Genomic DNA, 576,716 nt, shown 5'->3' on the forward strand with positions numbered 1-576,716 from the left:
ACCAAACAACAAATGCAGCTCTCTCAGTCTCACAAAAAGGTGGCAGACAGGCACCCCAGCACCAATCTCTGACTCCTCACTAGATCTCCATCACTTACAGCAAAGAAAAGGTTCTGGAGATCTCCGGGCTCTGAATTTAACACAAGCAAGCAGTCACTTTCAGCAATGATCAGATGCCAAGAAATTATTTTCAGGAAGCGGAAGTGATAACAATTGTATATCTGAGTATGCCCAAATCTAGTCCATGCATACTGGAAACAGCTCTTTCTGCAGTCTCTGTGTGTGCTCCACTCTGTGCAGCAGAGATGCTGCAGATCCCTCCGAGTAATACAGTCATAGTGGTATTGGGAAATGTCCAGATAAAAGATAATGTGCAAGATAGGGAATTTCATTTTGTATTAGGAGCTGGAATGGTAGTAGATCAAAGTTTCTTTTGGACCAGGGCAGAAGTGGGTCACAGTCTGTAAGTAGATGTCCAGTTAGTGAGTCTGTGGTTAACACCTAGTGGGCTAAGCCTCAGACCTCAAGCCAGGCTAATAAAGTTATTTTTGCAGCTATCCAGTGATCTGGGTATCTAGCTCTCACCAATATTTTTCTTCTCAACCCTTTCCCCTTTTCACCTTCTGTAGCCAAATTCTTCGAGTGCCTTCTGGAAAGTAAGTCCCCTGCCCCAAAACTCTGATGTGGAAACCATAAAAGTTGGTCAAGAAATTTTAATGATGCACATTGCTAGTTTCTGGCATTTAGCAATGAGGAAGTAAGAAGAGGTAAAAAAGATAACAGTCATGCTCCTGCCCAAAACTAACCATCTGGGTTTTGTTGTCTCAGTTTTTGGTTCTCCATTTTCCCTGATGACAGATGGGTTTTGGCAAATGCTTAGCACTGACTTTCTGAAAATCAAATCCCAGTGAGTCTTTTCAAGATGAGCAGCCAAGACCCAAAAACATCACTGTGGCAGAATTTGTATAGAGTTTAGAAACTATCAGATGCCAATTAGGTAAAGGAAAGTTGCCCCTTTTTTTTTTTTTTAAATAAAGAAAGAAACAATTTATTTTTCCTGACGCTGATGTCCTTTCCAGTCTTTCAAATCTAAAGAACACTTGCCGTAGATGTATTTGGTGCATCATCCTATTTTAGGCAATAATTCATGATGCAAAATTCATAATTCATGTGTCTAGATCATTCCTTTGCTTTAATCCTACATCCAGTTTCTTTTCATGATTAGCAAAAATAACTACAGTCACTGCAGATGAAGGTCAGCTGTAACTTTTAACTAAAACTCTCTGCCCATATTTATCAGGTGTCTGCTTGTGTTTTCAGTAAAGGGACTTGAACCTGCTCCCACCAAGAGTGCCAACTGCTCCATGGGTGCCCAAGTCCCAGCTTTGCCAGTACACAACACCTGGAATGGTATCCTTGGTGCACCCCAGCATCCCTGAGGAGGATCCACCTCACTAAAGGGCTCCCTTCACACTTTTTGTTTTACTCAGAGGATGACAAACAATTCTACCAAGGATGCAAGAGGGAGGATGCTTTGTACCACAACAGCTCCTCCATGCTTAGCAGTAGCTCTCAGAAGAACACCAGGAGACAAAGTCAGAGGTTCATTCCCTTGCCCTAGAGATGTGGGCTGTGTGGATGTCCCCTACACACTGCTATTGAGCTGTCATTCAGGCTGTCTCAAGGTGGTTTTCATCCCCCCAGAGCAGAGGGTGAGCAAACAGGCCATAGGAAAGCAGGCAGATGGTGTGAAAAAAGCTTATCTGATGTTGTGAGATTACAGGTAAAAATGAATCAGTCCCTTCCTCTCACCAAGATAAAGAAGGACACAGGTGAATATGGGCTGTCTGAGGTAGTATTTTGTATTTGCTTATAGGAAGAACAGCCAGCATGATTTCCAGCTCTATGCCCCCAGAAAGATCTGACAAATTTTAAAATACTGAACAGCTAGGATACCATGACGGAAGACTTTATTAAATCTTGACCTGCTAATGGACACTGTTTATAAAATCAGTATGTCATGCAATCTTTCCATTCTCACCTAAACTATGTACTTTGCTCTTCTTGACATAGTATGATCACTCAGATGGTAACACTGGCCTTCAGGGAATGAGTGGTCCTCAGCCTTTTCAATGGTACTTCTGCCTTTCCACTCCAGTCATCTGGGAGCACACATGTTAAGAGTTTCCCCTCGCATTGTAGCTCTCCCATAAGGCATTTCCGAGAAAGAATAACCTCTCCAACAGAAGCTATATACTATATTTACCCAAATGCTTAATTTTCCTGGTACACAGGTAACTAAAACTTTCATCATTTCTTAAAGCTGCTCACTTCTGCTTGGAGCACTTGGGACACAGCACTGAGTAATCCTTCCATTACATTTGATTTCAGCACTTTTAGAAATGGCAGTGAGATAGGCAGAATTACTGTCTGGTTTTTTTTCCAAAGGAAAATTCCACGCTTGTGTGCATGCACACAAACCAGATACATCCTGGCAGAAAAGACTCCTATCTGGAAAGACATTTCTTCTATCACATTTAGAGTGAAAGGAAAAAAAAGGAAGCACATTCTTTTTTGCTGTGACTAAAGATAAATATCTCAGCAGGACAAGAGCTTATTGTAACTGTTTATTTTAAAATATTGCCTGATTGTTTGAGTACTTTTATTTCGTTGGTGATTCAGCTGCGAGTGAGAGAGGTGGTGTGACCCATTGAATGGCCTATCCATCACACCTACTGACCTCTCTGTCCAAGGACCACCAAACCTTGGGCTGCAAGCTCCATTTTTGTGTCCACTGCTTGGGCCCTTCCCAGGTATCATCCCTTGCTGTGGTACTGCCTGAAAGAGAGGAATGAGACTGTAATGTCAGCCTGCCCTTGAAGTGCGCATGCATGCATTTGCTAGGACTGTTCCCACAACAAGCTGTTTCTTGCATTAGAAGCAGGCTGGCCACTGCAGTGGAGTTGAGGAGAGCACACACCAAGCTGAAAGAGTTGGTGGAGACTAGATGAAGCCTTTGGCAAAAGATCACATTCTGTAAGATGGAAGATTCATCCCCTTCTGCCTTGAGCAGCAGAATCCCCTGCTCCTCCTGACACCATTTTCTCCCCTCTTCTTCCAGATCATGCTTTCACACATGGATTAAATCAAGCATACATAAATCCCTAGAATGTGAATTCTGGCTGAGTTGTGAGTCTGTAGCACCAATGAGCAAACGCCATGTCTTACCTACACTGGGGAAAAACCAGCAGAGGTTTTCCAAATACTCTCACTGCTTATGTTTCAGCATAAAATCCAGTAATTTCCCTCTGCTGGGAATTTGGAAAGTGGTGCGCCTCACCAAATTCAGCTCTTGCCCTGCAGGATCAGACCCTAGACTGAGTATAAATCAGTCACAGGTGCTTGAATTAAGAGAATTAATTAATACGACATTCCCATCCCCTGGAGGTTCAGATGACAATGAGGAAGGCATGGCATAGGCTGACCACAAACCACAGTAATCCTGGATTTGTCTCAAGTGTGACAGACTGCTGGGAGCTATTCTTTGTGCTCATTCCAGGGAGAATTGATGGGACCTTATTCTCAGCAAGGAACGGTTCATGCAAGAAATTAAATTTCCCAATGTCATTACTAAATCCCAGGATCCTCTTCATGAGTTATTCAGCACCAGTTGCCCCAGTCTTGCACACCAGATTTATCATCCTCACATCCACGTCTGTCTTTCAGAGATGAATATTAATTATCTTCATTGCAATGGTAGAGTCCAATCCTCTCTTACTTTACTAATGCAGTTCCTTTCTTGAAGATAAGCAGACCTATCTTCCAAAAAGAGCTAAGTGTGTGCTGGAAAAAGACACAGAGCATTACCAAACGTCCCTGGGAGTCAGGGATGGCTGCCCAAAGGAGTCTGTGGTAGGCTTCAGAAGCTGGAAAACTGTAAAGAAGGCCAATGGAAATAGGCCTTCACCAGCATGTTCAAGATACTGTAAAATACCTTTTTAATGCACTCATCTGTCAGCAAGATAATTAAGAATCCATTAATAAATGGGGAACACCTTAAAGTTCTCATCTCACCATGCCATAATTTTTTTCTTTCAATACATAGCATAAAATTGTGCTCCTACAGCATTTTGGGTTCCCTGATTTGTTGCTAGTAAGACAGGGTGGTCTCAGTAGCACTAAAGTACTAATTGCCATCAGGAACTTGGCCAAACAAGCAATTACAGACATGCCTTCCTTCTCTTCACACTGTGGAAAGCACAGCTTCAGCCTCATCCAGCAACGATGGGGTGCAAAGGAACCACCTTTAATCTCCTAGACCTGGCATGGGTTGTGAAGGGCTCACATATCGTAGGGATGCTGGCAACATCAGGAACTGCTTGCTAGACAGCTGCCTCACTCAGCAGCACCACTGGGTAGCCATCAAGTGTCTGAAGATGTCTTCCAAAAGGCAAAGCCACTTTTTTCAGCCCTCAAGGAGGAATTTGCATGCTGGGCAGAGGGTGCAAAGTCATGGAAATTGTCTCCTCTGGAGCACCCCTCCAGCAAGGCATCATGCCAAAATACCTGACAGTTCATCTGATTAGGGGGATCAGTTCTGAAAGGCCTGCAGAGCTGCTGGAGTACCTTTGCTCAGTCCCTGCAAAACTGAGCCTCAAAGGTCTATCAAGACTCATCAAAATGTGAGAAGAAAGCAGTGTTCCCCATATACCTCCTGCCTGCTTGACAGGCTTGCCTGTCATTGTATAAACCTCTAGGAAGCTACATAGTGGAAAGCTCTAGAAAACTGCAGGTTACAATTCCCTGCTGCCAAGGGCTTGCCTGGCAGTGCAGGCTATTGATGCCCATCCTGGAGTAGACAGGACAGCCCGCAAAGTGTTTGTGCCCAGGCCCAGGCTGAATCCAGTGCTGCTGCTGGCTGTGTTCAATTTCTTTGCTCTGCATGAACAAATTTATTAAATCCACAACAATTTGGTTTTTTTCTTCCAGATGGGATGATTTGAAGGAATACATGCCAGTCACTTGACTAATTAGCTTAATTCAAGAATGTGTCTTCAGAAACCCACTGCTGAGTAGCCTTCTCCATTTTGGAAACTTAAAAGTGACTTGGGTTTGATTAAAATTGAACCAAACCAATGAAGGCAACTTGCTTTCCTGTTTTTTTTCCCCCACAAAGCTTTGAATCATGGCTGCAGGTAGTCCTGTGTATGCTGCAATAGTCAGGAGCTTAGACTGCTGTTTTCATATTAGAAATGTATTTAGGTGAAAATACTGCCATTCATTCTGTATGAATTGATGGAGCTGTTATGTGCACCTCTCTGCTGTGAATCGTTTACAAGGTCAGGCAGGACGGTTTTCCTTTGGCCATGCAGGTTTGGAGATGGAGGTTCTGGAAGTGCACAAAGGCCAGAATTTCTGATCAAAGGAGCGTATCAAGAATGCTGCAGTTTGACTTCTTTTCTGGGGGGAAAAAAAGGAAAAATTTCTAATAAAAAGTGAAAAAAACCCAAAACATTTTGTTTCAATTTTAACTTTTTATGGCACTTTAAGTATTAGAAATAAGAAAAAGGTTCTGAAACACTAATTCTTTTCAGAAGAATCATGACCCAATTGGGGCAATCCAAAAGTCAGCTGAGCAGGAAATTTCAGTTACTTGAGGTTCTCAGTTTTCCTTACTGAATCAGTGATTCAGCTAAATTCACACAGTTTTTGTGTGTGTTAAGTCTTCTTTCAGTGGCATTTTCTAACAGAACCACTTGCATTTTCCTGGCCAGCTCCTCACTACCCCAGTGCTCCTGTTGCTCTTCTGCTGGGTGGAGCACCCACACTGGCACTGTGCTGCTTCTTCCAGTGGACTCAAGCTGATGAAAACACAGGGCACTTCCACAAGGTATAATAGCCATGGTTCAAAATAATAATAATATTAAAAATCTAAAATAAGGTTGCTATCCTCACTTCATCTTTTGCCTGAGCATGGATGCAGGTATACAATATTTTTGGTGGGAAGCTGGCTGTCTATTCATGTTGCCCCGGCCTCTTCTCCTCATCAAGCCCCACAAATCTGCCAGCTGCCACCAGCTCTGATATTCTCCATCCTCTCTCACCTCGATGCTGCCTCCTGGAGCATCCAACACTGCCAAGATGTAAATGAGCTAATTTCAGGCTTGTTTCCTGGGGAAAGGGAAATGAGGCACTTACCCCCTTTGTGTGCACGTGTTTGTGTTTGTGTGTGTGCATCCACCTGCAAGCTGCCAGATTTGACAAGAAGCTGGACGCTCAGAAGTGGTTTTATGAAGAGTTCTGTTGAGGACTTGGTAAAAGTCCTCACTGAAGGAAAAACTCTGGCTGGAAACATTATCAGAAGCTGGAGAAGCCACCTGCACACCAGCCCACTTTAATGCCTCAGTTTTCAATGGACCTCAGACTATGCTGTAATGAAGAGAACCGAGAGTGTGAGATGAAAGTTTATGTGAAAACCAGCTTGGCTGGATTGTACTTTGACTATTTGGGATAAACAAAAGGCTGGACACGTGTAAGGTATCACTGCATGCCCCCTGGACCGAGGACAGAAAGGGACTTTGAGAAATGTCAGAGACTGACAGAGGGTATCGTGAGTGAAGGAACATGTGCAGGGGGACCTTTGTGAGTGGAAAACACCCAGAATAATTCTACTGGTGTTCTTTAAATGTCATACCCCTGGCAAACAAACGTTTCATATGTTTCTCTGCTCGCATCTCCAAGCCTTTTCAAATGCAGGCTTCTGCTGCTTGATGGGGGGGGGTGGGTAGCAGGAAGCTATGCCCTGGGAAAACCTTGTGGATGAGCCATTTTCCTCTGGGAAAGATGCAAGCAGTCAGCAGCTTTGCACAGTATACTGTGCCTGCACCCTCACTGTCCTCATTTTAAGCATATATAGAAAACTTGTTTTGAAGCTTGGAAGATTCCTACATGGCTGTTCCTGACTTCTTCAAAAATTACCCTGACAATACAAACTCTCTTGTTAATTGGCAGGGAATGAAGTCGCACAGGCTCAGCCTTGCACATGCGCACAGCCTGCTGGTGGGACATCAATGATCTCCAGGGTGCCTTTGCCCCTTGGGGAAGGTAGGTGGGAAGGGGACATTAAACCTGAGGCATTTCAAGAGAAACCAAGAAGATACAGACATACCTCATAAAAAAATGCTGCCTCTTATTAAACAAAGGACAACCAGCCTCCCTCTCCCTCACAATAACCAAGAGGAATCCCAAAACATAATCAGTTTAAGATGAACACCATGTTGCTGACAAGATTAAAATTAGACTCATGAGGTTTCATCATGTAGCACTCAATCAGGCTGCAGAATCCTCTAATGACAACTGAAATAAAGTCATTCAAGACAGATCCTTAAATGTCACAGGAAAGAAAGCCTGCCCTTGGCTTCATCCCTTGGCAAAATTTTATTAAGTATCTCTTTTCCCTCCCCTCCTCTACATTCACTGCTCTCTTGTGGCCATACCTTCCCTGGGCTGAAACTACAGGTCAGCATTCTACTTGAAACACACAACACTGGGTTCCCCAGCTTTGTGGCTGCCCCATAGGTCACATCTTATAGGAAACATGTATAAAGAAGAGGCAAATAGGATGAGAGAGGGTTTGGAAGAGCCTCCCAACATGAAGAGGCTTGTTTGGCTCTTCCAAGAGAGTGTAATACCACAACACCTGCTGTTCTCCACATAGCATCTCCACTGAGGTGCCTCCAGTAAAATTTAGAAACTCTCTGTTGAAAAAACACATCAGTTCAGAAAACTCTTCTACTTCCAACACCAACCTCTTTACTTGGAGAGAGCTTATGAGATGTTTACTTTGCTCTATGTGTGTCCCTAAGCAAGCTAAGCATCACCAGACAATTCTGCTCTTCAGTGATGTTCAAGGTCTCCCAGCAAGAAGCAAAAATAAAGTGTAAATATATGTCTCTAAATGAGTTTGAAATGGTCTCCTGTACTTTTAAACCTTGCCCTCAGGAGGCTGCTGTAGGGCAGCACTCCCTGACTCAGCACTTCAAAATCACCTTACTATCAAAATTCATGGCTCTCCCAATATCCATTTTATACCTAGTCTTGCCCTAAAAAGCTTGTGTTTTTAATGCCATTCTCCTCTCAAGCTTCAGCCTGATTTCATTCAGAAAGGATTCCTGTTTCATTTCTTTAACTGCTGTTTTAAGTCCCAAAGATGCATGAAGCAGCTGGAGTGATGTTGAATAATCAATCTCTTGCAGTGACCAGAGGTACCCAGTCCAATCACACATCAGACAGAAAAATCATTATTTGCATAGCCTCTGAGCTTGTAGCAAAATCTCTGAAACAGGTAAAATTGCCTTCCTGCTCACACAAGCCCTCATCTAGCTTAGTCCAGGAGCACTCACCTATATTTAGGTGCCTGTTTATCAAAGTGAAATCAAGTGTCTTTTGCTGCATAGGTATGTGCTTTGTTAATAAGGGAATTTACTTAAGCCATGTGGATGATTAATATACAAATATAATTATCATCTAGGGAGGGAGGGAGCACTGAGCAAGTCTCGTCCTGATTTATCCAGCTGTGGGGAAAGCAATGACAGCCCAGCCAGCAGTGTGATAAAAAAATCTGTCCAATGAATGTCTTCCAGAGTTTTCAGGGATTTTGCCTTTACCTCCCTGAGGGTGCTCTAAGAGGAAGGGCTGTCATACACTTAGTATTCCAGACAGCTAAGCTATCCCCAGGTCAGTAAAGGCTGGATTTATTTATTTATAACTCTGAAGAAAAATGGAGCAAGAAGGGAGCAAAATCTCACCTTATGCTCCTTAGATGAATGACTTCCACATGACAGTGAAGCTAATTCCATTTTCTTGTCAGTGAAACAGAAAAAAAAGAGAGAAGGGAGGGATATGGCAGTACAAGAGTGTCCTCCTGCTCCCAATATCTTCCTTGCTGCTCATTGCTCAGTAGCTTGAACCACTGTAGAGGTGGATGCATCAGAGGCACCTCTGATCACTGAGTCCAATGTAATGACAAACAACCAAAGAGCAGATGCACTCAGGGGCATTTCATGCCCACGCTTCTCTCTCCTTCTTTTGACAGGAGCATGTTTCTTTTCTTCTTTCATCCCTCCCTCCTTTGAGACCTGGCCAGAGGCTATAGTATTGCAGCTGGTGGCCTACAGGGTAGCTGAGGGGATGCAGGGCTTCCTTGCAGCTCACCTGTCTGCCAGAGAAGACAGAGATTTGTTCTAGGCAGTGGATCTCACCAGGTTTCTGTGCAGGCCTTCACATTCTCATTGATGTGACACTGATGACAAGCACCCTAGGCGAGAAAAATGCAATTCTGGGTAGGGCATGAAGACACAAGAGGATTTCACAAATGAAGTAATCAGGATCTTGCACTGTCATTTTGCTACTCAAAAGAGTCAGCACCTACTTCCCTCTTGGTGTGAGGATGTTATTTCTTCATCTAAGGTTTAATGAAAGAGTTCTCCTTACTGAAAAAAGAACTGCTTCTGAAAAATGGTAATAAAAGCCTTGTTTCTCTGACACATAGCTTGCTTTGTACAGGATCACTTAGAATTGCTGCTCTTCTCCTTGTCCGTACAAGTAGAGCAAGCAGTTGATTTAAGGTACATATTTTTCTTGATTCAAGTTTTCTGTTAAAATAATATATTAACTTTCTAAAGCAAAGTCATTTCCAAAAAAGGAGATAAAATTAGACTGATTTTTTTTTTCTCTCTACCCTTTATGGCTTTTACAAGTAATTACCCACTTAATGTTTTGAAATTATTCAAGAAACTTCAATAGCAGTTCTTTTTCCTGCTGCATCCCCTTGAATATGAAGATTTAAAAGCTTTTCCGGAACACAACAGCATGAGCAAATGAATTTGCCATTTTCATTCTTGCTTTTTTTTTTCTTAAGACTGGGAAGCAGTGGGATATTTCTTCATCATTTACTTCTTCTGTTTGTTTTAAATGCCATAATGACCAAGTGACCCAGTATGACAGCTCTAGAAACTGAAGGCAGGATTCTTCTTTGCACCACAGTCTTTCAGGTTGCTGTGGGAGTACTGCTAAAATAGCTGGAAGGGCTATTACGCCAACGCATCTCTTGAGCCTCTTCTTTCTTATGGCAGGGTGGCAGATACAAATTTAGCATTCCTGCTCATGTGACCATCCCACACTGTGCAAAACCCATACAAACATCCAGTCAGGATGTTTTCCAAAGAGCCAGGCCGTGTGGGGAGCTGGGGATCCTGCAAAGTAGGGCTGCAGGAAGCGGTGAGATAGAGCCACACAGCAGTGTTGTGGCATCCATCTGGCCCTGGACCTGGATTCTCCTGGTCAGGCTGCACCCACCCTGTGGGGTCCCAGGGCAGGACAGAAGGTAATGGGCTGTGCCACTTGCTGTGAAAGGAGAGAGCTATCAGCCATTCATGCTCTAGAGCCCCACGCTGCCTGAGTGGTGTTGATGTGCCTCAGTGTCATGTGGATGGGTACGAACTGTTGGTAAAAACAGAGGGCTGGGTTGCCAGCTTTCCTCCTACCACCTCCCCTGGATTATTGGGGTGGAATTAGGTGCAGTCACCTTAGTGGAGGGGGCAGGTCAAACCTTTATCTCCTGCTCAAATTGTCCCCTGGAGGAGGGGTTTTGTTTGCATCTCTCTGATTGTCAAGCAGATGTCTGCCTGCTAAGACCACAGCATTGGAGTACCACTGAGCTGGCAGTGTGATTGGCTCTGACAGCTTAGGAGTTTTTTAGGTGTTTCTTTTGCCAGCAAAACAACACCTTTGAATACCTCTGAAGCACAAAGTCTGAAATCTGTAAACAAAAAAGCAAATCCAGCTGAGTCAGGGCAATTAAAACAACTCAAGCTGTCCATTCTGCTCCAAGCTTTATCTGCAGGAAGGTAAGAGGCAGCATCAGCATCTTGTAAAGAAACATATATCTACCTCCATCCCTCACCCCTGGGACCCCTTAAAAATCCCCAGTGGCAGGCAGTGCCTTTGTTTCCACTATTTCCTGACCATGGCTACCTTTGCTATAGTCTGACAAAGCTCTGAAGAATAAACCATCTCAAATTCAAACAACTTATGTTGTACATCTCTGTTCTCATTAAGACTGAACATTTTTCTCAGGCCACACTTCACCATAACTTCCCCCTCCAGGGTTTAACTCAGTCTCTCTTATTAACTTACTTTTCATCCATTACCACCAAAACCAACTTATATTTTCTGTTACATTAAGGCATTCATAAAATACTGCAAGCACAGCTTCAGGAAGGCACCTTCCTTGGGACCTTGATGCTTACATTCATACAGTGTTGCCATTATCTTCCTTTTTGTTGCACTTGCAGGACATCATTTCTCTCCTCAACTGGTATGAGGCCAGTCAGGATGTTTTCCCCAGAGCCATCTGGATGGAGCAAAGGTCACCTCAGTTGAGAATTTCTATGACTGTCAGAACTGGAACCACCTTCTGGGTTTCTCACTAGCATGAGTTCTGATAAAACCCCTTCATCGTCTTTTTCAGCTGGGTCTGAGCAGGAGAGAAGCTTACACTGATAAACATCTGTCTTCAGCATGTGCAGTGGGAGGGAAAGAGCTGGCAGGTTCCTCTAGACTCAGAATATTGCAGTTGAACTTAGTGAAATACCTAGAAAAACATGAGAATGAAGGTAATCCATCCTGCAAAGCTTCCTAATACCAATCTGCTGTAGCCACAAACACTCTCAATGGAGAAAACGGAAATACAGGAAAACAGTTAGCCCAGCAAACACAGGAAAGGCAACAGCCTCGAACTGGCCACGAGCACATCAGCATGCTGGGATTTTGGATTTCACAAGGGCCCTTCTCACAGGAAGGCTCATGTAACCATGGCAATGGAGATCTCTGGATGCATTTCATCCTTGTCACCACTAACAAACAAGTAAGTTAAATCAGATGCAGATAAGAAAGGTCTTCCCACTCCTCTTTTTACCAAATAGTTCAGAATTGCTAAGAACCACAAGGAATAAAATACAACTTCAGAAGAAAAACGAAGTCCCAAGAATCATCACAACTCAGATTTTTATTCAACAGTGAAGTTGAAGGGAACAGTGTTTTTTTCCCTTCGGGGCAAATGTTCCAAATGGAAATTAAGTAAAAATATTGTTCCCCAAAAGTACTCACAATGAAATTAGTTTTAATTAAATATTTTTGTTTGTCAAAATAAAATCAAAAAATGAGAACCCGTACAAAAAAAATCCCTTACAAATTTCCAACACTGTAGCAACGACAATGATGTAAACCGGGATGTTTGGCAGTTGTAATTAATTTTGAAAATTACCGTTGAACTTTGGACCAAGGAAATAAAAATCACTTCAAATAGCAACAAGCCATTTTCAGAGGCAACTGAGGCTTAGGCAATGCTACAGGAATGGGACACACTAGTGGCATCATACAAAGTTTGTGTGAGTGATCTGCTAGTGTGGGGCTATTGTAAGAGCTGAAAGGAAAAGAAGTTAAAAGCTGTTGCAGCATTGCAGCTTATGGTACAGCAAAAACCTGCAGACTTTCCACTCTGGGAGCCGATCGGTTGGGTGAAGGCTGGAGGCAGTAGTTGAGATTAGAGTGGAGAGAATAAAGACAGTGACGCATGGTGCAAGCACTGGGAAGCAGTTAATGAATTTCATCATCACACTGGACTCAGTGGTGAGAAGACTCTTCTAAGTATCTGGGGAAATCTGTTTACAGTAGCTGCTTTTGCTCCCTGCCTCCCTCCTCCTTCCAGTTAAAGCCTCTGCCCTGCCAAGTGGGTTTCACAGGCATGCAGTTTGGAACAACGTCCTTTAGTTGAGAATGTCTATTCCAGTATTAAAAATGTAAAAAAAGTCCTCAGGAGGGTGCTTCTTAATGGCAGTCTTTGCCTTAAGCAAGGCCAATGGCCCACAATTACAAGTTAATTAAAGCAATGTGGATTTGGATGAGCAATGGGGAAAATGGGATTGGGGAAGGAAGGGATGCAGGAAATATGGAGGAATGCATATGTTTCTACATCCCTCCCCAAAGCCAAAATCCAAGGTGCAAAAGTGGGTTTCTTTTTTTCCTCACACTCTCTTTTTTTTTTTTTTTTTTTTAATATCTCTTCAGTTATAATGTATTTCCAGTTTCAGACCAAGTTTCAGTGACTGCCTCAGTTACAGTCATAAACAAAGTCGTAGTTGCTGGGCTCCTTTGGGATAGGTGGAGGAGCATCTGGGATTTGGATATTTTCCAAGTCAAGGAGGCGTAGCTTTATCTCCATGCTGAGCAGTGTGTCTAGGTCATTCCGCGTTAGGTCACTCAACATATCCTTCCCAAGGAGAGCGTTCAAACCATCGGTCCATACACAATACTGTACAGGAAAAGGATAAAAACTGTCATTAATAGACTTTTCATATATAACATCCTTGTCTGGTCTGGTCCTCTACAGTTACTTCTGCCATGGGGACTTAAAAGAGACCTAAAATTAAGTGGATGCATTTTATCAGGTCATATCATGAGGAAAGGCTTTCACTGAGCTGTTCAGAAAAGGGAAAAAAATTACATAAAATGGGAAGAAATGACAATATTTAGTTGTTCTACAATTCATCATCTCCTCCAAACTTCTTGCTGAATGTTCTTCTGCAATTACTGGAGAAGGAAACTAACTTAGGACAATGAACCCCCAAAGGAATCTCCTTCACTCCTCTCATTCTTCTTCCCCACTACCTATTAAAAGAGCCTGATTATCTTACACTAACTAAACTTTTAATTCCAAGAGAGTTAAGTTAGGTGAACTAAATCCCACCCCCAAATCCTTATTGACTCTTAGTGTAAAAAATCCTGCACTATCTGCTTTTATCATTGTTTGCTTTCCTATGCATGAAATTGTTACAGGTGATAGTCTCGCATATCTATGCCTACTTTACCACTATTTTACATAAAATAACATGGTATTATTATTTCACAATAATAAAATTATGAAAACTACAGTTATTTAATGCTATGTCCTTCTTGAAAATTAAATGCCAAGCTGCTCGGGTGTAATACTAAATGCTGCAAATGCTGGCCTCTTAAAACCTTTTCCTTACTGTTAACTTTTTCCTAAAAGGAGATGCCATCTTTCCCAACAGCTGACAGCTTGTGTTAAATGTGGGCTGAATAACCATTTAAAATCAGCAACAAATTCAAGGGAGATTGGTGATCTAGAGTCAACTTCTATTGAATAAGTAATTTTCATTTATTACTACATGCCATTTATTCAACTATGAACAGAAGTACTCAAATGCTGTCATCTAAAAATAAAGATTTCAATCATTGACTTGTGTCCTAGTTTGCAGGAGAAAAATTAAATCAACTATAACTGCATTTTTATCTTACAAATACTTCTGCTGGATTTCATGCAAAAAAAATGGCTTTTAAATTTAGCTGACCATTTGCTACATGATGCTGCTGAGTTTAAAGATAGCCATGGTTGACTTCATCCCACAGCAGAAATGAGGGTTATTTTAAAGGAAGAGTGAGAAGCCCCCCTCTTCATCCAGAAAAAGGGCATGTTTCAAAAATAGGATGGCTTAGCTCACTTCAGCATCCGAAGTGAAATCCAACCCACTTAAGTCAGTAACAAAACAGTAGCAGAGGGAGCTTTTTCACCCAGGGTGTGGGCAAGCCAAGCTACAGCTTTAATATGAGATCAGCTCTCTAGAAGAGACTTTAGTTCAGGTTGTTCTGCTAACAAGTACTAAATAAACAACTTAGCCTGCCTATTCTAGGCTGTCAAAGTGTGCCACTGAAGACTTTTAAAGCATGCAATTTTTTTGGAGTGAATGAAGAATATCAGGAAAATAATGAAGCTATTTTAGAAAAATAATTATATTTGAACAGACTATAATCTTTTATGATTTACTTGAAATCTTTCTTTAGGAGAGTTTTCCCTGAATTCATTATGAAGAAAGGAACAGAAAAACAAAAGGCTCTGCTCAGGTTACAGGAGAGCAGAGAATCTTTTCAACAGATGCAGCCCCTGATGTAAATGGTCCATCACCTGTGCAGTGAGTGTGGCCATCTCTTCCTCTGGGGAGGAATCCCAGAGAACCAGAATGCAGAATTGCAGTTCTCTCCTCTTCCACATATAACTCATTCAGGGCCCACAGAACCCAAATTCTGGCCACAATTCTGATGAGTGCAATGGCCTGGAAAAGGGCTTCCTCTCTAATCTCCATATTGGCAAGTGCACCTAATTAAACTCCTGCACATGTTGAGCAGAGACACAACCTAATGAGATGCTGGAAAAACAGAGGCATTAATTCAAAAGCTTTTTTTCTTTACAATATGCAAAAGAGATTAAGAACCACTGAAAAATTAATTTACAAGATTGATTTTCATAAAATTCCAATGAAACCTAATTATGGCTTCTCTCATCAGTTTCTCTTTCAAAAATCACGGATAAGATTAATCCACCTATTTTGCTGTGTAGTTGAAACCAGTTATTAGTATTTAAATGAAAAACAAATACAATGGCGTGATCTCATAGTACTGAACCCTCTGGCTAGCAGTAAGCTCCAACAGATGGCTAAGGGAATTGACAAACTTAAGTGTGCTAGAATGAGGTCCAAATCTCAATGTTACTGGTTCAGCAATGAAATTTTATCAAAGAATTACCTGGGAGACAAGAACTAGAAAGGTTGCACAGGCTTCATCCATCTGGATGATGCCCTGAGCAACCTGGTCTGAGCTCATTGCCAACCTGCTTTGAACAAGAGGTTGGGCTCAGGACACCTCCATGGTTCCTTGCAGCCAGAATTATCCTATGAGCCTTCTTCAATCTTTCTTTTTAGGACACACTCAACTCCCACATTTCAGCCTCACTCTACAATCACGAGGGCTGCAAAAGTACTTTAAAAAAGCCCTGCAAGTCCAACCTGAAATTGTCATGTACCAATGTTGGAGGTTGAATTATGCCCTTTTCTTTCAGTGGAATTTTCTCCCATTGTTATGCTAAGTAATTGTGGCTACACCTTAAAACGACAGATAATGTTCTCTCGTAGGGGGGTGGCTGGAGGGGGAGGGGGGGGAACCGGAAAAGGAAAGGTGGGACGGGGGGTCTGGAGTGGGGCTCTCTCTCTCGCTTGGCTTGTTGGAGTGGGAAGACAACCTGGGCTCCGCTCTGGCATCTTCCCCTGCCATCCCAGCACTGAGATCCACGCTCCCTGCCTTTGGACATTGCTCTGCTGCTCTCCCAGCTTACCCTACTATCTCCGGACACTCTGCTGAGCACCACGACTGACACCGTGAGGGGGGAGTCACTTTCCCCATCCCCTCTCACCCCTGGGCGGCGGCCGCCATCACCCAGCCCTCTTCAACTGCACGGGACCTGCCCTGCCCGCACAGCACCGGTAACAGCGCAGGGAGATGGCCTGCGGCCAGAAGGGACTGGAGCGGAGCTAGACTGTTCTGTTGCCAATTTTTATAGCTGTTGTTGTTTTCTGCCTTGTTAGATACCAGTAAAGAACTGTTATTCTTATCCCCATATCTCCTGCCTGAAGGCGTCTGAATTGGACCTAAAATAATTAAAAGGGAGGGGGGTTGCACTCTGCATCGCAGAAAAGGGGTTCCTGCCTTTCCTTAGACCATACCTGTCTTTCAAACCAAGACAGATTTTGGCGCCGGAACTTGGGGCATTGTCTGAGGGCATTGAGAGAGGGGTAGAAAAGGGGATAACAGTTCTTAAATTACCCAAGCTTGTGGTAGGTGACACCATGCTGTCCAGCTTACCCTGGATTGGCCTCCATGTGGTCACTGCTATATCTCTCCCATTTGCAAGCCCTTTTTTAAACATGAGTTTCATAACCAAGGTTACTGTGGCTATTATCCGGCTTATTATGTGGATTGATCAGTTGAGGAATTCATGGATTTTTAATTTTCTCTGGAAGATGGCCACATGGATTCAGAGCTATCACACTCTAAGTGTGTGTTTTTGGGGCTACTTCAAAAATGGTACTTACTGTGAGGAAGTGGCAGCAGGTGAAATTTTTTCTCAACCCATCACAGGGTTTTTGAAGTTCACCCCACCAGTCTTCAAGGGGTTCCAATCCACTTTAAATGCTAATGACATTATATTGTGGCTAGCGTTGCTTATATCCCTGTTAAACCTGTTCTATCTAACATTCAGAGATAAGGGGAGATTGACTTGGATAACAACCCTGATACCTACCCCAGGGATTAGTGATGTTACCCCAGAGCCTGATCCTGCCCAAGAGACTAGGGAAGTTACCCCAGAGCCTGATCCTGTCCCAGAGACTAGGGAGGTTACCCCAGAGCCTGATCCTGTCCCAGAGACTAGGGATATTACCCCGGAGTTTGACCCTGCCCCACAGCCCACCTCGGAAAGGAACCACCCAGAATGGGTGGGGGTGCTAGCAAAGGAGATACGTGAGATGGGCCAGATGCTGAAGGAGTACCTCTCCCCAGCTGGTGAGAAACCCTCCCCCTGCCTTAAAGAGGGAGACTCTGATGGTGCAGCAGTGGGACCCACAGATGTTACATCTGTCCAGGTTCCAGCTGAACTGCAAGGGCATTCACAGCCAGCAGCAGTTGCCCCTGTGGAAACTAGGAAGTCTAAGATGAAAACAAGGCACCTAGATAATAAGGGTCAGGAAGGGGGCCCCTCACAACCAGCAGGGGAGCCAGAAGTTGAGATCATCACCGAGTCCCTGTCATACGAGAGTCTCCGTAACCTGCGAAAAGACATTGTACGACGGGGCCGTGAGGCTTTTACAACCTGGTTACTGCGGGTCTGGGACCTTATGGGTACAGGTGTGCAACTGGATGGTACTGAGGCAAGGAATTTGGGAGCCTTGACCCAGGACTCAGGTGTGGACCAGGTATTTGTAAGGGAGACAGGTCTCCTTTCCCTCTGGGAGCGACTTTTAATGAGTGTGAGAGAGAGATTTGTCCACAGGGAAAGAATGCAGGAGTACCACCAGAGAACACGTTGGAATACCCTTGAGGAAGGGATCCAAAAGCTGAGAGAAGTGGCAGTACTGGAGGTGCTCTTTGGGAGGGATGGACAGCATGACAATGACCCTGACAAGGTCAGGTGCACAGGGCAGATGTTGTGGAATCTGGCAAACCTGGGCCCATCTCAATATACCCCCTTTATTGCAATGATTGATGCTGATACCAACCAAGTGACAGTGGGTTCTGTTGCCAACAGGCTCAGGAATTATCAGAGTATGATGGCTGGCCCAGTGCAGGCTCATGTCTCTGCTGTGGCTAAGGACCTCAGAGAGGAGTTTAAGGAGGAGATGAAGGAGATAAGGGAAGAGGTGAGGAAGATCAGTGCAGCACCAGTGAGAGTCATGGACCCCAAAAGTAGAGCCCAACGCCCCCCAGCTAGGGAGAGAGGGTACACCCCACGTGCTGACCTGTGGTTTTTTCTACGTGACCACGGGGAAGACATGAGAAGGTGGGATGGGAAACCCACTTCTGTCCGGGCAGCACAGGTGCGCCAACTCAGGGAGGGGAACACCAACAGAGGGAACTCCACTAAAGTGAGGGTAGCCTCAGCCTCCCATGGAGGTGCAGGGTATTACAGAAGGGAGGATGATCTGTCAGATCCCCTTGAAGGAACCTCCACTATGTATGCCCAGGAGAGAAATAATAACCAGGGCTAGAGGGGCCCTGCCTCTAGCCAGGGAGAGGCACGGGAAAACCGGATCTTTTGGACGGTGTGGATCCGATGGCCTGGCACATCAGAGCCACAGGAACACAGAGCATTGGTTGACACTGGTTCACAATGTACATTAATACCATCGGGACATGTTGGGAAGGAACCTGTTTCAATTGCCGGGGTTACGGGGGGATCTCAGGAATTGACTTTGCTGGAGGCTGAGGTGAGCCTGACTGGGAAAGAATGGCAGAAACATCCAATTGTGACTGGCCCAGAGGCACCATGTATCCTAGGCATAGACTTCCTCAGGAACGGCTATTACAAAGACCCAAAGGGACTCAGGTGGGCTTTTGGAATAGCTGCTGTGGCAACAGAGGGCATTAAGCAGTTGAACACCCTGCCTGGGCTATCAGAAAACCCATCTGCAGTGGGACTCCTCAGGGTGAAAGAGCAACAGGTGCCAATTGCTACCTCAACAGTGCACTGCCGGCAGTACCGGACGAATCGAGATGCCGTGATCCCCATACACAAGATGATCCGTGAGCTGGAGAGCCAAGGGGTGGTCAGCAAAACCCACTCACCCTTCAACAGCCCCATCTGGCCTGTGTGTAAATCTGAAGGAGAATGGAGATTGACAGTGGACTATCGTGCATTGAATGAGGTGACTCCACCACTGAGCGCTGCCGTGCCGGACATGCTGGAACTCCAGTACGAGCTGGAGTCCAAGGCAGCAAAGTGGTACGCCACCATTGACATCGCCAATGCATTTTTCTCCATTCCTCTGGCAGCAGAGTGCAGGCCTCAGGCCCAGGCTTTCACCTGGAAGGGTGTGCAATACACGTGGAACCGACTGCCCCAGGGGTGGAAACACAGCCCCACCATCTGTCATGGATTGATCCAGGCTACACTGGAGAAGGGTGGAGCTCCAGAACATCTGCAGTACATTGATGACATCATTGTGTGGGGGGACACAACAATGGAGGTATTTCAGAAAGGAGAAAAGATCATTGAGATTCTGCTGGGAGCCGGCTTCGCCATTAAAAAGAGCAAAGTCAAAGGGCCTGCCCAAGAGATCCAGCTCCTGGGAGTAAAGTGGCAAGATGGACGGCGCCAGATCCCCAGTGAGGTCATCAATAAGATCACTGCAATGTCTCCACCAACCAGAAAGAAGGAAACACAAGCCTTCCTAGGTGCCATAGGCTTTTGGAGAATGCACATTCCTGAGTACAGCCAGATTGTGAGCCCTCTTTACCTGGTCACCCGCAAGAAGAACGATTTCCACTGGGGCCCTGAGCAGCAGCAAGCCTTTGCCTAGACCAAGCAGGAGATTGCTCATGCAGTAGCCCTTGGCCCAGTCAGGACGGGACCAGATGTGAAGAACGTGCTCTACTCTGCAGCCGGGAACCATGGTCTGTCCTGGAGCCTTTGGCAGAAGGTGCCTGGTGAGACGCGAGGCCAACCACTGGGGTTCTGGAGTCGAAGCTACAGAGGGTCCGAGGCCAACTACACTCCGACGGAGAGGGAGATCTTGGCCGCCTATGAAGGGGTCCAAGCTGCCTCAGAGGTGGTTGGCACGGAAACACAACTCCTCCTGGCACCCTGACTACCGGTGCTGGGGTGGATGTTTAAAGGAAAGGTTCCCTCAACCCACCATGCCACTGACGCCACATGGAGTAAATGGATTGCCCTCATCACACAACGCGCCCGTATTGGAAACTCAAATCGCCCTGGGATTTTGGAGATAATTACCAACTGGCCGGAAGGGGAAGACTTTGGTCTTGCCGACGAAGAGGAACAGGAACAAGTGACCCGGGCCGAAGAAGCCCCACCGTATAACCAACTGCCAGCAGACGAAACATGCTATGCTCTTTTCACTGATGGTTCCTGCCGCATCATGGGGATGAACCGGAAGTGGAAAGCAGCTGTATGGAGCCCCACACGACAGGTCGCACAAGCTACCGAAGGAGAAGGTGGATCGAGTCAACTTGCTGAACTCAAAGCTGTTCAGCTGGCCCTGGACATTGCTGAAAGAGAGAAGTGGCCAAAACTCTACCTTTACACTGATTCATGGATGGTAGCCAATGCTCTGTGGGGATGGCTGGAAAGGTGGAAAAAGGCTAACTGGCAACGTAGGGGAAAACCAATCTGGGCTGCCAATGAATGGAAAGACATTGCCACCCAGATAGAGAAGCTGCCTGTGAAAGTCCGTCATGTAGATGCCCATGTCCCCAAGAGTCGGGCTAATGAGGAACACCGACACAATGAGCAGGTAGATCAGGCTGCACAGATAGAGGTGTCGCAGATAGATTTAGACTGGCAGCACAAGGGAGAGTTGTTCCTGGCTCGATGGGCCCATGATGCCTCAGGTCATCAGGGCAGAGATGCCACATATAAGTGGGCACGAGACCGAGGGGTGGATCTAACCATGGACAGTATTTCTCAAATTATCCATGACTGTGAGATGTGTGCTGTCATCAAGCAAGCCAAGCGGGTGAAGCCCCTCTGGTATGGGGGGCGATGGGCCAAATATAAGTATGGAGAGGCCTGGCAGATTGACTACATCACACTGCCTCAAACTCTCCAGGGCAAGCGCTATGTACTGACCATGGTGGAAGCCACCACTGGATGGTTGGAGACCTACCCTGTGCCTCATGCCACTGCTCGGAACACCATCCTGGGCCTGGAAAAACAAGTTCTTTGGAGGCATGGTACCCCTGAGAGAATTGAGTCAGACAATGGGACTCATTTCAAGAACAGCCTTATAAACACCTGGGCTAGAGAACATGGCATTGAGTGGGTGTACCATATCCCCTACCATGCACCAGCTGCAGGGAAAGTTGAACGGTGCAATGGCCTGCTTAAAACCACCTTGAAGGCACTGGGTGGGGGAACTTTCAAGAACTGGGAGATTAATCTACCAAAGGCCAGGTGGTTAGTGAACACCCGAGGTTCCACTAACCGAGCAGGCCCTGCCCAATCTGAGCCCTTGGGAATATCAGATGGAGATAAGGTTCCAGTGGTACACATGAGAGGTATGCTAGGAAAAACTGTTTGGGTAAATCCTGCCTCCAGCAAAGACAATCCCATCCATGGAGTTGTATTCGCTCACGGACCAGGTTGCACCTGGTGGGTGATGCAAAAGAATGGAGAGACCCGATGCATACCCCAAGGAGACCTTGTTTTAGTGTGAAGTACCTACAGTACTGTGCCTATGTCTCTAACTGCATGTATGTATGTATAATGTAACAGTTTAATTTGATATAGCATATTAGTATGGGAGAAATTCAGGGGTGGATAATGTTGGAGGTTGAATTGTTCCCTTTTCTTTCAGTGGAATTTTCTCCCATTGTTATGCTAAGTAATTGTGGCTACACCTTAAAACGACAGATAATGTTCTCTCGTAGGGGGGTGGCTGGAGGGGGAGGGGGGGGAACCGGAAAAGGAAAGGTGGGACGGGGGGTCTGGAGTGGGGCTCTCTCTCTCGCTTGGCTCGTTGGAGTGGGAAGACAACCTGGGCTCCGCTCTGGCATCTTCCCCTGCCATCCCAGCACTGAGATCCACGCTCCCTGCCTTTGGACATTGCTCTGCTGCTCTCCCAGCTTACCCTACTATCTCTGGACACTCTGCTGAGCACCACGACTGACACCGTGAGGGGGGAGTCACTTTCCCCATCCCCTCTCACCCCTGGGCCGCGGCCACCATCACCCAGCCCTCTTCAACTGCACGGGACCTGCCCTGCCCGCAGCACTGGTAACAGCACAGGGAGACGGCCTGCGGCCAGAAGGGACTGGAGCGGAGCTAGACTGTTCTGTTGCCAATTTTTATAGCTGTTGTTGTTTTCTGCCTTGTTAGATACCAGTAAAGAACTGTTATTCTTATCCCCATATCTCCTGCCTGAAGGCGTCTGAATTGGACCTAAAATAATTAAAAGGGAGGGGGGTTGCACTCTGCATCGCAGAAAAGGGGTTCCTGCCTTTCCTTAGACCATACCTGTCTTTCAAACCAAGACAACCAACATCATTCCTGGTGCTTCACACAAAGCTTTCAGAATTTTGAGATCAAATCTCCCAAACTGACAATGCTGCTAAACTAGCACTTCTATCAACAGGCACCTCAACTACTTTGAAGAACAGTGTGGTGGTTTGTATATATTTCCTGAAATAGTTCACTGTCAGGACCTGGGCAGCCTCCTTCGGACCTGATAAGGTCCAATCGGTAGACATCCATTTTTAATACTGACACATTACACCAATGAGAAAGTTTATGTCCCTTTGTGAAACACACATGCAAAGATGAAAAACCCTGAGAAGCTCTCTTTCACTTCCGGCCTCTCAGAAGGTAACTAGTCTGGCTGGGGCCAGGTCCCGTGCAGCCCGCGGGCCTGGACATCCCAAGCCCGGGGCGGGCAGGGGAGAGGAGGCCCTTGGGCCGCTGTGATCCTGGCTGCTTCCCCCTCTCCCACAGCGCGGCAGAAACGCTGCTGCTGCCAACACCCCGGGAGCAGCTCTGGGCGGCCAGGCCCACCCTGCCGGGATGCCTACACAGTGTGGGGGAGAGACAGCCGGGGCTCCCAATAGGAAGGGGAAGTCTCGTGGCTTGGCTGAACATCTAGCCGATATTAAAACCCTGCCCTGGTGCCGATCTGCGGGGCCCCCCTGGGAGAGCAGTTCCGGGCGGCCGGACCCACCATGTCGGGACGCCCGTGCAGCCTGGGGGAGAGACAACTGGCCCCGTCCCAGCAAGGTTGAGCCCCTGCTATCTTGGCCCAGCCCCCATTGCAATCTGAAATTATCCACCCCAACTGCTCCAGCCACTGCCCGGCAAGATGTTAACTGTTTCACTGCCCAGAATGAGACTTGCAGACACATTGTTCTATCTCCTGAGTGAAATAAAAGCACCAAGAGGAAGATATACACAGAAACAGCATGAAAACACTGAGGTCAGAGAAAAGGAAGACGTCAAGGTCCCAGATGGAAGGGATTGATGGAGATGCCTCACTCTTGGACTGAAATTTCTTTTTTAAGCTGTGGAGAAGAGACTTTTGTTTCCCTATGACTCACAGAAATGCATTATGGGGTAGATGAAATGTTCATACTGTAGATATGAGCAGAGGCATTTGTGTAAAGTAAGCAGATGTTGAAATGGCTGTGATGTCATAAGTTTGAGTAGAGAGAAGACCCCTGCTGCCCCATAGGGAAGAGAAGAAGAAAGAGCTCTGTTTTCAAAGATAAAGAGAGCTTTTGTTTAACTGTTATAATCCTTAAAGTGTTCCCCATAAGTTGACATGCTCCTCAATAACGCTTGTGGGAAAACTGAAAGTCGGGGGAGGGATTTTTACATAGTGATCAGATTTCCCTTCTCCTGGGTGGCTGATTCACTGTGACATCAAGGCCATGAGAAAACTGTTTTCTTGTGGAGAGAATCTCCATAGACTGAAGTCTCCTCTCCCAAGCAAATTAGTGAAAGACTATTTTTAGAGATGGTAAACTGACTAAGTTGTTTTCTGTACGTTGTCAGTGTGAAAGAAAAGAAGTTGTGGGGGAAGGAGAAGTCTTCCAAAAGTTTTATTCTGAGTTTTATTCTTTTATAGTTTCTAGTAATAAAGTTTTTCTTTTACCCTTTTTACCTGTTTTGCCTTCCTCCTAATCCTATCTCACAGCAGGAAATAAGTAAATAATTCTAGTGGGTGCACTGGTGATTTCGCCAACACAAAACACACGATGAAGAGTCACATACTACTTGCCTTTCCTTGTGGGTGCTTACTCGGAACACTTGTGCTTTCTACTTTAATCACAACTCACTCTTCTGCAGGCCATGGAAAAATACAGAGCAAGTGAGATGTCCTTTCAAAAGCTTTCATTTGGGAACTGTCAAGTGGCAGCAGTGACTGTTGCCTCTGGCCATTTTTTAACATATAATTTTGTTTCAAAGAAGCTGCACAATACCGAAAAGGGAAATGGAGATAAAAGGTGTGTTAACAAAATCATGAGCAATTGCGTTAGTGCATCTCACTGCTACTGCCTGTCAGTGGGATGCAGTAGCAGCTTTTGAACATTTGGACCATTAAAATGCACTTGTAGCTGTAAGCTGTATCTGATATACAGTGGCTGAAAAAATTGTTGGTTTTCATGACCGTTTGTGCTTCTGAGTTGAAACAGTCTGGAATTCAGTTTCTGGAGAATTTACATCAGAAATCATCAAACCTATGTTCAGTTCAGAGGATGAAGATAACCACGGGTTGCTGAGAACTGCAGCTCTAGTGGCACATTTTGTCTGGGATATTCTTGGTCCTTTCTCTTACATAAAAACTGACCAGCCAATACTGCTCTTGAAAATGACACTCAAATATTAATCCACAGAAAGACCCAAATGGTCGTAACTGTATCTCCTCTTCTAAAAATCAACATTTAGTAGAAGGTTTTAGTCCAGAACAACAAATGTTGAAGTGGCATAACTAATACACTTCACTTGTAAAGCAATTTCATGCAATTTTTAACACTACAGTATAATGCAGTTTAAAGCAATCTTCTGTAGTTCATCATCTTAGCACAGTGTCCTGAACTGAGACCAAATGTGTAAAAATAAGTGCGCAACACAAGTGGAACGTAACTCTTCTTGCTTTAGAAACAAGAAGGATTTTTTTTTAATGTAGTGCATTCTGCTAAACCGTTTCTTGAAATTTTTTTGAGAAAAACATATCCAAATATTCAACACAATTAAGGTCAATTAATCCCATCACATTCCAGAAAGTGATGATGTCTCCTATTTCTTTGTGGATTTTACTAAGAGAAGGGAGCAGGGAAGGGGCTATCATTCATCCTTGCTATTGGCATTTACATTGTCTGTATACAAGCAAAAGCTGTTGCAAAACACTCTCCTGTGGAGATGGAATAGAGGGGGCCTTCAATGATCACCTGTTATGAATGGTCTTAAGCAATGTGAAAGTAAGAAAAAGGGGATATGCCATTCCGGAGACCACAAGTCTTTTGCTGAAATTGAGACCCAATGGTGGTATAATCTTCCCTGATTATGTAATTAATTGTCAAAATGAACTGAGGCTGGCAGTGATTCTTTGAAAGCTTGGCTGTATAAATTCTCAGTGTTGAAAGTTCATACAGCAAAATTCTCTAGTGTCTGAAGTACAGCAGACCACAAGAAATCAGGAAATTGTGATCAAGGTCTGTAGAACTTCAAGGTTTGCCCAAGCTCTCTTATTTCTCTTTCTTATGGCACGTATTTCAGGAGGGCTTAGAAATCCTAGTCTGTAATTGGGAGTTTCATGTGCTCTGTGATATAGGAATACAAACGATATTTCTATGGCTCAGATGTGCAAGAAAATTGCAGAAGGTCTTGTTCCTATACTAATCCCTTGAATGTCAGTTTGTTTTGACATATGACACTGATTTAGATAGACCTATACCCTGGGCCAAGAGGCCCATTGTCCTGGTTTCAGTTTGGAACCAGGTGGAAACACCAATTTCCAACACCAATAGTGTTGTGGTTTAGTCACCAATTTCAATATACTAATTTTCTGCTGTGAAATAGGATTAGGAGCAAAAGCAAGGCAGGCCTAAAGCCTAAAGGGTGTAAAGAAAACTTTTATTAACAACATAAAGGAATAATAAAAATCAGAATAAAACCCTCAGATCACTCCTCCTCCCCTCTCCCACACCCTCTTCTCCTTCTCAACAACAACATACAGAAACACTTCAGTCAGTTACCAACTTAAGAATAGACCTTTTCAGTTCAGTCTAGGGAGAGGAGTCTCCCTTTATAAGGCTATAGGAACTTCTCCACAAGAGGGAAAAAACCAATTCTCTCGTGGCTTCACTTTTCACGAACAGCAGCCGCCCAGGAATCTGCAATCATGAAACTCCTCCCATCTTCACAGCCTTCCCAGAGCTGTGCTTATGGGCCATGTCAAACTCATGGGGTATTACTTTTAAGGATGAGCTGTTCAAAAGCAAAAGTTTTCTTCATCTATCTCTCTCTGTTCATGCTTCATCTCTAGAAATAGAGATCTTCTTCCTTGAAGGCAAATGGTCTTCAACACAGGTGCTTTTGCTCACGGTCTACAAATTGAACACTTCCCCTTCCCCCTCGCCCCATGTCTTGCTCCACAATTTATAGGAATCTTTAGTGTATTACAGTCCATCTCCGAAACATACAAAAGGATTTTCAGCCTGAATTCACAGCGTCTCCTCATTCTCCTTCCATCTGGAACCTGACTCCTGCTTCACTGATCTTGGTGTATTCTCTCTGTTCTTTTTCCCTCTCACTCAAGGGAGGATTGAAGGTCTGCAAGTCTTATCTGAGCATTGGAAGGGTTAAAATCTCACATGGAGGATGCAAAAGCTGCGGCCAGGCCATACTGGAGCTGTGTCAGCATCTCAGGAGACTCAGGCCATGCTGGGAGGGGCTGGCGCAAGCCAGAAAACAGCAGCCGCTGCTCTGGAAAGGTGAGGGGAGAACAGCTGGGACCTCAATCAGCCTCCCTGGGCTCAGCTGGCACCCACTTCTCATGGCCACCCCTCCTCCCTGCCAGGCCATGCCAGCCTCCCAGACAGGGGGGGCCCAGCCCTGCCCCCTGCCAGGCCTGCAGACCTGCAGTGGAGCCAGGCCCAGGCCTTGCTACCTGCACTCCTGCTGGAAGAGAAAAGGGCCATTCCCAGGGTTTGCTAGCTTCAAAATGTGAATGCACAGAAATGGGCCAAATCCTCCAATTGGTTTCTCAGGCTGTCAACAACCAAACCAACCTCCAATTGGTCCCATCAAGTCACAGAGGAGGTTGTCAGGGAGAAAACTGTTGTGGATGCCCTCTCTTAAGTGCCAATTAATGCAAAACCATCACCCCCATTTTTATGTTCTTACAAAGCCATCTGGTGTCTTAAAGCAATTAAGATAACTTCAAATAAGTTTCTGTACTCTGAACATGACTTACCTCATGCTTGTCTGGAGCAATAAAATTCAACTGGCCGCTTGAGTCATACAATATAGAGAAAGCAAGCTCTAGCACCTCCTGGAACAATACAAAGAAACATATTAATGCTGCATGAGAGAGGCATTTGTACATTCAGGTCTATCTTTCTTTCCTATCCATTATTACCCAAAACAAGTTGAAAAATATGGTACTATCCTATCTCGCCAAAACTGCAGCAGTATCAGACCACTGCAAGAGACTGTCAAAGCAAGAATACCACCATGGTTGCTTCAATCAAAACAAACTCACCCACCTCAGTCCTTACTGTGGCCCACTGGGTCATTACTTATGTTAGCATTTGAGTTTAAATTTGAACTAGGCAATGGTGAGGACTAAAATCAATATAATGAATAACAGTACACTTGCATGAAACTCTTCATGAAAACTCACAGGTTTTTTTCACTTTGTATAGATTAAACTCACAAAGTTCTTCAAGGTTTGACTCCTTGTGTTAAAAATTTTGTCAGGACAATTAATATACTGGTATATACTCATGTTCTTTACACTGCTGGAAATATATGAAATTTTTCACTCTCAAGAGATTTCTGTAATTTTGTTTCTATTTGAACCAGAATCACCAGCCTCAGTCAAACCAAACTATGCGAGTTACCTAAAGACCCAAAGGAGTTTTGGGAAAGGAAAAAGCAATCATCTTTTTTCCCCCTAAGCACTGAAGCTGGAATTGTACAAGATACCTAGGAGAATTCATAAAGTGCTGATCTTCCCTAAAGGTCACCTAGACTTGAATTCCCACGGGGAAACCCAGGGAATCTGAATAAATACTGATCTTTCAGTGGCCAGCAGTGAGTATGCAAAGATGTCTTATCTGTGGCCATGTTATGGTTTCTGCCTGCATCATTGCAAGTGCCATTACAAGGATCTCACAATCTGTAAGGTCAATGGTATGGATATATTAAGCAGAGTGCTGACTTGTAATTATGATCTTTATCACATGTCCTGTTCTATTTGCCTCTTGGCTTCCTAGCCCTGTCATACTGACAGCTATTGCTTGACTCTCAGCTGACAACAGTCCCTGCACTGCCAGCAGTGAAAGGAGAATGGCTTCCTAAATTTGTGACACTAAGTTTTAAAATGGAAGAATTGACTATGGGGACTGCAGCATAAACATTGTTCTGTATTTCTACCCTCGAACCCCTGGTCTGAGACAGACATAGATATTTGCATTTCTGTAAGGGCTTTTTCGGTTTTGAACTTGTATGATTAAGAGCAGAGTCTGAACCATAAACCTTGCAATCCTTAGGGATAATCTTGGATAATAAGAGATCAGGCATCTCATGGGAAATGTTCTTGTTTTCCTTGAGTTTTACTAGGTTTGACTTAATGTATTGCCAAGGCTACAGGAGACAAAGCTATATTAAATCCTATTGTGTTAAATCTCCATGGAGGTTGCAAGGACAAACAGTGCTGGTGCACTCAGCAAACCAATGGCTCAGGGCTCACATGGCCCTTTTGTGTTGTAGGCATGTCTCTCAGCCACACATTATTAAGAGTGATGTCCCTCATTACAGAAACAAATCTAGTCTGCCCACATGAACCTGGCATTGTCTCCTCACACAGTGTTATAAATTACTGACAGAATATGCCAAGTAATGCCACTGAGGTTGTAGCTCTGGAAAAAGGGCTTGTACTGTTATACTGTGATGTTACTGAATTTCATGAAGGTCAACAATCCCAGAGGCCTGACTCCTGTAATATTTCCTTTGAGAAACTCCAGCAAATATAACTTCCTCTTCACCTCAAAAAGAGAAAAAGGAGGAAAAGGAATCTCTGCTTGGAAGAGGAATGTGTCAGGATGTCAAGAGTTTGGTCATTTCCAGTCAAGCAGAGAATGAGAAAGGACTACATTAAGGGCACCAAGCTGCTCTTTCTGGGGAAAAGTGTTATTTTGGCAGCCCTGGCTACAGCTCAGCTTCTTTGCTGACTGCCCTGGACTCTAAAGACTTGGGAAATACAACTTCCAGGTGCCAGCATCTCTGTTGCTTTATGCACAGCAAACTGTCAAGGAAAATGGAAGCCAAAGGAGCTGGAATTGCCAACTGGCCCTCCACACTGACACTTGTCTCAGTGGTTGAGCTGGCTGACTTGTCAGGACCCCCACCTGGTTTTGTTACAGTCCCATCAATGACATGGAGAAGCTGGCAATTCTTAAAGGAGAACTGGTCAATCTTTATCAGCAGTCCGTAGTTTTCTCTTCTTTTTTTTCTGTTCTACTTCTCAATGTTTCTCACAGTATTTTTTCACTTAAGCCTTTTCCACTTGTTTCTCCTATCCCTCTGGTTTTTTTTATCTCACATTCCCTCCAATCTCTTCCTTCCTTCTTTGTTTTGCTTTCCTCCTCCTGCACCTGAAACTATTGAACTCACTCCCTTGGCACTCCTAATTCCTTCCACATGTCAGACCTCTGCCTTTCCATAGGCATTTATCAAAGGTAACAGCACTGGGACCCACAATGTGCCTCTCTTCTGAGCTGAGCTGAGCTGCGCTGCAAACAGAACAAGAGACTCTGTAATGGCAGGCCAGTACTTCCCACTCCTTGGGTTCAGCTCTATGGGGGAAGCTGTTGTAGGTGGCATGAAGGGGAGGTTGCTCCCAACAAAGGCCAGGAGACATGAACAGGCATTTTGGGTGCCAATGGCAAAGTGATCCCATGCAGCTGAAATGACCTCACTACTTTCTGCTTGCACTGTCTTCAACAGCCTCAAAACACTCATGCCTTTACTGAAGGCTGGGGCCTCGCTGTATTAAGTTTGCTTGCCAGTCAGAAGATTTGCACCAAAGAACTATCTGCTGCAGGTAGCAGCAGGAACTTGTTATATATAATATGGGAGAGGAGAGGAGAGGAGAGGAGAGGAGAGGAGAGGAGAGGAGAGGAGAGGAGAGGAGAGGAGAGGAGAGGAGAGGAGAGGAGAGGAGAGGAGAGGAGAGGAGAGGAGAGGAGAGGAGAGGAGAGGAGAGGAGAGGAGAGGAGAGGAGAGGAGAGGAGAGGAGAGGAGAGGAGAGGAGAGGAGAATTTCAGCTGCAAAAGGCAAAAAGCCAGAAACCTGCCACATCAGCAGATAAAAGACGCTTCAAAATATCTGGCCATGTTTTTTTCTAATTCTTCTGTCATGCTTTATTTTGAAGACTGCAAAATCTAACGTATTTAATTTCCTTGAAAATCATTGGTACTACTTGTGAGTCAGAAATAGGGATTTAAAAATTAAACATAATTTAAAAACACAGGCAAAATTACAATGGATTCAGCTCTGGTCCAATCACATCGTTCCAGCTTTATATGCATGCAAATTCCAATTCAGTTTAATTCTTATTTCTTTCTAAATTGTCCTCCTGAAAGAACAATGGCCATGTCTGGCAAATGAAGAGATGCTGAAGCCTTTATTATGGACATTTTGCCAATACCAGCTATGCTCGTAGCATGGCATTCTGCCATTCAATTTTCCTTTCTGCCAATGAATGAAATTGAGGTGGACATTATATATATATATATATATATATATATATATATATATATATATAGAAAGAAAGCACAGAATGAAAACGCCTCTTAAGAATACTTCACTGATTGTGAAATTTCAGAAAGTGAAAGGTTTCATACACCAAATTCAGCTGAATTGCATTTTGTGTCTGCCTTCTTATAAATTTTAATTGCATAATCCGTATATAACTCGATATGCTGCTAACAACATGTTATTCCTATATCAGTTAAACAGTTGCATATTGTGGCTGACAGTTTGATTGGGACGACAGAATAATTAAAAAATTCAGTGCTTCTCAGAGGAAGAAACAAGGCATTGAGGAAATTAAAAAAACCTCAAATGCACCAAACCAAAAACCCCAAACGCTATCAAGACCCCTGCACCACATCAGAAACAGTAAAACCATCACAATTGCCATTGTCTGGGTCACAAATAGAATGCTCCAGCCAAGGATGCAGTCATGCTATCTATGAATTCCTGATCTTCACATTCTCAGCCAGAAGTTTTATACCGGTACAAAGCAATTTTACCTAAGGAAATGGGGCAATGCTGAGAGCTTAGGACAAACTGATCTGCAGCATTCCTATTTAACATTAAATACTATCTAGACATTACTGCTCCATAATGATGACACATTTCCATCACTGCCACCCACTGCTTTCCATCTTTCCCTTTTGTGTGGGCATATAAGTGCTAAGGCAAGGAAGAACTAACAATATTTTATATGAATCATATAAATGTCCCAGCCAAATGTGTTGATGGTTCAGCTGTAACATGAGGTAAGAGTTGTATGTAATCTATTGTACTCGTGTGTGTGTGTGTGTTTGTGCTTTGATTCAGAAAAACAACAAGGAAAAGTACTCCTGGGATTTTTTTCCCCTCACTTAATATGACTTTTTCCTTTCCTACCATGTAAAGCCAATGTTGAAAGGAGAGAAACTTCTCTGTAAGAAAATGAAATGCAAAAATATTCAGGATGCTTTGCCTATCTGTGCACAGTTAAGAAGTTGCAGCTGTGAGGGTATAACTAGTTGTGTGATGTAGCTTTGACAGTGCTTTCTCAATTTTTATGGCTCCTATCAGAACTGCTTTTTCCAATTTTATCTAAAGTGTTGAAGCAGGAATTCTTAATTCACTATTTTATCCATCAAAATCTCCTTCTGATCTGACCCAAAATTTCTCAGTTTCAGGTAATTAGAAATTCTGATTCAAAACCTGTGATCTGGCTCCCAGATCTCTCAGGGTGTTGTTCTAGGTCCAACTGAACACCATTGCATCCTGTAAGGTGAAAGAGACAACCTGATAGAAAATTTATTAACATACCTCATAGCATATGGTATTCACCACTAACGATGCCAGACATTGCTAGTAACTCAATTTCTTCTTGATGTGGTGACAATTCTTACTAACAAAAACTCAGCAAGATTCTGGCACTGCACTATTTTAGTACTACTGTCAGCTTACAGTTCTTGCTCTGAAACTCTGAAAGGTAGTATATAGCTAATTTAAGCTGAATATTGTCTCCTACACGTTTTTTCTCAAATGAACTGCTAAGCATGTTCTTACATGCCTCCCTAATTACCCAGGATATACCTTACAGCTTTTTGTTGGCAGTTATTTATTTTTCTACCTGACTGGACCTGCAGGTATCAGCTGGACATTAATTGCAATTTTGGCATGTGTTCACTGAATGTGGGTTCATCAGAGAACACAGCTGCAACAAACTATTTATCAGAGACAACACAGGAGTAGGTACCACCAGCCACTGCTGCTTTGCTTTAGAGATAGAACACATCACTACTAAAGACTATTCTAGTTGTGCCCTGGCATCTCTCATGAAATATGAGCAAAGAAGGCTAAGCTGTCCCAACAACTTAACTCAAATGGTTTAAGGTGGAAACAAAGAGTGTGCATACATGGAAATGTGGCAGGCTGGAATGAAAAATACCTGTGTTACTTCAGGGAAGATCAAGTTGACAAGCTTTGTATTCTGCACAGTAAGTTTTCATAACAATTTGAGAACCATACCTTGTTTTGTTTAAGAGCTCCTTTCTCCTTCATGTGTGGGCAGTCCTTCCCAGTCACAACAGCTTTTATATCTGCCACTGGCACTGCATTAAAAAGAAAAAAATCAAACCCCAGAAAATTAGTTAGAAGCAAGGTATGTAAAAACTACAGTCTAAACAGAGGCAAGACTAATGTGTTAAAAATTGCCATGTCCTTTGCCATTTCCAGCCTTTTGTAAAAAAGAAAACTGGAAGAAAACAACTAACACAGGAACCAGTGAGTCTTGACAAAATTTCAGGCATCTGGATAAAAGTCTGCAAATGCTTTTTCTTGCCTATTTAGACTACCATGGTTAAGAGTGTTTCATATAAATGCGCATCTTTGTCTGGACAGTATGTATACTCATGGATCTCAAAACCATATAGTTTTCTTCCCTGTTAATGTAATGTGCCTGCTCTGTTGTTGCTCTTTCCTTAGCATCCAGGTAAAGTCTCTACTGGAGAGAGGATGCTGCACAAGTTGGACCTGTCAATCAGTGCTGTTTTCCTTCTTTTAAAAGCCTGTAGGAATTTTTTAAAAATAGTTTTCTATTTCACTTCCATCAGCAATTTAGTTGCTTTCTGTTACTAGCAGGAATAAGGAGTACTAAGGCATATAATGAGCCATTCCAATTGCTTTAAAATGTGAAGCAATCAGAGATTATGGGGGCGAAAAGAGAGGTAAGAAAAAATACTGGAGTCTGCTGCCACTCAGTGTCACAGAGTGAGGTCACTAAAGCATAAAGATAAATTTCTCTGAGTTTCAAGTGGAAGTCAATTTTCCAAAAGTTATTACATAATGGAGAATTTGTATGCTTTACAATACAATATGGTCCCTGAGTGACAGTTTCTATAATCTATAAATAATCCATTATGTTTATGGCTGCGGAAAAGTATCTTATATATAGAACAGGATAGTAATATGAAAACCTGTTACTGCCCAGTTCTTCACAAACTCTAATGGAAGTAGTGAAGTGCATTTACTCTTCTACTGGGCACAGCAGCACTATATATTTTATGACCGATTACCTTAGCCCTACAGCCAAACAGATGGTATGGGTTGTAAAAGACATTCTTAAAGTATTTGCTTCGGATGGAAAACTGAAAAGAAAGGAAATAATTTGACTCTTCACTACTCAACTTCTTTTAGTCTCAGAATTTTATGCTGTAGGCCTGCTGATTTTTTATGCCTCTGACAGTCCTGTTTTGGAGAAGAGATGCTGTTTCTGAGAGGAGAGAGTGAGACTGCAACTATGGTAGAAAGGTCTTCTTAAGATAAAAGAGTTCTTGCCATGTTTTGAAGAGGCCCAGAAAAACAATTTCTCTATTTTTATAAGATAAGGTTTTCCGAGGTCACACCTCTCAACCAAAAAGGCTTTTCTCCAGGTTTCATACACTTGATCTGTGTGATCTAGAAAACAGTTACTGTAGGAGATCACAGACTGATGTGACATCGTAATCTTTATTTATCTGGAACTTGGCTTATGCCTTACTTTAGAAAAAAAGAATCAAAGAGTTCAGGAGGTAGCAGAAGTTGACTACAAGATGCTGGGGGTGTGAGCACAGATGTGATGTGCTCACAATAGATAAACCCTTGAGAAAGAGGGCGGCTGTTTTCTGTCCCAGCTGGAGTCTGCATGGCTTCTTAATTCTGCCAGCCTGAAGAGAGCAGTGACATTCACAGAAGTGAAAAGGTCAAAAACCCACACATTTATTTTTGGGGATAGAGACTAATCATTCAGGCTTGGCAAAGAGTACACTAAATGCTTGATGCTGCTTCTCTTGGTTCTGTTTTCCTACCCATCTACTCTCTTTTATCTGTGGACTTGGCTCCAAATGCTGAGAAGTTGATCATCATATTCAAACTTTAAGAACTCAAAAATCAATAATCTGTCCAGAGAAAACCAGAATATTTATGAAAAGTATTCTGTAAAATGCCCAAGCCAGTTTGGTCTGATATGTTTCAAACAATAGTGCCACTTTATAATCTTGTGACTTGCAATATTCTCAACTTTGTTTAATGAAACTCCATCTAATGTGGGTAGCACTATGGTAAATCTTGTATCATTCATAGCCTGAAAACCTGAGATACTGATGAAATAACCACCTCTTTCTGAAATTGCATTGGTATCTACTCTGCCAGCAGCCATGCTGACAGAACCATGTGGGTCTGGCCCAATGGTTTCCAAAGTAGGAGCCTTCTGCCCCCATGGGATCCTGACATTCCTGAGTAGGGTCAAGAGCCTACAGAAAATTCAAGTGCCAGATGACACTCACAGTCAGGGTCAGGGATTTGTACACGGAAGTGTGCTTCAAGCAAACAAATTTGGGAAGTGCTGGTCTTGTAACTGTGCCTGCAGTTCAAGTGTGACTTTCATTCTTCTGTCACTCTGACAATACCGGAACATTCTATGACTATTTCTCGAATCGTCCACAAAAACCAGTCTCTTTCTGTGTCAATGCAGCAATGTGAGGCCCTGTCCTACATTCTGCCAAGACTGCAGTAAGACTGTGGAACATCCTTGAGGCAAAGAAAACAAGAGAAAGTGACTACAAACTGTCAGGGCTCCAGCATCACACAGGCTTTGCTTCTCATACTGCATCTGGGAGCACGTGGACATTTTAAAAGGGGCTGCTGGCTGGAGACAGGTTAGGGGAGGAAATTTCACATCATTCCCCAGTTTTCAGGCTGGAAAAATTTCAAACTTCTGAAAAGTTAGTCTTTCTGCCACTCCATGAAAGAAGTGAAACTACTAGCTGAAATACCTGTATAAACGTTTCTGATTTGATAATGCCAAGGATTTTCAGAAAAGAACAAAAATATATTATTCCTTATTCAATGCTTGATTTCTTGAAGTCACCTCCCAGTGACAGAGCTATACTCATTATTTCCACTATCATAACAAAGCTTCCCTGGATTACAGGTTAAACCCCTACAACTCATGTTGAAGTACAAAGGAGAAATCACTAGAGTATGATGGTTCTGAAGAGCTCCAAAATTACTTTTAACCATAAGAAAAATCCCAATAAATCCTCTGGTAGGAGCCACCACAGAGACAGCTGGTAGGAGCTGCCACAGTCCTCTCCCAGTTGGCTACACAGAAACAGTGAGGTCTTCTCAGTACTGTTCACAGTGACCTGTCACCTTTAAGTCCACTCCTGACAATAACTAAAAAAACCTCTGCCACGTATTCCTCCTCTAGTCACTTGACTGCCTGTTTCCATGGACATTGCTTCTCAATATTTTGTATTGCCCAAGTATTTTTGACATCTGCAGTTAGATGAGCAATGAAAATAAACTGTGTTCCTCCTAGAAAGACATGACCATTTCCCAGCTGAATGAAATTATAAACTCATTGAAAAGCTTAATGCAGTCTTCACACACACTTGCCAAACCCAGGAGAGTGGTGTTTGAATGCAGGAGGAAATGTCTCCTGCTCTTTATCTTCATAAAGAGAGCCGCTCCTAATATTAAGAGAAACCTACTACAAGTTATAAAGAAGAACTATCATAAAAGAAGCAGAAGTGTCACAATCTTTGTCCATGACTTACATTTATCTTGCAAGGAATCATGAGGGACTTCTCCCTGTGGACTTTCTTCCAAGTCTCCGTAGTGCAAGACCTTGTGATTAGGTGAAAGTCGACAATACCAAAACTTGTCTGTTGAAATAAGCACATTAGGCAAGGTCACTGACATGTCTTCATCAGCTTTACCAAGAGCAGAGGAGAAAGCTTACTCAGACAAGGTGCTACAGGGAAAGGCTGCCTTTGCTTTCAGAAAAATAAATGTGTGGGGTATATATAAGAAGGGTGGGGACTTTGCTCAGTAATTTTACTAATTAATTTACTAAGTAATTAAATGAAGCTGGCATTAATCTACAAGGATTTTGTTATTGACATAGTCACTGGCTCAAAAAAAAAATACTAGTGAGAAAATATGGACTTAGTTTTGCCAGATATTATATACCCTCATGGCCACAAGACTAGCAAAGTAACTACTTTAACTGAATAACTTTAATTTACCCATAAAAGATACAATTTTTAGCACCCACTTTGTGAAAATCAAGCCCTAACAGCTGTCTTGTGTGAGACACCCAAAAACTGATAAATTTGAAATATCCCATACTTTATGAAAATTATGACTCCTGTCTCTTTTAATAGACATAGGAAAACACCCCCATATTTATGGAGATATTGGACCTAATAAATATGCAAGGACTTAAAAAGCAGATGTTAAATCTCTTGTCCTGGAGATAACTCCATGCTTTGCATGGTCACAAATATATGTGTGACCATGCAGTTCACACCCCAGTTTGCATTTTAGTCCTTCCTAAGAGATGCACATTTACATCTCCTGACAACTTGTGCTTCCCAGGACATAATTCCCTCTAACAACATTTGTTAAAATCTACTCCTGTGAAGAACATCACCTTTGCAGATAAAGGCCACCACGCTGCCTAGTGTGCAAGGATGGTACTTGTCAATTCCCTTTCTGAAATGGGAAGAAAGAAAACCCTTCCTTGTCAGAGCACGTTCTATTTAATAAGTAGATCACATAATATTAAGCTGTCTAAAATATAATCTTGTTACATCCAAACAATCTCCAAAAGCTCAGAGCAAGGTTGCATGTTAAAATGCCAGTGGAGGTGGGGCAGAGGGCTTCTCTGGCTCAGTGCTTCCCTGTACTGGCAGTGCTGATGCTGTGCCAAGCAGCAGCCTGAGGGACAATTTAGGGGAAACGTTAGCATTGACAGCCCTGTGGCACTGCACTTGTTGGGAGCCTCAGTTTGGATAAAAAATTGGAGAAGCAGTAGAACCAGAATATGTGAACTCATTTAGGGTGTTAGCAGAGGAAGGGCTTCTTGGCTGTCTGAGTAAAACATTGCTTCCATGGACCCAGCTGCTTCCTGGCTCCAGGCCTCTGGCCAGTCTCTTAAAATGTAATGCAGTAAAACAGAGGCAATTGAATGATAAAAATGAACTTTCATATGCCCTTTTAAATTTCTTTGTCCCAGTGGATAAAAGGTTTGGGGGAAAAAAACTCTACACCCTTCAAACTACTTTCTGAGTGTGCAGCCCCTTCTACAGAAAGGTTTCAAAAAACCTTACAAACCCTCTGGCAAAGGCTCAAAATGGCCATAGGAGAGATTCTGGTTATCAACTTCACAGGCATGCAAAACACTGAAAGATTTATGATGGAGAGCCTGAGATTATGCTCTTGTGATGCATACAAGAGCTGCTGAAATATAAGCATCCCTGGACTGTATGCAGAACATAGAGTGGCACAGTATGGGATTGAGAAGAAGACTCCACTTGCAAAATTTTTGCAGGGAATTGAAACAAGAGCAAGTAGGAGCCCTCATTCAATAGACTCTCATCTGAAGAGTACACACACAAGCAACTCGTTAGGCAGTTTGTGTATCTCGAAGGATGTATGTGAAAATTTTCTAGATTCATACCTTTCACAGGGATCTCTACCAGAACCATAGCAAAGCCTGATACTTAAAAAATACACACCATGGAATCTGATGGTTGACCATTATGCCTAAAGAAAAGCCTCCAGTAGCTGCAGCAGGAGGCTTTCATACCTAGCTTTAACTGCAACCTCATTGTTTATTGGGCTGTACAAAGTAATACAGCTTTCCAACTCTAAAATTGAAAAAGTAATTTTTTCTTAAAAACTGATGTAGTTTCACTACCTTCTCAGTGACCTGGGAAAAAAGATGTTCTAACTGAAAAAAAAAAAAAAAATTACCATGCATTCCTTTCAATTTATCACACATGGAGTTGCTGTCAGCACAGGTTTGGCTCTCTTATCTCCTAGGGGTTAGTATTTTGGTAACCTTGGCTCTTTCAATGCCATGCTTCAATAATAAAAGAGGGGAACACCTTTCCATGAAAATACTTTGTTTTGGGAAGAGGTGGCTCAATGGCAAGAAACCCAAGCTCTGATTATTTGAGGAGTCTTTTCAGCAATTCCTCATAACCCAAGGTTAATTAAAAACTAATGGCCATAGACTGTAGCTTGAAGCATGTCCAGCACAAATCTCCTGTGGGCTCACTAATAGCTCTGCTCTGCCACAGCCTTGCTGTCAAGGGGAAAGCCCTTAAATGAAAGCTACAAATGGAGCTAACAAGGTTTCCTCAACCACAGACACTAAATGACCGCACCAGCCAGGCTGAGGAGGGTGATAGCATGCTGCTAGGAGAAAGGACTCTTGTTTCTACAGCCACCTCAGCCTTACCCATCCTGGTTTTCGCTTCAGCAGTACACGATGCTACAAATAGTGTATCAGAAAATATCCCACTCACATGAGGTTTCGGTGCCTTGGAGGGGAACAGTTTGAAACTGGATGCAGCTATTTTACTGTAGTGCAAGTGCTGAACACAACTATATTGGAAAAGTAGTGTATAGCATGATCCTGCAGTCAAAACAAAAATTATATGAAATTGCTTCCACCAAGAAAAAGTGTGAAGAAGTATTAATTACAGAACAACACATGTGAAGTTGCCAGCATTTACTTTGAGCTCTAAATTGATAAATAAAAAAGTAAGCAGAAGAGAAAGCTCTTTTCTACTATGACTCAAAAGTGGTGTCTATAAAACAAAGAAAAACTACTATCCAAAGCCTCCAAAACTCTTAAAACAAGGTCTGAAGAGTTGAAGTGTTACAAAAGGCTTTAAAGATGGGACAGACCTTCCCTATCAGTCCCTGTACTCTACATCTGGCAGATCCATGTGCATGTGCCCAGCTGGAACAGGGCAACTGTGTGTTCAGGAAGGAATGGGGTTTGTTTTGGTTTTAGGCACAGGCTTAAGAATTTTCCCCAAAGACTAGGTCTCTTCTGTGGCCTGTTTTGTATCCAGCGTTACTACACCTACCTCCTGCTCAGAGCAAGAAGCTGTAGGGAGGGCAGTCACTAACCACAGTCTTTAGAGATGATGTGGACTTGATATTTCATCATAATTTTCAGACACTACATTATTTACACTTTCCCATAACTCCTTACGTCTTTCAGCTCAATGACCACTGATGCAATCATATTAGGGTGCTAGAAATTCTTCTTTGGGAAACAGAATTAGCTATTCTGGTTTTTAATCTGAAAGTTTCCAAGCAAATTGTTCTGATTTTTCAGGTATTTGCTAGAGCAGCCAAGGGGTTAAATACATCACAGCACATTGTTGAAAATTATAGATGAGGTTAAAAAAAAAACTCAAATAACAAAATCAGCTACAATTTGGCTACAAAAATAATATTCAAAATTGTGAACAAATAACTGAGCACGGACTATTTTGCTGATGGGCTACAGAGTGTGTTTCCAAGTGCATTAATGGCCAATGACTCATATGACTCTAACAATACTATTCCAGGTAAAGGACTGCTGTGGTTAGTGCAGATGCGCTCTGTTGTTAGAATCTGGGGAGGAAATAGCTCAGATATGCGCAGACAGAAGACTGAGAATATTTTTTCCCAAGATATGTTCGAGGTTACTATAGAAGTTTTTTGTCCAAAGAAAAACATCCTCACAGATTTAGCAACAGGAATGTACTTTTAAATATATCTGTGAAAACATATGCAGATTTTGTATCTATATATGCATGTTGCCATGCATATTTTTTCTTTTTCTTTTTTCTGTATCTATGAAAATTGTATTGACATTTTCACTACAACTGGTCTTAACTGTCTAGATCAAGCCAGGAAGCACTCCAAAGAACTGGCAAATAAATGACCTGTGGCATTGTTGGAGGCATATTTGGTTAACTGGCTCATCTCGGCGAGTCATGCTCTCACAGAATATTAGGGTTTTTTTTGTGGTACTATGGAGACTAGGATGAAGTAGCAGTAGAAAAGAGCTTCGCAGAAAAAAGTCAAAGTGCATGTTGTTGTTCAGAATTGTGAGTTACTTATTGTAGCAAGAGATGGAAAACCTGTCTTCACTTGATTTTTTGTTTCAAGTTAAGCTTTCTCTTTCCAGGTTATTTCTATGGCACCTTGTGTTTTTAATTTAATTATGTGTATCACCAGGGTTTCCCTTCTTTCAAAAAATTACTGTTTGAGAAACCTCATGTTGGCTGAAAAACCACTTCAATAACATGCAATTTCTCTACAATCTTTATAAAGGTAGAAAGGGAATTTATTTTCAAGGGTGCACCCAGCAACATATACTACAAGTGTACTGGATGACAGCATTAGAAGTATCTATTATCCTCAATAAAATGCCTTTATCTACTACTTAGCTCTACTGGAAATAATAACTACTGAGGGTGTAGAGTGCTTGGCACTTCCCTAGTCTTCTCCCTATTCTTTTAGGAATTATTTATGGAAGGAGAAAGCTGAAGAGGTCTAGCTGTCAGAAGATGTTCATGGTCCAGGAACAAAGTGGAGGTTTGCAGAGCATGATGATCTGCTGTTGAACAGTGATCAGAAGAATAGGTTAGATTTTACTGTTTCATTTCCAAATTATTAAGATCCTTAAGAAAAACCCAGGAGTTTCTGCTGCAGTTCTCCTATGAAAACTTTGCAAGGGACAGGTCATGTATTTTTCAGAAGTGCTAAGTATCCTGTTGGGGCAACAATGATAGTTCTGAATTTCAGCTACAGAGAGATCCTGCTATGATAATCCTGTACTGAAATACAAAAAGTAGAGATCTGAATGTAGATACCTCATGGCTTAATCTTCAACATCCCCCCAGTGAATCACCTGTTGGATTGGAGGCTTTCCAATGCTAAGTATATATGAAAGTGTTTAATCTCTTCTCAGAAGACCATAAGAGGCTGTAAACTCCCTTCTCATTTTTTTTGTAAGTAAATTTTTTCAACTTACTGTGACTAACCATGTGTGTCCTACCACATGTTCAAACAACAATCTTAACAGAAGTTTACTCTAGAGTCTTTATCATGGGTTAATTATCTTTAAATGGGCAACTGAATGCTTTCAGCTTCTGTATAGGGCACGTGCCGGTTCTTCTTGTACAGATCTGCAGATTCCTGACATTTATTCCAGGTTTGTCTTAAAGGGAGAAAAGAATCATAGCAAAGGCAAAAAAAGCATATACATACTTTAGTGTAATGCCTACCTGATCATGCTACTCTTACAAGTAGGTTGCCACATAACAGGCAAATCGTGATGTCTCAAGCAGTACTCATTTCTATTTCAGTTCCATGTCAACCTAGATGGACCACGTCCTTTTTTGAGCCTTGATAATGCTCCATGACCAGTGGGTTCAGTTGGAACACCAGGCAAGTGACAAGGGCTCCTGAACCCCCTGAGGTAGTACCGGGCATTTGTACAGGGAGGTGAGTTGCAAGAGAGGAGATGGGGAAGTGGGACAAAGCTAACAGAAGACACACTCAGAATCTGGAGCTTCTACTATTTTTATTGGGACATTCAGAGGATTTATCTGAAAGAGACTTTCACAATGGTTAGCACCACTAGGTAAACCTCAGATCCTCCATTCATTTTACTTCATCTTCTAATTCTTGACATCAGGACAGCCCTGGTTTTACAGTTTCTGCTGCTTTGGGGAGCAGGAGACCCCGAAGGATAAATGCTGATTTCAAGAGAGCTTCTACTCTCTGTCATCAGCCAGTATTGGCTATTTGGACTGTGTCAGGCACTGCACATACCTAAAAAAGGATCCCTATTGAATGGCTTATACACTAAGCATGCTTCATTAAATCATACAGTGTCAGGTCACAGAATCACAGAGTATGCTGGGTTGTTAGAAGAGATCCAAGGTTAATGGAGTCTAGCTCCCGGCCTTGCACAGAACCATCTCTAAATGTTACAACCATGTGCCTGAGAGCACTGTCCAAATGCTTCTTGAAGCTGTGACTACTTCCCTGGAGAACCAGTTCCAGTGCCTGACCACACTCTGAGTGAAAAACCTTTTTCTAATATCCAACCAAAACCTCCTCTGAACTCAGCTTCATGCCATTCCCTCAGGTCCTGTCACTGGGCATTACAGAGAACAGAACAGTGAACATTACAGAGAACAGTGTCTGCCCCTCCTCTTATCCTCTTGAGGAAGTTGCAGACTGCAATGAGGTCTCCCCTCAGTCTCCTCTTCTCCAGGCCGAACAGATCAAGTGACCTCAGTCTTTAGCTTCAACTGTACTCTTTTAAGTTGAGTGAATTTATACTCTCTAGGGCTCTTGATCCTATAAATCATGATCTAACAATTTAAGATAAAATAAACAGTCTATTTTCCTCTTGGAGATCAGCAAAAAAAAAAATTTGGTACAAATCCTGCTTCTTCTATTGAATTTGAGTCATTTGGATTAAGGTTTTGAGAGGAATAAAATAAACAACCCTCACTACTGGTAGCCAGACAAACTACACATTATTTTATCTACTTTCATTCCATGAGTACGCTGATGAAGGAAAAACATGTATCATGCCTCTATACAGTCTATACAGAAATACACAGTGGAATACTGACTATCTTTTTGTGCAGTGGGCTTCATAGGTGTTTGTATGCATGACAGAGAGGTTATAAATAATCTCCCTACATTAAGGAAAATTGCCTCCCTGTTTCTAAGGAAGGAGGCATTGCAGGAATACTTCTCTCTGTGAAGAATGCACTTTCCCTCAATTATCCTGAAGGTCTCAAATATTGATCCTTGACAGTTCTTACTCTTAGCTTTTGTAACTTTCTAATTTGTTCTGTATTTACAAAGGAAAATAAACAGGAATCTGAATCCTCACAAAATGAGGAGCTTAAAGGGAAATTTTTGGATATGTTTTCTAATTAATTTGCTGAATTTACACTATGTCCCTATTACATTGTCTGGAGAAAGAAGTGTGCCTCTCTGAGGGGAAAAGAACCATAGGGAGTTTTACTGTATAGAATGAGCAATGACTCATAGAATTGGGAGAATAATCTTCTCATATCAATTAAGTATTCATATGAAGGTAGACAAATTACTGATGTAAGTGCTTTCAAAAAGCATGTTTAAACATCATAATATAATTATATGGCAATGTAAGTCTAAACCAAAGGCCAGGCAGTAATAGAGGGAGGGGTGCAGAATGAACTTGTTGCATACATAAAGGTGATCAAAGACCAGGAGATTCAAATTCAAGTTTCATGTGTTATTCCTGCAAAGACGTTGCTTTCAGATGAACAAGAAGTCTGGACATTCAGGTAGAAATCAAAATATTCATTTCAGAATGTGAGACTGCTGCTTGAGATTTTGTCAAAGGCTGAACTTGTTTCAGATCATTTGTGTGATAAGGCTGAAACCAGTTTCAGGGAAACAGGAAATCCTGAAAATCTTTAACTTGGAGATGCTTTCAGATGCCTCCTGGTAAAAGCAATCAAGACAGCACTACAACCAAGGATTCTGCCAGTGAAAACAGTATTCCTCAGCTCAACCTTCAGACCAAAGCGACAATATAAAGCCAGACTAGGGAGTCTGGGCGGTACCTTGCCGACGCCGACTGTTGAGTTTCCTAAAGCAGGTGCCCTCCACAAGTCGATTGAGACGTTGCTGCTTGATCAGTTCTAAGATCTCTGGCTGAATCTTTTCCTTTAGTTCCCTTGGGAGAGAAAGTAGGCACTTGTCAAATTCAATCAAAACCCATCCTCCTTCCTCTGAAATAGTCTCACAAGATGTTTCTGAAAGGCATTTGAAGAGAACATCAGTCACAGAAAAGCCCAGGTCAGAATCTAGTCTGTCCCAGAAAAAAAATCCTTTTTCTTTTAATAAAGAATGTGAGTCAGGATATCTTTGTTGTAGACATCTCCCTGCTGCAACATCAGTGTATGACTCAGGCAAGTTGCTTATTTTTATATTACTTTACTCATTATAAAAATAACACTTGCTATAATGTATCAACATGTATCAAGATTTTTCCACAGCAAATAATGCTCTTTTATCAAAGGAGCCCTGTGAAGCTTATTTGAGGGTCTGTCACCTTTTGTGGCATGGTCCTGTGCTGGTATACTTCTCTAGCACTATTATTTAGGACAACACAAGAAGGCTAGAACATTTTGAAACAACAATAAAAAGCAGGAAGCAATGGCAGTGAGGGAAACTAATGACCAGCACTATATTTTATTTCTTAATTTCATATAAGTTGATTATTATTATCAGAATTTGTGAAAGACTAGCTCATGACTAGGGATCATCCATGGATACAACTTCACCTTTGCTTAGTGCAGAGACCCACAATGCATCTATGCATTATATATGAAATAATTTCATATACCCTTCAGAAAATCCATTTTCTCCATCTTACTTTGATAAGAGTTCAACATGTCCAGAACTAGGCAGAAAACATATGCACATAATATTTAAAGTTTCATTTCATCCACCATCACATAAATTCACAGATGTCTGATTTCATCAGCTATATCCTCACTTAGATTCATTAAGAAAACATAAAAGACAGGTTTAAATATCAACTTGACAGCAAGCCTAGTAAGATTTAGAAAACATAACTGAATGTGTAGCAGATTTATAAAATATCAAGTTTGTCAGAACCATAATTTTGCCTTGCTGTGCAAATTGGGTAATACCAAAGATCATTCTGTCTGGCAGTATGTTCCAGCAATCATCATCAAAAGGAAGCTAAGCTGTGGTATCCCACAGAGACAACAAAAAATTTTCTCTTCTTGAAAACTTAGGAAGCTCATTCTCTGCTGATTTCCACACTCATTTGGATCCTATTCCTTTGATCTGCCAGACCTCTACTGAAATCACTGCAAATCCTTTGCTATAAAGATCAGGCCTTTAAAATAAAATGCCCTCTTTTCCTTAAGTGTCAATGGAATGATTGGATGCGTAACTCACTGCATATCTACCAACTGTGAAAATCTAGCTGGTCAAGGAAGTATTGTAACTATAGAAACAGGCCATCTTTTGGAAATGTGTTATTAGTCCTTTAGGACTTGAATTTTCAAGCACTGTTGGTTTCTCATTGGGATCTAAGATATAAATATGTTGAGTGGTTAAATACAGTTATTAAAATAATTTTGTGCTTGAATAAATGTTTTGCCTTTACTGAGCTGATGAGCTTCACTATTCCTCAGGTAAAACCTGAGAGCAGGGGCTGAGGATAACAGTGTTAAAACACAAGTGTGGATTACTCAGGTGACTAAATCTCCAGCTGGACTAATTTCACACATTCAAGAGTGGTATAAACATCAGTTTGATATTTAGGTAGTTTACCTCAGAAACTGGATGGTTATAATGAAGTAGGTGTTAAAGATATCAACATTGTAAGATGCTACCCAAAAAACCAAAAATTAATGGGTCACCCAGCACATTAACATCGGAATGTTTGCTCGCAACATTCTGTCTTCTGGCCTCTAATGCTCCACCTGCCCTTCATAAACCAGGGGAAAAGAAGGATTTTTTAACCAAGCCAAAATGAAACAGGTAATCCTCTCTAAAATACTTCAGTGCCTAAGGCAGACTTTGCATGGGAGAAAAGGAGATAAGAAAGAAGGAATCTCTTGCCTCTTTGATTATGTTCGGGAGGCCGCCTGTACACATACATTTTTGCTCTCACAGTCATGAAGCTCAGTGTACTACTCTCTTCTGTTTGATGGTCCTTGAACTTGATCACACAGAGGTGTTGGAGACAACTCATTATTCAGTGGAGAAGGTCTCTGGTAACTCTGGACTTAGTGAAAACCTGTAAGACCATCAAGCCCTTACCATGGTGACTTACTGCACTTACTGTCCTCACCAGCTCATGCCAACACATGATTACTCTGACTTGTATGGTTCTCAGCCATTTTTCTGACATCATGACTCCAGATATATTTTGCAAGGTGATCCTGCCACTTAGTGCTCCTCACTGTCAAGGTTTCTGTTGCACCATTTTGAGGTGATAGAAATGGGTCAGAACAATCAAACTACAGCAAACAAAATATGTGTTTCTTTGAGACTGTATTTCCTTCTGAAAGATGTCTGAAGGCAATAGACTTCTGTTCCTCACAATCAGTGTCTAAAAATAGAGTGGTTAGGAAAAAAGTCTTTGTGCAAGAAATATGTCCTCCTGCCTTATTTTAAAATTGATCAAGAACAGTGAGCTAAAGGAAGATCATAAATGCAAACACATTTTGTGAATATTTATTTATTTATTTATTGTCCCTCAGATGACATTTGCTTAAGAGTTTGTATTTTGTGAAGAGAGAGAACAGACTAAGTCTAAGGAGAGAGTGACTTTAAAAACTGCCATTAGTTTCCCACTGTGTTTCTATCCCATAAGAATATAAAAAGTTAGTGTGCTGGTGAGACAGAGGGGTTGAGGGAAACACACATTAATATATATGATTGCTAATTTTGTGATCTCACTGGTCTTAACACTGGACGCAATACTAACAGCACTTACTTGTTTTCAAAATATTGGAAAATCATTAGAAATTATTTTCAAGTTTTTCACATCATACAAATTCTTCTTCAGTTAAAACTGTCTCCAGCTTTTACCTTTCCAGCTTATAGTTAAGACCCACTCAATAGTGCTTTTCTTTCCAGGATGGGGCATATTACAGACATTTAAATTATTACAACACAATGGGAGAGTAATCCCATAACTGGTTTCATGTGTTTTGTCCTTTTACCTTTCTGGCATCTAGCTATTCTCCTTCTCCTGATCATATATTCAGAGCAGGCAGTAGTGATTCTTTCGAAAATTGCAGAGAAATATGTAAGATAAAAAGCTGAAAAGCACCTAGATACCTTTCTCTCTTTCCCTGTATGTTGCTGATTTTCATGCAGATGTTACTTAGTAATGGTTCCCTAGGCGCCATTAACTCTCCTTTAACCAGCAAGTCCCTAATGGGATGCCAAATTTTTATCTAGCATTAACCCATGTCTGTTGTCATTTAATTTGTCAAGGAGATCTCTGGTCCTCTATAGGCCCACAGGATTCCTAGACAACTTCTTCTACAGACATTCAAAACTGGGATACTTTATCATTTCATTATGGAAGGGCAGTTTGGATGATCAAAAACAATCCCAAATCCCTGATTCTATTCTGAAGGACTTTTTATTTTTCCTAATCAAAAGTAGGCATTAATAAAGCTTTACTTCATATGATACAATGATGCTCATATAAAAGAAACAGCTAATCCTTGCAAAACAAGCTTGTTGTAGTTACAAGGATCTAAGGCAACACTTTCCATTTAATATTCAAACACAGCTTCACTGAGGCTTCTCTTATCCAGCAGCTTGAACACTTAAAACTACAGTGCTTCATACAGTGAATACAAAAAGAAAGACTTCTATCAGTTCAAGGCAGGAAAAAACATTCCCTGATTGCCATATTCTAAAGTAGAATTAAACAAGGTCTACTGATGTTACAGTCACCATTATGCACAATCTCTTTTAGCATATCTGCAGGGCTTTAAAATAAACAGCACAGCCACGATTGCTCTTTTCATCCACAGTCTCTTTCCTTACAATGGGGCCATGATTCTGTACTTCTATTAACTGTGCCATCTATACAATTTGAGACAGTTCAGTCAAAGAGCAAAATGGAAGGACTGTTTCTTTTCACAGTCAAGAACAAGTGATCATGGATGTAATCAAAATGCAAATGCATGGAGATAAATCTCTGCAAATGCAGTTGTGAATGCTTAAACACCTCATCGATTCACTTAGCCTTTATAGCCTTTAGGTTTTGCCTTTATCCTGAATTTGAAATGATTCTTTGTTAACACTTCAGTTGCTTTTAACTATTTGGTTGGCTGTTACACTTGTTCCATGATGAGGAAGGACACTGCACTATTGCAGCAGCTAGCCACAGTGAAAGATTCCACACTGGAAATTAAGAGCTTGCACAGGGCAATGGCAAGTTTTTCAATGCTAGGTGCTAGGTGCAAGAGAATATAAATAACTGACCTGTAGCAAACTGTTGAGTCATTGGGAAAGCAGGGAAGATGAGAAGCTTTGCTCACAAGCTTCGCAGTTCTGAGCAGCTTTAAACTGCTAAATGTTGCAGGGGATTTGCAGGGGCTTTCTAAGCAGTGTAACAATACAAAACTAACTGGAACCTTTTGTAGATTTTCAATTGATGCATTACTGCAAGTGACATCAGTTCTAATTGGGCAGTAGGTCATATTTTCCAACACACTGGAAACATAAAAGAAGCAGTCTCCCTTTGATCCACACTGGTATGGCTAAAATTTAGTTTATAATTCTATTTTGCTTACGCTTCCGCTGTTGTCCTGCTGCCCCTGCAGGAATGTGTCCCCAGAGCTTGTACTTAGATACCTGTATCCTTTAGAAACAAATCAAAATTAATTTCTATATTTTTACCTTGGAAAAGGAGATTTAGATAATCATGAGCCATTCCATGTACAATAGTCAAGATTTCACAGTATTTCAGCTGATGCTTCTGGAGTCCTCACCATCTCTTGGCTGATCTCAAAAGGTTCCTGTTTTCTCAGTGCAACATTTGCACAGCACAGAGTCTGCATCGGTCCTGTGCCATCAGTTCAGCCACAAGCTCAGACTTGGTCTGGAGCCAAATGTGGCATCCATTCTTCATGTAACAGAACAAAGTATTTTGAGAAATGAGAAGGAGCTATGGAGGCAATATTAGCCTTCCATACTTTGCAGTAAACAACAAGCAAAGGATTGGCTAGCTGCCAGAATGTTGCTATTTACAAATAAGTAAATGAATGCTAGTCATTAACACCAATTTATAATGTTATATATAAGAACAACACTTTTGGAAAGTCGGTGTGTATTGGCTCCTCTTCTTCAGGGTTTCTGCCTGACTTGCTCAGAGAGGCCTTGAACAGGAGACAAAGTTATGGTGTTTGATTAGTTGGACATTTTTTTGAAAGCCATGACCAGCACCAAAATCAGGCTCACAATCATGCAGAGGTAGGAAATATCAAAGCACTGTTTCATATAAATAAGCCATGTGAAATATTGCTGGGATTTCACAAATCTGGTTTCACTGAACTCAAGGAAAAAGTTATGGTTCCCATCAGAAGAAAACATTATATACTTTAAGGAGATGCCTCACTACTGCTTTTGAGCACAGCTTCCTGGACAGCTTTCCTCCCTGGGATTTCCCAGAAGAGCTCATAAATGTCATTCTCCCATGAAAAAACGAGTGGGGAGAGAAGATAATACTTACAGAATTGGACGAGACTGGAAATCTTCCTGGTTCATTCTTTCAGACTGGCGTATTTTCAGTATTTCTGTGTAACTGAGATTCTGAAGTTTGCTCTTGAATTGATCCAGAGAGCTAGGCTTGGCAGTGAGCGCTCTCATTATCTGTTCTTTCACTACCTGCATTACCTGCAGTTAACAAGGAAAGAAAATGAAGCTGTGTTAACACTTTCTGTGTTTTTGTCTCATATCTTTCTCTGGGTCACACTAAGGTTTCTAGGTATAGAAGATGACTAGTAGTATGTGGTCTCTTAGAAAACTTTTCAGCAATATAACCAGAAAATAAGCCAACTTCTGACAGGGCATCACAGCCTACAGCAAAAGCTCATCTGCTCTGTGACAAAACTGGGTTTTTTTGAGGTTGGGGGAGAGCTGCTAACTAGGCCATTGCTTCCTTTTATCCCTTACACCCGGAGGCAGTGGGTATACACTGGAACATGGGAAACACTTTGAACATCTTTTAAACCCCTTTAAACACCAGGAAACATTTTTTAACTTGTAAGGGTGACCAAGCACTTGCACAGGCTGCCCAGGGAGGTGACGAATTCTCCATCCTTGGAGATACTAAAAAACTGTCTGGATGTGGTCCTAGGCCTCAGAAATGACAAACCACTACAAAACCCAATCAACCTGAACATTAATGGATCATGCCAAAAAGGTGAGTGGCATAATCCTACTGATTTTACTGGATCTTGGTTTAACAACTAAAAGACCTTATGTAATGAAGAACGTGTCCACAAAGGAAACATCCTGAAAGGAACAGCAAGAAAAGAGTGGAACAGATAATTCTAGTGCCAAGTTGGATGTTTAAAAATATGTTCTGTCTTCCTCTTTCTGCCTTCTTGACAATGACTACCTATAACTGCTAATTAATTTTAAATAGAAATACAATGCTGCAATCACTTATGTGTGCATGTGATTTCAGTTTCATGAGTTTGTTCACATATTTATACAGATCTGATTCTTTGTTGTTTATATATAGATTTATTTTCTTAAATTCTGGAACTCACAATAGGGAAGCTGTCTCTTATGAGCACTTTTTCTCATAAGACAAATGGACAAATTAATAAATACAATATTTTAGGGAATTGGATGCATGAGGATCTTTCCAGTCTCATCTCTAAACCATTCACATGAAGCAGTGCTCATTTTTGGCTAAACTCTGCACAGGAGGTTTAAATTCATTAGATTTTCAAGTCTGTCACTTATTTGCAACATCCTTCTCTGTAATTAATTTTTAGGGTTAACATGAAAACACTGAAAATTCCTCTTCTTTGCTGTTGTGTGGAAGGTCATTTACAGGGTATCACAAAAGAGCCCCTTGGTCTAGAGGCTGCCCCTGCTCATGAGAGAGAAGGCAGGAAGCGTATGCCCCAGGGCCAGCAGGTAAGGAGACGATCACTTGCCTTGTAATGTTTATAGCCAACACTATTTAACTAGCAGGCCAAAGTGTTAAAGCTGCTGATTGCAGTGAGTCTCCTGAGCATATGGGAATCATTGCCAAGGACTTCTAATCTGTTCTGACTACTGCTCTCTGAGAGACAGCATCAACCTTTCCTCCTAATGTATCTGACCTTACAATGAAATTAAAGGTATTCTCCACTCAATGTGATTGTACATAGACACTGTTAACAGTTGTTTTAATTACATTATGCTTTGCTACTATTACTGAGAAATGAGTCTTTCAGAGGATGCATTTGCTTTAAATAGTGTGCTTTTTATCTGATGACCTCTTGTATAGGTAAGGGAATCCAAGTTCTGTGTTGCAACTAAGGTAAATTCACTGAAGACGTGAAGAGAAAGACAGTAGGAACAAACCCAATTTTTTTTTTTTTTTTAAATTAACACATAGGACCTTATTCCCCAGATTTTGTATCCATTTAACATATTTCAATAGCTAGTATCCTGCCATTACGTGTTTTTCATTAAGCTGTTTTAGTCTAGTTTGTTGTGTGTTTTGCTTATTTGACCTCATCTTTGTCATATCATAGTCTGACTACTTTGGCTTTCCAACATTTACCCCCTCTCCTCTCTCTCTCTTGCCATGACAACTTTTGCCTGTGCAAATAAAGTCCATTCTTTCTGGATGGAGCAGAGGTCTGAACTTGGGCTCTACAACAAGAGGTCAAAATAAAAACAATGAGAAATGGTTCATACCAAAAGAAGCAGTTTGTCAGGGCCAAACTCTACAGCAAGCTTCTCACTGACCTTATTTCAGCAGCTTGCTTGCAGCTACAGAAAGCACAAACCTCTCTACTCACCCCATACTGATGCAAAGTTTGCTCTTGGTACTGACTAGAGAAGCCATGCAGCCCTCTCAGACACCTACCATTAGCCTGCAGGAATCTGGAAATTTAAATCTGAGCCTTCCACTCACCAGATACATTCCTTCTACAAACTCACAGCAGCAATCTTTTCAGAAAACTCTCCCAGAACATCCTGAAGGCTCAGATGTTCACAACAGCCCATCTGGGGTGTTACCCAAGGGGTAGTGGCTTTGTACTGAAAAAGGGTAGGTTTAGATTAGGTATGAGGAAGAAATTCTTACCATGAGAGTGACAAGCTGCCCAGAGAAGTTGTGGGTGCCCCACCCCTGGAAGTGTTCAAGGCCAGGCTGGGTGTGGCTTTGAGTAACCTGGCTTAGTGGAAAGTTCCCAGTCCACAGTGGTAAGGCTTGTACTAGATGATCTAAAAGGCCCCAGTCATGCCGATTCTCTCATCTGTGGAGCACCAGACGAGATGAACCCTTCTCAAAATTTCCCCACAATATCAATGTTTCACTTGGATAAGCACGTCCTCCGATGCTTGCAATGACAGCAGCAAGAACACATCTGGATGCCATCAGAGAAGCCTCTAAGTTGTATCTCTTGTATTTTGGGGCACTTGTTACACTGAATGCTGATTGGGTGGGTGACTTATGTAATGCTGACCGACTGCTATTAATCTTGATAGTTCACCTTCCTTCTGCACAGACAAGACTTAGATATAAAAAACACACATTACAATGATGCGCTTAGTTCAGTGCTTTCCTGAGGTGGCTCAACATTATCAAGTACTGCAAATTCCCCTCCTCACTGCAGCACATGATAAAAGAGCAGCCACTGAACTTCCCTTCATTGGGAGACTCCTCTCTATAACCAGACTTGAAGAACCTGAGTTGTGAGAAATTTTAGGCCCTCAGTCACTAGCTTTTTCACATGATCATTTAAAAATCATCCAGCCAACAAATGGAGAACTGGAGGAAAGACATCTCTTTGCAAATTGGTTGCAAAAAATTCATACCTAGCTTCCTTCCTATCTAAACACTCCCGAAGAAAGGTAGCTTGGTTAATACAAATTAAAGAATGCAGGTAGAAACATAATTTGGTGATTGAGATTCAGCTTGATCATTTCAGTGTCACAAAGAGATTTCCTTCAGTTAAATCCACAAGGCAGGCAAAACCAAGGTTGTAGAATGAAATAGACAAGTCACTCTTAATGAACAGAGCTTACTGACAAAGGAGGCTGTAAAGAAAATTTAATTCTGAAGGGAAAGGAAATTGCTTCAGTTTACCATCAGCCTGTCAACTCCTTTAATGAAAACTTTACAGGTTTAATGTGTGCACCAGGTCATTTGAGACATCTTTTAGACCCAAAGGATAAATTGTTATAACTAGATCAATGGTTATGTTTTCAGAGTACTCAGAAGACTCATCCTGAGAGGCTTCAAGGTCCTGGGAAGAAAATTTAATGGTGATTCCCCCCACTCCCCACCCCAATCTCCACATATTGCTGTCTATGAATTCACTACACTAGTCTCTCAGTCACAGCCTGTACCAAACATTGACTCCACATTACTTTAGAATATTAATCTAAACATGCCCTCCTACATAAGCAAATTTAAAGTCAGTGCTGGCACAATCTAACCATTGACAAGAGACTCCAAAATTCCAGACCATTACTTCTATTACAGTCTGTGTACCCTGGAATTACAAAACCCCCCTAGTTTTCAATCTTCTTAGCTATTCCAGAACACAAGGACAGTTACTGTAGTCAGCAATAAAGATGCAACTCTAAGCTGTCTGGATATACGTAGCCACAGGAATAATTAAGTTGATTCATTTTCAGAAACAGGATGAGAAAGCAGCTGTCAGAGGACTTAGCAGATATAAGCTCCGATACATATTGTCTCTTCATTTTTCTACAGAATTTAAAACCCATTGCAAAAAAAGCGCTGTGGTTTTCTTCCTTCCTTTCTTCCTTCCTTCCTTCCTGTATTCCTTCCTTCCTTCCTTCCTTCCTTCCTTCCTTCCTTCCTTCCTTCCTTCCTTCCTTCCTTCCTTCCTTCCTTCCTTCCTTCCTTCCTTCCTTCCTTCCTTCCTTCCTTCCTTCCTTCCTTCCTTCCTTCCTTCCTTCCTTCCTTCCTTCCTTCCTTCCTTCCTTCCTTCCTGGAATCCTTCCTTCCTTCCTTCCTTCCTGGAATCCTTCCTTCCTGGAATCCTTCCTTCCTGGAATCCTTCCTGGAATCCTTCCAGGAATCCTTCCTTCCTTCCTTCCTGGAATCCTTCCTGGAATCCTTCCTTCCTTCCCTCCTTCCTTCCTTCCTTCCTTCCTTCCTGGAATCCTTCCTTCCTTCCTTCCTGGAATCCTTCCTGGAATCCTTCCTTCCTTCCCTCCTTCCTTCCTTCCTTCCTTCCTTCCTTCCTTCCTTCCTGGAATCCTTCCTTCCTTCCTTCCTTCCTGGAATCCTTCCTGGAATCCTTCCTGGAATCCTTCCTGGAATCCTTCCTTCCTTCCCTCCTTCCTTCCCTCCTTCCTTCCTTCCTTCCCTCCTTCCCTCCTTCCTTCCTTCCTTCCTTCCTTCCTTCCTTCCTTCCTTCCTTCCTTCCTTCCTTCCTTCCTTCCTTCCTTCCTTCCTTCCTTCCTTCCTGGAATCCTTCCTTCCTGGAATCCTTCCTTCCTGGAATCCTTCCTTCCTGGAATCCTTCCTGGAATCCTTCCTGGAATCCTTCCTTCCTTCCCTCCTTCCTTCCTTCCTTCCTTCCTTCCTTCCTTCCTTCCTTCCTTCCTTCCTTCCTTCCTTCCTTCCTTCCTTCCTTCCTGGAATCCTTCCTGGAATCCTTCCTGGAATCCTTCCTGGAATCCTTCCTGGAATCCTTCCTTCCTGGAATCCTTCCTGGAATCCTTCCTGGAATCCTTCCTTCCTGGAATCCTTCCTTCCTGGAATCCTTCCTTCCTGGAATCCTTCCTGGAATCCTTCCTTCCTGGAATCCTTCCTTCCTGGAATCCTTCCTTCCTGGAATCCTTCCTTCCTTCCTGGAATCCTTCCTTCCTTCCTGGAATCCTTCCTTCCTGGAATCCTTCCTTCCTTCCTGGAATCCTTCCTTCCTGGAATCCTTCCTTCCTTCCTGGAATCCTTCCTTCCTTCCTGGAATCCTTCCTTCCTGGAATCCTTCCTTCCTGGAATCCTTCCTGGAATCCTTCCTTCCTGGAATCCTTCCTTCCTTCCTGGAATCCTTCCTTCCTGGCATCCTTCCTTCCTTCCTGGAATCCTTCCAGGAATCCTTCCTTCCTTCCTGGAATCCTTCCTGGAATCCTTCCTTCCTGGAATCCTTCCTGGAATCCTTCCTTCCTGGAATCCTTCCTTCCTGGAATCCTTCCTGGAATCCTTCCTTCCTGGAATCCTTCCTTCCTTCCTGGAATCCTTCCTTCCTTGTTAGTTAATTGAAATCTTAGGTCAGACAATATTACATTATTTCCCCCAATGTCTGACAGCCTCCTTTGGCGAAATAAAACATGTACAAAATCATTTGTGGGTGGCATTTAATCCAGGCCTTTTCACAGACAAAATGTACTGATCTTCTCAAACAAAATGTTAAGTGAGGGGAGGGGGGAAATGAGGAGATATTTGTATCCTTAGTCATATACTAACATAATAATTAACATGTCAAATAATATGCTTATAAATTCTAATGAAAAATAATACGAGAGTTACCCATGATTAAGAACATTAAGAACATTTGGGTGCTGCCTCCCTTAATTACATTAAATGGCATACACTAAATGAAAATTAACTTAATATATTGGCAAACTGCTGGTTTTACTGAAGGAAAACAAGGACAGGACTCTAACAGATAGCTTTTTTTCCACTAGGAAAACATAAAAATCAAAGAACTCAAGTCCTATATATTAATGATGAATAAAAAAAAGACTCTTTAAAAAGAGAAAAAGTGGCAGAGCAAATATTTTTATTAAGTCGAACAGAAGGGTCTGGAATCATTGCTCATCTGATACACGTGCAGTACATCTGATAAATGGGTAAAACTGTAAAAACAACAATACAACTTAATATCTTACTATCTCCTTTAGCTGAGACAAAAACAAATAAAGGTGTGGCCAGCTACATTGCTGGAAAGATCTCCAGGCTCTTTCACCAGCTGAAACCACTGTGTTGAGGTCCCTCCTGTCCAAGGTATGCATGGCCACATGGGATTGCATGTGGTGCGAGCCTGCCACTGTCCCTGCTTGTGTTCTCCCTCTCCTGGTCTCCAGCCAACTACAGAGACCCTCCAGCCTAATTTCTAAATGTAAGGGGAGCCAGTGTACCAGGTTCATGTCTTTTAAATACCAAGAGAAATTGAGTTCCTTAGTCATCTAAGTGACCAACAAATACACCAGCTAGCACAAAGCACCAAGCAATATGGGTATGGCTTATCAACCTTTCAACTTCATGCTTCTCCTCCTTGCTAACCTCCTCCCAAACCTGATAGACCTGGAAAATCCATGCATTGTGTCCATGAATTCCACTTGTTTCTAGCAGCAAATTCAGCCAAAGTTCTCCATGAACATTTTTCACAGAGAAGGAGATTTGCCTATTAAAAATATTCAACGATTAAACACTCTATATGCAAAAGCTCTGCAATTTTGCCAAGCCTTGCTAATACTTATGTAGGATTTATGTAATACATACTGTTCCTTCAGCAAGTCCAAAAGTTGGCTCACCACTCACACAGCAAAATTTCTTATTTAGTTAAAAGTATTCCCTCACACTTATTCTGTTACTTATATGAACAAAGAAAAAGAAGCTATAAATAGAAGCTGAAAGTTTCAGCTTTTGTTTTCTGGACCTGACATAAGTGATTTTCACTATTTAATTGCTACCTTTTTATTTTCTTTATTGTTTGGTTGGTTGGTTGGTTTGTTTTGGACATTGCATTTTATTAGAAAAGTGAAACTTTCTACCAAAAAACCCACGAAAGACTGAAAAAGTGGTTGTGGATTCAATTCTTCAGACTAGAAAGCTAAATTGCATATTTAGGCTTTTCTGATGAATGCATTAGCCCTATGTTTGGTATGCTCATGTTAAACTATTTCATCCATCATTTGCATGGTCTTACAATTAAGGTAAATAATTAGGCTGAGCATCTAGAAATTATGAAAAAGTCAGTTATTCAGATGTGCTATGCCTTATGAATGAGCCTACATGTTATTTTACATCATAATTTATAAAAAAATTAAGTTGTAATAGTTTTTAGGTAAAGCCTTGTTTTCATATTCATGTCCCTGAACAAAAAACATGCCTACAGAACACCAATTGTTTTGCACATCTCATATTAATAACTGTTTCAAGTGATAATTGCATTCTTATCAGAGATTCCAGTCTGTGACACAATAATAAAAATAGCTGCATGAAACAGCTGCATGATTCACAGAAATACACAAGGCAATGAAGAGGTTAAACCCATTGCAACTTGTGAGATGCTAGCTATAGATATTATTCTGTAAATCTGCTGCTTACAAATTACTGACTTGACAGATCATAGTAAGTGCTGTCAGGACTATTACAAACCAAGATCTGCTTAGAACTGCCAAACATACACAAAATGCGTATGTCCAAGAGAAAGGAAAAAAGTGTTTTCATTGCCATTTTAAAATGTTCTAAAATAACTGAATATCTTTGTTACCTTTGTTAAATTCTGAATTTTTGCAGTCTAGTCCAATGAGATTTCTGCCTCAGGACTGTGCTGGTCATATAAATATGAACAACACATATTATTTTTCCTCCGGAGCTGTGGCACGTAACCAAAAATAAGAGGAATTCAACTATTCTTAGAAGAAGAAAATGCACAGATGACTTGTTTTGCCATATCTCATTTTAAGAACTACAGTGGAATGGTTTATGGTTTCAGAAACCTGTATTTTTCATTGCTGCAAAGGAACAATCTTTTCTCCCCACAGATCAAAGGGAAGCTTTTTTGGGATCTACATGCAGTACTGGAAAATAAACTATTCCCCAAGACAGAGAGCACTGATTAATATGACACCTAATTCTAACACCAACAATTCAAAAGCATTCAGTCACCTCACTGTGATTACAAAACTGATCTGCTAGCCAGGGAAGTTGGGATTGGAACAAACTACTCAGGTTATCCAGTGCTTCAGGAATATGATAGACTTCCACAAGCACAGGAGAAGGCATCCACAGTTATTTGAAATCTTAACTAAAGACATATTAGTAACCATTAGGACTAGTCCCACTGCTCCATCCCCTTCACTACATGTATAGGAAGCATCTGAAAAATCTCACAATTTTTCCCCCTCCAGTGAATACTATGTCAACACGACATTCTCCGTTTTTTTCCTCTCTTTCTTCCACTCATATTAAATCAGAGCCAAAGGATTTTTTTTTCTCACAAAGGATTAAAACAAGATTGGCTTAAAATTTACTTCCCACTATTAATTTGAAGCTATCAATGACATACACAGAAACACATCTCCAGAAACACATTGATCTGCCTAGGAGGCTAAATAATGTCATAAAATGGTGCTATTTCTAGTAACCAACTAGTGAGTTATGGTTGGATAAAGGCTTATAATCTTCCAGTAATGAAAGATCCTTTCTCTGATAACTTGAATGCTATCACTGCACTTTTTTCCACACTGTAACAAATCATTGCACTTATTTCCCTATTGTCATTAATCCGTACTTCTAATCACCCAGCAGACTCCTTCTTTCCTTTAACTCTATAATTATATACTTTATGTTTTTAGGCAGGAGATAAATTTAGAATTAAATGCAAGATATTTGTTTATTACTCTCACTGTCTCATTCTGCAATTTCCCTACTGCCTCATATGTGACTACACAAAGGATTTGGGATTTGCTTTGGTAAGTTTGCTCAAGTCCAGAAAGAAGCCAAATGGGAAATGTCATGCTAGCATGAACATGGTCCAGGGGCACAGACATGGTGTGTCCAGACATTTGTTTCACATGTTCGTGACAAGGAGTCTAGAACTGAGTTTACAGGTATAAGGAGGTTAATCCCCCTATTAATTCTTTGGCTCTATGGAGTAATTAGAGTGCAGACTGGCATGTGAGGCAATGACAACAGAAGTTTTTGTAAAACTTTGCTACTATTTGATCCTAGTGGCAGTTAGGCAGGAAGGGGGAGGAAACTCCTGTAAGGGAAAGATTGGTGGAAATGATGGAACCTGTGCTTATGTGTGAAGGGTTCACAGAGACAATATGGTAGAGGCAAGGGGAAACCAATGTGTAGAGGCAAGGCAAACCAGGTGGGAGAAGGCTGGTATTACCAGGGCTGTAAAGTCAGAGAAAGGAAATATTCAAGGAGGGAAAGATGATGAAGGCCTAACTTGGAAACGGCTGTGTGAAACACATCTGAAATAAAATTCTGCCTGATTTTTAGGATGAAGGATGTAAGCATGGATGAAGCTAGCATCAACACAAAGTGGGTATTTTCTGTAAAACAAGATACATCCAATATTTAAACACCTGATTCTTTTGGAGACTCCCACACCCTCTGTCACATCAAAAACGCATCAAGTCCAAAGGCTGTTGAGAAGTGGCAGCTATCACTAGCATTTTCTCTAAACAGACTACCCTTATTGTTCGCTTTCCACTGAGAAATTGAGATTGGCCAGTATTTTCTGAGCAATCCCAAATCTGCCTAGTAGACGGCAAATGACTGCAGTGTCATAGCCCCACACGGCCACACAGACAGTTCAGCAAGAGCAATATTCTTATACAAAACCACTCCGTGTTTTTATCTTCTCCAACTGCCTGCTACAGGCTAGGATTTCCCTGACCTTCCTGCCTTTTTTCCTCCCTTTTTTTCCCTCTTTTTTGAGTTCAGATTCACTTTCAGGAGCATATTAAATGAACCCAAATATCACTGCACAAGCCACATGCAGACACATGCAACCTTCTATTAGAGAGATGGGCTGGGGGAAGCCTCATAAGGATGCTATTATAGTAGGAGAGAGGAATATAGCAGCTCCCCATGGCAGCTGTGAAGCGGGCAATGTGCCCAGGGGCCCGTGGCAAGGGGCAGCGTGTGCAGGACAGCTGGTTTCCATGGAGGACTGAGCCAGGGAGGCAGGAGAGATGCTGGTGGGAGGCGCTGGTGGGAGGACGAGCAATACCTCCTGTTATTGCACCTACCATCAGCACCCACTGCTTCAAAGGGCTTGGTTCAAATCTACTTACAGCTTCTGCCTCCTTGGTCTCGTCTCCTGTGGGGGAGGACCATGACTCAGAACACATCATGCTGTGCCTGATTTGGTGGGTTGCAGTGATTTAAAGGAACACAAACTACTAGGCCTGAGCTTTAAATAAAAAAAAATAAAAAGAAATTTAAAATCTAGCAAAACAATACAAGCCCAAGGCTGACTGACTGGTGGCTTTTGGGACCCTCTGCTCTCCATAAAGGCCCTGCAAATGTCTTTTGCACATCATTAATCTTTGCCAAACTAAACATCATCTTAGCAGAGCTGGTGTTGCAACTCACAGGCCATTACCTATCAAGCAACAAACGTGATGGCTGCTGGAGAGACAGCCTATTCCCAGCAGGCTTCTTCCAATTACCAATATTTTTCATAAAGATAAAAATAAAAATCTTCAATGCTGATCCAGTATTGATCAGTATCACTCTATCCAAGCCCTGCATTAACATTTTCTATGCACTGGAATATTACTGAATTAAAACGATAGTAAATCTGACTCCCCACAATGTTTCCTTGCACCATATAAACGATTTGTTCTTATGAAAACAGCATGCACCTGCCTCGTGTCAGGTTTTTTCTGCTCTAGAATGGCTAGAAAAGTATTTATTGTATTTAGTTCACAGTAAGACCACAAGATCCTTCCAGCATCTATAATGCGCATCTGAGTTCCTTAGATAGAAGAATTTATGTTTGTGCAAAGCCTTATTACAGCTTTGTTCTCATTTTTGTCAGAAGGAAGTAGGAGGGGAAATGTTTCCTCTTAGAGCTTCTTGGAAAGGCAGTAAACCATTCCAGTAGACATCTCAGCTAAGTAGCATCCTCTTTGAGACAAAAGAGCTCTGAAGCGAAAGCACAAAAGTTTTAAGAACAGCAAATATCTTGTTTCCACATAAACCTGTTGCTACATAAACCTGAGTCCTCAAAATTGCTATGTGACACAGCCACCTCCACAAACAGCAGGACAGGATCTGAGACAGGTAAATATTTCCGAAGCAAAACAAAATTCTAGTTTTCTTATAGAGTGTTCCCAGAAAACACTGCTCTTGCTATAAATTCAGGCCTACAGTGCAACAAGGATGATTGATGGGGGATCCTTGAGTTGCTGAGTACAATGCCAATGTCCTTCCCATCTTAGTGATAGCCTCCTGCCCTACCTGAAGCCATGCTCTTCACGCATCTGCAGAACATTACTCATAAAACTCACCAATTCTGAGTCTCTGATACCCATGTAAAGAGCACAAGTGGCAACTAAATGTCTCCCCCAACTATCTGCTGGCATTAGTGACAGAGATAACACAGCATGTGTGGATACAAGCACTTCCTAATAGTTAAAAATGTTAAAAATACAAGCAATGAAGCCAAGCAACAGCCTCTATTAACCAAGATACAGCGCTTTCTGTTGAGGAAGGTACTGAGGGGAAAACAAGTCAGCAAATCCCCTGATAGCACACTGCCCCCAGAGCTCCTGGGCATTTGGATATTAGAGGGATCCTGTTCCTGGGTGTCCTGCACCTGAAGCAGAGCTGGTGGCCATGGGAGGCTAAGGCAACAGAGAAAACATCTTGCCCCAATCAGTGCAGCCTTTTTGAACACGTATGATTGGCTCCAATGGCTGCAAAGGAGAAAGATTTAAGAGGGTTTGAGTGAAGATCAGGGAAGTGCTACCGTTCTAATGGCAGCTCAAGCCACAATGCAAGCCTAACTTCACCACGAGAGAGAAGAGCAGTGCAGTCCCTGTGGATGCATAAATTCACAATAAAAACATCCCTGATTTACACTGGTTTCCAGTGCTTTCCACTGCCATGGGTTGCCTATCAAATTGAAATAACAAGAAGAGAAATCAGCAGGCCAGACTGACCCTTGGAGTTACTTTAATCAACATAATGACTGGGAAACTATTTAGGTTCCTTTAGATTTATGTTCTTTCTGCTTCCTCCACGAAGTAATATAAAACTTGAGGAGAGAGAAACAAACCAAAGCACGAAAAATAAATATTTATGTCTGACAGAAACATCTGAGAAGTCCCACTAACACTGGACTTAAGAACCTGGTGAATGCTCTGTTCGAAAGTCAACACATTTGATGAGACAGCAGGCAGTGGCCGAAAAGCCATCAATCAACAGTGTATTCTATACAACCCTTTCTTTAAAAATCAACTCCCGAGCCCAGCAACCAGAGCAGGCTGCATATGGAAGCAGCACCAGCAGCTGAAACTCTGGTGAGGAGACTCATGTGGGACTTGTGCTCAAGCTCGCTGAAGGGCTGTGAGCAGGTGGGAGGAACCTCGCTTTGCTCGGGGGAAAGGAAGGCAATGCGATGGAACAGGAGCCTTATTGTGATGTGCGTATGCTGGGGAACATGGAGGATGTAAATTAACACACTTTTCCCTCTAAATCCTTTGTGACTGATTTAAGGAGTCTGACAATGGGTAGTAAGTATTACGAGGGAGGCTAATCTCAGGTTCTGAGGACATGCTGCTGAGGACCAGTAATATCAGAGCATGGTGTCTCTTCATGAAGCCAATCTGCAAACGTCAGGGTGTCATTGCTGTAGCATCCCCAAACATGCCTCGACAGCCCCTGGATCTTTTACCTCCAAACAGGGCTGGCAGCAGCAGAGCCACCAGGAGTCCTCCACACATTTCTTCCCAGCACTGTGACTGTCAGCATACATAAGAGGGCACCTGACAACCACTCCACCTTAGAGATAAAACTTAGGATCAACGCCTCTTGCGTCCACTCTCAGCCTGACCAATCAAACTGCCACTACTCACTGCTTCTCTTGCAGTCCCAATTCTCTCCTTCCACCCCAAAGATATGAGGTATTAAACACCTCCAGCACCTCTGACAACCCTGCTCTTCCCAGACTGCTGTTGTTACTGCAACTGCCTAATAAATTCTCCCAACACATTCCCCTACCTGTTCACAAGGATGCTGAAGGCTTATGGGTTGGAAGGGATGATGTCAGCTGGAGAAAAAAGACCATGCATGTTCCCCATTCCAATGGAGGCTCTGGCTCAAAGGAATGGAAAAGCACCCATACACTCGCAGACAGCAAGTGCTTCTGGCAGAGCAGATTTTTGGAGCACAGAGGGTCAAGCTCTGCTACTGGGCCAAGGCAGAGCCATTTAATTCTGGGCTCCCACAGGCAGCCCTCCCTTACTAAGGCCAAACTAACAGGAGCTGTTAACTAAAGATAGGTGTGTTTATTGAGCCCTTTTACTTGCCTTGTCCACCTCTGGCACTATGCTTTCCAGAGATAGTTTGCTTATCTTCAAGCAAGAGCCACACTTGAAACATGGCACATATACATAATGGCGCTCCTATAACTCTCCTTCCTGGTGCTCTTTTCTCCTTTAATATCAGAAGAGGCTAGCTGTGACTCTGAAAGATTGTAGCACAAATCCGCGTGAGAAAGATGTTTAATTTTTTTCCTTTTAAACCATAAGAAATCACATTTTCAAATGCAAACTCCAGTGTTTGGTGCAGACATCAGTTGTACAGAACAAATATGGCTTCAGAACTAAAACCTCTGATGCACATGCTCCCCTGCTGGGGAAGCCCTGTCTGAAAAGGAGGTTTTCTTTGGTATACAGTGAAACTTTACTTCCCAAGAACTGTACAATGTCTTATCTTACCAAATGAGCTCAACAGAGTGTGCTGCAGAATTTTCCTCAGAATTTTACATTTTATTTGTGGAGTAAAGCAAGTTTTAGGCTCTACTGGACAGAAAATAGTATGCTAGACAGGACAGACAGCTCTGCATTTTAAAGAGTTGATAAACCTCCATATCTAAAGGCATCTCCTTTGGACTTACTAAATTCACTCATTGAAAGGAGCAGATGTTAACTTTCCAGTTTCCATCTAATCAAAATGAGAAAGGAAGAAAGCTGAAATGCTTAAAAAATTGCCCACCTGAGACAAGATCTTTAAACTTTAGAGTACAATGCAAATGTGTTGAGGGAAATCTGTTCTGACAAAGCACATTTCTCTCTATATTTGCAGCCGTGCCACACAGAAGCCAAGATGGCACCTATGTCAGAGACACAAGAAGAACTAGCTTTGATGGTATCACTTGTCCCTACTCAATGATCTCTGTGACTTTATCCATCCATTGCAATTCCACAGGCACTACAGCAAGCAACTCTCGTTTTATCCTACAAGGACAACTGATTAAGCTATATTCCCAGTATCTTTAATGAAACAATAAACAATAGTGTTTTATTTCATTTCCACTACAAAGGAGTGAAACCCACAAACAAACAAAATTGGACATCAAGCCATCTCAAAAGAGGCAAAGAGTCTCAGGCTTGTAACAGGTTTCCCAGACAACAGAAGAGGAGAGCTTTAAGGTCCCGTTTTATCTCAAAGCTCCACAGGCCTCGAAACAAGGAGGTCAAGGATATTGCAAGAGTGAGATTCCTTTAAGGGCGGACAGTGCTTACCTCAAGTCATGCAGAGCCAATAGCTGTTAAAATGACAGCATTTTCACCAATGGGGATGTTAAATCCTTCTTGTAGCTGTTTTACATCAATTAGAATTAATCTTTCTTTCCCTATGAGCCCTGGATTTTTTGACTAAAGGTTAATCAGGCAAACTGCCTTTTAGTTGCAGGAATGTATTTTTATACTTCCTAATTCACTGCAGAAATAAGATTTTTATAATACTGCTGACCTTCACAGAGTGGTGTTAAGACTTTAAAATCACTGCCATGAGTGGCCTGCATAATTAAACTGGCCTTCATCTCTCCTGGACAGTGGGGCCACTGCAAGCTCATACAGACCAAGACCACTTATTTGCTGTACAGCCACTTTTATACCCACAACACATAAGGAATAGGAGGTAGATTAACAATGAATATGTGAGAGACAAAGAGATGAAAGGATAAGGGCAAAGTGAGTTCAGCTAACGTATGTGCTGATGGCAAATATATGAAATAGAGACTTCCTTATGTACATAAAGTACTGGTATGTCTGTGCTGGTTACCCAGTTCCCACCTTGCTCATGCCCAGACACCATACACTGCTCTTCAATCTATTCTTTTTTGCCTCTTGGTACCTTCTATTCCCATTTATGCATGGCAGCACCAATGAAATACTTTCCCCATTCATTCATGGGTTCCAGCCTAACCTCTTTCAGCACAATTTAGTTCTGCAGAAAAGCAGTCCCAAGGGTCACCCACTCCTTTTGACCTTCTCCCTTGTAATTACCAGGGCTCCACAATAAACTTAACCATGGTTGTAAGTCATTATTTGTGAGCATTGTTTACCCTACCCATCAATACTAAATTGCTATCCTTAGGAAAGTTGGTGGCATTACTTTGGGTGCAGAAGGAGGCAAACATGGCTGCACCCAGGAAACTCAGAAAAAAATCTCTGTCAAGACAGTGCCACCAAGCCAGCCCTGATCATCGCAGCAGACAAATTACCTCCTGATTTATTCTGTCCCAACAAATGTCTGCAAGGGCTGCCAGGGAGCAGAAACATTTGTTTAATCAGAGCCTCTGGAAAATTAAACACTTTTGATGCCTGTGATAGGTATCACCTTCCTCCCCCTCTCTTGCTCTGTTCCCCAACCATGGTGCTAGAGATGCTCTCCTCCTCTGCAGCACAGTGAAGAACGGAATACAGATGAACAATTCAGAGCCGATAAATCCATCTTGTTTTACTTATTCTTGCTTCCTCCTCAGCTTTCCTCCCACTGGTATCCCCTGCCACACAAATACACATACATGTAAGTACTGTCTTAGCTAGGTCAGCATGATTTTTTTCGTCCTTTTGTCCCACAGTGCATAACAAATTAACCTCATCAATATCAAGACTCCCACCATGCCTTCTGCACTCTGCCTGCTGCTACATCATCTGGGTTCATACTGGCCTCTTGTGAACTGAACTCCTACTGCAAAAGATGCAAAAGACAGTCATGAATTCTAAAGCATATTCTTGCCCCTTTATAAACAGCTTTTTCTTACTAAAACATGATATTCAGATCAGATTAATCAAGGAAGACCTACTCAGGGAAGAGCTAATTAAAAGGTTTTTTCTCACAGTCTTTGGCAAGAGACCTGGGCAGACAACTGGCTAATTTGGTTGGAGAATACTCCCTGCATGATGCTGGTACACAGAACTGTCACAGTGAGACTGGTTATGAATTCTGCTTGACTTCTAGCTGAAGACTAAGTAGTTACTTGCCATTAAATAGTCGTTTGATCTTCCGTGTTCAGGAAGTATTAGCAAAAACAAGTATCCCTTTAAACCTCCCAGAAAGAACCTGGGTCTGGGCAGAGAGGTTCACAGTATACACACAGATCAGAAAGTAAAGGTTTTTGCTGCTTTTTTCCTCATTGAAGTGAGGAAGATAGCTTGATCAGGATTTATAACTTGCTACAGAGTTGCTCACAGTTGCTGATGGGAATGGAGATGCTTTTTTCTGTTAATACAGAACCCATCCTGTGGGCTTTTACAATATCCATCTGCTATTTTGTTGTGCCTGTCTTTGCCTTTTTAAAAAAGAGCATACTTAAATTGCTATTATCTTCCACACAACTGTAATTTAAATAAAAATTAGGTAGTTTTCAGACATGTCCGGAACACTCTAATTCAAAAAGGATTTTACAGCCATTTTTACTGTGAGAAAGCTGTTAAGAGTTCCTCAGAAAGGAAAGGAATGCATGGATCTATTCTTTCTGTGCAACCTCAAATGTGTCAGAGCACTGAAATAAATGATGCTATTTCGAGCATATCATATTGTGTTATTTTTGGTAGTTCCCAGCAGTTTAGTAGAATGGGAAATGCAAACAACCACTGTGAAAAGTTCTGTTACGCTTTCTTTAACCAGTAGCACACATGGATTTTTGCCCAGTGATGACAGTATTTAACATCTCAGGTGTTTGGAGCCATGGTGATTTTATTGTGGTCACCAGAAATATCTACAGTAACAAAATACTTCCGTGCAAAGGTGGTCCAATGTGGAACTTGTGAATGTGACTTTTAAAATACGACAGAGAGGACAGAAGTCTGTATATTTGTAGTTGTAAAAGTCATATTAACAAACATATCAGTGGGCACTGTTAGGGGCACTTAACTCAGTTTGGTTCCCTTGCTTTCATGTTCTGGAATCTCTCCTGAGTGGAGTGGACTTGCTCCTGATTCAAGAGTTCCAAAACCTGATGTTCACTAGAAATTAAATATATGCTATTAGCGAACCAGTGTTGTGCAGTATTCCTGGCCATAAGCACAGAATCAGGAGAAAAGAGTAAAGGAAAATCATATTAATAAGAAGTACAAACAGCACAGACAGATATTCACTGGGTAATATATTATCTTAATGGGTAATATTATCTTAAGGGAAATTTTAGAGCAGGACTGCCCTATTTGCTAATGTTTTCTGCTGCAACTGCTGTAAATACATGCGGCAAAACTCCCTTTTGGGGTAAATAAGCTTAGTTCCATTGATTACAAACAGTAGCATTAATTTATTCCAACAAAGTTTTGTCCAGCTTATATTAGGATGAGCTGTTATATGTGATCCATTTTGTAGAGGATTTGTTACATTATGAGCAACCATGCTGAAGGATAACTCTAGAGATTAGGCCTCAAAATGATGTTTTTAATCTTTATGATTTTAACAGGAATGCTGCATCCAATATAGTTTGTCATAAGAGTTCTTTTTTCCCCTGTCCTTGCCTAAACTGAGATTGTTCCTGACAGGTGAATGAGGTGAGCATCTCCTTTTGAAGCTACTGTTACTGTCCAGCTATGGCCAATATTGCAGACTGCTGTGGCCAAATGGCCATCTCTATTATAGGACAGTATCCAAATTTTGCTCTCTAGCTTGAGAAAAAACAGAGTTCAGTGCCTAATAAACCTTCTCACTTCATTTTTTTTTTTAATGCATTATAGCAGTTGCAATGACTTCATTTCACTTTTCTTCAGTCTTGGAAATTTGACATGCAAGGTTCAGAGACTTTCAGTTCAGACAGAATCACCAGACCATCTAGTCTGAACCATCTCAGATTACCATTCTGCTTAGATAGGAAGGCACTGAGAGGTGTCAGAGAGACTATTTTATTAGTGTTTTTGTCTCCATTAATTTGATTTTAGAAATAACACTTAACAACCTATAATGGGTCTTCTGCAGCTGTATTCAACAGACACAAAATTGGCCAAAAAAGCATGAAAATTGGGGAAATTATAATAATAGAACAAACTTCACATTCTTGCTAACAGACTGGAGAAGACATCTAATGCTCTTAAAATTTCCCTCTTTCTCTGTTTAAGATCCATCTCACATCCATATGTATCTACAAATGAACACATATATATTCCACTGGACAAGGTCAAGACAACAACTATTGAAGCTTACAGCTGGCTCCATATCCTAAGTTGTACATGAGGCAATTTCTGAAGAGTTCCCTCCATCCTAGCTGTAACTCTCTTCTAGAACAGAGTTCACCTTCTGTGAGAAAAGGAACATCATTTTGCAGTTACATTTTTGCAATAGGCCTTATTTATGACTTTCCCATGTACAATAGTATGACTAACCTGAAATAAACTTAAAAGTTATTATTGTGCTGACATTTTTGTTTTGTTTAAAAAAGGACAACTAAATGACAGGTTGTACTGTTAGTTACCGAAGGCCATTAATTTTTGTTGTGAATGCAGGAAATATGTCCAGATATTTACCTATTCTAGATATTCTATAGATAATCTATTCTAGATTCAGATATTTACAAATTCTAGAAATTATAATCAGAAAGGAAGTAATGCATACCTAAACAAATGCACATATAATATACAGAGCCCAATTTAGATGCTTTTAAGTCTTAGCCATAGGTGGGAGTGCATTCATGCTGAAAGCGTGGTATTACTGTGGGAACATATTGAAGATACAGATATGCCTTAGGCAGCCCTTCTTCCCACACAAATCCTCCTTTGCCAACACTTGGATCAGTCTGTGTGGATGTAAGATGCTGAGATAGAGTAATGCAGGCTCATACATGCCTCTTATGTCTACTTCAAGCTTGCCCTGCAACCTAGTTTTTGTCACCAAAGTGACACGGTGTGTTTTCTCTGATTGGCTAGTTACTGGGGTTTTGAAGGATTGTAAAATGAAGTTCAAAATCCAAAACTGAGCTAGCTGAAATTTTTCTCTACCCATCTGCAAATACATTAAGTGGTAGTGTAAGCCAGGCGGCATAATGATGTGCTTCAATGTGCTGCTCTGACAAGAAGAAGACAACAAAACAACAAATGCTCTGGCAAATTCCCAGCCATGATTTGTCAAATGCTTAAAATGACCAGAAATAAGAAAAGTTCATACATATTTCCTGATATAGGTACAATGTCCAATCTACCAAAATAGGCTATCTCTGCATCTACCCTTGTCATACATACTCTAGCTGTCTTTTTTTTTGTGTGTCTTTTTTTCTAATATAAGTTTGGCAATGTGAGTTTCACTTTTCAGATATCAAACCTACTCTCTATAATCTTACTCCTTCTTTCTCAATTGAGCTTTCCAAGACCATCTCTGCAGTTGATGAAATCAATAAAAGAGTGTTTCCTGAAATTTTCACTCATGTATTGTATCTAACACCTCAAAGTCTATTCCATCAGTTTTCCAGGAAAATGAGTGCATAACCTCTCTTCCTACCCTATTGTCCCAGTTCTTTTTCTGCCAGCCACACAGAATGCATGAGAGAGAACTCTCCAAGGCATTATCTTGTTTCTTTATGCATGTGCTGATCACCTTGGAAGCAAGCAAGATACTTCCACACTGCAAAAACTTGTAGTTTAGATCAGGCAAACACACTCATGAGGAAAGAGTAATCACAAGACTGTGCAGCAGCTCTCTTTGCCCCTGAGACAGAGTTCTTTGTCCTCACTTATTAATTCATATGAATCTCCCTCTACACACAGAGTATTTTAGAAGCTGCTGGGCTTTTGTAGAGAAAGTGGAGCCCAACAAATGTTGAACCTCTCAGAAGTCTGAATTGTATGGAATTCTGCTTGTTCTGACCATAAACTCTTTGCAAATATTAAAAAGAATAGGTTTCAGGTTATGAAAATATAGAAACCAGAGAATACCAGCTATTAAAAAGTGCGCATTAGGGAAAACAGATGAGGAGAACCCTTGAACCATTGTTCTTGCTCACATTCAGTGAAGCATGCACTGGTCACCCACCAGTCACTAGAGTACAGCTTTGCCTCCACTGAATCACCTCTCAAAGCCAAAAACTAGCCTTTCAAATGGTCAACCTTCCAAGTGGCAATGAAGCATTAAAATTCAGTATGAGCAGAAGATGAGATGCTGTCCTGGAGTACAATGCAAAAATGTGTATTCTATCACCATCTGTTAAAATGTAGGAGGGGTGGTGATCCTTATCTCTGTGGGAGATATCCTCTGCTGATGTGCCATCTGATAAGATCGGGGGATGATCATCATTATCTATTCACAACCCATCCTTCCTCCAGAAGATATATTCCATTAATGGGCCATTAAGTCCTATTGTGTGACTGATAAGATTACATCATCCCACTGGGAGATGTCCCAACAAGGGGCAGGAGCCAAGCCTTTCCTACCTAGATAAAAAACTGGGGTTTGGGACGCGAAGACAGACCTTTCCACTGGATCCCAGAGGAAAGTCGGACCATTTCCACATCATCGCTGGATCTTCCGAGGAAAACTGCACCTTCTACAGGAGCACTGCTTCAACAGAAGCACATCTGTCATCCAGGAGGACTGCAGCCACCATTTATACGGACTGCTACCAACCTGACAGGGTGTCAGGTTGTATTTCTGACTGTGTCGGTGGTTGTTTCCTTTATATTATTGCATGTATTTTATTTTTTCTCTTTTCTCCTATTAAATTGTATTACTGACTTGGAGTCTCGCACTGGTTTTATTTTCAAACCAACACAGATGCAAATAAATCTTTCTTATTTCTCTATCTTTAAGAATTCTTGCTTACTAAACTTTTATTACATTCAGTTTCACTAGAGAAGATACCTACTGTTGCATTCCAGAAGTCAATTATGTTTCTCACTACTGATGCCTTGAGGAGCTGGAACAGAGGCTGCACACAGAGTTAAGGGGAACAAAATGGGTATTTATTGTGGGCTCCAAGATGGAAGGAAAGGAGGGGTTGGTCACAAAATCTTACACTTTTATAGGTTCTGGTTAATTTGCATGAACCCACCCTCCACCTTTCCACGTAGTTTGTGCTTAGGGCCTGAAGTTTGGAGAAACTGTCCTTGAGTTCTTAACTAGAATAGGACTGTTTTGTCTTCCTCACCCTAGTACATCAGAAAAGCACATCCAAGGAGAATAGGAAAACTTAAAACTAAAGGCATCACTACTCCTGAAAAGATTTTGTGGATTGAGCTTACAATTGATATGGATTGCATACAGTGGCTTTCTATTGTGTTCTAGGATCCCTGAGAATAATTGTTTGACTCCTCTTCAGACAGCATGAATGGGAAGCACGTGCTGGTTCTGTAGCTGATAGCTGCTTCTTTCTTAGTGATTAGGTTACAAGTGGCTTGAAAACTTTTACCTTTCCTCACAGACAGTCCTTTACATAGCCTTTATTGATAGTCCTTTACATAGCCTGATACCCACTCTGATGCTCCACACTGCTTCGTCTGGCACGTGAAGCAGATAAGCAAACATCCCTTATTTGCCATTTTCGGAGTTCTGTCTTGCAGCTCCCTGGTCCTTAAGCCCCCCTTTGTGTAGTTTCCCATGGCTGCATAGCCTGAACTCAAACATAAGAGCACATTTCGAAGCTGTTAGCTAACAAAACCACATTAACAGAACTTTGGGGAAACTAAATCTCTGCCCCTAAAAGCATCATCATTATAATTCACCCTGACAGTACATGAATTATAACCAAGATTGGCCTGCTGGGAAATGAAGTGTTTTTCATATCCAGGTTCGTTGAGACACTGGTCTATTTTAAATGTCACTGACCACTAAGAACATCCTGCTGAAGGGCAGCCTTTACACCTTGGTAAAAGACCTTCTGTTTTCTTTTTTCTTCTCCCAGTGAGTGCTATCATACCTGAAATGAGAGTAGGGGAATATGCTGCTCCTGGATGCAACCAGCATAAAAACCTGCCATAGAACAGAGGGAGCATATAACCTGGAACAAGCACCTAAAGCCTCTAATGATCAAAAGGGCAAATTTGCAGTATAATTCTCCCAGCCATTCTTGTTGGTAAGACAACCAAGAAAATTAAAGGAGCAAGACCATCCAGAAAAATAAAGGCGTTTATTGGAATGGATTGGTGCCTAAATGTTTTGGCACATAAACAGCCTGTGAGAAGAATAATTGGGAAGATATAAATGAAAACAGGAGCAACTAACATTTCAGAAAATTAGAAAAATAGTGTCAGGCTGTGGAATTACCTTCCAATATAAATAGAAGAAATAGCCTAGGCTATTTAAAAGCTATCTGGACAAATCCCTTGCAAATAAGTTCCATGCTCACCGAAAACCCAAAAAGTCTTTTTGTTATCTACAGTGGACATAATTTTATTCCAATTACAGATGTGAAATATTCATCTTAAGTAAAAATGTAATTTGTTATATTCTACTTTGGGTGCATCACTTATTTAATGGAATGTCTCCTAGGAAAGGAATTTAGTAGTGCAGCCAATAATACTGTCTCCAGTTTAAATGGGACATAATTAGCATAAATTCAGCTTAATAGAGACACATTCAGCTAAGACCAATTGTGCTACATCACAGAAAAATTCTACAACCTTGAAGTTTTATAACCACTACATGACACTATAGGAAGAGCACATATATGAAATACTTGACTAACAGAATGGGTGGTTTTAAGTGCAGTGGTGTATTTTTTCATTGCTATCACATTCTGTTGCTGTTTGAGGTCTTTTTAAATCTTATTTCTAAAGGCCTCTTCACTTAGTTGGTATGGGCACTTATCAGAATGAGCAACTCTCCAAGTACTTGTACATACTGTTCTACTACAATATGGAAACTCATGTCTTGTTATCCTCCTGCACTGGAAAAGAGGTGGTGGATGGTTGCTGCACTTCAGCAAATCTCCCACAAGCATTTAGATTCTGAAACAATTGCTTCTAGTAATCCTCACTATATTGCAGAAAATGACCTTTTCACATATTCCAGAATTTCCTCCTCCTCAGGAAGAGGAAAGAGTCAACCAAAAATTAATCTGCCAGCCTGGAGAACCAGACAAATGCTATTGGTTTTTGTAGGTGAAAGAAGAGGCCCCTGCTTTGTTAAAGGGTATGAGCAATCTGCTAAGAATAGATTATCTAGAACCAACAGAAGTATATTACTGCAAGAATGACTCAGGCAGTAATCATCACAACAAACTTATAAATAGCAGAGAAAAGTATTAATTCAAAATTACTTCTCACCTCATAAAGTCATGGTACAGAGCAAGCCATGTTATCAGGAGCTTGTTTAGTCTGTTACCACTCTCCTATGCCAATTCTTGATGGGAAAGTTCATCATGTTCTAGGTAATTATTGGAAATTTTTCTTCTAATGTTAGATGTGGACAGACTGCCAGTGGCAGATTCCCTACAGTTAACTTTCACTTGTCAGACTGTCAGTTTAATTTTTGTTCCTCTTCTTCAAGAATATGACAGCCATCAGGTCACTCCATGAATAACTACAGGAGACAAACAATCTGTTCTTTCTCGGGTTTACTACTGAATGAACCCGTCTGTCCACCAGATATCAACCAGACAGAATAATATTTAAAGCACCTCCTTGCTCTGAGGTGATCAAAAAGACATTTTTTGTCTACCCTGGTTACCCATAGACTGGATAGTTGGCTGCCATATTCCTGAAGAAGAAGAGGTACAACAAGTAGGTTAAACGAGTGAGGGGAACAGTATGCAGTTATAAAAGGGATCTGTAGCAGCAACAGCAACTTAATACCTTCCCATACAGAATAAGAAATTGTAGCATCAGTGCATAACATTTAGAAGTTCAGAGTAGTAACTGGAACCATTTAACTGAATCACTAGAAAAATCATAGCAACTATATAATCAGTTATTCAAAAGTGTGTACAGGCTCCATCCCAACCAGTTTCCCTGGTTGCAATGAGCTTTTATAAAGCACTGTACTCTGTATTCACCTGTTTCTTTCCATCAATGAAAATTATAACTCAAAGCACACAGGAATAGGTCAGAGGCAACAGATGTCAAATGCCAAAGACCCTGTACCAAATCCATTTTAGGAATATATAAACTACCCACGAAGTCTACATTTTTATCATTTAAATTCTGATGGGTTTCCATCTGCTGAGTTTTTATTATCACTTCAGCATTTGGTTTTTCATAAATATTTTCCAGAGTAAGGTGATCAATCTTTAGTAGTATATTTGTATAAAAAATCCAATCTGCTCATGATATTTAGTTTAGGATATAATATATGGTGGAGATCTAATTCTTTAAAATCTAATTAAATTTTAATTAAAGGTTATGTCTGAAAAATCAGGAATTCGGCCAGATGTGATTAGATATACCCTGAAAGCAGCTGCTTTTAAAATTGTGATAATGAAACACTCTCACAATTACTTGGTAGGGAAGGAGAAAAAAAAGTGTGCACATACGTATGTGTGGTCATACTTTTGTGAAGTAAGAGAATTGTTAAGCCCCTGCCATGAGAATTCTAATAATATTATTTACTCATCCCTCTAAAAAATCATGTATCAAGGTAAATAGGAAGTTAGACACTCTGGAAAGGAACATGAGGTACCATACAGTGAACTGTATTTAAAATAAAGTATTTTCAACTGTTTCTATTATAAACCTCTTTTGATTATAGTCCTATCACTAGCTTTGGCATAAGTAATTTAACTCAGTAAAGCTGAACTGGAAACAGTACTTAGAACTATTATTTGAAATACACTAATTTAACCTGCCTGCTGGCTTTATTCATGACTGTTACTTGAACTTTGAGTAAAATCAAAAATCTATCTTTTTTTTCTCAAAATTGTTATGAAGAGTTACCTCCCCCCAGGTTTCTCTCAGGCTTCAATCAATTACAGGGAACATGGAAATAAAGTATGTCCTTGTGAAAATTCCATACCCCTTTGCCTTGAAACTTCAAGCATGCCAAGTTCCACTATGAAAATTAAGAGAATGGTTTTTCCATTTCCAATTAATTCTTCAAAAAGCAGTAGTGTGAAAAATAAAGGGAAGGGGGGATTACACCTCTGCTCTCAAAGGTGTAAGGTCTGCTGACTGCAGCAGGAAGAACTGAATGGTAAAAATGACCTCCATTCATTTGTCTTCTCATAGAAGCACACTGAAGAAAGTCTTTGTGACTTATGTACAATTTACTGTTTGAGGAGTTCTGCAATCATTATGCTAAGAATGGAAAGAAAAAAACCTGACCTGCACATTCTCCTGTGAACAGAGATGTGTTGGTTTGAAAGTAAAACCAGTGCGAGACTCCAAGTCAGTAATACAATTTAATAGGAGAAAAGAGAAAAAAAAAAAATAAAATACATGCAATAATATAAAAGAAACAACCACCAACACAGTCAGAAATACAACCTGACACCCTGTCAGTCAGGGTGTTGGTAGCAGTCCGTATAAATGGTGGCTGCAGTCCTCCTGGATGACAGATGTGGTTCTGTTGAAGCAGTGCTCCTGTAGAAGGTGCAGTTTTCCTCCGAAGATCCAGCGATGATGTGGAAAAAGGTCCGACTTTCCTCTGGGATCCAGTGGAAAGGTCTGCCCTCGGGTCCCAAACCCCAGTTTTTTATCTAGGTAGGAAAGGCTTGGCTCCTGCCCCTGGTTGGGGCATCTCCCAATGGGGTGATGTAATCTTATCAGTCACACAATAGGACTTAATGGCCCATTAACAGAATATATCTTCTGGAGGAGGGATGGGTTGTGAATAGATAACGATGATCATCCCCCCATCTTATCAGATGGCACATCAGCAGAGGATATCTCCCACAGAGATAAGGATCACCACCCCTCCCACATTTTAACAGATGGTGATAGAATACACATTTTTGCATTGTACCCCAGGACATAATCCACCCCTTATTCTATTACCATCTACATCACACCCAAACCAATACCCTCTTACAGATATATAATACAAAATGAAACCTTACATACAGTTCTCACTAAAAATTAGGTCTCTTTGCGGTACACAACGGGTTTCCCCATCTTTCTGCATTACCCACCAAGTGTAACCAGGTCCTTGAGCAAAAACAATCCCACGGATTGGTTTGCCTTTGCCTGTGGTGGGATTAATCCAAACAGTCTTTCCTAAAATACCTTTCATGTGTACCACTGGGACCTTGTCCCCATCCACTGTGTGCAGGGGTTCAGAGTGGGCAGGACCGGCTCGATTGATGGACCCTCGAGTGTTAACCATCCAGGTGGCTTTGGCCAAGTTCATTTCCCAATTTCTGAAGGTTCCACCACCAAGTGCTTTCAAAGTAGTCTTAAGGAGTCCATTACACCGTTCAACTTTCCCGGCAGCTGGCGCATGGTAAGGAATATGATATATCCATTCAATCCCATGTTCTTTGGCCCACGTGTTGATAAGACCGTTCTTGAAATGGGTTCCGTTGTCTGATTCAATTCTCTCAGGGGTACCATGCCTCCAAAGGACTTGTTTTTCTAGGCCCAAGATGGTGTTCCGGGCAGTGGCATGAGGCACAGGGTAGGTCTCTAACCATCCTGTGGTTGCTTCCACCATGGTCAGTACGTAGCGTTTGCCCTGGCGGGTTTGGGGAAGGGTGATGTAGTCAATTTGCCAGGCTTCCCCATACCTGTACTTTGACCATCGTCCACCATACCACAGAGGCTTTACCCGCTTGGCCTGTTTGATTGCGGCACAGGTCTCGCAGTCGTGGATGACCTGTGAGATACTGTCCATGGTAAGGTCCACCCCTCGGTCACGGGCCCATCGGTACGTCGCATCTCTCCCCTGATGACCAGAGGCATCATGGGCCCAACGAGCTAGGAATGATTCTCCCTTGTGCTGCCAGTCTAGATCCACCTGTGATACTTTCACTTTGGCAGCTCGGTCCACCTGCTCGTTGTTGTGATGTTCTTCATTAGCCCGGCTTTTGGGTACATGTGCATCCACGTGTCGAACCTTTATGGTCAGTTTCTCTATTCGGGCAGCAATGTCCTGCCAAATCTCAGCTGCCCATATGGGTTTCCCTCTGCGTTGCCAGTTGGCCTTTTTCCAGCGATCCAGCCATCCCCACAGAGCATTAGCTACCATCCATGAGTCAGTGTAGAGATAGAGCCTTGGCCACTTCTCTCGTTCAGCAATATCCAAAGCCAACTGGACGGCTTTTAGCTCTGCGACCTGACTCGATCCACCTTGTCCCTCGGTAGCTTGTGCAACTTGTCGTGTGGGGCTCCATACTGCAGCTTTCTATTTCCGGTTAGTGCCTACAATTCGGCAGGAACCATCAGTGAAGAGGGCATATCGTCTTTCAGCCTCCTGTAGCTCATTATATGGTGGGGCTTCCTCAGCACGTGCCACTTGTTCCTCTTCTTCTTCAGAAGACAATCCAAAAGTCTCACCTTCAGGCCAGTTTGTAATTATTTCCAGAATCCCAGGGCGATTTGGATTCCCAATACGGGCGCGCTGAGTGATGAGGGCAATCCACTTGCTCCATGTGGTGTCAGTGGCGTGATGTGTGGAAGGCACCTTTCCCTTGAACATCCAGCCCAGCACTGGTAGTCGGGGTGCCAGGAGGAGTTGTGTTTCTGTGCCAATCACCTCTGAGGCAGCTTGAACGCCTTCATAGGCGGCCAAGATCTCCTTCTCTGTGGGAGTGTAGTTGGCTTCAGATCCTTTGTAGCTTCTGCTCCAGAATCCCAGTGGTCGACCCCGAGTCTCACCAGGCACCTTCTGCCACAGGCTCCAAGACAAACCATGGTTCCCGGCTGCAGAGTAGAGCACGTTCTTCACATCTGGTCCCGTCCTGACTGGGCCAAGGGCTACTGCATGAGCAATCTCCTGCTTGATCTGGGCGAAGGCTTGCTGCTGCTCAGGGCCCCAGTGGAAATCGTTCTTCTTGCGGGTAACCAGGTAGAGAGGGCTCACAATCTGACTGTACTCAGGAATGTGCATTCTCCAAAAGCCTATGGCACCTAGGAAGGCTTGTGTTTCCTTCTTGTTGGTAGGTGGAGACATAGCGGTGATCTTATTAATTACCTCTGTTGGGATCTGACGACGTCCATCTTGCCACTTGACTCCTAGAAACTGAATTTCCTGAGCTGGTCCCTTAACTTTACTTCGCTTAATGGCAAAACCAGCTTTCAGCAGAATCTGGATAATCTTCTCTCCTTTCTCGAAGACTTCCCCTGCTGTGCTGCCCCATACAATGATGTCATCGATATACTGTAGATGTTCGGGGGCCTCACCCTTCTCCAGTGCAGCCTGGATCAGCCCATGACAGATGGTGGGACTGTGCTTCCACCCCTGGGGCAGACGATTCCAGGTGTACTGCACACCCCTCCAGGTGAAAGCAAACTGAGGCCTGCATTCTGCTGCCAGAGGAATGGAGAAAAATGCATTGGCGATATCGATAGTGGCATACCACTTTGCTGCCTTGGACTCCAGCTCGTACTGCAGTTCCAGCATGTCCGGCACAGCAGCGCTCAGCGGTGGAGTCACCTCATTCAATGCACGATAGTCTACGGTCAATCTCCATTCTCCTTCAGATTTACGCACAGGCCAGATGGGGCTGTTGAAGGGTGAGTGGGTTTTGCTGACCACCCCTTGGCTCTCCAGTTTACGGATCATTTCATGGATGGGAATCACTGAGTCTCTGTCAGTACGGTATTGCCGGCGGTGTACTGTTGTTCTGGCGATTGGTACCCGTTGCTCTTCAACTCTCAGTAGTCCCACAGCAGAGGGGTCATCTGCAAGACCAGGCAAGGTGCTCAGTTTTCTAATGCTGTCTGTCTCTACAGCAGCTATCCCGAAAGCCCAGCGATATCCTTTTGGGTCTTTGAAGTATCCATTTCTAAGATAGTCTATGCCAAGGATGCATGGGGCCTCTGGGCCAGTCACGATGGGGTGTTTCTGCCACCTGTTCCCAGTTAAACTCACTTCGGCCTCCACTACAGTCAGCTGCTGGGATCCTCCTGTTACCCCAGAAACAGAGATGGATTCTTCTCCTACATACTTTGATGGCATCAGAGTACACTGGGCGCCGGTGTCAACCAAAGCCTTATGTTTTTGTGGGTCGGATGTGCCAGGCCATCGGATCCACACAGTCCAATAGATCCGATTATCCCTCTCCTCTACCTGGCTAGAGGCAGGGCTCCTCTATTCCTGATCCTGGTACACGTTGCTCTCTCCCTGTAAATAGGTTCTTGAGGTTCCTTCAAGAGGATCAGTCATATCATCATTCTGATACTGTCTGGAGTTCTGTACACGAGAGACTGGAGCAGCATTGACTCTAGATGAACTTCTTGGGGTAGGTGTCCCTCTTTTCAGCTCCCGTACCCGGGCTGCTAAGGAGGAGGTGGGTTTTCCATCCCACTTCCTCATGTCTTCTCCATGCTCCTGAAGGAAAAACCAGAGGTTACCTCGTGGAGTGTGTCCTCTCTCCCTGCCTGAGGAACGCCGGCTCCTAATGGCAGAAACTCTTGTTGGTTCAGGAGAGATCTGGTAGTTGTTTTCCTTAAGTTCTTTTTTTAGTTTCTGATGGCCCTCTTCAATCAGGCTTCGGACTTGCTCCACCAGCCGTGTTTCCACGGATGAGACATGGGTACGAAATGGGGCTGTGACAGTGTCCTCATAAATTCTTAGTTTATTGGCCAAGACGCCTACCATGTCCTCACCTTCCCTCCACTGCAGCGTTGCCAGGTAACGGGAATACATCTCTGGTCCAAGTCGTGCAAATCTCAACCACATCTGTGACGTGCACCGGACACAGTCTGGGCTCTTAGGAAATCTCTCATCTTCTGAGAAAATGATCTCCAGCACGGCCAATTCCCTCAGGCATCGGATACCTTGTTCTATTGTGCTCCATTTTCCTTGGTGCACCTGAAGATCTTTACAAAGGTATCTGTCCTTCACACTTGTCAGCAGTCGCCGCCAGAGGCTGAGAGTTTCTTGGGTTCTCCCAATCCCCTGGTCAATGACCACATCCCGGGACAGAGATCCCAGTTGCCTGGCCTCACATCCATCCAGAATGGTGTCATTGGCTGCAGCGTCCCAGATGCGGAGCAGCCAGGTCAAGATGGACTCATTTGTCTGGCGGGTGAATTCCCTCCGCAGGTCACGCAGCTCACCCAGGGATAGAGAGCGAGTGATGATCTCTGGCTCTGTCACTTCTGCTGGGTGCGAAGGTCCTGCCACGTCCTCGTCAGTCACTATGCGAACTGATTTGCTCTTTGATTTCTTCTTCTGAACGGGCGCAACTGCTACTGGTCTAGGCTGTTCTGGCTCAGTGATGGTTTGTGTGGAGATGCTGATGGTGCTTCTGGCTTTTTTCTCCTCTGTGGCAGACTGCATAGACACGGACACCGTTGCTTTGCTTTTGGCTTTTTCCTCCTCTGTGGCAGTCTGCGTAGACACGGACACTGTTGCTTCGCTTTTGGCTTTTTCCTCCTTTGTGGCAGTCTGCATAGACACGGGCACTGTTGCTTTTTGTTTGGTTCTTCTCCTCTTTGTGACATTCTGTGCAGTCGTGGACGAAGTTGATTTGTTTCTTTTTTCCTCTTCCTCAAGAATACGCATCAATACGCCATGTAGTGTTCTGTTTCTAAGCATGTTGTAGGCTGTAAAGGCTGTGCAGAGGAGACAAAGCAGAACTAACAACAATATTGTGCTGTCCTTAGCATCCAGCGGGAACTCAACATTTCCAAAAACTACTGTATCAGGCCGGAAAGATTGGAAAAAATCATCCTTTACCCCTCCCCCCAAGGGCTGGGTGTGATTGTTAAAACCCCGGATGTAGCAACCTAGACTAGGACAAGCAAACAAAGTCGAGTATATATTCCGGATTATGTTCATTGCCTCAGAGGTTATCATGCAGTAGACATAATAGGCCAGTAAAGCAATTTTTATACCATATCCTGGTCTACACAGGAGCATTACAGCTGGCAGATAGTTCCCCATGTGTGGAAAAATATAGAGAGCAAGATATAAAACCCATGTAAGCATGTTGAGAATCATGGTGAAAACAAAATTGTAATACTGACTTTCCTCAGCACCCTTCGTGCCCCACGTTGGGCGCCAATTAATGTGTTGGTTTGAAAGTAAAACCAGTGCGAGACTCCAAGTCAGTAATACAATTTAATAGGAGAAAAGAGAAAAAAAAAAATAAAATACATGCAATAATATAAAAGAAACAACCACCAACACAGTCAGAAATACAACCTGACACCCTGTCAGTCAGGGTGTTGGTAGCAGTCCGTATAAATGGTGGCTGCAGTCCTCCTGGATGACAGATGTGGTTCTGTTGAAGCAGTGCTCCTGTAGAAGGTGCAGTTTTCCTCCGAAGATCCAGCGATGATGTGGAAAAAGGTCCGACTTTCCTCTGGGATCCAGTGGAAAGGTCTGCCCTCGGGTCCCAAACCCCAGTTTTTTATCTAGGTAGGAAAGGCTTGGCTCCTGCCCCTGGTTGGGGCATCTCCCAATGGGGTGATGTAATCTTATCAGTCACACAATAGGACTTAATGGTCCATTAACAGAATATATCTTCTGGAGGAGGGATGGGTTGTGAATAGATAACGATGATCATCCCCCCATCTTATCAGATGGCACATCAGCAGAGGATATCTCCCACAGAGATAAGGATCACCACCCCTCCCACATTTTAACAGATGGTGATAGAATACACATTTTTGCATTGTACCCCAGGACAAGAGACAAAAGTTTTCTGCACCTTGGTGATAACTTACATTGGTTACCAGCCACACTAAAATTCCTATTAGATGCCTCTCACCTGAATTTTTTTATTAATAATGTTTCCTGAGGCCCCATAGTGCTGTCCAAATACCTTTTTCCCACTACTTTTCCTAATGTTTTCAGTCTAATTGAAGGCCTTCAGGCCACTGTCTCTTGTAGACAAAATTGCCTCCCTGAAAGCCTTCAAATGCTGCACTCAGGATAAAAATAAGTAGAGCAGCTGAACATACCTATCAAAGCCATGACAAGCAAATTTAAACAAACCTAAACTTAAGCAGACATCCAAATGCATGCCAATCTGTGTGAAACACTCCCTGCATTGTTCAGATGGTACCCTTGCACTACAGAATATGGCCCCTCAGATTTCAGACAGAAAAAGGAAACCTATTAAAAATTCAAAGAAAATCTAGGTTTGTTTTTCCCACCTAATGAATTTGTTGAAAAAGTGACCTTTTAGCTCAGTTTCCCAGAGCTGTGAACATTTTTTCATGCTGTTGATATATGTGCCATATAACAACACATAACTTTAAAGTAAGTTATACACATTAGGTGTTTCTAGAAATATCAAAATCTCAGAGCTTGCTTGGACAGCCATTTGAAAACAGACTGGTGAAGGAGAAAAGCATTGCTAGTTTCTCCCCTAGAAAGGCACTCTCTTTAACTTTTTTTTCTAATTATATATCACTATCAAGACCAGGCTTTCTAAGAGATAATGGCATTAAATTATCATACTGGTTTCAATACTAAATATCTTCAATAATGCCTTTCTTTCATGTTATGCTTCCAGTACAACTGCCTAGACAAACTGTGTAACAAACTACTTTGAAACAAGCAGAATACATTTGTCTTAGTTTAGATAAGCTTTCTCAAAGATCTGTTTATGTTGGCAGTAATTTTAAGTGAGACAAACTATCACACTGAGCCCTACAGGCTTATATTCACCTATTGAACTGCACAGAGCATTAGTATTAATAGAGGCCACATATGAACATTTCCCTCAATATATCAAAATAGCACAATATTGAGGGAGAGAAAGAAATGCCATCATGAAGGAAGCCTTTTTTATTGCAGGCATTTCTTGGAGGACAGAATCTTCAGAAGAACACTAAGATTCTGAAAATAGATGCATAAAGACTTTGCTTGACTTTCTGGAGCATCCATAGAAAGTCAGCTTCTGAGCATAACTTGCTAACTGCCCAAATTTGATATTTAAAAAACTTTTTGAAAAAGAAAGACTGTAGGATGCAATTTCTAGTTGCAGAATCTTGTCCATGCGCATCTATATCAAACACCCACAAGACTTAACAGCAGACACCATATTTGCTCTTTGCGTACTTTCCAAATAACTTGATGTATGAGGCATAGTGCCTAATTTTTTTTTTAATTTACTTTTTTTGAAAGAAGTGTTTTACTTACTTGGGATTTTGTTGGGATTCACCTGAAGATTTGTACCTCAGTGTTTTCCTTACATATATAAAAAACTATGTGAAAAATAGGTCAGCCCACATCACTGCTTCTGTCAGTCACTATCCAGATCTAGGGCAAGAGCACACTACACACTACACACAAGAAATATAGGTCAAAGACTCATCACTGCACATGCTAACAAAATAAACCATAATCATGTTCTACTTACATAATTTAATCTTCTTTCTTTCAGAAAAAAAATGCCACAAATAGGGGACAAGAGTCAGTCTGGGATTTTAATCTGCACAAGTAAGTAACTTATTATGCAGCATTGTGGCAGCATGGAGTACTTTGGGGAAGGAATTAAGTTTTAAAGAATAGGATTCAGAAATATCCAAAATGGGTGGTTTTTATGTTGGCAGGAAAAAGGGATAAGATTTCTCCTTGCTGATGATATGTAGGATATTGCACTTTGTAAAACAATCTGGTGAATATGAAGTCAAACAAAAAAAGAGCTTTGTTGAAATAATCAACATATAGTAAACATTACCTGCATATTGCAGAGTACATATGAAAATGTTTCAGTAATTAAATTTTTAAAAGGCAGTGAAATATGCTTCTTTATCATCTTATTCTTCTTTGTGATTGAGCAAATGGGTACAAAAAGTAAAAATAGCCATTTTTCATCTCCAGCTAGGCAAAAGCTCATCTCTCTACTCTGCTGTTGCTGTGCCCATGGCAACATTTACCAATACATAGGCAGATTAACGATTAACCTAGGAAAACATTAGCTTACTGTAATGCATGACATGTTTTGACAGAGAGATGAAAACGCATTGGCCCAAGAAAATACTACAGAGGATGTACAGGTCTGTTGTTAATGTATATTCATGTACAATATTGTACATACATGTAGACTCAGTACACATTGCAATTAAAACATTAATTCATGCAATATATTTGCTTCAATTACCAACAGATGATATTTGCATATTTTTCAACTGGCAATTTACACATTCCCTCTCACATTTAAGTGAGAGTCGAGTGGAAATCGTGTACAATGAATATTATCCCTTCTTTTTCTCTCTTTGTTATTCTGGTCTCACAGTCATAATCTAGGAGCAACTTTCATGACTTGAAAAAGGAACATAATGCTGAATAAAAATGAAATTAATTTAAAATATAAAAACTGCTCTGCACTAGCATAGGCATATATATTGTGGACAGGCTTTTAAAATTCTTTAGGTGACTACTTTAAGTATAGCGGTTCATTTCCACCTTCTAATTTTATTCAGTGTTTTTATCAAATGTTTTGGGGGCTCCTATCAACCTTAGTGCTGTAATTCCAAAGAATCTCTCTAACAGCTATTACAATAACATTGCATCTGCTGGCTCTGTAATGTCAACTAAAATCTATTAGAAAACACAAACTCATCTACTAAAAAAAAACCTAAAAAACCCTCAGAGAAAGCTGCAAGTATCAGGCAGGTGGTTGCCCATGTAAACAGTCCACATCACTAGCCATGGAATTATTAGAATTAGTACCAAATTAAGCTTTGACTGGCTGCAGGGAATGCTTTGATGTTGCTTTCTTTGAAAACATAACTCTCCCTCTCTTCCCCCAGGTGAGGTTGAAGAAAATAGACAGTGTAACAGTGCAGTGGAAATGTCACAAAGTGTACTTCAAACGAGAAAGCAAGGAAATGGTAGCTCACGGGTCACCAATGTACAAGGTCATGAGTGTAAGGCAGTGACAACTGGCATCACTTTGCATTATGCTCTTAGACAATGCCCGTCCCCATCCCTTCTCTAAGCAGACACAAATAGGTATTTTATTCCTCTGTCTAATCTCTGACATGAAAAATTGTATTTCAAAACAGAGAATGGACTCTGTTTTCAGAGACAGCTTGGAATTAGGTATTTATAGTAAAACAACATATTTATATAACAAGAGAGAAAAATCTAACAAAAAGCTTGAAATGTATTCAGCATTGGAACTTTTAGCACATCATATTCAGATCAGTTGGTACTTCCCATAGCTCATCACACACCTCAAGCTGCCAAAGATAAAGAATTCAGCATCTAAGCACACAAAACTTTGTAGAAGCTGGTGGCAATGGGGGTAGGATATGGGTACCTCAGTGTAAATGTGAGTCAGCTGCAACCACAATGGGCAATAGACACAAACACACACACACACACACACGCACAGGCACAAAGCAGGTTTGTTGACCTGGAATCGTAGAATCTCCTGAGTTGAAAAGGACCTGCAAAGGTCATTGAATCCAGCTCCTGGCCTTACACAGGACAGGTCCAAAGGTCATACCATGTGCCTGAGAACATTGTCCAAACTCTTCTTGATCAGTGTTTACCGATTAATTGACCTATAAGTCAGAAAGCAAGATTCTTTCTGTCTGTTGTTTCAGTATATCAAGGCAGAATTTTAGTATGGGAAAAGAACAGCTTTGGATGGAAAAATGTTATTTCTTCTACAAGATTCACATGAGATACCTTACTCAATACTATAAAAAGCTTTTACAAAAGGCAGTAGATAAGCAGACTATCTAGAAATGGCTGGCATCTAGATCCTTCAGCCCAGCAACACTGTAACTCTGACAGAAGTCTTGACAATTTCTTATGCTCTACTACTTATAAACTACCCAGTCTGCATAGAGCTTGTATGTTTGCACTTTGTATAATAGCTAAAGTAATGCCAATTGTCTAAAAAAATTCCATGGTCTGTTGTACAGCCCTGCTTTTTCACATTCTCCTAAAAAAGATTCATGGTCTATATCTTGGGAAAAATCCGTTCTCATTTGGCAAATCTCATTTTCTTTCCAAAATCAAGACAGAATCCTGTCAAGACTGAAAATTATGTAAGCACATAACTCTTGATTTATAATTTTCATTGACCAAATTTTCTTTTCCTGTAATCATTTAAAACTCATGTAGAAGCAGGATGAACAGACCTAGGCCTCCATCCAGGCAAGCACTCAAAGGCCCTGAAAGGAGGAACTCTGCTGAAAATTGTGGGCCATCTCTTACTCTCAAGAGCAAGAGAGCTCTCTTCATAGCCAGCTCATGGGAACTGAAACATAGCCTGCATCACTCAAAGTCCACAAAATAAACAAATAGATTTTAAAACATCCCAATGTGAACCATCTATTTCAACTGCTCTGGATACCTATTTATTAATTTTTTTGGCATTTTAGTTATGTAGCTGTAATTAGATGCTCTTTAAGATTCCTTCCTAAAACTATGCAGTGATTCTGTGCAAATGTAAAAAAATCAAAAATAAACATACAAACAAAAAACCCCCCAAAATAACCCCAAACCCAAACAACCACAGAATGAAACAAATCAAACAAAAAACTCCACAGCAACCAAATGGGACAAAATGACAACCAAAAGCTGCACCCAGTAATTCTACGCCAAATCCCTGATGTAGATGTAGCACAGACACATGCTCATTGTCTGGGTTGATTGTGTAACTACACAGAAATTACACAGCAAAGTGGGAAAAAAAAGCCCTCAAATGGTGTATGCTGTATCTGCCCCTGGAGATGCACAGTTCTGCTACTGATGAGCCCTTGGAGCAAACCTGCAGCACAGGCAAACATTTTTACAGAACTGAGGTTAGGAAGTCTAAGCTCTTCCTTTAGAAAGTAATTCTAGATATTATGCCTGTAAATCAAATTTGTTAATGAGACAGTGGTTGCACTGGCTGACTCTACTGTCTGAAAATCATAACCCCAAGATTTAGACTGCACTCAAATACAAACCCAAAACCAAATCATGATAATTTTTAGTGTTTGCCTATTTGTCTGGTATTTATTTATAAGTCACCTCCAGCTGACAGGGATTTTTGGCAGAGCTACCATTTTCAGGTAAGGCCAGTTCTACTCCTAGCACCAGTTCTACTTCTGAATTCTAACCTCAGCCTGTTACTACTCATCATGTACAAAATCTATATTGTCTCCTTATAAGCTTTTCCTGCCCTTCAAGCTCACACTATGGTTTCTGGGACCACTCTCTATAAACCTCTCCTGTGAGCTCCCTTAAGTTACCTGATACAGACTAAGTCAGGTTCTTGCTGGTGTTTCAAATACATATAAACAGCATTCTTTATTGTTGCTCTTTGCTCTTGTTTAATTTCTGCTTTTGTTGTTTGGCAGGTTTTCCTTTCAAATAATTTCTTTTGGGCTCTTAATCTTCATCTCCACTTGCCAAAGAAAAATAGTGAACGAGGCACACAGCTCTCAGCAGGAGCAGCAGCAACACTCAGAATAAGAACAGCAAAACTGACAGCTGTGCTTTTCTGCACTGAGCACAGTGGGCAAATCAATACCCCTGAAGCCCTGCTGCCATCTGTTGAGTTTCTGGAGCAGACTGGTTATTTATAGAAACTTGTTTGCACAAAGCCAATATTTACCTGTCGGGGCTGTCAAAATTTGCAATCCATCTTTGCTGTTACCCTGCTGTTTTTCACGTCAATAGCAGAATTTTCCAAAAGAAGATACTGTAATGTTTTTACCCCTTCATAAATATTTCCTTCCTGTAAAGGCTGGTTATGTTAATTGTTGCAGCAGGAATGCATCTGGTTTCCACGGGGTCTTGGGGGTCCTCCAGAATGTAGGAAAACTATAGGGATGTCAAACCTAAGGAGCCTATTTTTCTGTCGTGTTCCAGCAGCAGCAGCATGGCATTTCCCTGCCAAGGCCAAGCTGAGATTTAATGTTACTAAAAAACAATCATTCCCACTCTGCAATGGAATGTTTGGCTGCTGCTGTTACTGTTGTAACCATAACAGTTATTTTCAAGCAGGCAACAAGTTTTAATGTGAATTTTCAGTGTATTTGTCTTTAAAAGTGAACTCAAGATTCTAAGCCAAGAATGAAATGCATGGGTGATCTCAATCCTGAATCCTTGCAGACTGATATTTGCATCACCAACCTACAGGCATAACTGAAGGAGACAAGAATGAGGAACAGACTTCTGGTTTCTGTACCAGTTTCTTCAGGTTGGAGACTGGACTGCACTGTCAGGGCATAGTGGAGCAGTGGCGATGGCTTCTGCTAGTACCTTTGGGTGGCTATTTAAAGGCTGTCACTAGCTAGGACTGTCCTCACAGAGCTTTCAATTGTCAGTTTTCTGAAAATAGAGTTCTTCATAATCAAAGATCTATTGAAAATGGCAGTCAAACCCAGCATCAATAAATCTGTTTAATTTTCCATTTCAATGGAAGAGTGAATCTGCTGCTGTAAATCACCCACAGGCTCAGGATGCAAAGCCAGATCTTGAGACCACCTGGAGTTTAAGTGATACACCATCATCCAATGGGTCAGTACCAGCCATATCACTGGCCAGCAGTCTGTGCATCCTTGAAGGACAGGGCTGGAGAAAGTAGGGCAGGAGTTCAAGCGGAGCAGTGCCAGTAGCAGCATTTTTTAATACATGGTTTAGAGAATTAAGGATTAAATTACTCTGTCAGATGAAGAATGGATTCTGTGATCTGCACAGCAAATAGCAGTGGAAATAGTACAGTGCCTAAATACATGCCAGGCTGGAAAGCCATCTCAAAAGTATGGGGAACAGGTGAATACGAGAAGCAGAAAAGAGAAAGAGAAAGCAGAAAATCTTTTTAGTTTGCTTTTGTTTGTTAGAATATTAATTACTGAGCCCTGTGACTTAAACAGCTTCCTAGCCTTTGGTTAAGAAACAGCGTAGAGCCAGAAAATGGAACAGGGAAACTTCTCATTCTTGTCTTCTCCACTGAGACTCACAAAAAGGTTCTTCTTCTATATAATATGTTTTCATATGGTTTTTGAATATTGTTTAAAGAACATGTCACAGCCACAACAAAGTAATTCTTCCTCTTAGATAAGATCCACAAACTCCCTCCAGGGTAAGTATTAGAGAGCCTGCAGGAAAACTGCTTGTTAGACAAATGGAGCCACAGATGTTACTTTCATCTGGTGTACAAAGCAAGGATGTTACATACAAGGCAAAGATACCCAATGATGAAAAGTATTATTTTAACACAGACTTTTCTCCTAGATCTTTCTTTATTTCTCTTTCTTTCTTTCTTTTCTTTCTCTTTCTTTCTTTTCTTTCTTTCTTTCTTTCTTTCTTTCTTTCTTTCTTTCTTTCTTTCTTTCTTTCTTTCTTTCTTTCTTTCTTTCTTTCTTTCTTTCTTTCTTTCTTTCTTTCTTTCTTTCTTTCTTTCTTTCTTTCTTTCTTTCTTTCTTTCTTTCTTTCTTTCTTTCTTTCTTTCTTTCTTTCTTTCTTTCTTTCTTTCTTTCTTTCTTTCTTTCTTTCTTTCTTTCTTTCTTTCTTGGGGTGGGGGACGGGTGAGAATTTTCTAGTCTTGTCTCCTGCACTAGTAATTGACATTAAAATTTTTGAGAGCTGATAATGCTCAGGTCCTCACAAATTCAATCTACTGGTGACAATGCTCTTGTTATATGTGCACTATATCCACAACTGCATAATTCTTTTCCTTAACATATGCATCTGAAGCATAGTATGGAACCTCCAAGCCTGAGAGTTCTCCTGCACTCAGATTCATCCACAGCCAGAACATGGTACTTCTCATTACACTTGATTATTAACCAAGTTTTATGTTTGTAATATCAATGCTTCTATTGTGCTTTGCCAGACTTAGTCTAGTGACCATTGTGCTATTGCTCCATGTTGATGAGATAAATGTTTGTTCTATCCTACCAGAAAGCAAACAGTGCCCCTATCCCATGTCTGCTGACTTCTTTTGTTAAGCTTTGACAGGTCTCACAGCAATAAGAACACTCCATCAAAATAAGAGCAACCTCAAGGAAAGGGTAATGGGAAAACAGTGGCTGAATCGAAGTACTAGACTGGAGCTCAACATGTCCATGAATACGCAGAAATCCTCATTAACTACAGAGAGCACAATATTAGCAATTTGCACTACTTGACTAAATGTTAGTTAAAAACTTGACAAGCACTACAGTCTGAAGGTTCATTTCTGATTTTAAATACTAAAAAAAAAATCGGAAAGAAGGCCACCCCTTTAATTTATGCACTGTACTAACACTTAGGTTGCATATATCTAATTACTGATTGCCACAGGTGCCTTTGTATGACCTTGGACACATAATTTAATCCTTCCATGTGTTCATTCTCCTTTTGTCTTACTCCCCAGCACTGAAGACTGGCAACTACCACATCTCAGAGGATAAACACAGGAAACTAATGCTATAGGTAGTATTAGTATCTCTCATGCATATGTTGCTACCACTCAGGGTTTAAATCACTGCCACTTGGGCTACAAGATTCAAGAGGGCAACAGAAAATGTTAGGTACTTTTGCTTTCCTCTGAATTACCTAAGAATTTCACCTAAGAAATGTAATTTTCAGATACTATTTCATTTAAGAAATTAAATCCTGAGATAAGCAATCGCCTTGATTTATACTATGGCACATTATACAGGCACTTATTTCTCCAAGAGGATCCACATGGCTTAGAGGGCATTGGGAAATGTTGTGTCCTGAAGCATGCAGCAGGACAGATAGAAGTTTAATGACGTCCTCTGCTCCAATGTCTATTATTCCAGGAATGAGACCAAGATGACCCAAGTGATCCTTTTCAATTCAGTCTTCATTAGTCCTCATGAGTCCAATTTAAAAGAAGAAAAGGAAAAAAGCTGATTTCAGCCCTCAGCATACTTGTGTGATTAGGGTAATGAGGAAGAGACCATTTTACAAAGCAGTTCATGGATTCTTTCTCTCTTTCAGATTTCAGAATGCAGCTGGTTTCAAACTCTCACCTGGTGAAGAGGGGACTTCTCACCGTAAGCAGTCTGCTTAATCTGGGGACTTCTCAATCAGATGAAGTAGTGACATGATTATAGGCCTTGGTCAAGTGTTGCAATGCAAGATGATTTACACTAATCAGCATTCTCTAGAATCAGTGCAAAACAAATCCAACACACCTATAGACCTTGAAAGAAGTCTTAGCCACCACTCTTTCTTTTGTCTGAAAATACCATCTTGAGAAGATGTTAGCCAATTAATCAAACATTCACATGTAGCATACAACACATCCTGACCATCAGAAACATCACTGGCATCTGTTAAACACCATCTGTAAATTCCCTTTTGGTGTTAACACACAGGCTGGTTTTGATCATAAGGAAAACTTAACATTTCTCAAATTTCAGTGCAGTGGTGCTCTCTATACCTCTAGAGGTTTTCAAGTTGTCAGAAGCCATCTGCAATTACCCATGACAAAAAAACTCTGTCAGTCTCTGCTCTACTGAACACTGAAATGAAATGCTTATGCTAAGAGAGATGTGCAAGTATCCTGATTTGTGAAGGAATCAACTAACATATATGGGCTATTTTAAATCCAGCTTAAACAGCAATTTGTACATAATTTAGAGGTCTAAAGAAGAAAAAGAAGATGGGAGAGGTGGATTTGGCTGGCTCCACCTAGCTTTTGGGGCACTGTGGCATAGAAACCAGATGCTTTCTTGCTGTGATCTCATGATAGCAACTTCTCTTTCTCTCTCAAGTCTATTTTAATTTCTCAGCAAAGTACCAGCCTCCACTTGGCACACTGGCATATTAGAAAGAAGCATGTGGGAAAACAATAGAAGAGAGCTAGGAAAGAATGAAAAGAATGAAAGAAAAGAAAGAAAGGAAAAAGAGAAGAAAAGAGAGAGAGAAACAGAGAAAGAGAGAAAAAGAGAAAAAGAGAAAAAGAGAGGAGAGAAAGGGAGAGAAAGAAAGAAAGAAAGAAAGAAAGAAAGAAAGAAAGAAAGAAAGAAAGAAAGAAAGAAAGAAAGAAAGAAAGAAAGAAAGAAAGAAAGAAAGAAAGAAAGAAAGAAAGAAAGAAAGAAAGAAAGAAAATTACTGTAGTCAAAATTCTCAGAATAAAGAGGTGACTTTGTACCAGATTTCAGTCTCTCACACTGGATTAAAAAGACAGGATTTGGACCCCAAACTGTGGACACTGATGTATTTAAAATGTTAAAGATAAATAATCTGTTTTGAGACCTTTTAAAAACATAATACATAGGAACTAGAACAGGCATTTAAGTCTGCCTACCCTGTATCAAATTCCAGATGACCACATGGTTTAATGCCTCGCATTCACCTACAGAAATAAAGGCTCTGCCTTATGGGCCAAATGTGAGCCACAGCTATGACTTCAAAAAGGAATCCAAACTGTTCCTCACATCATATACCATGCCCATCCCAGTTCTATCAGAACATGAGCCTTTTTGCTCACAAGCAGGATCAGGGTTGTTATAAATGAGAAACAAAAGTCTCCATATTCAGCAAAATTTAGATTGCTTTATTTGATATAGACAGAAAGCACCGCTGGGGACATTAACATCCCCTCATTAGCAGAGTTTTCTGCAGTCTCTGCATCAGCATGGATGGGCTGAGAGAGACCAGACACTGGAACCTCCTTTATTCTGCACAGGAGAGCATATAAGCCTGGGGAATGGAGAGGGTGTTTTTAATTAATCCAACATAAATAAAACTGCCGGAAAACATAGTGAGGAATAGAGACTCAGCCTTCTGTAGGTCAAACCCAAAGGCTACATTCGTACCCTGGGACAATTTCATTATCCTCAGCTGAGCTGCACAAGCGATTAATTTAATCCTCAGAAAAGGGTCAAGATAAACTGGGAGAGGAACAGAACAATCCATTAATAAGAGCTGTAAGAATACATGTTCATACAGTTTAGTTCAAATTCCTCCTTACAGCTGCTGTTTTTAGTGCAAGCAGGTACATATAGTAACATCACCATTTCTATTCTGCTCCATCTGCTGTTGCTAGAGCCCTTTCTTCTATTATATATTCTCAAACGGCTTTTAATTTAAATCATTTATATTCTCAAAACCCTAAGATCTGATGAAGTACTGAGGCTTCTTCACTTGTTGTTGGGGGTTGTTTTTCTTCCCTTTCCTCTCTATGGAATTTTCCCCATTGAAATGCTAAGAAAGTCCTGATGGCTAGGCCCCAGCGCTGATGGCTAGTGACAGGGGGAAGGGGGAGAAGGGGGGAAAGGGACGGGGGAAACTCGCGAATCAGCAGCAAGCAAAGAGGGGGGGGTAGGGCACTGGCTCGCCCCGTTTGCTCATGGAGTCGGAGGAGGACGACCGCCGCCGCTACCCCACACCCTTGCCATCCCAATGCCGGGAGCCATATTTTCTGCTGTTGGACCCCTCACCGCTGTCTCCTCACTTCAGTCTGCTATCTCCAAGCACCCTGCTGAGCACCGGGATCGACACCGTCAGCAAAGGTCTCTCCTCTATCCTCTTCCCATCTGGCACACCGCCGCCATTCCCCCCCGGTGCTCCTGCAGCTGCGCGGGCCCTGCCCCTGCCCGCCATTGGTAACTGCAGCGCAGGGGAGGGCCCTGCGGCCGAGAAGGACTGGAGCCGGGTTACTGTTCTGCTGCTTGTTAATTTCATCGTTGTCGTGTTGTTTGTCTTGTTAGATATACGAGTAAAGAACTGTTCCTACCCCCATATCTTTGCCTGAGAGCCCCTTAATTTCGAAATTATACTAAATCAGAGGGAGGGATTTATTAGCTCCATTTCGAGGGAAGGCCCTGCTCTTCTCTAGCACATACCTGTCTTTTCAAACCCGGACACTTGTCTACTTGAAATTTTTTCTTTTGCTTCCTTTTAACTAATTATTAAAATATATCTGTAAGCCAGAGAACTTTTTTCTTTTTTTTTTTTTTTTTTTTTTTTTAATAAAGCGAATTGTTTCAGTTGTGGGCTGCAAGCAGTGTTCGTATTCCAGAAGGAGAACATTGTCAGATTCTAAATGTACCTTAGGTGTAAAATTGTGCAGTAGCTCATAATTGTACGGACTGCCACTACCAAGCTAGAAAAATAAAAAAAGAGTGGAGAGACACAAAGCATTAACAGCAGAAACATCCTAGGACTCAGCATTTTTTAAGTTCAGGGACATATTTTTTGGTAGCTATTTATATTAAATTTAAATTAGTGTTTCCACTCTGGATACGGCATGAATATTCTCTCCTCCCTTCACAACACACACTGCCAGCTTGAACATATCTTGGCTTACTGTTCTGCTTTTCCCCACTGTTCACTCTTCTTTGCCCTCAAAGGCTGCAAGGACCTGCACCCTGCTTTCCTCCCTTGGATTTTGCTGAGTATTCCTGGCCGTAATTCTGCTCTGGTAAAACTCAGAGCAACTTAACTTCACTTTTCCAGAGTTTTAGAGACAAGTCCCTTTACTAGCTTTCCTGGTTATAAGCAAGTATAGTAAAGATTTCCAGAAGAGGTATATCAAATTAGCCTGTATGGAAAGGAAATCTGCCAGCTAGTGTCACATATATCTGCAGCTGATTCCTGTGTTATGCTTGGAGTGTAGCTTCTAAGTTATCAATTTGGCCAAAAAAGAATTTATTGTGCCTCTCCAGTTACAAGTTGAAACAAATCTGAGTGTTTCCTGATGTCAATGGAAAGCGACTAGATAGCATCTATAAATGTCTTCAGCCTGACTCCTGATACTTGCACTATTGAAAACAGGACCACTGGCTTTATAGCATCATCCTGTTACTTTTGCTTCTAAAGTCCTTTATCTTAGGACTGAGTATCTAAAATAAACTAGAAAGGAATGTAAGGTGCTATGATTTAATATTTTAAGAGACACCTAATTCTGAAGGCTCATTAGCAGCTTCTGGTTGAGGAAGAGGTTGCAGAGCGACATGCCTGAGGATTGGCTCCCCTTCTTGTTCTTCTAATAGCAATCTAGAACATTTAGAGTAGGATATCTGCACTGGAGATGTTGTAGCCAGATGATGCTGATATTTGCATGAAATTTTGGTGGTTGCCATGAGATGTCCTCTCCTATTTACCCTGTGGCAAGACAGGCCATATTAAAGCAAAGCACTGAGGGAGACCATGGACTGCCAGAGCAGTGAGCAAAACTGAACAGCCTGTACAGGAAAGTTCTTTTTCATGATGCTAACTGAAGCTTTGCCAGAGGCGAGATTTCTAAGCAGGGATGATTTTCATCATCACTGAAGTAAGGCCACCCTCAAAAGACCCAAATGAAAGAATGAGATCTAAGCACTACACTGAAACCAACTAATAGAGCAGCCTAATTCTTTTAAAAGAAAATTCAACAAAATCTAACCACCTGCTAGGGTAAGCCAGTTTCTATTGAAAGACCAGTAACTCCAGTGTGGCTCTTGATGAGATGAACACAACTGACTGCAGGGGGTTGGATTGTCATCTTTAGAAATTGGTGGTTAAAGATCCTGAAATATCACAGGATTAAGAGCAGAGCAGGCAGAATCTCAAGTGATGAAATGCTGCTGTCAAACATAGTTTAATATTCCTTTCTATCAAAACCAAAAATATGCATAAAATAGTGGAAATCTGCTTTTCTCTTTTCTCTTTCTTCTTTTCTTTTCTTTTTTTTTTTCTTTTATTTTCTTCTCTATGGTATTTTCAGAATTCCTTAAGACTGATAACAGCAGGAAAATAACTTGATTAGCAGCTAATATCTTTATGTAGTTTTACACCCTTGTTTCACTTAAATATTTGTCAGTATGGCATATGTATTGAACTACTTTTTTGGTGATACCTTTTAAATCTGCCTAGAATCACATGAAAAATTAAAATTAACCTGGAAATACAGAGATCTGCATCTTCTGCAGAAATTTATATTTCCAGTGAAGATCCTATGAGTTGTATTAGTAAAAGGTCTTCTAGAACTACAGAGCAAACTAAAAGGTGATGTATTCCCAGATTATTTGTAACATCTATATACACAGAGACAACCATTTTTCTTTTTGCATCAGTAATGGCAAGCATCCTAGTTGTCTCCTCCTACTACATAATCTAGATTTCCCATTAATTTCTAATTGGATGTATACATACTAATACCATATTGAAAAAAACCCTCCTGTCTGCAAGACCAAGGGACACAGCTTTCCTAAGAAACCTCTTATACTTTCCAAAGTAGCTCAAATCATGCTTGGATAGCACTTGCATATTGGACCACTGAAGTCCATATAATTGGACTCCTGTGACTAATTCTGCTTAGCACAACAGAGAACTCCAAAATTTGTTATTAAGCAACCCGTTCTTAGACATAAATGTGCTTTGGTTAATTATGTCCTTTCTTTCTCATGTACACGGAGATTGAAGAAACAGAGAACACAGAACTGTAAATAAGACCTTTCTTTTTAAATATATACAGTAACTAAGCATTTCCCCTTCTGGCCATGATATCAAGACTTGTGCCAATACACTGCAGAGTTAAAATAAATGTAAAACATTAAAGCCAGAATTGAAGAGCTAAGCTTTCACAGCAGGGCTTGATTGTCAACCCATCATGATTTAAAAAACACACATCTACTTCTGCTGAGTCAATGTAGTTTTAAAAATAATGGATTCCTTTTTTAAAAAAAGGTTCTCCACATCTTCAAGGCTGTTGGGGTTAGCATGGACTATTTATAGGCATCAATGAAAAGGAGGCAGTCTTACTCTGCTCTCCTACTATTTCCCGCTGGTAAGAGTAGCTTGCAGGTTTTCTGCAAAATCTCTCTCATCCCTTGACAAAACTGGAATTACCAACAGGGGACAATTGCATGGCAGCAAGATAAATCAGTGGCATTACAGAATGACTTAGAAGGATAAAACAATTTGATTGACTGTGCTGCTGGACTGTAGCAGCCAACTTGGCTACAAGTATACGCTTTCTCTTCCTTTGTCCCTTGAGTGCTGAGAGCAAAGCAAACAACAAGCTGTTATTCGTGATGGAACAGTCTTTTTTGTATATCAGTAATCAAAATTGTTACTTCTTTTGTGACTGACTCGCACAGAGCTCTCTGACATCTTTAATTTTCTTTAGGAGGACATGCCTTTTGACTGACTTCATGGTGCAATTTGACCACTTCAGCCCAGGAGGAATTCAACCCCTTAGTTCTGGGGACCAGCCAAAAACTGATGCGAGTTCTAGCACTTGTTTCAACATGGCCAAGGCTTTGCTTTCTGGACAGGTGTTCTTTTAAAGCAGCTGCTGAGTTTGCACCCTGCCCATGATCATGTAAGCAATGGATAATGCTGAGGGGACCAGAATTGTAAATCAGGACCACTGCGCTCTGCACTGAAAGCAACCCACAACCTGCCATGTTCACTTTTTACACATGCTCTGTGGCAATGGCGACATGTAGATGTTCCAAATGGGCTGTGGCATCAGAGGTGCACAATACCCTTGCTAGGTTAAATGGTTTGCCAGCAGCAATGATGAAGAGGCAGTGATGAGAACATCAGATTGAGGGCATGATCTGAAAGGGTCTGGATTCAGGCCCAGGTGTCTGCAGTGGGTCATGACGAAATGTATGCATTTCTTCACAATCACAAGAACTACACACTGTGATAATCTGTTGCAAACTGCAATAACCTCTGGGATTTTGGTGCAATAAAACCTTTAAATCATAGTTCAGGCAAACTTCTGGAGCAATCAGCAGCTGAGCTCTGGAGCTGAAGTTGAAAGTCACAGAATTAGCTGTGGGGCTTTCCTACACTTTTCACATTACAAATCTGTCATTCATCTCTCCAACTGAAAAAAACCCCATTTTCATTCAATTACTAGTACTCAATAACAGTTAACAAAATTAGAAAGGTGTCTCTTATTCTTTGTTGAAACCTGGCAGAAAGTCCTTTAAAAACCAAAAAAATGTGACACAATGCAGCAATTCTTTATCTTCCAGGTCAATGATAAATGTTAATGGTCAGAACTGTGTGCCTGAAACAGTTGATATTTACTCCATCAAAGACATTCTTAGTCAGAAGTTTCTTGCTTATACCTTAAATATGTAATACAAATTCAGAGCCTTAAAATTCACCGGGCTAGAACCTTTAGCAAGGTGAATGAAAATTTTTATTGGGGTTGATGCAAAGTTCATTCTGGAGTAGATGTCCATGACTGTAGAATGATGGAAATCCTGCATGCAGAGATGAACTGATACATAATTTTATGCATGAAAAAGCAGAACTTATTGTAAGACACACTTGTGCCTTTTCAGTACCATTAGAAATTAGCATAAGTCCACTTGCCATTGAAAACTTATGACATTCTAAGCATAATGGCAAAACACTGTTTGAGATAGGGTGATAATTTGAATAGGGGATTTTAAAAGGTAAGTTGGGAAGTGAGAACAAAAGAATTTACTTGTGAAACTGCTGTGAATAGACTTTCCACTCTTCTATGAAATATTTAACTGGGTTATAGTAGCATTTAAAAGCAGAAAAATTCAAGACCAACTATTAACATATAAATATAACCCATTTCCCCACTGCAGTTACAAAACATCAGTGGTGTTCCTAACTCAAGCCTTTGTTTATTTACAACTCTATGCACCAAAGCAACTGGTCCTGTAAAAGTGAGAGGTTTCAGGGTCATTCTGTATCTCTTTGCAGCTGCAGCCATTCCCAAGCATGACCCTGAGAGCTTGAACAGGCAACAAAGAATCTCAGATAGGGAGGCTCCCCTTTCTGAAAGCTGAGAGGAGCTTCTGTTGGCCAAGTGGCTTAATTCCAGCCTCCAAAGGTCAGTATGGGGAGGGGGAGAGCAGACGGTCCCTTGGGAGGGCACAGTGGGGATCAGAAGAGAAGCCTGGTTGATCTACAGTCCTTCCCTTTCCTGTGGCTAGGACCACAGATACATTTTAATGCCTTGTGTTGAACGCAGAACTGTGAGGCAGTTTCCTTGCAGGACAAGGATCTTCCACACACAACACTTCCCAGCACCATGCTGAATTATTTGTTGTGGAGGTGATTACTCTGTGGTGCTGCCAAGAACTGGGACACACTTCCCTTGGAGGGCTTTAGCTCCAGCACGTTCTGGCACATCCCAACTGGCTGAAAGCCAAGAACTCCTCTAACACTGATTGTACTGAGGCAGGAGAGCAACTCAGCAAAACACACACCTTGACTCTACTGCACCTTTTGCTGATGATCCATCCATACGGAGGAAGGACAAGCTCTGCAAAGCCTTTCTGGTGCTTTCACATAGGACAGCAGGAAATAGGAGTAGACAGAGTTGCATTTCTCAATCTGAAGATACCTACTCTCCAATCCTTCAGGAAGTATCTACCAAAGATGGGATAATCTATGACAACTTACACCTTTGCCAGAAAATGGTGGAAACTGGGAAAGACACCACACCCTGATGAGGGGCTGCAAAGGTAGAATGAAATAACAGCATCTTTCGCAGTGACTTCTGTTAGGCGCCAGACAGAAATGCCAGTCTAAAGTTAGAACCTTATTAACTTTCATGGCAAAGCACTTGCAGAGCTGTATTTAGGATCTAGAAAATCTATTTTCATTTATGTTTACAAGTCTGTTTAATTAACTTGGTGAAACTAACAAATAAAGAAACATTTTATGGCTATCCTGAAAGTCTTTCCTTCACTTCCAAGATCTGTGGGTTCATGTCTTTCATAAATGTGAACTCATTCAAATCTTTTCACAATTTCCCCCACTTTTTTTTAATATATCCATTTCTTTCTCACAGGTGTCAGAACACAATGACATCTTTGATCTTACTGGAGGTAACCCTATGTGGGTAGATTCTTTTTCTTGAAGTGCAGACTGGGAGTGGATCCAGAGATCAAACCAGAAGGTTACCTATATTTGAAAACCACACTTAAAGAAAATCCCTTTGTGTGGCTTCTAATATGCCTCTGAATGTGAGTCTTGAAATACCTAGCTGTGAATGCTACTCTCTGTATCACGATGTCCCAAGTCTTAAGAAAACTGAAGTTCAAAGAGAAGGGAAGACTAAGAGAGTTGGGTTTGTAGCTATGGAACAAGTACTTTCTTTGCCATATCAAAAGCTCTGATAAAAGCAGTCCAGTGATTCAGGATAAGAGCATATTATTTGATGTATTAATTTGACAGTGAGTTAACATTAGCAAGAAGATCTCCTTTTTCACCCCATTACAAGATTGCTTTTATGCATTACAGAGGAGTTTAAAATGCCCAAGATAGAGCTAATTAAAGTCCTAGTTTAAATGAATGTCATGCATGTCCTCTGAGGTCTGATTTTCACGTGCTTTTTTGAAACCACTGAATTCCTAGGTAGCAAAACCTGCTAGAATTTTGTCAAGTCTACAAAAAACAGATCTGTGCTCTGCAGACTTTTGTACATGTGGAAGGTTTATTGCAACGTGTGGATTCTGCAAGTTACCAAAACCAAGGATGCATAACTGAATGAAAATCTTCATATTCAGAATGAATGTCATGACCCTTACTGTACTGAAACTTTAAGTTGGGTGAGGTATGTATGCAGATGATGATACACCAGGAAGTGTAAGTATGGAAGACAAAACACTTTCAAGTTACATGGCCTCTGATAAAGAACTTAAAATTTAATCTCTCTGACACAAAGTCATTGTTTCTTCCCTTCATTATGCTTCTCATATAGGCATGTGTCTAAAGGGGGCTGTAGTTGCTAATGATGGGGGAATGTAGGGTCTCTGACCATTTTCTTTACAGATGCTTCAAGAGAAGGAAGTACTAGCAATACAATCTCAAGAAAAAAAGAGTTAATAAAAACTTCTGCTTGTGGCCATCAGTGCTGCTATCCCCACTTTTCCTTTCTGAAGAAGCAGCAGGTGGAAGAGGGGTATGATTTCATTAAAGTATTCTAATTTTCTGGAAGATATCAAGTCAAAATGTAAAAAGAATGTACAAGGGGTTTTTTTTACATTATTGCATCTGAGAACAGTAAAAAGCAGTGGTTTGTAGTTGTGGGTTTCTGAAGAGACAAAATAAGTGAGATCCATAAAAGCAGCAAACTCGTATGGAGAAAGATGTGCTTCCAGGAGCCTGTGTTGGGCTGAACTCTAGCTTCAAATTATAATATCCATGAGGTAGTGGCACACGATTCCTCTTTACAAGAGTAGTCCTGAACTCTTGCCAAAAAAGCCCTCTATATGCCATTTAGTGCTTCAAGACAAGAAGAATAATGACAGGTCTGTAAAATCTGCTGGAATTGACAGTTCTTATTATTCTGAAAAGTTTTCGTGATGCACAGGAATTTTCAGATCAGCTCTGCACAATGTTGAATAAAATGGGTGTCAAGCAAATCAATGGGCTTTTCACAATTCACAAGTCTTTGTTTTACTGCTGTTCCATTTTTCTTCTGTGCTTGGTGTTGCTTTGTTGTGTGCATGTGTCATTGGAGATGTGAGTGTGTATGCACTGAACAGGGAGCAAGAGCTTTCCATGGCATGACGCTCTATGTAAGCCAAGACTTACCATGCAGAAACTTTTCCTAAAAAAGTGTTTTGGTTTTTTTTTTCCAGGAACAAAAATAAGGAACTGTTTATATTTGTGTGGTTAGTCTTATTTGGAGTTACAGCTGTCTTCAATTCTTTGGAAGTGAACATATCTATCCACTTTTTTTACACCTGTGTGTAAAAATTTGTACCTACTTACTTGAATAATGGGGTGAAAACCATATACAACTGAGGCAAAACTGAAGACTGTTGGCTCTACTAGAACATAAATAACCACCATGGTTTTGTAACTGAAGGAGGGTTAAGATCCAGGGAAATAATGAAATACTCAAATTTAATATCTCTCGATGCTTATAAAGCTCACATCAGAATTTTTTCTCTATGCTTCCACTATTGACTGACATGTGGGTATGAGGCTCTACAAGCAGTTAAAGATAACCCATTAAGCTTAAAGCCCATAGAAACAAAACAAACCTGTGGAATGTCTATTCCATTTAAGTTTTCAATTTACCATTATTGAGGCAAATTGAAAGAAAAAAATAACCTGCTGCCTTTGTGAAAATATCACTCTTCCAAGAAAAATATAAGCATAGGAGCTGTGCCAATTTGGTCTTGCACCAAGCATTTTAGAAGGCATATGAGCCCATCAAACAAAGTGTTTTCCAATGCAACCAATTAAAGCTACCACAAGATAACATTTTTTTTCAGCTTCTGCATGCTCCGAACTGCTGCCAGCATGCCACAGCTCTCACTGAAGCCTACTCACTCCTCTATTGCTGGAACTGTTATAGCCTGGGAATCTGAAATGCCTCTCCAATATAGATCATCCCCAAGAACTAACAACGAGCAACAATTCTCTGCACCATCAGGTCAAAAATCTAATGCAAGCATGGCTTTGATTCCAACATGAGTTTTTCTACCTCAGGCACCACTGTGGTTTGAAACCCTCAGTTAGACTGATCCAGTGCTTAGCAGTTATGGGCTGTCTCCCTCCCTCCCTCCCTAGCCCACTCCTTTTATCTGCTAATGCACAGGGGATAGACAAGCAAAAAAATCCCTTCAAACAAGGTTATGGGAGAAAGAAGAACTCTGTCACCTACAGTATTTGCCTAATACTGGTGACTAAACTTGAGAGGTTTATGCTGTTTGAACTATATCCCTGGAGTGCTAATAAGAATTAAAATATTATCTTAAGAGTTGCAGTGACCTTAAAGACAATGTTCTCCTATGCTTTCACATCAGAAAATAAAGCAGAAGGCAGTATGGAATTAAAAACCCTCAAAGGTGCAATTAAGCTTCATTTTGGTGCATCCCAAAGGTATTCAAAATTACCAGCCTGGAGCCAGGAACAACCCATGCCCAGGTGTGCAAGGGTCGAAGCTTTCTCACAGACTTTTATGGAACATCTTAGCCTAGATCAAAGCATCCACCTTCAAGATGGGGAGTGGGCACACCTCTTTGCCTAGACTGCCATACACAGTGTGATTTTCAGCTACACCAGTGCTAAGTAAAGACGAATGATACAAGATCCTGGGGAAGGTGACATAGCAGCAAAATACCTTCCCCATTAAAAAAACCCCAAAACATTCTTGGCACTCTCATTACTGCTGGACAAAAATAAGTATTGGAATAAGAGCTAACAGTTATCTTTTTTGCATACCTCAGAAGAATGAATCTTTTTCTAAGCCCAGTGCCATAGGATGCCTGGAGCCATCATTTCAATAAAAAAGTGACCCAAACACCTCTGGGAAGCACAGGGGAGAGTGACTTATATCTGTGTCTTCAGAAAAAGCAATAACTGAAGTTTAATAAGGGGTCCCTCCTGCATTTATGATATATTGGGTTAAACACTCAAAACTACACAGAGGAGCTTTTTGCACACCAACAAACACTCTCCCTGTATTGATGCACTATGATGTTCTATGTTCGGTATTTATTTAAAATTTATATTGATCCATCAGTTCTTCAAAACACTGACAGTTCTTTTTTTGGCATCAACTCTGAGGCAACACTGATTGCTTTAACTGGGGGGATAAACTCCACATGCACACCTTCCTGCCACAACTTGCAAAGCAAAAGCAAAGCTGATCAGTTAAACCATATATAAAAAAATTTACACCCTCAGCCTGATATTCCCGGGCAGAAATGTGACTTCTTAGCAGTTCCTAATGCTGGGAAATGAAGCTGTGTTCTAAAATGAACACAAGACAACAAAAATGGATGCCTAAAATGCAGCCAGCTTCATATGATGTTTGTACCTAATTTGGTTACAAAAAATACCTTGATACACTTGACCAGCTCAGGCAGAGGGTGAGAATACAAAAAGTTTTTTTCTAAATAATTTTCTTCCTATGTCTGCCATTTCTCCTATATATTTTCACAAACCAGATAAGATGACTACAGTCTCTGAGAGGGTTAAGCAGAGACAATCATGAGCTCCATGCAGCAAAGCTGCCTGTCATGATAAAACACGAACAGTACTGAGCCGAATTCATGGCTGGTGTAACTGAAGTAACTCCAGAGAGTTGTAGAGGGACAGATTTGCACGCACACTTCCCTTCCTTTTTTAAATACACTGTTTCTGCTTTACAGAATCAAGAGCAGAGTCTTAACAGGCAAAGCAATCAACTTCTAACACATGCCCCACAATGGTGAAAAAAGAAACTCTCCACAGTTTCCATGTACTCACAGGTTTCAGAAACAAATAGGAAAGCTTTTGAATTAAACATATTTTTAAAAGCCTTCGAAGAAGAAGAAAACAATTTGAAAAAAGAGAAGAGGTACATGAAGGATCGGAAAAGCAATTACTTTTTTGGGCTGAACACAGTGATGAATGATGAGCAACTCATGTTTTATTGGCTCAGGGTCTGAACTGGCGTTTGACAAACCACTGTAATAACATACCTGTTATTATTATACCAACACCACAAATACTGGCGACTTCCTGTGGGCTCCTAACACTTTTGTGCCTGCAATATTCTGCCCCATGAGGTTTGCTTTCCTTTTCAAGCATAGGGGTGATCTAAAATACCCCAAAGAACACAGCATCCTTCCGCAGACTAACCTTAATTAGGCTAAAAAAAACACCCAAGGTAATGCAAACAGATAACTAGTCTGTCCGATGCCTGAGACCATTTGGACGAACACATCTCGCTACACGCGAAACAAAACCGAGGAATCCTTCACGCTATTTACAGTTGTCACTAATTTGCTTTTGCCATTCCTCGACACCATTAACTGGTCCATGCTCAGGCTGAAATAGCAGGATAAAGTACACGGATCTACTTACAGAGATCTCGTAGCTCCATCGTTCTCGATGACAAATTCACCTCCCACACAGCAGCGAGCGAATGACTTAATGCAGCCTTTTGCGGGCGGCACCGTGCGCACGGGCAGCGGCAGATGCTCCGAGGAGAGGCTCTCGGCGGGGCCCCGAGCCCGGCGCAGCCATGGGGAGAGGCGCTGGCTGTCCCGCGGCCGCGTACCTTTGCCCGCCGCCCTGCCCGCGCCCCGGGCTGAGCGCCCAGCTCCGCTTGTGTGCCGGGCGCCCGGCGGGCTCCCATTGGCACGGGCGGCCGGCGGCAGCCAATGGCAGCCCACTCCCGCGGCAGGGAAACTCCTGCCCGCTTATTTAGCATCTCGGGAGAACGTATTTCCGAGGAAGAGCGCCTCTTCCCTCGCATCCTGCCATCGCACGGCGGGGATGTATAGACCAGAGATACCCATCCCTCGGGCTCCCCCTTTCCCGCCGTCTCGTTTTGTCCCAGAGCCCAGAGCTCACCCGGAGGAAGCGCTGATGGGGACCCGGCACCCGCGTCCACCTTGGCGGGGCCGCGGCGGAGCGCGCCGGAGCTCCACAATTACTCGCTCCATCGCCATGGAAACAGCCTGGATGCAGCGGGCTGGATTTGTGTAGCACATCTGCTGCCAGGCTCATAATCAACTGCAATCTCATCTTCTTTTCCTCTGCTCTCGCTGCTTGATTGTGAGTTTGCTCTCTCTTTTCATAAATGCTGGGAAAGTACATGCAGAGACACCTGTGTACGTGTTGACTTTCTCCCTGTGCAAACACGCCACAACACATACATTTGTGTGCACATACCCCAGGAGTATTTATTTGTATGCATGCATGCATATGCTATGGAGGTACACTGTCTGTGTGCCCAAATCACACAATCCTAACATATAATAGTTAAAGATCGATCACCTAGTTCCAACCCCCCTACCATGGGCAGGGATAACTTTTATGAGTGCTGGTTGCTTGAAGTCCCATTCAACCCTGCCTTGAACACTGCCAGAGATGGGGCATCCATCTGGTAGTCTGTCTCAGTGCCTCATTACCCTCACCGTAAAGAATTTCTTCCTAATATCTAATCTAAACCAATCCCCTTTCACTTGAAGGTCATTACACCTTGTCCTGTCACTCCATGCCCTTGTAAAAAGTCCCTCTCCATCTAAGGAAAGTGTTGTAAGGTCTCCCTGGAGCAATCCCTTCTCCAGGCTGAACAACCACAACTCTCTCAAGCCTGTTTTCATAGGAGAGACACTCCAGCCCTCTGATCATCTTCCCTCTTTTGGACTTGGTCCAATAAATAATACCCCTTAATCACATTTCAAGTTTAAGTAACTGGCCAGCAGAAGACAAGACTACTGTCAAAATATTGTATTTTGCTTTCCAGTTCCATACATTGTATCTCTCTAAAACAAGGTAAAAATCTGAGACAGCTATTAGAAAACCTCCAAAAATGCATCTGGCACCTACAAACACCAGAATCTTCATGTAACTAATTCTACACTGGGCATTCCTTGTCCTGTTCAGGGCCTGATGAAACACACCATTAAGAAATCTTTATGCCCAAAGGGTTGCTAGTCATTGACGAAATCTCTGTCCTGACCTCTGACAATATAAGGAAGGAGAGATCATTAGAAGAAAGGAAGCAACACTGGAGAGAGAGAGAGAGAAAAGGTTCCTAAGTCAAAAATGCAGTAAGCAAAGGAACAACTTTGCAGTTAGGGGAATTTTCTGGCTGCTCCTCAGACTTTCTCTGGGACAACTGAAGAAAATCTGTCATCCTTTCCATGTTTCTGTTACTGAAACTGCAAAGTGAGAAGAAAAATGAAGTTAATGCATTTATATTAAAAAGATATCCTCAGACAGACCATGAGACACTGACATACTATTATTATGGTGTTAAGAATTTCAGATGGAAAAGAAATGAGGATACATTCCTTTCTCAGGAACCCTTACTTGCATTTGTTTAAATAAAGAAAAATTTTTAAAAAATGAAAGCTCTTCTTAAAAAACCTCAGCATTTCAATATTGTACGAAAATCAGAAATCCACTCAATTTGCCATGATAAATAGAAGAATTTTAAAATGCACCATGACAGAGCCTTGCAGGTAGATTCATCTCCTTGTACAATAATGGCCACTCCCTGTTAAATGTCTTCTACCTTAGTCTAGAGTCCATGAAAGTCTTCCAAGCCTCAAGAGAAAGGCCATAAGAAAAAGCTACTCCAGAGATTTGGCTTTTCAGGGCATCTGTGACTCAATTGTGATTCTTGACATAGAAATGACCTGAGAGAACTGTATTTGTAATGGCTGAGGATGCCATAAGGGTTTACTTCTGGCAGTGCTGTACTCCTAGCTTTTCATTTGCCTTTGGAGCAGGACCATCATTATAAGGATTACCCTGAGCTTGCCAGCTTTTGTTGTCAATGTTTTTAGTTCTGAAATATTAAACTGTGATATTGATAACTGATTTAAAGATATTCAGTGTACATTTTAAGGGAATAAGGGCTAATTAAAAAGCCTAGATTTGCTGACAGAACTTGTTGTGGAAAAAAGCAATCTGTCCAGTTCCATCCCTCTCCCACCTTTCCTTCCACCTAAATCACACAGGGGAGAGGGCAGTCAGGGCATGCTCTGTCATTTGTTAGTGAATGGTGAAACACTTCATCAGTTCCAAGGTTATTTTTGCTAGCTGTTATTGTAATGTCATGGACTGGAAGCATTGTCAATATGTAGAGCTTAAAACAGTCACGCAAACCAACAAGTTTAAATTCTACTGGACAACAAAAACCGAATGGCACGTTCCTAGGAGGTCCCTGCAATTAATATTTTCTTAAGCCAATATTAAATTGAAGAAGATCCTAATGAAATAAATTGTTCCTTTCTGTTATGTGATACACAGAGTTCTAAACTCTTCATTAGGCTGTGCTTTGTTAAACAAAGACCCACTGTAATGAAAAATAATGATTAGCAGTGCAACTTCGATGTATCTGGGGAAATTTTCCCCTTGGTCCAGTTTCCAAAACTCCCATCTGCATTTCACATGCTGACAGGGAGAAGATTGTGTCCCAGATTAGGGCAACCAGTTAAGAACTCAGAAGACCCATTTTTAAGGTCTTTTCTTTCATGGGAAAGGAGCAGAAGTGACAGAGATCTTTGCTTCTGACAACAGCAAGCCACTATATTTAAGGTTATGAAATCTCACCTTTCATAAGTTGAGAAAGTGACCTTTGTCACTTTTTTTTCCTAGTAATCTCCCCTGAAAATTGCATTTCTTTTCCTCAGAAGGTTGTGTTGTGAGAATAAACACACTAATAATTTCCTTGCAATCTAAAGCAGGACAGGACACAGATACTTAAGAAAGCTTTTAAGGGAGATCAAAAATTCAAGGCTAGAAAAATACAGGCATTTCAAAGCAGCACAATAATATAAGATTTGTGAAAAAGTCTTGTAAGATAGCAGGATAAAATGATGTTGTTCAAGTAAAAGGATAAAAGAGGATAAAAGACTTCCGGGAAGGCTTCACTGCTACTTGTCAATCTGACAGCAGTTCCTGCCAGTATGCTGTCATGGGCTAAGACCTGTTTGTGTGTGGGAGCTGAGGAACAATCGGTGATGATATAATGCTTACTCATCCTTCTAGATCGTGGGTTTTTCTTTTTTTAGCCTAGATACCTAAAGGGAAAGATGGTTAACCTGCTAACAGTTCCCCAGTCATAGACTTGGTGGCTGGCTCCCAGTGACTCTGCTTCCAGTGCCATAAATTACCTGTTGATTCCTGGAGTAAACTTTCAAGCCCTTTCAAAAGCCCATTTGTAGAAGCAGCTGATTTGCACCAGGAACAATTTGTCCTATTGATTTGTTCCAGGAAGGCCTACACCTTTCCCTTTCACATCTGTATTCTTGAAGTGTCAATTAGGACCTATCTGTTTATAGTATAAAAAAGTATTTCAGAGACTTCCAAAGCCATATTTCACATTTATTTTGTTTTTTCCAAATCTTAGTATCAGAAAACCTCAAGTGTAGGAGGCCCCTACACTTTATTTCAAATGAGCAGCTTTGAGGGTTTTTTTTTTTTTTTTCTACTACTACTGCATCAGAAAGAAGTTTCTGCATAGTAACGCATAAACAGAAACTAAAATGCCGGGCCAGACCATAAAGAGACATCTATCTTGTCTGCCATTTAAGACAGCTTGACTACAAAACACAACGTTTATCTGACTAGGAACACACAAGTGATATATAGGCTGCTGAAAAGTCAATAACACAGCTTTGCAAATCAGATCAGACATGACCTTCAGAGGTGATCTGCAACCATAGCACCCAGAAGGTCTATATGAATTACAGAAGCACAGAACCTTTCATTCTGCAAAGCGTTTCCACCATCCAAGCACCAATGAGTGTGTTCAGTGTTCACTATCTTCCCCTATGCTTTGACCACAGGGAGCATTAAAGTCTCTTCCTGCATCACTGGGTAGGTTGCCCACATTCTGAGGATGTATAAACATGTTAAAAGACTTCAAGATACCAAGATGTGCATTAAAGAAAATCAGAGCTTTATGGAATTTCATTCAACAGTCCTGGACATACACAACAGGAGTCTGGATGATGACTGTCTAGGGGTTCTTCATCTTCCCTGACAACTGAAGCTCTTCAGCTAAGCCACAGACAGCCTACAAACAATCCTGAAACTGGCTACAGGAACTATCATGAATATTTCTCAGTTTTCCTATTGCTAAATGATTACACATAGTCTGAGTAGTGAAAGGAGACTTCCTAGTCTAGATAACATGACTGTAGGCTCCATTTACACCTCCAATGTTAACTCCAAGATCTAAAATGCCTTGTCTTTGATGCAGAACCAAAATATCAACAACTTAGAAAAACGAAACTCAAAAACCCAATTAAACAAAAAGAAGAAAGGCACCACAAATGCACATGAGAAACGTATTCTGAAATAGGAAGAAAAAAAACTTGGGTTGCTTAGAGGAAGACTATTCTGTCACAGTGATCAAATTTGGAGTTGCATCATTTTTGATACATGCAGAAAGAAAGAAAAAGAAAATTATTTATAACCTTGGTAAGAACACCAGTAGGTACAGCAGGCAAACAACCTCAAGTGATGTTTAGGTTTGGCTACAGTGTCATATACAATCATAGTTTGTCTTTGGATAGCTGTCATATTAAAAAAGCCCTTAAAATACATAAGCCCTCACAGCTGTCTGCAACTTTTAATTCTTGCAATTTCAAACACACATTGCAGTCATATAGCATGGGAGGGCACTGAAGAATTTCAAATCAATTATAATAAATCCAGACAGGACACAGCAGAAGGTTTCACAGTATATATCATTGGCTTCAGGATTCCTCACAGAGCACTCTTAAATACACAACTTCTAGAGGCTCAGAAATCACCTTATGAGTTTTAAAATTTTCAGTACATTCAGACCATATGAGCACTATCTGCCCAATCTATCACATATTCTTCATCCACTGTTTGGTTTAGTATTTTCCCTGCTCCCTCCTTTGCCCACATTGTTCAAATATATATCACAATTTTGTATCAAAGCCCTTTGGAACATACTGAGAGCATTTTCAGTCATATCATTGTAATCTCAGTTCTCTCATTCAGTCATTCTGTCTGGAGTAGACATGGCCAGAACAGAACAATTTCACATCACTGCAGCATTTTGCTTTCCATCTTTAGCTACTTCTCCAGCTCATGCTTTACACAGGCTGCCAAACAAGCAACAGCAGTCAGGTTTATCTTCAATCCAAACAGTCTAAGACTTCCATTTAATGCTTGGCTGTCCATAGGATGGGCACTGTGGAATGTACTTCATACTAACACTGTTGAAACAAATTATGCCCTGTAGGTGCTCAGTCTTGCCTCTTACTGGCATGCATGCTCCCCCTCCATCTTATTCATTAGTGCATTGTGGTTTTCTTCTTCTGGAAGATGGTAGTTAAATCTCTATTCAATCATATGAAATGGCAACAGAATGATTTCTTTAGCTTTTCTGATTTTAACAAAACCAAAAAGCAATAGGATGGACAAAATAAAGGAAAAAGGTCATCTGTCTCAGTTATCTGAATGCAGTCTGATGCTGTCATGGTTCACTGTTTAAATAATGACGTATGATTTAAAAAAAATGTTAATTACATTAATAGGTACTTAGGAACTACTTAAACAGAAGATTTTTTTACCATTGACTAGAGAAATGCATGTGTCAGCACATCTGCTGCACAGGAAGATTAAATCTCTTCACACAAAACTCATGCTCTCCCTTGCTAATGGAGAAGAGATTAGTAGTGTGAGACCTGAAGCGGGGCTTAAGACTGTCACAATGGATGTTGCTAGCAAACACCTCTGGATTTCTAAAAGCCCCGTATCTACTCGCCTTTGCATTCTGGAAAAAGAAATGGGATTTTTATTGAGAAGAGTTTTCTGTATGTTTGAATTTTTAAAGCTTCTGCTGTATGTTATTTAAGAGTTACAATCAGACACCCAGCAGCCTTAAGAGGGAACTGTATTTCTGTAATTGTTCACCTTTAAGGCCAGACTGACAATGCTAGTTGATGATGTTTAGAAAGAGCATACTGAAAACAACTCAATTACAGAGTTATCTTTGCCTTGGTTCACCTTCCCAGCTGCCGCTGAAGGATCTCCAGACTATTATTTTAATAGCTGTTGATGAGGACCAATCCATGTTTTTCACATCCCCTTATTACTGCTTTTGCATTCCAGGCTTGCATGGAAGGGTGTCAGAAGGCTCTGGTGGTGCAGAAAGGGATTGCCAAGACTACAGCTAATGAGAAGAACAGAAAACACAAGTCCAGTTTCCAGGTCCAGCAAGCACACAGCAAATTTTCCTGAGAAGAATGTATTCTGTCTGCTTCCACCTCATGCAAGAATGAAAGTCAAATGAACGCTCACATAAGCTGAATGAACAGTTAGGACTGTTTACCATGTAGTTATTGCAAGCATGCACTTAGCTTCAGCTAGAAAGGGCAATATCCTCCATCCACACCCTCATAAGGTAATTCGGAGCACAGAAAATGAGCTACTGATGCTTCTATTCTATGTCAGTCTCTGGCAGCAGGCATCTGTTCCTGAGGATTTCAGCATCTCCCTGAGCTGGACTTCAAAAACATCCCCTTCTCAGAGACACTAACAGCCACTTTTTCAATTCGGGTACATGGAAATGTGTATCCAAATATACATTCCCTAAACACGTGTTGCATGCACAACAGAAACGTGCCCACACACGCCCATTCACAGCCAAATGTAGTATAAATAATCTCACTATAAAAATAGGCTTGCTTAAATGAAGTCTCTTGCTTAAATAAGGCTGGCATAAATACCCTTTCTTTATGCTGCCTGTTTCATCTCATGTTTAAGTCTGGAAAGTGGCAGTTCTATTGGAATGACTGGAGAAACTACTCTAAATCAATGGATAAAAAGAACAGGTGAGCTCAGCTTCATGATAGCACTGGTGAAGATTTAATGAAAAGAATAAAAGGCAGGCAATTTCTTTTTTCTCGTGTCTCTGATGCCAAGATGGATAAATAATAGTAAGACAGGCAATAAGGTATTGCAAAAAATCAGAGGAGATCCTCAAGCACTGAAGCAGCAACACACAGAAAACTAAAGTTATAAAAATAAACCTTGCCTTTTCAGTTTTAAAAAAACAGAGAGAAAATAAGAAAAAAGTATTAGAAAAGGAAAAGCAACTTTTTCCCTCTTTCTCGGCATCTTTGTCTGGAAGGACACCAGATGACTGTCCATACTCCTCACTATGTTCATGTCTGTATTCATCAATATGGTTTTATGGACATTATCTGTCTTATCCTTTTCAAAACATTTCAAGAATCTGTTAAGACTGTTTTCTCTGAAGATGGGTAGGAAGAAGTGGCTGTCAGAAAGGACTCTCTGAACTCCCTGCAGCAACCTCACTTCACATTCAGCCCACACACCAGGCCCAGCTCTATCAGTGTTCTGGCTCACTTTGTCAGGGCTGGTGCATCTGCTCAGAACTTCCTTCCCGCTAATGAGCCTCTCTTTAATTGATCTTCAGTGTACATATTTCTTCAGACTTGATCATCTAGGAGCTAAAGATGCTGTAAATACTGTTGCATGGCAATTGCCATGGCAGAGACAAGTCCCACCTTATACTCTCTTTGCTGAACCCTCTGCCTTTTGTGTATGGTAGGTGGAACGACTACTTCATCTTCCAAGTGAAGAGACAAATTTATAAAGGTCAGGCAATGCAAAGGCAATTGCAACAAACTCCATGTTTTCCTCACTCTTCATTACCCAGCCTCTGAAACATAAACAGATCTACAGTGCTAAGCCAGTAGTATTTCCACCTGTTACGTTACTGCTTTGTTCAGGATTGGACTGTTTCCATTCCATTAATGCTTTCCTTTAAAAGCATTTCAGAATTGGTTTAAAAAAATAAAAATAGATGTTTAAAAATATTTCAGTCTCCCTTAATTGTGCAGAGATATATTTTCAAAGCAGTATGTCAGGAGTATTCCACGTGACTCCCATTCATGTTAAAATTAGAGTCACCAGAATAAACCCCATATGCTGCTTTGAAAAGATATTGCAATATGTCCAAAGAAAATTTTTGCAGCTTAATGCTGCTTGTACAATTTTTTGCCTGATTTTCTTCTTTTGATTTATAAGAAGATTTTTAACATCCTTTTCTTTTTTCTTTTTTTAAATAATACTTTGCACTATCTGGAAAAACAGAGAGAAGGGATCTTCTGGTTTTTTTGGTTTATCTGCAGCCTTTTTATTTTAAAATTATCAGTTCAACCAGAATAATGTTGCCTTGTAGGATGTGAAGCTTTTGTAAGCTTTTTTATAAATATATTTTTTCATACTGTCACTGTAGACAACCTTTCTACCTGAGCCACAGCCTGCAGTGAGGTCTGGCTGCCTTCCACACCTGAGCTGCTGTCCTGTCAAGTGCTGCTCAACATTTCTCTGTTAGCCAGAAATTAATTTTCACATCTGGACAGCAGGGAACTATTTTCCAGAAAGGCCGAGGCATAGTGTCTCCTTGGCAATAACAGCACTGATGTGCTGGAGACAGGCACCATGAAGAGGTTTCTATATTCAAGGTCCTGTCTTACTTTCTGCCCAATACAGAGCATCTCTAACACCTATGGCAGTCACAGAAGTCCACTCCCAAAAAGCCAGCTGCAGTGCTGGCTAACTCTGGGCAGGCACAGTGTGCCCTAGTTTGCCTTGGTGAACATTGCCAATGCTGTGCTCACATATATATGCACGTGCTGGTAAATACTGGTTGATTATTAAATTTGTCATTTATGACTGCAGTCTTTCCAGTCATTTCAAGAGAGAGGGAAAAAAAATTTCTGGCAGCTCTGGTTCTCTCATAATTGCTCTCAAATTTTTATTGCTTCTAACTGTGCATGAGATTGTGCACAAAAAGACAGTGTGCATGCCATCTCTTCAGTTTATCCTCATCCTTCTCATTACTGTCTCAAATAGCCAAACATTTTCATTTTAGCCATTTACATCAAAAGTACAGCAAACACTGTATCTAACCACTTCATTACTTTAACCTTTAAAGAATGTAAGCGAAGGGTAAATATTTTGCTTAAATGTGGAAGATGCTTCCACCACAGAGGAAAAAAAAAACACTCCTTGCTAACAGAATTGTGTATCAGGATATGAGAAAAGAAACCAAGATATAGTTGTCTTGTCATCAAAGCACTGACAAGTGAGGTGTGGGCAAAGTTCCCATCTCTACCACTAACTTTTCAAGCAACATACAGGAAGACATAATATATGCACTCTTGTTATCCTACTAAAAATCACTTATCATCTTTCTGTTCTCCTTTTTTACCCTTTGTATATTCTGCCAATTTAAGTGGTGTTCTCCTTTGGTCATAAACCTGCGCTTAAAAGAAATACCTGAAACTTCTTGGGATGGTGAAATGACAGCTTGCACCTGAAGCTAGAACCTGTAAGCAATGGAGCCGAAAGCCAAGGTTTTGGTACAAGAAAAGCACTTATAAAAAAACCTCTATACCACAACAGTCACCCACAAAACAACAAGCAGCCGCAAAACCAATCCACTAGTAGCCAAACATGGCTCTGCAACTTTTACACACATTGTCTGCTTTAAGTATTAGGGTTCAAATGAGCTAATACGTTACTGTGGTTAGAGAAGTTAACCATGTCAGCTATGCTGCAGTATAGCCAGTGGTAAACATTTAGTATAACATACTTTTGTGAATGTTGGCAAGAAAATTTTGAAGAAATGCTTTCAACATCACATTTCTGGAGCAGCTTGAATGCCTCTGAGTAATAACAGTTCAGCTGTCAGAGCTAAGACAAGTTAAAACTGCTTTAAAGGGATCACCACAGTTACTGGGGAAAGCCTGATTTCTTAAAGTGGCTACAGGATCCATCACAAGGATCTTTTACACTTTACTTAACATTAGAAAAAATTATGAGTTTGGCTGATGCTCCATCTAAATTTGTTTTAATGATGATTAATGATATGAATTAATATTTTTTCCTATTTGGATAAGATATCCTACTGCAGAAGAAAGTAGTTTTTACCCATAAAACTACAAAATAATTCAGGTTGCTAGCCAGTTCTAGGCATCAAGTCCCGCAGACACAGCAGGGCTAATTTCATACTTAAGTCAGGTTCCTCAGGGCAACTCTGGCCAAGTTCTGTTTTGCTCCAAGGATATTCACAATCTCTCTATGCAATTGGTTCAAGAGCTGCACCAGTGTCAGTAGTTGGGAGTATTTAACCCTTACATCCTAATGAGTTCCTTCATTGCAACATCTCTTTTCTTCTTTCTCTCTGTACTTCGAAGAAGGGTGTGCATCTTCTCCTCATCCTTCTTGTTCAAACAATGGCAGAAGGTATAAGTGGATACACCCTGGATCCAGCCTTTTTCACGATGAACAAATCTGGTTCCTTCACATTCCCTTTGAACACCACATGCTCCATCCTCCTTAATCATCTTTGTAGCCTTTTGCTGGACTAGCTCAATTTCATCAGTTTCTCACCATTTCTAGGGCACAAAACTGGACACAGTCATGCAGTTGCAGCCTCATAGAGGCCAAGCTGAGGGAAATAATCCCTTCCTCTGCCATGCTAGTTGTGCTAAAGCTAATGCAACCCAGCATACAGTTAGTCCACACCACACAAAGGTGCACTGGTGATTCATGGTACATGATACATGGTCCAGAGACTGTCCTACAAGCAAGCAAGCATATACAGAGATATTTGTAAAACATGAAACTAACCTTTCTGAGTCCTCAATTTGCTGTGCCAGTCACTCATCCTCAGATTTTAGTGTCAAAGAAAATATCCACAGAAATTATTATCAAAACCCTGGCCACCATAAAAATCTATACAAGATACTGAAGTGTTACTCTAGTATTAAAATCAAGAGTCGTAGAGAAGGAAATTAGAATCATCAAACTCTTTCAAATTATAATAACTAAAGCAAATTGAGTAGCTATGAAACATCCTGTTCCCTGAAGCTTAAAAGCATCAAGGCAATAAAACACCCTTAACCCATACAAAGGTAAATAAGTTTTATGGAGATATTTTCTTTCTTTTTTCCTCAAGTAGAACCACCAGTTTAAAGATTTTGCCTCATACTTTAAAGATTTTACACAGCAAAGGGCCTTTTAGGCCATGTATATAACTGAATCGATTTTCAATCTGCACACATACAATACCTTTTACCTGAAGTTCATCTCTCAGATTGGTGGAGACAGTTCTTTTCTCTATGTAAATTAAACTTTGAAGTCCACTGTGTGCAGAATTAGGCTAGATAAAAGAATATCCTGTTCTCTGCAATCATTATTAAAGTGTTGTATTTATACCACTACTTCTGAGGTAAGACTTTTTTGTCCATATGGATCAAGTTTTAGGAATAAGAAACACATGTGCACATATAATTTTGACCTTACAATTTTAACAGTGGCCTTCAGATTTCTACCACGGCTGAAAATACATAGCTGCCAGTAACACCCATCCTGCCTCCAAAAACTGGCTTCCAATATTCAATGACCTAAAATGGTCTTTTCTGGCTTCTTGACAGATGTGGCTGCCCAAAGGAGCCATCAGTTGTCCCCAGCTAGAAAGTGAGAAAAGCCATTAACACCCTCCTTAACGCAGGTGGAAGTACTATGAGGCATGCCATTGTTCCAGGGAAAGAGGACGGGCAGAAACAAAGTCTGGGGGAATAAATCCTGTTGGAGATTGGAGTACTGAACACAGAGAAAAGCTAAGGGAAACTTCACTTAAAACAGAGAAAGAAATTCAGTAAGATTGCTACATCGAGTCACTAGCTTTAAAAAAAAATCACATATAGGCCTTAAAATGAAGAAGAGCTATCAGTTACATGACAATCAGATCAAAAAAGAAAATGACAGGAAGAAAACAGCCCTTTAAAACAACTTCTAGATCCCTAGGGAAGGAAACAGTCCTTCAACAATTTCCAGAACCCTAGCTTACATAAAAATAAGTTCTTGGAAGGAATCTGAAAATCTTGACAGCTATGAGATTACGTTCTTTATCTCACACATCTGATTTTACAAGGATGTTTCATTTTTCCCCTTGGTGACTTTAGAGATGTTATTTTCACTATGAAGGGCTGGTCAATTGCTTCTGAAGACGCTGACAACATAACAATGATATGATGCGACCTGTGGTTTCTTTTGGCTCTTGGTTAAGTACAACCAAAAGTTCTAGGCAGCATGTACTATTCAAGCAAATGGATAGAACTGCAATTTTTAAGCTCTTGCTGCTGAGGTTCTCTTATCAGCAACACAAGATCAGTCAGTTTCCCTGCGACAGAAAACTGATGCTTGAAAACTGAAGACAAGTCTTCAGAGAAAAAAATTATCATAAAATTCAAAGCATGTGTGGAAGCTGTTCTCCAGATACTTTCACAGAAATCTTTTAGAAGCAGACTTGACATTCTTGGTGAAAGAATTGGTTCTTGAGCATTTCTGTTTCATGGCTATGGCAGAAATATCTTCAGCTGACATGGCAGGATCTTTAATCATCTACACAAATGTCTTTTTCAAGGATTATGATATTTGTTCTTTCACCTCTCCGTGTTGTTTGGGTTAATATACTTTCATGGTATCAAATCTGTCTCCATTCCTGTGCTCAGCTTTTAAGGTGATATTCCTCAGCTTTCATATATCTTACTGGGGGCCTTGCTTCTCTGCTTACCATAACCAACATATAAAGGTAACTTGAGGAACTGGGATAGAACCTCCCAATAAATTACATTTTAGTCATCAATAAATCCACAAGATTTTTTTGCATACTATTCAAATCAACAGTGAAGAGGGGAAAGGGCAAAGAAAAAAGAGCTTTACCACTTTTAGAGGCACACACTTTCCATCCCCCAGCAGGCTCTTTAACTCTCAGTGCAAAATAACAACTGTTTCTGCTGTGATCTCAAGGCTAAATACTCTGTGGGGCAAAACCTAACACTTACTTCAGAAAGTATGTGCTGAATCCTTCACCTCCTCAATTTTCCCGCTCATCCAGTGTCTGGGAACTTGAGGACAAGTTCACATTAGCACACCAAGGCCCAGTTTAACCTGTGACCACCTAATAAAGGTAACCTACAAAGTCAGCAGAGGCAGGTACCTGTGTTGGCCCAGTGTGCATGGTGTGGATATGGATTGAGGTAGCTGGTATGGGTAAAAGAGAGGAGAGCCCAACTGCACCTGCACACCATCCTCTCCTCTCACACTGCCTTCCAGCAGCCCTCCCTCCCATCTGCCTCTATCACAGCCAACCTTAATTTACACTGGTGCATCGGGTAGCAGGATCAGCTTTGTCAGATGCTGGCCAGTTACCTTATGTGCTAAAAATAGAGACAGGCAGCAGCAGCGACTGACTGGTAAATGCCTCTTTAATAGTGACTGACATATTCAATCAAGATAATACAAGAGATGTAAGCGGCAAACAATGAAGGGCATTTGTATAAAGGACAGATGAGACAAAAACAAATAAGCACCCTGGCTTTGCTTACAAGACACATGAAAGATTTCTGCTGCTCTTTTCAACCACAAGGCAATTTAGATTACAATTACTTAAAGCAAACCAACAATAATACAAGCTCTTCTGCTCCTCCAAGAGAGGCTATAAAAATTTCATTGTTAGCTGCATCATTCATCACGATAACCTCATTTCAACTGAAACAAAATACCCGAGACATCACCTCTCCCCGTTTCCTTCCCTTTTTTATTTGCCTATAATAAGGTCTATAGTCTGGGGAGCTCTCAGGCTGAATTCCATGCACTGTGATTCACAAAATGAAAATCTGGTATTATATGCCCACTGACATTCACATCAGCAGCAATTCATGCAGCAAAAAGCCATATGCCATGCACGTCTGATTTAACTGTACTACAAAAACATATCCTAGAAAGAACAAATAAGAATAAAGAGACAAGAGTGGTTCCTGGGATCTGATTATTATCTACACTTTTAGACAGGAATGACAGGGGAAATATCACAAAATATGCTGTTTCCGTGACAGTTCCAGTTACGTTATATAATTTCCCTTCACAACTAATACACTCTACATGCAATTGAGGCATTTTTTTCCCAGTGCAGAAAGTTTCTGTGGAGTAGGAAAAAAGTGGTTAGCAGATAACCTACACTCAAGTGTTTCTCCTCTGGTTATCAGGCTTTCCACTCAGTCATTTTTTTGAAGGCTGAGAAAGTTTATTGGTTTGATCAGCACCCACTAAGATGAAAATGAAGAGTGCTTTGAAGTACCAGCAGTTTTAAAAATTATCATCTCCAGCATGTTACACAGATATGTATGTGTTCTACAGTAACACACAGGCTTCACTAGAAATCTGGGGGTAAAATCCCCTCTGCTAATGATGGCTAGGTTTTCCATAAATAAGAGACTCCATTGCTGAAACCAACACAGTCTTTCATTACAGGGGAAAGGACAAGACAAGCTTCTGGCCATGGAGTAGATTACACTAAAATACTCTTTTCTTCTTTTCAATAACATGTTTTGTTGAAACATCCTTTCCTTTCCTTTATTTTTGGCTTGAAGAATCCACCTGTTTGTTGGTGCACCCATCCTGGCATGTGCAGAAGTGGAGAAGACTAAACAGAGCAGCTGATGAAGGCATACATTTGGAATATCTAGGCCACAAAAAGCATAGAGGGAGCACTGACCTAATGCTAGGGAAAGGTCTTAAACAAGCTCTTTCTGCGTCATATTCAATTGCACTACTTAAAAAAACCATTCTCAAGGAAGAGGTTGTTAATGGAATAGACCTGACAATTTTTCTGCACCCAAATTATGCTTTCTAAAAGATTCTTACTGTATTTGAAGGGAGTAATTTCTTCAATTAAAAAGCCTCATTTTCTCTGTAATCTATGCAGCAGACTTGCAAAATGTTAATTGTCACAATTTTTTATAAATCCGTGCATTTCACAATTAATGATACAATACATTTATAGCAATTATCTGTTTCCAATAAAAGTTAATAAAGTGTTATTGGCATCAGGTGTGTAAACATGGAATTTACTTTGTGCTAATCTTCCCTAGCCTGGGGAATACTGAAGTCATTCTATGTGAGCATAATTTATTTTCAATATCCCTGACTGATATAAACAACACATTCTCAAGGGAAGGTGCAGTAAAACTAACAGAGAAGTGCAATCATTCCACTAGCCCGACATTTCCCAACAGTAAAATGCAGACAGAACAGTGTTCCAAAGCTTCTCCCAAAAGAAGTTAAATTAATCTGCTTCAGACCCACAAGAAAACAATAATTCCTTGGAGGGAATCTGTGAAGAGCTATTTATGATCCCTTTCCTTTCTTCTTTCATTGAATTGAAAAGGAGGTGACAGGTTTAAAGACTGACCAAAGGATTTTACTTTCAAGTTTGTCTGAATTATTTTTTCTCGTTTGAGGTAAAGCTTATTTCATTTTCTGAAGCTTCCATTTGCCATCCTTCTACAAGCCTCCCTGTGCAGCTGGGTTGGAGGAAATAGAGCCACAGAGAGAGGAAAGCACTCCTTTGGGGCTAGAGCTGCTACTGCATCTGTGGCAGGGTGATGGAGGAGACTGGAGCAAGTGGCCAGACATCCTGTTTCTGGTTTTGACCCTGCAGCTGGTGCACTGCTGAGGCACTTCAACTCTGGGCACTTTTCTTCAGCAGAAAACTGCAGAATGTTGTTAGTGCCACTAGAGGGGATCACTTGAGCATGCTGGGGACCTGCTGCTCCCACAGGAGTGAGGGAAAATCCTGTCACTTCCAGGTCAGGCACAGAGCTACCATGGCAATGACTAGCATTAGGACAACAAGGTTGCAGCCAGGGGGCATTTTGGACAGGATCTGCTCCTCGAGTTTCCCCGTTTTGCAGTAGGGAGCACTGGTGACAACAAAGCTGGTGACAGCTCCTCTGCCAAACTGCTGACACTTTCAAAATGACCCCCTAGGCCTTTGCTTCCTCAGGGGTAACTCACATTATCTGATGGTGGGTTTGGCCCCCCACATGTTTTCACACAAACCACTGCTCACACAAGTTTGCTTCTTAAGAGCCTGTCCTTGAACACTTAGTCATATTTTGAACCCAGCCTTCCACAATTATGCATCCCTACAGCTGCTGAAAACATAACAACACTGGAGAAGATGCGAAACCTGCAGCATGGCTTTTCTAAACCTCCACTGAGGGAATAAACAGTATTTTTCATTTTTATGTTACGCTTGGTTACCTTTTCTGTTATCTTGTCAGTGACCAAGAAAAAATGTTCGCAGAGTCTGAGCATGAGCCATAAACATCTTTTGTGGTTATCCAATGCCTCTGTGTTTGCTTTGCTATTTAATTACAGGACTCACATAGGGCATTTATTGTTTGCATCTGTTGCTGCTGTGAACAATGTCTACTCTTCTGATCACCACAAAGGCAGTTTGTTATGTGTATGCCTGTCAGTGACATGTTTTATCCTCTTACTGAGCAGACCCCCCCTGCTGCAGGGGGATCTGTTGCTGCCGCTTGGCGTGTCCCTGAAATAGCCAGATACCACAAGAGCAGTTCCTCACCAGGTTGCCACTGTGAAATGGATACTAGCTGAATGCTGAAACCAGTTTTTTGAGGTGTCTGTAATTTCTTATTACAAAATATTTTCTTTTTCTTCTACGATATTATATAATATTATTACAAGATACCGTGATGATCTCAAACACATGTCCAGAGGGCAAATTAATTAAATTTTTAAGTAACAAGAAAAATGCATTGGCAGCATCATTAGCCAACCACTTTCCTATTCCTCAAACCTTTAGTTTTAGTGAATGCAGCAGATTTTGTTTTCATGCACCTTATATCATAGTACTTAAATTTTTTTCAGTTTTGACTTGTCCTATTTAACTTCAGCCACATTGGAATGAAAATCTGCATCTTGTTTTGAGTAGTCATTTTTGGTAATCTAAAACCCAACAACTATACTAATATACTAATAAAAGCAGCCACATTGTGCCCATTCTCTATAATGCAGCTTCAGCACTCTGCTAGCTAAGTCAAAATTTTTTGTCTTTTTCCTTCTACGCTGGCACTGGAAGCAGTTATTTTTACTCTTAATCTGCTTTTTTTTTAAGATGGTACAACACTAGGTACAGAATTAGCAAATTGCTCATTCTATTCTGCAGGTTTAATAAGACAAGCTATGGCTGCAACTAAAATAAACCATTTGCTCACCTCTCCTCCTATTCAAACCTATGAAAAGTAGCTGACTGAAATCTATGGAAACCAGAATTAAGAGGATAATCTTGTCCCCTACACAAAGTCCTACTTGCTGTCTCCTTGTATCCCAAGAAACAATACATATACTTTACAAGAAGATCATTAAAGAGATAGCAATCACAATGTAAATCCACATTAGGGCAATCCAGGTGCATTTACTAAAGTACACTTAGTGGGGATCACCAAAACATTTTCCTTCGGGAGTATGCTTTCATTTGGCCCCATGGGAGGAATTTTACTGTTGGGAGGGTACTTTGAATTCCACCTACCATCATGTTAAGAATAAACAATAAACCTCAAACTAACTTAATTACGTCTCAATCCGTATGGCAGCAGAGGCTGATTACTCTGAGCAGAGTGTAGATAGTCCCTGCGTGATGGAATCTGACTCATGGGCACCTATTTAAATGGGCAGGCTGCTGATGAAGGTTTCTAGATGCTGGATTCGAGATAACTCGGGCCAGTTTTCTTACAGTCAGCACTGACTCCAAAAAATCAATACACAATGCTTTCTTCTGCTTTAATAAAACATACAGAAGTATGTAAAGCTTGGAGACTAGATTATATTTTCAAAGCCATAAACCATGCTGTCTGCTCACAAATGACTCTGGAGAAACTTGTAAAGTGTCCTTTGATCATCTGTAGGCTCAAATAAAAATAAAAAGGTTTCAAATGGAATTGTTGCCGCTTGCATGTCTATCTATACAACTGCATCTTAATTTCTCTAGGAAACTCACAAAATATGAATTATGCATGTCTTAAAATGTTACAAAGGCATAATATAAGCTTAGCTACCTGTCTGAATTATTCTATTCAGACATCTACTAGTATATAGAGAGACTGAAAAAAAGGGTTTAGGTCTGACAGTGTCATACTATCACCATAGACATCAAAGGACTTTTCCTCATGCAAGAGTTGACAAAATGTGTCTCTTTTAATGAATAAGAATTGGATAAAGTATGAGATCATAAATGTTTCACTAAAATGCCATTAAATTCTTCTAACCATGAGCAAACTGCTGGTTTAATTATTTTTGAAACTTTAAAAAGGAACAAACCTATGTGAAATCTCTACAGCATAAATTGAAGAACTATGATGGCACACTATGCCATTTTGTCATCAAAAGAAAGTCTTAATATGTGGCTTTAAGAACCCTTGAGAGCAGGCACTGAAACCTGAGGGGAAATTCAATCACTTTGCCTCTTTTAGTGTCTGTCATTTCCCAATTCAAGAGAGGAGGAAATAATTCTCTGTATGTGCACACAGACCTCCTACAGACCCTCAATGTACAAGCTACTGTGATTAATCAAAAGTTTGAAATTAAACTAAAAAGTTCATTTTCTTCAATTATGATTAAACATAAAAGCAAGCAGTCTAGATTTTTTAGCAGACTGTCCAGGTCTCAAGAGTTACCAAGAAACATACAGAGAGTGTCCAGTTTTGTTTTGGAGGTTTTAAGGAAGGAAGGAATGGAGAAAGGAATAAAACAAATGATCCCATCAAGCAAGGGCATAGTAAACTGTAACTAAGTGGTGTTTCATACACTGCCATGACAATCAAGTTATTGAAACTGAAAAATAGTAACACAAAGAGAAGATGGAAGATTTAATTTTTTCTTCACACAAGTAAATTACTGCATCTTGTGAGGTCTGCTCTCTTCCCATTCACTTCTGAAAGGACGGCCTGAATGCTCCCCAGGCCTATGTGGCCTTTGCCTGCCAAGTTTTCAAAAGTGCACAGAAATGGGTACCCTTAGCATGCAGGGAAGATACAGACAGAATACTAACATGCTGTGATCACCAAAGACTCTTGCCAGATAAGGATGAAAATTGGTGGTGTTTAGTTGGTAAAGCCATGGGCTGCACTGGCAGCTGTCACCCACCAATCAGATGGGTAAACCTTGGGCACCACCATATTACGTATCAGCCCCCACAAACCCTCGAGTGCTTCACAAGCCCACACAACAACACAGTTTGCTTCACTCACAGATCCCTTCAGATGTTTATCAGCTGAGTAATTCACATCACCACCACATGTCGTTTGAAGTGGATAAGTGCACAAAAATTTCCTTATGACTCTCAGAAAGTATTTAGATAAGCAAAACATAATTAGAGAAGTGTCAGAAATGACAGAAGCAAGTGCTTAGCATTTACTCCCTTTTACAGAAACAGTTACAAAATCAAGAATGATTTCTGCAGGCATACATCCTGGGTTCAGGATCATGCAGCACAGTGCCACCACCAGACACAAATCCTAGAATCCCAATGGCAAATGTTTCAGGTTTGCCTCACTGAGTTAAGAATTACCCATGTCTTCAATGACACATCCAGTAAGACACAGTGCAAATGTTACTGAACCTGACAGAACTGATAGGTGAAGTTGCAAGACTATCGGCAACAGAAAACACAAGTAGCAAACTAGTCATATCAGTGAAAAAACTCCCTGATCTCCTATGAACATCCACAACAATGCCCAAGACTGTGAAGTGCGTTTCTTTGTTTTCCTTTTAGGGTGATCTCGTCTGGTGCCAGAAATGGAACCGTTCTTTATCTAAATTCCCTAGGATTGCTAATAATATTTCAACTCATGTTGTGGGAAATTATGTAGAAAAATCCTTCTTCTACTGAGTTACTCTAAGTAACAAGCAGCAGTTAATACATTTATTTAAAACAACCACATATTATGAACTAGCAAAGGCTAGTTCATAAAGCTGCCTTTTAAGCTCTTGATTTTAGCAAACCCATGCCGTTCAGAGAATTATTCGGCTATTGCTCCTTCTGTTTTCCTGGATCATTAGGTAGGAGATTCCATGTAAGAACAAGCCTCTAGGTCATCCGGCTATGACAATGTGTATATTGGGCTTCTTTCCCTCTTCAGCGAGGGCTCTGGTACTGCTGCCAACTAACTTGTCTGATAGAACTCAACAAAGGTTATTCTTCACTGTGAGCTAAAAATTCACTCTGAAGTAGAAAACGGTTGTTGGGACCACTTCAATAATAGACAGTTCAAATTAGAAGTCAGGCATGATCATTCCCACTGGCACTAACATAGCATTTGAGTCTGGTGACTTCAGAGCACTTGTAAGGCACATGCTGACAGAGCAGCAGTCTCACTTTCCATTCACAACCAACAGTTCTACAACCAACATCTCCCAGGGAGAGGCTCAAGATCCAGTCAGAGGATCCCAACAAAGATAAGGATGACAGTTGGCCACAAAAATGTGAGTTTGCCTCATTCTTAGAAAACACCAGAGATACTGTTCAGCCGCATAGTAAATTGGGTAAAAAACTGTATGTCTAGGGACCACTAAGACAGACCTGTTCTTTATAGCTTTTCTGAGGGTCAGGAGATTGGCTGAAGTTTCCGGAATTCTTACCGAGGAGCTTTTTGGTTGAATTTTTATTTCACTAGTTTTCAGGGTTTGTGGGGGTTTTTTTGGTGGTTTGTTTTGGTGTGTGCATGTGGTTTTTTGTTTGCTTGTTAGTTTTGCTATTTTCTTTTGTTTGTTTGCTTTGGCTTAATTGTTTGTTTATTTGTTTGTGGGTGAGGTTTTTTTGGTTGGTTGGTTTGGGTTGGGGTTTTTTGTTTTGTTTTTGTCATAGCAGGCTAAACTGCACAGCACTCTGTCATCATGATTGTGTCCACTCTTGAATATTTTATCACTTTAGTGCTCACATGAAATGAAAGGGATGTACAGGATTATCACTGCAGTACTCTCTCTGCATTATTTACAACCTTGGAGGCTGCAGCACTTGAGCATAATATTGCTAACATAAAAAGGCAGAATATCCCCTCAAGCCAGGATTTTAGTCTCGTAGTCTGCAGTGCAACATGACTGAAAAAGGTCTGTGAACCTCCTTACATCTCCCATCCTCAATCCAGCACTTTCTAAATGCTGGCATTCTGATGTGCAAAGCATCCAAAGAGATAAATCTCTAGGCTTTCAGCAGAATGGGAATTAGTAAATCCCTGTGCATCTAGGTAAGAATATATGGCATTGTTTCACCATTCTGCCCAGTTATTCCCACCCAGCCCTTTTTCTTGCCTTGTTAAAGTCCTCTGAAGTTGCCCTCATTTCCTTCCATGTCTTGTTCAAAAGCTGAATGCAGATACAGAAGAACTCCTCAAACGATCTGTCATGGGTGAAGAACATGGGATGGAAATCGTTGCAGGTCTCACTGGCTAAAAACAGAAAAAAAAAGGGGGTAGAATAAAACATGTATAGGCAGGAGCTTCAAAAAATAAATGTAAAATACAATCAGCGTATTTGAAAATAGCGTATTTGAATGAAATCCCAGTTCTTGGAGCAAAGGATGTCAAAACACTATTGTGAAAAAACAGCCCTGGTCTGCAGTCTTAAAGTAAACAAAACACAATATAAACCCTTTAGGAGACTGACAGCAAGAAGAGGAAGCAACTACCTGTTTGCCTGAATATTCTCTCAAAGTTTTTTGTTTATGCCAAGTTTTGTAGTTCAGTCTGGGACAGTGAAATAAAGGGAAAAAAGCAGAGTTCTCGTTAAAACAAGAACCTTTCCCGCTTCTATAACAGCATGGTCCACCCTGCCTCCTGAGAAACAAACACTAGGGCCCATCACTCACAAAACAGGATTAGATTTATGTACACATTGAAATGTGAAGCTCTGCTGACACAGCAGATGATCTACCATATTGTACAGAGGTAACAAGAAAAATGTTGACAGATATAGAGATGAGAATATAACAGATTAAATTTGCTCTTTGAAAATAACCAGAATCAAAAGCAATGGATCTTCTATAATCTATCCCTTATCTGAGACAAACATAATAAAAACCAAACAAACTAAAGCAAAAAGCAATCCGATCCCTAAACATCTTTATTTTTAATCAAATACTGGCTTTAAGGAAGTAAAAAAATCAAGGAACATTGTAGTGATGATCCCAAAATGAAAAGCAGGAGTGTGCTGTGATTCTCCTTGAGCAAATAATGAATTTTCAAGAACTAAGGACTGAAGCAGTACTGACTTCGGGGCACATCAGAGCAACCTGAGTAGAGAAGGGCCTTTGGCAAAGGACTAAATAGAATCTTCAAGCTCTGTCATAACTTGCAGGGCCACTTCAGTAGGTTACGTATCGATATTCTTAAAAAGGCAAAGAAAAAAGTCAGGCTGAATAAGCTTTCTTTAAATACCTAATCCCCAAATCTCTTAGCTTCAGCTTTCACCCCTTCATGAGTGCTCCTTTGAACTTTTCCCACAATCACTCATATGATGAAACAGCATCACTTTACTTCAGGATTAAACAGCCACTACTTAGGCAAACTTCCTCCCATGCAAGAACAACGGAATTATCAAGCACTGCGATAAATCACATTTTCCTGGGACTGAGTCGCTGTCTGACATCCACTTTCTCACACTGGAACTGGACAAATTAGAATTAAGACTCTGTGCAGGAGGATGTGAATGGTTCAGGCAGGCTGACTTTGTGTGCTCTCTGCAGGCACGGTTTTGGTACCTCTTCTAGCCACAAAATTCCCCTCTCAGTGTGTTCAGTTACCTCTGCTGCACCATCAGCTCTGCTGTAGGAATATGAATGGTGTTCAGAACCACCTGAACCCTCAAAAAAAAAAAAGTTTCTGATCTTTGCCAGCATGCAGTATTCCAATTAGAAAGCAAAACTCTGAAGCTTAATTGTAAATTTGAAGCTTAATTTTAACATCAGATTTACTAAGATCTAATCAATTCTCCAGCTCTATGGCAAGGATGGGAGTAAAATTTGGAGCACAGGTTTAATTCAAATCAAGTAAACTCTATTTAATTCAAAAGATTTGCAGTCAAGGGGGAATTAGTCAAAGCAGAGACCATATTTATGAGGAACAACTCAATCCCTTCGAGAGAACAAAATGCCTCAGGCGTGCTTTTCAGAGCAGCTTCCGTTCATTCCACTGAAGCTGCAAGGGCTCAGCACTTCCAATAATCAGACCTTCAGCCTGTAATAATGTCAGAGGCACAACAGAAAATATTCTCAGAGGGCACTTGTCTTTAAGTCAAGAAATACTATAATGATGAGTAGAAAAAAAATAACACCAAGCAGAAGAATGCAGTCAGTACCTTCACTGCACAAAACAAGGCAATATGTACTGGCCTCTCTGATCCTCCTCAAAGCCAGAAGTTCTCACTGCTCCAGCTCATAAAAATCAATAAATCAAAATTAAAGGCAAGGCTGGGGATTCTCAGAAAATTGATCATCAGTTCTAACTCATGCTCCTTAAGATAATCAGCCTCAAACTGTATCTACTATGCTGACTGTTCTGCATGCAGAATTAGAGATGCCACCTCTCGCCACCTTATTTTATAAGTAGGCAACGGATGGTGTTTTATGCCTTTCAGTTTCAAAATGAAGGAGTATAAATCACTGTTACTGATATAAATAGAGAAGATGGGCCTTTTAGAAGGCAGGATGAACATCTTAAAGCACAAAACAAATCCTAGGAATAATTCCAAACTAAACAAAAACCAGCTTCTTCAAAATTCCCACGATCATTCAGAGGGCAGAAAAGAGAAAGAAATCCAGTCTGCTTCAGCGGTAGCCTTTTGTATGCCTTGAAAATTTTATTCATACTAATACAAAATCACAGAATTCAACAGAAAAATCTTCAGGCTGCAGTTTAACATAGTTAAATTTATGTTCTGCTCAGAATGTTTAAATATCTAATGAAAGAGAATCCTTGTCCAAATACTTTCCTTCTCCTTTTGACAGATGAGCTGAGGATGAAGGAAAAGGTGATGCTGTTGCTGCTATTTTGTAGAAACCAAAGTAAGACTAAGTTACAAACTGCTGTCTTTGCCCAGTCTCTCCAGCCCCAAGTCTGGATCTCCAATATCAGAGTACTGCCTCTCTCTGCAGTGAGTGAGCAAATTTAAAGGCTGCTCAGTTTTACTAATTAAAAACTTCTTGAATTTATTTTTCACTAACTTGCAATTTGACTAGTTCTAAACTGAAACAAAGCCTTGGAAAAATTTGGAGACCTTCTGCATAGGAGCTGCGTGCAAAATTTTGGTCCTTAAACCCAGTACTTTCTAACCATCCTTTCCACAACCAGGGACCAACGACATTTACAACCACATAAAAATAGCCACACGGTTACAATGTGGGGACACAAATCATAATGATTATTCACCATCAAGTTTTAATTATGTCTGAGAGATCACCTTCGAAAGGCAAGCCACAGATGTCTAGCCTAGATAAATCAGGTGAAGATCTTGTTGATTTTCCATTCTTGGCACAATTCTTGGAGCTGTAGATCAATATTCCACCTCTCAGGATACAAGTAGTCCCTCAAGTTTCTAGCTGATCTATAGCTGGAACTTTGAGAAAGAAGCTTAGTTCTAAATTGCACTGGCAAAAAAAGGAGCTAATTTGTACCTGGGAGTTTATGTGGTTCCTACAGTGTGTATTTTTAGTGTCTACCCAACACAATTTTGTCTGTCAGTTGCTTCCTAAATTACAATAAAGACATTCAAGCATCCCAGACTGTTTGAAGAGTAAACAGATTTGACATGTTACATTGTTCCTCTGTGGATTAGAAGAAAACGACAAGGGGGAAAAAACTGAGAAAGAAGAGTTATACCTTAATTTTGTACCCCATCTCTAAACACCTTTTCCCAGGAGACAGAATATCATCAGGGTTGAATTTCTTTTAGCTGTGTCAAGAACAGCTAGGTATTTGCATATTTGCATAAGCCTGTCTTGAAAGGAAACAGATTATTTGATGATGTTTCAATAAGTGTTTTGCTTGAAGTACAGCAGAGATTTACATTTCGAAGTTGCTGTGGGGAGCTGAATATGGACAAAAGGGATTTCTCCATGCAAGACAGACTCCAGGAAAGGACCAGTGAACCAAACCAGACAGCAGGCTGCCGTGTCACCTCACTGTCCAAAAGAGTATGAACAAAAGGCCACCAGTTCAACAGAAATTGGTTGATTGCTGTAAGGGCTCATTACATTATCCCCTCATGTTAAAAAGTAAATAACAAGTAGATATCTTCTGCATGTGGTTTCCACTTGGAAGAGGAGGAAAAGATTAATACAATTTCTTACCTTAGATTGTTTTGTGGAACACTAGGGAGTAACACAGAGCTAAGAGCACGCTGCCCCCAAAGCTAGAACAGCAGGCAGAGAAATAGTGATACACCTCTGTAGACAAGGTACTGCCCTTGATCTTAAGAAAAGTCTGCTTTTTTTCTGACTCTACTAAACTGCTGTGTTGATACGTCTTTAAAACAGCATGCGGTCATTCTGATCTCCTTTGTGAAGTTCTTGAATTCAAGAGATGAAAAAGATTGTACTGATATGAAAATCATATCTATCATGAAGGGAATGTTTGACATTAGGAACCACCCAATCCATTATTTAAGAAATCCATTCATGATGCTATGGGGGATGACGATGAGGTCAGTTAAACAGTCATTTTTCTGTAAATTTAAGGCTTGGACCCATGAAATTGGGAATGCATATGAAAGACAATCACAAATGAGACAATTCAAGAATGTCAGCTATGTACAATTGTTCTACAAAACAGAACTTCAATAGACCTGATAAAGTGGATAATAAATAAAAGAGATAAGGTTGCTGTGTATTCTCAAATATTTCAAAAGCAGGTGTCAGCTTAAATCAATCATATTATTCAGTCAGCCATCTAAACACGGTCACCTGGCAAAAATGCTGTCAAACAGAGGCAGGCAGACACCTGTGGTGAGGGGTCAACCTCTGTGCTAGGGGTGGTATTAACAGATCCTGAAAAGCATCCTGAAAAGTTGCATTGGAACAATTTTGAGGTGAGGGAAGCAGTGATGCAGAATCCAGGGAAGCTGGTTTGCAAAGTTCCAGGGAGAGAGGGGTTCAAAAACATCTTTCTGTCTGAAAGGTACCTGGAAGCCATGTGATCCAATTTTCAAAGAGAGCTGTGCTTTCTCTTCCTGAGCTGCTGCTTAATTCAGTGTGAGTCATTTATCCCTTCAGTTGTTTTCCTGAATTCCACAGAATGGAGATCATAATATTTTATCAGAGAGGAGGCGAGTGGAAAGAACCATTGCACTTTCAGAAGTGCAGCAAGATCCACAAGTGAAGGGTGCCATAAAGGCCTTGGAAATATCATCTCCTCTTGGCATGGCCTCCTCTGGGATTATTATTTGCCAGTAAGAGAAAGACCAAAGAGCAACTAATTCTCACTAGCACTCAGGAGGAGAAGCACTGTAATTTCTGCTTCTCCCTGAAGATTCAGTACAGAAAAAATAACTACTGCCATGACCATTTTTATGTACGCAATCAAAAATTCTCTCAGTAATACAAGAACATATAAGAAAAAGAGTACCTAATACTGCAGAAATACAGTGATTTCCAAGTTTTCTATACTGCTGATCCCCGTGGTCTGCCAGCAATAATTTGAACCTTTGGCTACCTTTCTGGCACATGATAGGGAAACGGTGTAATTTAAAGCAAGGAACGCCACTGGCAGTGGCAGTGCAGTAATAAAGTGGTAACATTGCTGCCAATCATGGGATTTTCTTTCCTAGGGAACAGTTCTTTTTAGAAGACTGAACTGGCATTAGAACAAAAGACACCAAAATTGCCTAGCAACACAAGGCTACAAGAGAGCTTCAACCTTTTACCTTACCTGATCACATATTTAGTTGGAATAGAAACTATAAGAAATTGCTAAGCATGCAGCAAAAACCATCAACTCAAACTCCTAAGAATATAAGGCAATACCATGTCTCTAAACCTGTGAGATCTATAATGCACTATAGAGGGAAACTGGAAATAAAAACACACATAAAAGGCATCCTACAGTCTGCAAGTTTCTCAAGGCTGAGAATAAATTTTAACATGCAATGAAAAACAAGGATTCCATGAAACTTCGGGACTAGGATGTTCATGGCACATGCAGCCCCAAGCTCTTCAGTAACTTCCCCAGATTTGCTTTAAAGGTGACTGCAGCTTTGTCAGAAAAGCATATCCTCTCCCCAATATATGATTAAATAAAGGAGCCACTCTTTAAAAATCCACCTCTCCCACTGTCCCAAATAAAAGTGGTGAAAGATGAACCCTGACTACTGCAGCACAACTCAATAAAGCCCTGCACTCATCACTACCAGCAGATCCAGCAGTCCAGAGGTAGCAATAAGTAAGCATGAGACTCATTCTGCCACATCCAGCAGTCATGGTGAACTGAAAGAAACCAGTGGAGCCAGTAGTGTCCACACAGGCAGGCTCACTTGGTAAAGATAACTCCCTTTGCAGCTCTCAGTAACTACAGAGGTTTCACTGCACATCTCCTGCATAGACCAGACCTGAAAGCTGAACACTGTAGTTTGGAAATGCAAACAGAAAGCAAAAATACAAAGATAATTTTTTTAAAAGGCTCTTATATGCAAATAGGAAATTAGAAAGATTAAAAAGATAATCATGCTGATAAGAGTTGTTCAAGAGCAGTTCTTGTTCAAGAGCAGGTTTTTTTTGTTTGTGACAAAACAGATGCCAATTATAAATAAATCTGAACTTCCTCTGCAATCTATTACAGCACACTGCAGGGCAACAGCTCATTTCTCTCCTTCCCTCTTGATTTCTCCACTACTTCCAGTACTGAAAAGAGCAGTAATCAATAATAATAAGAAAATGTAGTTTTAAAACCTGATGGATAAATTAGAGTATCATTTTCAGAAGGGAGAAAGCATTTCATATGAATTAGTCATGAACTTCTAGGAGAAAACTCCTTGAGAGTGGAAATTGTATGAAAAAACAAGGGCTTAAATTCATCATACCAGAAAAAAAATCTTCTTTTGGGAAGAAAAGGACATAGGCCCACAAACGTATCTCTAATTATGCCGTTTTTAGCCCTACAATATCCATTTGCAAAGTTTATTGCTAAACGCTACATTCTGGCACATTTTCTAATGACTGTTGCAGCACCTCAGATACAGAACTCAGAGGCTGTGGTCAGAAGTTCCTGGGTGCAGAAACAGACATTTGTTCTGCTCCTGCTTGTGCACCTCCCACAGGCACTGCAATGAGAAACTGCCTTTCATGGCAGAATAGCTGACTTTTCATGTCTTATTCTGACCGGTTTAGAGAGCACCAGCTTATTGCTTCTCCTCCTGGAAGGATTCTTGCTAAAAAGCAAATGCTTACCTCTAATTACTAATTTTCTTTATTAGGAAGTTACACAGAAGTATTACAGGTAAAGATACTGTGAGATACTTCATCCAGAATATACTCTGGTTACCATTTGAAATACAGATGGCTGTTTTGATTCACAAGAGAAGAGGAACTGTCACTGAAAATTAATTCTGGTTTAAGTAGGCTGGCTAAGGCTCTATCTGTAAGCAAAACTTAAAGGAGCCTATGAAAACCTGCAGAAAAAAAACCCACGAACAGTAACTTGGGAAGTCTATGGATTTTTTTAGGTTCCCCCTTGCTACCTAAGCAGCTCCTATTACCTTCCCTGTTCCTAGACATGGACCTCCTCATTAAATTGAGATTTTTAAAACTATACTGCATAGAAACTACGCAGTCCTTGTGTAAGACAACTAGGGTAAAGAACATATTTTTTGGGGGTGTTTGGTCTTCCAAGTGAGCAAAAGTAGGACAACTACAAGAAGAAAACAAAATGAAAAAATGGAGAAGCCAACAAAACAACAGACAAGTCAGGAAGGAAGATAATATTTTTCCTGGTACCAATGTATTCCTCTATTAGAAAAAAAGGTTGCAACTGAATTACCCATGCAGACCTGGCACAAATCAGATGATCTGTACTTACCATTAGAGGTATCTGTATATGAGATGCCTGCTCTGCAGCATTTTTATGACAGGCTGTTAGGCTGCCGTCAGTGTCCCCATAGTGGCGTATGAGACAGCTGGCTGCCTGTACCTCTGCCTAATCATTCAGGCCAGCTTCCAAAATGTAAAAGCGGTGAGAACAAAGGTCCAGTTACCTAGAAAGTGAATTAAACTCACCCAGCTCCTCTACTATCACAGAAAATGGAACACTATAATTTCAACCACTTGCTTTGAATCAATCCCAGACATACTCAAAATGCCAAACAAGGTAACAGACTGAGACATAGACGAAATTACATCAATATCAATTTAAAAAAATATTGTCTATGATTAAGGTGAGGGAGTTCACTATATCACACATCCTAGAGCAATGGCATCTCATCTTTCATATCAGATCAGTTCTGAGCTATGCTGAAACTACATTGCTTGCTCAAGAATCAGGAGATGCACACCTAGCCCTTGACTTCTTTGAAAATATGTGCATTGCCGCCACTACTACAGCCCCACAAAGGACAACCCACCTTAGCAGTAACACCTTTCCTCCCTCCCCTTCTGCATCTCTACAAACTGTACCTCCTTTAAAATATGCATATTTATACATGCATGCATTAAATTGCCAAATAATATCTTTCTCCCCCTCTTTGTGAAAAGAAAATATAAGAAGAAACTGGCCACTGGATACAACTCTGCACAGGCAAAATCCTGTGCAATAAGACCCAGGTTGGGAACACTCCTCAGCATATCTACAGCCCACTCTCTATTCCATTCTTGGTCTGCCATGGGCAGCTCTAAGCTTGACAGTGACAACATGGTGACCTGTGGGGAAATCTGTGGGGAAATCTTCCCACTCCCAATCCTTCCTGGAACCCAGATGGACCTGCTGAGGTAAAGGTCATTAACTCATGGTGAAAATTGCACCTTACTTATCTAACTGCAACCACTTACATTATTTTCTTCCCCTACAAATAGTCTTAATCTGTAAATTATGTTTTTAACTCTCTGGGCTACAGTCCCAAAGTCAGACTAACAGAACAAAAGTAAAACTGCTGAAGCATACTCTTTTTAACACAGACCAAACTGAGTAATTGCTACTCACTAAATGGGAAAACAGTGATGTGGCAGGGTGCAAGCTGCTCAGGAAACATTGAACCTCAGTGCTTGTTAGTGTTTTTATCCAAGATCATCACCATAACACACTAAGCGCCAAGTGTCTTGAAATGGCTCTATGAACATTAATCAACTTCTAGAAGGACAGTAGTTAACACTAACTCTTCAAATGTTAAGCTTGACTTCTTGAAGGGCAAATGGAAAATCAAATAAATTAGGCCACAGTCTTAACAAGAGAGGCTATTTAAATAATACATTTCCAAGTGACACATTCAGTTCATAAGTTATTCCATTGGAGTTTTTCATTTCATAGACCACTATGAACCAATATGTACAATCCTACAGCAGACAGAGCATAGTTTTGGATAGGTAGAACTACTGTTATCAAAAGTTATGTTTTAGAAATGTTTTATTAGGCTGTTATATTGCCCTATTTTATGTTATAGCTCTTCTTTATAGCCTGAAACATTAAACCAGCATTTCAGTCATACCACTATAAAAAAATAGTACATTAAAACATTCCATTTTAGTCTGGAAAAACAGGTTGCTTGCTTAAAGGTATTCTAAAGAGCGCAAACATTTTAGAATTAATTCCTGCCCTATATCACAGATATAATTCATTATATCTCTGAACCTTTTAATTTCTAAAAAAGCTTAGAGACTCACCTAGCTCATATTAAGTGAATTAGTGCAGGATGTCTCCTCATGATGCTGGAAGACAAAAGGCCCTTGAGTATAAACCAAGTGAATATATGGAAGACTGAGAGAGGAAAGAGGCCCAGACTTTGTTGAGGTCACATCTTTGTAAAATATCAGAATCAGGACATTAAGGATGAAATTTAATCTACAGTATAATGTCTCCAGTATTAATAACAGCACAGTATTCCCTGGGAGTTTGTTCCATTACTTGTGTATTCTCTAGTTTTACTGTTGTCATTGTTATTTGATATATATTTTCTCTTTTGTATTGTAAATCCATTATTTGTTTTGTCCTTGTTGACTATAAGAATTGAATAAGGTAATTTTTACATCATGCCTTGAAGTTCCAGAATACATTTATATCTTTTCAATCAATTTATTCCAGCCTGACCATGAGCAATGGCCTAATTTTTCCTTGAGGATCTTATTTGCTGAAGTGTACTATCACTCACTCTAGAAATATGCATGAAGATCACAGAAAAGAGACACGAAAGATGAAAATAGTTATTTCTCAGAACAAACAAGCAAAAAAGAGGCAAGCAAAACCCTTCAGCTGAAATTTCTCTGTTGGACTATGGCTATATTTGAAAAAGGATCTAAGCTAACCTTCTTAGAAATTCTCTCTTATTACTCCCATTGCAGACACTTAGTAATTTCAGACAGGAAAATGAAAGTCATCTTGTATACACAAAACCACTCTTTGTTTCTGCATTTCAACTTAAAATTAGTTCTCAAAATTTAGGATTATTGCTTGGCTGTTTAGAAAAGCATTATCCCACTTATGTCTCAAGAGATATTGCATATGAGGCAAGTGAACTATCCTCCTTTTTCTTAAAATAAACTCATTCATAACACAAGCTTAACAATATATATTCATCTGGAAAAAATACCATCATGTCCTAAATAAGCACTTTACAAATTTTCTTGACTGACTCTGACCATCTGTAGCATCATATACAGGTTTTTAGCATCAATTCAAAAACTGTGAAGGAATACATCTGGAAAAGGAAAGTGTTTCCCAGTCTACTGTGACAAGTTAGAGAAATAACATTTCCAAACCAAGAAATAATTGATATTTCAAATGGGTGAAAAAATAGCTAAATTTCTCCGTCACCAATAGGACAGGTTGGATATGTTGGTTTCAAAATTACTAAGGCAAAAGAAGCACCAGACAGATGCTCTTATAAAAATAAGTGTCAACTCCTTCCCACTTAAACTTATAAAAAGTAGTAGAAACTTTTACTGTTAGATTAAACTTCAGCAGACAAGACTTCTTCCCAGCAAGGAATTACAGAGAGTATGAACTGAATTGAATCCTAAAACTCTGTGGTTTTGGTTTAGGGATTGTATTTGGATTATTTTTAAACTGGAACCCAACCTGGTTCAATATCTGGAAATACCTCCTGAGCGTGAACTGGCACAAACTTAGGAAGTTCATTGCTCTTGGCAGCTCAGTGGAATGGCTCAACTGAAAGTGGAAACACTCTATCTCCAGTTGTAAGTTGTTGAGCCTGGAGAACTATAAGCTAGTCATTGCAACTATTTCTGCTCCTGCTGGAGAAAACTTGCAGTCAAACTACTCTATGTATCTGTGTGTATCTGGCTGTCGCACAATCAGAGCATATCTCTCCTCTCCTCTCCTCTCCTCTCCTCTCCTCTCCTCTCCTCTCCTCTCCTCTCCTCTCCTCTCCTCTCCTCTCCTCTCCTCTCCTCTCCTCTCCTCTCCTCTCCTCTCCTCTCCTCTCCTCTCCTCTCCTCTCCTCTCCTCTCCTCTCCTCTCCTCTCCTCTCCTCTCTTCTCTCCTGTCTCCTGCTTCCCAAACATAGCATTAGCACCAATCCCACTCCCACAGTACAGCAGATGTGTTCCAGCTTAAACTGGAACCATTTCAAAATAGACTCAACAGATTTCTTCTTGTGTTACCCATTTATATTTCTGAGGTCAACACCTCCTCAAACAATGAGATGTAAGGGGTTTCATTTTTCTTGAGTAGATTTAACTTACAGCCTTCTTGTTTTTCTTCTCATTCCTGAATGACATGAGGGAAATTTCTTTGAAAGTAAAATCAGCACAGTTAAGGCTTTTAAGATGTGAGTCCAAGCTATCAGTGGGTTTTGACAGCACAAGTGTCACTCCAGCTGAAGCTGTGCTTCAGCAGACGTCCCCTCCACAGCAGAGGAGGGATTTCTGTCATCTCCCAACAGGAGAAACTTGGTCACACAGCTGGGGACATAAAGCCACCCGGGGGTGCCACATTTCTGTGCCATAGCCCTGATGTGGTGCCTGGCCTGGTCTCCCCTGGGCTCAGAGAATGGGCAGCAGAGGACCTTGCCCCTGTCACACGGAGACTTCAGTCCCCCAGTTTGGTGTTCATACTTGTAAATTGCCACAGATCCTGACATCCTTATAAAGGCTTCAGGTCTTACAGAAACTTCAGTTTTCACATCTACCCGCATGAAGGTACCCCAATTATGTGTCAAACTTACTGCTATATAATTTGCAAGAGGGTATGATTTATATCAAACATCCTCTTTCTTAAATCATGCCCCTTCCTTCACCATAAAACACTCTTTCTCTCATGAAGTCCATTCTCTCTGACCTACAGAACGCCTTGCAAGAGAGGCAGAATTTTAATAACTTTGTCATGCAAGAGGAATACAAAAGCAAACACAAGGCTTATACTTAACAAAAAGAGGAGGGAAAGGTAAAATTAGTTATTGTCATGGCTGATCTTAATAGCAGGCACAGCTTCAGAACAAATTTTGAAAGTAAGTAAGAACACATTGAAGTAAATAGAGACTGGAAGAAATATTGCACAGGCTTACCAGGAAGGGATCAAGTCTGATTCATCTAATCTTTGACAAAATAACTCTTGTGTCCTGGAGTACAATGCAAAAATGTGTATTCTATCACCATCTGTTAAAATGTGGGAGGGGTGGTGATCCTTATCTCTGTGGGAGATATCCTCTGCTGATGTGCCATCTGATAAGATCGGGGGATGATCATCGTTATCTTTTCACAACCCATCCTTCCTCCAGAAGATATATTCCATTAATGGGCCATTAAGTCCTATTGTGTGACTGATAAGATTACATCATCCCATTGGGAGATGCCCCAACCAGGGGCAGGAGCCAAGCCTTTCCTACCTAGATAAAAAACTGGGGTTTGGGACCCGAAGGCAGACCTTTCTACTGGATCCCAGAGGAAAGTCGGACCTTTTCCACATCATAGCTGGATCTTCGGAGGAAAACTGCACCTTCTACAGGAGCACTGCTTCAACAGAACCACATCCGTCATCCAGGAGGACTGCAGCCACCATTTATAGGGACTGCTACCAACACCCTGACTGACAGGGCGTCAGGTTGTATTTCTGACTGTGTTGGTGGTTGTTTCTTTTCTATTATTGCATGTATTTTATTTTTTCTCTTTTCTCCTATTAAATTGTATTACTGACTTGGAGTCTCGCACTGGTTTTACTTTCAAACCAACACATCTTGTTTCTCATGGGTGAAATGTGATGGGCTTTATCAGTTCAGCATACAATTTAGTTCTCCTGCATCTGACTTAAGAAAAATATTTTTATATAACTCCGTGTGCCAGGCAGAAAATCAGCAATTCATCTGGACAAAATAGGATTTGAGGCAAGAATCATGCGGTGGGTGAGATGCAGATAATGTATGGAAACGACAAAAAGGAAAGGGGAGGTATTAAGCTAAGGGCAGTACTGCTTGAATTTCTCAAAAGTCAGTCTCAGACTCCAGATTTTTGTTAATGATTTTGGCTCAAAAATCTAAGAGAAACTCCACAAAATTTGCTGGAGCTCAAAACTGGTGACATTGCTGATGGTATCATAAGAGAAGATCAGACTGTCATAAAGGAAGGACTTTGAGGTCCAGAGAAATCAAAATGGTATGGCACTGATAAGATTTCGAGTAGTAAAAAGGATTTCTGCTCTGAGACTCATCAGTTGTAAAAAAAAAAGAGTAGAAAAAAAGACAATTTGTATACAGAGCCATCACTATGACAAAAGTCCTAAGAAAAGCAACTCTAATCCTAAAACACAATCAGTGAGAAATTTCTAGCATGGGTTGTGAAGTATAAAAATAATTTGATACAGGGTACTGGTAATACACAAACCAGAATAATACCTGTAATTCTGGGCACATGTACACAAGATAAGATACAGGGACTTAAATGAGAACACAGAGGGAAGGGCTGCTAAAATGGTCAGCAAGTGGAGAATGGTATTGAAATGGACAGAAATGTCTATGCTGGTTTAGTTTGGCACAGTGAAGGCTGAAATGAAATAATAAAAATACATGGAGGAAAGGACAGAAACAGAAAGAGAATACCTGTTAAATAAAGAATAAATCTGGCACAAAGATTTCCAGATTTAAACGATTTCTGAATATATTTAGATTGAAAATGAAAAGGTTTCAAACCATCTCATGCATGACAAGATCAATGATTAGTGTAAAGATGTAGTTCAATAAATCCGTGAATGGGAATATATGTTGTGTCTACCTGCAGTGATTCAGTTCTAACCCCTCATTTTCACTTCTGCCGTTTTCTGCATTTATCATTAAACCCAGGCCAACTACCCCTTAGTGCCTGGGAACTGCTGCATTCATTTGCTCTACCTGAATTTGACTAATGTTGATCTACTGAATCTTCAGTAAGAAAATGTATTGGCTATAAAAGGCATACACAAAAAAAATCTGTTTCGAGAAAAAGAAGTTACTCAGCCTGCACAGTGCCAGAAATCCTTTTTATTTAAACCTTTGTAATACTTTACTGGAAACTAAATTGCACTAGTGAGGGTGTTACATCATCAGTCACAGTAAGCATTAGAGAACTCAGGGACAATTCAGAACATTTCAACAATAATTATGACATTGCCATCTTAATGAACAATAACTGTGTGCACCATTAAATGTACAAAAATGGAAAGTAAACTAAGGAATCTGCCCTGCACTCACACACTGTTTCTGACAGCTCCATAACTATTACAAATATTGCATTGTTACTTTTTCTCCTTTCCCAGTTTCAACTAGTTTTCTCATGTGATCATCTTTGAATGTGCCAGTATGTTAAGATTTTCTAACTTTATGCTTTCAGTTGAAGTGGCTGGAATTTCAGGCAAACACTACAATACCCTCTAACCTTTGGCAACAAAGCTTACACTTCCTCTGTAGAAGTGGACCAAAAATAGCATCGTCTACAATAGCTTTTGCTTATCAGCTGCAGACCAGAATATACCAGCTGGGACTGAAAAGATTTGAGTTTTTCTCACTAAGATAAGATCATGCACCACAACTCCGTTTCTCTGAGTATAGAATATAGTTCCTTTCTTCCTCAGAGTGATTGTTCAGATGGGCTAATACATATCACTTGTCACAGTATCTCTAAGAGTATCGCAGAAAAAACTTTGTCCTGGGCACTCATCATTCAACTCAATCTTGTCTTGATGGGAGGCAGAACACTCAGCTATTCTAACAAATCCCAGAAAGAGATGGTGTGAAAGTTAGCTCCACCTTAGACTCCCACTGATAGAAAAAAGAACAAGAAGGTAGAAATGAGGCACAATAGTTCTTCTTATTAAATAGATTACTTACTATTACTGAATAGTTGACTGGTATTTTACTGTTAAAGAGATTATCTCTCTGATAAATCATCACAGAGAGTCTTAATAGTCACCTCTCATTTAAACACCAGTATTTGAAAACTGGTGGATGTTTTAGTAAATCTCTAAATCACACAACTGCAGGGAAGTGTTAACCTCAGCCATGCACCCCAAAATGATGGTGCTACCACATCTAGTACTGAATCTGACGCAAAAAAAATTCTTTAATTGTGCTCTGAATATATTGTTCACTGCCTACAAACCTTCTTTTTCCCCATGTTGAACAACATTGCTATTGAGGGTCACTACAGGTCTCCAGTTGCCTTAGAACTCTTGCCAAACTAAGCTAGAAGTTACTCAAATTTCACTATTTGGAAAAAAATAAACCAAAAAAAACCTAACCAGAAATAGGAAAATTGCTTTTTAACAGAGTGTAAAAGAACACTTGCTTAATATGAACGTGTCCAGAAGAGCATGAGGTAAGCAAACGAATTCTGATCTAATGACAGAACTAAGCAGAGTAGTCGAATGCATGCTTAAGTCATAAATCTCCTTATTTTATTATACACCAACATCTCCCTGACAAGTATTTTAGCTATAATAGGTATGTTTTTGGAAAAAAAGAGAGGAAAAAGGGACTATTTATATCACAGAAGAAGTTTTTGGTGTTTTTTTTTTTAAAGTATCTTCTAAGCCATTTGTTATTATGAATGGTTCTGATTCTCATTTTGTATGATTCATGGCAGAGAAGTTGCCTACAACTTGGTAAACTTTGCTGATAATAATGACTTGGGCATTAAAGAGTCAAGCTTCATCAAAATAATCCTAGCATATAATGGTTTGGTTTGGAAGGGACCTTAAAGATCATGTAGTTCCACCCCCCTGACATGGACAGAGATACATTTCACTAGACCAGGTTGCTCCAAGCCCCATTAAATCTGGCCTTAAACACTTTCAGGTATGAGGCATCCACAATTTCTCTGGGCATCCTGTTCCAATGCCTCATCACCTTCACGGTAAAGAATTTCTTCCTAATATCTAATCTAAACCTACTCTCTTTTTGTTTGAATCTTTTCCCTCTTTTAAATAGTTCCTCTCAATCTTTCTTGTAGATTCCCTTCAGGTACTAGAAGGCTGCAATTAGGTCATCCTGAAGCCTTCTCTTTTCCAGGCTGAACAATCCCAATTCTGTCAGCCTGTCCTCATGGAAGAGGTGATCCATCCATCTAATTGTCGTGGTGGCCTCCTCTGGACTCACTCCAATGGATCCATGTCCTTCCTGTGCTGGGATCCCAGCACTGGATGCAGCACTGCAGGTGGGTGTGCATATATGAGTGTGCCTTTCTCTCTCATTATTGATCTCTCTAAGTGATATCTTCCAATCTGCAGTAACAGAGCTGTCAGATGTCTGATATGCAAACAGAGGAAGAGCAGTGGAACAACTGAACTAGACCAACTGGTGTTCGTCAAATATGAGCAGCCAACTTCCAGGCTTAAGGAAGAGCTTACATACTTGGGAGTATTTCCTTTCTGTTTCTGATGCAATCAGAGAAATGCAGCAAATATTTTGCTAAAAGCTTGTCATAATATTTTGTAAAAACCTTTCCCCCCATTGTATCCATTAGCTTAAAAAAATTAACTTCTCTTAACAAACTTTGCCTCTTTTAGAAAAACTTAAAAAATAGCAGTTTACCTGTGCATAATACTATAAAAGCAAACAGCTGGCACTATCTTGGAATGAGCCCTTCCTGGACTTGACTGGGAAGAGCTAGAATTCCTTCAGAGAGAGATGGAGACATAGCTGTGCATGATCTTTCTTCCATTTTTCCCATTTTAAAATAAAAACACATGACCAAATATTGTTCAAAAAGACAAATATTTACTTTAGTAATCCTATCAGGATGTCTAGAAATGGACACTAAGCTCTCAAAGGAAATATAAAGTTCACAGGTGGAAAGAAATCGCCCAATAAAAGATATACAGGCCATAAAATTAAAAAAAAACTGCAAAGACTCCACAGAATACAAACTTCCTGCCAGATAATGACAGCTTCCTTTCAATGAGATTTAATGAATTTGAAGAAGGGATGCAAAATGTAATAATAATCTCCACTGCCCAAGAATAGCAATATTAATCTATTCATAATACCAAAGACATAGGTGAAACCATGAAAATTTGCAGTGACTTATTTTCACAACAAATCAGGCCTCACCACCAGTACCTTGAGACACTGGATCTCCATTATGCCTATTTCCACTGGAGGAACCTGCTGGCAGGGCTCCTGACACTGATCCTAAGCATCAGTGCTTGGGCTGGAATCTCGTCCTCTCCCAAGCTATCAAACCAATTAAATTTTAGCATGATGTGGCGGTTTCAGTTCGGAACCATGTGGAAACACCAATTTCGTGTAGTGGTTTTGATTTGCCAATTTGAGATTTCCCGGCCAACGCATCAATTTATGTGGTGAATTTAGTGCTGGCCAAATAGCCAGTGCACCCACTAGATTTATTTACTCATTCCCTGCTGTGAGATAGGATTAGGAGGAATGGCAAAGTAGGCTCAAACTTTAAAGGGTATAAAGAAAAACTTTATTAACAGAACTAAAAGAATCATACGAATCAAAATAAAATCTTCAGAACAATTCTCCCCTCTACTCTCTCTTTTTTTCTTTCCCCCTGACAACTTACAGAAACAATTCAGTCAGTTTATCACCTCTGTTACAGTCTTTCTTCAGTTCACTAAGGGAGAGGAGTCTCTCTTGTCATGCTATGGAGACTTCTCCACAAGAAAACAGTTCTCTCATGGGCTCTAGTTTCCACAAAAAGCAGCCACCTGGAAATCTACAACTGTAAAGTCCCTCCCATTTTCATAGCCTTCCCGATGCTGCATTCATGGGCCATGTCAAACTTATGGGGTACTATTTTAAGGATGAGCTGTTCAAAAGCAAAGGTTCTCTTTATCTATCTCTGAGATTATCTTAATCTCTGGGAACAGAGATCTTCTTTCCCTGGGGGCAAAGGGTCTTCATCACTCTTCTCTCTCTGTTCAACCTTCTCAAGGGATCACATCTACTTCAACATCTGCTTGTTCAGCATGGATGTCTTTGCTCATGTCTACAATGTGAATGCTCCATCCCTCCATGCTTTTTTACATGATTTACAGGGATATTCAGTGTATCATAGTCCATCACCATGGCTTACAAAAAATTTCAGCCTAAGCATCTCCTCATTCTGCACCCACCTGGGACCTGACTCCTTCTTTACTACCTTGGTGTCTTCATGTGGTTTCCCTGCATCTTCACTCTGTCCTTTTCTCTCACTCGAGAGAGGATTGAAGGTCTGCGAGTCCCATCTGTGCAGTGAAAGAGTTAATATCTTGCCCGAGGCCTGCAGATCGTCATGTGATCCCTGCCGAGCGGCCAGAGCTGTTTACGGTGTAGAATTCTTTCGCAGCCCGGCTGGGGGAAGCTAGGATCTTAGCAGCCAGGCTAAAACACAGCGGCATCCTGCTGTGGGTTGATGGCTTCCCCTCCCCCTGCCCAACAGCTTCTGGTGAAACTCAGCAGTGGCAGCACATTTCAGCCAAGGTGGAGGCTGGCCTGGATGCACTGGAGGAAGGGGGACGTTGCTTGGCCAGCACTGCAGAGGCAGGGCCCAGCCCTGCTGGGATGAGGCCCAGTGGGCTCCCCAGGAAGGGAAGGCCTGGCTCGCCCTGGCCTGTTACCTATACTCAGGCCGGAAGAAAAAGAGCAATTCCTGGGGTTTGTTCATTTTAAAATATGAATTCACAGGGTCGTTCTTAACTCTCTAATTGGCTTATCAGCATGCCTATTCTCAGAGACAGCCAGCAATTGTTTTTGCCAGGCATGGAGGAAGCTGTTAGCAGTCACTTCTATGGCTGGGCTCATTCCCTCCTCACCAAAACTCAACTAATGTGCAAAACTAGTATACATGAGTACCATCGAAAGCCAAGTGCAGAAGAATTCTCAGGCTCTTGAATCACAGGAGCACTGGTACCAGCAATTTTGAAAGTGCTGCGAAGGCAGCAACGGGTAACACGTAACATTTATGACAGTCAGATGCTATCACAGCCAAAACAAAAAGTCTCAGTTATGTGCAGTGCAAACTCCATTACATCCTACGTACACAGAGGAGGTAGCTGGTTGGTCTGGTTGAAAAGTGCAGCAGCACTGGCCCACAGGAGGGGTGCTTTTTTATTAAAGTGGCCCAACTACTGTCTAAGTCACGTGGAAGAGTACTTGGCCCACTACTAATAAATACAAGATTTAAGAGGAACAAAAAGAAACCCAGAGTCCCGAGCACAGATTTTGTGGTGGGAATTCAAAGGGAGTGGATAAAGGAAGAAATTAGAGAGACATGGTATGTGTGTGTGTGTGTGTGTGTGTGTGGGTGGGTGTATGGTTGCTTTTTCTTTTTAAACTTTCTTCCTCCACTTTAGAAAATAGTGATTTATATATTTACTGGATAAAAGACGTTCCTATGAATCAAACACTCCTGCCTAAGAGATTGAATAATAATAAAAAAAAGAAATTGTACTGCTCGACCAGCAGGCACAACAGAATTATTCACAAAAAAAAGGTAGAGCATTGCTTGACACAATTAAAAAGGAGAAACACCATACGATATGTGTAGGCACTTGTGGTCAGGGACCTGAAACATCAAAAAAAACCATTTTAATGATAAAACAAGGACTATTAGCATTAACTTATCTCAAGACAGACTGTATCTTGCAAACATTTCCATAGGAAGGTCTTCTAATTAATTTAAGAGCAAGTTTCTAAAGTCAAAGAGACTATTCACACAAAAACTTTTTCATTGTACATGTATTGAAACAGACAAGTGTCAGAAAGTCTTGGGCAATAGTGTTTCAAGAACAGCATTAATACATTGCTCTATGGGCTGGCTTTTATCCCTCTGCATATTCAGTTTTGATTGTCTGTCATAAAGTCTAAAGAAGATGAAGCACTCTTGCACGTACAACAGTTGGATATATTTTGAGCCCCGCATTTATTATAGTAATTTTGGAGGTCTTTCATAAGTGTGTAGGACTAATTGGTAGCAATCCAAGTGATACAGACAGATTCAGAATTCAGTTATTTATATGGAGGAAAAACTTTTGCTAAAACTGATACATGGGAAGTTCCATTATGTGGTCTGCAGGAAAAGGATGAAATTATATTGACTCAGTAAGTAGTATCGTAGTTAACACATGAAAGAAAGTCAAAGAATAGCTCCTGAGAACGTAGCAGGTTGTGATCTCAGTAGAATTGATAATTTACTTTTTAATTCTCCATTTTTTTTCTATTTTATATAAAAGAATATTGATCTAATTTTTCTTCTCTCAAACTTTTTCACAACTTTTTGGATCATTTTGGGGGTACAGGGGAAGCAAAGCAGATTTCCCTGAGCATAAATCACACTTTTTATTGATCCACATAACATAGATATGATCTGCTTAAGACTACTCATGTCAGGGCTTTTTTTGGTGGTGTTGGGTTTTTTTTAACAACACAGGAGGGAGGAGCATTAGAAAGAACCCAACAGGCTTAGTGATGGAAGAAAGGATGGGAGTCTCTGACCACTGTGAGTGACTGACCTAGCCTGTGTCTGAGAAAAAGATAACAATACAAAAGCTGATTAAGGTAATCTGCTAATACATAGCCATAAAGTTGAGTTGTGTGATGACCTTTTTTATCACAGGTTGACTTGGGCTAGAAGCCTTCCAAAAGTATCCCTACCAGATCATAAACAAACAAACAACCCCCCTCCCCCACATACTAAGCAAACAAACAAACAAGAGAAACCCCATGACAACCTCTCCCTCCAAATCTCTGTATATTCATACAGAGATAATTATTATTATTCATACATATTCTTTTTTCCTACAATTATTACTTTAATCTTCACAGAATAAAAATTGCATATTTTGTATGTGACACTCCATGGTTGCTATGATTGCTATGATCTAGAGGAAGTATAAACTAACTGAAGCGATCAATGTTATATCAAGGAATTCAATAATGTTATAGCAACCGTCACTCTACTGCACTAACATCCATCAGATAAAATAATTGATAGTGGCCCAATCAATTGGTATAAGGGAAATAGAGTCATTATATGTTGGTTCTGTGCCAGGGGATCAGTATCTCCTTTAAACACAAACATCTCTGCCTGGCTTTGACATTAATTACCCACAAATATCTCCACATTGATATGCCAGTGGGAGACCATTATCCTATGTCAGCATTTAATAACTTTGGTATTCCCCTGGAATCCTCAGTGTGCTGACCTTACCCCTCTTGATAGCCAGCACTTCAGGATATCTCTCAACTCCTTCACTTCCCATACAAAGGATTTGTGGTCACGTTTGTGTCTCATAGTATTTCCTATTTATCTCTTTTGCTGAAAAGTTACATCCATCAGACCTGAAGGTGCATGAAATTGAGCTCATAGGTACATGGTAAATGCCAGGATTTCCACTGGGACATCAGTGGAATTTCCAGCCTTCATGTGCACTTTCTATCTACCGTGGAGTCATTTGTGTCACCTACTATCAATATTTACATTATAAATGTCAGAAGTGATTTTTGGTATGTGATGGCAGTCACACTACGCTTTCAGCTGAAGCCCAAAATTAAAAAAAATCAACAACATAAGAGAAATAAACATTATGGAAGATTTTATTTTGGTTTTCAGAAAGATCAATGAGAATTATCTGGTGGATTTAGACCTCCATTTAAATTCCCAAGATCCCACACGAATCTGTTCGTGTCTAACTGTCAGATCATTACAAAGATGTTCTTCACACTGAAGGAAAAAATCTACTGTTTTCAGAAAGCTATTTTCTCTATATTTTTCACTTAACACTTCTCTTTGTTATATTGAGTTGAAATTGACTAATGTACCCAAATTATTAGCAAGGACGGGCACAGATAGACAATAGGTAACATCTGTCTCATTTTCTTAATAAAACAGGCTAAAAAACTTTGCTTTTTAAAGTGTGGAATAAAACTTTAAAATATGAACTCAAACAGCAGAAATATGCAAAGGCAAAAAATCTAAAGAAAGAAAAAGTCCTAATGACAAGATAAAGAATTATATGCAAGCGGTGTTGTTTTATGGTGTTAAAACAACCTCATATCTTAAAGCAAACACAAGAAGTAGCATGAGACTTGAGTTTGTGTTGTGTTGAATATCTAAAGCAGCACCACATGGAGTGAAATTCATTATGATATGCCAGTGAAGCAGACTGAGATGATGAAAATCGTCAATCTTGGAGCTGTTTCTATAGGTTGTCAAAGGGAAGCTGGTAAATGCAACAATAAATAAAATAAATTACTAACACCTTGCTCAGGCCTTCTATATTTGTATTCCCTAAAAACTTAAGCCATTCAATTTCTGGCTTACATTTAATTACTCCTAAGTGGACAATTGAAATAATTTGGGAACAGCTCTAAAATGTCTGAGCCGACTCATTTGAACAAGCCTGAAAAAGACATGAAGTACTTTCTAAATAAATATTTTTAAATAGTAGTATTTGGCAAAAATTAATACACAAAAACACTTAGCAAAAGTGGGCTGCATACATCCACGCTTCTCTGTCAGAAGCATAAGTAATGAACTACAAATTTAATGAAGATAGAAGTTCAGTGAACTAATATGCCTGTCTAGTACAGTGATTATGTTAATTTCATGTTGCTGTTTCAAATCTTCCTTTGATACAGTATTCAGAGCCTGACATCCAGGTTTCTGCATTACTCACCCAATACAAGTCCCTCAGCAATTGTAAGAAACACAGGCTGTGTCTTTACATTCTACACTGTGTCTACATTCACATACTTCTCCCTTCACTTTTGTGTGCAAATGATGACAGCCTGACAGGACATTATGCATTCTATAGAGAGAACATACTCATTCCATGGGAAAGATGCCAAATTTTATATATATATATATATATATATATATATATATATATATATATATATATACTCTAAGGTATATGGGAGAGTAACAAAAGCCTATATTCAAATGTCCACATGTGCAAAAAAAGTATGTTCCTTTGAACCCCACCAGTTTTCTTCTAAATCTGTCTTTGGGGCACATCAGTGCCATTCTGACTGCTGGAGAAGCACTGACTCCCAGAGTTGATCTGTTGCTGGTCTACAGAGAAGTATTGCAGACCCAACATATGTTTTCCTACAGTATCCAGAGAGCAGTACTCCTGACTTTGCATTTGGCAAGAGGCTGTACAGGACAGCCTTAAGCTCTGTATCACCTTTCCTGCATATGATGTACATGCTGCATTCATTCCTTTGCCATTAAGTGTAATAATGAGCATCCTTTTCTGTCCATGTCACTACTAAATGTAGGCCATGATGAAGATAGCACCCATTCGGTCTGCTATGCATCAGTTGTCATGTAACAAGTGAAAGAACCTGGCCTGTATTGATTTTCGCTGGCTTTTGGGTTAAGATAGATTTTATTTTGTTCACTTCCTTTTGTTCACTTGAAATATAAGATTTAACATAATACAGTAGAAGGGCATTTATTGCCGCCAATAGTGAGCTCTAAAGATCAAAGCAAAACAGCCAGTTTCACTTGAGTTATCTTGATCCTTATACTAAATGAATATTAACAAAACAGGTGATTACGTATACTATATGAACATGATACAAAATACACTGAAGAGTAATAGCCAGACACAAGACTAAAAATAATAAATTATTGTTGTTGTTGTTGTTATTATTATGCTTTGTCAGCCTCTCCTACAAAATGCAAGATGAAGTAAAATAATAACTGAAGTCCAATGCGGCCCATGGGACTATCTTACAAGTGTTCTGAGTACAGAATACTCACGTGTTCATGGTCTGTTGTTGCAGCTTAGTATTTTCTGAACAATGACAAGCAATTATCACTGATGTAATGCTCCCTCTTAAAAGTACTTCTAATAATATGTGAGAGCAATCTCAAGTGGACTGTGATTTCATCGGAACTGAGGGTTAGATCAGTCTGTATTTTATAAATCATCTGGAGAACCACTAGATTTGCAACCATTTCCCTGCCCCAATTAGGAATTTTTCCCATCCCCAACCGTCAGCATTGCGCAACTTCACAATTAGTTAGGGAACTAATGTTTTTGTTTCCTGAAGGGGCATGTGTGTCTGCTCAGCTAAGAGCCTGAAGTAAAGAGATAAATGTTCTCCCAGGAGGTCTTTCAAAGAGCCTAAGAACTTGTGTGAACTATTTAGGCTATAAATGCTTCATTCAGGTTAATGAAGCAATTGGAAGGTGTGTAAGGTTTAGGTGTCAAGCAAGTGCCTAATTTTGGCATGCTGAAGGTAACTTGTTTTACAAGTCCTACAGTTTTCACAATGTAAGTCAGCATTATATTCAAACTTGTCAGGTAGGTTTGAATCAGGAAAAATGGACTCCAACCCTGCTTTTGCTTAAGATACAGTTAGACAATGAGGTAAACTGCCTTTGTTGAATAAGTACTCTGAACTTATTCTTGGCATAGCACATTAAAATAGATGTTTTCCACATTCATACTGGAAAGCAAACAGCAGATTCAGGGAATTTTCCTTCTCTATCTAGTTAGGATAGTTGTTGGATCACAAAATACAATCTCTATTAAAAAAGAGGCTGAAATTAAGCATGAACCAGCTAATTTTTGTAAACATATAGGATTTTAAAAGGCAGTGCATTTGCAATTGTTTAATCTCATTTTAGCTGCAGACTGAAGTCAATATTCAGGGTAATATCACCAGACAAAAAATGCAAATCAGTACTCAGATATTTTCTTTGCAAGATGTCTCAAAAAAAATATAAGCATAATTGCAGAGTGTGCCAAACAAATAATTGTCATAAAAATTCATGGGTTTATTTCCAAATCCTCCTCTTATTTCACCTCTGAGCTTGATTAGCCCAAGGAAAAGGAAAAAGAGAACCATAAGGAGAATATGTCCCTTTATGCTTCACTAGTCCTTTCTCACAGCTGTGAATTGTGCTGGGCCCTAAAAGAAACCAAACTTCTAAATTTAGCCTGAGATTCTTGTGATGTTTCAATAACTTCTGCCATTGCTCATTCACACAATTAGATCATTGTTTAGTCTCACTAAATGACCTATCTTTAAATAATTACTTATTAGTCTCCATCAAGTAGGTTTTTGCTTCGTGTTTTCTCCAAATTGTTTACCTGCATGCTTTTTTTCATTTTTGTCTATTGAAGGAAGAGGGAGGGAAGGTAAAGAAGCCATACATAACTCTAGGCAGAAATTTATCACAAGATCCCCAAGAGATCCCAATAATCTTTTGCACAGAGGCCCTTGGCTCCCCAGGCACTTCTATGTAATGAGACCTGCATTTAATTCTAGTTATCAAAGACACATTTCCTCTGATTGACACTACTTCCACTCTCTACACAAATATTCTTCTACTTCCCCAGCTCAGCTGTGCCTTTAAGACCTGATCCAAGTGTGGCAGAGCCCAACAAAAGTTTCCTGGCACAGTCAAGGCACTTCCACAGACACTCCACTTAGCACCCCACTCCAGGGGCTGCTAAGCTTTGTTTAAATGATTCTGGCCAGCCTTGTACCCGCCCCTGCCCTCATCTCCCTTGGCACTAACAATTCACAAAATACTGGGAGAATTACTGCCCTGGCCCTGAGTTACTCTGGAGTAACTGGATTAGATGGTATTAAGGTATGTCTTACTGAAAAAGCTAAGAAAAAAAGACAAAACCCCCACCGAAATAACCTGAAATGTTTCATAACAAACATTAAAGGTTTCCAAAACGGCAGAAATGTTAGGAGCTATTATAAGAATATTTAGGCAACCATAACCTTTCATTGCACCTCACATAAATGTGCCTCAATTCAGTGAAAGCTGGACTAGAAACAGGCCCCTAACTACCAGGATTTGATTTACAGAATCTTTTGTGACACCTACCTCAGCAACATCTGGCTCCTGCCCTGAGTGCCAATATCACACAGGCTATAAACCTGCCAATTAGAAGTCATACACTGAAAAATTAAATTTCAGTAGTGGAATTGAAGTTGTGACCTCAAGCTGGCAAATCTACATCATTTAATAAATCAGTATGAACCTACAAGCATTCAACATTAGGAAGACTCAACACATTTTTATACAAAATAGCTCTTCCCCTTTGCCATCGTAGCCACATTTGCATTAGTTACTGATTCAGCTGTGCCACTGTCACACCTGCTCTCCTCTCTGCTCTTCTGAGAGGCATAGATCAATTTGATTTCTGCTCCTACCATCACAAAATCCATCATTTCTTTCCTTTTCTAGCCACATGCATCTATCTACTCAAATGTATTTTCATTCAACACAAAAGCTAAACTGGTTTGCCAGTAATCAGTTACCTCAAAGGCAACTAATCAATGCACACCATGAAACAGAATTATTTTTAAAAACAGGAGGCAGGAAGGAAAGACCAGAAAATCCTTAAAATTTAATGGAAAACTGAATTCTTTTTATTGTTACGTGCAGTCAGTATCCATTTGCATCATACACTTAATATCCCCTTCTGTTTCTATTCTCCTTGGAATCTTGCTTCCTTAAAACACTGCACTCCTACAGCTCCTTGAGATTTTCCCATCTCTCCCATTTGTGGAGATTGTACTTCCCCTAGTCAAGGTGAAATGAGGTACTGATAGACTCATGCATTTTCCTTGAAGGGGATCTCTCAGCACAAAGATTTCAATTTGGTACAATAGTGATATTTCACCTCCATAAGTAATGACTTCATCACATTTAATACTGCCATTGCTACATTTTTCCTAGAGGAAAAAATTGCACTCAAATCTAATGTGTTTCAAAGAGACTGCCAATCTCTGCAGAGAAGAAAAATCTCTACCAATCTCTACTGAGTGCATTAATCTTGGTTTTTAAGTTAATTTCTGGTGCTCTATCTGGGTGGTAAAGAGCAGCAAAGGCCCTGTTTTATGACAAGGTGATTCAACGCTTTGAAAACTGAGCCCCTGGACTTAGGTGAAGCATTCAAAGCTACTAGTCACTGCTGTACAAAGCCTCAGCCACTGCCTAACTCCTAGCTATTTTTGCTGTGATGTATCCATGTCTACTGCACTTAAAAGACATCCCCTAAACATAAATTTTACAACTTCTATTTAACAAAAAATTATAATAATAAAAAAATATATACAGCTTCCAGCACATGCCACTGCAGACAAAATCTTCTCAAGAAAGTTGACTATAACCCACTGCAGAGCTGCTGGAAACAGGACTACACAATATGAACATGTATCAGCTAGAATGGAACTGACAGCCATCATTTTTATTTCAGAACAAAGGAGACAGAGAAGATTTTAATTTTTTTATAGAAGTAGGTCCCATGTATCTCATACTTTTTTCTTTTTCTTCCAAGCACAGTAATATCAATGAACATCCTTGATCTGACCTTAGAAATTTGAAGTTTAACATATGAGAGAACAAAGGCGTTTAAATAAAAAGATAATACATCTGTGAATATGGGAGTAGGCTGTTTATCAGCATTAAAGGTTTGTCATTAAGTAGATTCATTTGCATCTTAATAACATGATCAGCTTTTTATAATATGCACCAAAATGAGACCAGTTATACTTTCTTAAGACCACAGGATTGAAAAAAACATCAATCTGTTCTGAGTGGATGGCACTCCTGAGATTTCCAATAGGGCTGTAATAAAAGTCTGTGGCACTTTGAGAAATGCAGGTGGTAAAGGCAAAAAAGCTGCAGTCTTGCTCCTGGGAATTCTCAAATCATAGCTCACATCAACTCCGAAATGTCTAAGTAATAAAACAGAAGTCAGAAAACAGAAGTCCTATTGCTGTATCATTTTTTACGTTTCTCTGAAAGAAGTGGGAAGAATGAGAAATGAAAACGTGGTCCCTCAGATCTCAGAAGGATCTTTCCACTGCAATAAAATGGACACTGCCACAACAGGTCCTGTAATAAGACTTTTCTAGATGGGAAATATTGCAAGACTCAAGACAACAGAATATATAGTTCTCTGAAACACTATGTATGAAGGATGCTGCTCCATACTAAGCAGAGCACAACTTGAAAATAGAATGAAAAACTGTGATATAAAAGCACATGACAAACAAATCTTGCTTTGCTTCACATCAGGGCTCAGGTACAATCAATAAGAACTGTCATTATTGTAACTTAAATGAGCAAATTGCTCATTATTCAGAGATGGCTGTTATGTGAGGAGAAGAAGTTAGACCATTCCAGAGAAGTTTTTGAGTGCATGCAACTTACTTTTCTCTTCCTGAAGCATAACATTTTTTCCTCTTGCCTAATGGGAATTAACACTAGACTAAAACTGAAAACCTTTGTGCATACACACAATACACACAAATCAGACTACCTTGTAAGAAATGGAAGCAGATGTGCTCCCACTAATTAGATAATTTGCCCTTCAAAATGAATGCTTGATAAAAAAGAAATAAACCAAGCTTGCCCTAGGTGCTATTTTTTGCCCCCGTACAACTATATTGGGAAGATTTTTTATTTTAATTTTTTTAAAATATTATCTATTTTAGACATGATAAGTCATATGACTCCCTGAAACTGTCAGTGGAATGCCGGAAGTCTTCTGCCTTCTGAGGCATTTTGGGGCTCTTGAAAGCCATATAATGCTCGAGTATTCTGTGAATCAGACCCTGAGGGTGATCGAGGGAACACAGACTCATACTGAAAGCTTGGAAAAGACCTCACATCATGTCTCAGCTCAGTTAAGTACCCAGACAAATACTCAAAAATGTTTGGGAACATACCTCTTCTCAGGTAGCATCTGCATTTTAAACCTCACTGCCTATGTTGCCTCTGCTTAATCTTTCATCCAGCTGGAAGAAAAGTAGCTTCATCACCTCACTTTTAACCTATTTGATGACCTGTGGTCTTTCTTGTGGAATGGATACTGGAAGAGCATACAGGACATCAAATCTTCTCACAGTTGGTCACTATCTACAGCAAATTATGGAAATTGATAGAATTAATGTACAAACTTTTCATTTAGCTACAAAGCCTGACAATATTATAGCCATGCCTGTAGAAAGCTTTCTGTGCTGTGTGAGGTCAAAAAAATTTAGACACAAAGGGTGCAGAAACAGACTCCACATTCTCTTGTACCCCAGCACAGTAATAGTATATTAATTAATTGTATGAAATGTTAACGTTTTCTCCACTGCAGCAGATTAGCCTAATGAGAATAAGCTGAGATGGTAATTTTCCCCCTGCTTTCTCATGGGGACGAGATGCCCTTTATTTTTGCTTAGCTTTTTCTCATTCTTCAAAAATAATACATAGGTTTTGCTTAACCATTTTGGTTGGGATCAGAAATTCTTCAAGAAATGCACACTGCAATTCAATTCCTTATGCAACTCATACATCACTGCATCTCCATTGTGAATAGATAAATATGAGCATAATAAATCAGGAAAATATCCTGGGGAAGTTTACTGCAACTTTGAATTTTATAAGGAAGTGAGAATTAGTATCCAGTAAATTATGCATGTGTTATTATGGTTATGGTTATTATGCATGTGTGCTACGAAGGGTGGGGTGACATCTGATCCTTTCTCCAGCCTTTACAACTGACTCCCTGGCAATGCTCCAGCAAGGCCCTTCGTGAATATTGTCCCTTGCTGTACTCAGTGAAATCCAATTTCCAGTATAAACCACCACTTGTGGTATATCTGTCCATGCATGGGAAAATTTGTTTTTCGTTATTACTTGTACAGTAATCTGGACCTTGCAGAAGTTCATGTAATGAGAAAACAAAAGGAACACACACTGTGGAAGTTTTAAACTGGAGTGAATAATAGAAGTAAATAACTGTGGCAGCTTTACTAAAACATCTATAGAAACACTTAAAATTCATAAGTTAGTAGTGGCATGGAAAAACACTTTTTTTTTAATTCAAAATGAATAGGTATCTGAAAATATATCTAATCACTTCAAGCTGTCACCACCCACTCCTGGAATCTGAGGGTGGAAAAGAGAAGGAAAGGAACTGTTGATGATAGAAATGCTCTGTTATATGTTCACTGTCAGTAAGCAGGGACAGAAATAGCTCTTCCACTGAAAATTTTTCTGTCTGAGGGTCAACTCACCTTTTTCAAAACTAAGTAGTGCAAGATGCTGCTGCTACCAGAGCTAACTGGGAAATTTGAAGGATATAAAATTCAGGAGATTTTAAATTCTAACTCTCATGAAGATCCCTGAAAATTCCAGCCTAACACATCCATAATTACCTAAGGCTCTGCCTACCTAATGCAGAAGTTCCAACAATAGAGTTTTTCTAATGTTGAACCACATTTAGTGTCATCTTGAAACTCCTGCTAGTGAGATCAAAAAAATTGCACTTTTATAGGGTTTTTTTCGCAGCTCACTTTGATAAATGCAACAACCTCAGATGACAAAAAGCGTCTGTTGGAGGTTGAATTATTCCCTTTTCTTTCAGTGGAATTTTCTCCCATTGTTATGCTAAGTAATTGTGGCTACACCTTAAAACGACAGATAATGTTCTCTCGTAGGCGGGTGGCTGGAGGGGGAGGGGGGGGAACCGGAAAAGGAAAGGTGGGACGGGGGGTCTGGAGCGGGGGACTCTCTCTCACTTGGCTCGGGAGTGGGAAGACAACCTGGGCTCCGCCCTGGCATCTCCCCCTGCCATCCCAGCACTGAGATCCACGCTCCCTGCCTTTGGACATCGCTCTACTGCTCTCCCATCTCACCCTACTACCTCCGGACACTCTGCTGAGCACCACGACCGACACCGTGAGGGGGGAGTCACTTTCCCCATCCCCTCTCACCCCTGGGCCGTGGCCGCCATCACTCCAGCCCTCTTCAACTGCGCGGGACCTGCCCTGCCCCCACAGCACCGGTAACAGCACAGGGAGATGGCCTGCGGCCAAAAGGGACTGGAGCGGAGCTAGACTGTTCTGTTGCCAATTTTTATAGCTGTTGTTGTTTTCTGCCTTGTTAGATACCAGTAAAGAACTGTTATTCTTATCCCCATATCTCCTGCCTGAAGGCGTCTGAATTGGACCTAAAATAATTAAAAGGGAGGGGGGTTGCACTCTGCATCGCAGAAAAGGGGCTCCTGCCTTTCCTTAGACCATACCTGTCTTTCAAACCAAAACAGCATCAAATAAGAGAGCTCTTGAGCTTTTTAAATCAGTCTTGGAATGTCCATTCCTAATTTAAAAATGGAAAGACACTACCTCTTCTCCTTGCTCTTATTAAAGGAACATGGAGTTTGTGGATATTTACAAGGAAGGGATGATCACTGTTGTGTACATATCCCAAATGTCACGGAGGAAGTAGAAAAGGATATAGGTCAATTGGAATAAATTGAATCAAAAATACATGGAGTACAAAAGGATGCGGAACATAATTGGGTTGGAGCTTTATTCAGTTCTTTGGGAATCCAGGTCTCTGGTCGGTTATCCTCAATTATTCAATATGGAATAATGATTGTAATAATCATTGTAGTAATCGTGATTATGTATAGATGTCTTTTAGGAATGATTGCTAAAGAAGGAACACACACACGGCAAATCATGAAGGCCCTGACTCGGAAAGAAGTGATTCAACCAACTTCTCCACCATCATATCTAGAGACTATCAGTTAGAAGAATTGAGCATCATTGCAGAAGACTCTGAAGAATGCTCAAAAGGGGGGAGTTGTTACCGTATGGACTAGAAATCCTGAATATTGGAATATAAAGTGTATAAACCATAATAGCAGTAGTAATGCTAAGGCTTGGAGACTGCAGTTCCCAGAGTAGGCCCTGAGAAACTAACTTAGGAATGTGCTGTGCTGAGAAAACAATGTTCAAAAGATTTAGTAGAGCATGCAGAACTGTTAGTGATAAGGTTAGAGTATAATCATAAATAAAGTATTGGTGGTGGGTAGTGGCGTAAGAGGGAGATTAAGGGGGAGGACACTATAGTCCTAGGATAAGCAACCATGTAGGATCTATGATGTAAAATGTTATCTACAAGGTGAATGTATCTATATTATTTAGAAGAATGTGTACTTCTGCACGTAGATAATTTGTAAAAAAGGGTATAAAAACCCTCTGAAAAAGGGAACCAGTGGGATTCTGACTTTGGACGTGAGTCCGCAGGTCCCCGGGCCCTGAATAAAGCACTGCATAAACTGACACTCTGTTAGTTTGTGTTTTGGTTTGGGGTATTGGGCAACACTTGCAGCTTCACTAACACCAAAGGAAGTGGCTTCAGAACATTAACAGGTAATATTCCTTAGCCAGAACTATGCTCACGGAATTTTTTAGTCTTATTTCTAACCCCACAATTCCAAACCAGAGAGGTAATCTAGCCGACCAGTGAAAACCTCCCCCACCAAAAACCAAAAGTACCAAACATCAAAGAAAGAAATCCCACCAACAAAACAAGAAAAGCAACCAAACACACCTCAAAACAAAACAAACAACCAAACCAAAGAAACTCCTCCAAAAGCCCAAGAAGGTATGCCACCTCTCCACCATTTTTGTGGCATTTCTGAAATTCCTATATGTAAAAGAGAAAAGTTAACTATAAGGAAATTTCATCTCCCTAGCTGGTAGTAGCTTCCTACATTTACCCTTAAAGGACATTTCATTTGATAATAAATTCATCATGATATCAAATTTACACAATGCTTTCCAATGACTTATTAACATGCAAATATTAGAAAAAAAGATTGAAAACCCAAATGTTCCTAAAACATGAAGATATGCTATTTAACAATGGGGGTGGGGTGAATCAAATGGAATCTCAACATTGCACAAACGAAGTACAGCCAGAGAATACAAGAGACTGAACTCTTGACCACCTGCACTGAGAATCCTGTAGCTGTCCTAGGTATTCATGAAACAAAAAATTTATAATTTTGAAACACAAGGAAATAATTAGTAGAAAATATTACAGCTGCCTGTCACTATTTAGAAGAGGTAGAAAAATAAAGGAGTAGATGTTGGTTCCACTGTTGGAAGCTGAAAGAAGAATTCCAGGACAGGTTTCCAAGCACCTGCCTGTAAAGCTCAAGAATACTTTGCAAATAATCCTCAAGATTTTTAATACCTTTAAATATAGCACATGATCAAAATACTCTTGTAGATCAGTGGCCCTCTGGACTTTCCAGATTATATCCTTGCAACAATCCTTACAATGAATTACTGTATGAAAATGCAGTGAAGTTTCCCAACTGGAAATACATTGGACTTTGGGACATTAATTTAAGCAAAGACTATCACCACCTAAATCCTTAGCTGCTATCAGGGCCATGAGTTCTAACAATAGCTTGCAGCTTGTCATAGTAGGAATTGATCTAGTGTTACCACAAGCCCCTCACATAACACTTCTGGAAAAAATAATATAAGAAAAGCTAGCAATAAAAGTAAAAAAAGAGGAGGCTGCAATGTCCTTACAGTGTGAAGTCTTTGTATAATAGACGATTCACTGCTTACATGGCAATGGTCAACTTGCACTGTGGCTCCACACAGAGTATCTTTGATACCTGCAAAACTGTTACCTCTGAAATCACAAGGCTTAATGTTAAAAAAAAAAAAAGGGAAAGAGATTGGACATTTTCCATTTTTACCTATTAGGTCTCACCAAAGATTTCTTAAGAATTCTAAAGGAGGCATTTCTTGTTTGTAGGTTGAATATTTTTCTTTCAGTGTAAGAATCTGATTTTTATGTTGTAAAGCATAAAAATCAAAGCCTAATTTAAAGGTAATTAAAGTAATCCTGATTAACTAATAAATATGGGACCTAGACAGACATAAAATCGTTTTTAGTGAAAAATCATTCACTTCCTTATAGTCTCTTTTCATTGGCACTGGCTCTGATGACTTTTTCCTCTAAGGAAATGGTTCTACTTGTTTTGATAACAGCATCTGCCTTAAGCAAAACCAGCAGTGACACTCCTGTGTTATGGCTCAGCCAGTTTTTTGTCTATTTAAGACTTAAATTCCTATTAAAGACTTAAAACTCCTGCTTAGGTATATCTCCTGAAGTTTCTTTAATCTTCCTAACCTGAGGGCAAGGCTTGCTAAAACTCTAAAAACCTCAAATGATTAACAACTGAGCCATTCACTGAGCGACTGTGTAGAATACCTGGAAAACGAGAACTTCAGTTCTACAAGCTCTGCTGCACCCTGTGACAAACCTGTGCTGAATTCTATGGTGCTCAGTCTCATTCTGTACAGCTAAACAATGCCCTGTTTCTGCTTAGGATGAACATATTGTATTACATGCCAGATACCAAAAACTATGGAGACCTAAGTGCATGAAGGACAATATATATTATCAATGTCAAGATGAACACAAGTGAAACTTGTGGTTATAAATTAATTTGCTGTGGTTTCTGTTCTGGTAAGTTCGGTGCTTAATTGTCATTCGGAGCTTGGAAAGGCCCAAGCAACTAACTATCAGAGATCTTCCGTCAGATTTTTTCTATGCAAATATTTGTGCTAAGAAGCTACAAATATAAAAATAAAACGCTGCCAGTCAAAGCACAATCAAACTGCACTCTCTACCAGAAGAAAATTTATTGCAAAAAGCTTAAAAGAGTCGGTATTACACCAACAACCTTTCCCACTCACACATAAACAAATAATGATTTTCTGTGTCTCACAACCTACTTCAGATGAACAAAGAGTCCAACACTTTTCCTTAGCTCCTTATCAGTCACTTCATACATGCCTGTAGCTAACATCATTATGCTTTTAAGTGTCAGTCAGCAAGTGGGTCTTTGATGTGAAGAGACAACAAATCTGAATAGGATTGATGGATGTTTTAAGTCCTTTCTTAAAGGCTTGATAGAATACTTAAACTGATGCTCTGTAGTGGTAATTAGGGGAGAAAACAGAGCCCTAGCCAGTTTGGGGAATTATTAGCAAGCAACTTAAGAAAGCTGTGCACATATAAAACACAAAGGCTCAGGAAAAATAAGCAGAGTGCTTATTCCTGAAGAGTGGAAACCCAGAAGTACTGGAGGCCTTAGGCTGTTAATGCACAACATTTGAAACTGCAAGAGAAAGAATAAACTATGTGTACAAACTTCAGTAACAAATAAAGCATAAGAGAAAAAATAGGATGTATCTAACTGGAGCCACAATTTTTTCCTTTATAAAATACTTGGAAAGATCCAGAAGAGAGTCTCAGCACTCTGTGCCACCAGGACATATATAGTACATTAAAAGTTGTTCAGTGGCAGCTAACAACTCTTCTGTCAGAAAGCATTTATATATCTAATAATTCTTCAAGGAGAGCTCAATTTTGGTACAATATCCCCAACAGAGGAAATAAAAAAATCACAGGAGCCTAGATTAGTATGACAACCTGGTTTCAAAGACAAAGACCAAGCATCTGCATGGGTGCTTGCATATGGTGTCTCCCTATTAACAAAATACACGCTGTGATAAGATCCTGGAGTAAGCAGCATGTAATTATATTCCTCTAATGACTTATCAGCATACAAAGGTACACAAGTAGTGTATACAAGGAAGGCAGCTCCATGTTGTCTAAAATCTGGTAAACTGGAATTACAGGAGACTGCTGTTTCTGAGAGGTGTCCTGAGAGCCTGTATGGATGTCCTGATACACTAAGGAATGGAAATGTGAGAGTAATTGTAAGCCCTCGAGAAGAACTAGGGCCATCATTTTTTCAGAACTCTCAGGAAATAACAAAATAGAAAGTGCAGCTACGTTAGCTGAAAATGTACAAGCTGTGCCAGTTATGCCATCACTTACATTTCCAGTCCCCTATAGAAGTGATGTGATCCTTATACAAAATTTTCTAGTAGGTCATGGTTTCACCTCCTGTCTACACCCCACAGCACTACATAACAATGACAGTTGTTATAATGCCGTCAGTATTTTGGACTATGTGGAATTCCTCTCACAAAATCAAAAGCACTCTTCCCTCTCCATTTCTTTCAGGTATTAAAGCTTTATATTTTAAAATTACACTGTTTTTCTTTTTACAAAAACTAGCCATGACAGAACCTTAGCACAAAGAGACCAGAAATGTTATAAAACAAGAAATTCAATTCCTTCTCACACATAAAGAAAAATGCTATGAAAATTCATTCATGGCACTTAAACATTTATACAGTTTCTGTCAATCAAAGAATATGTAATAGAACTTGTGGAGTAAAGCAACAGAGCTGAAAGGGCAGTTTCAAGAGTGGATGTACTCGCTTTGTAAACCCCCCCTCGTGGAACAGAACAAAATATAACCCCACATTTTCATTTGACTTAGCCAGCACTATTTAAAGCTGTTCCTGAATGTGAAAATCTCTAAGGCCTGGGAGAGGCCTGAGGGTCTGAAGCTTTCTCCTGCCCCAGTTCCAGCCAATCTATGCTTCATCAAGAAGGGCAAGTGAGGTTTAATTGTAAGAAGTTAATTTTCTTAAGGTTTTCATTAGCAAGCATTTCAACAGAAATGAAGGTGACAGATGGTATTTCAACATACACATAACATCAGTTACCCAATGTTAAAAATCTGTGTAAACTTCACAGCATAGTTCCAGTCATTCAGGTTACTCACCGTAACCGTTATTTTTACTTATGAGATTTACAACAAAATACATTAAGGGCAATGTTAGGGTTAGCTCCAATAAAAGTACAGATGACCACGGCTTAAGGCTGTGGGAAAACTCTTTAAAATAAGAGTGAGTAAAAAAATCACCCCTAGAATTGTCCAGTTTCATATGTTGATCATTGCCAGAAAGTTCTCTGTTTCCCTTGTTGTCATTGGTTCGTTTTTGCTGCAAAAATTTTAATATTCCTAATCGCCGTTCTCTATTGGATCCCCTTCCTAAATGCCACCCTAATTCCTCCCCACCTCCAAGTTTATAAATACCCCTGCCATACCCTAACACTAGCTTTTTGCCATTGCCCTCGTGCATGGAATTAGCCTCCCTGTACCATCTTTCCTGGTTCATTCAATACCAGCTTTTTGGCTTGCACTTTGCTGTTTTCTATTATTAAAGCTTTTCTGTTCCCGAACAATCGGGTCATATTTTCTTTCTGCATAATGTTGCTGAGTTCCATGAAGCCACCAACCCTAATAGCTGGGCTAGGATCAGGTGGAGGCTTCAGGACAGTTTGTTAGAAGTAAATATTTATAGTATATGGTAAATAATTGTCATGGTTTTGGCTCAACGGGGTGGAAACACAAATTTTGTGGAGTGGTTTTAATTAGCCAATTTTAAATTTCCTGGCCAATGCACCAATTATGTCATGGTGGCTTTAGTGTTGGCTAAATTGCTGGTGCAATTATTTACTAGAATTATTTTCTCATTTCCTGCTGAGAGATAGGATTAGGAGAAAGGCAAAACTCAAACTTTAAAGGGTATAAAGAAAACCAAGGTTCGGTGGAGCGTAGAGTGGACAGTGACCCCTCACGTTCCCCAGCGCGCTGCTTGCTCTTTCTATATCAAATAAAGCAATCTAAATTTTGCTGAATATCGAGACTTTTGTCTCTCATTTATAACAGTCCGCAAGTCTCATCTAGGCAATGAAAGAGTTAGTATCTTGCCCGGGCCTGCAGGTGGTCATGTGATTCCTGCCGGGTGGCAGCCCGGAACAGTTCACGATAGAGAGAGCAGCTCTCTATCGGCAGCTGCGCTGGGTCTGGGCTAGAATAGCACAGGTCCACCCAGAAAACGGAGGTGGTTGCTCTGCCTCCATTCCATGGGGTGGGGGGAAGGTGCCGCTCAGCTCCCCACCCGCTGCGGGGTAAGCCCAGCCCGGAGCTGCTCCAGGGTCTGGCGGCCCGGTACTTGGCCCGGGCCAGCGGCAGGGCAGGGCAGAATCTCAGATGTTAGCAGCGGCAGCACTTCAGCTGCAGGCCCGCCTAGCTGCTCTCCGGGAGCGGGAGTAAACCCGGCTCCCGCCCCAGGCCTGTGCGCCATAGGCCGCGCGGGCCCGGCCCTGCGGCAGCCTCCCGACCCACGGAGCCTGTTACGTGTATTCGAGCGGAAGAAAGAAGCTGGTTTCCCGGGCTTTGTTCGTTTTAAACTGCGTGTTCACAGAGAAGTGTTCAGCCTTCTCAGTGGTTTAATAGGTTGTCAGTTCTAAAAGTTAATTCCTGATTGGTTTTTCTCAGACATAGAGGAAGCTGTCAGCAGCTTTTTTTATTATTATTATTATTTCCATGAGTGTCTCCTTCCTTCCTCACTAAATGCCATGTATTCAAAACCAGCACAATAATTTACAGAAAATATATTAAGATCTCGGGCTCTAATTACTTTGTTTTCATTGTTTTGCTCACCTCTGAGAAAACACTCTTGCAAAGAAAAAGAATCAAGCACATGCCCTTTTTAAGAGATTAGGAATGATTGATGGCTAAGTATAACTTCTCCATTAAAACAATTCTACTACCAGTTTCAAGTGGGTATATGATCAATAAGTTTAAAGTAGTATTCCACAGTATTAGGTGGTGTCAAAACATAATTATATGACAAAACTTAACTAGTCTCTGGTTTAATGTTTGGTTGTGGGGGTTTTTTTCCCCAAGAACACTCACATCATCTCTGATCCACCAAGCAACAGAACCAAGAGTTTTTTGGCAGCCTAAATAAACATAACCAGTGTGTTTACTGTGCACAATGTGTGGCTCCAGAAGCAGTGTGTGTTAACCAGAGAAAGCTTCAGAAAAATGTGTCAAAGCTGTACTCAGTGCCTGCCTTACCCCTGGTGAGTACTGCACCATTGCATTCTGTCCAGTCTTCTCTCTCACATGCCTGGCAATTTGAATTTGAAATACTTGCAGAGCTCAGAAGGTCTCCTTGTAGATTGAGAGTTTTAAAAGGTATCTATTTTTCTTAGAATAAACAAAGTTTAAAAGTCTGCGAGACTAAAGCTTTCTTACAGAGGACCTGACTATACAGTCAGCAGCAACCCAGAAGTGCCTCCAGTGCCTTGCAAGCATCCATGAAGCTTCATGTGCAGTGATAACCAGAGACAGTTAATGATACATTGACTACCTCAAAGCTAATCCAGTAAAGGACTGTTAAAGGATATTCAGCTGCTCAGTGAAGGGAGTATTCTTTGCAAGGCCTTGCGCATTTCCCAGAATACTACACACTACTGGGGCCTTTGCAAGTCCAGCCTTGTCTTGGGAACTAAAAGAATCAGTAGTTAATGCTCATTTCATCAGAGAGCCTGCTAATGCAATTGTCCTCAACTCCCAAAATCATTCTGCCTTTCTCTGGAAGAGATGCACCTCTTTACTTGCAGCACATCTTATCTTTAACCCTGAAAACCCTTTGCCAACATAAACATTTCTGGAATACACAAAACAACATTAATATACACTAAAATTTGCCATTAAAAAAAATTTGGCCTTTTATACCTTGTTCAATTCTGTGTACAATTCATTAAGCAACTTTACTCTTCAAAAAGGAGCATCTGCAATATTTCCAGTCTGATGAACAGGAGTGCTGTGAAACCATAAGAGCTAACTTCAGATTTGAAGCATAGCTTGCTACAAAATACAAGAGATTACGGCTCCTTTTAGTGAATCTATATTTACAAAATATTATTATAAAATGAAATTAGGTAAAAAATTGATTCAAATATTATTTTCCTCTTAAATTCAACTTGCTTAGAATTAAAATGTCTGTGAACAATGATTAGCCCTTAAAATGTACAGAAATTGCTCCAGAAAAGCAGCAAACATCTCAGTTCCCTGAAGCTCCTTTCCTCTGTGAACTTTAAGCCAAGTGAATTTTATTACAAGATAAAAGTTCCAAGTGAACTTTAAACCCCTGATTTTATTACAAGATTTTGTCTACTTTCTTCTTCAAGGAGCGATTAGAATCACAGAATCATTTAGGCCAGAAACACCTCTAAGATAATCAAGTCCAACTGTAAATCTGACATTGCTAAACCATGACTAAACCATGTCCCAAAGTGCCACAATTACCCATCTTTTAAATACTTCTAGAAATGGTGAATCAACCACTTCCTGGGCAGTCTGTTCCAAGGTTTGGCATTTCAAGAAAGAAGTTTGCTGTATTTTTATGTTCTACGGAAACCAAGAAGTACTCTGGAATACACCAGAACAGCTAACAAAGCTCTACAAGCCCAGAAGAGATGCAGAGTTTTTGAAATGGGAGATATTTTTGAGATTTTATTTTTTTTCCCTATGGAAATTAATAATAAAAATATTTTAATCTATGGAAACTTATCTCTATGGCAATAATCCAAATTACTTTAACATTCCTTGTTTATTGTCACATCTGCCCAGACTTTTAAGTTGCTACATTGTGGTCTGTAGCCTATTTTAAAAATTAAAAAATCCTAGAATTGGGTTCCAATAATCATATTGAAACGAATTATAGTTCTTATTCTATCATACAATCAAATTTGCCAAAGCTACAACTTCCAGTAACTGCAGGAAATCAACATCATGACTTCTTTTTTCTCCTCTCATCATTCTTCAGCTTTCTGTTCCACTAGTTCCCTAGTTCAGCACCCTTACAGCTAATGCCTACATTTTACTCCCAGTTTGAATGTATTATTATTGAAAGTTTTTCACTTTCTAGTCTTGATTCCTGCTACCAGTTTCAATACCAGAAAAAAGGGATCTTCAGTCATAATCAAACTGCCTTTGTTGTCTTTTTTTTAATCAGTTTCTAAAAAAAAAAAATCCCCCCACCCACATCTCTTTCTTGCCCCTAAGTGTTTTTTGAGTTGCTCTCCCTGCACCATGCTGTTTAATATTAATAATAATATTGAAAACGGAATAAATGCAATTTTAAAGAAGCTAAAGAAGCATGCACCAGGACCTCAATAAAATTAAGCACTTCACATTTACAAAACAAGTTATGATCCAAAGAGATCAAAGAGCAGATATAGGGCAGACAGTAGGTAAAAACATTAGAGGATAGCGGCCAGGCCAGCATTTCCAGCTAACTGACCCAGCAGCCAACACTGTACCAGCTTTGAAGCCATCAGTACCATGTGTAGAAAATAACATTCTTAAATCTGTCACTGTCACTCAGAGGTAAAAGTCAAACATCTTACTTAGAAAGTCTCAGCAGCTCTGTTGCTCATATTCTTACAAATTACAGTATAAGTTTTCTAGAGACTTCACACTTTGTTATAACCATGAGGAGATTTAGTCTTTATAGAGCAAGAAGAGGTTAATTGCACAGAAATTATTATCTCCCTAGAAAAAGAAAGCTTCATTTTGTCTCTGCTTTTGGATTGTGCTAGCAAACAGAGAGGACCATTCAATAAAATAATATTCTGCTTTCAAACAAAACAAAAGTACAGCTTAGACTACTCAGCAAGTTAGTTTTGCATCAAGAAGGACAAGCATATTTAGTATATATAAAGTCAGGAATGGCTAATTTGCAAGCAAAGTTTCCAAAGGAAATATTCCTGCCACCCCCTTTCCTACTATGAACCAGTTTTCCAATGTTGCTTATCTTCTAGCCTTTAGTCATGATCCGTTTAATTTTTGCTGTGAACAGGAGTTACCTGTTGTGGTGATGGTTTGGGCAGGACGACAAAAAGGTGGATAGGTAAGAATGAATGCAGCACACCTACATTCCTGAAGTTCTTCTGTAGTTAAGGCGTATCAGATTTCATGTATTTTTGAGCAGGACACACATGTTCAACTGCCAATGTTTATATCTGATTGTTTTGATGGGAGGTGTTTCGCAGGTCATTTAAGATGTGCATCTGTGACAGCTGTTTTCAAGAAATCTATTTTCTGCACATTATTTTAGAGGTGTATTTTATTACAGCCTTTAAAAATGACAATTAGAGTTCCACATAAACAAAACCATTAAGGAAGCACACTGGCAAACAGGCGAATTGTCAAGATGAGTCAAAAGTAACCTTAGCTCTGTTCCCTGTGAATATAAGGCCATGACACAGACCTATTTCTGCATCCAGAGACAGACGTTCTATCGATGTAGATCAGCATGACTTTACAGAAGTCAGTCATGCTACATCTGGTTTCTATCAACGGAAGCACTTCTTCTTAGCATCATAATATTTACAACATCCCACATCTATAAATAACCGCCATGGGAGCCTGCTGCACATCAGCACACCAAGCATGCCAGAGACTTGCAGCTTCAGTAACAACAAAAAAAGTGGCTTCAGAATATTAGCAGGTAACATCCCTTAGCCAGAGCTATCCTCAGGGAACTTTTTTCTTTCTAACCCCACACTTCCAAATCACAGACCTACTCTAACAAAAATAAAAAACAAAACAAATTAAAAACCACAAACAACTCCCTCCGCAAACAAAACAAACAACAAAAAAAAAACCAAACAACCAAACCACAAAACAAAAAACAGATTTTAAAATATGACAATTCATTTTGTTTTTAAAACTAAGGTATTTTCTACATGTGGTAACTTATCTCCTACCCCAAATCCTCTTATTTTATTCACAGTCCCCACTTGAAGAAAAAAAAAAAAGAAAAAGTTAAAACATGAAAGAGTATGAAAGGACCTATCTGCAGAAGTTAGAAGCAATCAGGACAAACAGTATCATACATAGAAAATCATCTACATACATCCCCCTGCACATATAGATGACAAACCTTTCTGTGGCAGAAAAAACGAAGTTTATTTATCAGATACTTATGACACTGCAAGGAGGAAATCTAACACACCTGGCTAACCTCAAGATCAATCGTCTTTCTTAGCAACAAATTCCAGTGAAAGTCCCATGCAGGGATGGGACATGCATGAAAACACCATGTACAAAACTGTTCTTTGGATTTTAGATATTCTTCTGTGCATTTGTAAAAATAAAATTGATCTTTAGCACTTATTTCAAGTAGGCTTACAGCTTTGTTGAGATCATATATCCCGCCTACATTTACCAGCAGAAAAATTCAGACAGATCTGTCATGCGTGGTTTGGCATTAGACACCTCAACTGCAGCAGTAAGGTTATTTTAAAGAGTTGTGTCTGCTACAGTCTGAACCTTATACAACACACTATCATTGCCAAACATCTAAAATAGTTGCTAAACTCTTTATTTATAGACATAGTGAATGCAGTCCTTAATAATTCTGGTTTACTTAGGATGGTATTCTAAAGCCAATATTGTCTCATTTATCTGAGTCTGTCAAAGACAAATATCAGTTTGGAAGCTGCAAGAAATGCACAGGTTTTATCCTGGCCCATTGCACAGAGACATATTTTTTCTTTGGTCAATAAATTCTTTCAAGACATTACACTTAAAAGCTTGAAGTGTATCAACAGCCAAATCATACTTTAAAAACAGCTTTTGATGCCTGTTGCAGAGCTAGTAGGAACAATACCTACAGGCTCTCTTGCTTCCTTTTACAATACTCTTCTCTCATTACATTTCAGGGACTTAGGTGTAAAGATAAGAGAAAAATATCTTTATTAGGGAAAAAAATTCAAAAGAAAGATGTCTCTGAGGGAAGCAAAGCATTTCAGCTGTGCCCCTCGCTTCTGCAAGGAGAAAATGAAACTTGTTGGTAGAGCTTGCCAAAACAGACTGCAGTTGGATCCAAAATATTATTGATGGGTAACTGAAATTTATACATATTGATAAACACCAATACTCTAGACTAATGAAGATACAGACATGCTCTTCTGTTTTATAGTATCTAACAATTTGTTAAGGGACTCTAATTGAAGCCAAAGACGGCTTGTTTACTCTGTATTAAAATACAACTATTTTATATCACACTTTCAGAGTAAATTATACATCATCTGATATTTAGATAGAGGTTCAGATATCTACGAGAAAATGGGATGTGTCAGTTTAGATGAGCAGTCTCACAAAGAATGACCATGATACTTATATAAAACCAACCTATGAACAAGGTCTTGAAATGTACCAACCATGAAGTCTCCTGTACCAAATCAACCAATGGGAAGTGACTCCTCTAGAAATTATGCAACTGCCCTGCTTCTTACAGAAGGCAGTCAAAGAATAGGTGCCCATTTCCCCTATTCCACTCTCATCCTTATGATGCCACAAACTAGTAAGAGAGAGAGAAAACAGACGTAGTCATTCTGAGTGTCAGTGTACTATGTGTAACTATACCAAGAAACGCTTCTTGGAAGATAATTCTTGCATTGAAAAAACTCATGTATCACTGAACTCACTCCACAGTTCTTAGAGGTCAAACAGATCAACTTACGTAGCTCTCCTACTTTGAGAATTTCACACAGCATCTTTGTCAGCTCAATGCTGCTTCGGCCAAATGGGCACTCATGCTTGTCTTCTCGACTGCTGTTCTCCAGGACAATCTGAAGGTGAAATCAAAATGGACAAGAATCAGTTTGAAGAACCCCTGAATTACAACACTGTTCACCACATCCAGCATTTACAAGACATACCAGACTTAGTCTAGGAAACTGTATGGGGAATTTAGGAAAATGTATTTTCATAAACCTTAGTCTTCCCCACAGCTAAATTACCTATGCCATTTATGTCATGACTTCAAACTTAAAGAGAGTTTAGATGAGATATTAGGAAGAAATTCTTTACTGTGAGGGTGGTGAGGCATATCTGAGGTTGCTCAGAAAAGCTGTGGATGCCCCATCCCTGGAAGTTTTCAAGGCCAGGCTGGATGGGGCTTTGTGTAACCTTGTCAAGTGGAAGGTTTCCCTGCTCTGAGGGTGGAACTAGATGATTTCTGAGGTCCCTTCCAAACCATTCTATAATTCTATGTCTGAGGCAGTCAGCAACATATAAGCAGTGCTGCTCCATGACCAGCTGGGAAGTTTTGCCATTGCTATGCAAAAGTTATATGTTAAATGTTACAACAGCCGGTTGCTGTTCTGCACCACCCTGACTTGGAGAAACCGAAGTAGAAGCCAACGAGAAATAAATAGTTTCATTTCAAATGTGCTGGTTGAAGGAAATTAGGTAAATTATTGATAGGCATGAACACACCTAGAAGGATATATAAAACCAAATTGGGACAGAATTTTCATAGCTGGATTCAGTCTTCAAAGTAGGCTCAAGTGATAAAATCAAACAGCTCATAGAGGAAGAAAATGTCTGCATTGTCTGTGTTATAAAAATAATTTTTGTTTATGTGCAAAACATTTCAGGGAACTATCACTCTTGTATCGAGCCCATGAATGCTGCAAAAATGAATGAAGGAGAGCCTTTGCATTCTCTATTGAGTGACTGGGAGAAAATAACTCCTTCCACATTTTTATACCCATTAAATTCTGCTGTATCTGATACAGTTGAGATAAAGTTTCCCTTGCCACTACAGTAAGAAAAGAAAAGTTATAAAAGTACTATAGATTTCACTGAAGCAATGAGCCTGAAAAAGAGCAATATAGGGTCTGGAAAAAATGAAATGGTCAAAAACAAATTTGCAGTAACAATTGTCTTTGCAGAACAAACTTTGCCACTTTACAAAAAGAAAACACTCATCCTAAACAGCTGCTGCATAGTGAGGGACAGAAGAAGAAAATTAATTTCAAAGATAAGAGAATTTGGCCAAGCACCAGAGAATCCCAGAGGATCTCAAAATTTTTCCAACACAGACATTGCTGTCTGCTGTGCTTCTGTCTTGTTAGCTCCCATCTCCATCATAGTTTTTGTTTGTTTGGCTTTTTTTGTTGTTTGTGGACTTGTTTACAGGTTTTACTTGTTTGTTTTAAATGTTTCAATTTTTACAGCAAGGAATGCTTTGCAAAGGGCTTAAAGGCTGGAATTTCACCCCACACCAGGAGGAAAGGTGGAGGGGAGGAGCAGTTCAATGCTGGATGCCATTAAAAACTTCCCCTCGTTCCCCAGATCTTGGTTTTGATTGTTTAGATCTAGAAGTCCTTCCTATGAAGCAGTTACAAGTGGGAAAGAGTGAAAACCCTAAGGCAAGTAGGAAAGTTATGTGCTTCACACAGCATGCGAAGTCTCTTTAAGAAGCATCTATTTTAGTCCTGCAGTACAAAGGGCAGCCTCTAGCTATTCCCAACCCATCACTCAGGGGTGTAAAAGGATGGATGCTTTCTGTGTTATGAGAAAGCCTGATCTCTTGGTTTTGTTTTCCAGTGCTGCTGATATTTCCTTTGATTGCTTACACTTCCCACAGAAGCTTAGAAAGTCATTAGCGATATGATATATACTTTATCACCACAAATATTTTACTAGCCTTTTCCAATAATACAGCATCATGTTCCAGAGCCTGCCAAGAGGACTTTCCTTTCTAAAAGTTTTAGTTTAAATGACATGTAATGGCTCCATGTCATCTCTGGGTAACAGTAAATCAGAGAAACACCCTGCTATTTTTCTTTTACGCTGATGCAGCTGCTTTCAAGAAATATATGAATGTGGCTTTATATTCTGGATAAGTCATCCTGCTTCAGTCTCTCTCATGCAGGATAGTGCTACAGTTCTACACCCAAAAGCAGAACCAATGATAGAATAGCACCAGCACAATGGAAAGCTGTGTCTTAATACTTCCCTAAGATCACTCTCGTTCTTTTTATCCCTGTTTTATCTCTCACATAATAAAACATAAAATCTGCATACTGGAGCAGGGGGTTGCTTTGACACAGATTTAGATACAGCAGAAAAACACCAGTAATAAAATCAATGGAGAGGAAATTGAAAGAGCAAGGGGGAGAGAGAAGATGTATCAAGATGTATTCCTGCTCCCTTCTGGCAAATGCACTTTGTTGAGTCTCACATTAACTCGACATATTAACATTTCATGAGCACATAAATATTTAATAGTGACACCATATATGCATATAATGTAAGACAGAATTACAGCAATTAATAAGAATGCCAGAGAAATAGTTAAGGCACTGTGTATTGCTATACAGCAAATTAAATGGTAATTTGAGTAATCAATATGTAAAGCAGTCTTGAAATGATCCTCAGACACACAACGTAGCATCAGTTTTTTTAGCATTTGCTGTACAAAATAAAGCAGTGCTGCCATGTTACATTTCTTTAAGAAAGGAAGATGGACAACCATTTACTGCATCTAAATATCTGTAGGCAGATTTGACAGATATGGATCTTCTGCAAGAAACAGCAACAGTAAAAAGGGAAAGGAAAAAAATAGGTTCTTTTAAATATCCGAAGAGAAATAATCCCTAATCTTGGCAACAGATTTACAACATTCATTATTATATTTGTAATACTCTTCACAACTTCACGACTCATATCCCGTTCCAAAGTAAAATGCTAAAAATAGAGCTGATAAGTGCATGGTTTTAATGTTATTTCCTTTATCACTCTGGTTACGGAGGAGAAATAAGCAGGGAATGGACATGTTCACTTCATAAACTGGTGAAGACAATACTAGGGGAAGAAATATAGCACACAGCTCAAAACAGAAAATACTTTTTTCTATCTATAGAGCATACTCCTGGCTTCAGTCACGTTTTTATCACAACAGTTATTTTACCACTGGAAGGAAAGTAGTGAGGAAGTTGCAAGCCCACACAACCTTCCTTTAAACAGAGGTGTATCATTAATGCACATTAAGGGGTCCACCCTATTACCCTCCTCCTCTTCTCCATCAAACATCCACAGTGAGTTGCAGATCCACCAGACATTTCACAATCAGCACCTACAGTGGTTAAATTTTGCTTGGGGAAAACAAATATTCAAAAGCAGAGACTGTGGACATTACAGTAGAATTTCTGGCACCACAGAATCATTTAGGTTGGAAAAGACATTTAAGATCACCCGGTCCAACCATTACCCCAACATTGCTAAGTCCACCACTAGCTAAGCCATGTCTCTAACTGCATCTAAGTACATCTACATGCCTTTTAAATACCACCAGGGATGGTGACTCAATCACTCCCCATTCACCAGGGCAGCCTGTTCTAATCATTGACAGCCCTTCCATGAAGAAATTTTTCCTAATATCCAACCTAAAGCTCCCCTAGCACAACTTCAGGCCATTTCCTCTTGTCCAGTTGTTTCTTCCTTGGGAGAGGAGAACTCCTACCTTGTTACAACCTCCTTTTAGGAAGTTGTAGAGTGACAAGGTCTCCCTTGAGCCTCTTTTTCTCCAGGTTAAAGATCCCCAGCTGCCTCAGCTGCTCCTCATAGAAAATGTGTTCCAGATGCTTCACCAGCTCTATTGCCCTTCTCTGGACAAACTCCAGCACCTCAATGTCCTTCTTGTAGTGAAGGACTCAAAACTGAACACAGGATGCAAGGTGTGGCCTCACCACTGTTGAGTACAGTGGGACAATCACTGTCCTGGCCACAGTATTGCTGATCTCAGCCAGGATTTTATTGGCCTTTTTGGCCACCTGGGCACACTGCTGGCACATATCCCATCTTCCTTAAATACTATTTTGACACCGTTTTACTTGGCTCTCCGTTATTCTGATACTACAAATCTATTTTTGCCAGTTTTTCCTGTCTTCACCCCTTGTGAAGTTACAGAATTGGGTAGGTCAAACATGGAAATGTAGCTTATAATGCACTAGATGTTATACAGTTAAAAACCAAAATGAGCTCTCAATACAGCAGTATTAAATTTTGCAGATCCTTTTCTCTTCCTCTTGTGTCTTTGATCAATACTGCCCATTACCATGAGGCAGAAAAGAAATCCACCATAATGTGTAGTCTTCAACAATAATGTATATTTTTTCTTTGGGGAAAAGCAAAAAAGTCTAGACAAAAATCTTAATAGAAAAACAAAAGAAAATTACCAAGAGAGGGCAGACAGGAAAAGCCTGAGTGATTTCTTTGTAAAAATAAACAAGAACAAAACAATAGCAGCTCAGAAAATGGAAGGAAAAAAAGATAAAGTGAGTGAGAGAAGCATAGAATGAAAATAAAATGAATGACGTGAATTGGCTAGCAGAGAAGAGAAAGGAAGAGTTTTTAAAATGTTTTTTAAAAATGAAAGGAGGTGAAATTTTTAGAAAATCAGTGTCATCCATTTTCTTGACAGTTCTGACTTACTGATGCAAGTCAGTAGCCTGTTAAGGCATGAGAATTTGACAGTATTTGTAGTAGAATACAGTTCTGTACAGTTGTTATTATTATTTCAAATTATCTACTATATATTTCCATCTATCTATGGATTTAAATCCAGCTGGTGTCCAGTCACAAGTGGTGTATCCTAAGGATCAGTATTGAGCCTAGTCCTGTTTAACATCACTGTCCAATGATTTGGCTGAGCAGATTGAGTGCCCCTTCAGTCAGTTCACAGATGATGCCAGAGTGCATGGGAGTGCTGATCTACTGCAGGGTAAGAAGGCTCTGCAGAAGGATCTTGACAGACTGGATGAATGGGATGAGGAAAACTGTATGAGGCTTAACAAGATACCTACTACTGGCCTGGCCATAAAATAAATATAAAAATTTGTTTTTAAATCTAATTTTTAAAAACCCTAATATATAAGAAAGAAAATAAATATGTAAAATGTAAATATGCAAAATAAGTAAACAAAAACATTAAAAGTTATTTCTTAATTTAAAATAAAATAAATTTAAGTAGCATGCCAAGACCACAGAGGAATAATGCAAATTCCCCAGGAGCAAATAAACTCCTTACAAGACACCAACCTCAAAATAAAACAGATTTTCTAAATTTATGGCAGTGTGCCTTTATGATTCTCCATTGAATTATTCATTGACTCTGTCACTACCTCAGGACCCCAAAATAGACCCTCAGGAAGGCAGTGGAATAAGTGAAGGATTTTCCGCACTTGACTACCATGGGTTTTAAAGTCTGCATCAGCTTCAGTAGTGAAGCTTATACCTGCAACTAAGAGTTAATGACTGACAAAAGGCAAAATTTTGAAGACAGGTACCTACAAAATCTTCCTTATCAATATCCAAGAGGCTGAAACCACAGTCAGGAACAATTCTCCTTCACTGGGAAGAAATATCGACTCAGCCAGTCCCTTAATCCTTCACATTAAAGATGAAATTGTCTCAAAGCATATTGCCCATGGCAACTGCAAATGCAATTCTCAGATTCCTGAGCCAAAACCAGAGCTTGACAATGACATAGAGATTCATTGTGATTAGGAAATAAATACAGAAATGAAAGAAAGGCAAGATCCACTGTAGCTGCATTAATACTTCTGGTAAGTCCCAGAGCAGCCAATTCAATGAATATTGCTGCACTATTAAAAAGGAGCATTTCCACAAAACAATTTTGTAAAATTATCCTGTCTTAATAGAGAACAAGCTTTTTAGCAGCCTGCTGCAGGTTAATATCAAGAGGTTCAGAGAACTAGTTAGTAGAGATCATAAAAACCTCCCAAAATGAAAGGTCAAGCAGCATTTAAATACTCAGAAATTGCAGGGATCATGTTCCTTTTCTTGCCACTGCTTTTCATTTTCCTAAGCCTCCTTATCACATCTGGTAGTCTTTACCATTCCCTCTTCATTTAGGTGCTTTAGGTAATTCTGAGAAGCAAATCTTTAAGATATGCTTCCTGAGAAGGGAAAAAAACAGTAGACAGACTCAGTTTTCATTCATTTTCATCCCCTTCCTTCCTTCCTTCCTGGAATCCTTCCTTCCTTCCTGGAATCTTTCCTTCCTTCCTGGAATCCTTCCTGGAATACTTCCTTCCTGGTATCCTTCCTTCCTGGAATCCTTCCTTCCTTCCTGGAATCCTTCCTTCCTTCCTGGAATCCTACCTTCCTTCCTGGAATCCTTCTTTCCTGGAATCCTTCCTTCCTTCCTGGAATCCTTCCTTCCTGGAATCCTTCCTGGAATCCTTCCTTCCTGAAATCCTTCCTGGAATCCTTCCTTCCTGTATTCAATCCTTCCTTCCTGGAATCCTTCCTTCCTGTATTCCTTCCTTCCTTCCTGGAATCCTACCTTCTTTCCTGGAATCCTTCCTTCCAGGAATCCTTCCTTGAATCCTTCCTTCCTGGAATCCTTCCTGGAATCCTTCCTTCCTTCCTGGAATCCTTCCATCCTGGAATCCTTTCTGGAATCCTTCCTTCCTTCCTGGAATCCTTCCTTCCAGGAATCCTTGCTTGAATCCTTCCTTCCTGGAATCCTTCCTGGAATCCTTCCTTCCTTCCTGGAATCCTTCCATCCTGGAATCCTTCCATCCTGGAATCCTTTCTGGAATCCTTCCTTCCTTCCTGGAATCCTTCCTTCCTGGAATCCTTCCTTCCTTCCTGGAATCCTTCCTGGAATCCTTCCTTCCTTCCTGGAATCCTTCCTTCCTTCCTGGAATCCTTCCATCCTGGAATCCTTTCTGGAATCCTTCCTTCCTTCCTGGAATCCTTCCTTCCTTCCTGGAATCCTTCCATCCTGGAATCCTTCCTTCCTGGAATCCTTCCATCTTGGAATCCTTTCTGGAATCCTTCCTTCCTTCCTGGAATCCTTCCTTCCTTCCTGGAATCCTTCCATCCTGGAATCCTTTCTGGAATCCTTCCTTCCTTCCTGGAATCCTTCCTTCCTTCCTGGAATCCTTCCATCCTGGAATCCTTCCTTCCTGGAATCCTTCCATCCTGGAATCCTTTCTGGAATCCTTCCTTCCTTCCTGGAATCCTTCCTGCCTTCCTGGAATCCTTCCATCCTTGAATCCTTCCTTCCTGGAATCCTTCCTTCCTGGAATTGTTCCATCCTTCCTTCCTTCCTGGAATCCTTCCTTCCTTCCTGGAATCCTTCCTTCCTGGAATCCTTCCTTCCTTCCTGGAATCCTTTCTGGAATCCTTCCTTCCTTCCTGGAATCCTTCCTGGAATCCTTCCTTCCTGGAATCCTTCCTGGAATCCTTCCTTCCTGGAATCCTTCCTTCCTGGATTCAATCCTTCCTTCCTGGAATCCTTCCTTCCTGGAATCCTTCCTTCCTTCCTGGAATCCTTCCTTCCTTCGTGGAATCCTTCCTTCCAGGAATCCTTCCTTGAATCCTTCCTTCCTGGAATCCTTCCTGGAATCCTTCCTTCCTTCCTGGAATCCTTCCTTCCTTCCTGGAATTCTTCCTTCGTTCCAGGAATCCTTCCTTGAATCCTTCCTTCCTGGAATCCTTCCTGGAATCCTTCCTTCCTTCCTGGAATCCTTCCATCCTGGAATCCTTTCTGGAATCCTTCCTTCCTTCCTGGAATCCTTCCTTCCTGGAATCCTTCCTTCCAGGAATCCTTGCTTGAATCCTTCCTTCCTGGAATCCTTCCTTCCTTCCTGGAATCCTTCCATCCTGGAATCCTTCCATCCTGGAATCCTTTCTGGAATCCTTCCTTCCTTCCTGGAATCCTTCCTTCCTGGAATCCTTCCTTCCTTCCTGGAATCCTTCCTGGAATCCTTCCTTCCTTCCTGGAATCCTTCCTTCCTGTATTCAATCCTTCCTTCCTGTATTCCTTCCTTCCTGTATTCCTTCCTTCCTTCCTGTATTCCTTCCTTCCTTCCTGGAATCCTACCTTCCTTCCTGGAATCCTTCCTTCCTTCCTGGAATCCTTCCTTCCAGGAATCCTTCCTTGAATCCTTCCTTCCTGGAATCCTTCCTGGAATCCTTCCTTCCTTCCTGGAATCCTTCCTTCCTTCCTGGAATTCTTCCTTCGTTCCAGGAATCCTTCCTTGAATCCTTCCTTCCTGGAATCCTTCCTGGAATCCTTCCTTCCTTCCTGAAATCATTCCTTTCTGGAATCCTTCCTTCCTTCCTGGAATCCTTCCTTCCTGGAATCCTTCCTTCCAGGAATCCTTGCTTGAATCCTTCCTTCCTGGAATCCTTCCTTCCTTCCTGGAATCCTTCCATCCTGGAATCCTTCCATCCTGGAATCCTTCCTGGAATCCTTCCTTCCTTCCTGGAATCCTTCCTTCCTTCCTGGAATCCTTCCATCCTGGAATCCTTTCTGGAATCCTTCCTTCCTTCCTGGAATCCTTCCTTCCTTCCTGGAATCCTTCCTGGAATCCTTCCATCCTGGAATCCTTCCTTCCTGGAATTGTTCCATCCTTCCTTCCTTCCTGGAATCTTTCCTTCCTTCCTGGAATCCTTCCTTCCTGGAATCCTTCCTTCCTTCCTGGAATCCTTCCTGGAATCCTTCCTTCCTTCCTGGAATCCTTCCTTCCTGGAATCCTTCCTTCCTGGAATCCTTCCTGGAATCCTTCCTTCCTTCCTTCCTGGAATTCTTCCTTCCTGGAATTCTTCCTTCCTTCCTGGAATCCTTCCTTCCTTCCTGGAATCCTTCCTTCCTTCCTGGAATCCTTCCTTCCTGAAATCATTCCTTCTTGGAATCCTTCCTTCCTTCCTGGAATCCTTCCTTCCTGAAATCATTCCTTCTTGGAATCCTTCCTTCCTTCCTGGAATCCTTCCTTCCTGAAATCATTCCTTCTTGGAATCCTTCCTTCCTTCCTGGAATCCTTCCTGGAATCCTTCCTTCCTTCCTGGAATCCTTCCATCCTTCCTTCCTTCCTTCCTGGAATCCTTCCTTCCTTCCTGGAATCCTTCCATCCTTCCTTCCTTCCTTCCTGGAATCCTTCCTTCCTTCCTGGAATCCTTCCATCCTTCCTTCCTTCCTTCCTGGAATCCTTCCTTCCTTCCTTCCTTCCTGGAATCCTTCCTTCCTGAAATCATTCCTTCTTGGAATCCTTCCTTCCTTCCTGGAATCCTTCCTTCCTGAAATCATTCCTTCTTGGAATCCTTCCTTCCTTCCTGGAATCCTTCCTTCCTTCCTCTTCAACTTCAGCATCAGTCTTCTTCCAATATCCTTCACTCTGCACTGTCCCTTCTGGTGCTGTATTTCTAATTTCCAATGCTTCCTTATCCCTTATGTAACTCTTTCTTGACACTCCTGAGTCATTATAGAAATTTCTCATGGCAAAGCTAAAATAAAGCAACAATTATTTCTGCCTGCCTCTGGAAGACACTAGAATTACAATTTGAACAATACCTTCTACAGATACTGAAAAATAAAAAAGGAGCCACTGATATGAGGTGTCTTAACATTTCCAAAAGTTCACTTTTTTCTGGAAAATTATGATGAAGTTATACTTTGCAAACAAACGTAGTGCCAAACAATCTCCAGCTAAATATGCACAGTACTGCAGTTGCTCACCTAGGAATACACTTTTGTTCTCACACAAACACCTTAGCATGAAGCATGACTGTAATTTTTATTTTCCATCTAAAGATAAATATGCAGTCTTGTATCTTCCTCCTTTCTTTGCAAAAGAACATTCTTTTTATTCTCTCTATGAAGAATCAACCAAATAATCACAAAACGTGGTGGTAAGGCCCAAGATGAGAAGGATGTGCTCTTCACTTTCCACATATGCTCTTCACTTTGCACAGTCACAGATATGTGAGAGGGATTTAGCATTGAACTGGTTCAATTTGAAAACTACCAGTCAGGTATTCCTCTCCCTCCATGCCCCACATGAATGTAAGAATGCAGTGCTTTTCCTGAAGTTCTCTCCTGGCTCAACAGTGGCAGAGGTGAAGGCAGAAACCTGCAGCATCTGCAGAATATAGCAAGTTTTTCAATTTTCTTTTCTTTCATCATGTAAAACAGGCCCTATGAGTGCCCTAATGTTATTGTGGCTTTATAGAACATCAATAGCCCTGGCAACCAGAGTCCCGTCACAAATGCTCTGGACATGGATTAAATGGGAAAACCTGTGACAATCAAGAGCTAGTTTTCTTTCATGCATACACATCTCAGCTTTGCAGGTGGCGGGACTGTGGCTCCACAAAAACTAGCCCAATCTCTGTATGCTACTGCTGCAACCCATGGTGTGAATCAAAACCTTTTGAAGACAGTTAGTAGGCTTACAACAATTTCTTGGCCCTTTGGATCAGGACCATAAACCTTTCAGGATCAGCTTCCATAAACCTGGCAAAGTTTAGGTGTGCTATGAATGGTGGAAAGTGATCTGAACACATGCAGGACTGTAAGATGCCATATGTATCCCACTGCATATTCCACACAGGGTTGTGCAGAGAGTGCCATGACTCCCTTACGACTCTCTTCCTCAGTGGTAACTTTGTGTTTATGCTGCCATCAGCAACTCCAGGATTTTGCATCTTTAAATGCAGAGGGACCCATCTCAATCCCTCTCAGTGATGGAGGCCCTCAGGGTTGTCATGTAAAGGAGGAACATTGTGTGATGTTTGGGAAGACATAAAATGCAGGCAGAAAGACACTTAGATATGTGACTGGAAGGTAAGAACAGGGAATGGAAAGCTTGGCAGAGAAAAGACAAGAACAAGAACACATTAATAACCTGGGAATCTGGCTTAGGCAATTAGGTCTCTTTAAAAACTGCATACATTCAAAAGACTCGCCAGGAAGACTAATGTAAAAAGCTTCACTTTTCCCTCTATCTTCTACAGGAAAAAAATAAGTTACATCTCTTTTCCTACCATTTCTGGGATGGGAGGAAAGCATGGCAGAAATCAAGCTCAATTTTATTTCAGAAAATGCCAAAATTATATGTTGGACTCCTCATAGCTGATCAGGAGAGAGTGAGTAGGCACAAGGAGACTTTGCGGATTGACGGAAGGATGTGTAGGCAGCCTCCTATACAACAACTGCATGGGTTAGAAAGTATACAGCAGACAGTCTGGCTGTGACTCAACCTATTTAAATTCTGAAAGGTCTCTGCAGGATGCCAGCAATCTTCCTGCCTGCATCACTGGCACTTGCAAACAGCACCTGCTCCTCCTCTCTAACTTCTGAAAGCTTCAAATCCAAAAGAGCTCCCTCCTCAGCCTCCCCAAATGTAGTTGCTGGGGAAGAAGTGTCCCTGCATTACAACTGTGTGAATAACCAAATTACCAGCTCAGCAAATTCAGGGGAAGGAGAATTTTCTACTACTGACCATAAAGCAAGTCAACTTCTAATTTTCAGGTAAGCAAAGTAATTATTGGTGCAACTAAAGTCCATGTGTTGGGGTTTTTTTATTTGGAACATTGTAATAATTTTAAAAATTTGTTATAAAATGCAAGAATAGAAAATATAAGAGCATAGTTATGTAAGAGTAAGTTACCTTACACATAACTTACAAAAATTTAGTAGCATTGAATCCATTATAACATGGATCCAATTTTCAGCATGGATTTCAACACTGCTTTCCCACCCCAGTGATAATCTTTTATACAGAAAATCTTACATGCAATATCAAACAAATATTTGAAAAAAAATAGATAAAATCAGTAGGAAAAGGGATAAACTTTCTCTTCTGCAGATGAGACTTGAATTTCAAGATAGAGTAAAATGATTTTTTTTCTGCAGATGAAGAGCCTGTTAACCTAATAAAGGGCAAAAAACTGGACATAAAATTAGGCAGTTAGCTGGACAGAACCCAAAATAGGTGACTAGCCAATGTTCAGACCCAAAGCTGCTAATTTTATTTGTATTTTCTGCCTGAAGCACCACTCCCTTGTGTTTAAAAAGATAATGAGACATAGTATGTGTCTTCTCAAGGCAGAATCTGATCTCAAAGCAGCAGTGAGTCCTGTTAGAATATAACTGGTCAGAGACACAGAAGAAAAGTATAAGCAAGCCACCGATTTGTCAGTTGTCAAAACCAAATTTAGTAGAATGAGAAAGGCTTTTCCACAGACCTTCTTTACACTCAGAAAAATTAAAAGGCATACTGCTACAAGTTACCAGTAAGAAAAATTTCAAAATGTCCGTACTGAATAAAGTCTGTCTTCAATGGTAACTTATAATTTAATTTTTAAAATTAGTAGAATGTGTAGCTGAAGTAGTTTTGGAAAGAAATAAATTGAAAGTAGGGGAACACATGACTTGTCTGCTCAAAAGGAGCAAAAAATTATCTGTCACAAAACTTTATTCCAATCATTTTCTTCTCTGTTAAATTTAATTATACATTCTAGCAGTCCTATAATTATGGAGCTTGGGAAGCTGCCAATTACTTCTTGTGGAAATTTTTTTAATTTCTTGCAGAAATTCAACATTACTTCCATCAGTGCATTCCATATACTATGTCATCATCTTTTAAAAGCCATGCCTCTGATGATAGTGATTGGTTATTTAAGTGCAACATGAAAAAAACCCAGTCTATATAAGTCACTGATAGCACCACACAATTAATTAAGAGAAAGAAAGGATAACTCAACAGGAAACTAATTCAATAGGACACTTTTTAAAAAACCAAATGATAGCTAATAACACCACACAGACAAAGAGAACGTTTGTTTTTTTCCCATCCACTAAACAACCTTTCTGCTGGAGGCTCCAGTAATCTTGTATGGCAAATGAAACCCTGAGATTCAAGATCTGTTAACTCAAAGTTTGTATAAACACTGTGTTTATCTGAAAGAAGACAGCAAGTAAAGAAAACACATTACTGCAATTTCAGGAAAAAGTGGATTGTGGGGAAGCAGTTAGAAAAGAATAAAACATGGGGGAAAGTGTGGTTATTTTTGTTTGCTCCTTCACCATGTGACCCATATTTTCACCATGAAATGCCTTTTGCTTTCAAGATGCAGAGTCACCTATCTGCTGCAGTGCCTTCACACCCATGTTCTTTAATAAATTGCAATTGGATTTACTCTTCCTACTTTAGTGTGCTAAAGTAAATTGTTTTCTACTGGTCTTTGAAGCCCCACTGCAAGCCCCCAAAATGGCACTTCAGTTTCAGATATCCTTCCTACCAACTAATCTATTTATTATGCAGATTACTTCTAAGCAGAATCTCAGAACAAGGATTGAAAAGGGAAGAGATTACTTATCGACTATATTCTCTTCTAACTTCTGTTTATCCATTATTTTCATTAATACAAGAACTAAGGTCATGCAGCAGGGACATCCTAAGAGTCACAGATCAGACTGCAGGGAATTGTGCTGCCCATTAAAATGCAGCAGTGCCAGTACACTCACTGAAACCATTATAACTTCCTGATAATGCCTGCATAATACATCACATTCTATCAGGGAAAACTTCAGATATTCCCAGTTCGTTTCAAACCAGCTCTGATTTTCAGCCTCAATTTCTAATTACTGCATAGCAGAGGTAGTATCTGCGGCTTAGGAATTAACCCATGGCACAGGAATCAATTGCATTGCAAAGAGCCAAGTTGAAAATAATCTCTCCTCTTAGGAACCAAACTACTTCCTAGTGTCAACAATGAAAAGAGAAGAGCTCCTGTCAAACAGGTTTTTCAGGATGCAAGTGTATAGCTGACTGTATAGCTAACAATTTCTTGTGGAAACTAGCTTGGAGTGGAAATACATCTGGAAAAATAAGCAAGGTCAACAGGCTTTACAAGTAGAGCAAATTGGCGTTGTGGGAGCTTTGGGAGCCGAAGGCCATGAAGGAAAGGTAATGTTAAATGTGAAATAAGGAACTTGAAAAAGGAACAGGCATTCATGCCCCACAGGAAACTACTGTACACCAGCTAGCAAGTCAAGGAGATGAAGAGATAGAAAATAGGTGTCTTTTGCAAAGACTACCAATGCTGTAGGAGTTGCACAACACCATCATATCAGAGGTGTTCCTACTTCACCAGCAATGCTGTATAAACACTAAGTAGAACTCCTCAGAGTGGTGGATAGACTACCAAAGCACATTTACAGTCCCCAAAGCAACTTTAGGCAAGCAATTGAATCTGAGAGTGCCTCTGTAAGGCACTTCTAGTGGATGTGTACTCTTTCTCAGGAGGAAAATACATGAGGCACTCAGGCACTCTCCTAACAGGAACCATGCAGGAATAAAAATAGGCAGCTCAAAACAACAACAATTCTCAATAATGCAGCAGAAAAAATACTGCATTATAGAAAGAGGGCTGAGCCAGCAGCAAAGTCCTTTCCAAAAAGTAGCTAATTACATGCTTCACTGAATCTAATTTTTAAGACAGCATTTGCAACATGAACATGAAAAAGTAAGAAAAAATTGAGACAATGAAAGCTTTATTTCAACAGAATTTTTGTCCTCCTTCAAAATTTTCAGACTTCTTTGAAACGTGTCTGACCCATTTGGAAGCACTGGCTATCTCTAATTCTCTAAACTTAGAATTGTCAGAAGTATGAAGTAGCAGAGTCCAGATGTTATCAAATTTTAATGAGGAACATTAAGTAATTATCTGTTTATAAACAAAAACAGTATTCAGCATAGTTTATCCAGAAAACATGCTCTTTGTTCATTACCTGAGATAGCCCTTCATTTCAGGCATGTATAGGGATGTATTGCATACTACCACAGTGTCTTTTTAAAGAGTTATTGCTAGATTCAAACAGAGGAGAAAGATCCATTTAAAGAGCAAATCCTACAATCTCATCATCTGGTATCATATCCATAGATATTGGTAACCCCTTTGCAAACCTATTAGAGTTTTGACAGCAATTTACTTCAAACAGAAAACAGATGATAATGTATGTTAAAATATCACTCTTGACTTTAAGTGGAAATGTCTACTGTTTTCTTGCTATACACAAACTTCTTTAAGCAGGTTTGCATGAGCATATTTCTTGGGGAATTATGCCATCTCTATGAACTCCAGACACTGACTTTCATGACTATCCTCCACTCCTGTCTGTGCTTGCTCGGTTTATGCTTGGCAAGCACTTGATTTCAATAAAGTTCAGGAAAAGTTGTTCTCTTCAGAGGCAGGTATTATTCAGCTGTATGCCTCTTCTTATAGGGACGCAACACATAACCTGCTCTAACTACCTTTGAAATAATTTTAGGAAAAAAATAGGAAGTGGAGTGGGCAGGGGGCAGGAAGTAAATCATGATGCTTTCTATGTATTTGACTCCCAGAATGACTTCTCCTACAGCAGTAACTTTAATGGAAGCATCTTAACTTGCAGTATCCTGCCAACTCAGTCACCTGTCAAAGCATTTGATCTTCAAATTCTGCTTTTCACAAAAAACCAGTCAGGTTTTGGTAGATTTGGAGCAGGTCAGAGAATTCTGCATAATTAGCATAATTGCTCCTTTCCAAGATTATGGTCATCCATTATGCAGCTGACAAAGGCAGAGGCTCATTTCTCTTCTCTGCAGACCTAAGCAAAAAGAAGTACTTGCAAAAAGTAGTATCTAGAATATTTGACTCAGCAATGACAGACACCTGTACCGCTTTCTCCCAGAGCTAATACAGACTTACATCATGTTTTAGTGTCATGTGGTTTGTCTTCCTAGAGTTTTTTCTTAATAATATCAAGATTTTGAACCTCCCCTTCAAAGTCAGCTGTAAACAGGACATAATTACTGCAAACAGGCAACTGCAAAGATCTCCATGACAAGAGGAAGCCTTACCCGAATATAAGCATCCTGGTGATGTTTAGCAAAGTACAGCATGTTGTCGAGGGCCAGCATTCCAGGAGGGGTCTGTGTGAAGTCCATTGCTGGGTTTACATGATTCTGCAAGAAAAGAGCAAGATCACTCAATGAGCACCTTTACAAAAGCTATCAGTTCCACAGTGTTGGTGAGCACCATGTTCAGCAACAGAACTCGTTTTTGCTGAGCAGAAAACTGTAATAAGGAAATGGCCCATGCCTCAAAAAGCTCTACAACCAAATGCAGACACTATGAGGCTGACATGTCAGTAGTTCACTTCTGCAGCTGTGGAATTGGGTTTCCCAGAGGCTGAATGCTTTAGAAGTAAAGACACCCATGTCGTTCATAGATAGACTCCTTGGTGGTACTACAGACTAAAAGTAAATGAAAATACAGATAACTGAGCCAACAGACACCAAAACACCTATTTATATAACTTGTATGGAATGAGTTCAAATTAACCACAAAAAGGGGAAAAAAACAACCTAGCAGTATTAAATCTATTGGATCTTGTGGACTCCTGAACACAAAGGGACTCTGATAAAATTTTTTTATGAAAATAAATGGATTCATCTTGTGGAATTCAGGTACATTTTTTGTTACGTTCTGAACCTATGAACTTCATCTATGGAATTAATGAATAAACATACCATATATATATAACTAGAATTCATTAGCTTCCACATGCACATACATATTTCAGATGTTCAGTTTCACACACTACATGAAAAACTACAGTTGCCCAAAATATTCATTAACTCAGCTGATTTTTTGATTGGATGGAATGAAATGTACATTTGATTAAGCTTCATGTAGTTCATGGTTTAGACATGAAAATTTGCCTGGCTACACCAAAGAAGCTGCTCAGAAGTCCCAGTAATATCTCTTCATTGAAAAATGCCTCCCTTCTGCTATGCTTTTTTTATCAGTATCACCTTTGCAATGTCTCCTCCACTCATCAATCTGACACAGAAAGATATCCGTAGCTCCTTTGCAATGGCATTTCTATTCTGCCAGGCCCAGCTGACAGGGACTTCAAACGTGCATTTACTACCAGAAAACTGGCAAAGATCAGCACAGATTTCTTCCATTACTCCATTTCTGCAGTGTGCTCAGGGTCTGATCCACCTACTTCACTGATGTAAGCATGGGTTTTACTACTTTTCATTCTGTTGAGTCTGTCAAGCCATAAAGTGGTAGAAATTACTGATTCTACTTTTTTGCCCATTTCAGCTTCAGATATATCATATATTGGTTTTAGCCAGTCAATAATTCACAGTCACATAAAAGATTAAAAATAGCAGAAAGCAAAATTTATACATTAGGATGCCTGCTGCAACTTCAAAAGTAGACAAATATATTAGTCTGAAGATGGCATGCAGAACTGTTGGTTGTACATTTCCAGATTAGGGCTACTGGTGTACTAGCAAAACAATCACGGCTAATGAGGGAATCAAGAGGATGCCTGGAACCCTAGATTTTATACAGAAAAATCTATGTAATAAGTATTTCAGAAGGGTAGTTTTAGTTTAGGAAGAGAAAACAATGTCTTACTGAATTGCAAGTTTCAAAAACTCCCCTTTAAACTATTTTTTTTCACTTTCATCTACTTATCTAAATGACAGGCAATAGCCTTTTATGGTTATTTCCCCAACTCAACTTTTCATCTTCCACACTTATGCATTTATCAGTTTGAACACTTAAAATCAGTACAAAACTGCTTCACATATATCACAAGTCCTGCAGACTTCAGCTCCAGGGAGGAGAAAACTTCCTTTCCTACAATTTTCAAGCATTCCAGAAAAGGCATTTTAAGAGAGGCTGAGTCTCACAGGTACACAAATCCCCCCCCCAGCCCAGCATGAATATCTTACAGATCCTTCTCTGCATTTGAAACTACCTCCATTTTGGCCATAAAGTACAAGTCCTGAGGAACACTGCTTGATACTTTACTGTGTCATGAAGTCCACGAGGTACATTTCCTTGGGAAAGTTACTGGGAACCACAGGAAGCACCAGTCAACAGGGAACACTACAGCACCAGTTTTACAAAAACTTATGCAAGTAGAACTACAGCATAGGGCTGAACATGCACTCTTGGCTCCCATGCTATAGCATGAGATATATGGATATATAATCCATATATTGGATTATATATGGGTATAATAATATACATTATTATATTATAATATAATAATGTATGTTGGATAAATACCTGACAAGCACAGAGAGTTTCAAGACCCAGCTACATTTCTCAAGCTATTAAAGTACTCGTACTTATTTCACTGGCATTTACAATGGTAAAATAAAGGCAGGACATAAATATATGACCTACTTGAACATTTCTTTCCTTTATCCCATTCTAAATCAACAAAAAAACCCAGAAAAGACATGAAGAATCTCATGACATTTAGTAAGGATGACTCATTTTGTCTCTGACCATCACTAGTAGTTCTATGTTCAAACAGAAAAACCATCTCTCCATCACTTTTACTTTATCTCCAAGTCAAGCCTATAAACCTAGCTATTTTCAGTTTGTTTCTGTTTTTCAAAGTTTCTGTCACATGGAATCCCAGTATAACTAGGGCTTGATCTTCAGCTCTGTTGATTTAAATAACTAGAAATACAAACGCAGCTAATAGCTGAAGATTCACCAGACAGTTCTGGCGTGTGTGAGACAATACATCACCTTCAACTATTCTTCAAATTCAAAAGGAATGTCAGACACTTTGTTCCCTTCCTTCTTTCTCCCTCCCCCTAAAATAATCCTTTTCTTAACATGATGAATATTTGTGGTTGAAATATTAAGTTATTGAGAGTAGGTTTAGGAATGAGATACAAAGCTACATTATCTAAAATGCTGTAATGAATAATTCAGAAGTAGGCAAACACCCCATCTACAATATAATTTATTAAATATATGGAAGACAGAACTTCAGGCATATTTGTTGCATCCATTTAATACAAAATCTATGGCTTTTTGTTTGTTATGAAAAGCAAAGTGTAAGAAATAAATGAAACAGATTTGTTACCTCAAATTTTTCAGATAATTTTTGATTGTTTTCCACTAGGCTGAGTAATATCTTTGCATTTTTCAGCTTCAGCACCTGAGCAGTGTATAACAGCTTATGCACTTATGTCATACATGTTAATGTACCAGAACATTAAAGAATTCGTTAGCCAACTCAATAGGTTACTGTGGAAACAAAAATTCATTGGTTTTGATAAGAAGAAAACTCAAAATCACATCTGCTTATGTCATTAAAAAAAAAAATTAAAAATCACACGGCATATTTCACAATATGACAACTATTCTGGCTAAATCCCAGTGCAGTAATTACATTCAGACAACCTAGCATTCTAATGCAGTTCTGGCTGTGTAAAGCTTTCTTCTCTATCCTGAATGGCTTCACTGTCTTACTCCTGGCTTCAGCAGCAATCTCTGAGGGATGTATAAATTTCAGTGGTAGGTATGTGTCCTCGCACTGAGGTGCCTATTCAGAGCAATGATAACTGTAACTGCTATTGAAATAAGGACCACTCATTCCTTATATTATTCCTGACAACAGTATCTTCCACATGAACATGCCGAAGCACAAGAATTATTTCCCTGCATTTCTAGGCCACTAACATACAAATTAATTTCTGCCTTAACAGGTATTCACAGCTTATCACAGATTTTGCACTGGTAATGTGTGCAGCAGCCATGTAAATCAGTCACCAAATAATGCTAGTATGTCCTGAAAGCAGTGTGGAGTAGGTGCTTGTCTTGGTTTAATTTTGATTTCCTGGCCAATGCATTAAATTAATGTCTTCGTTTTGAGTTGCCAATTTAAATAACCTTATGTTGTGAGACAGAACCAGGAGCAAAAGAGCAAGGCAGGCCTAAATCTTGAGAGAGTATAAAAGAAAATTTATCAATTACACAAACAAAGAGAAAAGAAAAAAAAATTTAGAATAAGATTTTTCAGATCACTCCTTCCCTCCCTCTCCCAACTTTCATAACAACAAAACAAACATATAACAAATACTTCGGTCAGTCCCCAGTTCAGTCTTTCTCAGTTCACTTTTGGAGAGAGAAGCCTCTTCTTGTTGAAGCTGTAGGGATTTTTGCCACAAGAAGAAAAAAGACAGTCTTTTTGTGGTTTTATTTTTCACGATTTGCATCCGCCCGGGAACCTGCAACCGTGACCCTCCTCCCAACTCCTCCCAGCCGTCCCAAAGCTGTAGATGTGGGCCATGTCTGTCTCATGGGGTATTACTTTTAAGAATGAAATGTTCGACAGCAAAGATTCTTTCTGTCTCCTTTCTCTCTGCTCAGGCTTCATCTTCAGAAAACTGAAATCCCCTTCTTTTTTCAGGGCAGAAATTCTCAACACAGGTGCTCTTTGGTCAAATCATTTATTAAATGGAACATTTCCATCCCCCCCATGTCTCTTTCCATGGTTTATAGGAATATTCAGTACATCAGTTCATCCCTACAATTTTACAAAAAGATTTTCAGCCATTTCAGCATCTTCTCATTCTCCTTCCATCTTAAAAACTTAGCTCTTACGTCACTGACTTCAGAAATCTTCTTATTCCCTTTCATATTCAAAGGAAAGGCTGGAGGCTTTGAAAATCTTATCTGAGCACTAAAGAGTTGAAGTTTAACACAACTACAAAAGCCGTGCTGGGGAAGACGGCTGAGGTGTTAATCAGCCTTTCTGGGGCTGGGCTGCAGCCCCACACTGCTCATGGCCACCCGGGCAGGCCTGGCCCGTCCAACAGCAGCAAGAGTCGGCCTCCCCTCCCACGCCAGAGCCGCAGGCCCGTGGAGGAGGAAGCTGTGAAGGTCTTATCACAGAACTTTTTCTCCCCCCGGCCATTGGGTCCCCTCGTTGGCAAACGGAGCCCAAGCTGCCTCCTGAGCCTCCCCCCACCGCATGGGGGAGGGGGAAGCTCAGGTCGATGTTACCTGCTCAGCCGCCCAAAAGAAAAAAGAGACTCAGTTCCGGATCACCTCCTTCAAAATGTGCGAACTAACTTTCTCTAATTGGCTGTTGCAGGTGTCCCAACCCCCACAGAGGAAATTCTCTTAGAGAAAACCTCTCTGAATTTCTTCTTCCCAAGTCAACCTATCACAGTGCTAGACCCAGTAACAGTTATTTTCCTAATCCCGAAGCAGCTCAGGTGAACCCCTATTCTGCATGTCTCATTTCTGTAAGTGGCATGACAAAAACACATCTGAAGTTTCCAGGGAAGAATCAGGACTATAAAAGAATTGATGATAGAACAACTTCCAAATGTTACAAGAGTTCAATTTTAATGGTGTTTTTCTAAAATGAACCCTCTCAAAACTGTTTTGTTTTGTTGTTTGGTTTTTGGTTTTTTTTTTTTGTTACGGAAAAAAGAAACAATCTTGTCTACCACGATAACACTGGGGACAGCAATTTCTTTCTCCCATCTTCAATTACTCGCTTACTCAATTTCTTCTTCCTTTTAAATTTAAACCACTGTCCTGTGGGCTAGGAAGGAAAGCAATTCTGGGGTCTACAGCACCCCTGCAAAACTTTCCCTGGATCATATCAGGAAATCATAGTAGTACAAATGTGGATGGTTGTTCCTCAGAACTCAGGACAAGAAGAGTGGGAATTTTTAAAGTGAGATTTACAGTGAATTATGAATTGACAAACTTATGCTAAAAGTATCAACAAATGCAAAGACTCACCCTTTACCCCTTCCCTAAATAAACCTGAAGTTTTACATGCAAAATGTTTCCATCTGTTCATTTACACAAGAATTACAAATAAGGAAAACTACTACATTAAACCAACATTTGTGAAGATATAGTCAGCTAAAATTCTTAATGACAAAATACTTTTGTCTTTTTATTAAACAGCACTGTATTCAAAGAGATGATGATGTTGCACATCACTTCCATCATCAACTGAACGACATATAACAGTGACTTGGGAATTTTCAGCCTCTATGTAATCAATGAAGAACTAGCAGATTTGTTTTTTCTCTTGATAACTATTTAAATATGCAAATGTGATTTTTTTTTCCTTCCAAAGCCTATTTTTAAAATTTACAACAGAACTCAGTGCTAGAATGAAAATGTCTCTGGAGGATTCCTGAATTAAAAAAAAAACAACCAAAACAACAAACAAAATCACAAAAAGCCCCACACTCTAACACAACTGAGAAGTATCCAAAGCTCAGTAACTGCTATATATTTGAAAGAATATGAAGAAAATAATTTAAGATGCTTTCAGTGCAAGTCATTTAAATCACATCCCCACTATTCCACCACATATAAAGAATTTCAGTATATTTCTACTGGATGTAGTTTTAATGAAGATTTACAAATTATATCTGCATACAATGATGGTGGTTTTTCCTTAAACTGATTTCTAGATCTTTTTAGCTTTGTGTTTTGGCAAATATTTGTCCTTTTCTACTAGCAAATAGCAAAGGAATTTTAAGTACAATTTAAGTACACATCATTTGCGCTACAAAAGATAAAAAAGCCATAATTTTACTACCGCATATCTTTAATTCATGGAGCTACTATGTAATCTAATGTAAAGAACAATAGAGTTCTATGTAAGTCATCACCAGAAATCTATCCCACTCGTGTAAAGATGCTATAGTGGTAAAAATTTCAAAAATCTGAATGTTAAGGAGGTGCAATTAAAAACCTAAAATCACTAAATAGACCATAACAGACATGTCAAAAGCACTACATATTTTCAGCTATGAATAAATTACACATTATAAAGCAAGACAAAAAGCTCTTGCATAATACTTTTTATTTTACACATGCCTAAATTACATGGAGTTAATGCTTTGGATTCCAAAATCTTAAGCCTTACAGGCTGTGAATAATTTGAAAGCCTAGAAGAATCCAGCATGACTGGTACAACTCAGATGATCACATCTTGTCCAATGCACGAAAACTATGAGCCACCTTGAGTTATATGTATGTTTAGCACTTCACAGATTATTGATTTCTTACTACTGAAGTAATGTTTACTGGGTAAATGTAGTTATCAAGCAGTAACATGTTATGTGCTCTTTCAGGACTATATAGAATGAATCAATGGGATGTGGTCATATCAATTACATTTTTTCAGCATGGAAAATTACTTTCAGATATCTCACCATATCCACTAAGCTTACAGAAAAATGGAATAAGCAGTCAAACATCCAGTTGCAGATATAGTTGGGATTGGGTCAAAAAACTAAAAGCCATACTAGTTTATTTCCTGAGATTACCAGATCATTTTACAGCCAGACCCTGCCAGATTTCCTGTCTACCCTGACTTTTTGGGCAAAGTCAGTCCATTTTAGATTAAACTGGTGCTGGATGAGATGCGAGCTACTCCAGATGGCTTTCACTACAGGGAATTAGAGACCTTTCTCATGAGACTTTCTAGGGACTCAGCTTCAAGGGTTTGAAGCAGGTTTCCCTCCAGCCAGGGCTGCTGGAGAGCAACCAAGAGCTACAGCTTTTCAGACAGCTCCAGCTCTTACAAAATCAAGATGGAATATCTTGCCCACGTCCTAGACAGCAAGCCACTTTTGTACTGTTTTAACTACAACATTAATGAAGTACACTGGGAAGAACTGACACATAGTATCCCCAACCTCAAAAGAACTACTATTATAAATATGGGCTTTCTTATGACTTTGGAATGTCTTAGGAGATGACTGATTTAATTTTACCAATGTTATTAAAGCAGTTTGCCTTCTCTATACAGATAGAATCAAAGGCATGAATTCTCATCCTGCCCAGCAGGAGAAATAGGTATCAAGCTAGCAAGAAGACAGTTATGTCAGAAAACAGTGTGAAGAGTGCTAGGAGGAACAGCAAGCCAAAGAAATGAATCCATCTAAACTTCAACAGTGCAAATAAATAAACACAGATTAAATGTTTGCAACTAGAGAGAAATCATACCCACAAGACTCAAAATTTACCTCACCAATTTTATCTGTGTGACTCCTATCAAATGTGACAAATAGTCAGACTTAGTGTTCCTAAGTCACATTTTGTCATGGGAACTTCTTTTGAGTTTGGGAAAGTTTTAATGCCTGTTTAGTAAGGTAGGCTGTGACTTCCACTCATTATTTAAGTATAATGGCTCCATAATTCAGGAGAAAGTCAGAGCTCTTCAACAGACTTTTTTACAAAACTTAAGGAAAAGATACAAAATAGTTAATGACTATACATATATATTTTAGCATATGCTCCAAGCAAATGAGTTACATTGCCCATCAACAAGAAAAAAGAAGAATCTCTAGACCTTTTTATTAGGTAAAATGAAAGTTCAAAACCAAATTGTGCCAAATCTTGGGCTACTTGAATTGGAGTTTTCTAAGCCAAAGACTACTACAAGAGCAAATATTTGATTGTTTTAGATACACTCTGGACAGTTTTATGTAAACTTTTTGACATAACATTTGCATCTGAAATTTGAGATGCATTAATTAAAAAAAATTTCAGTTGTATTTCCTTTTAAAGAAAAATTACTTAAATTATAATCAATAAAGTAAAATCAAAGTCAGTCAAATAAAAATAATCATTAGAACTTTCCTGAGGATGTGCATCTGCAGAGAGGCCACATGTGAAGCAGTCACTTTATTGTTGCAGTGGCGTCTCTCCTATGTCATCAGTGAAGACTGAAATTCTGAATGGGATGCTTCCTGCTGCAGGAACTATCATAAAGATATGATGCTTGTCTACTATGGTAGGCACAACCACAGAACAAGAAGATCAACACTCCATTTGTGCAGTGAATTATAGTTGTCTTGGAATTTCATTACTACCAATGACAGCAGTGGCTGGGGACATCCCTGCATCTTTATAGTCTGTACTGCTTTGAGAACACTGAGCTTAGAAAGTAACCTAAACTTAATGCCAAGCATCACGAGATAAGCTGGGATAGATATTTTGCTCTCCCTTTAAATATTTCTGTAGAAAGGTTTCGTGATTTTCCTTTTAAAGCAAGCTGGCTAAAACCTCTGTCATGTGCAAAAAGGAAAGGCCTAGACTGTGTTTAGTTCAAATACAGTAGAGAGAAGTCAGCCATGTGTCTGAGAAAACCCCAGTTAAAAATAAGTTACCCATGTGAATCTACTGGCTGCTGGCAGCCAGATACAACAGCTGTCCAAATTTAAAATGGAAAATTCTGTCCCAAAGCTCTGGAAAACAGAACTGGAATGGCAGTTGCAGCTGGGCATATGGACCTGCAGAACTGGTGAAAAAGCCAGCTACCATTTAAGAGCTCTGTGGTTCACCCATTGACACTTCTTTTATTATCTGTGACCAGGTCAAGCTTCTAATAATCACAGAGGATGAAAACTAATCTATAGCAAAGGAGCTGTCAACATATGTGATATTTTAGCTACCTTTGGATGCACATTCCCAAGTACAAAATTACCAGCTCTACAGGCAAATCTTTCCCCTGCTGGAGTACAAACAGCCAGGCTCTGATGTCAGGGACAGGTTTGGAACGCAGGACCAATCCCTCCTAAAACCTTTGAGTCCATATTCTGCCTTAAGCCAACAATAACCTATGCCATCCTATAGGATACCCTCATCTGTCCTCAATAGTGAGTTAACAAATAAAAAACCCAACCAAAAAAAAAAAAAAAAAACAAACAAACAAACAAACAAAAAAAAAAACACCAAAACAAAACAAAAAAAAAAAAAAAAAAAACAAAAAAAAACAAACACAAAAAACCACAAAAAAAACCACCAAAACCACAAAACCAAAAAACCAAAAGAAACAAACAACAAAGATGAAAAAAAACCACTGGATCCATTCACCAGTGAATTTCAGTTCTCTTGACTTCCAATTTTCTTTGCCTCCCTCCACAAGAATGTGAAGCTCTTCTAATTAGAGTTGGGCTCTGCAAAATGCTGGTGTTGCATGCCTGGCTACTGTTCTGCTCTGCCTTCAGTCTTCTCCAGACAAATGACAAAAAGAGGATGGAGCTACACCAAAATGTAGGGAAATTTTTTTAAAAATAAGGATATTTTAAAAGAAGACACATCTCTACTATTCTATGATTTTATGTAGGGGCTGTGTAACAAGTTGACTACATTTAACTACCAAAATATTATGAAGTCAGATATGAAGGGTTTTTTTTAATTTGGGAAAGTAAATTGGTTATTTAAAAATAAGGTGCCTTTCTCCCCTTGTCTTTGAATTTACTCTCAGGCCTCAGTAAATGAAATCTCACATTCAAAAAGAATGTTTTTAACTCCTTGTAACTGAAGAAAATCTAAATATCTCGTGTGCTATGCTATTTACCATCCTTTAAATATTAGAAGAGGCAAAAAAACCACATGAGGAATGGGACCAGGAGGAAAAAGCAATATGCACATGTTAGTGAGAGACATGTCTGTTTGCATGCATACACTGAAAAAATTTCATAAACTTCAATAAAATATTTGTTGTAATTAACATTAAATTGAATTTACAGTTTCACAAAACTGCCATCATTTAATATCAAGAAAGGGTTTATCTAGAATCATCTTCATCTATCCAAGCCAAGTCTGGGGAAACATGTGAAACTCACACAATAAAAGAATTGAGATGTCATCTTGTCTGACCAGTTTTGTGGAGGATGCTTCTCCTTTTTTTTTTTTTTTCTCTTTTCTTTTCTTGTCTGTGCAAATTCTGAGACGTGTGGCACATAATATCCAGAGAAAGACATCCAAGATCCATCCGTCTCCCAGTGAAGGGGTCTGTTACGATACACTTGAAACAAACAATTCAGCCCAACCACATTTAAATCCGTGGAACTTGCCTGCCCCCACGAGTTCACAACTGGGATGCACACGGCAAAGAAAACTAGTCAGTGAAACCATAAATAGTCTATATATAAAAGAAAAAAAAACAAAAAGAAATGCAATGCTCCATTGTGACTAACTTTAAATTAGTACATTTATATTTTTAGTGGATTTCAAGAGAAGCATACTTTTTCAATCACAATTAATTTCATATTTTTATTTTACAAGTTCACAATTGAAAATACTGGAAAGGTATAAACACTAAAATACCAACCTTTTATTCCCCCTTCTCAAAACAACTATCTTCATTAAGAAACTGATTTAAAGGATCATTCCTTCAACTAGTATTTATAATAAGCACAAAATCATGAAATAAAGAATTAAAAAATCAAAGCACAAAAGGAATGACATTTTACAGAGCCACACACTCACACGTATTTCATTCTGGTTGGTTTTAACTTCATTGTTGAAATGATACTAAAAGGTCAAAGAAGCTCAGTGGCCCATCAAGTTTTTGTTGTTTTGGTGGGGTTTTTGTTTTGTTTTTTTTTTCTTTCTTTTAAATCTGTTCTCCTCTGGAAGGACTAAAGCTAAGAGGAATTCAGCTGTATATGATAAAAGGCTGGTTTATTAATCTTACCAATGTTCAAGCTGCTAGATGCCCATAGTCTGGACAAGTAGTACTGGGAAATCACATGCAGCTGCACGGTAAACAAGAATATCAGCTTTAACGTATGGATTTTGTGGTCTCTCTTATTGGTCACTATAAAGATGCATCTGACCCAGGGACCTCAACCTGTGCATATGAGCTCAGATGAACAGCACCAAGTTTATACAAAATTAGTAGCTTCTCTACTGCACAGATGTCATCCATCGCACATCATCAGGTCTGGCTTTCCTGGTTACAACATAACCCATTTTCCTTAATAAAAAAATGTTCCTCGAGTTTTCTCAAGCCTTTTAAAACCTCATGCCTCCAAACAGCAGTAATCCTCTTGCATTCTTCTGTTAGCACCCAAGATCTGAAGAGAACAGTCTGACAATGAAGAAAAATTGCACTGTCTTTGGGATTTACAGATCAATTCTCAGTTTTCACCACCCATCTCATTTTTTGCCATTCTTGAGTATTCATTTCACACTGCAATCACACTTGGCTGAGAAGATGTGATGTCCCCTGACAGCATCTGCCCCCCTGGTCAGAGGAGATCACCCTTCGCTCTTAGTGGGGGGGTGGGGCACCTCACTCACATGTAGGGCAACCAAGCCATTCTCCTGCTTGTGCCTAGCAGGCATTTGCTCACATATCCTTGCACTGCTCAGAGCGGTCCAGGGGCTTAACACAGAGGAGATATCTCCCACCAACACACATTGACTTGAACATCTCAGCAAATATAAGTGTCACTGTGAAGAGTGGAGTTTCAGCATGGACTTTGCTGAGCTGCAAATCTCAATGGGGTTTTCTTCCAGCAGGAATCCTCTTTTCAGCACAGCCCTGCTTTTCCACAGCCTAGCACCAAACATATGGCATGGCATGGAACCATGGAATGCTTTGTTTATGGCAAACAGTAACTTTGAACTATGAAACTCTGCTTACAGGAAAGATCACAACAGGTCACACACCGATAAGCTCCTAACAGCACCAAGCATAAGAGTAAACTTGAGGGATTTCTGGATTTCTGCCTCTCAGGTTTGAAAAGAGATTGATGCTTTGCTGCTAATGCTCACATTTGCAGAACATAGTCTGAGTTGGCATCAAATCTAAGGTTTTTTTATTAGATCTATAACTACATTTACAAAATCCTGTATTTTACAGATTTGTAGAAACTCCTAGCAGGTAAAAAAAAAATTTAAAAACCCCCAAACAAAAAAATAAACAAAATGTCCCAGACTGCAAGAAAGCATCCCTGCCACAGAATCTACACAAGGCTGAAAAACACTCAGACATAGGAACAAACTATTATTTTGGGAAGGATAAAATATCCTCTAGTAAGTGTCAGAAAGGAAATTATTTACAGTGCACTATATGACAAACTGTAACATGCAAGACAAGTTAAGTTAACCCGCAGAGGTATTATTTAGCCTAAATGTCAAACATCTGCTGGCATTCAACTGAGAAATCAGAATTTACAGCCAAAACAGTTATTTCTGCTATTTCTAAGGCTGAAAAGATTCTGTGTCCATGAAAGCAAGCTGTTGAAAAACTTTGGTGAGCAATAGACATCTGGTGTGATACTGGTGCCCTCTGCTGTCAAATATTCCACTTTGGTTACCAGCTTTCTTTTAAAATGAGATTCCAATGTACTCCCAAATAATATCAAGCCATATACAGTGAGGAAAGCAAGTATTTCTGTCTGTAGGTGAATTATAAAGAAAAACAATCCTGACAGACATTCAGTATTACTTTAAAGAGAAGATATTACTGTAAAGAGAAGATCTAAGTACTCTCTTAGAAAATATTCTATGAGATTTCCGCATGGATTTTCATACTGTAAAACAATCTAAAAGATTCATCTAATAAATTAAAATATTCCTTTGTTTTTCAACAAGCAAAGTGAAGACTTCACAAGTGAAACTGAGCATTTGTGGGGGGTTTTTTTTGTTTTCTCTTTTAGTTTATTTTTAGGAAATAGACTAAAAAAGTCCCTTTTCAGACTGAATCATCTCCATAGAGATTCAGAAAAATTAACTGTAAAATTTACAACTGGCTTGCAGATAGCAGCTCTTCTAAATGCCAGTATATACTAATAAAATATATATATTATATAAATATATAATAAAGTATATATATTATATATATATACTAATAAAACCATTAGTTACATCTTTAGTATCATCATCAATTAATTTATATATCATTACTGTTCCATTCTGTTGTTCTTGTACTTCATGTATTTTGTTCACCTTTCTCACACAGATTTCAGTGCCTTTCTTGTGGTTGCTCTGCCTGAGATCTATCAAGCAGCAGTGTTCATCAGGGAACATTGGGGAAGTAAGATATCAAAAGCAAGGGGAAACTTGAGAAAAATATCTAAATTACAGGTAAATCTGGTTGTGCCACCTGCAGTTCAACTTGTCTGTCACTTTCCATTTTTAAACTTTAATTTCAGATACTTTAAAATTGTTTCAAGTGTTAAAACAGAATACCTAGACTTTTCTTTCTGTGCAAAAGCCTTAGCAAGTTTTAGCAACTACTTGGCGATTTTTAGGAATGTTTTATTAAGCAATGCATTGCTCTAACGAAATCAATTTTTACATAATTGTTTGTCAAAATCCAAGCCCACTCATTCTATGCAAGGAAAGCTTCTAAGACTTACTCTTGTGTGAGTCTTGAAATTCCTTTTGAACATGGGCTGCATTTGGCTGCATTATAAATGTTTATGATTAACTGAATTTTACAAATCTCTTTGGAACACATTTTTTCTGAAGATGTTGCCTCTCTTGAGCATTCCCTGGTCCCACCTTCCAGGCTTAGAGAAAAAAGCAAACCAGCAGTGGAGTGGAAAGAGAAGGTAAGTAGAAGGGCACACAGAACAGTGAGAGGCGAGTGTCAAAGTCAGGAATTTGGGAGTGGGAAGGCTTTGAAAAAGTGCAGGAGTGCTAGGGCAGAAAGCAAGATGGTGCAAAAAATACTGAAAAAATTCACAAGCATTTCAAGCGTTCACATCAGCTTAGATGTTTTCATTGTTTTAAGGTCAATATTACTTGAGGTCCTGGACTGTAATTCCCAGTGATTTGATCATGTTCTTGTGATACTCCTGTACACAGCGAGATGATTTACACTCTATGAAAACAGAAATAAAAGAACTGGTCCTCAAGATCTGTTTTGTCTCAAACACTTACAAATATGTACAGTTCTATATACAGTCCTGTCTTATTCCACTGGTCTAACATTAGGGGAATCTTAGTGGCAAAGGGCAGAACGTGTTCTTTTTTACCATCTGCAAATTTACCTCTGCTGAATAAAAGGATACTCAAATCTTATGAAAGCTATGTATTACAATGAAAGGAGAGAAGAAGAAGGATCTCCTTTCTAGTGGAGTGCTGTAAAACATCGATTTTGCTGTGCTGAAAGGTGCTTAATTGTTAGCTGCCAGTACTAAAGGGCAAAGGGTTTAACTTTAAAATGAGCCATATTTACATATAGAAATATGGCAACTGACCTGAAGGTCTGGTATGGCATATATGAATAGCTGAGCAAAACAAAATCTTTTCAGAATTGCGTTTTTCCACAACAACAAGAGATTTCACAAGTTTTGAAATAGTAGATAGAGAAAGAGAGGGTTTTAGGAATAGAAAGAGTGGAGGAGGATGGTCATCTATGCTATTCTACCATTAAGTCAGTGATTAAATCTTCTCAATCTAAAATTTTAAAAGGATCAGATCTAGTTTGGCACATTTGCAGCATTGTTCTAAAAATGTTTCTCTGCCACTGCCAAAGTCAACAAGATAATTTAAATGTAAGGATGCATTGCTTTTATTATAATTGAAAAGTTTTCCCAAAGGATAAAAACCTACAATCACTGCAGGAAGTAACAGGGACATGAGAACTAAATAGCTGCAGACAACCACTCACAATCTTTGTGATGAGTTTTTCAGCATTTTAGACCAGTTCCAGATTTCGGTCTCAAATCACAAAATTTCAGCTTCCTGTTCAAGGCTTTCACAGTCCTACAACTCATAACATTGTGAGACTTCAAATATTCAGGCCTTCCTTTATTAGGAAGAAAAAGAATGACCATCCTCAGGTCTTCAACAAGAATAGCTAAATAAATGCATCACATGGTGTTTGCTTCTGTCCATCTCCCTCTCACCCACCCTCCTAGGAAAGTTTTATCCTCCCTAGCCAGGCAAACTGGTACCATTAATCCAGATGACCAGCTGGAAAGTGGCTTCAGAGATCCAGCTGACATTAGCAACTCCACAGAATTTAAGGACTATTCATACTCCTGCAGGATTTGGCATCCCAACTCCATCCCAGTCTTGCTTTGTGTTAACTTTTTAGAGCCCAACTCAGTCTACTGTTTAATTGACTACCACTCATCCACACCATGCAAATTACCTAGAATTGTGCACTGCCCTTTCACTGCATGGCTTTGTTTTGATTCTTTACTTACTGCCAGTCAATAATAAAGGGTGAATGATCATCATACAACAACCTAATTCTTTATCTACTGACTTTCTATCAATGCAAATCTGAACATTTTTTGAATATGCACACATCACCACCAGTAAACCTGTGACTCAAATCCTCAGTCAAATAATTTATTGTGAATAGTAGGCTATAATATATCAATAGTTGAGGTTAAATTGTTCAAAACTAGGCTGCAACTATTTCACAGCCTAGAATAACAAGCAAAATGTAGCACCCTATCTTTAGAAAAAAATAATTAAATTGTGGTTTAACTATTTGAGACAGAACCCCACATCTCATGGCAACAAAAAGAAAAGAAATGTGTTTTGCCTATATGTCCTGGTTTTGGCCAAATTTGGGGGAAAACCTCCAGGAGGAGCCCCCAGACAGCAAACCCCACGACTCCTCCCCCCCCCCCCCCCCCCCCGGGGGTTCGGGAAGAATTTCCTCGGAGAAGAGTGGGAGAAAAAACCTGTTTATTTAACAAGCAAGACACTCCCCAGCACAGGGAAAAAAAGACAACACCAGCTGACAAAAAAACTCTTTCACCGTTCTGAAGGGATGACAAGTTCAGTCTCTCTGGCGAGTGGTCGCTCAGTCATCAGTCTCTGGAGCTGGGGATGACTGCTGCAGGTGACAAAGGGTAGACTCCCGGCGTTTCTTGGGGTTTCCCAGGTCCCCGTCCATTCAGATGGTATCCAGGAGAGGGAGGGGACGGGGTGGAAGAGAAAACAGTCCAGGGAAAAAAGTTGGACTGCCTAGCTGAACTAACTAATAAGAAAAAGCAAGGGCAAAGCGAAGGAAAGAAAAAGAGGCAGAAGCGAGCAAGCAGGCAAGCAAGCAGGCAAGCAAGCAGGCAAGCAAGCAAACCGAGCTAAAACCTCTCCTAAACATAGACCATGGGGGAGGTGAGCCGGCTGATAACAAGACAAAACAAAGCTTCACTCTCAGAGTCAGTCCTGGAAGCACAGGACATAATACCAAACATAAACAGGACACACGATTGGAGATACAAACACCATAACATCACCCTAGGACACTATAGATCAGTTAAGAGATGGGACTTGTTGTGCTGACAATTATTACAGTGGCCAACACTTTTTATTTCTAAATGCTGTTCCCAGTTTTTAATGTCGTGGACAGCACTTATTAGGCAAGTGAAATTTCCACACTGAGGCAAAGATTAATATTTGGTCCACATGGCTAAACTAAACCTACTCCATCCATTTCTGAAAAGAAAGCACAGAAAAATACAATTTGCATCTGTCTTTAGAAAGTCCTGACAACTTTCAGTGCAAAAGGTGGAAATGACTGAGCAGGCTTCACACTGATGGAGGAATAAACAGGGTGAGAGGAAGAGATGGAGAGAGGGAGACTTGAAAATCCAGAGGAGAAACACCTCACAAGAAGGGAGTGAGGATGTAAAAAAGTGGAAATTCAAGGAGAATGAATGAATGAATGAATGAATGAATGAATGAATGAATGAATGAATGAATGAATGAATGAATGAATAAGAGTGATCAGATATGCTGGAAGGAGATAGATCCAACTTGATATCAAAATGGAGCAAAGAGCCCAAGGGGAGTGGGAATTCAAAACCAAAGACTAAGGAAAGGAATTGAGAGGGAAAGGGCAGAGAAGCTAAGAAGTTGGAAAGCAAGGCAGACCAAAGGGAACCTCCAAACTACCAAGGCTCAGTGAATAAACCCAGAAATAGCCTAAAGACAGATTTAGCAAAATACAGAAAGGAGATGTGGTGTGTCAACCTTGGCCAGCAGCCATGCACCCACCCAACTGCTCATCTACTCCCCTCTTCAACAAAGCTAGGGCAGGAAAAGGATGGAAAAGCTCACTGGCCAAGATAAGGACAGGGAGACTGTTCCATCATGGGCAAAACAGACTTGACTTCTGTAAAGTTAATTCAATTCGCTGACAATTAAAACAGATTTGAAAAGTGGAAACAAACACTAAAACCATACATTTCCCCCATGTTTTTTCCAAAGCTTAAACTTAATCCTTCACTCTCAAATCCTAGGGCAGAGGTGGGACAGAGAAAGAGTATATCATGAAAATGATGGAGGAGGAAAAGAAGCTCCCAAATGAGCACACCAGAGCTTTACTAAGTAGGTTGAAGAGGACAGCAATTAAAGGCTGGAATCATTTGAGGTTTCCACTTTTGCAGGTAATGATTACAAGGTATTAATTACATTATTGCAAATTATTTTCCTGATAACCTCCTTTCAGCAGTCAAGGGACTCTATCTGGGGAATATATCATGATGTCAAGGAGGTTACTGTGGATAGTCAGCTAATGAAGTATTGCAAGAGACAATGAGAAGCACCACAGAAGAACCTATGAGAAGACTGTTAGTTCGTATCTTCAAAGTGCTACTTGGATACAAACAAGGGATTTTTGAAAAATATAAAGATAAAAGACTTAAGATACAGTAGATTAAAGATAAGTAGTTTAAGATAAAACAAATTAGCTGCTCATCTGGGACATGAAGAAGAGAAAAAAATACAAGTCTGAAAGAAATCTCAGAAGCTCCTCAGGTCTGTATTTTGCCTAAGGCATGCTTTTAGCTAACTGTTTTTGAAGCTTCTTTTGAAAACTTTTTGGATAAATCCTCCAAATTATCTGTGCTGGTGCTGCTTCTCCTCATATTACAAAGTTTTTGCAATGTCTAAAAAAATCAACTCTGCAACTATTTAAATAGTCCATCTAATTATTCATGTCTTCTTCAGACTCCTCTAAGCAACCTTGGTTGTTGGTGTTTTTTCTTTCACAGAGTCCTCATGTGCTTTGTTTCCTGGACTCACCATTGTGAAATATATAAACATTTTCATAATTAATTTACCTCCATCTTTAACGTTGTGGCAAATTTTGTCCCCATCATTCCAATTAAATATCTCTCCTATAAATGAATTGCCATCACTGACTTTTACCATACATATAGCTTTCTCCCTCTCAGCACTGGCACACACACTTGACATTTCCACAGCGTTCAGGCTGATTGGCTAAAAAGGCAACCTTTTAAAGTCAACTCTTGTAAGGCATTTCCCTCATTACTGCACGAGCTTCACCCTCTGCACACAACCTGCATTCAGTCAGTCCACAAGTCACTGCAGAGTTTGCTGAAATTATATAGTGTTCTAGATGATGTCTAAGAAATGCAAAAAAATGGCCTCAGCAGCTCATATGTTCTGAAAATATCTTTCCAGATAAATCCTAGCTTAACATTCAAACTTTATTTGTGGCTTCATCACACAATCTCTCTTATCTTTTTCTACAGACAAGATACTTTCCTGGAGATTAAATTCTTGCTAGGGGTCCTAAATGAACACCATTGCTCTTTGTATGACTGCATAAAATGACATTATTTCTGTTTCTGAATTACAAAAGGTGATGTAATATGACATGGTGTTTCTTTCATCACTGCTTCCCATATTCCTTTCATCAGAAGATTTCTTCAGCGTATATTAACTGTCTTATGCCACCACCACTAACATCCTGAAGTCAAGCCTATGCCTGCCTTTTAAAGAACATCCCATCATTCTCAATTTCCCTTTAAATTCTCACCTTCTATCAGATCCTTACTGATTTCATATCTCCTTCATTAACCCATATTTTATTTTGCTACACTAGCAAATTTCAGTATAGCACAGCAAAATTATGAAATCAGCCAGTTTGATGTTGGCTTTTTGCACAAACCATTTATATTTAACTGAAGAAAATCAAAACAAACAAACAAATAAACAAAAATTTTTAGAAGTTCTACATACTGAAAACTTGAGAAAAACTGTTCTACAATGAGATTATTGGAGTTATTTTTCCCAATATGCTAAGTTTCTTATCATTTGTTCAGAGATGAATATAAAGAAACACATTCACTACAACTTCTCAATGACAATAGTGCTGTTTAAACAATTATGATGAAAATATACAGGATTATGAGGCATTTTTTGTAATTATTTTCCACCCCAATTATGGGAATTAAACTTATTCAAATACAAGGGAGAGTATTCAGGCTATTTAATTTGCAATTTACTCAGAAAGTAAGAAATAATTCAATAGGGTGGAGTGCATCCCAGATCTCCTAATTGGGTTATTTTTGTTGTATTCATCAGCATTTTAATAAATCTCACAATTATCTCACCTGAAAATCTCTTTACTTGGTCATTCCAACCATCTGGTGAGGTCCTATGGTTACTTTAGCTGAATGTAGGTTTCTAACTATTCAGTTTTATAAATTACATTGTAAGCTTCTGAAACTATGTTTGGACTTTGTCTCTGTTTGACATTACATTTGTAGTGGGGCAAGGCTTTTTGATGTGGCTAAGAAAAATAAGCAGAATTCTTGCATTTCCTGTACAGAAAGAGAACAAATCCAGGAACAACTTAACAGCCAGAGAGTAAATTGGTTTTACTCTCTCCCTTGAAATGAATATTTTATCAGCTCAATAAATTGGCTTCCTGATCATCAGCACCAGTAGAATGAAGACAGCATTCGAAGTCAGACTCCTGTTTGGCAGGTTTCTTGTGCCACACAGCTGAAACAGAGGGGAGACAAAGCTCACAGTGTTCAGATCATGATCAGTTTGCTAATGTAACCCTCTACCTGCAGCTGATGAAAGCACTGAAGACACTTTATTGAAAGAAGCAGATGGGGTGAAGGCAGCCAGGAGTCAGAACACTGCCCATGTATGAGGCTGGGGATAAGCAGCCAGATTTCACAAGAGGTCCTACTCCCTTTCCTAGCCCTGTGGGGAAGGTAATACTCCTCTTCAGCAGTTAAAAAAAATTGTACCTGCAGTGTCACCTGGAATCTTAGCTCAAAGTAAAGCTTCTGTACAAGAGTAGAATAACTATCCTCACAGTTCACTGTTGAAATTTGCCTCATCATACTGCTAATAGAATAACCTGCCTCCCCTTAGGGCTCTTACTATGGTGCTTCTTTTGCAGCTTACTTTCCCATATTGCTTCTTATCTCCCACTATGCTTTCCTACATTTTCTCCACTGCTTTAATCCCAGTTTCTATTTCCTCCTAAACGTTGCTTCCCATCCCCTTTTGAAAGGCTATCATAATCAAACAGTAAACAGTGCTGCAGTTACCCTTGACAACTGCCAGAGTGTTTTCAGTAGGCTTCCCAATGAACAGTTCAAAGGGGAGTAATGAACCTGAGGCATGAGTCAACAACAACAACAAAACAAAACAAAAAAAAACAAACAAAACAAACAAACAAAAAAAAATAAACAAAACAAAAAAACCCTCACACTGAGCTTCAAAAGGTCTTTCAAAGCACTAGTTTGGCTATCACGCTTGCAACCTCAAAATGCCAGGTTCCTCCCTTCCCGTCTATTTACTTAATTACTCGTTACAGATGCAACAGCATTGATCCAGTGGTAATTTTTAACTCGTTCATCAGCAATGAAAACAGCTATCAGAACACAGAAAGGCTCTACCCAGATCCCTTGTGGTTTTGGGAGAATTGAGCCCTATGCCAGAGAGCTGGGCAGAGCACTCAAACTGCACAGCAAGCTCCAGCTCGCACCAAGAGTGCTGAAAACCTCTCTGTCTGTAACTGTGGCTACTGTACAATATTGAGTGTGTATTTGCTAGGCCAAAAGGACAGAAATGAATCACAGGAGATATGAAGCATACCATTTTACCTAAGGAGAAAGAAAACTGCATACTAACATAGAGTAAGCCATAAATCAAGATATTAATTCACTGTACATATGCATGCTCCGAAGGGGGAAAAAAATACATGTTATTAGTTAATATAAATGTGTGCAACAGTTTAGCCAGATCATGCTCTGCTCCCCAAGAGAGTTTTAGGCAAGCCGAGAGCTCCAATTCATCTGATTAAGTCAGGGTAGAAGAGATTCTGCATCCCCTATTCACAGATTGAAGGACTCCAAGCAATCAAAACACAAGGCCCTATAAGTGAATACCATAGAGTCATACCTCGGATTTCATAAGTCCATAATATTACTAACAAACTACAGTGACTTTACAGGGCTGTCCCAGATCCATTAGGCAATGCCTGTTCATCGAAGATATCACTAAAATTTAGATTCTAATGGTGGCATGTCATGCAAAACTACATGCTTAAACTCCAGGTAGTTATTTCTTCCTGCCAGAATCATAGAATAGTTTAAGTTGGAAAAGACCTCCAATATCACTGAGTCCAACTGTGCCATGTTCACTACTAATCTATGTCCCTAAGAGCCACATCTACACATCTTTTGAACACCTCAAGGGTCTATGACTCAGCCACTTCCTTGGGCAGCCTGCCCCAATGCTTGACAACCCTTTCCATGAAGAAATTTTATGTAATATCCTAAACAATCTAAAACTATCTTGTCCTGTAACTTGTTACCTGGGAGGGGAGACTGATGCTCACATGGCTATTACACTCCTTCTAGGTAGCTGTAGGGAGCAATGAGGTCTCCCTTGAGCCTACTTTTCTCCAGGCTAAACACCCCCAGCTACCTCAGCTGCTCATCATCAGCCTTGTGCTCTAGACCCTTCACCTGCTTTGTTGCTCTTCTCTGGACAAATTCCAGCACCTCAATACTTTTCTTACTGAACACTATACACAAGGTGTGGCCTCATCAGTGCCGAGTACAGGAGGACAATCACTGCCTGGTCCTACTGGCCAGACTATTGTTGATCCAGGCCAGGATGCCATTGGCCTTCTTGGCCATCTGGGCACATGCTGGGTCACGTTCAGCCAACACCCCCAGGTTCTTTTCCTCTGAGCAGCTTTCCAGACACACTTCCCCAGATATGGATCATTGCATGGGATAGCAGGACCCAGCACTTTGCCTTACTTAACCTCATACAGTTGGCCTCAATTATCCTCCACACACTCCAGGAATCTCCTAGAATGTTTCCTCTCTGCTGTATCATATTTCCAGCTGACAGCTGGTAAGTTCAAAGTGCCCCGTGAAAACAAGAGTTAGAGATCTTGAGACTTCTCCCAGATGCTTGTGGAATATTTTGCCTGCATCTTTATCCTGGTTGGGTGGCCTATAACAGGTGATCATGAAATCTGCCTCATTGATCTTTCTCCTGGTCCTTACTCATAAACACTCAATCCTATTGTCACCATTACTAAGCTTTGGGCAGTCAAAACAATCCCTACAAACAGGGCTACTCCGCTACCTCTACTTCCTTGCCTATCCCTTGTAAAGAGTTTATAGCATCCATTCCAGCACCCTGGCTTCTGCTAAAGCTGTCATTTGGAATTAGCAGGATTTGGGGAAGGGGAAAAAAGTTATTCTCTTTTAGGAAATAGACAGAAGACCAAGTAAGAGAAGAGACTAATGAAAATATGTACTATAATGGATGCATGCACCCACTTTCAGTGTACTATCACAAAACCCACTCACAATAAATCCGAGTTTTTTATAGTCTCGAGTGTACATAGATTTCCGTTTCTCCATACTGCCACTGCTGTTGTTGGGTTCAGATTCGGCATCAAATGCAATTCTTCGGAGTTCAAATATGATATCCCGCTGAGCCTACGTTAAAACAAAGTTAAAAAAATTGATTTAAATAACCGATCTCTCACTTAATTAAACAATAGCACAAAAGGTGTTTCAAAACACAGCATTCCTCCCCACTGCCTGTAGCAATGTATCTGAACAGTCTAGGCCATAATCTGTATCAAGTGCACTAGCCAAACTATATTTAGCTGTTTTTCTACATTTATTACTTTAGACCATTGTTTATAACAGGTGCACTGGATGAGCCATTTTTAGGTGTTTTTCTGCAGTCTGTCAAACTTTCTGGAACTCTTCAAAGCTAGTGAAAAATAAATTGTGCTAAATTGGGAGAGAAGAAGCTGAAAAACAGAATACCAAGATTAGAAGACCCAAGATAAAGGTGGGTGGTGATGCCCTGGACTGCAACCAATCATCTTACCTGCAAGGCTCATGCAGGGCACATGGACAAGATAGAGGCACCAATCAAAAAACGTGTGATCACGTAGTAGTTTTAGAATATATAAGTAGGGTTAAAAGTAAACAATAAATTGGCTTCTGTATAATCATATTGATTTGCTGTCCGGAAGTCCTTTGTTCCCGCAACTGTCCAAAGCTTTTTGTGTCTAAATTCCCTACTTAATACTTGGAGAAACAGTCAGCAAGAATGACCTTGTGTTCCCACTTTCAAAAGTCCTCATATTTATGAGATTCATACACGGATGCTTAAGTGTTGACTTCTGGAAGCGGGACCCAGGTTAGCAAGGCCTCTGACTACACAGCTTTAACCACAGAAGCCAAGAGATCACACATATTTCAAATTAAGCCATTGATTAAGCTGGTACTTAAGCACTTTGCTGATGAACACAAAATGACTCAGCACTCTGCATTCATTTTGGTAACTATCCATTTTTGCTACCACAGAAATAGGCAAGAGAGTAATTACTGCACCTGGAAATGTCTCAAGACAGCGATAACCACTCTACTAGCAATATTAACAACACTGTTAGTCACGCTCTATGGAGATGTGCGCTAATTGACTACATGTACATTCTCAAGAGTCAAACTTTCCCATCTCAAACTTAGGAAGCATAAAATCCTACAGCATGATGTTACTTATGTTTACAACTATCTCACTCTCCCACCATCTCTTCCTCAAATTATCAAGAAGTCTTAAGATGACTTCAGCTTAAAAAAGAAAACAGGTTCCTCCTTGTACAGGGCCTAAATGAAGGCCACAAAAATTAAAGAAACAAAACTCATCATCCCAATGGCTCATCGACCCTACATTTAGATCTCTTGAATATCTTAGGAGAGTCTCACTTTTTGCACAATGAACAATATCAAAGTCGATGTCTACACACAGTGAGCAATAAACAAAGTACTTCATAGGTTTCCAGTAACAAAACCAGGGTTTATTGTTACACAATTAAACTTCAACTCTAGCATGCCAGATAGTTTTCATGCAAACATTTAATTTAGGTCTACAGAAGTACTTTTTGGAAGGACCATATGTTTCTAGTGCTTCTGAGAAGGGCACAAAGGAACCCAATGCTGGACAGCTGCTCAGGAAGACAGAAAATTCAGTTCATGGAACTACAATGCTAAGGAGAATTGTCTGGCCATTTTGTTGAACTTTTATACAAGGAATGAAATAGCCAGTGCCTCTTCTTACAACCAAAAACATAACCCAGCTTCACAGACAGACAAAACTAATGACTTACGTAAATGTTCCTAGCAATTGTTTTTTTCCTCCATAAAGAGCTTTAGGTACATCAGTGAGGAGTTGCTGTCTTCCTGCTAAGATCAGATCATGCCAGATGCTTACCTGATCCTGTGGATCCATTTTTGTCATCATTCTGTCTTCTAGAAGATTAAAGGTAAGTACTTGCAGAACATATAGCTGGTGTGCCATTTCATTATTGATGGCTCTCTGTGCCCTGATAACATGCTGCGAAGAAAGAGAGAGAGAGATTTTGGTGAATCAGAAAATTACAGTGGGTGCAGTCAGGTGCTTCCATTTCTAAGTATGTGCTTGCTATGTAATTGTGTATCTATACTCCAGAAATGAAAAAAAGAACCTAAACAGAAAAACCCCATACACAAACCCACCCCCAAAAATCAAACTACTAGGACTAGCACTACTGATTCAGACACTGTATTATGTAATTTAAGGAGAGATGACTTTACACTAGATAGGGTCTGTGTATATACTAAGCATTAAAAGAAAACAGTGCTGAGATGTCACTTCAAAGAAAAAATAATTCCATCCCAAGAGCTTTAGAGTTCTCTATTTTATTTTTTTTCCTAAGAGATTATATTAAGAAAATATTTAAGAGAGTAGCTGTCTGAACAGAAAAGTATTCAGGCTGCAAACACAAGCAGAAAATACAGTGATTTAACAGGACTCAACAGAGAGTCAGCATCATATCACAGTCCTGCCTCTACTAGAAAACTCCAATCTGTATGAGAAAGACTGCTTAGAAATATATTAGTATATGATGCCCTATATGTGCAGAATTATCCCATTCAGAAAGCAAACACTAAACTGATGGACAATTTAAAAATCCCTGGTGTGCCAAAACCACCAAGTAGTTTTATATGGGAAACAGACCCAGGCCTCTAAACACAGCAAAGTACATAACGAAAGAGTCAAGTGGGAGATGGATACATCAACTAATATTGTACAGTTCCTGAGAATAAATGAATCTGTCTGCCAAAAGGCACTGGAGCATTTTATGACAATAAAGGCCTAAGAATATAGTCCTGATGATTGTTCTAAGCTTCTTGTGAACTCAACCAGTGTAAAAACATGCCTCCTTAAATAAATTCTGGGGTTTTGTATGCATCAGTGAAATTATGATAGCAAATGAGAAAGTGCAAGGGGTTGTTTGTTGTTTGGTTTATTTTAAACTCACTACACAGAAAGATTTTCCCTCATTCCACTGAAGCTGTAATCTACTCAAATGTCAAAGGCAAAATCCCTGATTTTCCATGGTCGCAGATGCAGGTCTTCAATATTATATTCTTTAATGATTTCCTTAGCTTTAACTCACGCTTCTTGTGTAAAAGTCATGATGAATTGTGTTAATCAAGACAGAATAATCAAAAGAACCAAAAAACACACGAGTATTTAAAACTGTATTTTCATGAAGAAACTACAATTTCTGTGACTGGGAAAATAACCATTCTAAAAAGCAGTTTTGAACCCATTCAACCACCATTCAACTTATCTTCTATATTACAAGGCTTCAAAACATATGAAAATAAAAGAGCAAGTAAAATATATTAAGATAAGACCTATGAACACCAAAAATGGAGTCACCTTTACTTTCTTCTACTCAACAGTAATTGGCAACCATATACTTACAGTTAAGATGATGGAACGAAGCTGCTTTTGTGCCAAAATGTTTGCCATTTCCTGATTTAGTTAAAAAAAAAAAAAAATTAAAAAAAAAAAATAGCCCGAAGCAGATATTTTAGTATCATAGCTAGAAAAAAACCACACTGACTTAAAAGGTCTTCTATTTCTGCATTGTTACTTATAAATGAAAGGAAGCAGCATATCAGCATTATGACTGTATGCGTTATTTGGGGGATCACAAAGTCAGAATACTCTACTATGAGAAGAGAGACCAAGATAGTTAAAAGTACATCACAAGCTGAGGGCTTTGGTGATCCAAAATTTGTGGTGAAAGACTTGAGAAGAGACCTCTGTGGGTTCAAGAGAGTATTACCCACTTGTTCAAGCACAACCTTCCACCACAAGAAACAGAAGGAAGCATGGACTGGAACCCAGACAGGACTTTAAAACTGCTTTATTTACATTAATATTTCAGCTGTTTTAAAGTCAAGTGCTCTAACTTTCATTCAGTAAATCCGCCTACAACTCAGTGTTGTTTTATTAAAACAAATGATAATTCTCCCTCATATTTTAGTAGCAATGTTGACATTGGTCCACTCTTTTGCTTTAAATTAACTTGTCTTTCTAGACCTGTCTGAAATCACTATCGAAATGAATATGCTTTTACTTTAACACTTAAGCAGCTGATCCCAACTGTCCCTGCTGCAAACTGTCCTACAATGCATAGGAGGGAATATTTTACACTTACCAAGCATAAGAGTCTAATCTTAACAATTTTGGGTCACAGCAGCAGGTGCTACAGGTGAAGTCTGCCTGGCTTACTGTCAGCCTCACTAGGTGGTTACACTGTTGGCAAGATACAGTTTTGCTTGCTGGCAATACACTGTGTTACTGTCATGCAAGGAACACATGCCCACTGATTAATACTAAAGTCTTATCTACATCTGACATTGTTCCTCCACTTCAAACATGACAAGGCATACTTTTCACAGAAACACAGCAGCAACTCTTCACAAATGTAAAAAGCAAAATCTTTGAGTTTCTTACAAAGATCTATTATAAATTTATGCCAAATTGTAAGATAAATTTTTAATCTAATTTTTGGTTATTAGATGCCTTCTTGCCTTAGTTACAGAAGACCGCATTGGAGGAAGAAGGAAAAAAGAGGGGGGTGAGTAGTGGAGGAGCCTTTTTTTCCTAATTAAATCATGGTTATACTTGTCTCTGCTTCCAATGTTAGATGAATTTTTAAGAACAAGAAACAAAACCCAAAAAAACAACCAACTCCCCCTCAAAAACTCTCATTAGGGCTTTGATGTTTGTTTAAACAGTCTCCAACATTTAAAAATGTAAATAAATCTAAGGAAAGTCCTTGTTAGAACTGACCAGCAACTCTCAGTGAACTTATTCTGGACAGTAACAGTATGTCACCTCAAGAATTATAACTAGTGTTCCTGGTGACGGGAATGTTAAATAAATAACTTATTAAATCTGTTTTGACACAGGCTAGTAACTTCATAAACACGGATAAAACTTAGTTATTTCATAACACTTCACATTCCATCCCCATTTAATATCAAGTAACAATCTTGAAATATTTCCTGATATATGGCACTAAAGTTAAAAATAAAAAAATAGCTTAAAATAGTGTGCTTAAAATAGCACACTATAAAAGTCATTAAATGCTTACGCAGAAAGATACTTTTGTTTTCAAAAGCAACACACTTTTTAATAAAAAATATGAGGGGAAAACATTCTACCAAAAGTAGCTTGGGTTTACAAGCTCTGCTGGCAAAGAGTTCAGGACACTAAATACTACAGTCAGCCACAGTCCGTATGGTTCATATGAGGTCACAGGGAACTACAAAAGCATGGAAGAATGCTTAATTCCTCCTAATATACTGGTGCAAGATGGAAGTAGTTCCATTAAAATGAATTATATCCCAGCACGAAACAACAGAACTAGTTTCAGTTTGAATTATGCAGGAAAAGCGTGACTGGGACAACTGCAGGCATGAATATGAAATCCTTTTCTCCTAGACATGCATAGGCATACAACCTCCATCAACTTACCTGCCTCTTGTCATCTGGTGCCTTAAGGAAGAGTGCATTTATTACTGCAATGGTGTACGTCTGAATTTCTTGGTCTGTCCTGTTTGGAACAATGTTGTAAACATGAGAGAAGAACACAAATGCACATGAGCTGTAGAAACTGATCTTCCAGATACATATCTGCAGGTAGAAGTGGAGGAGTTGTTTGTTCTTCATGTTAGTCATGTAAGTTAGGTAACCAAGGTTGGTCATGACCAGGCTGTCTTTATTGTTGAGAGAGAAATGATGTCTCGAAGGGAGACTCCGAATTCAAAAGAAGTGGAATGAACTGCCCCTTGAACTGCCATTGACCCTCCATTGATCATAGCGAGAGTCTGATAACTGGTTTCCATCAGGTGCACAGCAGCTGGAGAGAGGAAGAGTAAACTTCCCTAAAGGCTTCTGGAAATTAACCTGCTGGTATTGAAGTTTTTCTGGTGCATTGAAAATGTCTCAGGTGAGAGACGAGCATAACTATGCACAGTACATTACTCTATGCTACAAGAGGCAGCTTCCATCCATTTAAGTACTTCACATTACTATTTAAGAAAAAGCCCTTCCTTTTTCAAATATACATTCAGCAAGTTGAGCAGTTTGTCTTACACACTTCCCAGAGTCTGGCAAGCAAAACAACCTCATCTGTATGCTAAAGGCACTTAGCATTTCATTACCACAGAGTGCTCTTCTCTTCATTCCCCACTTCCAGCTACATAGGTAGCTTATAGAAAAACAAACAAGTGAAAAAATTTTTTAAAAACTTAATGACCAGGCAACTCCAGAAAGACTGTTACCAGTTATGCAGTCACTTGTAGTGGAGGTAAGAATTATAAAGGTGGTAGCTGGTCTTTATACCACTGTTTTTTCTCCAAATGTTGTGCTATTTTCAGGGGGAAAAAATATCCAGCCTATCAAGCGATAGTCAAAGATACTCACCCTTGCAGATGTGGAATTAGCTGCCCAATTGTGATCTCCTGTGCTACTTTCTGGTACAGGTCATGGCTATTGAGCACCATCGATTCCAGGATTGCCAGCGACCGTTGCAAGATAGAGATGTCCGAGGCAAATTTGTTCACATAGCTTGCTATCTACAAATACAATCATTCAGAGAATTTGCATCTTGTCATGAAAATAGGGAAAAGTAAGAAAACTTTTGACATGGTTCAGAAAGGCATTAGGATATAAGGTAGTCACGTCCACATGGCAGTTATCAGTGAATACCTGAAAATTATCAACCAGGCACAGCATATACCATCAAAGAACACAGTGGCACAAGTTCTACAGCTGGCACAAGTCACCAAAGGTTATTGTCAATATTCACATGACTGAATGTATGCTTCATCATTCCATTATGAACATGACAAATCACATTAAAAAATTAAACATATATATTTTTTTGTGTAGAAAACTTTGGAAAAAACATGGAAACTAGTTCTCATTTTCTCCAGAAAAATACTGTGCAGCCAATTTTCTCTAAAAAATATCTAGGCTTAGGCAAATGTTTCCAAAGACAAAATCAGCTTTCTGGCAAAACACAATCTAGAAAAACATGCCTTTTTCTTCTGTTTGCTCTTACCCATAATGCTGAAAGCTCTTTCCAGGTTACCAATTTAAACTCTGTTGATGATCAGGACAACTGGTTCCATAACTCGGTCTAGAGTCCAGCTTTTCATTAATAACCTTCCCTTTTACTGCAAGCTGCCACAAGCATATGGCACATTAATTAAAACCAAGTTTGACCTCTGCTATTTTGCAGTGTGGCAATGACAACCTGCACAATTATCTGCAGAGCCAACCCAGCTGTGCAGTAAGCTGTGGCAACAGGCATTCTCCTGCATGCTGCCCAGCCCACATACCCAGCTTCCCAGGAAGAAACCTGCCTTCTGCTAATACAGGAAGCAAGAGCTAGACGAGTTTTTTCAAATACGCCAACACCAGCACAGTCAAAATGAAAGGCACCCAAAAAAAGCACAGACAGAAGTGTAGTGTGACCATAGTTACTTGTTCTCTATAGCCAAGTAACTGACTACAGTGTCCCTATTTCAAGTCTGACATGTTCCTTCCAGAAAATTTCACACATCTCTTCAGTACTCCTGCTACAAGCCAATACTGTAGTTATACTGTTTCCAATTCTAGATGCTTGCTGAGAGCTAAGAATTGCTTCCCTTTGGGAGGAAGAAAGGCCTGCCCTATGCTCAGAAAAGCTGTCCAGCTGCCTGTAAAAGTCACATTAAATTGTTGACACGAGGACAATGGTATTCTTTTGCACCTGTGACATCCTAAGTTGTTCTGAAGGAGCAAAACACCCAACTTGGCTGGAGACAAGAAGGAAAGAAGGACAGATTTTTCTTTTTCTAATCTATTACAGCACTTTTGCTTTTTGCTGTTTGCTCTGCTACTTGGTTGGCATTACCACAGAAGGAACATCCTACACCAAATGAAACTCAATTCAGAGAATATACATTTATTTTCTGTAAAGAACCAAGCCATGAATGCACAGAAAACACGAGGAGAGAAGCAACTGAATTAGCCTTTTTCTGTTTTGGACTCTCAGTATCTTCTCCCAGCAAGTCCTGAGCCAAGTAATATTTACAATAGCATACAAGAACAACGTGCTGTTTAGAGCAATGATCTCTGTGTCAGAAGCACTGTGCTACCCCTTCTCTCTTAATGGCAATCCAGATGTGTTTTAATGCATTGCAGCCAGAGCTGCCAGATCTCCACAGGGCCCACGAGAGCGACAGCATACGCACAGAGCAATTCTGCACTGCTCACACATTAAACCAAGTGCCCTTGGATGCCTCAGTTTTCAGGCATCCAGGCTTTTGCAGCAGGAAAAAGTGTGTCCAAGACTGTATCACAAATTGCCAGATTTTTGTCACCTCTTTAGGAGCCCTAACCTTTAGGAATTATTCTTAGTGAAGCAGCTCCTTCAAGTGGCAGTTAACACTTCACATTTTCATATCAGAGAACTGCAGAAATGTAACAGCATAGATAACTAGAACCTCTGTCTAGGAATGTTGCCTTAGCCTCATTTATTCTCCTGACCTTGGACCATAACATCTTTTAATCATAAACATAAACACAAGGTTTAAAGCTTTCTTGTGTGTTTAAAAAGACATGTCACACTGAACATAGATGCAAAACATCTGGTGGGTAACTTGCATGTCAAGCAATGTGTATTCATAAACACCGTGCTGAAGTATGAAGTCTGGCCAGAAAGAATACACTTGTCTACCTTGAAAAATAAGTCATGCAAGTTCCACAGAAAACAAAACTGCATTAAAAGAAATCCTATTCCCACACTTGAAGTTCCGGATGTGGGAAAAAAAAACGGGGTCGTTCTTGGGAAGAGACAGGAATCAACAGGAGGTCAAATTTGTGTTAATTCGCTGTTTTCTGCTTATTAAGCATCACACACAGAGAGGGTTTCAGACATCCAAAAATAATCCTGCGTTCATTTATCAAAAATTTGGATGATAAAATAATGCAAGCTCAGTGAAATACTACATATTTTCCAGAAAGAAGCCACTTGATTGCTTTGCACTTTCACAGGAAAACCTGCCATATGGGTGTGTCTCATTAAGGATAAAATTATTTCTTCAGCAAAATACCTGCAACCTTAAAATCTATATAGTCCTCTTGGGACATCTATAGCCACATACAAAAGAAGAGTCTGGGTGCCTAACTTCCTATCAATTTCAAGGGAAATTTGGAATCAGACTGTGAATTTTCACATTCATGCTCTTTTGAAACAGGAGCTAAATATGTAAACTGAAGGTGGATGAAAAACCTACAGCAAACTAAATTATATCATCTGAGTTCTCTTCCTGGTTCAGCATCACTTAAGGCACAAGTGAGAATTCAAGTTCTTTAAAAAGTTGTCATAATAGTAATAATAATAATAATAATAACTATTACTATTTACTATTACTATTATTATTTAAAAGCTGCACCAGAGAGAAGAACACATAGGGAAAAACCAGTGAAAGAAACAGATCTTATTTTCATTATGGATGTCCATTAGTTATTTGCCTGCACTATCATGTTGTCAGAAATGTACAGAAAAATCTGTTCAAGTTGTGGTCTCTTTTAAGATTTGATGCATAGTAAAATTTTAAAGGGTGCATATAATTTTTAAGTAAGGAACTAGGGCTGCACACGACTACAGAAAAAACAACTGACAGTTGTGACACATTCTTTTCTGGCTGCCACCCTGTTTTTCTGCACAATATATTTTAGACTGTAAACAATTTGTCAGCATTAAGGCTCTGCATAATACACTTATGAAAGAGCAATTACATAACTAATTTTTAAAGATTAAAAAAAAATCTCAAACAATACTACAAACTTTATTACTCTTCTTGTAGGAGCTAAAGATGGAATCACCAAATTTACGTAGTGCATTTTTGTGATGGCTTAGAAATGGTAGTTCCCAGTTCAGTGCTCCCACTGAAACACCCCAAAAAATGCGCCACTCACTCACTCCCCCCTACTTCCTATGGCAGACCTGAGGAGAACTGGAGGCACTAAAGGTAAACATCATGGGTTGAGATAAGAGCATTTTATTGGAAACAGCAATGAAGTAAGAAAATGAACAGTAACAGCAATGCTATCAATAACAGAGGGCACGAGAGAGGTGAACGATTCACACGCGAATACTCACGATGTGTAAATTGGGAATACCTGAACCACGGCCATGCTATCGCAAACCAGAAGGGTTCCCTCCCCCTGTCCCCAGAAAATGATGAGGTGGTACAGCATAACCTCTGGGTCCTAGCCATGCCCACTCCTGGATAGTGCAAAAATTAACCCTGTCCTGGACAATAACCAGGACAATCTTGATAACCAATTATTGCAACTTTTTCTAATTTGTAATCCAAATCCTTTAGGCAACTATGGAATCTGGAAATGAATTATATATCATCATAAGCAAGAAAAAGGTCTTGAGAGATCTTTGCATATCATAAGAAAGTTTTTCCAAATGATGCAATTTTCCCTTAAAATAAGAAACAAAGTTCTCCTTGAGAGTGTCAGTCTTACTTGCTGCAGTTGGAATAGCATTCTTTAGGTGTGCAAAGGATGGGAGAGAGTCTGCATCCAACAGTTATTTATTAGAAACAGTCAGGCGTTCCTCTTGAGGTCTCCTTCAGCTTCTATATTTTAAGTTAAAAAACTACTCAAGAAAAAATTCAGACTAGTTCAACCCCATTCAAGTTTAGTTTTCATTTAACATGAAAGACAGCTTCAAAAGGCAGAAGCACTTGATTGCAAATTCCCCCTCAGCAGAAACTTATCAGGTCCCTTATCCATCCTGTCAGTCACTTGAGCAAGCCCATCAAGGACCTCAAGTAGCCTGTCAACAGCCAACGTCAGAGAAGCAAGTGAGGATGAAGATGTAGCTTGCTGCCACAGAGATGAGAGATGGTCCAAAGGTGCTCTGCTAGGTTTGTCTCACGTCCACACTTCACCACTGAGGGCTCTGCCTTTCTGGCTCCCAACTGCATGCAGGTCAGAAGACTCCTGAGTCTCTTTCCTCAATGTCTGTCATTCTCTGTCCCTCTGCTTCTCTTCTAATTCTCCTATCATTCTCCTTGGTCCCTTTCTTGCTCAACAGTTTCATTTCTGGTTTTACTTGCCACTTTTGGTTTTCATAGGTACTTTGTGAAAATGCTTTTGTTTGTATCTTTTGGTTGTTTTAGGTTTTTTTAATTGGGTAATTATCCAGGAAAACCTATAGAAGTGCCTGATGGAAGAGATGAACCATTAACAAGGGGAACTCAATTTCTTCTATTGTTACAATACAATCCACAGGACAAAAGACATTTGTTTTGAGCCTATAACAAAGTAAATGCTCTAAACTAACTTTAGTAAGTTTCTTCATATGCTCCGTAGTAGACTCCCCTAGAAAGTAAGGCGTTCTGGACTTGATTTTGTGTCTCCTGTAGTCAGTTAAAAGTAATTGTAGAATTTTCTTTGCCATTAGAAGATAATAACAATCGTCATCACAACCTATCTAGACAGTGAGATTGGAAAAAAAATTAAAAGCCAGAAAACTCAGATCAGTTACACTAATTTTTTTATGAACACACATTAAAACTGAGATTTAGTATCTAAAGTACCTAATGCTTTCTTTCATAGTTGATCCTTCTTTCACTTTTGGCAACAAAAGTAAATTTCTGCTTTCCTTCAAAGGTAGCAATTTTCTAACTATATTTAAAGACCTTGCTCTGACACACTCTGCTAAAATGAAGGTTTCTTTGCCACAGGGTATATTAATTTAATTACTACTTCTGATATAATTTTAGTGAAGTAACTGATATCTTTTTAACCTGTACAAATGCACTTTAAATTATGATAAATTCAATGAGGTTTGAAAATTCTTTATAAGAAGAATTATGTGGTTTTGGGGTTTTTCTTTGCCAGTAACTGAAAAGTCTTAAATCAATAACAAAACCTTTTTCTGAAGTCTTCTAAATATCTGTACCTAAAGAGTACTAGCATGGTTCTGCTGCTTTTGTACATCTCTGACATGTAAGTGAAGAAGGATATGTTGCAAATCGTGGACAGATCTGTTTCAAAACCAAACCACATATCTCAATTGCAAGATTCAGAGGGGCAAAGTTCAGCTTGATTAACTCAGTAGATATCATCGTAATTTCAAATTGCAAACTAACTCATTTCTCTTCTTCCAATACCCTAGAGGAAATATTTCAGTGCTGGGGGGTTTTTTCCCTAGAAATATGGCATTACTCATTTCAGTTTACATTACGTCAAAATACTATTTTTTCTTTGCTTTAACTGTATTTTATCTGCACAGGGAGGTTACAATGTAATTGAATAGGCAATTTCTCATGTAACAAGCCTAGTACTGTGTTGATCCCAATTCACTCCAACTGACTTCCAGAAGTTGAACCAGATTCTGCAGCTACAAACATTTATAGTTCAAAACAGCACTTTAATCCCATTTTCATGTATCTTTTTTGACCAATGACCTAAACAAAGTACCTGGGGAAAAAAAAGGAAGATTAAAAAAAACCCCAAATCACAATTCACCTCAAATATTTAAACTGATATAGAACAGATAGCATTGATTACAAATTTACCTTTTTAATGAATGCCACAGAGAACGTATCCCACGATACAATCCCATGATCCATCAGTTCAACAAATGCAGTCAGTGTAAAGGACAACATATCTCCAAAGCTGCAAGAGAGAGGAGTCATGACAACATTTACCACTAATGCACCAGGGCAACGACTGAGGGAAGAAAGCAGCAGGAAGCTTTCAGAAAGGCAGAAAATGAAGCAAATTATGCACTAAGAGGTAGCAGAAGAGCAAGAGGCCGTGCTATAGGCAGTCTCCAAAACGATTTAGCATGGACAACAAGAATAGTCAACTGGAGGAAAGCAGTTGTGTCCTAGGGTGATGTTATGGTGTTTGTATCTCCAATCGTGTGTCCTGTTTATGTTTGGTATTATGTCCTGTGCTTCCAGGACTGACTCTGAGAGTGAAGCTTTGTTTTGTCTTGTTATCAGCCGGCTCACCTCCCCCATGGTCTATGTTTAGGAGAGGTTTTAGCTCGGTTTGCTTGCTTGCCTGCTTGCTTGCCTGCTTGCTTGCCTGCTTGCTCGCTTCTGCCTCTTTTTCTTTCCTTCGCTTTGCCCTTGCTTTTTCTTATTAGTTAGTTCAGCTAGGCAGTCCAACTTTTTTCCCTGGACTGTTTTCTCTTCCACCCCGTCCCCTCCCTCTCCTGGATACCATCTGAACCTGTTCCGGACGGGGACCTGGGAAACCCCAAGAAACACCGGGAGTCTACACTCTGTCACCTGCAGCAGTCATCCCCAGCGCCAGAGACTGATAACTGAGCGACCACTCGCTAGAGAGACTGAACTTGTCATCCCTTCAGAACGGTGAAAGAGTTTTTTTTGTCAGCTGGTGTTGTCTTTTTTCCCTGTGCTGGGGAGTGTCTTGCTTGTTAAATAAACAGGTTTTTTCTCCCACTCTTCTCCGAGGAAATTCTTCCCGAACCCGGTGGGGTGGGGGGGAGGAGTCGTGGGGTTTGCTGTCTGGGGGCTCCTTCTGGAGGTTTTCCCCCAAATTTGCCCAAAACCAGGACAAGTTGTAAGAGAAGAAGTAATCCTCAGGAGAACACCGCATGCAATGCTCAAAAAAATATCAGTTAGTCCAAATTAAACTTTTTTCATAAATTCAGATTTAGTTCTAAGATAAGAAAGAAGTGAACTTTTTCCTTGGCACTTATGAAATCTTCCTAACTGAAGGCCACATAGAGGTGTCACATTTTGGTGCCTCTTCATCCAACAAATTGGTGGGAAGTTATATCACTGTTTACTCCTTCTCTTACAAGGGAGCAAATATATTTTTAAAATGCACTAGAAGAGATTATATATCTTGAGCAGCAACTTTCTAACACTTAATGCCTTGATTTCTTTCTTTAAACCTGAAGGTGCATCTCTTTTACTTTATCTATGAGCAATCAAATTGCAAAGTGTGCAGCTCAAATTATTTAGGTTTGGCAGGCCACTACCCCACATTTTATACCTATAAATTTGAAATTCAATACATCTTTGTGTGAACTCAAGTAAATTCAAAACTAGTTTAAACTCATCAGGGATAATGTGACTAGATGCACAGGATTTTTTCATGTTAAACTGCAACTTTTAAAGATTAATTTCATTTCTATATATGGTAAGGGCACCCAACCATTTGCAACCACAATGATTTCAGTGAAACCCTTCCATCTGGTAACTACTCAGTACAAACAGCAGAGCAGAGATCTTAAAAGAGAGCAGTGAATTATCTTTCAGAGTATGTCAAACTGCCTGCAAGGTACTCTGCCAGTAAGCCATTAAAAAGCAAAATCATACAATCAAACAGCATGAATAGACCCAGTGATTTTAATACACCAGCTTACACCTAATAAAAAGATAGAATAAAAAAACTCCCTCTGTTACACTGGAACTGCAAAGCTTAGTATGTTGAAAACCTGAGTCCAATAGTACAGCCATAGTTAATCAATGTAATTAATTGATGTTCCTTAATCTGTGGTTTATCCTACTATCCTGCATGAACCCAACACAAAAAAGCGAACATCCACTCAGATGGAAGACATCTACATTTACAGTAGTGCAGAAGAATAAGGCAGACAAATCAGTTTCAATGCAGCAACTCCAGTAGCTGGATTTGGTTTAATCTGCCATTTAGGGCTATCTCATGGCAAGATGAAGCCTTTAATGGCCTCTTTAAGAAAGGGCATTTTGCCAGAACTGAGATTTTGTCCACCAAAAATACCCGTGCCATTTCTGACATTTTGCGAGTAAAACCCAAAGAACACCAAAACACATTTCCATTCAGTAAATACAGGTATGTATGGCTTTTGATTACTAACAACAAAATGAAAACTCTACAGCAAAGAGCAAACAAGAAAAATTGCTGCTCTAAAAATCCACTTTAATTTCACAGGGAATATTTTGTTCAGCAAACAAATGGTCTAGAAGTTCTGGGTTTTGTTTTGGGGGGGCAGAGGATGCTCTTTCACCTTTTTTTTGTTGTTGTTATTGTTGTTGTTGGTTTGCTTGTTTGGGGTTTCTTTAATGTTGCAAATAATTTAAGAATTATATTAGATTTAAAATGTCATCATTAGCATTTCAAATAACCAAGGATTTCATATCAAGATGAAAGTAAAACTCTGAAGGAAATTTAATCAGCTCTGGTCCTGTCATGTTCCCCAATTCACTCCTTTGCATAATGTAGTTACTTGTGAACCCACAAATAAAACAGCAACCCTAGGAAGGGCTTTGTTCTAAAAGCTTGCACCAAATCCTAATGCATCTTCATGACAGAATGCTTCTACAAATACAAAGAATACTATTTTTTTAAAACTAAATTAGTTTCAAATAATTTTTTTAATTTAAAAGGTAGGCCATATAGGTTGAAAAGTAGATAAGAATCTCTCCCAGCATTGAACTAAGTGCATAATCTGGCAGAGATAAATTTTCTCATCTATTGTTTTAAAATTTAGTCAATTAACCTGTATTTAGCATATGAATGCTCTTCTATAAACAAATTGTGCATGAAAACTAATCCACATCAACAAAAGGTACAGTTTAGAGGGTTTACTAAAACAACATTAAACTTGTGCATGGATATTTATCTTCAGAACAGCAGTGGCTAGAATGTAAAGGGATTAAACTAACCTGGATTCACCAGTCTCATTAAGACCTCTCATCAAAACTATTGATAAATTCTACCAGATTGATATTGATTAATCCATGCTCCTTCAGAGCTCTGGGGAATAAACTGGGCTAATGGATCTGACAATTATGATTTGAATGTATAAACCTAGTTTTAGTGGATCTGACAGTGATATAAACATTTGGGATCCAGAAGGTGAAAGCGCTTTTCAACTTAAAATGATCAGACCCCTTATCAGATGTCACTCCAGTGACTGCTTCAAAAAATAAATGACGGAAGAGGTGCAACACTGGGACTAATCAGGCAGCAAGAAATACTTCAGGTCTATTATTATGCAGCACCACACATACATACTACGTCCTTCTAATTATTATGCACCTGCCCACACACATATACATCAAGTGCCATTGCAAAAGTCAAAAGCCAGGGTTAAGGGATAAGCATTAGGAATAGCACCGCTAAAGATGAAAGCAATCTGCAGAGTAACTAGGGCAAGATAAGGATTAAAGCATTGGTAGGGGGAGAGGAAGGGTGTTGATTCAGTGTTAAGTGGTTAAACACAAGCAGATAGGTAGAAATAGACTTTCAAGTAATTAGTTTCAAAACACCCACACACAGACACACTCACACTATTAAGAACAACAGACAGAATAGAGGCTAGAAATTTGAAGGGAATCAAAGCTGGTTTATAAAATTAGCAATCTTTAAAAAAAAACCCATGGTAGGAGCTGTTTAACTCAAGGTCTCTGTAAGAGTTTTGATCGTACAAAAAGTAAAAAAAAATAATGGGGCCTTTTCTTCATAAAATCTTTTAAGAATAATCCATAGCACAAGGCATAACAGTTCTTTAACTATGAAACCCTTGCTGCTCTTGCTAAATTATTTAATAGTTTGAGGATAATTCCTAATGAAGCTGCTTTTTAATGCAGCAAGAGGGGAAAAATTATCAGAAAGATGCACTGTGTAATTGCAATTTCGTATCTTATTTTCACTGACATCTTAATAAACTTTGCTCTCAGGAAAGCTACTTCTACAAGCCTTCCTGAATGCTGTTCTGGCTCCGGCTCTTGGATGCCTTACATTGGGACAAGTGATGAAATTTCACTGTTCTTTGCTGACTCCCCTCTTCTAACTCTTATTGTGAGAACTTGTCATGAAGCATCTCCTCACCGACAGCAGGTCTTGGCAAAAGTCTGCTGGGCAGTAGAAAGCTGAGGTTTGCAATACCATCAGCTGTCCCAGCCTGAGCCATTCCAGTGGATGGCCATGCTCTAATACAGCCTGTGGGTCCTCAACCTCTCTGACAAACCTGACTGAAGATTAAGGCAACAGCTGCTTTCTACATCTCTAGCTTTTAGAGAAATACCTGGTCAAACCTGTTCATTTAAATTCCTAAGAATTCTCTGTATTCTTACCTTAGGAAACTGTGAAGAAAAAGAAAAAAAAAAAAACAACCCAAACCATTCCACACATTCTGATACTAGCTTTGCTTTCCTGAAAATAAAAATTACAGGAATGTGCATGTGACCCTAATTACCACACCTGTCTCTCACATGGCTTCCTAGTTTCATTTCTACATGCTAAACCATCTTTTATCCTGTGTGCTTATTTTGAAAAATGCCTAGAGCAACTTGAATTACTTTTCAAAATAAATTAATGACAGTTTAACACCCAAATGCCCTAGATGTTTTTTAAAAATAAATTTTAAAAAATTCAATCCATGTTTTGCACACATAAAAAAATGAACATTTTATCACTGTCATGGAGGGAAAAATACTTGGTTGCTCAAATGATTAGGTAAATCAAGATAATTAGTCAGGCTCAACTGTCATCTGTAACAAAGGAATGCAAGCTTTTACCAAGCTAGATGGAGTGTGTGATAAATGTGATTCGTGCTAATTAAATTGTAACTATATTAGCAAAATTGTATTTAGATCAATAGAAGACTATTGTTACCGAGTGAAAGGGGAGGGAGATGGGTGAGACAGGACAAAAGACATCTTCCAGATGTTGGGAGTCGAAGAAGAAGGTTAGAAGAAAGTCAGATAAGAATAGTAGAAGGACGTAGGTCTGATAAGCAGCATCTAGAAATACAGCTTCAACCTTGAAATGGGCAAAAATGGAATGATTCCAAGCATGGGACTTAAATAGAGTCATGTTATGGAAAACATCTGCTCAGTCACACAGGGCGCCTGCGCTACCTGCAGGTCACACCTAGGTCACTGATGAAGATGATGAGCCTTCACCGGAAATAAGACCCTCAAAAGGATAAGAGACCCCCAACCCATTAGTAGAGCATGCGCCGTGCAGTATAGTTACGTAGATTTTAGGAATAGAAACTAGGAAGAGCTTCCTAGAAACTTTTGTAGCCTATAGTATGTAAGTGGGATTGTTAGCCCAAATGCTTTGGTACGAGAGGAAGGGCAGGCCCCTCCCCGTACCCCCGGTCGTTTTTGCTTATGCTTTATACGAACCTCAATTATACTAAAACACTTACTCTCAAATTTTATCCATCCCAAATTATACAACTGTAATACTTTACTTGGATGGTATTTAGTTTCAATAATTTTTGTAATCATCTTTAATACTTCTGATTGTATTCATTTATAATTGTTACTATTAAAAATTTGTTGTTACTTTTAATCTTTGTTGTTTGTTTAATTGGAAAAATAGAAAACCATTCATAACAAGTGTCTCATGTTTTACATGAAAAATACCTTTGTGTAGTAGAATCTGGAAATTAATTGTTATTCGTCTGTCACAACAAGCGTACAGCCACTAGCCCACTGCTAGAAGCCAAAGAATGTACACCTTTACACAAACCGCTTTCATGGGCAAAACAGAACCAAAGCTGAGCTCTAATTTAGCAAGGGAAAGCAACAAAGAAACAATTTAATTGGGTAGGAGGTAACAGGAGAGTAGCAACCTACTAGCAAATGCAGGAATGGTTAACTAAGTCCCTTATCTGGGCTCACAGCCTAATACTGGGCAGCTGAAAGGTCTGATATCACTGAGGTCAACATCAAAGAGTAGAACAGCTTTTTAAATTGGAGCTGTCAAGGATAAATGGCCATGAATACATTTAAACAGGGGAACAGAATATATCTAATTATCAGAAGCCAAGAGCTCTGGAAAAGCCATGGAGGCCAGAAACTAAGTGAGTCTAAAATGAAGACTGATGATGTAGCAGGATGCTTTGTCAGCACAGTGTGAACCTTATACTGCTATGGCTCCTCTTCACTGCTTCTACACTGCCTTGTTTCTTCAAGCAACCTTTCCAAGGGTAGAACTAAGCCTCTGTCAAATTAAAGCAGGAGCAATTCACACCGGCTTGATGCTTAGTACAGATGAAAATGATGGAACAATCTGTGTAGTAGCTGCTCCTATTTTTCTAGATGATTACAGAAAATATACTTAGCTGCTGCACAGCAATTGACACAATTTTTTTCTTTTTCATTGCGCTAGCTAAGCACTACCAAAATAGTTCTTTGTGGTACAGTTTCGCTGCATCATTAAAATGGCTCAGCCTTACTGATTTCAAATCTCTTGCATTCCAAGAACATGAAATAGCTTTGTAACTCTTGTATCAGGGTTTCACTATGTTCAAAAATTAATTTTCATTAAAGAAAAACAAGGTGTGAATTTAAAAACATAACTAAATATTCTTGAATAAACCCAAGTGTAGATACTCTTACTGTGGAGTATGACTAAATCCACTTAAAGGTACATTAAGCATGGGAAACTAGCCCAGAGGAACTATTACATACTGAATATGTGATTAGAATTACCTTTATTTCTTAATCCCTATTTTTAAAATTCCTGGTTTTGTTCATTTCATGGTAATTTCCTCAAATGGACTACTTTTCTTAAAAGGCTAGGAATCACTATACAGGAAAAAGATCACTTTCCAATCAGTTTTGTTTAACTATAATTTAGCACTGCAATGCAGAAGTCAATTAATAGAGCTGTTTCATGGGATTTTTAAAAAAATTATTATGTCATCCTGTTCATACAAAGTAACTTTTTTTTTTAAATTAGCATGTGGTTCCTTTAAGTACCTTTAGTCAAGAAGACAGTAAGTGGATGCTAAGTGTTATAGTTTAGTTCATGATATCAAACTCTGTGGGTTTTTTTATCATTCTCATTTCAGTACATCTTTTCCCATTAATATATGGGTGAAAGTAGTCAAGATGTTGGATAACTACATTCATAGACCACTAGTGTAAACACTTTAACTTCAAAACATATGATCAAGCCAGCTTCCGGAACTATTGTTTTCACATCCTCAACAATGGCTCTGGTGTCTTTTTCAGTACAAGTCCCAAATTCAATAATTTGTCTTATTTAATCATAGTATCTCACATACTACTGCTGGAAATCAAAATATTAAACTGATTATCCCCATGTAAACTGAAGTTCCTACTGGCAGGATTTAACTTCCAAAGTTAGAATAAACTTTAGTCACAGATACCTTCTTTACTACTGTATTCACTGATGTAATACATCTACATTGATCAATAAGGATCTTCTTAATAAGTATCTTAATAAGGATCAAGTGGGTAAAACCTTGTTCTCATGAGTAAACAAAGCTAAACTGTGTAAAAAATAAATTCATGTCATCAGTTAGAACAGATCCTAAACCCAGGGTGCAATGCAACTGTAAGTCAGTATTTCAGTACTGTCCTGAGGACAAACTTAAGCCATAGAAGCCTATAGTGTAATTGAATTTGGAAACAGAGAGCTGCTAAAAGACTATAACTATTCTTCCTCAAAGAACTATTTTCACAGTAGTGAGGACATAAATGCCATCTAAAAGGACAGGAGATACCTAGTCTCAGCAGGGGTCATCATAGAATCACAGAATTTTTAGGGTTGGAAGAGATTTCTGAAGATAATCTGGTCCAAGCCCCCTGCCAAGGTAGGGTCACCTGAAGCAGGTTACTCAGGAACGCATCCAAGTGGGTTTGGAATATCTCCAGAGAGGGAGACTCCATGAAATCCCTGGGCAGCCTGTTCCAGTGCTCTTCTGCCCTCAACATAAAGAAGTTCTTTCTCATGTTGAGGTGGAACTTCTTGTGTTTTAGCTTATAGCCGCTGCTCCTCATCCAGTTGCTGGGAACCACGGAAAAGAGTCTGGCACCTGCCGTAGAGATATTTATCTGCATTAATGAGATCCCCTCTCAGTCTTCTCCACACTAAACAGGCCCTCTCTTCTTAAGAGAGATGCTCCAGACCCCTAATTATCTTTGTGGCCTTCCAGTAGACCTGTCCCAGGAGCTCCATGTCATTCTGGTACTGAGGAGGCCAGAAATGGACATAGCACTGCAGATGTGGCTTCACTAGAGCAGAGTAGAGGGGAAGGATCACCTCCCTCCACCTGGTGGCCTCAGTCTTCTCAGGATACCATTGGCCCTCTTGGCCCCAAGGGCACTGCCAGCTCATGGTCAAGTTGTCATGCTCCAGGACCCCAGATCCTTCTCTGCAGAGCTTCTCTCTAGGTCAGTCCCCAACATGTACTGGTGCTTGGGGTTGTTCCTCCCCAGGTGGAGGACATACACTTCACTTATTTGAATCTCATTACGTTTCTCTCTTCCCATTGTCCAGCCTTGCACAGTCCTGCTGAATGACAGCACAACCTCCGGGTCATGTTGCCAAGTTGATGCTGCCAAGAATTCTATAAGCCTCATGCCACTTTAACAATTTTCCTCATAATCTAAACTTTTCTATTATGAAGCAAGTTACTTTGTATTTGGTTAAGAAAGTGAACTTAGCAGAAGGATTTAAATTTCCTGCCAGATTTATTCTTACTGTGTAATTTATTTATTAGGCAATGATTTAGAAATAAATGCTTCAGAACTTGGTTTACAGCAGATTTATGAAAGTATGATTTAACACAAGTTTGGATGGGGAGCTGCATTTCCTGCATGATAAATCACATCAAGCTCTCAAAATGACAGACATATGCTTAATTGATTATTCTTTTGCTTCCTTGAGTTTTAGCTTTACTTGACATGTCAAATTTGCAAGCCAATCAAGATATTAGAACATCTCTTGAGATTTAAATTTATCAAAGCCTGTGCTTAACTCTGAGCAAACAGAAGTACTCTGTTCAAAATCATTGGGGAAATAGGCAGGGAAATTCTGATATAAGGCCATTTACTATTTTACAGTTTTCCTTTATGCAGCTATCTGCAGCAACTAGCATTACCTGGGACCAGCAAATAATAGGAATTCAAACTGGGACAATGACCTTACTTTTCATCTCACTAACATTGACCATTAAAATTGCTAACTAAACACATAAGCCAATGAAGAGGGGAATTGGGAAAGGTGGGAATTCTTTTTTTTGCTGAAATTAAAAAAGAAAACAAAACAAAAGCCTTACTTCAGGAACAGTAAAAGGCTCTGCTGAAGTTACAGAAATGAAGCTCTCATTCCACAAGCAAAGCAAAAAAAAGGCTTCATCAGAAAATCTTAACAGGCATCAAAGAGCAGAAAACAGAGAAGACTGAAGACTTACTGATGAATATGCACAGTCATATTTACATATAAAGATTAGCCCAAGAGCCTGAACTCAGTCATGCAAAGAAGAGGCAGTATACAAGATGATGATCTAATCAAGTTCTTACCAGGGCTTCATTATCTTCTGCAATTTCTGATATCGTCTGCAAAATTAAAACTTGCATGTGAGGAAAAACATTTTAAAACATCTGTACACTATCTACTGCATACAACCCCCCCCGTACTTGAGCCATAAAATTCACAGACACACATACAATAAGAGGCAGTAAATTGTTAACAATTTTGCTGTGAACAGAAACAGTTCAGTAACTGGTAAAGAACACTCCAAATCAATTTAAAATATTTGTTCAGAATACTTGTTTTAACTTCTGTTAGGAAAAAAGCATATCTAGACATTCTAAATTAGTAAAGCATTTGTGTAAAAAGCCTTTGATACAAAACAATAAAGATTTACACATTTAACATCTTCTGTCCTGTTTCAATGACATGTAAACCATTGCCTGGAGAACTCTTATTTACTTGTAGTGTCCACCACTAATACTAATGTCAGAGTCATCAGCATTGTTGAAAGATGTCTAGCTAGGATGGTAAATAGTAAAAATGGCACCAAAGATAGATATTCTCTTTTTAAAACACCACTTAAACATATAAAAAAATAAGGGACCTAGAAAGAAATAAAAAAAAAAATCTCTTACTTAACGCCTTCTTGTGCCTCCTAAATCTTTTTTACAGTTGTATTTCAGAGGCTTGGCTGCAATTCCACACTGGGCAGACAAGTGTTCAAAAGGACAACAAAGAGGTCCCTCTTTCCTTTCTGCACCTTCTCCCCAGGTCTCCTACCTTGCACTTTCCCTCACTGCAAGTTGCACAGCAATGTCATTCAGCTAAGAAGAGCTCTAGGACTAAAAGCTCTTCAATCACTGATTCAATTCTCTAATTCTCTCCCAGAATGTGGCTACAGTTTTGGGGCTTTTTTCCCCTTTAGGTAAAGCAGTAATTCCTCCCACCTTTTCAAGAGGAACCAGTCTCAAGGAGGGCTGGCTTATGTAACTGTCAGTGGAGAAAACACAGAGAACATCAAAGGAACAGTGGTTTGAAGTCCTTCTCTGCCAGCTGTGAGCTGCAATACTCATGCCTAAAGATAGTGCTGGCACAGTTTACCATGTATCCAAGCACAGACCGGGCTCCAGCCTTACTCAAATCATAGAAGTGACAAGATTTTCTCCTTGGGTTTCATGGCCTTGGTTCTTTTATGCTGCAACCTATATCTGTGTAACCAGTAATAATGAATAAACAAAAAACATCCTGATGATCAGAAAGCCTTAAAAGCAGGGAAAAATACCCTCAACATGCTTTTATGAGCAGTAAAATTCAAAACATTTTCCATAGTAGGAGATCCAAGCTTCAGCAGAATTTCACTTCTGTGCTTCTATAAACTAAGTGCTTCCATGCTGTGGCAGATTCTGCTAAACCACCACAACAAATGGGTTTTGTAATCTCCCAGATGTGCATGGATCCTTGCAACATTCTGCAGCACATCAGCCAAACTTCACAGCACTCTTCCCGGGCCAATTTTTAAAATAGCTGCTTTCTTCCAGGTGCTGACTTCGGCTAAGCAGCAAACAAACTTGAAATTAGGGAAGATAAAACAAGTGTAATGTTTGCAAACTGGTAGCACTTCAAGGGACAGACTCTTTTGCCAGAGATTTTTCACAACAAGGTCTAATCAGGACATTTTCTCCATGACTGAGAAAGATATTACAGAACAAATATCTGAGTCCAAAAACAAAATATTTAGACAGCTACTCTCTTAGTATTTATAGAACTCTTATCCATCCTGAGTTAATCAGCAATCAGTTAACTTGAGGTCAAAAAAGTGTGCAAAGTAAAAGACAATATAAATTTAGAATAATCTGCAGAAATAATTGAATTATATAGGACCTTTCTGGTGAAGCAATACAAGGACAAAATTTTTACTTCAGAGGAAAGACAGCCATTGTATTAAATCAAACAATTTCCACTGATTTTTGTTGCTTTGGTGCGACTAGAGCAGCAATCAGTCTAGGACATCACATGTTGCAGCAACACATGATTATAGATTAACTTTTACCACTGAAGATGTGGATGGAGGCTGTTCTCTAAAGCAACACATACTATTTTCATTCATCATTGAACCACAACATAATAGAGAAGGAACTGGCATGAGAAGGAGTTCCTCTCATATTTACCCACAGACCATGCGAAGTCACCAAGAAGGAGCCAAGCTGATTCTTCCAGCAAGCCAGACTGGAAAGGAACTAAGTACAGCCACTTCCATCAGCTTTCCTCTTTCTATAAATACATAACTGGGGTTTTTTTCCAAATTCTGAAAGCCTTAATGATCTGGACACTGTATTTAGCACAATACTTTTCTTTTTGCACTTGCACGGATAGGAACAAAACCATGGCCAAAAAGCAAATATACGGGCAAATTAAGTAGCAATTGTGAAAGGCTGAGATTCTACAGTGGTGAAAGACAAAACCAGCGACTTTTACACAGGCATGAATCTCAAAATAGATGCCAACAAAAGCAAAATAACATGAATTACAGGTTTCCAGGTTAGACTTTTTTTACCATAATATGTTTCCTGTCTGGCCTCAAAGGGACTTTGTGATACACTTCCAAATGAATCCCAAGGAGCAGCAGAGAGCTCTCTTTGGACTTTCTCAAGCACACAAACTTACTGCTTGCTCAAATACTCCAGGTTAAGCCTTGAACAGCTTCCAAGAGAGACCAGCTTAGTAGCGACCTGACTGAATCAACTCTAATCTGTTCATGTGCCAAAACTGCTGCACAAACACTAAAGGTACCCCGAATCTAAAAATGGGAAAAATGGGAAAACGTCCCATTTTGGAAGCCAGTGTGGAGCTACAGTAGCTAACGATACTAAGACCGAAAGCAGTTGCACCAACACAACAATTGTTTCTGAACCTGCACTGTTTGAACATGAGCAGAATTGTCTAAGAATACCACTGAGGATATAAGCTTTTCAGAGGGCCACTCTTACCAAAGGTGGAAGTTGTTCACAGAAACTTCCTCCTCTACTGAAACTGATGGGATGACGGATGACTGACCTGCCAACCACATTAAAGCACCATTTGGCTATTGTTTTTCAGGCAAACACAAAGATAACACACATTCTAAATCAGGCAGTGTTTAGGAATATGATAAGAAAAATCCAGGAGTACAAATTTCTGGCTTCTATCTGTAACAGGTGTGGCTATCACAAGGATATGAAAACTGGGAAACACTTTGACCTGGTATAATCTACAAAATTACTATTACTATAAAGTTACACAGCAGCCCTCAGACTCCTCACAGCCACCACAATATTCCACAGCTGTATGCAGTCCAATAAGCAAACATAAATAATAATAAATAAACATCCTGGAATGTTGCAGAAGTGGAGATTTTAAGCTTTCCCTTGTTTTTCTTGGTTTTTCAAATACTACAGTTTTGTGTGGAGTTAATAAAAAAGAAAAAAATCAATTTTGCCCACCTTCATACTCTGGAGAATATCTAGAAATATAAATCCACTGCTGGAGTTACTCTTTTTATAACATTCTACAAAAGAGGTTGCCAAACAAAACCCAATAAAACTGTCCCCTCTCCTCATCCCTGTTCCAGTTAACAGGGTGTTGATATCACCATTTAAAAGGGGACATTTAAATGCTAATATTCTCAAACACAGGCAAAATTAAAAATCAAGTCTGAAGAAAGAGCATTTAGGATGGGGAGACCAGCAACTCTCTTCCTTCCAAAATGTGATCTTCAACAGTTCCACCTTCAGATGACCTTGAGATTGGCTCAGTTGATTAAAAGATGGTGTTAACACTGAGGCTGTAGGTTTGATTCCTGTAGGGGCCATTAACTCAAGAGTTGGACTCGATGATCCTTCTGGGTCCCTTCCAAGTGAGACGATTCCTTGATTTTATCTAAAGCCTACAGTGTGGGCTTTGCATACGTAAAAGATATAAGAAAAATTCTATTTGTGTGTGCTGAGACGGAGGGTGCAATCCAATCCTGAAGACTGATGGGGAAAAAAACCCAAACCAGAGCAAGCAGGAGAGAAGTAAATCAACAAAAAAGCCACTCCAGAAAAAATTCTACTCCACTTTCTTTCTTCATGGAAACTGCACAGAAAGATGGAGCTGCAGCCCTTTCACATTTTCCTCCCATTACCATCTCCACAGTGGTATAGTAGGATTACTTGATTTTATATACTCTTTTGGATTTGCGCCTCACAGACAATAGTCACCCTCTCCCAACATTACAGAAGCACTAAGAAAAGCTGATTGTGTAAAATCCCTGTTGGACAAGAATTGATTTTGGCAGCAGTATCAGATTAAGTAATCTATGCTTCCAGGTGAAGCTTCACAGGAATAGCTGAGCCTGTTTAAAGCCCTGTGCTGTCAAAAATACAAATGAATTTCCTCTCTCCATTGGCAAGCTGAGTTTTTGACAGTTTAGCAGATTAAATTGCATCACTAAGGAGTCAAATAAGCATTGGAACTGTACAAGAGAGGGAGCAGGTACTACACAGCCAGTAGCCAGGAAGGGTAGAAAAGGACTACTTCATATAGTGGCTAAAACTTACTAGCTTAGTATTGTTTTTATCCTCTGAAAATTCATTTTCCATTTATCTAGGAAGTTATGCTTACACAACTGTTTCTGAGGCAATGCTGTGAGCTCAATCAGTGAACTAAACTGGGTTAAGGAATATTGTTTTAAAAGTGGCCTCTACTGTCGCTTTTCATAACCTACACCAGTTTTCCAGTCCAGCTTGGTAGAAACAGGACTGGTATAACTCTTTAGATGAAACAGGACAGGAACAAGTAAGTTACTGTGAGCAAGGGCAGCTTAAACATTTTGACAGCACTGCTCATCAGAAATACTCATCAGACTGGGATGGAAAAAAACACCAGCAGATATATGAGCAACTGGCCCAAAAAGTGTGCTAAAGTTGGGATGACTCCAAACCAATCTGTCTTCAGTTTTCCATTGGGCTGGTATACAATATTATCTCTGTAAGACAAGCCAAGAACTAGAATTTCACTGAACAATGCAATTTGTCCTTAAAGCATGCACAATTGATCTCTCAGAGACTTCCATCTGTACAGCAGCCAACTCTGCAACTGCATGTGCTCAATAGAAGGCTTCTCTTAGTCAAGACACAAAACCCATACAAATATACGTTTACTTAGGAGTTTACATCTAGATGCATTTATTATTTCCAATAGGAAGATGGCAAAATTTAACAAGTAACACAATTAAAAGCAAGGGGCTTTTTTTTCTCTGATCTGCATACTAAGCAATCACAGCTCTCTTATAATTAAAACTATCTGCTACCAGGCTATCTGCTGCCTTATCTTTGCAGCATCAACTAGCATGCTCCTCTGCCATGGCTATATGACAATAAAGTTGCTCAGCACAGCCCCATCAATGAAGCAGATATCTGGAGAACAATTTTCTCAACAGCAGCAGAAACAATTCTGCTCAGGTTACTGTCAAGACAGCTAGGCTTAGCATAGTCTCTCTCTTTTCTTTTTTTTTTTTTTGGCAGAAACTGTGTTAATTCAGCCAAATGGCAAGTCGTAGAGGTCAGGATAATGCCAATTTTAAAAATGCTGGAAATTCTGCATCATCTTCCTCCTTTCCCTCCCACTCAGGAGATCACCCTTATTCACATTACTAGTAATAACAAATATAAATATAAATAATATATTAATAAATAATTGATTCCTTTTATCAACTCTTTGATCTTTCAAAATTTACAGCATGTGAATTATGTTTTCCTTTCTTTGCTTTATAAGGAATTGTGAGGAATTTTCTTCCTTCTAAGAAAGGTTGAGAGTCTGTTCATCACAACTATTCTGAAATATCAAGAAAAAAACCCCACGACTTTAACAGTCTTCTGCTACATCAGAAAGACTGTCTGTACAAACATGATTTTCTGAAACACAAGTTCTAGGCTCAACTACAGAATACAGCTCTGAATGAGAGAACTACGTTATCACAGTTGGAGTAGCAAGAATATATGATTCCTTCTTCCACCTTGGTTCCTGAACATATTTTTTATCAGTCATTAGGATATCTAGGGCTTAGTAACATTGCTCACTTTCTGCCCCACTTTAGGGCACTGCACTTTGAGGGAGGAATGAAAGCAGAACACCCTTACACTTCCCATTTAGACAGTGTACATACAAGTCAGCTTGGGTTAGCTCCTCTTAAATAGGCACGGACCAGCTTCTGAAAAAAAAGTTTAGCATTAGGAGTGCTGTGGAGATCACTTTCTGAAAAGTCTCAGAGAAGCTGCCTGCACACATCCACCCCGCTCTTTGGTGATACAAATGCACAGTTTGAGAAATGGTTGGACATCATGGATAATTATAGAATGGAATTGGAATTTTCTTGTTCTTCATTATTTATCTTGCAGTCTTTTCTATGTTTTATAGGTCACCCAAACCATAAAAACAAATATAAAACTACCTTTCCCCCCCCTTTTCAGTTAATAAGACTTGTAGCAGTGCTGTGGAAGCAAAAATAAGCCAGAAGGAAAAACAAGATAAGCCATCTCAATCAACAAGATGAAGATAGACGAGGACAGTTTCTGAGATGTTGCATCTCTGCTGATATAAATACATTCATCTTGACAAGATGCACCCTTAGCTTCACTAGAGCCCATGCACCCTAGCATCAAACCCTATAGCTTTGTGCTTACACACAAAGCTGCCCACAGTTCTCTATTCTCTAACACATTCTAATTTTCTTCAATATTTGGGAATATAACATATGAAAAACTAACTTGGAAACACTGTTATTTCTTGTCAACTTTTTATATTACCACTTATTTTCATCACCTGTGAAGTGAAACATAAGTAACTAGAAATCCAGGGATTTATATTCTCTTACTCTGGTCACTGTAGTCATCAGCTTTACTGAATTAATGACTAAGTAGCACAATAAACAAAGCCAACTATAAATAAAACATAGGCCTCTTCCTCAGTGAAAGTTATATAAAAAGATGGAGTCTTGTTTTCCAGAGGCTACCCAGTAAAACTTAATTACACCCTCAAATTATAACTTAAGAGCTGCCTCTAACATGAAATCCATGCAAAGAAAATCCATGCAAAGAAAATCTCAGAGCAACTTTGCATGGAGCATGATGGCACTTCTAATGAGCAGTGCCAAGCCCTTCACAGAAAATAGAGAATAAAGCTTGAACAATTAACAAAATTCATTGATTTCTAGCACAGCTGCAGCACACCATGAACAGACGTGCCACTCAGCCTGGGCTTACAGATGTAGGGCTGTTCCCAGCTGCATCAACCCATGAGCAGCTGGCACAGCACATAGAGGGGATCCCTGCAGAATACCAGCAGCCACCCCCAGAGTATGTCCCATCCTCACTTTCCCAGAGTCTCAGCGCCAGTCCCCAGGGTTCAATACATGAGCAGAGAAGCCACCACCCTCACACTGTTACACAGCACGACCGCTCTCAGGTTGTGGCTCAGGGACATACCTATGCCCATGTAATGGTCTGTTGCCATGAAAAAAGGGCCTTTTCTGCATCCACTCATGACCAGTTCCTCTCTTGTTTCTTCAAGTCCCTAACTGAGCAGAAAACTAATTTTAGAGAGTTAGTTTTCCAACAGAATCATGTACTTTGCAGTAAGTTAGCAGCTTGGATTGGCTTTGTGAAACACACAGACACTGAAACCAACTCCTGGAACCAGCCCCTGGAAAAAAAGCAGGACTGGGCTGAATGTCTTAGGCTGCAATACAGGATGTGACCAAAAGTATGTATTCTACCACCATGTGTTGAAACGAAGTGAGGCAGTGATCCTTATCTCTGGAGGAGATATCCTCTGTTAATGGGCCATCTGTTAAAACCAGGTGGATCAATGTTCTTTATCCTTCCACCACCCATCCTTCCTCCAAGAAGATATCATCTGTTAATGGGCCACTAAGTCCCACTGCATGACTGATAAAATTACATCATCCCATTGTGTGATGCTCCAGCCAGGGGGAGGAGCCAAGCATTTCCTACATAGATAAAAACAGATTTAGAACATCAAGGCAGCCTTTTTCCACTGGATTCCAGAGGAAAACCAGACCTTTCCACATCACCACTGGACCTTCGGAGGAAAACTGCAGCCTTCTCCAGGATGTCTGCTTCAACAGAACTACATCTGTCACTCCAGGAGGACTGCAGCCACGATTTAATCAGACTGCTACCAACATCCTGACTGATGGGGTGTCAGGTTGTGTTCTGAATCTGTCAGTGTTTTGGGTTTGTTTTTCGTAACAGTGTATCTCTATTTTAATTTTTCCTAGTAAAGAACTGCTATTTCTATTCTCATATCTTTGCCTGAGAGCCCATTAATTTAAAAATTATAAAATTTGGAGGGAGAGGGTTTACATTTTCCATTTCAAAGAGAGGCTTCTGCCTTTCTTAGCAGACACCTGTCTTTCAAACCAAAACAGCTGAAGAACAGGAATTCAAACAGAAGAAATGGGAGAAGAGGGCAGGGAGCTGGACCATCTCTTAGCATACCTAGACACTAGGTTTGTCTCAGCTGTATGGGTCACTCCTAGCCCCCTTCAAACAAGGTTGGCTATACAGGAGTGGCTAAGATAACTCCACAGTGAAGATATATCTTAAATGCATCTTAATAAAATAAGTTGTCTTCTAAAACTGGGCTATGAAAGAAGTTTCTGCCTCACCCAGAAATTTCTGGCTCCCCATTCCTTCTCTAATACCTTCCCTCTGCCCTTCATTATGCTAGTTGTGATAGGCTGACTTGGGAAGAAGAAATTCAGAGAGAGGTTTTCTCTAAGAGAATTTCCTCTGTAGGGGTTGGGACACCTGCAACAGCCAATTAGAGAAAGTTAGTTTGCTCCATGAACACACATTTTGAAGGAGGTAATCCGGAACTGGGTCTCTTTTTTCTTTCGGGCAGCTGAGCAGGTAACATCGACCTGAGTTTCCCCCTCCCCCATGCGGGGGGGGGGGGTCAGGAGGCTGCTTGGGCCCCGTTTGCCAACGAGGGGACCCGACGGCCGGGGAAAGAAAAAGTTCTGTGATAAGACCTTCACAGCTTCCTCCTCCACAGGCCTCCGGCTCTGGCATGGGAGGGGAGGCCAACTCTTGCTGCTGTCAGACAGGCCAGGCCTGCCCGGGTGGCCATGAGCAGTGTGGGGCTGCAGCCCAGCCCCAGAAAGGCTGATTAACACCTCAGCTGCACCCCATCAGCGTGGCCTGAGCCTGGCCCAACTTTTGTAGTTGTGTTAAACTTCAACTCTTTAGTGCTCAGATAAGATTTGCAAAGCCTCCAGCCTTTCCTTTGAATATGAAAGGGAATAAGAAGATTTCTGAAGTCAGTGACGTAAGAGCTAAATTTTTAAGATGGAAGGAGAATGAGAAGATGCTGAAATGGCTGAAAATCTTTTTGTAAAATTGTAGGGATGAACTGATGTACTGAATATTCCTATAAACCATGGAAAGAGACATGGGGGGGATGGAAATGTTCCATTTAATAAATGATTTGACCAAAGAGCACCTGTGTTGAGAATTTCTGCCCTGAAAAAAGAAGGGGATTTCAGTTTTCTGAAGATGAAGCCTGAGCAGAGAGAAAGGAGACAGAAAGAATCTTTGCTGTCGAACATTTCATTCTTAAAAGTAATACCCCATGAGACAGACATGGCCCACATCTACAGCTTTGGGACAGCTGTGGAGTTGGGAGGAGGGTCACAATTGCAGGTTCCCAGGCAGATGCAAATCGTGAAAGATAAAACCACAAGAGGACTGTCTTCTTCCTTCTTGTGGGAAAAATCCCTACAGCTTCAACAAGAAGAGGCTTCTCTCTCCAAAAGTGAACTGAGAAAGACTGAATTGGGGACTGACCAAAGTATTTGTTATATGTTTGTTTTGTTGTTATGAAGATTGGGAGAGGGAGGGAAGGAGTGATCTGAAAAATCTTATTCTGAATTTGTTTTTTCCTTTCTCTTTGTTTGTGTAGTTAATAAAGTTTCTTTTATACTCTCTCAAGATTTAGGCCTGCCTTGCTCTTTTACTCCTGGTTCTGTCTCACAACAGAAAAAAAAAAGTTTATTTAAATTGGCAACTCAAAACCAAAGACACTAATTTGGTGCATTGGCCGGGAAATCAAAATTAAACCAAGACACTAGTGTAATTGTTTGTGTAGATTCACCTGTGGACACTGAGAGAGCAGTATAGGTTCACCTATGGACACAGAGAAAAGCTTTATGTTCTGAAGCATTTTGGTGACCTTGGCAGCTGCATCATCAACAAGGCCACCTTGCTGAGGGTGCTGAGCCCAAGTTGCAAGCAATGGCGAGGAGGCCTTCAATTTGATTTATCTGTTCAGTGAGCATCTCGTGTGGGACCTCTTATTAGCAGCAGTCCAAGCAAAAACAAGAACAGACCAGAAGAGGACAACTGACTGATTCCAGCTGCCTTTCTTTGACACTCTGGGGCACCGAATGAAAAAAAGAATTCTTTGCTTTCTTTTGAGGAAGTAGTTTGTCTGTTTGCTTAGTGTGCTGACACAGCAGTGAGTGACAGACCCTGATGTAAAGGAACAGATCCAGTACCTTGAAGTGAGATGAGAAAGGAAAGCAGAAGTGTAAGAGCCAAAATGAGGGATGTGGGGCTCCAAGTGGCTCTTTAAAATGCTGTTTATTATATCCAAATGATTCAGCAATTCATGGGTCGTGGGTGACAAGAGCCCAGTCCAAAGCCTTTTCAGCCACAGCTGTGGGTTTGTCTGAAGTGACTCTAGTTCTGGTTACAAAGCATTATATACTTTTCCTTGCAGAGCATCTTAATGCATGACAACCAATCAATACCTTTACTATTACCTATAGCCTCTCATAACTACTAACATTACCATATTCACATTATTATTTTCCAGTTGCGAAAGGTTAGTATGTTACAGTTTAAGCTAGAAGTTCTTTTTCAGTTTTCTTGCAGTGGAAAATTCTGAGATCTTTTGTCTACTTGCAACATTGGCTTTCTTGTTTCTCTGTGAAAATCTTTTTGCTTGGTTAAAACATCTTTTGTTTGAGGTGGATTTATCCTTTGCTCTAAGTCATAAAAGGCCCTTCCAGCTCACTTGCTCTTTGCCTTCTAGTTACCCAGTAAGACTGGCTCAGCAATTCTTTTCTTCTATATCAAAACTTGCTATCATTTCTATTCCTTCTTCAGATTCTACATTCAGAGATCTTTCTGTTACACATACATATCTGTGAGACCTTCATTTCAAATCCTTATTATTCCCAACACAGAAGCACCATGGCAGGTTTAGGCTGCTGTGCCTGTGTATGTTTGGTCTTTTCATTAAATCCCAAGTTCTGTTAAATATGCACTCATCAGTCAGTGATGCACAGTATAAAAACAGAAGGGAATGTACAGCATAATACAGATGCCCTTGCTTTACAACTCCCTTTGCAAAATCAGACTTGGAAAAACCTGACCTGCTGACGCCCTCAGGAGCTGCAAAATGTCTAGGCTGCTGAACATGAAAAACTGCATTGAGTATTAAGCTCATCAACATGTGAAGATGTTGGAAATTCTTAGTCTGAGACTTTGTCCAATGCCCAAAGTCAAGAGTATTTCTCCCCACAGACAGAAACACTGATAAATACATTAGACAGGTAGCTCAGTCAATGCATGTTTGATGACACATTACTTCAGCTAAAAAAATTTAAATCCCTGCATTTAAATTTAAATGCAGCCACTTACTAAAATAAAATAATAATAAAAAGAAAGGCAGTAAACTCTGCTCCTATGTCCAGTTTACAAGCCTGCTGTGTGATTTGAAAACTTATACCTCTGGTCAGGATTTATTACAGGGTATAATTTGCTAGGCAGTTCTTTCAACAGCAGTGTTACCTTTAGTAGTTTCCCTCCCAAATAGTTATTTTTAATCCAGACCAGTCTGCTACAGCTTGGCTCATCCCACAACTACAAAGCAGCAGTACAAATACATCTGAAGGGTGAGGAGGGCACTTCCTTTAGTCTTAGCACAGCTAAAAGAAAAGATTATAAAAAATGTGAACGTTCCCCATCTGTTTCAACAGAAAATAAAATGCTTTAAATACCTTCTGCAGTAGAGTAAGTTAAACCATTAAACCTAAAAACCATCACAACAAAATAAACCACAAGGACAGTGATAATTTTCTTGTGTTTTGATCTTCACAGGCATATGTGAGCCTGTCCATTTAGAATACTTTTCATTAGTACAGCAGCTGCGTAAATGTGTTTATATCAACTTAAACTTGTCTTTGCTTTTAAACTTAATTCGGTCCATAAACAACAAATACCACATGAATAAAAGACAAGCTGATAAACCTGGTAACTAGAAGTGCTTTTTTTTAAAGTGGCATAACATGTGATGTGTGCCACAGACCATATCAGTGCAAAAAATAAAGACTATAACCCCAAAATGCTGAAGATTAAACCACAAGCTTTTGGAAATTCAGTATATAGTTGTAGTTAGATAATAGGGATTCAGAGCCCCATAAGCCATTAACCACACAATGAGCAGGGATCAGGGAGAGATTGTTTTTACACTTCCCAATCTGCACTTCCCAGTGGGCTACTGGATTCTAGAAAGCAGTTTATTTTTCTGTGGAAAATACACAGTACATCTTATACAAGACCCTCAGAGCCCATTTGTGTTCAATTTCAAAGACCACTTACTACCTTTTGCTTTACCTCCTAACACTATTTACTTCCTTGAATCCAAGGGAAAACGAGCACATCTGTGAGGGGATTTGAACAGATTTCAGTTTTCTTTCTCTCAGGAGATGGTGTGGGTATTGCTGACTTCTTCCTGCATAGTAGAGCTTGACATTGAGTGCAAATCTCTTACTTGAAATCAAATGCTTATTGTTAGAGCATAATTTAATAGTACAACAATCCAGTAGATACTTTTCTGCTGCACTCTGCACATTAAGCTAATGGACACTTACTCAGGACTTTGATCCTGAATTTCACCAATCATGAAATTTGGTAAAGTGTTCTGGTAAAGAATGAGTGTATTTTGAGAGGTCAGCTTTCAATTTAATGTCAGAAAAGCCAACTGGTATTAGAAAAAATCCCATTCAGAATCAAAACTATAAAAAATGGAAATAAGGTAAAGCATTTTTTACATTTTGGTTTAACCACACACATTCTCAGTAACATGAAATTTAAAACATAGTTTTTAGGTGATATCACTTAAATATCAGCCTTTAAATATACTTTCAATGACTTATTGAAATTCCAATGAATAGAGATGAAACTGGGACCCCAATCTCCTCAAACTTTATGGCACAGATGGTACTTGTGACTTCCTCCAATGCTCTTCTCCAGTCCTGACAGGTCCATTGTAATGGGAAATTAAAAAAACAGTATCTCATTGATAATTAATATAGTATCCTAGCAGCCTGGACCTCTTGAGATATTTAATTTATCAACTCAGAAAAGAGTTGGGAAAAAAAATCACCCCACCTCAGAAATCACCCCACACAGAAGGAATGCCAGAGTTTAAGCAGAATACTTACTCTGTGCCACTTTCAACCATTTGCGTTAGGAGGGAAATCCCATCCAGGTTTATAAATTCTTGGGCAAACGTAACATCCCGTGAGTAGTTGGCTAAGTCTTTCAGTGCTTCTAACTTCGCATCCATACTAGAAGACTGGATCCTCTCATGGAGCTGCTGTGCATTCTGAGCCTATGAGAGAAACAAAACACACAAAACAAAAGCAACGAAACAGCTTTCATTACAGTAAAAATCATGAGTAAAATGTCAGTGTAAGGACAAGGAACAATGGCCATGTTTAATATTAATGATATTTCACTTCCATGCTCAGAAAATATTAAGTAGCTTAAATACAAATTGCTTTTGTAGAAGTATATTACTTATGTATTATTCCATTATTACCTATAATTATTTGGACTCTTGCAGAATCATTAGCTGAGCAATGGATAGATGTCCCATTGTCTCAGGCAAAATGTACGCATTACTAAAGATAGCCTTTGGCTTGAAGAGCTTATGTGTCACATTAATAAAGAAGAAATTAAAATAAAACAAACTGCATCAGACAATCTCAGTAAAATAATAGTGACATTTCTTTTCCTGTCAATGCTTACTTAGGTTACACACTTCTCATCACCTTTAGCAACAAAGACCACATACTGTCCTAACCACATTATATCAAGAGAGACCAGCGTCAGACCTTCTGCTCCTTCCTCCCCCTCTTCTTTTGTTCACAGTCAGTTCAAATACTCACATATCCCCTTAACAACGAGTGTAGAATAGTTACTTCCCACATAATACTATGATATTATCTGTCATACATCTTTTTGCATGTTCAATATCCTCATGTTATGCTATTCTGGCCATTAATGTTTCAAATAGAGGATGAGTTACTGAAATGCAAAATGGACACTGATGATAAAAAGCTAAAGAAATACTTAAATAATGCATATTAAACTACTTCTCTCTTTAGCCATACAAATACTTTAAAATACATCTCACGTTTTCAATTTGATGCTTTCACTTACCTGAGCAGAATACCCAAAAGTGTCAGCTAATATCTAGCTAGGCAATATTTTTCATAGAAAAATAATCCTCCTCCCTACATATAGGGATATTTGCAAAATTCTGTTTCCTAAAATTAATTTCTTACCTGCACCCAAGGAAAAGTGAATGAGAGGCTATGTCTTAGGGAAACAACTTAAATGTAAATAAGATGATGCTTATTCTTTCTCAGCTGGAGAAGAAATAGAGAAGAAAGGGCTCTGCTGACAGACAATTCCTTTTCTGTTCAAGTAATGAATGTACTCTTCACAGAGATGGTCATCTCTGAAGATCAATATTCTGAGAAAGCAGTCATTTTTAGTGCAAGTGAACATTTAAACATGGAGCCCAGAAAAATAACCAACACAGTTTTGTTACAGATACAGCTGCCTAACTACATAACTTTGATTGTTTCAAAAACACGAATAAATTAAATGTCAAAAATCTCCTCCAAATCAGCAAGGTTTGTCGCTTCTTGTTTTTACAATGGTGGTGGTAAGTGCATGGTCTCCAGTCAGCATTTCACTAGAACAAATGCAGTAAGGAGCGCATATGTGGGAGAAACACTTTCTAGTTAGTATGGCTGTGGTTAATACAGTATTGAAAAGAAATGGAGTATCTTTAGTCCTGAGCTTTTTATGCTTTACATATAGGGTCATGCATCCATAGCAGTTCCATTACCTATAAAAAGGCAGAATTCTGTCATCCAAAAGATCTTTCTGCCACTGAAGGTAATCTACTCTATCAATGGATTTGAGCTGTAATGGGGAAACAATGGTTTACAGTCTCTCTGTAATGGCAATGGCTATCTAAATGGAAACTAAAAGACTGTTCTCTCAAGCTTAAGTAGGTGATAAGGTAAATCATTTGCTGAAGCCCATGGAAGAAGTAAAAATAGATACCACTTATTTTCAACTTCCAGGATAACTACCAAATACTTCCCCCAGCCCTTTCCTTTCAACAGAGGGGGTGAAAAAAAGCTTTGCTAAAGTACTCTTCTATAATCAGCTACAAAAATTCACCACTGTTATTACCTGAACCAGAAGTTCAAGAGCCAACTCCTACCTTACCAACTTAAATCCTTCATGGAGGCATTCCTAACTCTAGACTCCCCACCATAGCAACCCAGGAAGAATCAGGGATGCAAAATATCCTCCAGACATTGCTGTTTCACTGAATACATGCAATGTCTGAATTCCTGCCCACCTTCAGAAAAGAAAAACTCTGGAAAAACTTCAATACTGGCATGGCAGCTGCATTCCCAAAACTTTGGAAATGATTGCTCAGATTTAACCTTAAACCTATTAAATCTGTGCCTTCTCCAACCTGCCATAGTTCTTAAAAGTTACCACCCCCACTATCTGCCTAGTGAAGGAAGTTCTACCGAAGTCAAAATTCTTCCAGCTTTCCACAGGAATCCAGTCCTCTAAAAATTCCTGTATTCAGTGAAAATGGAAAAAATGGGAAAGGTGAACGAAACTGGTTCAGAGTGACCGAGCAGCTCCTGAGCTGCTTTACCAATAAGTCTGAGTGGGCAAACCTTGGGCAGCAGAGCTGTGGCCAAGGAGATGGAGATTATAATAACCTGTGTATCACAATAGCAAGCAAGAAAAACATGTGAGCTCAGCCAGGAGAACACCCTCCTCCAAACCCCTTCACAACACACTATGCTGTGTAAACAACACTTTGTCTTCAAACATATTGATAACAGATTATTTACGGTCAGTTTCACCCTTCCTCTTGAGGAGAAATCCTGCCCCCAGCAGAAACACCTGGGGCTGGTGAACTGCTGCTGTCAGCCAGTCAGACTTCCATTACACATGTATTCACACCAAGCATGAAAAGAGCTAACTCTCCCTCTCCCCAAACCCAAGAACGCCAGGACATGGATGTACATTAGCAGCTCACCTACACTGCACACCAGCATGAACAGGACCAACCTATCTATCAACTGAGATATGTTAATCCTCTATCCTCTGCAGTCAGTGAGAGCTTGGAAATTCACCAGACTAAAACCAAAATATTATCTTAGATCTGAGACAGCTTGGAACCCCTTATAGAGCACAAAAATTCACATTACAAAAGTGGTTCAGCCATGTTTTAAGCACATAAAAAAGTGTTTATTAGCATCATAGGCTTTATCTGATTACGCCAATGTTCCACCAGCAAAATTTACACACAGCTGCAGTTTTCTTACATTAAACAAGTTATACAAGACATTACATCAAATAAACCTTGATCCTTCTACTCTCAGATGAGAAAATAACAAAGAGCAGAGGAGATCTTATTTAAAGGGGTAAGCATATATTTGTATCAGCAAGAGTGCTGGCACATCTCACTGGCAACATGGACAAAAGTCACATTGTCCGTTGTCATCCCAAATGCTTGATGTGTGAAAATATTGCCTTGGTTAACATCATGTAGTTCTCACAAGCCTTCTAATTCTTGTTGCCATAGCACTCACATATGCTTATGCAATGTACAGCTCACTTATAACTGCATTAAAAAATGAAACCAGGATGAAATATGCTCCAAGTGCTTTCCAGGGAGTTATTTTAATGATTTGCAAGTCATCAGTGGATAGACAGAAAACACAGCTCATTAAAGCACTAGCAGAACTGGCTGCCTTGTCTGCATTCTTACCAAAATATCATTCAGATAGGAGTAAATATAAATATATAAACCTTCGCAACTGAGAATCATTAGAGGGAATTAATAAAAATATGGCTGCTCAAGTAAATGAAAGGCAGAATTAACTGCTCTCCTCTTTAGAAAGGAAAGAAGATAGGAATCTTGTAAAACATGTGCTGTTGAAGTCCCAGCATTTCAAAAGGCTGTCAAGTGGTATAAGCCACACGTCTAGTCTTAAATTACATCCTCCAAGGACATCCAGAAAGGTTGCCCTCAGAGAATAGCATTCTTAAGAGGAGCAGCTTGATGAGATAGTCACATCCTGGATTTCAGTCATTAGTTTTCTCTTTAAGATGACATTCTCAGACACTCAAATAGCCATTTGGAGGTTAAGAATCCCAAGATTATCCCAACAAGGGATTCTACTGATCAAATTATCATTTCTTTGCCATTGAATACTTTGTGCAAACTTTGAAAGCAACTTAGTAACCAGACATACACATGGCTTCTGTACAGAATACAAAATGCAGTGAGCAAGGACAAGAGGGAGGACACAGATCCAAACGCAACCACTATCAAAAAAAATGAGTGTGCTATGGAAGAAAGTTGGACCATTGATTTAAATTGCTGGTTTTCTATTATGTAATCAGTTGTCTTCTTTATCCTTTACAAAAAGCAAATAAAATAAGAGTATTGTGATTTAGTCACATTAGTCAATATTTTGCTAGAAAAAGAGCATACAGACCATCAGTAACTACCAAATAGAGCTTTTTCCTTACCAAACAGGTTCATTTCTGTGGTTTAATTTGAACCATTCAGTGTTAAAACACCATGGTGGCTAAAAGTGCTGCCTTTTCCCGGATTGTTATTGCCATTTCACCTACAACTGCATATATGTCAAGGAGAAATGGGGGAGTGGATACATTACATAATCATCATTGTGTACATACACATTCAGCAAACCCACTAAGGCTGACTAGCATCTGATGCCAAGTAAGCAATGAGAATCTATTTTAATCAATACATACATCACTGGTTGACATTTTTTGCATGAACACTGAAGCACAGTTTCTGCACCTAAAGCCCTGTACAAATGTGATACACAGAGAGGTGCTGTGGAATCATTATAGGCAATTAAGGAGGCAAACACAGGGAAATAGTTCTCTCTAGAGTCTTGCACTAAACCAATGACAAAAGCATCACAGATGCATAGACAAATGTATTTCATAAATATGCCTTAAAATAAGTTTATGCAATCACTATCCACTTCTCAATGCTTTACAAGCACTTTTTTTCTTCTATATGCATTTGAAACAATCTCTTCCACTTACTATTAAAAATGTTCCTTTTGAAACCTGAAAACATCAGATTAAACATTTCTATATATAAAAAGACAAACCCCAACTCCACTTCTCAAAGCTACTATGAGCAGATAAATATAAAAGTGACTAATTGACCCCCACAGGCAGTGCTTCTGGTATAAGGTTCGTTTGGCAACTAATTCACCATTACACAATAAATATAATCACAATCACAGGCTAGAACTGCAAAACATTATGCATCTACAGAACTTCAAATGTATGTTCAAGCAATTGTAGATCAAAAATTATAAACCAGATTCTCAAAATTTTACTTAGAGGATTCAGATGTATAAGTAGAAATAGGGTAAAAAAACTCTATACTTCCTTGTCTGTTTAGATCCCATATAAATAAAAAGAGCATATTCCTCATATCTGTAGAAGCATTCAGAGGAAATACTATGATGACTATTATTGAACACCTTTATTTACATGATTACTCATTGTACACATGCTAATACATCTGCCTATAAAGTTACAGGTTTGAGAACTCAACTGACCGCTAACCTATGGACCAAAAAAAAAAAAAAATTACAAAAGTAAATGATCAAGCCTCACAAATATCAGAAAACTCCCCTTTACCCAGGGTTTAAGGTTATACCTCATAAGCAAGGCATTTTTTGTAAGTGCCCAAGAATCTGCTTTTAATAAACAGTAAGTGCTCCAATAATCAGTTCTGTTTGAAAACCATGAAATTGAAAAAATAACACTAGTTCCTTCAACCTAAATTTCCAAGTATTTTAGCATCTTTTTAAAATGATTAGTCATTTTAAAAAGAAAATGAAAAGAAAATGGATTTGCAGGATCTGATTGAAGTAATCCTGCAGCTTCACACACTAAAAGGCTGGATTTTGCTTGCTGCATTGCAGGACACAAAAGTCCTTGTGGATCAGCCTCACACTCGGGAGCAATTACAGCTCATTTATACACCTACCTACCATGCACTGGAATATCACAAAAGAGACAGTAGCAATACAGCATTTCAATTGTCACATATGTTCAAATACAAAGACATGTTGCATAAGAAACTTTTTGTGCGTCCCTTCAGATATGCTAATGGACAAAGCAGGAAAACAGGTCACAGAAAACTGCAAAAAGACACAATAGCCCACGAATTGGTAAGAAAGATGATAGGAGAGGTTAAAATAAGTAAGAAAGAGGATATAGGAACAAAGATAATATGGGAGAAATTCAATCTGCACTCAAGTTACCTAGGAAACAGAGTGTTTGTGTGGTGAGTGGTTTATAGGAAAAAAAAAAGAATTGTTTAGAAAAAAACAGTCTTTCAGAGAATCTCACAAACTTAGCAAAAAGACCTACAGAAACAAAGAAACTGTTCAAATTCCCACCAGGCCTAACGACTAGTGACTGGCGTTTGCAAACTTTTAACTCAAAGCAACTTAAAATACGCACATTGTAAATATCTCAAGGCAGGCATTTATAATGAATTTAGCAGCACACCATAACTGCAGTTCTGCCCTTGCAGGATTAACAATGGTTTTCAGATAAAAATCCCAATACAGACACACAAAATAATCTAAATTCAAAATTTAAAAATAGAAAGTATTTAACATTTATATTCATGGAGTTAAATTTCAAATCCTAATTATTAAAAAGTCAGCCCAAAAATGCGGGTTTACTATTTCTAGATAAAAGTACCTCTCTCTTTTTAATCTTTAATAGTACTACTCTGGGTACACAAGCAACAAATAATTTGAGTATAATGACAACAAAAGTCAAAAAGATGGCATCTCATTCTTCTCACTCAATTTTGATGACTTGGGCAATGCAACCCTAAAGGGTACAGCTACAGCCAGACTACTGGCTGTCATGGTTATAAGCTGCATAAGAATTAAGGACTAGAAAAGCATTTTAAGTTAATGCAGTCTTCAGAACCGGTCAACATAACTCCTCTCAACTTTTCAAGGAAAAATGTTTCCTCAAAAGTCCTGTAAAGTTCAGGACAATTTATTTTTTTTCCCCCACAACAGCCAGGAAGTAGGCAGCTCAGGCCTCTCTGAAACTACAGGGACACATCCCAGAAACTGCATAATTCATATGTGGCTTCCCTTAATTTCTTTCAATCTTTCTCCCCTTTCCTGAATCCTTTACCTTTTCATAAAATATTTTTTTAATATGATTTTGGTTTTATGGGGGAAGAGGAAAGACAGTTTTGTCTTTATCCTGTTGTGGGATAGAGAAAGCAGAGGGGGTGGGAGGAGTTCAGAATCTTGATGTTTTCACATGATAAGAAAAAGACTTCTCACCCAGCACTAACAGCTAGGAAAGCATCTTTCCCATTTTGTAGAAGTGTATCATGTGCCCTGTTCTTCACATTATCTCTTCCAACTACTGTTGTTCGCATAAAGAATTTCAGAGGAAATATGAAAACAGATTGCCTGTTAGCTTTTCAGAGTAAACAACAACCATTGTATGGGTCATCAGTTTAAGAGCCACAGCTTGAAGGCCTTTACTGTATCTATTTTAGGTACTGCTATGACGACCACTTAGACAGTACCCTAAAAAGCAAAGAGACTATTGCAGGGTGAGGACGTGCAGAACTTCAATTTTTACCTATTTAAAGAATACAAATATTCGCTCATCTGACAAAAACCAATCTGTTCCTCTTTCCAAGACACCTCTCTGATTCTGGGAAAAGTTAACACAAAATTTTAAAACACCAGGAAGTATGAAAATAAGCACTGGTTCAGGCATAAATATCACTACTGGACAACAGAGAGTAGACCAGCCTTCTATCTTAAAAAAAGGATGGCTGAGTCATTCATAACTGCAGGCCAGTGCCAGAGCAGTCCATAATTTGTTAGATAACAGGCAATATCTCAATATCCTAAGGACTCCAGTCTTGATTAACTGACCCTAAGGCAACTCTCCAAAGAGACAGAACAAGGAGATGATTGTTCTGTGCAACTATCATCTTGTGTCCCATCTTACTGACCAAGTAGCAGAAAGTGTTGTACATCCAAGATTTGTATTTTGTGTTTGTAGGTCCCATTTCCAATTGCACAAGTGATCATAAAGACAGCCAGCCATCTCCACAGATCAGTCACAGCCTCTCTTCAGTGAGGTTGCACGGTGCAACTGGTTGTGGATTTTGAGATGAGAGAACTGCATGAGTCTTATGGGGTTATTCCATGTTGTGGTAATACCAAAGCATTACAAAGTGCATTTGGACCACGTTGATTCTTGATGAACCACAGACCCTGTTTTGATTTCAAGAGATCCCAGGCCTGGGCAGTACTGGAGTGGATATTTGCTATTTAGAAGTCCCAGGGGTTAGAAGGAACTGTTGCTGGGGCTGTCTGTTTCTGAGGAATTTCTGTCAAATGGGGTTTACTCCACCAGTAGTGGTTTTCCTAGGCACAAGGCTGTTTTGGTGATATATGCCAAGAGGCTCTAGAATCACATAGACCCTCACAGAGTCATGGTCTTAAACCGCTGGGGAGGTTTGTTTGTTTGTTTGGTTGGTTGGTTTTGTTTTTTTAATGTCTATAAAGCTTTGAATATAATGACCATTGAAAATATGATGAAGAGTAATGGAAACCTCTTGTCTTTTCTCAGTTGGCTGCTGAGAAGTGCTTTCTGCTGAGAAGCTAATGGGTGGCAGAGTTTAGCCATAAGAATGCTTCAAATTTGCAGAGGCTAGAACACCATCATGAAGAGGTAAACCATTTTAATGGCACACTAACTACATTTGTCTGCAAGGAAATGGGATGGCTGGTGCCTTAGACATACATCTTCCAGGACTAATAGTGGCTTTCAGCATGTGGCAGCAGTACTGCACAACTCACCAGGAAAACAATTACATTGTTGCCATATAGGGCAACCAGCAACTCTGCCATGCTTTTTAGGAGCTGGCAAAGAGAAGATGCAGGGGGAAAAAAACCAGCAACAAAAAAACTCCAGTAAAATCTCAACATTACACTTGCTACTCACTCACGACAAACCCAGAGATCGGGAAAGCTCTGACTTGAGCCACCCAGAGGAGTTCTCCATGATTCAAATCCCTGACCTTCCTCCTGGATTCCTGATTTTTAGTTCTGAGGCAGAAAAAGAGCAACTTGAGTGAGGCTGCAATGTCAGCAGGGATATCTTGTATGTGAAAACTGTTCCCAGTGGAAGTGAGACACAAAAAACCTACCCAGTTCTGCCAACAGTATCATCAAATGTCACTGAGTTACTACTCCTTCCTCCATAACTCATAACTTTTGCTCCTGGAGGATTGTGGGATACATTGTGGATCAAGCTTAAAAGTACACACATTAGTTCACAATGATTTACTAATCGAATATTCATTTTGAAGGAAGAAAAGAACACTGACTCACTGGAGATGTTGTTAATCGAAGGATGGCTCCATTTTTTATTTCATTACGATTCTGAAAGAGAAAAATCCAAAGGTTTTACTTAAGACTCACTCATATAAAAAGATGAAACATGCATTGAGCAGAATGTCATGCTAAACCTGCAACAGTGCTTTCCCCTGTCTGCATGCAAAAGCTTCCCCCTTTCAGATGTAAGCTAGCATGTATTTTCCTCACTGAGGCATATAACATTAGCTTCAACAAATAGGTTGAATTCACATGACACTTAACCAACCTGAACTCTTTCAAGAATGACTCATGTTTTTCAAAGTTTAGCTTCCAGTGGCAACTTCTAAATATATATTTTTAAATATACTGTCCACAGTGTCAGGCTCTGGTATTGTACATACTTGAGGAGTTCATAAGTTTGCTGAAACCTATCATTAAGTATCAGCAGGATTCAGAATTCATCCTACTGGCTCTTCATTTTCATTTTCTTCATTTTCTACAAGAACAGGCTGAACCCACTGAGCTCTGCCACCACAACTTTGCATTCTCCCTCAAAGTAAAAAAAGCATCACTGTTAGCAGAGTAAAGTTCAAACATGCCATAAGTCCTTCTCCTTGCCCAGCTGTCAGAAAGAAAGGGCATTAAACGTTTTCTTTTGGTTAAACTCACATAGCCATGGTGTAAGCTATGGTGTACACTTACAGCATCCTTACAACACTGTGGTCAAAGCCCATGTGCACTGTCTCCCCTGGGGTATGGGTAAGGGAGCTTCCCCTCACTCAACAACTACCTCCCATTCACCACAGGGTAGGAGAATAAGGTACCTACAGCAGTACTTACAGGTACTGGCTGTGTGCGGCACAATGCACAGTCACAGTGCCAGTCACAGTTCAGTAGCTTGTCCATGAACTGACACCCTAATCTGTCAGAGAAACTGGAGGAATCCCTAACAGTTTGAGAAAGAAGAGCTAATTTTGTACGAAAACCACATTGCAGGCTTTCTACAGACTGGTGTTCAGCCAAGAAAAAATATGAAGGTGTATTTCTCCTCTGGCAGTTTTTCCCAAATTTATTTCATCCTTGTTCCCATTCTGATACATCTCAAATCCAAAATGCTAAAAACTGGATAAATCTTGCCTGAAACCAGGTCAAGTAGTCCCAAAATAAAACGTCAATACATTGTCTCATTCTTGGTATCCAAGTCATCTGTGGGATTGGTTTTAGCTACCTCAAAGATCACTCTCTACCCACAAAGACTTCTTCTGTCTCACTGAAATAAATGAAGTGCCAGACAACACAGGGGGTACAAGAGAGAAGCTTTCTTACAGAATCTTTGCCTACATATGCAGTGACTCTTCTCAGCCCTTAGCAGCCTCCTTCCTGCCAGAACAGCCTCAGGGAGGCCAGCCAGGCTATACTCAAAAGAGGGGCAAAGAAGGGTGAGCAGCGAAATACTGGGTGACATCCCAGAGCACTAACAAAATGCCAGATTTTCTCCACTTGTAGTGGAACAGCACCAGACCCAGCTACATTTCATCATGTCCAAGGAATCTGTGTGAAGTGGCCACAGTGCATTTGTGTGGTTTAATATCAATCAGTGCTGAAACAAACTCGCTTTACAAACAGTTGTGGTTGCTAAACTGTTACCATATCCTGGATTTGTGGAGCTGAATAAAAGTAATTGCTTTGGGACTGACAATTAGCAAAGTCTAAATCTACCTCCATCAGCAGCTTAGGCTAAGCTACTGGACCTCAGCTACATTTGGCCAGAGCTTTTGTATGTACACATACACAATGTTCCAGCAGCTTTACAGCATGCAACAATATGAAAACCAGGAAATCAACAAGATTTAAACAACATGAATTGTACTATTCACATTCAGAAGTTCACTGACATCTTTATAAAAATATTTGCACTTAGAAGCAGACCGTTCTTTAAACATAAATAAGAGCACACAGAGAGGCTTTTTTTAAGCAGCAAAAATTTAAGCTTAAAGTTTCTCATGTTTCCTGCTGCAATTAACATGAACTACTAAATCAGATGTACAAATGAGTTTGTGGTTTGCAGTTGGTTTGTGACAAGTTAAGTCACTTCATCTGGGCCACAGTAAGCATCTCTGCAAACATTCTTAGTCCACTGCAAACAAGAGGTACTGGGCAACAAGCCTATGGACCTTTCATCATGTCTGGCTTAGAGCGAGGTGTGTGTACATCTGCCCTATACTGTAAATTAAATCATTGTATCACAACAGAAAGAGAGCCCATCTTCAACTCCTGGTTTAGAAAAAGGCTTAAGGAAAACTGCCCACACCTTATCTCTGAAAGTATTCAAAGCATAAAGTCTAGCACAGCAAGCTAGCCAAAATTTGAAAAAGGTTAGCAGTTATCCAATTAAAAAATACAATTTTGTTTACCCATTCTAAATATTTGCTTAATCACATACCAGGAAACAGCGTGTAAGAGTACAGTTAAATCAAGAGGCTTTCCTACATTAACTGTGTGATGCAGTAGTCAGCATGCCAGTTAATTTAATTGCAACATTTACACACAGTTAATCCTCTTAGTATTAAGGATAGCATCCTGTGGATTTATTTTCCAGGATCAGAACATCATTACAGCAGTCCAGCTTTGGCAGTCATATGCATCACTGCTATTCAGAACAGAACTCCCACCAGCAGTAGACAAATAAAAAAAAAAAAGACAAGAACAGGGCAAAAACAAACAAAAAACCCCTCTTCCAACATATTCCTGACCTGTTTCTCAAGTGTACATGAAGCTGGTAGATATTGTTCATGGTATTGATCTGTATTAGAAAAGCTTAATCCTGAGCAGTAAAGGAACTGGTGAAATGGTGCTATCCAAAATGTCCCCAAAAAACTCAATAACAGGAAAATAGATCTGTTATAAACGTTATCCAGGGCAAAGACAGCAGTTATATCAAGGATACAAATAACCCCCCTCTGCAATATTTTATCTAGCAAGATATATCACAAGATTATTTTTTCTAATGGAGTAAGTAATATTTCCAAGATGAGATTTCAATCAGACTAAATACTTTCATAAAGACATACAAAAAACATAACACAGCAGGAAGTAGAAAACCTGGAAAGTTCATCTTTCATTCAGATTTTAGGACCTCTGCCTTCCAACTTGACCAGCTGGAGCAACGTGAACCTAAATGACCACAAATTCTTCAGAAGGCAGAAGCAAGGAAGGAGAGGCAGTGGTGTAGCCCTCTATGTCAGCAAGTTTTCCATTCTCCAAAAAGTAAGGAGGGAGTTCAGCAGAACTGCTATCCTGGAATTCTGGAGGGGAGATTTGTGCCTGTTTAGGAACCTGGTTGACAGAATCCTTTGGGAGGCAGTCTTGAGAGTCAAAGGAGTCCAGGAAGGCTGGACATCCTGCATGAAGGCAATCTTAAAAGCACAGAAGCAGGCCAATGCAAGACAAGCAGTGTGAAACACCAGCCTGGCTGAGCACAAGCCTTTGGCTGGAACTAAGGAAAAAGAGGATTATGACCTTTGGAAGAAGAGCAGCACACTCAGGAGGGCTACTGTGGGTGCTGTGAGGCTATGCAGGGAGAAAATTAGAAGGGCCAAAGCCCAACCAGAACTTAATCTGGGGAACTACAGGCCTGTCAGTCAGACCTCAGTGCCAGGAGAAGTTACAGAACAGACTACCTTAAGTGACATAATGAGGTGCACACACACCTGATGATCAGGCCCAGCCAGAAGGGGTTTATGACAGACAAGTCCTGCTTGATTAATCTGGTCTCCTATGCAAAAGTGACCTGCTCAGTGGATGAGGCTCTGGATGTTGTTCACCTGGACTTTAGTAAGGCATTTGACACTGTCTCCCAACAGCATTCTCCTGGCAAAACTGGCTGCTCATGGCTTGGAAAAGTTCATTGCTTGCTGGGTAAAAAACTGACTTGATTGCCAATCCCAAAGGGTGGTGAGTGGAGTTACATCCAGCTTGTTATATCTAGCAGCTGGTCACCAGTGGCAGTCCTCAGAGCTCAGCAAGGTAGAGGTCAGTCTCTTTTAAGTAACAATCAATAGGATAAGCGGAAATGGCCTCAGGTTGCACCAGGGGGTTTAGATTGGATAGTAGGAAAAAATTCTTTACAGAAAAGATTGACAAGCAGGAACAGGCTGCCCAGGGAAATGGTTGAGTGACTATCCCTGGAAGCATTTAAAAGATGTTGCACTTAGGAATAGTTTAGTGGTGGACTTGATTATCTTAGAAGGTCTTTTCCAACCTAAACAATTCTACACTTCTATTACTATCTGCCAACAGATTCTGCTTAGTCTCAAAGCTCTGCTTTTCTGTGCCATAGACTACTTTGCCCTAAATACATGAAGAAGACTTGCATCTAGAAAGCAGGCCTCAAGCATTAGCAGAGCCCACCAAACCATGCAGAGGGATGAAGGTAAGCAAATACACTTTTTTAAAAATCCTATCAAAATAGTGAAGCTGTTTATTCAGAGCTCTGCTGCAGTGACACTGGAAAATTTATCAGGTAAAATAAGTTATTTTGCCACACATTTGTCTTATCATTTTAATGATCTGTTATACCCAGCAAAATGCCTCAAGATTCAGCTCACTCTAACTGGTTGGAATTGAATGTTTTCTTAACATATTTGACAAAGACCTAGAAGCTTAGTTCCCATGGTTATAGCTCACTCAGCTTGTTCTTTAACCTTGACCAAAGAACTTCCTTCAGACTTCTCTAATCATCCTAGACAATAACAGCCAAGAAATCTAAAATTCTTCTTGTGTTTATTACCTTCAGTAATAGATTCATCCCTATTTCCATACTACTGTTATTTTGTTGCACCTTCCTCCAAATGGACACAACAGAAAATTAGAGCTATGAAATACACTTTAAGTTATGACTCCATTACATTTTCACAAAGATGAATTTGTGCAAGTCGTAAATAAGGAGAAAATGACACAAAATATTAGAGTTACAGAATTCATTACTAAATTAACAGCTTAGGAAAGAGAAGCAAAGTTCTTGCTGGCAGATCTCCCTTAAAGCATGGATTCAGTGTGCTACAGGATTCAGTGAACACTGGGTGTCATCAGAGGTGGCACCAGCAAAAAGACAGAGGGCGACCACAACACAAGAACTTCATATACCCACATACAGGGCACTGAGTGCTGGACGTGTAGCCTCCAACATCTGTAGTACAACAAATGGGAAAACTGAGGAAGTATAAAGAAACTGAAAGCCATCATCAGATCACTACCCTGAACAGTATTTGTTACTATTACGAGACAGACTTATGAGATGAGATTTCATTTGGCTGACTTAGTAGGAATTCCTTAAGTTTATTTTTAGTCACCAAAATATTTAATAAGATGTAAGCTAAGTTATACCATGTAATTACCAACATTGTGCTACTTGGCATAACAGAATTGTATTGTTTTAGAAGAAATACTGATGCAATTAATCTTGTGATAAAATGTCTTTTCTGGGAAGCTGTTGAAAAGAAGGGACAATGCCGTCTGTTTTTTCATGTTATAATTCGATTATAATATTTTCCTTAAAATAATAAGTAGTTTGTCTGAAGTTTCTAAGAAGAGGATGTTTTCTGCATGCTGTTTATCTCTATTCAAGGATTACAGAAGCTGGTAAATAAACCAAGTTAGATTAGTGGTGTGGTTTCAGGCTGTACGTTAGCCAGTGCAATTCTACAACCTACAAGAGGCACAATTCTGCACATATCCCTCCAGTGCATGGGCCTCCAACATTTCCTCTACATCGGATCTACCACCACACAGCAGCACAGTCAACCATCTGACCTTAAAAAGTTAGCACTTCCTCTCCCCTTCATTAACGAAAAGAGGAAAATAAAAAGTAATACTGAGTTTTCTTTTGTCATATCCATGACTTGAACAAACTCACCATCCAGTAGTCACTAGGATGTTAATGAAGCAAAGAGAAGGAAGAAACAGAGTAGAAGAAGAATGCCTAACTACCTAATTATCCAGCAACCCACAGAAATACCAACTTAACTGCCACTTAAACCACATCCTAAGAAAAAGACTAAACTTGGCATGATTTATCCAAGTGCAAGTGGAGTGATCTACAAGGGCAGCGTTACCAGGCACCACTTGTTCTGCAGAGCAGCATTGGTATCACACTTCAGGCAGATTTCCTTCTGACACATTAAAAGAAGTTACACACAAGTTATTTTTAACCTGGATCAGTTCCCCAATTCGAGCAACCACACAGACACACAGCACAGTTGTACCAGCAACACAGAAGGGATGGGCCGATGATAAGCAGCCCTATCATCCTCTGATAAGTTTCATCAGAAGAGCTGCATCCTGAAAAATAAACACCAGGAAATGACTGACTTAGCTGTGTTCATACTATTATTAATAAAATTATGTGGAGAAATCAGAACAGGGTTGGTATGGATATTAAAAAAAAACCCAAAACAAAACCCACCAAACCCAAGTAAGGATTATTAAATTAAAGTCATCTCTTCAACACAGGTTACCCAGCATATTCACTCATAGCACCACTGAGGGTCAGCACAGGAACAGTGCCTCCTTAAGCAGATGCTTAGAGAATAGCTGAATACTGAAGCCAAGACTGTGGCTCACAGTGGCTTGCGTTGTGGCCCATTTTGCCAAATCAAGGTACAGTTGCACTGTTTGCTGCCATAGAGTCTTGCTTTTCAACATCTTGCTCATTTCAAGTACTGTTATATGTGGCATAAACAGTTTTATCAGTCAACAAGAGAACTAAACCAGATGAAAATTTTATCATTTTGGAGTTTGCCTGGTTTGAACAATAGAAGATAGGATAGTATAAGCAGAGAAGTGGGCCAGCTCATTTTGCAAACACCACATTTGGAACTACAACACCAAGGCTTGTTTAAGGGAAAGCCTGCAGGTGTTAGTGCTTCTCTACAAGGGTGTGCCACTCCTACACCCTTCCTGAGCCTTTCCTCTCCCCCACAGAAGGACTGTAGGTAAAACATCCCTTTTCTGGTTTTGACTACAGTTGGAGCTTGACAAAATTTTGTTCTACATCAGCTTAAGCCAGTTCCAGAAACAACTGAGAGAGAGCTCATAGCTGTTTAAAAAAGCAAAGTTCCATTCTTATTCCTGCCTTTCCTTTACTTCTTTCTTGTCTACAGGCTACTCCTGGACATGATTCAAGAGTCCTGCCTCATCCCTACATCACACCAAGCAGTCTTTTCACTAAGAAAATTTAATGAATTAAAGTGGCACAAAATGATTCCCTCCTTGTCACCACCTTCAAAAATTGTCAAAAAAAAAAAAAAAGAAAAAAGAGTGGCAGGATCTTCTGGGGAAGGGGAGAAGAAATCAGAACCATCCTCTTTCAGTGCTGACCTGTTATGTCTGTTCACTGCACTTTGGAAAATTTTGGAAAACATCCAAATAGGTTGTTCTTTAAGTAAATAGATAAATTAAAGAGTGTTTTTCTGTTGGCCAAATCTTACACAGACCTGTTTGCCATCAGCTGAACTCAAACAGTTGTACTGTGCCCCTGGTATGCCATAACTATCTTCAATTGCTCTAACCAAAAGGTAAACCTTTTCAGAGCCTTTCCTCTCTAGTGATTAATTGTGAGGCAGAATTACAAACTTAATTCAGGAAAATATCTATACAGTTGTTTTTTCTTAAACACCCCACTTGATCCATCTCATCAGCTTTGATATGGAAGTAAGGAACTAAACAGAAGATCATCATGACAAATATTTAAATAGGAAGCAAGCAGAATTAAGCTGTTTGTGATGGGGCCAGAAAGTATAACAGGTGGACAGGACATAGTTATTTTCTTTAGAAAACTTTGAATAGACTGGAAGTTCTACAAAAAGAGTCCTAAGAGAACCAAAAGAAAGATAAGCATTGCTACTGTTCTTGAAATCAGCCTGAATGAAGGAGGACTGAAAGTGATTTAGTCTATGGATACTCAAGTTTTACTTCTGTTCACTTGAAAAATATACTAGTGTTCTCTAAGATTTTACTGAAGTCTACAGGGCAGTGTTACCAGCATCCATCAAGCAGGCATGAGCGTGGCCACTCAGATGCCATGTGCTGTTTTACTTTAGGGAATTTTTGCAGGGCTGTGCAGGTGCCCCAAAACAGTAAGAAATTAGTGGAAATTTCAGTAAGAAAAACAGTAAGAAATTGTGGCAGGAAATACCATGTCTTATAAGTGGCAGAGAAAAGGGAAAGCCGGACATGGTTTGATACAGGTCAAATCTACAATCTACAATTTATGTAGCACTATTAATAAATGTATTATCAGGGGTGATGCAAAATAGAAAATTAAACAACTCCCTTAACACATTTCTCCAGTTCCCATTCTTCATGCTACTTTTCATTCTCAGCTGCTTAAGAAGCACCAGGTTTTCAATGAATCATAAACCTTCATTATTAAGAATGTTTTCTTACAACTCACTGAAATTCAATTAATCGGTGAAAACAGGCAAATATGAAAAATGTAAAAACTCAAAAAGTCCCAACCATACAAATGGCTCATTTCTTGTCTTGTTATTTGCATACACTCCCACACAGGGAGCCTGTAAAGGCATGGTGGAATTTCACATAAATATACAATTAAAGGTTGTGTTCAGCAAAAAAAGGTCAGGAGCAAAACCTTTGAAAAAGAACAAGCACCAGTGACTTCGTGCAGGTTCCCAGCATTGGGAAGATGGGGGTTAGAAAGATATCCCACCTTCAAACACAGCACAGAGTTGAATAATGACAACAAAAGGAAGGTGGGGCAGCTCTTCTTGCAAAACAGTCTCCCAAAACTAATGGAGTAGACTCAGTGTCTACTCCCCTCCACATCAAGCAATAAGAATAAAAGGGAAATATGGGAGATAGGAAAGAAGGGAAAAAACCCCACCAGATGTCTTCTGGTGCATACAATGTAAAAAAAAAATAAACACAATAAAATTGTGATAATAAAAATGGGTTGCATTCAATATACTGATGAATGAAATGTCCTTTTATTTAAAAGATAACAAAAAAAGTCACCATTGTCACCATTGTGTACTCAGTGCTGGCTCACACACCCCTCAGCACCAGCAGCCAACCCTTCATTTCTGTGAATTGCTCAGATGGAGGGTTAAGAGCAACCACATTCTGCCTCCAGCAATGAAACCAGCTTGAACACCATCGTTCCCCAGGCAAACACAGGATCTACAAATGGATCTAGAGATGGCCATGGTCTACAAGGCCAAGGGCAATGAGCAGCAATGAGGGACCAGCCATACCCTCTAAGGTGCAGCATCAGCCACTCAAATGTCTGTCCCTGCATTGCTTGTACTGCCAGTAGAGGAACAAAGCTAACAATTATCTGAGCTGTGGTTTTCAGCTAGGGAACACACATAGCACACAAAATTATACAGTCATTCTCTACTCTTCATATAGCATTTCTTTTCTAAACCTGAGCTCCCCCAAGCTATAGTGTTCCTGATATACAAAAGCATCTAATTCAGGTACAGCCTGGATAGACTGAAGCAAAGGTAGCTTTTTTATTCTTATCTTGCAGTATCTAGCATGATAAGATCCTGACTAAGAATTCGTACTTTTAGAGGTTTGACCTATCAGAGAAATGCTCCTTCATGTTAAGTAAAGTCTTTAAAAAAAACCACAAACACTTATTAACATAATTTAAAATTATTAAGAATTTGAGATCAGAACACCAGACAGATTTTAGCTCAGGCACTATGTGCACTCGGTTTTCTTGTCCACTCTCTTGTTTTATTTCTCTCACTTAAAAAAAAAAGGCTTAAAGACATAATTAATAAATTCCACTGCAGTTTCAGGAGCACAGACACCATGACCCCAGAGGCAGCAGCCAAAACTGGATCTGCTGTGATAAGCCCTATCTCTAATAGAAACCCCGGCTGAACCAAAATTTTTTAAAAGACCTCGCTAACTGCCTGAAGGAATTATTGCTACTTCTGTAGAGGCATTTTTCCAAATAATACAGCTAAAACATAAAAAAATTAAGAGACAGAACTGGTTGGTGTTATTTTTATTTATGCATGGTATAATTGGGAAATACAGGTCCAGCTACAAAAGATAAAGAGTTCTGTACATGACAGCTGAAACACAGATGGGCTGTTTGCCACCAAAAACAATACTACAATTGTAAGCCATGTAACATTTGGGACATTTTCACTTCAAAGCTTCTTGCTACTGTATACAAGAATTCACAAATTGTTTTTCTTTCTGGTAACTTTAAACGTAGTGATATTTTAAAAAGGCATCTCTACAGAAGAAGTAGGAAGGAAGGCAGTCTCTGCAGAAACATGACCTGTAGATAATGTTAGCTGCATACATACATAAAACTCACGTTTAAGAGCTGCGAAAAATATTTCTTGTGAGAAGCTGTCACTGTCACAAAAAAAGCTCTGCTCATGTCCATTAGTCAGATTAAAGCTATGTGGATTTCAACAATTAAGTGCTACAGCTTCCTTGAAGTGCATGTGTTTTTCCTGATGCCTGGCGATTTTCATGTTTTAATTCAGACAGCAACAACATACTACTGAACACAAATGAGGGAAAGTATGTGGAAGGGGTGATGGCCTATATATAAGCCTCTCTTCACAGCCACTGTCCAACAACCAGCTTTAAACAGTGAACAATGAAAGTCACAGATATCTGAGTAATCCTAGTGGCATTTAGAGGTCTTCTCTCTTATTTATGTGACTCAGAGATAGAGCTGCATATTTCGAGTAGGGAATCAACAAACTCAAAGTCCTCTCTGCAGTACAATGCAAAACGTCCTAGAAGACCGTAATTTTCCATCCTTATTGAAAGTTAAAAGCAGCCAAAAACCATCAGACTCTCTTTTATGTGGAACAGAAAACATTTTTCTTCTCCAAAGCTGCAGAAATTTATCCACCAAAGCTGGAGATAAAGCCTGCAATATCCCTCCAATTGCATTAGGACAAAGACCTTAAAAAAGCTGAAGTATTCACTCAATTCCCTCTTAGAAATACTCACTGCATAGAGTTTAAATGCCAACAGGCAAATTCAATTGTGTCTGTTTTATTGGTAAACACTGTGTCACCATTGAGGGCAATTAGCAGAACAATTTAATTTGGTGGAGGCAAACCACAGAAGTCAGTAATTACTTCAACAGGTTTCCTTGTAGTGGCCTTTGACGTGTATGTCAATTGAAACTTGAAAAGAAAGGAGAGGGAAAAAAAAAACCAAAAAAACCCACACAAGCAAAAAAAGGGGGAAATAAAAAACAAAAACAAGCAAAAAACAAAGGACATATTGAGAAGGCCCAAGGTGGCAAGCAGTTAAATGAAAAACTGAAACTGGTCTGTTAAAAAACAAGCAAAATGAACAAAGAAAATGAAACAAAAACAATACAGCACTATCTTATGAGCAACTGTTCTTGCTGGCTTGCTAAATTTAGTTTTTCCAAATGCTTAGCTTTGCCTAAGTTTTCTCTATTTCTTGGGCACGGGTATGAATTACAGCAAGAGAAAACTAACTTAGTTCATGTGTCAGTCATATTAGCAAATCCTAAAGAACTGTAAAATGCAAAACAGAAGCAAGGCATACTTCCACTTAAGAGTAAGCCAAACTGATAACAAGGTGAGCAATAGGCATCTGTATCTATGCAGTTAAACTGAGGTGTTTTTAGCTCAGAATCCACCAAGATTAGAGAATTTGCATGTGGACTGCAGCAGGCTTTAAACAATATCCTTCTGCCATTGCTTAGAAACTGTACCTCTGCAGTAGTACACATGCACTCTTCCAAATAACTTTTTTTTGTGTAATTTCAGCAATTTTACCAGTAATGCTAGGAATGAATATTCTGACTTGGTCCCATTCAGATGAGCATATCCCATATATTTATACTTGACATTCAGTTTTTTTTACATCCATAGCCTTTTCATTACTCTGTGCTGAAATCATTGCATCACTTGATGAATCACCTATTGCCACGCTATACAGGGATAAGAAAATGTAAGCCAACAGAACTTACAGAACTGGGTAAGGAAAAGACAGCAGGCAGGAGTGAGTAGCAAATATTACACAGTCACTGAAACATATTACTACCTGCTCAGCCAAAAAGCAAAGTGACATGCACTGAAGTTCTCCTCAGACTTCAAAGAGCCCTTCATGTTTTAAATATTTGTTTCCTGTACACCACTTGTTAGCAGAATACTAAACACACAAGAATACCGAAGTTGAAGGGCTCAGTGCTCTAGTCTCAAACTCAGCTGACATGAAGAACTTTGCACATTCAGACTTTTATATGCTTTTCCTAACAGAAGAAATCAGTTTAAAAGTCATTAAATCAGGTCTCCCATTACCTACCCTCTCCGTAGCATTACATTATGGAAAGTATATTTTCATATATTTTAATTTAAATTAAATGATTGTGGCAAATAATTGTACAGGCTATGTAAGAACTGCATTGAACGATTTACCCACCTTCTCGGTGATGTAGAAATTAGAACTATCAGCATACTGCAGTGCAAATTGGTCATGATTTGCAAGAGACCACCTTAGAAATATGAAAATAAATTAATCACAAAATGAAATCTTCATAATTCAAAAAGTACCCTTTACATAAATTTAGTATGACCAAAAAAGCGTCTGTCATTCTCATGTATTTCTCATACTTCTCATAGTTTTCAATGAGTTCCAAAGTTTAAGTTAAAAGCATGCTTACAAAGGGAAAACCTCAGTATAAATACATTCTAGTGATTTTTTTTTGCAGTAGCAAGATCACTAAGTCACTAAAATTGACAAAATAAAAAAAAGTACAGTACCAGAAATTTATGCTAGCTTACACAATGGATATAGAAGTTGATATATTATATTAGGCATAAAATATCTCTTTTTTTAGCTCAGCAACAATTTGATGAATGTAGCTAGTTTTTCCTGTGCAGTAGCACTTGCTTAAAACAGCTTTTTAAATTAATCCATTAAAGTTAAATCAAGGCATTTGTCTTAGCCAATTATTAGTCTATACTGCAGAATTTGCAATTTACATTTCAGTTTTATATGAGCAGTCACATCAACTGGACCGCTTTACAGCACCCACTGGAATCAGTGCTCAAAATTCAGAGCCAGAGGCAGTGCTTTAGTCCCTTAACCCATGAACAGCAGGGACCACAAGCCAAAGTGAGTTGGCAAAATGCATCACTGTGCAGAAAGTAAGGAAGCAGTCAAAATGAGAGCCACCCACATGATGGAACTGCTTTGTTAGGAGCCTCATCTTGCAAGCAATTGATCCAAAATGCACTGCAAATTCAAAATTTCAAGCTAACACAAAAAGATTTAAGAAACTAACAACTAGTCATACACGATATCCAGATTTTCTATGGAAAAAATTATCTCCTAGTTGGTTTAATACTGCAAAAAGCACTGTATCTAGTATGTACTACATGGCAGAACTTACCCATCACAGACTTCTTTTATTATCGAGGACAGTGGCTTTTTCTGGTAAATGAAAAAAAAGAAAGAAAAAGCAAAATCACTAAATTAGAATACCTCTGAGCTCTTAGAATATGATTCTAAAGCCAGTATATGCAAAGAACAAAACTAGTAGCATTTCATTCTTTATTTAACATCAAGTGTGAAAGGATCCCAAAATTTTCTGCTGTTTTGGTCTCATAAAGATATAAAGATAGCAGTTCTAGACATATGCATTATGACATTATCCATTATTTTTGACAAGCCCATATGACATAAACTCAGTTTTTCAACTGAGAAATCAAAACCGTATCTCATTACCCAACAGAAAAAGGAGATTTAAATATCAGCACGAGCATTTTCAAGGAGTGACATCTGAAACCAGAAGACATTAAATAATTTTAAACCTTCTTTTGTTCCTTTCAGAGGTATGATGGCAGCAATCCTCTCTCTTAAGTGCACACATGCAGGTCCCCTCTGATAAAACACCACCTGGAAGGTGTTAAAATCCCAGATGTATCAGTTCTGCTTTATTTTCTACATCTGTGAGCATAGGAGCATTTGGAGTGATTCAAAACAGCTCTCTTGCTTTGGGTCCCAAAATAGAAAAGAAGAAAACAGTCTAGCCTGTTGATGTTGCAATGCTTTGAACATTGTTATAAACACAGGGTGCACACACAAGTGTTTTTAGAAGATTTCTGGCGAAGAGAAAATGCACTTTTATGTCCCAAACCATAGATAAAATTGCATAGCAGAAAGAAACACCAGATTTCACCAAGTAACTACTGATCCATTTTCCCCCAATACTGGGTGACCACACAATATCACAATTATCTATTGCTTCACTAAAACTTCTCAAATCACCTAAGCATCATAGGATCCCCCTCTCTAGTTACTTCCAATAATGACAGTTCACTGAATTACTAAAAAGCAAACAAAATAAACAAATACAGAAAAGTCACCATAAGCCACCCACAATTCAGCATTCCTGTCAAAATAAGCTTTTTACCTTTAATTTTGTAGAAAATGATTAGTGGAAAAATCAACTCAGTATCGGGGCATGTAATGTGAAGGAAGAAATATTTTTCCCTTGAATTTGTTTTATGTGCTTCGCCACTGCATAGACAGAAAGCCAGAGACAGGACTCCTTGGTCAGGATCAGGGAAGGATTTATTACTTCAACAGTCCAGTCAACTAAGCCAGTTTTTTATAAACAGGCAGAAACATAACACTAGACCATTTTAATCAGACATGAATGAAAGCACCTGCTGGAAGGATTCTGTTCCTGCTTACCATATTGTCTCAGTCCTTGATTTACTTCCTTCCTCTTTCACTGCCATTTCTATTTTCACATGACCACCCAAGATGATCCACAGCAGGGAAATTAATCAAATTAAAAGCTGTCCTAGGAGAAGGGTGGCGGGAAACTAGTTTTCATCAGGACCGATTTCCTCATCTGCATGGCTATGTGCCTAAATGCGTAGCAAACACCACCATATGGGAATGTTGGGGGTTGAATGCTTCCCTTTTCTTTCTGTGGAATTTCTCCCATTGTTATGCTAAGTAGTTGTGGCTACACCTTAAAACGATAGATAATGTTCTCTCGTAGGGGGGTGGGTAGAGGGGGAGGGGGGGGAACCGGAAAAGGAAAGGTGGGACTGGGGGGGTCTGGAGCGGGGGACTCTCTCACTTGGCTCGTGGAGTGGGAGGACGGCCTGGACTCCGATCTGGCATCTCCCCTGCCATCCCAGTGCTGAGATCCACGCACCCTGCCGTTGGACATCGCTCTGCTGCTCTCCCACCTCACCCTACTATCTCCGGACACTCTGCTGAGCACCACGACCGACACCGTGAGGGGGGAGTCACTTTCTCATCCCCCTCACCCCTGGGCCGCTGCCGCCATCACTCCAGCCCTCTTCAACTACGCGGGACCTGCCCTGCCCCCACAGCACCGGTAACTGAGCGCATGGAGACGGCCTGCGGCCAAAAGGGACTGGAACTGAGCTATACTGTTCTGTTCTGTTGTCAATTTTTATAGCTGTAGTTGTTTTCTGCCTTGTTAGAAATCGGTAAAGAACTGGTATCCTTATCCCCACATCTCCTGCCTGAAGGCCTCTGATTTAAAACTAAAATAATTAAAAGGGAGGGGGTTGCATTCTGCATCTCAGGAAGGGGGCTCTTGCCTTTCCTTAGACCATACCTGTCTTTCAAACCAAGACAGGGAAAAAAAGCAAAAGTGGGAAACTGCTCCATTCTGCAGCAGGAACATGTCCCTTCTCCACGGCAGCTTCTCTATTGCAGTGGCTCAGTTGTTCGCATAGCTGCAGGCAGGCTATGAAGCAGATCAGGCAGATCATGCCAAATAGAAAAAGTGGATTTAGTGGGGTTTTGCCCCAGGTTCTTTGGACTGATCAGTTCCTCAGTCTGGATTACTGTGTCACTTATGTACAACTACTTTGACCCGCTGTCCTCCTTTCTGAGGGTTTTTTCAGCTTCTGCAACTCTATGAGAGCAATCCTGGCTTCCAACTGCTTTCTTTTCTCCACCTTTTTAGAAAAACAAAACAAAACCAAAAACAAATGGGAGGGGGGGAGGGACAGAGGGAGGAGCATAGCTTTGTCTGGAGCTGGATAACTTCAGCTTGCCTTTCAGGACACGTGTGTCAGCCTGCAGGCAAACTGCTGCCAAGCAGAGTGCACAGCTCTGCATGCTGCATGCTCAACCCTTAGGATACTACTGTAGGTCCTGTTCTGATATTTCCATATTTTGACAAAATTTTATCTGGGTTATTAATTCCTTTTACAAAGTAAACAGAAACCAGCTAGCAGATTCAATATAATGGAGGAAAAAAGAGTAACTGCTATTTCTTCCCATTATTTCCCATAGGACCAATAGTTTCCCATTAGAAACTATGACAAAAAGACAATTTAACAACCTAAACTAGCAATAATATAAATATTGTGAAGGCTGGATTAAATTACTTTTCAAATCATTATTTTGGTTCTTCTAAGTTCTTTACATCCTTTGTCCATCCCACTCACCCCATGCCCCTTTTGCCTGTTCTACACCACCTTTGCATTATTATGTGACAAAATCTGAAACTAAAAACTTGGACAAAACAAACATAAATCCCTGCAACAAATCAATTAGAACCTGTAAAGAGCCGCTAAAAGGAAAAGCAAATGGATCCTCAATAATAAAAATTATTTATACAACCAGCCTCTCGTGGTACAGCTTGGTCCTCCTGTGGCACTACTGCTACAGCACTGATGTGAGTAAGCACCACTTGTGATGAAAGAAGCAACAGGATGAAAAAAAGAAGTGGAACTCTTCTGGGACAGAGAGTTAGGAATTAGCAATTTGCTAACACTTTACAAATTGATAAATGTAAAATAAATACCACCATAGCAATACTAATAATACTAGAAATACTAATAAGCTGCTGCTCCTAATAATCCCTTGGGCTGCACTCACCCTATGTATAAGTCTCCAGAAAAAGTTATTTCCCCTTCCATAGCTAGGAGATAAACTGCCACTAGCATGTTGTTCACAAAAGGGGTGCCACTGCAAGCAGGGAGGGCTGCCATGACTCCCTCTGTGCACTCTCCTGGGCACAGGCTCATTGGCAAGAGTGTGCTGCAGGGAGACTCTGGCAGAAAGTGCACAGAGCTGGCAGCAGCAGCCCTGCCACCCTGCCTGCACAGCCAAGCGCCCTTGCCAGCAGAACCCTCCCTTGCTCTGGGAGTGACAGGCAGGTGAGTGCCCAGTTTCCACTGCACTTCCCAGCTGGCTTAGAGCCACCCCCAGAATCCTGCTGCAGTCAGCAAGACACAAAAATATGTTTGGGTATCAGTGTCAGGACATGACTGTTTACTGCATGTATAGGACCCCAGCACTACTAGAAAACAAAGAAAAATGAGCTATTAGATTTTTTTCATTTTATAACCATGGAAAATGAAGTAAAAGTCTATTTCCATTCTCTGCAGAGTAAATCCACTTGGCAGGCTATTCAAAGTCACTCTTTTTTTGCCCCTGGCTCTAAATATCTACCAAATGTCAAAGACCATAGATTTGACTGTTTTCTTACCTTAATCTAAATAGAGTTATGTTTATGGAAATTTACTTACCTTTGCTGCATTTACAGTTCCAAAAAGACTAATTTAGTCTTTGACTAATTAGTCAATGTACTTCAAAGAATTTCTTACTATCAGTCCAGAAATATTTTGAAGTTTTTCCTTCATAGAAATGAGTATTTTGTACTAGTGCTTTTTTTTGTATCTATGTCTTCTCCTAGACGTAAAAATGCAATGAGCTTTTGCACATGCTGAGATGCTGATTTAAAGCTCTAAGATCAGGCTGTTGCTTTAATGTACAAACTAACAGAGATCAAAGTAAAATTGATGCTCCCTACAGGAGATAACACCTTCAGCTAACTTATCATAGTATCTACACTGAACACATTGGTTAGAATAAAAGTATTTTCCTAGGGTAGGTATTAAATAGATAGCTGAAGTTAAGTGACACTGGGGCATTACAGCCTCGTGACTTACTGATCTGCACACAAGGGGAGAATCCTGACAATGACACAGAGCATCGGCAGCACTACAGCCAATGTGAATTTACACACCTGGTAAAGCTCTATCTGCATTGACTGGTTAGCACAGCTACCCAAGAGTCAGGTGTGGCCCTGATGAAATCCACCATGCAGGTCACCAATTCTGAGGTCACCTGCATATATCTCAGTCGTGTCTCCAGGTTTTGTGTGCTGGGATGCACACAGATCCCTAACTCAGTCTTCCTTGAGTACCCACCCATGCTACTTGTGCAATATTTGGCAGCACTTCCAAAGTAAGTTGCAGAACCCAGACTGAGATTTCCCACTCCAATTTCCTCACCAGTTTCATCCTTTCATGCTTACCCCTATGGAGAACTCACAAGGAACCAGTCACTTGAAAGAACTAAGCACAGGCACGCAAGACTGTAAACTGGGTTAGCCCAGACCCCTGTTTTGTTCCAGAGAAATCATGGGATTAGCAAAAGCAAACAAAGAATATCCAATATATCAATGTTGACCAAGCCCTAAGTCCTGTTCAAACCACCAGTAGTACTCCAATTTGGGTTTAAAGCACTTCCAAATCAAACAGCAAGTGTGTGTTTGTGCATGTGTGAATTGTAAAGAGAAGCCTAAAATCCGGGTGGAAACCTGTGTTACTGTGCAGTTCTGATATTCTTTGAGCAATACAAGGAAATTGTTGACAGGTTTCTTTTAGGCCAAATGTGAGTATCTTTCCTTTCCACATGACTAACAGAGATCCATTGCTTTTTCCTTTTGCTAGGTTGGTTTGTTAAGTTCTGTTTGTTGGGGTTTTGTTGTTGGACAATGATTGGGATATCCCTCTCCCTGTCTGACACTTTTTAACCACAGAAGTAACAAGAAGACCCTTAACTTTGCTGTCTTTAAGCCTATCACAGAAAAAAATAGCAGATGCAGCACATCTGTTAGTGTGAAACAGCATTAAGGAAAAAAAATTCTGTTGCTGACCTGTGCATCTGTCAAAAAACAGAACTTCAAGTCAGCAAATACAACATTCTATCTTATAATTAATGCTACCATGATACTAATAGATCTTTCAGTGCTAAACTTGCTTTAATGGCTATTAAAAAAACAGAAAAACACCTCTTTTCACAATCTGGAGGCTTTATCTGTTACTGTCATGCACTAGGGTCCACAGTGGATTGGTGGCAAACACCAGATGCCAGGACACCTGGATCCATGACTCACTACTTCAACATTGGTTTCCTGTGGTGTAAGAGACAAGGTCTTCTGAAAGGGGGAGATGATGGAGTGCTTTGGACTTCAGCCTTCTCAGCCTGCTCTGAACCACTCTGGGAATCAACACTCCCCATTGACTACAATGGAATAGTGGTGAGACCAGACTTGTTAACTTATTATCAGGCATCTGTAAAAGATAAAAGAGAGGATTTCTCTAAACCAGGGGAGCAGCACAGAGAGTGAATGCCTGAAGAACAGGGAGACCACAGTGCTACAGAGTACAAAACTCAGACAAGACCAGGCCAACACCACAGAGTTGTGCCAGTGCAGCAACACAACCCAGGGCTGGAAACATTCACACCTCAGAGCCGAAAGGCAAAACCCTCAACAAGTGCAGCCACTGATGGGAGACAGCTTTTATCAGCTCAGTTCACAGCTCTTAAGGTGGTAATTTTAACATGTCAGTAGCGAGATCTTGGTATAAATTTAGCAATAGGAACTCCACAGAGTGCACAAGACTTAGGGGAAACCCGGGTATTTGTGTCCTCTCCCCCTTCACTTTCGGCTGCAGCTTCTTCAGTTACTCCCTTCCCACCCCATAGAGATCCTCACTCAAGTCTGCATTTCACCTGATCTAAGCATTGACCCACAGATCATATGTTTAGGATGTTACAGTGACTGTAAAACAAGAAAGCAGCAAAATATAATGTTGTTAACAAAAAAACTTAATGAAAGAAAGAAAACCATAAACAGAATTTTAGATACTTCTTACTCCATATCTAGTGTCCTAACAAGCCATAACACTCCCTGTTTTTTCAAATATAAGTAGGAACAGTAAAACCTCCCAATCAAGAGTACTGAAAAGTTAGAAAATACCTAGGGACCCACAGTTGTGGATTTCAGCATGTTTGCATGAAGCATTATTGCCACATATATTTAAAATACAGCCAAAACACACTTTTAAATACAAACCAGGGCTTTAAGGTTTGGCTCTTCACACAATATTAGGAGAGCATGCCTTTGAAGACTGAATGAAGAAACCCCAAACTCCCAGCTTATGACTGACACATTGCTGACCTACAAGGACAGAAGTTTCTCCATGAAGGCAAAAAAAAAGTATACTGTGGGATTTTTGTTATTACTCTTTTGTATTACAATTTGTATTTCTATAACTAGAATACAACTGATACTCCAGCTGGCCAGAATGTGAATTAATTCATCAGTCCATAACTTCAAGAATCCCTTAAATAAGAACAGAATTAACTTAAGAGATGGGACTCCTGCTGATAGTTTAAAAATTTTATGGATGCAACAACCTCAAAGTCATGTTTAACCTTCATCTTGAAAATGCCATCAACATCAGGCAGCAAAATTCAGGTTTCAACAGGGAGATTCTGGCAAGAATTGTGGAGCTAGTAGAATCAGACATGAAAAAGTCAAACCAAACCCCAAACCAACCAAAGAAAAAACCCCACAAACTCACAAAAATCAAGAGGAGAATAAAAAAAGTGCCTTATCTCTTTCTTGAAATATTATTTTCTGAACATCCTTTATGCTGGAAATAAGGAACACTGGAATATTAGTTCTGCAGACTTCAAGTGTATGCTGGCTCTACTTGCACTTCTATTTAACAAAAAAACAATGAGTCAACCAACCAATAAAACCCTGTCTACTGCATTGAACTTACGGTTTTTAACCTAGAAGAGAGCACCAAGTAGAAAGCATAAATAGCATCCATTAGATTGCAATTCACAAAACATTTCTATTTATTCTTCCTCTCCCTTTCTTTTACAATGTCTAAACCTTCTGCACATCTATAACTTCTTCCATCTGCTAGGCCTTGCTGCTGCCTCTGTACTAAACAGAATTAGTAAAACAGAGTTATGGATTTTTCAGTGATGAGGTCCCAGCCACACACACCACAGGACACAAGTTTGCAGCTTTGAAAGACTCCAGCCAACCAGAGTGAATGTGGCTTTGGACAAACCAGACTAATAAAATGTCTGTGACATGTGACAATAACATTGGCCATTTTATCCATTCTGGCTGGCTGCCACCACATCAAAGAACTGAGGCACTAATGATCACTACTCCAATGCCACAGCCCTGTAAGAAAAGGAATTATATTTTTTTTAAATCCATTGTATTTAACAATTGGTTCATTATGTTAAAAAAGCATTGTCTATGTATACAAGTGTGTCAGTACATTGAATTATATCCAGTGCACTAAAACCTCTGCATTATTGTTTCCAAGGTTATTCTTGCTGCTGAACAGCTTCTACAAAATAAATAAAAGTAAAAAATTGAGGCCTTTCATTAGTCCAACAAAGGAAATGGAAAAAATCACATAAAAATAATGGATAGGATTTCTTTACCAGCTCTATTAATAATATTTTCACTATGTTTATATGCCAGTTAGCACCTGCTTTATGAACAGTTTTATATTCAATTTTGTGAAGCTGAAATATGACAGGTACAAGGAGCAATAAAATTCCAAAAGCATTTGTTTGGCACCTAAACACTGATTTTAAGCAAACCCTGCCTTTAACAAACTGGCTCAAGACAATAAAGTGATTTTTAATTCTTTTTGAAAAAGTAGCCACCTGTTGGTTCATCCATCTTTGCGCAAGTCTTCCATCAGCAACAACAGACATCCTCCTTCAGAATGGCTGAGATATAGCTCCAGTGGTCAGCCTCAAGCACTGGCTCCTTCTCCCATCTGACAGAAAAGAGCTGCTGCTAGCAAATCCAGGCACAGAATGTTTCTATAAGTCAGTGTTAGGTTTGTTTTTTTCCTCTCCCCATGAGCTGCTTCATAGTCTTCTATCTTCAAAAAATTGAGATCTTGTCACTGTTAAAGGCACTGACATTTCCTTTTACTATAAACTCAGGATGTGCAATAACATTGGAAATCTTCGCAATATTCATACCAAAAATCATCACAAGTTCCGGCTACTGCAGTACTGTTACACTTCCTGGGTAAGAGTTCATATAAATTTGCAGGTTTGTGGGAAGGAGGCAAGACCCTCTCTCTTTCTTCATTCCCTTAAGAATTAAACCCCTCAATTTTGAGGGAGTCAGAGTCTGGAGCCAGAATGAAGCACAGAAAGCAACAGTTCACAGTATGGTGAGACAGTGAGACATCAGTATCCCTTTCTTGATCATTGCTTGAACAATGGTGGTGCTCACTAATACCACATACATTTAGACTCGTGATGCCAGTATTGTCTAGGTATACTGCTATTAGTAGTGACAGTATTTGCAGAAACTATATCTATTCTTAGTGTACACACATGGCAGAAGTGATGTGCCACTTTCTTTTCTCTAAGTATTTCACAATCCCTTTTGAACTTCATTTTTCCCCACAGTTTGAGAAACACTGCACTAAATCAATTAACAATCCCCAAGGGTCCAGATTTAGGTCTGAAACCAGATTTAGGTTTGAAAGCTCCTTTTAAAAAAAACAAAACCTTATTCATGACCTTTTAATATGCAGTAAAGTACAATGACTTCTATGAAGAAGACAAAAAAAGCCACAATTAAAATGACACTAGCAGAAGAGAAGAGATAACTTGAAAGAGACTTAAAAGATAAACTTGCTGAGTAAATCTAAACTTTAGAGAGAACTTTAATGTAAAGCAGTCCATGGCTGCATTTTTATTAACATGAAATTGTCATATGGCAATGCTCCTGTAAATTTTGCTCACTTTATGAGATTTGTGCTTTGAAAAGAAAACACAGCTTTCCTCCTCCCCCTACCCCCATTTCTTTTTGCTAATGTAAAGATACACATCTTCTAATTTAATCCATGTTTAATGATCTCATAGGTAAAAGCAAACCTGGAGGAAGAGACTGTACAGCCAAGTTTAATTATAAACTGTTCCTTTCTATAGGAAAGCTTTGGAAGCTTCTATAGGAAAGCTGAGGAAGTTCATCCCCAAGCTTAGAGAAATGTGATTTTACTACAACTTGTATTAAGACATGAGTGCATTTGAACGGGATAAACTAAAATAGATGTTGTACCCAAATTCTATCTTATGCCTCTCATGGAAGCCGCTTCTCCTGCAGCAGGAACAGTGTAACTGTAAACCCACAAAGCATCAGGTAACCTAAAACCAGCACTGGGTTATCTAAAATAATTTTTGCTGTGAAAAAACCTCAACAGCTAAGACTTATACATAATGGGCACAAATTAAAGCACGCAGACTTTCACTGAACATGAGCACGAGAAATAACACGCTCTTATGAAATAGCTATTTCTGGAACAAACAAAGAGAAGACAGGATAGACTAGCCAGCATCCTGGTTCACCTGCACAGACCCTGTGCAGTCCTATTCTTAACATCTTCTAAAATAATCAGCCAGAAGACTGAAGAAAAGGATAACAGACAGACAGCATCTACCATTCATTTTTTCCCCGGACTGCATTACTAAAAAGGTCACAAAGACATCCCAATGCAATTTCAGACACCAACACATTTCCATTCCTCACCTTACATGACAGAAAGACTAAAGCATGAAAGATAACACTATACACAGTTCTTAAAGCCACAATCAAATCTTCATATTAAAAATTAATTTGGGGCAGAGTTTTAATATTCCTAATACAGATTTATGGACAAGGAAAGAGTCTGGATGCTATTTTTCTAATTCATAATTGAGGAAAATGATGGAATTGGAGGGAAACCCAAATAAACCCCAAGTATTCTGGAAGAGAGTAACTGAATTCAATCAAGTCCATCTCTCAAGAAGAACATGATTTAAAATCCGTTCTAATGCATACAGGCATCAGCCAGTTGCCAGGTTTACTGCAACTTAATTAGTTCCCACTTGGTAAGAGAGAGGGGGCAATACATAAAAGACAGTTTTGCACTCCCTGTTTAAAGCAACTTTCCAAGAAAAAAGCACTTGTAAATCCCTGACATAAAAAAGTACATGTCAATGAGTGAGTAGAAAATTTTCTTTACATTCATTGGAAGGAGGCACAGAGGCTAATTCCAAAAGGCACTTAATTATATATTACTTTTTCTGGCACAGAATCTCTCTAACTGAGACTAAGTTTGCATGATTAAATCTAAAACCACCATTGGTGAACCCAGGTTAACAAACATATAGAAATGCAGTGGGAAGCTTCAACTTGAAAAGGCTCTGTGCTCCCTGAAGTCCAAGTAGTCAGAAGCCATGCATCTGAAGGGGAATGTAAAGTTGAATAACATTTGGTGGAAAAAATACTCACGAGCTCTTTTAAGGCCAACACTTCCTAATACACCACCATCAATGGTTCTGGTTTCACAGTGACATTTCTTTACTTTGAAAATATTTTATTCTCTCCATTGCAAAGCAAAACATGCATATATACAGCATGTAAATTTGCATAATGTGCAACTGAATATAAATAAGTGCTTCCAAGTATATGCAATAAGTAACCTTAAAAAACCTCCCAGATTTTCCTCTGATTTCTTATATGGTACTTGTACTTCAGTTTTTGGACAGCCTCAGTACTCTGAAAGATAAAAAACTTGTGTAATGCTACAGTGATGGGGTTTTGTTGGTTTTTTTTAAAGTCATATTATAATGCTGTTCATTTAAATACTGTTTTTCTTGACAGTAAGAAAGAGAGAGAAGAAATCAGTACGGGAAGTTTTTAGGATTTTCTGAATATATGTCAAAATGGTGAGTGAATGAGCAGATCCCACCTGGGACACAGGCACTCCTGCAGTGTCTGGTCAGTGGGTAAGTAGTTTCTCTTTCCTGTCTTTTTTCTCCCTCCTCCCCTTTATCATCTCCGACAGCTAGCCATCTGAGGGATGAATCATCTCCTCCACTACAGCTCTTCTACTGAATAGCTGCTTTAAAGGAAACAGATTGAGGAAAAGTTAGCACTAAATGAATCAAAGGCAGACCCTATTTTCAAGGTTCATTCTCACACTGCTCCCAGCCTTGAAAAAGGTAAATATGAGTGTTTGTGTGCATGGGTAGAAGGAAGGGATGTTTCTTTCTTAGCTTTCCATGTCAGAAGGGGGAGGGATAAGACTCAAACTTCATTCCCTCATTTCCATTTCTCTCTTCATCAGGAGCAGGCTTCTGTAAAGTCTTCTCCCGTTTGGCCTTACTTTCCCTCTTCTTCCTCCTCCTATCCATAAAGTGGCTTGAGGAAGCTTGCACATAACTTGGCAGGTTGTGTTTGAGGAGTTTTACCCAATATAATTCAGCATTGATCTTACTTGATCTCCTTCAAATCTTGCATTATAAAATTAAACACAAGGAAAATAAGCTAATATTACATATAAGATATAAGTGGTTTTTGAGAGTTGCTTTAAGCTTTTTGTGAATTAAACCATATCACTTTCATATTATTTTACTATTGTTTGAAAGGAGACTTCATAATATTTTTTCAGTTTTGTCCCCACTGTGCTTGGTTTATCATAACTAACATTCATCTTTTGCTGAACAGTGCACAGTGTCTTCCATTTGTCATATAAGAAGAAAAAAGTAAAACATTCTTCACTCCAGAAGGCAAAAGATTTCTATGCTTACTGAAAAAATTTCAGCAAATGAAAGTAGAAAAGCTTGGCAGGTCAAAAAAAAAATCAATCTACAAAGTTTGGTTTCACTTGGGAATTCCCTTTTCCTCTAAGGGGGCTTTCAGAATGCTTAAAAATCATACTGCTGTGATTCTAGCCACCCTCTAGTACAATGTTTCTTCAAATTTCACACAGGAATTTCCCAGGCATGTGGCACAAAATGGTTAACTACAAGTGAAACTCATTGCACAGCATGAAGAAATACATTTTCAGTGTGAATTCAAATGCTCTCCTCTCCAATAGACCTTTATAATGTACAGATTCCCCAAACACACCAGAGTCTAAAGCACATTATAAAATGCTTTTCTTCACCCTGAATACCACTTACAGAAATAATAATAATTCCAACCAGGCAACACGCTGTAGTATTTCAAAATGTTAAGGGTAAGCTGTTAAATATTAAAGAGGTTGCTTTTAATATTAATATATGGGCCATAAAAACAATCTCAGAGAAGTCAAGAATATAAAACATGGCCCTAGTAAAACTTGTTTTTGTTTGTTTTCCCCCACCACAATTTCCTAAAAGGACATTTTAATTAATTATTTTAAATTTGTTAACTTCTGTACACTGCCTCCAATCCATCCATGGGGCCATTGCTTTAGAACTAACCAGATAAACAGAACAACCCCTGAGATTCCTAAACAGAACAAAGATCTTCCTGCTCACAATGCATCAGAACTTAAGTTCCAAAATCTGCACTTGCTGCAGCCGTTCGATATGATTTTACTCCAAATGCAAAGCACTGACTAGAAATTGGAAGACTTTCCACGCAGAGGTAACAACACTACTACAATTTTACGGTTGAACAAACCAAGGCACAAAAGTGTTAAGTGGGTCACACAAGCAGTAAATGCCTTATTCAAGCAGCTGTTCAGAAAGAAAAAGCAAATGAAAAAATCAGCTAAAGACATCAAAAACCTTAGCAGTAAGAGAGGAAGAGGGCTACACCCCTTATAAAAAACACCTTCTACCCCACATACATTCATAGAAAAATGCACATTCATTGAAGTAAACATAAATGCAGAGAAAAACATGCAGAGAACTTCTTATTCATGAACAGGGCCAGCTGAGCGCAGATACACAGGCACTTACTTGATCTATTTCCATTAATTTGGGGAAGGCACCTGGCCATTCAATCGCCACCTTCACTATATCAGCAGGAGGGGGCATTGCGACACTTCTGTTCTTCGGAACCAGTACAACTGGACACTAAATACTGCAGAGAGTCTCTCTTATTCACACCTGCAGGGGGAGGGGAAAAAAAAAAAGAAAAAAGAATATTATAGCAGTTCAGGCAGAACTCTAGCACTGCCACTTCAGTCTCCTACATTTCCCTTGGCTGGGCAGGTGGATGAAAATGTATGTGTGTATGTATGTGCAGGAGAAGGAGAATGGCACATATTACAGGAGCAAACACAAGACACAACGCCATGACACACAGCACAGCTTGACAGTCTCTTAGAAAGATGGCTGAAGCACTGAAATGTACAGTGAATAATAGGCATGCATTAGGTTTAAATAGAAAATTTATTTTTAAATATTAAATATGCTGGTGGGGGAAAAGCGACAAACTAGAGAAAACTCCCGTTACAGTGTCACTCCTGGAATCCCAGGGAACGTCATCCAATTGGTTAATGCTGGCGCTTCAAAAGAAGAGATTGCCCAGGAAGTTACTGCCAGAAAACACTGTTTCTTTTAACTATAGCAATGATCTTCTGGGTGTTCACAAATAGATCACTGCACTATAGCAACCAGTATGTCAGGAAGAAGGCAGAACACACAGCAGTTTCTACATATACATACACACACGCACACACACCGTCACCTCACGGATCCAGAGATACCCACATATAAATACTTCTTTATGGTACATCTCAGACATGTGAATACACAAGGATGTAGTATACATCCAGTAATGTCATACTCAGCCACGTAACATGTCATAATTCTGCAAGAATATGAGTATCAACAGGATCTCATGTCAAATAGTGCAAGCTGTGAATTTCAGGGAAAGAGGAAAGGGGAAGAACCAAATTGCAGAATTGAAGTTATGTCTCTTCTGACTCATCAAACTTCATAACCTTCCAACAACAACAACGAATGTTTATCAAGAGTGTGTAGTGCCTCTCTGGGCTTGCAAACAAAGCTTCTGCAACCGACTCTCAGCTTGGTGGTGGCAGGACACCCTCCCTAGTAGCAAAGCTCCGCAGTTCTTAGACACAGCAGACCATGCACCCTTTTGTAGATGAAGAGGTTCCTGCTTGCTTTGCCAAGCCCTCCCCAACAACTATGGCGTTTCCTGCATGCTCTGCTGAGACCCAGCAAAGCCCCATCATGTATCACAAAACAAGAGAAGCTGTAGAAATCCCCAGCAGTGCAGTCCCACTTCTTCTTAGCAGAAAAAGAGAAGGAAGTGGTGAAAGCACGGAGATATGTTTGCACATACATCCTTTCAAAGAGCTAAGGCAAGAGAGGAACTGGCTGAGTATACCAGACCTCCAAAGACACAAAGAGGTACAGGTTAAAAAAGGCTTTGACCACCTTCAGTTGCTGCTTCAACTAACCTGGTCTAATGACTTTTCTTCAACTGCAGCAGAAGCTGGAGCTCAGGTCATTCTGAACAAAATCGTGAAATCATCCCTTTATTGGGAAACGTTGTATCTTTGTCTCAGAGTACTTTTATAAGTGGGAATTCATCCAGCTTTCTGGATGTCTCCTCTTTCCTTTTTTCTTGTGTGCCTCTGGTCTGCTCTGAAAAGGCTCAGTCCTCTGGCTCTGCAAGCCCTGCTACATTCTACACAGGGCTCTCAACACATAATATAAAAGCAATTTATGAACTTTACCACTCCAGCAGTTTATTTCCAACAATGGCAGTTCTGATGCCGACAGGACCGCACATCACCACAAAGCAAGGCGCAAGGCAGTAAATAAGACAATAGACAGTTAATAAATAAGACTAGATTGCAGGAAGTGCCTTGAAAGCCTAAGCAGTATGATTAAGAAACACTGTGATATTGTCTATATTTGTTAGATGTTACAGAAACTGGGAATAAAGACAATTAAAGTATGCAGCTGGCTTGCTGGTCATTGAGAAAACCAGACATTTACTTTTGGCTGTCTTCTGCCCTGTAGAGCCTTAGCAGATGCAAGTTCCCATAATTCCTCCCCAAAACATCAAATGCCCACCATTTGCATCTCCAACCAGTGTTCCCCTTGCTGTGTAGTGCACTGGCTCAATCAACCAGGAAAAAAGCCAAACAACCAACCAAAAAAAAATCAAAAAACAAGCAAACAAAGAAACAAAAAGCATTAAAAGTATTTTTGGTCATCTGTTTTTTTACCTTGTTTGAATCAAACAGCTACTCAGAGGTGATACAACATGGGAGAAAGGAGAAGAAGCGAGGTTTCTTGACAGCAAGGAGCTGTTAATCCACCTCAATAGTCAATTGAAACTGAGACCATGCCACCTTCTGCTCCCACGCTCATGGTGACAGTGTTTCCTACCTCCTCAGCAGCACAGTTCTTCGTACTCTCAGCCTGATGATGTTTTGGTATCAAACTGTCTGCGGCGCTTAAGTGGGGCTGACTCACCCAGTGCCTGACCAACAGGCTACTCCCTGCATCCCTGGCAGGAGGGATACTGGAAGCCTCCTCCAGAGCTGGCCTCAACACAAAAAGAGCAGTAGCAGCAGCTCCTGACAGACAAACTTGACTGAGGATAGCTTCAGTTGAGTAAGCCTTTATTGTCAAGAGTTTTATTTCCCCCTATCATGTTTTTCTACACTTTTAATGAAAAAAAAATCATCTGTAGACGACATATCTAAAGAGATAGAAGGGAGACCTATAAAAACCATAGAATCCACCTATTGCACAAGCAAACACAGTTTCTTTTGACTGAGAAGAAGTAACTTGTGGCCCAATACCTTCCCTCCAAAGCTCACAATAAATGCTGGAGAAAAAACTCTCATTCATGACCACTGGCTGTAAGTACAAAAGTAAAACAACATTACACAGCAATAAATTTGCAGAAAATTTCCATTTTCCCATGCATATGAGGGTACTAACCCTCATTTTGCTGTAGAAAGTTGTGGGCTATCATGACTCACACAGGAAGAAAGGTTTAAGAAAGAAGAGTCAAGGAAAATTGATGGTAAGTTAATCAAATTCAGCTATGGAAAATAAGCACATTCCAAAGCAGGGTGCAAGAGAAGTCTGCCACAGCATTCAGCAGACAATTTCATTGTGACTGATTTTAATGTAGGCTAGCACAAATCTCCTACATAATTATAATTATTACTATATGTATGCTTATACAGTCATAAAACACAAAGTAAAGTGGCAGATCTTTAACTAATACAAATGGATGTAGTCCCACTTCTCCCACCAGAAGATCAACTCAAAGATAACAGTGTGGTCTGAATGCTGAAAAGCATATAAAATCATAATTTTGTTTCTGTTTCTCAGTGGACATCCTAGTCAAATGTGCTGACTTCTCCTTTCCTAATTTATATTCTTATGAATCCAGTGCAACACACAAAAGATAATTTAGTTTCATTCTACCTGTGTGGCAATGTCAGAAAAAAGTATTCTTTAGGGCTTTTTTTAACGTGAAAATTGATGTTTAATTGTCATCCTAAAAATGGGACTGCAAAAAAAATTCTGCAACCTACAACACTGACAATTCAAAATTATCTACTATCTATTCCCATGGTATGCAGTGTGTTAGATATTGCCCAGCAAAATAAGGAAGGCACAAATTCTGGTTCAAAATGGTTCCAATTTAGTAAGCAATTTTCATTATGTGAATGAAGAATTAGAACTGCTTTCGGCTGCTTTTTGTTATGCCAGCAGCAAACAGTGAAAAGGATTGGGATGTCGATGAAGGGTCTAGTCATGGAGTTTTCTCAAGGACAAATCTTTTTCTCTCCCAGTGGGATCTGAGAAGCACTGACATGTAAGAGCAACTTTCCAACTCTTTTTTACATTTATTTTCAAGGCAGAATCTGAAGGCAAGAAGGATGCATCATGTGCAGGCATGAGTGTAGGAAGGGGAGGAGGGGGTCAGATTAAAAGGAAGGCAAATTCCCATTGTTTTCCCTAATGAATGCAAGGAGATGTAACCTGGAGAATGTTTAAGCAACTTACATGGTCAACAGCACACTATTTTATAATTTGAGGGGGTAAAAACTACAACCAAAGCATGTGTACCACTTGAACATACTTTCTTCCATCAATATGATTTTGCAGAACTATGACAGATTATCCCTTTAAAGTGTCCATTTTGCAATTTATTTTTATTACAACATATAGTACATTTATGCATTTCAACCAAACTATGAAGTAGTTCCTGTGGTCTACTAAGTCAGAGTAATAAACATCCAAGTTGGAAATCAAGATATGTTAAATTTAATGTAAAAGTGCATCAGCACAGATATGCAAGCTCTTGATTTGCCTTCCTGGCTCTGAAGGATTCATTCAGCACAAATTTCAGTAAAATATATTGAATTTTCCCCTTATACCTATGCACTGCATGTGGAAAACAGGATTTTATTAGTGTATGAAATTAGTTCTCACTGGAACTCTTTTTTTTTCAAACTTATTTTGCATTTTCATTGGAACTTTCTACAAAGATTCAAAGTCCTTTAAGTAACTTAAAGTTATCAGAGCACATCTCTCAAGAAATAAATTCTATTCTTACTCCACAGGCAGAAGAAAAATGCAAGGCTAATAGGAGCTATATGGCTTGCAGCTCTACTCGTAAATGTAAAAAGCAGCCTAGAACAGCTTATTTCTTCTTTTACAGAAGAGAGGTAATATTCAAAGAGAAGGCCAGCTCATTTCATGAACAGCTCGAGTAAGAAAATTAATTATTAGAAAGTGACTGAAGGAATGCCACGTACACTTGCGAAATTAATAAAGCATATGTTTTTCCTGCCTGGACAAAAGGCAGCATATACAGCACCTGGAGCTGGCACAGATCCTGCCACTCTCTGTCAGAAGCAGGTTTTTGCATGGCATTTCTTGAAGGTGATGGGAAAGCAGGGCAGTGAAGGCAACAGTGCCAAGCAGGATGTAGTGGGTGCTGGCAGGGAGCTGAGCCCTGGCCAGGCACACAGTAGGAGGAGAGGCACAGCTTCCTCTGCTCGGCACCTTACGTAAGGAACCACTTCTTGTCAAACCTCATCAGCTTCCTCTGCTTCGCTCCTGTCACCCCAGCAAACAGAAACTAAGTGGCAAGTTCAGCTGGAAGGTCCCTCAGGGACCAAGTCTGATTAACGATTTTAGAAAGATAATCCAACGCTGGATTAATATCCCCCAAGAGAGTTCTTTCTGGAGTTAAACTGCATGACTGAACAGCGGAGTCTAAGGAGCTGTAAACATGCTCTACCATCTATGCAAGAAACAAAAATAGGGCCGAGAAGCCAGGGGGCTGGATGTACACTTTGTGTACATAAAAAGGCTTTCATGCTGCCTTTTTCCTTCTGAGGCATTCAGTGCTATTCACTTCTGAACCAGACAGGAAGGAATAAAAGGCCCAGCAGACCCATGCCAATAAAATCTGTGGATGTTTTGACAAAAATGGAAGATGAAGCTGTACAGAAGCTATGAGCTATACTCTAGTTAGGGATGGAAAAAAGGCAGTAATCTCAAAAAGCAAGCAACCTGGGAAGGGTGCTACCCCTCTGCAGCAGCCATCAACACTGCAGGAACACCTGACCCACCTCAACTGACTTCCATAGTTCAGAGCAGTCCATCAGGCTCCAAACAAGAACATTTCTTTGATGCTGAACCCTAACTCTGCTGATCTGTAAAGCATCATTAGACCAGGAATGAAATATTATGTTCAAATGAGCTTTGGACCCTTCAGGTTTAAATACACCACCCTTTCTCTCCAAAACATGTGGAGACCTAGTATTAGAGGAGATTTTAGGATTATGGGTATCAAATATACAGAACAGGATATTTTTTGCCACTGGTAAAGCTGCTCAGGAAAGACATATAATATTTGTGTGGCTATCACCTATCTCATTCCCAGCATCCCTGTAACCTTTCTTCACAATTTCATTCCAAGTATTTTCTCTATCCACGGTCATCTTGCCCCTCTTCCTGGGAAGCATTTTATATGGTTGAGGTTTCACTATGTTTGACAGGCCAGACCACTTTAAAATAAAGCACTCTTCAAAACTAGAAAGCAAAAAAGGCTTTAAAGGGTGCTTCAAAAGATAAGGTGGAAGAAAACACAATAGAGTGCATATACTCAGAATATAAGCAAGAAGGCTGTCTGGTCTTGCTTTTAAAGCACATATTGAAGCTTATCAGAACAATTCAGGTACTTCTTTAACATTAACTCCCCTGCTTCGTGGAAGATCATTCTCCTTTTATTAAGGAACTTCTTGTTACACGTCTGTAACTCGTAAGAGGATAAACCTTAATTTTGATTATTCAAGTTTCTATTTGAAACTTTGTGGCTATTTAATTAACTCATATGTAACATCCAGTAAGATAAAGATGTTTGTTCACTAAAGATGTTAATATTGGAGGTCTTCAAACTAGAGACCAGGAAAGTATCAAACTCAAGTATTCAAAAGACAATTCCAATAAATAAATAAATAAATAAACAAATAAACAAGTAAACAAACAAACAAATAATTCTAAAAACAATTCATAAAAACCGAGACAAAACCAAAATGCACCACTATAGCCCCCACACCAATAGCAATCCAGCAGTCCAAGATCTAAGGCTTCAAAAAAAAAAACCCCATGATTTTTCAACCATGCTGAGTACCTGCCTAGCATACGAAATTTAAAGACCATAGCAGGTATATAGCACAGAAACAAAACAAAATGCTACTCTGAATGCAAACTATTAATCTACTTAACATTTTCACAGTTTGTCAGAGCTTGCCCACTTCATTTAGGGTTCTTTCTCGTCATTTGGCTTGACTCACAGTTGTTTCTAAACTGAAGCAAGTAGCAAAAAAATATCCCTTAAAATCCAGTTAAATATAGTTTTCTTTTCCCACCTTTCAGGGTAGTCTCACATAACCTGTGAGGTAGAAAGGAAGTAATGGGGAAAACATAAAACCTCAATTTCAGACAGTGGTCCAACTGTTCTTAAGGAGTTGTAAGTTAAAATTCAAAGTGCTCAGCATGAGAAAGTTGGAGGGCAGAAGAAATGCAAAAGGCCATTGATACTGTGAAACAACAAAATATAGTAATGCAAAACATTACAGCTTGAAAGGATGGAGGTAATTTTTTTTTTTGTTTGGGGGAGGGGAAGCAGGTATAGGTGAGAGAATTGAATAAGTTTATTACAGGCTGGTTGAAAACAAGCTGAAAAGAAACAGAGAAAGTTCATCAAAAGTACTGTGAATTTTGAATAAAACTCAAGGGTAAAAACAAAAAAAAAATCACAGTCCTCTTTTCTACTACTAGCATGATCTGGCTATGGTAACTCATACTTTCCTGGCGTTTGGATAAATCAGGGGGCTAGAAAGGACACAAAAAAAAGCACCTTGAGTCAAGATGATACTACAGCAGAAGCTGAATCAAAACAAGGATAACCAGCTATATCCCAAAGGAGATAATAGATACAAGAAGATAAGCTCAAAACTGGGGAAAACTCTAAACTGCCTGCTGGAAGGACGATGAAGGAGCAGTATACAAAGCAAAGACAATTTGTTACCCTATCAATGTTTATTATACATCCAGAGGAACTAATGGAACTGCCAGGAAGTTAGCAGTCAAATGGAGGCAGAGAGAGCAACAGAGATGTGTGAATGCTGAAGGAAACAACCAAGTTAACTGACAGAACAGACAGGATGTTGAAGGTTGAAACAAACAGCATCATCTTCTAATGTAATCACTCTGCATAGAAAAATCTTATGGAAAAGAGTAATATTGATATTCCACAGTGCATAAGCAGAGGCTAATGCCCATAATAAGTAAGAAAAACAGCAAAAGAAAGGGTGGATGCCACTTGTGTGAGTCTGAGGAGGGCACAAAAATTTTTAAGACGGGCACTTTTGTCAGGCATTGTCACTGCTCTTCAGAGACATGCAATTTTGAGTGCCACAATATAAGAAGAATGATAAGGCTACTAGAAGCTATCCAAAGGAGGACTGTGAAGAAGGTGAAGGATCTAGAGGGGAATTCATATGAGGTCACTTGGCTTTCTCAGCCTGGAGGAGATCTCACTGCAGTCAGCAGCTTCCTCATGAAGAAAAGTGGAAGGGCAGGCACTGATCTCTTCTGTCTGGAGACCAGTGAGAGGACCCAAGAGAATGACATGAAGCTGAGTCAGGGGAGGGTTAGGTTGGTTATTAGGAAAAGATTTTTCACCCAGAGGGTGGTTAAGGCACTGGAACACACTCCCAAGGGAAGTGGTCACAGCACAAAACCTGTTGAGTTCAAGAAGCATTTGAGCAGTGCTCTTGGGCACACGGTGTGACTCTTGGAGTGTTCTGTGCAGGGCTAGAAGTTGGAGTTGGTGATCCCTATTGGTCCCTTCCAACTCAGAACCTTCTATGATAACAAAAAACAAGAGAAGGAAATAAACTACCTGTCAGTAATCTTGCATCAGAAAGCAGACTCATGTACCGAGATGTTTCTCTTATACTTATTGCAATCAGTGCATCAAAATCTAACAGTCAAAATGCCCCAAGATTTTCTGACTTCCCAGCACTCTACAGTCTCAGAATCCACTTCTGCAGGCTCCTAGCTCTCTGTCAGTTCACTCTCATGGTCACAAAGAATAATTTATCCTTAACACGTGTGGACTTCCCAGTGCTGGCTCTCTGAAGGACATTCAGCAAAACTAGACAACATATGGAAAAAACGGAATGACCACTTAGGAAAAAAATGCGTGGCACAGTTAATATTAGAGACTTTGCTTATAGCTAACATTTGTGGAATAACTTGAGCTATTCTGCATTAAATAAAATGTCAAGACTAAGCCAGAGTTTTAATGGACATCATAAAACCCATTTTGGAAACAGAAATACTAAAGCACAAACATAGCCACAAGTCACATGCCAAAACAACTACTGTGCATTTGCCGATACTTAACACTTGTGCCACCCTGCTTTGCTGAATACTGCTCAGTTGGTGTACCTGCAGGCCTGGAATGCATGTTCTGGGGACATCCCAAGGAGATATCATCCTCCTTTTCACTGACACATACCTTGGGGCCATTGTTTATAATTCTAGATCAAGAGGAGCTTGCACACCTGAACAATCATTTCAATTATACAGTCAGGTTAACCATAAGATCACTGTAAGGTAAGATAAAAGCAAAAAGATACTAAAGAACACAAGAACAGAGCGAACTCCAGATTCACACAACCAGAATACGGATTGTATTTTGGAGGGCTCCAAGAAATCTTTCAGAAAAAATCTGACTGCAATATATTAGCACTGCCAACACTGCTCATCCAGCTCATTTCCAGGGGAGATATGTCCTGCATAAAGCCTGGTAAACTGCATTAAATGTGACACTTAGTAACAGGAGATCCGGGTATTTTAACATGAGACTATCCCTTATTCATCTCTCTACTGCAAAACTGTGAGCAGCACATGACCCTGTTTGAGCACGGCAGCTCGACCAGGCAACTTCTAGGAGTCCCTTCCAGCCTCAACGATTCTGTGATTCTCTAAGCATACTGATATACTGTCTCTAAGCACTCCTGAAGTCATAGCCTGCTCATCTGCGTTCCAATAATGTGCCTTTTCTGTACTTAAGTACAGATACTTAAGTGCACACCATGAGCAAAAAGACCTGCTTTCGTAGCAGGTTGCCTTCTATGCCAAAATAAGATTTTTGCAACACAGTAAAACCAGCTGTTTGTTACAACTTATGAACAATAATCTCCATAACTCTTCCCATCTGGCATGCAAGAGCATGATGCAAAGAGTATCCCATTCAAATAGTATTCCATATTTTGAACTATAATTTTAAAGATCAAGGTGGAACTTTACTTCTGACAAGAAAACTGCCTTAAAATGTGTTTGTGTTACACACTAATACATGACATTCAAGTACCTGGTACAATTTGTGGTCACTCCATAATTTTACTTCACTCTTTGTTCAACATTAAAATCTGCATGGCCCAGGGAAGAGGAAAGAATGATGCAAACATCATCCTTTATTGGTTTGAGTCATAAACTCTACGGAGTCATACAGTTTAAGCAGCAAACAGTTGAAAGGTTTACTGTCTCTCCCTTTTAGCTGGGACAGCAAGTCAGGTAATGAGTTCACCCAGAAATTACAATCCACATGTGAACTTAAGCCTCCATTGAATCTGACTTGTGCTATCATGCTGGGCTATTAAAAAAAAAGAGGACGTGGAAGGGGGAGAGGACAGCCACCACTTCAGCCACTGCAGTTGAAGCTATACACAGGCGTTATTAATATCTATTGTCTTACTATTAGAAAAAATGTGGGAACATTTTAATGAAGAAACTTGACTCATGAAAAATACCAGCTTGTCTAGTAAACATGGTCACTTCATTTTTCAGATAAAAAGTCACTTTCTTAGTAGTACATATGATCTGTTTCTCCAAGTATCTTCTATTTCATAAGGAAATATAATTTCAAAGGTTCTCTAAGACTCCTGAGATGACTAGAGCTAATACTCTGTCAAAAGTTGATTACAGCACTGCTGTGTTTCCCCATTGCCATGCTCCAGTTGAAGCTTATGCTCCAGCCTCGCTGGGAACATGCTGTGTTATGCCAAGAATGAGTAAAACATTCACTGTTTCCAAATTGGCTAATAAATGGACTGAGTCTTAAGGTCCCCACAATACATGGCATACAGCTGAGATTAAATTCCATAGAGGAGAATTATGTAAAAGTATGCAATTACTAAGTTTATTACAGTCTGTATAATTAATTCAATGAGTTGTTTTATAATTGTAACAGATATTAAAAGATTAAAGTATTTGGATTAAATCCAAGTACACTTTCAGTGCTCTGATGATTGCCAGAGTCTGTATCCTCAGAAATACAGAATAACACCCCTTCATCAAGTACCCTGCAAAATAAACCATTGTTTATCCTTCTTACTTTCAGATTCCAATGCTCCCAAATAAAATTTTCCCATTGCACTTTGGGGTAAGGGGTGGCAAATCTGTTCAGGTAACTGTCTACTTCAGTTTGACATGTTAGAACTGTTTCCAAATAAAGCTGTCAACTGAAGTTGACCATTTTGAACTTCCTGGAGGGCTAACACCTGGCTGGAAAATCCCTTGTGTGCAAACAGCAACATGGAAACAAACACAAACACATAACTCTGTGGCACCTTTCGTGTGTAATTCAGTAGTAATTCAACATCATTAGATCTCAGCTGTTCAAGCAGTAAGACTGATTTAGGTATCAATCACTTTAAAAGAGAATATAGTCCTCTTTCTGCTCTTCAGTAAAGCATTTCTACTCTTGTGGAGACTTAAGCACAGCTTTACAGGTTTGGCAGCATGGTGACAACAACAAGCACAGAGCCTTACTCTGTCAATTTTACACAAAATAAGGCAATATTCACAGGTTATATTGAAAATACAAGATTTCCAAAAAGCTACAGTGCACATTTCTACTGAAAGAATACTTCATTTTCTTGTCATTGATGCAGTCTTCAAGCTGCATTCTCAGAATCACAGAGCCCATCTGAAGATGTTAATCTTCCTGATTAACAACCTGCCCATCTCTGAAGACCAGGACTTGGGTTCCATTTTCACCTTCTCCTAAAAACGAGATTTAGCTATTCTGTCAGAGCTGGATGTGACTTCCTTCTATCTTGCCTGGAAGATATATGTAGGGCTCACATGTTATCCACAATATGCAGTTCCCAACTGCTTCCTCTTGATCTGGGCATGCAAAACCTCTTAACAGTGTACATGAGGAATGAAATATGCTTCTGAAGACATTTTGACATTAGCTTTTCACGTTTCATTCTCCAAACTCTGGAGCAGATTCCTACAGGCCACACCACTTTCACAAGCTCTTTTCTCAGTGTGTTAAAGAATTAGATTTATTTCAGCCACATCTCTTACCTTGCTGGACTCAATCACTGTTCCAACAATTTCAACTAGGACTGGGAAGGGGGCTGGAAAGACTACATTAACTCTAATTAAGGCACTCGAAAAAGTTCTGAAGCAGAAGTCCATAGGTCCATAGGTAAATCTGCTGCATCAGTGCCCAGGACAAAGTCTAATGCTCCCATATAAACAAGTCAGAAAAATGTATTCTAGCATTTGCAAAACAAACTTCTTGACACACAAGACCCCCAGATTCTCATTTGACCTTGGTGTCCTTGAGAGAAGGTAATTATTAGCAGTTAGTATGAGACAGATCACAAAAAAATAAAAACTCACCTGCAAATAGACTTTATCTCTTCCAAGATTGTTACCAAAAGCACTAATTAAAGAGGACTCTACCACATGCAGCAATCACACTGTTTAAATGAACAGACCTCTGCTTCAAAGACAAAGATGCTAAACCTGGAAGCAAGAACGCTTGTATTTCATTTTCTTTTATTTGAAGGCCTGGTGTGTGGCCGTGTACTTGCCCTTTGGTTCTCTGGGCTTCCAACAATCTAGTATAAAATGGAGCATCACACTTCCTCAGAGCAGTTGAGAGGCATTTAGAGGCTACAGGAGATCGTATCTAAATCATGCTGACAGATTACCCAGAAAGGGCAGCTGCTTTATTTATTCATGTGATTGGCAGACTACTCCCACAGATCTTCCTGTATTTCACCCTTCTCAGCCCTCAAGGCACTGAAAGTAGAGACTGGTTTACTTATTTCTTGCAACCATCCTTCAACTCAATACAACACCTTCCATGAAAACCAGAGAGGTAGAAGTGAAGATACAGCTTTCCAGGGGTCTGCTGGAAATGGTCTGTGCCCTTTTTGAGCAATTCAGAGTAGTTATTGATCAGACAGGGCTTCTCACAAGGATCCCGGATATGCACTCTGAGAGGGGACAGAAAGGAGCAAATCCTTTTCTGGCTACATTTATTTTCCAATGTGTTCTAATTATCTTACTCTTCCAAATTAAAAGATTCATTACCAAGACAAAATGACAAATACTTCTAGGTGTACTACATATTTTAAACCAAATCAACAAGAGAAACTATTTTCCCACGCAAAACAAAAGCATCACCATTATTTTCATTTAAGCCAAGACGGAAAGAGTACAGAGAACATGCTATAGGGACCAAGTCTGAAATCTCATTGCCATTTTTCTTTACATATAAAGCTGCTTTTCCTTACGTTAAGTATCCCCAAGGTATGCACAAATGTCTGTGGAGCCAATCAAAATGCAAATACTGTGAAACAGCCCAGCAAGCAACTACTGTTTGTCTCTTTACCGCATTTTTCCTTTTACTCAGGCTTTCATCATTTAATACAAGTGACTTTGCCAAACACTGTGTGCTTTGGTTTTAGAGCCCTGAAAGTTTAAACTGTTCTCTACTCAGAAATAATCTGTCATCTGTTTCATTAGTTCAGTCATTCCTGGCAACTGCCTTACTTTCAGCACATCCATGACAGGAAATCCTGTCCTGTCCTGTCCCAGTTACCTCTTTCTGGACCCAAATAATCCCTGTAGTTTTACACCGTGGGATTAATGCAAGGCTGCTAGCTACCCTACTCTCCTGCCTTTGCTTTTAGTATTTTCATTGCTGAAGAGGAAATACAGATGTTAAAAGAGACAGGCACATGACAGAAAATGCTTGCCTCTTGCTTTGAAGATGCATAAAATGACATCGTTAAAAATCCCACAGCTACGAAGGATGCCGATTTTCTCAGGAACTGTTTTGTCTCTAAAAAGATCAAACTGAACTATTGTCAGTAAATTGAGGAGGTGCCTGTTTTAACAGTTCCTTTCTTAAATTTGTTACCATTTCCCCTGGTTCATTAACCAACCTTATCTAAAAAGAAGAATCCTATCTTAAAAGGAAGCAGGCAGCAAGGTAGCTTTGTATGCCACCAGCCAAGTTACCTATATTATTTATTGCTGCTTTCTGTTAGGAGAAACTTAACCATGCCAAAGGTTGGAAGTTTCCTCCAGCAGCTGAGAAGTAAAAAGCCTTGTTTAGCACATCTTCCTTTTGAGCTGATACACTTCATGATGTATTCAGCACAGCTATTAGGCTGTGTGTGAGAAGGAAAGGTTACAGGTCTCTGCCAGCAAACTGTGGCCCTCTAAACTTTCAAGTTTCCAAGAATATACTACATTACTTTATAGATGACAAATATAGTAAAAATACCCCTGAAAGATGCTTTCAAGCACTTTTAGATTAAATGTTACCTCAGGCATAATTTGACCGTGATCTGCTTTTAGATTTTTTAAATTATTGACTTATAACATTAAAAGTCACTAGAGACAAAAAGCATTTGTATTTAAGATCCTATTTTTGCTCTTGCATGACTTTAAAGTGATGACAGTTTTAAGACCCACTAAAGTAAGCATGGATTAGACTTTAATGTGCTTTCCTTGCTTTTAGTACATAAAATTTTCACATTATCAACTCTTAGAAAAAATAGCAATTGTCAGGAATTTTACCATGTTTTTTTAAACAAGGATGAAGAGGGGGAATACTTGTTTCTTTATTTCTAAACAGGACATTCATTCATAGAAGAAATCTTAGCATAATACATTTAGCCTAAGCTGTACAATTCATCTCTCTCACCACTTTTTTTTCTCCTTTTCTTTTCTGACAATGTTTTATTTTCCTTTACATGACCCATTCTTCAAGCCATCTTCCACTTCCTCAAAGAGATTACATTCACACACACCAATCATTTTTTTCCAGGTGGAGATTTTGTACCAACTACTGAACTTTTATCTCAGCCGAAGTAAATCCCAACTGAGAAGCAACAGACATATTTCAACACTCACCAATATCTCTCTGCACCTTTTATGCTTTTAAAACAAGACCTTCGCTGCCAGTTTGTGAAATCCAGATGTGTACATTGATATTTTATTCTTCTTGTATTTTTATTAAATGTCAGCTCAAAACAACCTATGCTCTGCAGAAGCCAATTACGGTACCTTTTGTGAAGGTTAAAAGTTAAAAAAAGAAAGCTTGGTTTCTTCATTTATCAGGTTCTTTCAACAATACTGATAAAGAGACACAGAAAGGAGAGTGGCTGTGTAGATATGGCAGCAAGGGTGATGAGAGGATGGGTCTAAAATTCTTAAATTCTCTTATTTATGACTCTCCCTCTTCCACCAGGTTCTGACCTTACCCTCTTCAGGGGACACTGAAGTCCCAAATACTAACAACCAGCAATGAGAAAAAGCTAGAAGAAACACACATTTCCTGCTGTCTTCCTCAACACTCACAGAGCAAATAGTCTCCAAAGCTCACTTCACCCTGCAGCCTTTGGGAAAACACGTCCCAGACACACAAGATGTAACCATGCAAATTACAGCTCTTCCTCAAGCTTGCAGGCTCTCTACACCTTCTTTCAAAATCCCCTTCCTGCTGACATATATAAATCAAGCAAGCAAACTCACTCTGTGAAATCAAAATTTCACATGGCCACAAAAGGCTTGATTTTTTAGGGTTTTTTAAATATTAACTTTTCACATGAGCATAAGCACTAAATGTAATGCACCAAGTATTTTTTTCTAATCAAAATACACGGTAACCACAAAAGGAAATGCTTCCAGACCAGTAATGAAGGGACTGATTCATATGTCCCAGAGAACAAGTGCTGAACAATGTACACTCAGTAAGGTTTCAGCTTTATCCCTTATTAAAATAAAACCATGTGTCTGATCTTTAACCCACCTTGATTTATTAATTTTTGTTTTACAAGATTATTAAAGTAAGTATGAACAGAGGAGTTAGAAGAAAACAATCCATCACAAAATTCTTATACACCAAATGTTAGAATTGCCATCTTACTTCCTCTTGCAAAAATGTGGATTTATAGATTTGAAGGCCTAGATGGGAATTCCAGTTTGAAAGTCACAAAAGTAGGCTGAAACAAACAATAAAATACTACACCTCAAATATAACATAGCCTCAGCTACTATACATAAACATCAGTTGGTCATCTGTCAACCAACTAAAATGCCACATGCATTTGAAAAATTTTAAAATATCAGCAAGAAAAAAGGAAGAGTCCTTTGAAAAGGTCAGAGATTTATCAACTCCAAGTTGTGCATAAATAAATTCTCACATCCAAGGAACAACTGTGTGGCTTTACATCTCAATACTTTATGTTCCAGACACTTTACCGACCAGAGTTCTTGACTACAATGCAAATCTTGACTAAAGTCGCAATGCAGAACAAGGTTTTATCATTTTGGTTGTGCCTCATTGCAGAAGATATTTATTCTAAATTTTAAAGTGTGTCACATTTTCCATGGGGCATTCAGGAAACTCCTAGGACAAAAACAATTAACAGGATGTTGCAGGTCAAGATAGAGTTACACTCACTGAATGAGAACATTTGAGGAAGGGGAGGAGGACACTTTGCACAGTCTTTTATTACTCAGCATCTCCTTGGTTCCAGCCCTACACAGGATCTGGTTTTGTGGGATAAGCAAATTTGCATGCAGATGTTGCCTGGTCATAACAATCTCTTGGTTTTATAGGAATTCAATGCGACATACAACTACAAAACAGCTGTGACAGCTTCAGCCAGTCCACCCCAGTTCATGCTCTTGCTCTTGGACCATCTGCGAACCTAGCATGTCTAATAGCCAACCTAAACATGTAAACAGGCATGTAAATTTGGGGTTGTTCTTAACATTCCTGCTAATAAAAGTATCACTGCTGAGTATTATTCTTGTAAATTAGATCTGATCTGTAACTACATTGCAACTATCCTGTGCCTGGAAATACCTGGAGCATTAATATTCCCACAGCAATAGGGTAGCTACACAGAATGCAAGAGCAATAGTTGTATGCTGAAGTTTTCTGTGCCCACAAGAGTTCATAACCTGGTGCTCACTGGATCTTTTCTATATAGGAAAGCCTCTGCACAGTACTTCAGTTGGATCAAAGTTTATGCAGCTTCCAGAAACACCTCCTGATAAACCCCATGTTCCCAACTCTTGTGGGAGTCCATGTAAAAACAGGTGCTGTGATATCATGGATGGATAATAGCTCCCATCCTCCCCCAGGCCATGCTGGCTGTAAGATGAAGGAGTCACTGAGAACTCTAGTCCTTTAAGCAATGGCTAAGATTCAAAACCAGTGGCATTTCTTGAGGCTCAATAAGCTCCTGAGCACTGTTCTTGCTTTAGTAAAGTTGTCACCTTTGTTTCACAACAATGAAGCCCCAAAATCTTTTTGCAGCAGCAGCATGGATTTTTAGCTTCCCTGTTTCAGATCTGGTTTTATTCATCAGACTTTCCACACGGCAATCGTAGAAAAGCAATTCTAATGCAATACTTTCAGCATCAAATTGAGAGGCCTAATTTGTGGCTACAGCTGTGTCCTGTTATCTGTACTTCACCACTCCTATTCAGCACAACACAAACTCCATAATTCTTCAAACTTTGACATGCCTCTACACCACAACAGCAATTAATTTGCTTCTTCCAGCCTCTGCTAAAACGGCAACATACCACAATCTGAAAACAGAACAAATTCAGTCCCAGCCCTACCCAGCCTCTCTACCATTTAAAGAAAATCCCTGCATGTTCAGCGTTTAAGAAGCTGTACTATTGTGAGAAGCTTTTTTTATTAATATGATTACTTTTAAAGGTTACTTATAAATCTGACACAGTAAGTTCACATTAGCACCTAAACTACAACATTAACTAAACTTTTTACAGGGATTGGCAAAAAAATTAATCTTGCCTCATCAAAACAAAATTAAAACTTGCTGAAATGTCTTCATATTGACCTGAAAAACAAACAAACAAAGAAATAAAAAAATCCAAGCAAATCTCCACCCAACAACTATCACACTACAAATAATTTGAGATTAAATGACAGTTTCAAAGACAATTCAGAATAAAAAATATCACCCTATTAATCTGTGAATGGGGATTTATTTGATAATGCTATCATTAAGCAAGCTAGGGTCATTAAAGCCCTTTCCCAACAGCACAATAATTGGTTTTTCGTATCAAGGAAAAAGCTTTTTTTCTTTTCATTTGCAAAGAAAACTCGAACAGTAAAATAATATGCATCTGATGGAATAAGACTTCCTTGTTATATCATAAACTCAAACCTCACTTCAAAGTAAAGATGATTTTAGACTTGTAATGAGTAAGTTTTTAATCAACAAAAAAATTCAAATTAAAGTCACTGTGATTTTATTTGAGCTTTTATTTACTAAGTTTACATAGCTCCATTCTATCCTCTTGGAAGCAAGTATAGCTCATATTAGTTCTCCTATGTTCCCTACTGGCGCATAGGGTAAAATCACTTTAATATTCCCCTTAGCAATATGACTAGCAAAAAACTACACCACTTCCAATATAAAACTGCATTTTGTAAAGTAATTAAATATCCTGTGCATGTGGCACAGCTATACCTCTCAAGAAGCTCCATGATTTGAGAATGGCCCCAGAACACAAGCTGTGCAATAGGAAAGAGCCCAAATATGGCACACATCCCCTCATAATAGACACACTGCATTGCAAAGCATTAAGGCATGCCCTCCAAATTAGCTGTACCTTTATGAGTTTTTCTGAGGCTGAACCAAATAGTAAATGTAGCTGCAGCAACCTTCAAAATTATAATTTTAAGTTTTCCTAAATACCTGTTTCAAATCAACTGTTATCTTCTATAGGTGTATTCCGTTATCTATCTTGCTAGGTGTATTCTAAAGGCATTTAACCCTAACGTTTGCTACCCCAATATCTAAATATAAATCAAGAACTACTTTTATCAGCTGGTATTCATTGTCTTCACTACTAAGGTGACTATTAATTTGTGCTGTTTGAAAAAAAATATAGGTATTATTTCATTAATTAGTTTTACATGGTAATTTTAAATTAACTATTGCTAAATTCACATAGTTGCACCAGGGCAAACTCACATGGGTAACAAGAAAAAAACATATATCATTGGACACATTAAAAAAAGAAATAAAAACAAACACCAAAAAAATCCCTCACAAAAACCCCATCCACCACCAGCCTTCCAGAAACAAGTCTTAGATCATAGCCTTAATACATAACAAAAGATGAGATTGAGAGACAATAATTTTATTGCACATTATAAAATGTCTTCATGTTTTACAGACCATATGTTACTGACTCACTCCTTCCCATACACAACAGCCTTCTTTCTTTTACTTTTCCATCACACTCTTTACCCCATAGCTATCAGCTATACTTTTCTGTCAGACTGATACAGACCTAAGCAAGTTCAAAGCATGTATTCTCTAACTTGAATTTAGCTTTCAAGTCTGCTGCTTGCACTTCGTGACAGAAAACACTTGTTTGCAACTTAAATTGTTTACATTCTTCAGCAACAGCAATTAGACTAATGAGAGTTGTTGTCCCCCCAAACAAACCTTTTTTTAAATGCAGTCATTTAGGCTGACAGGCTTGCCAAGCTGATGAGGAGGGCTTTAAACTAAAGCTGCTGAGGGAGGGGAAACTCAGTCCATCTCCCACAGGATACTTCTGGAAAGGCTATCAGCCCATGGCTTGGACAGGTGCACTATTTGCTGGGTTAAGAAGTGTCTGGACAGCCAGGCCCAGAGAGTGGTAGGGAATGATGCTGCATCCAGCTGGCGACCAGTGCTGCCCCCTAGGAATCTGTGTTTGGCCCAGTCTGGTTTAATATCATAATTGATAACCTGGATGAGGGGACGGAGTCCACCATTAGCAAATTTGCAGATGACACAAAGTTGGGGGCGAGGAGACTGTCGATCTGCTGTAGCATAGGAGTGCTCTGCAAAGAAACCTGGAGAGGCTGGATAGACAGGCTGAATCCAATAATAGGAGGTTTAACAAGACCAAGACCAACAGACCTATCTCTCAACTGTCCATATTCTTCTGGATGCCATCCTTTCCATCCATCCTGTCAACCTCCCTACGTAGCTTGGTGTCGTCAGCAAATTTGCTGTATACCCTCAATCTCATGGTCCATGTCCCTGACAAAGGTGTTCAACAAGGCTGGTCTCATTAACGACCCCTGAGGAATGCCACTCATCACTGTTCTCCACTTGGACATAGAGCTATTGACCACAGCTCTCTGACTGTGACTTTGCACACAATTTATTATCTACAAGTTGGTTCATCAATCAAATCTATGTCTCTCCAGTTAGAGACAAGGATATTGTGCTGGACAGTGTCAAATGTCTGCACAAGTCCAGATAGATTTGATGCCATTTGTTCTTCCCTTATCCACCAATGCCATAACCCCTTTGTAGAGGGTCAGCAAATTTTTCAGTCACAAATTGCCCTTAGGGAAGCCATGTTGGCTCTCATCAATCAGCTTCTTAACTTTCCATGTGCCTTAGCACAGTTTCCAGGAGGATCTGCCCCATGATCTTCCCAGGCAAAAGGTAAGATTTACTGGTACTTCCCAAGGTCTTCCTTATTTCCCTTTTTTCCCAAAGGGCAGGACTCTTAAGACCTGTTGGAGCAGGTCCAGAGGAGGGCCACAAAGATGATCAGAGGGATTAAACACCTCTCCTATGATGACAGGCTTAGAGGTTTCGGCCTGATCACCTGGAAAAGAGAAGGTTCTGTGAAGACATTAGAGCAGCCTTTCAGTACCTAAAGGAGGCCAACAAGAAAGATGGGAAAGGCATATTGTGATAAGACAAGGAGTAATAACTTTAAACTGAAAGAGGGTGGGTCTAGGTTAGACATTAGGAAAAACATCTTTGAGCAGTGAGACACTGGAACAAGTGTCCCAGAGACACTGTGGATGCCCCATCCCTAGCAGTGTTCAAGGCCACCTTGGATAGGGCCTTGAGCAGCCTGGTGTAGTGTAAGGTGTACCTGCCTATGGCAGGGGGATTGGAACTTTATGATCCTTAAGGTCCTTGCCAAATCCAACTATTCTATGATTCATGAGCTCAGGCTTTTAGAGTAACATCAAGAGTGGATATTTGCAATAAAGCCACTGAAGCTTTTTTCACTGACAACTTTTTGTGACCCCAAAACACTTCACGGGGATGTCCTGAAACTTTCTAGTTTACATATTATTGGCATATACTATTAGATATGCAAATGTATATCCTTACCCAGGTACAAAAAAGTGCTCTGATTCATCAATGGGCTTCTGTTCACTATGTGCTCTGATTCATCTACAGGCTTCTGTTAGCAAGAGCAAATTTGCACAGCACTCTAGTACTCTACTCCCCTCCACAAAATTACTCATCCAAGATTGTACATGATATACCCTACGTAAGATGTGCAGCTGTGGGGCAGAGGGTCAAGGCAAGACTTCAGCCAAAGTGAAGATGCATCTTGCTTTGATAGGCTATTTTGACAAAACATGAAGGATCTCATACATCCTCAAGAGTTCTGCTACATAGGAGAGGAAAACATGAACTGCCAAGCGTATCATTTGCTCGTATAAAACTTTGTCACATGCCCAAGATACATTCCTGTTCTGCAGAACAAGGTGCAGATTATCTGCATAAATTCTGCTGCTAAGACCTTCACACCAAGGTCACACAGAAAGTCAATGTCAAGGCATAAAGTAGAAAATGAATGCAAATTTCTTTGCTGTTGGTTTTCCTGAGGGAAGGATTTTGCTGCTTCATTCCCAGGTTCAAGGCTAGTGCTACAGGCAGAAGAGCAGCTTCTTACATACAAAGCAAGGAGTCAAGAGAAGTACAAAAGGAGACCAATGAACCACTGAAATGTGCAAAATCTCTATTTCCTTAAGATATTGCATAGATTCTGAAGATGACTAAGAATTTTACTCATGAAAAATCAACCTCAAGTAACTCAAAAGAACATTCAGCGTGGGAGGTTCTTTTGCAAAAATTAAATAGCATTTGTGATGAAATAGTATCTTCTACCAAGTTACCAAAGAATTTACATTTTGCTCATACTCTTACCTAATTGTAGAACCATGAACCATACAAAAAGCATAATAGTCAAATTGGTATGTCTAGATGTAGCATTATTTCAAAAACGAGGGTGGAAGAGCAGGAAGCAAAAGCAAGGATAATTTTAAAAACAATCTTATGGCAAGATTTTTGTTTCAGTCCTATCCAACAGAGCTAACCCCCACTCCACATCAGCTGCACATCTCTACAAAGCTAATTTTAGCAATATTTCAAAAATGCTGGCTAAGTATAGAGCATGTTTGATCTGCTTACATTCAACTAGCTATCATTTGACTTACCTTTATCCACAGCTGATGCTTCCTGGCTTAAAACTTAGTATTTCAAAAATACTGCCAGAAGGTGACTGTGTTGGTTTGAAAGTAAAACCAGTGTGAGACTCCAAGTCAGTAATACAATTTAATAGGAGAAAAAAGAAAAAATAAAATATATGCAATAATATAAGAGAAACAACCACCAACACAGTCAGAAATACAACCTGACGCCCTGTCAGTCAGGGTGTTGGTAGCAGTCCCTATAAATGGTGGCTGCAGTCCTCCTGGATGACAGATGTGGTTCTGTTGAAGCAGTGCTCCTGTAGAAGGTGCAGTTTTCCTCCGAAGATCCAACTATGATGTGGAAAAGGTCCGACTTTCCTCTGGGATCCAGTAGAAAGGTCTGCCCTCGGGTCCCAAACCCCAGTTTTTTATCTAGGTAGGAAAGGCTTGGCTCCTGCCCCTGGTTGGGGCATCTCCCAATGGGATGATGTAATCTTATCAGTCACACAATAGGACTTAATGGCCCATTAACAGAATATATCTTCTGGAGGAAGGATGGGTTGTGAATAGATAACGATGATCATCCCCCGATCTTATCAGATGGCACATCAGCAGAGGATATCTCCCACAGAGATAAGGATCACCACCCCTCCCACATTTCAACAGATGGTGATAGAATACACATTTTTGCATTGTACCCCAGGACAGTGACAAGAATAGCTATTACCACAAACCAGTATTTGCTAAGTATGTTTTTTGCATTCTTTCCTTCTCCCTCACCTGTGCTATATTCACAGGAATGTGACTTTAAAAAGCAAAGCTATAAGCTTCTGCCTTTAATGTGCACCATCTAGAAATTTTGTGAACATCAGCAGGTAAACAGAATTCCAACTCCTCCAATTCTATCACTAGAATGTGTATATTTTAAGGATCTGAATTTCCAAAGCTGTTGCTAACTTTTGGACTCAGTGATCCTTGTGAGTCCCTTTCAACTTACTTTCTGTGATTAAATCTGTGATTACTTTGCTCAAACCCAAAAGAAAAAAAAGACTCAGCTATATCCTGGTTTCCCTTTAAAAATGTACAAAATCAATTCTCCTATTTAAAAGGTCATTAAAAAGCATTAAAACAATTCGTTTGTTCAGTTGAAGAGATCAAACACTGACTACGTCCATGAGTTTAGGACAATGTGCTATTATGCTTCAAAGTCACATGTAGAACATATCAAATGAAACATCAGAGAACCAAGGCATCTAAATGCATATTTGACATACTTTTTGCATCTCAGTACATTTCTCAATGGGGCTGTGGGTGGGAGAGGAAAAGGTTGGTTTCTTACGGATTTGAGTGTAAAGGCATTATTTGGCAATTTAAATCATCAGATGTTACAACTGCACACTGCTAGATGCTGCCATGTACAGGAAAAACACATACCAGAGATCACCATTCTGCATATTCAGAAGGAACACTTACAATTACTGTCTGTCTCCTCAGACAGCAACATTATACGGCCCTCATACTGCAATGCCAATGAGTAAATTGTCATTAAACTTTAGAGCAATTTATTCATATTTGTGCATAAGAATATTTACTATTCTCAAGAATCCCATGTCACTGGACTTATATCTAGCCTCAAACAATAAAAAACAACAAAAAAAGCAGTGTATTTTAAAAGGTCCTCTCATATTTTGTCTCCACTTCTATAAAGGATACAAAATCCCATATTTAACATATGTTGATTAATGTGTATACCCCCTCATCTCAGGCTCTACAAAAGACTGAGTAACATTTTATCTCCACGTAGATACTAAGCCTGGTGCACCAAAAGCAGATGTAGATGCCTGAACTCTGTGTAACATTAAAACCAATAGTTTGTATCTGACATAATCTCACAGGAAAAAAAACTATACTCATGGGTAAAGTTCCTGTAAATCATCCATTTTTCCCAACTCAACCCTCACCTTTAGAGTAATTAACAAAGCCAAACTTTGGATTTCCATCAGGATGTTAATCAAATACCACCACAGCCATTGCCTAGCATTTCTCATACAGAGAGCTCTTTGAGGAAATAAAAACAATTACTGACAATTTGCAAATGACACATGTGAGCATTAGAAGAAGGGTAGAATAAGTAAGTGGCGAGACAGGGTTGGTCAATCTCAGAATGTTTGTGCACAAGATATCAAAACTATGAATGTACACTGAACTGGCTAATATTGACTTCCACTTGTTTGAACATTCCTTCAATTTGCTTACAAGAAAAAATGAAAGTAAATGCAGATAAACATTACTAAAAGCAGGTTAATAAGGTTACATTAAACTTCAACAGGCATTTGTGTAAAATTTAAATGCCTTTAATTTGATTAAATTTACTTAACTAAGGAAGTAAAGAAACTAAAACTAAAGCAAATTTAATTCTGCTTAGTGTCTTGTATAGCAGTACTATGTAATTCAATCCACTTTCAAAGCATATCTTAGTCTGGATTAATTCTTCCAAGTGTTCCTATATAGGCAAATCCTAAGCATATGCTAAATGAATAGGCAGCTTTCTCGAAGAAGATAAACTATCTTATACTTAGCATAAAAGACCGAGATCAATGATGAGTTGCTGGTGACCTATAAATTCCCTTATAACACACCAATCTCCCACATACATACACTTAAGTAACAGAATTCAGATAACCTGAATATCAGATTCAATGTTTCCTATCTACTGGAAATCAAATATTTATTTTTGAGCTTGCAGCAAAAAACAGATTCAATGTCTCAACTAGATCTCTCAGTTCTACTATCCTTTAAATCCAAAGGAAAGTTTTCATATTGATATCTGATCTTTTATCTACTACTGTCAAGATTGATATTTGCTTACAGATGGGACGATACATCTTGCTAAATTTAATTTCATGCAGATTTCTTAACTTCAGACAAATAATATGTGCCTCCCTCACCAAATGTGAGGTTCAGTGATGTCAGCCTTGCAGAAGGTTTTTGGAGGGCATAAGAAGTGGCCTGACCCTTCTGTAGGGCAAAGCTTCTTCATATCTAGTCAATATCTACAACTCTTCACGAAGACAACTGAGTTCTCTCTGTATGAGAGACAGACAGCAGCTTACAAACTTACTTGTGAAAGGCAGGAGGACCCTGGCTTGCAGTTCTGAACAGCAGGCAGTGCATAACTACAGCTGGACATGTACTTCTTCCTAAATTCATCTTCCCACAACATCCACTGCTCCACAGCAAAGCCATAGAAACTGTTCTGTAGGCCAGGTTCTGCATGCAGCTCATGGCAAACATCCTACCTGAGCCATCCACTCCCTTACAGTGAGCTGGGCCTCAAAAGGAGCCAGCATCAGAAGCCACAGCTGAAGTGAGACCTGAAACTCAAGCAAAGAAGTTCTACCAAGCTTCATGGCAGGTCACCCAAATAAGAAAATAGAAAACCACCTTGCCCTAACCAAGAGTGAAAATACGTCAGTGGCCAAAGGTGCAAGCAAAGGCAAAAAGGCTCAGCTATTAAAAGTGGCAGGAACTAATGCACAGCAAGCTGGTATTTGAAGTCTTGGTCTTGTTGTGAGAAACCTATATTCCTGACATGATCAACTAATAAAAGTAAAACAATTATTTTAATAAGTTGTGGAAGCTTGTGCAGAAGACTATAAAGTTTGTTTCCACTAAGATTTTAGCTTAAGTTAGTTAAATTAAGAACTCACCCCTTTTCATAGTTAATAGTTAATTCAAGAATACAGATGAAACTAGAAATGCATCTCCTCCCACTCTATCACAAAACCACAGAAAAATACTTAATAGCAGAGATTTGTAATCTAGAACAGAGGGCAGTATTCCTTGAAGAATGATCCAATTTAAAGAAGTGTCTCTCATTAATTTAAAGTCATTCTAAACATTTCATCTATGCTTTGTTATTTATGTGCTATTTCACACTACATCTCCCCAACATTTGTATACACACTTCTATAGCCACAAATGTGTAATCATAGATTTATGGTATTCAGTCAAAGCATGTATTTGAAAATGTAAATTTATTCTTAATCACAGTAAAATATTCGGCAGCTATATAGTTGCTTCTTTTTTGCTGCACTCCATTAACTGATTACTGTTCGCAAAGTCTCAGAATTCCTGAATAATTTTAACTGCATACATGCAAATAATCTCTCTTTCTAAATTCTTATGTGGGAAATTATTACAGAACTAAATGCCTGACGACCTTTAGTGCATTTATTCTCACAGTGCCTCTCTAAGACAGCAATACTAGACAGAATTACCTACTAAATTAATAAAGAACTAGTAGGTAATTGCTAGCTTTAGAAGCATACAAAAAAAAAAGAGAATACAGGAGCAAAATCAGCATTCAAATAGATCCATGATAATTTAAACTTACTCTACTTTGAGAGCAAGAAACAAAACTCAAGATCTTCTCCTGTGACGTGATCCCAAACCTCAGTTGTTCTTGTAAGAATTACATAGGGTTGGAAAAGTGAAAAAGATACAACTTCTCACCAAACATGCAAGCAACATAAACATGACATGAAAAGCATTCATCCTGTGCCTATTAAATGTACCTGGGAACAAAATCTGGCATGAAACAAGGATAAGCATACGCAACTTAACTGAATATGTGCAAAATGACAACCCAGAGAAATGGATTCTTTTATTCCATCATATGCCTGGAATAACTACTAAAAGTGTGGTGAAACACAGATGGATAACTCACAGAGCTCATGGTGTATATACAGTATAACATGGAGCAGATGCAACTACGACTGTTCACTGCACAAAATATAAAGTATTTGCAAATACTTGTGTCACACCAAGAGTACAAGATGAATTACATTGCCATTGCAAAAGCAAATGAGACTTTTTTCTGATGTTACTTCTTTGATTAAGATTAAACTTGGAGAATATTCACTCCCCAGCCAAAAGAGATGGCATTTGAAACAGACTCTTTCAGAATTAAAACAGTCTATGTGGTGAGGAAATACAGAAAGTTCACATGGAATGCAATAGCCACTAGCACGGGTGGCCTGACAAGGCACAGATGCCTCTTAAAGCCTTTGGCTGGATCTTTACCTAAAGATAGTTCTAAGCTCAAGTCACAGTGTGGTTTTAACTTTAATCTGTGAGATAATGCCATTATCTTCAGAGGCTACATCAGTACAGAAGAAAACTCCTGTGTGGAGAACAGATGGGGTCAGTCCTCCACAAGCCAAGATGTGACCATGATATGCACCTGCCACACAGCTTGGTCATCATTGTAATGCCCTAGTAAGTTCCCAGTTCAGTGTGGATTGATGTTCCTCCCCACAGCCTTTTTACAACAATTTTAAAAACACAGGCTCCAGCAGAAGAAAAAAGTAACCAACAACTGCAAATTAATTAGAAAACAGCAGAAATGTGCAGCAATGACAAGGTTCAGAGCTATATAGAAGGGTATCAATCAGTTCCCCAAATACAACTATCTTGAGGGGGCAAAGTTTATCCACCCTGATGCAGCTGGCTTCACAGTTACAATGAGCTACATAATATAAGGTGCCATCCAGGCACCATTGTAATGGTAACATACCTTGAACCTCAGTGACACAATCAATTAAGGAAAAAAACCAAACCAAAACAAAAAAACAACCCCAAAACTCCAACCAAAATACCCTCCCCAAAACCAGCATGACCAAAAACACCCCACAGAATCATAAGAAAATCTACCTGTAAGATAATTCAAAGCATTGTTTTCCAGTACTAGACTGGACTGTGTAATTGCTGCTTTGCAAGGTGGATAAAAAATAGGGACAGGCAACATAAAAGACATGTCTATGAGATTTGTATCAAAACAGGCTATTATATATGGCCTGTGGATATAAATTATTTGATTTGGTATTTATAAAGTACCTTTAAAGTGCTCAGTGTTAATCAAATTACAAAGAAAATTGGTTTTGCTTTAAGAAACTGACAATATAAATGACAAAAGGGAATAGACAAGATGCAGAAAGAAGCCAGTGATGATGAAGAATATTTTGATTGTGTTTTGGATTTGATTGCTTCCTGTCAGCACCCCTGAGCTAAAGTTCCTGCTACAGATTTGCTGACAAGTAGGCAAGTGTAATGGAGCAGAATTTGTTAAGTCATTTCAGACATAAAAGTAGCAGAGAAAAAGCCAAAGTCAAGATGAAACAAAACCCAACAAGCTTAGAATCACTATTAGTACAGTGAGGAGAAGCATGAAGGATGACTTAAGTAGTCTGAAAGAAGTGTATGATGAGGATAGAAAATTGAAGGAACCTGATACTTAGAATATAAACTTAAGACAGAACTGCTGTAAGCTGCTGTAATGGTAGAAAGATAGACCAGAACAACCCTGCTTTACAAAACTTTTAGAACAACCAACATGGCTATTCAGGAGACTCATCTGATGTGAAGGAATTCAATATCAGCTGTTTAGTGTAATACAAATAGTTATGCAGTTAGGAAAACAAAAATAAATCACTTTTATGGCAAACCTCTCAGCCTTGGGAGTATGTTCATTACTAGAGATCCACCATGTCACATTTCTTTATAAAGTTTGTGAGAGAACTAGCCAAGACTTCTTTTGGCAGTGTAAAAACAGTGCTGTCACAGATGGGCTTCACATAAATGGGGCTTTGTTTTATTAATAAATGTCTTTACCCCCCTGCTCTGAAATCCTCCACCTATACCAGCTTTCTTGCTTTCTCATCACTTACAAACGTAAGAGAGAATAAGGCACTGTTTGTTTGTTTTCTTTTCTTGATAGGAGACTAGTTTTTCTCCAATTTGGTGGTACTCCAAGTGAAAAGGACAGCAGATACACTCTTGGTAACTGTACAGGGTGGTGCTTTTTTTGTTTGCTTTTCCGTAAAACACTTCACGGTGCCAGCTTTCTGAGTAATCTCAGAAATAATATGCTTTTTCTGACAGATGACAGCAAAGTGGAGTTAATAAACAAATTAGACCCATATGAAAGTGTGATTCATATGCAATGTCATAACTCTAGAGAATAAGGTGGTAAATGACTACCAAAGAGGCTATCACTACAGAGATTCACAGAATTTGGAGTTGAAGGGATCCACAAGGATCATTGAGTCCAACTCTTAATTACACATAAGCCTTCAAATGAAAATTGCTTCCCAGACTTTTGCAAAGCTTTTTCCAGCTCTTCAGCACTTAACAGATGCTGTGAAACTCTTCTAGCCACAGAAGAAACCCTCTTATAATGAAGCATGAAATCAAGTTGAACACAACCATCTCCTCACAGCACCTCACATACAAAGAGGTATCACATAGTTCCACTGAAACCATATGAAAATCAAAGAGAGTTTGAAAAGTTTCAGAAAAGTTCTGTTTTCAGGCTTTTCTTTTTGCATTAAAAAACCCAAACAATCCAGAAAGATGCAAGCAAGCACAAAAATCTGTTATGGTAGCAACACTGTTACTGTAGAACGCACAAACCACAGTTTCCTCCTAAATCCGGCTACGGTATGAAAGGTTGGTAACACGCACTCCTCTGGAACAGTTTGTACTAAGGACAGAAGGATTTGATAGCTACCCTGGTTCAAACATCAGTATAGCAAGGGGTTTAAGGTAGGCAGCAGAAGTGCTCTCAGTCAGTGCCTGTAACAGATTGCTGCCCGAAACCCCAAGTAAAACACAAACTAACAGAGTGTCAGTTTATGCGGTGCTTTATTCGGGGCCCGGGGACCTGGACTCGCGTCCAAAGTCAGGATCCCACCGGTTCCCTTTTTTAGAGGGTTTTTTATACCCTTTTTACAAATGGTTTATGTGCAGAAGTACACATTCTTCTAAATAATATAGATACATTCACCTTGTAGATAGCATTTTACGTCATAAATCTTACATGGTTGCTTATCCTAGGACTATAGTGTTCTCCCCCTTAATCTCTCTCTTACGCCACTGCCCACCACCAGTACTTTATTTATGATTATACTTTAACCTTATCACTAACAGTTCAGCATGCTCTGCTAAGTCTTTTGAACATTGTTTTCTCAGCACAGCACATTCCTAAGTTAGTTTCCCAGGGCCTACTCTGGGAACTGCAGTCTCCAAGCCTTAGCATTACTACTACTATTATGGTTTATACACTTTATATTCTAATATTCAGGATTTCTAGTCCATACGGTAACAAGATCATACTGCTACAGAATTTTCATTCCAAGACCTCACACATGCACACTTGAAGCTAGGAGCTGCTGCTTGCACCACCAACCAGAACAAACATAAATGGCAAACGGATGTCACATCCAGAACAAGCAAACTTCAAGACACCACACACTAAACAGAAAAAAGTATAAACAAAACCCCTTGTTGCTTCTCCCTTCTCTCTCATGTCAGCAGCTTCAGGTCCAGCTCTAGGGGATGAAGGGGATTACTGTAGAAAGCCAAAGAGATTGGCAGTGTGACCCAGTAGGGCTAGGAATAGGAAATCTAGCAGACATGAGAGACCTGCCTCGGTAACTGACTGAGCTTCTGACCCACTTACAGAACTTGGCCAAACTGCTCTTCAGTGCCACTGCTCCTCTCCCAGACTCTGTATGACCTTATTCTGTATGATCTGATCCAATTAGGCCAGTATCTTTACGGCAGTGACTGCCTCTTTTTAATTTTGTGAAAAAAAGCCTATAGGCTTGAATAATATGATAGGTTTAAAAAAAAAACAAAAGGGCTGATATGCTGATTTTACTAGTATCTGCCTTGCCAAGAATAAAATCATCTTTTCACTTAAATAATCAAGAGCACCCACACAGTTAAACCTGTTAATATTATTTAAAAATATGTACAGCTGTAAGATTGGCATGTAGGTCTCATTCACAAGTTTGCTACAACTTTACTGAAGCCCACGATCTCCCCTATAGGTCTATTTACAGAGGCATTTCTCTCAGGGGCCATGTTTTCCATTCATGTCCTTTCTTCGCCCTTCTCTCCTGTTTTATCCCCTCCCTGTAGCAGAGCCCTTCAGTCACATTAGGCAAAGCATTTGTGGTGTAACATGGGGAACTGATCCAAGCCTCCACCAAGCAAAAAAATTAAGCTGAATAAAATGAAAAAAAATATTTTTTAACCTAGATGGGTTCCCAGACTGAGCTTATTCCCCACCACAACAGGTGTATCAACACACCTGGGGAAGAAACTGAGCAAACGAAGCTTCAATTCTTGCTGACAAAATCAAATGTATACATCAGTAGGATGAGAACATTTTTAAAATATTAATATTGGAGCGGGGATTCTTACACTGGGGAAATCTTTAAACATTATAAAATGGACTTAATACATATTCCTTATGTTGTTCACAGTTTCCTTTGCTAGTTTGGCTAATTATACGATATTTAAGTTTAAACATATGTTGCCTCCCTTGCAGTGAATCCTCTCCTCCTACATGATACAGCAGTGAAGTCATCTTGCTGACTTCAAGTTGAATCCTGCACCCTCTTCAAGTAGGTGGGCATTTTTAGCTTATCTGGAAAGCAGTCTAGCCCTGGGAGCACAGTGATTCTCAATGTGATAAGCTACCAAGAGCTTGACCGTGACAAATATCCTGAAATAAATCTTCCAGATGCTCTATGTATAAGAACCAGAATAACTTCTGCCATCCTGAACATATGGTTTTTAAAACATGTAAGAGATGCTCAAGATGCGTCTGCACAGGAGTGAAAGGTGAACCAGCAGACCAGAGACTTCTAACCTCCTTCCATACCATGACCAACTGACTTCAAGACTTCGGGATTTTTTCTTAAAACCAAAACACATTAAGATAGAAGGACATTCCAAACGTAAGGAAGTAGCAAAAGACTAAGCAAAAAAGGTATTTAGAAGGGCAAAAAAATCTGGCAGCCCTTTACAAACTTTCATGTGCTGCAGACAGGAAAATCTCTTTCAGTTAGTGTGTTCCACATTACAACAGCCTTTAGTAAGCAGAGAAGCAGAGTACACCACAATGGCCGTGTTTCATTAGCTTAGCACAGCAGAGTACAGGATTTAAAGGGAATAAACAGCAGCTGAAAATAATTGCATTAAATTAACATTAACCCACACACCCAGAAGAGGCATATAATATTCAGGACTGCTACAGAAACGGTAACCCAGAATTAATGTCTGTAAAAGACAAACAATCCTGCTCTAACTGGGATTCAAAATCCTAAAGGAAGAAAGTTCACCTCAAATAGTGTTCCCTGAGATGAGGCGAAGGAAAGAAAGGAAAGCGTGGCTTAGTTAAAAATATCAGTAGGTAGGAACACAAACTCTGAAATGATGTGGTTCCCAAAGGGCTGACATTTTTTATGGTCAATACATGCATTCCCACACATTCCTTCTCAAAAAGGATTTTGAAAATAAATACAATTTTAAGATATGTAAATGAGATAGACATGTGAGAATTTAAACACTTAGGACAGAAAAGATAAAAGCTCAGAATCTAAAGCAAGAAAGGCAGCTAAGACTGGACTAAAACATAGCCAAGAGTGACAGCCATACTTCAAATGGTGAATGTACATTACAAGAATCCATGACTCTTGATACTACAAAGGCTTAGAGCAGAAGAGTATCAACAAAAAAAAGGCCTTTAATTAATCTAAAATGTTAGAATGGGGAGACACATAAGGGACCATGCTGTGCTCAAACTGAAGAGGAAATTTATGCTAAACAAGGGGAGGGGAAGTAATTATTTAAAAAATTTGAGACATACTGACTTACAGGACCTACTCATTTCATCTATGAGCAGGTACCAGAAGAAAGTCATGGTACTATTGGCCAGGAGGAAAAACAGGACCCTCAAGTTCTTTCTCCCAGCACCAGCTAGAAAAGCTAGCCTGGTCATGCCCTTGGCTAGGTGCAAGTCAAAAAGAACTAAGCCACCAACTGAGGCCTGAGGAAAGTTATAGCAGAAGCTACTATCAGACCAGTTCTAAGACCTCATCTGGTGCCTGGATAGCCCCTGACCATCTGAATTTGCATGGCTCCTCCAATTGGAGAGAAATTCTACCTCATGAGAAAGCCAGCATTTGGAAACAATTAACATCCTATCTTCATTAACCATCATGTTCTTCCCTTCTGCATCCCTGCAGAATTTAAAATATTTATAAAAAGACAAAAACCTGTGGACTTTATAGTAAAACTCAGCAACATGGGTTTGTACTTTAGGATGTTTTAAAGCTCCAAACAACTTCCTATCAAACACAAAATTAATTCGTAATCAATACTTACTGGGCAGTGAAAATTTATTTTTAGTTGAGCTCTTCATTACAGCAGGATTTTACAACTATTCCTCTATATTTGTCTACCATCTGCACAGCACTCTCCCATATGGACACATAATACCTTTTTTTTTGGTTTTGTTAGGTCTCCTTCATTAGCAATACTCTTTCATGAGCAGCACCGGACTGCCTAAAAGTGTCTAAAATATAGTGCTTCATTGAAATTTTGAAGTTCTTAATGTTTAAAGTGAGTGCTTATCAGTATTTTTATTTAAACACTGAAGTAGTTGCTAGAGCAGCCTGAATCTCACTTATCTAGAGGTTTCTACAACTACTCTGACAATAAGGCTTTGTGTAAAGTCACACCCTACAAGTTTCAGAGTAGAAATCAGGTAAGTTAAGAGATGACCATCTAATTTTAGTACAAGTTTTGGCTTTCAGGACTTTCATTTTTCCTTAAAAAAGCAGAAGATTATTTCTTCATACATTTGTCTAACCAAAGGGAGCAAAGAGCTTCCATGTGCACAGCAGGATTAAGGGAAACCCATCTGAATTCCTGGTGCAGGCTTCTAGCTGTTTAATAAGGTTTATCCCAGAATCTTTTGCTTTTAATTTCTGCTCTGCCCAGTTTCCTACTTTCAAAAACCTGCCTGAACTTTGCATCTTCGGGACCTCTATTGCTCTGTGGACTTGGTTTAAATCAGCTAACAATTTAGAATAGAAAACGAGAAAAGAGACACAGATGCCATACATAAAAGCAACAGAATCTGTTGCTGTTTCTTGGGGTACCAAGCTAAAACTTTCGAGGATGAGAGGAAGAACCCAACTCTTTGAAGCACGAGATCTGCTTGCTCTGCATACCTAACACAACACCTTGCCAGCAGAAATCCATCCAGAAGTTTTGGCTTAGCATGCTGGAAACACCAGTTATACCCAAGGTTCTCTTTTACATATGATTTCAGCTAATATTTCCATTTCATTGCACAAGATCTCCTCTCAGCCCTAACAAAACAGAGTATTTCTGATCAACCTTATCATCAAATAACTTTTCAAATAAATAACTGAAGTTAAAAAATTCTATAGCTGTTGCTATTCAGTCTTGCACTTCCATCAGTTATTTGCATAGTCATTCCCACTCTGATTTAATAATTCCTTTTGTGACTGTCTAAGTCTACACTGAAAATGAGAACATTAAATCAAACTAAGCACTTGGCAGGCATGTACTGGTGAGATCACAGCAAGATCCTGGAATAGCACAGGCACTCCCACTTGGAAAAGGCTGTGGAGTTCCCATGCAGTTCAAGTAACCATCATCTGACTCAATGAGCAATACTGAGAGGGACTCAGCTGTCTGTGGAAACCAGCTGTTAACTAGGTGAACACCCAATGAAGTGGCAGAACTGGCATCCAAAGCTTCACAACTAATACGTTAAATTATTTGCTCTAGCTATATTACTGCATTAATAAAAACCAGCATGGATCAGAGCTTTTTAATCTAATCACACAATGAAGCTCAGAGGTAAAAGGTCACAAGCAAGAATACAAAGTTTCCATTAAAAGGTAAGCCTGAATACACAGAGAGGGTTTCATATCTCTGACTTTCAGTTCTCTGGCTAAATAAAATATAATGTTTCATGAGGTAGAAAAACGAGGTATTATTTAGAAAAGGTGTACTTGGCCCAAGGAGAATCACAAAAGAATTACTTAAAACGTGTTTGTGATTCATCGTGGTTCAGTAACTTCTCATGAATACTAATGTGTTTCAGAGAGATAGAAAGGCTTGTGCAGGTGTGACAGAAACAATTAGTCAGTTATTAGTAAGTGCAGGCTTCACTGGCAGCCATGCTGCTGGAGCTCCACATTACCTGTAGGCCTGCCAGTAACTCTCCACATGCTGCTGATATTTAGAACTGCCAAACAGGCAGGACAAGTCATATCTGCAAACACTAATTTATCCCTCATTTTGCCTGCCTCCTTGACAAAACTTGCAGTTAAAGTAAAATGCTGCATGCTTAAGACAGCGTGGCTCCTCTTCAGGAGTCAGTGTAAGGAAAGAATCTAAGTTTATCCACAAGCCCATTAACTAATCTACACACTAACTCATTGCATTTTGTCCCCAAGACCTTCTAAAAAGGTGCTTATTTCAGAAGTACTATACCTACATGGTTCTACCTATATGGAGCAGACTAGACAGCTTCATTTAAACTTAAACTTGACCTTTCTTTAGTGTAACTACTCCCTCTACCAGTAGTTTTACAGCAAGCAATAAAACTTTATTCTCTTTTAGCACTCTGGAGATCCACTCATTTCCACAAGGCTTGCAACAACATTTAGAGAAAACTTTCAAAAGATGTTGCCTATTACCCGATATCTGGTATCCTTTCCTAAAGCAGAATTCAGAACAGCATGGAGGACTGTTTAATTTAATTTCCTTTCAGCTTTTAAGAAAATACTCTAAGATCCCTTAATTACAAAATAACATTCAACACTTAAAAGGCTACCCTCCAACAGATACTTAGGAAACAAACTCCAAAATTTTCTGAGAGCAACAGTATAATCCAAGCAATCATGCTCCAACAGCAAGCCAGAGACGTGTTTACAGCAGCAAAGAGCAGCCTGGTTTTGACTCTGTGCCTCACTACACACCTGACACACCCAACTGCTCCGGCATAATGTTCATCCTCACTATGAGACAGACATCACAATTTTTTAGCATAGTGAATCTCTGAAATGAATAGCAAATAATTCACTAGTGGTTGAATTTATTAGCTATACAAAATTCTCAGGGTCAAATGCCAGTGAAATGAGATGAAACCATTAAGCCAGCAGACTTCAGCTTCTTTTGATAAGGAGCACAGTTATATGCCTGTGTCCTTTATCCAACCACAGTTCCAATTAAATTTGCAGAAACTCAGTTTTCATCTGGTTTAGTGGCTAATTTCTTAATATTCACTACCACTAAAATAATAAGCATAAACCCCACTGTGCTGTTACAGTTTACTGAAGGTTTGCACACATGCATGTGTGTGCATGAATATAAAAGTCAAATATTTTGATTGAAAGAATGCTTCCTGAGTGCATATTACAATCTCTTACTGTCTAAATAGCAAAAATCTTCATAGGAAGGCTTTCCATGCTGTTCAGAAAGTAGCTATGGTCAGAAGCATAGCTGCAGCGGCACAAGATAGGTTCTTCTCACCAGACTGATCTGACCTGTGCATTTATTTTCTCCATTTTTATTATTCATACCTGTACTGCAAAGAAGAATATGACCCATATGTCTTGGTTTGTGCTGAATTAACAGGACCAAAAGTTAAGTTCACATTTAATTGTAATTTAATAAGAATCTTTCCTGTCTTCACACCCACCCACCCACCCACCTTAAAGGACCTAGAATAATCTAGGATTGGCCTTAAAAGCTCAAGACCTTCCTTACTCCCACTGCAGTCTTATGGTAGACAACCTGTAATGCTGTCTGCTGAGGACTCAAACAGGCTTTGCAACAGCAAACAGAAAGGATGAAGAGGGAAGAAACAGAAAAAAAAAAAGGAATGAGAAAGCTCAGTGACCATTCTGAAGCAGCAGCCAATTTGTATGCCTCTTGACCTGCAGGACAATCCGAGGTCCAACTTGGTCTTCACCATTCTCCCCAGAGCATGCAAGGGTTGATTGCAAACTTGTTAGTCCTATCCTGCCACCAGCTAGTGATCCTGCATCCAGCTAGGCAATATATTATATAAAAATGAGCATATGTTAGAGCTGTGGAGGACTGAGGAATATTTACCTAATGAATGTGCCATTGTGTTCTGCTCTTCTACTCTTCAGTCAGTTATAAGTTACACAAGAGCTCAGCATATTCAGCCTCAGTTTCCATATGCCTGACAGACTAAGCTTGTGTGATTTTGTGTAGGGGAACCCCCAAAATTATATTTCACATAGATTTAAAATACTAAACTGAAACACTGGAGATCACAAATTCCCTTTTTCATGCTTATCTTGCAAAAAAGATAGGACCTAAATAAACTGGACAATACCTTCCCTTCCTCTTTTGGGGCCTGCTAATACTTTCCGCTTCTGCTTGCTTGTTTTATTTCTCTTTTCTCCTCCTTCATTCAATCTTATTCTACCATTATTACAAGCTTCAAAGAACCTGAATGTTTTTCTGCTATTTCTTTGCAATGCCAAGTTCTGCCTTTCACTGCCAGTCTTAGTATCTTCTCCCCTCTCCAGCAGCCCTTCTGAAACTATAATCCATTCTTTCAAGAGTTGCATTTTCTGTTGATAATGACAGAGGCCAGGAAGGCTACTGGCAGTACAGTTCCAAGAGTCTGAAATGGAACAATCTTTTTTTTTTTTTTTTTAATTGGGTAAGAAGAGATAAGGAAGTCCAATACATGGTTTTTAAAATGAGAATAATAATTTTTTAAATGCCTCTGGCATTGGCAGCTTTTAAATATAAACACATGAAATTTCCTTTCCAAAGCAGGTAACATACAACGTTTTTCACCAGCAATGAATACCTTCTCCTCCTACCTCCTTAAATGCTCTGTAGAATAGAAGTAAAACACATTATATTGGGGATTCATATACCCACAGATGTAAATAACATTCTAGTATTTGCATTCCATTTCTGCAGAAGCAAATGGTAAGGCCAAATGCTACAAATTTCTGCTGGTTCTTCCTGATACAGTCTTGCTCTTCTTCTAACAATTCGCCAGGGGAGCCATTGACAATTGCAGAATGACACTATTTTTTGTCAGAAATACTTTAAAATAACTACTACAGAAAGACACATTATTTTATGCCAATTTCTCAGCAACCCAATCTTTTTGTCTGCAAGGGTAACAACAAGGAAACTGCTTCTTCTAAGACAAAAAGAGAGAAGCTCCTTCCCTTCCTAAATACTTACTCTGCTTTAGTAGATACCAGTGGGAAAGAAGCAGATAACTTCTTCCCTTAAGGCATCCAGATTGTTCTGCAAACAGCAAAAGCCTTTGCAATTATCACATGTATCACACTCATCTTTCACTGATTTCCTGAGCTCCTCAATAGGACTAGAAGTAGCTGAAGACCAGTTTTAGACCTCAGAAAGGAAAAAGTAACTCTGCATATTTTAAGCCTGCATCAATTTCTTACACAATTCAAGGAAGGTGCCTTCCTTTCTTTGACCTAATTTTTTTCATTCAACACTTTAAGTGGTGAACTGTGACTATGTGGACTAATTCTCTGCACAAAGATGTTACACACTGCTCACAACTGAAGAAGCAGCATTTACAGCACTGTGTAACTGAGATAATTCTCTTTTTTCTGCTTCTAAAGGCCAAACTCTAGACGTTTAACACCACTGTACTGAGTAACTTTATTTTAGCAAGAGAATTGAGCTATGCCAGCTGTTAAGAATTATTTGGTTAATATTTTTATTTGAAATATTATGGCAAGTTATTACCACCTTTCATTGTAAGAGACCAAGATAACCCCTCCACAGCTTTCTCCATTAAGATACCAAAAAGTTACAGATTAAATTTTTCTTTTGAAACAAACAAAACAAACCCCAAACCAAACATATGCATAAAAAACCACCAAACTTTCAGAGTTTTTTTCACTTTCAAGTGTAGATATCCCAACATGAAATCAGTATGAATACAAAACAGAGAATTACGGACAATGTCAAGGGTTAGTATTTTTCAACTAAATCATATTGCTACTTCATGGTCTTTTATCTATGGACAACCTATATTACAGAACAATCTGCTCTAAATCTGAGAGGAAAGTGAGCTGGTCCTTCACTCATGAAATCTAGATATTTCCAGAGAGTCTTTAGGTACACTCCTTTAAGAGCTCATGTCAGTTGTCCAGTAGTATTTTAAAACCACCTATGTTCATTTCCATTGACAAAGTGCCTTCTAAAACATTCCTTTTTCACTGACTTAATATTCGCTAGGCTTTGTGCCATCATCAAAATAAAAAATGAAAACAATAGAGATTTCTCAAACTGAATTTAACTTTTTTAATGCTTTTTGCCTTTAGCGTATACTAAGAGAGTTTGAGAATTTCTGCCTACAGTTCATATGTGGATTTATTTATAGAATGTGGACAGTCAAACCTAAATTGAGCTGCCCTGAGTTTTCTCAGTGTCTGCTGGGAATTCCACTATTCAATATCTATTCAATAGATAGAGCAGTTCAGTTCTGCCTTTATCTGAAAAACATTGATTGAGGATATTTTCTGCCCTGTTTGGCTAAATCATCTCACCGAAGAACTACAATTACAACAGAAACTTCATATTACAATCTGGCATATAATGTCCATGCTGTCCCTAGGGAAGGAATTTCTCAGCTTTTATTCAGAAAATAGCTTGCCAATATATCTCTTTATGTCTACATTTGGCCTACTGTCTACCCTTGTATTTTTAAATTAATGTTGAAAAGATGTTCAAAACAACCTTCAAGTTTTCTAACCACTCCAGGTTATCTTTATCAATACTGAACACAACCTTGCTTTGCTCCCACTAGTAACTTCTCCCATAGAAAAAGTAAAGATCAAGTGACCACACTTACCAGACTTACCTTTTGCTTTTGGTAAATACAGTAAATTAAGAGATCTTGCTGCAGCTCTCACAAGCTAGCATTTGACTGATTAACTCTTTTTACCAGAGGTACTACTTTTGAAAAAACAATGGAGTTTGGACTAGATGATCTTTAAAGGTCCCTTTCAACCCAAACTGTTCTGTGACCCAGATCAATTTTTAACAAAAACTTTTTCGCCCAAGGCATCTCTTGTCCCTTCTAGCGTGCATATGAAATGCCAACACACATGAATCACCATACTGAAAACCCACAACTCTCTTTCCCCTTGACTACTAGTGATAACACAGTTAATTATGTGTGTAGCTGTAATCATACGTCCATAACTAACACTTGTCTGTCTTGACACAGAGGAGGCTGCTGGAAACAGACTGGAATGAAGAAGCTAGAAGATGTAGAAAACATTTTATGAGCCCTGTCAACTGGTGTTATCCACTTCTTATCAGAATCTGCACTGTGGCACACCTGAATTCCCCTCTCCATCCTTTCCGTTGGAACACAACTAGCATTGAAACACTGGAGGGCAGCCATCCTGAGGATGCACTCAGGGCACCAGTCTTTACCTGACCAAAGACCAAAACTACAGTCTCCCAATGTCAAACCAGTGGTTTACATTGTCTCTTCCATCACATAGTTGCACAACGTCATTCCAATGAAGTTACGTATCTCATAAACAACCTGTAGCAAAAAACACTGGACCTGCCCAGGTACTGTCTGAATTCAAAAGCAAGACTCAGGCTCACCATTTCCAAATTAAATTAAAACTACTGTTTCTCCTAAATGACTCCAAATTGCTAGCCTGAGAGGCTACCTCTCCGTTCAATCCACATCACAGCTGGGGCTTCTTTGTTACAGAGGAGACAGCTGCCCACAGGACATTCTCTGAATGGGGCCCTCAACTCTGAATTTCAATAAATCAAGAGAAAAAAGGCTCAAGACAGGAAAGCAAGGCTTATCCCCTTAGCCAAGCTTATGAAGATCAATGAACAGAGCAAGAACAATTAGTTGAAAACAAAGGACTTATCAGTTGACTTAAGTTTGATTTTCTAGTCTAGTTTGGTGGTTCTCTATGTACTGCATTCTCCTTTATGTCATTATTCCTTTAATTAGAAAACGTAGCCTATAGGCCATTATGGTTGGGCTTTTTAACCTTCGTATATTCATTACACAGAATTAATTCAAAGCTAAAAGCCTCTCCATCTCTAGAGTAAAATTATTAATTTTACAAAATTAAAGCAATTTGGAACATAAAGAAAAAAATAAATCCTAAAACCTACTGGTTTAATTTCAATCCACATACCACTGAATCATGGATGGTTTGATCCCTCTGGCCTATGAGCCAGGAGACCAATTTAAAATCCCAGTGTAAACAGCCCAAGATCATTTTATTTACATATTTGTTTCAAAACAGAACTTGAATTCCAACTTGGATTTAAAATTATGCAGATTATTTTTCCCTTCTCCCTCAGTAGACATTTCTCCTTTATCATAATGTGTCTTCTGAGTCACTTAGAGCTGCAGGGGATGAAGTCTTTGCAACCTTTACCTTCCAGAAAATCATCCCAACACAGCATGACACAAACAACTCTTGTTACCCCAACACATACCCAGACACTCTTCCAACAAGCTAAACTCCTAAGGTAGCTGAAGGAAAAAAATGGGCTATTTTTAGCAGATCAAGAAATAAAAGCCCAGACTACTGAATATTTTAAAAGTTTATGAAAGATGCTGTACATGGTTACGTCTTGAGGCTAATCCAAGAAAAACAGACTGAAATCACCATTTCATACAGAGGGCAGAACAGATACTCAAGTTTCCACAGTTTGTCCAAATATGTCAGAGAATAATGCTAGGACAGAGAAAGCATCAGAGCAACACAGGGTAATGAGATTATTCTCCTCTTTCAAAACTGCTTTCCACGTTTGCACTTTTACAAAAGCTTCAATTTTAGCTCCAAATTATGAATATCAGTCTTTTCAAAAAAGACCACATAAACTGACCTACTTCTAACATTAGTTACAATTAAAAAACAAACAAACAACACAGTATGTTTTTTCAAGGTCTGAATGATTTTTTTAATGGCCTTTCCCTCATTTTCTGGAACTGGCACTAGCTGTCAAATCTTTATTTGCCATAAATGTGGTTAAAATTGTATTAAGTGGTCCAAAACGAAAAAGACCTTTTCATTTTCTTTTGTAGACTTTTTGGTTGACTTGCTCCTTTTTCTCCCCCTTTCTCCTTTTCCTGAGTTGTTACAACCATTACACCAAACGTTGTGTCTTTCGGTCTCCAGCAGAACTCCTGACTTGTTCACATTTTCTGCCTTTTTTTTTTTTATAAGAAAAAGAAAATTAAGCACAAAAAGAGAAGTTGTGCATATCAATAGAAGAGATTTCAGACCTACATAAAGTAGATCTCAGAATCAGACCCCATGTCTAGGCCTGAATTTTTCGAGTTTGGTGAGCAGAAGAGATTTCAGCACATGTGAAGAGGGACAGTGGGAGATGGGGTGAAAAAGTTGATAGGAGGAATGTACTTCAACCACAGGGGGTAGAGTTCCACCAGATGAGTCCACTGGTGCTTGAAGGGAAGGAAAAAAAAAGAAAACTTGGGGAGTGGAAGGAAAGAAAAAAAAACAAACACCAATACTCCATTTTAACAGCCTAGTGACCAAAGGGTATACCAGATATCTTTTCCAGAATCCAAGGGCAAGTAATTACGTTTAAGAATCTTTTTTCACTTGGTTTGGCTCAGCGTTACTGAAAAACTTTGTCCAAAAGTTAATGTGCTGAGCCAACATTTATTAGGTTTCAATTTCAAGCTAAAGCTACAACTATGAAAATTAATGTGGCAATTGTACCAGAAAGCAAAGAAATGGAAAAGACTACACTGGTATGTAACAAGTACATTCATTGGCAGCAAGAGTAAAAATTGCATTATTTCAACCTGTGTCATAGACATTTTTCTCTTATTATTAGAAAAACAATGTGCAAATCAAATGTATTGTTTGGCCAGAGGATATTGTATGAATAATAATGATAAATTCCTCATCAACCAACCTCAGTAGGTTACTGCCTGTCCTAAAATATGAAGCAGCAATTTAAAGAGTCACCCCTGCAATGTTCATATCAACAAGATTCAATGAAGAATACTGCAAATTGCCAGTCTAGCTAGACAGAAAGCCTGAACTGCTCACACGAAGCATCTTTGCCAAAACCTATGCATCCCTCAAACTTCTGCTGGACTATATGATAAATGTACGTTGACTAAAGAGAATGAAAAATAGACATAGAATAGTTTCACTTCAGCTACAAATTCAAGCAACAGAAGGCATGCGTGCACTGAGAATATAGGAAGAATTATTTAAAACAAATCTGTATCTATGGGAGAAAGTGTTGAAACTTCTGCATTTTGTAGGAGTTTATTGAAATATTGGTTTTGCTAAACTCTTTCCATCACTCTAAAACATAAGAAAAATTGGTTTTACTACATTTAAAAAATAAAAATCAAAATTACTCTCCTATTTCCCAACAGTTATGCATCTCTATTACTATGCAAAAGATCAAATTGCCATCATAAGGAATAGAGATGGGTTTCAAGTCTGCAAACAAATGCACATAGTACTTACAACATGTGCATGGTCACAGGAGAGGACAACTACATCCTGAATTTTATGCAAGTTTCCAACAGACTACATCAGGAGACCTGACTCTTCCCATTTTACTATGAGGCTGACAATGAGCTAGAAGTAAACCACCTCTGAATGGCACCAGTCATCTAATCTCAGACAACACACAAAAATCTCAGCTGAAGGAGGTAGGTCAAAGTGCTGACAGCATCATTTGAGCCTGTTGTCAAACACTGCATATTCTTCCTCTTGTATAACTTCAAAATGTTGGATGTATTTGATATGGGTTGTCAACTTCATACATTTCCATTAAGGAAAATAAGGTCCACATGGAGCATATCGTCCAGGTTCATGCACACTCTCTGATTTCCAAAAAAGCTCTGGCAAATTAGATAATCTTCAGGCAAGCTTCCTCTGCTGTATTAAGGAATGGGAGTTTAATGCCATCACATCTCCACAATCTGAAGTTTTCTTAGAAGTGACCCGTCCTCCCTTTCACTTGAAGCAAGCTCAACAAGAAAAAGAGACAGGTTATTATGTGTGCATCCATGTAGCTGATAAAGAAATTACACTGTCCCTGATTACAGAGTATTTCACAGACAGATTTACACTTCATATGCCAACCGTAAATTAGGAATGTACCATAAATCCTTTGAGCTAGACATTTTAAGAACATAGGAGATGATACATACATAATAGATGATACACACTTCAGGCCACAGCTCTTCTTGGAAGTCTTAAATAGAACTATTTATGTGAAAAATAACCTAAGGGTTCCCAGGATAAAGGGATTAAGGACTGGGCAAAGACCTTGAAATCACGAGAGCTGTGATAGATAAATACCAAAGAATAAGGTACCAAAGTAGAAGAGGCAAAGAAGTGGAAGAAGTTACAAGGAGAGCTTAACTCAAAGAAATAAAAATCAGAAAGAAAGCAGAAGCAAAGGAGAAAACAACACAGCCAGGACACAGATATAGTTTTGTAATAAACCTGTTTGGGAATAATTTGTTTTCTTACTTTCCACCGTCTTACACCTCCCCCCCATTTCTAGCCTGTTTACTGAAGATGATGTTTCACAAACATTTTAAATCAACTTAATTCCATCTGAAAGGGAAAATCTTTCCCCTAAGCATTGATTTGTAGTTCCCACTCCCTCCCTCCAGCTAGTGCTAACTTCTGTGGAGTTTTGCAGTGCTATTTGACAGTAAAAGGAACACAGCAGAAACAGTAGTAGGAAGACTTATGTCCTCAAATGTGGTAAGAATAGGTCCTTTATCGTATTTGCATAACATATCCAGGTAGCATACTCAGCTTTCTGAAGAACTCCATAGCCTACTCCCTAGAAATGCAGCAAAATGAGTTCATTTGTACATAAATTAAAACACTTTTCTATAGGGGATCCCCACCAGCAATACCTACAAGTCTTCATCATAATGTGATTTATTGTTGGACAAAAAAATGCCTTGTCCACTAACTTCTCGCAATTAACCTCACTCTCCAAGTAGGCATTGACAACAAGCCTACTGCAGACAAATCAAATACTCACACTGGAAACCTGCCATTAGGAAAAAGAAATCAATGCATTTTCTAGGGTTTGCAAACAAGCACTTCGTGAATCCCTGTTCACCTTTCTCTTGAGTGCAGGCGTGTGTTTTACAAAGCCACCTGCTCAGCAGCTTAAGAAATCAGTACCTTACTTACTGATGGGCACCATACATGTGGCATCAGCCACTAACACAAGCTAGCCCAGAACACAAGTTTCTCTCTGTCAGATTTGAAATGGAGAGAAGAGGAAGCATGCTAGCTATCCCCTGGAGCATAGACTTAGCACTAATATTACTCTTCAATGTTAACAGTGATCAGAAAACAGAGGAAGCTAGTAAGAAAGTTATGACATTATCTTAAATCTCTCTTTTGTGTCTCACACTTGCAATAATGAAAGATCATACCACAAACCCAAATTCTTGCAAACAGCTTGATGCAAAAACGCTGAGCAAAAAACAGCTCTGCAAGTTTGTTACTCTTATTCTATTAATCTCTCTGAAACTATAGGCATGCGGTTTATTTAAGTGTAACAAATATATTATCACCTCTTAGATCAGTACTATCAAATGCTTCCAACATTCTGACTTTTGCCAATTGCTTTTAATTTCTCTTTCCTTTTCCGTGTTATATTTGAAGAGAGATGAGAAAAAAGGAAAAAAAAGGTGACTGACTTGAGTAGAAGAAAAATTATTCGAAATCCTTTAAACAGTTTCTCTGTTAAATTGACACAAGTTTAACAACGTGTACTTGGCACATTCCTCTTGCCACGAATACAAGAAACTTTAAAAAAAAAAAAAAAGCTCACTCAAAGCAGGGAAATCCATTAAAGATACAGCACATACCTTGCTGAACAGTGATAGCTGTTACAAAGCCTTTTGTAGATTCAAGTGTTTGAACAATAACAAAGACAACACAACTCTAAAGGCTTTTTCTTTTTTTTTAAATCTTCTTTTTAATAGAATGATGACTGAATGGGGAGTCAAAACTGACCAACCCATTCTCACTCAAATTGTACATTCTAGACAGTGCAGAGATACAGCAGAGGAGAAGGTCTACTAGACCCAGGTATAACTGTGCATAGAACAGAACAGAAGAGACAACAGTACTTTTGCTTTATACAAGGGTTTCTAGCTCCCAGGGTCCCCAAAATCCCATCATCTTCTACAAATGTGGAGAGTTCTTTTAATACAAAGACATGCTGGGCATTCATAGCACAGTATGACAAGAAAGTTTGTAAATTTTAAAGAGATTGTTTATTTCAAGGAAACTGACTATCAAATGACAGCAAAATCTCAGCTTGAGAGGAAAATTGTACTTAATGGCCTCATATAAATCCCAGGCAAATCCTTATTTGAGAATCAAAGAATTAGAAACATTGTGGCTGGAAATATATCAAAACTAAACAACAGCAACAAAAAAGCTTGTTATTGGAACAGGAGAACAATGCATGTTAGTGTGCAGGTGCACTGTAAGAAATCTGGGGAAACCTTTTCCTCGTTACACTTAAATCCAAGGCATTAGCCACTCACTCCATACACAGAAGCCATCTAGGCTATCAAATGAAGACTGCAATGTGTGGACACGGGAACCCTGCTCCCTGTGTATCAACATGGAAAACATGAGATCATAGTCCAACACCACTTTGTAGGCTGGACACTCTGAGAACACGTCTGTGAACCCAAAACTTAAAATCAAAGAGACTTCTACTAGGTAGACAAAAACAAAGAGCGGAAGGAAGGGTGGAGCACCACGTTACTCTTGATCTGTAATTTGCTACCTCACAGCATTGGTGTCCGGAAGTTCAATGCACACAGTAGTGTTTCAGCAATAGTTACACTTTTACATACCATAATAAGCTTTGCTTGGTGAGAACCAGGGAAAAAGGGCATTAAAAATAACTTTGTAGGACAACGCAATATGTTGCACCCAAGCAGCAAGAATACAGAAGTACTTGCTTTTAAGAACACTAATGGTCCAGTTATATAATGACAGCTGCAGAACTACAGATACTTTTGGTTACCTAGACTGCTACAGAGTAAGCAGGTAAGAGTTTTTCCTCTCCCCTCAGAAAAATCTGTCTGAGTTGTTCACCTAGTAAGTTTTTGCTGGCATATGGAGAATATAAGAAAAAACATCAAAATGGTAAGTATAGAAACCAATTTTCTTTCCTCTACCCCTCCCCGTCCATCAGCAAATTGTTCATTAGAATAAATCCTCAGACAATGATACTCAAAGAAAAGTTGCAAACTACAGAGAAGGCAGGTGTATTCTAGTGCACAGTAAGTTTCAAAGAGATTACAAAGAGAGAGAAAATAAAGTCAACTACCCCTATGCAACGTTTCCAGTATGAATAAATTGTGATTCAGGTTTGCCTCTAGACAAGTCAATTCACACACTCAGATCCACAGACTGCACTAACAGCATCTTTTACTAATACCCATTTCACATAATGTTCACATATGTTTTAAGCATACTAATCTTTCTTTTCTCTGACTAGTGAGTTTTGAAAGCTGCTGCAGTACTTTTAACAGCTTTATGATGTGTGTTAACGGATATTTTCCTAACAGTACACACGAAGGACTTTTACCAGCAGGCTATCACCATTGCTGCTACTCCTCCTCATTTCGTTACCAGTCATCAGATTAGATCCCTATCATCTATTTATACAGCTAAAAAAAGAATAAAAAAATGGGAATCAGGGAAAAAAAAACCTTCAAAGAAAGCAAACTTCCATCTCAAACTGGAAGAACTTTATGTACATTTCAGTGTATTTTCTTTCCTCTGCTGTATTCTGCCTAAGCCACTCAATCAAGCAGGAATGACATGGAAAGAATAGGACTAATGCGAGCAATGAATTATCCATAAACGTCTACAAGATTATGTAACTGGAGATGGCATGCATGTGTGCATGCATTTAGGGGAATGGAGGAGAAACAGACAAGGAAAAAGAGGAGGAAACAACATCCCCAGCCACAGATACAGGACTCAGCATAGTTCTTACTCAGTTTTCCTCTCTTCCCAAAAGACAAATATTTTAACCAAGCACAATCAGGCAGCTGAGGGATAAAAGCAAAAGAAAACCCATTTGCTAATGAATACACTTCAAAACATCCCTTGCTGAAATTGCACCATAACTGCAGTATCATGAAACAGCTCATAGACGACCATGTTTATACTAAAGCAATTAACACACGGTACATTTCCTGCACTGTTATTATCATTGGCATTCTCTCTGTGTTTGTTACGCATTTTGAGCCTTGGCAGATTAAGAGTTCTTCTTATAAAGTTAACAACAAAATGTTGCTGATTTGAAACGTACTCACTGTTATTTTTCAGGAACTCTTATATTTACTTGGCACCATTCTCAGAGGAGAGTTGAACAGTTGAATTAGTTCTGCAAGCAAAATATATTCAAAATAAACTTCACAAAGGCTTTGAGCCAAAAAACTTCACAAATGTAACTTTTTAGACCCAGTACCCAATTGCTTTACAAGGCTGCACACTGTGGCTTTGCATAATCACCACCCACATTTCAGAACAATCATTTAATCTGAAATTCATCAGCTGTTTGATCACTTGTGTGAGCATAAACTGAGGAAAAGGAGCACACGCACCCCCTCCCACCCCCTAAGAAGCACTCGGATGCCGGGTCGAAGGGGAGGCATGCCCGCGGAGGCGGTGGCTGGGTACCAATGCCGAGCTCGGAGCTGGCTGCCTGCGGAGATGCACTTGCTTCAAAGTTGAGGCTTCTCCTCCCGAGAGGCACCCGCGGCAGTGCGGACACTTGCTGCGGCCGCAGACTCCATCCGGGCTTGACCCCACGCATTAACCCACGAGGGTCCGGCCGCGGCCGCTGCCCTGCACGACGCCCCCCGTCCCCTCGCAGCAACGCGCCGGTCCCGCCGGCTCGGGCGAGGCCCCGCCACCACTCACCCCCCGGGCCTGGAGGTGCGCGGCTCCCGTCCGCTCCCCTCGCCAGCGGCCTCCGGCCACCTGGAGCAGCCGGCGGCAGATGGGGTTGCCCAGGTCACAGGAGGGGGCTGAGGCGGGGACGGAGCAGGAGGAGGCGGTAGTGAAGGAGGAGGCGGAGGCGCCGGCGAAGTCGCGACGGAGGCAACGGGGCGGCTGTGGCAGCAACGGCCACGGGCCGGTGGAGAGGGCAGGGCGGCGGGAGGAGCCACTGTGCGAGGCGAGGCAAAGCGAGTCGGGCCGTGCCACCGCCCCGCCGGCAGCCACCGTCCGAGGCCCCGCCGCTCTGACAAGCACAGCACTGCGCTTCCTCTTTCTCGTAGCGACGGCGGCCCCCCCCCGCCCGGCACCTCCCGCCACGGGGACCGGCTGCGGCGTTCGCCCGGGCAGGTGCTGGGCTCTCCAGCTGCCTGCTCCGTCCTGTTCCTCCTCCTCCCCGGCTGCCTTCCGTGCCTCTCCGCGCTCTCCCGCACCGCCAGGCCAGCGCCGCTGCCGCGTCCCCGCACCGGACCGAGGCTCTCCTACCTCCGGCGTGGGCAGCGTCCCCCCCCGCCACAGCGCACAGCGGGCCCTCTCGGCCGCCGCCGCGGGAACCGCGCTCCGCTCCCCACCGCCGCCTCGGTGCGGTGCGCTGGGCTGCCTCCGGCGCTATCCCATCCCGGGGCTTGCACAAGCACTCTCCGCTCTCACTTCCTCTTCCTTCCTCCTGCTGGCCGGGCCGCGATGTGCAGCTCCGGCCGCCGCCGAGGGGTCCCGCGGCTCGGCAGCACCTGCGGACGGGGGGCGACACCCGCTCCTGCCTCCGCCCGCTGCCGCTCCGCTTGCCCCGCGCAGGGGTGCGGCTGGCGTTCCTCCTCCTGCAGCTCCTAAATGAGGGATTTGGGGCTATTTCTTGCCTTTGGAATAGCTATGTTTTGATGCTGCTTCTCTTCCCAGAGAGCCGCTGCCTCTGAGCAGCTCTGCAGCGGGGACGCTGCGGCGCACGTCTGTTCGCCCCCGAAGCGAGCGATCTGACGGTGGAGCGCAGGCCAGCCCGGCCGCTCCAGGCCGGGGCCCCGCCGGAAGGGGGCGGCCGCAGCCCCACTCCGCACTCCCTGCCCGGCTCCGCCGCCGGGTACCGGCTGCTGCCCCGGCCCTGGCGGTTCAGCATCCCCGCGGCCCGCTAGCGCCGGGGCGAGACGAGTGCCCAATTCGTGGCTTTTGCTCGCTGGAAAAGTCAAATGTCAGAGCTCTGATTTTCTTCTCCGTTTCTCTGAAAAAAAAATATCAATAAGCTTTTTAAATTTTTTTTTAATGCCTTAACCCACAGTTACTCTGTGAACTACACAGGTTATGTGACCCTGCAAACGATCAAATTATATCTTCTGATACCAGATAGTGAGAGTGGTGGGGTTTTTTGGTGGGGGAGGGGGGTTGGGGTTTTTTTTGTTTCGTGGGGGTTTTGTGTTTGTTTGTTTGGGGTTTCTTGGGGTTTTTTTTGTTTGTTTGTTTGTTTTCCGAAGTCCTGTACATTTCACTTTGGTAGGAACTGATAACCGTGAAGCCTGGCTGTGGTACAAAAACTTTTATTGTATCGTATAGCAAAATTTACTTATTTTGAACTATCCCATCATACATGAAGACCAAAACCTGCAGAATTACTGATTCTAATAAGAGGATCTTTTTGTAGGATAATAATTCCCAGTGGTTTCCCATAAAACCACTCTCCTGCAACACCCAAGTTCTAAAACCACAATTATTCTGTTATGCGTCAACTGACATTTAAGAGGCTCATTGCTCTAAATGTCCCACAGCTGCTTACTAGGACTTTATACCCAGCAGAATTGCTGTGGGCTTTCCAGAAGAACGGTGCTTCATTCCCTCCTTAGCCTCTAATACACCACGAGAGCAACATATCAGATCTAAGCAAACACTTCCCGTTCAAGCTGAACAAATATATGCCGGTGTGAGGCAATAAATGGCATGACTAATCTGTCACAAATGACTGTCTTTATAAGACTAAAGCAGAGATTCCGCTAAGTGACTGGGTCTAAGAGTAGACCCCAAAACCATGGAAGGTCCTTTTCATGCATGTACAAACTGCCTGCCTGGTCCCTTGTCCTCTGGCAGCTTTCAGGCAGGTGTGGCATGGGTGACAGCAAGGAATACTGGGAGAGCTGGGGCAGGAAACATCACCATTCCGCATCCTTCTACATTGACGCCGCCCGCCTCAGTCCACTCGTGTCCTGACCGCCTAGCTACCTCTTGAGGCGAGGGGAGGTTCAGAGCCTCTTGGAGCCCGGGATGAGGGTAAGGCACAAGCCTTAGTGGCAGTCGTCGGCGTCCGGGAGAAGGAGAGACAGGATGGTCCTTCCAGGGTTCCAAGGGTTTATTAACGAAGCGTGTACGGGAACAACAGAAACCGAGAAGAGGAAACCGAGAAAAGCGCAGAGAAACGATTGACACCAACTTAAATAAATGACCTCCCCCGTGGGAGGGTACTATACAGAGACCAGTGGGGACAACTTAGGGGTGTTACAATGGGAGAGATCCAAGATACAGTAAACCAATAAAGAGGGAACATGGGCGGGGTACAACATACAATATTCAATCATATAACTGGGAACTAGTAACTGACAACGAACTTGCTAGAACAAAAGGTATGGCCAGGTGGGATTGACAAATTGGAGGATAGGGACTAGGGTGACTGACAAGGAAGGATCTGGAATAAGGGGTGGGGTTCAGGTTAACTGACAGGGCTAAGGTGAGAAGGGGCAACCTGGAATAGACCAACTAAAGGGGTACAACATATGGAGAAACCATTTTAACGTGTAGGGAAAACAAGGTTATAATGAAAGAAAATAAAAAACCACTACACTACATGGCAGGAATTCTCTTCAATTAAGGAACATTTCTCTAAAGCCACTGAGTTTTAGGACCTCCGTGAGCACTGAAATTCATGGAGAAGCTGGACTTCGCATACTGAAATGGATATGCTGGTTCCTATGTTAAATATACATTTTGAAGCACATTTTCATGTTGCTTTATTAAGGTAGAACTCCAACACTGAAAACCTGAGGTCCATATGTAATATATTTCTTATTAAATACACTGAAAAGACCAAACTTTTCAAGAGTTTCTTACAGACGCACAAAATTTATTGAAAGAGGGGATAATATCCACAGCAAGTAAATGGTGAATCAGTTTGCATTTGAAGTTTCCATAATCCTGAGAATTTTCCCCTGCATTTGTTACATGCATTTTGGTGCTACACATAGAAACCAGAGTGTTTGCAACTTAGAAAAGGGCATAGTAAAGATAACATAAGTGTGCAAGAAAATGCTGTTTATTTCATTTTCCAATATTGGCTCAGGCTAGTTTTCCAGTATGGTCACAAGGGAGGTAAACATACAGATATATGTTGTTAGAAAAGATGTTTGGAAGAATATTAACAGTGAACAATATTTAAAATGCAAATTTTCCTTCTCCATGTTTCAATTTTCTCTCACTCTCAGTAATGAAAATCATTAAAATTTATTTTAGCTGTATATTACCATAATAGTTGGATTTTGAACAGTGGAGGAGAATGTTAATTTACCAGCACTATTGTGACACAGTTTAGAAGAAAAGTTGTGAAAAAAAATTCTACCTGTTTCTGGGAAAAAAAAATCAATACAAAATTCTACTGCACAGTTCAAGAGAACAGGCCGGAAAACTGGAGAGTGCACTCCAATCAAACCTTCTCTTTATTCCTATTCCTATCTAATATCCATAGTATAGCAGCCATTGCACTAAAATTGGGATTACTTTTGGTCTCCAAAAGTCCAGAGAACCTCTACTCAAGATAGAAATGCCTGGCTGCTATGGTAATTTCCTGATTTATTTAGTAGTAGTCCCTTTTTTGATGTCTGCTATGAAAGTGCACCTTAACTTTACAGTAGATGTGTTTACAGACAAAATCAGAGTGGGTCATAAGATACGGGCATAAGATGTTTGCTAGATAATTCTAGAAAGCCAGAAGAGGGAGCGCAGGAACAGAAAACACCAAGAACGAAATATTTTAATCTGTGTGCCTATTTCAGCTACAACCTTAAAGAGACATAGATAGATAGATAGATAGATAGATAGATAGATAGATAGATAGATAGATAAAAGAATTTACAGGAAGAACTGTGGCTCTGCTGACAACAAAGATATTTCAGGTTAGTTGAATAGGTGTTAATAACAAGTAGAAACCCAACCTGTGGAAATCTGCCCTTGACTGATCCCAAAATTGTAGAACTCATCAAAGCCATTAGTCACTTCTGACAGTGAGCACCTTACAACCTGAGAAAAGAGTTCCTGACAATTTTTGAAGAAGTTAAGTTTTGCTATAATACTTCCAGCCAAAGCTTTCCTAATGCAAAAATTATCCATGATTGCCTTTGCTACATCCAATAGGAAAGATGGTTGGATTTTAGTGTGCTTATAGACTTTATGAATATCAGTATTTTAACGATGTTTAAGTAATTACCTACATAATCTGGTTCATAACCATTAAAGCATACAACAATGCTGTCTGTGATATAGAAACAAGATAAAGAATAATTGTTAAATTTTTACTTTTTAGAACCCACAGATAAATTTCCCTTTATTTTAACAATACTAACTGTCTATCGTGTTTGAATGAGAATATTTTGTCCATGCATATATTCATTTCTGTGAAGGGTGAATTAAGCCGTGGGAACAAAATATGAAAACCATGCTTATTGGGCCATTCCTTCTACTGTTGACAGTGCTTTGATAAACCTCCCTCTCTGCAACAGATTAAAGAGTGAACATGAAAAAAACTGAGCATCCAAACTGTGCATGTATAAACTAGTAGAGATTTTTTAATAGGTCATGAAGCTCTGATCAAAATTCATTAAAAAATGACATAAATAAAAATGGACTGTATCAGAAGTTTCAAGCTTCTGCATTTTTCTAAAATGCAGTACGCTTGCAGATGTCCTTGCTTGAGTCCTTAAATTATATCTACTGGTTTGCTTTTTATATGTATGAATTGTATATTCAGCTACACATACATATGTGCATTTGGTGCAGAATAATTACACAATGTCAGGATGATGAAAAGGTTATTATGACTCAGTTTTAGTGTGCCTATTCAGACTTTCAAAATCAACTCTTGTATATTCATTTGTATTTAACATATGTTAAGAAAGTGATGACCTTTGCAGAATAGCCAGCTTAATGAAAAAATAAATAAATCTCACATAAGAATGGTTTTAATTAACTTAGGAAGTCTCATTCTAAAAAGTAGTTTTAGTCTGTTTATGGACTTATTTCCATCTCATCTGGTTATATATCTACAATAAGATACTTGTTAGAAGTTAAGACTCTGTAATTATAATACTTATGATCATCACACCAGTTGTGAAATCCAAGCATGGCAAGGCAAGAAAATGAAGAAGTCAAGAATGGCCATTAACCTAATGTACTTCTATGAAGAAAGGCATGCCTCTGCAAACTGTTTTTACTGCCACTTACTGCTGTTCTATGTTTTAATTTGCCTTCAAGAACCTCTTCAGGAGTTAGAATCGTAGATTCGTATAAATTTTTGAGTTAGAAGGGACTTTAAAGATATCTAGTTCCAAGTCTCCTGCCATGGGCATGGATATCTTCCACCAGATCAGGTTGCTCAGACCTTCATCCAGCCTAGCCTTGAACAGGCCTCCAGGATGGGACATCCACAGCTTCTCTGAGCAACCTGTTCCAGTGCCTCACCACCATCACAGCAAAGAACTTCCTCCTCATATATAATCTAAACTTATTCTGCTTCAGTTTGAAGCCTCTTGTCCTGTCATTACACACTCTAATAAAAAGTCCTTCTCCATTATTTTTATAAGCCCCCTTTAAGTATTGAAGAGTCAATTATGTCACCATGAAGCCTGGTCTTTTCCAGGCTGAACAAATCCAATTCTCTCAGCCTTTCCTTGTATGAGAGATGCTCCATCCATCTGACCATCTTGCTGGCCTCTGGACTCACTCCAACAGGTCAGTGTACTACCTATGCTGGTATCCCAGAGCTGGATGCGGCACTGCAGGTGGGGTCTCACCAGAGCAGAGGGGTGGAATCTCCTCCCTGGCCCTGTTGCCCAAGCTGTTTTGGATGGCATCCTGTTGTTCAGATGTGTCAAACTTACCATAGCATAATCAGTTTAGGTGACTACTAGGGTAAAGAGACATAGAATAACCACTTTGTAGGACATGTTTAGTACTACATACTAGAATATGTTTAGTACTACATACTAGCAAGAATACAGAAGTACTTGGATTTAACACTCATGTTCATGAGCAACAAGATCTAGAAGTGATTCAATCACAGTCTGCTTCTATGTGAAGAAGAAAAATTTGTAAAGATCTATAAACATTTAAGAAAAACAAAAAACTAATTTCATGTTGAAGTTCAATAAGTTCTGAACTTCTGAGGAGCTTCTCTTCTGTTGCAGTGGAAACAATTAACCACTGGAGCTGCCCCGTGGTTATCATATGTTCTTCCTAACCAGAAAAGTTTAAAACGGACCAGCCATTTTACTGTGACATTTTACTGGTGGAAACTAAATATTATTTTTATAATTTCATAGAAGAAAACTCCACATAAGGAATAGTGTGTAGAAGCCAGTAAGTGTGGCTTTCACCCTCCATTCTCAGGGCTTAATTCATCTATCACAGATGTGAGGAGAAATAGCTCTTTAGATAGAAACAGCTTTGGATCATCCTCAAATGATGAAAAAAGTGCCTAATGCTTGGCCTAGGGAATGGGATGCTGATTATCAGTCATCTTAGGGAATAGACCATAACATGAAGTTATGTACCTTGACAAAAGAAAGCAAACCGGCAGGCTCCCAGCCCTGGCCAGCTGCTGGTTGTGTAGTTGCTGGCAGGTCTTGCCTTCTTGCTCTGTGTAACACTAGCTGTTTATCAAAAGTCCTTGGAGAATGCACTGGAGGAATTTTGTTCACCTTTCCAAGACATAACAGAGTTATTTGCTGCATGCCATGTTTTCTTCTCTACCACACAGTGACTTTCTTAATGTCTGTAACATTTTATGATGAAGCCTCCTATGTGTTTCAACCACATTTAAGTATCAAAATTTTTTCTACTCATTTTAAACTTCCTTTTTCTCCTTCATTTTGAAAAGATGGAGGTGGGCAGCTGAGCAATGGGGACTCCTGGATTTTGATTCAAGTGTAAGTCCTTAATCTACCACAGAATTTTGGGTGAGCTGCATGAGTTTTAAGAATTAATTTCCTCTCCTGTCTCTTTCTTTTCTTTCCTTTTATTCTGTTGTTGTGGGTTTATTTGTTTACTTATTTGTTTATTTTTTAACTTTGTCAGTTTAAGTTCCAAGTTCTCCAAAACAGATTTTTTTCTCTGTGTGTTTGTAGATAACCAATATATTTCAGCTCCAATTTCATTTGGGGTCTCCTGATATAGCTGCAGCACAGCACAGTTATTGTTAATTAACCTATCTTTGTGAAGACACTCACTGCATTTTGATTGAGATTTCTACTGCTTTACCCCTCTGCTATCCTTGTAGATAACAGCATTACTGGGCAGTACAAAAACTATAGAAAATTTAGACAAGATGAGCTCCAAAACTTAGGGACTAATCATTCTTTCAACAGGCTGAAAACCGTTAACATTCACCCATTTTCTAGTCACCTTGTCTTCTATACAGATTAATATTTAATAAAAGTAACCTATTTTTATCAATTTAGCAGCTGTGTTTTATGCGCAGTTGAGGTTTGAAGAGTGCTAAACCACACCACATACTACTACAGATCTTAAATATTGAAGACAAGTTCATAGAATCATAAACTCATAGAACAGTTTGGGTTGTAGGAGAAATCAAAGATCATCCACCCATGGGCTAGGACACCTTCCACCAGACCAGGTTGTTCATAGCTGAGATGTTGACTGGTGCAGTGCCCGAGACAGAAGACACTACACTCAGTAATCCATGTGACAAAAAGCCTTTATTCCCTTCTGACTTCACCTTAAATACCCTTTTTAATGTTCCCGGGTAAGCACCTGTGATTGGTTCTAAGTTCAGGCTGCTCAGCTCTCTGACCAGTAGCTCTCTGCAGCTTAGGCTGGAACTCATTGGGTCACATCCTTGTCTGTCTCCAATTCTGTCCTATCTCTGTTCTCTAGGGGCCTGTCTATTAAGCCAGGCCACTTCTCTCATATGTGGTCAGATTAACTGCCCAGTACAAGCCAGCTAACACTGTGACAATAGCCCTGTCCAACCTGCCTTGAGCACTTCCAGGGATGGGGCATCCACAGCTTCTCTAGAAACCTGTTTGTCTTGGTTTGAAAGACAGGTATTTGCTAAGAAAAGGCAAGAACGCCTTCCTTGAGACGGAGAGTGCAACTCCTCCCTTCCAACTATTATAGCTTTGGAATTAGGGTCTCTCAGGCAAAAAGATATGGGGATAGGAATAACAGGTCTTTACTACTATATCTAACAAGGCAAACAAAAGAAACAACAACAGCTATAAAAATTGACAACAAAACAGAACAGTATAGCTCAGTTCCAGTCGTTTTTGGCCACAGATTCCCTCTCCCTGCGCTCAGTTACTGGTGCTGTGGGGGCAGGGCAGGTCCCGCGTAGTCGAAGAGGGCTGGGCGATGGCGGCGGCGGCCCAGGGATGAGGGGGATGGAGGAGCGACTCCCCCTCACGGTGTCGGTCGTGGTTCTCAGCAGAGTGCCCGGAGGCAGTAGGATGAAATGGGAAGGCATCAAAGCGATGTCCGACAGCAGGGAACGTGGCACCCGGCGTTGGGATTGCGGGGAGGGTGCTGGGTAGCAGCACTGGCTGTCTTCCCCGACTCCACGAGCAAGCGAGAGCAAGAGAGTGAGAGTCCAGGCCCCTGTCCCACCTCTCCTTTTCCGATGTTCCCTCTCTACTTACTCCCCTGTGAGGGAGACTGTTGCTAGCTAGGGTGCAGCCACAAATACCTAGCATAACAATGGGAAAAATTCCACAGAAAGAAAAGGGGAAAATTCAACCCCCAACACTGTTCTAGTACCTCACCTCTCTCACAGTTCAGTATTTCTTCCTAATATCTAATCTAAATCTACCAAAAAGTCTTGTTCTATCACTACGTGCCCCCATAAAATGTTCCTTTCTTTCTGTGGAGCAGCTGTGCTCAATAGGCGAAAAGGACTTCAACAAGCAAGAAAGATAAGCACTACCCAAACTCATGATAAATGCCACCCTTTCCCCAAATACAGAGTTTAACATATAGGGAAAACAAGCAGGTACAGACAAAATCGCAGAAGTAGTGCAACATCTGTTTCCAGCAATGACACAGCACGAATCACTCCCAGTTGAGCTCAGATTCTCTTGGTCATAGCATGACAAATAGGGCTGCACTAGCAAACCCTCCCTCGGACTTACTCAAAGTCTTTTGACTGATTTTTCACTTTCTTGCTGGAAATAACAGACTGTTCTGTCTATCATCTATTCTAATTCCTTCATAATATTATCAAACAGCAACTTCTAGCAGGAGAGTAGCAATAGATGGAGAGTACAAACTCACTGCTCGAAGGTGTGCTGGATGACCACTTCTCTAATGAGGTGATTAACTCCAACTGCTTCACTGAATTAACCCAGACATACAAATGGCATTCCATCAGCAGCAGAAGCAGCACAAACTTGCCCTTTCTCCCTTCTGCATTTATTATTCCATTATTATAGAAAGTAATTTTGCCTATAAAATATTTTGCCCTGTTGTCAACATCTTATTTTGCATATTTCTTGAGGAGTGTAATGCTCATGGCTGAAAATGCCTGGCCCTGTCATAAAAATTCATGACACTTCAGAGCTCGTTAAAAAGAACTTTTTAAAGCATCTTAATCTTTGAGAACAAACTCCTTAGATAGCACCATATCCTACATAATGCCTATTTAGAATAAACATATACAAAAACTGAGTGGCAATTTTCTGAACAACACTTCAATGAGTGATTCTCAACTCTCATTTCTTCAGAGAAGTGGAAAGGCTCTAAGTCTTATGTACTATTCACATCTGTGTTGGACTATACTGATTTAGAGGAACTCTGAAAAGTTCAGGCAAAGGTCTTGTAGGTAACACTGTGTCCTGTTATAAACTGATGAAGGTGATTCACTATTCTTACGCCCTCTTGTTTTAATATGGTGTTTTTAAATACTTAGATCTTTCATGTCTCCTATTGTTTTTTCCCTTTTCCGTCCTCCTTTTATTTAATAGCTCAAAGCACTCTCTGCTTTTATTGTCAAGGCCTTGAAGTTAGAGCCTTCATATATATATTTTCATTGCTAATACATGGTGGTCACTGCATTACATCTTTTCTAATTAACATTTTTGTGTACCTATCAACGGTTTTTTATGTTCCTTTCCTGCCTGCTTTACCTGTTCTATGCAAGGCCATCCTTTGGCAAGGCTTTGGGGCAGGTTTCTTTCCCAGATGACAGTGATAAGGGTAGAGAGAAGGACAAGGAACAGGTAGGGCTTAGTCAGTCACACTGGTTGTCCTGGGTTATAATGCAAAAATGTGTATTCTATCACCATCTGTTGAAATGTGGGAGGGGTGGTGATCGTTATCTCTGTGGAGATATCCTCTGCTGATGTGCCATCTGATAAAATCAGGTGGGACAGTCATCGTTATCTTTTCACAACCCATCCTTCCTCCAGAAGATATATTCTGTTAATGGGCCATTAAGTCCTATTGTGTGACTGATAAAATTACATCATCCCATTGGGAGCTGCTCCAGCTAGGAGGAGGAGCCAAGCCTTTCCTACCTAGATAAAATCTGAGATTTAGAACACCAAGGCAGCCCTTTCCACTGGATCCCAGAGGAAAGTTGGACTTTTCCCACATCATTGCTGGATCTTTGGAGGAAAACTGCACCCTTCTACAGGAGCACTGCTTCAACTGAATCACATCTGTCATCCAGGAGGACTGCAGTCACCATTTAATCAGACTGCTACCAACACCCTGACTGACAGGGTGTCAGGTTGTATTCTGACTCTGTCAGTGGTTTTCTTTTGTATTATTTCATGCATTTTATTTTTGCTCTTTTTTCCTATTAAATTGTATTACTGACTTGGAGTCTCTCCCTAGTTCTGCTTTCAGATCAGTACACTGGTACAGATAAGGAAGCAGCAGCCTTGGTCCAAAGCCTGGCATTTAAAGATAAACTGCAAATGGATCTTTATAATTATTTATGAACTGCTGTAGATATGTAGCAAATTTTCTTTGCTGTGGAGCTCATAACCTCTGGCAAAGGGCAAGGCAGATGACTGGAGGCAGCAGTCCTTCAAATGCCCTGGTCTGGACCAGCAGAGTTTGAATCCAGGGTTTTCATCCAGAGAGTTACCATTACCCTGTGAATGTCACGAGTTCAGTTTCCAAGCCTGAGGTCAGAGACAGGAGAAAGATCTATTTGCTGAAGTGTGGTTTTAAGTTAACTCTTCATATATTCCTATCAAACTTGATGGATACTTTGGGTTAAACCACTTTTTTGGAAAAAAGATAAAATTTTTAATCTGGCACTACTAAATGACAAAACAGGGCAGAGCTTATGACCTTTCAAGACATAAGATATCTAAAATTCCTATTATTTTAAAAATGCAGAAAATTAAGTATTTTATTAATAATAAAATAAAATGAAATAAAATGGGGTACTAGAAGGTCATTTTGTTATCACAAAGAAGTTTTTAAAAATTAAAATATTTATATAGATATATTTATTAAAATAAATATATTTAAATTTAATTTTAAAAAATTAAAAGAAAATATTTTTCAAATCAACACAAAAGCATCCAGAGCATGGAAAATGTTTTCCTGTTCAACTAACAAATGAATGGACTCTTTACTGTGAATGTCTAGCTCACACCCTTCTTAATGGCTTAACAGTAAAGGGATTGAACATCTGCAGCTCCTACTCAAGTTGGACACTTAGTCTTTATAAGCCAATAGAATCACCTGGTTGTGCAGCAGTTGTGGGTAAAAAGGAAATCAAGTCCTTAATTTGTCACACGTGCATAAGTGGTGGTAGAAGTGCTTAACTTCACACACTCCTCCGCTTGAAAGCATTGACTACTACAAAAGGATTGCAATTCTCCCACCTTGAAGGGAGCCCCAGGAGATTCCCGCCCCAGGATACAAGATGTCCCTCCTGTCTTCTCAATCTAAATTGGGAGAAAAAATGTGTCTCTTAGGTCCCAAGGACTAATTAGTCAATGCTTGTAAAGCTCTTTGAAAGTGAAAAGTGTATCTAAACTTTACCACGACAGATGGCTATACTTGAATTTTAAAGGTTTTCTTTAAAAAAGCTGTTTTGTGGAAGCACTTTCTCTCTTCAGTGTCCACTAGTGCAGATGATTCATTTTGAACTGGTGTACAGATGGGGGAATAGGGTGGCCAAAACCTCTATTCTGGCTGTGAGCATTCAGAGAGAAGAACCATAAATATTGATTGACTTTGTGAACTAGAGTTCCCTACTGTCTTGCGGCAGTGTAAAATATCATAAAATGCTTCCAATTCTGCTTCTCTCTTCCCCTTTCCATCTGTGATAGTTTTACAGAATATCTTTCCAAAAATAAATTAAGTTCAAGATCTCTGGAGAATAGAATGGTCTGTGTGTCACTGAAAGAAGTGTACTACACCATATTCCCACACCTGTCCTCATGCCCTGTTGCAAATAGCATCTTGCACAGATCCTCAAACATATGTTTGCTTTGTTATCCTGTGGAATATTCCACGACACTACACTACAGCAAGCTGTCAAAGTCTTTGCTGAAAGAAATAATGAATAATGATTTATGCTAAAATCAGCACTGAAATCTTCTGCTGCAAAAATTGCTGTGGTGTAAAAACAGCAAGAAGACAGCTCACAAGGTTTTGCTGATTGTTTCCTAAGGAATGGAACAGAATCGATAAGTCATAGTCTCATGCTTACATACAGTGCATATTTTAGGGAAGAATCCAGATAGAGAGAATACGAAAAATGCAGAAGGATTTTGCAGGCTGACCTTGCTAACCATATCAAGCCTGCCCACTAGAACTGCTCAGAACAACAGCACTTTCCAAGGGACAATACTGTAGAGTTCAGATTACTCCTACAAATATCAGTACAGTACCCTCATTGACAAAGAGTAACATAAACCTTCTACAGGAAACTATGATTTAAAAAAAACCCCAAAACTCATGAATAACGGACCATTGTCCCATAAACATCTTTTCAATGGTGCTGTTTCCTGTGAAATTTTCCCCCTCCCAGATTTTTTAGTTGGCAAAATTCTAGAAAGCTTGATCATGCTGGGGATTATTTGGGTTTTGGTTTGGTTTTCTTCCCTTGTTCCCCACAGTTTTTGTCTAATATATATGCATGTCGAGTACACACATGTTGCGAACAACTCCCAGTCATTTAGACACGTTCCCTGGCATTTGGAGGATGTCACTGATTTGAGGTGTGAACCTGACTCCTTTTTTTATTTCCTTTCCATGGGAAAATGAGGCCTTCAGGCCTGATGAGGAGTTCAGCAGAGAAAGGATAAGGAGCTTTCTGCAAGAAGCAAGAAGTCAGCAACTCTACAACATTGGGCCACCAAGTTGGAAAGACTTTAAGTCTTCATCTGCTGTGGAGGCTCCCTGCTTTCTTTCAGCAGGAAGCTAGACTCTTCCAACTACTATGTTTCTTTCTGATGAATGTTCACCTGCCTCCTCTGTAGCATGTAGGATCTACCATGCCTCAAAAAGGAGCTTCTCAGATGGCAATTCCCACACTTCAATATCAGGTCATACTAGAGGCATCAAGTGCTCAAGCCTTAGCCTCAAATGCTTCACAGGACTTAAAATTTTGATGTGGCTAAAGTTTCCTCTGTACCTACCTGCTTCTTTACTGTTCCAAGTAAGGAGCTGGACAAATACTTACTTGGAAAAAACACTGCTGATCAAAAGAAAACTAACTTGCTTTCTGTGATGTTAACCAGAATCGAGCTATCACATAAGGCCTCTTAAGGCCTCATAAGGTCCATATCCTATTTGTCCTGATGCTGGTTTAATCATCTACATCTTTCTGTTAGCTCTGACTTCATCAGGCGTCCTGCACCATTAGTCAAATATTTCAGTAATTGCAACTTTTTTATCATTAGAAAGAGATACTAAAGCAAAATCTGTTATCTTTGATGCAGACTTGCCAATTTACTGGCAAGTTATGGTGTAACTAAACTGCATTTCCTTTACTATAACCCAAATCAAGCAACAGAAGTAGACAAGTTGATGGACTATATGACTTTGTTAATCTCTACTTAGTCCAAAGGTTTTCTTTGTATGTTTTGCTCAGTGTTCCAACTATGTTGCTTGGGCTTTTCTATCACTGTTTTGGTGTCTCCTGCTATTCGTACATTTAACTGTCTTCCAGTGAACATCTCAATGCCACTCCCTCCTCTTCCATTGTTTATCCCTGGAAATCTCCTCAGATGGAAGAGGTAAATGAAGTCAACCCATTTAATGTTGGTCTTCTGAACAGTATTTGGTGCTCACTAATTATTTCCTAACTGTCCTGTAGCTGGTTCTTGGTATTTTTGAGATCTGTTTCATCATGCAGATGAAACCTCTGCTCTTTTTTTTTTTTTTTCTGGTTTTTTTTTGGTTTTTTTTCCCTTTTCATATCTCCTCTGCTCTGGGTTTCTCTCTTGGCACTGCCTGAGAAGAAAGGCAAAGAACAATATCCAAAGAAACATTTCAATCTTTAATTCATGAAATTAAATCCACTTTGGGAGACTCCATAAATGTTGAACCTCATTCTTGTGCAGTAGATTGGCCCACTGTCTTGATAGAATTATTCTTAATTGTGTGACAGCAATTTTCCCTTTTGCTCATGCACAAATCGTTCATGTTCACATTTGTGTGCATTTTAGAATCATGTAGTAAGGGGGCTCATTCTATCTCAGAGAGGCACCAGGTCTGTTGCCCCCTTCCTTCCCATTTTTTGTCACTTATCTCTTCATCAAAGGGTTGTTTTGACAAGAGCCAGGCAGTTTTATTTCTTTGGTTTTTTCTCCCAGGCTCTTCCTTCCCACGACTTGTCACCATCCCACTACATAAACTCACCGATTCTGACATTGGCAGTCATCAATAAAACAGCAAGATGTGGGCATCACAACACAAAATCCATCTGAGTCATTCTTACACAGCAGATAAAATGCATATTTGTTCATCCTACACACTAGTAGGAGCTTTGTGCTCAGTGTTGATGAGTTCTCCAAGCTGCTATTTGAGTATAGCAGAGCAAATACTTTCTTATATGGGAATCCACTGGCAGTTGCTTGCTTATTTGGTGCTCTGGACAGTTCTTCCACTGGAGATAGAACCAGTTATACTAGTCAGGGATGCTTTCTGGCACCAGGCGCTTTATGAAAAATCGCTTATTTGCTTATTTGCTCTCCTGGCCAGCTTGTACACTCAGACTGCAGTGTCTATATGAAGCAGATGATAGCTTTTAGAGAGATTTTTTTGCACCGTCAAGCACTGCAAACATTGCTTCCTGGCAGTTAGGGAACATGTACAGCACAGGTACCATCTCCTCCCACTACCTCATCTTGACATCTTTCCCATGGCAGATCTGAGGGAATCAGGTGCTCTAACCAAAATAGAAGAGCAGCTTACTCTGGAATGTATGTGTCGTACACACAGAGAGCTTCATCCCCTCATTCCCTATCATTCTCCACTGGGAATAAACAAAAATTCATGATTTTGTTTTCAGAAAATTCAAGCAATCGCCTCACTAGCATCAACCCCACATACAGTTTAGAATAAGGCCCTAGACACATGAGCAAGAGAAATCAGAAAAACTTTTGTATAACAGAAAAAGAAGAGACTTTATATTGTAACTCCTCACTCTCAAGTATGTCTTTTAAGCTTAGACCAAAAAAAGACTATGTCTATGCTTCCCAGCTCCAGCTGACAATTCTAAAGACCATCCCTCAGTTCAGTGCCTTCAAAAATGTCCCTTTTCCCCTTTTTAAGCTGTTAATATAGCCTATTACAAGCTGTAGTTTGGAAAGTAAGTTGCTAAAGCACTTACTAAAGTGTTTTTCTCACTAAAGTTACTCACTAACGTGTTTTTCCAGGGAATGACTCTCCGGCTCTTCTTATTTTCTATAATCATTATATTAAAACAATGTCTGCTAAAAATACAAGCAGCTAAAAAAAGGTGGGAAGAATGTGTTCACATTGATTTGTATCACACAGTTTGATGCAGTTTTTGCTGCAGAATGAGACCAGCTGTGCTGCAATTGACAGAGAGTCTGGTACAGACAAGGTGGTCATTTGTTCTTGGAAATCATTGGGGTTTTGGGTTGTTAGGTTTTTTTTCCTTAGAGATGGATTAAGCAAACACTTGCTAGACATTCATTCTTTTGTGATGTACCATTATTAGCATGTGTTGTTACAGATTTTCTGTTGGTGTTTAATCTTTTTTCCTCTGCCTTCAGTCAGAGTTGGGATTGAAGCACAAGAGATGTAGTTTCGTGTTCGAACTCAATTGTTTATTATTCTTATCTACAGTACAATGAGTGCTACAGCACTTCTAGTTAACAAACTAAAACTAAAAAAATTGAGGTGTATCTCACTTGTTACAAGGTCTTTTAAGGCCTAACTGTCCAATCAAAAACTAACATCTATATTACTTATACCTTTGGCCAATGACCAAACACCTGCAACCTGCAGTGCAGCACCTTCTATCCAACAAAAAACTACTACCTAAAACCAAGAAGCAGGAACAAGAAGAAAAATATCTCTGTCCTAAAACCTCCATCTTATCCCATACCCATTAGTATATTCTAAAACCCCAAATTCTAAACCCTTCACCACGTGATATTACACACTTCTATTCAAACTACACACCAGTATTCCAACTCCATCACTCAAATTTGGAAGCCTTCTCCAAGGCCTCAAGTCAAAAGCAGTGTTCCTATGAGGATCAGTGCCTGACAGCACAGAAAGCCCAAAAGTCCCAGACTTCAGGGTTCCAACAGTTTTCCACTCATAGCAAGACCTTCATAAATAAAAAGAGGGACCCTGAAGGCTCTCTGTGAAATATGAAGGTGTTGAAAGATCTACTTTCACCCCCTCAGAAGTGATTACAAATAAGCCAAATAGGTTGGGGGTTTTTTTGGTTTTTTTTTTGGACAGATGGTGAGACTGAAAATAAAAATTACTGCTTGTTAGGATTACTAGGATGTAGGGGCTTCTGAAAGGTTTTTGAGGGTGCTGACAACCTATTGTGGAATGAGTCATGAATACAGATCACTGAATGGATCTGGTGAGGACGAGGAAACCTCATTATTTGCTGTAATTAGTTGCCTCCCAAGATGAGGAGGCTGTATGCTGGAGCGGCATGGCTCAGCAGCCACCCATTAAAATCAAGAGGCCTGTTGGGGGTTGGGTCTCTCAGTGGAATTGTCCCCATTGTAACGTTGAGAGGCTTGCGGGATACACCCTGGCTGGTGATGGGGGCGGGGGGGAAAGAGGAGGAACACCGTGAGATCAGGGAGGCAGCTGCGCTCTCTCGCTCATCTGGCTTGGAGAATCACGGTAGCTAGATATTCCGCTGTGCCATCCCGACGTGGGAGAGCTGCCTTCCTTGGGATCCCGCAATCTCCCTGCTCGGACACTCTCTCTCCTACATCTCCTGCCAACTTCAGACATGTTTTTGGAGCATCGGGATCTGTGAGTAGCGTTTCCCCTCCGCCCTTCCCATTTGGGACACAGACGCCATTCACCGCAGCGTCCGTCCCGCCACATGGGATCATCGCATCTCCTCCCTGCTCACCGAGAGCTGGCAGGCAGCGCCAGAACAGTAACTGCACCACAGAAGAAAGGTGTCCACAACCGAGAGAACTGTTTAGTGGGCTGCCTGCTCTGCTGCTGTTGATCTCACAGTTATTGTTGTTGTGTTTTGTTTCCCTTGTTACATACACACACACACACACACACACACAGAGACACACACACATATATATATCAGTAAAGAACTGTTATTCCTACCCCCCATATCTTGGCCTGAGAGCCCTTTAATTTCAAAATCATAGTAAAGCGAAGGGAGGGGGGGTTTATACTCTCCTTTTCAACAAGAGGCCCCTGTCTCTTTTAGCAAATACCTGTCTTTCAAACCATGTCAAGGCCTCAAGTGGTTTTATTCCAGTTGGGGGTCTGGTTCTTGGGTCTGAAACAGACATGTTTGATGTGGAATGTCATACACACTGTCCTGGTTTAACATAGTTTGGTTACACACACTTACACAAAAACCAGAACACCAGTACAGTTCCATAGGATCAGATAAAGTTCAACACTGAGCAATGTCTGGGGTCTTTCTAAGGATCAAAGAAATGTGCACTTTAGACCTAAACCATACAGTATGTAATCAAAAGCATCACATTTTTTGCAGCAGTTAATTTCTTGAATTTCTGAAAGCAGTATATTTTTCCAAACCCAGTATCCTCACAGCAGGTAGTTTGATTAGCTCTACAGACCAATTTCGCTCTACAATTTGCTCTCAAGAATCTTTTCAAATGTTTTCCCTAGGTGATGAACAGTTCAGAACTAGTTTCTTTTGAGGTGTTACATTTAGTCATATCTTTCTGTGAGATAGAAAGGAGACCTGACATGAAATACACTTGAGAAGAATTCTGGAAAAGGCAGGGAAAAAAAAAATAATCCGGGTCTGAAAACAAGGGGACATAAAGGCCAGAAGTGGCTGTATGGTTTTAGCAAGGTTACTGGGGACAAAAAAACCTAGGCAAGCTTCATTTATTCTGCAAAACAAACTACACAAAAACAATTGTTAGACACAATGTGATTCATAGGACAAGGAATCAGGTTGTATATCTGCTTAGTTTGGGATGTGAAGTAGCTTCAAAATCTTTTCACCTCGCATTTCAGGCACCTGTTCCCTCACTCCTGCTGCATTTGGTATAAATTTGCAGTGATCTCATAATTGACTCAGTCTCCTAATCACACTTGCCACCGATGGCTGCTGCTGAAAACAGTTAATAATTAATTTACAGAAGATTTGGAATAGTGGAAAAATATTATTCAATTAAAACTACTGGCTTTGCTGGCTCTGCAATCAAAACTGCTTATTAAGCAATAGGAAGGGATCTCTGCCCTGTTTTTTTTACCATTTATTCCTTTAGGTAAGAGCATAAGCTACAAGTGAGATCTATGCTCAGATTTTCAGCCAGCTGAAGGGGGCAAGAATCACTCAGAAAGGCAAAATCTAAGGAAAATATAATCTTTCTCTGAAGCTTCATTGTTTCCCCTGGAGAATGAGCTGTGATGCCGTTAAAATATGGATGAAGGAACACAGGCTCCCACCAAGTAGAAATCTTGTCATTGACTTTAGCAGGGCCAGGTTTCCATCTTAATGAAAATGCCTTTTCATTCAATAACCTCAACAAGAATTCAGTAACATACTTTAGAGGCCTGCATTTTTAAAAGTTGCTTGTAATTTTTAGCAAAGTTCCAATCATATGTCCTGAGAGTAGAGCAGCCCTTTCTACAATTGACTGGTTTGGGGGCTGCAGTTCAGACAGAATTTAATGTAGTTGTCTTTTGTGCCTTAAAAACAAGAACAAGATAGAACACAGTAGGCTAAATGTGGTGCTGATTGCTCTCATATAAATCCAGAGTTGCTCCACTGGAAGAGAAGGGTATTTTTCTGAGTATCTAATCTTCACACAGTAGATTTTGGTCTGGTGTCATTGCACATCTCATATGAGCTGTTCCAATTTATGAGTACTGGAATTTTTTTCTTTGTTAATTCTTGGATAAGTGCACAATGATGGATTGCACAATGAAAAGCCGTCTTGAGAATGTTCTTGCTGTGTTCCAGAAAAACACAATTTCTCTGGGCAACTCTTGTTTTCATACCATCTTTCACTATAGAACAAACATGATAATAAACCTGTTGGAATAGTAAGTTCCTGGCTGCTGACTAGTAGGCTTTTCCTGAACATGAGTTAGAGGTTTGCTCTGGGCACCAAACCAGAGGGCTATCTACTTTTCCATTATTTCCCTTTTAACTTATTTTACATTAAAATTTTAAGTCTTGTTTTCTTTAAATGAACAAACACAGACATATGCATTACCAAAACACAAACTGGCATTACTCGTCCATCATCTTAGGGAGTAGAACAGAAAAAATGCACCTTCCTAACATCTTTTTTCAGGTTTGTCTTGGGGAAATTGTCTGAAATTCTCTGTTGCTTATTTGATCCTCAAGGATTAGTATGATGTCTCTTCTCTTAAAAAAAAAGGCATGGAGAAATAGCAGGTTTCATATCACACAGAGTTGAGATGCCAAGGGAGACTAATCCACAATTCTGCCTTAAAGATCATCTGTTTCTTTTGATCTGCAGTGTTTTTAGGGTTTCCCTTATATGCAACCACTAATAGTACACAAAAAGCAATGATTATTTGCCTGTGTCCCAACTAAAGAAATGCTGTTATAAATTACTACATCAGCAGCTTGTCCAAGTCTCATATTATGCCAGTTATGATCTCCAGGATGGTTCATGAGGATCTGAGAAACTCTAGCCCTGGGAAAATGCAGCTGCCTGGAATATGAATAAAATACAGCAGTCTATTTTGTCTCTGTTTATTTTCTTCCCAGGGAGAATCAACTGCAAAGCAGCAACACTTCAGGGCAGTTTCCTCCAGCCGTGCTAGCTTACCAAATGTGTACTGTTTGCCAATTTGTCCTCTCATTACAATAATTAGCATAGCTGGAACACCAGAGAGATACTTTCAGTTTTGATATTTCATAAAATGAGATGCTACAACAGATTTTACCACTCCCTTATCCAGTGTCTTCCCCTCAGCACCCTCTAGTACAGATGCTTTAGTAGAAAATGGCAAAACTACATAATGCTTTGGAGGAAGGAGCAGTGCTTTACCACAGGGAGTAATTTCCTTGTTATACCTGTTACTGATCTTGTACCTCAAAAAATTCAGCTCTTGGTCAACTTAGTTTAGTAATAATTTTCTACTATCCATTTTTCTCATCTGTGGAGCACTTCTCACTTAGCTCAGTAGCATACTGCAGCAGTCACTGGGGTATGGTGCATACTTAGAGGGAATTATTCAACTGAAGTAGAAAGGGCAAGAAATAAATTTTAAAAAAAAGGCAAGAAAGGAAATAAATAAATAAAGTGGCATGTACCAGTGCTAGAATGAAATTCAGCATCTCTCCTCCTGTTTATTTGAGAACTTGGTGGTCCTTTTGCAGGGCAGCTGAAATAGTAATGATTATTCAATACTGAGATAATCTTTGATGAATAAGCAAACTGTTAATCTGTATCCTTGTGTGTTAATACAGAAATGACAAAATATGTGCAGACTGTGGTGTTGTCTAGACCACCTTATTTCCACAGGAGTCAAAGGAAGGAGGGAAAGGAGAGTAAGAGTGAGAATATAATTGGGAAGAATGCTCACTGCATCCTAAAGAGGCCACATCTCAGTTCACAGAGAGTTAAAGTGCACAGTATTTAAGCTATTCAAAAACTACCTCACATCTATAAGATTTTATTTGAGAAATTTAACACCTTAATTTGAGAAATATAATACCTTTAAAATTTTCAAAAAAATATAAATTTTCTAAAAATGTCAAGCTGTACTTCACGTATTTTCCTATATAATCAGAGTAGCTATGTTTTAAGTACCATTTTAAGACATTCACTGTCTTGGCTGAGAATCTATTGAGATAAATGAATGCAAATGCTGTATCCCATTGATTTCTTGTGAGACTGCATCAGGCTCTGAATACTGATCCTTTCAGTGGGAAACAGCAATAACTTAATAATAATGTAATTAGTTGTTTTCAATGACACAGTGTCTTTCCCTCACACATCTCCAAGTGCTGGCTGGTCACTTCAGACCTCACTGCTGTCCTTATTCACAGAAACCCTTATCACAATGAACAACTTCACCAAAATTAATGCTGAAGGCACAAAGGAATCAGGCAGAGTTAGTGGTTGGTTTTAAGTGTGGAGGGATGTTTATTGTACAAGTTTCAGGGCTGGGAAACAAGGTCCCAGTGTAATTACAGAACTTGCCCAAGGCCACAAAATAACACAGTGGCAGAGAGTACATGGCAGCTTCCACAGTTTGAGCCTGATGTTCATGCTTCATTTTGCTAACAAATATTTTTAGAAACACAAACAATGATAGTCATATCCCAGGGCACAATTAAATTGCAACATATTCAGACTATAGGTATGTAAAGATGTTCTTCTATAAGCTCCAATCCAGGACAGTACCAAAGGATACATATTCCTCACAAGGTGCTGCTTTTCATTTCCTTTTCTGCTACAGGTTCTTCTTGAAGAGACATCTTTATTATACAAGTTGTCCATAATAAAATAACCCTTTCCCAACAAGCAGATTTTCTGAGTCGTTCACGCTGTGATTTTAACTGCAATCAGACTTGTTTTAGCATATTTAGCAATGAAATCTTAAACTAATGGAAATAGTGTTATTTTTAATGCAGTGTAAACGAAGATGGAGTGAAGCTTGATAGGAACAAGATCAAAACTTTGGAAGGAGCACCACTTCCAGGTGCTGTTCCGTTCCTATGTACAGAAATAGTATTTCAGCAGTTTCCTAAGGAAAAGCCCTGTAGAATTTTGCTCCAGACTTATCAGAGTGGCATGCCCCAGCATGAGTACACAGTGCTATAGTCTCCACTGATTGTCCCCTCCAGCAGTCACTGTGCTTAGCACTTGGTGGGCAGACTGTGAGCAAGCAAAGGGCCCAGTCCACAGCTTTGGAACCCCTTAGCCAAATATAAGGCATCTAAATCATTTTTCAGACCTTGTGCTTACCGGCAAAAGTAAATATTCAAAGTGTCCAATAAAGATATTGGAAGAAAAATGCATTGTCCCAGTAGCACACCCATCAACATAAAATCACACAGCAATAGAAATCATGCAGACATTTGTGTTACAGCATGAGCATGTGACAGTGTAGGTTGTCAGTTTACTGGACAATGAAGCCTCCTACCTTACAGCCTAAGGCCTGCCAGAAAAGCAGAATTCCTTCTTGTTTTTCAGCAGATGCTACTCTGAATTACATGCAGAAAGAGGTGAAATCAGAGACCAATATGTTAAGGATAGGGCCAAAAACATGCTCCACAACAGGATACTGTAAAGGTTAAATCTCCATTATGGGCCCCACCACATCACAATTAGTTCTTCAGGGAGATTTCAAATAATACTCTGCAGAAAAGCATGATAAGGTGCTTACCTAGCAAGCCATCCCACATTCATGCAATTTTTCTCACAGCTTTTCATGAGTCTAAAGTTCAGGTTTAGGAAACACCATGGAGAGGTTTGTTGCAACTTGAAATAAGGATATCTCAAAGTCTATTTTTCAGGTACTGAGTTTAGCCAACTGAGTGTTTCTGTCTCATCTTTCTGTGTTTGGATGATCAGACCTGCAGCCAGTCTTGAAGAAGTGCTTGGACTTTCATCTCTCTAAGTATCCCCTTCTTGCTCAGGCAGATGCAACTGTTAAGTGTATTTTAAAAGTGAGAATAAGTGAGGTTAATCTTGGAGGATGGGGCTTGGTTTATTTCAGTGGGTGTATGTATGTGGTTGGGTGCAGGTGTGTCTAGTAATCATAGGATCATAGACTGATTTAGATTGGAGGGGACCTCAGAGATCATCTATTTCCAACAGCTCCACCATGGAAAGGGACTTTTCTACTAGACCCAGGTTGCTCAAAGCCTCATCCAGCTTGGTCTGGAACATTGTCAGGGACGAGTCAACCACAACTTCTCTGGGCAATCGGTTCCAATGTGTCAGCACTCTCACAGTAATGAATTTCTTCCTAATATCCAATCTAGACCTACTATTAGTTTAAAATCATCCCCTTTCCTTGTTCTCTCACTACATGCCTTCAGAAAAAGGCCGTCTCCAGCTCTATTGTAGGCCCCATTCAGGTACTGGAAGGCTGCTCTAAGCTCCCCCCAGAACTTTCTCTTCTCCAGGCTGAGCATCAATTGTCTTGGCCACCCAATGCACAGATGAAGCCCAAAGAATAAAATTTGGCTGCTAAAGAGATAAAAAATGCTAATTTCATTATGGTAGTTGAGAAAAGTGTGAGGTCAGTGTCACAGAACGGAAAAAAACAGAAACAGTCTAGTTGATTCCGGCAGATCATTCCCAAACAGTCTGTGAATAATTGTGTGGTCCACTGAGCTGAATCCTTTGGCAAGTTTCCAAGGAAAACTTTGATGCTATCAGTACATGGTGGACTGTGGCAGTTGTCCATGGAGAAACAGAGTTTGGGAAAGAGCATGAATCCTCGTGAACAATCCTTTGTTTTAGTGAGTGGGAAGTAGGAAAAAGGCCTGTTTCCTTTCCTGTCAGATGGCCTTGCACAACGAAAAGTCATTGAGCTCTCAGTGTTGGCCTGAGCAGCTCTACGCTGTTGTCACCCATGGGGCAGGGGCAAATATAACAGCCCACTCTCCACTGCAAACCCCATGACCACAGCACATCTAGCTTTCGAAAAGAAAAAAAATCAGGGATGTAAAGTATACAATGATCCTGGCAGGGGGTTCCCAGTACCTCATGGAAGAGCAAGCCACCTTAACAAGTAAATTTCCCAGGAGGAAAATGCTGGGAAAATTCAATCTAGGATAAATTCAATCTAGGATAACATCACCAGTACAGTCTTTACTTGAACCCAGAGAGCAGGGAACTGGCTCTCTCAGAATCTGTGTGCTCGCCTGCCAGAAAGAGAAGGTGCCAAGTATGAGGTGGAAGAGGAAGCAGATGTGGGAGAGGAGACCAAGCATGTAAGTTAGCTGAACCACAGCCAGATAAATCCCCAGGCACCCCACCACAGGCAACTTCCCTTGGAGAGCAAAGCTAGAGTGTTCTTCTAGAAGATAAAGCCTGTTAAAGAGGCTGTTTATTCTGGTTCACTTCCTGTAAGTGACTTGATGACCTTGGAGTGCATGTGTTTGCAGTTTGAGTGGCAGGATGTCGGCATGAACACTCACTCTACTGATACCTGTAGAGCACACAGCCCTCAGAAAAGGGGAACACAGCCCGTGTTTTTATCTCACTAAAAATGGTTGAGACAGGCTGCTCTGTTGGACTGTGCTCCTCAAAAGCTGTGCTGAAAGGATATCCTTCACTCCGCGTTGACTCAGTCTGGCAGGTAGAGGGATAGAGAGCTCCTTTGCTTGCAGCTGAATGGGATGCTAGAACTCCAGGTCTCAAACAAAACCCAAATGCAGCTGGCAAAGCCTGTCCATAAACAACCCATGAGTTGGCATGGCTTTTTAGTGAGGGGAAAGTCATCAGTAGGATTTGGTCTTCTCCTGAAAAATTACTATTATCTTCAAAGAAATACTGGAAGTAAATAGAAGACTGCCTTCTGCCAAACTTGTAATCTTCTCCAAAGTAAAACAGGCCTTGAGGAGCAGGACATATTCCTCCAGGAACATTCTGCGTGTTGAAATCACTATGAGACAAATCTATCCTTTCTCATGGCTAAAACATAACAGCAAATTCTTCTCTTTTGATCCTGAATCATGACAGACCTTATAATTTTCCGTTAGTAGGAAAATGGGTCTAGGATCACAGTTCAGCTGTTAGTACCCCTATAACTACTATTCATCTACTATCTGACTGTGGTCCCAGTGTTAACAGAACGCCACTTGTTCATTCATGCTTTGGAACAAATCATGCATATCTATGTTCACTATTATTTTAAATTATTGTTTACTTAAAAACAGGCAACCTATTGTTAGCAAACAGAAGTGGTGAAGAGAAGCAGAGTAAGTCTTACAATCCAGCTGCATTCTGAATTCCTTTTCTTTAAAAGGTCACAATACCCCAAGGAGAAACAAACAGAGTCTGTATGATGTCCTGAAGTGTTCCTTGGAGAAAAGTGAGCAGTCCTTCCTGCCCAGTGGATGAGGAGGATGCACAAAGGAATGATCAAGTAGGCTCTTGTCCAAGATGCTCAGATCTTCTGCCCAGTAAAGGCGTCACAGATGGGAAAGCTGAAAAGAAAGGTGTCGCAAAAATACTATTCTGCAGATGTCTTTGGCTTTTCACAAGCCATGGAGGCCCTATGAAAACATCAGAAAAGTAATTTACTTCCTTGCCTTCTGAGAAACTCTCTTGGTGGATATCCATGCCACATAATAAGACAACCAAATTTCAGAGACTCAGTGAGTGCATCAAAGATGTGCTGGAGGATGTGGGGGCCTTAGCAGAACACAGTATTTCTCCTTGGGCGGCTGAAAGCCTTAATACCTGAACTGTAAAGGAGATGTAAAGCTCTTCTGGACTGCTCCTGACATGAAGGACCCAGTGGAGGAAGCTGAATAATATGGGCACCACACCAAAGGAAGAAGCTGACTAGAAAACGATGTCTCTGAAATTCCTATGGCTGCTTTACATTCTCACTTGTTGGGACATAGGCAGAGGATACAGGGCTTCAGCTCTTTGCACCAGGAAATGTGGGCAGGCTGTGAGTAAATCCTGCCAAATGTTCAGTGATATGATCTGCACTTTCCACACTATAGTGACTCTCACGTCTTGTTTCACCTGGTGTACATAACCACTGCACAGGGCAGTGGAGGTCATCCTCAGATCACCAATTGTCTGATCCCAAAGGGTAATGGGAATGGGCCAGCACTTTCAGGTTAGCTTGTTCTCTCAAAATATTTTATCAACACCCATATAAACATCCTTAGCAGCCCCACGCTGGTTTTTGGGGGTGCATTTCAGTGACTCCTAGTACAAATCTCTGAGCAATATTTTTAGAATTACTTTTCTCTCCTAACTTTCTAATTAAAATCACATCATAAAAGTTGTATATTTCTCTTAAAGCCATAATAATAAATTATCAACATTTATCATCTCATATTTAATACCCTGCCTGCTTTGCATTCTTTCCACAGCTTTTGCTGAGCTGCCTGCTTCCTATTTGCATTTGTGCAAGATTGCAATTTTTTTTTGCAGTAAACTAAGCAGTAATAAATTCCAGAGGCATTTGCTGTCCCCACTGCTCAGCTTCCTTTGGCTCTCAGTTACATTATTCTGTCTTGTAGGGACACAGGAACTGCCATCAATGGCTCACACCCATTTACCTATGGGCTGTATCTTGCCTCCTACACTTGATTACCCTGGATTTATAAGAAGCATCCCCAGAAGAAATATTTTTACTTCTTTTGATGTTACTCTTACAGACTTAGACATTGCATAAAATCTCATGTTTAGGTGTAATTCCTTTAAAAATCCTGAGAAAGCCATTGCAGTTGAAAAGTCTTCAAATGATGGAGGCCCATCTTTGCTTTCAGTACCTTCTGCTTTTTGTTGTCTGTCCTGGGGTCTAAAGGAGCCCAGCTGCTTACAAGGACTGTGCCAACAGGTGAGCAGTATCAACAGGAGTAGCCATGGTTGATATATACAGCTTTCCCAAAGTCAGCAAGTCTCAGTCAGCTGGATCCGAATACAAAGCACAAAATCACCCAGTGATGGAAAGGTATCTATCTTAGATACTAATCTTGTGCCCCTTTCCTCTGTTCTACATGTAGCTCTGCGTGGTGCACCAAATTCCCAGCTGTACCTTCCCCCACCACCAAAGCCCTTGTAGCCCATCTCCTCCTGCTGTGGGATCAGGAAGAGCAAGAGCTGACTTGGGGCATTGGTGGGTGTGGAGGAAGAACATCAGGTATTTCTTCCCATCACTAGTCCTTATATTAGTATATTCAAGCAGGAACAACCTTATGTGACTTGGGGTGGGGGTCCTGTAACTCGCCATCTTCCTATGTCAAAACTCTTGACTGTAAAGCTCTGGCACGAACACTTTGCCTTCTGCTACTCTTTCAAGTGTTACTCCGTACCACTGCAACTTCACTGAGCTAAGAGGGATAAGGAAAGCGTGAATACCAGGAGTCAAGCATAAAGTACAAAGCTGTAATCCTCACAGGGCACCATAATCCTGGAACATTGTCAAGATGCCATGGATTCATGCCTAGCAAATTAGCCAGATATCCACATGATGACTGGACTGGGGCTGTACCTCCCCTTTTTTGCTCCCCCACCAAAATTCTCAAGTCCTAATTCCCAAACCACTGTTCCCATCTAAACAGGCAGTACTCAGCCTAGACACACTTTGCCTAGTGTATGCAATATGCTATGCAATAACATGCTCTTAGAGGCAGATGGGGTTCCAGACACTTGTTCTCTTCTTCTCTGTTCCTAAGCAGAAATCCATCCTTTAGCATCCAAACATGAGTCAGTACAATGTATAGAGCAAGTCCTGAAACCCATTCATAAAAAAAAATTACAAAAGCAGTCCACAGCCTCTACAACTCTGAATATACTAGTCCAGAGGAAAGCACTTCCATCCCTGTTAGAGAGGATGCTGTTCAGAATCATGTCCTGCAACGAGCTAATAATATTTCAAGGGATGTGGCAGCAGCTCCACCAATGAAGTAATTCAGAGCAAGGCTTACTGAAGTCCCATTAGGGGTACCCTATAACCAGTCTGACACCAGTGTAGTGACTGCGGTACCCCACTCCAAGCAAGGGAGCTTGGGCTTTGCCTGCAAAGAAGGGAGAGAGACATCAGCCCTTTGGGGCCAGCCAACTGAGCCCCAGCTGCTGGTAAAATTCCCTCTGGCAGAGGTCCTCTGACCACAGCCTAACCAGGGATCCATGCTTGTCACTGGCACTGAGCCCACTCTGAGCTTGGCGAGCCAGGGACATGCTTCTCCTGCCACTGCTCCTGTGCAGGAGTGAGAAGGAAAGCATACCAAGTCATGACTCACAAAAGAAAATAACTCAATGAATATCAACGTTACGGGAGCCTCTGACACTAGAAAAGACTCAGTCATGGCCAAATTGATTTATTGCACAATACAGTTGTTTTATAGCTCCTGTTTCACCCACTCACTAGAACCTGTGTGAACTGACATTTCATGGTTAGAAGTGTGTACGTGAATTTGATTTTTCCCTTACAATTCAGCTTGTTTGAGGCTCTTGTGATTTTTCTGTTTTTTCTTCCTGCTAAAAATGTGTGTTTTTAACATGGGCTATATTGCCCCTTGAAGAAACTATCATCACCTTGACTGCAGTCCCATCCACTTTAAATAACCTTAAATAAAACCAAACAAAAAAAGCCACAAAACCACTGCTTCTCTTCCCTCAGCTTCTGTTTTCTGAAGATGCATATTCATTATTTTTCTGCTGAAAACAAGGAATTCAGGGGATCTTTGTTTTTTTTCCAACCCAATTTGCCTCAGTCTGTAAGCTGAACTGCTTGGCAGCAACAGTTGCTAAAAAATTAGACAATTTGTAAAAGAAAAAATTATCTGTTCTGCTTGCTACCCCGATGGGATTCAAAACATTCACTGCTCTTCAGTGGGCTATGTATTTTTGTATGGAATAACTCAAAAAAAAAAAAAAAAAAAAAAGAAAAAGGAGGAAACTAAAGTGTTATTTGCCAGGTGTTATTCAGCAGTGTTGGGTAATCAAATCAACTTGGATCCCAAAAAGTGCTGCAGAAACAACCAGTGTGAAAGAGCCCTGAGCATGTCAACCTGCCTCTGGCACTTGTATGGGGGCAAACATTAATGTCTGCCAAAAGCCACATAGGAGCAGTATTTTTACAGCAAAGTAGCAGCAGTCCTCTGAGCCTTTTGCATTCTACACTTCAAAAAAATCAATTTTCTTTGCAAAGTGGTCGAAACCACTACCCCTCCCCTTGGGTTTTTGTCTGTGGTGGATTTAGCACTACCTTTGTTCCTTGACTAGAAACCCCTGACTTCAAGCACACAGCGGTGGAAAGACCTTTGAAATGCCAGTCCACAGCACTTGAACAGCACTGATGGATCATAGCAAGCCTACAGCAAAAGCACATTCCTCTGCCCTTCGGGACCACCTCTCCTCAGCAAAGCTGGTTGCTTTCCAAGGGCTAAATTAAGGCTGCAATTCCCCTGCACGGCAGATGAAGGTCACTTGGGAAGAAGGGCAACCTAGTTGTTTACTCGTTGCAAATATCTCTTTGTACAAAATTCTTTCTTTGATTACTTATTTGCAGAAGTATCTCAATTTCTTGTGTTTTTATTCCCCTCCTCCTTTTCTTGATTTTTTTTCTTTCTACCCTCAGTTATTTCTGATAGGTGCCAGCCAGTATCTGGTTGTACACAGCTCCCACCAGAGTTTCCACTGCCTAGGGAGCCATATGGTGACACACAGCACATAATACTGTTGTGCAGCCTGAACTTTGGGTGGAAACTTGATCTCAAAAAAGAAAGGAAATAATCAAACTTCAGGATCTTCACATATTTGGGCTCCTGGCTTTCAAAGGCAGCTATTTGGTTTTGATTGTTGAGCATGCCATACCCTTTCTGACTCATACCTTCCAAAAGCACAGAGCTCCCGACTGCTAGAAAATCATGCTCCTGCATAGCAGCCAGAACCCTGTGCACAAACACTTTGACAGCCTCAGCATTAGATGTTATTTTTAAAAATCTTTTATCTTCATGCGGTCATGTACCATATACTAGAAAGAAGATTCATGTGGTCAGAACTGAGTGATCTCCCCTGAAGCCCAGGGATAGTTCTGAGCAGGAGGGTTAATCTCACTTCTTCTGTGCATCAAACACGCCTCTGCTAAGCAGCTGCTGTTTAAAAGCAGCATCCCAGACTTTCCCACCTGGGAGACACACAGGCCAATTCAATTGTTTAATTAAAATGGCTTTAATGTCAAATGGTTTATGCTGGGGGTTTTTAATTTCTTCTTTGTTGTAAAGGGTCATTTTGCACACAAGGAAAAAGTTTTGAAAGGTTTCAGATAAACTCTAGTTGAACCATATGGGAACTATTAAATGATGTGTCAAAACATCACTCCTGTTCACTTAAGCAAAGCCTTTAATTTCCTTTATGCCTTAAACCTTTTTCATGATCAGTTTTCCTCAGTGTTCAGACCCTTCTACATATTTACTGAATTTCATATTAACTGCAAAATACTACAGGAAAAGATCATGGGTTGTCCTCTTCTCTGTTATATGCTGTTTTATTATTCAGCTCTCAGATAACCAAACATCTATGAACTGCAAGCACTACATTTTAAAAACTGTTTGCAAAATGTCAGTGACAGGACACAGCTGATTGTAATTTAATGACTACAGAGTATTAAGAATAGAAACTCTTTCAGAATGCACCAAAATAGCTAGAAATATAAGACCCTTGGCTGACTTAAAGCCTAGAAGTCTCTGTGTGATTGTGTGAGGGGGATGAACAGAGCAGCTCTCTAAGATTCTTTTATTACAACAAGCAATTGGCAACCATGCTTTAACCTGCTGATGCAAAAGTTTTGGCTTTTATCCTGGTTTTTAAGATAGATCTACCCAAAACCTGGCTCACATATGCTCTACTCCAAGTTTATTTCCTGTAGGGTTTTATTACTGTCAGTTGCTGTTGCTGCTGCTTCAGAGGCAAATTCAGATATTAAACACAGTTGGCTTTAGCTTTGAAGTTGAACAAAGCTCTATGCAGATGTTTGACAGGAAAGAAAGTCTTGGATTCCTAACAATTTTAATTTCTGATGTCTTTCTTGTTTTTCTTGGTGTTTTCTAAAGAAGTTTGTGCACAAATATGAATAGTGCAAATGGAATACAGAAAGGGACAGAAAACTACAAAATAATTCCCTTGGTACTCAAGACTGATATGTATACATCTCCTTTTCAATTTAAGTTTTCCCATCAATAATGCATTTAATATTTCAAATTCCGTATTAAAAAAACTTCACAAATAGAAGATTTTGAATACTGAATTCATCTCTGTACTTTCCTTATTGTTTGCACACATTACTTTTTCCAAGAGCACAAAAAAAAAAAAAAAAAAAAGAGCTAAAACAGCCCAAACAGCTCCCAGATCCCAAATCCTTACCTATCTGGTCATGAGCTTCAGCTTTCTGGCCTTTAGCTGTACATGTTCTGAGTACTAGCCTCTTAGGAAGGTATGGTGTTCCCTTCAAAAATTCATAACTTAGCCCTCTTAACAGTCAGGCCTGACAGGAAAAAGGGTGTAAAATCCTCCTTCCTCCAATGGGTTACATTTGCCCCAGTGGAGTGCAAGTAGCAACATAATTTTCCAGGGTACAATGTCAAAATGGAGCTCTGGAGATAGCAAAGTGAGTTTGGTTGGCTGAACAGGGTACAGTCACTATCCTAATCTGGCAGTCCCTGCCAGACATATTCACAGACACAACCTAGGGACAGCTGCACATCAGCGTATGCTGGCTGCACAAGGCAAAGCATTTGGTGACCAGGCTTTTGTTTCTGAATTCTGAAGTTTGAAAATGTGACTTTTACAGACAGATTTGTTTTGTTCTCTTAGCCTTGAGTACTTCCAGTATATCTTCCTCCTCATCTACTCAAACCAGGAGTGATTTAGGCAAACTATGGAGCTGATTTCCTGTGTAAGACGAAGTGGGACAGGTAGAGAAATACGTCAGGGCTCCCTAAATCGTGAAGAATCCTAGAATATTCTCTGGTCTTACCCATGGATCGAGGTGAGCAGCTTCAGGGCAATCCACTTCCACATCATGTTGAAAAAGGGACAAGTTGTTGGGGCTGGAAGTCAGGCCAGAAACACAAACATTTGTAATAAGTATCTTATGGGCTAGAAACACAAAAGAAAAAACACTAGTGGAAATCAAAAACAACTCATTATTACTTCTACTTTACTGACCTTTCTTTTATGAAAAATATGTGCATTGCACAGCTGTACAAAAAAAAGAAAAAAAAAAAAAAACAAAAAACTAATCTATGAGCAGTTGTACGGCAGAATAAAATGCTCTGTGGCATTTGTTTCTCAGTGACTTGTCCTGGTGATGTCCCTGCCACCATGGTGCACAGCAGAATCTGTCATGATAGAATCTAACTTTGCTCTTCTCAAAAGAGTCACTAGTTATAACACGCACCTTGTTTTTTTTCCTGTCAGATCATTTTTTAAAACCTGTTTGCACCCAGGATATATTTACCACCTCCTGTAATTGTCTGAAACCTGCAACTTATGTAATAAAGTGACATTTTTTGTCTGCGTAGAAACTATCCCCTTGTGGTCCCCTGTGAAGATGGCAGCAAGACATGCTCGAAATGGCCAGGTAGCAATGGAGGCAGCCCAAGAACAGGTCAGGTCCCGCTGTTTGGGAAATTAGTATGGGGAGAGCAGGTGAAGATGAATAATTATGAGGAGAATGGTGAAAGACAAAGAGGGTAAGAGAGAAAACAAAGAGAAGTAGATTGAAATTGAGGTCAAGTCATGGTGAGGAAGCAGACGGAAGTAAAAGCTAGCAGGGCCAGGTCTGAAAATACCAAGTAAAAAAAGGCAGAAAGACCTCTGAATAATTAGAAAGCTCATTATAACAAGTTATCAATTAATGTACAGAAGTGAGCTCTTACTTCCTGAACTCTGGTCCACGGCTAGACTATCAATAAATCAAATGGAATTTTTATTTGTTTCAAAGGTATTAATCTTTCTAATTAAAAAAAAAAATCCAACATTGTCTTTCACCTTTACACTTCTGAAATGTTGATTCTTTGGGATTAATAAATGAACTTCTAGAAAAAACCTCCTAGTCTCCTAAAATAGGACTTTTGGACTTCAATTTTGCTTATGGACTTTTGGAAAGAGTTACCATACCTATTTTTCAGGAGGATAAGACCTGGCATAGCTCTGTGAGCATGGCTAATGAACAGCCACCTATGAGGGTTCCTGTCCTACAGTCTTTGACCTATGGCCAGAGCAGAAGTGAGAGTGTCAGGGGCAGTTTAATTTTTACACCTTCTGAAATTTGCAAAGGTATACCATCTATTCTAGAAAGCAATTGTCTTCTTCTCTGAGTTCCTGTTGTTGTCAGTGACAAGCTTTCAAATAAGTCTAAAGATATCTGAATTTAATTTTTAAAGTGTGTGGCGGGGCTAGTTATATATAAAATGTATGTGAGGTTTCTTAGTCCACTGTCACTCCAGAAGAGAGGTCCCTGCTGAGCTAGGCAGTTTTCAGCTATATAATATTGTTCATGCTCTCAAGAATTTAGATATCTATAAATAAGAGAGGCAAATTAAGGAAGATTCTTTTGGGTTTCAGATTTCTCCTCCCTAGGAGAAGAGTAAGCTCCAGTTCATCTCCCTGAGCCCTACAGGTGACAGCAGCTGTGCCAAGTCCAGCTGTTGTACCTTTACATTTTTATTGTGAGCATTTCCAGTCCAGAAAGCATCTCAGAATAAGGCTTCATTTTGCCCTGGGTGGAAGGAGAATCTGGCATGACCACTAGAGGTGGTGTAAGGCTTTTACCCAAAATGTAGTGCTGATATTTATTGGGCAGGGGTGTAAATGTACATGGAGGAGGCAAAGCCCTTGCAGGGGCTCATGAACAGTCCTTGCCTGGGGCAATGATGGTCTTTGGCCTCCTGAGCCCTGGTGAGCAGTGCTGAGGCTAATGCATAGTGCTCTCAAGTCATATAGCCCATGTGGTAGGAGACAGTGTTATTACAGGATGCTTCTGTAAGGAGCTGAGATAAGAGGGTGGTAAAATGTGCCTGAAAGGAGATACTATGCTAAAATGGATGGAGCAAAGTGCTGCAATACCATTTGCCAGTCCAGAGTAATTTCCAGGGCTGTAAAACTATTTGCTGGAAAGAGTCAGAGTGGCTTGCTGGCTCAGAGCAGTTCCTGCACTGGGCTAGCAATCCATCCTCAGCTCGACCAGTATGGCAAAGGCAATTGCTGTCAGTCTCTGCTTTGGCTGGAAGCTGTGGGCCTGGGCCTGGCAAACAGGAATAAAAACAACAGGAAGCCTTAGGATATTTGGAGTGGTCTTAATTTTTCAAGGGGATATTTTTCTTTTCCTAGAAATTCCTTAAGATGCTGATTTCTCCTACTGGATATCACAAAAGTGTGGTCATACTGTTTTTCTCCTGTTTCACAAGTGGAAAAGAAAACATTCTCGATTGTTTTCCTCGATGGAACTGAAACAATACAGCCTTGTTTGCCTTTGTTTTGGTAGCTCCCATGTTGATGCACCAGCATCTCCCCTTCTGCCAGCACAGCTGTGGGAATACATATAATCCCTCTCTCTCTCCAGCAATCATATGTTTTCGTAAGCAGAACTCAAAACAAAATACTATTGTTGGGCTCTATACCAACAATAGTATTTGGGTACAAATACAGGACAAGAGGAAGAAGAGAGGACAGCAGAAAAGTTGTTCTTGCACAGCATACCTCCTAATATGAAAACTCATCCTCTTCCCCAAATAACTTCAGACCATAAATTATTTGAGTTTATTTTATTTTGAGTATAAAAATGAAATATCTAAAGATGGATGGAGAGGAGGAAAAGGAACAAATATCAGGATATGAATGCAATCATTTACACAGGAAAGTACAGCTTTGTGGATTTCCCCCATCTGTTCTGTTATATAGAACCAAATTGGAGTTAAATGTGCTTTTAGAATAAATCATTATGGCCTTAATTGAACATGTTTTACAGGGAAAATAAAGCCATGTGAGTTACATTAATTTCTCATTTTTGCTCCATCCCACTTCCAATTGGTTGGATACATGTCATGCTCTGTTCCTAAATGGTGTCACTGATTCAAAAAGTAGAAGGTGACACTCCGTTTTCCGAAGCAGGCTCAATCTTTCAGCCATCTTTTTAATAACGGGGAAAGTGTCCATGGCTCTCAGAGTTTACAAAGGACATTCTCATAAAAACTACTTCGAACTGAGAGGAAAATACAAATAAGGTAATCAAAGCACAGCAGAGTAGCACTCAGAGCAGAAGGTGAGAAAAGGAATGGGACTAAAGGAAATGAAGACCCTCTTTCCCCTGCATGGGGCATTATTAGACAAGCATATCAAAAGGGGTGTTGTACTAAACCTGCAGGGACGGGGTGTACATCACCATTGCAAACTACAGGTTAGACTTGTGGAAGGCAGAGTGGTAAGAGTGAGCAGTGTACCTGGAGGAACATTTTCTGATTAAATATTTCTTAACTGAAGAACAACAAGCTTTTCAGAAAAGATTAAAACAGCAGGAAAAGTCCCTACAGACTTTGCTGCTGAATATTTACTTGGTGAATAAATATTAAATGGAATCCTGTTAAGTGTCTTTTGCAGAGTACTCAGGCAATTTTTAAGCCATTGTATTCTCTAAAATGGGCAAGATAAGAGCTTGAGATAAATTCCCCCCCTTTTTACATCCCAACTTCCACTACATAAAGACATATGCTGAAGATATATTTTTGATATTTCTTGGAAAAAATCTTTGTATTGATTGTATCCCCTCTGGAAGCTGATATACCTGAGTTTTGTATCTGTTTGTAGATCATGAGGAGAAAAGAAGAAATAGTCATGTTTATAGAGTGCACAAAGACATTACTTTGCATTTTGTTGAGTGATGACAGCAAACAGCTCTCTCAGTTTTCTTCTAGCTACAGTGAGCTCTCAAATATTTTGTTATTTTCACTGATTTTGTCTCCTACGTCCCTGTACTGTTTTTCTCTTGTGTGTTGAAAGGTTGACAGAAACCATGTCTCTGACTTGAAGGTTTATACCCACAGCTCTATCAGCCACACTGTGAAGCAGAGATCACTCAACTGTCTTTCACCTAACTCGCTCCAGGACTGTCACGGTTGGGGCAGACACAACATATGAAAGGACACCCTACATCTCAGAAGGCTAAAATCCCATTTATTACAACAGCCAGATGTCTTTTATACACTCCACAAAATTTACACTTTATTCATTGGTTACAATAGATCAACATAATGTTCATCATTGTAAAACCATCTCCACCTCTGTTTTTCACAAAACTTTTCTAAAAATAGTTTTCCCAGCTGCAGGTTTTTTCTCACTTATGTCCTTCTTCTTTTCTTCTCTGTCTCCATACCAACGGCCTTGGTAAAATTCCTGTCAGAAATAAACCTTATCCATTAACCCTCTCTGGCTCACAGGCCAGCTGTAAGCCCCCTTCCATACAGGACAGCCAGCACTCTGTCTGCTGCAGGCTCTGGAGAAGTGACTGGCTACTCTATGGAGATACCCACAGTATTTCAGTCACATTTCAACATACCTTTCCAAAATGCTTCTCAATTCCAGGATGAATATTTGCTTTGGTCCTCTGAAATCAGCTTCTTCTAGAATACACCTGTCTGTCCCATTTAGGTAAGTGCCAAATGACCTGGTCAAAGAAAAGAATTGCAGGCAATAAAGAAATTTTACAGGGAACATGTCTGGTGACAGTGTGATGGATGGATAGGCAAGTGGGAAAAGTATCACACATAGGAGAGCATTGGACATTGTGCCAGGATTTTCTAGCAAGCATCTTCCTGTATCATGTAGCTGTGCCCTGATGGCTTGGAGAAACTACCTGTAAATTGTCTTCTCGCTCAGGTTGTAGGTTTCTCCTGTTGGTTCCCATCCTTCATTTGGCATTGCCACATGCTCATCCACTAGTTTTACATGTCTCCAGGGACCCAGAGGGTACATTTTCCACCAAGTAACTTGCATGAAACAGGCAATTTTGCATTTTACAGTATTTTAAACTTGTGTTGTTTGGCTATTTTAGCTTTTGGTTGCATATTCAGTGATAAAGGAAGTTGGTGCTAACCATTTTTTTCTTGGCTCATACTACACTGAGCAAAATATACTAGATAAAAACACCACTTCTATGAAATGTCACAGAGCATTTGATTTATTTATTCCTAATCAATTTCCCAATCCAAAATAGTGCAAATACACAAAGTTCTACCAGTCGGTATAGCAGCTACATGAGTTTAAGCAAACACAAGTAGCCAGTGCAGCATTAGACGCTGATGGCAAAGGTGAACTCTTCAGTCTGCTGCTTCCCAGCCTCTCTTCCATCATTGCTCATGAGCAAATGAGGTGCACAAACTTTCTGATTGGGTTCACACACCTGCTGTTGATGGTATTAGTGAGGCTGGATTGCAGAATTCATCTGTTTGGATGCAGATAATTCACAGTCTCAACACCACAGACTGTTGAATGCCTGTTCTGGGCTTCCACTGAGCAGCTTCTGCCTACTGTGATCATGTTTTCTTTGTAACAGAGAAAGTACCTCCATTATCGTGAGAAAAGTTCTTACTTTGTTATAACCTGTGATGTACTTCTGTAACATGGGATGAGCTATTTGAAATGACCAACCCAGCACATTGCAGGAATTCCTGCTGACCTGGGGTGGATGAAAGGCCATCAAAGCTGCCAGAAGTCCGCCTTGTTCTCTAGCTCCAGTGCAGATATTCTGCAAGCGGAGAATTAAGGAGGGTGCCTTTCTTCATCTCATATACAGGTGGGTATGGACAGATGGCTAAATATTCACAATCTTCCTTGCCCTTCTCCCTGTTCAGTTGGAAGCTCTGGTTCAGAAATGCTGTACCACTGCATAGATAGCTCTTACTGGACTTTCTGTCCTTCACGTAAATCACTGCTTTATTTTGCTGCGTAATAGAAATCTCTGAAGCTGAGCAGGCAGGAGCTGACAGAGGAGGGATGTGATTGCAGAGGAATGGTTCTTCTGAGGAGAGGTGAGGGTGAACCCATAGGGAAAATGCTACATCATCTGTGGCCTGCTACCTCATATAACAAGGGTATGAATTGCTAGGAGAGGCACAGAGAAGTCATAAAATTCTCGTTACAAAACCAAATGTTCTCCTTCTCTGTGGCAGTGATAGTGTCAAGAGCAAAAACACAGTAAATATTATCTCCTCAAATATAGATGCAGTAATGCTTAGGCACTTCTGTAAAAGGAATGCATAAACAGATTCACAGAAAAATAAAAGACAGGCAGTTCAGTCTTTCTCTCTATCAATATTCAAGCACAATAAGGCTGGATGCCTAGTCTGTACTCTCCAATATCTCACCTCTCTGCTGGACACTATTTTCTGTGGCAAACAGGACAGTGCTAGAGATTTGGCTACCTCAAATTAGGCACAAACATAGTAATGACCTACTTTCCAAAGACATCAAGTGCTTGCAGCTCCCAATAGATGTGTGTGAACTTGTTCCTTTTTCACATGCTTCTTTACAATCACATGTGAAAATATAGCTGCAGTTGTTTAACTAGGCCACAATATTTTCTCCCAGGTGAAGTCTACAAAAAGCCAGGCTTCCATCTTCAGTTTTATGAAATCTCTGGGTTTTACCTACTGCTTGCCTAGCATTAGGAGTACTGTGAGTAACCCATACCCACTGCTGTTTGGCTCTGCACATGAAATGCAATATGTAAAACACCAGCCATCAGTGTTAACAACAGATGAAGGACTGTACTGTAGAGATAGGAGGTTTGGTATCCTTTTCTATCACTTGAAAACACGAGCTTTAACAACAAATCCTGGTTGCTTTTCAACATTTAAATTTCACAGCACACTTGTTCTATCTCGGCTAATGAAACTTACTTTTTTGAGAAATGTGCTCACGTCTGGGTCACTACTGTGAGTACATCTGTTAAGGGCTAAATTAAGAAAGAGTTCTAAGGCTATTGATTCACATTCTCACAAACAATGCTTGATTTTTCTGATTGTGTTTACTATTGGAGTTACAGTCAAGTGGGAAGGAGAGAGGGAATAATAACAAGAGTTCTGCCACTTTGTGAGAAACCAGTCTGTGGCATCCCAAATATGAGACTAAAATGGTTGCTATATTACTTTCCTCTTGCTTTATTGTTAGTTGGTTTAAAAAAAAAAAAAAAAAAAACAGAAACCCCTAGAGAGAACACTTTGTTAAGTCATATCACAATTAACAGTACCTAAAGAGTATTTTTGTATGAGTGTGTGGAAAATAGCTAGAGAATCAAGAGCTATAGAGGGAAACTGTTGGAAGATGAACCAGTGATATGGTCAAACAACAAAAGGAAAAGACCATGATTAGAGCTGGTGAATAAGTAACTTGTCTCTATATTGAGACATAAGTCTCTATTGGTTCCTTTCTACTGGTTGTGGTTAAGCATCTGGAAAGGAAACAGAAATCCCTAAGACAGCACATTGTCAAGCCTCAAGAAGTTTGAAGTATATTCAGTCATGTCTGTGCCCTTCCTACTGTGCATCTTCCAGCATTACTACCTAGTTACACGAGCAGAGATTTATGCACCACTGATTTTTTTTTACAGCTGACAAGGCCAAAGAGAATGGCAATGGAGAAATGAAATGTAAAATGTTACCTTGACTGCATCTTTAAAAGAATCACTCCACTAACAGCACCAAATTAACTACTGCAAAAATAATAACTCAAAGGCCCTTGGGTATCCATAACATTTTGTATCACAGTATGCCATGGTAACTTCTATGTCTTATTGTATACATGTACTGTGACTGAAATATAGTTACTGAGGCAACCATAATCTTGTATCATCCTGAATTATTTCAGCATGCCAACCCCCAGCCACAAGATTGCTAGTGCATGGGTTTTCCTATATATAGTGACAAGGAATATGTCCTGCTGTTTTCTATTGGCCAAGCCTTATGTTAATAGTAGAGACATCTTGTGGGGCAGCGGAAAAAGTCAGCATATTCAGTTTCAGGAATTCAGATTGCAAGCACTCCATAAAATACTTATGCTTTAGATTTGGACATATCGTTGTTTTACAAGATTGGTTTTAAATATCAACATTCTCAATGTGTTTTGACTGGTAATACAGCTAAAGAATAGATTCTTGTTGTCAAATGTACCAAACCACTCATAGTAGATGCTGAAGGATAGAAATTAGTTCAATTCTCATTGCTTGGCTGGAGAAAAACTAGTAATAATTACAGTAATAACTGCTATGATCACACTATGTGGTCTCCTACTGTTTAAGCTGCCTTGCTAACTGCAATTGCTTCAGCAAAGAGCTTCTGGTCTCCAGGTCAGGTGGAGCAGATGTATCCTTCAGAGCAGACAGCACTGTCCACAGGGGTATCTGCCTCAGCTTGAAAGATAGGTGTCTTCAAGGCAAGGCAGAAACCTCCCCTGGACTGGAGAATGTAAAGCCCCTCCCTCAGATTATTATGATTTTGAAATTAAGGGGCTGTCAGGCAAAGATATGTGGATAAGAATAACAGTTATTTACTGTATGTATATAACGCAAACAAAACAACAGCAACTATGGAATCAATAACAAACAGAACAGGAACCCAGTAACAGTTCTCTCGGCTGCAGGCACTTTCCCCTTGGTGCAGTTACCGTCACAGCCGGCAGGGGGCGCTGGTTGCTCCCGGTGGGCGGGGCAGGTGCGATGATTCCCCCGCTCCTGCAGGGGGCGCTGTGGCACGAGCTCGGGGAGCACGCGGCAGTGGCGGCTGTGTCCCGGATGGGAAGGGATGGAAAAGAGAGACTTTGCTTCACAAACCCTGGGGCAGTGTCAGTCCCAGTGCTCCATCAGGACTCTAGGATAAAGAGCAAGCTGAAACAGCAGGGTGTCCTGGCAGGGCAGGGATGCGGGGTCCAGCAGCAGCAGTAGAGTCAGCTCCTAGCTGAGTTATGGAGGTGGCAGGGGCGACCCTCCTCTGCCAAAGCCAAGAGCAAGTGAGAGAGCACAACTGCCCCTGCTCTCCTTTTACCTGCTTCTAATCTCATGGTGTCTCTGTCCCTCCAAGAGAAACTCCCAAAACCCAGAGGAGTTCACCCTCCCCCATCTCAAGTACTCAGCCATGAGTGCTTCTTTAGCAACTCAAATCCACATGGTAACAAGAAAATCCAATCCCCAACAGTATCGTTTACTACTTGATAAAAACCATGCAACTCCTCTGGGCCCCATATGATACCCTTGTATCTCTAAGGCACAATTGTTATTTTAGTTCCAGAGTTCTCTACCAGTTTGAAATGTCTGTAAGAGTATGAGGGCTATGCTGTCACTTACCAAAGAGAATTTTACAGTATGAAACTAAGGTTAGCTATTGCTTGTCTGTGAGAAGTTTGCTGGGGTTATCCTAGGGGCAGTGTAAAAAAGCAGGGAGTCAATTCTAGCACAAATGTTTCTATGCTGCCTTGTAGGAGATATCCCCAGGGAAATGTATCCTCAGCACAGCTCATTTAATTTTGAATGGGACTAATCAAAGTGAGACATTGAGGTGCGTAAGCAGTTGGACTGTGTGGCATGTCAAGGGAGGAGGTGCTACAGGTGGATGAGGGTGTTACTTGTGCCGGTAGCCTAGACTAAAACAGGGCCTGTGCTTGGTGTCAGAGAAGGAAGCAGCTCCTTTTACTTAGGCCTTCTCCTCATGAATCCCAGTGGCCACCCAGACAGAAAGCAGCTTGGCAGAAAAAATATTTGAAATTTCCAGTGTACTGCTGAAAACCTGAAAAACTGCCCTGGAAGAAATTAATTTTTTTAATAAGAAAAATATATATATATATATATAAAAACATATATGTTCTTAAAATATTATATTTTTTTACATGCTGTACAGTACCCCATATGAATCCAGTACTGCCTATTCAATGGGAAACTCAAATGTCTAACAATGGGTGAATAACGCAGTGGAGGTGTTTCTTTCATCTACCTTTCCTCTGTGTGCTAGAAAGACTCATGTCTATTGGTTGTTAACTGGCAAATTCTTACTAAAATCTCCTGTGCTTCACAGTATGCCAAAAACCAGATTCCTTCCCCCAAAACAAAATAATCCCTCCCCAGTATTAACCATCCAAAGCCAAAATACTGTGGAAAATAGGTCTCTGCTCTTTCAGACACATGGATGTACAAGATCCTATGACTCCCAGACAAAACCAGAAAGTGGAATTTGAAGTAGCTTTCCCCCACTTTTGGTTTTCTTTCTTATTTAACACATGCATTTCTTTAACTTGTAATGCATTAGCTTCAATTAATTTGAACTTTTTCTTCACTTTGTGGGGATGAACATAAAGCAGCTCTGACACGTGCTTGCTAAGGTTATAGTTTCATTGACGTGAAATCATCCAATCAAGCCAACACTAGAGTGACTTTAGTTTTACTTTAAATGACTGCAATATTATATGAATGAAAGCCCTACAGAAAACAATCACTTTTTTGATTGTTCTCTCAAGAAATACCGCAAGATTATTTTGCCCCTTGTCCTGGGGTACAATGCAAAAATGTGTATTCTATCACCATCTGTTAAAATGTGGGAGGGGTGGTGATCCTTATCTCTGTGGGAGATATCCTCTGCTGATGTGCCATCTGATAAGATCGGGGGATGATCATCGTTATCTATTCACAACCCATCCTTCCTCCAGAAGATATATTCTGTTAATGGGCCATTAAGTCCTATTGTGTGACTGATAAGATTACATCACCCCATTGGGAGATGCCCCAGCCAGGGGCAGGAGCCAAGCCTTTCCTACCTAGATAAAAAACTGGGGTTTGGGACCCGAGGGCAGACCTTTCTACTGGATCCCAGAGGAAAGTCGGACCTTTTCCACATCATCGCTGGTTCTTCCGAGGAAAACTGCACCTTCTACAGGAGCACTGCTTCAACAGAACCACATCTGTCATCCAGGAGGACTGCAGCCACCATTTATAGGGACTGCTACCAACACCCTGACTGACAGGGTGTCAGGTTGTATTTCTGACTGTGTTGGTGGTTGTTTCTTTTATATTATTGCATGTGTTTTATTTTTTCTCTTTTTTTTTCCTATTAAATTGTATTACTGACTTGGAGTCTCGCACTGGTTTTACTTTCAAACCAACACACCCCTAATGTCACCTTTTCTAGTGTGACATGGGGAGGAAAGCCAGTAATTTGGGCTCATGGACTCCAGAAGCAGCTGCTGCCCTGTTCTTATACTGCAGCACGTGCAAGAACAGCCTAGGTTTCCATGGCTAACCTAAATATGGGTGCTTGGGAAAAGCTGAAATGAGTGAGCACCTTTCAGGGGACAGTGCTTATGCTGTGCCACCTTGGCATAGTTAGTGGAACAGAAAACGGCACTAGGCAGAATCTTTGGCTGATGCAACTTGCCTTAATTTCAGGAACACAAGCCTTTATTTTACACTGTCAAAAATCATCCATCAGAGCAATACAAAATGCCAACCAAACCATGGAAAAACAAGTCCATGTACAGTCTGTGAGAAAGAAGCAAAAATTTCTCCCAGAATCAGTCTTTGCATACAGATTTCTCCTTTTTACAGGTAAAATATTTTCAGCTCATAGATATAAGTCATAGTTATCAGCCATGATATTTGCTTACTGATGTAAGAAGCAAAATTGCCTGATATATTTGAAATCCCCCTCCAAATATAAGTAAATGTAAGAAAAAGTGACAAGAATTTGAACACCTAAACTTTTAAAGAACTAAAATCAAGTCACGTCTAACAAACTGATATTACTTTCTCCAATCCTTCTGTTCTTCCAAAATTTCAATGTTACTAACTGTAGCTGTTGTATAGCTTAATTTTGAAGTAAGAATAACAGTGTACTGCTAGTAACTTCTTTACCCTGGATTTCATATGTGTGCTGGTTTCACCTGGGGAGGGCAGAGTCAGAGAGGCTTTTCTCTATGAGAAAAACCTCTGTGAGTTGATGGGACCAATTGGAGGCTGGTTTGGTTATTGACAGCGAAAAAAACCAATTGGAGAAAGTTAGTTCGCTCCGTGAACACACATTTTGAAGGAGGTAACCCGCAAAAGAGCTCTTTTTCTCTTCCAGCAGGAGTGCAGGTAACTGGACCCGGGCCTGGCTCCACTGCAGGCCTGGCAGGGGAGTGGGGCCGGGCACCCCTGTCTGGGGAGCTGCATGGCCCGGCAGGGAGGAGGGGTGGCCATGGGCAGTGGGTGTTGTAGCTGAGACCCAGGGAGGCTCATTGAGGTCCCAGCCATTCCCTCCTCCTCCCCCTTTCCAGCACAGCCTGAGTCTCCTGAGATCCTGGCACAGCTCCAGCATTGCAGCCTTGCATTCCTCGTGTGAAATCTTAACTCTTTTCAATGCTCAGATAAGACTTCCAGACTTTTCAATCCTCCCTGGAGTGAGAAAGGAAAAATAAAAGAGCTAAGTTTCTATAGATGGAAGGAGAATGAGGAGATGCTGTGAAGATGGGTGAAAATCCTTTTGCAAGATTGTAGGGATGAACTGATATCGCACTGAAAAATCCTATAAACCGTGGCAAAAAGACATGGGGGATTGGAGTGTTCCATTTGATAGATCATTTGACCAAAAGCACCTGTGTTGAGAATCTTTGCCCCAAGGAAAGAAGGGGATTTCGGTTTTCTGGGGACAAAGTATGAAGGGAAGGAAAAGAGATGAAGAGAACTTTTCCTATGGAACAGCCCATTCTTAAAAGTAATACCCCATGAGTTTAACATGGCCCATAAGCACAGCCTTGGGAAAGCTGTGAAGATGGGAGCAGCTTCACGATTTGCAAGTTCTTTTCCCAGGTGGATGTGAATCATGAAAAGTGAAGCCATGAGAGAACTGTTTTTTTTCTCTCCTTGTAGAGAAGTCCCTATGGCCTGACAAGAAGAAACTTCTCTCTCTGAAGTGAACTGAAAAGGACTATTTAAGTTGGGAACTGACTGAAGTAGTTTTTTGTATGTTTGTTTTGTTGTTATGAAGTTTGGGAGAGGGGAGGAGGGAGTGGTCTGAAAATCTTATTCTGAATTTGTTTGTTTCTTTCTTTGTGTAGTTAATACATTTCTTTTTATACTCTTTTAAGTTTTAGGCCTGCCTTGCTCTTTTGTTCCTAGTTCTGTCTCACAACAGAAAATGAGTATATTTAAATTGGCAAATCAAAATTATAACATTTTTGGTGCGTTTGCCAGGAAATTAAAATTAAACCAAGACAATATGTTAGCTTCAGTCATGATAAAGCATTTTACTGAATAACAGCAAACCTATCACCAGGTTGAAACCTTTGTTTCCTATGTTGTTTTCACCATTCAGATACTTCTGGATTTGATTTGCCAAAACATTCCTGAACTAAGCCTTTGAAACACAACCTGAAACTTTGCATAAAATTTTTCTTCCAATCTCTACAAATCTTTGCTTACAGTCGAGCCAAAAATCCCTATCCAAAGATCTGCAAATGCTGGGAAGTATTACCTCTAATCCTCACTTTTCAGACCCATCTCTAGTAGTACTAAAAATAGGAGAGCTGGGTGGTTTGACATCAAGTGTCAGACTATGTAAACTACTCTGAAATTGCTTGGGATGATTCATTCTCCTACTCTTATCTCACTTCTCAAAGCCAGCATTTATGAAATCTTATTTAAAGTCAAACCCATACCATTTTTCATCAAGTGGCACTTGCCCTACATTATTTCCAATCACCTTGCATCCAGAATAGTCCACTAATACTGAGAATATTCTTTGTATGTTGTTGCTGTTCTCTTCCATAATTTGCTTTCTCTTTGCTCTGATTTTCTACAACTATTGAAAAACTTCAGTCAGTACAGGATAAAAAGCTCTCAGTTTGCAAGATGATTAATTTTTGCTTGAGCAGGCCAAGATGCAAGAAGCAGACCTGAGTACTAGTCTTTCTGCTTCTCTCTGTCCTTGAGAACTGGCTTCCAGTTGGAAACACTCATTTGCAAGGGCATCGTATCTGGCGGGGGGGGAAATAGTTAGGAGGATCTGGAGGATTAAGTCTCTAATTTCATGAAGCCATGAGTCCAGTACTCCTATCCTGACTCTTGTGAAGGTAATTATGATGAGACAGGGCATAGGTACTTGTTGGCTCTTACTGAGATGAAACATAAATATCCCAGTATCAGGACAGGGATGATTTTAGCAGGGTAATATTATGAAGCAAGGCCACAACCTGGGTGGCTGCAGACAAAAGACAAACCGGTACCCTAACCTCTATAGGTCCTTTGAAAATTGTATGCTGGCCCTGCATACAATGTATTCTTATCTCAAGTCCTCTCAGCCAACTTTTGTCTCATCCCTGGTTATTTCTTTGTGCCTGCTGAGACTGGGATTGAGCCTTAGGACATACAGGTATCCTCTGGACTGAGAGTATAAAATGGGTACAGGAAGCGGGAGAAAAGGGAAAGAAATTTAATCAACCTGGCAAACCAGTTTCTCCTCTGACCACCTCAGTTAGGAACTGGCTTGTTTGTCCATTCAGGGAAGGTACCTGTGGATCTAACTCTCTCTTTACTTGTGCTGTCCTGATTCAGGGTTACCAACATTAGAGTGAGTGAGGGGGATGTAACAAGTCCTGAGGGAGGAGAATTGAAATTCCATGTTCTCTTTCTTTAAAACAAGTGAAAGCTGTCAGCATAGAATAACTAATGATAAAAATGGATAGCTATTTAAATAATACTATCTAAAGCAACTTTGGAGAAGGCACTACACTATCCTTGTTCTCACCTTTAGACATCTCGTTTTGCATGCAAGTCACTTAAACAGCATGGAAAGAACCAACTGTAGACAGCTTCAAAGATTTTGAGAAAACAAGGAAATGTATTGGGAAGTTTTTACCACTGCAAGTATCACAAACGACCTTACAAAATACAAAGGAGCAAGCCTGCAAGAAAACTGCCCCAGGCTCTATGAATGTAGAGCACCTTGCAGAGTAGGTCCTGCTCTGGTGAGACTCTCCTCCATGGCAATCCAAGATGCGTTTGCATGGCTTGAATTGAATAGGTGGATAAAGAAGAAGATTAAAATCTGATGGTTTGGATCAGAGGTCAGAAAATGCAAATTCAAGAGTGGTCCATAAATGTTCAGAATCTTGTTTGTTTGTTGTTAGATTTTGGGGTTTTTTATAATCACTGAAGAAATGCTAAAGATTTAATCATAGAGAAAAAATTCTTTATATTGACGTCTGTGCCTCTGCAGTATTCCTTCCTCTGAAAAGAAGGATAATGGTTTAAAGTGGAGGAAGAACAAACAACTGAGTACAAGGAAATTTCCAGAGTACTTTTTTAGCAACATTGCCAAGTGGCTTTGAAGATTTAGACTGTATCGCTATCCATTATTTTGGAATTAACTTCTGAGAAAGCCAAAGACAAATTTCATCTCATTACAATAATTGCAGCTATAGTCAGTCCAAACAATTCTCAAACGTTTATCTGTCAGCACCATCCACTTAGTCCCTGACACTGTGACCAGCTGGAAAACTACTGCAGCTAAACAACATGCTATATGCAGATCACTTTGATTTCTTCAAATACTTGCTGCAATGCAGAGGCAGTTTCTCTACAGTTTCTACAGTTTTTGGTGTACTCATGAGAACACTGGCCATGGAGCTCCAAACAAAACCATTGCCAGGGACAAACAGCCTCCTGTGCTGGCTTATAGAAGGAAATTTTTTTCATTTATTGTTTTTTAGATTTATTTGTACCTGAGTGGAAGCCTGACTTGGTAGGCAGAATCAGGGGGCTGCCAGAACAGAGGTGATCAATGCTATAAAAAATGTAACATAATATAATGGGCCTGAGCCTACACCTTTAAATTAGTGGTGATTTTGCCTGTGACTTCCATTTAAAAAGTGGGCCAATTTACTCAGTATTTATATGCCCAGGAGAGTGCCGAGAATGAGGTCCAGCACAGTGAGATGCAGTCTGCAATAAACCAAGTGCCACATCCATGGCAACTCACAGCACAGTTAATAAATTTTCAACGTTAAAAAAAATTTATATGTATTTTTCAGGGCCACCAAAGGAGAAGCGATTTATAAAGCTGACTGAAGGCATTTCACATCTGCTGTGTTTTTCATGGCTTTTGTCTTTTGTTGGAACCTCACTTGCTCACTCGGATGCTCAGAGAGTGAGGATAGCCCCCAGCAAACATTTTGCTATCCCTGGGCAGCTGGTGGAATGAAGTGACCTATAGAAGTCACTCCCCGTCTCTGCTCTACAGACAGACATCCCTCTGCTGGGTTGCAGTAATGTTGGGCACTCCTTGAATATATGGTGATTCTTTTGTGGACTTGTGCATATTGGGCTTTGAAAATCCTGCCCACTTCAAAAGATAGAGCAGAACAAATAATTAGGGTCTGAATTTTATAGATATGAAACTGTATCTGGCAGATACTAAATGCTTCCCCATGGCGCTGGGCAGAGCTAGGAAAAACACTCAACCTACCCCAAATGTCAAGTCAAAGCCCAGACTTAAACACCATCTTTCCTTCAAATAATAAATTGTAATAGTTGTATTTAAAACACCATTTCCCATACCAGGGAGATAAAATATACCTGGCTGATATGTTGGTCATGCTGTTCCATACTGTGTGCAAAACATATATTATGCACTAGTGTCCATAGTTTACCAGTAACATTCAGCTTTCCCTGCTCTGCTGGTGAAAGGCAGCACAATTGCTCCCATCCCTGAAAGTATCCCTGAAAGTAGGCTGTATCCATAGTGTTCCCACTGAGCAGTTATATTGTAGTTTCTTTCCAAGCTAGAGTGGTTTATTTCTCTTCCAAATCACTACTGTTGGATTGTGTCACTAGTGGAACTCAAATGGAAACATCAAGTCCCTACCATATGTTGGTGTATTTGTTATTTTATGAAACCTTGCTGCATCTGGATAAGTCAGTCAAGGTTAAAGATCCTTTTATTAAGAAGTTGTGTTAAGGACATTGGCACATCTCTTTCTCCACACGCTGCTGATTTTTGTGGGCTGTGTTAGCACTAAAACTGAGATACCACCACAGCAACTCCCTTGAAGCAAAAACAATGATCTTAATTCCATCTCTGATTTTGGACAAATCATGGTACTAAAGGCTACAATGAGCTATACAAAGAAAGTCCTTCTTGTTTTCCTCAAAAATCATATATAGAAAGAGAACTGAGAATGTTCAATTACTGTTGGAGAGATGGTTATATAGGACCTGGCTGTCTCCTTGCAAATGAACTGCTTTCCACAGAAGCACAACAATCTGGTAATAGCCCTGCACTGGTCTGTCTCTGTGGGCATTAATTCTGCAGTGTATGTGGAAACAGCCGTGATCAATGCCCAGCAGACCTACATTGGAAAAATACCTTGAGGCTGTGATTCCTCAAGGTTTGGACACAAACCTAGATGGAATGGCTCAAGGGAGTCAGAAATATTAACCAAATCTGATGCTAGGTGAGATATTTGCAGAATATAAGTTCAGGGAAGAGGTTCAATAGAAGAACATGTTGCACAGTGCAGGCAGTATTTTCTTCACTACAATCATCACAAAAATAAGAAAGCTAGACCTTCATTTCTTTGCAGCTTGAGGTGTTTTCCACAGACAGAAAAACACCACTGCGGTCAGACTGCCTAGAGGCAAGGATGGGTGAAGCCATATCTTCTTCTTGCTAAAGTTAATATATATGCATAAAACAGGGAAATATGAGCACTAGGAATCCACGCCTGAAGGCCAACATAAGTAACAGAGTTTTAGAAAAAATATGCTCTTCAAACTACTTTTCAAGTTATTTAGTATGAAAAGGATCTTATTCAAGGAGTTTCACTCAAGTGAAGAGACATCTAGTTTAAAAAATCTATACTACATAAACACTCAAAACCATTTCTAACAGCAGACCGTAGTTTTACCTTATTACCACAATTTCTCTCAACATGGCAGTTTGAAAACAGAAGAGTGAATTGACATGAAAACAGCCTTTGGTGACAAGAAAGAGGCAGTAATGTGACACAAATAACATCTTTACCCTGTATATAATGATTTAGGGGAATGAATAGGCATTAATGTGAATAATTTTTCTGACAAGGCAAATTGTGGAGTTGCCAGTCCAGCCTGAATGATGTTCAGAATCATGCAGCTATATTAAGAGAGAAGGCAAATGAATGGTTTATGCATATAAATTCAGTGTAAGGAAATCTAAGGTAACGGGGCTAGGCAGAATGAAAAAAGAGACAGGAGAGAAGGGAAAAGGAAATATGCTCTCTCTGACCATATGCTTAGGGCACTGAGCAGGGAGACAACCAGATGGTGTGGCTCAGACTTTAAAGTATAGTTCTCTGACTTTTAACTGATACATTAATGCACATTGGAGATATAAGATATAAGATATTTTAGAAGACATTGGGCACTTCTCTCCATTAAAAGGACAAAAATTATTTAATCTTCTTTTTCTGAATCTACATGTTTCTTGCTTAAGGTTGTCCATCTATGGATATGTTATGAACCTCACTCCAGAACCAGATTTTGGCCTTATCAAGGCTTCTTTTAAAAGATTAAGTTATTACTCCTTCTGATCTTTGGAAAGAGAAAAAAAAAAACAACAAACCAAAGAAAACAAAACCTAAAACAAAACAAACAACAACAACAACAACAACAAAAAAAACCAAACAAAAAAAACCCCAAACGAAACCAAAAAACCCCAAAACACTCAAGAGGGAATTGTCTGTTCTGGTACTTATTCAGAAAGCCCTTTGATATGGAAATCATTCCTGTGCCTCTCGTTGGTACCTCAGATAATGTCTGAAAATGCCCAGACCTGTCGCCCACTGCCTCTGCCATCAAGGACTAATGCGCTTCCTGTTCGTCTTCGGACCCATCTTCTCCCTCTTCTCTCTGGCAATAGCTGAGCCTGCCCACCAGCACAAGGACTGTATCTGTACGAGACCCGATGAATGCCCATTCTCCCAGGAAGGACTAGTGTGCAAGTACCTCTACAGAGAATAGATGTGAATGTCTGAGCCAGAGGCTGTCAGCACCATCAGCATATCTGCTTAGACACACCGTAATAAATGGAAATGCCACATTACCAGCAGATGACCTCTCAGCAGGCTCATTTGCTGACTAACCTCCTGACCCAAGGGACACCTTGGTTTGTCTGCCGTCACTAATGCTCCAAGATCGAGTAAAAGGAGCTGTGGCGAGACTACCACTGCTTACACAGGTACCTCTAGCAGTGTGTATGAGCCACCCTGAAAGGTCAGACAAAGGCTTCCCAAAGCCCTCTTGGGGCTGACAAGCAGCACCTCCCAATAAGGTTGATTACGCTGTCCTACTGCTGCATCATTGCAGTTGTTGCAGGTCCTGCTCTGGACCTTTGTTTTTTTATTTATTTTCTCTTTCCAGAGGGTGGCTTGTACACTCCTATTTGATGCTCCATCTCTTGTGACTGTTCTTGTTACATAAAGCAACAGTCAGACTCTATTCTTCCCTTTCAGACCAGTGGGGCTAGGTAGACCCAAACCACTCGGGTTTTGAGTACTAGGCTTTCACTTTTCTTGATTTGTCCTATTGCCCCCCTTCCCACACATACACTTCTATATATTTTTTCTGTGGGACCTGAATATTTTGGGATCAAAGGGAAATGTATTTAATTTCATTAGGACCAGGTTGATAAATATATCTAATATGAAAAATGTATAATAATGGTGCCCACAGTCAGACATTCAGAGAAAATTAAGAAAAGGGCAAAGATATATATAGTACATCCCCTGAGCGCTATCCCCACCTTCGCCTATTTTCCACTCAGAGGATTTCCTGAGCCTAAGGCAATTTGCCTATTTAGTCACCATCAGGAGATTTCTCTTCCAAATACTTATTCAGTCTTTCAGATGTGCATCCACATCACTCAGTCCTTTGTGGGATGCAGAATAGCAAGGCTGCTATTTGGTGAGGCAGTGTTGTACTGGGGAACAGGTTATGCAAGCATATGAGCTACGTGTTTACTTACCTAGGGTGATGAATTTCAATTCATTGGAAGTTTTTAAACCAGTCTAGAGCAACAGCAAGCTGCTTCAGTCAGAGTCTGCAAAAGTGAAGGAAGGGTCTCCCAGATGTCAGAGACATCTGACATGGTCAGATGTACCTCTGCATGCAGGCAAGGTTGCCCTGTTTTGCAGTGTGCCCAGTTATACCTGTACCTTTTCTTCACCTCCTCCAGGCACTTGCAGGACAGACTATGAGTATTCAACACTACTGTGTTTCAAACCCCCACACCCCTTAAATAGCTTTTCCTGGTTCAGAGAGAAACAGCTACAGAACTTTTGAAGGATTTCTCAAGCAAGTCAGTCCGAACCAAAATGACCACATAGTTCCTCAAGATACTGCAGTCAGATTTCAGCAATCATCTTTTTTCCATCTAAGTGAGGAAGAAGTGGAGAGGAGACAAACCTTGGAATGGAAATAAAAACTTCAGTGATGCCAAACCCTCAAAGCATGCTGGACACACAGGTCATGCTCCAGAGCCCTCAAAACAAAGCTGCTTCTGACACCAATGGAAGCAGGCTTACACCAGAAGGAGCTCACCTGAAAATCCCGTCTAGCATTAAAATGATAACATATATAAAATGACAGCTCTACATGTTGCAGTCAATTAATCACTCTTGGAACATCCAAGTAAATCAAGACAGATGCAAGAAAACTTGGATTAGCTGCAGCAAGACCACTCTAAGTCACCAACGTGATGGGTCTGATGAAGGGACCTACTGTCCTGTGGCTTCCCTCTGCTCCAAGGAGGATGAGGAGGGACATGTGGCTCAGCTGCACCAAAACAGTGCCTTTCATCAAGTCAAAGTAAGAAAAGCTGCATGAGAAAACTATTGCATATAATCAAAACTTGGACACTTTTCCTCCTGAAATTGAAGAGTAGAGGAGTGAAGAGCTGACATGGAAGTTAATTAACTTCCTTTTCAAATGTAATGATTTAATCCAGTCCCACCAGAGGAGAAGGTGCTGGTCAGATAAACCCATCTGGGAAAAAACGTAGACAGAAATCTGTAGCAAACCCGACATCACAATTCCACAATCAAACTTCACTGAACAGTATGCCTGGGGCATATAAACTGACTAGCAACTGAAAAAGCAAAATTCAGGATGTGCAAAGGAAGCAAAGAGATAAGCAATGATATTATCTCCCTTTTTAAGTCTTGCACAGTATGTGTTTGGTAATGCATCCGTGGCTATATGCAGGGGTTTGACAGACTGCAGGCTGCTCCCAGCAGCACCTTTGTCATCACTTCCACTGCAGTTTCCTTCAAGACTCCCTCTTACACATCACCAGGGGCCTGAAAAGTGCCCTTCCTCCTGCCTAGAGTGAGGTGGGAAGAGGAGGAGCTATCAGCTGACAAGATTGAGGGAAATTGATTTGGCTTTATGCAGCAAACAGGTAGTGCTCTCTCTGTAACACCTCCTGTCTCTCTCACATGCCCTTCCTACAGCAGCTCCCACCCACTCCACCAGGCACAGCTGTAAACTGGGCCGTCCAATCAAGTTTTTTTTCTTTTGTGTGTGCCACGATCAAGTGGCCCACTGCTTTATCCTGTATTTTAAACTCTGTGGTCTAAATGTCCACAAAAATTTGCACTCACAGAGCTGGACAACAGTACTAAAATCACTCCCCACCACATTGTTTTCTGCTAAAACAGAAAAACAGGAGCTAAAAAGGCTCCTGTCACAAGGATCACAACCTGTATGTTATGGCAATTACAAGGAATAATGGAGAGGGCTTAGGATTTTTTTTTATTTTTTTGGTTTTTTAATGTAGTCAGAGCAGTAAGCAGAGATGTTCATCTTGGATCATACTCCCAAATTTTCCCCTGAGCAACATGAGCCTTGACTCACAAGCATCGTGGGGAGTTGGATGTGGAGTGCCAGTGTTAGAAGCATGCCCTGAGCTGGATGCAGGAAAGCAGACAGCAGCTGGAGCTGTACCATGTAACAACTCACATAAGTTAGATAATACTTCTGCAGGTTTTCACTTGTTTGTTTACTTGTTTGTAATATGCCAAAACCTTTTTTCTGTGAATACCTACAAGTGTTCCATCAACTGTATCATCCCTTCTTCATAGTTTTTAGTGAATTTTCTTTTTCTAATTTTCTACATAGAGACAGGACACTTTGCTACAGTGTTCTGATCTCAGCACACTTCCACATATGTTTCATGTGCATTTGCTTTCCCAGCTTTGATTGTTTAGGCTCCTTTCTCCATCAGGTGATGCAATCATCCATCACCTTTCCTTTACCATGAGAAGCAATTTGGTATATGACAAGACAGCCTTGTGAGATACTGTGTCATAAGAAAGTGCTTTTCATGTTCTTCCCAGTCTTTGAAAAAGAGCAAAATCCAGAAGCAGAAGGAGAAGAAGATACCATGAGAAGGAAGTTAAAACAATTTTCTGGGTTATTTTGCTTTTCTACAGCTCTAATTCATTGCTGCACGATCAGGAAAAACTAGGCAGGGCCAATGAGCAGTGAATTTGGAAGACCCAGGAATAAACATGATATTTGCAATGCTTAGAAATGCAGATAACCGATTATACTTGGCAAAGCACTGAGATACTTTTTTTAAGCTCAGAAGTAGACATGGACTCTGTATGGAAATCATCCTGCTCTCCTTTCAGAGATGAGGCACAGAAATTTGCAACTGAGGCAAGCAATATGGGTGTCCTTTAACACTTAGGTGTCACATTGTAAGGTAGCATGTTTTCCATCGTGATCACAGACAGTCTACTTCCAAAAATTAATCAGGACAGAGGGAGCACAGTGCCCTTCTGGAATGTAGAAAATGAGGACATGGAGGTCTCTCAGGACAGCCAAGCCCAGAAGGCAGGTTGCACTGAAGCCTTCTCAGACATCCACAAAGTCCTGTTCTGTGGGGCCAGTGAGAGCTCAGTCAAGGTTTCATGCATACTGAGGTGACTGGAGAAGGCTTGACTGCTCAGTAAAGCACACAGAAGACATATTGATGATCTCTGCCTATGCAGGATGTTTGAAATCTACACCCTGCCATACTAGTGGTCCGTGCATTACAGGCTCCTCCAAGGTAAACCTGGGTTTGACACAGCCTGCAAGTAATCCCTGTGTTGTGATCAAAAGGGGAAACTTCATATTCTTCATGAGAGGCTTGCTATGGGTATGCAATAGTGCGCACAAGAGAGGCCATTTGCAGGACTTCTGTCGTTATGCAGCAAGGTGGCTGACTAACATGCAGATCCACAGAGCTGACTGGGCCTTAGTTGGCCACCAAGCATTTTCAAGACAAAGTTTCAGGTCCTGTCGGCTATCACGACTCTACTGATAATGGGGTCATTTCCATTTGCACTAACAGAAGATCCTATTTAGATTTAATTACAGATTTGCTACACTCATGCCTGTGGTGATGGGGATAGGACATTCAGGGATTTGGGGCATAGATCAGAATGTGGATGTTGAAGCAATTTTTGCATCTCAGACCCACCTCTTACAGCAAACAACTAAATACTCTTGAGCATGCTCACTCTTGCTGAGATAAACAGACTTTAGTTTCTTCCTCTGAGGATCTAATTAATTTCTCACAGAAAAGACAGATATTATCATGTATTTTTAGCATTTATGAATGCTTTATTTTAGAGTGCTGGTCTTCCTAGAAGCATTACATCAACCTTACAGAAATCCAGCGTGGAGTCTTTAAAATATTCTAGGCTTAGTGTGTCCATGGCTGATGGCAGATACTGTCTGGTATGTCCAGCTCATATGCCCAGGTAGGATCAGGAAGGTGTTTATAAACCAAGAAAAGTGTTAAGCACAAGCAGACACAGTACAGTAAGTACCTGACAAAGAGCCACACAGAATTCCTGCAACAAGAGAGAAAGATAGATGCACCAAAAAAAATTACAGACAATGTAAAAAAGCTCTATCAATATTAAAAAGTATAAGAGCATATAATCTTAAAATTTTTTGCTCTGGTCAAAGCAGAATCCTTCCTACCTGTTGCTGGTAATATTGAGTCCATCCTTGGCAAGAGTTTAACACTTAACAATGGCTCTTGCCATCAAAGGTTTAGTGGTGTAAACACATAAGGACACAGGGCAGAGAAAATGAATACTATCATCACTTTACAGGTGGGCAACTGAAGCCTGAAGGGAAGAAATTTGCCTGAGGTCATTGCTAGTCCTATCAGTGCTCTTGGTCCACATGACTTCTTCATTGCTCTGTTCTGACAAACCCTGCAGTGCTTGTATGTGCTCCTTTTGGAATATTCCCACAGATGAATGCTCCATGTTGGCATGAACCTCCTCCTGATGTGAAAATGCTCGAATTTAAATGGAAATGAAGCCTCACAAATTTAAAAAATCATAAGCACTTGGTAATTTGTTTGGCTGTGCAACCGTGAAAAAATGCTTCTCTCTGCTCAGAAAGGAAAAAAACAATTGATCAATTTTCTGGACAGCTACCTGCAAGATCCATCTTATTGCTTCTTACCATATAGAAGCAAACTGAAGCTTGCTTTCCTTTTACAAAGGCACTACAAAACTAGTGTAGAAAGGACAACGTGTCCTGGTAGACACTCCTGCCAGTGCTAGTGGAAAGAGACAAAGAAAATGAGGAACAGTTGGTGATTCTCACACCATCAGTCTTCACCAGATAATCTATAAATAACTTCAGAAACAGCTGTTCCCTCTCTACAAAGTGACTATCTGAAGAATTCACTCATTAAATATCTTCTTTTCCTCAAACCTTCAGCCAAAAATAGAGAAACAGAGAAATGCCATCACTTGCCCTGATGCTCAGGGAGTCCACATAACTTTGTCCAGGCAGCTGAAAATCCACCAGCAAAACCACTCAATATCCATCTGGTGAGGGGAGTATGGCAGAGAAGTGGTTCAATGAAGGGCTGGTGATGGAGTACCCAGGGGGACAAAAACAGATGGTTAAACTTTCAGCCTTCCTCCCTTTCTTCTTCAGGAGGAGGGAAGGAGATATTTGCCAGCATGCACATAATTGCTGCTTTCTCAGAGATGACAAGTGAGCAGATACATAAGGAAATGTACCCAAGGCCAGAACAGTGTTGGCACCCAGAGTACTTCAACCTGCTGTTCCACTAAGTTAGCATACACACTTCTACACTTGCAGCACATTTCTCTTTTTTGCTTACACTCCCATGATGCTCAGGCACTAGTCAGAATTATCTTATCTTGTGGTGCTCCAGGTGTAACTAACTAAATGTGCCTGAAAAGAGAACATTCAACCTACCCAAGAGAGAAGCAGAATTTTTTTAGGTAGCCAGATTTCCGGGTCTAGAAAGGAAAAAAAAAGGGGCACGAATCACTTTTAAGGTCAGTTTTCTGACTTCTAGGACAACAAACATTGAACAACTTATAAGGGTTTGCACACTAACAAAACTGAGCAAGAAGTTGGAGACCCTGAGACACAGGAACTGTGATACAAGGAGCCACTGGGGCTGAAAAACTCAAAAATTAATCTAATGAAACAAGGAGATTTCCAGCTTGGAATAAAGAGAGATGGAGTGTGCCCTCCGAGTGCAGATGTAATGAGAGCAATGCAGTTCTCTCTTACCTGTTTCACCATATCTATCTTCTGGGTGGGAGAGCTGAGGCAGTTGTAGATCTTCTCTCTTTCTTGGCTGTGGAGGAAAAAGAAACAACAACAAAATTGCATCTAACTTGGCTCATTGCAAGTGCTTGTTATTAACAAAAAAGATAAAGCTCCAGCATGAGGAGGAGCTGCAACCAGCCTGGGTTGTGGAGAAGAGTTTCTTACTGCTTCCCATTACGAAGGCAATTGCGTTAAAAAGTATCTCACAGCAGTAGCATAAAAGGTAAAGACTAGATTGATGGCAAAGCCAAGCAGTTTCTTTGAGAACTTTGTAAGAAATATTTAATCCCTCCTTCTCAATTCCCTTAATCTTAAATCTGATTTTACTAGACTGAATATATTTTGGTTTCATCTCTCTAAAAGTACATGTTACTACATTTCATTTTGAACTTCTCTTTACTTTGCTTTGATTGGGCAGGAGCAAGGACCTCTAGAGCATGGTGTCTGGGGACAGCTTTCAAAATTTATCTGTTTCTAGCAGCCCCTAGCCATTGGAAAACAAATAAGGATTCCCAAAATGCAGTCAGCCTTCAGGAGCAATAGCAAGGACAAGGAGAGGCACACACTGAATTTTGTGGCAAAGCAAAATTTGATTTCATTTGACTGTCTTAACAAGATCAGGATTTTGTTTCCTGACAGCTTTTACTGCCAGGCTGCTCAAATTCCCTCTTCCACCACATGCCTTTTATCTTGTGCATTCTTTTTCATCTTGTCATTTTACCTGCTTCCTGCTCCCAAGGCTCTATTGGAATCTGCAATTCCTTTGAGTTTTTTCTGTTAGCAAAAAGAGTGATTTCCATCATGATCATTTCAGGGCTGGTATGCTATACATCCCTCTGCTGCATGTTATCCAGCCATCTACAGAAAGCCTCAAAATTCTTGTGGTAGGATATTGTACCTTTTCATGTGTCTGTAAGCACCTAATTTGGGAACCCTTTTTACTTGGTCCACTTTCATAGGAATTACAGCATGGAACAACTAGATTCATGGGTTTATCCAGTCTTGGATAATAGACAAAACTGAGCAATCCTGAAGTTACCACACAGTGGTAAGAGAATATACCAACAGTATAGAGCTTACACTATGTAGATTGTTTTCTTGCAGGAAAGTATTAGTATTACTAGGTTCTCCTCATCAAATGTGCTACCATGGTGGCAAGATAAGATCTGGTATTGTCTTCTCTGATGACTTTGCCTGTTGGAAGCACCACAGTAATTAAAACAGATCTGTAGTACCCCTCAGGTGTGGGGATAGCTGTACTATTGCAAGCAGGAGACTTACTTCAAAATGCTTGTTTTAACCTTTGTATTATAATGCAGCCTCTGTTCTTACAGTTAATGCAGTGCATACATAAAATCATTGCACAGCTCTTCTCTGCAAAACACAGAGCACAAAATTGAATCTCAAACCACTTTAGAGAACTGAAAGAGGGGCTTTTAAACTGGGGTCATAGTTCCTGCTGGCACATTGTACTTGGAGCTTAATTTGAGTGTGATCGCTAGAAGGAATACTTAACCCTTCACGTTTTCTGGAGTTGGAGGATTTCTGCATTGCGGTGCAGTTGGGAAAGTTAGAGTGAGAGGCCCATTGCTAGGCTCTGTACTTAGATGTGGTGTTTTGAAATTCAAAAATCCTATGTAACTTTGATACTTAAAGGAAACTACAGTCTAATAGTCAGGTGAAGAGGGAGCATGGTTTAAGTGTCACTTGAACTCTGGCCATGAAGAGAGAGCACTTCCTCTGAAAATAACCATGTAGCTGCAGGCTTTACTGCTGCTGTCAGGCTGCTGCTTTTGCTTCTTGCTCTGCAAATAATGCTATGAACCTTCTTACAGATTATTAGGAAAGAACATTGAAATTAATATCGAGGGTATGTATGCCCTACAACTTTGGTCTACTGAGTTAAAGATAAGCTATTCCTGGAATCTGCTGAAAAATGAGATGGGACTTTCCAAATCTAAATGTTATTTACATTTCTGTGCTTGGATGATTATGTGACAGAAAAAGAAGCTGTTCTATATGAATATGAGGTGCTTGTTTGATGCTGCATAAACCATATTAACTTAAAATCAATAGCATGTGCTTCGCATATGGCAAATGTGGAAACATTCTGGATACTATAAAAAAGAAACACAAAATAGAGAGCATTGCTAATACTTACGACCCAATTACTTCAGGGTCCTTGAGCTTCTTGTGCAAGTGGTTTATTTTTGTCTGCAAGTCCTTAAAAGTTCAAAGGAAAAGCAAACAATCTTAGTCCATCAGTCTGGTGTGTAATAAAAGTCAAGTCGGAGCTTATTAGCATGAGATCATCACCAGTGTTGCCTTTGCAGGTATTATATCCTGCTCTCCCAAATTGAGTCTGATAGAAATGTACAGGAATCTGCCCTCCTGGTATTAGTTTTATATTGCAGTAACTTTCTGGATGACTTATGTTCCAAATAATACATGGTTAGTTGTTTTAAAAATACTCTTGCTGGTTTGCAGACTATGGTCTGAAAAACTTGTAACCTGAAACTTCTCAGTGTTGAATTATTTTTGTATCTTGGAGACTAATGGCAGGCCTACTCTCCACACTCTTTCCTGTGCTAGATTTGACTCTATTGCATCTCTATTTAATGCTCTTGCAATTACTTTTGTAAAAAATATTCTAGAATGGTGATGGTCTAAACAAAGAAAGAGCACATACTGTTATAATCAATAAAATGTCATACCTTTAAGATTTTTTCCTGTTGTATGATTAATTCTCTACCTTCCAATATTTTTTTTTTTTCCTAAAAGCCAATAAAAATTATAACTTGTTAAGGGAAAAGTTTTAATATTAAAACGACTCTTAGTTACTTACATTTTACATGTAAATACACTACTAAAAAGCTATAAACCAGCACTTTATATCCATCAAACATTTATCAGAAGTGAGGATTATGTGATCACACTGTGTGTTTGACAGTCTTTCTAGCCCAGAAATTGTAGTTGGTCTCAGCAGTGAAGGAAAATCTTACAGAAGTAAAATTCCTATTTGTTTGGTAAAAATAGGCAGCGAGATAGAAGACAGAAGCTGAAATTGGTGTCGATGCTGAGATAAATGCTTTGAGGGAGGCTAAAACTTTTATCAGACCAAGAGCATCTACAGAGGCAATCTGCTTGTGACCACTGGGAAGGCATTTTTCCATTATCAGCAGGAGCTAATGCTCTGCAGTGCCCGCATTAAGTGTCAGACTGGAGTGACAGGCATCTTACTGGGGATCAGTGGTGCTGCAGAGTCACCTGTAGCCCTGCTTAGCCATGCTTGTGTGAGCTAATGCTGAAGGGATGCTGGCAGGGGATGGTGACAGCCTGTGCACTCATGGATTTGGACAAGATGCCACGCATGAACCAAGTTCCTGGCTCTTCTATCACTGAAAACCGTGCACAGGGCTCAGTAACTTGTAAGGTGCAGAACACCATGAGCAGAAAAAAAAATCCTCAGGAGCTGGGGAGTGCAGGAAAGGCCTGGAGGTTGGTGGGAGAGGAGCCGAGTGTGAGCCCCCAGGGTACTCTGGCAGCAAAGAAGAACAGTGCCTCCCACCCCTGTGGGCAGAAGCATGGCCTGAGGGAAGGGGTTCTCTTCCTCCCCTTGGCACTATTTATTTTGAATATGTGGATGCCACATTCCCCATGGTCCCTGATGGGTGTCAATGAACTCTGGTAAGGCCATGGAGTGGCCAGGAGGATGGAAAGGCTCTGCCCCTGGGGTTTTTACAGCCCAGCTGGACGTAGACTTGAAGGCCATTCTCTGAGCTTTGTGTGGGAGGTCAGACTAAAAACACCCCCCACCTCCAATCCCTTCCCACCTGAAATATTCTGTGATCTAATGACTCTGCTGACTCATAAATCAAGATGGCTTGGTTTATGGAGGCGTTTCCTATATAAAAGTGTTGCTTTTATGTAGCTTTGCACGAAATCACAGACATATGCATCATTTCAAAACTTTGCTGTAGTTTTTGTTATGACAAGTACTTGCCTTTAATTGTTTTGTTGCGAAAAAGATCAATTGTTCCTACTACACAGAAAGAAACAGTCAGCCAGTCAAGAGGAGGGGAGGAGACAGGAAAATTAATTTATAAGTCAAAACATTGTTTTTTTTATCACTACACTTTTTCAAAATCATATGATAGTTGAAGGAATATGGAAGATTTTAGTTCTAGAAGGCTAATTTAATTCCCAGCTGTGTGTTTAGAAACCAAAGGCACCTTCCACTGGAGGGGGAAATTAAGGTGCCAGCTACCCTCATGCTTGTATTGGTTCCTATGGTAAAACATGAGAAGAAAGCCTCTTGTCAGGAAGCCATGCTTATGTCCACAAAACTGGAGTTTAGGAAAATGTACATTTGAAAACTGTTCAGTTACCAGCTGATATTTGTTAAAGAAATGTGGACTGTGTAAATCTCTTTGTGGATAACTGCATGCCTTGGGACCAAATAATTTGGGATCCATCTTCATCAGTTAGAAGAATCCCCAAAGACTCAGTAAGCCACAAATTTGAATCTCCCATGACTCATCCAAAAGTCTGTTCTCAAGACACCCTTGCACTCAGAGACAGCACGACAGGGGAGTTTTGTTATTGCAGTGATAGCCAGCAAAATCTTTGCTGTGCCATTGTCCGGACAGAGTTGCACGTCACAAAGCTACCTGGACATGATCTTCATTTTTCCAGGGAAAGTCCAAACTTACAATCTGTTTTTAATAATTTTATGGTTGACCTTCACACTCTTTCATCACATATCATACCTATTTCTTTCTTCACAAGAACATTATCATACCTTTATAAGTTTCTCATTCTTTTCTTCCAATCTTCTCAATGGCTCCTGCAAATACACCTGTGAATAAAAAGGATTAGCAGTGACTGAGGGTAGACAGAATGAGACACAAGGCAATCACAGTGTTAATGAGATAGGAGACCAAACACAAATCTCAGTGTAAGTTTTGCATGTCTCAATACCTAACTATAGATATTATTAATGTTAATTATGCTATTTGGTTTCATTCCTTTCAGAAAAAAAAACCCAACCCAAATAAAATCCTTCCTATGCCAGTTATTTGGATTTGCTTTACAAACAAGAAGATGGGGGAAATGTGTGTATGTTTGTGTGTGTTCGTGAATTCAGCCTACAACCCATTCCTTACTGCAGTTATACATAAAAAACAGTGGAAGAGCCAGCTGACCAAGAAAAAAAACATCCTCCTGCTTGTTTTTTACCAATAACAGCAGCTCTAGCCTCTGGCGTTCTTATACTTGTGTCTAAACTTTTCAGCTTATAAATGAGGAACTGGCTTTTTCCTTATGCGTGTAAAACATCTGGTGTAGCAAATGCTATCCCTGGTCGAGGATCCTGCATACCACAAGTTAGTTCTGGTTCTATAACCAGCTAGTGTGGTTTCTACCTGCATTCTTCCCCAGAAAAATGTTGTTGCTCAGGTTAACCAACCCTTGAGAAAAAGGGGTGTAGGGACATTTCTGGGCACCAAGTAAAAATGTGCAAAATGTGTGTGCTACAGTATTTGTCAAATCATTAGTAGTAGGTTAAGTTATAATTTGACCACTTCCCTGCAAATTTTTTATGTCCTCTGAAAACAGAACCTGTTGATGCTTAAGAAATTTGTGTTCATGAAATACAGCAATCTAAAAATTGAAATCAAATATATGTAATGAAAAGATTTTAAAAATACACATTATTAAGAACAAAAAATGCAGTGAAGAGTAGTGTTTTCCCTCCATTGTCTTTATATAAGGATTCTTGATTCTTTAGATCTGTGCATTTTGTTTAGAAGAAGTGACAAAAAGTTCCCTTGTGAAACCTAGTCATGAAATCAACTTGCACAAAAATGCAAAAATTTCTAATTGTCTTTGCAGGAACAGCCATTTTAGTTATGTTTCCCATCAAGGACATGATTTTCAAAACATGCTTGAAACATTAGGATAACAATAGGCGTCACTTAAGAACACTGGAAAAATGAAGGCTTTTCTCAAGGTAAATCTTTAAATACTTTAAAACATAATTGGCATTATTTTCCAGTTCTCTTTAATTTTCAGGAAATTCACAGCATTTGGAAAGTACATAATGTACATACATTCCTTTTTTGCAATTAGCTAAAGTAGAATATTGCCTGCTAAGTTTTCTTTTGACATGTTGCTGTTGGTAAATATATTTGTGTATGATTGTATGCATGCTCTGCCTCCTTCTCTGCCCAAAAGTACATGAAACACAGGGTGAAAGGTATTTCGTATCACCTGGAAAAATTCTGCTAACTACAGTGAAACCAAGGCAGTATAAATGACTTGCTCACATTTTCACCATGAATCAGCTGCAGGTATTACAAGATGGTTTGGGGTCCTTGGCCCACGACCCACTAGAAGTCTCCATCCTACCTCCTTCATCTGCCTATCCAATTCTTTCTTGTCCATTGGAGAAGTGAAGCCTGCAACATCTTTCTGTCCCGTCTTGGTCCTTGGGGACACAGATGATGTCTGAAAACTACAGAATTAGAGTGCCAGGTGAAGGATTACAGCTTGGGCCACTGTTCCAGTTGGATGAAAACAGGCAAGGAAGGAGCAAGAGCATTAAAAGAGAAATCCAAATTTCACCATACCTTTTGCATTTCATTCCTGCTCTCACATGCTTTTTGTAGTTACATGAGATGATGATAAAATAACTGAATCAAGCCATCTAATATAACACCACCTTAATCCTATTATTGATCAATGAATGGTTTGGTGAACTTTCCAAAACATTTATTGCATTCACATTTTTCTGCACTTTTTCATTGTTTGACTCAGTGAAGAAATACGTGCACCAAATATATAAGGAACAACCTTATCTCACATTTATTTTAGCTGAACAAGAAGGAAGCTGACAAAAGCTCAGTAAGAAATTGTGTTTTCTTGGTGAGATTTGAGTGGTCTGAGAAGTGCCTGTACTTCTGCTCAGTCCTACCTTACACCCAAAAAAGTCTGCCTCACAAGCTTATTATGCTACGTACTCTGAAGTTGTTTCATAGATTCTTAGAATCACAGAATCACAGGAAATGCTGAGTTGGAAGAGATTAATCAGGACCGTTGAATCCAGCCCCTGACCCTGCACAGGTTTCACCCCAAGAGTGACACCATGTGCCTGAGGGCACTGTCCAAATGCTTCTTAAACTCTGTCAGGCTGGTGCTGTGATCATTCCCTGGGGGACCTGTTCCAGTGCCTAACCACCCTCTGGGTGAGGAACCAGCTTCAGATCATTCCCTCAGGTCCTGTCACTCATTACCAGTACTTGCCCCACCTCTTCCCCTCATGAGAAAATGTTGTAGACTGAAATGAGATCTCTTCTTCTCTTCTCTTCTCTTCTCTTCTCTTCTCTTCTCTTCTCTTCTCTTCTCTTCTCTTCTCTTCTCTTCTCTTCTCTTCTCTTCTCTTCTCTTCTCTTCTCTCTTCTCACCAAGTGACCTCAGCCACTCTTGATACTGTTTCCCCTCCAGACCCTTCACCACCCTTGTGGACCTCCTTTGGACAGCTTTATATCTTTTTCATATTGTGGTACCCAAAACTACACTTACTACTACTTACAGGACTTGAGGTGAGGCCACCTCAGTGCAGAGCAGAGCAGGACAATCGCCTCCCTCACCAGCTGGTGATGCTGTGCCTGATGCACCCCAAGACATGGTTGCCCTCCTGGTTGCCAGGGCACTGCTGACTCATGTTCAACTTGCCACTGACCAGCACCCCCAGGTCCCTTTGTGCAGCACTGCTTTCCAGCCTCTCATTCCCCAGTCTGTGCACACAACCAAGGTTGTCCCGTCCCAGGTGCAGAATCCAGCACTCACCCTTGTTAAACTTCATATGGTTGGTGATTTTCCATCTCTCTAATTTTCAATTTCTCCATCTGCAGGACCTGTCTGCCCTCAAGGGAGTCGACAGATCTTCCCAGTTTAGTGTTATTTGCTTTCTGCTTGCTCTAGAAGACAGAATAATGAAGGAATTTGCTCAGGTTGCACTCACCTGTTGAAATGTCGGTTTTCACTGAGAGGCTGCTTGTTTTCATCGAGAAGTTTGGAATCCATCTTGCTGAGATCTGTCTTTGCATGCTCTGGATGAGGTCACATATGAAAGCTGTATCTTCCTACAAAAACATTGCACAGAAAATTCTGCTGTTTTACACAAAACACTATGTCATGTCCCATCTGCAGAGCTCAGGTGGACTATATAATTTGCTCTCCCAAATTTTTCAGATTTGACAGACTCCTCAGTGGGTTGTTTCATATATTAGTAATACCAGATTTTTTTTCAGATGTTGAGGCAGGCTGGTACAAAACCAATTTCATGCCAAGCTCTAATAGAGCACTACAATTTATTTCATATCACTGACTGCCATATAACTGGAAAATGCAAACACAAACCCACTTGTCTCTTTTTATTGTTTTAAGCCACAGTAAGTCTAGTTTCATTTTGGTAGGGTAACTGTTGAATTTATCCCTATTTCCATTTTCTGAAAGGTCATTTGGGCATAAATAGGCTTGAGGCCATCATACAGAATATAGGGGATTCTGCCAGAAAGAACAGTCCCCATTCAAGCTTTGGCCAGGAGGTTGCTGCAGGCACAGGATTACAGCCAAGGCCGCAAGACATCCTTCAAGGGAGGAGGCTGCAGCAGCTCACTCAGCCCTTGTTCAGCAGAAGGAAGTGCTGTATGAGGTTGTGAAACAATTCATTTTTTCTCCTTTATCCCAAGCATAAAAAGTTCTGTCGAAATTCTGCACAGTCGTTCAAGAACAAAGCATTATGATGAAAAGGAGATTTTGGCAGTATTTCCCATGGATAGCTCACCCGCCGTATTTATACAGCAAACGGATTGAACTCTTCCTCTGGTATTCACAGCAAGGATGACAGGTATAAACTGCAGGAGAGATTTGGGACAGCTGCCCTTCTGAGTGCTGCAACTGCATGGCTGCTGCTGTGGATGCAGCCTGCATCCCTGTAAGTGTCTATGGGCAGGACTGGGGGTTTTGCAGCTGAGTTTTGCAGAATCAAAATCTCCCTACTTGCTCCAAATGAACAAAAGTACTTATAGGTTGAGAGGCAAAAGATGGAGTTGTACACAGGGTGGCAGAGGAAATGTGAGTGCCTAAGTCTAGCAGCGTGAAACCTCTGATATAAACAAAACTTTTACTGAATGTGAGAACAAGATGAAAACAAAGACAGAAGAGGCTTCACACAGCATCTCTAAAATTCAGGATAATCCCAGCTAACCTAAACACTCACACTTTAATCCTAGGGAGGATGACATCCCACACCTTTTTCTCTCTCTAAAAAGTGCTTAATTTAAGCTGTTTCTGAACTTTGTATCTTCCCAATTTAGCCATCCAGGCAGAGAAACAACGTTAGATTTTTATAAGTTTTCTTTCTGTGCTACCCAGTAAATATTTACACTGTGGAGAGGAGGAAGTGAACGTCCAGAGGGCCTTGAGACATGCTTGTACCCTACACCACCAAATTCACCCCTACGAGATAAGCAAGGAGAAGGACAAATGTAGCAAAAAAACACACAAAAAAATTTCCAGAAGCCTTTTCTACATTTTAACATCATTCTGCCAGCCATATTTAATTACACATCACCCAAAAAGCTGGGCCCTGTACAAAAGAAAACAAACAAAAAAACCAACCAACCAAACAAAAAAATTTAAAAAAAACAAAACAGCAAATTAAGAATAATTTTTCAAAAAGGAGTAAAAAGTAACAGACCAGTCAGCCTTACTGATGATGAAATCCTTTTCCAAGCATGGTTTCAGTTATATTGGGGGTGATATCCAACCCCCCAAGCCCTTGGGTACAGTGAGGTGTGCAAAATAATAGTTCCTTAATGAACAGACACTACTCAGCATCTTGTCTTTGTATTTCTCCAAGAATCAGTTTTGCTCCCAACTGAAAAATCCCTGCCACCACCCCTGCAATGACAGAGCCCCAGGTGTGGGTTTTGCACTTGTGGGTTTGGTACAAGTAGGTTAGATTTCCAGTGTCCTTGATGGAGGTGTAATTCCCCCGTGGAGGTGGCAGAAGGGTGAGTGCTGTTCAGTTTGGGTTGAGCAGGGCAGGCAGGGCTGCTCCTCATACTGCCCCCTAAATCCCACCACAGCTCCCAGCTCCACAGGGAACTCCTCACCTACAGGGTTTTGCTCTTACAGGTCTCCTCCTTTGGCAGTTCACAGATCCCAAACCCTCCATGCATCCAAGCAAGGTGTAAAACTTGTTGATTTTGGCTTCTTATTTTCTCCTGATGGTGATTCTCTCAGATACCTGTCCCATCATTGGCACTATTAATTCTTGTTGCAAAGGCTGTATATAATTTCCCTCTTTGGTTTTGTCAGCAAAGCAGCTAGGCTGCTGGAGTACAGATTGCTGGAGCAATCAATTTTGTAACACATGACTGCTTCATATTCAGGACTCAGATCAAGAAAGCACTTAGGCAAAGGAATAACGACCAGCTTGAATGAGAAAAATAGTGCTTAAAGTTAATTGTGTGCATTTAAAATTGGGCCTTATATCATGCCAATCAAATTATTAATCTATTCAATTACAAGCCCCTGCTACAAAACGCATGTCGTGGACTTCTTTGCTCAAAACAGGAAACATGCAGCTAGGGCCTTGAAAAAGCTATCAATATTCAATAGTAACACAGCACAGACTTAAAATAATGTTGGCTTACTTCTTGCTAACTTTCAGTAAGCAGAAAATTCAGTGTACCACTACTTCAGTGACAGTCAGTTAAGTGCTTGAATGAGCAAATGGACTATATTTTAAAAGCTAAAGAGGGCATTTTTCTTCTCCCTTGAGACAGTCTCAGTGGAAACTGAAAACTAAGTATTTTTGGATATTGCAAGCCCTCAGATTTCTAGAATGCATCACAGTAGGTCCACTAAAAAGTAATCTGAGTGACAGAAGGATTAACTGCACAGGGAACAGCAGGAAAGACAGGATATCTGCAACGTAATGCACATACTGAACGGAGTGATTGTAAGTGATGCATCCTTGTGAAGCCAGATATATTTTTATATGGGCATTGTCTATGCACCTTACCATCTCAGAGCTCTTGCTGACCAGCGGAGTACATCTTATGCTGTACAACTTTATTAAATTAAGCCCAGAAACGTCCAAAATTAAATAAATGGAAGAATTTATTAATTAAACCATGTGCTTCTATAGGAGATGAATACAATGTCAAAACTTTCAACTTTTTCAACAAAACCTGTCTGGCAGACAAAACCTGGGATCAGTCTGTGTTTCAAGTGGTTGATACAGCAAGCTGCTGGCTCATGATAGCTTAATTTGCCATGTTGTTGCTGAGGTCTGTTTTGAGCAGCCCAGCTAGGCTGTCACTTTTCATGGACAGTCTCTGAGGAGCTACAGATGCTAAAGTTAGATGCGGTGATACAAGCTAATACATGAGATTCAATAACCTGGATCAAATTATTGCTGCAATCCATGTCAGACCAACTGGAGTTGGCATTATTTCTACTATTCCCCAAATTAATTTCTCAGGTCAATTTTAAATGGAAGAATTATTTTGCTGTTGCTACTGATGATGTTTTAGATTCATTCTGAGGTTGTTTTGATGCCTGTTTGCATTTTAGAGACATTCTGAGTCTCTGCATCAGCTCCTGAGCTAGTGTAGTGCACTGAAGAGTTATTTTGAAGTCCACTGCTGTGACTTCAAAATGGGAACCAGAGAGCCGCCTCTCATGGCAATTTGCACTCAGTTTTTGTTGTGTAGGTGTGTGATGTGTTAGGGAGCAGTCATTTTTAGTTCAGACATCTAAAACCCGTATTCAATGATGTTCAGCTATGGACTATGAATCAAGTCTTTCAAAACAAGGATGTTGCTGTGTTTGTATATGTACGTGAATACATCCATGTAAAAGATGACGGAGAAAATAAAATATAGCTGCCTAAGATAAGATACTTTTGGATTTGTATCGACTTCTAAGAAGCCCTAGAGATGGGAATGGCATCCAGTCTTTCAGGAAGAAGCCATGTTTTGAGTAAAGAGGTAGTGGGAGTGAAGCCTTAAGATATTTTACCATAAGCAGGGTGGTACAGAGGGGCAGTGACTGAAGCAGTAATGGTGTAGGACATGAGACAAGAGGCCTAGGTAATTAGGAGGATATTTGCTTGGCTCAATTTAAAACAGCAACAGATATTTCCTCGAAGAGGCGTTGTCTTAATTGACACCTTAGACTGCCAGCTCTTTCAGGCAGTGATCAACTCAGCAATGCATACGATAGAAAGTATCAGCCTGGACATCCCATTCATTGGCTCTCCTAAACATATCACCAAAACAGCGGAACTGATGCAAATAAGGGAGGCAGCGTCTTCAGGCTGAACATCTCAGACAGATATGGCTAACCCTAACAGCTTGCTGGCAGCTGTAGTGCCATCACTCTCCTTCTCTGTCCATTCTCCTGCATTTAGAAAATTGGAAATGCTGTCTCCCAAATAGAGGAACATGGCTCTAAGAAAAAATCTAGACAAGAGAGAGCTGGCTTTGCACTGCTCAAATTTCTCCATTCCCTGAATTTGTGTGCCTGATTTTGCAGTCTCAGTGGTGTCATATTCCTGACTTCAAGCCTTTGCTTCTAATTCCTTTTTCTGCTTGTGCTCCTTTACACATTATGGCTGTGTTCGTTCTTTGAGTTAACTCTAGAACTTTACAAACCACATACTTCATTCTGTGAAAATACTGAGCTGCCACTTGCAATCCCACACAGGACAGCCCTGTCATTCTCTGGAGGAAGGTAAAATCTTGTGGACACCATGTGCAGAGGGCCTCACTTGAAAAAATCAAGGGTTTCAACTATTCTGTGATAAAGATGTCTGTCTTATTTGTGCAGCTGAATGGTCACTAAAATTTAGTTTATATAGAGATTTCTCATTTGTGTACGGGTAAAGAACTTCCAAACCTGAGTTAATCACTGCTCTGCATCAATCATGATCTCTCAAATTCAATTTCTTTTTTTATTCAATGGTATTTTTTTTAAATTCTGTGCTATGTCCAAGTCTGCTCAGAAAAGGATGTCTGCCATGAATGCTCAGACAGTGGATGCCTTTATTTTGTTTTTAGTAGACACAGTGCTTAAAGTACTTCCGCTTCTCTTCCATGTTGCTGGAAAGACTTGGTTTTCCTTTGGGTTATTTTTGTTTGATTGCTTTTTGGTGTTTTTTTAGGCTAGATTTGGCAACTATGAAAACTGCATGCTAACATCTGAACAGGAATAAAAAAGAGGGATATTTTTATGTCTGTCTGGGATTATCTTTTCAACTCAAAGAGTTCCCCGGTGCATGTTCCAATGCTGGAACTGGTAACCCTCCCAGCAGAACAAGACTTCTGTGCCTTTTCCAGGCAAAGAGACAGACAAAAGATAACTCTAACAGATAAAGCTTTGGAGTTCCTTGCATTTACAGGTTTCTTTGCAAAATTAAGTTGCACACTTTTGCAGGAAAGGAGCTGACATGCTGTAAAATTTCAGAATATATCTCTTTCTTTCAGTGGTTTCACTGCTTCTAGTATCTAACCTACCTTTCTTGTGTCTAAGCTGCTTCCTTTTTCTCACTGACCAAAGACTTTGACCAGGTTTCACTGATTAGCAGCACTGGAAAACCCAAATGGTAGAATTAGATTGTTGTTGCCTCTAAACCAGCTGTCTGCACATAGACAAACTTGCTCCCAAACCTGGCTACTGCAATAGCAGAAGTAAAGGTTGCTTTCTATTTCACTCCCAGCACAGCAAACTATCTTTGTCCTTCAGACATTGGAATAAAAAACATGCCATCCTGTTCTATGGGAAAGGTCCCATCCTGATATTTAAGGTCCCCTTTAACCCAAGTCTTTCTATGATAAACTCTCCAGAGAATTCATTGCCATGGTGGATAACTCAAGGCTTGAGCAGCTGCTCTTGACCACTGCTTGTTGCTCTTTTGTCTTGTGGAAGATACAAGAAATATTTTTAAAACAAATCCATACCTCTTCTGGCTAGTAAAGGTCAGGTAAATTCAACTGTGCTCTATTCTAACAGGAATCAATAACCTTTTTTCCTCTAAGAAAGCAGTTCATTGGCTTTTCTGTAGAAGTTCAATAATCTTTTCAGTGTTCAAATAATCTGCACACAATCCAATAAATTTTGATTCCAAGGGAAAACGTTAAAGAAAATAATTAAAAGACAATGCAAACAAGCATGACTGTATCGAACACATCTGGTAAGGTCTATGAACAGGGAGAAAATTTGTACAAATTACTGAAGACATCTCTCTTGTAAATTGGGTTGACTTCTTGATACTGCAGCTCTTCAGTCTCCTTGCAGCCTTCCTCAATCTAGACTGTTCTGTATTTCTCATTCACAAAATATTCCTGGATTTATAAAAGCCACAAAAGGCCATCCCTGTTTCTGTCCTTTAAAGTCTTATTGACTCTTCTTCTCTTCATTGTTCAAATAGATTCTCAGGTCTTCTGATCTTCTCTCAGCAAAACACCATGGATATATGTCTACAACTCCCATTTTCATCAGATGCAGGCATAGTCCTCACAAAGAAGTGTTGCTGCATAGAGTAGGAAACAACACCTTGCTGAAGACTGACTGGCTCAAGCACTTTTGTGCTGCTTATACTTTCTTCTTCACAGTGAGACAGATATTAATTACAGGAGATTGAAAGGGATTTGCAGCCTGTGGCATTGCACATTGAACAGATATTGGGTTGAACCTCTGGTCTGTTAATGTTCAGTTTCTGGGTGCTAGAGAAATGATAACTCAATTGTCAAATTCTGATGTTCTGATTATAAAAACTTTCTACAACCACCAACCAGGAGTTAGGAGAATGCCTTATCATGTTCATATGCTTTTGACCCTTCAAGTGTTGCTGCTGTTGAGCTGAAAAAGAATCAAATGTTTCTCATCTGAAAGAATATGATTGGGAAAGAGCAAGAAAGAGAAGGAAAGACTGATAGATCAGGAGTTGCAGGTCTGTTCTTCTGGTGACAAGGACTTTGTGTTCACATCTGGCCCCATACCCCTTTTCTGTCCCATTTTGCTCCATTATTATACTTTATCCTTAATCCTCACCCTGCTGTGTTGTAAGACTCTACTTGAACACAAAGTAAAAGAACTTGACACCAAATAGAAATGCCACGAAAGTTAAAGGGTATAGTGGTTGCATATTTGCACAAAATTTTTTCTCTCTCTTCATGGATCTGTAGTTAGAAGGAAACTTTGTACAGTTCTGCTGCTTTTCTCTGGAAGGGATAGTATGAATCAGGAAGTTTTCCTTGTAAAGATTGAGGACGCAGTTGCAGGCTGCTTTCTAGTGTGAGTTATTGGCATGTGACCATGGCATGGTAAAAAATTACTCCCAAAATCACACAGACGAGCTGTTGACTTAACTGCTGTATCTTTTACTGCCTACCTGAAAGATGTTTTACTTTGGAGGAAGTATGGACATATCTGTGCCTACAGGTATGCAGCCTTGGGAGATGTTGCAGCAGGGCTGCCAGCTTTTGTGACGCAAAGAGCAGACTTGGCAGTGAAGTTCCATGCCCAACAACAGCCTTCTCTACACACTCACCAGGGCCCAGCTGGCAGCCAGGAATCACAGAACCGTAGAATCACAGAATCATAGAATCACAAAATCATGATCATAGAATAGCCTGGATTAGACAGCAACCTTAAGGATGATCTAGTTCCAACCCCCCTACCATGGACAGGGACATGTTTCACTAGACCAGTTTGCTCAGAACTCCATCCAAAATGGTCTTAAACACTTCCAGGCAGGAGACATTCATAACTTCCCTGGGAAACCTGTTCCAGTGCCTCACCACTGTCACAGTAATCAATTTCTTCCAATCTACACCTTCCTTCTTTCCATTAAAAGCCATTGACCCTTCTCCTGTCACTACTTGTTCTTGTAAAAGTCCCTCTTCATCTTTCTTGTAGGTTCCCTTCAGGTACTGAAAGTATGTAATTAGGTCACTCTGAAGCCTTCTCTGTTTCAGGCTTAACAATTCCAATTATCTCAGCTTTTCCCCATAGAAGCGGTGCTACAACTCTTTAGATGCACTCCAACAGGTCTGTGTCCTTCCTCTGCTGGAGATCCCAGAGCTGGATACAGCGCTGTAAGTGGGGTATTAGCAGAGAGAGAGAGAGGGACAGAATTCCTTCCCTCACCCTGCTGGTCATGCTGCTTTGAATGCAGCCCAGGACATGTTTGACTTTCTGCCTGTGAGTGCACATTGCTGGCTCATGTCCAGCCTCTCATCCACCTGCATCCTCAAGTCTTTCTCCCTAGGGCTGTTCTCAACATGTTCATCCCCCAGCCTGTGCTGATTCTGGGGTATGCCCTAATCCAGGTGTAGCACCTTGCACCTGGTCTTGTTAAAGCTCATGAGATTCTCATGGGCCCACTTCTCCAGCCTGTCCGGATAGGTCAGGATGGCATCCCATCCTTCAGGTGTATCATCCACACCACTCAACTTGGTGTCAACTCTGAATTTCTTAAGAACGCACTGGATCCCTCTGTCTGTGTCAAAAATGGACATTAAAAAAAAAAAAAAAAAGGCGGCCAACCACATCCTGGGCTGCAGTACCAAAAGCACAGGCAGATCTTATCTTTCCACACCTACTTCATGAGAGGCAGCAGAAAAATAAGGATGTGTATGGTTCTCAGAGGTCACTAGATATGGGACAAGATGCAATGGACATAAGATACAGCATGGGAAATCCCAGTTAGATATTAGGGAAAAAAAAACTACAGTATGAGAGTAGTCAGACTTTGGGACTAGACCTTGCAGATCATGTGACCTCCATTTTTTCAGCTATTCAAACTTTGCTGGTCCAGGCACTGAGCAACCTGACATAAGCCAGCCCTGCTTTGAGTGCCTGATTAACATAGATGACCTCCAGAAATTAATATCCTATATCTTAGTACTATGCAAATAGATCAGTCTTGGGAAAAAAAAAAACCAAACAGATAAAGCTACATTCCCATTGAAAGTGAAAACTTTGCTTCTCAAAAAATCAAATTCTCAGGAATATATAATTCGCCACATAACTGTTGAGGATGAGCAACTTCTTAAAAACCCATAGCTGCTCTTTGCTTGAGACAAGAATTACTGGGTTTCACAAATCAAATTAGATTTGTTTTTCTAGAAACTTTCCTTCCCGTTATTGAAAGGCAAAATATAGCCTATAGGCTAAAGCATGAGATACATTAGGTAAAAAGTAGTCTAATTCTGACTCAGTAGTAGACCTGTTAAGTAACTTTGAAAAAAATGTCTGAAATGTCTGAAGTCTTTCATACCTTTCATATCATGTAATATAGGACTATTACACAGGTTATTACACAGGTTATTAGACAGATGAGACTACTTCAACACTGTTTTTATTATTTTCATTTGGGTGTCATGGAAAATACTTTTTATTTGAGGGAAGGTACTACTATATCTTTTTAACATTGAATTGGCTGTAATATTTAAATGGCAGATCATTAGAAGTATTTCTAAACTTACTGGTTATTGGGAAAACAGTTTATTAAACCTTGAAAAGAGCAGTTAGACATTGTTAGGGAAAGTATTCTATTTTCTACAACAATTGCTTTTTATCTTGTGGAATCTTAACATGGGGATAGGACAGAACATTTAATGAGTTTTTGGATTTAAAAGTCCCCAAGCATATGGCCTTAATTTGGAAGAAGGAGAACATACTTATTCTGAACACTTTTATTATTCATACTGAGCTCCTGGGACACAACATCAAGACTTTGAAATATGAGTTTGTCCTACCCTGCTACTGGTTGCACGGCAGGTTTTGTAGCTATTCTGCTGTACACTGATAGAGAATGATTTTTTGAAATTAAATGGGGTCAAGGAATAATTGCAGCTTTGCAGGTACCTGTGTTGCTCTGACAGATTTCTGGTAGCAGATGTATGAAATGGATACAATTCAGAACAGAGCCAACAGTGTATTATAAAGATGATCATGATATCTCATAGCAAATTCAGCCCACATCTTTCTTCTTTCCACATGCTTTATTCTCTTCATCTATAAAATGTTTGAGTCAGTACTTTTCAATTATAAAACAAGTGCAGTATACAAAAAGCATATGCAGAGTGGATGATTACATCTCTCTGGAAGTCTACTGTTTGATAAAGAGATAGAAGCATTTCAGGAGTACCAGAATATTTTCAGCCTTTCAAGATGCCCACCTTCAGGGTTGCTACAGATATTTTATCACTGTATCCTAAGGAAGGTTCCTTCAAGGGCTGTCAGATCTTCTCTACGTATTATCTGAGTAACTGAGGAAATCCTGTTGAGAGGCTGAGTGGCCTTCATACCACAGAAGAGAGATACCTCCTATGTGTATATATATCCACAAACACATACTCCCACGTGTTATATTCACTTTCACTACAATTAGTCCTCTTTCTTTCACCTGTAGCCACTTATAAGAAAATACATTTTGCAATAACTGAAATATTTAACATACAGTGAACAGAACAAAACACATCTTCATCAATCAACTTGATAAGTGAGATGATAACAACTAGTCCAATCCTGTCTGTCAGCTGTTTGTGGTTGACAAGCAATGGGTGGCACTTCAGGAAGCAGATAGAACTGGGTTGCAGTAGCGGTTCCTCATCAGCACTTCTGTGCAAAGTCCAGGAGTCACACGGAGTGAGGCAAGTGTCGTGCTATGCAGCTGGAGAGTGGCCGGGTAAGTGCTGCAAAGGTCCTTAGCAGAGGTACTGAGGTACTGGAGACAGACCAGGAGGAGGGAAATAGTATCAAACTCAAATGAGAATGCCGCAGATCTGGATGGAGCTTAACAGTTCCTGGTGGGAGGTAAGATTACAGAAGAGCTGGGGGGAAACATGAGAGGAGAGAAGTTAAAAGTACTTTGGGTTCTTAGTCCACTGCAGCAGTTGTGAATGTCATATTTTATGAAATAAGTGGAAGTAAAGTAGTAGTTAAAAGTGTATTTTGGGAATATTATTGCAGAAAGGGCTGCTGCTCTCCTTTTACAATAGCATCCACACTTTCATAACCCTTTCTGAAATTTATTAAAAGAAAAGAAGAAAGTGTTATTGGTTTTGCCAATTAATCTTTGAACAAAGAATAAGAAGGAAATTTCCATAATGATTCTACTTATTCCTCCAGTAGAGGAACCGGTATTGGCTCCAAAACTTTTCATGATGACTAAATTTTTCAGAATCAGCTCAGATGCTGACCATCTCAAGTCGCCCTCATAAAAGGTTGCCTGATCTGCCTTCATTTTGGCACTTTTAGACACCACCCCTGATACTCTCAGGCACTCACACAGCTCAGCACTGAAATGAAACCTCATCATGGGCCGCAGCAGCAAGAGCCCAGTCAGCAGGTCAAAAACTACAGCTGGCGAGTCAAGAGTGTGATTATTCCACTCCATTTACTACCTGTTAGGCCACACCTGGGATGTGGTGTCCAGATTCTGTCTTCCTTGTCCAAGACAGACACTGAAAAATTCAGAATAGCATAATTTCCCCTGCGGGAAATACTCAAAGCTCAGTTTGATGTGACTCTAGATACCTCAGTCTATAGACCTGCTTTCAGCAGGAGGTTTGACAGTAAAATCTCTTGAGGTGCCTGCCAGCCTGGATGTTTTTAAGATTCAACAGTCACAATCCACACAGACTGGGATATGCCTGTTACTTTCTACAAAGCCATGCAGAGGTACCAAAACTGGCTCTGGAGGAACTAATTGAAGGGCTGAAGCCTCTGAGCCTGGAAAACAGGGATAAATTTGATGAGGGAGTGCCACTCCAACACAGATTTATCATCAACTGTCTATTTAAAGCTAGCTTAGATATTTCTACACAGCATTGTGCTCTGAATTGCACACGTACCTCAAGCTCACGCTGCAATATGCGTATCTTCTATATCCAATGCTATACAGAAAGACTCCAAGAATCCTACCATTTTATCCCTAAAAAAAACCATGTGCAGGCTGCTTCTGAATCTGAAACAAAAAAAAAAAAAATCCAGGGAAAAAATACTTCAGAAAAAATACTATAATGCTAGGACCTCTCACCAGACTAATGAACTTCTTCCTAGCCTAGAATTGCTCTCTGTTCCACAGCTGAAATTAAGTTCATGTGAGGATATCTTGGGTGTGGTCAGACACCCACTAACATGGATAAGGAAAAAATATGAAAATTTAGTGGAGATAGCTTTTGATACAGGATTCATTATCTTATTGTAATCTCGCTGAACAGAAAGAAATCTTTCCTCGTAAGTTAAAAGAAGGGGGAAAGAGTTTTAGCCAAAATAAGAGACATACGGAAAATCTGGAGTAGATACAAAACAGGCATTGCTTTATCTGCACTTTCTGTGCTAGAGATACTTAGTAGTAAATGTTGAGCTCTCACCATGAGTACTATGAAAATCATTGAATCACTTTCATTGATGATCTTGATTTGATGGTGCAGAGAGAAAAAGGCAGCAACAGAAATTGCTACTCAGTGAGCTGATGCTTCTCATTTTCATCTCAGTTGCACAATTAAACACATTAACTGCCTGCTTTATTTTCTTAAACTCCCCAAATTCTTATCATTACTGATATCAACAGGAAAGCTATTTTGGGGAAATCTTTTCTGTGAAGATGTACTTGAATTAGTGCTTAGTGTGCTAACTTGAGAACCAGAAGCAATGGGGCTAGAGGCATGTTACTGTGGCCAACCTAACCTATCCTGTTCATAAGATAAAGGTCAGGTCACTGCCCACCTGTGGCTGTTTTCCTTTGGGACCAGAGCTCATATCTGCACAGCTGCCCACTGTGCCACACCCACAAAAGCCTCTCCATCTTTCCCCTCTGCAACTGAACAGGAAAAAAATTTTAAAAAGTTTCACAGGTTGAGATAAGGACCAGGAGAGTTGACTCACCAAATACAGTCATGAGCAGAGCAGACTCAGCTTGGGGATATTAACTGAATTTATTGCTAAGAAAATCAGCAGGATAATGAGATGTAAAAGCAGACCATAAAAACACCCTCCTTCTCAGCTCTACTTCCTCCTGCAGTCCAGTGGCAGAGGGAGATAGGGCATAGTGGTGGGGTTAGTTCATCACACATTTTTCCTTTCCCTGCTCTGACGTGGGGTCTCTCCCCTGGGAGATGGTACTCCATTAATTTCTCCAGTGTGAGTCCATCCCATAGTGCTTCACAAACTACTGCAACATAGGTCATTCTTCCCTGGGGTGCAGTCCTTCACAAACAGGCTGCTCCAGTGTGGGTTCCCCATGTAGTCACAAGACCTACCAGGAAACGTGCTCCAGGGTGGGCTCCTCTCTCCACGGGTCTACAGGTCCCTGCCAGGAGCCTGCTCCAGCAGAGGTTCACAGCCTCTTGTGGGCATTGATCTGCTCCAGCATGGGTCTCCTCCATCAGCTGCAAGTGGATCTCTGCACTCCTATGATCTTCTATGTGCTGCAGGAGCACAGCTGCTTCACCATGGACTACACCATGGGCTGCAGAGGAATCTCAGCTTCAGTGCCTGGACCAGCTCCTCCACCTCCTTCTCCATTGGCCTTGGTGTCTGCAGAGCTGTTCTTCTCACATGTTCCCACCCTGCTCTTTTCTGGCTGCAAGTACAACAGCCATAATAACTTTTTTCCCCCCTTCTCCTCCTTCTTCTTCTTCAATATGTTATCACAGAGGCATTATCATTATTTCCAACTGGCCCAGTCTTGGCCAGTGGAACATCTATCTTCTGGCAGCTTCTCTCAGAAGCCACCTCTGTAGCCTTTCCTGCTACCAAAACCTGGCCATGCAAACTCAATACATCAGGGTTTGTACACATCCCACACAATTCATTTTGTACTAACTTACATTGGTGCTAGGGTCTTCTCTCCATCATGCTTCACTCATTACATGTGGACGTTTTATTTTACCTTTTCATCTATCATGTAGGACTAATGGTTTCATAAAGGAATGTCCATCTGTCTTCAGCTACTTCTTCATTAGAGCTACAGTGAATAATGTCATAAAATATTGGGGTCCTATGCTTTCCAGTGATAAAGAAGATATACAGAACATTAAATAGTCTGGATGAAATTAAAATAAGGAAGTTAGAAGGGGAAGCTATTTCATAACTTATTGTTTTCAGATCTGGCTTTCTGCATAGCTCAGCCAAGTACAGGGACCCAGTGCAACACCACAGCACTGGGCACTCCAAAACTAAGAATATTTGAACTGGCAAAACATCATGAAGGCCACAACATGGCCTAAGATTTTCTGTGGACTCCTGTGTCAATGAAATGGGGAGAAGTAAGGAGAAAATATATTAAGATGACAGTAGGACATAGGGCAGATATGGTTACTCTTCCACAGCCCAGAACAGCAGCACTTACCATAAATGTTTCTACACCTATGGCTGGGCTGTCTAGCTGCCTTCTTAAATATTTCAACTGAACTTCAAATAGGCGAAAGTTTTAAAAAATGCATCAGTAATGAGCTGACACAGTAATGACAGCACACTGGATTCACACTTTGGCATATGCACTGAAGATCTTACTTTAACGCAGTTGAAGCTATCATTTATATCATAAAGTTATCTTTTTTTTCAGAATGGAAACCTCCAGATTTAACACAAAAACGAACCATTTCAGCCCAAACAATTTGATGTAACAGAGCACTTGCTTGCGCACAGCACCTCACACTAATATGCAGAGTAGAGCTGTGCTGATCAAGGAAAGGTTCTTGCAAACCAGCGTACTTTGAGAATGCAGCGTGGAAAAATTCCCTTGCAGTAAATTCCCTTCTGAAATGACAGGAGGAGACTGAATTCCTCTCTAACCCCTCTGTAGCAGAAATATCATGTATTTAATTGTGTTTATGCTAAGGTAGGAAATCATCTTCATTATCAATCAGTGTTGGCAGCAAGCTTTGCTTTCTGTACTGCTCCTAGGCAGTAGGAGGTTAGACTAATGCAGGGAGGTTTGTTCCTGCATTAGGAGGAACTAAGCATACTAAGTTTCATAAATATATATATGTGTATATTCAGCATGAAAGTAATCTTTGGTAAAATTATTTTTTTCCATGCACCTGATGATAGAGTTTGCATTACCTCTGCAGTCAGAAATCAGATGAAATGAGCAATCTGGGAATAAAACAATATTAGCAATTGCAGTACGCATTTTGAGAGTAAGTAGCAATAGACTTGTGTTGAAATAATTTTAAAAATATATTCTTCCTTACAGCATGCTTTCTAATCCACCAGACAATTAGTGAGGTTAGTACCAAGTTCAAAAATATTTTAGGAGAAGCACTGTCTTTTCAAGATGAAGGGAAGGATTTTTTCTTCTTGGAGAGTTATATATGCTTATAGAATCGGCCTGATGCTGCATATATGATTTCTTTCTCTGCAGTCTAATGTGATTTTTATGGTAAGAGTAATAAATCTCCTTGTCAATCAGCTCCTCTTTCCATTTTTTTTCACCCTGGTGAGAACAAGCTCCCATAATGAGTGAATTTCTGTGCTGGATTCCTGATGAAAAGCACATCCCTTGAAAAGCTTATTGGCTTGCAACAGATATGAACTCGTAAAATCCTTCCCAAAAAAGGTAATATTAAATTTGGTGATAGACTGTTAGAAGTGTGCTGTTGTTAAACGTAAGTAAGACACCTTCTCAAAAAATCCATTTAGGCTGGAGACTGAACAGATACCTTTTGTATGCAGTTCTGATTCCTTCTCCTGCCCTTGGTGATAAAGGCCAAAGCAGAGTCCAATAGAAAAGAGAAGATATGGCAAAAGTTGGGCAAATTGCTAGTGTTATTAGCATTAAAACAGTTGGTTTCTAGACCTGGAATCCCTCCTACACTATCAAAGAAGAAATACAGCAGATTTTGATGTAAACTTAAGTTTTGGGGTTTTTTCAGTACTTTCTGAAAGATATGGACTCTGGTAAGAACTGAAGAGAAATTTGAGGAGGTTTTATTGATATGACATACTTCAACATGGTGCAATTTTGGCATTTCTGTAGGAGGAAAAGGTAGTGAGATAGGTTGAAGGGGAAATAGATTTTCTCCGTACCACTTTTCCTCAGGTACATGTAAGTAAATTTGAGTAATAATGGCCAAGGATAATAACTTGCAAAGTGGGTATTCTGTCCCCTAAATCAGGTAAAAAACTAGGAGGAGGCCACTAGATGCATTTCCACTTTTCAGATGAGCCTAAATTTATAGCTCTGCTATGCAAAGGTGTGTGAAACAGGGAATTTCAAGTCACATTTTACTCCCTGTACTCTTCCAAAATGTTCTTTCATATGTGCCACAGGCAGTATTTCTCACTCATAGAACACCTTGCACTGCCTGGGTGACAGCCATAAATCACAACTGATCCAGAACCCAGAGAGAGATGTTTTAAGAAACCTATTATCTATAAAATGTTTTTGGCTGATACTGATACTGAATGCTTTTCTTTTTGTTGGTAATTAATATCTTTCTATTCGGGTGTTTGAAATAATAAAGCACACTACAAACATGAGTCAAAATAAGATTTTCTTGGTAACAGCTATAAGTTACTCTAATTATGTACTGCCTTTCAGTTCTTCATATTAGCAGCTTATCTTTTACTTAATAATAAATTGCAAATAACCTGTCACAATTGCAACTTAATAACTAAACAGCCAGTCTTACACTCTAGTCACAGGCCCATAGCTAGCATTAGGGGGGACTCTGAGCAGATCAAAATCTAGGCTTTTTGTAAGGAGTAGAAATTATTATGAATGATGTCCTCCCCGATTCTACGTAATCCACATCAGTTCAGTCTTGTCAGGACCATCATTCAAGCTTTACCCACAGCTAAGAGCCAGGTTACCCACAGTCAATTTAAGGTGTCCAGGTGGATCTTATTTTTTGCTTTCTGCCACTTAAATAAGTGAAGGAGAAGATTTTTCTAGAAGACCCAACCACCATGCTTGCATCCCTCCTGCCACCCTCTGTAGTCAGTCTACTTCTGAATTAGCACTCCAAATCCTTGAGTCTCGGCAAAATAAATGTAGACAAAGAAAACACCTGTGTCGCCATGGTTATGCTGTGTACAGATTTATGTTTGGAACAGCTGAAAAATCACTAACAACATGTATTGTGCCTGAGCATAAAAGGGCATGGTTTTCTTTCCTCAAGGACCTCTCACAATCCAAAGTAGAGGTACCTTGATGCTAATCAGTCTCAGGACAAGCAGTCCTTGAAATCTGGCCCAGACTCTCATCTATTATTAAACAACCTTGGCCCTTGAAACTGTTGCTGTAATGCAAATTCAAACTAGGTGATGGTTGAATCCACACGATACAACAGTACCATGAAAACACACTATCATACTTAATAGATTCTTAGGGTATTGCTAAAACTACCAGCAATTACTCAAAGTTTGTAAAATACATGCATTTCTAGTATCTGTGTTTAAAACTGGTGATGCTCTAAAATAATCACATTCTGCCACCAGCTCAGTAGGTTACAGCTGAAAATCTAAACATACCAGCCTGAAATCCATTATACATACTGTTGGTAAATCCTGGGCAAAATTGCATCAATTTACCAGGGATGATTAATTACAATTATGTACATTAGGCATTCTATACCTATCTAGATCTTGATGCTAACTACACATTAGAGACCAATAAAGGCAATGAGGGTGTCTGCCCCAGATTATACTCTGGTATTTCACTATTTGATTTAATCCTGGATTAAAGGATTGAAGATTTGACAACTACAAACACATAGAAAGAAGTCAACCTGAAAAACTCTGATTTATTTTGACTGCTTGAGAAAACAACATTGTTATTTATCAACAAAATTATGTAACTTATATGTTATGTAATTAGTATATTGCATCAAAAATATATATCAATATACAGCATTAAAACATTTCTTATGTTTTAACTTATGTTTAACTGTGTGTTAACTTATTTTATGTATTAAAAATATTGTATAATTTAAAAACCCATATACAGATGCTACCTGAATGTTTTAATGGTACCTTAGCTTTCATTCCACTGGGATGTACTCATTCTAAAACAAGACCTAGAAGAAGCCAAGACAAAATGCTAATTTGAGAAGGCATGCATTTTGATTCAAGAATATCCTAGCTTTACTCCTGGCTTTTTCACAGAGTTTTCAGATTTTCGTCTATATGCCTTTCAACAGAGCTTTGAGATCAGCTTGCAGAAAAGTACTAGAGAAGAGCTAAGCATTAGTGTTACGATCACCTTTTAATATTATCTAAACAGTTCTTTAGCTGTCAGCCACTGTTCAAACTGCAAAATGCAAAAAGACAATTTCCATCACATACCACTCTGTTGTGAAGTAGCGCAGAGCAGGACTTCCCTTGTGCTTTTTTAACTAAATGTGAAGCAACAGGATGCAGTCAGTTAAAACATTCTCATGTGAGATTACATTTAATAGTTGTATGTCTATACTGTTGCTTTCAAAACTAGTATGCTCAAATATAACCATGTGTTCTGACAGAGATGTGTTAAGCTAGCAGGAGCTTGCACAGACTCCTTACAGAGATGCAATCCTGCAGTAAGACATCTTTTACCACACATAGACCTCACAGCAACCATCGTTGCTCGATGAGCCTTTGACACTGGTATGGCTAATCACTTTTTAATTAAATCTCCTAGTTTCCTTCTGCTAACACTGTGCAGCTGTAGTGATGGCACCATGTCCCAAGATCCAGACACTCGGCTAAAATCTTGGCAGAAAGCAGAGCTGAGAAATGGTGCTGGGCTGTGGTGTAAGCTTTATTTCATCCCTTACACTTAGGTATTTCTGACCACATCCAAACCCACACTTACTAACAATCTAGATCATATTTTTCTCTTGTCCTGCCCTGTTTTCTCAAAACACACTTTCAAATCATCCCCTCCACTCTGCGGATCCGCCCTTCCAAACATGTGAACTGTGAGGCTCACTTCTGTGTGTATAGTTTATAATTTTAGCACTGTTCAGAAATGAGAGGCTTCGAAAACCTCTAATGGCTAAGAAGTAGCTGCAAGGTAAGGGATGCTGTGATGCTGTAGCAGCATGGAAATGGATAGTGATTGCTGTTACCTCTCCTAAAGCATCTTCTGAGAAAGACACTCTCACAGGCACAGACAGTCACTGAATCCACACTCATACACACCAAAGACAGGTCAGCGAAGAAGGATGGGAAGGTTCTCCTCTATAGGGTTCCAACGAGGTTTATTGCAAAGTCACACCAAAGGAGTCCAGCAACAAAAGACTCAAATTAATGCAGTGTTCCAGGTTAAGTATGGGGTCAGGGGCCAATGGTCTGCGGGCACAGGAGTGGTACAAGAGCAGGGCTAAGGGCAATGACCTATAGAGAACTGAGGTAGGTTAACATAGTGCTGCAGAGCACCATGGGGGGAAGCCTTTTTATCTCACTGTGAGGCATTCTCGAAGCCTGTGGCAAACTCTTCCAGGGCATTACCCTAGAATTTCCCCTGATAGGCTCAAAGGCCTCCACATGATGCAACTAAAAATTCTTCCCAAGGCTGTGTGCCCATGGGCAACTCTACCCTCGCACAGTGGATCCTCAATGTTATTGTTTTGTCATAAGCTCAAAGAAGGAAGTAAGGCAATGACTCTTTAAAGTATCAGGTCTTCTGCTTTTTGTTCTTACAGCTGACATAGAATGAAGATCCAAGTAAACAACACTTGAAGAATGGAGAGTGTAGTGGTTTTGGTTTGTTAATTTGAGATTTCCTGGCCATTGTATTAATTAACGTTATGGGTCATGTTTGGTTAAATTATTAATGTGTTTATTAGAATTAATTATTTATTTTTTGTTGTGAGATAGGATAAGAAGGAAGGTAAAATAGGTTTAAACTTTAAAGGGTATAAAGAAAAAGCTTTATTTTTAGAAACTATTAAAAAAATAAGAACTAGAATAAAATTTTTAGAACACTTCTCTTGTCTTTCACAACTATTTTTCTTTTACATTGAAAACATATAGAAAGAGTTAGTTTACTATTTTTAAAAACAGTCTTTTACTAATTTATTTGGGAGACGAGACTTCTCTTCAGTTTATAAAGATTTTTTACAAGAAACAGGGTTTTTGTGGCTTTGATGTCACAGTGAATCAGCCACCTGGGAGAATGGAAATTTGATTATTGTGTAAAAATCTTTTTTTTTTCTTAACAGTTTTCCTGTAATTGTTATTGAGGACCATGTCAACATATGGGGCACACTTTAAGGATTATAATAGTTTAAACAAAACTCTTTTGGTTTTTGAAAATAGAGGTTTGTTTCTTTTTCTCTTCGCTACAGGGTAGCAGGAGTATTTTTTTCCCCTTTATTTAAATGTCTTATGGGATTATAACTATTTTAACATTTGCTTACTTTAGCATAAATGTCTTTGCTTATATTTATAGTTAGAACATTATATCTACTCTATAATTTTTTTTATAAGTTATAGGGAAATGAGAGGTTTTTTATAGTTTAAAAAAAGAAATTTCAGTTTAAGAGTGAGGCATCTTCATTAATTTCTTTATTTGGGACTTTGACTTCTTTTTTTGTCTGACTTCGGTGTTTTTATGTTGGTTTTGTGTGTGTGTTTGTGTGTATATATATATATATATATATATATATATATTTATTTATTTATTTATTTATTTATTTTAATTTTTTTTTTTTTTTTACTTAGGGGGGAGACTAATGCCTGTAAGTCTCATTCTGGGTAGTGAAAGAGTTAATATTTTGCCTGGGCTTGCAGATGGTTACGGGATCTCTTCGGGGTCCTGCGGTTGGGAGTTATTTTACAATAGGGATTTTTTCCGACAGCCGCGGTGGGATGGACTAGGATTTGAGAAGAGGCCCAGCCAGAAACGGTAGTGTGCTGCTACGCTGCATTCCATTAGAGGCCGGGGAAGCCCGGCTCAGTGCCCCGCCTCCCCTCCGGGCCGCAGGGCCTGCGGCGGGGCACCCTCTTGGGGGTGTTGGCAGCAGTAGCGTTTCTGCCACGCTGTGGGAGAGGGGGAAGCAGCCAGGATCTCAGCGGCCCAAGGGCCTCCTCTCCCCGGCCCGCCCCGGGCTCGGGATGTCCAGGCCCGCGGGCTGCACGGGACCTGGCCCCAGCCAGACTAGTTACCTTCTGAGAGGCTGGAAGTGAAAGAGAGATTTGGGGTTTTTTTCTTTTCTTTACATGTGTGTTTCGCAAAGGCGCATAAACTTCTCATTGGTGTAACAATGTGTCAGTATTAAAAATCAGACACCAATTGGTTCTTGTCAGGTCCGAAGGACGCTGCCCGGGTCCTGAAAGGGAACTATTTTACGAGATTTATACAAACTGCCGCAGAGAGAAACTCTAATCTGTAAATATACACGGAATGGGGAGGAAAAAAAAAAAAAAAAAGCCTTGGTCTGCAAAGTTTTTAAAAGAATGTTTGCAAGTTTAGGGGCGAGGGGGAAGCATTCTATTTGCTTTATTTTGAACCCATTTTCTGCACAAATGTTTTCTCATTGTGTTTGGTAATTTCCTAGTAAGGAACAGCATTGTTTCATGCTTTTTCATGTTGCTACCCTGTATTTTTACACTGTCTTCTAAAACTGGAAGGTAGTGCATTTTGTTTTCATCCATCTTTTTGTGTGTGATATCACGCAGTCTCTGTAAGGACAAGAAGGGTTTGTTCTCTCTGTTAAGATACAGCTAAGGAGATAAATCATCCTTTTTAGGAACATTTCGTGGTTTCCATTTTTTTGTGTAAAAATAGTGACAATCTCAAATGAAAGAGGACTAACTCAACATACTTTTCCGTCCCATTTGTTCTTCAATGGACTGAATTGAAACCACAAAATATCAGTATAATGTTGACACAGAATGCAAGACATGAACTGTTGAGCTACCTAATGAGTTAGGTAGGTAGGGGAATCATGAAAAGTTGTTTGAAAAAAGCCAATGTCTAAATGTCAAAATGTGCTTGATACTTAATATTATTTATTTTTAGTGTTTTCCAGTTAGCAGGTTTTTATACTTCAGACTTCAGGGGGTGTGTGTGGTTATTTTGCTATGAAAGAAATTCTGCACTTATTCTACTGGCATAGCCTACATTACCATAACTCAGCATGGAATTAGAAGAAAATGACATGCAATTACAATGCCCTCAACAGAAAACACTTTGAGACTAAATGAGGATTCTGTGAAACAGATACAGATTTTAATCAGACTTTTGTTAAAAATTATTTGCATTTTGCACTTCCTCCAACCTAGTCTAGTTCAGTGCAGGAATGGCAGTTCTGACAAACACTCATTTTTCAATTTAATAAGCCTGTCGAAAATAGAAGTCTTTCATAGTTGAACTTTTTTCTCCTCCAAATTCAAATGAAACTTCTCCGTTTGGTGCATGCAGACAGAAAATGCTTCTTCTGCAGAGCCCAACTGTCAGAACACATGAGAAAATCTGTGTGAAGCCTCCCAGTCTCTCAGCAGACGTGTATGGGGGGATAAATTTTGCAAACACTTGTTATAGAGTAGAGCTCACTGTTTGACAGAGATTGTAAGAGTGTCATAATTTCTGACAAATGAGGTGGATTTTTTTAAACACAAATACAATGTTGATGTAACATAATGGTGACTCATGGGCTTGGTTGGGAAAATAGCATGCAATGAAGGCAACAAGCCAGGCTGATCTGGATTGCTAAATCAGGCACAAACTAGAATGAACATTTTACCCCTGCCAAATGCAAAATTGTTCATCTAAGAACCAAGTACAAGTATAATGGCAGTTCACGGAGGAGCTGCAGGTATGGCTGGGATCAAGAGTGAATAAGCCTCTTCTGTCTCATGTCAGATATCTACAGGGGACGTCAAAATTTGACAAAAGAATTTTAAATCTGAAGACAGAGGCAGAAGCACATAAAATGTCTGGAAGCTGAGGTAAATTCCGTCCAGAAGTATGGTAAATATTCTTTCTTACTTTCTTTGGGTTTTTTTTAATAGTAAGATAGATAACAGTAAGATAAAAGAGAAACAAGTTCCTGAAGGTTAGAATTAATATTTCTTACCTGGAAAATTTGGAACAGAGATCAAAGAGGCTTTCAAGATCGTCTAGTTCCAACACCTCTGCTATGGGAAGGGACACATTCCACTAGACCAGGTTGCTCAAATCCCCATCCAACCTGGCCTTGAACACAGACAGGGACTGAGCCTTATGACTTTTTCAGTCCTGAGGAGAGCAATCCAAGGAAGTCTCACAGACTATGCTGCACAGACAGTCACATGAAATGATTGTGATGGCATTATCTACACTGACAACTCACAAATTTTGAATGTACAAGAGTATTTTTGCTGATCATATTTCTGAAGGGAACTAGCCTCTGGCCTGTTGGCAACCTACCTTTGTCAGACTAAAATAGCTTTTTTTACAATTGTCCCCCAGCCCTTGGCACCAGAAGCTGCTGTAACATCCAACTGGGCTGGTGTCCTCTATTGCCTTGTGGCTGCTCAAGACTCATGTCCAGCAGAAGTTCAGCCAAGTTATGAGAGGCTTATCAAACAGGAAGAACAAACCTGGTTCCAAGACTTGAGCAATATCACTGAACTGGCAGTTCTAGAGGGGGTGGGAAGGCACAGAAACAAGAACAGCTGTATGTTGTGAGGTCCTCATTAATTCTTTATCCACGTGCCTCCTGCTAAATTATGACAAAAGGACTTGTAAGTTGCGTTTCAGGTCAGTAGGTTATAGCTTTGTGAATGTCAGTACAATAGGAAACCTCATTTCACCAGAAAACAGTATTTTCTCTGTGAAATGCCCTGTGTTATGTTACATTCTGTATTCATCACACAATGATATTTCAGTGGGGCGCCTGTACTATTGGGGAGCAGATAATCTCCTATCACAGCTGCTAGTAGGTTTTTTTTTAAAGATTAATGAAAATTACGTATCCTGCAGAATCTTACTATGCAGGGATTTAATGATGACTCCAGAATTCTGCAGAAACCTGCATTTCAGTGTCTTGATTCTTATTTGCAGACAGAAATAGGTCACTTGCTGCCCCCTTCACTGTAATGTCTGAAGAAAGTTATCTGACTTCTGCTTATCTGTTCTTACTGCTTTCAGTTCAAGTTTCACTGCTGGCCTCCAAAGGGTGACAACAAGAAATTCTTCTTCAAGTGCAGCCTTGCTGCTGGGTCTGCTCACACCAAGCCACATTTCCAGTGTGTTGCCTTTCCCCTTGTGACGCTTTTAAAAGTCTTAAACTTTAAATATGCATTTCAAATCCAAACAGTGATAATCCCTCTTTTTAGAGACATCCTTTCAAATCGAAGTTTAACAACTTGGAGAAACTGATGAAGAGCTCTTGCTAATCCCTTCTGACTTGCATAGTTGTGAGAACGAAATGAAGTGTCACAGAAATGAGAACAGAACTGGAAGGAACTTGCACCATTTCTGATGCAAGAGCTGCAGTGTGCCAATCTGTGGTGACTTTGATAAAAAGCTCCTTCACTGCAACCTATTATAATTCTCTTAATGTACTGGAATTTGTTGTCCACATAACTCTGAAATGCAAGATCAAGCACAAAAAGTCAGTAATGCCAGCAACTAACACATCAGTTTGAGATATGGCACTTATACTGATGATAATAATAAGGTATCTGGAGTCTTATATGCATTGGGATAGCTAGAGAGTAACTTTTCAATGTATGAAGAGATCTTGATTACTGTGAGGTACATGCTTAGAAATATTGCTAAGAAACAACACAAAACACCTGAGGTGCATAAGAGATATTCATTCCCCCCTATGAGCAAAACCAGTTTATAAAACTGTTATAAGCAGTCCACTCATTCCGTAAAATGAGTGGACTACTAAAAAATTTTTCCTCTCCCAACTTTTGGCAGTTCGTGCTACCTGAAAAATGAAAATAAACCTGAAACACCACTCATACAAAAAGACTGAGGAACTAATTTCTGAAGTGAAAAGCATTTTATTGTTAAATGAAAAATCACAAAAACTCGGGAGAAAATTCCTTGTGTTGTAGGATTCACTGGTAAACAGAGTCAGTTTTAAATTATGGTTCAAATAGCAGTAGCAGTATAACTGTGATAGTACACAGCCCAACACTGTTCAGTTTTCCCTGCTTCTTTTCTGTAACTGTAATGTGAACATCCCCTGGACATTTTTATACATGAAAATATGCTTCAAGGTAACACCCAACTGAACTCTTCCCCTCCTATATAATCTTGTAGTACTTAAAATTCTAACAGGAGTTGCAGTTAGATTTATAAGAATTACTTTTAATCTCTCTTTTAGACAGTAATATATTAAAAATATATAGCATACTTTTAAAACTCAATATTAACTTACATCTAGCTTCTGCTTGGGTCAGACAGGATGATTTACACTCCCTCAGGATGTCCTTTCCTCATGTTTTCTAGCAGTCTATTTCATAACACCCAGTTACTACATAAAGATTTGAAATGGCCCTGAGAACCAGGACAGCACTGTCCACGTTTCTTGGCCTGTCAGGATCTGAGCAGGATTCCCATGCAGTCTGGGTATCCATGGTGTTTAATCCCTTGATCAGAGAAACTGTCCATGGAGAAGAAGTTAACTGTAATGTGTACAAATCTCAACTCTCAGTAACAAACAGAATTTGTATCTTAGATAGAACAACATATGGTTGTTATCTGGCCCTGGGAAGGACAGATTTGTACTGCAAATAAGCAAATTGATGAATAAGTAGCAGAATTAAAATAGCATCTCTGATCTTCACTGTAAAAGCATGCAGATGCTCAGAAGAGAGGAGGAAAAAAAACACAGCACAAAACCACCATAATGATATAATTTCTCTAAGGATCATTTCTCTCCATATATTATTGATTCATGCTTCGTTTTAGGAGTATGGCTGGAAATGTCTTAAGGACTAAAGCAGTTCTCTACCCAACCTTCTCATCCATTTTCCCCTAGGCTGGAGGATGTATGGATAAAAGTACAGGTTACAATTACTGATGCCATCTGTTAGATTTAAGGATTATTCTTGGAGCAAGAGACAGGTGAGAAGCCCTTCCGGCTTTTTAGGTAAGCCCTCTCATTCCTACTTTATCTTAGTCGTTCTGTATTATTTCATTTCCAGAATATGTACCAGGAAGATTTCAGGAATATGACTGAAGGGACCAGGAATAGCAGCGACTCCTCTTCGGCTTTCATTCACACCAGCACCATGAGTGCCATACTGGTCACTGTCTACTCAGTTGCCTTTGCCGGAGGTGGAATTGGGTCCATCACAATGTCCTTTGTGCTGCTCAAGATGAGCACTCTGTCTGTGACCACGACTGCCATCATTAACCTGGTCATTGTGCACAGCCTCCTCCTCTTCACAGTCCCCTTCCGCCTCCACTATTATGTCAAAAAGAAGTGGGTATTTGATATGCCATTTTGCAAAATGGTGAGTGCCATGGTGCACATCCACATGTACCTTACCTTTGTATTTTATGTGATCACGCTAGTGATCCGGTGGCTCATCTTCTTTCAGTGGAAGGACAAGGTGGAGTTTTACAGGAAGCTGCATGCCATTGCAGCAAGCGCTGCCGTGTGGGTCTTCGTCATGGTCTTTGGGGTGCCGCTCTTCTACTTTGAGTATGGACGCTCAGGCTTATACAATAATACAACATGCTTCAAGTTCCACAAAGAACTACAGCACAAGAGTGTGAAAGCCCTGAATTACACCTTAATTGTAGGTGTTGCCCTCATTTCTTGTGTCCTCTTGGGCTTGCAGATTCTTATCCTGGTAAAAGTGGCGAGAAGATTTTCCACCTCCCTCTGTTCACACCAAGAATTCTGGGCCCAGGTAAAAAATTTGATTTTCATCTGGATCATCATAATTTGGTTCCTTCCCTATCACCTTTTCAGGGCCTACTACATACAGCATGTGAGTGATTTTGACCAGTTAGAAAGCTACAATGAGGTTTTTTTGAGCCTGACTGCTCTGAGCTGTCTGGACCTGCTGTCATTCATGCTGAGTGGAAGCCGCTTCTTCAAGCAAAATGTGGGGATGCTCCACAGGAGGTTGCCTTGCTGCTAGCATCAGCCTCCTGCAGAGTGGGAAGGACCTAGGATAGGACAGTGATGGACAGGCATGGCCAACTCCCTCCTCAGCAAGTGAGGGTGTGCTCTGGAAACACACATAAGGCTTTGCATGTCAGCTTCCTGAATTAATGGAACAAACTGCCTCCAGGCTCTCAGCTGGTAAACAGGAAGGTGACCTCAGCAATTTCCTCATGGTGCTATCCAGTGAGTTGTGGATGGACGCGGAGAAGAGGGAAAGAAGGTCATGGGCACTTCTGAATTGCTGTTTTTACATCGAGATTTGTGAAGTCAAAGGCACTAGGAGGAGACTTGAGAATTGCAATGTAAGAATACAAATAAATAAACTGGTTTTTATGGACTAAGGTACAGATTTTTGAAACTTAAAGATCTATATAATTTTCCCATATATTTCTTATTTATTTCCCACAAGCTCTCATAAAATAGCAGAGAAGATATTGTTCTTCCTGAGTAGGGCTGTTTCTCTACTGTTAAGAGAAGCATAACTTTCTAAGTGAATTGAACAATTAAACCAGCTATTTAAAACTAAATCAGTGATAGATAGTTTTTCTTAAAATATTTTCTCAAAGTCACCTTTTGAGATGGTATCATTGCAGAAGAAAATAATTTTGTCATCTTTCTGACTTTATGAAAATATGTCTGTTACTGAAATGGACATTACAAGTTCAAACAAAAAAGTTCAAAAAAGCCTGTATTATTATTCAAAATTGTTCAATTAAAAAATAATACTTTACAGGACAGTTTTTTTTAGATCATTGAGACAGCTTTTTTCTTCTCTTCAAAAGACAAATATTTTAGGTATCCAAGGTAGCAATGCTTTTTTTAAAAATCTTATGTTGATTTTGTGCATTTATGAAGTCTATAAGTAGTTACTCACAATATATTTAGCTGGAAAGCAATTCTATATATTTTGTACCCTGTATTCATAGAAGGAATGAAAATGTTACTACTTGGATTGGAGGGGTGGAAAAAGCTAATAGACCTAGTGTATTTAAAAAGCATATTATATCTCAGTGAGGCATTGTCATTTGCTGTCTCTGAAGACAGAAATAAATTCCACTAAAAAAGATGAAAAATTTGGTAAAATATTTCTGTGAAAGACATTGAGGCTTTCATAGCTCAGCTGCTTTACACTTATCCCCAAAAAGAATATAAATATTCAACTCCTCTAATCCAATACATCAATGGCTAATATATCTTTCCTTTTCTTGTCATCTGTGCCACTGGTGCGTTATCAACACCTGGGGTAACAGCAATTGCAACTTGGTAATTAACAATTGGTCGGATAGCTAATACATACTGATGGCGTGTAAATAAAGGTAAGAGAGGAAAAATACGAATAATTTCTTAAAAACTTAGTGAAAATAGAAGGTGGGGTGAAGAGAGTAAAGATGTTAAACATTGCTAATATTTGCTTGCTAATTACTATAGTTGCTTATTTGAAATGAGAAATGTTTTGCATATAGTTTCTCATATAGAATGCCGTTCTCTATATCAAATAAACTAAATAGGGATGCCTGATTTACTTGGAAATGGTCACAATGATCTTGGCAGATTAGACATCTAGCCATGCTGCATGTGCCATGCTGGAGTGAATACTCTCATTCAGGTATACTTTCCCAGAATCATGAACTCTTCTCTACCAGCTCCCCTCACTGGCTGTGAAGGGAGATGCTCAGCCCTAAAGGGCCCAGGTACTGCTGGGCTTTACCAGAAATTCAGATGCAAAGAGAATTTACATAGACTTTACCTTTGATTTTTCAGTGTAATACACTAGCATTGCCTGGTTTTCTCCCAGGAGCTGCATCCATGTTTGGTTATGATCTCTAAATGGGCAGATTCCTAGAGCTAATACTAAATGCATTTTGTTTGAACAGCACTTTTGTCTTTATGTTGGGTTCCATACCTACTCTATGATGCATGCTTGAGTCAATTGTCCCAAATATGCAAGAATTTATTCAAAACTTGCTCCCTCTTTTAAGTTCTGCTCTGAAATGGGCTTTCAGACAGGTTTCAAAGAGGGGTTCCTCTTGGCCAGAGTGGCACCTCCTGTCCTGCCTTCTGGCCACCTGCTGTTGGCTCTCACTGGAAGCAGTGAAGCTTTCAGCATGACAGACTAGACCTGGTCTATTTAGTGGATTCTACATTTAAATGAAAAGTGAGAATCAGTTACAAAATGAATTTTCAGCAGTTTGCTGAACATTAGCTCTGTTCTCAGCCGTCCTTTTGTAATTCTCCAGCTTTAAGAGAAGAAAATGAACTCCTAATTCCTCTAACTTCAGTGTGAACTTAAAGGAAATGTGCAACTTCCTAAAATATATTTTATCTCATTTTCCTTTTTTTTTTCTGTTCTATTTAGTGAAAGAATAAATTCTGTATTTTTATTTTAACATACCTATTTTGTACACATTATTTATCCCACTCGAGCCTACCTCTGCTGGGATGCATCAAAGCCTTCTCCTTGCAGCCCAGCATTGTCAGAAATTGTGTCAGCTGCACCATGAAATTACGGTCTGCAGGAATTGCTCCACTCTCCAGTACTTCCTGTGCTTCAGAAAGGACAGAAATGTGTTGAAACTTTGTTTACCCTTGGGACTGAGCTGAGCACCTGGGCAATCTCTGCAGCTCCAGAGCCCACGTGATGACACTTAGTCAGTGATGACTGAACCTTTGTCAGAGATGACACTGAGCCACCCAGCCTTCTACTGATTGTCAGTGTACCTGCCTTGGCACACCTAATGCTTGGTTTTTCCTCAAAGAGATTGTCTCCTGCCACCTTGCCCTTGCTCTCTGAGTTTAACTGCAGAGCTGGAAGACAAAGCAGCTTTTCCTAAGTACCTGGTTTTAAGGGAGGACCTTGAACCATGAATCAGTGCATTGTTATCACCAACAGCTTAAGTGTGTTTTCTCACATCACACTTGACCTTGCTTCACCTTCCAGGCCCTGAGCTAAGCTTTCTGCTAAGTTAAACAGCACTGCCGTATCTGGAATTGTCTCCACATTTAAATGCTCCTTCCTGTGGTGAAGTGCTGCTTGCTGTGGTTGTATCATCGCTCTCACATATCTTCAGCCAAGAGTCAATCTGTGCCTTGGTTTCTCATCCTTTCTTCATGCATTTGCCCCATCTTCCCTTGACTGCCAAGCCAGCACACCATTTGATGCAGTAGTGTGGACAATCTACAGGGACAGCGGTGTGGATAAACTACTGGGAGCAGCAGCATGGATAAACCAAGGACAGCTGTGCCTTCCTTTGCTCTGTGCTGTTCCTGACTGCTCTTTAGCAAGTCTTGCCTGCAAGCATCCAACACAACACTAGCTTGCTCCAGTATTGCATTGTATATAAGCGTGCTATGCTGTGAAAACCTCACTCTGGTTGATTGTGAAAACACCTTCAAGTTATTTCAGGCACTTTGAAGTGAAAACAATATTCACAGACCATGACCAAGAGCACCAGGTAAAGCCCAAGGAAAGATAGACCAAATACAGTGGTGATGCAGCCAAGGCACCTGAGATGATTCCCATCCTGAAGTGAAGTGTGACAAACCTGGTGACAAACCAAGGTGACAAACCTGCCATGCCCTGCCAAGTGGGGCTGTCATGGGCCAGTGCCTTCTGCACCGTGCACTCAGCTGCACTGCCAACACAGGCACCAACACAGTCTGCAAGTGGCACACATGAGAGGCAATAATGCTATCTTATCTAGAGGTGATAACATCACCAGCATTGAGGAAACTTCTGTCTGACCATCCAAGAGCCACTCTGGCAGGCACACTTACACCACCAAAACCCCTTTGCAGCTACACCCCCACACTTCACAATCACACCTGGCTCTCTGACCGGCTCAACAAATCTGTTATTTACACAAACTTAATTTCTTTTTATTTTTAACAGGAAAATAATTAACCTGTCTTCATCATTCTTCTGTTGAGTAAAAGGTAACTTCACTGAAATACTAAATTTTTGGGAATAAGTTCATTTTGTCTAGATGGTAACTCCTCCTGAGTACATGATAAATAATGTACCTACTTGGAGCATTCTTGTAGATTGATTCTTTTCCTTTTGTGATCACATTAGAAGAAAACGTAATTTATTTATAAACATTAATTCAGTAACTAAGTATATGTGTGATTTCACACATATACTCCTAGTGTTGGGTTGCTTGTTTGCCAGTATGTTTAAGATTTAGAATTCATTTGAACTCTAGTCTGGTTCATTGAACTGCAAACACCATGTTTCACATAAATTTGTCTTTTCCCCACTGACTGCAAGCTGGTGGAAGCAATAGGACTATTAATAGGCTTGTTCATGTACATGTAGGTGAGGTGCAGTCACTTTAGTTCATATTGCTGGAATGTTGTAACAGAGAGAAAAAGCCGATACAGTATATGGGAAAGGCTTGATATGTCTTTTTTTCAGTGACAACTGACATCAAGGTTGGATTTAGCTTTGGTTTTTAGGTAATACAGCCATTTAACAGTCTTTAATAGTGCTACTAAGTTTGTTTGGTGGTTTTAATTTAGATTTTCTCCTGTGTGGGATGTGCAATCAGCTCATTATTTCAGGTAAGAGATTTCTTAGTCCCTAAAAGTGAGGATTCTGGAGTGAGCTATTACTGTGTCAGAGAGTTAAAGATATGGTAAAGTTATGGTAAAAAAAAAGAATTATGGTAAAAAAATTTCTCAAAGGAATTTCCTTAGAGGAACAAGATTAACTTCAGCATCTCTATTCACTCAAGAGAAATCTGGGAATATTTACAAGTGGAGCCTTTATTTCTGGCCAAAGGGAACATGGAATATGGGATGAGCAAAGTCCAACTGATAAAATTATTTAGACTCTCAAGAGACTTTGAGTGATCTGGAAAGTCCATGAGTACCGTGGTGATGACATCTAATGATAAAACAAAGCTCCTCAGAGTATTAAAGACAAGGACTGACTGTGCAGAGTTACAAAGAGCCTTATAGTTAAAAAGTGGGAGAAAGAATACAATGCTCACACATGCAGCAATTTAACAGTCAGGGAAAAAAATATTTGAAATTACATTAATTGCTCTGTGGAAGTGTCAGATCGGTGCTATGCAATGATTCAAAAAGCAAAGTACTTCTCAGAAATCATTAGGAAATAAACTGAGAGAAAAAACCCACCATGATACTGAAGTATAAATCTATGGTATATCCACATCAACAACTGTTTGTGGTTCTGGTCTCTGTCTCCAAAAAAAAAAGTGTCAGTGTTTGGGAAGTATCAGAAAATGGCAAAAGGGTTGAGCTGAATATATGGACCATTGCCAGAGACTGGTGACTGCATTTGATGGACTTTGGTCACTTTTGAACATTTTTATGTTCAAAAATTCCTTTGAATTTAACCTTTGGTCACTAAATGGCCATGAGGAAAGGATTTTCCCTTCCTAGAGAAAAAAAAATCAAGAAAGTAATAGTCTAGTGTGAAATATGAGATTTTTCTATGTCTCAATAGAAAAGTACACCTCAAAAGAAAAAACATGTCTGAAAATATTTGACTCACAAAAGCTGGTTGTATATAAAAATATCAAACAGGGCAAACTGAAAAGTGTTTCTTCTTGTATTAGAATTTAAGAGCTTAAGAGAATCTGTTTGACTTCAAAGTGCTAATGTTTTATGTAGAATATATACTCCTCTTGCTCCACAGATTCCCAATGGTGTAATTTCCCATTCTGTGTTGGATGGCATGAATTGGTACCAGTGATGACTGAGAGAGGCACTTCTCCTCAATGTTTGGGAGAACGCTGGCCTGGTGATTATCTCCTTGGAGAAGTTTGATGTTCCTTCTTGTAGCCCTCATACCACACTTCAAAGCCATTCATGACCCACATTCAAGAAGGGTTGGGCTGGCATAATATAAGTGACATTCTGATACTCATGGGTGGAAGTGAATGAAAAGCCTGATGGAAATCTCTCTTAAGATGTTTCCTAAGGTTTGTGATGACTTCAGGAAATCCAGTCCTGGTGAATACAAGGAAAAGTATGGAAAGCCTGTAGATTGCATGCTGTGCTGTACTGTGCACCAATGCATTGGGGTCTGGTACCCAACACCTGTCTTAAGCATTTGAAGACTAATTTTTGAAGGGAAAACTTGAATAGTCTGGAGAAATAAATGAAAATGGAGATCTGCACTTGAAGAAGCCTTGATTTGCAAATCTGGCAGAAATTATGTTTACAGAAGGAATCCAGAAGCATTGTTTTATATGTTGGGTACTCTACTAATAAAATGTCCCTTGTAAATACCAAAACCATGCCACTCAGCTATTGGAGAGAAAAGGAAAAAACTCTTGAGTGTAGCTTTGTCTCAAGCAAAGGGGCATCAACTGCATGCCCAGATGTTTTTTCTATCTCTTACCCTTCAGTATTGATTTATGTAACTTTGCAGAAGATTAGGTCAGAAAGGAGATGTGAAAAAAAGGTAAAAAATAATTATTTTATTTTTTTCAAGATGAAAACTACCTAAATTCTGGTCATTCATAGTACTGCTTTTTGTCACACACCAGACTCATGTCTGGATTATATTTTGCTTCAACAATGGTGTAATTGATGTGATGTGATAGAAAATATTGCATAGGAGAGTACCTCATCTACTGCATCAGCTGAAGTTTTCAACAAGTTAATAATTCTTCAGTGTTGGACCAAAGTATGAAAAATTCTATTTTATCCAAAAAAGTGAGCATCATTCTTCACCGTCCCAGAAAGGACCTTCACTGGAAGTCACTGGAAGGTGAAATCAAAGCAGAGGATGATTCAGTACAACCATTCAGCACTGTTCTTTCTCCAGAGCTCAGCAAATAAATCATTAAGTGTCACTGAAACACGATTGTCATAGGATGAAAGGACACTTCTAGGGCTAAAGATTTCACTGTCAATCCTTCTATATATTATAACTTTGGCAATGATCCTTGCAAATGTTTTTGTTGTTATTACAATTTTTCTGACTAGAAAGCTTCACACACCTGCAAATTACCTCATTTTCTCCTTGGCAGTGACTGATCTTTTAGTGTCTGTCCTTGTGATGCCTGTCAGCATTGCTTACATTGTCACCCACATGTGGGCTTTTGGCCACTTGCTATGTGACATCTGGTTGTCATTAGACATCATATGCTGCACAGCCTCCATCCTACACTTCTGTGTCATTGCACTGGACAGATACAGGCTATCATAGGCCCTTATGTTCCCCTGTCTGTGACACCACAGCAGTGCCAGTCCCAGCGTTCCCCTGTCAGTTACATCACAACAGTGGCAACCCCAATGTTCCCCTCTCTATGACATCACAGTGGTGGCAGCCCCAACATTCTCCTCTCTGATTTCACAAGAGACAGTATCTTGACCACATATTGTTTTAAATATAGATCACTTATCACCACCCCCCACTACATTGAGAATTACCTGGGTAAGAAATTTCAAACAATTATTCAGCAGAAGATAACTGAATCTCTCTTCTGGGTCTGGCCTTCATTCTTGCCAAAGCCAATGGCAAAAGCCTTACCTGTGGCATCTGGGTTTCTATTACCAGCTTCAAAAGGTGTTTCTTTATTTTTCTATTATTTTTTTTCCATCCAACAGAAGCTCTGGCAGTGCCAGGGATATGGAGGATCCATTGTTTTCCTAAAGTAGCCAGAACCCCTTGAAGGATCTTTCCTGTAAAATGAGTTCCCCTGAGTCTATTGCTTCTACAATGCTGTGTCTTGGAATTATTTGTTCCAAAAATACCTTAATAACTAATGCTGCAGTTGCTGAAGCAGTTGGAAATGCTTCTGGCCACCTTGTTAGCTGACACACTATTACCAGAAGATATTTAAGCCTTCCCACCTGGGACATGTTAGCAAAATCCACTTGGAATCTTTGGAAGGGACATAGAGCCCAAGGCCTCCCTCCTTTGGCAGTTTTCTATCTAACACTGTTATTAGCTCTAGCAAGATCAAGCAACCTTCAACAGCTTGTTTTGCCAGACTAAAAAGACCCACAGCAACATACATTTTGAGGAAGGCTTCTGCCATTCCTCAAGAACTCCAATGACTCTCTTCATGGAGTTGTTCTACTATTTGTAGGGCCAGAACTTCTGGTATCTATTCTTTGCCATCCCTTGTAAACCAATTATCCCCCTTTTTTCTTTGCCTCACCATTTTTAACTATCTGCAGCTCCTTTCGTAGAAAAGACAGTTTCTTTGGCAGTCATTGAGTCAGTGGGAGCAAAGGGAGGATCTTCCAGAGTTCTGGCAAAAGTGTTGCTTTCTGAGTTTATTCATCTGCCAGTCGATTACTTATTGCCTCCTCCAAGTACCCTGCCTGATGTCCCCTTACGTACATTATTGCCAACATTTTTGGTAAATTCACCACCTCCAGCAGATGAGTAATTAGGCTCTCATGAGCTAATGTTTTTCCCCTGCAGGTTAATAAACCTCTTTCTTCCCACGGTTTTCTAAACGCATGTACCACTCCACGTGCAGACTTAGAATCAGTATGAATGTCAATTCACAGGCTCTTACAAGCACATAGAGCTGTGCTATCTGAGCTGACCGTGTTGTCATGATTTGCTGTTAATACAGGCGGGAGTCATGATGGTTTGTTTTGATCTCAGGGGTGCAAAAGACAACAATAGGGGACAAAATCAGTTTGCTCACAGCAAAATGCACTTTTATTGAGTGCCAACAACTCAGTTTTGCGATAGAGGGAGAGTTAAAGGAAACAAAGTAAAGAGAGAGAGAAAAAAAGGGGGGAATGGGGAATAGCTACCAACAGACGAGACGGTCATCCTCATGGTCTGGCCAATAGACACAGGTGTCCTTGTGGTCCCAGCCAATAGACGTGTCTTCTGTGGAGAGATCTCAAAAATCTTCTCCAGAGAGTCATTTTTTGTAGTCCTTTTCCAAAGCAAGTGGCATCCGGCCAAGAGGTGTGGAGATTTATGGACTATTGTGAGGGTTGCTCCAAGAAACAGGTGTACAGAACCTGCTGTTCCAGCTAGTGCCTGCTCGAGAGCAGTGTACCATGAAGCATAGCGAGCACGTGCAAACAGTCCCTTGGCAAGCGTCCACCTTGACCAGGCCAGAAACTCTTGTCCAAAGCTCACCAGACCAGAACTGGGTGAGGGTCCTCGGGGTCTTCTTGCAATGGTTGTGAGGCAAAATGAGGGAAAATCCGGACCATCTCTTACATATGTGGACGGCAACATTCTCCCTTCTTCTAATTCCCTTCCCTTAACAATTAGTGTGTCCTGTAACTCACTTCCCTCCTATTACCCTTGAAGACTCAATAATAGACACGTTGTCTCCCTTAGGCTAGACAGTGTCTCCTAAGTATTCCCTAGCCTGGTTTTGGGGATTTACCACTTGAATGCAGTCATGGGTTTCTTCCTGCCCCGCCCCCCCCCCCCACCCCGCCCCGAGGACTGTTCAAACAGGCGGCTGGGTTGAACCCTTCCCCACTTCTCAATCCTAAATCTTAATGTTCCATTAAGGAAGTTTTAGACTGTAATTACTGAGTACCGAAATCCACTTAAAGGCTTTTTTGCTTTACAAAACTTTAATTTGATGTGAGACTTTAAAAATAAAACATTTTCCTGTTATCAGTTTTTGGGCTTCAATTACCATTAAAGCCATGGTTGCAAAATTTCGCAGACAATGAAGCCAGCCTCCAGGCCATTGGGTGTAACATCTTAGAAAAGTAAGCAACAGGGTGCAGTGTTCCCCTGTGTTCCCATAATAAAATCTTTTTATCGTGATCCTGTTTAACATCCACATATAATTCAAATTCTTTTCCCCTGTCTGGAAGGACTAGGGCAGGAGCTTCAGTTAATCTGCCTTGTGGCCATGCCTTCTGTCCTGTGGACCGTCTTGGGCCCTGTGGTTTCTCTCCACAGCAGTAAGAACTCTGCTATCACCTTTGCCTTTACCTTTTCCTCATCCCTTCTTACATACGCTTGCTGTATCTATCTGACCAGTTCATCCAGGGGCTTATTCTGCCCTTTCTCTAGCCCCCACCTCCACTACTGCCTGTGGGTGCTCATTCTCACAGAGCTTAAAATCATCTGTTTCTTTAGTGACCCAAACAAAATCCTGAATAAAGTCGTAATCCTTCCATGTATAATCCTTATTTCCCAAATATTCCTTGTGCCTCCTCTTTGTGCTCACCCTTTTCACCACACGCTATATACTAGAGCCCATCCTGCCACAGTGTCCGAACGTGGCCCAATGCAGGTGGTCCTGGATCAGCTGCAAAATTTTGAGGCAAATTTTGGCAAATAATCCTGGCAAATTTGGAGGATAAATGTGTCTGCTGCTACTTGCTTTAACCATATTCTTACACATTCTACTTCAACTAATCTTTTCCCAAGATACCATCTGTCCCCTGTTGCTGAGACCCCTTCTTGACTCCCCTTATTGCCTCCCCAGTCATGATTGTCTTTAATTAACTCTGGGAGAATGTGCAAACTACCTCAACATTCTCCCAAGGGATTCTTTGGAGATATTTCAGAACTGTCATCCCTTTTGCCAGAACCTAGCTTTACCTGTGCTATGCTCCATGGATGCCCTCTCAGGTTTACTTCCACCATTGACTGGTGAGATTTTCAGTTGTCCTTCCCTGTGGACTCTTCATGGACCCTCTGGTCTGCCACTCGTGTCTTGAGTGGACTCGTGTCTTGAGTGAGGGACACCTTCAGCTCCACTCACTGCCCTTGGATGGTGAAAGGATCCCAGATGAGTTCCCATTTTGTTAGGAAAATTAATCCTCAATGTCAGAGGTTTATGTCCAAAAAGGAGACAGAGAAATCCTGTGACTTTATTCAAATAAAGGGAAAGGTCATGGAGCATTTCCCATGGGGTCTCTTAAATGGTTGGGGGATGCAGCCCCCTTTTTATCCTAAAGTTCCCCACTGTATCACCCTCTTCTTTTCCCCATTGGCTGAGGTAATTGGATGTCATGGTGGGCCCTGGGGCAGTGGTGAAGTGCCTTGACCTTCTAGAGAAGCGTCCTGGGGGAGGACGTCCTCTGGGCACAGGCACATCCTCCTTGCTCACTCCCAGGTGGAGAGTGATTTCAGCTCTTTTGGGAGCTCTCCGCTTCGGCCGGCACAGGAGGAAGAGATGGGAGCCATGTGTGGTGGTCCAAGGCAAAGCTTTATTCTTCTTTCCTTGAAGGGGTCCAGGGATGAGCAGGCTCAGGGGGTCTAAGGGAGCAGGGTTGATATAGGAGACCCAGGGGTCGGGGTAGAGCATTAAACCAATCATCTGAGGGCTCAGAGTGGTACAAAGGGGGAAGGGCCAATGGGGTACAGGCAATTTACATGAAACCGAGAGGCATGCCGGGAGTAACTTTTTGTCACCATTGCGATGAGGGAGTCACGAAGGGCATAACCTCTAGGGGAGGGAGACAGACTGTTCTGCTGAGAGGCTTTCAGCCTCCACAACTGGAAGGTACAGACTTCTCAAATTGTTTACTCTTTGCCCCACTCTAATATGCACCCTCCTTTTGTTATATAAAAGAAAGAAAAAAACCTCTTCCTAATTCTATTAAGTCTCTCTTTCTTGCTGTAGGTTCAGGAGTTCAACACAGCCTTTGCTGAGCAACAGTTTGTGTTGATTAACAGTTTCTAGAACTAAGAGTTTCTTCCATTACTTCACTATCTATAAGTTCCTAGATTTGTCTACAAGCATATTCTAGTGTCTGTTTGTAAAGACACATTCATCTTACTCCTTTCTCTCCCACATATTCTTGGTGGTGGGGTGGCTCCCACTGGTACTGCACCCTCCACACGAGGCCCACATACACCCCAACCCCCCCCACACAACACAACGCATACACATATCCCTCACACCCCAGCACACAACCCTGCAGACACACACAGGCTTTTCTCCACTGCCTTGGGTTGACTTGCTTGCCTATTCCCCACCTGACTTCCTTACCCATTTGTCTAGGTACAGCTTTGCCTTTGCTTCTCCTTCGAGCACTTCCACTGCCTTGACTTGCAAAGCCACTACTTGCCTTGCCAAGCCCTTGAACACCTCCCTTGCCTTGCATTACCTTGCTCACTCCTCCCCCCCGGAATTCAAGATCCCTTTTCAGTGATATTTCTGGCCTTGCCCTGCCCTGTCTGCTCCTCCTATGTCTCTCAAAGCTCTCATGTATCCCGAGTGTTTCAGGATCACATGAGAAAAAGCCCAGGGGACAATGCATGCTACCAGACTCATCTGTCTGGGCAACTTTTGTCTGGCACCAACCCATGCATGTCCTGAATTTTGGACAGGTAATTCACATTTTGCCCTTGGGCTCCAGGACCAGAATGACAGTTCTTTTGCATATGAAGGAAAGCAGGTAGCCCAAGTGTTTTAGGTGCAAATTAGAGATGGCCCATATGAGATCAAGGCTTGGCAGAGCATTCTGTCCTGGCCACTTTTGAGTAGCAGCAATCCTTGAATGTACCTCTCACCTGCCTTGCCTTGCCTTGGCAACCCTACAGTTTCCTTGCCTTACCTTTCTAATCCTCCCTAGCTTTGCATTCCCTTGCATGCCCCACCCTTGACCTGCCTATTGCTTTCCTCCAGGGCCTTGCCTAGCCCTTTCAGTTTCTGCTTGGCCTACCCATCACTGGGCTCACCTTCCTATCCCCAGCCTTACCTAGAACTTCTGGGCTTTCTCTGACTTACCACTCCATTTGTTTTCCCCTCACTGCTCTGGCCTTGCCAACTGCTCCCTTGCCTTGCCTACAACTGCCTGCATGTGGTTTGCATTGACTTCCCTGCATGGAGGGCAAGGCAAAGAGTCGTAGGAAAGGCAAAACAAAGCAAGGACATTCTAGGTAGGGCCAGGCAAAGCAGACATATGCAAAGCAGGCAAAGCAAGCAAAGCAAGGGTAGGCTAGGAAAAACTAGGAACAGTACTGAAGGCAAGGCGAGGGCAAGTGACTTCCTTTGTTTCCTTGGGAAGCAAAATATATAGTGCCAGTGTTGTTGGAATAGATGTTAAAGATATCATGGTAGGGAATAGTCCAGCAAGATATTTCTGTCCTGGTTCCTTTAGTGTAGGCGTATTTGTTGGATACATTCAATTCTGGAGGTGGATCAGTCCCTGGATGTTTTGGATTTTGAAGGAGGGAATGCCATTTCTTTTGAGATGCACTTTTAGATTCTCTCCTCGGCCAAAAAAGCAAGTTTAGATGTGCAATCTGGGTGGTTTTAGTGAATTTAAAAGCATTTCCAAACAGCCAGTTCTCCGGGTTAGAGCTGTTGAATTTTCAGTGGGAATGCAAATGCCAAGCTGTTGAGTTTTTGTTCCAGGTAATTTTAGGGTGTGAGCAGTCCCTCGTGCCATTCCCATTGGATCATGACTCCATAAAATGAAAAGTTTAGGACGGTACCTAGAGCCAAGAAGAAAAGTGTCCATAGCAAGGTGCATACTCGTAGTTTGATGGGTGCAGTTGAAATTGTATGCAGCATGATCTTTCTCAGCTGGCACTTTTGCGAGCTCAGTTTTTGAGAGATGTTTTCAAGTGTGTTAGTGGACACTGAGAGAGTGAAAAGCTTTGTTAAGGCAAGGTAGTCCATGTTTCCCTTGGAGCGTAGTGCAAAGAAGAGTATGCAGTTAGAAGGGGAAGATAAGAGAAATCTTTTTGTGGATTTGAGAGCAGGCACGTTTGCAACTTGGATCAGCATTCGGGGCTTTCATGCTCAGAGGGCAGAGCTTCCTTCTTTAGCGGGGTGACAGCGCCATCGTGTGGTTCTTTTGATGAGCGCTGACACTTTTCTTGCATGATCAGCTGCTCAACATGGTTACACGTTCGCACCCACTGAACTGCATCCACTTCACTGGAGATATGCCCTTTCTCTCAAGCTCTAGGTACCATTCTACCCTCTCAGTCTTGCAGATCCCAAACCCCTTCAAAATATACAGCAGCCACTTTGCCAAAGAAAATAAGTGCTACAACGAAAAGCCAATGTTGGCTTTCATAGTCCTTTGCAGTTTGTAAACTAGACAAAATGCACTAATGATTTGCACTTTCCTTCTCAACTACATATATCAGCACATTTTTCCAAAGTCACAGAGTCCATTGTTACAGTGAAGTGTTTCCAGCTGCAGATGAGACTTAGAGATACACCAGGACAGAAAGTATTTGCTGCCCTACCCTCTTCTCTGTGAAACCTGATATCTGCAGCACAATTACTTTAATACACTTTAAGTGTTGCTGAGTCCATGCAGCTAGAGATCACACAGATGGAAATGTCAGGACAGAAGACATTTTTAAAGTACCCCATTCTCTTAGCAGCATTTCAGTTGAGCACAATGCACTGTGGCTATGTGTCTTCTTTTCCAGCTAGATCTGCTGTCACTTTTTTCACTCTCACATCTTTGTTCCAAATGCCCAGCAGTTGTGCCTAGAGACAAAGGCTCTAGAAGTAAAAGCCAGTGCAGACTTGCATCTTCTCCTTGCCCCACACAGGCCACACCAAACTCACATGTACACTCTATCGTTTTTCTGCTGCATCTCTCATTGAGTTATTTGGATCTCAGAGACCGAAGATGTTTCCACAGACGGCTGAAAAAGGGCTAGGTAGCAGTACAAGTAGGTCTCCTTGAACTGCTCCAGTACTACTTGCAACCGTCCATTTTGCTGGAAGGACAGCAGCACCAAATCTTTTCCTACAGCCGGTACGCTGCACACAACAGCCTGTTGCTCTGCAGCTTTGTTCTTCACCGTTTGTGTCCTCCTGCGCTTTCATTCTCCCGGAGGCAAATTGTCGTCCAATTCTTGCACAGAACACTCTGCTCCTAGGTTTTGCTTCTGCCAAAACATGCCCAGGATGTGCACTTTTCTTCTAAACCCTCTGTACCATACCATTCTGCCTTTCTTGTCTGAATTTAAAAAGAAAGCTTCTCGGCTACATCTCGCAAAAAACAGCTGTGCCAAGACATCAAGTTTGCACAGAGGTTCCCTCTGAAACTTACGTTTGCACCACATTCAAGAGGCAGTCCTCTTTCTCTTGCAACCTGCAAAGCACCACCAAATCACCGCGCTGTTCACACACATCTTTTCAGCTTGAAGTACCACAGCGCAAATTACAGCCTCACAAGGACTAGAGTCCTGGAGAGATGTCTTGCACATAAAAAAATTCCAGGATAAAAACGTTTCCTTCATGTTCCCTTCTCCTTTCCCAGGCTGTGTTGCTCTGTTCAATGTCTTGGGCATAGAACCACTAATCCAGCAAGTACGACTCTCCTGCCACATTTCACTGAATGAGAGCTACATGTACCGTTTGGACTCTGCCGAGCAAAAAGCATAGAAGTGCACCTAAAGCTGAGGAAAAACTGCACCACAAAGAGTGGTTTGCCTTCTCCACTGCACCTACAAATGTGTTCTCCACTTCTCAGAGCCTAACAGCAACTGCAGTGTTTTCCACAGAAGGCTGGAAGAGGAATAGGTAGCAGCCCAGGTAGCTCTCATTGAACTGCCCCCTTACCACTTGCCACTTACAGCCAATATATTGTGCACAACAGCCTGTTGCTCTGCGGCTTTGTTCTTTGACATTTGTGTCCTGCTTGTCCTGGGGTACAATACAAAAATGTGTATTCTATCACCATCTGTTGAAATGTGGGAGGGGTGGTGATCCTTATCTATGTGGGAGATATCCTCTGCTGATGTGCCATCTGATAAAATCAGGGAGATGATCATCGTTATCTTTTCACAACCCATCCTTCCTCCAGAAGATATCTTCTGTTAATGGGCCATTAAGTCCCATTGTATGACTGATAAGATTACATCATCCCATTGGGAGATGCTCCAGCCAGGGGCAGGAGCCAAGCCTTTCCTACCTAGATAAAAAACTGGGGTTTGGAACGTGAAGGCAGCCCTTTCCACTGGATCCCAGAGGAAAGTCAGGCCTTTTCCACATCATCGCTGGACCTTCGGAAGAAAACTGCACCTTCTACAGGAGCACTGCTTCAACTGAATCACATCTGTCATCCAGGAGGGCTGCAGCCACCATTTATATGGACTGCTACCAACACCCTGACTGACAGGGTGTCAGGTTGTATTCTGACTCTGTTGGTGGTTTTTCTTTTGTATTATTGCATGTATTTTATTTTTTCTCTTTTTTTTTTCCTATTAAATTGTATTACTGACTTGGAGTCTTTCACTGGTTTTGCTTTCAAACCAATACACCTGCTGCACTTTCATTCTCCTGTAGGTAAATTGTCGTTTACTTCTCGCACAGAACACACTGCTCCTAGGTTTTACTTCTGCTGAATCATGCCTGGGACATGCACTTTTCTTCTAAACCCTCTGTACCATACCATTCTGCCTTTCTTGTCATCTGAATTTAAATGGAAAGCTTCTTGGCTGTATCTCACATAAAAGAACTGTGCCTAGACATGAAGCATGCCCTGAGCTTCCTTCTGAAACTTGTGTTTGCATCATAGTCAAGGAGTGTCTTCTTTCCTTTGTGACTTGCAAAGTGCCACCAAATCCCCACACACTTCTTTTCAGCTTGAAGTACCACAGTGCAAATTACAGCCTCACAAGGACTAGAGCCTCAGAGAGATGTCTCATGCAAGAAAATGTTCCAGGAAAAAAACGTGTCCTTCATGTTCCCTTCTCCCTTCCCAGGTTGTGTTGCTCTGCTTAATGTCTTGGGCATAGAACCACTAATCCAGCAAGTACTGCCACTCTCCTTCCTGAGTGAGAGCTACATGGACCATTCCGACTCTGCCAAGCAAAAAGCACATAAGTGTACCCAAAGCTGAGGAAAAGCTCTGCACAACACAAAGTAGTTCTGTATAGTATGCATGCTGCAATGTGGCAAAGCTGATTGTCATGGCTCGGCTTCAGTTCTCGATGGATCAGATATGGCCAAGAATGACACAGCAGAGTGTTGTGGTGATGGTGGCTGCAACAAAACTTTTGGGTTTGTAGTATTGAGGATTTAAGTGGCAAAAAAAAAAGGAGCAGGAACAACGGAGTTGGCTGAAAGTTGAAGAATTTTAATGGAAAATAAAACAGGGATGATGCCCAGAAACCGAACACTGTATGGAGACAAGCTCCGAGGGCCCAAAACAAGGAGGGGTGTGACAATATATACCCTCGGGGGAAGAACTTTCTGGAGCTATGACCAAATAAGGGGAACGAGAAACCAATAGGAGAACAGAACTTGAACCAATTTACATAACAACACTAAGGACTGTGGGATAGAGCACCTAGGTTTGCCCTAAATTGACAAATGTTTCCCAGGGCTTGAACTCAATGCCTGGTTCTTTCTTGGTGAAATCTGGCTGACACTGTGTCCCAGCCAGGCTGACTCCCACAGCAGAGCACCGGGCTTGTTTGAGCAGCGTACTGAACTTCAAAAGTCCAGAAAAAGCTCATTCAAAATTGGAGTCAGCTGAGAATGCTCTTGCTGCTTGGAAAAGTAACACACAGCTGTTGAACACCTCTGCACATGATGATAAACTTCTTACACCTTAATTTTTGCAGATTTTTGCGGAACAATAATGCGTTCTTAAAGTATGTGTTCTCCAAACAGCTCTGAAACAGCAAACTCTGTACCATCCTCCTCACAGAGGCATGCCATCTACATTTTGCACTCTTGCAGCTCAGTTTCCAAATTTCAGCAGCTGCTATCCTAGCAAGAAGCTCTGGAAGTAAAAGCCAGTGCAGGGCAGCACCTTCTGCTTTGCCTGCGTAAGTCACATCAAACTCAGCCAGTCATTGTGTTCTTTCCTTCTTCACTGCATCTACAAATGTGTTGTCAGCATCTCAGAGCTTAACGGGAAACATAATGTTTTCCACGGAAAGCTGGAAGAGGAAAAGGTAGCAGCCCAGGTAGCCCTCATTGAACTGCCCCCTTACCACTTGCCACTTACAGCCAGTACGTTGCGCGCACCAGCCTGTTGCTCTACAGCTTCATTCTTCACTGATTGTATCCTGTTGCACTTTCATTCTCCCGGAGGCAAATCGTTGTCTACTTCTCGCACAGAACACTCACAGAACACTGCACAGCCCTGTCCAATTCCTCAGAGTGGTTCAGAAGTGAGGCAACTCTGATTTCTCCCCACAGACCCTCACTCCAATGGTCTTTCTGTTCAGTCCATGGCTCTCCTGGGTATTATTTCCTGAAGCCTTTCTGCCCAGGATGTTTCTCTCTATGCAGTCCTAACCACAGCCCAGTAATGAATTCAGGTGGTTTCCCAGAGAGTAGTGACCTCAAAGCACTGTTTTTGCCAGCAGAACTGTGCTACCCCCAGGTGCTGATGATGGTATTTGTGCTCACTCAGGTTCATCTCCCCCTACCACACACACAATGCACTGCTGAAATCTCAGTACAGAGCAAACAAGGCCTGCTGGCCTGGTCACTTGGTGTCCCTCCATGCAGGGACAAAAAACCTCCTGCAGGTTGGGTTGAGGCCAGTGCTGGGTATCCCAGGCTGTCGCCAGAACAAGGACAAAACCCAGGCCCTGTTCTACTGCTCCCTCAGGTCCATCCCAGGAGTTCTGGCTGTGCCAGGACACTGCTGAATGCCCACCTGCCTCAGGCACTGGCCTTGCTCTGCCAGGGCATTCCTGCAGCACATTTCTGACAGCAGCTCTGGAGGACAGCAAAGCTTTCCTGCCCTGTGCTCAGGAAGTGCCCTTTGCTGGTGGAACTGCTGTGCTGGAGCCCAGCTGTGTCCCAGCAGTGCCCATGGCCTGTCCCTGCCTGTGGTCACAGCATGGACACGCAGCTCAACAGTGACCAAGCTGCCAGAGCACTGCGGCCTTACAGCCACAGAAGGGCTGGGAAGGAGAGGGTGGAGTTGGGAAGCACAGATGTGAGAAGAGCCAGTGCCACTGTCCGTGGCTGTGCTGCTGTGCTGAGAGTCTCTTCCCTCTACCTCTGCTCACAGGCACTGCCCCTGCAGAGACAGAGAAGGGCTGAGGAAGAAATCTGGAAACACAGGTCAGGGCATGCATTTGTTTTTTATTTAAATGCACAGGGAAGACACCTCTTACACGTCTTTGTGTTTCAAAAGAAAGGTAGATATTAATGTACAAATGCAAAGAGTAATGCTACAGTATTTTGTAAAAAACACAGCAACAATAGAAAAAGTTACTGAAGAAAAAATGGACAAATAGGGAGAAAAAAGGCTGAGATTGTTACATTCTAAATGCTCTGGTGCAGAAGAGAGTTTAATGCTTCTGAAAACATAGAGTCATCAATCTTCTTATGCTATCTTTGAGCTCCTCATATCTCACGCTGTAGACGAGGGGGTTCAGTGCTGGAGGCACCACCGAGTACAAAACTGACACCACCAGATCCAGGGATGGGGAATAGTTGGAGGGGGGCTGCAGGCAGGGAAACGCTGTAGTACTGAGGAACAAGGAGACCATGGCCAGGTGAGGGAGGCAGGTGGAAAAGGCTTTGTTGCAATCCCTGCTCAGGAGGGATCCTAAGCACAGCCCTGAAGATCTGCACATAGAAGAAAACAATGAACACAAAACCTCCACATACCAAACAGGCCCTATAAGTTCCCTGAGGTAGGATTTCGAGCAGGAGAGATTGAGGATGTGTGGGATTTCACAGAGGAACTGGCCCAGAGAGTTCTTCTGGCACAGGTGTGGCTTTTTCTGGCCCTTAATGGGGTCTTCACCCTTTCCTCCGGTCTAGCTCAGCTGTTAGGGTGAAGCCTCCCAGGCCCTTGCCACATGGACGTAAATAAGATAACAAAAGAGGCCCTTTCCCCTGATGAAGTTGCAGGGTTTTTTTCTTGTGGATAGCGAGGAAAAAAGAGCGAGGACAGGGGGTACAGGTCTTTTCTAGGGTCTGAAAAGGGGGACGGAGAGAAATTGGATCCCAGCCAGCCCTGTATGGCCAGGAGGGGAGAGGGACCAAGCTACAGAGCATAGCAGGGGTCACGGAATGTACCATTTACAATGCATCTCGGAAATGCAACACACAGGGGCAGGGAAAATGTATTGGCCATGTGCAACAGAGCATTGAGAAAGCCACTGGACCAGGCAGCTGCTGCCATGTGGGCACAAGCTCTGCTGCCCAGGAGGGTCTTGTAGTGCAGGGGTTTGCAGATGGATGCTTAGTAGTCATAGCACATGCTAGTCATGAGGGAATACTCTGCTTCAAAAAAGAAGAAAACCAGAAATACCTGTGCATGACATCGTGAGTACGAGATGATTCTGGTGTTCCAGAGGGAATTGCGCATACTTTTGAGGACAGTGGTGCAAATGGAGCCCAGGTCACTGAGGGCCAGGTTGAGCAGGAAGAAGGACATGGGAGTGTGCAGGTGGTGGCGCAGGCTATGGCGCTGATGATGAGGCCGTTGCCCAGGAGGGCAGCCAGGGAGATGCCCTGAAGAGGCAGAAGTGCAGGAGCTGCACCTAGTGCTTGTCTGCCAGTGCCAGCAGGAGGAAGTGGCTGATGGAGCTGATGTTGGACATTTGCTGTGTCTGGGCTCTGGGTACTGTCATGGAGAAAGAGACAGAGGAGATATCTGTAACCAAAATCAAAGGCATTTCTCATAGATCCTCCCTGTACCACTAACACACACACACACATCCACACACACACCCTTTTGTGTTTAAGAAATCTAGGCTTTTCTCTTTAAGTTCCCTACTATATCTCTACTGGTAGATTTGGATATCAGAAATCCTCAGCAATTCTGCTACACTAAAGGACAACACAGCAAGTTCTGTGAGGAAAAGTGGTGAGTGGAGAGGGAAGAGAGGTGGTCTGTCATTCTGACCTGCTCAGAGTTTCTCTGGTCTTTAAGCATTCTTGGGAAAGGGTGATCACCCTCCCATGTTTTCCTTAAAAACCACCAGGTACTGCTGAGAGCAGATGGATCCAACACAGTCCAGCAACACATTTGTATCCTTGGACTCACGTGACTCATTTCACCATCCCAATAGCATTTTCAATGTCATAGCACATCTGCCTTTCCCTGTGGGTCTTTCAGATAAGACAAAGATGTTCTAGAACAGGTTGGCATCTTTACAAAGGGCTCCCACCTTGGAAGGAAATCTCAGAGAGACTTCCAAGTGTCCCAATGATGGCATTGGAGTAAGGGAAATAGAGCTCCTTCCTTGGCTGCACTGACAACATTGCCCACAGTTGAGCACTGGGAGCAGCATCACCCTGAGCCAGCTGTGCCCCCTCCCAGAGCCCCCAGTGCCAGGCAGCTGCTCCCAGCCCTGTGCTCTGCAGAGGAACCTGGGCCCATGGCTGTAGAGCTGCCCTATGGCTCTGCTGCAGCTCTGCCTGCACAGGAGGGACTTGGACCCCAGAGGACAGAGGCTTGGTTGGGGGACGAGAGGAAGGGGGCTTGTTCAGAGGGAGGGGCTGCACTGCAGGGAATCCTATGGAGATCTCTAAACTCTCCCTGCCAAACATTTCTGGGTTTAGTTTTCTCTCATTGCCTGATGTTCTCTCTGTGTCCTCAAGATTTTCCTCCTGGAGGTGTTTCCCTATGCCTGATGTTTCCCTGCCAGCACTCACAGCCTCCAAATCTCTGTGCACTTTCCTTGGCATTACAGAACCCTGCCTGTTTGCAGGGCACTGGCTGGGGGCAGGTTCTGTTTGCAGGTGGGAGAAAGGACAGGTCAGACTAACCCTGATATTTCCAGCAAAGGGGATGCTGGTGCTGCCCATGGGCAGATGAGTGGCTGAAAGCACTTTAGGAAACTCCTGTAGACTTACAGAGCAACTAAAGCTACAATACCAGGCTCTCAGATATTTGTCAAAATTCATAATTTCGTAATATTTTGTGCTTTCCATTGTGCAGGAGAAGGAGGTTGGAAACAATCTCAGGAAATTTCCTTGTCTATATAAAAATCTTCCCCTTGAAAATATTCTGGAAGTGAGCTGAAGTTCTCAGCTTGTCCTCCTCTACACCAGAGATACTCTGAGCTGTAGCTACAGAATCTGTAGTCACTGGAATTTCCAGCTTTAGGAGATCATTTCAGGAGCTGCAGCTACCTTGTCCTGCAGCGAGAGGATTCCTCTGTCAAGGGCTGGGAATGATTCTTCTCCAGTCACTTCTCAGCATCTTCCCAGCTCCGACTGACTGAAGCTCTCTTGTGCTTTGCCCAGGGTGGCTGCAGGCAGTGCCCCAGCCTTGCTAGGCTGGGAGAGGAGCTGTTCCTCAACAGAAATGTCTTTTTGAAGCCCTTCTTGGTTACCAGGAGCTGCCTCTGTGCAAGAGCCCAGCTCTGCTCAGCAGCATAGACACAGCATAAGGACTTTAATGACTCTCTCAGGGCTTTGGTATTGTTTACATCAGACTCAGTCTCTGAGACTATGCTCAAAATACTTCTCAAGAACTCAAAGTCAGGTTCAAACTCCAAAGTTTCTTGAAGTTTTAATGGTCCCACTGAGGGACGCAACTGTGAAAGTGTCCCCAGGTTCCAGATAAAACAGAATACTAGTGGCAGTGATGACAGGTAGGGACAAACAAGGGAAAGGTGTCTCTGATGCTGAGCAAACCTGGATGTGTTTCAGGAATGCAAAAGGCCATGGCCTGAGCCCCAACCCCTGGCAGAGCAGATCTGGTCCCTCCCTCATTGCTCAGGGCTCTTCCCGGTGTTACAGTATGGACTAGAAATCCTGAATATTAGAATATAAAGTGTATAAACCATAATAGTAGTAGTAATGCTAAGACTTGGAGACTGCAGTTCCCAGAGTAGGCCCTGGGAAACTAATTTAGGAATGTGCTGTGCTGAGAAAACAATGTTCAAAAGATTCAGCAAAGCATGCAGAACTGCTAGTGATAAGGTTAAAGTATAATCATAAATAAAGTACTGGTGGTGGGCAGTGGCGTAAGAGAGAGATTAAGGGGGAGAACACTATAGTCCTAGGATAAGCAACCATGTAAGATTTATGACGTAAAATGCTATCTACAAGGTGAATGTATCTATATTATTTAGAAGAATGTGTACTTCTGCACATAAACCATTTGTAAAAAGGGTATAAAAAACCCTCTAAAAAAGGGAACCGGTGGGATCCTGACTTTGGACGCGAGTCCGCAGGTCCCCGGGCCCCGAATAAAGCACCGCATAAACTGACACTCTGTTAGTTTGTGTTTTACTTGGGGTTTCGGGCAGCACCAGGACACTGGGCTGTGAGGATGTGCAATGCCAAGGGCAGGACCTTGCCAGGTTGCTGAGCAGGGACAAGGAGGCAATGAGGCCCCAGCACAGCAAGGGTCACTTGTCCCCTCCTGGCCTCAGGCCCAGGGCCAGCAGCCATGGCCAAAGTGCTGCAAGAGTTGGCTCTGTCAGGGCCTTTTATCTGCTGCACATCCCTGTGCCCTCTCCAGCCCAGGCTGTCCTATGGTGTCCATGCCCTGCGCCTCTGTCCCTGCAGTCTGTCATCATCCCCCAGCTGCCCCACCTCCCTGGGCCCTTCCTTTGCTGACACCTCTGCCTCCTGCCTGCCTCTGCCTGGGCACACAAACTCTTGACCTTGAATACCAAAAGGTTTAATTCAATTTTTACAGTGCCTGTGAACTTCTACCACAGGAACAAGGCATGCAGGGCCTGCTTTCCCACCAAGGATTATTGGAAGACATAAAGGAGACATCTGGCTCAAGGGTGCAGCGATACAAGGGCTGAATGTGGAAACTTGGGGAGGGTTTTATGGTAATTATTTATTTATTATTTATTGTAATACTCATTTATTGACTCAATACAAGTAACTCACTGGTAGAATTACATGTCCACGTATGTATGGTTAGGAGTTATCCATCACTAGACCTCAAGCCTGAATAAATTATATCCTCCTAAATAGCAAATTAGTGTTAAAGGAGTCTTATTCTGATATTTCAGAGATTTGTTGACAGCAGGGCCTCACAGAACCAAGGACTCTTCTGTGACACTGTGCAAACTCATGGAACAAAGGGGCCGTTGTGACACAGTGGAATCCCACGGAACCAAAATTCATTTTGGCATATTGGGGCCACACTGAACCAATGGTCCATTATGACACTGCAGATCCAAGGAAACCATTGTGACACAGAGAAACTTCTTGAAATCAAAGCGCCATTCTGACCTCATGGAGCCATGGACCCATTGTGACACTGTGGAACCTCATGGAACCAAGTTGAATGTTATACTATGGAACCTCATGGAACAAAGTGATACCGCAGAACCAAGGAGACTGTGAGACAGGGAATTGAAAAGTAAGGAAGAGTTCATCAAAAACCAAGACAATGAGGAATGCGTGACATTTACTATGCTTGCAAAAATCGGGAGACAGACTGGTTTGTGATAAATGGAGCCAGAACTTGCAAACAGCGTGAGGGGTGAAAGGCTACCAGTGATAAGTGATAAATCCAAAACCCTAAACCAGCAAGAACTAATCTCAAGGTCTGGAATGTGCTGAAATGGCTAAGACGCATGCTCCAGAGACAAAGTTAAAAAGTTCAAGTGCAATGAAGAGTTTGGAAGGCTTCATCAGAGAACCCCAACAACCCCTGAATTGGAGAGGCACAAGCACAAGAGGACTTTTCATTCATTTGAATACGAAGCAAGAGTAGGCGGGGCTAGAACATTAATATGTATTAGGCATATTGTGTAATCCTAGGCTTTTAGGGAATAAATAGAGCAGTAGTTTGAAGTTTCAGGGTGCATGCTTTGGGAGGAATTATCCCCATGCACCTCAGAGCTGAATAAATGCATACCTACTTTATAACTCTCATTTCTTATGAGTTATAGAGTCTTTCCATGTATCAGCTGTTGTTGACAGTACGAAATCTCATGGAACCAGAAGTCCATTGAGACATAGCAAGGCCTCATGGAACCAAGGGTCCATTGTTAAACTGTGTGGTTGTTGCAATTATGTTGAGATGGACACAGTTGGCACCAACATCAGTCCTTTATTAAAAACTTCTCATGCCTTCTCTTAGTGAACTTCTTTCAGGCAACTCTGACTCCTTTCCTCGCAGGCAGCTCCACACAGCACTGACTCCTTCTCTTATCTCTGCACATTTCCTTCTTCTTTCTGAATGACTGGCTAAACCCCAACCTGTCCTTTAACCTGGCTGCCTAAGTCTGTCTGTCTCTCACACAATATTTTCTAACCTTATCTGTCCCTTGCACGACCCCATGTCCCTTACCTCCTCACAGCACAGCCAGCAGACTCCATCCCAAACTGCAGCAGACTCTGGGTCTCCAACCCCAACTTGCTCTCGACTAGCTAGCCCAATCTTTTTTAACACACATGCTCATTGGACAGGCAAGGCTGTCTCCACTTCTTGGTAATCAGTACAGCTGTAATTCATTGAGGAAAATTGCCTTCTGCACTATCCCTACCAACCATCTCCCCACAAATTCCCCCTTTTTAAATTCAATTAGAGTAAATTGACATTATAACACATTCACATATTTCATTTCAGACTAAGAGTTATGCAATTGTTTGGGTAACACATCAAAATAAGGACATATGCTAGTTCTCAAATATTCCAAATAGTTTGCCTAGCTTTACTTTATGATCGTTTCTTTCAGCAAGTTCTTATATAAAAGATAATTGTCTGCATGCAGCAGATTATGTCAGAGTTCTTTTAAATTGATTAGGTATTTACCTTTCCTCAGAGCCAAGAGTCTTATCTTTTACTTAAGTTTATCCTAACATATAAATAATTTATTTGAATTTCATTACTGAAAGTGAAAGTTTACAGTAGCATAACAACCACATACAATTTATTCCAGTTAATTATTTTTCATTCTTTTGTCATTGGTTGTTAACTACATCTTTTTGCTTGCTTTGGTTTAGTTTTGCAAACAAACCAACAAGAACCATAAAAAATGAATTTTATTACAAGTGATTTGCAGAACCTGGCAAGGTGTTTAATGTTTCTGAAATCCTCCAGTCATCAGTGTCCGCACTGCAGCCTTGAGCTCCTGGCTCCTCAGACTGTAGATGAGGGAGTTCAGTGCTGGAGGCACCACCGAGTACAAAACTGACAGGGCCAAATCCGGGGATGGAGAGGAGATGGAGGGGGGCTTAAGGCAGGCAAATACTGTAGTGCTGAGGAACAGGGAGACCACGGCCAGGTGAGGGAGGAAGGTAGAAAAAGTTTTGTGTCATTCCTGCTCAGAGTGGATCCTAAGCACAACCCTGAAGATCTGCACATAGAAGAAAACAATGAACACAAAACAGTGAAATCCCAAGTTTTCTGAAGTTGGAGTGGGAGCAGGAGCGTTTGAGGATGTGTGGGATTTCACAGAAGAACTGGCCCAGGGCATTTCCACGGCATAAGGACAGGGAAAATGTATTGGCCGTGTGCAACAGAGCATTGAGAAAGCCACTGGACCAGGAAGCTGCTGCCATGTGGGCACAAGCTCCGCTGCCCGGAAGGGTCCTGTAGTGCAGGGGTTTGCAGATGGACACTTAGCAGTCATAGCACATGGTAGTGAGAAACGCAAATTCTGATGCAATGAAAAAGGCAAAGAAAAATATCTGTGCAGGAGATGGTCCTGGTGTCCCAGAGGGAATTGTGCATACCTTTGAGGACAGTGGTGCAAATGAAGCCCAGGTCGCTGAGGGCCAGGTTGAGCAGGAAGAAGAACATGGGAGTGTGCAGGTGGTGGCCGCAGGCTATGGTGCTGATGATGAGGCCGTTGCCCAGGAGGGCAGCCAGGGAGATGCCCTGGAAGAGGCAGAAGTGCAGGAGCTGCACCTGCTGTTTGTCTGCCAGTGCCAGCAGGAGGAAGTGGCTGATGGAGCTGTTGGACATTTCTTCACTCTGGGCATTGTGGACTGTTGAAAGGAGATATTGACAATCTAGGACCGATTTCCTTGAGTCAATCCTGAGCAATTATATTAGGAATCTTCTCAAAACTACTTCTCTCCTCTGATGGGCGTCACGCCTTCCCCCTCCAACTTCTCCCTACAGTCCATGGGGATCTCCCAGGCAACCTGAGAGCTGCCCCTGGCAGATGGCACATCCCCTGGCCTGGCCAAGAGCCCTCAGGGCTGAAGGACCTGCTCTGCAGGACAGCCCTGGGCAGCCGTGGCTGCAGCCCCTGCTTCATTCCCTGCAACCATCCCTGGCAGCAGGAGCTATCCTGCCCTGTCCTTCTGACATAACTGTTATTAATTGTAAGCTGTTTAATGCTCTTTTTTTGCTTTATTATTACTTAGCTAAAGATAGATGACAAAGTTGGCTGCTTTACAAACCATCACATGCCATTGTATAGCTATTTATAAGACATTATTTTAAGAAGCTTTTCTAACTACTATTACTGTGAGGTTTTTAAAATATATTGTAGAAACTCTTCCAGTTAAGGCCTGGGTCCTGGCCAAGTCCTAGCCCTAGCTGGTCAGGAAGTATGCCAACAAACCCAGGTGGTCTCTGCACCAAAACTGTACTCTGGTGATTCTGACTTGCCAAATTTGGACCTATAATAGCTGGAACTCCTTTTAAAGTGAACTTGGAAATCTTACCCAGGAATGGTTCTCCAGGTCTTCAATCTAAAATGAGGCTTACCAGTTTCTGCAGACTCTGGGTGATGGTACAGTATTTAGGAAATTGATAATGCATTGTTTTAAATCTTCATTCTTTCATGTACTACTAATTGTGTGTATTATCTAATTTATTTCTGCTTAGTGTAAGTTTATTGTTTTGCCACATATTGCTTTGCTTTTTATGTTGTGTTTATGTTCATAACAAGAGACACACGTTAAAAAACAAAAGAAGGGGGATTATGGCTCTTCAAGAACGTTTACACTAATATTTATACTAAAAATTTTCAAAGCAAATCAAATCAAGTCAAATTTGATCCTTAGCAGAGCAGTACTACTTTGAAGGTTTGCATGTGCAGAGGCAATTTCTAGAAGTTTTTACGTAAAGATCTTTAATCGAGTGTACAATGATAAGGCCTAGCTAATTTACTAAGGGAGCTAATTTACTTAGGGATAAGGTATGTATGTGTTTTATTACCAACAGGTCCGAAGTAGTTACCTGCTCATCTGGACAAACATTGATTGCCTCCCAGAGAATAAAATCCAGAGAAAAGAAAAATTACCTAAATTGCCATCCAGCCCTGAGGTCCAAGACAAGAACAGAAATAGGACTGCCAAGACATGGCTACATGAATCTGTCTGACCACTTTTTAATCTATTTACGCTAGTATACAAGCCCTTCAAGATAGTGTCAGCAAACTAAGAGTTGTGGATGATAGTGACTGGCTTGGACACATAGTCAGAGGATGAGCGCTTACTAGTTGGCTGAAAAATTTAGCAAAGACAGGAATTTATGTTTTAGCCATATTGTTATTTTGATTATTTCTTTGCCTTGTTTTTTGCAATGTGTTCAAAAACAGATAGACATGTCTGTGTGGAACAGAAAGGGGGAGATGTGGGGATAGAGTTAGAGAGCAGGACTGGAAGCACTGCTCAGCTTTTAACAACCAACATAGATGTGTTAGCCATAGTAGGCTGCAAGCCTTGGCAAGAGCAAGTGGGATTCTGAAAAAGGAATGTAAGAGATAAGAAAGTGCTTGATACCATGTGCTTAGTATGTGGTTTTGTGGAGAATCATGAGAATATTGTACATAGCTGGTTTGCTTGGAATGAGGCACTGATTAAGCAATGCTACTTAGTTACAATGAAGCAATATAGCCTAGTTACATGAATAATATTGGTGTGCTATTTCTAGCTAGAGCTGAAAATATATATAAACTCAGCTGTGTGTATCCATAAATGGTTTCATGCTTGCATCAAGCTGGAGACCCCATCTCTTTATTACCACCGCCATCAGTATAATACCTAGGTCTTGCTTTGCCAAGTTTTCACAATATATCTTATTTCAGTGGCTTTTCCTAGCAATTAAATTCCTGTGTGGTTTGTTCTATAATGTTTGTGCTATGTGCTGTATTTCCCCTCCACCTGCTTAAGCATGTTATAGGCTTCTAAAATCCTGAATTTTCAAATACATATGTGTTCCCCATCTCAACAGAGGTTTATGATGTTTGTCCTTGCTGACCCTCACATCCAACTGCCCCACAAACAGCCCTGAGCCACCCACGAGGGACAGGCCGTGCTGTCCCAGGCCTGGGCTCAGGACTTGGCCTTTCTGCTTCCTCCAGCTAGCCCAGGTCTTGCTCAGCATTGCAGTTCCATGCTCAGAGCCTTTGGCTCCCTGCAATCCTGGCCTCAAGGATCTGCTGTCACTAGTCCCTGGGGAGGCTTTGGCATTCCCTGCCCTCAGTGAGGCCAGTGATGCTCCAAGGGACTTGGAGTTTTGCTTCTGACTCCTTGAGGAGTTTCTTCAACCTTCTCTCAGTGCCTGAAGGTCCTGGACTCAGCCCCAAATCCACCATGAGGTTTATTAAAGTACAGAAAGTGCTCAGGAGCTCTTTGTCTTCTTTCAATTGTCTTCAAGTCTCCAGGGCTTGTGCAGCTGATTGGAGTCAGTTTGGAGTTTTCTTAAGGAGGAAGATTTCAAAGTGTACCTCATGATTTTTGTTTTTAATCAAATTTGTTGGTGGTTTTTTTTACTTTTCATTTAAGAGCACAGGTGATAGAAGCATTCTCCAAGTGATCTTGATGCTGAATGTCTCCTTACGAGTTCTGGACACATAGAAGAATGAGTCCCTTGTTGGCTGACCCTGTTCAGACAACATGCTCCTCACCCTCAATCTCACCATATCTGACATTGGCCACCTTTTGGGACAGACATCCCAAAATATCCATAAATGTTAATATAATTTATTCTTTAGTGTTCATATATTAATTATTAAGTGTATTTATTACATTTATTTCTATTTATAATGTTTTTATTACTTAGTGTTTATATAACAAAATCTATATATTTTTACAGTTATGGAAATTAATCATAATTGGTTCTAAGTAACACAGTTCCCTTTGTTATAAATTTACTCACCACAATCGGGTAGGTCAATCAATAAGGCAATTTATTAATTCATTGATAAGGAATGGGCAAGCAGCACTGGGGACACGGGGAGTCTGCGCTCCACCAACACGTCTGTCCTACCCCTGGTCACTGCCCCTTTTATCGGCAGTTTCTGGTGGGGCTGTGTCATGCCTACTGTGCTGGGGTACAAGCCCGGGCAAGCCCGAACACGTTGGCTACCACTCAAGCAGAAGTAGCTACAAGTCCCCAGGTCTGGACAAGGCTTGAACATGTTGTCAGCTTACACTCCTAGCAAGCAGGTAACAGTAGTAACAAGTCTGTTCATGTCCACACAAGCCTGCGTTTTTCCTTATACATAAAAAGTGGATACAATTCATAATTATAGTGACAAAATAATAAAAAATACATGAAAACAAAAAGCCAACAATTTACAGCAAAGTGATTTAAACAAATAAAATGGAGTCCAGGGAGACATTTCTGGGACACATTTGTGGCAGTTTTGGGTCTGTGGATGGAATTTAGAGAGAACTTGAGGGTCTGCAGGACATTTGGGGAACCAGGTGGGCACTTGGAGGGGCACTGACAGATTCTGAAAGACAATTTTGAGTCCGGGGGACCTCTTGGTGGTCCAGGGGGGCACTTGGAGGTCAGGGAGGGGAATCTGGGGCCTTTCTGGGTCCGGGCAGGCAGTTGGGGGGGCTCTAAAGGGGCTCTCTGGGGCGTGGGGAACATGGGAGTTGTAGGCGTGGGTATAGTATGTTTTATTGGGGCCGTGGAGCATCACGGGAGTTCTAGGCACAGCTGCAATGCCTCTCAGTGGGGCATGGAGCATGATGGGAGATGAAGTCACGGCTGGAATGGCGCTCTACAACCACCCCGGAGTATGATGGGAGCTGTAGTCCCAGAAATAGCTTGGATGGGACCTGATGGTCCGAGAAGGGATTTGGGGGACAGTTTTGCATCCGAGCAGCAACTTGAGGTCCTCAAGTATAGAGTACACAGTTCAGGAGCTCTTGTGGGGGAGCTCAGGGAGCTCTAACAGGGCTCTTTAGGGCACATAGCATGGCAGGAGTTTTAGGCACATGTTGCACCTGTGTTCTGGCCTTCTGATGTTGATGGATTTCTTTTACACTTTCTCACACTCTTTCTGGTAAACAGTGGATATTTTGCATTCCTCCTTGGAGGAAGAGAGAATTGAGGGACATGTGATGAACCAATGGAGTCAAGAGGTCTTACCATCACTGTCCAATCCATGCTCATTGTTGGAATTCTATAAATAGATATGTAATGTAAATAAAGAAGTCTTTTCCTGCTCGTCTTCCTTGGAGTCAGGTGTGAGTCTCTCTCTCTCTCTCACTGTGGTAGCGCCACAGTGCCACAGGCACAGAAATTGGATTATGAGGGGCTCTGAGGCCATGGGGAATGAGTGGAGATGAATTCATAAAAGTGGCTGTAACAGGCATCTATAGGGTTGGGAGCATCCAGGGGATCCGTTGATGCTTTTGGGGGGTCCTGAACAGGTGCTGAGGGGACACTTAGGGATCCTGGAGGGTTTGGAGGACACTTATGGGACATATGGGCACAGACACTGGGGTTCTGTGGAGTGCAGGGCATGACGGACCATGTAATCCCAGCTCCAATGGGGCTCTATCAGGCCACAGGGAAGGATGGTATTTAGAGGCAAAAAGAAAAATTGGTGCTGACACAAGGCACTGCTCCAAGGCCCAATCCCCTGCGTTGATTGGCTGCAGCAGTGATGGGTGGGAGCCTCAGCAAGTGGTAAGCACCTGAGGCGGGAACAGCCCATTCAACCCCTCCAGACCCTCCCAGTACAGCTCAGTACAGTCCCAGTGCCCCTCCAGACCCTCCCAGTACAGCTCAGTTCACCCCCAGTACCCCCCAGTCCCACCCAATACACCTGGGTTTATTCCCAGTCCCTTCCAGTTCCCCCTGGTGTCATCCATAGTAAGCCCCAGTGTCCCGAGTTCCCCACAGTGTTCCCAGTGTCCCCAGTTTGTCCTAGTATTTCCCAGTGTCACACCCAATATATCCTGGTGTCTCCCACAGGGTTCCCACTGTTCCCCAGTATGTCCCAGTTCCTCCCCAGTGTTCCCAAGGAAATGAACTTTTCACAGTTGCTGTGGCACCCAAACCCAGCAGTGGGATCAGTGCAGTGTCCATGGCCACAGCCACTGGCAGTGGCCCAGTGCAGGTTGAGATGATGATCCACCCTCACAGCTGGCCCAGGGAAGCTCTGGAGTGGTTTTTGGTGACATCTTGGGAGTGTGTCTCTTTGCAGTGGAGAAAATCAGGAGTTTTAGACAGGATGGGGTTGGAGAATGTGGAGCAAGGTTGTCCACACTGGATCAGACCTCAAAACACAGCTTCTCTGACCAGGCCACACCTCCTGAGGAGACACCCTGGATCAATATTAATCACAGAATGCTGCAATCACCTTTGCTTTAAGAGAACAGTAATAAAATACATCATTTCAAATAAGAATGTGTATGTCTTACAAGGTCTTTGAAATATTTCTCCATTACTATCAAAGGAAACCTTCCTAATGAACTGCACTAGACCAGAAGGAAATCAAGGCAGAGCCATGGTTTGTTAGGAAACCTCTCAATAATTCAGTCATAATCAAACTCCAAAGTTTCAGATACCTTTCATGGGTCGCACTGTGGGATACGGCTGAGAAAGTGTCCCAAGGTTCCAGTTAGAGCAGGAAATTGGAGGCAGTGATGACAGGTGGGGACAGAGAGACGCCAAGTCTTGGTGCCTGGGGCACAGCAGCGTCTATGCCACCAAGGGCTCTGAGGAGACACCTTGTCCTGAGGCACTGGGGCCTCCTGGCACAGCCCCAGCAAGGCTGGGCACTGTTGCCCCTTGTCCTGCCCTCAGCATGCCCCCCACATCCCAGTGGCTTCAGGGATCTGCTGGGACGAGTCTCTGGGGAGCCTTGGTCAGGAATGCCCCTGGGGGACTCCTTCATGTTCCCAAGGACTGCAGGTTTTTCAAAGGATTTGCTTGGGGTTTTGCTTTTGCCTTGGAGTCTCTGAGAGCTTTGTGCAATCATGGCCTCCAATTATCTGCTTTAATTAGTCTCTTGAGAGCCTTTCTCAGCAACAACACTCAGTGGGGCTCAATGCCTCTAGGTGCTTCAGTTTTTTAATGTATTTTCCTTTTTTCTTTTCCACACTTAATCTCTGAGAGGTTTTTTTGGCAATCGTGGGCTCCAATTCTCTCCTCCAAAGAGTCCATGAGGAGTCTGTGTTGGGGATTGACCTCAGTGGGACCCATTAATGTTTTGAGAGACTTTGGGTTTTTCTTCTGACTTGGACTCCCGGAAAGGTTTGTGCAATCTCCTCTCAGGCCCTGAGGTTCAAGGGCTCAGCACCAAATATACCACAGGGCTCATTGGGATCAAGCAAGTCCTGACAAGCCATGACTCTGCCTTGATTTCCCTCTGCAGTTCATCAGGAAGGTTTCCTATGATAATAATGGAGAAATACATCAAAGAGCTTCTAAGAATTACACATTCCTATTTTAGAGGGTGTATTTTATACTGTTGTCTTTAGAGCAGAGGTGATTCCAGCATTCAGTGACTGATATTGATCCAGATGCTCTCCTCAGGAGGTGTGGCCTGGTCAGAGAAGCTCTGCCTTGAGGTCTGACCCAGTGCAGGCAACTTTGTTCCACATTCTCCAACCCCATCCTGTCTTCCCTCACTCACCTGGGACCCGCTTTGCCCAAGCTGCCACCAAGAAGGTTCCCCTTCTCACAAGGCAGAGATTTGCAAGGAATGTTTTAGACCTTTGGACTCCCTTGGTTCCACAAGGCCTTGTTGTGTCACCATGCACTCTTAGTTCTGTGAGGTTCCACAGTGTCACAATGGTTCCTTGGTTTCATGTGGCCTTGTTGTGTCACAATGAACTCTTGGTTCCATGGGGCCCCACGATGTCACCGGGGTTTCCTTAATTCTGTGAGGGTTTGCAGTGTCACAATGGATGTTTGGTTCCATGGGGCCCTACAGTGTCACAGTGGTCTCCATTTTCCTGTGGCAATCAGCAGCAACCAGCTTGGCTCCTGAAACACGCAAGGGTCTGCATGAGGCTGAACTTCCAAACTTTGGGGGGTTCAAGGGAAGAAAAGGAATAAGCAGGTTGGGTATGCTGTACTTTCCTAGTCTGTGGGCCAGTAGGGAAAGGAAGATGGCAATGTGCAGCCAGGAATTTAGGATAAAAGGAGGCTATGCCCTCTGAAACCTCAAGAGAGAAAACTTTGCGGGTGTGTGCCCCAGTGAATTCTCTCCTTTTAGTCCAATGAAGTTGAAGGACTCCTCTTTCTCCTTTTTGGACATAAATATATAGCCTTTATGGATTTTCCTGACAGTGGTAACATTGAATCTTACGGAACCAAGTGTCCATAGTTTCACAGTGCAGCCTCATAGAGTTCTGGAGACCATTGTGTTGTAATGAGAACACATGGAACAAAGGCTCCATAGTGACACTGCAGGGCTTCATGGAATGCAAGAGACCATCCTGATGGAATGGAAACTCATGAACCAAGTGCCCACTTGTTTACAGCATTGCCTCATGGAATGCTGGAGACCATTGTGCTGCCATAGAAATGCATGGCACAAAGGGTCCACTGTGACCAAGCAGAGCCTCATGGAATCCAAGAGACCACTGGATGAACTGGAAATGCATGGCACCAAGGCTCCGTTTTCACAAACCTGGGCCTGATGGAACCAAGGAGACCACTGTGATGCAATGGAATCTCAAGGAACCAAGGGTCAATTGTCAACACATCAGGCTCTCATAAAAAAACTAAGAACATTGTGATACAGTGGAATCTCATGGAACCAAGGCCCCATTGTGACAAAGTGCAGCCTGATGGAAACCTGGTGCCACTGGGACATCTCCAGCCTTGGAGAAAGCAAGTGTCCATTGAGACACAGCACAGCCTTGTGAATCACAGGAGAACACAGTGATGCCATGGAATCTTTGGGAATCAGTTGTAAACACAGCAGGGACTCATGGTAGCCAGGAGACCATTGCGACACAATAGAATCTCATGGAACCAAGTCTGAATTGGTTACAAAGAGGGACGTCATGGAACTCAGGAGACCATTGTAACACTATGGAATCTCGTGGAAGCAAATATCCACTGTTTCATATTGCGGCCTCATGCCTATTGTGACACAATGGAAAAATGTGGAACAAAGGCTCCCTAGTGACACAGTAGGGCCTCATGGAATCCAAGAGACCATTGTGATGGAATGGAAACTCATGGAATCAAGTATCCACTGTTTCACAGTTTGACCTCATGGAACCAAAGAGACCATTGTGGTGCAAAGGAATCTCAAGGAAACAAGAGTTAATTATCAACCTATTACCGATAAATAAAACTTTACAAAAGGAAGGCCTTGTAAAATCATGGCTCAGGCTTGATACTTCAGCTAAGTAGAAAAGGACTGAAGGAAAGAGACTCAGTTCAATTAGGGGTGGAAAAACATGCTATATAACCATCACGCATTCACATCTTCATGTATAGTGGTTGCTCTAATTATGTCTGTTATGCTTTAAAACTATGTAACTGATAATGGACTAACTGCTTAAAAATACCTGTTTTTTGCAATAAAGTGTTTCTCCTTTGCACCTGCCTGGAGACTCTGCGTCACTACGGACCCTCATCCACAGCTGGCACCTGAAGATGGAAAATCAACCTACAGTGAAGAGAGCCCCACGACTGAGCTCTACGGACTCAAGGAGAGGCCCCAGGCAGCACATCCTGACAGTAGACCCAGGCAGAGAATCCTTGCAGACTGAGGCAGCAGGCCCAGATACCCTGAGTGTCCCCCACCTTCACCTTACCACATCACAGTGTGCTCACTTTGAGGTGAGCAATACAGTACATAATAGGAGCAAAGTTGTCAGTTGAGCAAAAGCAGACCCTAGAGAATTTACAGCAGTTTTTACAACATCAGAACAGAGACATTCTTGATGTTCAATTACTTGCTTTGTTGGATTGGATTTCCACATATGTAAAAGACAATACCTCCCCCACATCAGAGGTTCTGCAGGGTGCTGTGGCTTCTCCACTGCCTGCCCCCACCGCCACCACAGCTTCTTTGCCGCCTACCACAGCAGCTCTTTTACCGCCTTCATCCCCCCCAGCACAAGCCCCCCCCCCCCCCACCGCTGCTTCACTAACATCAGCCTCCTCACCCAGTATCGGCCCCTGGGCATGCTTGTTCCCCCTGGCTCTTTGAAGCCCCACCCAAGGTTGGCCCCTTGGCCAGTATTGGTCCCTGGGGCAAGAATGCCCCACCGGCTCTCTGTAGACTCCTGCCCTTGCTGGGCTCCCAGAATGCTGCAGCTCCCAGGTGGTACAACCCCCCTCCCTCCACCTAGCACTTGCCAAGAGCTGCCTGACTCTTGCCAAGAGCCACTGGCTGGCTTTGTGGCCATCTCACCCCCTGAGGAGCTGATTACTTGGGATAGTTATCCTGAATCAACCTATCCTTCAGATCTGGCACTCATGAATGTTCAAGTGATACAGTTGTACTCTACACAGAATCAGTGCACAGGCCCCTCATTTTTTACTGCGTACCTGGTTGTTTATGATCGAGGTCAAACAGCGGTTTGCAAAGACATAGATTACACTATTGTGAGAGAACTGCAGAGACCAGAGCAGGAAAGTGGTGTGTCTTCTGAAATTATTGCTTACTTAGAGACCATAAGTTCTTGTAAGAGACAGTCCAAAGTTTCCCTCATTTTTGCCTCACAACATTCTCGAGAAGACCCCGAGGAGCCCCACCCTGGTTGGCTTTGGACAGTGGTTTTCTGGCCTGATCGAGGTGGATACTTGCCAAGTGACTGTTTGCAGGTGTGTTGTGCTCACTGGACCTGCTGTTATGGTACCAACTGAAAGCTGCATGTCCTGCATGTCCGTACTTGCCTCTCGGAGCACCTCACAACGGTCCATAAATCTTCCCACCTCTTGGCCAGAAGCCACTCGCTTTAGAAAAGGACTATAAAAAAGCCACCCTCTGGAGAAGCTTTTGAGATCTCCCCACGGATGAAGACCTGTCTATTGGCTGAGGACCATGAGGATGTCCATCTCATCTGTTGGCAGCTATCCCCCTCTTTTTCTCTCTATATTTTGTTTCCTATATCTCTCCCCTCTATCTCAACTGAGTTGTTAGAATTCAATAAAAATGCATTGCTGTGAGTAAACTGATTTGTCGCCTACTGTGTCTTTTGCACCTCTGAGATCAAACGAACCATCATGACCCCCACCTGTGTTGGCAGATTGTGACAGTGCTGCCTATGTTCTTAGGCCTGCTGACTGGAAAAACATAATGAAAATTATCTTAACTATCATACAATATATGTTTTTTTCTCAGACTATTGTGAGTCCTGAATGGCTCAGGCAAGACACCTGCAGCAAAGGGATCCTCCTGTGCTTGTTGTTCAGTTAACCAGTCAAGGTGTGTATGCACATATCAGACTATCTATCCGCGTGATATTTATGGCTTCATTCCCCGCCTTTCTATTGTCGCACTGCAATGGATCCCAGTGACAGACAGGAATACTAACATTTCTTATACTAATAATCAATAGCGTCCCACAGAACCATACACAACGTTTATGAACAGGATGCAGGCTGTGTTCTCCCAACAGGTTGATGACGAGGACATGCGAAAAATCTGTTATGACAACTCGCATATGAAAATGCAAATGATGACTGTAAAAAAGCACTCTTACCTATTCGTACTCAGTGTACTTGTGATACAGTGGAGATGGCTAGTGCTTGCCAAAACGTACCTTATCTGTCCTGTAACACTAGCCCCGCTGCTGTGGCTTCTTGGCTCATTTACAGGGAGCATGAGGGAACAGTTGCTATCTCTGCAGTCCCCTGGTCACCTGAAAAAACATTGCCCTCTGCTCATGCCCAAAATCTAATCTCCTTCCACTACCACTCCTACTGCTGAGTGTCCCCTGTGCAAAAACACTGAGCTAAGGACTGCTGCACTCACCCTGCTGTGGAAGGTAAGCCCACAATTTTGGGAAACTGACAGCAGGGCTCATGCTCAGGCATCCCAGAATCAAGAATCACAGAATCAAACAAATGCAAAGCACAGCATCTGGCAAGCCAGCTCTTCCTCACAACCTCCAGAAGTGCCAGATTGGGCCTGGCCACCAGCCAGCCACTGACTCTGGAGACCCCCTCGGTTCATTTAGTCCCTACAGGTATATGGGGACCTTTTGGCAATAATGCATACTTTGCTAATTGGATGTTCTTCTGCCACTCAACTAGGGCTTTTTGTGTTACCTGGTGTCATCGACTCTGACTTTGAGGGTGACATACAGATTATGCTTTGGATGCCCAGTCTATTTGGTGTTCCATACAGGTGGCTGTCATTCAGGCAATTCAAGCAGCTGGATTAGGTGTTGCACCTGAGAAAGGACAGCAGCAGGCCCTGTGGCATTACCTAGGGTGGAAAATCACTCAGCAGACTATCTGCTCTTGGCCTGTAAAGTTTTGTGTTAAAGATAACTTAACCTTAAATTATTTGCACAAAGTGTTAGGTACCATGAACTTGTTACGTCCCATTCTAGGTTTATCCACAGAGCTTTTGCAAACTCTGCTTTACTCAAAGGTAACCTTGATCTCAACTCTTCCCAACAGCTAGCTCCAGAGGGTAGAAGGCCCTTGAATATTGTGCTCATGTACTGGAAAAGTGTCAGGGCTGAAGATGGGACCCAGATGAACCCATTGCCCTTGCTATAGTAGCTAGTAAATTTCAACCTTTTGCAGTTTTGTTTTAGTGTTTTTGCTGATGACAGTCATCCTTTATACATATTAGAGTGGCTTTTTTTACCTCATACAGTGACAAAGACTGTATGGACTGTCAATGACATGTTTGCACAGCTCATTATGAAAGACTGCAAGTGGCTGCAGATGTTCAGTGGCCAAGATCCACATGTAATCGATGTGCCTGTGAACAAAGAAAACTTGTCATGGTTGTTGTCAGAGGACACCAACTTTCGGATTGCACTTTCAGGCTTTCCAGAACAATTTTCTATTCACTACCCTTCACATTGTCTGTGGACAGAGGTGGTAGCGTCTCCTTCTATGCAAAACACCTGCTGAAGTTTGACCCCTGTCGATGAAATGTTATTATGGATGCATCCAGTAGAACCAGCAAAGCTGTGTTAGTATGGCGTATGGGTGACTCTGCCAAATGCTTCAGTGCAAATCTTGGAGTTAGCCACTATCTGCTATGCTTTTCAGTTGTTTCACAGGACCCGCTCAATATTGTAACTGATCCTGCATATGCTGCTAATGTAGTTTTTCATCTGGGATCCTCGTATTTGTGATATGTTGATAACCCTCTTTTACTACAGAGTTGCAAACACTATGGCTTTTGATTAACAACTGATAGCACAGCTTTTATATGCTACACGTTCGTTCTCATACAGGTTTACCCAGACCTGTTGTGGAAGGTAATAATTGTGCAGATCTCACTGTCATGCCAAATGTTGTAACAAGAAGTTGGCTCAGGCTAGGCTACCTCATTACTTTTTTCACCAAAATGTATGCTCTCTGCAGAAGCAATTTCAACCTCCTTGCAAGTTCATGACATTCTGCTTTCATCTCTCTCTTGCTATGGAGTTGTTCCTGCTCCTTTGGCAGAAGGTGTCAGTCTCAAGGCTTGATTGCCAATTCTATCTGGCAAGCTGGTGTTACTCACATTGCAGAATTTGGTCATTTAAAATAAGTTCATATAACTCATGATAGTTTCTCATATTTTTTAATGGCAACTGACCACACAGGAGAAAAGTCTCATGATGCTGCTCGTTATTAGCTCACATGCTTTGCTATTTGGGCCTTTCGGACACTATTAAAACTGACAAAGGCCCTTCTTATGCTTCTGAACAGACTCCCCAGTTCTTTACAACAATGGGGTGTCTCCTATAACACAGGTATCCCTCACTATCCCATTAGTCAGGCTATGTTGAACATGCCCACAGAACATTAAAATCTGTGCTTGAAAAACAAAAGAAGGGGGAGTTGGAGTGCCCACATGACAGGCTAGCAAAAGCCCTGTGCGTTCTCAGTTTTCTGAATCAAGATGAAGCTGGTCAAACAGCACGCGAAAGGCTATATTCTTTTGATGTAAAGGCTCGTGATGGTAAAAGACCCAGTAACAGGGCAGTGGGCAGGACCTGTAAGACTTGTTAATGTGGAGAAAGGGATTCTGCTTGTGTCTCCACAGGTCACCACATGAAATGGATTCTTTTGCTGTGTGTGAGTCCATTTGTTGCATCATCCTGACTGGCAAAAGCACTGCATCTTACTCCCTACACTGGGAGGCACAAATGTATGGATCACCCCTGCAAATGCTATGCACACCAATACTGTGACCATCTGTATGGTAACTCCTGGTGATCCCTTTTACATGTGCTTAGTAAAAAAATGCAAAACTGCACAGCCCCAGGTATATTGCAGCCTAGGTGGTGGTACCAGTACACCTGGCAAAAGACCACAGGATGGGATGAGATATGGTACAAGGATCTGAGAAGGATGCATGACTTTCCAGCTTTGCCCTTGCAGCCACATGAACTAGATACACTAGGGACTTTGTGTGCTTAATACCAGCAATTGGTACTGCTCACACTTTGGCTTCGTTAAACAAGCTTGGCTGCTGGCTTGCAAAAGAAGTTAATGCGACTAGTGCCACTCTTTCAGAAATGCTAATTGATGTTAAATCAACATGCAACATTGTAAAACAGGGTGGCCGTTGAATTCTTGCTGTTGGCTAAAGGCATGGATGTGAAGGTTTTGACGGATGTGCTGCATGAACTTAATGATTATTTAGAGTCCATTCATAAGAGTATTAGTAATATTGAGCAGCTCATTAAACAGCTACATAAATAAGATGAGGGTGATTGGTGGGGGTGTCTTCATGTCTTCATGGCTCAAACACCTCAGCTTCGGGGCATGGCTTAAAAGTTTAGTTAGGTATGGCATAGTTATCCTTGGTGTGTTCTTAATGATTGTGATATGTATCCCACGTATTTTATCTTGTGTGCGACAAATGATCAATAGTAGCCTCATTAAGATAATGGCTTTACCAGCGCAGTTTTAGCTCTGCAACACATAAACAAAGAAGGGGGAATTATTCCCAATAAGTAAAACTTTACAAAAGGAAAGCCTGGTAAAGTCAAGGCTCAGGTCTGTTACTTCAACTAAGTAGAAAAGGACTATGGGAAAGAGATTCAGTTCAATTAGGGGTGGAAAAACATGCTATATAACCATCATGCATTCACATCTTCATGTATGTGGTTGCTTGAATTGTGTCTCTTATGCTTTAAACTGTGTAACTGATAATGGGCTAGCTCCTTAAAGAGACCTGGCTTTTGCAATAAAGCGTTTCTCCTTTCCACCTGCTTGGAGACTCTGCGTCACTACGGACCCTCACCCACATCAACCCAAAGCACTACGTTGACCAAATGAGGCCTCATGGCACACAGGTGCCACTGGGACATTGCAAGACCTAGTACAAACAAGGTTCCATTATTTCATACCTGGGAGGCCACTGTAATCTACCTAGCTCCTACATCAACAGTAAAAAGCCTCCCTGTAAAGATCGTAATGCATTGCACCCACAGCAATGTATCTTGTGTTCAGGATGGATATTCAAATGTAGCAGTGTTAGATTTCTATCCAGATTCCTCTTATTTATTATTTTATTTTGTTATTTATTTATCCTCTAATTTATTCCGCAAATAAAATCCCACACCATGGAGAAAAAATGCCTTGACAAAAACACCAAATTCTAGCTCTCCACCCATCTTTGCCCATTTCTACTATGTTTCAAGATTTACTTCTGCATTCCTCCATTTTTAGAGCCTGATCGCCACCTATTAAGTGTAGCTGGGGCACTGAAAATCAAGAATGCATTTTTTCCATTCAAAAGAGCCGTACAGAAATAGATGTAGACCCTGCCTTACTGCTGCATTTAGCAATCACACATTGACAGGAAGCAAAGTGCATTTTGTAGCCAAGTCCTTCATTAACTCCAGCAACAATTGTTTTCCTTTATGCTATACCCTCTTTTGCCATACCCGATATATTGCAAAACCTTCAGTCTCTCTTCACTGAGTACCATCTGCTCCTTTATCAACTTTTCCATTTCCATATTCACAGTTGGGGGATTCTGTATTTCTTCACTTGCCGTAAATTCTCTGCAGGATGGAAAGTAGATATGTAGAATGGAATCACATGATATATGTGATATCATACGTGGTATCACGTAGAAAGAAAAAATGATCAAGTATTACTTTAACAGAAACCAAAAGTGAACACTAGCCTCTTGGTGTTGCTCATTGTCCAAAAGAAGACTGCCAAATTTCTGACCTGAAACTCTGAACTCCACACTTCTTTTGCATGAGCTTCCAGTCCCTTGCCATTTCAGTTGATGCCATTTTTCTTTCTCAAGCTCTGATTTCATTCGATTCAAGAGTAGCTTGGCAGTTGCCCTCTCATTATCCAGCAGTGCTCCGTTTATATTCTGTGTATTAAAAAACAAAACCAGAAGTAGAAGCAGCATACAACATGCAAAAACAAACCAAAAATTGTCTCTTCTACAGAAAATGAGGGGAGAAAAGAACACAAATGATAACCAATACCCTGCCAAGTAGAAATTTCTTCTATATTTCAGTGATTGATAGGCAGAAAAAAGGAATTTCATCTGGGGAAAGAAAGATATTCTAGGAATATTCAGACTGCTATCTTGCCCCAGGTAAAACATTTACCATGGCCTTAGCGTTAATGAGCTTGTGAACATCAGCTGCCAAGAGGAAGGACATTTCCTCCAGTTTCACACAATACTTGGTCAGTACATCTGCTATCTGTGCAATCAAAGAATACAGAAAAGCAACAACAATGAAAAGTAGAACTCAAATATCAATTTCCCAAGTTAAAATCTACATGAACAAGACAATTTTTCCATTCAAGTGAATTCGATTTAATTAATTCATTAACTACATAAGTAGCATTCTCACGTTCAAGAGTAGAATTCAAAGAATCGACGTTGCTTCTTCTGAGACATTGAAGCCTGAGTAGATCCCAACTTCAAATCTAGTAGGACGGCATGAAAGCAATACCTGCTACATTTAGTACATGTAAACTACAAAGAACATCTAGAACAGCTCTAAAAGATGAACAAACCCATGAACTTTGAAGGAGACGCTAGCAAGAAATGTGGAAATAGGCTTTATCTGCCCAGTGCTTTTCCCAAAAGCACGGGCACTCCTTGGCGTCAGTGAGAGTCTCTGTCTCATTACTCAGCAGCTGGCTTAGGGTAAAAAAGGATGCATGCAATCACTTCATTCCTGTTCATGACATAAACTTACTGCATCATCATGGAAGCCATTTACTTGGAAATATAGCCTAAAAAATAGGTGTCAGACTGGGTACATATCTAGATTGCTATGAGCAAAACCAATTTCTTTTTAACAGGAAAGCCATACAATATGCCTGCCATGGCAAATATTAGTCTACTAGCCCTGCACTTCAACGGGCAGTGAGCAGTTCATGACACCAAGTTTACGTTTGGCAAGGAGACAGTCTATTTATTACAAGCCCCTAGTTCTAGAACCAAGAATTCAGGAGTTGCTCATTCCCAATGAAAATCTGTCCATTTCATACCTTTGGGGTTTTATGCTTCTGTTCTTTACCTGTCGAGTGTGGCTTTCTTGTGAAGTCACTGATGGGTGTTTTTCCAACACATTTCTGCTGATTACACGGTAATTGCATGGCATCAGCAGACATCTCTGAATGTCTCTTAAAAGTATGCTTTTTACTCTTCCTAGAGGACCTTGTCTTCTTCTTTCCTTCACCCAAAAGGTGGGCTAAGTGAGCCTTCAAAGAACCATCATCTCAACAATTAGAATTCTTTCAAACCTACTGAATGGAGAACAGCGACAAAAAAATTTTAAAAAGACTAGTACGCGAAAGACAGCAGAAGAGAAAGGTAAAATAATGAATCCTACATGCCACGTGCATAACTCTCTTCATTCAAGGCTATTTTCAAAATGAGAAAAAAAAAAAAAAAAAAAAGATCATCTTTTCCTCAGAGAGGAAAAGTGGAGTAACTGGATTGTGTTGCCTTGCCTACAGTTACCAGAAAAGTCAACAGCTGAGTTGAAAACTCCTGAAGCTGGCTAACTACACCTCTAAATGTTTTACTACTGTGTTATGATTCTGTCTTCAGTTAATAGAACCCGATATACAACAAAGAGATGGGAGCACATGGAGATGCATTGGAGAGCCTACGCTGGAGGTAACACATTCATTTTTTACTCAAACAAATCCAAATTAGAAATGTTGAAAATTACCTGGGGCCATTTCAACAGCCAGCAAACTGACTAACACAACCAATCTTTGGCTTCTATTCAATCCTTTGCTTGTTTTACCTGGACCTTGAAGATCTGTCTGCAGCCTTCCTCTCTGCAAATATATCACACTCGTCCTATTGAGAACCCATGGCTCATCACAGCTGCTTCGCCACGCCTGCTTCCAGAAGAACTGGCAACTACAAGCTGGGAGCCAAGAGATACAACACTTCACTTGGAAAAGGGCCTTCCATGAATCCTAGAATCCCAGAATGGTTTGGACTGGAAGCGACCTTAGAGAAAAATTATCTTCTTCCCACATCCTGACACGGGCAGGGACACTTTTCCACTAGTCCAGGTTGCTCCATGTCCGCTCCAGCCTGGCCCTGGACGCTTCCTGCCATGGGGCTCCTACACAGCCTCTTTGAGCAACATGTGCCTCAGCACCCACCCAAGGAAGAATTCCTTTCCAATATCCCATCTATCCCAGCCCTCTGGCAGTTTGAAGCTATTCCCCCTTGTCCTGCGAGTCCAGACCCTTTTCCAAAGTCCCTCCCCAGCTATCTTGGAGCCCCAGCAGGCACTGCAAGGGGCTCGAAGATCTCCCTGGAGCCTTCTGTTCTCCAGGTTGGACACCCTCAGCTCTCCCAGACTGTCCTAGAGCAAAGAAGCTCCACCTTTCAAAGCACCTTAGACTCCTCCTACCGGCCAAACTCGATGGCAACGCTGGCCTTCCGGGCCCTACGGATATCGCTTCCGGTGTCGCTCGGAGTCATTCCCGGCTCTCTTCCCGCCCCCCATGGGGCCCTCAGGCGACGCCGCTCCGACGCCACTCCTGCCGCTGTCAGCCCAACGGGGGGGCGGGGGGCCACCCCAGACTCATCCACAATCCACACTGTCCTCGGCGGCTGCTGCTGGCTCATGGCGGCCCACACACCCGGAAGCAGAGCTCCGAACACAGAGGATCATAGCCCCATATTTGTGTTCGTCTCTGCACAAGGCAGGCCAGTCTTGCCATGCCCGGACTTTTCAGTTCAGCACGAGAATGAGAATACACCTGCGCCATGGGGGAGGAAACCTCTAAAGACTCCCTCATACGTGGTCGCTCAACTTAATGCCTAGGCACTTGCCATTCCTAAGGCTACACTAAAGCCTTTTTTACCTTGCGGGTAAGAAATGCCGTTGTTCTCGTGTGCAGCTAAAGGCGCAGCACAGGCAGGCCGGGGCAAAAGCTGGGGCAGTGCCCTTCCTCACACCTTCGCTGTGCTGTACTCCATGCAGCTAGAGCGAAGCGAGAAGGACGCGAGGAAGAAAAAGGCGTTCTTAAAGTAGCCCCCTGGCAGCAGCCCTGAAAGGGCGCATAACACACGGCGTCTCGCTGCCCTCCGTTCTACATACTCGCGGCTCCCTCTGCCGACTTGCAAAAGTTGCTACCAGAGCAGAGGCGGCCAGATTGAAGAGGCAGTGCCTAGGTTCACCTTCTCCTTACTGCACGTAAGCCACGTCCAGCTCCTCGCTGCACTCTGGATTTCCCTTCTCCGCGGCACTTACCGTGGTGCTGTGTGCAACTCGGCGCCTAGAAGTGACCGCCAATGCTTTCACAGCGGGCTGCAAGGGAACCAAGGAGCAGCACAAGCAGCAGTGCTTCAGCTTGCTCCTTCCGACTGCTAAGGGCACTTGGGAAGGCAAGCGAGAGTCAACCACCTTCCTCTCCTAGTAGCCTGTAACGTGGTGCACACAAGCACAGGACGAGTGCTGCTTCGTTCACCGCCCTCGCCCACGCCTGGCGCTGCTTTCACTTGCCGGCAGCCAGAAGCCGCTGCAAGGGCGCCACACAGCCAGCAGTGTGCCGGCAGCCAAGAGCTCGAGAACGCTGCTTCTGCCCAAGCCCGCCTAGGGCGTGCACCTTTGTTCTCAGAGCTCCGTGCAACAGTCTGCCTCTCTCGCAGTTCGAATGGAAAACGAAAGCTTTTCGCCTACGCCCGTCACAGAGATCCGTTGCCAGGACGAGAATGCCTTGTGGCCGGAGCTCGCCCCCGCCGCGAGGAAACTGCTATTAGCACCGCGTTGCAGGGACACGTCTCGCTTCTTGACTACGTGCTCAGCGCTCTCCGAATTCGCCGCTAGCTCCACGGTCTTTCTCAGCTGCAAGTAGCAGCGCTCACAGTACATAGAGCTTCGCAAGGCCCGAAGACCCGGAGGGAAGTATCGCACACGAAAATGTGCCAGGACAGAGACGTTCTACACTGAGTAGAGACACAGACAGACAGAGAGTTCTACACTGCCCCTTCTCGTCGGCCATCTTGTGCTCTGCTGCCTCTGCTGTGACGAATAGGTCCTTGAAAGGCGAGCGACAGCGGCTCTCCAGGCACTGAAGAGAGTTCCCTAGGGACTTTTCGATGTAAAACTTTTTCCACCTCCAAAAATACATGGGTAAGTCCTAAAAGTTTTGGTTTTCTTAAGAATAGTTTCGCCCAAGTTTTGCTGTTCTAAACACCCATGGTTTCAGTCTTCACTTAACTGCTTGTTTCTGTCTTTTTGGCTAGTGGCAATCTAATTCTAAGGTAACTAGATGTGTTGGAAATCCATAAATTACATCTCAAGTTAGGTGGGAAAATTGGCTCGGAAGAAAATGGAATTGAGAATTTGGAAAGAATCCAGAGTGAGCTGATGTCACAATCCGAGATTCCCTTGGGTTCCAAATCCTTTCATTTGTGTTTTTGTGGGCTTTTTTGAAGGCGGTGTACAGTTGAAGCCATGATTTAGCTGCGGTGAGACCTGCTCTGCTGTAAAAGCATTATTTTCTCAGTGAGCATGGACAACAGTTAGAGTGTCGTCTTTTAAGATTCCCTGCACTCCACTTATGGTGGCAAAAGCAGTGCCTTGACTGTAATCATAAAAGTGATTACAGCTTCATTGCTTTGACATCATGTAGGATGCTTCCTCCATCTGCTGTGGTCAGCATTAAGTAACAGATTTCTCAGTTTCTAGGAAGAGTCTAGCAAACAATCACCTTGCTCCTTCTCTTGCATTTATTCATCACTGCTATGCTGCTATACAGACAGGTAGTCTGTTTATGATTCAACAATTCAATGGGACATCAAGTAAATAACAAAGCAAAACTAACTACCGAAAGCACTATAAGGGCCAGAGATTAGCTTGGATCAAAACAGGTATTCTCCTAGCATTGTTTACAAACGAGTCAGCATGTGAAACAGAAGGCACAATGTAGTTTGTGCCTTGTTTTGGGCATGCCCGGAAGAAGGAAATTCTGATTTCACATACGGGAAAAGAAATGTTGACATTTGAATGAGATTGTTCATACCCCAGTAAAGGTTGCTTTGAAAGGTTGTGGAAGTCCTGTTAGGAAACATGGCTTTACAAGTCCTTTCCACCAGGAGACAACAGCTGCAGAACATCTGGGTGTGCCAGTGTTGAGAGCACCAGCAAAGATCAAAGTGGAGAAGTTGGTGAACAATGGCAGTGGCCTGGCGGAGGGCAAGTGGGGTGCTGGCTGTGGGACCAGGGGAGTCCTGACTGATTTAGGAGGCGTGTGATGGTCTGTGCCAGCAAGCAGAATAGTGCTGTGGCCTTGGCACACTGCTAATACTGGAATTCAGTGGGGTCACTGGGCAGGCTGAGTGTGTGAGCTGCTGGAGGGACCCAGGTTGCCCACATGTAAACATCCAGTCTCACTCTTGCCAGCCACAGAAAGGAGCAGGATGTGGCTGCTGGCGATGCCTGTCACGTATATGTACTGTATATGTGTGCTATCCCAGCCTGCTGGGAACACTTCTTCTTTGGGACTGCTTGGGCTGAGGGAGAGAAAGCAGTGGTAGTTTCTGAGGTTTCGAGTTTGCTCGAGTTTCTCAGGCTGTTTCTGGAGCCACCCAGAGTTCTCTTCCTTGAAGCATTTCAAGTCCTGCTAATTTTCAAAATTCAAACAGACACAGCCCTAAGCTAGTTGATCTGACTTCAGAGCTATTCTTACGCTGAGCTGTTGGATGATCTGATCTCCTGAGATGTCTTCCATCTCAGTTTATGACCTGGTTCTTGTGAAAAGTAGGATCTTTTAGCCTGGAGAAGAGAGGTTTCTGGAGAGACAGTATTGTGGCCTTTGAATATGTAAAGAGGGTATAAGACAAATGGAGAAAGACTTTTTAGGAAAGTTTGCAGAGACAGGATAAGGGGCCATGCTTTCAAACTGAGACTAGGTTTAGATGGGCTAAAAGGAAAAACTTTTCTACAATGAAGCTGGTGAGACACTCAAACGGGTGTTCCAGAGAAGTTGTGGATGCCCCATCATTGAGAGTGCTCCTTATCAGTTTGGCTAGTCTTGAGCAATTTGATCTACTGTAAGATCTACCTGGCAAGGAAGTTGGACTACATGATCTTTAATCACAGACTGTTGTATGATTCCGTGGAAGACAGAATGCAATAAAGTTCATATTTCAGATTTTGGCGCAGACATATTTATTATTTCTCAATTTATGCATCATTGCAATGACAACTTGTTAGCTTCTGAAATGATTAGCTGAGATTGATTTCCTTCCTTAGTTTCATTTTCTCTGTTATTCCTTCACTCTTGGACTTTTTTTTTCACTAGATTCCCTCTTTCAGTAAACTGCCCTTAAGTATCACTTTGCTCCCCACCTGGCTTTTTTTTTTTTTTTCAATGACACCTTTTCACTGGTTCGTTTTGGGCCTTTGCTGCTTGAAGTCCAGCAGCCTCCTTGTCTGAGCATTACGGAGCTTTCTTTACAGCTTCATCACTATGCAAAAAGCCATAAATTACTGTGTTCCATCTCACATACCATCAAGTATCACACTAATATTCCCTCTGCTGAATAGCTGGTTGGTTTACATAGACCAGCCAAATACCAGGAAATCCAGATGGCAGCAAGAATCTTGTAGACTACTCCCGCTGTTCATTTAAATTCTGGAGAAGTCACGTGAGGTATCACATTCTCTTGAAAGAAGTGTCTATCATCTCGGACATTCTAGAATGGGCTATTAATATTGTCATGAGTTTCTGGCTAGACTTTTTAGTATGCAAATTCAAATTCAAATGATCTGAAATGATAGAACTTCAAGAAATTTTTTTTCCCAGAATCGAAGTATGATGGAGTTCCATAGGGAGAATCTTAATCTTAGTTATTCTATTCCATCTCACATCATGGCTGGGGGCAGGGAGAAGGGAGTATCTTTGGGGGACAATGGGTTCCGGTGTAGTCAGTAAGCTGGGCAGAGGAGCCATCAGGTATTTTCTGTTGTTGGGCGGGGGGGGGGGGGGGGATTCGTGTGAACTCTTCCTTTCTTGTACCCTGCCACTAGTATTGTTGCTAAAATTGTTTGTTTTCTCATCCAAGTGACAAAATCAGCACACTTAATGAGGGATGAAGAGGGAGCAGCGACCTCAGAACAGGAGGAAGAAGAAGCAGAGCCTGCTGTCTTCCAGAGGAAAAAAACACTACCAGCCAACTTTGCATCATCTGTGAACTTCCTGGGCGTGTACTCTATGCCCTTGTCCAGAACACTGAGCAAGATATTAAACAGGACTGGGCCCAAGACTGAGCCTTGGGGACCAGCTGGATGAACTCTATTTCCCACCACTCTGTGGGCCTGGCCATCACCCAGTTTGTCACCCAGCAAACAGCCCACCCATGCAAACCATAAGCAGACAGTTTCTTCAGGAGAATGATGTGAGACTCATTGCAAAAAGGATCAGGGAGATGCCTAGGAAGAGTCTCAGGTGAATCCAGGAGACTATAGTGGAGGAAGGACGCGAGGAAGAAGAAGGCGTTCTTAAAGTAGCACCCTGGCAGCAGCCCTGAAAGGGCGCATAACACACGGCGTCTCGCTGCCCTCCGTTCTACATACTCGCGGCTCCCTCTGCCGACTTGCAAAAGTTGCTACCAGAGCAGAGGCGGCCAGATTGAAGAGGCAGTGCCTAGGTTCACCTTCTCCTTACTGCACGTAAGCCACGTCCAGCTCCTCGCTGCACTCTGGATTTCCCTTCTCCGCGGCACTTACCGTGGTGCTGTGTGCAACTCGGCGCCTAGAAGTGACCGCCAATGCTTTCACAGCGGGCTGCAAGGGAACCAAGGAGCAGCACAAGCAGCAGTGCTTCAGCTTGCTCCTTCCGACTGCTAAGGGCACTTGGGAAGGCAAGCGAGAGTCAACCACCTTCCTCTCCTAGTAGCCTGTAACGTGGTGCACACAAGCACAGGACGAGTGCTGCTTCGTTCACCGCCCTCGCCCACGCCTGGCGCTGCTTTCACTTGCCGGCAGCCAGAAGCCGCTGCAAGGGCGCCACACAGCCAGCAGTGTGCCGGCAGCCAAGAGCTCGAGAACGCTGCTTCTGCCCAAGCCCGCCTAGGGCGTGCACCTTTGTTCTCAGAGCTCCGTGCAACAGTCTGCCTCTCTCGCAGTTCGAAGGGAAAACGAAAGCTTTTCGCCTACGCCCGTCACAGAGATCCGTTGCCAGGACGAGAATGCCTTGTGGCCGGAGCTCGCCCCCGCCGCGAGGAAGCTGCTATTAGCACCGCGTTGCAGGGACACGTCTCGCTTCTTAACTACGTGCTCAGCGCTCTCCGAATTCGCCACTAGCTCCACGGTCCTTCTCAGCTGCAAGTAGCAGCGCTCGCAGTACACAGAGCTTCGCAAGGCCCGAAGACCCGGAGGGAAGTATCGCACACGAAAATGTGCCGGGACAGAGACGTGTTCTACGTTGTCCCTTCTCGTCATGCAGTTTGTGCCTCTGCTGCTTCTGCTGTTAGGAATCGCTCCTTGAAAGACGAGCGAGAGCGTCCTTCTGGGTGCATTGCACTGAGTCGAGTGCTCGCTCGGGACTTTGCTCTCGGGGCCAAGGCAAGAGGGCGTGCTTGCCCGCAGAACCGAGAACACGCTGTTGGGCAGAGCTGCAACTGACCGCCGGAGTTCAGCTCTCGCCGGACGGCAGAAGGCGAAGAACGAAGCCGCTTGCGAGCGGCGCAGTGCAGCGAAGAGCTCTCCGAATTCGCCGCTAGCTCCACGGTCCTTCTCAGCTGCGAGTAGCAGCGCTCGCAGTACACAGAGCTTCGCAAGGCCCGAAGAGCCGGAGGGAAGTATCGCACACGCAAATGTGCCAGGACAGAGACGTGTTCTACGGTGTCCCTTCTCGTCCTGCAGTTTGTGCCTCTGCTGCTTCTGCTGTTAGGAATCGCTCCTTGAAAGGCGAGCGAGAGCGTCCTTCCGGGTGCATTGCACTGAGTCGAGTGCTCGCTCGGGACTTTGCTCTCGCGGCCAAGGCAAGAGGGCGTGCTTGCCCGCAGAACCGAGAACACGCTGTTGGGCAGAGCTGCAACTGACCGCTGAAGTTCAGCCTTCGCCGGACGGCAGAAGGCGAAGAACGAAGCCGCTTGCGAGCGGCGCAGTGCAGCGAAGAGCTCTCCGAATTCGCCGCTAGCTCCACGGTCCTTCTCAGCTGCGAGTAGCAGCGCTCGCAGTACACAGAGCTTCGCAAGGCCCGAAGAGCCGGCGGGAAGTATCGCACACGCAAATGTGCCAGGACAGAGACGTGATCTACGTTGTCCCCTCTCGTCGTGCAGTTTGTGCCTCTGCTGCTTCTGCTGTTAGGAATCGCTCCTTGAAAGGCGAGCGAGAGCGTCCTTCCGGGTGCATTGCACTGAGTCGAGTGCTCGCTCGGGACTTTGCTCTCGCGGCCAAGGCAAGAGGGCGTGCTTGCCCGCAGAACCGAGAACACGCTGTTGGGCAGAGCTGCAACTGACCGCTGGAGTTCAGCTCTCGCCGGACGGCAGAAGGCGAAGAACGAAGGCGCTTGCGAGCGGCGCAGTGCAGCGAAGAGCTCTCCGAATTCGCCGCTAGCTCCACGGTCCTTCTCAGCTGCGAGTAGCAGCGCTCGCAGTACACAGAGCTTCGCAAGGCCCGAAGAGCCGGAGGGAAGTATCGCACACGAAAATGTGCCAGGACAGAGACGTGTTCTACGTTGTCCCCTCTCGTCGTGCAGTTTGTGCCTCTGCTGCTTCTGCTGTTAGGAATCGCTCCTTGAAAGGCGAGCGAGAGCGTCCTTCCGGGTGCATTGCACTGAGTCGAGTGCTCGCTCGGGACTTTGCTCTCGCGGCCAAGGCAAGAGGGCGTGCTTGCCCGCAGAACCGAGAACACGCTGTTGGGCAGAGCTGCAACTGACCGCTGGAGTTCAGCTCTCGCCGGACGGCAGAAGGCGAAGAACGAAGCCGCCTGCGAGCGGCGCAGTGCAGCGAAGAGCTCTCCGAATTCGCCGCTAGCTCCACGGTCCTTCTCAGCTGCGAGTAGCAGCGCTCGCAGTACACAGAGCTTCGCAAGGCCCGAAGACCCGGAGGGAAGTATCGCACACGAAAATGTGCCAGGACAGAGACGTGTTCTACGGTGTCCCCTCTCGTCGTGCAGTTTGTGCCTCTGCTGCTTCTGCTGTTAGGAATCGCTCCTTGAAAGACGAGCGAGAGCGTCCTTCCGGGTGCATTGCACTGAGTCGAGTGCTCGCTCGGGACTTTGCTCTCGCGGCCAAGGCAAGTGGGCGTGCTTGCCCGCAGAACCGAGAACACGCTGTTGGGCAGAGCTGCAACTGACCGCTGGAGTTCAGCTCTCGCCGGACGGCAGAAGGCGAAGAACGAAGGCGCTTGCGAGCGGCGCAGTGCAGCGAAGAGCTCTCCGAATTCGCCGCTAGCTCCACGGTCCTTCTCAGCTGCGAGTAGCAGCGCTCGCAGTACACAGAGCTTCGCAAGGCCCGAAGACCCGGAGCGAAGTATCGCACACGCAAATGTGCCAGGACAGAGACGTGTTCTACGTTGTCCCTTCTCGTCGTGCAGTTTGTGCCTCTGCTGCTTCTGCTGTTAGGAATCGCTCCTTGAAAGGCGAGCGAGAGCGTCCTTCCGGGTGCATTGCACTGAGTCGAGTGCTCGCTCGGGACTTTGCACTCGGGGCCAAGGCAAGAGGGCGTGCTTGCCCGCAGAACCGAGAACACGCTGTTGGGCAGAGCTGCAACTGACCGCTGGAGTTCAGCTCTCGCCGGACGGCAGAAGGCGAAGAACGAAGCCGCTTGCGAGCGGCGCAGTGCAGCGAAGAGCTCTCCGAATTCGCCGCTAGCTCCACGGTCCTTCTCAGCTGCGAGTAGCAGCGCTCGCAGTACACAGAGCTTCGCAAGGCCCGAAGACCCGGAGGGAAGTATCGCACACGCAAATGTGCCAGGACAGAGACGTGTTCTACGGTGTCCCCTCTCGTCGTGCAGTTTGTGCCTCTGCTGCTTCTGCTGTTAGGAATCGCTCCTTGAAAGGCGAGCGAGAGCGTCCTTCCGGGTGCATTGCACTGAGTCGAGTGCTCGCTCGGGACTTTGCTCTCGCGGCCAAGGCAAGAGGGCGTGCTTGCCCGCAGAACCGAGAACACGCTGTTGGGCAGAGCTGCAACTGACCGCTGGAGTTCAGCTCTCGCCGGACGGCAGAAGGCGAAGAACGAAGCCGCTTGCGAGCGGCGCAGTGCAGCGAAGAGCTCTCCGAATTCGCCGCTAGCTCCACGGTCCTTCTCAGCTGCGAGTAGCAGCGCTCGCAGTACACAGAGCTTCGCAAGGCCCGAAGAGCCGGCGGGAAGTATCGCACACGCAAATGTGCCAGGACAGAGACGTGATCTACGTTGTCCCCTCTCGTCGTGCAGTTTGTGCCTCTGCTGCTTCTGCTGTTAGGAATCGCTCCTTGAAAGGCGAGCGAGAGCGTCCTTCCGGGTGCATTGCACTGAGTCGAGTGCTCGCTCGGGACTTTGCTCTCGCGGCCAAGGCAAGAGGGCGTGCTTGCCCGCAGAACCGAGAACACGCTGTTGGGCAGAGCTGCAACTGACCGCTGGAGTTCAGCTCTCGCCGGACGGCAGAAGGCGAAGAACGAAGGCGCTTGCGAGCGGCGCAGTGCAGCGAAGAGCTCTCCGAATTCGCCGCTAGCTCCACGGTCCTTCTCAGCTGCGAGTAGCAGCGCTCGCAGTACACAGAGCTTCGCAAGGCCCGAAGAGCCGGAGGGAAGTATCGCACACGAAAATGTGCCAGGACAGAGACGTGTTCTACGTTGTCCCCTCTCGTCGTGCAGTTTGTGCCTCTGCTGCTTCTGCTGTTAGGAATCGCTCCTTGAAAGGCGAGCGAGAGCGTCCTTCCGGGTGCATTGCACTGAGTCGAGTGCTCGCTCGGGACTTTGCTCTCGCGGCCAAGGCAAGAGGGCGTGCTTGCCCGCAGAACCGAGAACACGCTGTTGGGCAGAGCTGCAACTGACCGCTGGAGTTCAGCTCTCGCCGGACGGCAGAAGGCGAAGAACGAAGCCGCTTGCGAGCGGCGCAGTGCAGCGAAGAGCTCTCCGAATTCGCCGCTAGCTCCACGGTCCTTCTCAGCTGCGAGTAGCAGCGCTCGCAGTACACAGAGCTTCGCAAGGCCCGAAGACCCGGAGGGAAGTATCGCACACGAAAATGTGCCAGGACAGAGACGTGTTCTACGGTGTCCCCTCTCGTCGTGCAGTTTGTGCCTCTGCTGCTTCTGCTGTTAGGAATCGCTCCTTGAAAGACGAGCGAGAGCGTCCTTCCGGGTGCATTGCACTGAGTCGAGTGCTCGCTCGGGACTTTGCTCTCGCGGCCAAGGCAAGTGGGCGTGCTTGCCCGCAGAACCGAGAACACGCTGTTGGGCAGAGCTGCAACTGACCGCTGGAGTTCAGCTCTCGCCGGACGGCAGAAGGCGAAGAACGAAGCCGCTTGCGAGCGGCGCAGTGCAGCGAAGAGCTCTCCGAATTCGCCGCTAGCTCCACGGTCCTTCTCAGCTGCGAGTAGCAGCGCTCGCAGTACACAGAGCTTCGCAAGGCCCGAAGACCCGGAGCGAAGTATCGCACACGCAAATGTGCCAGGACAGAGACGTGTTCTACGTTGTCCCTTCTCGTCGTGCAGTTTGTGCCTCTGCTGCTTCTGCTCTTAGGAATCGCTCCTTGAAAGGCGAGCGAGAGCGTCCTTCCGGGTGCATTGCACTGAGTCGAGTGCTCGCTCGGGACTTTGCACTCGGGGCCAAGGCAAGAGGGCGTGCTTGCCCGCAGAACCGAGAACACGCTGTTGGGCAGAGCTGCAACTGACCGCTGGAGTTCAGCTCTCGCCGGACGGCAGAAGGCGAAGAACGAAGCCGCTTGCGAGCGGCGCAGTGCAGCGAAGAGCTCTCCGAATTCGCCGCTAGCTCCACGGTCCTTCTCAGCTGCGAGTAGCAGCGCTCGCAGTACACAGAGCTTCGCAAGGCCCGAAGACCCGGAGGGAAGTATCGCACACGCAAATGTGCCAGGACAGAGACGTGTTCTACGTTGTCCCCTCTCGTCGTGCAGTTTGTGCCTCTGCTGCTTCTGCTGTTAGGAATCGCTCCTTGAAAGGCGAGCGAGAGCGTCCTTCCGGGTGCATTGCACTGAGTCGAGTGCTCGCTCGGGACTTTGCTCTCGCGGCCAAGGCAAGAGGGCGTGCTTGCCCGCAGAACCGAGAACACGCTGTTGGGCAGAGCTGCAACTGACCGCTGAAGTTCAGCCTTCGCCGGACGGCAGAAGGCGAAGAACGAAGCCGCTTGCGAGCGGCGCAGTGCAGCGAAGAGCTCTCCGAATTCGCCGCTAGCTCCACGGTCCTTCTCAGCTGCGAGTAGCAGCGCTCGCAGTACACAGAGCTTCGCAAGGCCCGAAGAGCCGGCGGGAAGTATCGCACACGCAAATGTGCCAGGACAGAGACGTGATCTACGTTGTCCCCTCTCGTCGTGCAGTTTGTGCCTCTGCTGCTTCTGCTGTTAGGAATCGCTCCTTGAAAGGCGAGCGAGAGCGTCCTTCCGGGTGCATTGCACTGAGTCGAGTGCTCGCTCGGGACTTTGCTCTCGGGGCCAAGGCAAGAGGGCGTGCTTGCCCGCAGAACCGAGAACACGCTGTTGGGCAGAGCTGCAACTGACCGCTGGAGTTCAGCTCTCGCCGGACGGCAGAAGGCGAAGAACGAAGGCGCTTGCGAGCGGCGCAGTGCAGCGAAGAGCTCTCCGAATTCGCCGCTAGCTCCACGGTCCTTCTCAGCTGCGAGTAGCAGCGCTCGCAGTACACAGAGCTTCGCAAGGCCCGAAGACCCGGAGCGAAGTATCGCACACGCAAATGTGCCAGGACAGAGACGTGTTCTACGTTGTCCCTTCTCGTCGTGCAGTTTGTGCCTCTGCTGCTTCTGCTGTTAGGAATCGCTCCTTGAAAGGCGAGCGAGAGCGTCCTTCCGGGTGCATTGCACTGAGTCGAGTGCTCGCTCGGGACTTTGCACTCGGGGCCAAGGCAAGAGGGCGTGCTTGCCCGCAGAACCGAGAACACGCTGTTGGGCAGAGCTGCAACTGACCGCTGGAGTTCAGCTCTCGCCGGACGGCAGAAGGCGAAGAACGAAGCCGCTTGCGAGCGGCGCAGTGCAGCGAAGAGCTCTCCGAATTCGCCGCTAGCTCCACGGTCCTTCTCAGCTGCGAGTAGCAGCGCTCGCAGTACACAGAGCTTCGCAAGGCCCGAAGACCCGGAGGGAAGTATCGCACACGCAAATGTGCCAGGACAGAGACGTGTTCTACGGTGTCCCCTCTCGTCGTGCAGTTTGTGCCTCTGCTGCTTCTGCTGTTAGGAATCGCTCCTTGAAAGGCGAGCGAGAGCGTCCTTCCGGGTGCATTGCACTGAGTCGAGTGCTCGCTCGGGACTTTGCTCTCGCGGCCAAGGCAAGAGGGCGTGCTTGCCCGCAGAACCGAGAACACGCTGTTGGGCAGAGCTGCAACTGACCGCTGGAGTTCAGCTCTCGCCGGACGGCAGAAGGCGAAGAACGAAGCCGCTTGCGAGCGGCGCAGTGCAGCGAAGAGCTCTCCGAATTCGCCGCTAGCTCCACGGTCCTTCTCAGCTGCGAGTAGCAGCGCTCGCAGTACACAGAGCTTCGCAAGGCCCGAAGACCCGGAGGGAAGTATCGCACACGCAAATGTGCCAGGACAGAGACGTGTTCTACGGTGTCCCCTCTCGTCGTGCAGTTTGTGCCTCTGCTGCTTCTGCTGTTAGGAATCGCTCCTTGAAAGGCGAGCGAGAGCGTCCTTCCGGGTGCATTGCACTGAGTCGAGTGCTCGCTCGGGACTTTGCTCTCGCGGCCAAGGCAAGAGGGCGTGCTTGCCCGCAGAACCGAGAACACGCTGTTGGGCAGAGCTGCAACTGACCGCTGGAGTTCAGCTCTCGCCGGACGGCAGAAGGCGAAGAACGAAGCCGCTTGCGAGCGGCGCAGTGCAGCGAAGAGCTCTCCGAATTCGCCGCTAGCTCCACGGTCCTTCTCAGCTGCGAGTAGCAGCGCTCGCAGTACACAGAGCTTCGCAAGGCCCGAAGAGCCGGCGGGAAGTATCGCACACGCAAATGTGCCAGGACAGAGACGTGTTCTACGTTGTCCCCTCTCGTCGTGCAGTTTGTGCCTCTGCTGCTTCTGCTGTTAGGAATCGCTCCTTGAAAGGCGAGCGAGAGCGTCCTTCCGGGTGCATTGCACTGAGTCGAGTGCTCGCTCGGGACTTTGCTCTCGCGGCCAAGGCAAGAGGGCGTGCTTGCCCGCAGAACCGAGAACACGCTGTTGGGCAGAGCTGCAACTGACCGCTGGAGTTCAGCTCTCGCCGGACGGCAGAAGGCGAAGAACGAAGGCGCTTGCGAGCGGCGCAGTGCAGCGAAGAGCTCTCCGAATTCGCCGCTAGCTCCACGGTCCTTCTCAGCTGCGAGTAGCAGCGCTCGCAGTACACAGAGCTTCGCAAGGCCCGAAGACCCGGAGGGAAGTATCGCACACGAAAATGTGCCAGGACAGAGACGTGTTCTACGTTGTCCCCTCTCGTCGTGCAGTTTGTGCCTCTGCTGCTTCTGCTGTTAGGAATCGCTCCTTGAAAGGCGAGCGAGAGCGTCCTTCCGGGTGCATTGCACTGAGTCGAGTGCTCGCTCGGGACTTTGCTCTCGCGGCCAAGGCAAGTGGGCGTGCTTGCCCGCAGAACCGAGAACACGCTGTTGGGCAGAGCTGCAACTGACCGCTGGAGTTCAGCTCTCGCCGGACGGCAGAAGGCGAAGAACGAAGCCGCTTGCGAGCGGCGCAGTGCAGCGAAGAGCTCTCCGAATTCGCCGCTAGCTCCACGGTCCTTCTCAGCTGCGAGTAGCAGCGCTCGCAGTACACAGAGCTTCGCAAGGCCCGAAGACCCGGAGCGAAGTATCGCACACGCAAATGTGCCAGGACAGAGACGTGTTCTACGTTGTCCCTTCTCGTCGTGCAGTTTGTGCCTCTGCTGCTTCTGCTCTTAGGAATCGCTCCTTGAAAGGCGAGCGAGAGCGTCCTTCCGGGTGCATTGCACTGAGTCGAGTGCTCGCTCGGGACTTTGCACTCGGGGCCAAGGCAAGAGGGCGTGCTTGCCCGCAGAACCGAGAACACGCTGTTGGGCAGAGCTGCAACTGACCGCTGGAGTTCAGCTCTCGCCGGACGGCAGAAGGCGAAGAACGAAGCCGCTTGCGAGCGGCGCAGTGCAGCGAAGAGCTCTCCGAATTCGCCGCTAGCTCCACGGTCCTTCTCAGCTGCGAGTAGCAGCGCTCGCAGTACACAGAGCTTCGCAAGGCCCGAAGACCCGGAGGGAAGTATCGCACACGCAAATGTGCCAGGACAGAGACGTGTTCTAACGGTGACCCTTCTCGTCGTGCAGTTTGTGCCTCTGCTGCTTCTGCTGTTAGGAATCGCTCCTTGAAAGGCGAGCGAGAGCGTCCTTCCGGGTGCATTGCACTGAGTCGAGTGCTCGCTCGGGACTTTGCTCTCGCGGCCAAGGCAAGAGGGCGTGCTTGCCCGCAGAACCGAGAACACGCTGTTGGGCAGAGCTGCAACTGACCGCTGAAGTTCAGCCTTCGCCGGACGGCAGAAGGCGAAGAACGAAGCCGCTTGCGAGCGGCGCAGTGCAGCGAAGAGCTCTCCGAATTCGCCGCTAGCTCCACGGTCCTTCTCAGCTGCGAGTAGCAGCGCTCGCAGTACACAGAGCTTCGCAAGGCCCGAAGAGCCGGAGGGAAGTATCGCACACGCAAATGTGCCAGGACAGAGACGTGTTCTACGTTGTCCCCTCTCGTCGTGCAGTTTGTGCCTCTGCTGCTTCTGCTGTTAGGAATCGCTCCTTGAAAGGCGAGCGAGAGCGTCCTTCCGGGTGCATTGCACTGAGTCGAGTGCTCGCTCGGGACTTTGCTCTCGGGGCCAAGGCAAGAGGGCGTGCTTGCCCGCAGAACCGAGAACACGCTGTTGGGCAGAGCTGCAACTGACCGCTGGAGTTCAGCTCTCGCCGGACGGCAGAAGGCGAAGAACGAAGCCGCTTGCGAGCGGCGCAGTGCAGCGAAGAGCTCTCCGAATTCGCCGCTAGCTCCCCGGTCCTTCTCAGCTGCGAGTAGCAGCGCTCGCAGTACACAGAGCTTCGCAAGGCCCGAAGACCCGGAGGGAAGTATGGCACACGCAAATGTGCCAGGACAGAGACGTGTTCTACGTTGTCCCTTCTCGTCGTGCAGTTTGTGCCTCTGCTGCTTCTGCTGTTAGGAATCGCTCCTTGAAAGGCGAGCGAGAGCGTCCTTCCGGGTGCATTGCACTGAGTCGAGTGCTCGCTCGGGACTTTGCTCTCGGGGCCAAGGCAAGAGGGCGTGCTTGCCCGCAGAACCGAGAACACGCTGTTGGGCAGAGCTGCAACTGACCGCTGGAGTTCAGCCTTCGCCGGACGGCAGAAGGCGAAGAACGAAGCCGCTTGCGAGCGGCGCAGTGCAGCGAAGAGCTCTCCGAATTCGCCGCTAGCTCCACGGTCCTTCTCAGCTGCGAGTAGCAGCGCTCGCAGTACACAGAGCTTCGCAAGGCCCGAAGACCCGGAGGGAAGTATCGCACACGCAAATGTGCCAGGACAGAGACGTGTTCTACGTTGTCCCTTCTCGTCGTGCAGTTTGTGCCTCTGCTGCTTCTGCTGTTAGGAATCGCTCCTTGAAAGACGAGCGAGAGCGTCCTTCTGGGTGCATTGCACTGAGTCGAGTGCTCGCTCGGGACTTTGCACTCGGGGCCAAGGCAAGAGGGCGTGCTTGCCCGCAGAACCGAGAACACGCTGTTGGGCAGAGCTGCAACTGACCGCTGGAGTTCAGCTCTCGCCGGACGGCAGAAGGCGAAGAACGAAGCCGCTTGCGAGCGGCGCAGTGCAGCGAAGAGCTCTCCGAATTCGCCGCTAGCTCCACGGTCCTTCTCAGCTGCGAGTAGCAGCGCTCGCAGTACACAGAGCTTCGCAAGGCCCGAAGACCCGGAGGGAAGTATCGCACACGCAAATGTGCCAGGACAGAGACGTGTTCTACGTTGTCCCCTCTCGTCGTGCAGTTTGTGCCTCTGCTGCTTCTGCTGTTAGGAATCGCTCCTTGAAAGGCGAGCGAGAGCGTCCTTCCGGGTGCATTGCACTGAGTCGAGTGCTCGCTCGGGACTTTGCTCTCGCGGCCAAGGCAAGAGGGCGTGCTTGCCCGCAGAACCGAGAACACGCTGTTGGGCAGAGCTGCAACTGACCGCTGGAGTTCAGCTCTCGCCGGACGGCAGAAGGCGAAGAACGAAGGCGCTTGCGAGCGGCGCAGTGCAGCGAAGAGCTCTCCGAATTCGCCGCTAGCTCCACGGTCCTTCTCAGCTGCGAGTAGCAGCGCTCGCAGTACACAGAGCTTCGCAAGGCCCGAAGACCCGGAGGGAAGTATCGCACACGCAAATGTGCCAGGACAGAGACGTGATCTACGTTGTCCCCTCTCGTCGTGCAGTTTGTGCCTCTGCTGCTTCTGCTGTTAGGAATCGCTCCTTGAAAGGCGAGCGAGAGCGTCCTTCCGGGTGCATTGCACTGAGTCGAGTGCTCGCTCGGGACTTTGCTCTCGGGGCCAAGGCAAGAGGGCGTGCTTGCCCGCAGAACCGAGAACACGCTGTTGGGCAGAGCTGCAACTGACCGCTGGAGTTCAGCTCTCGCCGGACGGCAGAAGGCGAAGAACGAAGCCGCTTGCGAGCGGCGCAGTGCAGCGAAGAGCTCTCCGAATTCGCCGCTAGCTCCCCGGTCCTTCTCAGCTGCGAGTAGCAGCGCTCGCAGTACACAGAGCTTCGCAAGGCCCGAAGACCCGGAGGGAAGTATGGCACACGCAAATGTGCCAGGACAGAGACGTGTTCTACGTTGTCCCTTCTCGTCGTGCAGTTTGTGCCTCTGCTGCTTCTGCTGTTAGGAATCGCTCCTTGAAAGGCGAGCGAGAGCGTCCTTCCGGGTGCATTGCACTGAGTCGAGTGCTCGCTCGGGACTTTGCTCTCGGGGCCAAGGCAAGAGGGAGTGCTTGCCCGCAGAACCGAGAACACGCTGTTGGGCAGAGCTGCAACTGACCGCTGGAGTTCAGCCTTCGCCGGACGGCAGAAGGCGAAGAACGAAGCCGCTTGCGAGCGGCGCAGTGCAGCGAAGAGCTCTCCGAATTCGCCGCTAGCTCCACGGTCCTTCTCAGCTGCGAGTAGCAGCGCTCGCAGTACACAGAGCTTCGCAAGGCCCGAAGACCCGGAGGGAAGTATCGCACACGCAAATGTGCCAGGACAGAGACGTGTTCTACGTTGTCCCTTCTCGTCGTGCAGTTTGTGCCTCTGCTGCTTCTGCTGTTAGGAATCGCTCCTTGAAAGACGAGCGAGAGCGTCCTTCTGGGTGCATTGCACTGAGTCGAGTGCTCGCTCGGGACTTTGCACTCGGGGCCAAGGCAAGAGGGCGTGCTTGCCCGCAGAACCGAGAACACGCTGTTGGGCAGAGCTGCAACTGACCGCTGGAGTTCAGCTCTCGCCGGACGGCAGAAGGCGAAGAACGAAGCCGCTTGCGAGCGGCGCAGTGCAGCGAAGAGCTCTCCGAATTCGCCGCTAGCTCCACGGTCCTTCTCAGCTGCGAGTAGCAGCGCTCGCAGTACACAGAGCTTCGCAAGGCCCGAAGACCCGGAGCGAAGTATCGCACACGCAAATGTGCCAGGACAGAGACGTGTTCTACGTTGTCCCTTCTCGTCGTGCAGTTTGTGCCTCTGCTGCTTCTGCTGTTAGGAATCGCTCCTTGAAAGGCGAGCGAGAGCGTCCTTCCGGGTGCATTGCACTGAGTCGAGTGCTCGCTCGGGACTTTGCACTCGGGGCCAAGGCAAGAGGGCGTGCTTGCCCGCAGAACCGAGAACACGCTGTTGGGCAGAGCTGCAACTGACCGCTGGAGTTCAGCTCTCGCCGGACGGCAGAAGGCGAAGAACGAAGGCGCTTGCGAGCGGCGCAGTGCAGCGAAGAGCTCTCCGAATTCGCCGCTAGCTCCACGGTCCTTCTCAGCTGCGAGTAGCAGCGCTCGCAGTACACAGAGCTTCGCAAGGCCCGAAGAGCCGGAGGGAAGTATCGCACACGCAAATGTGCCAGGACAGAGACGTGTTCTACGTTGTCCCCTCTCGTCGTGCAGTTTGTGCCTCTGCTGCTTCTGCTGTTAGGAATCGCTCCTTGAAAGGCGAGCGAGAGCGTCCTTCCGGGTGCATTGCACTGAGTCGAGTGCTCGCTCGGGACTTTGCTCTCGCGGCCAAGGCAAGAGGGCGTGCTTGCCCGCAGAACCGAGAACACGCTGTTGGGCAGAGCTGCAACTGACCGCTGGAGTTCAGCTCTCGCCGGACGGCAGAAGGCGAAGAACGAAGCCGCTTGCGAGCGGCGCAGTGCAGCGAAGAGCTCTCCGAATTCGCCGCTAGCTCCACGGTCCTTCTCAGCTGCGAGTAGCAGCGCTCGCAGTACACAGAGCTTCGCAAGGCCCGAAGACCCGGAGGGAAGTATGGCACACGCAAATGTGCCAGGACAGAGACGTGTTCTACGTTGTCCCTTCTCGTCCTGCAGTTTGTGCCTCTGCTGCTTCTGCTGTTAGGAATCGCTCCTTGAAAGGCGAGCGAGAGCGTCCTTCCGGGTGCATTGCACTGAGTCGAGTGCTCGCTCGGGACTTTGCTCTCGGGGCCAAGGCAAGAGGGAGTGCTTGCCCGCAGAACCGAGAACACGCTGTTGGGCAGAGCTGCAACTGACCGCTGGAGTTCAGCTCTCGCCGGACGGCAGAAGGCGAAGAACGAAGCCGCTTGCGAGCGGCGCAGTGCAGCGAAGAGCTCTCCGAATTCGCCGCTAGCTCCACGGTCCTTCTCAGCTGCGAGTAGCAGCGCTCGCAGTACACAGAGTTTCGCAAGGCCTGAAGACCCGGAGCGAAGTATCGCACACGCAAATGTGCCAGGACAGAGACGTGTTCTACGTTGTCCCTTCTCGTCGTGCAGTTTGTGCCTCTGCTGCTTCTGCTGTTAGGAATCGCTCCTTGAAAGGCGAGCGAGAGCGTCCTTCCGGGTGCATTGCACTGAGTCGAGTGCTCGCTCGGGACTTTGCACTCGGGGCCAAGGCAAGAGGGCGTGCTTGCCCGCAGAACCGAGAACACGCTGTTGGGCAGAGCTGCAACTGACCGCTGGAGTTCAGCTCTCGCCGGACGGCAGAAGGCGAAGAACGAAGCCGCTTGCGAGCGGCGCAGTGCAGCGAAGAGCTCTCCGAATTCGCCGCTAGCTCCACGGTCCTTCTCAGCTGCGAGTAGCAGCGCTCGCAGTACACAGAGCTTCGCAAGGCCCGAAGAGCCGGAGGGAAGTATCGCACACGCAAATGTGCCAGGACAGAGACGTGTTCTACGTTGTCCCTTCTCGTCGTGCAGTTTGTGCCTCTGCTGCTTCTGCTGTTAGGAATCGCTCCTTGAAAGGCGAGCGAGAGCGTCCTTCCGGGTGCATTGCACTGAGTCGAGTGCTCGCTCGGGACTTTGCTCTCGGGGCCAAGGCAAGAGGGCGTGCTTGCCCGCAGAACCGAGAACACGCTGTTGGGCAGAGCTGCAACTGACCGCTGGAGTTCAGCTCTCGCCGGACGGCAGAAGGCGAAGAACGAAGGCGCTTGCGAGCGGCGCAGTGCAGCGAAGAGCTCTCCGAATTCGCCGCTAGCTCCACGGTCCTTCTCAGCTGCGAGTAGCAGCGCTCGCAGTACACAGAGCTTCGCAAGGCCCGAAGAGCCGGAGGGAAGTATCGCACACGCAAATGTGCCAGGACAGAGACGTGTTCTACGGTGTCCCCTCTCGTCGTGCAGTTTGTGCCTCTGCTGCTTCTGCTGTTAGGAATCGCTCCTTGAAAGGCGAGCGAGAGCGTCCTTCCGGGTGCATTGCACTGAGTCGAGTGCTCGCTCGGGACTTTGCTCTCGCGGCCAAGGCAAGAGGGCGTGCTTGCCCGCAGAACCGAGAACACGCTGTTGGGCAGAGCTGCAACTGACCGCTGGAGTTCAGCTCTCGCCGGACGGCAGAAGGCGAAGAACGAAGCCGCTTGCGAGCGGCGCAGTGCAGCGAAGAGCTCTCCGAATTCGCCGCTAGCTCCACGGTCCTTCTCAGCTGCGAGTAGCAGCGCTCGCAGTACACAGAGCTTCGCAAGGCCCGAAGAGCCGGAGGGAAGTATCGCACACGCAAATGTGCCAGGACAGAGACGTGTTCTACGTTGTCCCTTCTCGTCGTGCAGTTTGTGCCTCTGCTGCTTCTGCTGTTAGGAATCGCTCCTTGAAAGGCGAGCGAGAGCGTCCTTCCGGGTGCATTGCACTGAGTCGAGTGCTCGCTCGGGACTTTGCACTCGGGGCCAAGGCAAGAGGGCGTGCTTGCCCGCAGAACCGAGAACACGCTGTTGGGCAGAGCTGCAACTGACCGCTGGAGTTCAGCTCTCGCCGGACGGCAGAAGGCGAAGAACGAAGCCGCTTGCGAGCGGCGCAGTGCAGCGAAGAGCTCTCCGAATTCGCCGCTAGCTCCACGGTCCTTCTCAGCTGCGAGTAGCAGCGCTCGCAGTACACAGAGCTTCGCAAGGCCCGAAGACCCGGAGGGAAGTATCGCACACGCAAATGTGCCAGGACAGAGACGTGTTCTACGTTGTCCCCTCTCGTCGTGCAGTTTGTGCCTCTGCTGCTTCTGCTGTTAGGAATCGCTCCTTGAAAGGCGAGCGAGAGCGTCCTTCCGGGTGCATTGCACTGAGTCGAGTGCTCGCTCGGGACTTTGCTCTCGCGGCCAAGGCAAGAGGGCGTGCTTGCCCGCAGAACCGAGAACACGCTGTTGGGCAGAGCTGCAACTGACCGCTGGAGTTCAGCTCTCGCCGGACGGCAGAAGGCGAAGAACGAAGCCGCTTGCGAGCGGCGCAGTGCAGCGAAGAGCTCTCCGAATTCGCCGCTAGCTCCACGGTCCTTCTCAGCTGCGAGTAGCAGCGCTCGCAGTACACAGAGCTTCGCAAGGCCCGAAGACCCGGAGGGAAGTATCGCACACGAAAATGTGCCAGGACAGAGACGTGTTCTACGTTGTCCCCTCTCGTCGTGCAGTTTGTGCCTCTGCTGCTTCTGCTGTTAGGAATCGCTCCTTGAAAGGCGAGCGAGAGCGTCCTTCCGGGTGCATTGCACTGAGTCGAGTGCTCGCTCGGGACTTTGCTCTCGCGGCCAAGGCAAGTGGGCGTGCTTGCCCGCAGAACCGAGAACACGCTGTTGGGCAGAGCTGCAACTGACCGCTGGAGTTCAGCTCTCGCCGGACGGCAGAAGGCGAAGAACGAAGCCGCTTGCGAGCGGCGCAGTGCAGCGAAGAGCTCTCCGAATTCGCCGCTAGCTCCACGGTCCTTCTCAGCTGCGAGTAGCAGCGCTCGCAGTACACAGAGCTTCGCAAGGCCCGAAGACCCGGAGCGAAGTATCGCACACGCAAATGTGCCAGGACAGAGACGTGTTCTACGTTGTCCCTTCTCGTCGTGCAGTTTGTGCCTCTGCTGCTTCTGCTGTTAGGAATCGCTCCTTGAAAGGCGAGCGAGAGCGTCCTTCCGGGTGCATTGCACTGAGTCGAGTGCTCGCTCGGGACTTTGCACTCGGGGCCAAGGCAAGAGGGCGTGCTTGCCCGCAGAACCGAGAACACGCTGTTGGGCAGAGCTGCAACTGACCGCTGGAGTTCAGCTCTCGCCGGACGGCAGAAGGCGAAGAACGAAGGCGCTTGCGAGCGGCGCAGTGCAGCGAAGAGCTCTCCGAATTCGCCGCTAGCTCCACGGTCCTTCTCAGCTGCGAGTAGCAGCGCTCGCAGTACACAGAGCTTCGCAAGGCCCGAAGAGCCGGAGGGAAGTATCGCACACGCAAATGTGCCAGGACAGAGACGTGTTCTACGGTGTCCCTTCTCGTCGTGCAGTTTGTGCCTCTGCTGCTTCTGCTGTTAGGAATCGCTCCTTGAAAGGCGAGCGAGAGCGTCCTTCCGGGTGCATTGCACTGAGTCGAGTGCTCGCTCGGGACTTTGCTCTCGGGGCCAAGGCAAGAGGGCGTGCTTGCCCGCAGAACCGAGAACACGCTGTTGGGCAGAGCTGCAACTGACCGCTGAAGTTCAGCCTTCGCCGGACGGCAGAAGGCGAAGAACGAAGCCGCTTGCGAGCGGCGCAGTGCAGCGAAGAGCTCTCCGAATTCGCCGCTAGCTCCACGGTCCTTCTCAGCTGCGAGTAGCAGCGCTCGCAGTACACAGAGCTTCGCAAGGCCCGAAGAGCCGGCGGGAAGTATCGCACACGCAAATGTGCCAGGACAGAGACGTGTTCTACGTTGTCCCCTCTCGTCGTGCAGTTTGTGCCTCTGCTGCTTCTGCTGTTAGGAATCGCTCCTTGAAAGGCGAGCGAGAGCGTCCTTCCGGGTGCATTGCACTGAGTCGAGTGCTCGCTCGGGACTTTGCTCTCGGGGCCAAGGCAAGAGGGCGTGCTTGCCCGCAGAACCGAGAACACGCTGTTGGGCAGAGCTGCAACTGACCGCTGGAGTTCAGCTCTCGCCGGACGGCAGAAGGCGAAGAACGAAGCCGCTTGCGAGCGGCGCAGTGCAGCGAAGAGCTCTCCGAATTCGCCGCTAGCTCCACGGTCCTTCTCAGCTGCGAGTAGCAGCGCTCGCAGTACACAGAGCTTCGCAAGGCCCGAAGACCCGGAGGGAAGTATGGCACACGCAAATGTGCCAGGACAGAGACGTGTTCTACGTTGTCCCCTCTCGTCGTGCAGTTTGTGCCTCTGCTGCTTCTGCTGTTAGGAATCGCTCCTTGAAAGGCGAGCGAGAGCGTCCTTCCGGGTGCATTGCACTGAGTCGAGTGCTCGCTCGGGACTTTGCTCTCGGGGCCAAGGCAAGAGGGCGTGCTTGCCCGCAGAACCGAGAACACGCTGTTGGGCAGAGCTGCAACTGACCGCTGGAGTTCAGCTCTCGCCGGACGGCAGAAGGCGAAGAACGAAGGCGCTTGCGAGCGGCGCAGTGCAGCGAAGAGCTCTCCGAATTCGCCGCTAGCTCCACGGTCCTTCTCAGCTGCGAGTAGCAGCGCTCGCAGTACACAGAGCTTCGCAAGGCCCGAAGACCCGGAGGGAAGTATCGCACACGCAAATGTGCCAGGACAGAGACGTGTTCTACGTTGTCCCTTCTCGTCGTGCAGTTTGTGCCTCTGCTGCTTCTGCTGTTAGGAATCGCTCCTTGAAAGACGAGCGAGAGCGTCCTTCCGGGTGCATTGCACTGAGTCGAGTGCACGCTCGGGACTTTGCTCTCGGGGCCAAGGCAAGAGGGCGTGCTTGCCCGCAGAACCGAGAACACGCTGTTGGGCAGAGCTGCAACTGACCGCTGGAGTTCAGCTCTCGCCGGACGGCAGAAGGCGAAGAACGAAGCCGCTTGCGAGCGGCGCAGTGCAGCGAAGAGCTCTCCGAATTCGCCGCTAGCTCCACGGTCCTTCTCAGCTGCGAGTAGCAGCGCTCGCAGTACACAGAGCTTCGCAAGGCCCGAAGAGCCGGAGGGAAGTATCGCACACGCAAATGTGCCAGGACAGAGACGTGTTCTACGGTGTCCCCTCTCGTCGTGCAGTTTGTGCCTCTGCTGCTTCTGCTGTTAGGAATCGCTCCTTGAAAGGCGAGCGAGAGCGTCCTTCCGGGTGCATTGCACTGAGTCGAGTGCTCGCTCGGGACTTTGCTCTCGCGGCCAAGGCAAGAGGGCGTGCTTGCCCGCAGAACCGAGAACACGCTGTTGGGCAGAGCTGCAACTGACCGCTGGAGTTCAGCTCTCGCCGGACGGCAGAAGGCGAAGAACGAAGCCGCTTGCGAGCGGCGCAGTGCACCGAAGAGCTCTCCGAATTCGCCGCTAGCTCCACGGTCCTTCTCAGCTGCGAGTAGCAGCGCTCGCAGTACACAGAGCTTCGCAAGGCCCGAAGAGCCGGAGGGAAGTATCGCACACGCAAATGTGCCAGGACAGAGACGTGTTCTACGTTGTCCCCTTCTCGTCGTGCAGTTTGTGCCTCTGCTGCTTCTGCTGTTAGGAATCGCTCCTTGAAAGGCGAGCGAGAGCGTCCTTCCGGGTGCATTGCACTGAGTCGAGTGCTCGCTCGGGACTTTGCACTCGGGGCCAAGGCAAGAGGGCGTGCTTGCCCGCAGAACCGAGAACACGCTGTTGGGCAGAGCTGCAACTGACCGCTGGAGTTCAGCTCTCGCCGGACGGCAGAAGGCGAAGAACGAAGCCGCTTGCGAGCGGCGCAGTGCAGCGAAGAGCTCTCCGAATTCGCCGCTAGCTCCACGGTCCTTCTCAGCTGCGAGTAGCAGCGCTCGCAGTACACAGAGCTTCGCAAGGCCCGAAGAGCCGGAGGGAAGTATCGCACACGAAAATGTGCCAGGACAGAGACGTGTTCTACGTTGTCCCCTCTCGTCGTGCAGTTTGTGCCTCTGCTGCTTCTGCTGTTAGGAATCGCTCCTTGAAAGGCGAGCGAGAGCGTCCTTCCGGGTGCATTGCACTGAGTCGAGTGCTCGCTCGGGACTTTGCTCTCGCGGCCAAGGCAAGAGGGCGTGCTTGCCCGCAGAACCGAGAACACGCTGTTGGGCAGAGCTGCAACTGACCGCTGGAGTTCAGCTCTCGCCGGACGGCAGAAGGCGAAGAACGAAGGCGCTTGCGAGCGGCGCAGTGCAGCGAAGAGCTCTCCGAATTCGCCGCTAGCTCCACGGTCCTTCTCAGCTGCGAGTAGCAGCGCTCGCAGTACACAGAGCTTCGCAAGGCCCGAAGACCCGGAGGGAAGTATCGCACACGAAAATGTGCCAGGACAGAGACGTGTTCTACGTTGTCCCCTCTCGTCGTGCAGTTTGTGCCTCTGCTGCTTCTGCTGTTAGGAATCGCTCCTTGAAAGGCGAGCGAGAGCGTCCTTCCGGGTGCCTTGCACTGAGTCGAGTGCTCGCTCGGGACTTTGCTCTCGCGGCCAAGGCAAGTGGGCGTGCTTGCCCGCAGAACCGAGAACACGCTGTTGGGCAGAGCTGCAACTGACCGCTGGAGTTCAGCTCTCGCCGGACGGCAGAAGGCGAAGAACGAAGCCGCTTGCGAGCGGCGCAGTGCAGCGAAGAGCTCTCCGAATTCGCCGCTAGCTCCACGGTCCTTCTCAGCTGCGAGTAGCAGCGCTCGCAGTACACAGAGCTTCGCAAGGCCCGAAGACCCGGAGCGAAGTATCGCACACGCAAATGTGCCAGGACAGAGACGTGTTCTACGTTGTCCCTTCTCGTCGTGCAGTTTGTGCCTCTGCTGCTTCTGCTGTTAGGAATCGCTCCTTGAAAGGCGAGCGAGAGCGTCCTTCCGGGTGCATTGCACTGAGTCGAGTGCTCGCTCGGGACTTTGCTCTCGCGGCCAAGGCAAGAGGGCGTGCTTGCCCGCAGAACCGAGAACACGCTGTTGGGCAGAGCTGCAACTGACCGCTGAAGTTCAGCCTTCGCCGGACGGCAGAAGGCGAAGAACGAAGCCGCTTGCGAGCGGCGCAGTGCAGCGAAGAGCTCTCCGAATTCGCCGCTAGCTCCACGGTCCTTCTCAGCTGCGAGTAGCAGCGCTCGCAGTACACAGAGCTTCGCAAGGCCCGAAGACCCGGAGCGAAGTATCGCACACGCAAATGTGCCAGGGACAGAGACGTGTTCTACGTTGTCCCCTTCTCGTCGTGCAGTTTGTGCCTCTGCTGCTTCTGCTGTTAGGAATCGCTCCTTGAAAGGCGAGCGAGAGCGTCCTTCTGGGTGCATTGCACTGAGTCGAGTGCTCGCTCGGGACTTTGCACTCGGGGCCAAGGCAAGAGGGCGTGCTTGCCCGCAGAACCGAGAACACGCTGTTGGGCAGAGCTGCAACTGACCGCTGGAGTTCAGCTCTCGCCGGACGGCAGAAGGCGAAGAACGAAGCCGCTTGCGAGCGGCGCAGTGCAGCGAAGAGCTCTCCGAATTCGCCGCTAGCTCCACGGTCCTTCTCAGCTGCGAGTAGCAGCGCTCGCAGTACACAGAGCTTCGCAAGGCCCGAAGAGCCGGAGGGAAGTATCGCACACGAAAATGTGCCAGGACAGAGACGTGTTCTACGGTGTCCCCTCTCGTCGTGCAGTTTGTGCCTCTGCTGCTTCTGCTGTTAGGAATCGCTCCTTGAAAGGCGAGCGAGAGCGTCCTTCCGGGTGCATTGCACTGAGTCGAGTGCTCGCTCGGGACTTTGCTCTCGCGGCCAAGGCAAGAGGGCGTGCTTGCCCGCAGAACCGAGAACACGCTGTTGGGCAGAGCTGCAACTGACCGCTGAAGTTCAGCCTTCGCCGGACGGCAGAAGGCGAAGAACGAAGCCGCTTGCGAGCGGCGCAGTGCAGCGAAGAGCTCTCCGAATTCGCCGCTAGCTCCACGGTCCTTCTCAGCTGCGAGTAGCAGCGCTCGCAGTACACAGAGCTTCGCAAGGCCCGAAGAGCCGGCGGGAAGTATCGCACACGCAAATGTGCCAGGACAGAGACGTGTTCTACGTTGTCCCCTCTCGTCGTGCAGTTTGTGCCTCTGCTGCTTCTGCTGTTAGGAATCGCTCCTTGAAAGGCGAGCGAGAGCGTCCTTCCGGGTGCATTGCACTGAGTCGAGTGCTCGCTCGGGACTTTGCTCTCGGGGCCAAGGCAAGAGGGCGTGCTTGCCCGCAGAACCGAGAACACGCTGTTGGGCAGAGCTGCAACTGACCGCTGGAGTTCAGCTCTCGCCGGACGGCAGAAGGCGAAGAACGAAGCCGCTTGCGAGCGGCGCAGTGCAGCGAAGAGCTCTCCGAATTCGCCGCTAGCTCCACGGTCCTTCTCAGCTGCGAGTAGCAGCGCTCGCAGTACACAGAGCTTCGCAAGGCCCGAAGACCCGGAGGGAAGTATGGCACACGCAAATGTGCCAGGACAGAGACGTGTTCTACGTTGTCCCCTCTCGTCGTGCAGTTTGTGCCTCTGCTGCTTCTGCTGTTAGGAATCGCTCCTTGAAAGGCGAGCGAGAGCGTCCTTCCGGGTGCATTGCACTGAGTCGAGTGCTCGCTCGGGACTTTGCTCTCGGGGCCAAGGCAAGAGGGCGTGCTTGCCCGCAGAACCGAGAACACGCTGTTGGGCAGAGCTGCAACTGACCGCTGGAGTTCAGCTCTCGCCGGACGGCAGAAGGCGAAGAACGAAGGCGCTTGCGAGCGGCGCAGTGCAGCGAAGAGCTCTCCGAATTCGCCGCTAGCTCCACGGTCCTTCTCAGCTGCGAGTAGCAGCGCTCGCAGTACACAGAGCTTCGCAAGGCCCGAAGACCCGGAGGGAAGTATCGCACACGCAAATGTGCCAGGACAGAGACGTGTTCTACGTTGTCCCTTCTCGTCGTGCAGTTTGTGCCTCTGCTGCTTCTGCTGTTAGGAATCGCTCCTTGAAAGACGAGCGAGAGCGTCCTTCCGGGTGCATTGCACTGAGTCGAGTGCACGCTCGGGACTTTGCTCTCGGGGCCAAGGCAAGAGGGCGTGCTTGCCCGCAGCACCGAGAACACGCTGTTGGGCAGAGCTGCAACTGACCGCTGGAGTTCAGCTCTCGCCGGACGGCAGAAGGCGAAGAACGAAGCCGCTTGCGAGCGGCGCAGTGCAGCGAAGAGCTCTCCGAATTCGCCGCTAGCTCCACGGTCCTTCTCAGCTGCGAGTAGCAGCGCTCGCAGTACACAGAGCTTCGCAAGGCCCGAAGAGCCGGAGGGAAGTATCGCACACGCAAATGTGCCAGGACAGAGACGTGTTCTACGGTGTCCCCTCTCGTCGTGCAGTTTGTGCCTCTGCTGCTTCTGCTGTTAGGAATCGCTCCTTGAAAGGCGAGCGAGAGCGTCCTTCCGGGTGCATTGCACTGAGTCGAGTGCTCGCTCGGGACTTTGCTCTCGCGGCCAAGGCAAGAGGGCGTGCTTGCCCGCAGAACCGAGAACACGCTGTTGGGCAGAGCTGCAACTGACCGCTGGAGTTCAGCTCTCGCCGGACGGCAGAAGGCGAAGAACGAAGCCGCTTGCGAGCGGCGCAGTGCACCGAAGAGCTCTCCGAATTCGCCGCTAGCTCCACGGTCCTTCTCAGCTGCGAGTAGCAGCGCTCGCAGTACACAGAGCTTCGCAAGGCCCGAAGACCCGGAGGGAAGTATCGCACACGCAAATGTGCCAGGACAGAGACGTGTTCTACGTTGTCCCTTCTCGTCGTGCAGTTTGTGCCTCTGCTGCTTCTGCTGTTAGGAATCGCTCCTTGAAAGGCGAGCGAGAGCGTCCTTCCGGGTGCATTGCACTGAGTCGAGTGCTCGCTCGGGACTTTGCACTCGGGGCCAAGGCAAGAGGGCGTGCTTGCCCGCAGAACCGAGAACACGCTGTTGGGCAGAGCTGCAACTGACCGCTGGAGTTCAGCTCTCGCCGGACGGCAGAAGGCGAAGAACGAAGCCGCTTGCGAGCGGCGCAGTGCAGCGAAGAGCTCTCCGAATTCGCCGCTAGCTCCACGGTCCTTCTCAGCTGCGAGTAGCAGCGCTCGCAGTACACAGAGCTTCGCAAGGCCCGAAGAGCCGGAGGGAAGTATCGCACACGCAAATGTGCCAGGACAGAGACGTGTTCTACGTTGTCCCCTCTCGTCGTGCAGTTTGTGCCTCTGCTGCTTCTGCTGTTAGGAATCGCTCCTTGAAAGGCGAGCGAGAGCGTCCTTCCGGGTGCATTGCACTGAGTCGAGTGCTCGCTCGGGACTTTGCTCTCGCGGCCAAGGCAAGAGGGCGTGCTTGCCCGCAGAACCGAGAACACGCTGTTGGGCAGAGCTGCAACTGACCGCTGGAGTTCAGCTCTCGCCGGACGGCAGAAGGCGAAGAACGAAGCCGCTTGCGAGCGGCGCAGTGCAGCGAAGAGCTCTCCGAATTCGCCGCTAGCTCCACGGTCCTTCTCAGCTGCGAGTAGCAGCGCTCGCAGTACACAGAGCTTCGCAAGGCCCGAAGAGCCGGAGGGAAGTATCGCACACGAAAATGTGCCAGGACAGAGACGTGTTCTACGTTGTCCCCTCTCGTCGTGCAGTTTGTGCCTCTGCTGCTTCTGCTGTTAGGAATCGCTCCTTGAAAGGCGAGCGAGAGCGTCCTTCCGGGTGCCTTGCACTGAGTCGAGTGCTCGCTCGGGACTTTGCTCTCGCGGCCAAGGCAAGTGGGCGTGCTTGCCCGCAGAACCGAGAACACGCTGTTGGGCAGAGCTGCAACTGACCGCTGGAGTTCAGCTCTCGCCGGACGGCAGAAGGCGAAGAACGAAGCCGCTTGCGAGCGGCGCAGTGCAGCGAAGAGCTCTCCGAATTCGCCGCTAGCTCCACGGTCCTTCTCAGCTGCGAGTAGCAGCGCTCGCAGTACACAGAGCTTCGCAAGGCCCGAAGACCCGGAGCGAAGTATCGCACACGCAAATGTGCCAGGACAGAGACGTGTTCTACGTTGTCCCTTCTCGTCGTGCAGTTTGTGCCTCTGCTGCTTCTGCTGTTAGGAATCGCTCCTTGAAAGGCGAGCGAGAGCGTCCTTCCGGGTGCATTGCACTGAGTCGAGTGCTCGCTCGGGACTTTGCACTCGGGGCCAAGGCAAGAGGGCGTGCTTGCCCGCAGAACCGAGAACACGCTGTTGGGCAGAGCTGCAACTGACCGCTGGAGTTCAGCTCTCGCCGGACGGCAGAAGGCGAAGAACGAAGGCGCTTGCGAGCGGCGCAGTGCAGCGAAGAGCTCTCCGAATTCGCCGCTAGCTCCACGGTCCTTCTCAGCTGCGAGTAGCAGCGCTCGCAGTACACAGAGCTTCGCAAGGCCCGAAGACCCGGAGGGAAGTATCGCACACGCAAATGTGCCAGGACAGAGACGTGTTCTACGGTGTCCCTTCTCGTCGTGCAGTTTGTGCCTCTGCTGCTTCTGCTGTTAGGAATCGCTCCTTGAAAGGCGAGCGAGAGCGTCCTTCCGGGTGCATTGCACTGAGTCGAGTGCTCGCTCGGGACTTTGCTCTCGGGGCCAAGGCAAGAGGGCGTGCTTGCCCGCAGAACCGAGAACACGCTGTTGGGCAGAGCTGCAACTGACCGCTGAAGTTCAGCCTTCGCCGGACGGCAGAAGGCGAAGAACGAAGCCGCTTGCGAGCGGCGCAGTGCAGCGAAGAGCTCTCCGAATTCGCCGCTAGCTCCACGGTCCTTCTCAGCTGCGAGTAGCAGCGCTCGCAGTACACAGAGCTTCGCAAGGCCCGAAGACCCGGAGCGAAGTATCGCACACGCAAATGTGCCAGGACAGAGACGTGTTCTACGTTGTCCCTTCTCGTCGTGCAGTTTGTGCCTCTGCTGCTTCTGCTGTTAGGAATCGCTCCTTGAAAGGCGAGCGAGAGCGTCCTTCCGGGTGCATTGCACTGAGTCGAGTGCTCGCTCGGGACTTTGCACTCGGGGCCAAGGCAAGAGGGCGTGCTTGCCCGCAGAACCGAGAACACGCTGTTGGGCAGAGCTGCAACTGACCGCTGGAGTTCAGCTCTCGCCGGACGGCAGAAGGCGAAGAACGAAGGCGCTTGCGAGCGGCGCAGTGCAGCGAAGAGCTCTCCGAATTCGCCGCTAGCTCCACGGTCCTTCTCAGCTGCGAGTAGCAGCGCTCGCAGTACACAGAGCTTCGCAAGGCCCGAAGACCCGGAGGGAAGTATCGCACACGCAAATGTGCCAGGACAGAGACGTGTTCTACGGTGTCCCTTCTCGTCGTGCAGTTTGTGCCTCTGCTGCTTCTGCTGTTAGGAATCGCTCCTTGAAAGGCGAGCGAGAGCGTCCTTCCGGGTGCATTGCACTGAGTCGAGTGCTCGCTCGGGACTTTGCTCTCGGGGCCAAGGCAAGAGGGCGTGCTTGCCCGCAGAACCGAGAACACGCTGTTGGGCAGAGCTGCAACTGACCGCTGAAGTTCAGCCTTCGCCGGACGGCAGAAGGCGAAGAACGAAGCCGCTTGCGAGCGGCGCAGTGCAGCGAAGAGCTCTCCGAATTCGCCGCTAGCTCCACGGTCCTTCTCAGCTGCGAGTAGCAGCGCTCGCAGTACACAGAGCTTCGCAAGGCCCGAAGACCCGGAGGGAAGTATGGCACACGCAAATGTGCCAGGACAGAGACGTGTTCTACGTTGTCCCTTCTCGTCGTGCAGTTTGTGCCTCTGCTGCTTCTGCTGTTAGGAATCGCTCCTTGAAAGACGAGCGAGAGCGTCCTTCCGGGTGCATTGCACTGAGTCGAGTGCTCGCTCGGGACTTTGCTCTCGGGGCCAAGGCAAGAGGGAGTGCTTGCCCGCAGAACCGAGAACACGCTGTTGGGCAGAGCTGCAACTGACCGCTGGAGTTCAGCCTTCGCCGGACGGCAGAAGGCGAAGAACGAAGCCGCTTGCGAGCGGCGCAGTGCAGCGAAGAGCTCTCCGAATTCGCCGCTAGCTCCACGGTCCTTCTCAGCTGCGAGTAGCAGCGCTCGCAGTACACAGAGCTTCGCAAGGCCCGAAGACCCGGAGCGAAGTATCGCACACGCAAATGTGCCAGGACAGAGACGTGTTCTACGTTGTCCCTTCTCGTCGTGCAGTTTGTGCCTCTGCTGCTTCTGCTGTTAGGAATCGCTCCTTGAAAGGCGAGCGAGAGCGTGCTTCTGGGTGCATTGCACTGAGTCGAGTGCTCGCTCGGGACTTTGCACTCGGGGCCAAGGCAAGAGGGCGTGCTTGCCCGCAGAACCGAGAACACGCTGTTGGGCAGAGCTGCAACTGACCGCTGGAGTTCAGCTCTCGCCGGACGGCAGAAGGCGAAGAACGAAGCCGCTTGCGAGCGGCGCAGTGCAGCGAAGAGCTCTCCGAATTCGCCGCTAGCTCCACGGTCCTTCTCAGCTGCGAGTAGCAGCGCTCGCAGTACACAGAGCTTCGCAAGGCCCGAAGACCCGGAGGGAAGTATGGCACACGCAAATGTGCCAGGACAGAGACGTGTTCTACGTTGTCCCTTCTCGTCGTGCAGTTTGTGCCTCTGCTGCTTCTGCTGTTAGGAATCGCTCCTTGAAAGGCGAGCGAGAGCGTCCTTCCGGGTGCATTGCACTGAGTCGAGTGCTCGCTCGGGACTTTGCACTCGGGGCCAAGGCAAGAGGGCGTGCTTGCCCGCAGAACCGAGAACACGCTGTTGGGCAGAGCTGCAACTGACCGCTGGAGTTCAGCTCTCGCCGGACGGCAGAAGGCGAAGAACGAAGGCGCTTGCGAGCGGCGCAGTGCAGCGAAGAGCTCTCCGAATTCGCCGCTAGCTCCACGGTCCTTCCCAGCTGCGAGTAGCAGCGCTCGCAGTACACAGAGCTTCGCAAGGCCCGAAGACCCGGAGGGAAGTATCGCACACGCAAATGTGCCAGGACAGAGACGTGTTCTACGTTGTCCCCTCTCGTCGTGCAGTTTGTGCCTCTGCTGCTTCTGCTGTTAGGAATCGCTCCTTGAAAGGCGAGCGAGAGCGTCCTTCCGGGTGCATTGCACTGAGTCGAGTGCTCGCTCGGGACTTTGCACTCGGGGCCAAGGCAAGAGGGCGTGCTTGCCCGCAGAACCGAGAACACGCTGTTGGGCAGAGCTGCAACTGACCGCTGGAGTTCAGCTCTCGCCGGACGGCAGAAGGCGAAGAACGAAGCCGCTTGCGAGCGGCGCAGTGCAGCGAAGAGCTCTCCGAATTCGCCGCTAGCTCCACGGTCCTTCTCAGCTGCGAGTAGCAGCGCTCGCAGTACACAGAGCTTCGCAAGGCCCGAAGACCCGGAGGGAAGTATGGCACACGCAAATGTGCCAGGACAGAGACGTGTTCTACGGTGTCCCTTCTCGTCGTGCAGTTTGTGCCTCTGCTGCTTCTGCTGTTAGGAATCGCTCCTTGAAAGGCGAGCGAGAGCGTCCTTCCGGGTGCATTGCACTGAGTCGAGTGCTCGCTCGGGACTTTGCTCTCGCGGCCAAGGCAAGAGGGCGTGCTTGCCCGCAGAACCGAGAACACGCTGTTGGGCAGAGCTGCAACTGACCGCTGAAGTTCAGCCTTCGCCGGACGGCATAAGGCGAAGAACGAAGCCGCTTGCGAGCGGCGCAGTGCAGCGAAGAGCTCTCCGAATTCGCCGCTAGCTCCACGGTCCTTCTCAGCTGCGAGTAGCAGCGCTCGCAGTACACAGAGCTTCGCAAGGCCCGAAGACCCGGAGCGAAGTATCGCACACGCAAATGTGCCAGGACAGAGACGTGTTCTACGTTGTCCCTTCTCGTCGTGCAGTTTGTGCCTCTGCTGCTTCTGCTGTTAGGAATCGCTCCTTGAAAGGCGAGCGAGAGCGTCCTTCTGGGTGCATTGCACTGAGTCGAGTGCTCGCTCGGGACTTTGCACTCGGGGCCAAGGCAAGAGGGCGTGCTTGCCCGCAGAACCGAGAACACGCTGTTGGGCAGAGCTGCAACTGACCGCTGGAGTTCAGCTCTCGCCGGACGGCAGAAGGCGAAGAACGAAGCCGCTTGCGAGCGGCGCAGTGCAGCGAAGAGCTCTCCGAATTCGCCGCTAGCTCCACGGTCCTTCTCAGCTGCGAGTAGCAGCGCTCGCAGTACACAGAGCTTCGCAAGGCCCGAAGACCCGGAGGGAAGTATCGCACACGCAAATGTGCCAGGACAGAGACGTGTTCTACGGTGTCCCTTCTCGTCGTGCAGTTTGTGCCTCTGCTGGTTCTGCTGTTAGGAATCGCTCCTTGAAAGGCGAGCGAGAGCGTCCTTCCGGGTGCATTGCACTGAGTCGAGTGCTCGCTCGGGACTTTGCTCTCGCGGCCAAGGCAAGAGGGCGTGCTTGCCCGCAGAACCGAGAACACGCTGTTGGGCAGAGCTGCAACTGACCGCTGAAGTTCAGCCTTCGCCGGACGGCAGAAGGCGAAGAACGAAGCCGCTTGCGAGCGGCGCAGTGCAGCGAAGAGCTCTCCGAATTCGCCGCTAGCTCCACGGTCCTTCTCAGCTGCGAGTAGCAGCGCTCGCAGTACACAGAGCTTCGCAAGGCCCGAAGAGCCGGCGGGAAGTATCGCACACGCAAATGTGCCAGGACAGAGACGTGATCTACGTTGTCCCCTCTCGTCGTGCAGTTTGTGCCTCTGCTGCTTCTGCTGTTAGGAATCGCTCCTTGAAAGGCGAGCGAGAGCGTCCTTCCGGGTGCATTGCACTGAGTCGAGTGCTCGCTCGGGACTTTGCTCTCGCGGCCAAGGCAAGAGGGCGTGCTTGCCCGCAGAACCGAGAACACGCTGTTGGGCAGAGCTGCAACTGACCGCTGGAGTTCAGCTCTCGCCGGACGGCAGAAGGCGAAGAACGAAGCCGCTTGCGAGCGGCGCAGTGCAGCGAAGAGCTCTCCGAATTCGCCGCTAGCTCCACGGTCCTTCTCAGCTGCGAGTAGCAGCGCTCGCAGTACACAGAGCTTCGCAAGGCCCGAAGAGCCGGAGGGAAGTATCGCACACGCAAATGTGCCAGGACAGAGACGTGATCTACGTTGTCCCCTCTCGTCGTGCAGTTTGTGCCTCTGCTGCTTCTGCTGTTAGGAATCGCTCCTTGAAAGGCGAGCGAGAGCGTCCTTCCGGGTGCATTGCACTGAGTCGAGTGCTCGCTCGGGACTTTGCTCTCGCGGCCAAGGCAAGAGGGCGTGCTTGCCCGCAGAACCGAGAACACGCTGTTGGGCAGAGCTGCAACTGACCGCTGGAGTTCAGCTCTCGCCGGACGGCAGAAGGCGAAGAACGAAGCCGCTTGCGAGCGGCGCAGTGCAGCGAAGAGCTCTCCGAATTCGCCGCTAGCTCCACGGTCCTTCTCAGCTGCGAGTAGCAGCGCTCGCAGTACACAGAGCTTCGCAAGGCCCGAAGACCCGGAGGGAAGTATCGCACACGCAAATGTGCCAGGACAGAGACGTGTTCTACGGTGTCCCCTCTCGTCGTGCAGTTTGTGCCTCTGCTGCTTCTGCTGTTAGGAATCGCTCCTTGAAAGGCGAGCGAGAGCGTCCTTCCGGGTGCATTGCACTGAGTCGAGTGCTCGCTCGGGACTTTGCTCTCGGGGCCAAGGCAAGAGGGCGTGCTTGCCCGCAGAACCGAGAACACGCTGTTGGGCAGAGCTGCAGCTGACCGCTGGAGTTCAGCTCTCGCCGGACGGCAGAAGGCGAAGAACGAAGGCGCTTGCGAGCGGCGCAGTGCAGCGAAGAGCTCTCCGAATTCGCCGCTAGCTCCACGGTCCTTCTCAGCTGCGAGTAGCAGCGCTCGCAGTACACAGAGCTTCGCAAGGCCCGAAGAGCCGGCGGGAAGTATCGCACACGCAAATGTGCCAGGACAGAGACGTGTTCTACGGTGTCCCTTCTCGTCGTGCAGTTTGTGCCTCTGCTGGTTCTGCTGTTAGGAATCGCTCCTTGAAAGGCGAGCGAGAGCGTCCTTCCGGGTGCATTGCACTGAGTCGAGTGCTCGCTCGGGACTTTGCTCTCGGGGCCAAGGCAAGAGGGCGTGCTTGCCCGCAGAACCGAGAACACGCTGTTGGGCAGAGCTGCAACTGACCGCTGGAGTTCAGCTCTCGCCGGACGGCAGAAGGCGAAGAACGAAGCCGCTTGCGAGCGGCGCAGTGCAGCGAAGAGCTCTCCGAATTCGCCGCTAGCTCCACGGTCCTTCTCAGCTGCGAGTAGCAGCGCTCGCAGTACACAGAGCTTCGCAAGGCCCGAAGACCCGGAGGGAAGTATGGCACACGCAAATGTGCCAGGACAGAGACGTGTTCTACGTTGTCCCCTCTCGTCGTGCAGTTTGTGCCTCTGCTGCTTCTGCTGTTAGGAATCGCTCCTTGAAAGGCGAGCGAGAGCGTCCTTCCGGGTGCATTGCACTGAGTCGAGTGCTCGCTCGGGACTTTGCTCTCGGGGCCAAGGCAAGAGGGCGTGCTTGCCCGCAGAACCGAGAACACGCTGTTGGGCAGAGCTGCAACTGACCGCTGGAGTTCAGCTCTCGCCGGACGGCAGAAGGCGAAGAACGAAGGCGCTTGCGAGCGGCGCAGTGCAGCGAAGAGCTCTCCGAATTCGCCGCTAGCTCCACGGTCCTTCTCAGCTGCGAGTAGCAGCGCTCGCAGTACACAGAGCTTCGCAAGGCCCGAAGACCCGGAGGGAAGTATCGCACACGCAAATGTGCCAGGACAGAGACGTGTTCTACGTTGTCCCTTCTCGTCGTGCAGTTTGTGCCTCTGCTGCTTCTGCTGTTAGGAATCGCTCCTTGAAAGACGAGCGAGAGCGTCCTTCCGGGTGCATTGCACTGAGTCGAGTGCACGCTCGGGACTTTGCTCTCGGGGCCAAGGCAAGAGGGCGTGCTTGCCCGCAGAACCGAGAACACGCTGTTGGGCAGAGCTGCAACTGACCGCTGGAGTTCAGCTCTCGCCGGACGGCAGAAGGCGAAGAACGAAGCCGCTTGCGAGCGGCGCAGTGCAGCGAAGAGCTCTCCGAATTCGCCGCTAGCTCCACGGTCCTTCTCAGCTGCGAGTAGCAGCGCTCGCAGTACACAGAGCTTCGCAAGGCCCGAAGAGCCGGAGGGAAGTATCGCACACGCAAATGTGCCAGGACAGAGACGTGTTCTACGGTGTCCCCTCTCGTCGTGCAGTTTGTGCCTCTGCTGCTTCTGCTGTTAGGAATCGCTCCTTGAAAGGCGAGCGAGAGCGTCCTTCCGGGTGCATTGCACTGAGTCGAGTGCTCGCTCGGGACTTTGCTCTCGCGGCCAAGGCAAGAGGGCGTGCTTGCCCGCAGAACCGAGAACACGCTGTTGGGCAGAGCTGCAACTGACCGCTGGAGTTCAGCTCTCGCCGGACGGCAGAAGGCGAAGAACGAAGCCGCTTGCGAGCGGCGCAGTGCACCGAAGAGCTCTCCGAATTCGCCGCTAGCTCCACGGTCCTTCTCAGCTGCGAGTAGCAGCGCTCGCAGTACACAGAGCTTCGCAAGGCCCGAAGAGCCGGAGGGAAGTATCGCACACGCAAATGTGCCAGGACAGAGACGTGTTCTACGTTGTCCCTTCTCGTCGTGCAGTTTGTGCCTCTGCTGCTTCTGCTGTTAGGAATCGCTCCTTGAAAGGCGAGCGAGAGCGTCCTTCCGGGTGCATTGCACTGAGTCGAGTGCTCGCTCGGGACTTTGCACTCGGGGCCAAGGCAAGAGGGCGTGCTTGCCCGCAGAACCGAGAACACGCTGTTGGGCAGAGCTGCAACTGACCGCTGGAGTTCAGCTCTCGCCGGACGGCAGAAGGCGAAGAACGAAGCCGCTTGCGAGCGGCGCAGTGCAGCGAAGAGCTCTCCGAATTCGCCGCTAGCTCCACGGTCCTTCTCAGCTGCGAGTAGCAGCGCTCGCAGTACACAGAGCTTCGCAAGGCCCGAAGAGCCGGAGGGAAGTATCGCACACGAAAATGTGCCAGGACAGAGACGTGTTCTACGTTGTCCCCTCTCGTCGTGCAGTTTGTGCCTCTGCTGCTTCTGCTGTTAGGAATCGCTCCTTGAAAGGCGAGCGAGAGCGTCCTTCCGGGTGCATTGCACTGAGTCGAGTGCTCGCTCGGGACTTTGCTCTCGCGGCCAAGGCAAGAGGGCGTGCTTGCCCGCAGAACCGAGAACACGCTGTTGGGCAGAGCTGCAACTGACCGCTGGAGTTCAGCTCTCGCCGGACGGCAGAAGGCGAAGAACGAAGGCGCTTGCGAGCGGCGCAGTGCAGCGAAGAGCTCTCCGAATTCGCCGCTAGCTCCACGGTCCTTCTCAGCTGCGAGTAGCAGCGCTCGCAGTACACAGAGCTTCGCAAGGCCCGAAGAGCCGGAGGGAAGTATCGCACACGAAAATGTGCCAGGACAGAGACGTGTTCTACGTTGTCCCCTCTCGTCGTGCAGTTTGTGCCTCTGCTGCTTCTGCTGTTAGGAATCGCTCCTTGAAAGGCGAGCGAGAGCGTCCTTCCGGGTGCCTTGCACTGAGTCGAGTGCTCGCTCGGGACTTTGCTCTCGCGGCCAAGGCAAGTGGGCGTGCTTGCCCGCAGAACCGAGAACACGCTGTTGGGCAGAGCTGCAACTGACCGCTGGAGTTCAGCTCTCGCCGGACGGCAGAAGGCGAAGAACGAAGCCGCTTGCGAGCGGCGCAGTGCAGCGAAGAGCTCTCCGAATTCGCCGCTAGCTCCACGGTCCTTCTCAGCTGCGAGTAGCAGCGCTCGCAGTACACAGAGCTTCGCAAGGCCCGAAGACCCGGAGCGAAGTATCGCACACGCAAATGTGCCAGGACAGAGACGTGTTCTACGTTGTCCCTTCTCGTCGTGCAGTTTGTGCCTCTGCTGCTTCTGCTGTTAGGAATCGCTCCTTGAAAGGCGAGCGAGAGCGTCCTTCCGGGTGCATTGCACTGAGTCGAGTGCTCGCTCGGGACTTTGCACTCGGGGCCAAGGCAAGAGGGCGTGCTTGCCCGCAGAACCGAGAACACGCTGTTGGGCAGAGCTGCAACTGACCGCTGGAGTTCAGCTCTCGCCGGACGGCAGAAGGCGAAGAACGAAGGCGCTTGCGAGCGGCGCAGTGCAGCGAAGAGCTCTCCGAATTCGCCGCTAGCTCCACGGTCCTTCTCAGCTGCGAGTAGCAGCGCTCGCAGTACACAGAGCTTCGCAAGGCCCGAAGACCCGGAGGGAAGTATCGCACACGCAAATGTGCCAGGACAGAGACGTGTTCTACGGTGTCCCTTCTCGTCGTGCAGTTTGTGCCTCTGCTGCTTCTGCTGTTAGGAATCGCTCCTTGAAAGGCGAGCGAGAGCGTCCTTCCGGGTGCATTGCACTGAGTCGAGTGCTCGCTCGGGACTTTGCTCTCGGGGCCAAGGCAAGAGGGCGTGCTTGCCCGCAGAACCGAGAACACGCTGTTGGGCAGAGCTGCAACTGACCGCTGAAGTTCAGCCTTCGCCGGACGGCAGAAGGCGAAGAACGAAGCCGCTTGCGAGCGGCGCAGTGCAGCGAAGAGCTCTCCGAATTCGCCGCTAGCTCCACGGTCCTTCTCAGCTGCGAGTAGCAGCGCTCGCAGTACACAGAGCTTCGCAAGGCCCGAAGACCCGGAGCGAAGTATCGCACACGCAAATGTGCCAGGACAGAGACGTGTTCTACGTTGTCCCTTCTCGTCGTGCAGTTTGTGCCTCTGCTGCTTCTGCTGTTAGGAATCGCTCCTTGAAAGGCGAGCGAGAGCGTGCTTCTGGGTGCATTGCACTGAGTCGAGTGCTCGCTCGGGACTTTGCACTCGGGGCCAAGGCAAGAGGGCGTGCTTGCCCGCAGAACCGAGAACACGCTGTTGGGCAGAGCTGCAACTGACCGCTGGAGTTCAGCTCTCGCCGGACGGCAGAAGGCGAAGAACGAAGCCGCTTGCGAGCGGCGCAGTGCAGCGAAGAGCTCTCCGAATTCGCCGCTAGCTCCACGGTCCTTCTCAGCTGCGAGTAGCAGCGCTCGCAGTACACAGAGCTTCGCAAGGCCCGAAGACCCGGAGGGAAGTATGGCACACGCAAATGTGCCAGGACAGAGACGTGTTCTACGTTGTCCCTTCTCGTCGTGCAGTTTGTGCCTCTGCTGCTTCTGCTGTTAGGAATCGCTCCTTGAAAGGCGAGCGAGAGCGTCCTTCCGGGTGCATTGCACTGAGTCGAGTGCTCGCTCGGGACTTTGCACTCGGGGCCAAGGCAAGAGGGCGTGCTTGCCCGCAGAACCGAGAACACGCTGTTGGGCAGAGCTGCAACTGACCGCTGGAGTTCAGCTCTCGCCGGACGGCAGAAGGCGAAGAACGAAGGCGCTTGCGAGCGGCGCAGTGCAGCGAAGAGCTCTCCGAATTCGCCGCTAGCTCCACGGTCCTTCCCAGCTGCGAGTAGCAGCGCTCGCAGTACACAGAGCTTCGCAAGGCCCGAAGACCCGGAGGGAAGTATCGCACACGCAAATGTGCCAGGACAGAGACGTGTTCTACGTTGTCCCCTCTCGTCGTGCAGTTTGTGCCTCTGCTGCTTCTGCTGTTAGGAATCGCTCCTTGAAAGGCGAGCGAGAGCGTCCTTCCGGGTGCATTGCACTGAGTCGAGTGCTCGCTCGGGACTTTGCACTCGGGGCCAAGGCAAGAGGGCGTGCTTGCCCGCAGAACCGAGAACACGCTGTTGGGCCGAGCTGCAACTGACCGCTGGAGTTCAGCTCTCGCCGGACGGCAGAAGGCGAAGAACGAAGCCGCTTGCGAGCGGCGCAGTGCAGCGAAGAGCTCTCCGAATTCGCCGCTAGCTCCACGGTCCTTCTCAGCTGCGAGTAGCAGCGCTCGCAGTACACAGAGCTTCGCAAGGCCCGAAGACCCGGAGGGAAGTATCGCACACGCAAATGTGCCAGGACAGAGACGTGTTCTACGGTGTCCCTTCTCGTCGTGCAGTTTGTGCCTCTGCTGCTTCTGCTGTTAGGAATCGCTCCTTGAAAGGCGAGCGAGAGCGTCCTTCCGGGTGCATTGCACTGAGTCGAGTGCTCGCTCGGGACTTTGCTCTCGCGGCCAAGGCAAGAGGGCGTGCTTGCCCGCAGAACCGAGAACACGCTGTTGGGCAGAGCTGCAACTGACCGCTGAAGTTCAGCCTTCGCCGGACGGCAGAAGGCGAAGAACGAAGCCGCTTGCGAGCGGCGCAGTGCAGCGAAGAGCTCTCCGAATTCGCCGCTAGCTCCACGGTCCTTCTCAGCTGCGAGTAGCAGCGCTCGCAGTACACAGAGCTTCGCAAGGCCCGAAGACCCGGAGCGAAGTATCGCACACGCAAATGTGCCAGGACAGAGACGTGTTCTACGTTGTCCCTTCTCGTCGTGCAGTTTGTGCCTCTGCTGCTTCTGCTGTTAGGAATCGCTCCTTGAAAGGCGAGCGAGAGCGTCCTTCTGGGTGCATTGCACTGAGTCGAGTGCTCGCTCGGGACTTTGCACTCGGGGCCAAGGCAAGAGGGCGTGCTTGCCCGCAGAACCGAGAACACGCTGTTGGGCAGAGCTGCAACTGACCGCTGGAGTTCAGCTCTCGCCGGACGGCAGAAGGCGAAGAACGAAGCCGCTTGCGAGCGGCGCAGTGCAGCGAAGAGCTCTCCGAATTCGCCGCTAGCTCCACGGTCCTTCTCAGCTGCGAGTAGCAGCGCTCGCAGTACACAGAGCTTCGCAAGGCCCGAAGACCCGGAGGGAAGTATCGCACACGCAAATGTGCCAGGACAGAGACGTGTTCTACGGTGTCCCTTCTCGTCGTGCAGTTTGTGCCTCTGCTGGTTCTGCTGTTAGGAATCGCTCCTTGAAAGGCGAGCGAGAGCGTCCTTCCGGGTGCATTGCACTGAGTCGAGTGCTCGCTCGGGACTTTGCTCTCGCGGCCAAGGCAAGAGGGCGTGCTTGCCCGCAGAACCGAGAACACGCTGTTGGGCAGAGCTGCAACTGACCGCTGAAGTTCAGCCTTCGCCGGACGGCAGAAGGCGAAGAACGAAGCCGCTTGCGAGCGGCGCAGTGCAGCGAAGAGCTCTCCGAATTCGCCGCTAGCTCCACGGTCCTTCTCAGCTGCGAGTAGCAGCGCTCGCAGTACACAGAGCTTCGCAAGGCCCGAAGAGCCGGCGGGAAGTATCGCACACGCAAATGTGCCAGGACAGAGACGTGATCTACGTTGTCCCCTCTCGTCGTGCAGTTTGTGCCTCTGCTGCTTCTGCTGTTAGGAATCGCTCCTTGAAAGGCGAGCGAGAGCGTCCTTCCGGGTGCATTGCACTGAGTCGAGTGCTCGCTCGGGACTTTGCTCTCGCGGCCAAGGCAAGAGGGCGTGCTTGCCCGCAGAACCGAGAACACGCTGTTGGGCAGAGCTGCAACTGACCGCTGGAGTTCAGCTCTCGCCGGACGGCAGAAGGCGAAGAACGAAGGCGCTTGCGAGCGGCGCAGTGCAGCGAAGAGCTCTCCGAATTCGCCGCTAGCTCCACGGTCCTTCTCAGCTGCGAGTAGCAGCGCTCGCAGTACACAGAGCTTCGCAAGGCCCGAAGAGCCGGAGGGAAGTATCGCACACGCAAATGTGCCAGGACAGAGACGTGTTCTACGTTGTCCCTTCTCGTCGTGCAGTTTGTGCCTCTGCTGCTTCTGCTGTTAGGAATCGCTCCTTGAAAGGCGAGCGAGAGCGTCCTTCCGGGTGCATTGCACTGAGTCGAGTGCTCGCTCGGGACTTTGCTCTCGCGGCCAAGGCAAGAGGGCGTGCTTGCCCGCAGAACCGAGAACACGCTGTTGGGCAGAGCTGCAACTGACCGCTGAAGTTCAGCCTTCGCCGGACGGCAGAAGGCGAAGAACGAAGCCGCTTGCGAGCGGCGCAGTGCAGCGAAGAGCTCTCCGAATTCGCCGCTAGCTCCACGGTCCTTCTCAGCTGCGAGTAGCAGCGCTCGCAGTACACAGAGCTTCGCAAGGCCCGAAGACCCGGAGGGAAGTATCGCACACGCAAATGTGCCAGGACAGAGACGTGTTCTACGGTGTCCCTTCTCGTCGTGCAGTTTGTGCCTCTGCTGCTTCTGCTGTTAGGAATCGCTCCTTGAAAGGCGAGCGAGAGCGTCCTTCCGGGTGCATTGCACTGAGTCGAGTGCTCGCTCGGGACTTTGCTCTCGGGGCCAAGGCAAGAGGGCGTGCTTGCCCGCAGAACCGAGAACACGCTGTTGGGCAGAGCTGCAACTGACCGCTGAAGTTCAGCCTTCGCCGGACGGCAGAAGGCGAAGAACGAAGCCGCTTGCGAGCGGCGCAGTGCAGCGAAGAGCTCTCCGAATTCGCCGCTAGCTCCACGGTCCTTCTCAGCTGCGAGTAGCAGCGCTCGCAGTACACAGAGCTTCGCAAGGCCCGAAGACCCGGAGGGAAGTATGGCACACGCAAATGTGCCAGGACAGAGACGTGTTCTACGTTGTCCCTTCTCGTCGTGCAGTTTGTGCCTCTGCTGCTTCTGCTGTTAGGAATCGCTCCTTGAAAGACGAGCGAGAGCGTCCTTCCGGGTGCATTGCACTGAGTCGAGTGCTCGCTCGGGACTTTGCTCTCGGGGCCAAGGCAAGAGGGAGTGCTTGCCCGCAGAACCGAGAACACGCTGTTGGGCAGAGCTGCAACTGACCGCTGGAGTTCAGCCTTCGCCGGACGGCAGAAGGCGAAGAACGAAGCCGCTTGCGAGCGGCGCAGTGCAGCGAAGAGCTCTCCGAATTCGCCGCTAGCTCCACGGTCCTTCTCAGCTGCGAGTAGCAGCGCTCGCAGTACACAGAGCTTCGCAAGGCCCGAAGACCCGGCGGGAAGTATCGCACACGCAAATGTGCCAGGACAGAGACGTGTTCTACGTTGTCCCTTCTCGTCGTGCAGTTTGTGCCTCTGCTGCTTCTGCTGTTAGGAATCGCTCCTTGAAAGGCGAGCGAGAGCGTGCTTCCGGGTGCATTGCACTGAGTCGAGTGCTCGCTCGGGACTTTGCACTCGGGGCCAAGGCAAGAGGGCGTGCTTGCCCGCAGAACCGAGAACACGCTGTTGGGCAGAGCTGCAACTGACCGCTGGAGTTCAGCTCTCGCCGGACGGCAGAAGGCGAAGAACGAAGCCGCTTGCGAGCGGCGCAGTGCAGCGAAGAGCTCTCCGAATTCGCCGCTAGCTCCACGGTCCTTCTCAGCTGCGAGTAGCAGCGCTCGCAGTACACAGAGCTTCGCAAGGCCCGAAGACCCGGAGGGAAGTATGGCACACGCAAATGTGCCAGGACAGAGACGTGTTCTACGTTGTCCCTTCTCGTCGTGCAGTTTGTGCCTCTGCTGCTTCTGCTCTTAGGAATCGCTCCTTGAAAGGCGAGCGAGAGCGTCCTTCCGGGTGCATTGCACTGAGTCGAGTGCTCGCTCGGGACTTTGCACTCGGGGCCAAGGCAAGAGGGCGTGCTTGCCCGCAGAACCGAGAACACGCTGTTGGGCAGAGCTGCAACTGACCGCTGGAGTTCAGCTCTCGCCGGACGGCAGAAGGCGAAGAACGAAGGCGCTTGCGAGCGGCGCAGTGCAGCGAAGAGCTCTCCGAATTCGCCGCTAGCTCCACGGTCCTTCCCAGCTGCGAGTAGCAGCGCTCGCAGTACACAGAGCTTCGCAAGGCCCGAAGAGCCGGAGGGAAGTATCGCACACGCAAATGTGCCAGGACAGAGACGTGTTCTACGTTGTCCCCTCTCGTCGTGCAGTTTGTGCCTCTGCTGCTTCTGCTGTTAGGAATCGCTCCTTGAAAGGCGAGCGAGAGCGTCCTTCCGGGTGCATTGCACTGAGTCGAGTGCTCGCTCGGGACTTTGCACTCGGGGCCAAGGCAAGAGGGCGTGCTTGCCCGCAGAACCGAGAACACGCTGTTGGGCAGAGCTGCAACTGACCGCTGGAGTTCAGCCTTCGCCGGACGGCAGAAGGCGAAGAACGAAGCCGCTTGCGAGCGGCGCAGTGCAGCGAAGAGCTCTCCGAATTCGCCGCTAGCTCCACGGTCCTTCTCAGCTGCGAGTAGCAGCGCTCGCAGTACACAGAGCTTCGCAAGGCCCGAAGACCCGGAGGGAAGTATCGCACACGCAAATGTGCCAGGACAGAGACGTGTTCTACGGTGTCCCTTCTCGTCGTGCAGTTTGTGCCTCTGCTGCTTCTGCTGTTAGGAATCGCTCCTTGAAAGGCGAGCGAGAGCGTCCTTCCGGGTGCATTGCACTGAGTCGAGTGCTCGCTCGGGACTTTGCTCTCGCGGCCAAGGCAAGAGGGCGTGCTTGCCCGCAGAACCGAGAACACGCTGTTGGGCAGAGCTGCAACTGACCGCTGAAGTTCAGCCTTCGCCGGACGGCAGAAGGCGAAGAACGAAGCCGCTTGCGAGCGGCGCAGTGCAGCGAAGAGCTCTCCGAATTCGCCGCTAGCTCCACGGTCCTTCTCAGCTGCGAGTAGCAGCGTTCGCAGTACACAGAGCTTCGCAAGGCCCGAAGACCCGGAGCGAAGTATCGCACACGCAAATGTGCCAGGACAGAGACGTGTTCTACGTTGTCCCTTCTCGTCGTGCAGTTTGTGCCTCTGCTGCTTCTGCTGTTAGGAATCGCTCCTTGAAAGGCGAGCGAGAGCGTCCTTCTGGGTGCATTGCACTGAGTCGAGTGCTCGCTCGGGACTTTGCACTCGGGGCCAAGGCAAGAGGGCGTGCTTGCCCGCAGAACCGAGAACACGCTGTTGGGCAGAGCTGCAACTGACCGCTGGAGTTCAGCTCTCGCCGGACGGCAGAAGGCGAAGAACGAAGCCGCTTGCGAGCGGCGCAGTGCAGCGAAGAGCTCTCCGAATTCGCCGCTAGCTCCACGGTCCTTCTCAGCTGCGAGTAGCAGCGCTCGCAGTACACAGAGCTTCGCAAGGCCCGAAGACCCGGAGGGAAGTATCGCACACGCAAATGTGCCAGGACAGAGACGTGTTCTACGGTGTCCCTTCTCGTCGTGCAGTTTGTGCCTCTGCTGGTTCTGCTGTTAGGAATCGCTCCTTGAAAGGCGAGCGAGAGCGTCCTTCCGGGTGCATTGCACTGAGTCGAGTGCTCGCTCGGGACTTTGCTCTCGCGGCCAAGGCAAGAGGGCGTGCTTGCCCGCAGAACCGAGAACACGCTGTTGGGCAGAGCTGCAACTGACCGCTGAAGTTCAGCCTTCGCCGGACGGCAGAAGGCGAAGAACGAAGCCGCTTGCGAGCGGCGCAGTGCAGCGAAGAGCTCTCCGAATTCGCCGCTAGCTCCACGGTCCTTCTCAGCTGCGAGTAGCAGCGCTCGCAGTACACAGAGCTTCGCAAGGCCCGAAGAGCCGGCGGGAAGTATCGCACACGCAAATGTGCCAGGACAGAGACGTGATCTACGTTGTCCCCTCTCGTCGTGCAGTTTGTGCCTCTGCTGCTTCTGCTGTTAGGAATCGCTCCTTGAAAGGCGAGCGAGAGCGTCCTTCCGGGTGCATTGCACTGAGTCGAGTGCTCGCTCGGGACTTTGCTCTCGCGGCCAAGGCAAGAGGGCGTGCTTGCCCGCAGAACCGAGAACACGCTGTTGGGCAGAGCTGCAACTGACCGCTGGAGTTCAGCTCTCGCCGGACGGCAGAAGGCGAAGAACGAAGGCGCTTGCGAGCGGCGCAGTGCAGCGAAGAGCTCTCCGAATTCGCCGCTAGCTCCACGGTCCTTCTCAGCTGCGAGTAGCAGCGCTCGCAGTACACAGAGCTTCGCAAGGCCCGAAGAGCCGGAGGGAAGTATCGCACACGCAAATGTGCCAGGACAGAGACGTGATCTACGTTGTCCCCTCTCGTCGTGCAGTTTGTGCCTCTGCTGCTTCTGCTGTTAGGAATCGCTCCTTGAAAGGCGAGCGAGAGCGTCCTTCCGGGTGCATTGCACTGAGTCGAGTGCTCGCTCGGGACTTTGCTCTCGGGGCCAAGGCAAGAGGGCGTGCTTGCCCGCAGAACCGAGAACACGCTGTTGGGCAGAGCTGCAGCTGACCGCTGGAGTTCAGCTCTCGCCGGACGGCAGAAGGCGAAGAACGAAGGCGCTTGCGAGCGGCGCAGTGCAGCGAAGAGCTCTCCGAATTCGCCGCTAGCTCCACGGTCCTTCTCAGCTGCGAGTAGCAGCGCTCGCAGTACACAGAGCTTCGCAAGGCCCGAAGAGCCGGCGGGAAGTATCGCACACGCAAATGTGCCAGGACAGAGACGTGTTCTACGGTGTCCCTTCTCGTCGTGCAGTTTGTGCCTCTGCTGCTTCTGCTGTTAGGAATCGCTCCTTGAAAGGCGAGCGAGAGCGTCCTTCCGGGTGCATTGCACTGAGTCGAGTGCTCGCTCGGGACTTTGCTCTCGGGGCCAAGGCAAGAGGGCGTGCTTGCCCGCAGAACCGAGAACACGCTGTTGGGCAGAGCTGCAACTGACCGCTGGAGTTCAGCTCTCGCCGGACGGCAGAAGGCGAAGAACGAAGCCGCTTGCGAGCGGCGCAGTGCAGCGAAGAGCTCTCCGAATTCGCCGCTAGCTCCACGGTCCTTCTCAGCTGCGAGTAGCAGCGCTCGCAGTACACAGAGCTTCGCAAGGCCCGAAGACCCGGAGGGAAGTATCGCACACGCAAATGTGCCAGGACAGAGACGTGTTCTACGTTGTCCCTTCTCGTCGTGCAGTTTGTGCCTCTGCTGCTTCTGCTGTTAGGAATCGCTCCTTGAAAGGCGAGCGAGAGCGTCCTTCCGGGTGCATTGCACTGAGTCGAGTGCTCACTCGGGACTTTGCTCTCGCGGCCAAGGCAAGAGGGCGTGCTTGCCCGCAGAACCGAGAACACGCTGTTGGGCAGAGCTGCAACTGACCGCTGAAGTTCAGCCTTCGCCGGACGGCAGAAGGCGAAGAACGAAGCCGCTTGCGAGCGGCGCAGTGCAGCGAAGAGCTCTCCGAATTCGCCGCTAGCTCCACGGTCCTTCTCAGCTGCGAGTAGCAGCGCTCGCAGTACACAGAGCTTCGCAAGGCCCGAAGAGCCGGCGGGAAGTATCGAACACGCAAATGTGCCAGGACAGAGACGTGATCTACGTTGTCCCCTCTCGTCGTGCAGTTTGTGCCTCTGCTGCTTCTGCTGTTAGGAATCGCTCCTTGAAAGGCGAGCGAGAGCGTCCTTCCGGGTGCATTGCACTGAGTCGAGTGCTCGCTCGGGACTTTGCTCTCGGGGCCAAGGCAAGAGGGCGTGCTTGCCCGCAGAACCGAGAACACGCTGTTGGGCAGAGCTGCAACTGACCGCTGGAGTTCAGCTCTCGCCGGACGGCAGAAGGCGAAGAACGAAGCCGCTTGCGAGCGGCGCAGTGCAGCGAAGAGCTCTCCGAATTCGCCGCTAGCTCCACGGTCCTTCTCAGCTGCGAGTAGCAGCGCTCGCAGTACACAGAGCTTCGCAAGGCCCGAAGAGCCGGCGGGAAGTATCGCAAACGCAAATGTGCCAGGACAGAGACGTGTTCTACGGTGTCCCCTCTCGTCGTGCAGTTTGTGCCTCTGCTGCTTCTGCTGTTAGGAATCGCTCCTTGAAAGGCGAGCGAGAGCGTCCTTCCGGGTGCATTGCACTGAGTCGAGTGCTCGCTCGGGACTTTGCTCTCGGGGCCAAGGCAAGAGGGCGTGCTTGCCCGCAGAACCGAGAACACGCTGTTGGGCAGAGCTGCAACTGACCGCTGAAGTTCAGCCTTCGCCGGACGGCAGAAGGCGAAGAACGAAGCCGCTTGCGAGCGGCGCAGTGCAGCGAAGAGCTCTCCGAATTCGCCGCTAGCTCCACGGTCCTTCTCAGCTGCGAGTAGCAGCGCTCGCAGTACACAGAGCTTCGCAAGGCCCGAAGAGCCGGCGGGAAGTATCGCACACGCAAATGTGCCAGGACAGAGACGTGATCTACGTTGTCCCCTCTCGTCGTGCAGTTTGTGCCTCTGCTGCTTCTGCTGTTAGGAATCGCTCCTTGAAAGGCGAGCGAGAGCGTCCTTCCGGGTGCATTGCACTGAGTCGAGTGCTCGCTCGGGACTTTGCTCTCGCGGCCAAGGCAAGTGGGCGTGCTTGCCCGCAGAACCGAGAACACGCTGTTGGGCAGAGCTGCAACTGACCGCTGGAGTTCAGCTCTCGCCGGACGGCAGAAGGCGAAGAACGAAGGCGCTTGCGAGCGGCGCAGTGCAGCGAAGAGCTCTCCGAATTCGCCGCTAGCTCCACGGTCCTTCTCAGCTGCGAGTAGCAGCGCTCGCAGTACACAGAGCTTCGCAAGGCCCGAAGAGCCGGCGGGAAGTATCGCAACGCAAATGTGCCAGGACAGAGACGTGTTCTACGGTGTCCCTTCTCGTCGTGCAGTTTGTGCCTCTGCTGCTTCTGCTGTTAGGAATCGCTCCTTGAAAGGCGAGCGAGAGCGTCCTTCCGGGTGCATTGCACTGAGTCGAGTGCTCGCTCGGGACTTTGCTCTCGGGGCCAAGGCAAGAGGGCGTGCTTGCCCGCAGAACCGAGAACACGCTGTTGGGCAGAGCTGCAACTGACCGCTGAAGTTCAGCCTTCGCCGGACGGCAGAAGGCGAAGAACGAAGCCGCTTGCGAGCGGCGCAGTGCAGCGAAGAGCTCTCCGAATTCGCCGCTAGCTCCACGGTCCTTCTCAGCTGCGAGTAGCAGCGCTCGCAGTACACAGAGCTTCGCAAGGCCCGAAGACCCGGAGGGAAGTATGGCACACGCAAATGTGCCAGGACAGAGACGTGTTCTACGTTGTCCCTTCTCGTCGTGCAGTTTGTGCCTCTGCTGCTTCTGCTGTTAGGAATCGCTCCTTGAAAGGCGAGCGAGAGCGTCCTTCCGGGTGCATTGCACTGAGTCGAGTGCTCGCTCGGGACTTTGCACTCGGGGCCAAGGCAAGAGGGCGTGCTTGCCCGCAGAACCGAGAACACGCTGTTGGGCAGAGCTGCAACTGACCGCTGGAGTTCAGCTCTCGCCGGACGGCAGAAGGCGAAGAACGAAGCCGCTTGCGAGCGGCGCAGTGCAGCGAAGAGCTCTCCGAATTCGCCGCTAGCTCCACGGTCCTTCTCAGCTGCGAGTAGCAGCGCTCGCAGTACACAGAGCTTCGCAAGGCCCGAAGACCCGGAGGGAAGTATGGCACACGGAAATGTGCCAGGACAGAGACGTGTTCTACGTTGTCCCTTCTCGTCGTGCAGTTTGTGCCTCTGCTGCTTCTGCTGTTAGGAATCGCTCCTTGAAAGGCGAGCGAGAGCGTCCTTCCGGGTGCATTGCACTGAGTCGAGTGCTCGCTCGGGACTTTGCTCTCGGGGCCAAGGCAAGAGGGCGTGCTTGCCCGCAGAACTGAGAACACGCTGTTGGGCAGAGCTGCAACTGACCGCTGGAGTTCAGCTCTCGCCGGACGGCAGAAGGCGAAGAACGAAGGCGCTTGCGAGCGGCGCAGTGCAGCGAAGAGCTCTCCGAATTCGCCGCTAGCTCCACGGTCCTTCTCAGCTGCGAGTAGCAGCGCTCGCAGTACACAGAGCTTCGCAAGGCCCGAAGAGCCGGAGGGAAGTATCGCACACGCAAATGTGCCAGGACAGAGACGTGTTCTACGGTGTCCCTTCTCGTCGTGCAGTTTGTGTCTCTGCTGCTTCTGCTGTTAGGAATCGCTCCTTGAAAGGCGAGCGAGAGCGTCCTTCCGGATGCATTGCACTGAGTCGAGTGCTCGCTCGGGACTTTGCTCTCGCGGCCAAGGCAAGAGGGCGTGCTTGCCCGCAGAACCGAGAACACGCTGTTGGGCAGAGCTGCAACTGACATCTGGAGTTCAGCTCTCGCCGGACGGCAGAAGGCGAAGAACGAAGGCGCTTGCGAGCGGCGCAGTGCAGCGAAGAGCTCTCCGAATTCGCCGCTAGCTCCACGGTCCTTCTCAGCTGCGAGTAGCAGCGCTCGCAGTACACAGAGCTTCGCAAGGCCCGAAGACCCGGAGGGAAGTATCGCACACGCAAATGTGCCAGGACAGAGACGTGATCTACGTTGTCCCCTCTCGTCGTGCAGTTTGTGCCTCTGCTGCTTCTGCTGTTAGGAATCGCTCCTTGAAAGGCGAGCGAGAGCGTCCTTCCGGGTGCATTGCACTGAGTCGAGTGCTCGCTCGGGACTTTGCTCTCGGGGCCAAGGCAAGAGGGCGTGCTTGCCCGCAGAACCGAGAACACGCTGTTGGGCAGAGCTGCAACTGACCGCTGGAGTTCAGCTCTCGCCGGACGGCAGAAGGCGAAGAACGAAGCCGCTTGCGAGCGGCGCAGTGCAGCGAAGAGCTCTCCGAATTCGCCGCTAGCTCCACGGTCCTTCTCAGCTGCGAGTAGCAGCGCTCGCAGTACACAGAGCTTCGCAAGGCCCGAAGACCCGGAGCGAAGTATCGCACACGCAAATGTGCCAGGACAGAGACGTGTTCTACGGTGTCCCTTCTCGTCGTGCAGTTTGTGCCTCTGCTGCTTCTGCTGTTAGGAATCGCTCCTTGAAAGACGAGCGAGAGCGTCCTTCCGGGTGCATTGCACTGAGTCGAGTGCTCGCTCGGGACTTTGCTCTCGGGGCCAAGGCAAGAGGGCGTGCTTGCCCGCAGAACCGAGAACACGCTGTTGGGCAGAGCTGCAGCTGACCGCTGGAGTTCAGCTCTCGCCGGACGGCAGAAGGCGAAGAACGAAGGCGCTTGCGAGCGGCGCAGTGCAGCGAAGAGCTCTCCGAATTCGCCGCTAGCTCCACGGTCCTTCTCAGCTGCGAGTAGCAGCGCTCGCAGTACACAGAGCTTCGCAAGGCCCGAAGAGCCGGCGGGAAGTATCGCACACGCAAATGTGCCAGGACAGAGACGTGATCTACGTTGTCCCCTCTCGTCGTGCAGTTTGTGCCTCTGCTGCTTCTGCTGTTAGGAATCGCTCCTTGAAAGGCGAGCGAGAGCGTCCTTCCGGGTGCATTGCACTGAGTCGAGTGCTCGCTCGGGACTTTGCTCTCGGGGCCAAGGCAAGAGGGCGTGCTTGCCCGCAGAACCGAGAACACGCTGTTGGGCAGAGCTGCAACTGACCGCTGGAGTTCAGCTCTCGCCGGACGGCAGAAGGCGAAGAACGAAGCCGCTTGCGAGCGGCGCAGTGCAGCGAAGAGCTCTCCGAATTCGCCGCTAGCTCCACGGTCCTTCTCAGCTGCGAGTAGCAGCGCTCGCAGTACACAGAGCTTCGCAAGGCCCGAAGACCCGGAGGGAAGTATCGCACACGCAAATGTGCCAGGACAGAGACGTGTTTTACGTTGTCCCCTCTCGTCGTGCAGTTTGTGCCTCTGCTGCTTCTGCTGTTAGGAATCGCTCCTTGAAAGACGAGCGAGAGCGTCCTTCCGGGTGCATTGCACTGAGTCGAGTGCTCGCTCGGGACTTTGCTCTCGGGGCCAAGGCAAGAGGGCGTGCTTGCCCACAGAACCGAGAACACGCTGTTGGGCAGAGCTGCAACTGACCGCTGGAGTTCAGCTCTCGCCGGACGGCAGAAGGCGAAGAACGAAGGCGCTTGCGAGCGGCGCAGTGCAGCGAAGAGCTCTCCGAATTCGCCGCTAGCTCCACGGTCCTTCTCAGCTGCGAGTAGCAGCGCTCGCAGTACACAGAGCTTCGCAAGGCCCGAAGAGCCGGAGGGAAGTATCGCACACGCAAATGTGCCAGGACAGAGACGTGTTCTACGGTGTCCCCTCTCGTCGTGCAGTTTGTGCCTCTGCTGCTTCTGCTGTTAGGAATCGCTCCTTGAAAGGCGAGCGAGAGCGTCCTTCCGGGTGCATTGCACTGAGTCGAGTGCTCGCTCGGGACTTTGCTCTCGGGGCCAAGGCAAGAGGGCGTGCTTGCCCGCAGAACCGAGAACACGCTGTTGGGCAGAGCTGCAACTGACCGCTGGAGTTCAGCTCTCGCCGGACGGCAGAAGGCGAAGAACGAAGGCGCTTGCGAGCGGCGCAGTGCAGCGAAGAGCTCTCCGAATTCGCCGCTAGCTCCACGGTCCTTCTCAGCTGCGAGTAGCAGCGCTCGCAGTACACAGAGCTTCGCAAGGCCCGAAGACCCGGAGCGAAGTATCGCACACGCAAATGTGCCAGGACAGAGACGTGTTCTACGTTGTCCCTTCTCGTCGTGCAGTTTGTGCCTCTGCTGCTTCTGCTGTTAGGAATCGCTCCTTGAAAGGCGAGCGAGAGCGTCCTTCCGGGTGCATTGCACTGAGTCGAGTGCTCGCTCGGGACTTTGCACTCGGGGCCAAGGCAAGAGGGCGTGCTTGCCCGCAGAACCGAGAACACGCTGTTGGGCAGAGCTGCAACTGACCGCTGGAGTTCAGCTCTCGCCGGACGGCAGAAGGCGAAGAACGAAGGCGCTTGCGAGCGGCGCAGTGCAGCGAAGAGCTCTCCGAATTCGCCGCTAGCTCCACGGTCCTTCTCAGCTGCGAGTAGCAGCGCTCGCAGTACACAGAGCTTCGCAAGGCCCGAAGAGCCGGCGGGAAGTATCGCAACGCAAATGTGCCAGGACAGAGACGTGTTCTACGGTGTCCCTTCTCGTCGTGCAGTTTGTGCCTCTGCTGCTTCTGCTGTTAGGAATCGCTCCTTGAAAGGCGAGCGAGAGCGTCCTTCCGGGTGCATTGCACTGAGTCGAGTGCTCGCTCGGGACTTTGCTCTCGGGGCCAAGGCAAGAGGGCGTGCTTGCCCGCAGAACCGAGAACACGCTGTTGGGCAGAGCTGCAACTGACCGCTGAAGTTCAGCCTTCGCCGGACGGCAGAAGGCGAAGAACGAAGCCGCTTGCGAGCGGCGCAGTGCAGCGAAGAGCTCTCCGAATTCGCCGCTAGCTCCACGGTCCTTCTCAGCTGCGAGTAGCAGCGCTCGCAGTACACAGAGCTTCGCAAGGCCCGAAGACCCGGAGGGAAGTATGGCACACGCAAATGTGCCAGGACAGAGACGTGTTCTACGTTGTCCCTTCTCGTCGTGCAGTTTGTGCCTCTGCTGCTTCTGCTGTTAGGAATCGCTCCTTGAAAGGCGAGCGAGAGCGTCCTTCCGGGTGCATTGCACTGAGTCGAGTGCTCGCTCGGGACTTTGCACTCGGGGCCAAGGCAAGAGGGCGTGCTTGCCCGCAGAACCGAGAACACGCTGTTGGGCAGAGCTGCAACTGACCGCTGGAGTTCAGCTCTCGCCGGACGGCAGAAGGCGAAGAACGAAGCCGCTTGCGAGCGGCGCAGTGCAGCGAAGAGCTCTCCGAATTCGCCGCTAGCTCCACGGTCCTTCTCAGCTGCGAGTAGCAGCGCTCGCAGTACACAGAGCTTCGCAAGGCCCGAAGACCCGGAGGGAAGTATGGCACACGGAAATGTGCCAGGACAGAGACGTGTTCTACGTTGTCCCTTCTCGTCGTGCAGTTTGTGCCTCTGCTGCTTCTGCTGTTAGGAATCGCTCCTTGAAAGGCGAGCGAGAGCGTCCTTCCGGGTGCATTGCACTGAGTCGAGTGCTCGCTCGGGACTTTGCTCTCGGGGCCAAGGCAAGAGGGCGTGCTTGCCCGCAGAACTGAGAACACGCTGTTGGGCAGAGCTGCAACTGACCGCTGGAGTTCAGCTCTCGCCGGACGGCAGAAGGCGAAGAACGAAGGCGCTTGCGAGCGGCGCAGTGCAGCGAAGAGCTCTCCGAATTCGCCGCTAGCTCCACGGTCCTTCTCAGCTGCGAGTAGCAGCGCTCGCAGTACACAGAGCTTCGCAAGGCCCGAAGAGCCGGAGGGAAGTATCGCACACGCAAATGTGCCAGGACAGAGACGTGTTCTACGGTGTCCCTTCTCGTCGTGCAGTTTGTGTCTCTGCTGCTTCTGCTGTTAGGAATCGCTCCTTGAAAGGCGAGCGAGAGCGTCCTTCCGGATGCATTGCACTGAGTCGAGTGCTCGCTCGGGACTTTGCTCTCGCGGCCAAGGCAAGAGGGCGTGCTTGCCCGCAGAACCGAGAACACGCTGTTGGGCAGAGCTGCAACTGACATCTGGAGTTCAGCTCTCGCCGGACGGCAGAAGGCGAAGAACGAAGGCGCTTGCGAGCGGCGCAGTGCAGCGAAGAGCTCTCCGAATTCGCCGCTAGCTCCACGGTCCTTCTCAGCTGCGAGTAGCAGCGCTCGCAGTACACAGAGCTTCGCAAGGCCCGAAGACCCGGAGGGAAGTATCGCACACGCAAATGTGCCAGGACAGAGACGTGATCTACGTTGTCCCCTCTCGTCGTGCAGTTTGTGCCTCTGCTGCTTCTGCTGTTAGGAATCGCTCCTTGAAAGGCGAGCGAGAGCGTCCTTCCGGGTGCATTGCACTGAGTCGAGTGCTCGCTCGGGACTTTGCTCTCGGGGCCAAGGCAAGAGGGCGTGCTTGCCCGCAGAACCGAGAACACGCTGTTGGGCAGAGCTGCAACTGACCGCTGGAGTTCAGCTCTCGCCGGACGGCAGAAGGCGAAGAACGAAGCCGCTTGCGAGCGGCGCAGTGCAGCGAAGAGCTCTCCGAATTCGCCGCTAGCTCCACGGTCCTTCTCAGCTGCGAGTAGCAGCGCTCGCAGTACACAGAGCTTCGCAAGGCCCGAAGACCCGGAGCGAAGTATCGCACACGCAAATGTGCCAGGACAGAGACGTGTTCTACGGTGTCCCTTCTCGTCGTGCAGTTTGTGCCTCTGCTGCTTCTGCTGTTAGGAATCGCTCCTTGAAAGACGAGCGAGAGCGTCCTTCCGGGTGCATTGCACTGAGTCGAGTGCTCGCTCGGGACTTTGCTCTCGGGGCCAAGGCAAGAGGGCGTGCTTGCCCGCAGAACCGAGAACACGCTGTTGGGCAGAGCTGCAGCTGACCGCTGGAGTTCAGCTCTCGCCGGACGGCAGAAGGCGAAGAACGAAGGCGCTTGCGAGCGGCGCAGTGCAGCGAAGAGCTCTCCGAATTCGCCGCTAGCTCCACGGTCCTTCTCAGCTGCGAGTAGCAGCGCTCGCAGTACACAGAGCTTCGCAAGGCCCGAAGAGCCGGCGGGAAGTATCGCACACGCAAATGTGCCAGGACAGAGACGTGATCTACGTTGTCCCCTCTCGTCGTGCAGTTTGTGCCTCTGCTGCTTCTGCTGTTAGGAATCGCTCCTTGAAAGGCGAGCGAGAGCGTCCTTCCGGGTGCATTGCACTGAGTCGAGTGCTCGCTCGGGACTTTGCTCTCGGGGCCAAGGCAAGAGGGCGTGCTTGCCCGCAGAACCGAGAACACGCTGTTGGGCAGAGCTGCAACTGACCGCTGGAGTTCAGCTCTCGCCGGACGGCAGAAGGCGAAGAACGAAGCCGCTTGCGAGCGGCGCAGTGCAGCGAAGAGCTCTCCGAATTCGCCGCTAGCTCCACGGTCCTTCTCAGCTGCGAGTAGCAGCGCTCGCAGTACACAGAGCTTCGCAAGGCCCGAAGACCCGGAGGGAAGTATCGCACACGCAAATGTGCCAGGACAGAGACGTGTTTTACGTTGTCCCCTCTCGTCGTGCAGTTTGTGCCTCTGCTGCTTCTGCTGTTAGGAATCGCTCCTTGAAAGACGAGCGAGAGCGTCCTTCCGGGTGCATTGCACTGAGTCGAGTGCTCGCTCGGGACTTTGCTCTCGGGGCCAAGGCAAGAGGGCGTGCTTGCCCGCAGAACCGAGAACACGCTGTTGGGCAGAGCTGCAACTGACCGCTGGAGTTCAGCTCTCGCCGGACGGCAGAAGGCGAAGAACGAAGGCGCTTGCGAGCGGCGCAGTGCAGCGAAGAGCTCTCCGAATTCGCCGCTAGCTCCACGGTCCTTCTCAGCTGCGAGTAGCAGCGCTCGCAGTACACAGAGCTTCGCAAGGCCCGAAGAGCCGGAGGGAAGTATCGCACACGCAAATGTGCCAGGACAGAGACGTGTTCTACGGTGTCCCCTCTCGTCGTGCAGTTTGTGCCTCTGCTGCTTCTGCTGTTAGGAATCGCTCCTTGAAAGGCGAGCGAGAGCGTCCTTCCGGGTGCATTGCACTGAGTCGAGTGCTCGCTCGGGACTTTGCTCTCGGGGCCAAGGCAAGAGGGCGTGCTTGCCCGCAGAACCGAGAACACGCTGTTGGGCAGAGCTGCAACTGACCGCTGGAGTTCAGCTCTCGCCGGACGGCAGAAGGCGAAGAACGAAGCCGCTTGCGAGCGGCGCAGTGCAGCGAAGAGCTCTCCGAATTCGCCGCTAGCTCCACGGTCCTTCTCAGCTGCGAGTAGCAGCGCTCGCAGTACACAGAGCTTCGCAAGGCCCGAAGAGCCGGAGGGAAGTATCGCACACGCAAATGTGCCAGGACAGAGACGTGTTCTACGTTGTCCCCTCTCGTCGTGCAGTTTGTGCCTCTGCTGCTTCTGCTGTTAGGAATCGCTCCTTGAAAGGCGAGCGAGAGCGTCCTTCCGGGTGCATTGCACTGAGTCGAGTGCTCGCTCGGGACTTTGCTCTCGCGGCCAAGGCAAGAGGGCGTGCTTGCCCGCAGAACCGAGAACACGCTGTTGGGCAGAGCTGCAACTGACCGCTGGAGTTCAGCTCTCGCCGGACGGCAGAAGGCGAAGAACGAAGCCGCTTGCGAGCGGCGCAGTGCAGCGAAGAGCTCTCCGAATTCGCCGCTAGCTCCACGGTCCTTCTCAGCTGCGAGTAGCAGCGCTCGCAGTACACAGAGCTTCGCAAGGCCCGAAGAGCCGGAGGGAAGTATCGCACACGCAAATGTGCCAGGACAGAGACGTGTTCTACGTTGTCCCCTCTCGTCGTGCAGTTTGTGCCTCTGCTGCTTCTGCTGTTAGGAATCGCTCCTTGAAAGGCGAGCGAGAGCGTCCTTCTGGGTGCATTGCACTGAGTCGAGTGCTCGCTCGGGACTTTGCTCTCGGGGCCAAGGCAAGAGGGCGTGCTTGCCCGCAGAACTGAGAACACGCTGTTGGGCAGAGCTGCAACTGACCGCTGGAGTTCAGCTCTCGCCGGACGGCAGAAGGCGAAGAACGAAGCCGCTTGCCAGCGGCGCAGTGCAGCGAAGAGCACACGAGCAGTCAAAGAGCTCCTTCAGTATCGCTTTCACTTCTCAGTGGTCTTTCTGCTTGGAAAAGCAGCACACAGCCGTTGCACGCCAGGGCCAAAGCTGCGGCACTGCCCCTCCTCACTCCTTCGCTGTACTGTACTCCATGCAGCTAGAGCGAAGCGAGAAGGACGCGAGGAAGAAAAAAGCGTACTTAAACTAGCCCCCTGGCAGCAGCCCTGAAAGGGCGCATAACACACGGCGTCTCGCTGCCCTCCGTTCTACATACTCGCAGCTCCCTCTGCCGACTTGCGAAAGTTGTTACCAGAGCAGAGGCGGCCAGATTGAAGAGGCAGTGCCTAGGTTCACCTTCTCCTTACTGCGCGTAAGCCACGTCCAGCTCCTCGCTGCACTCTGGATTTCCCTTCTCCGCGGCACTTACCGTGGTGCTGTGTGCAACTCGGCGCCTAGAAGCGACCGCCAATGCTTTCACAGCGGGCTGCAAGGGAACCAAGGAGCAGCACAAGCAGCAGTGCTTCAGCTTGCTCCTTCCGACTGCTAAGGGCACTTGGGAGGGCAAGCGAGAGTCAACCACCTTCCTCTCCTAGTAGCCTGTAACGTGGTGCACACAAGCACGGGACGAGTGCTGCTTCGTTCACCGCCCTCGCCCACGCCTGGCGCTGCTTTCACTTGCCGGCGGCCAGAAGCCGCTGCAAGGGCGCCACACAACCACAAGTGCGCCGGCAGCCAAGAGCTAGAGAACGCTGCTTCTGCCCAAGCCCGCCTAGGGCGTGCACCTTTGTTCTCAGAGCTCCGTGCAACAGTCTGCCTCTCTCGCAGTTCGAATGGAAAACGAAAGCTTTTCGCCTACCCCCTTCACAGAGATCCGTTGCCAGGACGAGAATGCCTTGTGGCCGGAGCTCCCCCCCGCCGCGAGGAAGCTGCTATTAGCACCGCGTTGCAGGGACACGTCTCGCTTCTTGACTACGTGCTCAGCGCTCTCCGAATTCGCCGCTAGCTCCACGGTCTTTCTCAGCTGCAAGTAGCAGCGCTCACAGTACATAGAGCTTCGCAAGGACCGAAGACCCGGAGGGAAGTATCGCACACGAAAATGTGCCAGGATAGAGACGTTCTACACTGAGTAGAGACACAGACAGACAGAGAGTTCTACACTGCCCCTTCTCGTCGGCCATCTTGTGCTCTGCTGCCTCTGCTGTGACGAATAGGTCCTTGAAAGGCGAGCGACAGCGGCTCTCCAGGCACTGAAAAGAGTTCCCTAGGGACTTTTCGATGTAAAACTTTTTCCACCTCCAAAAATACATGGGTAAGTCCTAAAAGTTTTGGTTTTCTTAAGAATAGTTTCGCCCAAGTTTTGCCGTTCTAAACACCCATGGTTTCAGTCTTCACTTAACTGCTTGTTTCTGTCTTTTTGGCTAGTGGCAATCTAATTCTAAGGTAACTAGATGTGTTGGAAATCCATAAATTACATCTCAAGTTAGATGGGAAAATTGGCTCGGAAGAAAATGGAATTGAGAATTTGGAAAGAATCCAGAGTGAGCTGATGTCACAATCCGAGATTCCCTTGGGTTCCAAATCCTTTCATTTGTGTTTTTGTGGGCTTTTTGAAGGCGGTGTACAGTTGAAGCCATGATTTAGCTGCGGTGAGACCTGCTCTGCTGTAAAAGCATTATTTTCTCAGTGAGCATGGACAACAGTTAGAGTGTCGTCTTTTAAGATTCCCTGCACTCCACTTATGGTGGCAAAAGCAGTGCCTTGACTGTAATCATAAAAGTGATTACAGCTTCATTGCTTTGACATCATGTAGGATGCTTCCTCCATCTGCTGTGGTCAGCATTAAGTAACAGATTTCTCAGTTTCTAGGAAGAGTCTAGCAAACAATCACCTTGCTCCTTCTCTTGCATTTATTCATCACTGCTATGCTGCTATACAGACAGGTAGTCTGTTTATGATTCAACAATTCAATGGGACATCAAGTAAATAACAAAGCAAAACTAACTACCGAAAGCACTATAAGGGCCAGAGATTAGCTTGGATCAAAACAGGTATTCTCCTAGCATTGTTTACAAACGAGTCAGCATGTGAAACAGAAGGCACAATGTAGTTTGTGCCTTGTTTTGGGCATGCCCGGAAGAAGGAAATTCTGATTTCACATACGGGAAAAGAAATGTTGACATTTGAATGAGATTGTTCATACCCCAGTAAAGGTTGCTTTGAAAGGTTGTGGAAGTCCTGTTAGGAAACATGGCTTTACAAGTCCTTTCCACCAGGAGACAACAGCTGCAGAACATCTGGGTGTGCCAGTGTTGAGAGCACCAGCAAAGATCAAAGTGGAGAAGTTGGTGAACAATGGCAGTGGCCTGGCGGAGGGCAAGTGGGGTGCTGGCTGTGGGACCAGGGGAGTCCTGACTGATTTAGGAGGCGTGTGATGGTCTGTGCCAGCAAGCAGAATAGTGCTGTGGCCTTGGCACACTGCTAATACTGGAATTCAGTGGGGTCACTGGGCAGGCTGAGTGTGTGAGCTGCTGGAGGGACCCAGGTTGCCCACATGTAAACATCCAGTCTCACTCTTGCCAGCCACAGAAAGGAGCAGGATGTGGCTGCTGGCGATGCCTGTCACGTATATGTAGTGTATATGTGTGCTATCCCAGCCTGCTGGGAACGCTTCTTCTTTGGGACTGCTTGGGCTGAGGGAGAGAAAGCAGTGGTAGTTTCTGAGGTTTCGAGTTTGCTCGAGTTTCTCAGGCTGTTTCTGGAGCCACCCAGAGTTCTCTTCCTTGAAGCATTTCAAGTCCTGCTAATTTTCAAAATTCAAACAGACACAGCCCTAAGCTAGTTGATCTGACTTCAGAGCTATTCTTACGCTGAGCTGTTGGATGATCTGATCTCCTGAGATGTCTTCCATCTCAGTTTATGACCTGGTTCTTGTGAAAAGTAGGATCTTTTAGCCTGGAGAAGAGAGGTTTCTGGAGAGACAGTATTGTGGCCTTTGAATATGTAAAGAGGGTATAAGACAAATGGAGAAAGACTTTTTAGGAAAGTTTGCAGAGACAGGATAAGGGGCCATGCTTTCAAACTGAGACTAGGTTTAGATGGGCTAAAAGGAAAAACTTTTCTACAGTGAAGCTGGTGAGACACTCAAACGGGTGTTCCAGAGAAGTTGTGGATGCCCCATCATTGAGAGTGCTCCTTATCAGTTTGGCTAGTCTTGAGCAATTTGATCTACTGTAAGATCTACCTGGCAAGGAAGTTGGACTACATGATCTTTAATCACAGACTGTTGTATGATTCCGTGGAAGACAGAATGCAATAAAGTTCATATTTCAGATTTTGGCGCAGACATATTTATTTTTTCTCACTTTATGCATCATTGCAATGACAACTTGTTAGCTTCTGAAATGATTAGCTGAGATTGATTTCCTTCCTTAGTTTCATTTTCTCTGTTATTCCTTCACTCTTGGACTTTTTTTTTCACTAGATTCCCTCTTTCAGTAAACTGCCCTTAAGTATCACTTTGCTCCCCACCTGGCTTTTTTTTTTTTTTTTTCAATGACACCTTTTCACTGGTTCGTTTTGGGCCTTTGCTGCTTGAAGTCCAGCAGCCTCCTTGTCTGAGCATTACGGAGCTTTCTTTACAGCTTCATCACTATGCAAAAAGCCATAAATTACTGTGTTCCATCTCACATACCATCAAGTATCACACTAATATTCCCTCTGCTGAATAGCTGGTTGGTTTACATAGACCAGCCAAATACCAGGAAATCCAGATGGCAGCAAGAATCTTGTAGACTACTCCCGCTGTTCATTTAAATTCTGGAGAAGTCACGTGAGGTATCACATTCTCTTGAAAGAAGTGTCTATCATCTCGGACATTCTAGAATGGGCTATTAATATTGTCATGAGTTTCTGGCTAGACTTTTTAGTATGCAAATTCAAATTCAAATGATCTGAAATGATAGAACTTCAAGAAATTTTTTTTCCCAGAATCGAAGTATGATGGAGTTCCATAGGGAGAATCTTAATCTTAGTTATTCTATTCCATCTCACATCATGGCTGGGGGAAGGGAGAAGGGAGTATCTTTGGGGGACAATGGGTTCCGGTGTAGTCAGTAAGCTGGGCAGAGGAGCCATCAGGTATTTTCTGTTGTTGGGCGGTGGGGGGGGGGGGGGGGATTCGTGTGAACTCTTCCTTTCTTGTACCCTGCCACTAGTATTGTTGCTAAAATTGTTTGTTTTCTCATCCAAGTGACAAAATCAGCACACTTAATGAGGGATGAAGAGGGAGCAGCGACCTCAGAACAGGAGGAAGAAGAAGCAGAGCCTGCTGTCCTCCAGAAGAAAAAAACACTACCAGCCAATTTTGCATCATCTGTGAACTTTCTGGGCGTGTACTCTATCCCCTTGTCCAGATCACTGAGCAAGATATTAAACAGGACTGGGCCCAAGACTGAGCCTTGGGGACCAGCTGGATGAACTCTATTTCCCACCACTCTGTGGGCCTGGCCATCACCCAGTTTGTCACCCAGCAAACAGCCCACCCATGCAAACCATAAGCAGACAGTTTCTTCAGGAGAATGATGTGAGACTCATTGCAAAAAGGATCAGGGAGATGCCTAGGAAGAGTCTCAGGTGAATCCAGGAGACTATAGTGGAGGACTGTTCAGTTTTCCAATCAATTTGCTTAAAAAACTCTACAAAACCGTAATAAACAAACAAACAAACAAACAAACAAACAAAAAAAGCAGACCAAACAAACACACAGAACCCCCCAACCAATAATCCCCAAAGAGACAAAAAAAGCCCCCAAAAAAGCCCACCAAAAAACCCACCCAAAACTGAAAAAAAACCCCAAACCCAACACAAAAAATCAGGGTGAAGGTTTTTAGTAACTTTAAAAATAACAAAACAAAACAAAACAAAAAAAACCCCAGAAAGTCACATTTCTAAAGGTGCTGTCCCAGCCTCTTCTCTCAGCAGGGAGGACATCCTGAAGTGGAGCCAGTTGGAAGAAAGCGGGACAGGGCAGCACCTGGGCCATTGTCTCAGGACGGCCCTGTGGCTGCCCCATTGCCAAAACCTGGACACATAAATCAAACACAGGTATGCACATGTGCTTAGACACAGCAAAAATTATATTTGTCTGAAAAGAATACTGGTCCATTTCTATCACTGGAAAGAGCATAATGCCTCGTCTCAGCTTTCTTTTCAGTCATTACAAATGTTTCGAAAATAAAGGAGTGCAGAAAATGGAAATATCCAAGATCAACATGAGGACCAGTAACAAAGATTCCATTTTTGAAACTGCATTGGGAATCCTCTGCAGAAATTGACTCAGAGCTCTCAGATTTACAAAAAAGACCAAGAGGACTGGAGTCAATACAACACAGTGTCTGGAGACTTCAGCTGGTTACCTTGATTTCTCAAATATGATGGAGAAAGCACCTTAGCAACTACAGCTGCCAGTTCTCTCAGGGCCCTGACATGCCTCTGGGTGGGTCCCATGGTCTTGCATGCTCAGGTTCCTCAAGTGGTCTGAAAGCTGACCTGCTACTATGGGTTAGAATCAAGTCCACCAGTCCAATAACCTGAGAGATGTGGAAATAGTGACTGGCAGTAAAAATTGAGACCAACACTTGTTGAGTACCTCAGCCTTCTCCTTGTCTGTTGTCACTAGTCCTGTCTGGCTTATGGGGGTGGGGGGGGGGGGGGGGAATAGGGGAGGTGTGATAGGTTTCTTTTCATCTTCCTTTTCCCACTGAAATACCCGTAGGTGCCTTTATTATTCTTAGTTTTGGCATGCTTTTCCAAATTCAGCTTCAACTGAGCCTTAGCTATACTGATCCCATCCTCACACACTCATGTGTTACCACTGTATTTTTCCCATGATTTGTCTCGCTGTGTATTGTCTGCATATTACCTACTTGCATCACATCTATTAATTTTCAATAACCTTCTGGCTTTAACTTGTTTTCAAAAAAAACCCTTTTTGAACCTTTCCACCTCAGAAATTCACCTGGGAAACCCCAAATCCCCAAAATTCACCCCGAAGTCCCCCCTGGGACGCTCAGCACTCACCTGGCAACTCCCAAAAGCCCACAAATTCACCCCAAAATTCACGGGGGACCCCCAAATCCCAGGGCTTCACCCCAAAATCCCACCTGCAACCCCCAAAACCCCTCAAATCACCCCCAAGACCCAGTCCCCCCAACACCTCCCAAATTCACTCCAAAATGTCTCCAATCCCCCTCAAAACCCTCCCAGATACCCCCAAATCCACCAAATTCACTCCCAGACCCATCTGGGACTCCCAAAAATCACCAAAATTCCCCGGAAAATCCACCTGCATCCCCCCAAATTCATCCCAAAATTCTCCCACGACTTCCAAATGCTCACCTGGATACCCCAAAATCGACAGAATTCACCCCAAAATACGTCTGGCATTCCCAAAACTCACCTGAGAACCCTAAAATTCACACGTATACCCTAAAATTCACCAAATTCACCCCAAAATTCCCCTGAGATCCCTAGAATTCCACAAATTCCCCCTAAAATTCAACTGGGACTCCCCACATTCCACAAATTCACCCCAAACCTCGCTACCCGGGATCCCCCAAAATTCCACAAATTCTCCCCCAAAATCAACCTGGGACCCCTCAAAACTCACCTGGATCTCCCCAAATCCCCGCCCCGCCCCGCCCCCCCCAATTCACTTGATTGGGCACTCCCAAATCCCCAGAATTCAACCCAAAATTCACCTGGGACCCCAAAAACCTCCAAATTCGCTCCAAAATGATTGGCAACTTTACACACTCCATTTTCCCACAAAAGGATCTAGAGCCCTGTGCGCTTCGTATACAAACTAAATGCAAAAAAACTTTCTATTCATTCTCAGCAAAAAGACTTCCTATTCCTCCTTCTTTTGGACAAAACTGCCTTCACTTTCAAACTTATTTTCTTGCTCACTTACCTGCATAATGCTTAGTCCCTGTTCTGCATGCTCATTTTCTTCACTTTTACAAGGAATCCTCTCCTCATCTTCTTCTTCCTCTGCTTCTTCCATTTCCTGTGCCAAGATCACCCGTTTCTCTGTTAGATTTCTTTCTCCAGCTGATTTTTTGACAACTGTCCCTATCTTCTGGCACCGCTCGCTCGAGAGAGGCGATTGTCCCGCTCTGCTCTGGGCTGGGACTGCGCTCTCTTCAAGCCCTGGGGGCAATTTTGGATGCCACAGCGTCAGAAAGACCTCAGGCTATTGGAGAAATGTCCAAAGGAGGGACACAGGGATAGCGAAGAGGCTGGAGGGAAAGCCATACAAAGAGTGGCTCAGGGCATTTGGTTCAGCTGCAGAGAGGACACTGAGCTCACACCTCACTTGGGACCTCTCAGCTCCTCCCAAGGGCAGCACAGGGACAGCTTTGCTCTCTGCTCTCTGCGACCAGGGACAGGAGCCAAGGGAATGCCAGGAGCTGTGTCAGGGGACGATTAGGCTGGCTATCAGGGAAAGGTTTTTTTCCTCAGAGGCTGGTCGGGCACTGAATAGGTTCTCCAGGCAATGGGCACAGCCCCAAGGCTGCCAGAGATCCAGGAGCGTTTGGCCAATGCTCTCAGGGATGCAGAGGGTGGGACTGTTGGAGTGTCTGTGCAGGGCCAGGAGTTGGACTTTGACGATCCCTAGGGGTCCCTTCCGACTCAGGAAACTCTTACCATTTTCCCCTCTTTCCTCTCCTTGCACAATGCTCTCAGCTTACTGTTCCACCGCATGCTCCACTTCTGAAACCTCCGCTACTTCTTTCCAGTTCAAGCACAGTTCTACTGGTTACAATCCAAAGATAGACAGATTGAAAAACAACCAAAAAGAAACACCTGTTTGGAATGTCGTGGTCTTATCTGCATCTCCAGCTATGAAGTCGATTGTGCCTTGCAAGTTCTAAAAGCAAAACAACAACAACAAAAAACACCCACCACACCGTTTTAACATAGGGATTTGCCTTCTTCTAAGAAATCCATATCCCTTCTCAAAATGGATCTATTTCAGGAAGAGATCATCTTGAATAGATCACTTACTACCTAAAGAACCTGGAACACTCAAATCCGTAATGATAAGCCTGTTACCTTGTCGTTTTCTGTTCCAAAGGCAAATGCATTTGCTCAAGTGCCGTTTGTAACAAGGACAGAGCTCAAAGTGTGGCTCTGAGAAATGTTTTGGTTTCCCTCTCCTATCTCCATCAAAAGCACTTTCTTCAATGGCTGAAACAATACTTGATACAGTCTGAATTTTAAAGGTCATGAAAATTTTCTCCAAAGTGAAAAATTAATATAGCAGTCAGGTTTGAAACCAACGGGAATTTTTGTTTTACCTGTTTGAAGATTCCCTTCACACTAAAATGCTGGCTGATGGATACCTAGAAGAAATCAATTCCCACAAAATGCTTCTGGGTAAGCCATTACGTCATCCATTACAATTTGCTTCAGTGTCCCGTTCCTGTCCAATTGAAGGTCCCTGTTTAAGAGACTCAAGTGCGGAGAGAAATAAAATTAAATATGACTACAGTGCCTTTAAATCTAAATCGAACTTCCTGATCAATCTCATAAAACCTTTAGGCTAAATGTTGCCATTGATCTGTTTCTACTGAACACAATCACGTCCTGGCTTGTTAGAGATTAGTTCATTACAAAGAAAGAAACGCAGAGAAGTTAAAATATTTCCAAAGAAGCATTTGACATCCTTCCTTTTGGATGGGGAACCACACCAACACTGCTTACATAAGAGGTCAAATGACTGTCTTCCATGTTAGTTCTGCACTGTGCTCAGCGGAGCCTTTCTGGTTTATTTGCCTTTGACTTGGACATAAAGCTGAGTCTTGATTCAAGAAAAATCAATATTCACACTTGTTTTCATTTACACGGACATTGGCTTGGTCTCCTAAACAAAGAGAATGATGGGGAATTTTTGTACGAGTTCAGATAGGTAACATTCTCTTTCCGCAACCTGGCATTGTATTTTCACTTGGTCTGTTACCTCTGGCTTTGTTTTAACGGCTCAAATTATTAGGAAGAGTATCAAACCTCCAGCTCTAACCACAGTCCCACTGCGAGGTGTGTGAAGGTATGTGCATCTGCCCCTCAGGTCCACACTGCTCTTCTAATGTGCCTCTGATCGAGCAGGTAGGAAAGACCTCCTGGGTGTGTGAACAGTGCTGCTTCCTCTACGGCTTCAGAGCTGCTGCTAAGATCTTCAGGAAGGAGAGCGGTATTGTACCCATTTTTAGATGGTTTTCAAAGTTGCCGGTGCTTGGCTGTCTTAAACGTCTGAGTTCCTAGAACTTTGAATGAGATCAAATCTATGAGTGAAGAGATGATGGTGCAGACCAACTTCTGATTCCGGTGATCCAAGAATCTGCACTACTACTTTTACCTTCTGAATAAGGCATGGATGTGACGGTATGCACAGTAATACTGATGTGCTATGGTTTTTGAATGATAGCAGTCTTCCTTTGTCCCATTCCTAAACCGTGGGCATTATTTGCCTTAACCTTGTTCAGTAGGGACATTATTCTATATTCTTACATGAAGTGAAAAGCACTCTTTTTCCATACCTTCACACAACAGCATTAAAACAAGGCCTAAGTAGTACAACCAATGTTCAAAGATGCTCTACCTTTTAAGTTTACAAAACATACCAAATTCATACCTTGTTCTAAGTTGATCTCAAGAAGAAAGGGTGTTCTCCAAATACTCCTTCAGCTCTTCCTCACAGCTCACCGTTTGCCTTTTTTCTAAGATTGTATCCAGATCACTTTCATCATCTAAGGCCACATAAAAAAGCTAGTAAAAATGGTTTCGTAGATACTAAAATCTCCCCAGCTCTTTAGGATTCAAGGAAGTTAATTATGCACATATCTTCTACACCCAGAAGAGAAAGCTACCTCAGCAAAACTCATCGCCTATGAAAATCTTCCTAGATAATGAACACCTCTGACACTGCCACCCCAAGTTGGTGTTCTGAAACAATGAGAACCTCACATCCAATCAGACTCTAGACCTGCACAAGATCTCGTCATAGCAACTTGCAGCCACTTTCTACAGAAAGCAGCAGTGATCTCTATCGCTGTTGCCATACCAACAATAAGACAGGACTGTCCATTCAGCGTGAATCAAGCAGTTAGCAAAAATGCACCTGACAGAATGAAACTGAAGAGGAGAAATTCCCATCTAAAAGTCAAAGATTACATTTTTAATTTTATAGCAGGTATTTTGAATTTCAGAGGGCTCTTTGCATTAAGAAGTCCTGTCTTTATAGCACACCCTTGTTTTTATGTTTCTACCTGGATTATGGCCATTTAGCCGTCTCCTTCAAATCACTCCAAAGAAAAACATTCAAGTGAACAAGTTCTTTCTAAACTGCTGGAAGGTGAAATGAATGAGTAAGAGGATATGTAACATGATAAAAGGCTGCCTGGAATTTTACGACTGGTATCCAACATGGCGTCTTCTATCTGGAGAGTAAAAAAAAATCAGTCTCCAAGTAAACTGGTAAGAATGCGGATTCTCAAAACTTCTGTTTATTCTGGCACCATAAAGCACCAAATCACATTCTATAATTTATCCCTTTAGAAACAACTGCCCGACTTTTTTTATGTATAGAAAAGATTGGAAGACATTTGGGAGATCATTTCCAGCTCTTCCTGAAGTCTGATCTTAAGCAGACTGGGCCATACGTCATTCATCGCTATCCTATGTATTTCAGATAGAAATGATCATAAAAATACAATCTATTTCTATTACAAATAATAAACACAAGAATTATGAACACTTCCACATGAAACTCTTCCACACCAAACTGTTTCTCTGGAGTGTTTTGTCACACTATGGACCTCTTTCTAAGGTGACATCAATAGCCTACCACGCAGAAGGCATTGCAGGTGGGAGCACAGGAAGAACAGACTAATCCCAAGGAGTGATGAAGATATATGTCATCAAATAAAAGAAACGTACATCCACGTGCTCCACTTCTTCTTCAAACCTGCATTTTCGTTTCTCAGTCATCTGAAGCATGTTGGAGTGCACAACTTCAGCATCTTCTGCTGTGCAAATGTTCACATCCAACAGGGTCATCTGAAGGAAAAGAAGAACAAATTATTGACATGCACAGAAGAAATACTGTGTGGCTTTCAGAGAGCCTGGCTAAACGTAGTGTTTCTTTTCTTGTGATGGACAGAGATAGATTCAGCCTCCCACATGCCATATTAGATTACTAAACAATACCATCTGGTTGGACACAAAGGGAGAAATTGAGGCAGAGGTGGAATTTCTTTCCCAAGATAAGACAGATTTAGCACAAGGGCTGAGGCTCCTTGCATCTTCCACATTCATGTAGGACAGCACTCCCTTCATTACTGGCATTTGTTACGGCTTTTCCACATTTCAAGCACAAATACCAACTACTACTGTGAAACCAAACGGATGGCTTACTTTTTGAACAGAGTAAGGCGGAGGTTAAAAAGGAATTCCACTTGTTATCTCACTGTCTGGTGCATCTTTACTCTCTCTAATGACACATTGGACCACGGCTATCACAGCCAAAAGCTGTGGCACTCAACTTGCACATCTGCCCTTTCTCCTGACATTTGCCCTCGACCAGCTCATACTGGATGCTCATTTTCTCCACGCACTCCACATTAGGGCTGTCTGAATGATACGGAACAGACCACAGTCAAAATTCCCATCTTTCACAGTGCAGTGTGACATGGAAACATGACAGAGGCCATGTGCTGAATCTCAGCACACGGAACAGATGCCAGCAGTGCCTACAGACACCAGACATTACCAGCCAAAGAAATCAAGACATTTTCATACACAGCTGTTTATCATTATGCTTCAAAGTAGCAAGGTACTTAACAATCGCTACCAACTTCTTTGCTACCATACAGGCTACAAACATCCCAACTGGATGTGCTCTGGAGCAAGAGAAGGCAGACACAGAGCGGGAAGGCATGCTGCAAGGACACAGAGAAAGGAAGTATCTCCAATACTTCCCCTCTTCTTCTCATACTTCCCCTCTTCTTCTCCAGGAGTTAAAAAGGAGTATTTTTGTATGACTGAGAAGGGATCCACGTCAAAATTAACATTTGATTTCCCCCAGATTCATTCTAACCGAGCCAGTTCCTGCTAGATCTCCCCATGCACAGGTGTTTGTACTGGCCAAAGGAAAGCCATGCCACAGGCAGCTTCTTTGGCTCTTACTGCCACCTCCAAGCAACTGAGAAGGTATGTGGCAACACACGGAACAAAGAATAGAGCAAACATGCACTCTCAAAGCAACCGTCTGCCTCATCGTTGCCCAGGAGAAAAGAAAATATTGCTTGAATTCCAGACTGTTCTTAGGATTTCCCGACCTACCTAGACTTTTGTTTCAATTCTCCAGAGTTCTGCACCATTCGTTTCCATCAGATTTGGCACGTGTTGGAGGCAACAGGGTGCTATCAAAGCAGGAAACAAGAGTCAGGTATCCTAAAATACAAACCAGTCAGTACTTCAAATATAAAATTATGAATCCGAATATCCATACTACTGGGCGTTCTTTTATTTACAGCCATCTTGGCAATGAAAATAAACCTGAGATTGTTGTTGTTCAAGGCCAACTGTTTACTGCCCGATAAGGAACTAACTGTCATCTACCTGGTTCCTACATCCACCGTAAAAAACCTCCCTGTAAAGATCGTAATGCATTGCACCCACACCAATGTGTCTTGTGTTCAGGATGGATATTCAAACGTAGCAACGTTAGATTTCTATCCAGACTCCTCTCTTCATTTATTCCGCAAATAAAATCCCACGCCATGGAGAAAAAAATGCCTTGACAAAAACACCAAGTTCTAGCTCTCCACCCCTCTTTGCCCATTTCTGCTATGTTTCGAGATTTACTTCTGCATTCCTCCATTTTTAGAGCCTGATCGCCACCTATTAAGTGTAGCTGGGGCACTGAAAATCAAGAATGCATTTTTTCCATTCAAAAGAGCTGTACAGAAATAGATGTAGACCCTGCCTTACTGCTGCATTTAGCAATCACACATTGACAGGAAGCAAAGTGCATTTTGTAGCCAAGTCCTTCATTAACTCCAGCAACAATTGTTTTCCTTTATGCTATACCCTCTTTTGCCATACCCGATATATTGCAAAACCTTCAGTCTCTCTTCACTGAGTACCATCTGCTCCTTTATCAACTTTTCCATTTCCATATTCACAGTTGGGGGATTCTGTATTTCTTCACTTGCCATAAATTCTCTGCAGGATGGAAAGTAGATATGTAGAATGGAATCACATGATATATGTGATATCATACGTGGTATCACGTAGAAAGAAAAAATGATCAAGTATTACTTTAACAGAAACCAAAAGTGAACACTAGCCTCTTGGTGTTGCTCATTGTCCAAAAGAAGACTGCCAAATTTCTGACCTGAAACTCTGAACTCCACACTTCTTTTGCATGAGCTTCCAGTCCCTTGCCATTTCAGTTGATGCCATTTTTCTTTCTCAAGCTCTGATTTCATTCGATTCAAGAGTAGCTTGGCAGTTGCCCTCTCATTATCCAGCAGTGCTCCGTTTATATTCTGTGTATTAAAAAACAAAACCAGAAGTAGAAGCAGCATACAACATGCAAAAACAAACCAAAAATTGTCTCTTCTACAGAAAATGAGGGGAGAAAAGAACACAAATGATAACCAATACCCCGTCAAGTAGAAATTTCTTCTATATTTCAGTGATTGATAGGCAGAAAAAATGAATTTCATCTGGGGAAAGAAAGACATTCTAGGAATATTCAGACTGCTATCTTGCCCCAGGTAAAACATTTACCATGGCCTTAGCGTTAATGAGCTTGTGAACATCAGCTGCCAAGAGGAAGGACATTTCCTCCAGTTTCACACAATACTTGGTCAGTACATCTGCTATCTGTGCAATCAAAGAATACAGAAAAGCAACAACAATGAAAAGTAGAACTCAAATATCAATTTCCCAAGTTAAAAATCTACATGAACAAGACAATTTTTCCATTCAAGTGAATTCGATTTAATTAATTCATTAACTACATAAGTAGCATTCTCACGTTCAAGAGTAGAATTCAAAGAATCGACGTTGCTTCTTCTGAGACATTGAAGCCTGAGTAGATCCCAACTTCAAATCTAGTAGGACGGCATGAAAGCAATACCTGCTACATTTAGTACATGTAAACTACAAAGAACATCTAGAACAGCTCTAAAAGATGCACAAACCCATGAACTTTGAAGGAGACGCTAGCAAGAAATGTGGAAATAGGCTTTATCTGCCCAGTGCTTTTCCCAAAAGCACGGGCACTCCTTGGCGTCAGTGAGAGTCTCTGTCTCATTACTCAGCAGCTGGCTTAGGGTAAAAAAGGATGCATGCAATCACTTCATTCCTGTTCATGACATAAACTTACTGCATCATCATGGAAGCCATTTACTTGGAAATATAGCCTAAAAAATAGGTGTCAGACTGGGTACATATCTAGATTGCTATGAGCAAAACCAATTTCTTTTTAACAGGAAAGCCATACAATATGCCTGCCATGGCAAATATTAGTCTACTAGCCCTGCACTTCAACGGGCAGTGAGCAGTTCATGACACCAAGTTTACGTTTGGCAAGGAGACAGTCTATTTATTACAAGCCCCTAGTTCTAGAACCAAGAATTCAGGAGTTGCTCATTCCCAATGAAAATCTGTCCATTTCATACCTTTGGGGTTTTATGCTTCTGTTCTTTACCTGTCTTGAGTGTGGCTTTCTTGTGAAGTCACTGATGGGTGTTTTTCCAACACATTTCTGCTGATTACACGGTAATTGCGTGGCATCAGCAGACATCTCTGAATGTCTCTTGAAAGTATGCTTTTTACTCTTCCTAGAGGACCTTGTCTTCTTCTTTCCTTCACCCAAAAGGTGGGCTAAGTGAGCCTTCAAAGAACCATCATCTCAACAATTAGAATTCTTTCAAACCTACTGAATGGAGAACAGCGACAAAAAAATTTTAAAAAGACTAGTACGCGAAAGACAACAGAAGAGAAAGGTAAAATAATGAATCCTACATGCCACGTGCATAACTCTCTTCATTCAAGGCTATTTTCAAAATGAGAAAAAAAAAAAAAAAAAAGATCATCTTTTCCTCAGAGAGGAAAAGTGGAGTAACTGGATTGTGTTGCCTTGCCTACAGTTACCAGAAAAGTCAACAGCTGAGTTGAAAACTCCTGAAGCTGGCTAACTACACCTCTAAATGTTTTACTACTGTGTTATGATTCTGTCTTCAGTTAATAGAACCCGATATACAACAAAGAGATGGGAGCACATGGAGATGCATTGGAGAGCCTACGCTGGAGGTAACACATTCATTTTTTACTCAAACAAATCCAAATTAGAAATGTTGAAAATTACCTGGGGCCATTTCAACAGCCAGCAAACTGACTAACATAACCAATCTTTGGCTTCTATTCAATCCTTTGCTTGTTTTACCTGGACCTTGAAGATCTGTCTGCAGCCTTCCTCTCTGCAAATATATCACACTCGTCCTATTGAGAACCCATGGCTCATCACAGCTGCTTCGCCACGCCTGCTTCCAGAAGAACTGGCAACTACAAGCTGGGAGCCAAGAGATACAACACTTCACTTGGAAAAGGGCCTTCCATGAATCCTAGAATCCCAGAATGGTTTGGACTGGAAGCGACCTTAGAGACAAATTATCTTCTTCCCACATCCTGACACGGGCAGGGACACTTTTCCACTAGTCCAGGTTGCTCCATGTCCGCTCCAGCCTGGCCCTGGACGCTTCCTGCCATGGGGCTCCTACACAGCCTCTTTGAGCAACATGTGCCTCAGCACCCACCCAAGGAAGAATTCCTTTCCAATATCCCATCTATCCCAGCCCTCTGGCAGTTTGAAGCTATTCCCCCTTGTCCTGCGAGTCCAGACCCTTTTCCAAAGTCCCTCCCCAGCTATCTTGGAGCCCCAGCAGGCACTGCAAGGGGCTCGAAGATCTCCCTGGAGCCTTCTGTTCTCCAGATTGGACACCCTCAGCTCTCCCAGACTGTCCTAGAGCAAAGAAGCTCCACCTTTCAAAGCACCTTAGACGCCTCCTACCGGCCAAACTCGATGGCAACGCTGGCCTTCCGGGCCCTACGGATATCGCTTCCGGTGTCGCTCGGAGTCACTCCCGGCTCTCTTCCCGCCCAACATGGGGCCCTCAGGCGATGCCGCTCCTACGCCACTTCTGCCGCTGTCAGACCAACGGGGGGGCGGGGGGCCAGCCCAGACTCATCCACAATCTACACTGTCCTCGGCGGCTGCTGCGGGCTCATGGCGGCCCACACACCCGGAAGCAGAGCTCCGAACACAGAGGATCATAGACCCACATTTTGTTCGCCTCTGCACAAGGCAGGCCAGTCTTGCCATGCCCGGACTTTTCAGTTCAGCACGAGAATGAGAATACACCTGCGCCATGGGGGAGGAAACCTCTAAAGACTCCCTCATACGTGGTCGCTCAACTTAATGCCTAGGCACTTGCCATTCCTAAGGCTACACTAAAGCCTTTTTTACCTTGCGGGTAAGAAATGCCGTTGTTCTCGTGTGCAGCTAAAGGCGCAGCACAGGCAGGCCGGGGCAAAAGCTGGGGCAGAGCCCTTCCTCACACCTTCGCTGTGCTGTACTCCATGCAGCTAGAGCGAAGCGAGAAGGACGCGAGGAAGAAAAAGGCGTTCTTAAAGTAGCACCCTGGCAGCAGCCCTGAAAAGGCGCATAACACACGGCGTCTCGCTGCCCTCCGTTCTACATACTCGCAGCTCCCTCTGCCGACTTGCAAAAGTTGCTACCAGAGCAGAGGCGGCCAGATTGAAGAGGCAGTGCCTAGGTTCACCTTCTCCTTACTGCACGTAAGCCACGTCCAGCTCCTCGCTGCACTCTGGATTTCCCTTCTCCGAGGCACTTACCGTGGTGCTGTGTGCAACTCGGCGCCTAGAAGCGACCGCCAATGCTTTCACAGCGGGCTGCAAGGGAACCAAGGAGCAGCACAAGCAGCAGTGCTTCAGCTTGCTCCTTCCGACTGCTAAGGGCACTTGGGAAGGCAAGCGAGAGTCAACCACCTTCCTCTCCTAGTAGCCTGTAACGTGGTGCACACAAGCACGGGACTAGTGCCGCTTCGTTCACCGCCCTCGCCCAAGCGTGGAGCCGCTTTCACTTGCCGGCGGCCAGAAGCCGCTGCAAGGGCGCCACACAACCACAAGTGCGCCGGCAGCCAAGAGCTAGAGAACGCTGCTTCTGCCCAAGCCCGCCTAGGGCGTGCACCTTTGTTCTCAGAGCTCCGTGCAACAGTCTGCCTCTCTCGCAGTTCGAATGGAAAACGAAAGCTTTTCGCCTACGCCCGTCACAGAGATCCGTTGCCAGGACGAGAATGCCTTGTGGCCGGAGCTCGCCCCCGCCGCGAGGAAACTGCTATTAGCACCGCGTTGCAGGGCCACGTCTCGCTTCTTGACTACGTGCTCAGCGCTCTCCGAATTCGCCGCTAGCTCCACGGTCTTTCTCAGCTGCAAGTAGCAGCGCTCACAGTACATAGAGCTTCGCAAGGACCGAAGACCCGGAGGGAAGTATCGCACTCGAAAATGTGCCAGGATAGAGACGTTCTACACTGAGTAGAGACACAGACAGACAGAGAGTTCTACACTGCCCCTTCTCGTCGGCCATCTTGTGCTCTGCTGCCTCTGCTGTGACGAATAGGTCCTTGAAAGGCGAGCGACAGCGGCTCTCCAGGCACTGAAGAGAGTTCCCTAGGGACTTTTCGATGTAAAACTTTTTCCACCTCCAAAAATACATGGGTAAGTCCTAAAAGTTTTGGTTTTCTTAAGAATAGTTTCGCCCAAGTTTTGCTGTTCTAAACACCCATGGTTTCAGTCTTCACTTAACTGCTTGTTTCTGTCTTTTTGGCTAGTGGCAATCTAATTCTAAGGTAACTAGATGTGTTGGAAATCCATAAATTACATCTCAAGTTAGATGGGAAAATTGGCTCGGAAGAAAATGGAATTGAGAATTTGGAAAGAATCCAGAGTGAGCTGATGTCACAATCCGAGATTCCCTTGGGTTCCAAATCCTTTCATTTGTGTTTTTGTGGGCTTTTTGAAGGCGGTGTACAGTTGAAGCCATGATTTAGCTGCGGTGAGACCTGCTCTGCTGTAAAAGCATTATTTTCTCAGTGAGCATGGACAACAGTTAGAGTGTCGTCTTTTAAGATTCCCTGCACTCCACTTATGGTGGCAAAAGCAGTGCCTTGACTGTAATCATAAAAGTGATTACAGCTTCATTGCTTTGACATCATGTAGGATGCTTCCTCCATCTGCTGTGGTCAGCATTAAGTAACAGATTTCTCAGTTTCTAGGAAGAGTCTAGCAAACAATCACCTTGCTCCTTCTCTTGCATTTATTCATCACTGCTATGCTGCTATACAGACAGGTAGTCTGTTTATGATTCAACAATTCAATGGGACATCAAGTAAATAACAAAGCAAAACTAACTATAAAGCACTATAGGGCCAGAGATTAGCTTGGATCAAAACAGGTATTCTCCTAGCATTGTTTACAAACGAGTCAGCATGTGAAACAGAAGGCACAATGTAGTTTGTGCCTTGTTTTGGGCATGCCCGGAAGAAGGAAATTCTGATTTCACATACGGGAAAAGAAATGTTGACATTTGAATGAGATTGTTCATACCCCAGTAAAGGTTGCTTTGAAAGGTTGTGGAAGTCCTGTTAGGAAACATGGCTTTACAAGTCCTTTCCACCAGGAGACAACAGCTGCAGAACATCTGGGTGTGCCAGTGTTGAGAGCACCAGCAAAGATCAAAGTGGAGAAGTTGGTGAACAATGGCAGTGGCCTGGCGGAGGGCAAGTGGGGTGCTGGCTGTGGGACCAGGGGAGTCCTGACTGATTTAGGAGGCGTGTGATGGTCTGTGCCAGCAAGCAGAATAGTGCTGTGGCCTTGGCACACTGCTAATACTGGAATTCAGTGGGGTCACTGGGCAGGCTGAGTGTGTGAGCTGCTGGAGGGACCCAGGTTGCCCACATGTAAACATCCAGTCTCACTCTTGCCAGCCACAGAAAGGAGCAGGATGTGGCTGCTGGCGATGCCTGTCACGTATATGTAGTGTATATGTGTGCTATCCCAGCCTGCTGGGAACGCTTCTTCTTTGGGACTGCTTGGGCTGAGGGAGAGAAAGCAGTGGTAGTTTCTGAGGTTTCGAGTTTGCTCGAGTTTCTCAGGCTGTTTCTGGAGCCACCCAGAGTTCTCTTCCTTGAAGCATTTCAAGTCCTGCTAATTTTCAAAATTCAAACAGACACAGCCCTAAGCTAGTTGATCTGACTTCAGAGCTATTCTTACGCTGAGCTGTTGGATGATCTGATCTCCTGAGATGTCTTCCATCTCAGTTTATGACCTGGTTCTTGTGAAAAGTAGGATCTTTTAGCCTGGAGAAGAGAGGTTTCTGGAGAGACAGTATTGTGGCCTTTGAATATGTAAAGAGGGTATAAGACAAATGGAGAAAGACTTTTTAGGAAAGTTTGCAGAGACAGGATAAGGGGCCATGCTTTCAAACTGAGACTAGGTTTAGATGGGCTAAAAGGAAAAACTTTTCTACAGTGAAGCTGGTGAGACACTCAAACGGGTGTTCCAGAGAAGTTGTGGATGCCCCATCATTGAGAGTGCTCCTTATCAGTTTGGCTAGTCTTGAGCAATTTGATCTACTGTAAGATCTACCTGGCAAGGAAGTTGGACTACATGATCTTTAATCACAGACTGTTGTATGATTCCGTGGAAGACAGAATGCAATAAAGTTCATATTTCAGATTTTGGCGCAGACATATTTATTTTTTCTCACTTTATGCATCATTGCAATGACAACTTGTTAGCTTCTGAAATGATTAGCTGAGATTGATTTCCTTCCTTAGTTTCATTTTCTCTGTTATTCCTTCACTCTTGGACTTTTTTTTTCACTAGATTCCCTCTTTCAGTAAACTGCCCTTAAGTATCACTTTGCTCCCCACCTGGCTTTTTTTTTTTTTTTTCAATGACACCTTTTCACTGGTTCGTTTTGGGCCTTTGCTGCTTGAAGTCCAGCAGCCTCCTTGTCTGAGCATTACGGAGCTTTCTTTACAGCTTCATCACTATGCAAAAAGCCATAAATTACTGTGTTCCATCTCACATACCATCAAGTATCACACTAATATTCCCTCTGCTGAATAGCTGGTTGGTTTACATAGACCAGCCAAATACCAGGAAATCCAGATGGCAGCAAGAATCTTGTAGACTACTCCCGCTGTTCATTTAAATTCTGGAGAAGTCACGTGAGGTATCACATTCTCTTGAAAGAAGTGTCTATCATCTCGGACATTCTAGAATGGGCTATTAATATTGTCATGAGTTTCTGGCTAGACTTTTTAGTATGCAAATTCAAATTCAAATGATCTGAAATGATAGAACTTCAAGAAATTTTTTTTCCCAGAATCGAAGTATGATGGAGTTCCATAGGGAGAATCTTAATCTTAGTTATTCTATTCCATCTCACATCATGGCTGGGGGAAGGGAGAAGGGAGTATCTTTGGGGGACAATGGGTTCCGGTGTAGTCAGTAAGCTGGGCAGAGGAGCCATCAGGTATTTTCTGTTGTTGGGCGGTGGGGGGGGGGGGGATTCGTGTGAACTCTTCCTTTCTTGTACCCTGCCACTAGTATTGTTGCTAAAATTGTTTGTTTTCTCATCCAAGTGACAAAATCAGCACACTTAATGAGGGATGAAGAGGGAGCAGCGACCTCAGAACAGGAGGAAGAAGAAGCAGAGCCTGCTGTCCTCCAGAAGAAAAAAACACTACCAGCCAATTTTGCATCATCTGTGAACTTCCTGGGCGTGTACTCTATCCCCTTGTCCAGAACACTGAGCAAGATATTAAACAAGACTGGGCCCAAGACTGAGCCTTGGGGACCAGCTGGATGAACTCTATTTCCCACCACTCTGTGGGCCTGGCCATCACCCAGTTTGTCACCCAGCAAACAGCCCACCCATGCAAACCATAAGCAGACAGTTTCTTCAGGAGAATGATGTGAGACTCATTGCAAAGAGGATCAGGGAGATGCCTAGGAAGAGTCTTAGGTGAATCCAGGAGACTATAGTGGAGGAAGGACGCGAGGAAGAAGAAGGCGTTCTTAAAGTAGCACCCTGGCAGCAGCCCTGAAAGGGCGCATAACACACGGCGTCTCGCTGCCCTCCGTTCTACATACTCGCAGCTCCCTCTGCCGACTTGCAAAAGTTGCTACCAGAGCAGAGGCGGCCAGATTGAAGAGGCAGTGCCTAGGTTCACCTTCTCCTTACTGCACGTAAGCCACGTCCAGCTCCTCGCTGCACTCTGGATTTCCCTTCTCCGCGGCACTTACAGTGGTGCTGTGTGCAACTCGGCGCCTAGAAGCGACCGCCAATGCTTTCACAGCGGGCTGCAAGGGAACCAAGGAGCAGCACAAGCAGCAGTGCTTCAGCTTGCTCCTTCCGACTGCTAAGGGCACTTGGAGGGCAAGCGAGAGTCAACCACCTTCCTCTCCTAGTAGCCTGTAACGTGGTGCACACAAACACGGGAATAGTGCCGCTTCGTTCACCGCCCTCGCCCAAGCCTGGAGCCGCTTTCACTTGCCGGCGGCCAGAAGCCGCTGCAAGGGCGCCACACAACCACAAGTGCGCCGGCAGCCAAGAGCTAGAGAACGCTGCTTCTGCCCAAGCCCGCCTAGGGCGTGCACCTTTGTTCTCAGAGCTCCGTGCAACAGTCTGCCTCTCTCGCAGTTCGAATGGAAAACGAAAGCTTTTCGCATACGCCCTTCACAGAGATCCGTTGCCAGGACGAGAATGCCTTGTGGCCGGAGCTCGCCCCCGCCGCGAGGAAGCTGCTATTAGCACCGCGTTGCAGGGCCACGTCTCGCTTCTTGACTACGTGCTCAGCGCTCTCCGAATTCGCCGCTAGCTCCACGGTCTTTCTCAGCTGCAAGTAGCAGCGCTCACAGTACATAGAGCTTCGCAAGGACCGAAGACCCGGAGGGAAGTATCGCACACGAAAATGTGCCAGGACAGAGACGTGTTCTACGTTGTCCCTTCTCGTCATGCAGTTTGTGCCTCTGCTGCTTCTGCTGTTAGGAATCGCTCCTTGAAAGACGAGCGAGAGCGTCCTTCTGGTTGCATTGCACTGAGTCGAGTGCTCGCTCGGGACTTTGCTCTCGGGGCCAAGGCAAGAGGGCGTGCTTGCCCGCAGAACTGAGAACACGCTGTTGGGCAGAGCTGCAACTGACCGCTGGAGTTCAGCTCTCGCCGGACGGCAGAAGGCGAAGAACGAAGCCGCTTGCGAGCGGCGCAGTGCAGCGAAGAGCTCTCCGAATTCGCCGCTAGCTCCACGGTCCTTCTCAGCTGCGAGTAGCAGCGCTCGCAGTACACAGAGCTTCGCAAGGCCCGAAGACCCGGAGGGAAGTATGGCACACGGAAATGTGCCAGGACAGAGACGTGTTCTACGTTGTCCCTTCTCGTCGTGCAGTTTGTGCCTCTGCTGCTTCTGCTGTTAGGAATCGCTCCTTGAAAGACGAGCGAGAGCGTCCTTCTGGGTGCATTGCACTGAGTCGAGTGCTCGCTCGGGACTTTGCTCTCGGGGCCAAGGCAAGAGGGCGTGCTTGCCCGCAGAACTGAGAACACGCTGTTGGGCAGAGCTGCAACTGACCGCTGGAGTTCAGCTCTCGCCGGACGGCAGAAGGCGAAGAACGAAGCCGCTTGCGAGCGGCGCAGTGCAGCGAAGAGCTCTCCGAATTCGCCGCTAGCTCCACGGTCCTTCTCAGCTGCGAGTAGCAGCGCTCGCAGTACACAGAGCTTCGCAAGGCCCGAAGAGCCGGAGGGAAGTATCGCACACGAAAATGTGCCAGGACAGAGACGTTTTCTACGTTGTCCCTTCTCGTCGTGCAGTTTGTGCCTCTGCTGCTTCTGCTGTTAGGAATCGCTCCTTGAAAGGCGAGCGAGAGCGTCCTTCTGGGTGCATTGCACTGAGTCGAGTGCTCGCTCGGGACTTTGCTCTCGGGGCCAAGGCAAGAGGGCGTGCTTGCCCGCAGAACTGAGAACACGCTGTTGGGCAGAGCTGCAACTGACCGCTGGAGTTCAGCTCTCGCCGGACGGCAGAAGGCGAAGAACGAAGCCGCTTGCGAGCGGCGCAGTGCAGCGAAGAGCTCTCCGAATTCGCCGCTAGCTCCACGGTCCTTCTCAGCTGCGAGTAGCAGCGCTCGCAGTACACAGAGCTTCGCAAGGCCCGAAGACCCGGAGGGAAGTATGGCACACGGAAATGTGCCAGGACAGAGACGTGTTCTACGTTGTCCCTTCTCGTCGTGCAGTTTGTGCCTCTGCTGCTTCTGCTGTTAGGAATCGCTCCTTGAAAGGCGAGCGAGAGCGTCCTTCCGGGTGCATTGCACTGAGTCGAGTGCTCGCTCGGGACTTTGCTCTCGCGGCCAAGGCAAGAGGGCGTGCTTGCCCGCAGAACCGAGAACACGCTGTTGGGCAGAGCTGCAACTGACCGCTGGAGTTCAGCCTTCGCCGGACGGCAGAAGGCGAAGAACGAAGCCGCTTGCGAGCGGCGCAGTGCAGCGAAGAGCTCTCCGAATTCGCCGCTAGCTCCACGGTCCTTCTCAGCTGCGAGTAGCAGCGCTCGCAGTACACAGAGCTTCGCAAGGCCCGAAGAGCCGGAGGGAAGTATGGCACACGGAAATGTGCCAGGACAGAGACGTGTTCTACGTTGTCCCTTCTCGTCGTGCAGTTTGTGCCTCTGCTGCTTCTGCTGTTAGGAATCGCTCCTTGAAAGGCGAGCGAGAGCGTCCTTCTGGGTGCATTGCACTGAGTCGAGTGCTCGCTCGGGACTTTGCTCTCGGGGCCAAGGCAAGAGGGCGTGCTTGCCCGCAGAACCGAGAACACGCTGTTGGGCAGAGCTGCAGCTGACCGCTGGAGTTCAGCCTTCGCCGGACGGCAGAAGGCGAAGAACGAAGCCGCTTGCGAGCGGCGCAGTGCAGCGAAGAGCTCTCCGAATCCGCCGCTAGCTCCACGGTCCTTCTCAGCTGCGAGTAGCAGCGCTCGCAGTACACAGAGCTTCGCAAGGCCCGAAGACCCGGAGGGAAGTATCGCACACGCAAATGTGCCAGGACAGAGACGTGTTCTACGTTGTCCCTTCTCGTCGTGCAGTTTGTGCCTCTGCTGCTTCTGCTGTTAGGAATCGCTCCTTGAAAGGCGAGCGAGAGCGTCCTTCTGGGTGCATTGCACTGAGTCGAGTGCTCGCTCGGGACTTTGCTCTCGGGGCCAAGGCAAGAGGGCGTGCTTGCCCGCAGAACTGAGAACACGCTGTTGGGCAGAGCTGCAACTGACCGCTGGAGTTCAGCTCTCGCCGGACGGCAGAAGGCGAAGAACGAAGCCGCTTGCGAGCGGCGCAGTGCAGCGAAGAGCTCTCCGAATTCGCCGCTAGCTCCACGGTCCTTCTCAGCTGCGAGTAGCAGCGCTCGCAGTACACAGAGCTTCGCAAGGCCCGAAGACCCGGAGGGAAGTATGGCACACGCAAATGTGCCAGGACAGAGACGTGTTCTACGTTGTCCCTTCTCGTCGTGCAGTTTGTGCCTCTGCTGCTTCTGCTGTTAGGAATCGCTCCTTGAAAGGCGAGCGAGAGCGTCCTTCTGGGTGCATTGCACTGAGTCGAGTGCTCGCTCGGGACTTTGCTCTCGGGGCCAAGGCAAGAGGGCGTGCTTGCCCGCAGAACTGAGAACACGCTGTTGGGCAGAGCTGCAACTGACCGCTGGAGTTCAGCTCTCGCCGGACGGCAGAAGGCGAAGAACGAAGCCGCTTGCGAGCGGCGCAGTGCAGCGAAGAGCTCTCCGAATTCGCCGCTAGCTCCACGGTCCTTCTCAGCTGCGAGTAGCAGCGCTCGCAGTACACAGAGCTTCGCAAGGCCCGAAGACCCGGAGGGAAGTATGGCACACGCAAATGTGCCAGGACAGAGACGTGTTCTACGTTGTCCCTTCTCGTCGTGCAGTTTGTGCCTCTGCTGCTTCTGCTGTTAGGAATCGCTCCTTGAAAGGCGAGCGAGAGCGTCCTTCCGGGTGCATTGCACTGAGTCGAGTGCTCGCTCGGGACTTTGCTCTCGGGGCCAAGGCGAGGGCGTGCTTGCCCGCAGAACTGAGAACACGCTGTTGGGCAGAGCTGCAACTGACCGCTGGAGTTCAGGTCTCGCCGGACGGCAGAAGGCGAAGAACGAAGCCGCTTGCGAGCGGCGCAGTGCAGCGAAGAGCTCTCCGAATTCGCCGCTAGCTCCACGGTCCTTCTCAGCTGCGAGTAGCAGCGCTCGCAGTACACAGAGCTTCGCAAGGCCCGAAGAGCCGGAGGGAAGTATGGCACACGCAAATGTGCCAGGACAGAGACGTGTTCTACGTTGTCCCTTCTCGTCGTGCAGTTTGTGCCTCTGCTGCTTCTGCTGTTAGGAATCGCTCCTTGAAAGGCGAGCGAGAGCGTCCTTCTGGGTGCATTGCACTGAGTCGAGTGCTCGCTCGGGACTTTGCTCTCGCGGCCAAGGCAAGAGGGCGTGCTTGCCCGCAGAACCGAGAACACGCTGTTGGGCAGAGCTGCAGCTGACCGCTGGAGTTCAGCCTTCGCCGGACGGCAGAAGGCGAAGAACGAAGCCGCTTGCGAGCGGCGCAGTGCAGCGAAGAGCTCTCCGAATTCGCCGCTAGCTCCACGGTCCTTCTCAGCTGCGAGTAGCAGCGCTCGCAGTACACAGTGCTTCGCAAGGCCCGAAGAGCCGGAGGGAAGTATCGCACACGAAAATGTGCCAGGACAGAGACGTGTTCTACGTTGTCCCCTCTCGTCGTGCAGTTTGTGCCTCTGCTGCTTCTGCTGTTAGGAATCGCTCCTTGAAAGGCGAGCGAGAGCGTCCTTCCGGGTGCATTGCACTGAGTCGAGTGCTCGCTCGGGACTTTGCTCTCGCGGCCAAGGCAAGAGGGCGTGCTTGCCCGCAGAACCGAGAACACGCTGTTGGGCAGAGCTGCAACTGACCGCTGGAGTTCAGCTCTCGCCGGACGGCAGAAGGCGAAGAACGAAGCCGCTTGCGAGCGGCGCAGTGCAGCGAAGAGCTCTCCGAATTCGCCGCTAGCTCCACGGTCCTTCTCAGCTGCGAGTAGCAGCGCTCGCAGTACACAGAGCTTCGCAAGGCCCGAAGACCCGGAGGGAAGTATGGCACACGCAAATGTGCCAGGACAGAGACGTGTTCTACGTTGTCCCTTCTCGTCGTGCAGTTTGTGCCTCTGCTGCTTCTGCTGTTAGGAATCGCTCCTTGAAAGGCGAGCGAGAGCGTCCTTCCGGGTGCATTGCACTGAGTCGAGTGCTCGCTCGGGACTTTGCTCTCGCGGCCAAGGCAAGAGGGCGTGCTTGCCCGCAGAACCGAGAACACGCTGTTGGGCAGAGCTGCAACTGACCGCTGGAGTTCAGCCTTCGCCGGACGGCAGAAGGCGAAGAACGAAGGCGCTTGCGAGCGGCGCAGTGCAGCGAAGAGCTCTCCGAATTCGCCGCTAGCTCCACGGTCCTTCTCAGCTGCGAGTAGCAGCGCTCGCAGTACACAGAGCTTCGCAAGGCCCGAAGACCCGGAGCGAAGTATCGCACACGCAAATGTGCCAGGACAGAGACGTGTTCTACGTTGTCCCTTCTCGTCGTGCAGTTTGTGCCTCTGCTGCTTCTGCTGTTAGGAATCGCTCCTTGAAAGGCGAGCGAGAGCGTCCTTCCGGGTGCATTGCACTGAGTCGAGTGCTCGCTATGGACTTTGCTCTCGCGGCCAAGGCAAGAGGGCGTGCTTGCCCGCAGAACTGAGAACACGCTGTTGGGCAGAGCTGCAACTGACCGCTGGAGTTCAGCTCTCGCCGGACGGCAGAAGGCGAAGAACGAAGCCGCTTGCCAGCGGCGCAGTGCAGCGAAGAGCTCTCCGAATTCGCCGCTAGCTCCACGGTCCTTCTCAGCTGCGAGCAGCAGCGCTCGCAGTACACAGAGCTTCGCAAGGCCCGAAGAGCCGGAGGGAAGTATCGCACACGCAAATGTGCCAGGACAGAGACGTGTTCTACGTTGTCCCTTCTCGTCGTGCAGTTTGTGCCTCTGCTGCTTCTGCTGTTAGGAATCGCTCCTTGAAAGGCGAGCGAGAGCGTCCTTCTGGGTGCATTGCACTGAGTCGAGTGCTCGCTCGGGACTTTGCACTCGGGGCCAAGGCAAGAGGGCGTGCTTGCCCGCAGAACCGAGAACACGCTGTTGGGCAGAGCTGCAACTGACCGCTGGAGTTCAGCTCTCGCCGGACGGCAGAAGGCGAAGAACGAAGCCGCTTGCCAGCGGCGCAGTGCAGCGAAGAGCTCTCCGAATTCGCCGTTAGCTCCACGGTCCTTCTCAGCTGCGAGTAGCAGCGCTCGCAGTACACAGAGCTTCGCAAGGCCCGAAGACCCGGAGGGAAGTATCGCACACGCAAATGTGCCAGGACAGAGACGTGTTCTACGTTGTCCCTTCTCGTCGTGCAGTTTGTGCCTCTGCTGCTTCTGCTGTTAGGAATCGCTCCTTGAAAGGCGAGCGAGAGCGTCCTTCCGGGTGCATTGCACTGAGTCGAGTGCTCGCTCGGGACTTTGCACTCGGGGCCAAGGCAAGAGGGCGTGCTTGCCCGCAGAACCGAGAACACGCTGTTGGGCAGAGCTGCAACTGACCGCTGGAGTTCAGCTCTCGCCGGACGGCAGAAGGCGAAGAACGAAGCCGCTTGCGAGCGGCGCAGTGCAGCGAAGAGCTCTCCGAATTCGCCGCTAGCTCCACGGTCCTTCTCAGCTGCGAGTAGCAGCGCTCGCAGTACACAGAGCTTCGCAAGGCCCGAAGAGCCGGAGGGAAGTATGGCACACGCAAATGTGCCAGGACAGAGACGTGTTCTACGTTGTCCCTTCTCGTCGTGCAGTTTGTGCCTCTGCTGCTTCTGCTGTTAGGAATCGCTCCTTGAAAGGCGAGCGAGAGCGTCCTTCCGGGTGCATTGCACTGAGTCGAGTGCTCGCTCGGGACTTTGCTCTCGGGGCCAAGGCAAGAGGGCGTGCTTGCCCGCAGAACCGAGAACACGCTGTTGGGCAGAGCTGCAACTGACCGCTGGAGTTCAGCTCTCGCCGGACGGCAGAAGGCGAAGAACGAAGCCGCTTGCGAGCGGCGCAGTGCAGCGAAGAGCTCTCCGAATTCGCCGCTAGCTCCACGGTCCTTCTCAGCTGCGAGTAGCAGCGCTCGCAGTACACAGAGCTTCGCAAGGCCCGAAGAGCCGGAGCGAAGTATCGCACACGAAAATGTGCCAGGACAGAGACGTGTTCTACGGTGTCCCCTCTCGTCGTGCAGTTTGTGCCTCTGCTGCTTCTGCTGTTAGGAATCGCTCCTTGAAAGGCGAGCGAGAGCGTCCTTCCGGGTGCATTGCACTGAGTCGAGTGCTCGCTCGGGACTTTGCTCTCGGGGCCAAGGCAAGAGGGCGTGCTTGCCCGCAGAACCGAGAACACGCTGTTGGGCAGAGCTGCAACTGACCGCTGGAGTTCAGCTCTCGCCGGACGGCAGAAGGCGAAGAACGAAGCCGCTTGCGAGCGGCGCAGTGCAGCGAAGAGCTCTCCGAATTCGCCGCTAGCTCCACGGTCCTTCTCAGCTGCGAGTAGCAGCGCTCGCAGTACACAGAGCTTCGCAAGGCCCGAAGACCCGGAGGGAAGTATCGCACACGAAAATGTGCCAGGACAGAGACGTGTTCTACGTTGTCCCCTCTCGTCGTGCAGTTTGTGCCTCTGCTGCTTCTGCTGTTAGGAATCGCTCCTTGAAAGGCGAGCGAGAGCGTCCTTCCGGGTGCATTGCACTGAGTCGAGTGCTCGCTCGGGACTTTGCTCTCGCGGCCAAGGCAAGAGGGCGTGCTTGCCCGCAGAACCGAGAACACGCTGTTGGGCAGAGCTGCAACTGACCGCTGGAGTTCAGCTCTCGCCGGACGGCAGAAGGCGAAGAACGAAGCCGCTTGCGAGCGGCGCAGTGCAGCGAAGAGCTCTCCGAATTCGCCGCTAGCTCCCCGGTCCTTCTCAGCTGCGAGTAGCAGCGCTCGCAGTACACAGAGCTTCGCAAGGCCCGAAGAGCCGGAGGGAAGTATCGCACACGCAAATGTGCCAGGACAGAGACGTGATCTACGTTGTCCCCTCTCGTCGTGCAGTTTGTGCCTCTGCTGCTTCTGCTGTTAGGAATCGCTCCTTGAAAGGCGAGCGAGAGCGTCCTTCCGGGTGCATTGCACTGAGTCGAGTGCTCGCTCGGGACTTTGCTCTCGGGGCCAAGGCAAGAGGGCGTGCTTGCCCGCAGAACCGAGAACACGCTGTTGGGCAGAGCTGCAACTGACCGCTGGAGTTCAGCTCTCGCCGGACGGCAGAAGGCGAAGAACGAAGCCGCTTGCGAGCGGCGCAGTGCAGCGAAGAGCTCTCCGAATTCGCCGCTAGCTCCACGGTCCTTCTCAGCTGCGAGTAGCAGCGCTCGCAGTACACAGTGCTTCGCAAGGCCCGAAGAGCCGGAGGGAAGTATCGCACACGAAAATGTGCCAGGACAGAGACGTGTTCTACGTTGTCCCCTCTCGTCGTGCAGTTTGTGCCTCTGCTGCTTCTGCTGTTAGGAATCGCTCCTTGAAAGGCGAGCGAGAGCGTCCTTCCGGGTGCATTGCACTGAGTCGAGTGCTCGCTCGGGACTTTGCTCTCGCGGCCAAGGCAAGAGGGCGTGCTTGCCCGCAGAACCGAGAACACGCTGTTGGGCAGAGCTGCAACTGACCGCTGGAGTTCAGCTCTCGCCGGACGGCAGAAGGCGAAGAACGAAGCCGCTTGCGAGCGGCGCAGTGCACCGAAGAGCTCTCCGAATTCGCCGCTAGCTCCACGGTCCTTCTCAGCTGCGAGTAGCAGCGCTCGCAGTACACAGAGCTTCGCAAGGCCCGAAGAGCCGGAGGGAAGTATGGCACACGCAAATGTGCCAGGACAGAGACGTGTTCTACGTTGTCCCTTCTCGTCGTGCAGTTTGTGCCTCTGCTGCTTCTGCTGTTAGGAATCGCTCCTTGAAAGGCGAGCGAGAGCGTCCTTCCGGGTGCATTGCACTGAGTCGAGTGCTCGCTCGGGACTTTGCTCTCGGGGCCAAGGCAAGAGGGCGTGCTTGCCCGCAGAACCGAGAACACGCTGTTGGGCAGAGCTGCAACTGACCGCTGGAGTTCAGCCTTCGCCGGACGGCAGAAGGCGAAGAACGAAGGCGCTTGCGAGCGGCGCAGTGCAGCGAAGAGCTCTCCGAATTCGCCGCTAGCTCCACGGTCCTTCTCAGCTGCGAGTAGCAGCGCTCGCAGTACACAGAGCTTCGCAAGGCCCGAAGACCCGGAGCGAAGTATCGCACACGCAAATGTGCCAGGACAGAGACGTGTTCTACGTTGTCCCTTCTCGTCGTGCAGTTTGTGCCTCTGCTGCTTCTGCTGTTAGGAATCGCTCCTTGAAAGGCGAGCGAGAGCGTCCTTCCGGGTGCATTGCACTGAGTCGAGTGCTCGCTATGGACTTTGCTCTCGCGGCCAAGGCAAGAGGGCGTGCTTGCCCGCAGAACTGAGAACACGCTGTTGGGCAGAGCTGCAACTGACCGCTGGAGTTCAGCTCTCGCCGGACGGCAGAAGGCGAAGAACGAAGCCGCTTGCCAGCGGCGCAGTGCAGCGAAGAGCTCTCCGAATTCGCCGCTAGCTCCACGGTCCTTCTCAGCTGCGAGCAGCAGCGCTCGCAGTACACAGAGCTTCGCAAGGCCCGAAGAGCCGGAGGGAAGTATCGCACACGCAAATGTGCCAGGACAGAGACGTGTTCTACGTTGTCCCTTCTCGTCGTGCAGTTTGTGCCTCTGCTGCTTCTGCTGTTAGGAATCGCTCCTTGAAAGGCGAGCGAGAGCGTCCTTCTGGGTGCATTGCACTGAGTCGAGTGCTCGCTCGGGACTTTGCACTCGGGGCCAAGGCAAGAGGGCGTGCTTGCCCGCAGAACCGAGAACACGCTGTTGGGCAGAGCTGCAACTGACCGCTGGAGTTCAGCTCTCGCCGGACGGCAGAAGGCGAAGAACGAAGCCGCTTGCCAGCGGCGCAGTGCAGCGAAGAGCTCTCCGAATTCGCCGCTAGCTCCACGGTCCTTCTCAGCTGCGAGTAGCAGCGCTCGCAGTACACAGAGCTTCGCAAGGCCCGAAGACCCGGAGGGAAGTATCGCACACGCAAATGTGCCAGGACAGAGACGTGTTCTACGTTGTCCCTTCTCGTCGTGCAGTTTGTGCCTCTGCTGCTTCTGCTGTTAGGAATCGCTCCTTGAAAGGCGAGCGAGAGCGTCCTTCCGGGTGCATTGCACTGAGTCGAGTGCTCGCTCGGGACTTTGCTCTCGCGGCCAAGGCAAGAGGGCGTGCTTGCCCGCAGAACCGAGAACACGCTGTTGGGCAGAGCTGCAACTGACCGCTGGAGTTCAGCTCTCGCCGGACGGCAGAAGGCGAAGAACGAAGCCGCTTGCGAGCGGCGCAGTGCAGCGAAGAGCTCTCCGAATTCGCCGCTAGCTCCACGGTCCTTCTCAGCTGCGAGTAGCAGCGCTCGCAGTACACAGAGCTTCGCAAGGCCCGAAGAGCCGGAGGGAAGTATCGCACACGCAAATGTGCCAGGACAGAGACGTGATCTACGTTGTCCCCTCTCGTCGTGCAGTTTGTGCCTCTGCTGCTTCTGCTGTTAGGAATCGCTCCTTGAAAGGCGAGCGAGAGCGTCCTTCCGGGTGCATTGCACTGAGTCGAGTGCTCGCTCGGGACTTTGCTCTCGGGGCCAAGGCAAGAGGGCGTGCTTGCCCGCAGAACCGAGAACACGCTGTTGGGCAGAGCTGCAACTGACCGCTGGAGTTCAGCTCTCGCCGGACGGCAGAAGGCGAAGAACGAAGCCGCTTGCGAGCGGCGCAGTGCAGCGAAGAGCTCTCCGAATTCGCCGCTAGCTCCACGGTCCTTCTCAGCTGCGAGTAGCAGCGCTCGCAGTACACAGAGCTTCGCAAGGCCCGAAGACCCGGAGGGAAGTATCGCACACGAAAATGTGCCAGGACAGAGACGTGTTCTACGTTGTCCCCTCTCGTCGTGCAGTTTGTGCCTCTGCTGCTTCTGCTGTTAGGAATCGCTCCTTGAAAGGCGAGCGAGAGCGTCCTTCCGGGTGCATTGCACTGAGTCGAGTGCTCGCTCGGGACTTTGCTCTCGCGGCCAAGGCAAGAGGGCGTGCTTGCCCGCAGAACCGAGAACACGCTGTTGGGCAGAGCTGCAACTGACCGCTGGAGTTCAGCTCTCGCCGGACGGCAGAAGGCGAAGAACGAAGCCGCTTGCGAGCGGCGCAGTGCAGCGAAGAGCTCTCCGAATTCGCCGCTAGCTCCCCGGTCCTTCTCAGCTGCGAGTAGCAGCGCTCGCAGTACACAGAGCTTCGCAAGGCCCGAAGAGCCGGAGGGAAGTATCGCACACGCAAATGTGCCAGGACAGAGACGTGATCTACGTTGTCCCCTCTCGTCGTGCAGTTTGTGCCTCTGCTGCTTCTGCTGTTAGGAATCGCTCCTTGAAAGGCGAGCGAGAGCGTCCTTCCGGGTGCATTGCACTGAGTCGAGTGCTCGCTCGGGACTTTGCTCTCGCGGCCAAGGCAAGAGGGCGTGCTTGCCCGCAGAACCGAGAACACGCTGTTGGGCAGAGCTGCAACTGACCGCTGGAGTTCAGCTCTCGCCGGACGGCAGAAGGCGAAGAACGAAGCCGCTTGCGAGCGGCGCAGTGCAGCGAAGAGCTCTCCGAATTCGCCGCTAGCTCCACGGTCCTTCTCAGCTGCGAGTAGCAGCGCTCGCAGTACACAGAGCTTCGCAAGGCCCGAAGAGCCGGAGGGAAGTATCGCACACGCAAATGTGCCAGGACAGAGACGTGTTCTACGTTGTCCCTTCTCGTCGTGCAGTTTGTGCCTCTGCTGCTTCTGCTGTTAGGAATCGCTCCTTGAAAGACGAGCGAGAGCGTCCTTCCGGGTGCATTGCACTGAGTCGAGTGCTCGCTCGGGACTTTGCACTCGGGGCCAAGGCAAGAGGGCGTGCTTGCCCGCAGAACCGAGAACACGCTGTTGGGCAGAGCTGAAGCTGACCGCTGGAGTTCAGCTCTCGCCGGACGGCAGAAGGCGAAGAACGAAGCCGCTTGCGAGCGGCGCAGTGCAGCGAAGAGCTCTCCGAATTCGCCGCTAGCTCCACGGTCCTTCTCAGCTGCGAGTAGCAGCGCTCGCAGTACACAGAGCTTCGCAAGGCCCGAAGAGCCGGAGGGAAGTATCGCACACGCAAATGTGCCAGGACAGAGACGTGTTCTACGTTGTCCCCTCTCGTCGTGCAGTTTGTGCCTCTGCTGCTTCTGCTGTTAGGAATCGCTCCTTGAAAGGCGAGCGAGAGCGTCCTTCCGGGTGCATTGCACTGAGTCGAGTGCTCGCTCGGGACTTTGCTCTCGGGGCCAAGGCAAGAGGGCGTGTTTGCCCGCAGAACCGAGAACACGCTGTTGGGCAGAGCTGCAACTGACCGCTGGAGTTCAGCTCTCGCCGGACGGCAGAAGGCGAAGAACGAAGCCGCTTGCGAGCGGCGCAGTGCAGCGAAGAGCTCTCCGAATTCGCCGCTAGCTCCACGGTCCTTCTCAGCTGCGAGTAGCAGCGCTCGCAGTACACAGAGCTTCGTAAGGCCCGAAGACCCGGAGGGAAGTATGGCACACGCAAATGTGCCAGGACAGAGACGTGTTCTACGTTGTCCCTTCTCGTCGTGCAGTTTGTGCCTCTGCTGCTTCTGCTGTTAGGAATCGCTCCTTGAAAGGCGAGCGAGAGCGTCCTTCCGGGTGCATTGCACTGAGTCGAGTGCTCGCTCGGGACTTTGCTCTCGCGGCCAAGGCAAGAGGGCGTGCTTGCCCGCAGAACCGAGAACACGCTGTTGGGCAGAGCTGCAACTGACCGCTGGAGTTCAGCCTTCGCCGGACGGCAGAAGGCGAAGAACGAAGGCGCTTGCGAGCGGCGCAGTGCAGCGAAGAGCTCTCCGAATTCGCCGCTAGCTCCACGGTCCTTCTCAGCTGCGAGTAGCAGCGCTCGCAGTACACAGAGCTTCGCAAGGCCCGAAGACCCGGAGCGAAGTATCGCACACGCAAATGTGCCAGGACAGAGACGTGTTCTACGTTGTCCCTTCTCGTCGTGCAGTTTGTGCCTCTGCTGCTTCTGCTGTTAGGAATCGCTCCTTGAAAGGCGAGCGAGAGCGTCCTTCCGGGTGCATTGCACTGAGTCGAGTGCTCGCTCGGGACTTTGCTCTCGCGGCCAAGGCAAGAGGGCGTGCTTGCCCGCAGAACCGAGAACACGCTGTTGGGCAGAGCTGCAACTGACCGCTGGAGTTCAGCTCTCGCCGGACGGCAGAAGGCGAAGAACGAAGCCGCTTGCGAGCGGCGCAGTGCAGCGAAGAGCTCTCCGAATTCGCCGCTAGCTCCACGGTCCTTCTCAGCTGCGAGTAGCAGCGCTCGCAGTACACAGAGCTTCGCAAGGCCCGAAGAGCCGGAGGGAAGTATGGCACACGCAAATGTGCCAGGACAGAGACGTGTTCTACGTTGTCCCTTCTCGTCGTGCAGTTTGTGCCTCTGCTGCTTCTGCTGTTAGGAATCGCTCCTTGAAAGGCGAGCGAGAGCGTCCTTCCGGGTGCATTGCACTGAGTCGAGTGCTCGCTCGGGACTTTGCTCTCGGGGCCAAGGCAAGAGGGCGTGCTTGCCCGCAGAACCGAGAACACGCTGTTGGGCAGAGCTGCAACTGACCGCTGGAGTTCAGCCTTCGCCGGACGGCAGAAGGCGAAGAACGAAGGCGCTTGCGAGCGGCGCAGTGCAGCGAAGAGCTCTCCGAATTCGCCGCTAGCTCCACGGTCCTTCTCAGCTGCGAGTAGCAGCGCTCGCAGTACACAGAGCTTCGCAAGGCCCGAAGACCCGGAGCGAAGTATCGCACACGCAAATGTGCCAGGACAGAGACGTGTTCTACGTTGTCCCTTCTCGTCGTGCAGTTTGTGCCTCTGCTGCTTCTGCTGTTAGGAATCGCTCCTTGAAAGGCGAGCGAGAGCGTCCTTCCGGGTGCATTGCACTGAGTCGAGTGCTCGCTATGGACTTTGCTCTCGCGGCCAAGGCAAGAGGGCGTGCTTGCCCGCAGAACTGAGAACACGCTGTTGGGCAGAGCTGCAACTGACCGCTGGAGTTCAGCTCTCGCCGGACGGCAGAAGGCGAAGAACGAAGCCGCTTGCCAGCGGCGCAGTGCAGCGAAGAGCTCTCCGAATTCGCCGCTAGCTCCACGGTCCTTCTCAGCTGCGAGCAGCAGCGCTCGCAGTACACAGAGCTTCGCAAGGCCCGAAGAGCCGGAGGGAAGTATCGCACACGCAAATGTGCCAGGACAGAGACGTGTTCTACGTTGTCCCTTCTCGTCGTGCAGTTTGTGCCTCTGCTGCTTCTGCTGTTAGGAATCGCTCCTTGAAAGGCGAGCGAGAGCGTCCTTCTGGGTGCATTGCACTGAGTCGAGTGCTCGCTCGGGACTTTGCACTCGGGGCCAAGGCAAGAGGGCGTGCTTGCCCGCAGAACCGAGAACACGCTGTTGGGCAGAGCTGCAACTGACCGCTGGAGTTCAGCTCTCGCCGGACGGCAGAAGGCGAAGAACGAAGCCGCTTGCCAGCGGCGCAGTGCAGCGAAGAGCTCTCCGAATTCGCCGCTAGCTCCACGGTCCTTCTCAGCTGCGAGTAGCAGCGCTCGCAGTACACAGAGCTTCGCAAGGCCCGAAGACCCGGAGGGAAGTATCGCACACGCAAATGTGCCAGGACAGAGACGTGTTCTACGTTGTCCCTTCTCGTCGTGCAGTTTGTGCCTCTGCTGCTTCTGCTGTTAGGAATCGCTCCTTGAAAGGCGAGCGAGAGCGTCCTTCCGGGTGCATTGCACTGAGTCGAGTGCTCGCTCGGGACTTTGCTCTCGCGGCCAAGGCAAGAGGGCGTGCTTGCCCGCAGAACCGAGAACACGCTGTTGGGCAGAGCTGCAACTGACCGCTGGAGTTCAGCTCTCGCCGGACGGCAGAAGGCGAAGAACGAAGCCGCTTGCGAGCGGCGCAGTGCAGCGAAGAGCTCTCCGAATTCGCCGCTAGCTCCACGGTCCTTCTCAGCTGCGAGTAGCAGCGCTCGCAGTACACAGAGCTTCGCAAGGCCCGAAGACCCGGAGGGAAGTATCGCACACGCAAATGTGCCAGGACAGAGACGTGATCTACGTTGTCCCCTCTCGTCGTGCAGTTTGTGCCTCTGCTGCTTCTGCTGTTAGGAATCGCTCCTTGAAAAGCGAGCGAGAGCGTCCTTCCGGGTGCATTGCACTGAGTCGAGTGCTCGCTCGGGACTTTGCTCTCGGGGCCAAGGCAAGAGGGCGTGCTTGCCCGCAGAACCGAGAACACGCTGTTGGGCAGAGCTGCAACTGACCGCTGGAGTTCAGCTCTCGCCGGACGGCAGAAGGCGAAGAACGAAGCCGCTTGCGAGCGGCGCAGTGCAGCGAAGAGCTCTCCGAATTCGCCGCTAGCTCCACGGTCCTTCTCAGCTGCGAGTAGCAGCGCTCGCAGTACACAGAGCTTCGCAAGGCCCGAAGAGCCGGAGGGAAGTATCGCACACGCAAATGTGCCAGGACAGAGACGTGTTCTACGTTGTCCCCTCTCGTCGTGCAGTTTGTGCCTCTGCTGCTTCTGCTGTTAGGAATCGCTCCTTGAAAGGCGAGCGAGAGCGTCCTTCCGGGTGCATTGCACTGAGTCGAGTGCTCGCTCGGGACTTTGCTCTCGCGGCCAAGGCAAGAGGGCGTGCTTGCCCGCAGAACCGAGAACACGCTGTTGGGCAGAGCTGCAACTGACCGCTGGAGTTCAGCTCTCGCCGGACGGCAGAAGGCGAAGAACGAAGGCGCTTGCGAGCGGCGCAGTGCAGCGAAGAGCTCTCCGAATTCGCCGCTAGCTCCCCGGTCCTTCTCAGCTGCGAGTAGCAGCGCTCGCAGTACACAGAGCTTCGCAAGGCCCGAAGAGCCGGAGGGAAGTATCGCACACGCAAATGTGCCAGGACAGAGACGTGATCTACGTTGTCCCCTCTCGTCGTGCAGTTTGTGCCTCTGCTGCTTCTGCTGTTAGGAATCGCTCCTTGAAAGGCGAGCGAGAGCGTCCTTCCGGGTGCATTGCACTGAGTCGAGTGCTCGCTCGGGACTTTGCTCTCGCGGCCAAGGCAAGAGGGCGTGCTTGCCCGCAGAACCGAGAACACGCTGTTGGGCAGAGCTGCAACTGACCGCTGGAGTTCAGCTCTCGCCGGACGGCAGAAGGCGAAGAACGAAGCCGCTTGCGAGCGGCGCAGTGCAGCGAAGAGCTCTCCGAATTCGCCGCTAGCTCCACGGTCCTTCTCAGCTGCGAGTAGCAGCGCTCGCAGTACACAGAGCTTCGCAAGGCCCGAAGAGCCGGAGGGAAGTATCGCACACGCAAATGTGCCAGGACAGAGACGTGTTCTACGTTGTCCCTTCTCGTCGTGCAGTTTGTGCCTCTGCTGCTTCTGCTGTTAGGAATCGCTCCTTGAAAGACGAGCGAGAGCGTCCTTCCGGGTGCATTGCACTGAGTCGAGTGCTCGCTCGGGACTTTGCACTCGGGGCCAAGGCAAGAGGGCGTGCTTGCCCGCAGAACCGAGAACACGCTGTTGGGCAGAGCTGAAGCTGACCGCTGGAGTTCAGCTCTCGCCGGACGGCAGAAGGCGAAGAACGAAGCCGCTTGCGAGCGGCGCAGTGCAGCGAAGAGCTCTCCGAATTCGCCGCTAGCTCCATGGTCCTTCTCAGCTGCGAGTAGCAGCGCTCGCAGTACACAGAGCTTCGCAAGGCCCGAAGAGCCGGAGGGAAGTATCGCACACGCAAATGTGCCAGGACAGAGACGTGTTCTACGTTGTCCCCTCTCGTCGTGCAGTTTGTGCCTCTGCTGCTTCTGCTGTTAGGAATCGCTCCTTGAAAGGCGAGCGAGAGCGTCCTTCCGGGTGCATTGCACTGAGTCGAGTGCTCGCTCGGGACTTTGCTCTCGGGGCCAAGGCAAGAGGGCGTGTTTGCCCGCAGAACCGAGAACACGCTGTTGGGCAGAGCTGCAACTGACCGCTGGAGTTCAGCTCTCGCCGGACGGCAGAAGGCGAAGAACGAAGCCGCTTGCGAGCGGCGCAGTGCAGCGAAGAGCTCTCCGAATTCGCCGCTAGCTCCACGGTCCTTCTCAGCTGCGAGTAGCAGCGCTCGCAGTACACAGAGCTTCGTAAGGCCCGAAGACCCGGAGGGAAGTATGGCACACGCAAATGTGCCAGGACAGAGACGTGTTCTACGTTGTCCCTTCTCGTCGTGCAGTTTGTGCCTCTGCTGCTTCTGCTGTTAGGAATCGCTCCTTGAAAGGCGAGCGAGAGCGTCCTTCCGGGTGCATTGCACTGAGTCGAGTGCTCGCTCGGGACTTTGCTCTCGCGGCCAAGGCAAGAGGGCGTGCTTGCCCGCAGAACCGAGAACACGCTGTTGGGCAGAGCTGCAACTGACCGCTGGAGTTCAGCCTTCGCCGGACGGCAGAAGGCGAAGAACGAAGGCGCTTGCGAGCGGCGCAGTGCAGCGAAGAGCTCTCCGAATTCGCCGCTAGCTCCACGGTCCTTCTCAGCTGCGAGTAGCAGCGCTCGCAGTACACAGAGCTTCGCAAGGCCCGAAGACCCGGAGCGAAGTATCGCACACGCAAATGTGCCAGGACAGAGACGTGTTCTACGTTGTCCCTTCTCGTCGTGCAGTTTGTGCCTCTGCTGCTTCTGCTGTTAGGAATCGCTCCTTGAAAGGCGAGCGAGAGCGTCCTTCCGGGTGCATTGCACTGAGTCGAGTGCTCGCTATGGACTTTGCTCTCGCGGCCAAGGCAAGAGGGCGTGCTTGCCCGCAGAACTGAGAACACGCTGTTGGGCAGAGCTGCAACTGACCGCTGGAGTTCAGCTCTCGCCGGACGGCAGAAGGCGAAGAACGAAGCCGCTTGCGAGCGGCGCAGTGCAGCGAAGAGCTCTCCGAATTCGCCGCTAGCTCCACGGTCCTTCTCAGCTGCGAGTAGCAGCGCTCGCAGTACACAGAGCTTCGCAAGGCCCGAAGACCCGGAGCGAAGTATCGCACACGCAAATGTGCCAGGACAGAGACGTGTTCTACGTTGTCCCCTCTCGTCGTGCAGTTTGTGCCTCTGCCGGTTCTGCTGTTAGGAATCGCTCCTTGAAAGGCGAGCGAGAGCGTCCTTCCGGGTGCATTGCACTGAGTCGAGTGCTCGCTCGGGACTTTGCTCTCGCGGCCAAGGCAAGAGGGCGTGCTTGCCCGCAGAACCGAGAACACGCTGTTGGGCAGAGCTGCAACTGACCGCTGGAGTTCAGCTCTCGCCGGACGGCAGAAGGCGAAGAACGAAGCCGCTTGCGAGCGGCGCAGTGCAGCGAAGAGCTCTCCGAATTCGCCGCTAGCTCCACGGTCCTTCTCAGCTGCGAGTAGCAGCGCTCGCAGTACACAGAGCTTCGCAAGGCCCGAAGAGCCGGAGGGAAGTATCGCACACGCAAATGTGCCAGGACAGAGACGTGTTCTACGTTGTCCCTTCTCGTCGTGCAGTTTGTGCCTCTGCCGCTTCTGCTGTTAGGAATCGCTCCTTGAAAGGCGAGCGAGAGCGTCCTTCCGGGTGCATTGCACTGAGTCGAGTGCTCGCTCGGGACTTTGCTCTCGCGGCCAAGGCAAGAGGGCGTGCTTGCCCGCAGAACCGAGAACACGCTGTTGGGCAGAGCTGCAGCTGACCGCTGGAGTTCAGCTCTCGCCGGACGGCAGAAGGCGAAGAACGAAGCCGCTTGCGAGCGGCGCAGTGCAGCGAAGAGCTCTCCGAATTCGCCGCTAGCTCCACGGTCCTTCTCAGCTGCGAGTAGCAGCGCTCGCAGTACACAGAGCTTCGCAAGGCCCGAAGAGCCGGAGGGAAGTATCGCACACGCAAATGTGCCAGGACAGAGACGTGTTCTACGGTGTCCCCTCTCGTCGTGCAGTTTGTGCCTCTGCTGCTTCTGCTGTTAGGAATCGCTCCTTGAAAGGCGAGCGAGAGCGTCCTTCCGGGTGCATTGCACTGAGTCGAGTGCTCGCTCGGGACTTTGCTCTCGCGGCCAAGGCAAGAGGGCGTGCTTGCCCGCAGAACCGAGAACACGCTGTTGGGCAGAGCTGCAACTGACCGCTGGAGTTCAGCTCTCGCCGGACGGCAGAAGGCGAAGAACGAAGCCGCTTGCGAGCGGCGCAGTGCAGCGAAGAGCTCTCCGAATTCGCCGCTAGCTCCACGGTCCTTCTCAGCTGCGAGTAGCAGCGCTCGCAGTACACAGAGCTTCGCAAGGCCCGAAGAGCCGGAGGGAAGTATCGCACACGCAAATGTGCCAGGACAGAGACGTGTTCTACGTTGTCCCCTCTCGTCGTGCAGTTTGTGCCTCTGCCGCTTCTGCTGTTAGGAATCGCTCCTTGAAAGGCGAGCGAGAGCGTCCTTCCGGGTGCATTGCACTGAGTCGAGTGCTCGCTCGGGACTTTGCTCTCGGGGCCAAGGCAAGAGGGCGTGCTTGCCCGCAGAACCGAGAACACGCTGTTGGGCAGAGCTGCAACTGACCGCTGGAGTTCAGCCTTCGCCGGACGGCAGAAGGCGAAGAACGAAGCCGCTTGCGAGCGGCGCAGTGCAGCGAAGAGCTCTCCGAATTCGCCGCTAGCTCCACGGTCCTTCTCAGCTGCGAGTAGCAGCGCTCGCAGTACACAGAGCTTCGCAAGGCCCGAAGAGCCGGAGGGAAGTATCGCACACGCAAATGTGCCAGGACAGAGACGTGTTCTACGTTGTCCCCTCTCGTCGTGCAGTTTGTGCCTCTGCTGCTTCTGCTGTTAGGAATCGCTCCTTGAAAGGCGAGCGAGAGCGTCCTTCCGGGTGCATTGCACTGAGTCGAGTGCTCGCTCGGGACTTTGCTCTCGCGGCCAAGGCAGGAGGGCGTGCTTGCCCGCAGAACCGAGAACACGCTGTTGGGCAGAGCTGCAACTGACCGCTGGAGTTCAGCTCTCGCCGGACGGCAGAAGGCGAAGAACGAAGCCGCTTGCGAGCGGCGCAGTGCAGCGAAGAGCTCTCCGAATTCGCCGCTAGCTCCACGGTCCTTCTCAGCTGCGAGTAGCAGCGCTCGCAGTACACAGAGCTTCGCAAGGCCCGAAGAGCCGGAGGGAAGTATGGCACACGCAAATGTGCCAGGACAGAGACGTGTTCTACGTTGTCCCTTCTCGTCGTGCAGTTTGTGCCTCTGCTGCTTCTGCTGTTAGGAATCGCTCCTTGAAAGGCGAGCGAGAGCGTCCTTCCGGGTGCATTGCACTGAGTCGAGTGCTCGCTCGGGACTTTGCTCTCGGGGCCAAGGCAAGAGGGCGTGCTTGCCCGCAGAACCGAGAACACGCTGTTGGGCAGAGCTGCAACTGACCGCTGGAGTTCAGCTCTCGCCGGACGGCAGAAGGCGAAGAACGAAGCCGCTTGCGAGCGGCGCAGTGCAGCGAAGAGCTCTCCGAATTCGCCGCTAGCTCCACGGTCCTTCTCAGCTGCGAGTAGCAGCGCTCGCAGTACACAGAGCTTCGCAAGGCCCGAAGAGCCGGAGCGAAGTATCGCACACGAAAATGTGCCAGGACAGAGACGTGTTCTACGGTGTCCCCTCTCGTCGTGCAGTTTGTGCCTCTGCTGCTTCTGCTGTTAGGAATCGCTCCTTGAAAGGCGAGCGAGAGCGTCCTTCCGGGTGCATTGCACTGAGTCGAGTGCTCGCTCGGGACTTTGCTCTCGGGGCCAAGGCAAGAGGGCGTGCTTGCCCGCAGAACCGAGAACACGCTGTTGGGCAGAGCTGCAACTGACCGCTGGAGTTCAGCTCTCGCCGGACGGCAGAAGGCGAAGAACGAAGGCGCTTGCGAGCGGCGCAGTGCAGCGAAGAGCTCTCCGAATTCGCCGCTAGCTCCACGGTCCTTCTCAGCTGCGAGTAGCAGCGCTCGCAGTACACAGAGCTTCGCAAGGCCCGAAGACCCGGAGGGAAGTATCGCACACGAAAATGTGCCAGGACAGAGACGTGTTCTACGTTGTCCCCTCTCGTCGTGCAGTTTGTGCCTCTGCTGCTTCTGCTGTTAGGAATCGCTCCTTGAAAGGCGAGCGAGAGCGTCCTTCCGGGTGCATTGCACTGAGTCGAGTGCTCGCTCGGGACTTTGCTCTCGCGGCCAAGGCAAGAGGGCGTGCTTGCCCGCAGAACCGAGAACACGCTGTTGGGCAGAGCTGCAACTGACCGCTGGAGTTCAGCTCTCGCCGGACGGCAGAAGGCGAAGAACGAAGGCGCTTGCGAGCGGCGCAGTGCAGCGAAGAGCTCTCCGAATTCGCCGCTAGCTCCCCGGTCCTTCTCAGCTGCGAGTAGCAGCGCTCGCAGTACACAGAGCTTCGCAAGGCCCGAAGAGCCGGAGGGAAGTATCGCACACGCAAATGTGCCAGGACAGAGACGTGATCTACGTTGTCCCCTCTCGTCGTGCAGTTTGTGCCTCTGCTGCTTCTGCTGTTAGGAATCGCTCCTTGAAAGGCGAGCGAGAGCGTCCTTCCGGGTGCATTGCACTGAGTCGAGTGCTCGCTCGGGACTTTGCTCTCGCGGCCAAGGCAAGAGGGCGTGCTTGCCCGCAGAACCGAGAACACGCTGTTGGGCAGAGCTGCAACTGACCGCTGGAGTTCAGCTCTCGCCGGACGGCAGAAGGCGAAGAACGAAGCCGCTTGCGAGCGGCGCAGTGCAGCGAAGAGCTCTCCGAATTCGCCGCTAGCTCCACGGTCCTTCTCAGCTGCGAGTAGCAGCGCTCGCAGTACACAGTGCTTCGCAAGGCCCGAAGAGCCGGAGGGAAGTATCGCACACGAAAATGTGCCAGGACAGAGACGTGTTCTACGTTGTCCCCTCTCGTCGTGCAGTTTGTGCCTCTGCTGCTTCTGCTGTTAGGAATCGCTCCTTGAAAGGCGAGCGAGAGCGTCCTTCCGGGTGCATTGCACTGAGTCGAGTGCTCGCTCGGGACTTTGCACTCGGGGCCAAGGCAAGAGGGCGTGCTTGCCCGCAGAACCGAGAACACGCTGTTGGGCAGAGCTGCAACTGACCGCTGGAGTTCAGCTCTCGCCGGACGGCAGAAGGCGAAGAACGAAGCCGCTTGCGAGCGGCGCAGTGCAGCGAAGAGCTCTCCGAATTCGCCGCTAGCTCCACGGTCCTTCTCAGCTGCGAGTAGCAGCGCTCGCAGTACACAGAGCTTCGCAAGGCCCGAAGAGCCGGAGGGAAGTATCGCACACGCAAATGTGCCAGGACAGAGACGTGTTCTACGTTGTCCCCTCTCGTCGTGCAGTTTGTGCCTCTGCTGCTTCTGCTGTTAGGAATCGCTCCTTGAAAGGCGAGCGAGAGCGTCCTTCCGGGTGCATTGCACTGAGTCGAGTGCTCGCTCGGGACTTTGCTCTCGGGGCCAAGGCAAGAGGGCGTGTTTGCCCGCAGAACCGAGAACACGCTGTTGGGCAGAGCTGCAACTGACCGCTGGAGTTCAGCTCTCGCCGGACGGCAGAAGGCGAAGAACGAAGCCGCTTGCGAGCGGCGCAGTGCAGCGAAGAGCTCTCCGAATTCGCCGCTAGCTCCACGGTCCTTCTCAGCTGCGAGTAGCAGCGCTCGCAGTACACAGAGCTTCGTAAGGCCCGAAGAGCCGGAGGGAAGTATGGCACACGCAAATGTGCCAGGACAGAGACGTGTTCTACGTTGTCCCTTCTCGTCGTGCAGTTTGTGCCTCTGCTGCTTCTGCTGTTAGGAATCGCTCCTTGAAAGGCGAGCGAGAGCGTCCTTCCGGGTGCATTGCACTGAGTCGAGTGCTCGCTCGGGACTTTGCTCTCGCGGCCAAGGCAAGAGGGCGTGCTTGCCCGCAGAACCGAGAACACGCTGTTGGGCAGAGCTGCAACTGACCGCTGGAGTTCAGCCTTCGCCGGACGGCAGAAGGCGAAGAACGAAGGCGCTTGCGAGCGGCGCAGTGCAGCGAAGAGCTCTCCGAATTCGCCGCTAGCTCCACGGTCCTTCTCAGCTGCGAGTAGCAGCGCTCGCAGTACACAGAGCTTCGCAAGGCCCGAAGACCCGGAGCGAAGTATCGCACACGCAAATGTGCCAGGACAGAGACGTGTTCTACGTTGTCCCTTCTCGTCGTGCAGTTTGTGCCTCTGCCGCTTCTGCTGTTAGGAATCGCTCCTTGAAAGGCGAGCGAGAGCGTCCTTCCGGGTGCATTGCACTGAGTCGAGTGCTCGCTATGGACTTTGCTCTCGCGGCCAAGGCAAGAGGGCGTGCTTGCCCGCAGAACTGAAAACACGCTGTTGGGCAGAGCTGCAACTGACCGCTGGAGTTCAGCTCTCGCCGGACGGCAGAAGGCGAAGAACGAAGCCGCTTGCGAGCGGCGCAGTGCAGCGAAGAGCTCTCCGAATTCGCCGCTAGCTCCACGGTCCTTCTCAGCTGCGAGTAGCAGCGCTCGCAGTACACAGAGCTTCGCAAGGCCCGAAGACCCGGAGCGAAGTATCGCACACGCAAATGTGCCAGGACAGAGACGTGTTCTACGTTGTCCCCTCTCGTCGTGCAGTTTGTGCCTCTGCTGGTTCTGCTGTTAGGAATCGCTCCTTGAAAGGCGAGCGAGAGCGTCCTTCCGGGTGCATTGCACTGAGTCGAGTGCTCGCTCGGGACTTTGCTCTCGCGGCCAAGGCAAGAGGGCGTGCTTGCCCGCAGAACCGAGAACACGCTGTTGGGCAGAGCTGCAACTGACCGCTGGAGTTCAGCCTTCGCCGGACGGCAGAAGGCGAAGAACGAAGCCGCTTGCGAGCGGCGCAGTGCAGCGAAGAGCTCTCCGAATTCGCCGCTAGCTCCACGGTCCTTCTCAGCTGCGAGTAGCAGCGCTCGCAGTACACAGAGCTTCGCAAGGCCCGAAGAGCCGGAGGGAAGTATCGCACACGCAAATGTGCCAGGACAGAGACGTGTTCTACGTTGTCCCTTCTCGTCGTGCAGTTTGTGCCTCTGCCGCTTCTGCTGTTAGGAATCGCTCCTTGAAAGGCGAGCGAGAGCGTCCTTCCGGGTGCATTGCACTGAGTCGAGTGCTCGCTCGGGACTTTGCTCTCGCGGCCAAGGCAAGAGGGCGTGCTTGCCCGCAGAACCGAGAACACGCTGTTGGGCAGAGCTGCAACTGACCGCTGGAGTTCAGCTCTCGCCGGACGGCAGAAGGCGAAGAACGAAGCCGCTTGCGAGCGGCGCAGTGCAGCGAAGAGCTCTCCGAATTCGCCGCTAGCTCCACGGTCCTTCTCAGCTGCGAGTAGCAGCGCTCGCAGTACACAGAGCTTCGCAAGGCCCGAAGAGCCGGAGGGAAGTATCGCACACGCAAATGTGCCAGGACAGAGACGTGTTCTACGGTGTCCCCTCTCGTCGTGCAGTTTGTGCCTCTGCTGCTTCTGCTGTTAGGAATCGCTCCTTGAAAGGCGAGCGAGAGCGTCCTTCCGGGTGCATTGCACTGAGTCGAGTGCTCGCTCGGGACTTTGCTCTCGCGGCCAAGGCAAGAGGGCGTGCTTGCCCGCAGAACCGAGAACACGCTGTTGGGCAGAGCTGCAACTGACCGCTGGAGTTCAGCTCTCGCCGGACGGCAGAAGGCGAAGAACGAAGCCGCTTGCGAGCGGCGCAGTGCAGCGAAGAGCTCTCCGAATTCGCCGCTAGCTCCACGGTCCTTCTCAGCTGCGAGTAGCAGCGCTCGCAGTACACAGAGCTTCGCAAGGCCCGAAGAGCCGGAGGGAAGTATCGCACACGCAAATGTGCCAGGACAGAGACGTGTTCTACGTTGTCCCCTCTCGTCGTGCAGTTTGTGCCTCTGCCGCTTCTGCTGTTAGGAATCGCTCCTTGAAAGGCGAGCGAGAGCGTCCTTCCGGGTGCATTGCACTGAGTCGAGTGCTCGCTCGGGACTTTGCTCTCGGGGCCAAGGCAAGAGGGCGTGCTTGCCCGCAGAACCGAGAACACGCTGTTGGGCAGAGCTGCAACTGACCGCTGGAGTTCAGCTCTCGCCGGACGGCAGAAGGCGAAGAACGAAGCCGCTTGCGAGCGGCGCAGTGCAGCGAAGAGCTCTCCGAATTCGCCGCTAGCTCCACGGTCCTTCTCAGCTGCGAGTAGCTGCTCTCGCAGTACACAGAGCTTCGCAAGGCCCGAAGAGCCGGAGGGAAGTATCGCACACGAAAATGTGCCAGGACAGAGACGTGTTCTACGTTGTCCCCTCTCGTCGTGCAGTTTGTGCCTCTGCTGCTTCTGCTGTTAGGAATCGCTCCTTGAAAGGCGAGCGAGAGCGTCCTTCCGGGTGCATTGCACTGAGTCGAGTGCTCGCTCGGGACTTTGCTCTCGCGGCCAAGGCAAGAGGGCGTGCTTGCCCGCAGAACCGAGAACACGCTGTTGGGCAGAGCTGCAACTGACCGCTGGAGTTCAGCTCTCGCCGGACGGCAGAAGGCGAAGAACGAAGCCGCTTGCGAGCGGCGCAGTGCAGCGAAGAGCTCTCCGAATTCGCCGCTAGCTCCACGGTCCTTCTCAGCTGCGAGTAGCAGCGCTCGCAGTACACAGTGCTTCGCAAGGCCCGAAGAGCCGGAGGGAAGTATCGCACACGCAAATGTGCCAGGACAGAGACGTGTTCTACGTTGTCCCCTCTCGTCGTGCAGTTTGTGCCTCTGCTGCTTCTGCTGTTAGGAATCGCTCCTTGAAAGGCGAGCGAGAGCGTCCTTCCGGGTGCATTGCACTGAGTCGAGTGCTCGCTCGGGACTTTGCTCTCGGGGCCAAGGCAAGAGGGCGTGCTTGCCCGCAGAACCGAGAACACGCTGTTGGGCAGAGCTGCAACTGACCGCTGGAGTTCAGCTCTCGCCGGACGGCAGAAGGCGAAGAACGAAGCCGCTTGCGAGCGGCGCAGTGCAGCGAAGAGCTCTCCGAATTCGCCGCTAGCTCCACGGTCCTTCTCAGCTGCGAGTAGCAGCGCTCGCAGTACACAGAGCTTCGCAAGGCCCGAAGAGCCGGAGGGAAGTATCGCACACGCAAATGTGCCAGGACAGAGACGTGTTCTACGTTGTCCCCTCTCGTCGTGCAGTTTGTGCCTCTGCTGCTTCTGCTGTTAGGAATCGCTCCTTGAAAGGCGAGCGAGAGCGTCCTTCCGGGTGCATTGCACTGAGTCGAGTGCTCGCTCGGGACTTTGCTCTCGCGGCCAAGGCAAGAGGGCGTGCTTGCCCGCAGAACCGAGAACACGCTGTTGGGCAGAGCTGAAGCTGACCGCTGGAGTTCAGCTCTCGCCGGACGGCAGAAGGCGAAGAACGAAGCCGCTTGCGAGCGGCGCAGTGCAGCGAAGAGCTCTCCGAATTCGCCGCTAGCTCCACGGTCCTTCTCAGCTGCGAGTAGCAGCGCTCGCAGTACACAGAGCTTCGCAAGGCCCGAAGAGCCGGAGGGAAGTATCGCACACGCAAATGTGCCAGGACAGAGACGTGTTCTACGGTGTCCCCTCTCGTCGTGCAGTTTGTGCCTCTGCTGCTTCTGCTGTTAGGAATCGCTCCTTGAAAGGCGAGCGAGAGCGTCCTTCCGGGTGCATTGCACTGAGTCGAGTGCTCGCTCGGGACTTTGCTCTCGCGGCCAAGGCAAGAGGGCGTGCTTGCCCGCAGAACCGAGAACACGCTGTTGGGCAGAGCTGCAACTGACCGCTGGAGTTCAGCTCTCGCCGGACGGCAGAAGGCGAAGAACGAAGGCGCTTGCGAGCGGCGCAGTGCAGCGAAGAGCTCTCCGAATTCGCCGCTAGCTCCACGGTCCTTCTCAGCTGCGAGTAGCAGCGCTCGCAGTACACAGAGCTTCGCAAGGCCCGAAGAGCCGGAGGGAAGTATCGCACACGCAAATGTGCCAGGACAGAGACGTGTTCTACGTTGTCCCTTCTCGTCGTGCAGTTTGTGCCTCTGCTGCTTCTGCTGTTAGGAATCGCTCCTTGAAAGGCGAGCGAGAGCGTCCTTCCGGGTGCATTGCACTGAGTCGAGTGCTCGCTCGGGACTTTGCTCTCGCGGCCAAGGCAAGAGGGCGTGCTTGCCCGCAGAACCGAGAACACGCTGTTGGGCAGAGCTGCAACTGACCGCTGGAGTTCAGCTCTCGCCGGACGGCAGAAGGCGAAGAACGAAGGCGCTTGCGAGCGGCGCAGTGCAGCGAAGAGCTCTCCGAATTCGCCGCTAGCTCCACGGTCCTTCTCAGCTGCGAGTAGCAGCGCTCGCAGTACACAGAGCTTCGCAAGGCCCGAAGAGCCGGAGGGAAGTATCGCACACGAAAATGTGCCAGGACAGAGACGTGTTCTACGTTGTCCCCTCTCGTCGTGCAGTTTGTGCCTCTGCTGCTTCTGCTGTTAGGAATCGCTCCTTGAAAGGCGAGCGAGAGCGTCCTTCCGGGTGCATTGCACTGAGTCGAGTGCTCGCTCGGGACTTTGCTCTCGCGGCC

The 576,716-nt window shown here is 43.5% G+C and overlaps 2 protein-coding genes, 5 long non-coding RNA genes and 1 pseudogene across 22 annotated transcripts; 5 read left to right on the top strand and 3 right to left on the bottom strand.

Annotated features, from left to right (window-relative positions):
- Window positions 1-12,049: 12,049 nt before the first annotated feature.
- On the bottom strand, window positions 12,050-333,652 carry ELMO1 (engulfment and cell motility 1). 16 transcript variants are annotated; one of them, XM_088166186.1, is made up of 23 exons: window positions 333,497-333,652; window positions 331,955-332,025; window positions 283,473-283,622; window positions 270,010-270,050; window positions 269,037-269,109; window positions 256,587-256,637; window positions 247,236-247,405; window positions 233,731-233,766; window positions 223,993-224,092; window positions 217,823-217,974; window positions 216,872-216,950; window positions 214,805-214,855; window positions 213,263-213,385; window positions 211,342-211,473; window positions 188,008-188,112; window positions 172,017-172,125; window positions 127,599-127,735; window positions 50,301-50,464; window positions 44,623-44,735; window positions 36,745-36,852; window positions 33,176-33,258; window positions 27,612-27,689; window positions 12,050-13,372 (listed from the first exon to the last, which is right to left on the bottom strand). In XM_088166186.1, exons 3-23 carry the CDS (start codon window positions 283,548-283,550, stop codon window positions 13,172-13,174), a joined length of 2,184 nt encoding a protein of 727 aa, XP_088022312.1. In that variant the 5' UTR covers window positions 283,551-283,622; window positions 331,955-332,025; window positions 333,497-333,652; the 3' UTR covers window positions 12,050-13,171. The 16 variants fall into 16 exon arrangements, with proteins under 16 accessions (XP_088022312.1, XP_088022344.1, XP_088022318.1 ...); XM_088166218.1 differs by having other exon boundaries at window positions 331,951-332,025; window positions 333,497-333,644; XM_088166192.1 differs by having other exon boundaries at window positions 333,126-333,630.
- Window positions 93,478-103,391, bottom strand: LOC148225192 (uncharacterized). Its single transcript, XR_015804254.1, has 2 exons — window positions 94,385-103,391; window positions 93,478-93,835 (listed from the first exon to the last, which is right to left on the bottom strand). It is a non-coding gene; the product is annotated as an uncharacterized LOC148225192 (long non-coding RNA).
- LOC148225193 (uncharacterized) lies at window positions 106,302-114,223 on the top strand. The gene is made up of 2 exons (XR_015804259.1): window positions 106,302-106,436; window positions 112,491-114,223. It is a non-coding gene; the product is annotated as an uncharacterized LOC148225193 (long non-coding RNA).
- On the top strand, window positions 158,292-160,013 carry LOC148225194 (uncharacterized). Its single transcript, XR_015804257.1, has 2 exons — window positions 158,292-158,728; window positions 159,359-160,013. It is a non-coding gene; the product is annotated as an uncharacterized LOC148225194 (long non-coding RNA).
- On the top strand, window positions 215,911-224,889 carry LOC148225195 (uncharacterized). The gene is made up of 2 exons (XR_015804261.1): window positions 215,911-215,969; window positions 222,208-224,889. It is a non-coding gene; the product is annotated as an uncharacterized LOC148225195 (long non-coding RNA).
- LOC148225196 (uncharacterized) lies at window positions 271,698-299,579 on the top strand. Its single transcript, XR_015804256.1, has 4 exons — window positions 271,698-271,977; window positions 275,747-275,949; window positions 281,404-281,528; window positions 298,192-299,579. It is a non-coding gene; the product is annotated as an uncharacterized LOC148225196 (long non-coding RNA).
- Window positions 333,653-425,066: 91,414 nt separating the features above from the next.
- Window positions 425,067-426,378, top strand: GPR141 (G protein-coupled receptor 141). Its single transcript, XM_014886887.2, has one exon. It carries the CDS (start codon window positions 425,067-425,069, stop codon window positions 426,009-426,011), a length of 945 nt encoding a protein of 314 aa, XP_014742373.2. The 3' UTR covers window positions 426,012-426,378.
- A 25,499-nt stretch (window positions 426,379-451,877) lies between these two features.
- LOC106859546 (olfactory receptor 14J1-like) lies at window positions 451,878-452,767 on the bottom strand (annotated as a pseudogene).
- Window positions 452,768-576,716: the final 123,949 nt, after the last annotated feature.

The sequence above is a fragment of the Sturnus vulgaris genome, chromosome 1, assembly GCF_052056855.1.
Source record: "Sturnus vulgaris isolate bStuVul1 chromosome 1, bStuVul1.hap1, whole genome shotgun sequence".
Taxonomy (NCBI): domain Eukaryota; kingdom Metazoa; phylum Chordata; class Aves; order Passeriformes; family Sturnidae; genus Sturnus; species Sturnus vulgaris.

Excerpts from the sequence above, each read along its gene's own strand:
- ELMO1 (XM_088166186.1), bottom strand. The coding sequence starts at position 283,550 with ATGCCCCCTCCTGCTGATATAGTGAAGGTGGCGATTGAATGGCCAGGT. Across the intron at positions 233,767-247,235 it reads ATGGTTGAAAGTGGCACAGA|ACGATATCAGAAATTGCAGA; the intron begins GTAAGTATTCTG and ends TTAATTTTGCAG. Across the intron at positions 188,113-211,341 it reads ATAAAAAACTCGGATTTATT|AATCATGTAAACCCAGCAAT; the intron begins GTGAGTGGGTTT and ends CTTTTCTTGCAG.
- GPR141 (XM_014886887.2), top strand. The coding sequence starts at position 425,067 with ATGTACCAGGAAGATTTCAGGAATATGACTGAAGGGACCAGGAATAGC.